We start from the raw sequence: 535,883 nt of genomic DNA on the forward strand, positions 1-535,883 counted from the left end.
TGCCTCTAAGGAGCTTTTTGTGGGATGTGAGTTCTGAACATGGATATTGCCTCTCACATTCTTTCCAGAGAAGTGCATGACTACTTGTGCCTCAAAAGCTTACTAGAAGGCCCCTAAATCTTCTAAAAGCTTCATCAAATTAGATTGGTATTTGGACTGCAGAATGTTGCCACATGGAATATCAGTCTAAACTTCCTGTGGTGGTCAGGTAATTTTAATTACTAATGCAAATTTTGTTATGCATTTGATATTCAAGAGCTTTGCTGTTCTGTGTTCCCATTTGGCATTTGAGATCTCTGAACTCCTGTACACAGGGAAACAAAGGTCTTAGATGGGCTGATCGTGTGGCTGTAAGAACTCCATGAGCCATGCTTACACAGAGGTACATACGCAGGAGTGTACTTGTGGGGGAGGGGGAGAAGCACAACCTGTGCTGTATTGGGAAACTGTAGCTCTTAGACTGATGGCACCACATGGCTTGTGAGTCTGTGGCAACAGTACAAGAAGCCTGTCATTGACCAGCAGCCTGATCCTTGGTGGGGCGGTGTCTTCCATTGGGAGGACAGGTAGTATCCGCTTCTGGTAGAGGCTCACTAAGATTCTTATGTGAGGACCTCTGAGCCCTGCTGCCTTGAGGGAGGAATGAAGAAAGTGGCAACTTTCTCCAGAATGCCAGACTTAGAACAAATTACAGGGGGATGACTGAGCTGAAACTTTTTAAAGCAGTGCTCATCAACTGAATCATAAAAGATTCTAGAGCTCCAATGAAAAAAAGGCTTACAGAGAGGTTCTGTAGGTAGTCTCTCAGCTTCCATTCAAATAGCTGAGTTGTGCATTCACACCTGCCATGATATAGACCCCTAAACTACATGTGAAAGATGCTTGTATACTTAAACCGATCCTTGCTGCAAGCTAAATGCAGGCCTTGTATAGATAACTAATGAATTTCAGACCACTTGACAGTATATTAAAGGCTATCCACAAATTAGTTCTAAAGAGTATTACCCTGCATTTTCACAGGCTGATTAAATATGGATCTTAAACTGTTTTGAAGAGCTCTAACCTTATGTATGGGTAAAGATGGACCAACATGTATTTTATACAGTCTGACCAATCTTTATCTTCTACATGGATACTATATATAGTTCAATTTTTACCACATCTATGTTATGATTACAGTTGGTATATTGCAGATGTTTTTTATCTTAGTTTAGAGTGTGGAGAAAAGACGGTTACTCACCTTTGTAACTGTTGTTCTTCGAGATGTGTTGCTCATATTCATTCCAGTTAGGTGTGTGCGCTGCGCGTGCACGTTCGTCGGAAAACTTTTTACCCTAGCAACTCCAGTGGGCCAGCAGGTCGCCCCCTAGAGTGGCGCCGCCATGGCGCTCGATATATACCCCTGCCGGCCCACCCGCTCCTCAGTTCCTTCTTGCCGGCTACTCTGACAGTGGGGAAGGAGGGCGGGTGTGGAATGGATATGAGCAACACATCTCGAAGAACAACAGTTACAAAGGTGAGTAACCGTCGTTTCTTCTTCGAGTGATTGCTCATATCCATTCCAGTTAGGTGAATCCCAAGCCTTACGTAGGCGGTGGGGTCGGAGTGAGAGGTCGCGGCATGGAGCACTGCAGAGCCGAAGGCCGCGTCCTCTCTGGACTGCTGGACCAGGGCGTAATGGGAAGTGAAGGTGTGGACGGAGGACCAGGTCGCCGCCCTACAGATCTCCTGGATGGGCACACAGGCGAGGAAAGCCATCGATGATGCTTGTGCCCTGGTGGAGTGCGCAGTCACATGGCCCGTAGGGGTGTAAGCCAAGTCATAACAGGTCCTGATACAGGATATTACCCACGAGGATATCCTCTGTGAGGAAATGGGAAGCCCCTTGACTCGGTCCGCTATTGCCACGAAGAGCTGGGGGGATTTACGGAACGGTTTGGTCCTTTCCACATAAAACGCGAGTGCCCGACGGACATCAAGCGAGTGGAGCTGTTGCTCCCTGCGGGACGAATGGGGCTTTGGGAAAAAGACGGGGAGGAAGATCTCCTGGTTGATGTGAAAGGCTGAGACCACCTTGGGGAGAAAGGCAGGGTGCGGTCTCAGCTGCACTTTGTCTTTATGGAAGACCGTATACGGGGGATCTACCGTGAGGGCCCGGAGCTCTGACACCCGTCTGGCTGAGGTGATGGCCACCAGGAAAGCAATCTTCCAGGAGAGAGAGAGCAGGGAGCAAGTCGCTAACGGCTCAAATGGAGGGCCCATGAGCCGAGTCAGAACCAGGTTAAGATCCCAGGTAAGGGCAGGGGGTGGAACCTGGGGGTAGAGGCATTCCAGTCCCTTCAGGAATCTAGTCACCATAGGGTGAGAGAAAACCAAACGGCTATCTCCTCCCGGATGAAAGGTGGAGATAGCCGCCAGGTGAACCCGAAGGGATGATATCGCCAGGCCCTGCTGCTTTAGGGACCAGATGTAATCCAGAATATTGGCGATAGAAATCTCCATAGGGAGGAAACCCCTTTCCGTGCACCAACAGGAGAAACGCTTCCACTTGGCCGAGTACGTCGCCCTAGTGGAGGGTTTCCTGCTGCCCAGGAGTACTTGACATACCGGGGTAGTGCATCGTAGTTCCGACCTGGTCAGCCACGCAGGAGCCACGCCGTGAGTGCAGAGACTGGAGGTCCGGGTGATGGAGCCTGCCGTGGTCCGGGGTGATCAGGTCCAGGTGAAGGGGCAGGGGGACTGGGTCGACTAGAGACAGATCCAGCAACATCGGATACCAATGTTGCCTGGGCCACGCTGGAGCTATCAATCAAGCGTGCCCTGTCCCTGCGCACCTTCAGAAGGACCTTGTGGACCAGCGGGATCGGAGGGAACGCATAGAGCAGGTGAGTCGTCCACGGGATAAGGAAGGCATCCGCTACCGACCCTGGCTCCCGGCCTTGAAAGGAGCAGAATGTCTGGTATTTCCTGTTCCCTCTGGACGCGAAGAGGTCCATCTGGGGACAACCCCACCTCTGGAAGAGTGAGAGGGCGACGTCCAGGTGAAGGGAACATTCGTGCGAAAGGAAGGATCTACTCAGACGGTCTGCCAGCATGTTCCGTACTCCGGGGAGAAAGGAAGCCATGAGGTGAATGGAGCGGGCTATACAAAAGTCCCAGAGCTGCATAGCCTCCTGACATAGGGGAGAGGATCTCGTGCCACCCTGCTTGTTGATATAGTACATGGTCGTCGTGTTGTCGGTGAATACCGAGACACAGCAACCTTGAAGCTGATGGGAGAACGCTTGACAAGCAAGACGGACTGCTCTCAACTCCCGTATGTTGATATGGAGGGCCACTTCCTGAGGGGACCATTGGCCCTGCGTCCTCAGGGTTCCGAGGTGGGCCCCCCCAGCCCAGGTCCAAGTCATCCGTTGTTAGGGATACCGAAGGTTGGGGCGGATGAAACGGGAGCCCCGCACACACTACGGACTGGTCTAGCCGCCACCTGAGGGAATCCAACACCTCCTGGGGGACGGTGATAACCGCGTCCAGCAGATGTCTGGCCGGACGGTACTGCGTAATGAGCCAAGACTGGAGAGGCCTCATGCGAAGCCGCGCATAACCCGTCACAAATGTGCAGGCCACCATGTGGCCTAAGAGGGTTAGGCATGTCCTTATAGAGGTCAAGGGGGCCGCCTGTAGGCGCCGAATGATGGCCGACAGCGACTGGAACCTGGGCAGCGGCAGAAGGGCCCTGGCCAAGGTGGAGTCCAGAATGGCCCCGATGAACTCTATCCTCTGCGTGGGGAGCAGAGTGGACTTATCCGCGCTGATGATGAGGCCCAAGGTTCGGAAGAGCCCACTGATCCTGTGGACGTGGTTGCGGACCTGCAACTCTGATGCCCCTTGAATCAGCCAGTTGTAAAGGTAGGGGAATACGTGAATGCAACTGCGCCGGAGATGTGCGACGACGACTGCCATGCACTTTGTGAATAGCCTCGGGGCCGTGGAGAGGCCAAACGGGAGGACCGCAAATTGATAATGATGGCGGTCGACCACGAACCGAAGGAAGCGTCTGTGTCGCGGAAAAATGGCTATGTGAAAATAAGCGTCCTGCATGTCGAGGGCGGCGTACCAGTCTCCAGGATCCAGAGATGGGATAATGGTCCCCAGGGATACCATGCAGAATTTCAACTTCACCATATGCTTGTTGAGTTCTCGCAGGTCGAGGATAGGTCTGAGGCCTCCCTTGGCCTTGGGGATCAGAAAGTATCGAGAATAAAACCCCTTGCCCTTCTCGTTCTCTGGAACCGCCTCTATGGCTCCTTTGCTGAGGAGCGACCGCACCTCCTGAAGGAGGAATTGCTCGTGAGAGGGGTCCCTGAAGAGGGATGAGGGTGGGGGGCGGGAGATAAACTGCAGACGGTATCCCGTTTGCACAGTGCGCAAGACCCAACGGTCGGAAGTTATTTGGGTCCACGCCAGGAGGAACAATGAAAGATGGTTGGAAAACGGGGGGGAAGGATCCGTGGGGGAAACTGGTACAGCGTCCTCGGGCGCACCTTCAAAACGAAGGTTTGGGGCCAGGTGGGGCTTTGGAGGAGCCCTGGTTCTGCCCCCCCGGTTGCCCGACTGTCTGCGCCTGCCATTCCTGCCACAGCGCCTATTGAAGTCCTGCCGCTGGCGGTATTGGGGATACGGCTGGCGCTGCTGTTGTTGTTGCGGCCAGAAGGGTCTGTGCTGTGTCCCGGGCGTGTGCATCCCTACGGAGCGCATGATGACCCGATTGTCCTTTAGGCTTTTCAGGCCCTGACCTTCGAATGGGAGGTCCTGGATGGTGTATTGGAGCTCCGGCGGAAGGCCAGAAACCTGAAGCCAGGAGATGCGGCGCATTGTAACCCCTGAAGCCAGAGTTCTAGCGGCCGAGTCTGCTGCATCCAAGGATGCCTGCAGTGAAGTTCTTGCGACCTTCTTGCCTTCATCAAAAATTGCCGCGAATTCTTGACGCACATCCTGAGGCAACAACTCCTTAAACTTATCTGCTGCCACCCAGGAGTTATAGGCGTAGCGGCTAAGGAGGGCCTGCTGGTTGGAGACCCTCAGTTGGAGGGCGCCCGCTGAATAGACCTTCCGGCCTAGCAGGTCCATACGCCTCGCCTCCTTGGACTTGGGTGCTGGAGCCTGTTGCCCGTGATGCTCCCTCTTGTTTACCGACTGCACGACGAGGGAGCACGGTGTCGGGTGCACATGGAGGTACTCATAACCTCTGGAGGGTGCCATGTATTTGCGCTCCACCCCGAGTGCAGCAGGAGGGATGGAGGCCGGTGACTGCCAGATGGTATTCGCATTGGCCTGAATAGTCCTGATAAAAGGAAGGGCAACTCTGGTGGGAGCATCTGCTGAGAGAATGCTCACCACAGGATCTTCAATTTCGGAGACCTCCTCAGCCTGCAAGTTTAAGTTCTGTGCTACATGCCTGAGGAGGTCCTGGTGCGCCCTGAGGTCGAGTGGGGGAGGGCTGAACGATGATGTGCCCGCCACTGCCTCGTTGGGGGAGGGCTGAACGATGATGAGACCCCCGGTAGGACAGTGTCCACGGGAGGCTCCATCTGAACCAGCGCCTCTGACTCCGGAGGGAGCTCAGGGTCCTGCTGGTTGGACCGGTCTTCCCCCGCCGGAGAGGGGGGAGGGCGAGATAGCGAAGCCTCTAGCACCCTGCGCTCAGACATCACAGGCTGAGGTGGAATTTGTTGAGGGCCCTGGGCTTGATGGTATGCCCAGGGTGTCCAGAAACCCCACTGCTGCGGTCCCTGATCCTGCGGAGGAGGGTCCTGAAAGAGGGCCGCGGGTCTGTCTGCGTCTAGCGCGTACATGTCTGTCTGCGACGAGACAGACGGCTGCCTGGAAGGCCATGGAGAGGCCGAACGCAGCTGGTAGGGCTCCCTCGGTCTCGACGCCGAGGATCTTCTCGGTGCCGGGGACCGGTAGCGGGAATCATACCGGTGCCGGGATCGGGACCGGGACCTGCCTCCGACGCGGTGCCAAGAGGTCGACCGGGACCTGCCTCCGACACGGTGCCGGGAGGTCGACCGGGGTGCTGATCGCCGACGGGAACGGCTCCTAGAGTCTCGGTGCCGGTAGCGGCGACTCGATCCAGACCGGTACCGGGAGTAGCAGGACTGTCTGGAGGATGACCGGCGCCGCGAGTGCGACCGGTACCGCCGAGGGGAGCGGTGCCGGGACTGCGAGCGGTGCCTGGAGCGAGAACGTCCACGGTGTCAGGCCCTCAAAGGCGATCGGTGCCGGCTGGGTGAGTCCGGAGACGGAACTCGCATCGTCGCCGGCTTGCCTCTGGATACAACCGGTACCGGGAGTTGAGGCTGGATAGGCTCCGTAAGAGCAATTAGGTCCCGTGCCGAAGCGAAAGTCTCTGGCGTCGAAGGGACCAATAGCTCAACCCCAGATCTTACAGGGGAGCTAGGAGGGACCGGACTCGACGGACCTCCAGGGCCCGGAGTTGACGGAATCCCTGCTGGTGGTGCCGCGGCCGAGGTAGCCGCCGGGCGCTCCGCTCGAGCCTGCACGGATGGAGTCGCAGGCTTTGAGGGTCTTGTCTCAGGTCCTGGTGCCGGGGAAGGTTGGTGCCGGGGCGTCTTTCCGGTGCCGGGGCGGTCCGGTGCCGGCGCAGAGGCGGTGCTCTGTGTTGAGGTCACAGGATTAAGTGCCGCTTCCATTAGGAGAGTCCTTAACCTCTGGTCCCTCTCCTTTTTTGTCCTAGGCTTAAAAGCCTTGCAAATGCGGCACTTGTCCGAAATGTGCGATTCCCCCAGGCACTTTAGGCAGGCGTCATGGGGATCGCTGGTCGGCATTGGCTTTTTACAAGCCGAGCATTGCTTGAACCCCGGCGAACCAGGCATGGGCCCGGTGCCGGGAAGGGCTACAGCCCAAACCTGCTAATAAGACTATGCAACTATATTAGAATCAACAATAACTAACTACACTTTTACAACTATTTACAACTAACTACCTATGAGAACAGTAAAACGAAGGAGAGCTAGGGATGTGGAGGACAGCTATGCCGCGCTCCACGGTTCCAACGACCGACACGGCAGTAAGAAGGAACTGAGGAGCGGGTGGGCCGGCAGGGGTATATATCGAGCGCCATGACGGCGCCACTCTGGGGGGCGACCTGCTGGCCCACTGGAGTTGCTAGGGTAAAAAGTTTTCCGACGAACGTGCATGCACGGTGCGCACACCTAACTGGAATAGATATGAGCAATCACTCGAAGAAGAACAAGTGTCTACCCTAAAAACCACCCTGCTAACCACTACTATTTGTTTTTAGCAGTCTCAGCAGGAAAGCCGAATCTCACTGAACATGCAGACAGTATTTATGACCCCTCATCACTGGTCATCCTACAAGACAGGCCTGAGGCATAGTGGGGGCAATGCAGGGAAGCTTGTTCTCTTTCTGCCAACCAAGGTCAAATACAAATAAAACACACACAACTTTTTCTAAAGTGGGTTGTAGTTTTGAAATCTGTCCAAAGGAAATAGCCCGTAAACCTAGATTATTGAAATAGGTTTGGAGCCTTGGAACGAACCGCGTACACAAGACAGGAGTAAGGAACTGGTTGCATGGGTTGATTTAAGTCATTTTTACAAAGGTCATTTGTGTGTTTAAGAAAGCATGCCTGAAGAGGGCAAATATTAAGAATAATTATTTAGGGTAGTGCTAGAGGCAGTGAAATGGAAAATAATTTAAACTGTGAGGAAAAGCTTCCACCCTGAAATATATATAGTCTCATGCAGTTGCTGAAGTAAATCAAAGGGTGGGGGAAGTTAAGCCTTCTGACACTATTATAGATACGAAATGCAGGAGAGATGGAAGGAGATTGGGTTACTTCCCTGCCCTGATTGATACAGCTGGGCTTGCAGGTGTCTAATGACCCTGAAAGTGAGAACCATAAATCTTTTTTTACTCACTGTTATCTATGTTTCATGCACTTCTACTAACATTTACAACAAAAATAATCATCAGGAAAAAGCTGAGATGTTTAATGCCAGCACTATTGGCCTCCTGAGCCCATTCCTATTCTACAGGGCGGGATAGGGGCTCTGAATTTTTTCTGTTTAACATGAGGCTAGGATTTGGTAAAGCTAGACGCTGATCTATGCTATGAAGCATTTTAAGCTTAAATAATGTTTACCACACACTTTGTGGGGGTTTCAGACATTATGCCCCAGCTTTGGACTTGGGCAGGTTGAAGGACTGGACCATGAGGTCCAGATTTCAACAGTGTTCACTGTCTCCAGTATCAGCTTACTACCAGTTGTAGAAATAAATCCCAGTGAGATAGAGCATAGAAAGTCTTTTTCCACCTCTAATTTGTCTGAGATGAAATCTAGAGAGCAAAGTTAACTGTGTCCAAAAAGTTTTTACAGAAGAATTGAAAACATCAAGGAATTTAGGAAAAAAATTGATGTATCCCTGACTAAAGAACAGGGCTTATGCTGCTATGGAGTTACTCTATAGCTGTAGTGGGAGGCACTAGCCTCGTGCTAGTTTAGTGTAGGCTTTGGGCTACTGAATCAGTTGTAAAATAATTAATTGTTGGTGTTTCCAAACAAAGCTCCAGTGTGGTGCATACAGCCTAATCGTCACTGTTTTATAGTTACACTGCCATTGATTATAATGCCAAGGAAGAAAAACAAGCAAAAGCATTTTTATTCCCAGCAAATTTCAGCATAGCAGAATAGTCATCCTCCAGCACATCAAAGTAACTTAGTTTTCCTTAAGCACAAGAGTTTACTAAAAGAAACTAAACCTTCATTCTCTCGCTTCCATTCTGAACTTGAACAGAAAAATGAAATGATTTTACATTGTAGCCACTCATTAAATTTTAAGTATTCTTCCCCCTCTTCCACTATGAAAATCCATACTAGCAACATACATGCTCTAGCAGACGAGTGAGTCTTTGGAGGATTTTAAGTAAGGTGTAACTTTCATGAACTTAAGACACAAAGGTTTTAAGTGATGATATTCAGTAGAACACTTGCTGTAGATTTTGTGTTTCACTTGCCCCACTTCTCATGTCCACCTTGAAAAAATACAGTTTAAGAGCGAGCAGTAAAGTTCAGGCTTGGTTTAAAGTAGTTTATTTCAATTGTAATAAAACACAGGTTATATACTAGGATAGTAGATTTGAAAAGAAGTTTAAACAAACATCTCTGTGGCTCTGGGTGGAGGCGCAACAAAATACCTTTCTCTCACTCTTCCTGCTAAGAGGCACATCCCAGACATCTACATTTGTGCAGTAGCAGACAGTTTTACTAGTGCTGAGCAAAGGGGTTCATGAAGCCCTTCTCCTTCTCTAGATTACTCCAAAAAAATCTACCCCATACCATATGGCGGGGAAGGCAAAAAGAGGTAGCCCTGTTTAATTAAATTTGTTCATTCTCTGGCTCCTGATCATTCTGTTTAGCAGCTGGGTTTGAGAAAGAAAAATCACTCAAAGGAAGAATAAAAACCCCTCATTGTAGAAAAACTTCAACTGTTGGTATTTACGTTATAAACCCACATTCCAGCACACTGCATGCTAGAGCCAGTTAGAAAAACAGGTTCTGTTCAGTTCATTGTCAACACTGAATAAAAGAGAAAGTCAGTTGTTTGACCCTGCAAAATGAAAGTTGATGAGCATTATCTACTCCCACAAACTTCAGCTGTGTGTGGTTGAGTTATTTTGGCAGGTATCCAAGGCTGAACCTGCAAGTGACCATTCACAATAGGAACAAAGCAGCTGCAGGAAGCCGGCACAGGCCTCACTGAAGATGGTGCAGTCTCTGAAGATGAGACAGTATGATGAGTGCTACTTACGCTGTACCAACACTACTTCAGTTTAGTTATTGTGATGCTATGCATTTCTCCAACTACCCTTTCATGAAAAGGCCTGACCCCTGCAGCAATAGCATAGGCATGTATAAAATAAGACAGTATCTGCTGTAGCTTATTGCTAAAAAAGGAAAATAAATTACTTGGCCACAGGTGCAGGAGAACAGGACTGAAGGCAGAGTACTGTATGTTGGATGGGATCAGGTTTGATCACAACTACTGGTACAACCTATATTAGCTCCAATTCCCTTACACTGCTAGATCCAGTTGACATGTTGTAGGCTTGTACTATAGTAAATTAGAGATGTTTAAACAGGGAATTCCAGATTATAATTAGCCTATATGTACCTTAGATTAGTTTGCACGCAATTTCTTTCTGCTTAGCTTTTCACCAACACTCTCTAGAAGTGGAAGCCCTAGTTTTCTCTTGATTATTGATTGGTCACACGTATTTTCACCATCAGACTTTTCTAACATGGGTTGTTGCAGAGTAGTGGTGACTGGGCTTTCTAGGACTCCGGGATACTTTGAAGGGTCACCACTCATGAGTAAGGAAGAGTCAGATGTCAGCCACATTGCAGAGGCAAGTACTCCAGAGGCTCTGGACAGTTCACATGGCCTGGCAAGTCTTATTGGAACATCACTTTTCTCTTTAGTGATAACTTCCATCTGTATTTTAAGGTCATTTTCTGGCTGCATATAGACATCACAGATTTCTGTTATTGGGGAGACACAATTTGAAAACATATGTAGGGACTCTCTGTTTTCAGAAGAGTAAATGTCTTCCACCATCTCTGGTAAATTGTGCCCCAAAGGTGTAATTCTGTTATAGTTTAGATCATTAAGACAATTCAAACTACAATCTGAGTGGGTTGATGCATCTTCTGAATCACCATCATATGGATCTAAAAACTAAAACAAATACATCACTATATTATCCATTGCACCTTTCTCGACATTTCTCTTGAAAAAATGTTTGTTAACCATCCAGTTTCTCCTACAACCATTCATTGCTGCAATACTAAGAGATCACACTAGAAAAACATAAGTAACAGCATCATTTAGAATCAACACATCCACCCACTCTACAACTTGAACAATGGTTTATTTTTAAGGAAATTTAAACAAGGCTGCTACATAAGGAAATGGCAGAAGTGTGTAAACCTACCTGAAGTAGTGTGTCCCTTGCTTTCTTGAAGACTCCTTTAGTATGTGTGCTAGTCAGGCCCTGTTTAAGGAAGTATTCCCATCAGACATATGTATTCACAAATGATTTCATACATGGTTGTCATAAGTTCTTTCTGGATGTTTTTAATGTAGAGAGCAGAGATGTCCAATGCTAGTTAGAACAAAAAGAACATCTCTTGGAATTCAGTTTAAGGGCTCTAAGAATTTCTGCAAGAGTCTAGTCTAACACAAAAGAAAGTGAAGTACCATTTAAAAAAAAAATCAAGCCACTTTAACTGTGGGTGTTTGTACTGTATTTTTTACTTGTACAGAATAGAATTGTGGAGAAAGGCAAGTTTCAGGGCTATAAAATACATAGGAGACGCTAGAAACTATACATTCTCTTTCCTTTTATCTCCCTTGTGAGCTGCTCCATAACATTAAATACTGCTGCCACCTATAAGTTGATATTTTTATTGAAGCCAGATCAGTTAAATCAAGTCCTATCAATCATTTCAGTGATAAGCGAGTTGCATCTCTATCTCCTGTGTGCATAATATGAACTTGTGCAGACCCAAGCAAACAATTAGGTATGTTCCCGAAGAGAGTCTTTGTTAAACTGATTTTTCTCCAGTGGTGTTTATAGTGTTCAGTCATTTTTAAAACTAATACTGTCAGCAAGAACTGTATTTCACAGATAAGCCCATACACCCTTCGACAATTTTTAGTCTCTCCTTGGTCTAATTCTGTCAGCCACTACTGCAGACTAGACTTCACTGAGGAGCTGTCACTATTATTCTTCTTTCTCAGCAGCTCAAACAGACAAGCCTTTGTCTGCAAAGCATTAGCATCTGTTCATCTCTGTGAAAGAAACCCACCACAGAAAGTCGTAAGAACAGGAATACTGGGTTAGACCAAAGGTCCATCTAGCCCAGTATCCTGTCTTCCAACAGTGGCCAATGCCAGGTGCCCCAGAGGGAATGAACAGAACAGGTAATCATCAAGTGATCAATCCCCTGCCACCCATTCCCAGCTCTGGCAAACAGGCTAGGGACACCAGCCATTCTCATCCTGGCTAACAGCCATTGACGGACCTATCCTCCATGAATGTATCTTGTTCTTCTTTGAACCCTGTTATAGTCTTGGCCTTCACAACCACCTCTGGCAAGGAGTTCCACACGTTGACTGTGTATTGTGTGAAAAGTACTCTTTTGTTTGTTTTAAATTTGCTGCCTATTAATTTCATTTGGTGAAGCCTAGTTCTTGTGTTATAAGGAGTAAATAATACTTGCTTATTTACTTTCTCCACACCAGTCATGATTTTATAGACCTCTATCATATCCCCCTTTAGTTGTCTCTTTTCCAAGATGGAAAAATCCCAGTCTTCTTAATCTCTCCTCATATCGCAGCCATTCCATACCTCAGTTATTTTTGTTGCCCTTTTCTGAACTTTTTCCAAGTCCAATATATCCTCTTTGAGATGGGACAACCACATCTGCACACAGTAATCAAGATGTAGGTGTACCATGAATTTATATAGAGGCAATATGATATTTTCTGTCTTATTATCTTTCTCTTTCTCAATGATTCCCAACATCATGTTTGCTTTTTTGACTGCCACGGCACATTGAGTGGATGTTTTCAAAGAAATCTCTTCTAAAGTCCCATCTGTTTAGGCCTGGAGAGGAGTTCAGACCTTTCAGAACCTATTCTGAAAAATTTTACCTCAAAATTCCTATCAAAGTCTGTTTGTGACTTTTAGCTGATTTTCACATCAACAATTCTTGTTTTGATTTGGGTACTCGGAGGAGTTACTGAAAAAAGGTGGGGAAACAGAGGAATATCAAAGAGGAAATGCACTTTCTGCTCTAATGAAGGAGTGCAAATCCTTTTAAGTAGGCAACGATGTCTACCTCAGACACTGCATCATCATCCATGGCCCAAATTGTGGCCTTCCCTGGTTCTCAACAGAAGCAGTTACAGATGACTGCGTAGAAGAGGGGCTTTTCTCTCTTGAGAGCAGAAGATACAAGTCATCGGCCTCTGGTTAGATTCTTGGTATAACTCATTTCTGCCTCCTCCCAGCAACACTCCACAGAGCATGGGGAAGGGGTGACAAACTGCAGCAAGACACCTACTCCATCTCCAGACAACAGAGGGGGCAATATTTACCTGGTGGATCTTTACAGTTAGATTCTGGAGTTTTATACCCACAGATAAATATTCACACCATCACAACATAGGATTTACTGTTTTCTTTATCTTGTACCCATCAGGGTCAAGGTCAGCTCTAGGTATTTTTCTGCCCCAAACAAAAAAAAATTTGGCTGCCCCCAGCTCTGGGGTTCCCCCCTCCCCCCACCAGTGCCCACCTCCACCCCCTGCTGCCCCAGCCCTGGGCTCTCTCTTCTCCCCGTCCCGCACCTCCTGCTACCCCAGCCCTAGGCTCCTCCCTGCCAGTGTGACCTCCTTTTTCACCACAGCAATCCCTGTTTACACCTGCAGTGGGGAGCAAACCGATTCTCCTATTTTTATTTCACTTTAGTATAAATCTCACCCCCCCCTCCATCCCTCGCAACCCCCTCTTTAGTGCTCCAATTGCACATGGAAGGTATAGGGACTAACCCTCAAACCTTGTACCCAGAAAGCAAAGAGGGTTCAGGCAGAGGAGTGGGTGTGGGGTGCTTGGGGGCTCTACACTGGCAGGGAAGCAGGGTGTGATGTATTAGCGGAGAAGGGGGGTATCAGGAGGGTTGCGGGAAAAGAGGTGCAGGGGAAGGGGGAGGTGTGGGAGGAGAGGGTACAAGGGGAAAGATGTGGGTGAAGGGAAGAGGTCCAAGTGGAGGGGCTGTGAGCGGGATGGGGGGTGCAAGGGCTGAGAGGGGCAGGCGCTGACAGCTGCTTCCCCAGCCCCGTGCCGGCAGAGCTGAAGACAGATACTGACCCCCAGGCGCCCGAGCCGTGAGGGTCCCCTGGCGGGGCGGTATCCGCTGTCACGCTCGGAGCTGGGCTCTGCCTCTCCCCGCCCAGGGCAGGCAGCGCGGTGCACGGCGGGCTGGGTCCGGGGGCAGGAGGGGGCGGCGGCAGCTCGGGCTGCCCAGCCACTCGCCCTGTCAGCGCGCGAACCGGGATCCGCGCCCCCTGCCCAGCCCGGCGGTGCCCTGCACAGGGCGGGGAAACGCAGCGCCGCCCTGGGGAGACTCAGAGCAGAGCAGCAGCAGGACCCCTCCCCCTCCCTGCACCCCGGGCCCCACTTCCCTCCCTCCCCGGCTCCTCACACACAGGCTGGACCGCAGTTCAGGCTGCCCTGCCGCTGGAGAGCCAGAGCATCATCCCCCGGAGCTGAGCCCCTCTCGCCGCCGCAGCCCTGGCTCAGCTCCGGGGGATGAGGTTTGGCTCTCCAGCGGCAGGGCCGCCTGAACTGCGGTCCAGCCTGTGCAACTCGGGCTGCCATGGGCGCCATCTAGTGCCTGAAGCCAGAACTGCAGTGTCAGTTCCAGCTCAGCCTGAAAGCCTCAGCTGACAGGAAACATCTTGGTTCAGGGCCGGCTCCCCGGTTGCTTTTTTTTTTTTTTGGGAGGGGGGGGCTTGGGGTGCAAAAAAAGGGGAGGGGGCCGGAGTGCTGCCCTAGGCACATTCTTGGAGCGCTGGTGCCTAGAGCCGGCCCTGATCAGGGTAATAGGTGGAAACGTTCTTTGCAGAATGACAGAAATTTGGAGCAACTGTTGCCAGCAAGTGGGAAAGTCAAATCCACTCTCTACTGCACTCCACTGATGACATGAACATGTATTGGAAGCACATCCTGCAGATAATTCTTGCATTAGTTCTACAACATGCTGGAGCCCAGCTGCACAAGAGTTGAGCTATTAAGGGAAAAAACAGCCATCTCGTCAGAGACAACCCAGTTCAGCTGTAAGTAACTTTTACCAGAGAAACTCTAGTACTACATTCAGCTCCCCAAACATTCATTATTGTCAATACCCCACCCCACTCCCCAGTTCAGCCATTTCAGGGGGAAAACAAAAAAAAACCCCACCAAAACAACAAGAAGAGGATGCTCTGAAAGGAAGACAATAGTGGCTGTGAGGAAAGCATTCTCTCCCCTCTAGAGTCTGCAGGAGGGTGGGCAAGGAAGGAGCACAGTCAACATGCTGTGAGAGAGTCCCCTTGTTTCATACAGTCAGAGAGGAGAACCCCAGCCCCCAGGGAATCAAGCAGCAAAAGAAATTACCTCATTATTGGATTCAGATTCTGACTCCGTACTGGACTCCACTGTGCATTTTCGCTGTAGAGAAAGGGGAGGGAGAACCACCAGATGTTTGTAAATATAAAACAGCACAAGGTTTATTTTGAAGTCGATATAAAACAGGACACATTTTCAAATATGCTTAGGAAGTTTGCTGATGCTGTATTTTTCTAAACTTCCATTACACAAAGGTAACTTATCTGAAAAAACTCAAATTTTCAGAAAATAATTCCGTGCTGACCTAAGAAGTTTCAGGCCATGGGGATTTTTTTTTTAAGTCATAGCAGAAAGAGTGGTTCAGAACTTACAACAGAAACAGCACTTTCAGCTTTGTTATCTTGATTTTTCTTTGGCCATTATTTTAAATTGCATCCAAGTTATAAAATAGGAGTTAGTGTTTATGGCAGTGTAACCACAGATAAATAGCTAAACTACAGCTATAACACCCACAGCTTTTCCAGAGGATACTATGTGTCTTCTGTATTTACTCAAGACTACAAAATTTAAAAAAAAAAGGTGGTGGGGGGGGGAATCCATGGTGCAGGTGGTGACACAGGCTTTAAAGCAGTTTTCTCCCATGATCATTTCTTTGCAGGTGAATCAGTTTGTGTCAATTTACCAACACAGACAATTAGCCACATATGCTCATTAGGCAGCATTTTCCAACTCAGTTATTTAGTCTGAAATCTTAAGCTAGAGAATCATACATGTATAGGAAAAACCAATAACTTAAAGAGAAATTTTACCATGTATTTGTGTGCTAGTCTCTCTACATAGTCTGAACTTTTATCAGAATCCATCAGATCACAGGAATCTACCACAAAGGAGGGAAAGACGAGCTGTGTTAGAAAAGCATTTCTAAGAGATGATACCCAGACATGGCAACTCCCCTAATACTAGAAACACATCTATCCACCACGTTAACAATTGCATTTTAAGTTAAATATTTAATAAAGTTCAGCTTCTACAGCTTAAAATCAGTGAGCATCCACAAAGCTCATACCCTCATCTCTTACCAAAAGGATGGCTCAAGGAAAAAATTTAGGACATTCAACATTTAATCATCCTGTTATGAAAAAGAAAAGACACAGACTGTCATTTTGTGCACAACATGGTTTTAAGCATTGTACATCACTGGAAAGTGGAGAAAAACTTGCATTTACACAGGAAGCCAGGTAAGACAGAAGGCATTTCACTTCCCCAAGTGAACTCTTCAGTCAGGCTCAAGTAAAGCTGTGTTTAGAATTAGCTGTAACTCATTTTTTCAGCCCACTCTAGCTTGTGAATGTGAGGTGGTATTGCACTTTTGTAGGACATTTCTAGCACACTGGCAGGAAATGCAATCAAATCATTTTTATATAAAATTGCAATAAACTGATTAATATTTACTAGTACCATTGCCCTCTCTAGTAGGCAAAATAAACTGCTTGACTGTGTATCCTGTTAACAGCAATACAGACTTGCCTTTGGGGAAAAGGGGGTGTTAGTGGGGATAGAAGCAGAACAGTGCAGCTTCCCTATCACTATAACTCCATTTTCCACCCTAACCCCATCCATACCTGCTCTGGGTTGTCCACCCCAGCACTTCTTCCTTCTCCTTTGCCTTTTCTCTGCTGAAGCCATTCTGCTCCTAGCAGCCTCAGCCTGCTCCGGTTTTATAGGCATGACTTCTCCACCCCCTTCTGCCCTGCCCTGCCCCTCCCCTCTGCTTCATCTACTTTTCCCAACCACCCTTACATTCCATAAACAAATTTTCATCAGAATTATTCAGGAAACAAGCAGTAATTTGATCATGAAAGAGAAAGCCAAAAACTGTACCTCAACCTAAATTGCTTTTAAGATAGAGTAAGCTGAAGCAATGAAAAGGGGAAAAAATGAAGTCTTTGTAATGAGACCACAAAGTGAGCATGTCACTGGTAAAGGCTTGAGACCCTGCTTTTGAAAATGGCAGCTGAAGACAGAAAATCCCTGTCATACACAGATGAAGTACACAGAAAATAAAAGGCACTGCAGTTTCATATTTACATGCATCACATTTCTTCCCTGTATGTTTTTAATATAAGCTCAATTTTACAGCAAATCTGCACAGATAAAAAGTTTGGTTTGGGCACGTTATGCTTTCTAAGCACTTTTATTAAGACCTTGAAATCTATCACAGCTGGTTGCCTAAGTACTGCACACCTTTCTCATTAGTGTTAGGAAAATAGATTGTTTTTCTTGCCACTGTTTTCTACAACATTTGCATGACCTATATTTTGCAAAAAGTTCAGCAAAAGAGACCTGTGTACCCCTGTGGAACCTCACTGCAGGATCAGGGCACAAGTGTCTTCAAATGTATTTGAGATTCTTGTTCATTCTCACTAGATAGGAAACTTGCCTTGGAGTAGTTTCTTCACTTTGTGACTTACTCTGGATGGGATCCACAAGGGGACTTAGTCATTGCAATCCTGAACATCATGGCACCCAACTTTCAGGTGTCTAGAAAATCACAGGAAAAACACTGTGATCCACAAAACCAAGTTAAGCACGTTAGCTCCCTACACAATTAATGGGGAGAGACAGGCACCCTAGGAAAGCAAACCACAAAAGCCAGCAAGCTTGTTGGGGAGCAACCTAAACCAACCAATGGGAAATGCCAACAGAATGGGTTTCCTCACCTCTCTATCAGAGAGGGCAGCATAAGTCCAGGCTTTAGGGAGGCACCTAGCTCTGCTAGCCATCCACAAATAGGCACCTGCTGCCTGGAGCCATTGTGGGTAAGTAATGAAGAGTGGCAGAGCAGGGGGACTGGGCACAGGAATTCCCACTGCCCAGGTGGGTGCCCAAACCATTGGGATACTGATTCCTTCCTGCTCCTTGGCCCAATGACTGTCTAAGCATTTATTGACAGAGGATTCAACAGGAGAGGCTGAGGGAGCCCCACACATGCCTATCCCATAGCTTGGTGCTTAAAGCCCTCTCCTGTGAGGTGAAAGCCCTTTATTCAACTCCTTTCTACCCATCTGGCAGAGAGGGGGAAATTGAACCTGAGTCTCCCATATCCCAGCTGAGGGCTGTAACCACTGGGCTTCACATTATAAAGTGAAGGGTAGCACCTCCACCTCTGGATTTTGAATGGGCTCTGAGCACACCTATCAGATCAGGCTCCACACATGAATGCCCATCTTCCACAGGCACCAATTTTCCAATGTGCCAGGGGGTGCTTGACCTCTGACTCTACCCCAGACCCTGATCCCATCCCTTCCCCCAAGGCCCCACTCCCACCCTACCTCATCATGTCCCCACATGCCTCTTCTGGCCATGCCTTTTCCCACCCCATTCCTCCCGAAAAGGGCTGTGCCCTCACTCCTCCCCCACCCCCAGTTCCTCCTGTATGCCTAGAAACAGCTGATCGTGGTGAGTGGGAGGCACTGGGAAGGAGGAGGAGGAGGTGCTGATCAGCTGAGCCTGCCAGTAGGCAGGAGATACTGCGGGGAGGGGGAATCTGATGGGGGGGGGCTGGTGGGTGCTCAGCACCCTTTTTTTCCTATGGATTCTCCAGCCCCAGGGCAGCCATGGAGTTGGCACCTAAGCCACCTTCCCCTGGTTCATGGCTCACTTGGGGGCTTAGGTGGGAGACAGGCATCCAGTCATCTAGCAGGAGGCAGCAGTGCACATGCCCAGAGGCAGAAACACAGGTATCTGGGGAACTTTTACTCTGGAACATTTAGGCACCTGCAGGGTTGGGCAGGAGTTCTGTAGATCACAGTGAACCCCAGATGGGACAGGGGTGCTTCAGTACTTTCCTGGATCCCACCCTCTGTACACATCAGCTGACTCTGCTTTTGAAAATGGCTGCTGCTGAATTTAAAGGGGAATCTCACAGAAAAACCTGTCACACAGCTATGTACACCATGCCACTTTTCTAATTCCTTGTACTCCTTTCTTCTTTTCTTCCTTCTATCCAGCTCCCCTTCCTCCTTCCAATTCCCTTTTCCAATTGACCTCTAGCTACTTTCCTCTCTTCTCACTGCCTCTATCTCTCTTCTTCCCCCTGTACCTTTCTTTTCTGTCTCCATTTTCCCTTTCCCCTTCTCCAGTAGTTAGGGATTGGATTGATAGTTCTTTTGCACGTCTAGATTCTCTGACTACTTTCATATGCGCATAGAGATCAGTGGGATGGGAGAAGCAATAAGGATGGAACAGCTAGAGAGCAGCCTTCACAGGACTTATATACCCAAATTTGGCTCATGGCTGGGATATGGGAGCTAAAGCCTGCCATGGTAAATGCTTTGCCCTACAGCTGATTTCAGTAAGTCTGTAATTACAACTATTCTTTCAGTCATGCAGCTCTGTGTGAAACTGTTTATCTGAATCTTACAAGATCTGTCTACAGTAGGTGAAAACAGTTCTCAGCAACTGGTCCATGTGAACTGGTATTTATAAAAGTCCTAATTGCAAATGTAGAGGGGTCAAAACTGAAATAAAAAAGTGGGATTGAGTCATGGCCGAAGCAGTGCAGAACAGGATTTTGTTTTGCCTACTAAGCAGAAAGAAGGGCTAGCAGCAAGGATATACAAGCTGCACCAAAAATTATGGCAGTAATAAGATTGAAACAATCACTTACTGTCACTCTTGGTGGTTCCTTATCTTCCTTGGGAAGGACTGTCCTCTCCATGCAGAGCTCTGTCAACCATGATTGGCCCTGAACTCCTTTGGGTCTGGTATTCTCTGCCTTTCCAACAACTTACCCAGTATAGTCCCCCAGTCATATTGAACAAACCAGTCACCTCCCCACATTTCCCAGAGTGGTCTGACAGATGGGAGCTGCAAGGAACAGCTCTCCCAGTGGTCCAGTTTGGAACTACACCTTCCATTGCACCTTTCTGTTTGAACACCACACATATGGATCATTTCACTCTGCTTAAACAATCACCACAACTGGAAATATGGCACAGCTGTGCCTCAGCTATAGCGTATCCCTTGGTTTGATGGAACATTATCTGGCACATTAAACATACAGGCTATTTGTGTTGAGTTAGTCTGCCTACTGTGAAAGGCAAGCAGTGGGGAAGGCACTGTATGTAGCTGTAGGAAACTTTATCTGTGCTGTTGCACCAAGTTGGAGCTCTAGAACTGGCTGGAGGGCAGAGTTAAAGCCTTGAGAGGTAGGAGTTAGCGGAGTTGCAGCTGAGACTGACTCTAGACTGTATGTTCTTCAGGAAGGACCATGTCTCCCTCCATGTCTATTCAGCACCAAGGCAATGGGACCCCAGTTCTGACTGAAGCCTTTCAGAGTGGATTTGAAGGGCAACTTGTAATGTCACACTGTGCTTACTTAAGACCTTGGTTTGTTATTATTGCCTTGTTTGTTTCGCTGAGCCAATTAAAGTCATTTAGTTTTACTGAAGGAGCATGTTTAGGCTTAATTAGTACCTGGAGACATAACAGTGAACAAGGCTTCCAACTCACTATCTGTTTGGGAGACAGGGGCTTAAAGACAGCTTGTTTCCACTCCCCCCCTCACCCCCCCCCAAAAGGCAGCATTCTTAAGGTGCAGCATGATGTTAAAACTTTAGTACTCCTTACACAGCTCATCAACCATTGGTGGGGGGTAACCAGGTTTGGGGGTCTATGGCAGGCCAAGAAGAAGTGGTCAAGGAAGGATTTGCCTAGCTGGAGAGTATTCAAAGAGCTGGGAGATGTACTTTACTGTAAAGAAAACAGAACATGTTCTTGTCTCTGAGTTAGGCCTAAGCATTACTAGACTTTCTTTAGCCACAATCCCCCGGATAAAATCCAAACTACTGCAATGACACCAGTAGCAACTTCTAAAGCTCCTTTCTCCCTTTCCTCTCAGACAAGGTCATTTACCCTGGGTATGCTGGAAAATTAACTTTTCACAGCTGCTACCCTGCACTGACCATGTGCAGCTGTGGTCCTTCTTCTAAGAAGGTTAACTGTTTTACCATCAACCTACAGACAGCATGTGTGTATGCTCCATCATGGGGTCTCTCACAGATGGACTGGAGCTAAAAGAGACTTGTCTACTGGTTCACACAGCAGGACTGACACTGGCTTGCTCCTCTCAGTTCCCCTGGTGAAGTGCTGAATACCATTATTTCTTGTGCTGATCAGGTATTAGGAATCTGTGACAGAGCAGGGAGCGGGGTGGATTTGACCTGGGAATGTTGCAGGGAGGTTACATTGGGGATGAGAAGAAATTTACCTGAGCTAGAAGGGGGTTGGGAGAATTGACATCTTCTGCCTGGGAGACTGAACAAAGGGAGGAGGAGCCGACGGGAGGGGGAAGAGAGCTACTGGAGGAATTTTTAGTTTTAGTTTGGGCTGGGTGGTGCAATGCAGGGAACCCCAAACTGAAGTCTAAGCTCTCTGAACCCCCAGAAGGACTTGATTGAGGGGTCCTGGTTGTGCCTACAAGCTATGCTGTAGACTGCGTTCCTATTGTCCAATAAACCTTCCGTCTTACTGGCTGTTTGAGAGTCACTGTGAATCCCAGAAAGAGGGGTGCAGGGCCCTGACTCCCTGACACTCTGTGATAGAATCTTTATACAACTGCCTTTCATCAGCATGGCACTTCTTAAAAAAACGTAAAATGGGTCTGTACAGCAGTAAAAGTACAGTAAGTGCACAATGAGGCACAATAAGACAAAGTAATGCATCACAATTATCTGAATTGATTGGAAACAGATGTAACATACACAAGCCCAGACCAGCTCAAGCATGGAAGAGTCAGAGAGGTTAGTAATTGGGACCTGGCCACCAAACTGTGTGTCATACAAAGGCCTAATATGAACAAAGCTGACTATTAAAATATAAACTCTGACACAACTGCAGCTACCTTTCCAGGTGCCATTGGGTGACCTCTGGCACATCACTGCTCTGTGCTGGTAAATCAGCTTCTGCAGAAAGTACACTAGTGGAATTGCCTGTGGCAGTAGTATACAAACTACAAGCATAATTGCTTTGAAGAGGAAGTTTTAGATAACTGACATTTCTTTAAAAGTTACTTGGTTAAAAGTCCAATAAATACAACTGATGAACTCAGTTGAACTTCTCCACTGTGGAAGCTTTATACCCAACATAAAGTCTCATAGCAAAAATTAATATAATTTGTGTCAATTGTTGGGCTGAGGCTGTTTTGGTGACCTACTAGAGAAATACTGCATTTAAAATCTGGATGGCTTTGCTCCTGCTGTCCGTGACACATAATAAATGTCTTACCAAGTGTCAAGATTCAAGCTGAATGGGAAAGGTGCAAGTTGCGCCAGTCCCCTCATTACAAGAAGCTGTACATTAGACTGTGTACAATGTTACTGTAGCTATATAAACAAATAGGAATTTTGGCAACCCCTTGGGGCATTCGAATAAAGAGGTCTTTTGCTAGACATGCACTCAAATACAGTGGTGGTGTGTGGAAGCTAGAAGCTGTAACAGCCAAAGACCAAAGGACTCCCTACTCATATTGTGTAATGGAAATGTCTCCATCTACATCCATGGTGTAGGAAGTTCTTCAGAATATGCAACTTCCTACTAAATCAGCCCAGATTGTGAACAAAGAGATACAGTGAATAAGGGACCATGATAGAGTTTGCAGTTGTTATAGTTAGGAGTAATATGCTTTCTTATTGACTTATTGCTAAATGTATGAAGAAAATATGTCTCCTGTAAGGGAGGTAGTGTGGCCTTGTGAATAGCATGCTGGACAGGGGTTTAGGAGACCTGGTTCCACCTCAGCCACTAGCTGACGCTGGGCACATTACTGCTCTGTGCCTCAGTTTCTCCATCTTTAAAATGGGGGTGGTGATACTTCTTTTGTAAAGCACTACCAGATTGACTGATGGAAAGCTCTATATAAGAGCTAGGCATCATTATAGTGGCTAATATGGCAGCTGATTATTCAAAAAACAACCCAAGATTAGGCCTAAAATGATAAATTCACGTTGTAAACCCCCCACCCCACAACTAGGCATGACCAAGAGCCAGATTTATAAAGGTATTTAGATTTAGGGACCTCAATATCTTAAAATCTGGCCCTAAGTGATTTGGAGAGCCTTTTCTTTGCCACTGTAAAAGAAAACTCACTCAGCTCTCTTCTGTATTCTATGGACATGGAAGAAGTAGAGTCTTTTGTGGTAGAAATCAGTTCAAAAAGGTCTAGGTTGCCCATGCCCCAAATCCTCCCTATATTATAGGAAAAGTGGAGAAAATGGAAATGAGTATGAGCCAGCGGATAGGACATTAGACTAGGATTAGGAAACCCAGGTTCTATTGTTAGATCTTCCATTGGCCTGTTGTGTGACCACAGACAAGTCACTTTATATATCTCTATGCCTCATTTCCCCACCTGTAAATTGTAGATAATGATATTACCTTTCTTTGCAAAGTAACTTGACCTAGATAGATTAAAAGTGCTTGCAAGAGCTAATTACTAGTAATTGCACAGTGAAGGTGGAATTTACTCAATTTTTACAGCAAAAATAAAAGTAAACATCTCATAACAAAATGGCTATTTGGTATTTCCAATACTGCATGCAAATTTGATTGGATTTTATATGTAAAAATATATTCAAAATACATCTGGTACTGCATCAAGGCAGATCAATGATACCTTAGCATTCTATTACACATTAGTCACATATACTATGCAATAATCAGTTTATCCCTGTAAAATAAGATTACATCAGGGCAATTTGTTTCTTTGTGCTTTATTTCATCTGAGCTATTTTAAAAGTTATCCATAGTTGAAGCTGTGAAAAATCATTCATGCTCAGAGTGAAGTGGCCACAGATGATAGTCTCAGGACTCTATTATCTGAATGACGGGTCACTGTAAAATGAAGTATGATATGATGCCTACTTTTCATTATGCATTTAACAGTTACACTGCTAAACTACAGTTTAACTACAAAACGCAGCATCACTTATGCAGAATTTTGCTGCTAACATTTCTACTTAGTTATGGTGCCATGTTTGCTGTTTCCTGGAAACTGTTCAATCAGATGCCAGGACTCCAGCAATATGCTGATACCCATTGGCACTTTAAGGGGAATGCTACAACCTGGCATGAGTTCCTGAGTCACAAATGCAGATGGTGGGTGTTTTGTGGGAAATGAACCTGGGAAGAGAGAGCATTCTATCACCTGAGAAATGAATCAGTGACCCAATAAACAAGCTGACTAGGAAAGTAAGCTTCATTTATAAAGACAGTTTAAAATATTGCTATTATATTTTCAAAAATGCCCCCTGGAGAATATTTGAGAGATTTTTGTCTGACTTTAAATGGGGGTTATTCACCAGTAACTGGAGCTCTTCAAGATGGACTCTGCATACTCACACTCATGGGATACACTGGTGGGGCAGCTCTGCAAGCAGTGCCCATTGTAGCACTCTTGTGCTCACTCCAGCCCCTCCCCTTACTGTTCCTAAACATTTTGAAGATGAGGCTATAAAAGAGATTTTAGTACTCCAGCCACCCAAGTTCCTTCCTCTGTCTTATCAGGTCCAAGATTGTAATTAGGACTCCATCTCAAAGAACTCTGGTTACAGGTGAGCAACCTTAATTTCTTCTTTGAGTGGCCTCTGCACATTTAGAGTCATGGGTTACTTTGATAAGTAGTACTGTCATCTGAGGAAGGTGGGACCTGGAGTGCTAATTAAACAGTGACTGCACTACCACTCTTTAAAATCCAGCTGAGGTGCTAGGTCTAGTACATAATGTTTTGTGAACATATGAATAGAGCTCCATGTTGCAGCTCTGCAATTTCTACAGTTTCTGCAATTTCCAGAAATATGCCTAAGGCATGCCAAGGAGGCTGCATTTACACTGTTGGAAAGGTATTTCAAGTTAGACACATTAGATGTCTTCAAGTCACCAGGGCCTGATGAAATACATTCTAGAATATTCCAGGAGCTGACTGAGGAGATACCTGAGCCATTAGCAATTATAAAAGTAATGGAAGATGGAAGAAATTCCAGAGGACTACAGAAAGGCAAATATAGTGCCAATCTATAAAAAGGGTAATAAGGACAACCTGGGGAATTACAGACCAGTCAGTTTAACTTCAGTAGCCAGAAAGATAATGGAGCAAATGATGAAGCAATCAATTTGCAGACACCTAGAAGATAATAAGGTGATAAGTAAGAGTCAGCATGGATTTTTCAAAAATAAATCGTGTCAAACCAACCGAATAGCTTTCTTAGACAGGGTAACATGCCTTGCGGATGAGGAGAAGGGGTAGATGTGGTAAGCCTTAATAAAGTTAAGATATTTGATACTGTCTCACATGACCTTCTCATAAACAAACTAGGGAAATATAGCCTAGATGGAACTACTATACGTTGGGTGCCTCACTGGTTGGAGAACCATTCCCAGAGAGTAGTTATCAGTGGTTCACAGTCAAGCTGAAAGGGCATATCAAGTCGAGTCCCACTGGGATCAGTTCTGGGTCCAGTTCTGTTCAATACCTTCATCAGTGATTTAGATAATGGCATAGAGAGTACACTTACAAAGTTTGCGGATGATACCAAGCTGGGAGGGGTTGTAAGTGCTTTGGAGGTTAGGATTAAAATTCAAAATGATCTGGACAAACTGGAAAAATGGTCTGAAGTAAATAGGATGAAATTCAGTAAGGACAAATGCAAAGTACCCACTTAGGAAGGAACAATCAGTTGCACACATACAAAATGGGAAATGACTGCATAGGAAGGAGTATGGCAGAAAGGAATCTAGGATTCATAGTAGATCACAAGCTAAATATGAGTCAACAGTGTAGCACTGTTGCAAAAAAAGCAAACATCATTCTGGGATGTATTAACAAGAGTGTTGTAAGCAAGATAGGAAAAGTACTTCTTCCGCTCTACTCAGTGCTGATTAGGCCTCAACTGGAGTATTGTGTCCAGTTCTGGGCATCACATTTCAAGAAAAATGTGGACAAACTGGAGAAAATCTGAAGAAGAGCAACAAAAATGATTAAACATGACCTATGAGGAAAGATTGAAAGAACTGAGTTTGTTTAGTCTGGAGATGAGAAGAATGAGAGGGAACATAACAGTTTTCAAAGTACATAAACGGTGGTTACAAAGAGGAGGGAGAAAAAGTGTTCCCCTTAATCTCTGAGGATAGGACAAGAAGCAATGGGTTTAAATTGCAGTAAGGGGCAGTTTAGGTTGGATATTTGGAAAAAATTCCTAACTGTCAGGGTAGCACGAAAATAAATAGTCTAGGGAGGTTGTGGAATCTTCATCATGGGAGATTTTTAAGAACAGGTTAGACAAACACCTGCCAGGGATGGTCTAGATCAGCATTTCTCAAACTAGGGTCCACGGACCCCCGAGGGTCCATGAGGTACTCCAGGGGTCTGCGGGCACTGCTGATCAACTCTTCCCCCTTCCTTAACTCCTCCGTGGCATGCAGGAGGTGCGGGGAGGAGCGGGGATGGAGCGTGCTTGGAGAGGGGGCAGAATCATGTCTGGGGCCAACAGCCCTGCTGATCAACTCCTCGCCCCTCCTTCCCAGTGCCTCCTGTATGCCACAGAACAGCTGTTCTCCAGTGTGCAGGAGGCACTGGGAGAGAGGGGGAAGAGTGGGGACAGGCGCACTTGGGGGGAGGGAGTGAAAAGAGGGGGGAAAAAGGAGGGGTAGGAGTGGAGTGGGAATGGAAAGAGGTGGGGCAGGTGTGGGGCCTTGGGGGAAGGGGTGGAGTGGGGGCAGGGCCTGCAGCTGAGCACGGTGCTTGGGGTTCCACAAAATTATTTAAATCAAAATGGGGGTCCTCGGGTTGCTAAAGTTTGAGAACCGCTGGTCTAGATAATACTTAGTCCTGCCATGAGTGCAGGGGACTGGACTAGTTGATTTCTCAAGATCCCTTCCAGTCCCACAATTCTATGATTCTATTCAGCATTGTGCCTTGTTGTGAATAGATCTGTTTTGAGATAACCCCAGAAAGCAAACATCTTATCTACCATTCATGCAGTTCTCTTCTATCCCTGCTCTGTTGATCTGCTAGATTGTTGTCTGCCCACCAGATGGTGGGCTATGGAATAAATGTGATGGATGCACCAGTCCTACAGTGCCACAGCTTCTTTCCACCACAGAGTGAAATGAGCTTCTCCTAGCTTGTTCACATAGACCAGCGGTCCCCAACATGGTATCCCGGCATCTAAATTCAGTGGCATTTCGGAGGCGACGCCTCTCGATGACACCACTTGCCGCTGACAAGCGACATCATCAAGAGGAATCGCCACCGAAATGCTGCTGAAATTCGGCGGATGCTCGACCGCCGCCACGGTCCTTCATCTGGCACCCGCCAGACGAAAAGTTTGGGGACCGCTGACATAGACTGTTGAGGCTCTGGTGTTTGTAACTACTTCAGGGGTTCTCAAACTTCAGTGCACTGTGACCCCCTTATGACAACAAAGTTACTACATGACCCTAGAGTAAGGGGTGGATCCCAAGCCCCACCACCCTGGGTGGAGGGTGACAGGGTCAGAGCCTGACCCCTGCCACCTGGGTGGGTGGAGGGGGGCCCAAACCCCACCATCCCTGGTGGTGGGAACGGGGGCTGGAGCCAGAGCCCTGCCGCCCTGTGCTGGAGTGGAGCTCGGGCTTCAGCCCCAGGTCCCAGCAAGCCGCAACCCACTTTGGGGTCCTGACTCAAAGTTTGAGAACTGCTGAACTACTTGTACTACCCTGTCTTGGAAGTGAGGAAGGAAAGACTTGAGAGCACAAGGAAAAGACGGTTACTCACCTTTGTAACTGTTGTTCTTCGAGATATGTTGCTCATATCCATTCCAATTAGGTGTGCGCACGCTGCATGCACACTCGTCGGAAGATTTTTACCCTAGCAACACTCGGTGTGACGGCTGGGCGCCCCCTGGAGTGGCGCCACTATGGTGCTGGATATATACCCCTGCGGACCCAACGACCCCTCAGTTCCTTCTTGCCGGCTACTCCGACAGAGGGGAAGGAGGGCAGGTTTGGAATGGATATGAGCAACACATCTCGAAGAACAACATTTACAAAGTTGAGTAACCGTCTTTTCTTCTTTGAGTGCTTGCTCATATCGATTCCAATTAGGTGATGCCCAAGCCTTACCTAGGTGGTGGGATCGGAGCGAGATGTTGCAGAATGCAAAACTGCTGAGCCAAATGCTGCATCATCTCTGGATTGTTGAACCAATGCGTAATGTGCGGCAAAGGTGTGAATCAATGACCAGGTAGCTGCCCGACATATTTCCTGGATGGGGATGTGGGCCAGGAAGGCAGCAGATGAAGCTTGCGCCCGAGTAGAGTGGGCGGTGAGGTGGCTAGCCGGAACGTGAGCCAATTCATAGCATGTGCGAATGCAGGATGTTACCCAAGATGAAATCCGTTGGGAAGAGACTGGTAAGCCTTTCATCCGGTCCACGACAGCTACAAAGAGCTGAGGTGACCTTCGGAAGGGTTTGGTTCTCTCGATATAAAAGGCTAGAGCCCTGCGGATGTCCAGGGTGTGTAGCTGTTGTTCCCGACGCAATGAGTGTGGCTTCGGGAAGAAGACTGGGAGGAAGATGTCTTGGTTGACATGAAAGACAGACACCACCTTAGGGAGGAAAGAGGGGTGCGGTCACAACTGTACCTTGTCCTTATGGAATACAGTGTACGGGGGGTCCGCTGTCAAAGCCCGAAGCTCAGATACCCGTCTTGCTGAAGTAATAGCGACGAGGAAGGCTGTCTTCCAGGAAAGGTACAGCAGCGAGCAGGTAGCCAGTGGTTCGAAAGGAGCACCCATAAGCTTGGCTAGCACCAGGTTTAGATCCCAGGTAGGAGTCGGGCGTCTAACTTAAGGATACAAACGTTCCAGTCCTTTGAGGAACCTTGAGACTATAGGGTGAGAGAAGATTGATCGGTCATTTTCCTCCGGATGGAAGGCGGAAATGGCTGCCAGATGCACCTTTATGGAAGAGACCGCTAGGCCCTGCTCTTTTAGGGACCAGAGGTAGTCCAGGACAGTGGGAACCAATACCTGCCTGGGGACTAAGTTACGCTGAGCGCACCAACAGGAGAAACGCTTCCACTTGGCGAGATAGGTCATCCTAGTGGAAGGCTTCCTACTGCTCAAGAGCACCTATTGGACTGAGGCAGAGCAACGCAATTCAGACTGGCTCAACCACGCAGCAACCAAGCTGTGAGATGAAGGGACTGCAGGTCCGGATGGTGAAGCCTTCCGAAGTCCTGTGTTATGAGGTCCGGGCAGACTGGCAGGGAAATTGACTCTGCCACTGAGAGGTTGAACAGCATGGTGTACCAGTGTTGCCATGGCCACGCTGGAGCAATCAGGATCAGGTGGGCTCTGTCCCTGTGGAGCTTGAGTAGGACTCTGTGGACGAGTGGAAACGGTGGAAGGCATAAAGTAGATTCCTCTTCCATAGGATCAGGAATGCGTCTGAGAGGGAGCCCGGGATGTGTCCCTGGAAGGAGCAGAACACCTGGCATTTCCTGTTCTCTCGGGAGGCAAATAGGTCTATGTGGAGAAACCCCCACTACTGGAAAACAGAATGGATGACGTCTGGGTGAATCGACCACTCGTGAGACAAGAAGGATCTGCTGAGGTGATCTGCCAGGGTGTTCTGGACTCCTGGGAGGAAAAGACGCTACCAATTCGATGGAGTGGGCTATGCAAAAGTTCCAAAGGTGGATGGCTTCTTTGCAAAGGAGGGAGGAGCGTGCTCCGCCCTGCTTGTTTATGTAAAACATGGCTGTTGTGTTGTCTGTGAACACTGATACACAACGGCCTTGGAGATGGTCTCGAAACACCTGGCATACTAGGCGAACTGCTCTCAGATCCCGCACATTGATGTGTAAAGCCAGTTCTTGAGGTGACCAGAGGCTTTGAGTGCGGAGTCCCCCGAGGTGTGCACCCCAACCCAGAGATGACGTGTCCGTGATTAGGGCCATCGAGGGTTGTGGTGAGTGGAATGGCATCCCTGCACAGACTAGAGTGGGGTCTAGCCACCAGGTTAGGGAGCTCAGAACCTTCCTGGGGATAGTGAGCACTGAGTCCAGGCTGTCTCTGCGTGGTTGGTACATTGAAGCAAGCCACGTTTGGAAGGGACGAAGACGTAGCCTCACGTACTTGGTCACGAAGGTGCAGGAGGCCATGTGACCTACTAGGCTGAGGCAGGTGTGCACCGACGTTGTTGGGAAGGTTTGAAGACTTTGGATTATTGAAGCCATTGCTTGAAAACGCGACTGCGGGAGGCAGGCTCTGGCCAGACTGGAGTCCAGAACCACTCCAATGAAGTCTATTCTCTGCGAGGGCATGAGGGTAGACTTTTCCGCATTGATCATGAGACCTAGGCTCCTGAAGGGGTCTCTGACAATGTGCAGGTGCTGTAATACTTGCCATTGGGAAGTCCCTCGAATGAGCCAATCGTCGAGATACGGGTAGACGTGCACTCGACGATGGCGGATGGTGGCGGTGACTACAGCCATGCACTTTGTGAAGACACTTGGAGCTGTAGAAAGGCCAAACGGAAGTACAGTAAACTGGAAGTGTTGGTGGTTGACCACAAAACGGAGGTACAGTCTGTGTGGTGGGTAAATTGCGATGTGGAAATACGCGTCCTTCATATCGAGGGCGGCATACCAGTCTCCCGGATCCAGGGATGGGATTATGGTCCCCAGGGATACCATGCGGAACTTCAGTTTTATCATGAATTTCTCGCAGGTTTAGGATCGGTTGTAGACCTCCCTTTGCCTTGGGGATTAAGAAGTAGTGGGAATAAAACCCGTTGCCTCTCATGTCCTTTGGCACCTCCTCCATAGCTCCTATGGCTAGGAGCGACTGGACCACTTGTAGGAGGAATTGCTCGTGAGAGGGGCCCCTGAAGAGGAACGGGTAGGTAGGTAGGGAGGTAAGGCGGGGTTGAGGCAAACTGGAGGTGGTATCCCTCTTTCACCGTGCGCAGGACCCAGAGATCTGAAGTTAGCTGGGACCAGACAGGGAAGAATCAGGAGAGGCGGTTGAAAAAGGGAGGAGAAGAATCCGGTGGGGTAACTGGTGGGCCGAACTTGGGAGTCCCATCAAAAGTTCTGCTTAGGCCCTGCTCATGGTTTAGGGGGCGCCTGATTTTGAGCTCCTTGAGGGCCAGACTGTCTCCGACGATTCCCCCTGCCACGCCTTCAATGTCCTGACGTGGCCTAGTCTGGGCGTAAGAACGGTGTAGCTGGGGCCTGAAGGTCCTGCATTGGGTGACTGGCGTGTGCATACCCAGTGAGCGCATTATAACGTGATTGTTCTTCAGGCTTTGCAACCTGGGGTCAGTCTTGTCTGAGAAAAGGCCCTGGCCTTCAAAGGGTAAATCCTGAATAGTTTGTTGCAATCCAGGGGGAAGGCCGGATACCTGGAGCCAGGAGATATGCCTCATCGTCACTCCTGACACCAGAGTTCTGGCTGCAGAGTCCGCTGCATCCAGAGAGGCCTGGAGAGAGGTTCTTGCTACCTTTTTACCTTCCTCAAGTAGGGCCGTGAATTCTTGACGGTACTCCTGAGGAAAAAGCTCCATAAACTTGCCCAGGGACACCCAAGTGTTAAAGTTATACCTACTTAGGAGGGCTTGTTGGTTCGCCACCCTAAGCTGGAGGCCCCAGCCGAGAATATTTTGCGGCCTAGGAGGTCCATACGCCTACCCTCCTTTGACTTAGGAGCCCGGACTGCCTGGCCATGACTCTCCCGGTCGTTCACCGATTGGACAACTAGAGAGCAAGGAGGTGGGTGAGTGTAGAGATATTTGTACCCCTTTGAGGGGACCATATATTTCCTTTCTACTCCCCCAGCTGTAGGTGGAATTGAAGCTGGGGATTGCCAAATGGTATCCACATTAGCTTGTATAGTGCGGATGAACGGAAGAGCGACTCTAGTAGGTGCATCAGCCAATAGGATGTCCACGACCGGGTCCTGTATTTCAGGGACCTCCTCCACCTGTAAGTTCATATTCTGAGCCACTCGGCGCAAAAGGTCCTGATGGGGCCGGAGGTCAATTGGTGGAGGGCCTGAGGAGCATGTCCCTGCCACCGCCTCATCAGGCGAGGAGGAGAGGCCCGGGACCAGGGGCTCCTGCACTTGATGGGCGTCATCTGCATCTGGTGGAACCTTGGCGACTGCAGATGGTATTGGCGCCTCGTCCATGCCTGTGGGTGGGGGGCGGCTTACTGTCGCCTCTGGTGCCCGGTGTTCTGATGAGGCCAACCGTTGAGCCACTGATGGTGCACCTTGGCTTTGGTGGTATGCCCACGGTGTCCAGAAAGACCAGTAATGAGGCCCTTGTTCGTGGCTCTGTCTCTCTGAGAATATATGGCTGGGGACGTCAGAATTACGCTCCTGATGATAGATGCGCTACCAGCCTGTGATGACACCGATGTGTGTCTGGAAGGCCACGGCGGTGCCGATAGGCCCTGAGAGGGTGCCACTGATCTCGACACTCGGGCACGGGGCGGTACCGGGGAGCAGTACCGGGAGCTATAACGGTACCGCGAGCGAGACTGGGACTTTCTACCGTATCAGTGCCGGGAGGTCGACCGAGATCTCGAGTCCCTTCGTCTGGAGCGACTGCGGGATACACGGTGCCAAGATTGGTACCGTGAGCCAGATCGGTACCAGGAGTATCTGTCCGGTGAACGAGATGTCGACCGGTGCCACGAGTGCGACCGGTGCCGCGATGGAGAGCGGTGCCAGGACTGCGAGTGGTGCCGAGAGCGGGAACGGCGCGATCGAGAGCATCTGCGAGACCTGGATCTTGAACGATGTCTCTCTGGTGGACCAACAGAAGGAGGCCTTACCATGGCCGACTTGCCAATGGATTGTATGACTCGCACCGGTGGTGCCGGGGGTTGGGGCCGTGTTGACTCCATCATTGCGATGAGCTCCCTTGCCGTAGAGAAGCCCTCCCGCGTAGAAGGGAGGGCAAGCTCTACCACAGCATGAGCTGGGGAGGTGTCGGGAACTGAACTCAATGGCCTTTGTGGGACCAGAATCGACGGTGCTGAGGTTGGCAGAGCCGCAATCTGTGGAGTTGCAGTCGACGGTGCCGCGGCAGATGACGGTGTCGGACGAGCCGTCTTGGAAGAGCGCTCCTTCCATGCAGCTGAAGTTGAGGCACTATGTTGCTTCCCAGGTCTCGGGGACAGGGAGCGGTGCTGTGCAGATGTCGGTGCTGGTAAGGGTCGGTGCCGGGACTCTTTCTCGGTACCGGAGTGGTCTCCTTACTGAAGCAGTCTGTTGGGCGCTCGGCGCCGACGCTGCAGGACTAAGTTCTGACTCCATGAGGAGCTGCTTCAGTCGAAAGTCCCGCTCCTTCTTCGTCCTTGGTTTAAAGGACTTGCAAATGCGGCACTTATCAGCAAGGTGGGATTCCCCTAGGCACTTGAGGCAGGAGTTGTGGGGATCCCCTACTGGCATCAGCTTTTGGTACGCCGAGCACGGTTTGAATCCCGGTGCCTTGGGCATGGGCCCACACCGGGGTGGAGGAAAGGGGCTAATCCCCAATCCCCCCTGTGAACTATATACACTAACTATAAAGATAAGGACTAACTATAACTATAAGAACTCAAACTATAGACACAGTAACAGTAAAGAACTACGAGTAGCTAGGGATGTGGAGATCAGCAAAGCCACGCTCCACAGTTCCAACGACCATCACGGGCAGTAAGAAGGAACTGAGGGGCTGTTGGGTCGGCAGGGGTATATATCCAGCGCCATAGTGGCACCACTCCAGGGGGCATCCAGCCGACCCACCGAGTGTTGCTAAGGTAAAAATCTTCCGACGAGCGTGCACGCGGCGCGCGCACACCTAATTGGAATTGATATGAGCAAGCACTCGAAGAAGAATTGCCCTAAATTCTACTATGTTGATATGAAACTTCTTCTCCAATGGGTTCCCCTGACTGTGAATTGTTAGGTTGCTGAAGTGGGCTCCCCATCCCAAGTTGGAAGCAGTGGAGGTGAAAGTTGCTCATGGAGCTGGGGGATTGAATGCTACCCCTTTCTGGATGTTGTGGTGCTGTCTACCACGAGAGGGATAGAAGCTCTTCTCTTGGGCAAGTCAATTTCAATAATATGCTGTCCAAACTTGTCAGATAATATTTTGCTATCCAGTGCTGCAGAGCTCTCATCAGAGTTGAGCATAGTGGGTTACATATGTAGCTGAGGCCATGAGGCCCATCAGTCTGAGAAGAATATTCCTGTCTGGTAGGCGTTCTCTTGAGGTATGAGTGTTTCTGACTGAAGGAAGGCTCTTGCTTGAGTCCAGTACTGCCACAATGGAGGAGATTCTTTGTGTAGGGAGTAAGTGTGAATTTTTTTCCTGATGTATTTATTCTGAGTCCCAGTTTCTCAAAATGGAAGCATTTGTGAGGCATATCTTTGGACAAACTTTCTTGTGGTGGTGATGATCATAGAATCATAGAACTGGAAAGGACATGAAGAGGTCATCTAGTCCAGTCCCCTGCACTCAAGGCAGGACTAAGCATTATCTAGACCATCCCTGACAGGTGTTTGTCCAACCTGCTCTTAAAAAACCCCAATGATACTTTTATGAGCCAATTGTCTAAATAAAGTTAGATGTGTACACCCCATCATCTTAGATGTGCTGCCATCACAGGTAAGAACTCTGTAAACAGGTATGGTGTAGTAGAAAAGCCAAAGGGATAGTGAGGTGGAAATATGCATCCCACAAATCAAGAGCCCAGAAATGAGCTTGGGTGGATAGGGAGGGAATTATGGATGCTAGGATCAATGTGCAGAATTTGAACTTTCTGATGAAAGAGTTGAGCTTTCTCAAGTCTAAGATGGGTCAGAGACTTCCATCGGTCTTCAGAATCAGAACATATCTGGCAGAGATTCCCTTTCCCCTGAATTCCTTCCTCTTCGGTGCCTTCTTCCAAGTGTGGGCAAACCTCTGTTCTTAGTAGGCTCCCTTGAGAGGAGTACCTGGATAGAGAGGAAAGAGGAGGGTTGTGGAGAGGGACTGTGTCAAATTGCATGTAATATCCCTTTTGTGCTATGTCTAGGATCCACTTGTCTGTGGTTATAGAACTTCAGTTGTATGAGAGAGGAAGCTGATCCCCAAATATGGGACAGGGGCAGAGTAAACGGATTGATTGGTTTGCAGCTGTGGAATATCATCTCCAGCCTGCAGTCTAAGTACGCAAAACACAAAGATGTGGTTTGCCTGTCCTTTGAGTAGGGCTTGAAGCTTTTTTGCCTCTGCAGGAGATTGTTGGTGCTCATGTTGATGTCTCTGCATGAAACACAAAGATGAGGGTGAGGAAGGGTATTACGGCTTCTCATAACTAAAGACAGGTGCTCCAAATCTTCCCTCTGAGGGTTCATAAACTCGTAGTGATCTAATGTTGATCTAGTGTCCTTCACCTTCTCTAGGACTGTATCCATCCTTGCACTAAACAAGCTATCATCGTTGAATGGAAGATCTTTCACACATGTCCTAGTTTCAGTCAGAAGACTAGAGAATCTAAGTCATACATGTCATGTCAGTGTGATGGCTTGAAGCTACTGGTCTTGTTGCTGCATCTGATTAATCAAATGAGGTTTTCAGTTCATGCGTAACTACTAGATGTTCTAGTTCTAAGGCTTTAGCCAATTTTCTTTGATCTTCAGGTAGGTCCTTAGCAAATAAGGCCATTTTCTCCCACAAATGGTACAGATACCTGGACATTATGGCCTGGTAATTAGACAATCAACTGCCTAATGGTGCTGAGGCAAAAACCTTCCTAACCAGACTATGCAACTTTTTGTTCTTTGTGTCATATGGGGTAGAATGCACTTGCTTTCCTGTTGTCCTCTGAACTGCTGCAGCAATCACTAGTGAGTTGTGAGCCAGGTGTGTAGGGGGAGGAAAAGAAAATCCCTCATATAGTAACTGATAGGGCTTGTCAGCCTTCTTTGTCATGGCTGATTAGAGACAGGGTAGGTCCAAACAGATTTGGCTGGTTTTAACAGCACTTCTAACACTGAGAGTATGATCTGGCTGTTAGAAGGTGACCCCAATATATGGAACATTGGATGAGAGGTCTCTTCTAGTGAGATGGATGGCATCTTTAAAGCTGAAGCCATTCTGACAACCAGTTCATGAAACTGAGCAACAGATGCAAAACCTGCAGACATAGCTACACAGTTACAATGATATCTATCCCCCACAATAAAACCTTTCAAGTTCCCTGGGTGCTACACATGCCTATCATAACATGTAGTATACCTCATCCAGTGCACTAAATCCCCAGCAGCAACTAAGTGGGTGAAAAAGACGGTTACTCACCTTTGTAACTGTTGTTCTTCGAGATGTGTTGCTCACATCCATTCCAGTTAGGTGTGCGCGCCGCGCGTGCACGTTCGTCGGAAACTTTTTACCCTAGCAACTCCAGTGGGCCGGCAGGTCGCCCCCTGGAGTGGCGCCGCCATGGCGCTCGATATATACCCTTGCCGGCCCACCCGCTCCTCAGTTCCTTCTTGCCGGCTACTCCGACAGTGGGGAAGGAGGGCGGGTGTGGAATGGATGTGAGCAACACATCTCGAAGAACAACAGTTACAAAGGTGAGTAACCGTCTTTTCTTCTTCGAGTGATTGCTCACATCCATTCCAGTAAGGTGAATCCCAAGCCATACCTAGGCGGTGGGGTCGGAGTGAGAAGTCGCGGCATGGAGCGCTGCAGATCCGAAGGCCGCGTCCTCTCTTGACTGCTGGACCAGGGCGTAGTGGGAAGCAAAGGTGTGGACCGATGACCAGGTCGCTGCCCGACAGATTTCCTGGATGGGCACCCGGGCGAGGAAAGCCAGCGACGACGCCTGCGCCCTGGTAGAATGCGCAGTCACACGGCCCATAGGAACGTGGGCCAGCTCATAGCAGGTCCTGATACAGGACGTTACCCATGAGGATAACCTCTGTGAGGAGATGGGAAGCCCCTTCATGCGGTCCGCTACTGCCACGAAAAGCTGGGGGGATTTGCGGAACGGTTTGGTCCTCTCCACATAGAACGCGAGAGCCCTACGGACATCAAGTGAGTGGAGCTGTTGCTCCCTGCCTGAAGAGTGAGGTTTCGGGAAAAAAACCGGGAGGAATATCTCTTGGTTAATGTGGAAGGCTGAGACCACCTTGGGGAGAAAGGCAGGGTGTGGCCTCAGCTGCACCTTATCTTTATGGAAGACTGTATACGGGGGGTCTACCACGAGAGCCCGGAGTTCCGACACCCGTCTAGCTGAGGTGATAGCTACTAGAAAGGCAGTCTTCCAAGAGAGATAGAGTAGGGAGCAAGTAGCTAATGGCTCAAAGGGGGGCCCCATGAGCCGAGACAACACCAGGTTAAGATCCCAGGTTGGAGCAGGGAGTCGGACGTTAGGGTACAAACGTTCCAGCCCCTTCAGGAATCTAGTCACCGTCGGGTGAGAAAAAACGGAGCGGCCATCCCCACCCGGGTGAAAGGTGGAGATAGCTGCCAGGTGGACCCACAAAGACGATATCGCCAGGCCCTGTTGTTTGAGGGACCAAATATAGTCTAAAATATTGGCCACCGAAACTTCCATAGGGCGGAGACCTTTCTCCATGCACCAACAGGAGAAACGCTTCCACTTGGCCGAGTATGTCGCTCTAGTGGAAGGCTTCCTGCTGCCCAAGAGTACCTCCCGTACCGGGGTGGAGCAGTGCAGTTCAGAACTGGTCAGCCACGCAGGAACCACGCTGCTAGGTGCAGCGACTGCAGGTCCGGGTGACAGAGAGTCCCGTGTTCCTGGGTGATCAGGTCCGGGTGAAGGGGCAGGGGAACTGGGTCGGCTATGGCCAGGTCCAGCAACATGGGGTACCAATGTTGCCTGGGCCACGCCGGGGCTACCACGATCACTCGAGCCCTGTCCCTGCGCACCTTCAGAAGGACCCTGTGGACCAGTGGGAACGGGGGAAACGCGTAGTACAAGTGGGTTGTCCACGGGATAAGGAAGGCATCCGCTATAGACCCGGGCTCCCTGCCCTGAAAGGAGCAGAACGCCTGGCATTTCCTGTTCCCCCCGGACGCGAAGAGGTCCACACGGGGATAACCCCACCTCTGGAAGATTGAGAGGGCAACGTCCGGGCGAAGGGACCACTCGTGTGAGAGGAAGGATCTGCTCAGGCGGTCCGCCAGTGTGTTCCGTACTCCGGGGAGGAAGGAAGCCGTGAGGTGAATGGAGTGGGCTACACAAAAGTCCCAGAGTCGCATCGCCTCGTGACATAGGGGAGAGGATCTGGTGCCGCCCTGCTTGTTGATACAGTACATGGTCGTCGTGTTGTTGGTAAACACCGTGACACAACGACCCCGAAGCTGGTGACAGAACGTTTGACAAGCAAGGCGGACCGCTCTCAACTCCCGCATGTTGATGTGTAGCTTCACCTCCTGCGGGGACCACAGGCCCTGTGTTCTCAGGGATCCCAGGTGGGCCCCCCAGCCGAGATCTGAGGCATCCGTCGTTAGGGACACCGAAAGCTGGGGTGGGTGGAAAGGGAGCCCCGCACACACTACGGACTGGTCTAGCCACCAGCCGAGAGAATCTAACACCCCCTGGGGGATTGTGATCAGCATGTCTAGTGGTTGCCTTGCCGGCCGGTAATGTGCGATGAGCCACAACTGGAGGGGCCTCATGCGGAGCCGACAACGCCTGGAACCTCGGAAACGGCAGAAGAGCCCTGGCCACGGTGGAGTCCAGGACGGCCCCGATGAACTCCACCCTCTGCGTGGGGAGCAGGGTGGACTTGTCTATGTTGATCATGAGGCCCAAGGTAGCAAACAGGCCGGTGATCCTGCGGACGTGGCTGCAAACCTGTAGTTCCGACGTGCCCCGAATTAACCAATCGTCTAGGTAAGGGAACACGTGGATACGACTGCGCCGAAGATGTGCCACAACGACGGCCATGCATTTTGTGAATACCCTCGGGGCCGTAGAAAGGCCAAATGGGAGGACTGCAAATTGGTAGTGAAGGCGGCCCACCACGAATCGAAGGAAACGTCTGTGGTGTGGCCAAATGGCAATGTGAAAATAAGCGTCCTGCATGTCGAGGGCGGCGTACCAGTCTCCCGGATCCAGGGATGGGATAATGGTCCCCAGGGATACCATGCGGAACTTCAACTTCACTAGGTATTTGTTGAGCTCTCGCAGGTCGAGGATAGGCCTGAGGCCTCCCTTGGCCTTGGGGATCAGAAAGTAGCGGGAATAAAACCCCTTGCCTTTCTCGTTTTCCGGAACCGCCTCTATAGCTCCTTTGTTGAGGAGCGTCTGTACCTCCTGCCGAAGGAATTGCTCGTGAGAGGGGTCCCTGAAGAGGGACGAGGAAGGGGGGCGGGAAGGAGGAAATGATATAAACTGCAGGCGGTATCCCGTCTGCACCATGCGTAAGACCCAGCAGTCCGATGTTATTTGAGTCCACGCCGGGAGGAAAAAACGAAAGGCGGTTGGAAAACGGGGGGGAAGGATCCGTGGGGAAAACTGTTACTGCGCCCTCGGGCGCACCTTCAAAACGAAGGCTTGGGCCCAGGCGAGGGCTTAGAGGAGCTTTGATTCTGCCCCCCCTGGTTCCCCGAATGTCTACGCCTTCCATTCCTGCCACGGCGCCTATTGAGGTCCTGCCGTTGGCGGAACTGGGGGTATGGCCTGCGCTGCTGTTGCTGCTGTGGCCGGAAGGGTCTGCGCTGCGTTCCCGGCGTGTGCATCCCGAGGGAGCGCATAATGACCCGATTGTCTTTGAGACTTTTGAGTCTGGGGTCTGTCTTTTCTGAAAACAGGCCCTGGCCTTCCAACGGGAGGTCTTGGATGGTGTACTGGAGCTCCGGTGGAAGGCCAGAGACCTGAAGCCAGGAGATACGGCGCATCGTTACCCCCGAGGCGAGGGTGCGGGCAGCCGAGTCTGCAGCGTCCAAAGAAGCCTGCAACGAGGTTCGTGCAACCTTCTTGCCCTCGTCCAGAATGGCCGCAAATTCTTGGCGGGCCTCCTGTGGCAGCAGCTCTTTGAATTTGTCCGCTGCCACCCACGAGTTAAAAGCATATCTGCTGAGCAGGGCTTGCTGATTTGAAACCCTGAGCTGAAGGGCCCCAGCCGAATAGACCTTGCGGCCGAGGAGGTCCATACGCCTGGCCTCCTTGGATTTGGGGGCTGGAGCTTCCTGTCCGTGGCGCTCCCTCTCGTTCACCGACTGCACCACCAGGGAACACGGTGTCGGGTGGACGTGGAGGTACTCGTAGCCCTTGGAGGGGGCCATGTACTTCCTCTCGATGCCCCTCGCCGTAGGGGGGATGGAGGCCGGTGACTGCCAGATTGTATTGGCGTTGGCCTGGATCGTCCTAATGAAGGGTAGGGCGACCCTGGTGGGAGCATCAGATGAGAGGATGGTGACGATGGGGTCCTCGATCTCAGAGACCTCCTCGGCTTGCAAGCTCAGATTCTGTGCTACTCGCCTAAGGAGGTCTTGGTGCGCCCTGAGATCCAGCAGAGGAGGGCTACTGGAGGAAGTGCCAGCCACCGCTTCGTCGGGGGAGGAGGATGAGGAGACCCCTGGCAAGAAAGTGTCCAGTGGGGGGTCCCCCTCAGCCCTCGCCTCTGTCTCAGGAGCAAGACCAGGGTCTTGCTGCTTCGATCCTTCCTCTCCATCAGGGGAGGGAGGGGGGCGAGACAATTAAGCTTCTGGCACCCTGTGCTCCGCCGTTGCAGGCCTAGCAGGAAGCTGTTGGGGGCCCTGGGCTTGATGGTATGCCCAGGGTGTCCAAAACCCCCACTGCTGCGGACCCTGGTCCTGTTGCGGAGGATCCTGAAACAATGCCGCCTGCCTGTCGGTGCCCAGCGCATACACGCTGTCCGCTTGCGACGACACCGACGGCTGCCTAGAAGGCCATGGCGGGGCCGACCGCGGCTGATAAGGGTCCGCGCGGCTCGGCACCGAAGATCTTCTCGGTGCCGGGGATCGGTACCGGGAGTCATAGCGGCGCCGGGATCGGGACCGGGTTCTGTCTCGGTGCCGGGATCTGGATCGGTACCGGCCGCTGCTTCGGTGCCGGGATCGGGACCGGGACCTGCCACCGACGTGGTGCCGGGAGGTCGACCGGGACCGGGACCTGCCACCAGCTCGGTGCCGGGAAGTCGACCGGCGCAGTGAGTGACGGCGAGACTGGCTCCTAGATTCACGGTGCCGGTATCGACGGCTGGAGTCAGACCGCGACCGTCTGGAGGTCGATCGGTGCCGCGAGTGCGACCGGTACCACCGAGGGGAGCGGTGCCGGGACTGCGAGCGGCGGCGGGATCTCGAGCGACCGTGGCGTCGGGACCTCGATCGCTAGCGCGAGTCCCGCGACGGTGCCGTCATCATTGGCTTGCCCCTAGATGCTGCCCGCACCGGAGGGACCGGGGGTGGCGGCTGAGTAGACTCAGTCAGGGCGATAAGGTCCCGTGCCGAGGCGAAGGTCTCCGGAGTGGATGGGACCAATAGCTCAACCCCAGATCTTAAGGGGGAGCTTGGCGGTACCGGACTCGACGGACCCACCGGGCCCGGAGTCGACGGTGCCGGTAGCGCCGCAGCCGATGTCGATGCCGGGCGCTCCACTCGTGTCTGCCTGGCTGGAGTAGCAGACGTAGACGGTCTCGCTTCTGCACCCGGTGCCGGGGAAGGTCGGTGCCGGGGAGTCTTTCCGGTGCCGGTGCGATCCGGTGCCGGCGTCGAGATCACGGCCTGTGAAGCTGCTGGGTCAAGTGCCGCCTCCATTAGGAGAGTCCTGAGTCTCTGGTCTCTCTCCTTCTTTGTCCTTGGCTTAAAAGCCTTGCAAATGCGGCACTTGTCCGACCTGTGCGATTCCCCCAGGCACTTCAGACACACGTCGTGGGGGTCGCTGGTCGGCATAGGCTCTTTACAGGCCGCACACTGCTTAAAGCCCGGCGAACCAGGCATGAGCCCGGTGCTGGGTGCCGGGAAGGGCTACAGCCCAGACCGGCGAACAACTATATACAATACTATTTACACTACAACTAATTAACTAACTATACTTAACGACCTAACTAACAACTGTAATAATAACGGTAGTTAACAAGGAGAGCTAGGGACGTGGAGGACAGCTATGCCGCGCTCCACAGTTCCAACGACCGACACGGCGGTAAGAAGGAACTGAGGAGCGGGTGGGCCGGCAAGGGTATATATTGAGCGCCATGGCGGTGCCACTCCAGGGGGCGACCTGCCGGCCCACTGGAGTTGCTAGGGTAAAAAGTTTCCGACGAACGTGCACGCACGGCGCGCACACCTAACTGGAATGGATGTGAGCAATCACTCGAAGAAGAACTAGACAATCACTACGCTCTCGAACTCACACAGGAAAATAAGACAAGACAAAAACATCCTATCACCTACGGATGATATCTGACCTATCAGTCCCCATCCTCAAAGGAAACCTTCACAACACTTTCAAAAGATGAGCTTGGGAGCTTAAATTCATAATTTTGCTACACACTAAAAATCATGGTCTTAATAAAGATACTGGATTTATGGCTTATTACAGCAATCTGTAACCTACTAACCCCTCTTTGATCTTATGACTACAGGACTGTTAATGGGCAACTTCATCTTGAATAATCCTTTAAAAAAGCAGTTCTCAACCTTTTTCTTTCTGAGGCCCCCCACAACATGCTATAAAAATTCCACAGCCCACCACTACAACTGTTTTTCTGCATATAAAAGTTAGGGCCAGCGTTAGGGGGTAGCAAGCAGGACAGTTGTCTGGGGCCCCACTCCACAGGGGCCTCGGTGGGGCTTGGAGGCTCAGGCTTCCGCCTCATGCAGTGGGGCTTTGGCTTTCTGCCCTGGGCTCCAGTGAGTCTAATGCTGGCCCTGCTCGGCAGACCCCCTGAAACCTGCTCACAGACCCCTCCCTCGCAAGGGGGCCCAGACCTCTGGTTGAGAACTACTGCCTTAGAATATGTGCTAACCACTTATGCTAAACTATATGTTTGATCTCTTAGTTAGTTGTGACACGCTCAATATCTTTCCCAGACCTGAAGAAGAGCTCTGTGTAGCTTGAAAGCTTGTCTCTCTCACCAATAGAAGTTGGTCCAATAAAAGATATTACCTCACCCACCTTGTGTCTCTAATATTCTGTATAAGGTTCCCTATTGAAGTATCTACTGGAATAAGGGCACGGTCTATGTTTATATGAACTGTGGGGAGCATCTGTGTAGCCCAGGCACTCTCTCTTTTCAGGTGAGGGGAACTGAGGAAGTAAATTAACTTGTCTTTCACAATCCAGCTCAATGTCAAATTGTAGTTCTGACCTCAGAACCAAGGCAGTAAATAAAAGGGAAATCAGTGATTTTGCAGCCTTAAAACTGAAAAGGGGGAGACAGACCTCCCTGGTGAGCCTATAGTGTTCTAGGGGCAGGGAGCCAAACATCTACAGATATCTGAATCTGCTCCATGATCTTTTGTCTTTTCCCATCAGGGAAGTGGGAGTAGGAAGTGGACCTGTGGCTTTTCTTTTATTCCCCTTATCACCCCACCAAGAGGACTCAGGAATCTTCATAACCTTCAGATCAGATTTGAATTGTTGATCCAAGTGATGTACTTGGACAGCTGTCATTATGGTAGGCAGTGCCAGCATCGGAGTCAGAAACAACTCCCCAGTCTTGTTATATTAGGGGTAAGACCTTTCTTTAGGTATTTGCCCTCTTCTGTTGCCTTAACCCTTGGCCTAGGTTCTGAGGGTGTTTTCGGAACTGACCCTGAGGGATCCAAGGGGGACCCAGAGTTGTGCTTGACTCTGCTAGAACTAATTATATCTTGCACCAAACTCTTCACTGGAACCAGAGATGTTGGATCCAAGAGATGCCCCCATCAGGATTGGTTCTGGTAACCGAAGCAGACATCCGTGGGGTTCTGCTGTATCTAGAATTAGAATCCAAATGGCTTAGGATCTTTCAATATCAAAGGTTTTGCTTTCTATTCTAGGAGAGGGGCAGGGTACCTTTATTGGGATCTTAGGCTCTTTATCCCCTGAGGGGATAGGGGCCAACGCAGACCACTTGGGACTCATGGAACAAGTGGTTATCGAACCAGAAGGTTAAGCCACTGGTGCTTCTTGCAGTCATGTGGCTTGAAGCCAGCTCTGAGGCTCCTTGTGAGCTCTTGGACTGAAAGTGCTGCAGATCATGCACCAGGAAGGAGAGTGTCCTTCATTGATGCAAACCAAACATCTTGTATGGGCATCCAAAGTGGAAATACAGCAGGACAAGAGGCACACCCTCTTAACCCTTGGCCACTTCCTCTTTGGATCTGCCACAGGATCTTTAAACTCACCCAGAGGAGTGGGAACTAATAAAAATAAATAAAAGAAATTCTTTCATAAAGAAAATATACAAGCTAAAGTTTCAAACTTTATTCCTATCTATGAAATCTAACTAAGGCACTGGGTCTTTGAAGAGATTGGATCTGGGTTGGATCAGCCTGGTCTATTTGGAAGGATCTAAGGTGGCCAGCGCACCACATCCCCTTTTACAACCTTGCCTTCAGAATGTTAAGAAACAGTGAGGGGAGGTACAGAAGGGGGTGAGAGAGTGCCACAGTGGGCACTGCTTTGAAACATTCCATCGCTGGAGCTGCACAGCTAATGCATCCAATGACTGGGAATGTGCAGAGGCCACCCAAAGAAAAATGTTAATTTCTATCTTGTTTTCTATACACAGGAATGGGCCAAAAAGAAAACAATGAGAGTATTTCCCAGATCCAGCTGAGCTGTGCTCCCAGTCTCTCAGAAAAATCTCTACAGGATTTGGGTGACTTTCCAGTGGCTCCCACCCCCAACCCTGAAAATCAACATCTCTTTGAAAGCCTGAGAAATGAGAGAGGGAGCACCTGGCCTCTCAGACACTGGAACAGGTCCTGTCCCTCTTGCAGCCATCTGATGTTAAGAGGGTCCTAGTTTTGTGGTGGGGGTGGTGTGACTGTGTGTACAGATTCAACCTAGTACTGCAATCCATAAATTGAGTAGAACCTCGTCTTACCCACAAGGGTTTCAAGGCCCTAACCAAAAGCCTTAATACTACTACCCAAGTACAAATGCCCCACAGGTTAACACGACATCTAGAATAAGTTGTTTAGAAGTATCTTTTTGCATTACTGATAGTATATATTTAATAGTGGGAACATTTTGGCAAGTCCAGATCATAATTAGCCTATTCATACCTCAGTTCAGGTCAACATGCAGTTTTTCTCTTAATTTTTCCCCAACAAACTCTAGAATTGGAAACATTTGTTTGCTCTTGAGTATTGGTTGCTCACACATGGTAACGTCACCCTCACACTCTGTTAGCATGGATTTTTGCAGAGCAGCTGTGACTGGGCTTTCTAGGAATCCCCTGGATTTTGAAGGCTCAATATCCATAAGTAAGGAATGATCAGGTGTCAGCCACATTGCATCAGCAATTACTTCAGAGTTCCTAGGTAGTTCAAATGACATTACGAGTCTTGTTGGAAAATCCATCTTCTCTTTACTGATTGTATCCCCTGGCGTTTTAAAATCGATTACTGTTTCCATAGAAACATCATCATGGGTTTCTGTTGCTGGAGAGACCCAGTTTGAAGATGTATGGAGGAACTCTTGGTCTTCCGAAGGGAAGATGTCTTCCAAAGCTACCACCTCTGGTATTTTATGTGTCAGCCAGCAGTTAACTCTTCTACAATTTATGTTGTTAATGAATTTCAAACTACAATCTGGCTGAGTTGACATGTCTTCTGAATAACCACGATAAGGATCTAAAAACTATAACAAAATATCTCTAAATAAACGAGACAAATACTGTATTATCACTTCCACTGCAAATATGAAGAACTGATAAGCTCTTTCGTAAATAAACATCAGTTATTTCAGTCAGTACTGGAACAATAGCTAGTGTTACAATATTAATGCAGGCTTCCCCTAAAATCTCTGCTGTTTGCCATCATTATCAGCAGAAGCAGACCCAAGGATAAAGTAAGGTATTTTGTCAAAGATGATTATATGCCCAGTGACATTTTGGTGTGAAAGAACTGTCATCATAGTGGTTTCAGTACCACAAATGCTGGACTTCTGATCACATGATTTTAACTATAACTCGCAATTACTTGACAGTGAGCAAGTCTGTGAACAGTCCTCTACAACCCTCTACAGAAAATAGCAGTGAAGAACAGATAGTTAAAATACTTGGAAAGAAAATCTTTTCCTGTAACAGAGGAAGGGTTTCTTTTGTTTTTTGTTTGAAACAGCTGTTACACAACATATTTAGAATATGTTCCTAATATGGAAAAGTAACTTGGTGAGCAACTTGAAATCTGTTTAAGGCTTTTTATAAATGACAAGTAAAAAGGGCGGGCTGAGAGAAATCATGTCATGAAATATATATGTACACTTGCTCTTTTATACTCTAAAGTGCTTAAAAATGGCTAGCCCTCTGAATATCTTGCCAGCCAGAACAACAGCTAGTTTTGGAAGAAAATCTTGTGCAAGGAATGACTAGTACTGTTCAGAGAAGGGCTACTGCAAAAAATTCTCATCTCCCTCCAATCCACCCACACCCATCTCTCTCATTCCCATCACCAAAACAATAAAGCACAATTGGGGCACCTTATGACGAAATAGTGTGCTTCTCTGTCTCATCTTCATGCCACCGTTGGTGCTAAGGACACTGAATGCTTCTTTGATGCAGTTATGTCTGTTCCACATTTGATCAGCCATGGTTCAGAGTGGAGGATTTTTCACTAGGATTTGTTTATACATAATTTAAAAAATGTAAATATTTTTAAAATATATATAAACCTCAAGGCCGTTTTATAATCTATAATAATATATCATAAGTTCAACAAACAGCCAGCAGCCTCTCCTTGCATGAGAGTTGTGTTTGGTTTGGCTGCCACCAAACTAACTTAGCATTGTCTCTCCCAAACTATCCATGCCACAATAATGAGAAAGGTCATTGAGAGAATGCAACACACACTGACATTCACTATCAACATATAACACACACAAGAGTGTTGGAGACAATAGACTCCTGCCATATGGTAAAAGTATCACCTTTTGTAACCCTGAACCACATCACATTACAGGGGCCAAGATATAAAAGATCGGTTTCTCATTAGTACCCCTGTATATCACAACTTTATCGTATGGGTTGAGAAGGGGGATATATGACTCTTCTAGATAAAAGTTCAAACAATTGTGTTTTTTTTTTAAACATCAGACTGTTTAAACAAGGCTGCTAAATAATCAAATAGCAGAAGTGTACAAACCTATTTGAAGTTTCATGTCACTTGGTTTCTCTACAAGTCCTTCAGTATTAGGCCAACCCTGGTTTAAGAAAGTATTTCCATCAGAAATATGCACAAGAACATTTGTAATTATGTATTTGCCACAAGATCTCAGTAAACATTTATATGTGGTGATCAAAGACCTCCAAATGCAATTAGAAGCCAATATAAAGGAACATGTCTCAATTTAGTTTAAGTGCGCTGAAAAGCTCTGTGAGAGTCTTGCCAAACAAAAAAGCAACAGTCATGTTTTACTTTTATGCAGTATTGATATTGTACCCATCACCATGATATCTGAATGCTTATTGTACTGAACATTCTTTAACAATTCTTGTATCTTTCCCTGACCAGATTTTTGGGTGTCGTGCATAAAGAAAGGTTTCAGTAGCATCTCACATCCACTTAGGCGATAACACCTAGCTACAAAATACACAAAGTGACAAAAGGAAGCTAATTTCTAGCTTTTCTTCTTATCTCTGTGGTAAACAGCTCAGGTATAAGAATAAATATTGCTGTCAGTTTTAAGAGTAAGACTTTACTTGAGCCAATCATTTATACCTACTCTTCCAAATGCTAGCAATCAATTGAATGTTGAAAAGCTGTTTACAGCTATCTTTAATTCCAGTATGCATTTTAGTAATGACCTGGCCAGCCCTGATAGTAAATGTATATAAAATATTTTCCAAAAGAAAATCTCTGTCTATAAGCAGTGCAACAGGTCACCAGTGCTTTTTATAGTTTTCTAGGTCCATTATACATGTTAATGCTATAAATATCACTCTCTCTTAGTTACTTTAGAGAACATGATATATATGTAGGCATTTTTATGGTCCGCATTACATAGCTGTGTATTTCCCAAAATAACATATAGAAGAAAAAGACAGTTACTCACCTTTGTAACTGTTGTTCTTCAAGATGCATTGCTCATATCCATTCCAATTAGGTGTGCACGCGCTGCGTGTGCGCTCGTCGGAAGATTTTTACCCTAGCAACACTCGGTGGGATGGCTGGGCGCCCCCTGGCATGGCGCCGCTATAGTGTCGGATATATACCCCTGCCGACCCAACTGCCCTTCAGTTCCTTCTTGCCGGCTACTCCGACAGTGGGGAAGGAGGGCGGGTTTGGAATGGATATGAGCAACACATCTCGAAGAACAACAGTTGCAAAGGTGAGTAACTGTCTTTTCTTCTTCGAGTGCTTGCTTATATCGATTCCAATTAGGTGATTCCCAAGCAGTGGGGTCGGAGTGAGACGTTGCAGAATGCAAAACTGCTGAGCCAAAGGCTGCGTCATCTCTGGATTGCTGAACCAATGCGTAATGTGAGGCAAAGGTGTGAATCAATGACCAGGTAGCAGCGCAACATATTTCCTGGATGGGGACATGGGCCAGGAAAGCGGCAGATGAGGCTTGTGCCGGAGTAGAATGGGCGGTGAGATGGCTAGCCGGAATGTGAGCCAATTCATAGCATGTTCAGATACAGGATGTCAGCCAAGATGAAATTCGTTGGGAAGAGACTGGCATGCCTTTCATCCGGTCTGCCACCGCTACAAGGAGCTGAGGCAAACGTCGGAAGGGTTTGGTTCTCTCAATATAAAAGGCGAGAGCCCTGCGGATATCCAGGGTATGTAGTTGTTGTTCCTGACGCGATGAGTGCGGCTTCGGGAAAAAGATGTCTTGATTGACATGGAAAGCAGACACCACCTTAGGGAGGAAAGAGGGGTGCAGTCGCACTGTACCTTGTCCTTGTGGAATACCGTATACGGGGGATCTGCTGTCAAAGCCCGAAACTCCGATACTCGTCTTGCCGAGGTGATAGTGACGAGAAAGGCTGTCTTCCAGGGGAGGTACAGAAGCGAGCAGGTGGCCAGAGGCTCAAAAGGGGCACCCATAAGCTTGGCTAGCACCAGGTTTAGATCCCAGGTAGGGGTCGGGTGTCTGACTTGAGGGTACAACCGTTCCAATCCCTTAAGGAACCTGGAAACTATGGGGTGAGAGAAGATTGAACGGCCACTTTCCCCCAGGTGGAAGGCGGAAATAGCTGCCAGATGCACCTTTATAGAAGAGACCGCCAGGCCCTGCTCTTTCAGGGACCATAGATAATCCAGGACAGTAGGGACAGATACCTGTCCAGGGATTAAGTTACTCTGAGCGCACCAGTAGGAGAAACGCTTCCACTTGGTGAGATATGTCATCCTAGTGGAAGGCTTCCTACTGTCCAAGAGCACGTGTTGTACCAAGGCAGAGCAACGCAACTCAGACTGGCTAAACCACACAGCAGCCATGCCGTGAGATGAAGGGACTGCAGGTCCAGATGGTGAAGCCTGCCGAAGTCCTGTGTAATGAGGTCCGGCCAGAGTGGCAGGGGGATTGGGTTGGCCACTGAAAGGTCGAACAACAGGGTGTACCAATACTCCCTCAGCCACGTTGGTGCAATGAGGATCAGGTGGGCTCTGTCCCTGCAGAGCTTGAGTAGGACTCTGTGGTCGAGCAGAAACGGTGGGAAGGTATATAGTAGGTGCCTCTTCCACGGGATCAGGAATGCCTCTGAGAGGGAACCAGGGGAGCGTCCTTGGAAGGAGCAGAACACCTGGCATTTCCTGTTCTCTTGAGAGGCAAAGAGGTCTATGTGGGGAAAGCCCCACCTCCGGAAAACAGAATGGATAACATCCGGGCGAATCAACCACTCGTGAGACAGGAAGGACCTGCTAAGGTGATCTGCCAGAATGTTCTGGACTCTTGGGAGAAAAGACGCTACCAAATAGATAGAGTGGGCTATGCAAAAGTCTCAGAGGCAGATGGCTTCTTGACAAAGGAGGGAGGAGCATGCTCCGCCCTGCTTGTTTATGTAAAACATGGCTGTTGTGTTGTCCGTGAACACTGATACACATCAGTCTTGTAGATGGTGCCGAAACACCTGGCATGCTAGATGGACTGCTCTGAGCTCCCTCACATTGATGTGCAAGGCCAGCTCTTGGGGCAACCAGAGGCCTTGAGTGTTAAGGCTCCCGAAGTGGGCACCCCAACCCAGAGATGACGCATCTGTGGCTAGGGCCACTGAGGGTTGAGGTGGGTGGAATGGCATCCCTGCGAAGACCAGAGAGGGGTCTAACCACCAAGTGAGGGAGTCGAGAACCTTCCTGGGGATAGTGAGCACCAAATCCAGACTGTCTCTGTGTGGATGGTATATTGTAGCAAGCCAGGTTTGGAAGGGACGAAGACGTAGCCTCACGTACTTGGTCACGAAGGTGCAGGAGGCCATGTGACCTACTAGGCTGAGGCAGGTGCTCACCGACGTTGTCGAAAAGGATTGAAGGCTTCAAATTATTGAAGCCATTGTTTGAAAACGTGACTGAGGGAGGCAGGCTCTGGCCAGATTGGAGTCCAGAACCGCACCGATGAAGTCTATTCTCCGCGTGGGTGTCAGAATAAACTTTTCTGTGTTGATCATGAGGCCTAGGCTCCCAAAGACGTCTCTAACGATACACAGGTGCTGCGATACTTGTGACTGGGAAGTCCCTCAAATGAGCCAATCGTTGAGATACGGGTAGACGTGCATTCGACGATGCTGGAGGGAGGTGGCTACTACAGCCATGCATTTGGTGAAGATCCTTGGAGGTGTAAAAAGGCCAAAGGGAAGTACAGTGAACTGAAAGTGTTGGTGGTTGACCACAAAACGGAGGTACCGTCTGTGTGGTGAATAAATGGCGATGTGGAAATACGCGTCCTTCATATCGAGGGCGGCATACCAGTCTCCTGGATCCAGGGATGGGATGATGGTCCCCAGGGATACCATGTGGAACTTCAGCTTTATCAAGAATTTGTTGAGTTCTCGCAAGTCTAGGATCGGTCGTAGACCTCCCTTTGCCTTGGGGATTAAGTAGTAGCAGGAATAGAACCCCTTGCCCCTCATGTCTTTTGGCTCCTCCTCTATGGCTCCCAGTTTTAGGAGCGCCTGGACCTCTTGTAAGAGGAATTGCTCATGAGAGGGGACGCTGAAGAGGGACGGGTAGGGAGGGTGGGGTGAGGGTTTGAAACAAACTGGAGGTGGTATCCTGCTTCCAGCGTGCGGAGGACGCAAAGATATGAGGTTAGCTGGGACCAGGCAGGGAGGAAAAGGAAGAGGTGGTTGAAAAAGGAGGGAGAAGGATCCGGTAGGGTAACTGGTGGGCCGTCCTCGGGTGTCCCATCAAAAGTTTTGCTTGGGCCCCATTGGTGATTTAGGAGGCACTTGACTTTGGGTTCCTTGAGGGCAAGACTGCCTCTGCCGATTCCCCCTGCCACGCCTTCTGGTAGTGTCCTGACGCGGCCTAGATTGGTTGTAAGGGCAGTGTGGCTGGGGCCGGAAGAACCTTCACTGGCTCACTGGCATGTGCATACCCAGCAAGCGCATTATGACACGATTGTCCTTCAGACTTTGCAACCTGGGGGCGGTTTTGTCTGAGAAAAGGCCCTGGCCCTCAAAGGGTAAATCCTGAATGGTCTGCTGCAATTCAGAGGGAAGGCCTGAAGCCTGGAGCCAGGAGATACGCCTCATCGTCACTCCGGATGCCAGAGTTCTGGCAGCCGAGTCTGCTGCATCCAGAGAGGCCTGGAGGGAGGTTCTTGCTACCTTTTTACCCTCTTCAAGTAGGGCCATAAACTCTGGACGGGACTCCTGGGGAAGCAGCTCCGTAAACTTCCCCACGGACACCCACATATTAAAGTTATACCGACTTAGGAGGGCTTGTTGGTTTGCCACCCTAAGTTGGAGGCCCCCAAAGAAGTATATTTTGCGCCCTAGAAGGTCCAAGCGTCTAGTCTTCTTCGCCTTAGGAGCTGATGCTTGCTGGCCATGACGCTCCCATTCGTTCACCGATTGGACAACCAGAGAGCAGGGAGGTGGGTGAGTGTAGAGGTATTCGTACCCCTTTGAGGGGACCATATATTTCCTCTCTACTCCCCTAGCTGTAGGTGGAATTGAAGCTGGGGACTGCCAAATGGTGTCCGCATTAGCTTGTATAGTGCGGATGAACGGGAGAGCCACTCTAGTAGGTGCATCAGCCGATAAGATATCCACGACCGGGTCCTCTATTTCAGTGACCTCCTCCATCTGCAAGTTCATATTCTGAGCCACTCGTCTCAAGAGGTCTTGATGGGCCCTGAGATCGATTGGTGGAGGGCCTGAGGAGGATGTTCCTGCTACCGCCTCATCAGGTGAAGAGGAGGAGGAGAAGGAGAGGCCCAGAACCTGAGGTGGATCGTGTACTTGAGGGGCGTCATCTGCATCAGGCGGAACCTCGGTGACTGCAGATGGAATTGGAGCCTCGTCCGTGCCCGTAGGGGGAGGGTGGCTCACTGTTGCCTCTGGTACCCGGTGTTCTGATGGGGCCGACCGTTAAGCCACCGATGGGGCACCTTGGGCCTGGTGGTATGCCCATGGTGTCCAGAAGGTCCAGTGATGAGGCCCTTGTTCGTGGCTTTGTCTCTCCAAATATTGTCTGGGGACGTCAGAGTCACGCTCCTGATGGTAGGATGCACTACCAGCCTGAGACGATACCAATGTGTGTCTCGAAGGCCCCGGTGGTGCCAAGAGATCCTGGGAGGGCACCACTGTTCTTGACGCTCGATCCCGGGGTGGTACCGGGAGCGAGACCAGGACCTTCTACCATACCAGTGCCGGGAGGTCGATTGGGATCTCGAGTCCCTTCGTCTGGAGTGACTGCGGGATACACGGTACCGAGATCGGTGCCGAGAGCCGGATTGGTACCAGGAGTATCTGTCCGGTGAACGAGATGTTGAACGTCGCCGCGAGTGTGACTGGTACCGCGATGGAGAGTGGTGCCGGGACTGCGAGCGGTGCCGGGAGCAGGAACGACGTGATTGAGGGCATCTGCGAGACCGGGATCTGGAATGACGTCTCTCTAGTGGACTGACAGAAGGAGGCCTTACCAGGGCCGGCTTGCCGATGGATTGAACAACCCGCACTGGTGGTTGAGGATGTATTGGCTCCATCATAGTAATGAGCTCCCTTGCCGTAAGAAGATCTCCGGCGTAGAAGGGAGAGCAAGCTCAACCACAGCAGGAGCCGAGGAGCTGTCTCGCACTGGACTCAATGGCCCTTGTGGGACCGGAATCGACGGTGCCGCGCTAGGTGGAGCTGCAATCTGCGGTGCCGGCGTCGACGGTGCCGCAGCGGATGACGGTGCCCAATGAACCGTTTTAGACGAGTGCTCCTTCTGCAAGGCTGCAGTCGGAGCACTATGTCGTTTCCCAGTCGGGGAAAGGGAGCGGTGCCGAGGAGTCGGTGCCGATAGAGGTCGGTGCCGGGACTCCTTCTCGGTACTGGAGTGATCCAGTGCCAAAGGGGTGCTCCTTACCAAGGCAGTCTGTTGGGCGCTCGGTACCGGTGTCATAGGACTAAGCGCCGACTCCATGAGGATCTGCTTCAATCGCAAGTCCTGCTCCTTCTTTGTTCTTGGTTTACATGACTTGCAAATGCGGCACTTGTCAGGAAGGTGGGATTCCCCTAGGCACTTGAGGCAGGAGTCGTGGGGATCCCCTACTGGCATCGGCTTCTGGCACGCCAAGCACCGTTTGAATCCCAGTGCCTTGGGCATGTGCCCGCACCGGGGCAGAGGAAAGGGACTAATCCCCAATCCCCCCTTAACCTATATACATTAACTATGAATAGAAGTACTAACACTAACTATAACTACAAGAACTCGAACTATAAACACAGTAAAGAGCAAAGAAAAGATGGTTACTCACCTTTGTAATTGTTGTTCTTTGAGATGTGTTGCTCATATCCATTCCAGTTAGATGTCTGCGCCGTGCGTGCACGCTCGTCGGAAGATTTTTACCCTAGCAACTCCATTGGGTCGGCAGGTCGCCCCCTGGAGTGGTGCCGCTATGGCGCTGGATATATACCCCTGCCAACCCGCCCGCTCCTCAGCTCCTTCTTGCCTGCTACTCCGACAGTGGGGAAGGAGGGTGGGTGTGGAATGGATATGAGCAACACATCTCGAAGAACAACAGTTACAAAGGTGAGTAACCGTCTTTTCTTCTTCGAGTGATTGCTCAAATCCATTCCAGTTAGGTGATTCCCAAGCCTTACCTAGGTGGTGGGGTCGGAGTGAGATGTCGCAGAGTGCAATACGGCGGAGCCGAAGGCTGCGTCATCTCTAGACTGCTGAACCAGGGCATAGTGGGAAGCAAAGGTGTGGACCGAGGACCAGGTCGCTGCAAGACAGATTTCATGAATGGGCACGTGAGTGAGGAAAGCAGCCGATGAGGCCTGAGCCCTGGTGGAGGGCGCAATCACGTGGCCCGACGGAATGTGAGCCAAGTCATAACAGGGGCGGATGCACAACGTTACCCAGGAGGAAATCCGCTGTGAGGAGACAGGAAGCCCCTTGATACGCTCAGCCACCGTGACAAAGAGTTGGGGGGATCTGCGGAATGGCTTAGTTCGCTCTATATAAAAAGCGAGCGCTCTACGAACGTCTAGGGAGTGAAGCTGCTGCTCCCTGCGAGACGAATGCGGTTTTGGGAAGAAGACAGGGAGGAAGATCTCCTGGTTAATATGGAAGGCTGATACCACTTTGGGGAGGAAGGCCGGATGCGGTCGCAACTGCATCTTGTCCCTGTGGAACACCGTATACGAGGGATCCACTGTGAGGGCCCGAAATTCCGAGACCCATCTCGCGGATGTGATGGCCACCAGGAAAGCAGTTTTCCAGAAGAGGTAGAGAAGGGAGCAAGTTGCTAATGGTTCGAAAGGAGGGGACATGAGCCTGGCAAGAACCAGGTTAAGGTCCCATGTTGGGGCAAGGCAGCGTACTTGAGGGTAGAGGCGCTCTAGGCCCTTAAGGAACCTAGACACTATCGGTTGAGAAAACACCGAGCGACCATCCTCTCCTGGGTGGAATGTAGAGATGGCTGCCAAATGGACCCTACGAGATGATACCGCCAAGCCCTGTTGTTTGAGGGACCAGAGGTAATCCAAGATGTTTGATATGGAGACCTCGGTGGGAAGGAAGTTCCGCTCCACGCACCAGCACGCAAAACGCTTCCTCTTGGCCAAATATGTAGCTCTAGTGGAAGGCTTCCTGCTACCCAGGAGTGCCTGCTGCACTGGGGTGCAGCAACGCAGCTCAGACTGAGTCAGCCACGCAGGAGCCATGACGTGAGGTGGAGCGACTGAAGATCCGGGTGACGGAGCTTGCCATGGTCCTGGGTGATCAGGTCCAGGTGAAGAGGCAGGGGAACAGAGTCGGCTATGGATAGGTCTAGCAACATGGTGTACCAGTGCTGTCGAGGCCATGCTGGAGCTTTCATGATCAAGCGGGCTTTGTTCCTGCGTGCTTTCAGTAGGACCTCATGGACGAGTGGAAACGGTGGAAAGGCGTAAAGCAGGTACGTCGTCCATGGCACAAGGAAGGCATCCGCCACTGAACCCGGTGAGAGGCCTTGAAAGGAGCAGAACGTCTGGCATTTCCTGTTCCCGCGGGATGCAAAGAGGTCCATCCGGGGAAACCCCCACTTCCAGAAGAGCAAAAGAGCAACGTCCAGGCGAAGGGACCATTCGTGGGAAAGGAAGGATCTGCTGAGGTGATCTGCCAGCGTGTGCCAAACTCCTGGGAGAAAGGACGCGATGAGGTGAATAGAATGGGCTATGCAGAAGTCCCACAGTCGTAAGGTTTCTTGACACAGGGGTGAAGATCTCATGCCACCCTGTTTATATAGTGCATGGCTGTTGTGTTGTCGGTGAAAACTGACACACAACGGCCCTGCAAGTGTTGCCGGAACATCTGACAAGCGAGGCGGATCGCTCTCAGCTCCCGGACGTTGATGTGGAGGTCCAGCTCGTGAGATGACCAATGGCCTTGGGTGCGTAGGTGCCCAAGGTGAGCCCCCCAGCCGAGGGATGATGCATCCATTGTCAGGGACGCCAAGGTTTGGGGCAGGTGGAACGGGAGCCCCGCACACACCATGGAGGGATCCAGCCACCACTGGAAGGAGTCTAGCATGGTCGAGGGAATGGTGATGACCATGTCCATGGGATCCCTGGCTGGACGGTATTGCAAGTTGAGCCAGGATTAGAGGGACCGTAGGCACAGTCTTGCGTAGTTTGTTACGAACATGCAGGCCGCCATGTGGCCCAAGAGAGCGAGGCAGGTGCGTGCCGAAGTTAGCGGCGCTGCTTGCAGCCTCCGGATGATGGCTGTGAGAGCCTGGAACCGTGGCAGTGGTAGGCAGGCTTTGGCAAGAGTCAAGTCCAAGGTGGCACCAATAAACTCTATCCTCTGAGCGGGGATTAGAGTCGCTTTTTCCACATTGATCATTAGACCTAGATGTAGGAAAAGGTTCTTGACAATGCGGACGTGACTGAGGACTCACGTCTCGGAGGTCCCACAGATAAGCCAGTCGTCTAAATACGGAAAGATGTGTATCCGACTGCGGCGAAGGTGGGCGGTGACTACAGCCATACATTTGGTGAATACCCTCGGGGCTATAGAGAGGCCGAACGGGAGGACCATGAACTGGAAATGCTGCCGGTTGACCACGAACCGGAGGAACCTCCTGTGAGGTGGGAAGATGGTTATGTGGAAGTAGGCATCTTGCATGTCCAGGGCGGCATACCAGTCTCCAGGATCCAGGGATGGGATAATGGTCCCCAGGGATACCATACGGAACTTCAACTTTACTATGTATCTGTTGAGTTCCCGCAGATCGAGGATTGGTCTGAGACCTCCCTTCACGTTGGGGATCAGGAAGTAAAGGGGAATAAAACCCCTTGCCCCGCTCGTGCTCCGGTACCTCCTCTATGGCTCCTTTGGCGAGGAGCGTTTGCACCTTCTGTAGGAGGAGTTGCTCGTGAGAGAGGTCCCTGAAGAGGGACGAGGATGGAAGGGAGGATTTGAAATAAATTGTAGGTGGTATCCAAGTTTCAACGTGCATGGGACCCAATGATCTGAAGTTAGCTGGGACCACGCAGGGAGGAAAGAGGAAAGCCGGTTGGAAAAGGGCGGGGACGGATCCTTTAAAGAAACTGGTACAACGCCCTCGGGCGCACCTTCAAAAGGAAGGTTTTGGCCCAGAGGAAGGCTTGGAGGAGCTTTGGGTCTGGCCCCCTTTGTTGCCTGATTGTCTCCGGCGGCCGTTTCTGCCTCGACGTCTGGCGAAGTCTTGTCTCTGCCAGGTTGAGGGTAAGGGCGGTGCTGTTGGGTCGGAAGGGCCTGCGCTGAGTTAAAGGTATGTGCATCCCTAACAAGCGCATAATGACCCTGTTGTCTTTTAGGCTCTGCAGCTTAGGGTCAGTTTTGTCTGAAAACAGCCCTTGACCCTCGAATGGAAGGTCCTGAATAGTGTGCTGGAGCTCCGGGGGGAGACCAGAGACTTGCAGCCACAAGATATGGCGCATAGTCACGCCAGAGGCCGGAGTCCTGGCAGCTGAGTCCGCGGCATCCAGGGAAGCTTGGAGGGAGGTCCTCGTGACCTTTTTCCCCTCGTCGAGGATCACCGAGAACTCCTGCCATGCATCCTGCGGAAGCAGCTCCTTAAATTTGTCCGCGGCCGCCCAGGTGTTGTAGCTATAGCGGCTAAGGAGGGCTTGCTGGTTGGACACATGGAGCTGGAGGGCTCCCGCAGAGTAAACTTTTCGCCCTAGCAAGTCCATGCGCCTCGCGTCCTTCGATTTAGGGGCTGGGGCCTGCTGGCCATGGCGTTCCCTCTCGTTGACCGACTGGACGATGAGGGAGCAAGGAGGAGGATGTACATATAGATATTCATAGCCCTTTGAGGGCACCATGTACTTGCGCTCTACTCCTTGCGCAGCAGGCGGAACAGAGGCCAGAGACTGCCAGATTGTAGTGGCATTGGCCTGTATGGTCTTAATAAATGGGAGGGCCACTCTAGTGGGGGCATTGGATGACAATATGTCCACCACTGGGTCTTGGACCTCTGGGACCTCCTTGGCTTGCAAGTTCATGTTCTGTGCAACCCGCCTGAGGAGGTCCTGGTGGGCCCTGAGGTCAATTGGAGGAGGGCTGGCCGATGAGGTTCCAGCTACAGCCTCATCAGGGAGGATGAGGAGGAGAGCCCTGGAACGAGCGGGTCTGATGAGGGCTCCGCCTGAAGGATCATGTCCGCCTCCCTGGGGAGCTCGGAGCCCTGAGGCTGAGTTGATCCTTCCTCTATAGGAGGAGGGGGAGGACGGGTAATCGTGGCCTCCGGTGCCCTGTGTTCCGAGGTCGTCGAGCGCGGTGGACCTGGCAGAGGGCCTTGGGCCTGATGGTATGCCCAGGGCGTCCAGAATCCCCACTGCTGCGGACCGTGATCTTGAGTCTGGGGCTCACTGAACAAGGCAGCAGGCATGTCGGTGTCCGGGGTGTATGCACTGTCTGCCTGAGATGACACAGACAGTTGTTGGGATGGCCATGGAGGAGCCGAGAGAGGCTGGTATGAGTCCCTCACTCCCGTCGTTGGAGACCTCCTCGGTGCCAGGGATCGGTACCGGGAATCGTATCGGCGCCGAGACCGGGACCTGCAACCAGCGTGGTGCCAGGAGGTCGACCTGGATCTCGAGCATCCGCGGCGGGACTGGCTGCGAGAGTCTCGGTGCCAGGAGCGGTGCCTAGAGCCGGAGCAGTATCGAGAGTACCGACCGGGACGAGAGGTGGATCTGTGCCATGGGTACAACCGGTGCCGCCTGGGTGAGTGGTGCCGGGACTGCGAGCGGCGTCGAGATCAGGACCGACCATGAGACCTTGAGCGGTGCCGGGACCTGGATCGAGACCGGTGCCAGCTTGTCGACTCCAGCGAAGGAGGCCTCATAGCGGCAGGCTTGCCTCTAGAATGCAGAACCCGCACCCGCGGTGCCGGGGGTTGAGGCAGGGCAGACTCAGTCATCGCAATAAGGTCCCTGGCCGAGAAGAATGTCTCCGGCGTGGAGGGGACCGTCAGCTTGACCACGGGTCTCACCGAGGAGCTCTCCTGGACCGGACTCGATGGCCCTCTCAGGACCGGAGTTGACGGTACCACAGTCGTCGGTGCCACGGTAGAGGTAGGTGCTGGGCGATCTGGACGAGTCTGCACCGAAGGTGTGGAGGAAGTCGAAGGCCTTCGGTCAGGTCCCTGTGCCGGAGAAGGCCGGTGCTGAGATGTCTTGGCGGAGCCGGCACGGTCCGGTGCCGGAGGAGCGCTGTCAGTGCTCGGTGCCAAGGACGGAGGGTTAAGAGCTGCCTCCATAAGGAGAGTCTTTAATCGAAAGTCTCTCTCCTTTATAGTCCACGGCTTAAAGGCCTTGCAAATGCAGCACTTGTTGGAGATGTGTGATTCCCCGAGGCACTTTAGGCAAGAGTCGTGGGGATCGCTTGTGGGCATCGGCTTTTTACACGCCGAGCACGGTTTAAACCCTGGTGAACCGGGCATGGGCCCGGGCACCAGGTGCGGGGAAGGGCTAGAGCCCAAACCCCGCTAAACTATGTACAACAACTACTAACAACTATAAACTATAAAACTAATTATACTATGGACTAAGTCAACTATATACAACAAGAGATCAAATGAACGAAGAGAAGCTAGGGAAGCGGAGGACAGCTAAGCCGCGCTCCACTGTTTCAACGACTGACACTGAATGCACACTTAACTGGAATGGCTATGAGCAATCACTCGAAGAAGAACTACGAGTAGCTAGGGATGTGGAGATCAGCAAAGCCGCGCTCCACAGTTCCAACGACCGTCACGGGCGGTAAGAAGGAACTGAAGGGCCGTTGGGTCGGCAGGGGTATATGTCCGGCGCTATAGCGGCGCCATTCCAGGGAGCGACCCAGCCAACCCACCGAGTGTTGCTAGGGTAAAAATCTTCCGATGAGCGTGCACCCGGTGCGTGCACACCTAATTGGAATCGATATGAGCAAGCACTCGAAGAAGAATCTCAGTTACTAGGAAAAGCTCGGTAATGGTAATGGAGGATTTGATTATTAGGAACATAAATAGTTGGGTTTGTGATGACTGGGAGAACTGCATTGTAAATTGCCTGCCAAGTGCAGAGACTGCAGATCTCCTAAGATATCCACAGACATATATGCAGGGGAAGACCGGTGGTCATGGTACATATTGGTACCAGTGACATATGAAAAGGTAGGAGAGAGATCTTGGAGGCCAAACTTAGGCCGTTAGGTAAAAGATTAAAGTCCAGGAGCTCCATAGTAGCATTTTCCAAAATGTTTCCAGTTCCATGCGGAGGACCAGGAAGACAGGCAGAACTGCAGAGTCTCAACGTGTGGACAAGATGATGATGTACAGAGCAGGAACTGAGGAACCTTTTGGGAAAGGAGGAGATTATACAGGAAGGATGGGCTGCACCTAAACCAAAACAGAACTAAACTGCTGGCATGTAACATTAAAAAGGTTGTAGAGGATTTTTTAAACTATGACCTGGGGGAAAGCCAACAGGTATGGAAGAGCACATGGTTCAGGCAGAGCCATCCCTTAGAGATTAATTTATTAAAAGGGAAACTCTATATCCTAGAAAAGACGGTAGGAAAGAAGTTGGTAAAATACAAGTAGGAGCTAGCAAGGAACAGTCAAATATAAGAGTCCCATTTAAATATAACACATGAAGACAAACAACTGAATAGTGACAAAATGTACAAATGCTTGTATACAAATGCTAGAAGTCCGAATACTAACATGGGTGAATTAGAATGCTTAGCATTAAAAGAGACAATTGGTATAATAGGCATCATGGAAACTTAGTGGAATGAGGATAGCTAATGGCATGCGATAATACCAGGGTACAAAATATGTAGAAATTACACAGTTGGTTGCACTGGTTGGGGAGTGGTACTATATGTGAAAGGAAGCACAGCATCAAATAAAATAAAAATTTTAAATGAATCAAACTGTACCACAGAATTTCTCTGAGTAGAAATTTCATGTTTGAACAATAAAAGTCTAGCGGCAGGAATTACTACTGACCACCTGACAATGATGGTGAAATGCTCATGGAGATTAGAGAGGGTACAAAGGCAGAAAATGCAATAATAATGGGGAATTTGAACTATCCTCATACTGACTGGATATATGTCACCTAAGAAAGGAATGCAGAGATAAAATTTCTAGACACATTAAATGACTGCTTCTTGGAGCAGCTTGTCCTGGAACCCACAAGGGGAGAGGCAATTCTTGATTCTTCTTCGAGTGACTGCTCACATCCATTCCAGTTAGGTGTGCGCGCTGTGCGTGCACGTTCGTCGGAAACTTTTTACCCTAGCAACTCCAGTGGGCCGGCAGGTCGCCCCCTGGAGTGGCGCTGCCATGGCGCTCGATATATACCCTTGCCGGCCCACCCGCTCCTCAGTTCCTTCTTACCGCCGTGTCGGTCGTTGGAACTGTGGAGCGCGGCATAGCTGTCCTCCACGTCCCTAGCTCTCCTTGTTAACTATCGTTAGTGTTACAGTTGTTAGTTAGATCGTTAAGTGTAGTTAGTTAAGTAATTAGGTGTAAATAGTATTGTAGATAGTTGTTCGCCGGGGGCTGTAGCCCTTCCCGGCACCCGGCACCGGGCTCATGCCTGGTTCGCCGGGCTTTAAGCAGTGTGCGGCCTGTAAGAAGCCTATGCCTACCAGCGACCCCCACGACGCGTGCCTGAAGTGCCTGGGGGAATCGCACAGATCGGACAAGTGCCGCATCTGCAAGGCTTTTAAGCCCAGGACAAAAAAGGAGAGAGACCAAAGACTCAGGACTCTCCTCATGGAGGCGGCACTTGACCCGGCGGCTTCGCAGGCCGGATCTCGGCGCCGGCACCGGATCGCACCGGCACCGGGAAGACTCCCCGGCACCGACCTTCTCCGGCACCGGGTGCAGAGCCGAGAACGTCAGCGTCTGCTACTCCAGCCAGGCAGACCCGATTGGAGCGCCCGGCATCGACATCGGCCACGGCGCCACCGGCACCGTCGACTCCGGGCCCGGTGGGCCCGTCGAGTCCGGTGCCGCCCAAGCTCCCCCATAAGATCTGGGGTTGAGCTATTGGTCCCATCCACGCCGGAGACCTTCGCCTCGGCACGGGACCTTATCGCCCTAACGGAGTCTATTCAGCTGCCACCCCCGGTACCTCCGGTGCGGGTCGCATCTAGAGGCAAGCCCATGATGTCGGCACCGTCTCGGGACTCGCGCTCGCGATCCAGGTCCCGACGCCACGGTCGATCAAGATCCCACTGCCGCTCGCAGTCCCAGCACCGCTCCCCTCGGCGGTACCGGTCGCACTCGCGGCACCGATCGACCTCCAGATGGTCGCGGTCTGACTCCAGCCGCCGATACTGGCACCGTGACTCCAGGAGCCAGTCCCGCCGTCACTTGCTGCTCCGGTTGACCTCCCGGCACCGAGCCGGTGGCAGGTCCCGGTCCCGGTCGACCTCCCGGCACCGCGTTGGTGGCAGGTCCCGGTCCCGATCCCGGCACTGAAGCAGCGGCCGGTACCGGTCCAGATCCCGGCACCGAGACAGAACCCGGTCCCGATCCCGGCACCGCTATGACTCCCGGTACCGATCCACGGCACAGAGAAGATCTTCGGTGCCGACCCGCGCAGACCCTTACCAGCCGGGGTCGGCCCCGCCATGGCCTTCTAGGCAGCCGTCGGTGTCTTCACAGACAGCATGTATGCGCTGGGCACCGACAGGCAGGCGGCACTATTCCAAGACCCTCTGCAACAGGACCAAGGTCCGCAGCAGTGGGGGTTTTGGACACCCTGGGCATACCATCAAGCCCAGGAACCACAACAGCTTCCTGCTAGGCCTGTGACGGCGGAGCACAGGGTGCCGGAAGCTTCGTTGTCTCGCCCTCCTCCCTCCCCGGATGGAGAGGAAGGATCTAAGCAGCAAGACTCCGCTCTGGCTCCTGAGACAGAGGCGAGGGCCGAGGGAGACCCCCCTTTGGACACTTTCTTGCCGGGGGTCTCCTCATCCTCCTCCCCTGATGAAGCGGTGGCTGGCACCTCCTCCAGTAGCCCTCCCCCGCTGGATCTCAGGGCGCACCAAGACCTCCTTAGGCGAGTAGCTCAGAATCTGAGCCTACAAGCCGAGGAGGTCTCTGAGATCGAGGACCCGATTGTCACCATCCTCTCGTCTGATGCTCCCACCAGGGTCGCCCTACCCTTCATTAGGACGATCCAGGCCAACGCCAATACAATCTGGCAGTCACCGGCCTCCATCCCCCCTACGGCGAGGGGCGTCGAGAGGAAGTACATGGCCCCCTCCAAAGGCTACGAGTACCTCCACGTCCACCCGACACCGTGTTCCCTGGTGGTGCAGTCGGTGAACGACAGGGAGCGTCATGGGCAGGAAGCTCCAGCCCCCAAATCCAGGGAGGCCAGACGTATGGACCTCCTTGGACGCAAAGTCTACTCGGCTGGGGCCCTGCAGCTCAGGGTTTCGAACCAACAAGCCCTGCTCAGCAGATACGCGTTTAACTCGTGGGTGGCAGCGGACAAATTCAAAGAGCTGCTGCCACAAGACGCCCGCCAAGAATTTGCGGCCATTCTGGACGAGGGCAAGAAGGTTGCACGAACCTCGTTGCAAGCTTCTTTAGACCTCGGGGGTAACGATGCGCCGTATCTCCTGGCTGCAGGTCTCTGGCCTTCCACCGGAGCTCCAACATACCATCCAGGACCTCCCGTTCGAAGGCCAGGGCCTGTTTTCGGAAAAGACAGACCCCAGACTTAAGAGTCTCAAAGACAATCAGGTCATTATGCGCTCCCTCGGGATGCACACGCCGGGAACGCAGCGCAGACCCTTCCGGCCACAGCAGCAGCAGCAGCGCAGGCCATACCCCCAGTTCCGCCAACGGCAGGACCTCAATAGGCGCCGTGGCAGGAATGGAAGGCGTAGGCATTCGGGGAACCAAGGGGGGGCAGAATCAAAGCTCCTCTAAGCCCCTGCCTGGACCCAAGCCTTAGTTTTGAAGGTGCGCCCGAGGGCGCAGTAACAGTTTCCCCCACGGATCCTTCCCCCCCGTTTTCCAATCGCCTTTCGTTTTTCCTTCCGGCGTGGACCCGAATTACTTCGGACCGCTGGGTCTTGCGTACGGTGCAGACAGGATACCGCCTGCAGTTTATATCGTTTCCTCCTTCCCGCCCCCCTTCCTCGTCCCTCTTCAGGGACCCCTCTCACGAGCAATTCCTTCGACAGGAGGTACGGACGCTTCTCAACAAAGGAGCTATAGAGGCGGTTCCGGAAAACGAGAAAGGCAAGGGGTTTTATTCCCGCTACTTTCTGATCCCCAAGGCCAAGGGAGGCCTCAGGCCTATCCTCGACCTGCGAGAGCTCAACAAATACCTGGTGAAGTTGAAGTTCCGCATGGTATCCCTGGGGACCATTATCCCATCCCTGGATCCGGGAGACTGGTACGCCGCCCTCGACATGCAGGACGATTATTTTCACATCGCCATTTGGCCACACCACAGACGTTTCCTTCGATTCGTGGTGGGCCCCCTTCACTACCAATTTGCAGTCCTCCCATTTGGCCTTTCTACGGCCCCGAGGGTATTTACAAAATGCATGGCAGTCGTTGTGGCACATCTTCGGCGCAGTCGTATCCACGTGTTCCCTTACCTAGACGATTGGTTAATTAGGGGCACATCGGAACTACAGGTTTGCAGCCACGTCTGCGTGATCACCGGCCTGTTTGCTACCTTGGGCCTCATGATCAACATGGACAAGTCCACCCTGATCCCCACGCAGAGGGTGGAGTTCATCGGGGCCGTCCTGGACTCCACCGTGGCCAGGGCTCTTCTGCCGTTACCGAGGTTCCAGACATTGTCGGCGATCGTTCAGCGATTGCGGGCAGCCCCCTTGACATCAGTATGGACATGTCTAACCCTGTTAGGCCACATGGCAGCATGCACATTTGTGACCGGTTACGCTCGGCTCCGCATGAGGCCCCTCCAGTTGTGGCTCATCGAACATTACCGGCCGGCAAGGCAGCCGCTAGACATGCTGATCACAATCCCCCAGGGGGTGTTAGATTCTCTCGGCTGGTGGCTAGACCAGTCCGTAGTGTGTGCGGGGCTCCCTTTCCACCCACCTCAGCCCTCAGTGTCCCTGACAACGGATGCCTCAGATCTCGGCTGGGGGGCCCACCTGGGAACCCTGAGAACACAGGGCCTGTGGTCCCCGCAGGAGGTGAAGCTGCACATCAACATACGGGAGTTGAGAGCGGTCCGCCTTGCTTGTCAAACGTTCTGTCACCAGCTTCAAGGTCGTTGTGTCGCGGTGTTTACCGACAACACGACGACCATGTACTATATCAACAAGCAGGGCGGCACCAGATCCTCTGCCCTATGTCACGAGGCGATGCGACTCTGGGACTTTTTTGTAGCCCACTCCATTCACCTCACGGCTTCCTTCCTCCCCGGAGTACGGAACACGCTGGCGGATCGCCTGAGCAGATCCTTCCTATCACACGAATGGTCCCTTCGCCCGGACGTCGCCCTCTCAGTCTTCCAGAGGTGGGGTTATCTCCGTGTGGACCTCTTCGCGTCCGGGAGGAACAAGAAGTGCCAGGCGTTCTGCTCCTTTCAGGGCAGGGAGCCCGGGTCTATAGCGGATGCCTTCCTTATTCCGTGGACGACCCACTTGTACTACGCGTTTCCCCCGTTCCCACTGGTCCACAGGGTCCTTCTGAAGGTGCGCAGGGACAGGGCTCGCGTGATCATGGTAGCACCGGCGTGGCCCAGGCAACATTGGTACCCCATGCTGCTGGACCTGGCCATAGCCGACCCAGTTCCCCTGCCCCTTCACCCGGACCTGATTACCCAGGAACACGGGACTCTCTGTCACCTGAACCTGCAGTCGCTGCACCTAGCGGCTTGGTTCCTGCGTGGCTGACCAGTTCTGAACTGCGCTGCTCCACCCCGGTACGGGAGGTTCTTTTGGGCAGCAGGAAGCCTTCCACTAGAGCGACATACTCGGCCAAGTGGAAGCGTTTCTCCTGTTGGTGCGTGGAGAAAGGTCTCCGCCCTATGGAAGTTTCGGTGGCCAATATCTTAGACTATGTTTGGTCTCTCAAACAACAGGGTCTGGCGATATCGTCGTTACGGGTCCACCTGGCAGCTATCTCCACCTTTCACCCCGGTGGGGATGGCCGCTCTGTTTTTTCTCACCCGACGGTGTCTAGATTCCTGAAGGGGCTGGAACGTTTATACCCTAACGTCCGACTCCCTGCTCCAACCTGGGATCTTAACCTAGTGTTGTCTCGGCTCATGGGGCCCCCCTTTGAGCCATTAGCTACTTGCTCCCTACTCTATCTCTCTTGGAAGACTGCCTTTCTAGTAGCTATCACCTCAGCTAGGCGGGTGTCGGAACTCCGGGCTCTTGTGGTAGACCCCCAGTATACAGACTTCCACAAAGATAAGGTGCAGCTGAGGCCACACCCTGCCTTTCTCCCCAAGGTAGTCTCGACCTTTCACATCAACCAAGAGATATTCCTCCCGGTTTTTTTCCCCGAAACCTCACTCTTCAGGCAGGGAGCAGCAGCTCCACTCGCTTGATGTCCGTAGGGCTCTCGCGTTCTATGTGGAGAGGACCAAACCGTTCCGCAAATCCCCCCAGCTTTTCGTGGCAGTAGCGGACCGCGTGAAGGGGCTTCCTATCTCCTCCCAGAGGTTATCCTCATGGGTAACGTCCTGTATCAGGACCTGCTATGACTTGGCCCACGTCCCTACGGGCCGTGTGACTGCGCATTCTACCAGGGCGCAGGCGTCGTCGCTGGCTTTCCTCGCCCGTGTGCCCATCCAGGAAATCTGTCGGGCAGCGACCTGGTCATCGGTCCACACCTTTGCTTCCCACTACGTCCTGGTCCAGCAGTCAAGAGAGGACGCGGCCTTCGGATCTGCAGTGCTCCATGCCGCGACTTCTCACTCCGACCCCACCGCCTAGGTATGGCTTGGGATTCACCTAACTGGAATGGATGTGAGCAATCACTCGAAGAAGAAAAGACGGTTACTCACCTTTGTAACTGTTGTTCTTCGAGATGTGTTGCTCACATCCATTCCACACCCGCCCTCCTTCCCCACTGTCGGAGTAGCCGGCAAGAAGGAACTGAGGAGCGGGTGGGCCGGCAAGGGTATATATCGAGCGCCATGGCGGCGCCACTCCAGGGGGCGACCTGCCGGCCCACTGGAGTTGCTAGGGTAAAAAGTTTCCGACAAACGTGCACGCGCGGCGCACACACCTAACTGGAAATGGATGTGAGCAACACATCTCGAAGAACAACAGTTACAAAGGTGAGTAACCGTCTTTTTAGTCCTAAGTGGAATGCAGGCTCTGATCCAAGAGAGGAATATAAGTGAACTGCTTAATAATAGCAACCATAATGTAATTAAATTTAACATCCTTGTAGGGGGAAAATGATGAAGAAACCTACCACCAGGCCTGGATTTAGGGGCAGGTGACCCAGGTGACTGCCTGGGGCGCCAGGCTTCATGGGGGCCAGGCTTGCAGCTGTACAGATCCTAGTGTCCAAATGTATTGTCTTATATAACAGGATTAAATCATGCATGCAAATCATGCATCAATATTGTGAAATGGGCTACAAATGCAATAAGAAATAAGGTACTCAAAAATTTAGCAAATAAAAGAGGGGAGGGTGGAAGACGCTCCTCATCTGGGGTTCCATTTGATTTACAGCTGGCCCTGCCTACCATAGGAACATTTTGAAAAGAGGAACTACACAAAAATTAAATGGAACAGTCACGAAGATGAAATGCCTGAAAACTGCCTAAAAACTATTTAAAAACATCATATCAGAGGCCCAAACTAAATGTATACTCCAAAAAAATGCAGGAGAACCAAAAAAAATGCTTTTACTCTAAAGAGAGTAAATGGGGCAGTCAGAAGCAAGAAGGCATCTTTTAAAAATGGGAAGTCAAATGCTAGTGAGAAAAATAGAAGCATAAACTCTGGCAAGTCAACTGCAAATGTATAATAAGGCAGGCCACGAAAACATTTGGAGAGCAATGAATCAGGGACACAAAAACAAATAGCAACATTTTTTAAAAGCACATCAGAAGCAGAAAGCGGGTCAAACAGTCAGTGAGGCCACTGAATGATGCAGGTGCTAAAGGAGCCCTCAAAGATTACAAGTCCGTCGTGAAAGACACCAATGAATTCTTTGAATTGGTCTTCATTGCAAAGGATATGGGGGAGATCCCTACACGTGAGCCATTCATTTTAGGTGACAGATCTGAAGAACGGTCCCAGATTGAGGTGTCAGTAGAGGTGGTTTAGGAACAAATTGATAACTTAAACATTAATAAATCACCAGGACAAGATGGTATTCACTCAAGAGTTCCGAAGGAACTCAGATAGGAACTACTAACTATGGTATATAACCTATTGCTTAAATCAGCCTCTGTACCCAATGATTAGAGAGTAGCTAATGTAATACTGATTTTTTTTAAATGGCTACTGAGGTGCTCCTGGCAATTAATCCAGGTCACTAAACCTAATTTCAGTACCAGGCAAACTGCTTGAAACTATAGTAAAGAACAGACTTATCAGACACCTAGATGAACACGATACGTTGGGAAAGAGTCAACACGACTTTTGTAAAGGGAAATCATGCCTCAGCAATCTATTAGAATTCTTTGAGGGTGTCAACAAACATAGATAAAAGTGATCCAGCCAATATAGAGTACTTGGACTTTCAGAAAGCCTTTGACAAGATCCCCAACCAAAAGCTCTTAAGCAAACTAAGCAGCCCTGGGATAAGAGTAAAGATCCTCTTATGTATCACTGACTGATTAAAAGATAGGAAACAAAGGGTAGGAATAAATGGTCAGCTTTAACAATGGAAAGAGGTAAACTGTGGGGTCCTCCCAAGGATCTGTAATGGGACCTGTGCTGTTCAACATATTCATAAATGATCTGGAAAAAGGGGTGAACAGTGAGGCTGTAAAATTGGCAGATGATATAAAATTACTCAAGATAAAAGTCCAAAGCTGACTGTGAAGAGTTACAAAAGGATGTCACAAAACTGGGTGGCTGAGCAACAAAATTGCAGATCAGATTCAATTTAGATAAATGCAAAATAATGCACATGGGAAAACATAATCCCAACTATACATACAAAACAATGGGATCTAAATGAGCTGTTACCACTAAAGAAAGAGACCTTGGAGTCATTGTGGATAGTTCTCTTAAAATACCCACTCAATATGCAGCAGCAGTCAAAAAAGCTAACAGTATATTAGGAACCATTAGACAAAGGATCCATAATAAGATGGAAAATATCATAATGCCACTATCTAAATCCATAGTATGCCCATACCTTGAATACTGTGTGCAGTTCTGGTTACCTCAAAAAAGATATTTTAGAACTGGAAAAGGTGCAGAGGAGGGCAACAAAAATTATTAGGGGTATGGAAGAGATTCCATATGAGGAGAGGTTAAAAAGACTGGGACTGTTTATATTAGAAAAGAAACAACTAAGGGGGACTATGATAGAGATCTATAAAATCATGAATGGTGTGGAGAAAGTGTTATTTACCCCTTTGTGTAACACAAGAAGTAGGGGTCATCCAATTAAATTAATAGACATCAGATTTAAAACAAACAGAAGGAAGTACTTCTTCACATAATGCAGAGTCAACCTGTAGAATTTGTTGCAAGGAGCTGCTGTGAAGGCCAAAATTCTAGTTGGGTTCAAAAAAGAATTAGGTAAATTCAGGGAGGGTAGGAATATCAATGGCTGCTAGTCAAGCTAGTTAGAGATGCAAAAGACGGTTACTCACCTTTGTAACTGTTGTTCTTCGAGATGTGTTGCTCATATCCATTCCAATTAGGTGTGTGCATGCGCCGCGTGCACGTTCATCGGAGACTTTTTACCCTAGCAACACTCGGTGGGCCAGCAGGTCGCCCCCTGGAGTGGCGCCGGTATGGCGCCTGATATATACCCCTGCTGGCCCGCCCGCTCCTCAGTTCCTTCTTGCCGGCTACTCCGACAGTGGGGAAGGAGGGCGGGTGTGGAATGGATATGAGCAACACATCTCGAAGAACAACAGTTACAAAGGTGAGTAACCGTCTTTTCTTCTTCGAGTGCTTGCTCATATCCATTCCAATTAGGTGATTCCCAAGCCTTACCTAGGCAGTGGGGTCGGAGTGAGACGTTGAGGACTGTAAAACTGCTGCGCCGAAAGCGGCATCGTCTCTAGCTTGCTGGACCAGTGCATAGTGTAATGCGAAGGTGTGCACAGAAGACCAGGTGGCTGCACGGCAGATTTCCTGTATGGGGACATGAGCCAAAAACGCGGCCGACGAAGCCTGAGCCCTGGTAGAATGGGCAGTAAGGGCCCCCGTTGGCACGCAGGCCAAGTCGTAACATGTCTTGATGCAGGACGTGACCCAGGATGCGATACGCTGGGAGGAGATTGCCATGCCTCTCATGCGTTCCGCTACTGCCACAAACAATTGTGGTGAGCGTTGGAAGGGTTTAGTTCTCTCAATATAGAACGCGAGAGCCCTTCGGACATCCAAGGAATGGAGCTGTTGCTCTCTTTGGGATGAATGCGGCTTTGGGTAAAAGACTGGCAGGAAGACGTCTTGGTTAATATGGAAGGCGGAGACGACCTTAGGGAGGAACGCCGGGTGCGGTCGCAGCTGTACCTTGTCCTTATGGAACACTGTATACGGAGGGTCCACGGTTAGAGCCCGAAGCTTCGAGACTCGCCGAGCCGACGTGATAGCGACTAGGAAGGCCACTTTCCAGGACAGGTACAGCAGCGAGCATGTGGCTAAGGGTTCGAAGGGAGGCACCATGAGCCTAGTCAAGACAAGGTTCAGGTCCCAAGTAGGGGTAGGCCGTTTGACCTGAGGGTATAGCCGCTCCAGGCCCTTGATGAATCTTGACACCATAGGGTGGGAAAACATGGACTTGCCAGCCTCGCCTGGATGGAAGGTGGATTTAGCCGCGAGATGGACGCGCAGAGAGGAGATCGCCAAGCCCTGTTGCTTGAGAGACCACACGTAGTCCAAAATGGTGGGGACTAGCACGGAGAGTGGGTCATGGCCGTGCTGGTTGCACCAGCAGCAGAAGCGTTTCCATTTCGCTAGGTAGGTTGAACGCATGGAAGGCTTCCTGCTCCCCAACAACACTTGTTGTACTGCATCAGAACAGCACAACTCGGACTGGCTTAACCAGCCAGGAGCCATGCAGACAGATGGAGGGACTGTAGATCTGGATGGCTCATCCTGCCGAAGTCCTGTGTGATCAGATCTGGCCAAAGAGGTAGGGCAATTGGACTCGCCAGGGACAGATCGAGCAGCATGGTGTACCAAGGCTGCCGTGGCCAAGCCGGAGCGATCAGGATGAGGCAGGCCTTGTCTCTCCGGACCTTGATCAGGACTCGGTGGACGAGAGGGAAGGGTGGAAAGGAGTAGCAAAGACGTCCCGTCCACGGAATGAGGAACGCGTCCGACAGGGAGCCCGGGGAGCGACCCTGTAGAGAGCAAAACACCTGGCATTTCCTGTTCGATCTGGAGGCTAACAGATCTATCTGGGGAAACCCCCACCTCCGGAAAACGACATAGAGGACGTCCGGATGGACGGATCATTAGTGGGACAGAAAGGATCTGCTCAGGTGATCCGCAAGGGTGTTCCGCACTCCCGGGAGAAAGGAGGCCACTAGATGAATAGAGTGGGCTATGCAAAAGTCCCACAGACGTATTGCTTCCTGACACAGCGGGGAGGACCGGGTCCCACTCTGCTTGTTGATGTAATACATGGCCGTTGTGTTGTCCATGAATATCGCAACACAACGGCCATGCAAATGGCGTTGGAATGTCTGGCATGCTAGGCGAACTGCCTGCAGCTCCCGCACATTGATGTGAAGAGTCAACTCTCTCTGTGACCATAGACCCTGTGTACGCAGGGTCCCCAGGTGTGCACCCCAGCCCAGCGATGACGCGTCCGTCGTCAAGGACACTGAGGGCTGAGGGGTGTGAAATGGCAGGCCCACACACACTTGGGAGGGCGTTGTCCACCAGCCTAGGGAACCAAGAACATTCGGTGGAATCGTTACGATTGTGTCTATGGCGTCCCTGCCCGGCCGATAGACCGACGCGAGCCAGGGCTGCAGCGGGCGCATGCGGAATCTTGCATGCTTGGTGACGAAGGTGCATGCAGCCATGTGTCCCAGAATAGCGAGGCACGTTCGAGCAGACGTGGTGGGGAAGACCTGTAGGCTTGTGACCATGGACACTATGGCTTGGAATCGGTGCCGGGGGAGGCTGGCCGTCACAAGGTTGGAGTCCAGCACTGCCCCGATGAACTCTATGCTCTGCGTAGGCACCAGAGTGGATTTGTCCGGGTTGATGGTCAAGCCTAGACTCGCAAACAGCTCCGTGATGATGGTGATGTGCCCGGTCACCTGCGCCTCCGACGTGCCTCGAATGAGCCAGTCGTCGAGGTAAAGGAAGACATGGATACGACAACAGCGCAGGGCAGTGGGGACGACCGCCATACACTTGGTGAACACCCGGGGGGCTGAGGAGAGCCCAAAGGGGAGGACCGTGAACTGGTAGTGGTCCTGATTTACCACAAAGCGAAGATACCGCCTGTGCGGGGGAAAGATCGCAATGTGGAAGTATGCGTCCTTCATGTAGAAAGCGGCGTACCAATCTCCGGGATCCAGGGAGGGAATGATGGTTCCTAAGCTTACCATGCAGAACTTGAACTTTTTGATGAATTTGTTCAGGCCTCGCAGGTCCAGGATGGATCGAAGGCCCCCTTTTGACTTGGGGATTAAGAAGTACTGGGAATAAAACCCCTTGCGCCTTAGCTCCCTTGGCACCTCCACTATAGCTCCAATAAGCAGGAGCTTGCGAACCTCCTGGACGATAAGTTGCTTGTGAGAGGGGTCTCTGAAGAGGGATGAGGAGGGAGGATGGGAGGGGGGTGGAGAAATAATCTGAAGATGGTAACCAAACTGCACTGTGCGCAGGACCCAACGATCCGAGGTTAGCTGAGACCATGACGGCAGGAAGGGGCGGAGGCGGTTGAGGAAATGAAGTGGATCCAGGGAAGGGATTGGTAAGCTGCTCTTGGGCGCACCTTCAAAAGTTCGCCTTGGGTCCCTGCGGTGGCTTGTCGGACCCGGAAGTGTTACCCCTTTGAGGACCTGGCTGATGTCTACGGTTCGGCCGGCCTCGCCTCCAGTTGAAATCTTGTCTGGGGCAAGGCGGGGGGTAAGTGCACTGATGGTAGGGGCGGAATGGTCTTCTCTGAGTCTGGGGCGTGTGCATTCCCAGTGAGCGCATGATGACCCGGTTATCCTTCAGGCTCTGTAGCCTGGGATCTGTCTTCTCAGAGAAAAGGCCCTGCCCATCAAATGGCAGGTCCTGAATCGTGTACTGTAGCTCCGGCGGTAGTCCGGAAGACTGCAGCCACGATATACGGCGCATGGCTACGCCCGATGCCAGTGTTCTTGCTGCCGAATCTGCGGCATCTAAGGACACTTGTAGGGAGGTCCTGGCGACCCTCCTGCCCTCTTCCAGAAGAGATGAAAATTCCCGGCGTGAGTCCTGGGGAAGGAGCTCCGTAAATTTGCCAACAGCCTCCCAGGTGTTGTGGCTGTAACGGCTCAGGAGGGCTTGCTGGTTCGCCACACGGAGATGAAGGCCTCCCGCGGAATAAACCTTGCGGCCCAGCAAGTCCATGCGCCTGGCTTCCCTGGATTTTGGCGCAGGAGCTTGTTGGCCGTGGCGTTCCCACTCATTGACTGACTGTACCACCAAGGAGCAGGGTGTACATAGAGGTACTCATACCCCTTGGATGGTACCATATATTTCCTTTCCACTCCGCGGGCAGTGGGTGGAATGGAGGCCGGAGACTGCCAGATGGTGTCCGCCTTCGCCTGGATCGACTTGATGAAGGGGAGGGCTACCCTGGTCGGTGCCTCCACAGAGAGGATGCTTACCACTGGGTCCTCCACTTCCGGGACTTCCTCGACAGGAAGGTTTATGTTCTGGGCAACTTGCCTCAGAAGGTCCTGGTGTGCCCGGAGATCAGTCGGCGGGGGCCCTGATGAAAATGTGCCTGCTACCACCTCATCTGGGGACGAGGAAAAAGACACTCCAGGGAGGAGTGGTTCCTGAACGGAAGCCTCGTCCAGAGGGACCTCCACTTCCCGAGCATCCTGCTGCGCCAGGGGATCCATAGGGTCTTCCTCCATACCTGAGGGGGGAGGCCGGCTGACCGTGGCCTCTGGTGCACGATGCTCCGATTGGCCGGAGCAAGCGGGGCCCGAAGGTTTGCCCTGGGCTTGGTGGTATGCCCAGGGCGTCCAAAAGGACCGTTGTGGTGGTCCCTGGTCCGGGCGGGCCTGCACATCCGAACCCCTGTAAGAGGCGCTGTCCATCCGGGAAGAAGCGGACGAGTGCCTTGAAGGCCATGGAGGAGCTGTCGATGACTGCGTCAGGCCTCTGTGCACCCCAACGTCGCTGCGCGGTGCCGGTGAGCGGTATCGGGAGTCATGGTGGTACCTCGATCTGGACCGGGACCTGCTACCAGCTCGGTGCCGGGAGGTCGAGAATAGCGAGGCACTGTGCCGGGATCGGCTGCAGTAGGAACGTCGGTGCCACGATCTAAACCGGTGCCGAGAGTAGTACGACGGCGACCGGGATCTTGAACGATGCCACGAGTACGACTGGTGCCGCAGGTAGCGGTCTCGGGACTGCGAGCGGCGTCTGGATCTCGAGTGGCGATGCTGAGAGCGGTCCCTTGATCTGGAACGGGACCGATGCCCAGTAGTGCCAGGCGAATGCGGCCGCACCATGGCGGGCTTGCCCATCGATTGGAGAACCCGCACCGGTGGTGCCGGGGGTTGGGGCAGCTCGGGCTCTGTCATGGCGATGAGGTCGCGTGCAACAGAGAAGGTCTCCGGCGTGGAGGGCGCGACGAGCTCAACCGCTGTTCTCACTGGGGAGCTGAGATGCACCCGACTCAACAGTCCCTGAGGAGCCGGAGTCAACGGTGCGACGACGCTCGGTGCTGCGGCGGATGACGGTGCCAGGCGGTCAGGTTTGGAGGCACGCTCTGACTGCGGTGCAGTTGTAGGCACCGCAGGAGCCCTGTGCTTCTTGCTCCTCGGGGAGAGGGAGTGGTGCCAGCTAGGGTGCCGGGTCGGTGCCGAGCGGGAAGTTGAAGCCTTTGCCGGCGCCGGGCGGTCCAGAGCGGAGGCGACACTTGGCCCCGGTGCCGGAGTCGGTGCCGACGGTGGGGGAGTCAGCGCTGCCTCCATCAGGATCTGCTTCAGGCGACTGTCCCGCTCCTTCTTCGTTCGGGGCTTGAACGCTTTGCAGATCCGGCACTTGTCCACAAGGTGGGATTCGCCTAGGCACCTCAGGCAGGAGTCGTGCGGATCTCCTGTGGGCATCGGCCGATGACAAGCCGCACAAGGCTTAAAGCCGGGTGAACTGGGCATAGGCCCCGGCACGGCAGGGAGGAAAAGGGGCGAACCCCCGATCCTCTGTATAACTATTTACAACTACACTTAACTAACTTTATAGCTACAACTATTACTATAATAACAGAACTATATACACTATACTGTAGAAGAGTGAAACGCTAGGGAGGCGGAGAACTGCTAGCCGCGCTCCACAGTTCCAACGATCGACATGGGCGGTAAGAAGGAACTGAGGAGCGGGCGGGGCAGCAGGGGTATATATCAGGCGCCATACTGGCGCCACTCCAGGGGGCGACCTGCTGGCCCACCGAGTGTTGCTAGGGTAAAAAGTCTCCGACGAACGTGCACGCAGCGCATGCACACACCTAATTGGAATGGATATGAGCAAGCACTCGAAGAAGAACTTCATGTTTCAGGTGTCCCTAAACCTCCAACTGCCAGAAGTTGGGATTGGGTGCTGGGATGGGTCACTCGAATTTTCCCTGTTCTATTCATTCCCTCTGAAGCATCTGGTACTGGCCACTGTCAGAGACAGGCTATTGGGCTAGACGGATCATTGTTATGACCCAGTGTGGCCTTTCTTATGTATCTGGGAAGAACTTAAGAAGGGAAAGTGAAGTTCAAGAAATTAGTTTGGAATCTAATTCTGAAAGTGGTGCTCTGTGGTAATTCTTATCTCTTGCAGGAGTAAATTCCATAGTCTAGGTTCAGCTCCTGTGAAGGTTTTAATCTGAACTCATGGGCCACCACCTTCTGCTCAACATTTTAACTATTCCAATGGAACATAGCTGGTTTCTTCCCCTCTTTTTATGCTTCACATCTGAATCAACTTTCATGGAGGTGAAAACTTAAGTCATCAGTCCACCAGTAAAGAAAACTAGAAATAGATGTCTTCAACATTTTCCAATTCACTGTGTGTTTTAAATCTCAACACAGTAGAGGATAAATTTTAGGAGTATTTTTCTCTAGAGCAAGAGAGAGAGTCAATAATTTAAAAAGATTTTACCATGCATTTATGTATTAGTCTTGCTACAAAGTCTGGATTTTTAGTGGACTCCATTAGATCACAAGAGTATAATACACAGGAGGGGGGAAAAGGAGATTTGTTAAAGAAACTGTCCTAACAAATTAAATATCCAAACACTGTAATTCCTTTAATGTCAACCTAACATGTTCATCTTCCACTTACTTTAAGCCTTTTATTAATGAAGTATTTAAAAAAGACGGTTACTCACCTTTGTAACTGTTGTTCTTCGAGATGTGTTGCTCATATCCATTCCAATAAGGTGTGCGCGCGCCGCGTGCACGTTTGTCGGAAGATTTTTACCTTAGCAACACTTGGTGGGTCGGCTGGGTCACCCCCTGGAGTGGCGCCGTTATGGCGCTGGATATATACCCCTGGCGACCCAACGGCCCTTCAGTTCCTTCTTACTGACTACTCCGACAGAGGGGAAGGAGGGCGGGTTTGGAATGGATATGAGCAACACATCGAAGAACACTTACAAAGGTGAGTAACCATCTTTTCTTCTTCGAGTGCTTGCTGATATCGATTCCAGTTAGGTGATGCCCAAGCCTTACCTACGCGGTGAGGTCGGAGTGAGATGTTGCAGAATGCAAAACTGCTGAGCCAAATACTGCATCATCTCTGGACTGTTGAACCAATGCGTAATGTGAGGCAAAGGTGTGAATCAATGACCAGGTAGCTGCCCGACATATTTCCTGGATGGGGACATGGTCCAGGAAGGCGGCAGATGAAGCTTGCGCCAGAGTAGAATAGGCGGTGAGGTGGCCAGCTGGAATGTGAGCCAATTCATAGCATGTGCGGATGCAGGATGTTACCCAAGATGAAATTCGTTGGGAAGAGAGCGGTAGACCTTTCATCCGGTCTGCGACAGCTACAAAGAGCTGAGGTGACCTTCGGAAGGGTTTGGTTCTCTTGATATAAAAGGCGAGAGCCCTGCGGACGTCCAGGGTGTGTAGCTGTTGTTCCCGACGCAATGAGTGTGGCTTCGGGAAGAAGACTGGGAGGAAGATATCTTGATTGACATGAAAGGCGGACACCACCGTAGGGAGGAAAGAGGGGTGTGGTCGCAGCTGTACCTTGTCCTTATGGAATACCGTATACGGGGGGGTCCGCTGTCAAAGCCCGCAGCTCAGATACCCGTCTCGCCAAAGTAATAGCGACGAGGAAGGCTGTCTTCCAGGAAAGGTACAGCAGCAAGCAGGTGGCCAGTGGCTCGAAAGGAGCACCCATAAGCTTGGCTAGCACCAGGTTTAGATCCCAGGTAGGGGTCGGATGTCTGACTTGAGGGTACAAACGCTCCAGTCCCTTGAGGAACCTTGAAACTATAGGGTGAGAGAAAATTGATTGGTCATTTTCCCCTGGGTGGAAGGCGGAAATGGCTGCCAGAGGCACTTTTATGGAAGAGACCGCTAGGCCCTGCTCTTTTAGGGACCAGAGGTAGTCCAGGACCCAGGACCGGCGCTAGGAGTTTGAGCGCCCTAGGCGGACAGCAATTTTGCCGCCCCGCGCGCTGGTCCCGCGGCTCCAGTGGGGCTGCCGCAGTGGTGCCTGCGGAGGGTCTGGTGCTCCGCGGCTCCAGTGGAGCTGCCGCAGTCATGCCTGCAGGAGGTCCACCGGAGCCCTGCGAGGAGCCAACTGTCTGCAGGCACCACTGCGGCAGCTCCACCGGAGCCGCGGACCAGCAGACCCTCCGCAGGCACCGCTGCAGCAGGTCAACTGGAGCCGCTTACCGCCCTCTCTGGCAAGATGCCGCCCACCAATTATTCTGGCAGTTGCCTAGGCTGCCTAAATGGTAACATTGGCCCTGCCAGGACCGTAGGAATGGACACCTGTCTGGGGACTAAGTTACGCTGAGCACACCAGCAGGAGAAACACTTCCACTTGGTGAGGTATGTCATTCCTAGTGGAAGGCTTCCTACTGCCCAAGAACACCTGTTGGACCGAGGCAGAGCAACGCAACTCAGACTGGCTCAACCACGCAGCAACCATGCTGTGAAATGAAGGGACTGCAGGTCCGGATGGTGAAGCCTGCTGAAGTCCTGTGTAATGAGGTCCGGCCAGAGTGGCAGGGGGATTGGGTCTGCCACTGAGAGGTTGAACAACATGGTGTACCAGTGCTGCCTCGACCACGCTGGAGCAATCAGGATCAGGTGGGCGCTGTCCCTGCGGAGCTTGAGTAGGACTCTGTGGTCGAGCGGAAACAGTGGGAAGGCGTAAAGTAGGTGCCTCTTCCACGGGATCAGGAATGCCTCTGAGAGGAAGCCCGGGGAGCGTCCTTGGAAGGAGCAGAACACCTGGCATTTCCTGTTCTCTTGGGAGGCAAAGAGGTCTATGTGGGGAAACCCCCACTTCTGGAAAACAGAATGGATGACGTCCGGACGAATCGACCACTCATGAGACAGGAAGGATCTGCTAAGGTGATCTGCCAGAGTGTTCTGGACTCCTGGGAGAAAAGACGCTACCAATTCAATAGAGTGGGCTATGCAAAAGTTCCAGAGGTGGACGGCTTCTTGACAAAGAAGGGAGGAGCTCCGCCCTGCTTGTTTATGTAAAACATGGCCGTTGTGTTGTCCATGAATACTGACACACAACGGCCTTGGAGATGGTCTCGAAACACCTGGCATGCCAGACGGACTGCTCTCAGCTCCCGCACATTGATGTGTAAGGCCAGTTCTTGGGGCGACCAGAGGCTTTGAGTGCAAAGGCCCCTGAGGTGGGCACCCCAACCCAGAGATGATGCGTCCATGGTCAGGGCCATCAAGGGTTGTGGTGGGTGGAATGGCATCCCTGTACAGACGAGAGTGGGGTCTAGCCACCAGGTTAGGGAGCCCAGAACCTTCCTGGGGATAGTGAGCATCGAGTCCAGGCTTTGTCTGCGTGGTCGGTATATTGAAGCAAGTCAGGTTTGGAAGGGATGGAGGCGTAACCTGGCGTACTTGGTCACGAAGGTGCAGGAGGCCATGTGACCTACTAGGCTGAGGCAGGTGCACACAGACGTTGTCGGGAAGGTTTGAAGACTTCGGATTATTGAAGCCATTGCTTGAAAATGCGACTGCGGGAGGCAGGCTCTGGCCAAATTGGAGTCCAGAACCGCTCCGATGAAGTCTATTCTCTGCGTGGGTGTCAGAATAAACTTTTCTGTGTTGATCATGAGGCCTAGGCTCCCGAAGAGGTCTGTGACGATGCGCAGGTGCTGGGATACTTGCAACTGGGAAGTCCCTCGAAAGAGCCAATCGTTGAGATACGGGTAGACGTGTACCCGACGATGCCGGAGGGAGGCAGTGACTACAGCCATGCATTTTGTGAAGACACGCAGAGCTGTAGAAAGGCCAAACGGAAGTACAGTGAACTGAAAATGTTGATGGTTGACCAAAAAATGGAGTTACCATCTGTGTGGTGGATAGATTGCGATGTGGAAATATGCGTCCTTCATATCGAGGGCAGCATACCAGTCTACCGGATCCAGGGACAGGATAATGGTCCCCAGGGATACCATGCAGAACTTCAGTTTTGTCATGAATTTGTTGAGTTCTCGCAGGTCAAGGATCGGTCGTAGACCTCCCTTTGCCTTGGGGATTAAGAAGAAGCAGGAATAGAACCCCTTGCCTCTCATGTTCTCTGGCACCTCCTCTATGGCTCCCAGTTTTAAGAGCACCTGGACCTCTTGTAAGAGGAATTGCTCGTGAGAGGGGTCCCTGAAGAGGGATGGGTAGGGAGGGTGGGAAGGCGGGGTTGAAGCAAACTGGAGGTGGTATCTCCCTTCCACTGTGTGCAGGACCCAACCATCTGAAGTCAGCTGGGACCAGGCAGGGAGGAATTAGGAGAGGTGGTTGAAAAAGGGAGGAGAAGGATCCGGTAGGGTAACTGGTGGACCATCCTCGGGCGTCCCATCAAAAGTTCTGCTTGGGCCCCGCTGGTGGTTTAGTAGGCACCTGATTTTGAGCTTCTTGAGGGCCAGTTTGCCTCTGGTGATTCCCCCTGCCATGCCTTCTGGTAACGTCCTGACGCAGCCTAGGCTGGGCATAAAGACGGTGTGGCTGGGGCTGGAAGGTCCTGCGTTGGGTCACTGGCATATGCATACCCAGCGAGCGCATTATAATGCAATTGTCCTTCAGACTTTACAACCTGGGGATCAGTCTTGTCTGAGAAAAGGCCCTGGCCTTTGAAGGGTAAATCCTGAGTGGTTTGTTGCAATTCAGGGGGAAGGCCTGATATCTGGAGCCAGGAGATACACCTCATCGTCACTCCTGATGCCAGAGTTCTGGCTGCAGAGTCCATTGCATGCAGAGAGGCCTGGAGGGAGGTTCTTGCTACCTTTTTACTCTCCTCAAGTAGGGCTGTGAATTCTTAACGGGCCTCCTGGGGAAGAAGCTCCACAAACTTTGCCAAGGACACCCAAGTGTTAAAGTTATACCTACTTAGGAGGGCTTGTTGGTTTGCCACCCTAAGTTGGAGGCCCCCGGCCGAGTATATTTTGTGGCCTAGGAGGTCCATACGCCTAGCCTCCTTTGACTTAGGAGCCGGGGCTTGCTGGCCGTGACACTCCCTTTCGTTCACTGACTGGACAACTAGAGAGCAAGGAGGTGGGTGAGTGTAGAGATATTCATACCCCTTTGAGGGGACCATAGATTTCCTCTCTACTCCCCTTGCTGTAGGTGGAATTGAAGCTCGGGATTGCCAAATGGTATCCGCATTAGCCTGTATGGTGCGGATGAACGGAAGAGCAACTCTAGTAGGTGCATCAGCCGATAGGATGTCCACGACCGGGTCCTCTATTTCAGGGACCTCATCCACCTGCAAGTTCATATTCTGAGCCACTGCCTCAAAATGTCTTGATGGACCCTGAGATCAACTGGTGGAGGGCCTGAGGAGGATGTCCCCACCACCGCCTCATCAGGCAAGGAGGAGGAGGAGGAGAGGCCCAGGACCAAATGGTCCTGTGGTGGCTCCTGTACTTGAGGGGCGTCATCTGCATCAGATGGAACCTCGGTGACTGCAGATGGTATTGGAGCCTCATCCGTGCCCGTAGTGGGGGGGCAGCTTTTTGTCGCCTCTGGTACCCGGTGTTCTGTCGGGGCCGACCATTGAGCCACTGACAGTGCACCTTGGGCTTGGTGGTATGTTCGCGATGTCCAGAAGGACCAGTGATGAGGCCGTTGCTCGTGGCTCTGTCTCTCTGGGAATACGTGGCTGAGGATGTCAGAGTCACGCTCCTGATGGTAGGATGCGCTACCAGCCTGCGATGAGACGGATGTGTGTCTCAAAGGCCACGGCGGTGCCGATAGACCCTGGGAAGGCGCCACTGTTCTCGATGCTCAAGCCGGGGCGGTACTGGGGAGCAGTACTGGGAGCTATAATGGTACCGCGAGCGAGACCAGGACCTTCTACTGTACCAGTGCCGGGAGATCGACTGAGATCTCGAGTCCCTTCCTCTGGAGCGACTGCAGGATACACGGTGCCGAGATCAGTGCCGTGAGTCGGATCGGTACCAGGAGTATACGTCTGGCGAACAAGATGTCGAACAGTGCCGCGAGTGTGACCGGTACTGTGATGGAGAGTGGTGCTGGGACAGCGAGTGGCGCCGGGAGCGGGAACGGCACGATTGAGAGCATCTGCGAGACCATGATCTTGAACGACATCTCTCTGGTGGACCAACGGAAGGTGGCCTTACCAGGGCCGGCTTGCCGATGGATTGTATGACCTGCACCGGCGGTGCCGGGGGTTGAAGCCATGTTGACTCCGTCATTGTGATGAGCTCCCTTGCTGTGGAGAAGGTCTCTGGCGTAGAAGGGAGGGCAAGCTCAACCACAGCATGAGCCGAGGAGCTGTCAGGCACCAGACTCAACGTCCCTTGTGGGACCGGAATCGACAGTGCCGCACTTGGCTGAGCTGCAATCTGCGGAGCCACAGTCGACGATGCCGTGGCAGATGACGGTGCCAGATGAACCGTCTTGGAGGAGTGCTCCTTCCATGGAGCTGAAGTTGGAGCACTATCTTGCTTCCCGGGTCTCAGGCACAGGGAGCGGTGCTAAGCAGATGTCGATGCCGGTAAGGGTCGGTGCCGAGACTCCTTCTCGGTGCCGGAGTGGTCTGGGGCCGGAGGGGCACTCCTTACAGAAGCAGTCTGTTGGGCGCTTGGTACCGACGCTGCAAGACTAAGTGCCGACTCCATGAGGAGCTGTTTCAATCAAAAGTCCCACTCCTTCTTCGTCCTTGGTTTAAATGACTTGCAAATGCGGCACTTATCAGCAAGGTGGGATTCCTCTAGGCACTTGAGGCAGGAGTCATGGGGATCCCCTATTGGCATCGGCTTCTGGCACACCGAGCACGGTTTGAATCCCGGTGCCTTGGGCATGGGCCCACACCGGGGTGGAGGAAAGGGGCTAATCCCCAATCCCCCCTGTGAACTATATACACTAACTAACTAATACTAACTATAACTACAAGAACTCGAACTATACACACAGTAAACAGCAAAGAACTACAAGTAGCTAGGGATGTGGAGATCAGCAAAGCCGCGCTCCACTGTTCCAACGACCGTCACGGGCAGTAAGAAGGAACTGAGGGGCTGTTGGGTCGGCAGGGGTATATATCCAGCGCCATAGTGGCACCACTCCAGGGGGCATCCAGCCGACCCACCGAGTGTTGCTAAGGTAAAAATCTTTCAACGAATGTGCACGCGGCGCGCGCGCACCTAATTGGAATCGATATGAGCAAGCACTCGAAGAAGACTTGATTTCCACAGCTAAAAAGCAGAGAACATCCTCAAATCTCACACACTTTTATTCTCCAGAAATGAGATGATACTATCACCTCCCTCTCCTTTAACCTGTGCCACTTCTCTCTTCCTGAGCCTAAAACACCCCATGCAACTGATGCCCGGGAGAGCTCACTACATCCCCAGAGGTGGGGCTGTTACATCCCAATTGCAGACACTGCATTCCAGCACCATCCATAGCTGCCCGCCCCAAACCTGTGGTACCAGTGCCGTTATCACCCTGTCCCACCCGATCCCTGAAATTTGTATCCTATCTCCAATGGCCTCCTGCTTTATTGGTACAGTTTCTCTACCTGCCAGCCTGCTCCACTCCATGGTTCCTTCTCTCTCCCCCAGCCCCTTCCCCTCACCCCTCTTCTCTCGTTTCAGAAGACAATTAGCAAAACAAGCATAATGTTTGACAAGAGATATGTCATGACAATTCACAGATGCTCTGAGTCTCTTGTTCTGTTGGCATTTTATCTGGCTTCTTTAGCTTACTGTTTTTTATAAGTTAAAACATAGCTTCAGCTTCTATGTTATACTAAGCCTTGTGAATATCTTCATCCAATTTTAGTAAATGACCACTTCAGCCAATGAGAGACTTTGGAGAAATTATCTAAGAAACTATCTGAAACAAATCAAGCATTCGAATACCTTTGTTTTAAACATTTGATTATCACCAAGAAGGAAATGTTTGCATGCATAATCCTACCTTTCAATCATTATTTCCATCCTAGTTTCCAAAACTGCTAATTAATGCATATTCACACAGGATCTTTTTGCTGTATAAACTATCTTCTTAGTCATCAAAAGCCAAAGTCATCTGTTTTGATGTCAGATTTATTACTGTGGCAACAGAATGTGATGTTACAGATGATGCTGTGACATCACTTTGTACAAATAGGATATCTTGAGTATGAAGGGAAGAAGGGTTTTGATATATTGAACTACAAAAAACTTTATGCAGTATCAGTGATCTAATTAAACCTATGTACAGAATATTCAAAGATTAAAATTCTATGTTTAATTGTTAGGCAAAAATTAGTGAGTTTAAGTCTCTTGAATTAATATAACTGTTCATACAGACTTCAGACAGAAAAAAATAAATTATAAAGATATTTTATCACCACTATTAATGTCTTAGAGAATGTTTTATTGTTATGTTGTGACATTTCTCATCCTCAAGAAACCCATTTCTACCTTCCTTACCTCAGTGGTGTAATTTTTACTTGTTTTCTTAAATTATTAAAATTGTCAACTTTTTTTTGTTTGTAGTCCTTCAAAGCATTTTAGGATTGAAATGAGCTTGGATGCTGTGAGTAATGCTGTGGTAAAAGAAATGTGAAGGGCAAATACACTATAGGGATTGAAAAGACGGTTACTCACCTTTGTAACTGTTGTTCTTCGAGATGTGTTGCTCATATCCATTCCAGGTAGGTGTACGCGCCGCGCGTGCACGTCTGCCGGAAACTTTTTACCCTAGCAACTCCAGTGGGCCGGCAGGTCGCCCCCTAGAGTGGCGCCACTATGGCACTAGATATATACCCCTGCCGGCCCGCCCGCTCCTCAGTTCCTTCTTGCTGGCTACTCCGACAGTGGGGAAGGAGGGCGGGTGTGGAATGGATATGAGCAACACATCTCGAAGAACAACAGTTACAAAGGTGAGTAACCGTCTTTTCTTCTTCGAGTGATTGCTCATATCCATTCCAGGTAGGTGATTCCCAAGCCTTACCTAGGCGGTGGGGTCGGAGTGAGAAGTCGCGGCCTGGAGCACTGCCGAACCAAAGGCTGCATCATCTCTGGACTGCTGGACCAGGGCGTAATGGGAAGCGAAAGTATGGACCGATGACCAGGTCGCCGCCCGACAGATCTCTTGGATCGGGACGCGGGCGAGGAAAGCCAGCAATGACGCCTGTGCTCTGGTGGAGTGAGCAGTCACACGGCCCGTCGGAACTTGGGCCAGGTCGTAGCAGGTCCTGATGCAGGAGGTAACCCATGAAGATAACCTTTGGGAGGAAATCGGCAGCCCCTAGACCCGGTCCGCTACTGCCACAAATAACTGGGGGGACTTGCGGAAGGGTTTGGTCCTGTCCACATAAAATGCTAGTGCTCGACGGACATCTAGCGAGTGAAGCTGTTGCTCCCTACGTGACGAATGGGGCTTGGGAAAGAAGACTGGGAGGAAAATCTCTTGGTTCACTGAAAGCTGAGACCACCTTGGGAAGAAAGGCAGGGTGAGGTCTCAGCTGTACCTTGTCTTCGTGGAAGACGGTATACGGTGGGTCCACCGTGAGGGCCCTCAGCTCTGACACTCGTCTAGCTGAGGTAATGGCCACAAGGAAGGCGGTCTTCCACGAGAGGTAGAGCAGGGAGCAAGTAGCTAATGGCTCGAATGGAGGGGCCATGAGCCGAGCCAGGACCAGATTGAGGTCCCATGAAGGGGCCGGAGGGCGAATTTGCGGATAGAGCCGCTCCAGCCCCTTCAGGAATCTCGCCACCATCGGGTGAGAGAAGACCGAACAGCCGTCCACTCCGGGATGAAACGCAGAGATGGCGGCTAGGTGTACTCGGAGGGACGACAGTGCCAGACCCTGGGTCTTAAGGGACCAGAGGTAGTCTAAGAGAGTGGTGACAGGAGTCTCCGTAGGACGAAGAGCTTTCTCTGAACACCAGCAGAAGAAACGCTTCCACTTAGCTGCGTAAGTTGCTCTGGTGGAAGGCTTCCTGCTGCCCATGAGAACCTCGCGAACCGGGGTGGAACATCGCAACTCAGAGTCTGTCAACCACGCAGGAGCCATGCCGTCAGGTGAAGAGACGGAAGGTCTGGGTGACAGAGCCTGCCGTGGTCCTGAGTGATCAGGTCCCGATGAAGGGGCAGGGTAACTGGGTTGGCTACAGAGAGGTCCAGCAACATGGGATACCAGTGCTGTCTGGCCCATGCTGGAGCTATGAGGATCACCCGGGCTCTGTCTCTGCGCACCTTGATGAGAACTCTGTGAATCAGCGGGATGGGCGGGAAAGCATAACACAGGTGGGCTGTCCATGGGATCAGAAATGCATCCGCTAGAGACCCTGGCTCCCGACCCTGGAAGGAGCAGAATGTTCGACACTTCCTGTTCACCCTGGACGCGAAGAGGTCCACCCGGGGACGACCCCACCTCTGGAAGAGTGAGAAGGCGAAGTCCGGACTGAGGGACCACTCGTGTGAACGGAAGGATCTGCTCAGCCGATCCGCCAGGGTGTTCCGCACTCCCGGGAGATAGGAGGCGGAAAGGTGAATCGAATGGGCTATGCAAAACTCCCAGAGACGTATTGCCTCGAGACAGAGTGGAAAGGACCTGGTGCCGCCCTGCTTGTTGATGTAAAACATGGTCGTTGTGTTGTCGGTGAAGACCGCGACACAACGACCTTGAAGGAGATGGACAAACGCTTGACAAGCAAGGCGGACCACCCTCAACTCCCGTACGTTGATATGGAGGTTGATCTCTTGTGGTGTCCACAAGCCCTGGGTTCTCTGGGTGCAGCAGTGAGCCCCCCATCCCAGATCGGAGGCGTCCGTGGTCAGGGATGCCGAAGGCTGGGGCGGATGGAACGGAAGCCCCGCACAGACTACCGATTGGTCCAGCCACCATCGAAGAGAGTCCAGCACACTCTGAGGGACGGTGACGACAGTGTCCAACGACTGTCTGGCCGGCCGATACTGCGCAATGAGCCATGATTGGAGAGGTCTCATGCGGAGTCGAGCATATGCTGTTACAAACGTGCAGGCTGCCATGTGGCCTAGGAGGGCCAGGCACGTTCGTAGAGAAGTCATCGGGGCCGCTCGCAAACGTAGAATGATGTCCGACAAGGACTGGAACCTGGGCAAGGGTAACAAGGCCCTGGCCAGGGTAGAATCTAGAACGGCCCCGATAAACTCTATCCGCTGCGTGGGAAGTAGAGTAGACTTGTCCACATTGATTACGAGGCCCAGGGTCGCAAAGAGGGTGCAGATCCTGTTGAAATGGTCGCGGACCTGTAGCTCCGACGTGCCTCGGATCAGCCAGTCGTCCAAGTAGGGGAAGACGTGGATGCGGCAACGTCGAAGATCTGCGACAACGACTGCCATGCATTTTGTAAAAACTCTTGGGGCCGTAGAGAGGCCAAACGGAAGGACCGCAAATTGGTAATGGCGGCGGTCGGCCACGAAGCGGAGGAAACGCCTGTGTTGGGGGGCAATCGAGATATGAAAGTAGGTGTCCTGCATATCGAGGGCGGCGTACCAGTCTCCGGGATCCAGGGAAGGGATGATGGTTCCAAGGGATACCACGCGGAACTTCAACTTCACGATATACTTGTTGAGTTCCCGCAGGTCGAGAATGGGCCTGAGGCCGCCCTTGGATTTGGGGATTAGAAAGTAACGGGAATAAAACCCCTTGCCCTTCTCGTTGTCCGGAACCGCCTCTATGGCTCCCTTGGCAAGGAGCGCGTGCACCTCCTGACGGAGGAATTGCTCGTGAGAGGGGTCCCTGAAGAGGGACGGGGAAGGTGGGTGGGAGGGTGGGGGCGAAGAAAACTGCAGGCGATAACCGGCCTGCACCATACGCAAGACCCAACGGTCCAACGTTATTTGGGTCCACGCCGGGAGGAAAAAGGAAAGGCGGTTGGAAAACTGCAGGGAAGGATCCGGAGGTGAAACTGGTACTGCGCCCCCGGGCGCACCTTCAAAATGAAGGCTTAGGTCCTGGAGGGGCCTTGGTGGAGCCTTGGTTCTGCCCCGTTTGCCCACCAGACTGCCTGCAGCGGTTGTTCCTGGCTCGGCGCCTCAAAAGGTCCTGCCACGGGCGGAATTGAGAGTATGGCCGCCGCTGCTGCTGCTGGTTTTGTTGCCTGAACAGCCTACGTTGTGTCGCTGGGGTATGCATGCCCAGCGACCTTATGATGACCCTGTTGTCTTTTAGATCCTTCAATGTAGGGTCTGTTTTATCTGAAAACAGGCCCTGGCCTTCGAAGGGGAGGTCCTGGATTGTGTGCTGGAGCTCCGGCAGAAGGCCAGAGACCTGCAGCCAAGAAATCCAGCGCATCATAAGCCCCGAAGCTAGGGTCCGAGCGGCCGAGTCAGCAGCATCAAGGGAGGCCTGTAGTGACGTTCTTGCTACTTTCTTGCCCTCGTCCAGGATGGTGGAAAATTCCTGGCGTGCATCCTGGGGCAAGAGCTCCACAAACTTCCCCGCTGCTACCCAGGAATTGAAGGAGTAGCAGCTGAGGAGGGCCTGTTGGTTTGAGACCCGGAGCTGCAGCGCCCCCGCCGAATAGACCTTGCGGCCCAGGAGGTCCATCCGCCTCGCCTCCTTCGACTTGGGCGCTGGGGCCTCTTGCCCGTGGCGCTCCCTATCGTTCACTGACTGGACCACCAACGAACAGGGGGTCGGGTGAACATATAAGTATTCATAGCCCTTTGAGGGGGCGATGTACTTTCGCTCCACCCCTCTAGCCGTCGGAGGGATGGAGGCAGGTGACTGCCAGATGTTAGTGGCATTAGTCTGGATCGTTTTTATGAAGGGCAGGGCCACCCTGGTGGGAGCATCGGATGAAAGGATGCTCACCACTGGGTCCTCCACTTCCGACACCTCCTCCGCCTGCAAGTTCAGGTTCTGTGCCACTCGGCAGAGGAGGTCCTGGTGCGCCCTCAAATCCAGTGGCGGGGGCTGGAGGACGAGGTGCCCGCCACTGCCTCATCCGGAGATGAGGACGAGGAGACCCCCGGCAACAAGGTGTCCACGGGGGGTTCCGTGAGGGGCTGCACCTCCGTTTCCGGAGGGAGCTCTGGGTCCCGGTGAGTACCGTCCGTCTCCGGGGAGTGAGGGGGTCTAGACGCCGTCGCTTCCAGTGGTCTGCGCTCCGCCATAGGGCGGGGGGTAATGTGTTGTGGACCCTGGGCCTGAGAGTATGCCCATGGGGTCCAAAACCCCCACTGTGGAGGCCCTCGTTCTTGTGGCGGAGGGTATTGGAACAGGGCCGCGTGCCTGTCCTGTGCCATGGCATAGACACTGTCAGTGTGGGAGGAAACCGACGGCTCCCTAGAAGGCCAGGGGGGCGCCGAGCTTGGTTGATATGCAACCCTATGCGCCGTGACTGACGCTCCCCTTGGTGCCGAGGCTCGGTGCCGCGACCCACATCGGTACCGGGATCGGGACCGGCGTGACGATCTGTGCCGAGATCCCGACCGGGAGTGATGACGGTGCCGGGAGCGGGACCGCGACCTTCTGTGAACGCGGTGCCGGGCCGGCAGCGGAGACCGGGACCTACCACCAGCGCGGTGCCGGGAGGTCGACCGGGTTTGGGACCTGCCACCGGTTCGGTGCCGGGAGGTCGACCGCGGGGCCGAACGCCGAGGCGAACGGCTCCTGGAGTCTCGGTGCCAGTGGTGAGATGAGCTCGACCGGGACCGTGCGGATGGTGATCGGTGCCGTGAGTACGACCGGTACCGTCTGGGCGACCGGTGCCGGGACTCCGAGCGGCGCCCCGAGGGTGAGCGTTCGCGCCTCCGGGGTGATCGGTGCCGGGACTCGGGAGACAGCGCTCGAAGCATCGGCTTACCCCTGGAAGTTATGCGTCCCAGGGGTGCCGGCTGAGGCTGAGATGGCTCCGTAAGTGCAATTAAGTCCCGAGCCGAGGCGAAAGCCTCCGGCGTCGATGGGACCCTTAGCTCGACCCTTGATCTCACGGGGGAGCTAGGTGGAGCGGGACTCGACGGACCTTCGGGGCCCGGAGACGACAGCAGTCCTGCAGGCGGTGCCGCGGCTAAGGTAGGTGCCGGGCGGTCCGCTCGGGCCTGCCTTGATGGTGTCGCAGACGCCGAGGGACGTAGATCTGCTCCCGGTGCCGGAGATGGTCGGTGCCGGGGAGTCTTGCTGGTGCCGGCGCGGTCCGGTGCCGTAGTAGAACTGGCTGACTGCGCCGCCGGTGCCGGAGACAGGGCCGCTTCCATGAGGAGAGCGCGAAGTCTTTGGTCTCTCTCCTTTTTAGTGCGAGGCTTAAAGGCCTTGCAAATGTGGCACTTGTCGCTAATGTGCGATTCCCCCAGGCACTTAAGGCATGCGTCGTGGGGATCGCTCGTAGGCATCGGCTTTTTACACGCCGAGCACTGCTTGAAACCCGGCGAACCAGGCACGGGCCCGGTGCCGGGTGCCGGGGAGGGCAACGGCCCACCCGCAGGCAACGTCCAATAACTATTTACAAGATTCTAACTAACTACTAGACTAAAGAACTATTTAAAACTCAACTAAGAACTATCTACAATCAAACGACGAAGACAAACAGGAGAGCTAGAGAGGTCAGCAAGCCGCACTCCACAGTTTCAGCAACCGACACGGCGGTAAGAAGGAACTGAGGAGCGGGCGGGCCGGCAGGGGTATATATCTAGTGCCATAGTGGCGCCACTCTAGGGGGCAACCTGCCGGCCCACTGGAGTTGCTAGGGTAAAAAGTTTCCGGCAGACGTGCACGCGTGGCACGTACACCTACCTGGAATGGATATGAGCAATCACTCGAAGAAGAAGTAGGTTCTATTAAATGTATTCTTTCCCCTTTTCCCCCTTTAACCATTTAACAGATGGTTTATGCTAAACCACCTGTTCCACCTTGCATTTTGCTGTGATCCTCTGAGTTCCTTTCTCAGACCTGAAGAAGAGCTCTGTGTGGCTCAAAAGCTTGTCTTTCTCTCAGCAACAAAAGTTAGTCCAATAACAGATATTACCTCATACACTTTGCCTCTCTAAAGAGTCTGGTGGCAGATGGTTGTAGAAATATTCAGAGCCCTTGGAGGGGACTTAATAGTGACTGTCTGCCTTCTTAGAGGTGGGTGCTTTGGAGGCAGGGGTTTGCCAAAGGTCCTTGGCTGGTTCCAACCAGCTTTCATTTACTAGCATTGCCATTTCACCAGTGACCTGTAAGTGCAGAATGTTGAGAAGTTGCAAGACTAGTCTTGCAGCACTTCAACCAGAATTTCCAGGGTGTTGACTATTCTCCTGAGAAGTTCAGTTGTCAGTCTGGGTTGGAAAGACAAGATCATTCTTAGGACAGGTTGGAGGTCTGCCAGTGGTGAGTTGGAGCCGGTTCGCAAGAACCAGTTAAATTTAGAAGCTGGTGTAGAAAAGACGGTTACTCACCTTTGTAACTGTTGTTCTTCGAGATGTGTTGCTCACATCCATTCCAGTAAGGTGTGCGCGCCGCGCGTGCACGTTCGTCGGAAACTTTTTACCCTAGCAACTCCAGTGGGCCGGCAGGTTGCCCCCTGGAGTGGCGCCACCATGGCGCTCGATATATACCCTTGCCGGCCCACCCGCTCCTCAGTTCCTTCTTGCCGGCTACTCCGACAGTGGGGAAGGAGGGTGGGTGTGGAATGGATGTGAGCAACACATCTCGAAGAACAACAGTTACAAAGGTGAGTAACCGTCTTTTCTTCTTCGAGTGATTGCTCCCATCCATTCCAGTTAGGTGAATCCCAAGCCATACCTAGGCGGTGGGGTCGGAGTGAGAAGTCGCAGCATGGAGCACTGCAGATCCGAAGGCCGCATCCTCTCTTGACTTCTGGACCAGGGCGTAGTGGGAAGCAAAGGTGTGGACCGATGACCAGGTCGCTGCCCGACAGATTTCCTGGATGGGCACACGGGCGAGGAAAGCCAGCGACGACGCCTGCGCCCTGGTAGAATGCGCAGTCACACGGCCCGTAGGAACATGGGCCAGCTCATAGCAGGTCCTGATACAGGACGTTACCCATGAGGATAACCTCTGCGAGGAGATAGGAAGCCCCTTCATGCGGTCCGCTACTGCCACGAAAAGTTGGGGGGATTTGCGGAACGGTTTGGTCCTCTCCACATAGAACGCGAGAGAACATCAAGCAAGTGGAGCTGTTGCTCCCTGCCTGAAGAGTGAGGTTTCGGGAAAAAAACCGGGAGGAATATCTCTTGGTTGATGTGGAAGGTCGAGACCACCTTGGGGAGAAAGGCAGGGTGTGGCCTCAGCTGCACCTTATCTTTGTGGAAGACTGTATACGGGGGGTCTACCACAAGAGCCCGGAGTTCCGACACCCGCCTAGCTGAGGTGATAGCTACTAGAAAGGCAGTCTTCCAAGAGAGATAGAGTAGGGAGCAAGTAGCTAACGGCTCAAAGGGGGGCCCCATGAGCCGAGACAACACCAGGTTAAGATCCCAGGTTGGAGCAGGGAGTCGGACGTTAGGGTATAAACGTTCCAGCCCCTTCAGGAATCTAGACACCGTCGGGTGAGAAAAAACGGAGCGGCCATCCCCACCGGGGTGAAAGGTGGAGATAGCTGCCAGGTGGACCCGCAACGACGATATCGCCAGACCCTGTTGTTTGAGGGACCAAACATAGTCTAAGATATTGGCCACCGAAACTTCCATAGGGCGGAGACCTTTCTCCACGCACCAACAGGAGAAACGCTTCCACTTGGCCGAGTATGTCGCTCTAGTGGAAGGTTTCCTGCTGCCCAAAAGAACCTCCCGTACCAGGGTGGAACAGCGCAGTTCAGAACCGGTCAGCCACGCAGGAACCACGCCGCTAGGTGCAGCGACTGCAGGTCCGGGTGACAGAGAGACCCGTGTTCCTGGGTGATCAGGTCCGGGTGAAGGGGCAGGGGAACTGGGTCGGCTATGGCCAGGTCCAGCAGCATGTGGTACCAATGTTGCCTGGGCCACGCCGGGGCTACCATGATCACGCGAGCCCTGTCCCTGCGCACCTTCAGAAGGACCCTGTGGACCAGTGGGAACGGGGGAAACGCGTAGTACAAGTGGGTCGTCCACGGAATAAGGAAGGCATCCGCTATAGACCCGGGCTCCCTGCCCTGAAAGGAGCAGAACGCCTGGCACTTCTTGTTCCCCCCGGACGCGAAGAGGTCCACACGGGGATAACCCCACCTCTGGAAGATTGAGAGGGCGACGTCCGGGCGAAGGGACCACTCGTGTGATAGGAAGGATCTGCTCAGGCGATCTGCCAGCGTGTTCCGTACTCCGGGGAGGAAGGAAGCCGTGAGGTGAATGGATTGGGCTACACAAAAGTCCCAGAGTCGCATCGCCTCGTGACATAGGGGAGAGGATCTGGTGCCGCCCTGCTTGTTGATATAGTACATGGTCGTCGTGTTGTCGGTAAACACCGCGACACAACGACCTTGAAGCTGGTGACAGAACGTTTGACAAGCAAGGCGGACCGCTCTCAACTCCCGCATGTTGATGTGCATCCTCACCTCCTGCGGGGACCACAGGCCCTGTGTTCTCAGGGTTCCCAGGTGGGCCCCCCAGCCGAGATCTGAGGCATCCATTGTTAGGGACACCGAGGGCTGAGGTGGGTGGAAAGGGAGCCCCGCACACACTACGGACTGGTCTAGCCACCAGCCGAGAGAATCTAACAGCCCCTGGGGGATTGTGATCAACATGTCTAGCGGTTGCCTTGCCGGCCGGTAATGTGCGATGAGCCACAACTGGAGGGGCCTCATGCGGAGCCGAGCGTAACAAATGTGCATGCTGCCATGTGGCCTAACAGGGTTAGACATGTCCGTACTGATGTCAAGGGGGCTTCCCGCAATCGCTGAACGATCGCCGACAATGCCTGGAACCTCGGTAACGGCAGAAGAGCCCTGGCCACGGTGGAGTCCAGGACGGCCCCGATGAACTCCACCCTCTGCGTGGGGAGCAGGGTGGACTTGTCTATGTTGATCATGAGGCCCAAGGTAGCAAACAGGCCGGTGATCACGCGGACGTGGCTGCAAACCTGTAGTTCCGACGTGCCCCGAATTAACCAATCGTCTAGGTAAGGGAACACGTGGATACGACTGCGCCGAAGATGTGCCACAACGACTGCCATGCATTTTGTAAATACCCTCGGGGCCGTAGAAAGGCCAAATGGGAGGACTGCAAATTGGTAGTGAAGGGGGCCCACCACGAATCGAAGGAAACGTCTGTGGTGTGGCCAAATGGCGATGTGAAAATAAGCGTCCTGCATGTCGAGGGCGGCGTACCAGTCTCCCGGATCCAGGGATGGGATAATGGTCCCCAGGGATACCATGCGGAACTTCAACTTCACTAGGTATTTGTTGAGCTCTCGCAGGTCGAGGATAGGCCTGAGGCCTCCCTTGGCCTTGGGGATCAGAAAGTAGCGGGAATAAAACCCCTTGCCTTTCTCGTTTTCCGGAACCGCCTCTATAGCTCCTTTGTTGAGGAGCGTCTGTACCTCCTGTCAAAGGAATTGCTCGTGAGAGGGGTCCCTGAAGAGGGACGAGGAAGGGGGGCGGGAAGGAGGAAACGATATAAACTGCAGGCGGTATCCCGTCTGCACCGTGCGCAAGACCCAGCGGTCCGATGTTATTTGGGTCCACGCCGGAAGGAAAAACGAAAGGCGGTTGGAAAACGGGGGGGAAGGATCCGTGGGGGAAACTGTTACTGCGCCCTCGGGCGCACCTTCAAAACGAAGGCTTGGGTCCAGGCGGGGGCTTAGAGGAGCTTTGATTCTGCCCCCTTGGTTCCCCGAATGCCTACGCCTTCCATTCCTGCCACGGCGCCTATTGAGGTCCTGCCGTTGGCGGAACTGGGGGTATGGCCTGCGCTGCTGCTGCTGCTGTGGCCGGAAGGGTCTGCGCTGCGTTCCCGGCGTGTGCATCCCTAGGGAGTGCATAATGACCCGATTGTCTTTGAGACTCTTAAGTCTGGGGTCTGTCTTTTCCGAAAACAGGCCCTGGCCTTCGAACGGGAGGTCCTGGATGGTATATTGGAGCTCCGGTGGAAGGCCAGAGACCTGCAGCCAGGAGATACGGCGCATCGTTACCCCCGAGGCGAGGGTGCGGGCAGCCGAGTCTGCAGCGTCTAAAGAAGCTTGCAACGAGGTTCGTGCAACCTTCTTGCCCTCGTCCAGAATGGCTGCAAATTCTTGGCGGGCCTCTTGTGGCAGCAGCTCTTTGAATTTGTCCGCTGCCACCCACGAGTTAAACGCGTATCTGCTGAGCAGGGCTTGTTGGTTTGAAACCCTGAGCTGAAGGGCCCCAGCTGAGTAGACCTTGCGTCCAAGGAGGTCCATACGTCTGGCCTCCTTGGATTTGGGGGCTGGAGCTTCCTGACCATGACGCTCCCTCTCGTTCACCGACTGCACCACCAGGGAACACGGTGTCGGGTGGACGTGGAGGTACTCGTAGCCCTTGGAGGGGGCCATGTACTTCCTCTCGACGCCCCTCGCCGTAGGGGGGATGGAGGCCGGTGACTGCCAGATTGTATTGGCGTTGGCCTGGATCGTCCTAATGAAGGGTAGGGCGACCCTGGTGGGAGCATCAGACGAGAGGATGGTGACGATAGGGTCCTCGATCTCAGAGACCTCCTCGGCTTGCAGGCTCAGATTCTGAGCTACTCGCCTAAGGAGGTCTTGGTGCGCCCTGAGATCCAGCGGGGGAGGGCTACTGGAGGAGGTGCCAGCCACCGCTTCATCAGGGGAGGAGGATGAGGAGACCCCCGGCAAGAAAGTGTCCAATGGGGGGTCTCCCTCAGCCCTCGCCTCTGTCTCAGGAGCCAGAGCAGAGTCTTGCTGCTTGGATCCTTCCTCTCCATCCGGGGAGGGAGGGGGGCGAGACAACGAAGCTTCCGGCACCCTGTGCTCCGCCGTCGCAGGCCTAGCAGGAAGCTGTTGGGGGCCCTGGGCTTGATGGTATGCCCAGGGGGTCCAAAACCCCCACTGCTGCGGACCTTGGTCCTGTTGCGGAGGGTCTTGAAATAATGCCGCCTGCCTGTCGGTGCCCAGCGCATACACGCTGTCTGTCTGTGAAGACACCGACGGCTGCCTAGAAGGCCATGGCGGGGCCGACCCCGGCTGGTAAGGGTCTGCACGGGTCGGCACCGAAGATCTTCTCGGTGCCGGGGATCGGTACCGGGAGTCATAGCGGTGCCGGGATCGGGACCGGGTTCTGTCTCGGTGCCGGGATCTGGAACGGTACCGGCCGCTGCTTCGGTGCCGGGATCGGGACCGGGACCTGCCACCGACGCGGTGCCGGGAGGTCGACCGGGACCGGGACCTGCCACCAGCTCGGTGCCGGGAGGTCGACCGGCGCGGTGAGTGACGGCGGGACTGGCTCCTGGAGTCACGGTGCCGGTATCGGCGGCTGGAGTCAGACCGCGACCGTCTGGAGGTCAATCGGTGCCGCGAGTGCGACCGGTACCGCTGAGGGGAGCGGTGCCGGGACTGCGAGCGGCGGTGGGATCTTGATCGACCGTGGCGTCGGGACCTGGATCGCGAGCGCGAGTCCCGAGACGGTGCCGACATCATGGGCTTGCCTCTAGATGCGACCCGCACCGGAGGTACCGGGGGTGGCAGCTGAGTAGACTCAGTTAGGGTGATAAGGTCCCGTGCCGAGGCGAAGGTCTCCGGCGTGGATGGGACCAATAGCTCAACCCCAGATCTTATGGGGGAGCTTGGCGGCACCGGAATCGACGGGCCCACCGGGCCCGGAGTCGACGGTGCCGGTGGCACCGCGGCCGATGTCGATGCCGGGCGCTCCAATCTGGTCTGCCTGGCTGGAGTAGCAGACGCTGACGGTCTCGCCTCTGCACCCGGTGCCGGAGAAGGTCAGTGCCGGGGAGTCTTCCCGGTGCCGGTGCGATCCGGTGCCGGCGCCGAGATCACGGCCTGTGAAGCTGCCGGGTCAAGTGCCGCCTCCATGAGGAGAGTCCTGAGTCTTTGGTCTCTCTCCTTCTTTGTCCTGGGCTTAAAAGCCTTGCAGATGCGGCACTTGTCCGACCTGTGCGATTCCCCCAGGCACTTCAGACATGCGTCGTGGGGGTCGCTGGTAGGCATAGGCTTCTTACAGGCCACACACTGCTTAAAGCCCGGCGAACCAGGCATGAGCCCGGTGCCGGGTGCCGGGAAGGGCTACAGCCCCCGGCGAACAACTATCTACAATACTATTTACACCTAATTACTTAACTAACTACACTTAACGATCTAACTAACAACTGTAACAATAACGATAGTTAACAAGGAGAGCTAGGGACGTGGAGGACAGCTATGCCGCGCTCCACAGTTCCAACGACCGACACGGCGGTAAGAAGGAACTGAGGAGCGGGTGGGCCGGCAAGGGTATATATCGAGCGCCATGGCGGCGCCACTCCAGGGGGCGACCTGCCGGCCCACTGGAGTTGCTAGGGTAAAAAGTTTCCGACGAACGTGCACGCACGGCGCGCACACCTAACTGGAATGGATGTGAGCAATCACTCGAAGAAGAACTGGTTATTAAAGGGGCTGGTGGGTGGGCAAACTCCAGTCTGCAGGCCACATCCGGCCCACAGGACCGTCCTGTCCCAGGCCCTTTAAATTGCCACCTGATCTCCACTGCTGGAGCTCTGGGGTAGGGCTCCGGGGCTCTAGGGGCTATTTAAAAAGTCCAAGGCTCCGGCTGTTTCTACTGCCCCGGCTCTTTAAATAGCCGCTGGAGCCCCGCCACCACTATTCCAGGGCTCCGGAGCCTATTTACAGGGCCAGGGCTGTAGAAGCATGGGAGCCCCGGGCCCTTTAAATAGCCCCTGGAACCCAGGAGTAGCAGGGGGCTCCAGGGGCTATTTAAAGGGCCCAGAGCTCCAGCTGTATCTGCTGCCCTAGTCCTTTAAATACCAGCAGGAGCCCCGCTGCTTCCTCAGGGTTCCCGCAGCTATTTAAAGAGCCGGGGTGGTAGAATCAGGAGAGCTGCAGGCCCTTTAAATATCCTCCAGAGCCCCAGGCTACTGCTGCTACCCCGGTGCGGAGGAGCACTTACCTTACAGCATGGGCTGGGGCTGGTTCTGACTCCCTCAGCCATGCCCCTTCTGCCAGAGGTCCTGCTCCTTCTGGCCACCAGAGATGGCCCCAGCATACTGGTAAGTCACTGGACTTACTTTCACCCCTAGTCTCAGGAGGGGGTGGTCAGGGGACAAGGAGCAAGGGGGGTGTTGATTGGCTGCAGGTTCTGAAGGTGGCAGGACATGGATGGGGGTTGGATGGGGAAGGACAGGCTGTTTTGGGAGGTACAGCCTTCCCTACCCAGCCTGATAGAATTTTGCAACCCTGATGTGCAGGGCCAGGTTTGAGAAGTGGGGGGCCTGATTCAAAGTTTTGATGGGGCCCCGGCAGGGATGACTTTAAAAACAATAATTAAAAAAAACAACACATGGGGCTTGTACTCACCTGGTGGCATTCTGAGTCTTCAGCGGCAGGTCCTTCACTCCCTCTGTGTCTTCGGCAGTACTGAAGGACCCGCTGCCTAAGTGCTGCCAGACCCAGAGCGAGTGAAGGACCTGCTGCCAAAGACTGGTAGAGAACCGGTTAAGATGTTTGGCAGCTCATCACTGAGGTCTGCCTCCTTCAAGTTTGCCTGCTCTCTCTCTGGACTGGACACATGAGATACCTGCTGGATGAGATAACCTTCCAGAGGTCTGTGCCTGAGGGAAAAAGTTACTAACCTTCCATTAAAAATGATTACTCACTGTTTGAGAGTGTTGTTCTTCAAGATGTGTTGCTCTATCTATTCCAGTTAGGGGTGTGTGGCTGTCAAACTTTTCCCTACCAGCTACCCATTGGGCCAGCTGTGGAGCCCTCTGGAGTGGTGCTGGTATGGTGCGTTATATATGACCCTGCCGGCCCAACCCCCTTTCAGTTCCTTCTGTCAGTGACAGTTGTTGGAACAGCGGTCTCTTGCTTGCAAGCATCCCACTAATCCCAAGCTCTTCTGTTACTCTAGTTCCCTTTGTTCATTAGTAGTTCAGTTTTTAGTTGCTAATTTAGTCCCACTACTTGGCAGGTTGGGGGGCTCCCCCTCCAATACACACCCTGGTGGGCCTCAGGGCATATAATCTCAGAGTTTCAAACCCTGTAGTTCTTGCACTAAGTCTATGTCCATGGGCAATGCCCATAACTCCTGCCTCTGGTGTCTGGGAGAAGTTCATCAATGGGACATGTAAATCTGCAAGGCTTTCACCAGCAGGACGGATAGAGGGTCTGCAGCCCTCCTACAGCTGCAAAGGCAGCTCTTACTATGGTCCTGAGCAGCTGCACACAGGCCAGTATGGAAGCTGGAGTTGGGCAGCTGCAGATCCTCCACCTGCCCTGGGGCCAGGGCCAGAGCAGCAGGGACACAAGCCGGAGGCTGCTATTTGATCCCTCCACCCCAAGGCAGTGGATGGGTCTGAGGTCCCTAGCCCTGCTATGGCTTCCAGCTTGGCCAGAGGATGGTGTACCAGGGGAAGAGGGGTAGTGCCACAGGGGACAAGGCTTCATACTCCCCCCTCCCCCCACCTTTTGGCAGAATCTATCACTTGTGAGTGAAGTTTCCGTTGGGGGGACTAGACCCCTACCCCTCTTCTTCTGGGGAAGGTATGCCCCCACTCATCGCTTTTAGCCTCCCCTCCACCTGCAGATGAGGGGTTGCTGGGCAGGGACTACAGCAGGTCTCCACCCTCACTGGAGCTTTGAGTCCCAAGCCCCTCTCCCATTCCACCCCCTTCCCTGTAGCCCCATCCCCCTTTTCCCTCCCTGACACCCTATCCCCTGCTTGCTCCTTTTGCCCCTCTCCCACCCCAGTGTGGCTCCAAGAACAGAAAAGCTCTGTGGCCCTGGGGCTGCAAAAGGGAGTGAGTTTCTCCAGCCCAGGGAGATTTTTCCAGGAGTCCCAAGTCTGCCACTGTCTTGTCTGCACCCCTGACTTAAGACTCTTCCAGTCTTTATTATGCACAATCCATGTGGTCACTCCTGCCCTGTACCCTCAGCACATGCTGCCCAAGGTAGGTGCAGAGTCTAGGGCTCACCCCAGCAGCCTGGACTGCCTGAATGGTTCTTACCATGGCCCAGTTCTGGCTTGGCTAGGACGACAGAGGGAAGGGGAGCAGCAGGTAGGGCTTCATGGTAAGCAGGGGGATAAGGCCCACCTACCTAGAAGAGGCAAGCACTACTGGCAAGGGCTGCACTGTGTGGTAGGGGAGCTGATAAACCACCATGGCTTCACAGGCCCAAGGTGGAGTGAAGTCATGACTCTTCCCTTGCGGCTTCTAGGCTGTGGAGAGTAAGACTAGAAAAAGAAAGGGGGGCTCTGGGTACCAACTACCTCAGCTGCAGAATTGAAGTTAAGACTTGAAGAGGTGAAGGTGGAAACAGACCATGCATAGGACACCTCTAAATCATGCAAAGATGAAGAAAATCATTCTAACAATGAACTTGAGTGCAGGCCCCCAGATAGACAGTAACAGATAGTAGAATAAACTGCTGGCTTTCAATTATGGTTGACTTGTCTCCAGCTGATCAGTTAGAATGATTGCCAGACTTGTTAGTGAAATAACTTCGCATTCCCTCACAAATAAGATTCATTCGTAACACTTTTATTCCTAGACAGCTCTAAGGTTGAACTGTACATGCAGAGTTGCATAAATCACAAGAGATTTACAGTGGATTCTATTCTATGGTAGAGTGCAATCCAAAAATCCCTTTTACAGTATAAAAAGACAAGTTTTAACATCAAGACTTTGAAACATAGGAGCATGGGGGTTAAAGCTTCCCCCCAAGTATTTCAGCTTGTCTAGATACCTAGTTACTAGGAACCGTACTGCCAGAAATGTTTAGTGAGTGAGGAGCTGTATAACAGATTACAACTTTTAAACATCCAGATAGCATAACATTACTTTTCCCATATTTCTGGCAATAAAGAATAAGCCGAAACCCCTGCCATCTGCAACCAGCTCTTATAGACAAAATAAGGACTCCCTTGCCTGTCTAGGGGTTACAGGGTTAATGCACCAAGAGAAAAAAAAAACCAAAGAAAAACCACATTCCCTTCATATCTCACATTAGCTAAAAAAAGTAACAAAAATAAGGTATAACATCTTTCAAAATAAATATAAAGAGGGAATGCAGATCATGTCAATTTTTTGGCAGGTATTATTCATAATATACAAAATATAACTTATTCAAATTAGCCAAGGAAACATCCACAAGTTTCTGTAAGCTAGCTGGCTATTTCAGTCCACTTCCTCCATACGTGAAGTGTCATCATCGCCTTCAAGTGGTGGCATCTCCTCAGCAACCGCTGGACTAGTTTCTTCTGTAACAGCATCATCTTCATCAATGCCTGTACAAAAAGGAGGTGTGTACAATTAAGATCTGGAAATATATTAATCTCTAATACTAGAATTCAGGAGAAAAACAATTTCTATGTCCTTTATATCATAGGCAGGAGTGATTACTCAACTGCACCCTCATTTATTAAGACAGGACGAAATGATCTGCAACCATTAAATTCCTCCCAAGGACAATACATATACACGAACTAGAATTATAAATTGAACAGTCTTACTTACCAAGACCAAGTTTGATCATTCTATAAATACGGTTAGCATGCGTCTGGGGATCCTCCAAACTGAAACCAGAGGACAGGAGCGCGGTTTCATACAATAAAATAACCAGATCCTTCACTGACTTGTCATTCTTGTCAGCCTCTGCTTTCTGCCTTAGTGTTTCAATGATGGAATGGTCAGGATTTATCTCAAGGTGTTTCTTTGCTGCCATGTAGCCCATTGTGGAGTTGTCTCTCAGTGCCTGTGCTTTCATTATCCTCTCCATATTTGCAGTCCAGCCGTATGTGCTTGTTACAATGCAGCATGGGGAAGTCACCAAACGGTTGGAGACCACAACCTGTTGAGTGGAAGCATTAATTGTTACCATAAAGTTGATTTCTATAGGGTTTAAGATACTACAGATATGCTTAACTGCAGTAATTGTTCTAGAGGACCTGCATAAACCAGGTGACAAAATACAGAAGAGCTATGATACAATCAACATCTGTATATCCACATTATAAAGTGGAATTTGAGAATACTTTGACTATTAAAGTCCAATGGACAGTCCAGTAACTGACTAATCTTGTTTTACTCTGATTGGGAGATGCTTTTGTTTCCACCACTTGACAGACTCAAACTGATTGTAAGACTAGATGTTCCAACCCTACTTCATTCCTCATTCTTCACCATGCTTTAAAAACACTCTTAACCCTGAGAAGTGAGAAAATGTTCCATATGAGACAGGAATTACAAACTAGCAATACTTGTGGTGCTAGAGCTCTTAAATGCTAGGAAGATGGCTGACTAATCATTAACAGCTAGACCATTGGTCCCAGTAACCCATAAGAGCTTACTAATCAGAAGAGTGATGCAACAGTGGGCTTAAGACTGCCTATGAACAGTGAGATGTTCATACCTTTTCCACTTTCTTTTCAAGTATGTCTTTCATGATTTTGCAGAGGTTTTCAAACTTTGCCTTCTTTTCCTCCTGTTTCTTTTTCTCCTCTTCATCTTCTGGAAGCTCCAAACCCTCCTTTGTTACAGAAACTAAGGTCTTGCCTTCAAATTCCTTTAACTGCTGCACGCAGTACTCATCAATAGGTTCAATCATGTAAATTACCTCCAGACCATGTTTGCGAAGGCGTTCCACAAAAGCAGAGTTTGCTACCTGATCTTTGGTTTCACCTGAAAGAATAATTCCATTTTTCAACTTAAGCCACAACTACTTGACTATAGCAGATGACTACAGAAACCATCCCTTTAGGTATCTGAGATTCTCATTTAAGTAAGCTTGAGTTGTCCCAGAAGAGCAACAGAGCAGCAAACAGCCAGGTTGTTCTGGACAGACTACTAGAAATGGAAGACTGGTTAAATGCTAACCTTGTTTTGGTGCTTGTTGAAAGGGACCTTGCAACTTCAGCCTAAGGTGTCCAGAGCAACTTGTGAAGTGCACTACTGAGCCACCCTGAGGCCAGCTGTCTGAAAGACTGCTTAGGAAAGTGGAGTCTCCCTTCCCATGTGTCAGAGATACAAGCCTGAAAGGACTCTGGCTTTCCTGTTTGTCCTCTGCAAAGAGGCTTGCACCTGGTCCCTCAACAGGTTCAGGCTTATCCTGGAACAGCACTGAACACAGTCATGAAATCCAGAATCTTGAAGCCATTTGCCTAAGGCCACTTGATTTTGATGCTAAGCCACATATGCCCTTTTAAATAAACTTCTTAATCTGGGTGTTTATCAGGATGAAGGATAAACTACTCCTGGGTCCCTTAATCATGAAGACCTAGCAATCCATGGCTGAAGGACAGCAGCTGCAGATTGGCAATACCTACTCCAGAGGAGATCACAGCTCAGGAATTTAGCATGTAGTACTTTTATCTCCAGTTTCTCAGACAGACACACTCAAACACTAAGTGAAGTACCTCAGGAATGGTAAGAAGCCAATTTAAGTGTGTTGAGTTTAAGTTTGAGACTAACAACAAAGAACTTCCACTTCAACACCTGAAATTGTCACTGTCGTCCCCTGCCCCCAAAAAGATAATCAAAAGATAATAGCCAAAAAATAGAGACTGCTTCTGTTATTTCAGAGGCTCCCTAGCAGATACATTCCTGACTGGAATGTTTGCAAGGTATAAACTGGGGTACAGGAACACCACTAGAAACCTTGTTTGTGCTCAGTGCTGCTTCTCTCAAAAAAACACAGCAACATGATTCCTTGACATGAGACTGGAAACAGAGACCCACAGAAGTCTCAACTCAGAACATGAAAAATACTGAAGCATAATGACAAGCATCTATGTTCTAAATGTTAAGATTCCATCAGATGCTCAGAAGAGAAATAGTCACCATGTAGCTTGCCTCCTCGTGTGTTTTCCAACATGCACAGACGATGTGTGGAGTTCACCTGCATATACCTACTAAGGGCTTAAATGCAATAACTTTACTTCAGACAGGGTATATCTGTCTAAATAAATTAGAGAGACTCACACTTATGAAATCCCATACATGTTTTTGTATTGCTGACTCACTTGTTCAATTAGACTAATACCAACAGTGGTATTGTGACACAGCATGTGGTATGAACTGTAAGCACTGCCAATCCACAGCAAGACTATTTAAAAGGACAGATAGGACAACAAAGTTGGAAACCATGTACTACCTATGCCACAGGTTCCGGAGCCTGCCTGAGAGTCATTAGATAGCAAGCAAATGTCTAGTACATTCAGGAGCTTTTAAAAGCCAAAGCTGAAAGTAGTTGCAGTTGACTTACCTGTAATGTAATATATATGTTTCTGGTTTTCCTTCATCCGAGTACAATAGTCTTTCAAAGAGACCATCTCATCACCAGATGCAGAAGTGTAGTACCTCAACAACTCTGAGAGTTTCTTTCGGTTTTGGGAATCCTCATGTATGCCAAGCTGGGGTGGGGGGGAGGAATATATATTAAAAAACCTCATCTTTTCAAACTACATGCTCATATAGTGCAAATGCCAATAATAAAAAGCTAATGTAAGCCATCTGATAAGAGGCCACTATGCCAAAAAACCCAAGTTCTTGCTAAAATACTAGAGGGTCACTGACCTTGATATTTTTAGAGAACTGCTCATAAAATTTCTTGTAGTTCTCCTTGTCTTCTGCTAATTCAGTGAAGAGTTCCAAGCATTTCTTGACCAAGTTCTTTCTTATCACTTTCAGAATCTTGCTCTGCTGCAGCATTTCACGGGAAATATTTAGAGGAAGATCTTCAGAGTCCACCACTCCCCGCATAAAGTCTGTAAGCAAGCGTGTGTGTTAAATCTTGACAATTAAGAGAAAGATCTTTACTATGAAATTAATAATCTTAATAAAATTAGATATGCTCCAAATACATAGTCTAGGGTTTGTTTTTTATAGAGTGCCTTTTCTCCAAAACCTTAAGACTCAGATAGATAATCACTCTTCATTGTTCGGTCTTACTCTTCCACATTCACATCTTAAAGAAAACGTCAATCCCATTTTGGTCACTATTTCTGGTCTCTATTTCTATTATAAAGCATTCTGTTCACCAATGTACATGACATGAGATCAGAGGAATGTTACTTCTCAAACAAGGGCCTACTTACTCAGATATTCAGGGATTAGCTCCTCACAATTATCCATGATGAAGACTCTGCGTACATACAATTTAATGTTATTTTTTTTCTTTCTGTTCTCAAACAGATCAAAGGGTGCACGTCTTGGGACAAACAGAAGAGCTCTGAATTCCAGCTGCCCTTCCACAGAAAAGTGCTGCAAGACAGACAGACAGACATGGTTTAAGAATCTTTAAAGTTAGCTTGATTTTTTTTACACTGTTTGGAAGACATTCATGGTCACTTCATTGAGCTGGGGCCATGATGTCCAAGAGACATTCCTGACATCTTCACTAATAAAATGTCATTGCTTTCTTAATCATGGTATATACCCCCCTAGTCTCCACCAGTATGCAGGTCTTAGTGGAAGGGATGATCTGCAAATACTGTAGAATTTGGGCTCTACAGGAGGTTCCCATTCTCTTTAGGTAGGGCCCCTGTGGTGCCCTAAGAACTTACCATCCATTATTTAATTTGTTTTGCATGTCCATCTTGATTGTCAAAGGCAATTCCTAACTGAGAGAAACTTTACCAATCAGCGCCTGAGATAAATACTGCTGCCTACATTATGTTTAATAACTTAACTTGGTTTTAACAAGGCCGATACTTTCTACTTTGTTTCAGATGTGCACAAATCAAGTGATATAAAACTTTGAATATCCTAAAGTTAGAAAATACTGTTACACCAAGTGCTACAGCAGTTTTATAGACATACTGCAGCTTTCATCACCCTCAGCCAAGCAGAAAGGTCTCTTCAAGTACCTAGGTGTCTTTTTATTAGAAAAAGGCACCTAGACAACACCCAAAGCACACAACTGAGGTAGGATCCACTGGGCCATTTCGATTTCAGAGACAAGTCCTACTTACTTTCACTGCTAAATGGTCTTCCCAATCATTGGTCAGGCTTTTGTAGAATTCTCCATATTCCTCATTTGTAATATCATCTGGATTCCGGGTCCAGATTGGCTTGGTTTTGTTGAGCTCTTCCTGGTCAATGTATTTCTCCTTGATCTTCTTTTTCTTCTTCTTGTCCCCTTCTTTCTTTTCTTCCTCCTCATCAGAGCCAACATCCTCAATCTCTGGTTTGTCTTCTGTCTTTTCTTCTTTTTCCTCTTTCTCTTCTTCCTTTTCCTCTGCCTCATCATCACTTACTTCCTTATCCCGTTCTTTCTCCACCTAAAGAGATTAGAAATTTAAGTGGAAGATGGACATCACAGCATGTTATACCTGAGTTAGAAGCCCTGATGATAATCTTTCCATGCATGCTCCGGTCCTCAACTGTTTTGGTCTTGACAGTCACAGCAATCTTGGCTTACGCCCCCCCATACACACAGCAACCACCAAGTTCTCCTGCCTTGCTCTTCCTAACCTCTAATTAGAAGATTTAGTGTAGAAATGCAATAAAAAGGGGGGATACAATTTTAACTACTGCACTTCTGTTACGTAGCACCCCCGTGTTTCTGATATATTCTCTTGTGCTTAAAGTAGTAGCACAGCACAATCCTGAACAGCTAGACATGGTGTGTGTGTGTGGGGGGGGGTTATTTAGTGAAAGCCTTGTTAAAAAGGCAGGAGGAAAAATATTTGAGTCATTTAAGACATTAAGGATGCTCTGTAAGGAGGGCTTCTGATTTTAGTTTCAACTGATGAAAAGCAACAACTCTGAACAATCTAGATTTCATTTCTTGTATCCAATAAAGATCAGAAAGGCATCAGAACTGGTTATTTGTCTCTAAGGGGCTGTCTACACAGAGCACTAATACAGACTATATAGTGTTCATTAGAAATGACACCTGTTGTGTTGCATGTTAATCATTCCACATAAACTCTGCTGGTGCACACGGAAGGTCTGAAATGGTACTATGTTAAAGTGCAGTAGGGAACATTAAAGAGGTTATTTTGTTACAGTATAGCCCAAGAGAAGGCCCTGAAAAAACCCTAGTCTTTTGACTCTATACAACTCAGAAATTGTTTTGGGATTTATTTTAGGAGCAAAGTTAAACCTCAAACAGAAACCTTCTGTATATGAAGGTAAGTTTACTAAAATCATTAGGTTTAACAGTACATCTTTAATGATATACCATGTTTTATCACTCAGTGCCCATCAGGTTTAAGTTATATCTTTTACTCAATTCTGACTCCATGTATGAAGAGAACCAGGTCTGACAGCACTGTTGATTGGCAGGAGTCCTCAACAGCAAGTGAGGAGAAAAAGATACTTATTCAGATTTAGACAAACGTTGTCTATACACACTACACATTAGTATATTAAAAAATTTTTAATCTGGTGGATCACTTTAGAATAAATTTTTGTACTGTTGAGATACTATGGCTAAACCTTCTATTGTACTACTAAACATTATAAAGTGGTCACTTAAGTGATTAAATTAAAATTAGTAAAATTTACTGTTAGCATTCCAACCTGAACACTTACAAAGAGTGTAATTGGATAACCAATGAACTGCGAGTGCTTCTTCACAATTTCCTTGATTCGTCTTTCCTCCAAGTACTCTGTCTGGTCTTCCTTAAGGTGCAGAATAACCTTTGTACCCCTGCCCAGAGGTTCCCCTAGAATAAAAAGATTTGAGAGTTTTATTGCAAGCACCAGTAAAAGTGTGTTTGGCAAAGGTTCTAGTTTAACTAGTCAGGTTTTTACATCTTGATCAAAAGATTCTAATTACACAACTTATGCTTAATTTATCCACATTAGTTATGTCCTCAATTTATTTGGGGACAGAAGTTTCCTGTAGACCCACATCTACATAGTAATTTTATACTTACTTCCTTGGGTCAGGTAGGTCACCTGCACTCATGCTTTTACAATAAATTTATTAGCCCTCTTTTAGACCACATGATCTTGAATTCAAGATATGCACCCTACCTACAATCCCTGCAGCATACAAACAGCTCCCTTTGTTGTTGAGCTATCCTCTGAAATAGAAGTGTTTAATCTGAACCACTACCTCACATTCTTGTTCTTTTTACAAGAGAAATGCAGGACCACTCCAAGCTACTACTGTAATTTGCTTACAACTGTTAATTTTGCATCAGAGATTAAGAAACGCTACTCCTGAGGAGCAGTTGTTTTAACTGCAGTTTAGTCTAACATGATACCATATGCTACCGCTGTTCCCTCTTCAAAACCCTTCCATAATACAGGGGAAGACACATGAATGAGGGGCTGCTTTAGAGCTACCTGTGCAACAGAATGTTAGCACTTACCATTATCAAGTCTTACAGTGAACGATCCTCCAGCAGAAGACTCCCAAGCATACTGCTCATCATCATTGTGCTTGGTGATCACCGTTACTTTCTCAGCAACCAAGTAGGCAGAGTAAAAGCCAACACCAAACTGACCAATCATAGAAATATCTGCACCTGCTTGCAATGCCTCCATGAAGGCTTTGGTGCCAGATTTGGCAATAGTACCCAGGTTGTTAACCAGATCAGCTTTGGTCATCCCTATGCCAGTATCCACAATGGTTAGGGTGCGATCATGCTTGTTGGGAAGAAGGTTAATTTTCAGATCTTTTCCAGAATCTAGTTTGCTTGGATCAGTCAAACTCTCATATCTGATTTTATCCAGAGCCTACAAAAAAAGAGGCAACTATCAGACCCCCTCAACACACTACTTGCATTTAGGTAGCAATGTCACTGGCTGCTAGTCACTAATTATTTCCATTACTTACATCTGATGAATTAGAAATCAGCTCTCTCAGGAAGATCTCCTTGTTGGAATAGAAAGTGTTGATGATTAGAGACATCAACTGAGCTATTTCAGCCTGGAAGGCAAAGGTCTCCACCTCCTCCTCCATTAGTTGGTCTTGAGTCTGCACAGCTTCTGGCATCTGTAGAAATAAGTGAAGTTGTACCTCTAAAAGACAGCTCTGTAGAATGGCTCTTAAAACAATTACATAGTATTCTTCACCTGTTTTACGTTCAACCACTAAGGCCTTGGCTACACTCACACTTTACAGCGCTGCAACTCGGGTGTGAAAAAACACCCCCCTGAGCGCTGCAAGATACACTGACGCTTTACAGCGCTGTAATCGGGGCAGCAGCGCTGGGAGTGCAGCTCCCAGTGCTGCACGCTACACCGGTAAGGGATGTGGTTTACATGCAGCGCTGGGACAGCTCTCTCCCAGCGCTGCCGCTCTGACTACACTCACACTTCAAAGCGCTGCCGGGGCAGCGCTTTGAAATTCCAAATGTAGCCATACCCTAAGACTTAACAAGTACCACCACTTTGGGATAAAAGAGTTGAGAGCATGGATACTGTATCAGAAAGAGAACCTCAGCTGGTATTCTCTTCCTGTTGGCAGTGAAGAGCACTCCAACTCCAATTCTTATACCCCTTATCTGGAAGGGCCTGGCAGTGATGGATGAGCACAACTCTCTGCTCCTCAGGAGGATAAAGGTTTAAGTACCTCAGCAGCAAATTGCCCATTCCTTAAAAGTGCATGATAGGCAGTCAGGCCAATATTGTGAAACCTTCAGGATTCTTCATCCTCAGAGTTGCAGGAGCCATTCAGAAAGGGAGAAAGTGTAACTGCATTGAATACTTGAATTGGCTTCTAGATGTTCTGCCTTGTTTGTCTAAAAAGATCTAGTTTTATGCAAGTCAAAATCTAAATGAGTTTCCAGATCATCTAAGGACTATCATTCCTACAATCAATGACTGAATATACAAAGTTAACATAACAATTAAGTTTAGCCTTATACAACATTTGGAACTAGAAAAAGACTTGCAAAACATACCTACACATATACCTTTCTAATGACAGTAAATTCAACTCACAATCTGAGTATTGTTTCCAGCAATCATCTAATTTTTTTTTTGCTGAGTGATTAGACACAAATTGGGAGCTCTCGCCTCAAGGCTGCAGAGCAGCATAGCTCATACAACCCAAAGGTGTATATGTGCAACTGCACTGACTGTTTAACAGACGTGGCATTCTGTGGCTCATACCCCTCATCCAAGCAATGGCACTATACATCAGTTCTAACGACAGATAAATTTGGTATAATCCATGTATTACTTGCTAGCTGCAGAAGAACAGGTTTCACCAGGCTGGGGAGCCCACTGTCACATCCCTGTTTCAACTGTGACAGTACCAGCTTAAACCAAGTCCACTAAAGCTCAGAGAGTGACCTCACTAGCCATGTGCTTCTCCAGAGCAGTAACGCTGTAAGATGCACCACAAATACCCACGGAGAACCGGGTCAAGTTCAGATTCCAACCTCCCCCGCGGTGGATACTTTGTACAGTTTAAAACAGGCAGAGCTGAAAAGCGCGGCGGTATCAGCGCCTCGCTCTCCCAAGAAGTGGGGGCACAGCGCCCCCTACAGGCTCCGGCCAGGAACAGATTCTAGAAACTGCCAGAGCCTTCCTCCCCCACAGCGGCCTCCCCACCCACTCGCCGCAAGAGCGAGTCCCTTGCGCCCTCCCCTCCGGGGCCGGTCCCCGCCTCTCCGCACAGCTAGACCCCCGCATCCGCACGAGCTACCCCGGCAGCCCCTTCTCCCCCGTGAGCCAGCCTAGTCCCTGAGCCTGTCCCGAGCCCGAACCCATCACCGCCCTCCCTGCCTTGCACAGCCAGGGCCGGTCTCCTCCCCGACCCCTCCATGTGTGAGGCTAAAGCCAGTCTCCTCGAGGAGCCGCGTCTCTCCGTTCCCATCAAGCCTGAACCCCCGCAGCAGCCGCCTGGGGTCACTTTCCGGAGCACCACACACCGCTCTGCGGGTGGCTGGTCGGCAGACGCTGCCTGACTTTCTTACACTGCCCTGCAACCGCGGCCTCGGTCCCCTCTGCGGCGAGCAGCGCTGCCCGTCTCCGCTCCGCGGAATGACCTCCGCCTCAGCCCAAGCCACCCCCGCGCCGCAGAAGGAGCCGCTGAGAGGTCCGTCCTCCGAGAAACCCTCCGGTCACTGCTGCCTCCGCGTCTCACCTTAGCGACGATAGCTGCAGCTGCTCCGCTCCGTTAACCTGGCTTCTCTCTCCGCACTAACAGCGCTGGTACTCGTCGCCTCCCGCCCGCTTTATATATGCCCGGCGCCGCCTCCTTCCAGAACCATCGGGAACCTTCACTGACAGCACGGGGGTGGCAACTCCCACTCTCATCACGGGGGGAGGAGCCGGGGGGAAGCCGATGGGGAACAAATGCGCATGCGCCAGGACGAAATTTCTTGGTTTGCGCACGCGTATCTCGTCTGTCAGCTAGCTGAGGAGACTGCGCATGCGCTTGGGAACGCGGTTCGCTCGCGCGCTCTCTTTGCAACAGTCACCTCTGAAGGGCTGGGAAATGCGCTTGCGCGAGATCAACTGTCATCGGTTGGCTTGGGAAAGGGGGGAGTGCGCAAATCGCAAGATGACTTCATTCATTGCAAACTCGAACTCCACCCCGAGCCCATCCCCTGCCTCCGAACTTCCTAGAAGGAGGCGGGATCCGTCAGACTCTCTCCCTCTGCCAAGTCCCGCCTCGCCTATCTCCCTCCCTCCCCCACCTCGATTCTCTCAGAAGGTCCTAGAAGCAGCCAGAAGCGAAAGACTTACCACCCCTCCCCCTCGCAACAGAACGTCCAAGAGATGGGGGGAGGGGAGGGAGCGTCGCCACCGTTCGCCCTTCCCCCCAGGGTCCCTGCGCGTTTCTTTGCACGGCCCTGCCCCCCCCTTGTCACACTCTGCGGGGCTATAGGGCTCAGCTCCTGATACCATGCTGCATGGCTCTGGGGCACCCCTCAGGCCACGTTTTATGCACGGGCTTGGGGTGCCACCCCCCCATGCCATGCTGCAGTGCACAGCCCTGGGGCACATCCTCCCCATTCCACATCAGTGCATTGGCCTGAGGCACCACCTGCATTTTATACTCACTGCATGCCCTTGGGGTGCCCCCCATGCTGTAGTGCACAGCCCTGCAGTGCCCCGTCCCTGGTCCACATTTTGTTGCATGGCCCTGGGCCACGCAAGCGTGTGCCTGGGGTGGCAAGCCGCAGGGGTTGCAAGGGCGGCAGTAAGGCAGCCTTCGGCAGCTTGCCTGTGGGAGGTCCGCTGGTCCCACGGATTCGGCGGCAATTTGGCGGCGGGTACACCAAAGCCACGGGACCGGCGGACCTCCCGCAGGCAAGCCGCCGAAGGCAGCCTGCCTGTTGTGCTTGGGGTGGCAAAAAAGTTAGAGACGCCCCTGGGCACGTCCAGGTCTTCTGCAGCGGGTCCCTCAGTGTCTCTTGGAGCGAGGACCCGCCACCAAATTGCCCCCAAGGAATGCAGCGGTGCAGTTGAGCTGCTGCCAAAGTGCCGCCAATCTCGGCTTTTTTTTTTCTTTGCCACTTGGGGCGCCAAAAAAGCCTGAGCAGCCCTGGGGCCACCCACCATGCAACGCTGCATTGTGCAGTCCTGTACATATTGTGCGTGGCCTCAGGGCACCCCCTCACAGGCCACACTGCACTGACAGCTGTGGGGCACTCTCCCCACCTAGGGTTGCCAATTTTGGTTGGATGTATTCCTGGAGGTTTTCTCACATTGCATCAGCCCGCTGCACAGAGGATTCAGGGGGCCTGGGGCAAAGTAGGGGAGCTGTGGCTCTTGTACTCACCTGGCGGCAGTCCGGGTCTTCAGCAGCATTTCGGCGGCGGGGGGCCCTTCAGTCGCTCCACGTCTTCGGCAGCACTGAAGGGCCCCTTCGCCAAAATGCTGGCTGAAGCCCTGGACTGCCACTGGGCCAGGGCTCACAGGACCCCTGTGGGGCCCAGGGAAAATTGCCCCACTTCCCCCCTCCGCCCCCAGGTGGTCCTGCATTACATAACCTTTAATTAAAGATGAAACTCCAGGGCAATCCCGGAAGGTTGGCAACCCTACCCCTATCCCCTCCCACATACCATGCTGCGCTGCACAGCCCTGGTGTGCTCTTCCCTCTGCATGCCACACTGGGCTGCACTGGTGCTTCTCTGCCTACCTGCTACTTCTCATGGCATAGGCACTGACTTTCCAGTGTGCCGGGGGGTGCTACACCCCTGGCTCTGCCCCCTCCACTCTACCCCTTCCCCCAAGTCCCCGCCCCATCCGTACCCCAAACATGCCATGTTGCTCCTTCCCCTCTCACCAGAGCCCTCCTACATGCTGTGAAACAGCTGATGGGCAGGAGGGAGGGGTAGGCATTGATCTATGGGGGCCCACCAGCTGGTGGGAAGTGCTGGGGGAGGGAAGAGGAGCTGATGGAGGGCTGCCGGTGGGTGCTCAGCACTCATCATATTTGCCTCTGGCACCTATGCCTCATGGAGATTTTGTGCAGCTCCTTCTAAAAGTGTTTCAGGACTTTCCAGCCATGCAGAGAGGACAGATCTTGCATTTTAAGTATAGGGTTGTGGATAGCATCAGTCCAGCACAGCAAATTTTGAGCCAAAACCAAAACAAACCAAAAGAAACTGAACAAAATAAAAAAAATTGAAATTTCCCACAAAACAAAATGCAAAAATAAATTCATTTTGGGTCAATCAGAATGTTCCACTTAGAACTGAAACATTTTGCTCTGATTTTGACCTTTAAAAAATGTTTTTAATATGAAAAACAATGATTTTCATGTGAACACATTCTAACCACTTAATTTTGGATTTCTTTCCAAAATGAAATTTCATTGAATGTGGACACCTTTTTCAGTATGTGTCACTTTAAAAAAAAACAGGATTTTTTAATAGAAAAAATATTTCAACACATTTGCAACCAGCTCTACTTACAGTCTAACGTTCTGATCTGCATACTTAGAACTGATTGCAGGGTCAGGGCCCATGGGTCTGATTTTTTGTATGCTCTCTTGACTTCAATGAGGATTGTGGGCTTTCAGCACCTTTCAGGATTGAGACCAAAGAAACAGAGAGACAATAGTACAGTATTTAGGGCCACAGAAGTTACAAATTCCACCTCCCTAGCTCATCTGCCCCACACTAGATATCCATTGCTGGGGTTTCTGTATCTAGCTCTACACTGGGCTCTGATCCTGCAAAGATTTATGTATACACTTAATTTTAAGCAAATTAGTAGTCCTATGGAGGTGGGTGCTTATGTCTTTGCAGGATCAGGGCCTTAGCTTGCCTTGTCTACACTGGTAGCCATATTATTTTGTTAGTCTTCTACTTTTAAAACCATATTATTTTCTAGGATTTCCTATTTTTTGGAAATCTTTAACTTGTGTTCAGTTTCTTTCAAAGATCAGAGTCAATAGCAATTTGCTGCTCTTTAATGGCTTTATTTATTTTTAACTTTCAAAATGGCAGTCAATATAAAATCCACTTGGGAGAAAGTGTTCACATACTAAACCTAAACTGGTCACTTCAGTCTCTCCCTCACTGCTTAAGACCTATCCACATGCCAGCCTGTGCAAGTGTAGAGCTAATATTTTCTTTATGAATCATCCATAGATGCTTTACTCTTTTTACTATGTGGCTGTAGTGACAACTATAGTTAAAGTTGCAGTAGTAGTAAATATGCTGTTAGTTGTTCATAATTTTGCAGCACTGAAGTGTCCTGGGCTTGGTTTGTTTCAGAAGCTGTTTTTTTTGTAGAGTGAGGAGATGGGAAGACATTTGAGCAAAAACGGTTCCAGTGTGTTTGAGAACAAAGACTGAAAATGTACTTTTCCCATAATCAAAATATTCGTGCAATTTTTAAATTTTTATTTTTTATCACTTTAGTACCAAACATGCATTAAGAAAACTGATATTATTACTTTGGACTTACTATCCTACCACTGGAGAAAAATTAAAATAAAAGGTCTAATGTCAGACTTGTAATTTATTTGGTGATTTTAATTGTTGAAAGGAGAAGTGCCAAAAAATCAAAATCCTAAACCTGAGCAACCTCAGCGTTTTACCTTGCTCTTATAATAGTCTAAACCCATAGACCTGAACAACCCCAGCTTTGTAAAAATTCAACTCTGATCCAAATGTTGTGGACCGCATGCTCTATGAAATGCCATGCTCTAGGTGTGCCTAAGCTTCTAACTGCCAGATGCTGGGACTGGACTACAGGGGATGGATCGTGTAATGATAACCCTGGTCTGTTCATTTCCTCTGAAGCATCTGACATTGGCCACTATCAGAAGACAGGATACTAAGCTAGATGAACCATTCGTCTGACTCAGCATGGACAGTCTTATGTTCTTGGCTCCTGCCCAAATTAGAAGCCACCACATAAAGACACCATATAGTATTAGGTCAAATGTGAATTGTATTTATGGTATAGATCAGGGGTGGGCAAACTTTTTGGCCTGAGGGCCACATCTGGGAATAGAAATTGTGTGGCAGGCTATGAATGCTCACAAAATTGGAGCTGGGATGCGGAAGGGGTTGAGGGCTCTGGTTGGGGGTGCAGGCTCTGGGGTGGGGCTGAGAATGAGGAGTTTGGGGTGTAGGAGGGTGCTCTGGGCTGGGATTGAGGGATTCAGAGGGTGGGAGGGGGATCATGGCTGGGGCAGGGGTGCGGGAAGGGGTGCAGGTTCCAGCTGGGGGTGTGGGCTCTGGGGTGGGGCTGGGGCTGAGAAGTTTGGGGTGCAGGAGGGTGCTCCATGTTGGGTTTGAGGGGTTTGGAGAGCAAGAGGGGGATCAGGGCTGGGGCAGGGAGTTGGGGCGTGGGGAGATGCTCAGGGGTGCAGGCTCCAAATGGCGCTTACCTCAAGCAGCTCCCAGAAGCAGTGGCATGTCCCTTCTCTGGCTCCTATGCTATGCATGCTAGAGTGCCAGAGCGGGGCCATACAGCTGCTTCCGAGAGCCACGTGGTGCGACCCCCAACTCTGCGACGCAGAGCGGGGCCATGTGGTGGGTTTCAGGAGTAGCGTGGTGCAGCCCTCGCCCTGGCTGGAGCATCAGAGCGGGGCTGAACTGCGTGGTGCACCCCCCAATTCAGCGCCCCAGCTGGAGTGCTGGAGCAGGGCAAGCCCCAGACCCTGCTCCCCAGCAGGAGCTTGCGGGCTGGTTTAAAATGGCTCCAGCCTGCGGGCCGTAGTTTGCCCATCCCTGGCATAGATCCTGATCCTGTAACTGAATCTGCTCAGGTGGAGCCTTATTTTTTTCATAGACCCATATTTGCCTGCTGTGTTCATATGCATTATGATACAGTCCTTAATTACATGATCACACACAATTTGGCTACAGGACTCCCTGCCTCAGTCACTGTATTAGGAGGATGGTAAGACAGAAGATTTCAGGAAGAGAAAGGTTGTTACCTTGTATTCAAGGCACTGGATTAAACCCAGAGAATGGGTTTCTATTCCTAGCTCTGCAACAGGATTCCTGTGTGTTGCTGAGCAAGATTTTCATAATACATAAACACAAGGAGGCTGTAATTCTATTCAGATTCTTCTACCATGGTCATCACAATGGTATCTGAGTGTTTCAGGGGTGAGGTAAGGAAGGGAAATAGAATTTCAGCACCTGAAACTGTCCACAAACATAGATCCCAGAGAGCTGACAAAATGAGGAAGAGTTGAAATGTGAAATTGGATTTATTTAAATATGCGCTGCTAAGGATATAAAGCAGTGGTGGGCAACCTGCGGCCCATCAGGGTAATCCACTGGCAGGCCACCAGACAATTTGTTTAAATTTGCATGGCTGTCTGCAGCTCACAGTGGCCCGCGGCGGTTTGCCATTCTCAGCCAATGGGAGCTGCGGGAAGCAGCAGCCAGCATGTCCCTGCGGCCCGCGCCATGGCCGGGAACAGCGAACCATGGCCACTGTTTTCTGTCATGGGTTCCCGGATACATGTATTCTTCCTCAGGAAATGTGCACAGTGCTAACCGTCGTCCTCCACCGCTTCTGCTGCAACTCTGCTCTCCTGCAGACGCCATACCACGGCAAGCATGGAGCCTGGTCAGTTCACCACTGCTGCTGTGAGCATTGTAAACACCTCAGGCATTATCCTGCAATATGTGCAGAACCTGCAAAAGCAGGCGAGGAGGCGACAACAGCGTGATCACGATAGTGATGAGGACATGGACACAGACTTCTCTCAAAGTATGGGCCCTGGCAATTTGGACATCATGGTGGTAATGGGGCAGGTTTCTGCTGTGGAACACCGATTCTGGGCCCAGGGAACAAGCACAGACTGGTGGGACCGCATAGTATTGTAGGTCTGGGATGATTCCCAATGGCTGCGAAACTTTTGCATGTGTAAAGGCACTTTCATGGAACTTTGTGATTTGCTTTCCCCTGCCCTGAAGCACAAGAATATCAAGATGAGAGCAGCCCTCACAGTTGAGAAGTGAGTGGCGATAGCCCTGTGGAAGCTTGCAACTCCAGACAGCTATCGGTCAGTCGGGAATCAATTTGGAATGGGTAAATCTACTGTGGGGGCTGCTGTGATCCAAGTAGCCAATGCAATCGCTGAGCTGCTGCTATCAAGGGTAGTGACTCTGGGAAATGTGCAGGTCATAGTGGATGGCTTTGCTGCAATGGGATTCCCTAACTGTGGTGGAGTGATAGACAGAACACATATCCCTATCTTGGGACTGGACCACCTTGGCAGCCAGTACGTAAACCACAAGGGGTACTTTTCAATGATGCTGCAAGCACTGGTGGATCACAAGGGATGTTTCACCAACATCAGTGTGGTATGGGCGGGAAAGGTGCATGATGCTCGCATCTTCAGGAACTCTGGTCTGTTTGAACAGCTGCAGGAAGGAGCTTACTTCCCAGACCAGAAAATTACCATTGGGGATGTTGAAATGCCTATAGTTATCCTTGGGGACCCAGCCTACTCCTTAATGCCATGGATCATGAAGCCATACACAGGCACCCTGGACGATAGTAAGGAGCAGTTCAACTATAGGCCGAGCAAATGCAGAATGGTGGTAGAATGTGCATTTGGACATTTAAAAGCTCACTGGCACAGTTTACTGACTAGGTTAGACCTCAGCTAAACTAATATTCCCATTGTTATTGCTGCTTGCTGTGTGCTCCACAATATCTGTGAGAGTAAGGGGGAAACGTTTATGGAGAGGTGGGAGGTTGAGGCAAATCACCTGGCAGCCGATTATGCACAGACAGACACTAGGGTGATTAGAAGAGCACAGCTGGGCGCCCTGCACATCAGGTGAAAGAGACATTAACCCTTAGCTTTCTGTTTATGACATGCCCCCCAAATTGCAGACAGTGGGGAAGCTCACTGGCGGCGATTTCCTCCTAGAACTTTAAAATAAACAGATTAATACAAAACATGCACCTTTTCATATACCACTAAGTATATAACTAACAGACTTCTACATTTTGAGAACACTTTTTAACTACTGGATTCTGGGAAACTCTCACGGGAGAGTGCATCAGCTACTTTGTTAGAAGCTCCTGAGATGTGCTGAATTTCAAAATCAAAATCTTGGAGAGCTAAACTCCAACGAAGAAGTTTCTTGTTGTTCCTCTTGGCAGTATGAAGCCACTTTAGTGCAGCACGGTCAGTTTGTAGCTGGAACCGCTGTCCCCAAACATATGGGCGTAGCTTTTCCAGGGCGTACACAATGGCATAGCATTCCTTTTCACTGACTGACCAGTGACTTTCCCTCTCAGACAGTTTCTTGCTGAGAAACACGACAGGATGGAAGTTGTGATCCGTTGCTTCCTGCATGAGAACTGCTCCTATACCACGCTCAGATGCATCCGTGGTTACTAGGAATGGCTTGTCAAAGTCCGGGGCCCTGAGCACAGGGTAAGACATGAGCGTCGCCTTAAGCTGGGTAAAGGCCTTTTGACACTCATCAGTCCAGTTAACTGCATTTGGCTGGGTCTTTTTGGTCAGGTCGGTCAGTGGGGCAGCGATTTGGCTGTAGTGTGGTACAAATCGCCTGTAGTACCCGGCCAAGCCTAAGAAGGATTGGACCTGTTTCTTTGACCTTGGGACAGGCCACTTTTGGATAGCATCCACCTTGGCCTGTAGGGGTTTATGGTTCCTTGACCCACCTGGTGCCCCAGGTAAGGCACTCTGTTTTGGCCTATTTGACACTTTTTGGCCTTAACAGTTAGTCCGGCCTGCCTGATGCGCTCAAAGACCTTTTGCAGGTGTAGTAGGTGTTCGGGCCAGGAGTCTGAAAAAATGGCCACATCATCGAGGTAGGCAACTGCATATTCTCCCAGTCCTGCTAATAGACCATCTACCAGCCTCTGGAAGGTGGCAGGTTCATTTCGAAGGCCGAAAGGAAGGACATTAATTTCATACACCCCCGCATGGGTGATGAATGCTGACCTCTCCTTGGCAGGTTCATCTAGCGGTACTATCTATTGTAGAGATGAACTGGGCACGTCCCAACTTCTCCAATAGCTCATCGGTGCATGGCATTGGATAGTTGTCCGGACGAGTTACCTCATTTAGCTTACGGTAGTCCACACAAAAGCGTATTTCCCCATCTGGTTTGGGTACCAGAACCACTGGAGATGCCCATGCACTGGTAGATGAGCGGATTATACCCATCTGTAGCATGTTCTGGATCTCCCGTTCTATAGCAGCTTGGGCATGAGGAGACACCCGGTAGGGTGGCGTTCTAATGGGGTGAGCATTACCTGTGTCAATGGAGTGGTATGCCCGTTCAGTCCGTCCTGGGGTGGCTGAGAACAATGGGGCGAAGCTAGTGCACAGCTCCTTGATTTGTCGCCGCTGCAGACGTTCCAGGGTGGTTGAGAGGTTCACCTCTTCCACCCCACCGTCTTTTTTCCCTTCATAGTAGACACCGTCAGGCCACTCAGCATCATCTCCCTGGACTGTAAACTGACAAACCTGTAAGTCTCTGGAATAGAAAGGCTTGAGAGAATTAACATGGTACACTCTGGGCTTTAGTGAGGAATTGGGAAACGCTATGAGGTAGTTCACAGTTCCCAGGCGCTCTTGGACCGTGAATGGCCCTTCCCATGATGCTTCCATCTTATGGGCCTGTTGCGCCTTCAAGACCATAACCTGGTCTCCTACCTTGAAGGAACGCTCTCTGGTATGTTTGTCATACCAGGCCTTTTGCTCTTCCTGAGCATCCTTTAGGTTTTCTTTAGCAAGGGCTAAAGAGTGTCGGAGGGTGCTTTGTAGGTTGCTTACAAAGTCCAGAAAATTAAAAGGTCTGTACACTAATGCGAGGAGCCTAGGTAACAAGATGGAGGAACTGGAGTTACTGGTGCAGGAAGTGAAACCGGATATTATAGGGATAACCGAAACCTGGTGGAATAGTACTCATGGCTGGAGCACGGGTATTGAAGGCTAAGTGCTGTTTAGAAAAGACAGGAAGAAAGGCAAAGGTGGTGGAGTAGCCTTGTACATCAATGATGAAATTAACTGTAGCGAAATAAGAAGCGATGGAATGGATAAGACAGAGTCTGTCTGGGCAAAAATCACACTGGGTAAAAAAGCAACTAGAGCTTCCCCTGAGATAGTGCTTGGGGTGTGCTACAGACCGCCGGGATCTGATTGGGATATGGATAGAGACCTCTTTAATGTCTTTAATGAAGTAAACACAAAGGGGAAATGTGTGATTATGGGGGACTTCAACTTCCCGGATATAGACTGGAGGACGAGTACTTGCAAGAATAATAGGGGTCAGATTTTTCTAGATGTGATAGCGGATGGATTTCTTCATCAAGTAGTTGAAGTACCTACGAGAGGGGATGCCATTTTAGATTTGGTGTTGGTGAGCAGTGAGGACCTCATAGAAGAAATGGTGGTAGGGGACAACCTTGGTTCGAGTGATCATGAGCTGATTCAGTTCAAACTAGATGGAAGGATAAACAAATGTAGATCTGGGATTAGGGTTTTTGACTTCTCAAGGGCTAATTTTAAAGAGTTAAGGAAATTAGTTAGGGAAGTGGATTGGACGGAGGAATTAGTGGATTTCAATGTGGAGGAGGCCTGGAATTACTTTAAGTCACAGCTGCGGAGACTGTCGGAAGCCTGCATCCCAAGAAAGGGGAAAAAAACCATGGGCAGGAGTTGTAGGCCAAACTGGATGAGCAAGCAACTCAGAGAGGGGATTAGACAAAAGCAATACGCTTACAGGGAGTGGAAGAAAGGCAGGATCAGTAAGAAAAGCTACCTTGCTGAGGTCAGAACATGTAGGGATAAAGTGAGGAAGGCTAAAAGCCGCATTGAACTGGACCTTGCAAAGGGAATCAAAACCAATAGTAAAAGGTTCTACAGCCACATAAATAAGAAGAAAACAAAGAAAGAAGAAGTGGGGCCGCTATACACTGAGGATGGAATGGAGGTTAAGGATAACCTAGGCATGGCCCAACATCTAAACAAGTACTTTGCCTCAGTTTTTAATAAGACTAGTGAGGAACCTTGCGATGATGGAGGGATGATAAACGGGAATGTGGATATGGAAGTGGATATTACCGCAACTGAGGTAGAGGCCATACTTGAACAGCTCGATGGGACAAAGTCGGAGGGCCCGGACAATCTCCATCCGAGGATATTAAAGGAACTGGCGCGTGAAATTGCGAGCCCGTTAGCGAGAATTTTTAAGCAATCGATAAACTCGGGGGTTGTGCCGTATGACTGGAGGATTGCTAATGTAGTTCCTATTTTTAAGAAAGGGAATAAAAGTGATCCGGGTAATTATAGGCCTGTTAGCTTGACATCTGTAGTATGTAAGGTCTTGGAAAAAATTTTAAGGGAGAAAGTAGTTAAGGACATAGAGGTCAATGGTAATTGGGACGAACTGCAACACGGATTTACTAAAGGTAGATCGTGTCAAACCAATCTGATCTCCTTTTTTGAGAAGGTGACGGATTACTTAGATAAAGGAAATGCGGTAGATATAATTTACCTAGATTTCAGTAAGGCGTTCGACACGGTTCCGCACGGGGAACTGTTAGTTAAATTGGAAAAGATGGGAATGAATATGAAAGTTGTAAGGTGGATAAGGAACTGTTTAAAGGGGAGACTCCAGAGGGTCGTATTGAAAGGTGAACTGTCAGGCTGGAAGGAGGTCACTAGTGGAGTCCCTCAAGGATCGGTTTTGGGACCGATCTTATTTAACCTTTTTATTACTGACCTTGGCACAAAGAGCGGGAATGTGCTAATAAAGTTTGCGGATGACACGAAGCTGGGGGGTATTGCTAACACGGAGAAGGACAGGGATACTATTCAGGAAGATCTGAATCACCTTGTAAACTGGAGTAATAGAAATAGGATGAAATACAATAGTGAAAAGTGCAAGGTCATGCATTTAGGAATTAATAATAAGAATTTTGGATATACATTGGGGGCGCATCAGTTGGAAGCGACAGAGGAGCAGAAGGACCTTGGGGTACTGGTTGATAGCAGGATGACTATGAGTCGCCAATGTGATACGGCTGTTAAAAAAGCAAATGCGATTTTGGGATGCATCAGGCGGGGTATTTCCTGCAAGGATAAGGAGGTGTTAGTACCGTTATATAAGGCGTTGGTGAGACCCCATCTGGAATACTGTGTGCAGTTCTGGTGTCCCATGTTCAAGAAGGATGAATTCAAACTGGAACAGGTTCAGAGACGGGCTACGAGGATGATCCGAGGAATGGAAAAACTGCCTTATGAAAGGAGACTCAAAGAGCTTGGCTTGTTTAGCCTGGCCAAAAGAAGGCTGCGGGGGGATATGCTTGCTATATATAAATATATCAGGGGGGTTAACGTTAGGGAGGGAGAGGAATTATTTAAGTTTAGTACTAATGTAGGTACGAGGACGAATGGGTATAAACTGGATATTAGGAAGTTTAGACTTGAAATTAGATGAAGGTTTCTAACCATTAGGGGAGTGAAGTTCTGGAACAGCCTTCCGAGGGAAGTAGTAGGGGCAAAAGACTTTCCTGGCTTTAAGACAAAGCTTGATAAGTATATGGAGGGGATGTTATGATAGGATCGTTAATTTGGGCATTTGATCTTGGATTACCACCAGATAGGTCTGCTCAATGGTCTGTGGGGAGATGTTGTATGGGATAGGAACTGAGTTACTGCAGAGAATTCCTTCTTGGGTGCTGGCTGGTGAGTCTTGCCCACATGCTCAGGGTTTAGCTGATCGCCATATTTGGGGTCGGGAAGGAATTTTCCTCCAGGGCGGATTGGCAGGAGCCCTGGAGGTTTTTCGCCTTCCCCTGCAGCGTGGGGCACGGGTCGCTTGCTGGTGGTTTCTCTGCAGCTTGAGGTCTTCAAACCAATTTTGAGGATTTCAATAACTCGGTCCTGGGATAGGGGTTGTTATAAAATTGGATGGGTGGGGTTCTGTGGCCTGCCTTGTGCAGGAGGTCAGACTAGATGATCATATTGGTCCCTTCTGACCTATGAGTCTATGAGTCTATGAGTTCCTGGACAAGGCGTAAACCCCTCCCATTGCTGCTTCACCAACTGTAATGGCCCCTTAACCTCGTGACCATACACAAGTTCAAACGGTGAAAACCCTAAACTGGGATGTGGTACAGCCCTGTAGGCAAACAGCAACTGCTGCAACACTAGGTCCCAATTATTGGAGTATTCGTTGACGAATTTACGTATCATGGCCCCCAAAGTTCCATTAAACCTTTCCACCAGGCCATTGGTTTGATGGTGGTATGGGGTGGCAACCAAGTGATTCACCCCATGAGTTTCCCACAGTTTTTGCATGGTCCCTGCCAGGAAATTAGATCCTGAATCAGTAAGGTTGTCGGAGGGCCAACCTACCATGGCAAAAATGTCTGTTAGGGCCAGGCACACAGTGTTAGCCCTGGTGTTGCCTAGAACTACTGCTTCCGGCCATCAGGTAGCAAAGTCCACGAAAGTCAGTACGTACTGCTTTCCTCTGAGGGTCTTTTTTGGGAAAGGACCCAGAATATCCACAGCTACTCGCTGAAATGAGACCTCAATTATGGGGAGTGGCTGGAGAGGGGCCTTGACCTGGTCTTGGGGTTTTCCCACTCTTTGGCATAACTCACAAGACTGGACATACTTGGCAACATCCTTGCCCATCCCCTCCCAGTGGAAGGACTTCCCCAACCGGTCCTTGGTTCTGTTCACCCCAGCATGGCCACTGGGATGATCATGGGCTAAGCTTAAGAGCTTCCCCCGGTACTTAGTTGGAACTACCAACTGTTTTTGCGGCTGCCATTCTTCCCGGTGTCCACCGGAAAGAATTTCCTTGTATAAAAGTCCTTGGTCTATAACAAACCGGGATCGATTAGAAGAGTTGAGAGGCGGTGGGGTGCTCCGTGCCGCCGCTCAGGCTTTCTGAAGGCTGTCATCTGCTTCCTGCTCAGTCTGGAACTGTTCCCTTGAGGCTGGGGTCACCAGTTCTTCCTCAGACTGTGGACTTGGGATTGGTCCCTCTGGAAGCGATGTAGGTGATGGGGTTGTTTCTGTTGCTGGTGAACCGCTCTCCGCTGGTGCACCTGAGGGTATTTCAGGCTCTGGCTGAGCCTTTTGGGTATGGCTGTCTGTTGCTTCTGCCAGTTCTGGCTCGCTGGCGCCCTCTGGCGTTGAGTTTGAAGATGTGGTTGCAATTGCTGGTGCTGGTTGCTGTTCCAGTTCCGGGCCTGGGACTGGAGGTGCTGTGGCTGTTTCAGTGGTTGGCATGGAATCGGGGTCCACTACCTCTGTCTGGGTCTCTGGTAACACAGACGGGGTGTCTGTGGACGGCTCAGGAACAGGAATGGGTCTGGAAGCTTGCCTGGTTTGGCTACATGTAACCATTCCCACTCTCTTGGCCCGCTTCACCTGGTTGGCCAAGTCTTCCCCCAGTAGCATGGGGATAGGATATTTGTCATACACTGCAAAAGTCCACATTCCTGACCAGCCTTTGTACTGGACAGGCAGTTCAGCTGTAGGCAAGTCTACAGCTTGTGACATGAAGGGGTAAATTGTCACTTGGGCCTTTGGGTTGATGAATTTGGGGTCTACGAAGGATTGGTGGATAGCTGACACTTGTGCCCCCATGCCTCTCCATGCAGTAACCTTCTTTCCGCCCACTCTCAAATTTTCCCTTCGCTCTAAGGGTATTTGAGAGGCATCTGGGCCTGGGGATCTTTTTGGGTGATGGTGGTGTAATGAACTGCACTCGGATGCCGTTCTTTGGACAGTTGGCCTTGATATGTCCCAGTTCATTACACTTAAAGCATCTTCCATCTGATGGCTCACTGGGTCGAGGTGAGTTACTGGAGACTGGTGAGGTGGAAGAATAGTGTGTCTGTGGCTTTACTTGGGTTGTAGGTGGGGTTTTTGGCTGCCCTCGGTGGTAGGGTTTATGGTCGGTGTGCCCTCTGGGGTATTCGTTCCCCTTGACAGTAGCTTTCTTGCTTTCTGCCACTTCCATCCATCTGGCTCCAATCTCCCCCGCCTCAGCGAGATTTTTGGGTTTTCCATCTTGTATGTAGCGTGTTATGTCCTCAGGAACACCATCCAAGAACTGCTCCATTTGTATGAGGAGGTGCAGTTCTTCCAAGGATTTAACATTGTGTCCTGATATCCAGGCCTCATAATTTTTCCCAACGTAGTAGGCGTGTTTGGGAAATGACACATCTGGTTTCCACTTTTGGGTTCTGAAACGCCGACGGGCATGATCCGGGGTTATCCCCATTCTGTATCTGGCCTTGGTTTGAAAAAGTTTATAGTCGTTCATGTTCTCCTTAGGCATTTCAGCTGCCACCTCTGCTAAAGGTCCACTGAGCTGTGGCCTCAATTCTACCATGTACTGGTCTTCAGAGATGCGGTACCCAAGACAGGCTCTTTCAAAATTTTCCAAGAAGGCCTCAGTGTCATCACCTGCCTTGTAGGTGGGAAATTTCCTGTGCTGTGGAACAAGTACTGGCGAAGGGTTGTTAGGATTGGCTGGGTGTTGTTGCTTAGCCTTTTCTAATTCCATGGCCTGTCGGTGGGCCTCCCTCTGTTTTTCCAACTCTCATTGGTGGGCTGCATTGTTGGCTTCTTCTTGTTTTTGTACCCTTTCCATCTCTTGTTTGTAAGTTGCCTCTTCTTCTTCTTGTTTCCTTCTGTGAGCCACCTCTTCTTCTTGTTGTTTCCTTCTGTGGGCCACCTCTTCTTCTTCTAGTTTCGTTTTGTGGGCTGCCTCTTTGGCTGCTTGTTCTCTTTTGTAGGCTGCCAGTTTGATGCTTTCTTCCTTTTCTTTCAGCTCCACCTCTTTTTGTCTTTTTTCCAGTTGTCACCTGTGTTCAGCTTCTTTGATTTGTTCTTCTGCCTCCTTTTTTTCCTTGGAAGTCATGGTTCCTGTTTTCTTGTGTCGGGGTGCCCTCCAGTGTTTATCTTCTGAACTGCAGGTTCTCTGTTGCCTCCTGGGGTCTGCCTAGCAACAGTGCCTTTTTCCCTTTCTTCCTCTAGCTAATCTTTTCAATGTAAAGTAAACCAGAAAAACCACTTTATTTGCATGTGTATAGTGCTGGTATTTGACTCCTAATGGGAGTGCTATTGTGTCACAAAAGACCCTTTTGTCACAGCTTAATGATTCCTTGCTTAATATGCAAGCCAGAAACTGCAAGAGAGAGCAGAGAAAAAAAAATTCTCTCTGGTTCCTTTTAAAATCAAACCCTCTCTGCTAAAAAGCCCCTAGCAGAGAAAAGAAAAATATAATATTCCTACTGGCTTCTGGATTCTATCTTTCCCACAAACGCTGCCACCATGTCATAACCTAGTCCCAGATTTGGACCTTAGCGTCCAAAATATGGGGGTTAGCATGAAAACCTCCAAGCTTAGTTACCAGCTTGGACCTGGTAAAGCTGCCACCACCCAAAAAATTAGAGTGTTTTGGGGCACTCTGGTCCCCCCAAAAACCTTCCCTGGGGACCCCAAGACCCAAATCCCTTGAGTCTCACAACAAAGGGAAATAAACCATTTCCCTTCGCCCCTTCCAGGTGTTTCCTCCCTGGGTTCCTGGAGAGATACACAGAAGCAAGCTCCGTGAATCTAAACAGAGGGATTCCACCCTCTCTATTTCCAGTCCTGGAAACAGAAGTACTTCCCTCTTCACCCAGAGGGTATGCAAAGTCAGGCTAGTATATCTAACACACACAGATTTCCCCCTGACTTCTTCCTCCCACCAATTCCCTGGTGAGCACAGACTCAATTCCCTGGAGTTCCCCACTAAAGAAAAACTCCAACAGGTCTTAAAGAGAAAGCTTTATGTAAAAAGAAAAAAAAATACATAAAAATGGTCTCTCTGTATTAAGGTGACAAATACAGGGTCAATTGCTTAAAAGAAATATGAATAAACAGCCTTATTCAAAAAGAATACAATTCAAAGCACTCTAGCAACTATACACAGGTAAATACAAAAAAAACCAAACCTATCTTTTTGTACTTACAACTGGGAAACAGGAGATTAGAAAGCAGGAAACAGAAATCCTCTCATAGCCGAGAGAGAGAGGCAGAAGACCAAGAACAAAGGACTCACACACAAACTTCCCTCCACCCAGATTTGAAAAAGTCTTGTTTCCTGATTGGTCCTCTGGTCTGGTGTTTCAGGTTACTTCTTTCCAGGTGAAAGAGACATTAACCCTTAGCTATCTGTTTATGACAGCCCAGCACTAGGACTGAATTGTAAGGAATGGGACAAGATGGAGCATTTTAGTAGTGTGTGTAAGAGCAGAAGAAGGTCTCAAAAAATTCAGTCAGATTTTTACAAGAAGGGGATGGCACATCAGACAGCTGTGATGACATCATGACTCTCTCCTTGAGTCTAGGAGCATATATAAGGTTCAGGCTGTAGTGACAGGAAAACAACAAGAGACAGTACCACCTCTGTGAATGCAAAGACAGTAATAAGGAAATTCTGTATGCAGTTTCAGCTGGATAGGGGAGGTTCCTGCATTGTGATTCCTCAGCATGAATTGGATTAGAGCATACCCATTACAAAGCAGCAGTCACACACTAATAATTTACAATGAGAGCCTAATTCCAGCCCCTAGGAAAGTGTGAGCTCATAGTAACTAACCTAAAAAATAATGGAGGGTACCAACTGAGGCAATACAGGCCCCCTCTCCTTGGGGGATACATTTAGTACAAGTCATGGATCAGATCATGGTGCAGCATCAGCATTGTATAGTTGAAGTGCAAGAAGCAAAATGAGGAGTCTCATGAACAATAGAGACAATTTTAAAAGTTGATTGGGATGTTTTCAAAGGCAATGGGTGCCTCTGATGAAAGCTGTGACTGGAAGTGGACCCTACAGTGGAACCTGTGTGCTTACAATGAAAGAAAATTCCAGTGGCACTATGTAATCCAGTATCCAAGGGAGCTTGAAAGTCTGTAGAGCAGGGGTAATGTAGCTAATGTAGCACTCATAGAGGCCAATGCAGTAAGAGAAAGTAGTGTGGCGATAGAGAAGCCATCAGGCAAGTTCCACAGCTACATAGAACCAACATCATTCAACAGGGCATTGAAAAGATGTCAGTATCCAATGCCCACGAGACAGGATGTGGAGCAGGAGTGGGCAGGTCCCTAACAGAAAGTATTTGACATGCTGAAACAAGTTATAAAGGATGTCCCTGTCCTGAGGTACTCCCAGCCAGGATAGCCACTAACATTCCAATGTGATGAACTGGAGAAATGATTGGGTATAGCTCTTTTGCAGGAACAGCTGGTCATTTATGCCAGCAGAGCCTTGTCAGGGACTGAGCAGGAGTACACCCAAACAGAAAAAGATCTTCCAGCTGTGGTATTTGGAGTAGAACGATTTCATCTGTACACCTGTGGCCATGCAGTAATACCTCAATCGGACCACAAACCCTTAGAGACAGTCATGGCAAAGCCCCTTCTTAGTGCTCCAAATGAAATGCAGCACATATTGATATGACTACCAGTCCTATCAACCTCTACCACTACCAACTAGAGATCAGATATTGTCCAGGATGACTTCTGGCATTAGCCTATATACCAAGCATCTGCGAGATGGGGGAAGGGAGATCACAACATTGAAGCTATTAACATGCTGCACTTCCAGTTTCAACAGCCAAACGGGTGGAAATTAGAGAGGCTGTGGAAAAGGACATTCTACTACAGGTGTCGAGAGAGAAATACTAGCAGGATGGCCAGAAGACAAAAGCCAAGTACCAAAAACATATTTTCAAATTAAAGATGAGTTGCACATGCAGAATGGAGCCATATTTCAAGGGCAGAGCAATGCTGTCCTGTCATAAACAGATAGCTAAGGGTTAATGTCTCTTTCACCTGAAGCACCTGACCAGAGGACCAATCAGAAAACCGGATTTTTTCAACTTTGGGTGGAGGGAATTTAGTGTCTGAGTCTTTGTTTTCTGGCTGCCTGCTTTCTCTGAGCTTTGGAGAAGTAGTTTCTACTTTCTAGTCTTCTGTTTCTAAGTGTAAGGACAAAGAGATCAGATAGTAAGTTATATGGTTTCTTTTCTTTGGTATTTGCATGAATATAAGTGCTGGAGTGCTTTGATTTGTATTCTTTTTGAATGAGGCTGTTTATTCAATATTCTTTTAAGCAATTGACCCTGTGTTGTATCATCTTAATACAGAGAGCTTATTTGTATGTATTTTTCTTTCTTTTATATAAAGCTTTCTTTTAAGACCGGTTGGAGTTTTTCTTTACTTCAGGGAAATTGAGTCTCTACTCACCAGGGAATTGGTGGGAGGAAGAAATCGGGGAGATCTGTGTGTTGAATTGCTAGCCTGATTTTGCATTCCCTCTGGGGGAATAGGAAAGTACTTTTGTTTCCAGGACTGGGAACAGAGAGGGGGGAAGGGAAAAAGGATTATTTCCCTTTGTTGTGAGACTCAAGGGATTTGGGTCTTGGGGTCCCCAGGGAAGGTTTTTCAGGGGGACCAGAGTGCCCCAAAACACTCTAATTTTTTGGGCGGTGGCAGCAGGTACCAGGTCCAAGCTGGTAACTAAGCTTGGAGGTTTTCATGCTAACCCCCATATTTTGGACGCTAAGGTCCAAATGTGGGACTAAGGTTATGATACCATTTTATTATATAAGGATGTCTCGCCAAAAAAAAAAAAAAAAGCAACCTCTTACCCGGGCATTAATAGCTTACATAGGCTCAAGAGTATGTTTAATGGCCAGAAGTGAATACACAACTCCATGCCTTGATTGAAGAGTGTGAACACCTGCCAGCAGAAAGACTTACCACATGAGCTACCCAATAGACCATGGGGAAAGGTGAGAGCAGGTTTATTTACCTTTAATGAAAAGCACTACTTGATTACAGGTTTCAGAGTAGCAGCCATGTTAGTCTGTGTCCGCAAAAAGAACAGGAGTACTTGGGCTTGAATAGAGACTGGGAATGGCTGAGTCATTACACAGATTGAATCTATTTCCCCACGTTAAGTATCCTCACACCTCTTGTCAACTGTCTGAAATGGGCCATCTTGATCATCATTACAAAAGATTTTTTCTCCTGCTGATAATTGCTCATCCTAATTAATTAGCCTCTTAGAGTTGATATGGCTACTTCCACCTTTTCATGTTCTGTATGCATATATATCTCCTTACTATATGTTCCATTCTGTGCATCTGAAGAAGTGAGCTGTAGTCCACAAAAGCTTATGCTCAAATAAATTTGTTAGTCTCTAAAGTGCCACAAGTACTCCTGGTTTTTTTTACTTGATGACAGTAGACTACTAATCAAATTTTGAATGACATGCCTGGTACAAAAAGTCAGTGGCTGGCAAATTGAAAGCCCATTTTGAGATATGGGATTTTGGATGTTGTATTAATTTACAATAGACCCTTACCTCGGAAAAATTCAAGGAACATGTATGCATCTAGAGCTTGATCACAACATCTCCTCCCCAGCCATGTCCACAGAGTACTGGTAAAGTGGAGTCAGCTTCGAAAATACCTAAAAGGCTGTTGCACAAGACTGTTTCTTGACATTCAGACCCCTCATTAACATTTCTGGCAAACAGGCATACCCCCTCAGAGGGTTGTCAGAAGAGTCCAGTACAGGCACTGATGGGATAAAGGACCAAAACCCTGCTACCGATGAAGGCGGACTTGTTGCAGTCTGGGAGATAGCAATACCTCCCAGAGGAAATGGCCAACCGTCAGAGAAAGCAGGCATTGGAATATGACAGGTCAGACAAGAACGTACCAGCCCTGGAAAAGGCACTCCTGTGAGGATCCAGCCATTAGAGAGATACCAGGAGTGAACAAATGAAGCTGTGAGAGGAGGAACAGCACCCAGGTCATACAAGGTGACTATGCAAAAGACCGGGACAAGTGAGCCACAGGAATAGGAGACTCAAGCCAGCAGACAAACACCCAGAGACCCTACAGAACTCATCAGGGAACAGAGAGACAGAACCCTCCACAGGCCAACCTTACAGGTAGGGAGGAGACTCCACAAAGAGATAATGTGCAAGACTTGGAGACAGGGACACAGATAGGGTATGTCTACACAGCAATTAAATAGCCACCACTGGCCCACGTGACGAAGTGGGGGGGTTTCTTGGTTTTTCCGTGTTTTCCAGGGGGTTGCATGCAGAGGGAGTGAAACTCAGTGTCCCCGGGTGTTACTGGTTTAATGAGGTGAAGGGAGAGGGAGTTTATTGTTACAGAGGACCGGAGAGGGAACTCGGGATCCTGGCCGGGGGCCTGGAGGATGGAGACCCCAGCGACTGGTGACCTGGTGACCCGGAAACCCAGCATAGGAGTCACAGCCAGTTGTGGCCAGTGGGAGGACAATGGGTTGCGAAGCGAGGACCCCGGTGACCTGACCAGCTGGTTCCAGCCAGAGGGGCCAGAGGAGGGCTGAGAAGAGAGGAGACCCAGGCCTGCCTGTTTACGACCCTGTTTACCTGGAGAGAAGACAATGCACGAAGGCGGGGCTGGGGATCGGAGGCCCAGCTGGGAAGCAGAGGGGCTCTGGGCTGGAGAGGGGGAGCAGGCAGAGCCCACCTGTCTGCAGGGAGTCTGGGATATGCTGGGCTGAAGGAGGCCAGGCCTGAGGCCCTGAGAGTTTCCTGTGCTGTGTTCAACTCTCAATAAACCCTCATGTTTTATGCTGGCTGAGAGTCGCTCTGGTCTAGAGAACAGGGTTGCATCAACCCCTTTGGGGGTGAGGATGCCTGGGGAGTCCAGAGCGCGTGGACTCCCTAGGGGGGCCCATGGCAGAGATGGACATGCTAAGGCTCAGAGAGGTGCGGCTCCAGGAGGTGGAGGGGTCTGACCCCTGGAGAGAGTGGACCCTCGAGAAGGGCTGTCGCACTGAAAGGGGCACCCCCCACAGACCGCACGGGGCCAAGAGTGGGTACAATCTGTGAGTCCGTGACAGCCCATATCAGCTAACTCAGGTTCATGGGGCTCGGGCTGCAGGGTTGTAAAATTGCTGTGTAGATATTTGGACTCAGGCTGGAGCTGGGGATCTGCGACCCTATCCCTTTGGGTTATAGAGCCTGAGCTCCAGCCTGAGAGTCTAGAAGGCAATTTTACAGCTCTGCAGCCTGAGCCAGAATCAGCTGACCTGGGCCAGCTGCAGCTGTGTTGTGGGTCTTTTATTCAAGTGTAGACGTATCCTACATAACCAGGTGTGCCCGTGGTAAAGGCAAGACTCCAACTCCATGTGCTAGAACCTCTGGCTGAAGGGACATGGAGTAGGGGTCTGGGCATCAATTTGTTTTTAATGTTTATGTTCAAGTGTTTGTAAAAATAGGGAATATGTATCATGATCAGTGAAATTAGAATCAGAGGCCCCATCTTCCCTGGTGGGATTCATTGAGAGGACACCAGTAACACTGAATGTGAGGTGTTGGGCTAAAAGCAACACAAGCCACTTGCAAAATAAAGCATAGTGGATTAAATTAATATGACGCAAGCTTTTTGTATCTGTCTTTTTCTCCCTCCCCTCTCCCCCATGACCAGACCATGAACTTTATTCTCTAGTTCCTTGCAACTTGTATAGGCATTTACACTGGTGTAAAGTGAATATAAAGTAATGCCATTCTGATCTGATAGTGTTTTATGCACTTTACGCAGGTGAAATGATTACATAACTTGCAAGAAACTGAAGAATTAGGCTCCAGGCAGTTCATATAATTAGCTATCACAAACCATAAACCCTATACCTGAGCATGCCACTAGATGGTAAATTCATTCTTCATATATGTGCCTTTAATGTGGAATTGGAAGACCTATTTTTAAATAGGAATGATGCATACACTAGTTTAGAGACAAATAAGAATGATCCTCCCTCTATTTACAAGTGCTTCTTTGCAGTATCTGGCTCTGCCTTTTGATTTATGGGCATTGTAAGAGAATTATTACCATACATTTCCTGTAATCTTTGTTCTCTGAAGTTAGATCTGCGCTCTTGGGTTTGTGTTTTTACTATGGAACCAGAATGCAACTCACACAGCTATAGGTTTGTATAGTAGCACATTCACTAATGGCAATAACCTGTTTCCATTAGTCCCTTTTCTTAAGCAAAATGACAGACAAACCAACGAACCAACCAATATAAATATATATCCTAACTCTTTGGAGAAGATGGGCAACATGTAAAACAAAAAGTTTCTCCCAAATATATACCTTTGGGTAATAATTTTTCTCTTCATAGGCACCAGTTGTAGTAGATCCACTCTGAGAAATAACAAACTCAGGAATGCTCCCCAAGAGAAGTATGTTTCAACTGAGGGAGAAGCTTGCAAGTGGAAATCTCAGATAATACATCAGAAAGAGCATTTGTGGTTAAATTGCTGAAATGAATATCAACATCTGTGGAGACTTCCACCTTCAAAATCTGTATAATTTCCAGGGAAGATTGTTTAAGAAAGTGAGCAAAAGTTACATTTTATGCCAAGACATAGTTGCCACATTTTTTAAATGGGCATGATAGCCTATCAAGGTATTTGCATACCTAATAGTGTGTACGTATGTTTTAGTGGAACATGTCAGGGCAGGGCAAAGATGGCTCTGATTCCCAAAGTTGAATCAGTGTCAGTAGTGGTTTATGATTCTGCTTCAACTGTCCAGTGAGGTGTTGATATGTTTTCCTCTGTCTCTAGATTTCTGTTTCAGACACAGGGCAGGGTTATCTGCAGTCCCTTTTCCTGAAGCTTGGGCAATTATACTTTGTCTACACTTGACCAGTCATGTTACTTGTCACTTGAAAGTTATTTTGGCAGCAGGGGTGGCTCTATGTTTTTTGCCGCCCCAAGCAGGGCAGTCAGGTGGCCTTTGGCAGCATCCCTGTGGGTGGTCCGCTGGGGCCACAGATTCAGTGGTGTTTCTGCGGGTGATCTGCCAATCCCGTGCCTTCGGCATATCTGCCGCCGAATTGCCGTCGAGGCCGCGAAACCGGCGGATGTCCCGCAGGCATGCCACTGAACGCTGCCTGACTGCCGCCCTTACGGCAACTGGCGCGCCGCCCTCTGTGGCATGCTGCCCCAGGCACGCGCTTTCTGCGCTGGTGCCTGGAGCCACCCCTGTTTGTCAGCTACCTCATTTTACCATATTTTGGTTGATAATAATTTACTGTTTGCATATAACAGAGTTAAGACATTTATGAAACTATGTCCATCGACTGAGTCTGTAATGCCTTGCTTACAACGTTTACTTGGAACAGGATTGTGGCATTCTATACCTCAAAGTAGCACCCTGGAACCTCCATATTCCCCTCTGTCAAAATTATGATGATATATTTCATACAAAACATGCCATGTAAGACTCCATATAAAAAATCATAATCAGCTGAAACCCATTGTTCTGTCAAAATATGTATATCATTAGTGTGTATAAAGTTATGAAATTTTGCTATATGTTTGTTACTGAAATAAGCTGTAAGTTTAAGAGTCATCTACTAGTTCTCCAGTGACAACAAAGGAGGTGATCCACCTCCAGGAGGGTGTTAAATGACCATTAATCAGCAGAGGAGTTGTAAACAAGGGATTTACAATTCTGTAAGAGGGCTGTGCAAGTATCACACAATGGGGGATTGCTCAACTCTGTGCCTCAGCAAAGCCCACCAGGACATTGTTTGCCTACTGTTTTCCAGGCACATGAACTGATGGTATACAATAGGAGACAGGGGAATCATGCTTTTGCCTTACTCTTCCCCCACCTATGCTGGAAGCAACAAGAATGCTGGGAAAACAAAGACTTGAACTGAGGACACTGGTCCCAGGGTTAAAGGGGAATCCTGTGTATTAAGAACTGTAAATTACCTGCAGCATCTAGTGGGGTGAGAAAAACTGCTTGATCCAAATACTGCCTAGTCTAATAAGATTCAGGATTTAGACTGCGTGCTTACTTTTTATGTTCTTTGGTAACTATCTCTGACCTTTTATGCCTACCACTTATAATAATTTAAAATCTATCTTTCTGTAGTTAATAAATCTGTTTTGTACTTTAGCTAAAATAGTGTGTTTTGATTGAAATGCTTGGGAAATCTCAGCTCAGTTTACAAAGGCTAGTGTGTGTCCTCTTCACATCAAGGGAAGAGCAGACTAGGTAATGAACTTACACTAGTCAGGTTTCTGACCAGGGCAAGACAATACTGTTCTGGAACGCAAAGCCTGGGGGCTTGGGAAACCTGCTAGTGCCTTTCTCTGTGTGATTCGTGAGTGGCTTAGGGAGCATTCATGCAATTTAGCAAGGTATGGGGTTCCATATGCTGTTGTGCTGAGCCAGAGGGGTTTGCTGCTTGTCACTAGCAAAGCATTGTGAAAGACAACCCAGGCTGGAGAGTTAAGGGGACACAGCGGTACACCAGTTCCAGGTTGTACTCAGGGGATCCTGTCATAAGTATATTGTGCCAAACCACAATTAAGTCAGTGATCTGATTTGTCAGGCTTTGCCCCTCAGCTTTCCGGCCTCAGCTTTACTCAACTGCGCCAGTTCCATCAGGGCGTCAAAAACCTCAGTCACTTAGTACCTCACTGGCCTTACACTGTCAATGCAACTCTCCCAGCAAGTGCCACTTAGCGGCTTCATGGTCAGATTTGTAACATTTATCCAAGAGGTTCTTCCACCTGATAGTTAATGCTGAAAACAAGACATATATCTTTTGCAGTACTCTGAAGAGAATGCCTGAATCTGAAGAAGATGACGTTGCATCTGACATAACCAGGTTGAGGGAATGGCAGCCACAAGGCATGAAGAAAGTTCTTGGATTCAGTCATGGGTGGCCGGTGACCTGGCCGTTGCAGGCGTCTAGCCCCCGGCCCCTACATCAAGACTAAATTATCCAGATTTATTTTGCTTTCCACTAGCATGCCTGGTAAGTGAGAGTGAAGGTTAATCCCTTACTCCTGCAAGAGTTCCCAAGCTCTGCAGGCAAGGATTCCTCTCCTGCTGAGCCAGAGCTCCTGAAATGCCTCAGGTACTGCTATTACATCCTTACCAGTTGTGATGAGTGATGTTTAACATCTATTTTGCAATCAGGTATGTCAAAGGATATTCTTAATCCATTATCAATATTTATGAGGCAAGGTGAGTGAGGTAATATATTTTATTGGACCAACTTCTGTTTATTAGAGACAAGTTTTCAAGCACCACAGAGCTCTTCTTATCCTGGGATCAATATGACTACAACACTGTAAACATTTATGTCAAAGTAATGCTGCTTTCCTACGTTGTAAAAATCAAGCCAAGCTTAAGACCTACAATTTTTACTTTGCAAGTAAAAGACAGGCCAGGCATATAAATTGTAACAGTGTCATCTTCGTTATGAAATTAAAGCAGTGATTCATTATGTGATATAGCACATGGACAGGCATATCTGACCTTCAGTTGCTGGTGGCAGATATCTTTTTAGATCTCTCTCCTTGAGTCAAGAATAGTCAGACACCCAAAGTACACAACTGAAGTAGGATCCATTGGTCTTTCAGCTATTTAGACTTTAGATGTGAGTCCTACTTACTTTCACTGCTAAGTGGTCTTCCCAGTCATTGGTCAGACTCTTGTAGAATTCTCCATATTCCTCATTGTCATCTGGGTTCCCAGTCCAGATTGACCAGGAAGAGGTCAATAAAACCAAGCTAATTTCTTTTTTGTTGTTGTCCCTGTCTCTCTTTTCCTCCTCTTCACCAGAGCCAATATCCTTAATCTCTGGTTTGTCTTCTATCTTCTCTTCCTTTTCCTCTGCCTCACACTTCCTTATCCTGTTCTTTCTCCACCTGTCAATGTTATTAGAAGTTTAAGTGGAAGATGGACATTAATCATAGCTTGGAATACGTGAGTCAAAGCCCCTGGTAATAAGTTTTAAGGGTATAGCAGTGTCCTCAACTGACAGTATGGGGCTTGGTTTTCAAAGTGATCTTGTATACCTTATATACTGCAGCAGACAAGTTCTCTCCCCTGACCCTTTCTAACTTAAACATTTAATGGGAAGATGTGATAAAAGAAGGGGGAAATTTATTTGAAGGTAGCACCCCAGTATTTAAGCATACTAGAATGAACTAAAGGTAGCAGGACAGTATGATTCTAAATAGCTAGATGTAGATTGCACTAAAGAGTCAAGTACCTTTGAGAGCCTTGAATATTTTGTCATTTGAAGACAGTTTACATAGTGCTCTATAAAGAGATTGAAGTTTATTGAAACCATTAGGTTTATGTCAAGTGAACAGTATCAGAGGGGTAGCCGTGTTAGTCTGGATCTGTAAAAGCAGCAAAGAATCCTGTGGCACCTTATAGACTAACAGATGTTTTGGAGCATGAGCTTTCGTGGGTGAATACCCACTTTGTCAGATGCATGTAGTGGAAATTTCCAGGGGCAGGTATATATATGCAGGCGAGCTAGAGATAATGAGATAGTTCAATCAGGGAGGATGAGGCCCTGTTCTAGCAGTTGAGGTGTGAAAACCAAGGGAGGAGAAACTGGTTTTGTAATTGGCAAGCCATTCACAGTCTTTGTTTAATCCTGAGCTGATGGTGTCAAATTTGCTCATGAACTGAAGCTCAGCAGTTTCTCTTTGAAGTCTGGTCCTGAAGTTTTTTTGCTGCAGGATGGCCACCTTAAGGTCTGCTATAGTGTGGCCAGGGAGGTTGAAGTGTTCTCCTACAGGTTTTTGTATATTGCCATTCCTAATATCTGATTTTTGTCCGTTTATCCTTTTCCGTAGCGACTGTCCAGTTTGGCTGACGTACATAGCAGAGGGGCATTGCTGGCATATAATGGCGTGTATATTACATTGATGAACGTGCAGGTGAATGAACTGGTGATGGTGTGGCTGAATTGGTTAGGTCCTGTGATGGTGTTGCTGGTGTAGATATGTGGGCAGAGTTGGCATCGAGGTTTGTTGCATGGATTGGTTCCTGAGCTAGAGTTCCTATGGTGCGGTGTGCAGTTACTGGTGAGAATATGTTTCTGGTTGGCAGGTTGCCTGTGGGCGAGGACTGGCCTGCCACCCAAGGCCTGTGAAAGTGTGGGATCATTGTCCAGGATGGGTTGTTGTCATAAACAGATAGCTAAGGGTTAACGTCTCTTTCACCTGGAAAGAAGTGATCTGAAACACCTGACCAGAGGACCAATCAGGAAACGGGACTTTTTCGGATCTGGGTGAAGAGGGAAGTGCTTGTGTTTCCAGGACTGGAAATAAAGAGGGTGGAATCCCTCTGTTTAGATTCACGGAGTTTACTTCTGTGTCTCTCTCCTGGAACACCTGGAGGGGGGAAGGGAAAAGGTTTATTTCCCTTTGTTGTGAGACTCAAGGGATTTGGGTCTTGGGGTCCCCAGGGAAGGTTTTGGGGGGACCAGAGTGCCCCAAAACACTCTAATTTTTTGGGTGGTGGCAGCTTTACCAGGTCCAAGCTGGTAATTAAGCTTGGAGGTTTTCATGCTAACCCCCATATATTGGACGCTAAGGTCAAAATCTGGGACTAGGTTATGATAGTTGTAGATCCCTGATAATGCGTTGGAGAGGTTTTAGCTGGGGACTGTATGTGATGGCCAGTGGAGTCCTGTTGGTTTCTTTCTTGGGTTTGTCTTGCAGTAGGATGCTTCTGGGTACACGTCTGGCTCTGTTGATCTGTTTCCTTATTTCCTCGTGCGAGTATTGTAGTTTTGAGAATGCTTGGTGGAGATTTTGTAGGTGTCAGTCTCTGTTTGAGGGGTTAGAGCAGATGCGGTTGTACCTCAGTGCTTGGCTGTAGACAATGGATTGTGTGATGTGCCCGGAATGGAAGCTGGAGGCATGAAGGTAGGCATAGCGGTTGGTAGGTTTTCGGTATAGGGTGGTGGTAATGTGACCATCACTTATTTGCACCATGGTGTCTAGGAAGTGGACCTCCCGTGTAGATTGGTCCAGGCTGAGGTTGATGGTGGGGTGGAAGCTGTTGAAATCGTGGTGGAATTTTTCCAGAGTCTCCTTCCCATCGGTCCAGATGAAGATGTCATCAATGTAGTGTAGGTAGAGAAGGGGCGTGAGTGGACGAGAGCTGAGGAAGCATTGTTCCAGGTCAACCATAAAAATATTGGCATATTGTGGGGCCATGCGGGTGCCCATAGCGGTGCCACTGATCTGGAGATATATATTGTCAAGTGAACAGTATCCCCTTAATGAGACTTATGCCACTCACTGCCAATCTTGTGTAGATTATAAATCATCATACATGAAATCACAGAATGGATTAGGAAAACCAAGGTCTGACAGCACTGTTGATTAGCATAGGAGTTCCCTCTAGCATGGCAAGGAGTTGAAGAGATGATTCTTAAGTAAGAATTTTAATGTATTTGAAGTACATAATTCAAGTCAGCCTTAATATATTAATTTAGTCTATGGTATTAGTAAATAGCATCTTTAGAATAGAATTTCTGTACTATGACTAAATTATCTATTGTACCACTAAATTATAATATACTGTCATTTTAAAATGATTTAAAAATTAGTCTAATTACTATTAACATTCCAGATGAACACTTACAAAGAGTGTAACTGGATAGCCAATGAACTGCGAGTGCTTCTTCACAATTTCCTTGATTCGTCTTTCCTCCAATCATTCTGTCTGGTCTTCCTTAAGATGAAAGATAACCTTTGTACCACGACTCAGAGGTTCCCCTAGAATTAAATTTGAGAGTTTTACTGTCAGCACCAGTTAGAGCTGATTTGGTAAGGCGCTAGTTTAAAAGTGTCAAGTTTTTACATCTTGATCAGAAATAAGATTATGCCAATTAATGTTTAAACATCTTCAAGTTACATTTTTAAGTGTATCCACATGAACTCTATGTCCCCAATTCATTTAGGAAAAATGTTTCCTATGTACCCATCTCTAAAAATATAGTACTTTTGTACTTATTTCCTTGTGTCAGGTGGGTTATCTCATTTAATCAAATGGCTGTAGTGAGAGGGTATATTTTGAAAATAATGGTTTAAGCCATCATTTAGATCACATGATCGCCAAAAGAAAATTAGGTCCCTACTGCACTCCCTAACTACAATCCCTGCAGCATATAAATTATTTAAACAAGGTGACATGTTTTTATCTTTTGTGAAATAACTTCATAGTAATGTACCTTCCAAGGACGAAGTATTTAGAGATGTTCAAGGAGGATATACATTTTTTTGTGGGGGTAGGGGCTGTTGAGGAGGGCAGGTAACAAGAAACTGAAGAAGCAAGAGTCTAGGCTAAGTAGTAGGAAAGTGTCCCAGGAGAGATTTCAAGTATTTGTGATACTAGGGAATAGCCCTTTCAAGAGGAAGCAGTGGACTTTGCTAAGGAAATTGTGCCCCAACCACATCCCAGTCTCCAAGCCAGGACATGCACCTCCCAGGTGTTTTCACTCTTAAAAGTCAGACAACAATAGACAAAGCAGAGAACACACCACCTCCTACTCCCCCACCCTGCTCAAACTAATTCAGTCACTTACCCTGTGATCAGCATAGCCACCTACCAAGCTAAACTAGCAATTCTGTTTAGTGGTAAAAGAGTAAGTGTCAACCCCATCACTCACCTTTCTGCAGGACAGTTATTTTCTCAACAACTCAGTCCAAACACAGCACTGCTCCTCAGTATCTTCTTTATATAGAGAGCAGGAGAAGGTGGGTGGGGACAATCAAACTTCTCTGGTCATGACCTGTGCCAGGCTTCCAGTCACAGGCAGCCATTCATAATGCACCAGTCTAATATATTGAAAGGATATATGATTAAGGCCTGGTCTACATTAGGAAATTAGGTTGGAATAACTATTTCACTCGGGTATGAAAAGTCCATACCCCTGGGCGACTCAGTTAAACTGACCTTATCCCTGGGGTAATCTACTGCCTCTCGGGAACATGGAGTACCTATGCCAATGGGAGAACCCTTCCCATTGGCATAGGTAGTGTCCTCACTGAAGCACTAGTGCAGTACAACTGCAGTGTTTTAAATGCAGACAAGCCCTGAGACTGACAGGAAAGGGTAACCTTACCAGTGCTGCTCAGAAAAATGCAACTATCCACTCCTCATCCAGCATTCCACTGCCTAGGACCTTGTGTAGTCTTTTACACTTGTACAATATGAGTGCAAAATGGATGTAAATTGGTACCAAATCAGAATGGTAATGGTTTTCACCTACTTTGAACTGGTGTAGATGACTATCTAAATTGCAAAGCAATGGAAAATCAGTCTCTATGGAGGGAATTCACAGTGCACTGTACCCCCTTTGCACCAGCTAGGCCTGTACGGACACAAAGGGAAAACTCATGATGCAAAAGGCTTTCTGTGGGAGTGCAGAGCCAGATATACTGACTCTGCCCCATTGCAGATGGTCCTCCCAACACAAGCAACGTTCTGGGATAGATGGGGGCAAATGGATGTCTGTTGGTAGTGGGAGGGGTAGTGTCTGGGGTGTATTGTGCTCCTGCAATAGCCCATTGGACATGGGGGTGTAAGTTAGGATAGCTTCAGGGCTGCCCTAGCTTGTGCCAGGGGCTACACTGTTCTCTGGCAGCCCATGAATAGGGAAGGCATAAACCACCAATGGTGGAAGGATCATCTAATAGTTAAGGTATTAGCTTGCAACTGTGGAGATCTGGGTTCAATATCCTCATCTGCCATGGGTTTCCTTTGTGATTATGGCAAGTTACTTATTCTCTCTGTGGATATTAGTACTCTACACTTTGCAAGATAAATACGGTACATTAGAGATTATGAGATATTCAACTTCTATGGTAATGGGAGGGCACTATAAATAGATAGAAAACACCTCCCTTCAGTATTTGCCCTGTTGCTATTGTGGGCACAGAGAAGAATCTAGGTTGCTGTCTCTTGTGTGCAACTGCTTCTTAAAAGTAAAGAGGCTGAACAAAATAATTCAATATGAAGCCTTCCTAGTTTGCAATGCAATAAAAATTCACTAGATGGAGGTAAAACAGTAAATAAAGAAATTCTGAGGTATAAAAATAATTCTACTGCACAAAAGCATAAGGCATCAGTTTCTTCACAATTTTAATGACGTATTTCTGTTTAAAAAAATCTTTTTCTGGTGAAACATTACAGCAAGTTCTTGTTTGGATAGATCTATATTAGTTAAATTCATAACTATACAGCAAAAGTTTTTTATTCTGTTCACCTGAGCCTGCTTAATTTCCCACAGATCCTCTGATGTTAATGTTCATATTTCTGTCTTCCCATGTGTGTCAGCAGCCATCTGAGCAATTCTTTAAACTATAGTAAGCCTCTTTAGTCTCGGTTGTTGTTTTTTTCATTTTTTTCTCCGTGAAACATTATATTTAAATAAAAACTGACAAAGTGAGAAGCATGCAAGTCTTTTCTTATCTCTAGTTATGATGCTGTTTTCTCTCTTGGAATTAAGATCTAATTGGCAGTTTTAAAAACTAGTTTATCTTTATATGGTTGTTCAAGTGTGTACGGTTTCCCGTCTTCATATAATACATAGGTAATCCTGTCTCTTCCTATTCTAACCTCTCTCTTTTCTGGTTTTAGTCCATAATATTGAACCTGCTTTGCAAAACACCTGCAGCTTCCAGACTCCTTTGCCCCAGTCACTTCCGCTTTCAGGATGACAGAGTGGCAAATATAGCATTGTGCTCCTCCATGAACTGGCTTCCCTGAAAGATCCCACTGGGGTTCACCACCCCAAAGAGTCAGCAGCCCTGCTGAGCCCTGCATTAGGGATTTATCCCTAAGAGCACCATGTGCTGGGACTCACAGCATGGAGCTCCATCTGTCCTCTGCACCAGTTGGTCTCTGCCCTACTCCATCCTGAGGAAATAAACCCTTCTGTCAAACTGAGGGGCCCCTTAAGCTGCAGAGAGAACTGCCCCAATCTGGAGCCTGGGGCCCAACATGAGGCTGGGGGTGGGGGAGGGCCAAGCAATTCATGGGTTGAACAATGAGGGGATAATACAGAGAGACTGGAATCTGAACACAGGGTGGGGATGGGGGCCTGGACACAAGAGGAGATCAGGACACACGGGACAGGTGAGATGGGGTTTAGGATGCAGTGGGAGACAAATGGGGTTGGAGGAGACTAGGACATGGGGAGGGAGCAGATACAGGGGCTAGGAAAACAGGAGGCAGGGAGCAGATCATGGGGGCAGATGGTGTGGGGGGAATAGGACATGGGTACAGATGAGGCAGGATGCTAGAGAAGGGGGCTGATGGCATGGGGTGACAGGAATATGGGAACACATAGGGTGGGGGGCAGAACATGGAGGGGCAGGACCCTGGGTGATGGGACAACTGGGAAAAGGGGGAGACCCCAGAGGCCAGATGAGTTGTAAGAAAAATGGGGAGGCAGGAGTCAGATGGTCTAAGACACACGAGGAAATTCAGAGGCAGGAAGATTAGAAGAGAGGGTTTATGACATGGGGAAAAATTGGGAGACTGGGGCAACTGCGGGGGGTAGGTCATGGAGACAGGAGAATTAGGACAGGGAGTGCTACTCACCTGGTCATAGCCCGCCCCAGGGGGCCCCTCATCTTCGGGTTTATCCAGGGAGAGGCCACCAGGCCTTGGGCTCTCTTCAGTGTTTTAATAGCATGAACTGCAAAGAGCCACAGAAGACACATTCTTCTTAGCATATGCACAACATTCCTTAGATGGCACGAGACCAGAATTTATCACCAAATTTGGTCTGCTGGGTTGGACAGCTATGCCCGGGCCGGGTAATGACAAGGAGACATTGAAGAGCCATTTGTGGCTTAAGAGCATCAGTCTGAGTATCACTGCCTTGGGGTCATACTTATTAACACTAACTACATTTTGCAACATCTTCACTAAGGGATATCACAATTGCTACCACTGGTGGAGCTGAAAAGGTGTTAGTAACAGTCAGGAATGTTTGAAATCTACTCTACATGTGGCACATGATTTGATTTTTAATGGATATAGCTATTTGTTTAAAATTGGGCTGTCAAGCGATTAAAAAATTAATCACAATTAATCGTACTGTTAATAATTGAATACTATTTATTTAAATATTTTTGGATATTTTCTACATTTTCAAATATATTGATTTCGATTACAACACAGAATACAAAGTGTACAGTGCTCACTTTATTTTTATTACAAATATTTGCACTGTAAAAAACAAAAGAAATGGTATTTTTCAATTCACCTAATACAGGGGTTCTCAAAATGGGGGTTGGAATCCCTCAGAGGGTCACAAGGTTATTACATGTGGGTCATGAGCTGTCAGCCTCAACCCCAAGCCCCACTTTGCATCCAGCATTTATAATGGTATTAAAATATATAAAAAAGTGTTTTTAATTTATAAGGAGGGTCACACTCAGAGGCTTGCTATGTTAAGGGGGTGACTAGTACAAAGGTTTGGGAACCACTGACCTAATACAAGTACTGTAGTACAATCTCTATATCATGAAAGTTGAACTTACAAAGGTAGAATTATGTACAAAAATACCCCTGCATTCAAAAATAAAACAATGTAAAATTTTAGAGCCGTCAAGTCCACTCAGTCCTATTTCATGTTGAGCCAATTGCTCACACAAACAAGTTTGTTTACATTTGCAGGAGATAATCCTGCCCACTTTTTGTTTACAATGTCACCGGAAAGTGAGAACAGGCATTTGCATGACACTATTGTAGTCAGCATCGCAAGATATTTACGTGTCAGATGTGCTAAAGATTCATATGTTCCTTCATGCTTCAACTACCATTCCAGGGGACATGCGTCCATGCTGATGACAGGTTCTGCTCAATAACAGTCCAAAGCAGTGTGGACCGACGCATGTTCATTTTCATTATCTGTGTCAAATGTCACCAGCATAAGGTTGATTTTCTTTTTTGGTGATTTGGGTTCTGCAGTTTCTGCATCAGAATGTTGCTCTTTTAAGACTTCTGAAAGTATGCTCCACACCTTGCCCCTCTCAGATTTTGGAAGGCACTTCAGATTTTTAAACCTTGACTCGAGTGCTGTAGCTATGTTTAGAAATCTCACATTGGTATCTTCTCTGCGTTTTGTCAAATCTGCAGTGAAAGTGTATGTGCTGGGTCAACAATATGTGCTGGGTCATCATTCGAGATTGCTATAACAAGAAACATATGGCAGAATGCAGGTAAAACAGAGCAGGGGACATACAATTTTCCCCCAAAGAGTTCAGTCACAAATTTAATTAACACATTTTTTAAACAAGCGTCATCAGCATGGAAGCATGTTCTCTGGAATGGTGGCCGAAGCATGAAGGGATATACGAATGTTTAGCATATCTGGCACACAGGGACAGCTCTATGTTTTTCACTGCCCCAAGCACGGCAGTTAGGCAGCCTTCAGTGGTGTTTCTGCGGGGGGTCCGCTGGTCATGCAAATGCCTATTCTCACTTTCTGGTGACATTGTAAATAATAAGACGGCAGCATTCTCTTCTGTAAATACAGGGCCAGCGCTTCCATTTAGATGACCTAGGCAGTCGTCTAGGGCGCTAGGATTTTGAGGGGTGGCATTTTGCCACCCTCGGCTGCAATTTGGTGGTGGGGGGTCCTTCCGTGCTCCGGGTCTTCGGCGGCAATTCTGCGGCAGGTCCTTCACTCTCTCCGGGACCCGCCACCAAAGTGCCCCGAAGACCGGGAGCTGCGGAAGGACCCTTGCCTAGGGCACCAAAAATCCTGGCGCCGCTCCTGTGCAAATATAAACAAACTTGTTTGTCTTAGGCCACGTCTACACTACAGCATAAAATCGAAATTATTAAAACCGGTTTTATAAAACTGGTTTTATAAAATCAATTTTATGCGCCCACACTAGGGCACATTAATTCGGTGGTGTGCGTCCATGGTCCTAGGCTACCATCGATTTCCGGAGCGGTGCACTCTGGGTAGCTCAGTAAAAGAATGAGACCAATAACTTCGATTTCCGTCCACACTAACCCTAAATCGATATAGTAATATCGATTTTAGGGTTACTCCTCTCGTTGGGGAGGAGTACAGAAATCGATTTTAAGAGCCCTTAAAATTGATTTAAAGTGCCTTGTAGTGTGGATGGGTACAGCGTTAAATCGATTTAACGCTGTTTAAATCGATTTAACGCTGTAGTGTGGACCAGGCCTCAGTGATTGGCTGAACAAGAAGTAGGACTGTGCGGATTTGTAGGCTCTGAAGTTTTACATTGTTTTGTTTTTGAGTATAGTTATGTCACACAAAAAATCTACCTTTCATGACAAAGAGATTGCACTACAGTACCTGCATGAGGTGAATTGAAAAATACTATTTCTTTTGTTTATAGTTTTTACAGTGCAAATATTTGTAATAAAAAATAATATACATTTTGATTTCAATTACAACACAGAATACAATGTATGTTAAAATGTAGAAAAACATCCAAAATATTTAATAAATTTCAAGTGGTATTCTATTGTTTAACAGTGTGATTAAAACTCGAATTAATCATGATTAATATTTTTAATTGCGATTAATTTTTTTGAGTTAATCGTGTGAGTTAACTGCGATTAATCGACAGCCCTATTTAAAATGCAATACAAATTAATTGTATGCAAAACTGTACATCAGCTGGTACTTAACTCAAATCACTGATAAACATTAGGAAGTGAATCATGGTAATTCTGTGATACCAACACTCAGCCCTAGAAAGATGGAGGCTTGGGAGAAGGAATATCACATGCTTGTGCAGAACAGCACTGTGACATACTAGTACACATCTACCTCGATATAATGCCGTCCTCGGGAGCCAAAATATCTTACAGTGTTATAGGTGAAACCACGTTATAGCGAATATTATTTGATCTGCTGGAACGTGCAGCCCTGTCCCTCTGGGGTGCTGCTTTACTGCCTTACATCCTAATTTGTGTTATATCGGGTGGCGTTATAACAGGGTAGAGGTGTACTAAGTGCATGCACAATTGGAGTGTTCCAACTAGACACTCTCTTCTGTGAGATGCTACTGGTTAACTACAGGGATAGTTTAAAGATCAGGAGTACTTGTGGCACCTTAGAGACTAACAAATTTATTTGAGCATAAGCTTTCGTGGGCTACAGCCCACTTCATCAGATGCATAGAATGGAACATATAAGAAGAGTATATATATATACATACAGAGAAGATGCCATACCAGCTCTAAGAGGCTGATTAATTAAGATGACCCATTAGCAGGAAAAAAACTTTTGTAGTGATAATCAAGATGGTCAATAACAGACAGTCGACAAGAAGTGTAAGGATAGTTATCATAAGGAAATAGATTCAAGTAGTGTAATGACTCAGCCATTCAGGAATAGTTTGGTCACTTCATGTTGGCTATACCAGAACAGAGGACCCAGCACCAACATTTTATGTAGAGAGTTGGGGAATCTGAGTCCAATTAAGATAATTTTGTAAAATGATTCCTAGAGAAACACTTCTCTTAAGATTTTTTTGTTTTGTTTGGCAGGTTTCAGTTGTAACTTACTTCTGTAACCTACCAATAAAAGTCAACTAAACAAATCTTTGAAAGTTTAAAAGAATAGTTTTCTTACCAAACAAATTGTGTGAAATGTTAGATTGCTTTCCCTATGTACCATATAAGAAGATGTTATATTAATCACTTATACCTTCACAAGTGTTATTTTTAAACCTACCCTCCAAGCAGAACTAACATGTAGGGGCAAGATCAGCACAATACTATGATCAAAAAAGGGTGATGAGATTTGTAATTCAGATGCTGTGATAGCACTGGGAGCACTAGTGCAGCAGAACTGTGAAAGAGGATGCTGCCTTAGCAATATATTATCAACCAATCCACTTTCCATTTTTAAGATTTGACAAAATTTTATAACCCATTGGGAATGTTTTCATAAAGATATCCTCTAATAATAAAAAAATAATCTCATTGTTTGTTATAAGTGTTGGAGTTTATCATGGAACTTAAATAATAATCCTATAACCTTCTACAGTGCCTTTCATTTGAGGATCTCAAAGCATTTGATGCATCAGTTTGGGTTCATTGTATATTTAAACTGGTGGTTTTTCTATTTGGAATTTTTGGCCTTGATTCTCAGTTCCTTTATTTGTTCACTTAGCATTCCTGCACCTTTGTGATCCCATGCTCTGAATCTGGGCTTTGCCAGCAGAGAGGAGCCATGAAGCTGGCAAAACCAGACACTTGAGGATTCCCTCAGCATAAGCGGGTTTACCCCAGTGGCATAGGGCCAGTGGAACAGCCCTACACTGCCCTTCTTTGCAGACCATGGCATAGGTGTGTATTCAGGATCAAGAGAGGGAGTGTCAGTGGTGGGAGGAGGCATGACTGGAGCATACTGTGGCCCAGCTATTTAGGGCTGTTGCAAAAGTGAATATTAAAACCATCTGGCAGTGCTCTAATTTATGCCAGGAACTAGACCCAGGTGGCTTCAGAATCCAGGATGTGCAGAGATGAACCAGGACTGGGAGAGAAGGTGGCACAGAACCACTCCATCCAGTCCTGTGCTGGCTGTGAACTTGACCCAAGGGCCACTCCTACCCAGTTTAAGGCACGTTTACATATGCTGCTGGAGTGGCAACAGAGGGCTGTAGGGCAAAGGAGAATCCCTTTGCTTGTTATTTGATTAGATGCCTATTGATAAAGTGTAAATTTATTTGATAAATAATTGTGCCTAACATCACCCCTCTGAGGTAGGTGAGAACCATTACAGTCAGCAGGTGAATTTAGGCTCAGAGAGATAAAGTAATTGTCCATGGTCAGAAACAAGGGTCCCAAGAGTCCTCCTGACTCTCACAGCTGACAATTTTCTGAGGTGTGAACAAAAACTGTGCATGGTGATAACAAGTTACCTGGGGGTATGACACTGGCAACTTAGTGCCGCAAGGATGCTGTTAAAAACCCTGCCCTGAACAATAAAATCGCCCTTCCCCTCACCCTTTAGAGTCCCAAACCCATGGCATTAAGCACTACCCACCCCTTTCCTGTGGGCTTTGAACCCCCTGTCCCCCGCAGCACCCCCACCCCTTGAGGCACTGTGCTGCTGGCCCTCCTCTCCAGAGGTCTGGCACCCGCCTGCTGCGCTGACCATCAGCCCTTGTAAAAGCACTGGGTGCGCGAGCCTCGCTCTACCCTCCAGGGCCGGCTCCAGGCACCAGCACGCCAAGCGCGTGCTTGGGGCGGCATGCAGCGCAGGGGGGCGCTCTCTGCCGGTTGCCGCCCCCCGCGGCGTGCCGCCTTGCTTGCGGCGACGAAATTGCTAGGGCCGGCGCTGCTACCCACTGAGCAGCACCACCCCTCCCCTGTCCCTGCCTCTTCCCCACTAGGGGCCGCCCAGATGTCAGGCAAGCTGGCACATGCGCAGAGGCGCGGTAAACAGGCGAGCTAGCTCCTCCCCCTTACGGCCTTTGCGTGCCGCTCTCGGGTAGAGAGAGCGAGCGGTAGCGGCTGCGCAGTGGGGGCACATCCGGGCATTGGGGCAGGATGAATGCTCCTTTCCAAGATGGCGGCGGAGGGAGGAGGGAAGGAGATGAACGAGATTAAGACCCAGTTCACCACCCGGGAGGGGCTGTACAAGCTGCTGAGCCACTCGGAGTACAGCCGGCCCAACCGGGTGCCCTTCAACTCGCAGGGCTCCAACCCAGTCCGTGTCTCCTTCGTCAACGTCAACGACCAGAGCGGCAACGGCGACCGGCTCTGCTTCAATGTGGGCCGGGAGCTCTACTTCTACATCTACAAGGGGGTCCGCAAGGTACCGGGGCAGCCGGGGGGCGGGAGAGGCCAAGGCTCCGATCTGCTCGGAGCACGAGGGGCGTGCCAGGGGCGAGCTGCTTGGCTTCAGTGTGGGCCGGGAGCCCTACCTGTGAAGGCCGGGAAGCCGGAGGAGTGGGCTTTGCCCCTCTAAGCTCACCACTCTTCAGGGGGGCGGCATCCCTCTAGGCGAAGGGTTGGGGTGGGGGCCCTCCTAGGTGGAGGCGCCCTATGGCCGGGAACTGTACCTGTTCACATAGCCACGGGGCTTGCGTGGTGTCGGGCCGTGTGGAGGAAGACTCCAAGCCTGAGGTAGAGGTGTGAGGGGGAGAGCCCTGAGAGGGAGGAGGACCAGTGTTGGGGGCTACCTAAAAGGCATAGGACTGGAAGTGACTTCTTGGGTTGTAGAGTCTAATCCCCTGCTGTAGTGGGCAACTCTGTCCTGTAATCCCATTCATACATTTATAAAGCTACATTTAAAAACTAGTTAAATTGAACAACCCAGAGAGTCATCACCAGCAGCTAAAGTGTGTTCTTATGCAGCCTTTTCTTTGGCTAGTTTGGGCAGGTTTGGTAATGGTATAAAGTAACTCTGGGCCTGTCTCACCTGCTGTTACAAGCTGAAGATAATGGGACTCCCTCTGAGGAGTGTTTGGTGTTAGCATAAGGCTGCCAAATCTCTGACAGGGTGGGGTTTTAACTTTATTTGGGTCATGAGAATTTTTCACACCTAGAGTGAAAAATTAGATGTCTAATGTTATAAAGTGTGAACTAACCCCAGGACTGTCTCCAGATGTGTCCAGTATAGAGAGCTGAATCCTCTAAAGACTGAGACTTTACATTTCTAATTATAACAGCAAAAGCTTTTATCATGGTAGAAGTACTGATGCAAAATAAGGCTCCCAACCTGTGAATATTTGGTGCAGGTCTAATAGCTTGTGCATTAAATGACTAGTATACTATATTAATGGGCAAATTGTACCTACATAAATATATGTAATTGCTGTTTTGACTTTTTGGTACTACTTGGTGCCTTACTTCCTGGTGTTTAGTGAGGCATTCTGATAATTTGCATCACCAAATGAACAGGTGTCACTTTTAATGTATGTAAACATAGGCATAACCAATCTCAAAGTTTTATTGAGATATTATCTGTTTATCTTGGGTACATATGAACCCCCCTCCCAATTACTACAGTATGTGAGCACCTTACAATAGTTACTGTATATGTTCTCTGACAACCTTGAGAGGTAGGGAAGAGTTGTTGTTCCCACTTTACAAACAGGATCTGAGGCACAGAGAAACTTACTGACCTGCCCAAGGTCACATGGGAAGTTTGTAGCATAGCAAGGAATTGGACCTGGGTTTATACAGTTCCAGATGAATGAATGTCCAAACCACTCTTTCTCTTGCTTGATAATTCATGTAAAATGTAAGCACTAGCTAACTGCTGAGGAGAGTTAAGCCTACGAAGGATCAGTTGGTAATGACTAGCAACTGAACAGACCCAACTTGTGTTGGCTAATTGTATACATTTGTTTCATACATGCATTTGAATTAATATTTACATACTTTAACTTAATCATGTGATGACTCTTGATAATTTGGGGATGTTTTAAGTAATTGTGAATTAAATTTAAATATTTGGTGTTTAAGGACTTGGAGTGATTGATGTGCTTGAACAGTTATCTGCCTACTCATGTTAAATAATATTTTTAATACTTCAATTTTATAATCCATAGTGGTCTTTTCTAGATAGGAGTCAGTGTGGATGATAATTCATATGGTTAAAATCTGTCCATCTTCCAACCCTTGTAACTGCTAGGAGTCTATCGTCTTTGACTTAGTTTTCAGTACTGAATAATTGCAAACTTCTGCAATTGTTTTATTTAGAGCAGCTCTTAATGCAGCCAGTTACAGGACATGTGACTCTTACCAATCTTTTTTAGTCATTTGTTATTACACTTAAAGTAAAGAAAAATCTGGAGGCTGAAAATATGCCATGAAAATAGGAAACTCAGGAATTTTTTAGCGGCAACTTACAACTTGTAAATCTTATTTGCATTCTTCTAATAGCTTTTTCCAATATCTTCGGTAAAACAGTATTTAACTTTGTCTTTGTGGGTGTAGCAGCAATTGAAAATTCTACCGTACCTACCTGCTGGATGTTTGTTTTGGGTTTTGAGACATATTATAAATGTTCTGAATATACTATTCTTACTTCAAATAATACAGTAAAATATACTAAAGTTTAGAATAGAATTTGTGTTGGTCAAAACAAAGCAATCCAATCTTATCATTGACCTTCAGAACAGATACTTTTAATACCATAATTACTAACTTCAGTTTAAAAAGCCTTAAAGTAACAGCTGAAACATATTAAACGTATCCAAATTAAAGAAAATATTATAGATGAGACTAGATAAGTTGATCTGCCATACATTTGGAATATTGTATTCATTATGAATGTATCTAAGAATATTGATGAGCTTGAAATCATTATAGTCTGATTCTGCAGATTGTGGCCTATGGCTTTGGCTCTCTTTGTGTAGAAAATTGGCGCTAGCATAGGGAAGATGGCAGCTGACAGTTACAGCTGTCAGAATGATTAACATAATTTTTATAAAGAAAAATGCTGTTTGTTATAAAACTTGCTACTGTTTCTTGCTATGGTGTATAAGATAGGTGAAAGGAGAGCTCAATGATAGATTAAACTAGAAGTGTATAACACTGTCTTAAAATGAATAAATATAAATTGTTGTAAACTTCACATACAGCATGCTTCTAAAGTTGTCTCTAGACTAGAGAACATTTAGCCAGTGCTAGCTAGGACTGATTAAACTTGGCTACTTAGCTTATGTCTGTGCCAGGAAAACACCTTTAACTCAGCTTTAGCAAGTTGAACTGTAGTCTAGCTTCTGCTAGTGAACAATGTTGCTCTGAATTTACACTTGGAAGCGAGGCTTGGTTTTGTTTGTGTGCGGTTTTGGCTTGTATTATGTAAGCCTGACTTAAACTTTTTCTCCTGATTAATTTAGCTAGATTAGACCAGTGATTATAGTTCAAGTACTTTAAATGTTAACTACAGCAAATGCAGGTTTGTATTTTAAAGCTGCAGTATAACTTAGCTTAAAAAGAAATTGTTAATTTTATTACCTCTTCCTGCCTGTTAAAGCAGTCTTTAAAAAGCCTTGTTACATTAGGTTCTGTTCCTGTTGAAGTTAGGGAAGGAATTGCCATTATCTTAAGAAAAAGCAGGGTCTTATTCCTCAGTTTTAGGTAACTACCTGCAGTAGGAACTTTTGCAGGTAAAGAACTTTTATTTGGTATGTACCATGCTTTATTTAACCATGAAAGAGCTAGCAAAGTAAACAGATATTGCAACGGCACACTATCTTTGGGGAAACATATCGTAATAAGTTCATATATTATTGTGGGCCAAGCATATGTGTGACTGTGCTCTACTCCATGGGAGATGGTTCTGCAACTCCTTCAGGAACGAAAACTGTGATTACAATATGAGTTATTCACCTTAAACACCTCCAAAGAGGCACCACTCCCTGCAAAGGTACATATATACTGGTTCAGTGTGTGTTTCCACGCACGAGGAAAACAAAATGTTTTTGGCTTTAAAAGGTTACATGTAAACTGACTCAAGGCTGCCTTTCTGAGCCAACAAATGGCTAGGACCTGCTGTGCTAGAGTCTTAACTTTTGCGGAAGAGTTGAAAAGATTTTGGCCTATCAGAGCCCCATAAGACTGATGGATGACTTCTGGTAAGCTTTTAGTGTGCATATAGGCACTCTTAGTGATTTTAATGTTTTCTCTGTAATGGTTTTGCCTTAAGAATAAAGATGCTTGCTTAGAAAGAGCTGTGTGATAACTTGTAACTGCTGGAAATACACTGTTTATAGCACTCAGAGGGAAAGGAAAGCAAAGCACAGGTGCTGGCATTAGGTGACTGTCTTGCTTGGGGATATCACAGTGTAAAGCATGGAGTCATGCAGCCTTAAAATTCTGGTCTTGAGGGAGAGATGCAGGTCTCCACCCAAGAGAAGTGATAGCTGGGAGCCGGAAACTTTAAATGCGTGCCCTTGAGCGACCAAGCAGGAGGAATACAGGTGCAATTACTGTGAAACTGTGACAACTGTCTACACTGGGAACTTCTGCAGGTTATGAACTTTTAGTATGTACTATACTTAATTCAGCCATGGAAGAACTTGGAAATAGTTAAAATGTTTTGAAATCCCAATCTGAATGACTCCAAATCACAACTCTAAAGGGTATTTATTCCTTTTCTTTGGCTGCTTCCACAGCCCAAATCAGCTTTGTCTGCCATTTCTGTTTTGTGAATTAATCTTTAGTTGTAAGTCTCTTTACCCAGGCCACTGAATTGTTTGTGTTGCTTTAGAGATGAATCTTACGTAAGGATTGGTATTCCTTGTGACACTGTGATGCTTTCTTAACCTAATTTCTTCAGGGTAGAATCAGGAGTTGGGTCCAGTGTCTAAGATGATGTAAAAGCTTGGAATGCTGAGATAGAGATTTTCAGTCTGGGGAAAAAAATCCTTCAAACTGCCTTGGAGGCTTTTCATAGCAAACAAGTAGGTTCTTACAAACTTTCTCTGTGAGAATATGTTTAGAAGTGAACTTGAGGAAGGTAGCAGGAAAGAATGAAATACTGGAAACTTGAGAAGAGCAGATAAGTTATATGCCAGCTATTTGACGTAATGAGGCTTTTATGCAGTATTTTCTGTCCCGTTACAACAATCCAAAGCTCAAAAAAAACTGTTAGTAGATTCTAACCTTGTCTTAAATTTAGATCCAATGGACAGTGGAGTGAAACTGTATTTTGGTAAGAAGTTAGGGTTGAGATGCAATGAGGTGTGGCCATTTTAATGAGATACTTGGCAAGTTAAGTATTCTTGGGAGTGCTGGTATGTTCCTGTGTCTTTTGTTTTCACCTTAGCTTCTGGACTCAGTGAGGCTAGTTATGTATAGCAATCTCCTGTTAAGGTGAAAGCTTTGCTGGAGGTGAAGTCCAGAGTTGTTTTGAGAGTGATCCCCTCTTTGGGTGAGGAGTGCTATCTGAGGCTCACTTGGGAGTGCTCTGGGTTGTATGTTTCCATCTTCAGAATAAATTTCTATCCGAAAGATGATGACCCTTCTCTTGGAGGTCCATACTTGTGAACTTAGCTGCTGCAGTAGTTAATGACCTTTCAGTGGTTGCTATGGTAGTGTGGCAAAGGGTTAAATAGTGGATGGGTTCTGATTGGATTGGCAAGTTCCTCTGTACCTTTATGGTGACCACGGGAAGACTAAGCAAGATATAATTTTTCAAGTATAGACCAGGTAACTGAGACTTGCCATCAGATACATCTTGTTTGTGGACCACAGGGCATTCTTTGATAAAGATGTTGTTCGATTCGTGTTTACAAGGTCAGAGGTGAATGAAATTAATGCCATATATGATCTAATTATAGAAGAACTCTCCTGGCTTTGTACATATTACCAAGTTATAACTGAATTTAGCTAGGCCTTAAAGGCTAGACTTAAGCATTACATCACCTAACCCTGCTGCTCAGTGGAATCCTCAGCCCTGAGTTAAGCTCCCTATACAATAATGCGGAGAATAAGATGCCTAAGAAAAAGATTCACAAAAGCCAGCAAGCTGAGTGGTCAGAAGCCTAAACTAGACAGTAGGAAATGTTGAAGAGTACTATGGCCTAAGCCCTACCATCCAAACATGTCACAGTTTCAGGGTAAATGCACCAGTTTTTCCTCTTCTGAGTGCTTGCTGTTGCCATGCATAAGGATTTCCAGCTCTCAGCCATCACCTCTCCTGGGTAGAGCTCTGCATCTCATTCCTTTCTGGTGCGAGTTTTTAAGGCTGTACGACTACCTGATTTACACTGTGATTCCCCGCAAGTTGGACTGCCTAAACAGTCTTTGCTTTGCTTTCTCTCTAAAGACTATGACCAATGTATTGCCCACAGTTACATGTTACCCCACAGCTTCTTCTAAGTTAGCACATTTATTCCTAAGGTAAATTAATTAGAGAAAACATGTGAAATCACTAAGAGAACCTACATGCATGTTAGAAAACTTGCTAGAGGTAACCCCCAAGTTTGACCTAGAGCTCTGGTAGGTTTTAGACTTCAGTCATTGAGTTTAAAGCCAGTAGGGACCATTAGATCATCTAGTCTGATTTCCTGTATATCACAAGACACCAGCACGATCTGGCACCTGCACACTAAACCCAACAACTGAAATGTATTACAGCCTACTGAAGACTAGGCTATTATGTACCACAAGAAGAGAAAAGGAGACTGAAGTGCACCTTCAGAACCCACAACTGGGTTTTCCCTGTGGTTACAAGTTTATCTGCCTTAAATTCAGAACCAAAACAAAGGCTGGGAAGATCACCCATTTCTTTATACAGCTCAGGCCTTTGATCTTGGCCTTCTGTAATGGGTAACCCTCTCTGTTGATTAGCTAATGAAATTAATAGGCAACAGGTTTAAAACAAACAAAAGGACTTAACACAATGCAGAGTCAATGTGTGGAACATATTGCCAGGAAATGTTGTGAAGGCCAACATTATAACTGGGTTCAAAAAAGAATTAGATAAGTTCATGGAGAAAGGTCCAACAATGGCTATTGGCCAAACATAGTCAGGGACACAACCCTATGCTTTAGATGTTCCTCAGCCTCTTGACTGCCAGATGCTGGGATTAGACAAAAGGGAATGGATCATTTGATAATTGCCCTGTTTTGTTCATTCCCTCTGAAGCAGTTGGCATTGGCCGCTGTTGGAAGACAAAGCCCGATGCCAAGTCTGTCCACATATCTATTCAAGTGACATCATCATAGGACCTAATCACATCAGCCATACCATCAGGGGCTCATTCACCTGCACATCTACCAATGTGATATATGCCAACATGCGCCAGCAGTGCCCCTGCCAGGTACGTTGACCAAACCAGACAGTCTCTACGCAAAAGAATTAATGGACACAAATCTGACATCAGGAATCATAACACTCAAAAACCAGTAGGAGAACACTTTAACCTGTCTGGTCATTCAATGACCTGCGGGTGGCAATTTTGCAACAGAAAAGCTTCAAAAACAGCCTCCAACGAGAAACTGCTGAGTTGGAATTGATATGCAAACTAGATACAATCAACTTAGGCTTGAATAGGGACTGAGAATGGCTGAGCCTTTACAAATATTGAATCTATCTCCCCTTGTAAGTATTCTCACACTTTTCATCAAACTGTCTGTACTGGGCTATCTTGATTGTCATGTCAAAAATTTTTTCCCTCTTACTTAATTGGCCTCTCAGAGTTGGTAAGACAACTCCCACCTTTTCATGCTCTCTGTATGTGTGTATATATATATATATATCTCCTCAATATATGTTCCATTCTGTGCTTCCAAAGAAGAGGGCTGTAGCCCACGAAAGCTTATGCTCAAATAAATTTATTAGTCTCTGAGATGCCACAAGTACTCCTGTTTTTTTTTGTTTGAAGATAGGATCCTGGTCTAGACGGACTATTGCTCTGCCCAGTTTGGCCATTCTTATGTCCTCTCCTTGGGGGAGTAACTTTAAAAGACTGGGGTTTTGTATAACTGAAGTTGGGTAATTTGCATTAATGTGTCTGTAGTGATTACCCAGAAAGTCCATACTTGTCTGGCACATTTTCTGTATAGTCTTTTGAAGTTCCAGGTCTCATCTCCCTTGAGAGGTAACATACAATCTTGGCCCACCATAACAGATTAACTTAATAAAGTAAGGCATTCCAAGGACGTTGCAGGAAATGGCCATATCTGTCACAACACACAAACCAATCACTCCAAAAATTCTGAAACTGGTGACCCCAACTATCTTTTGTATGGGTTAGGTGTGCTCAGACTTCTGAGCTGACTTTTGTCGTAGCATATTTACAGTACAATTTTTTTTAAATGATTGTACTTGTACTTAAGGAACAGTGGGTTCATTTTAAATGTTAAATGCTTAAATTAACAATTGGCAAGCTTCAGAACTGTTTCAAGGTTGGGAAGTGTATGTTGAAAATCTGTTTAAATGTTGCATAAGTATCTCAATTATTGTAGTTATACTGTTTGTTATGGTTTAGGATGATAGCCAACATAGTGAAAACAGATACTGACTTGAAACTCTTGTGCAGAAATGGTTTTAGAAGCAGACAGGTTAGGGATGTTACTGAGTTGTAAGGCAGGACAAAAGTTGTGGAAGAACAGAATTTATTATGCAGTTGAAATGTAATTGACATAGTGTGAGTTATCGGACAGAATGCTCTTTCATTGTGCAAGAAAGCAGTTCAAGAGGGAGTTAAATTACAAACCTAAAAGGTACAAGTTTCTAGACTTTCTGCAAATCTGTCTCGATTTTGACTGTCCAGGTCGAAATTAGACTGACATTTTTCAAATTGGACTTAACCCAATAAGACATTTTGTCTTGACCCGTGTGTCCTCTTGACAATGTAAATCCTAATATTCAAGGTTGTATGGTGTTGAAGAGTTCAGTAAGGGTCACAACACACAGTTCTTGGCTTACTGATGTCTAATTTTAAGTATTTGGGTTCACCTAGTGAATTAAAAGATACAATATAATGCCAAATGCTATTCTGAAAAAGAGTGTCAACTTCTTAAAATGTAGTGCAGTGTACAAATTGCATGGGATTTACTGTATGCGGCAGAATATAGACCTACGTTATTAAGCAAAAGGCGATGTCCCTGAAGATTCTCCAGACACAGAGCATAATTCTTACCCACTTCTATTAGGAGATCACTTTCATTAAGCTACCAAGTTATGAGTCTCTTGGGACATGTTTCACTTTGTAAAACTTTGAGAAGTTAGATGTCATTTTATATCAATGTTCTGTTATTACTGCTAGTTCTTCACTAGAAGATGCTAATAAGGGCTCCACATACTGAGTCATCTGTGGATTTTTTAAAATTCATGTAATAATACCTTAAGGACACTTTGGCCTGCAACAAACAATATAAAGAAATACTCTTACTCAATAAATTTGTTAACAGTTATTATCTTGTACTAGAAAACGTGGTGAGAGATAAAGTACAAGGAATTTTAAATGTGTCAAATTGTGTTGAAGGTCAAGTTTTTATTCTTCAGAAAATCAGTTTTGTTTTGTTTCTGCATTTCTGTGCAACGTTAGTGCAGACTGAAGTTTCCCAATAAATTCAAATGTTATTTTTTTAAAGATAGTTCTGTAAAGCGCTAGCTGAACATAAAAGCCACATAAACACTACTCTTAATCAGAAAGATTATATATATTCATACTACCATGAAATTAGTGTTTTTCTACTATAGAAGGGTACCAAACTAGTCCAGCGGGACAAGGGCCAAAGGCATGATGCATCAGAGGCTGGGAGAACTGCATGACTTCAGGTCTGCCCTGCCGCACAGCTCTAGGACCATAAATAGGGCCCTACCAAATTCACAGGCATGAAAAAGGCTTCACAGACCATAAAATCTGGTCTCTTCCCCCCGCCCCCAATGAAATCTAGTCTTTTGTGTGCTTTTATCGTATACTACACGGATTTCATGGGGGAGACCAGCATTTCTCAAATTTTGGGCCCTGACCCAAAAGGGAGTTGCAGGGGGGGATCTCAAGGTTATTTTAGTGGGGGTCACAGTATTGCCATCCTTACTTCTGTGCTGCCTTCAGAGCTGGGTGGCCAGAGAGTAGTGGCTGTTGGCAAGGCAGCCAGTTGTGAAGGCAGCGCCCTCCCCCACACCCCCGCAGTAGCGCAGAGGTAAGGGTGGCAATACCATACTGTGCTACCCTTATTTCTGTGCTGCAGCCGTCAGAGCTGGGGTACTGAAGAGTGGCAGCTGCTTACTGAGGGCCCAGCTCTGCAGGCAGCAGCGCATAAGTAAGGGTGGCAATACCATACCACTAGACCTCTGAATGGATACAAATTTATACGTGTGGTGCAGATATCTGCGAATATAAATCAGTATCTGTGGAACTACAGGGCTCTCCTGGGAACCACAGCGGCAAAAGGAGCAGAACGTTGGGCTGTTGCTCCCAGGAGCCAGCACCCTGCACTGGCAGCTCCGTTGGCATGGCTATACTGCCCCTGACCCTGTCCACTGGGTGGGCACTATGCTCATCGGCATCTGTCCCTGGTTGCTATAATGTGTGCAAGTGGCACACGTGCCCAGGCAGGAGCTGCAGACAGTTGCATGGCAGGGCTGGGGGTGGTACAGCCAGGCCGGAGGAGTTGCCAGTGCAGGGTGCTGGCTCCTGTGAGCAGTGATCCCATGTTTTGCTCCTTTTGCTGCTGCAGTTCCCAGGAGAAGTCTGATTCTAAATGTCCAGGTGCATGTACCTTCATCTGCGGGTATACATTTGTATCCACGCAGGGTTCTACATACCGCAACTTCTGCGCTGCTGTTGGCAGTGGTTCTGCCTTCAGAGTTGGACTCCTGGCCAGCAAATACTGTTCTACAGTTGCCCAAGTGCAGAAGTAAGGGTAGCAGTACTGCAACCCCCATTACAATAACTTTATGATCCCCACACAACTCCATTTTGGGTCAGGATTCCTGCAATTACAACACAGTGAAAATTTCAGATTTAAATAGCTGAAATCATGAAAATTACGATTTTTAAAATCCTGTGCCCGTGAAATTGACCAAAATGGACTGTGAATTTGTTAGGGCCCTAACCATAAACAACTGATAACTTTTCTAGTAACAACCTGCTTTCCCTGTCTGCTCCTGTGGAGGGCATTCAGCCACAGGTATAGCTCAAAAGTACAGCTCTATAACTTGTTATAATCAAGTTCATTAGAAACACCTGCTCACTCAGGGCTAGTAGCAATCTTTAGGGGCCTGAGTGGGACTGGGAACTGCTGTATTCTTTCCCAGAGAGGAGGTGAGAGCAGGGGAGCAAAACACCTGATGCAGCTACACTTTTCTGCAGGAGAGAGAAGCCAAATACAGGATAATTGGAGCTACTGTCATTTATCCTGGGGGCGGGGTGTAACTGTGATTGGGAGAGAGTAAGACTGAGAGCATAAAGTAAAAACACAGGTCTGAAAGCTTAAGAGAATGGGAGGAAGGAGGTAAAAATGTATTGAGGGGGAGTTAATGTTAAGGGCAGGGGGAGAGAAAGGAAAGAATATACATTAAAAACACAGTATTGATTAGCTAGGATAGAAAAAAGTGCAGTGAAGGCAGGAGTGGAAAGGTATCAAAAGCACAGGAGACATAGTAAAATACATTTAAAAATACTGAGATTGCCTATAGGGCAGTGTTCTTTCTAATTTTTCCCACACGTGTACAGAATGAATTTTATGTGCACCAGTATGGAGGTGATGTGTGACACACCTCCTCCATATTGATGCACGTAACAAAACTCATGATGGGGGTGGGGCCCAGGGGTTTGGAATGTGGGAGGGAGCTCAGGAATGGGGCAGAGGGTTGGTGTGCAGGGATGTGAGGGCTCCATCTGGAGGGGTGCGCCCTGGGGGGAGGAGGGGGGCTGGGGATGAGGGGCTTAGGACTGAGACAGAGGGTTGGGGTGTAGACTCTGGGGTGGGGACCAGGGTGATGACTCTGAATGGAAGTGCAGGCACTGGAATTACAGTGGGGAGAGAGGACTCCCCCAGCTCACTCTCCCTGCAGCAGTACCTGGGCTGGAGGGAAGAGGCGCTTCTCCCCACCGCGGCAGGTCCGGGGTTGGGGACGGGGAAGGGCCACCTGTCCCCTGGCTGCAGTAGGTCTGGGCCAGGATTCAGTTTGGGCTGGGGGAGGGATGCCCCTCCCATGGCCGTGGCAGGCCCAGGGCTGAGTTGGGGGGGGAAGGGTGTTGCCCCTCCCATGGCCATGGTAGGTCTGGGCTGGGGCTGGTTTGGAGCTAGGGGAGGGGTGCCTGTCCCCTGTCTGCAGCAGATTGGGGCAGGGGCAGGTTCCCTGGGCACCTGCACAGTGCTTAATAGGCGGCTGTGCAGCTTACAAGGAACTTAGCTAGAGGGTCATGGGATGTGTTTGGTTTAGTTCTAGGTGTAAGTGATTATTGGGTACACAGTACAAATGTTAAATAACTTAAGTCTTGATTAATAACTTTTTTTTAACCGAGGAGTTTGCAATATGTAACCTGTTATGGGTGTCTCAAGATCTAACTTGAAGAAACTGTATTAGGTGTCATGATTTAGGCTAAGATTTTGTCTCCGATATTTTTAATAAAAGTCATGGATGGGTCATGGCCAAAAAAGAAAAATTCATGGAAGCCATGACCAGTCTGTGACTTCTACTAAAAATATACAGGACAAAATGGGGATCTGCAGGTCCCCACACTGCCTGACTTGGGGCTGCTGCGCAGGGGCTAGGAGCCGCATGCAGCAGCTGGGAGCTGTGGGGTACCCCAGCTGCCTGCATCTCTGGGGGTCCAGTGGGGGCTGAGAGCTGTGGGGTGCCCCCACCTCCCCTGTCAGCTAGGAGCTACAGGGTACCCCTGCAGCTCCAGGGAACCAAAGTGACCGGGAGCTTGGGGGTTCCGCTGTGGCAGCTGGGAGCTATGGGGTACCCCTGTTGCCTGCAGCTTGGGGATTCCCCCATGGCGGCAGGTGCCTCCTGAGGCGGCAGGGGTACCCCTCAGCTCCTGACCACCACAGGCAGAAGTCAGAGGTCACTGGAAGTCATGGATTCTGTGACTTCCACGACCTCTGTGACTAAATCATAACTTTAACCATGAATACAACAAAAGCTCCATCTTTTTCACTTCCATGACAAATGTGGCTTAATTTTTCATAAATCATGGTCTTTGTAATCTACTGAGCAAGAGTCCTATGAATTATAAAAGTCTGATTCTAAATGTCCAGGTGCATGTAGGAGAGTTACCTTTAAGTTTTAAACTGTTAGTTTGAAACCATTTTTATAGTCTCTGTTTTGAAGTAAGTTATCTTGCTGAAAATGTGACCTTGTGACTGCATTTTTCTGTACATTTTTTCACTTTGCCAGTATTTTGCCTTAACTTTTGCATTATGGACACTAGTCCTCTAAAGATGTGTTAAATAACTTAAAAATTTCATTGCAACCTCATGCGTAAGTTTCAAGCAAGTGTTAAGTTACATAATGCAGTGATCTGAAAGCTTTCAGGGGTTCTTGAACTGGGGGTCATGACTTCTCGAGGTCATGAGGTTATTACGTGGGGAATCACGAGCTGTCAGCCTCCACCACAAAGCCTGCATCAGCTCCAGCATTTAGAATAGTGTTAAATATAAAAAATGTTTTTTAATTTAAAAGGAGGGATCGCACTCAGAGGCTTGCCGTGTGAAAGGGGTCACTAATATAGAAGTTTGAGAACCACTGTGTTTAACAGCTTGATTTACTAGGGTAATTATTAACTATAAAAATAAATTAAACAGCGTGTTACAGCTCTACATGTGTTGCTAGACTGCCTCTTTCAGATTAGGACAGAAGTTTATTAGAATGAACATGAATAGGTTTGTTATATTTTACTAACTGTTTCTAAGACTTCATTTTGCAGAACTAGAATTTTTTGAGTACATGGAGCCTTTTCTGATGAAGGGATGAGCTAAAGCACTGAAGTAAGAAGTTACTTACACCCTGACAAAACGAAAGGTGCATGCCAGGAAAGGTTATATTCAGGAATCAGGCCCTACTGGGATTCACAAAACCCCTGGTCAGCTACCCCTGAATTATGTAGATGCATAAACTTGCTCAGCACTTAATTTTTTTTTCCTGTAAAAGTTCCATAGCCACCTATGTTTCAGCCTCTAAGCGTGTGTGCTGCAGCCCCATGCCAGGCATTTGGATGGCTGAGCCCCAGAGTGATACACAGGGCATTCATTTCTTTGCCTGTGGAGTTCTAATCCTGTAAGTATACTCAGACTTTGCCTGCTGGATTGGGTCCCTATAGCAGGGCTTACACAAAATAGCCAGGGGAGGAAATCCTTCCTCATAACTTCTAGCCAAGTGCTTAGGATTCTCACTTGAATTGTGGGAGACCCCTGGTCCAACTCCCACTCTGCCTGAGGGGAAAGAAAGATTTGAACAGAGGTCTGCCATCTCTTCAGGGAGTGTCCAAAACACTGGGCTATACGCTATTCTGATATGGGGCTTTCTCAGTCTCTCCTGTTGAAACTGTTGCAGTGTAGATAATAGATAAATTATAAAATTCATTGGAACAGGGAACTGGATCCTGGGTCTCTTACCTTTTAGGTGAGTTCCCTAGCCTGAGCAAACTATGGTGTACACTTTTTCAAACCCTCTAGGGGAGAGGACAATGATGCTGAGCATAGGGGTGAGTGAAAGCCTTACAACCTCACATGTGCTAACGTACCATTCCCACTTATTGCTCTAGCATCAGCTGCATTGATGCATACAGATTTTAAAGTAATAAATACCCATTTGAAGTTAGATGGCAGTACTCTGTAGCAATGGAGTATTTGTCAGTCCTATTCCATGTATGCTGTGGCCTGGAACCTTATGATGTCATGTATCAAAATATTACTTTGTAGTCTTCATTACATCTACACAAACTTTTTAAAGGGTTTTAGTTTTTAGTATGGTACCAGTAAATACCGTATGGCTGTAGAATTCAACTGCTCACTCACCACTAAGTTTTAATGCAGTAGGACACTTCTAACTTAAGTTGTTCAGAGAGATATTTTTATATGAAGCTTATGAAAGGTGATATGGGTCAGACCAGTGGTTCTCAACCTATTTATCTTTGTGGGCTGCATATGCAGCTCTCTCTTATGTAGGCCACATCCACACACTCTATATACTTACCTGTACGTCTGCCCTCCCCCGCGAGAAAAAGTTTAGTATTTGTTATGTGACGACAATACAGTTCAGATCAATATAGCACCTTTCATTTCAACACTGGCAAATGTCTAAGAGCATTTTAAATTAGCCAAATAAGTCAAAACGTTACCTGTTAAAATTAATTTACTATAAGGGTGGCATGGGGTGGTGTACTGCCACCCTCCCTTCTGTGCTGCTATTGGCGGTGCGGCTGAGGTGAGCACCCAAAGAGCATGGCTGCAGAGCCCCAGGGATTGCTGCCCAGAACTCAACCCCCCCATCCAGGGACTGTACCCCAGTATCTACTCCCATCCAGGGACTGACACCAGTGTGTCCTCTGTGCGTCAGCTGTACCTCCTTGCTGTGCCCCAGCCCCCCTTGGCTGCATGTAGCTCAGCAGTGCAGCCTGCCTTGCCCACCTGCCGCTGTGGTCCTAGTGCCGAGGAGCCTGCTCCAGCCAGGGATCCTGGACTTGCGATCCTGTGGTGTTGGGAGGAGCTGAGCACCCTGGCCTCCTGCTGATGCTTCTGGGCCCGATCCTGTGCCACTCTATTTTCCACCCCCCCACCGGTTCTGTGCTGGGGCAGGGGCCCCCCTGCCCCGTCCTAGTTACAGCCCTGAGGATGTCACATGGGTCACAGCTGGGTGCTGGTTAGGCCACAAGTGTTCCATGGTCTGAGAACCACTGAGTCAGATGAATACTTAAGAAAAAAATTATAGAATGGTAATTTCTTATGTTCAGATGCAGAAACCATCTACTTCTATCCACATCAAATTAGCATATTACGCTGACCTGCCTTTCTTAACTTGATCAGCTGAATTTTGACTCTTGAACAAATTTGCATATACCTGGATGATGGAAAATGTATATGCTAAAAAGGCTGTTCATTTGAAATAGTGACTTGTGGGTGCAGGTGTTAAAATTTCACTTACCTGGTGCAAGTAGGAAGCTTTTCCAGGTGAGTTAGACAAGAGTTAAGTCTTTCACATCCATTTTCCTAACATGGATTGCAAAACTGGGGCCTCTTCCTAGTTTAAAAAAAAAAAAAAAAACATTAACAGGTTCATCTCCCAGTCCTGATGATGTATGCCAGAGGCTTCTAGACATATCTTCTAATTAACACACATCCGTCCACCCTTGTATCTGGTATTAGGTCAACCTTAGTTCTGGCTGGAGATCTTTGAACACTGCCTCCTTTATAATAGCTTCTTGCTGATCTTGAGTTAGAGGGTTTAGTACAAATCATCGTAAAGTGGAGTGAAGGAGGCTGCTAGTGAGATCTGTCAGTGCTCTGAGAAGCCTAGTCCCCTGCCATCATAAAGTGCTGGAAAAGGTGAGGCTACTTTAGTGTCTACTCATGTGCTGTCCCTTAGTCTTCCTTTGGAGCTCCATTTAAATGGTTGGTTGGTTTTTTTGCATTAGCCCACATTTAGTGTTTGACAGATTTTAAGCTCCATGACCTAATTGCTGGAAGGAGAAGGATCTTGGGCCTAAGTCTACACTTGAAACTTTTGCTGCCATAGTAATGTCGGTTATGAGTGTGATTCTTTTTGGCAATCTTTCTGTGCTGGCAAAAATCATAGTGCAAATGATTATACTGTTATAAAAGTGCTTTTGCTGGTGTAAAGGAAAGATGGTTTGGTGATTAGGGCACTAGCATTGGACTTGGGAGACCTGCATTCAATTCCCTTCTCTGCCACAGACTTCCTGTGTGACCATGGGCAAGTCACTTAGCTGCTCTGTTGTCCCATATGTAAAAAAAGAGATAATGTTCATTACCCCCTTTGTAAAGTGCATTGAGATTTACTGATAAATGTGATAAGAGCTGGATATTAATTTCACTCAGCTGCTGTTTGGCAAAGCTATGAGCAGCCGCAGAGGTACGGGAGCAGTTGACTTGCAGAATTGGGAAGACAACACTGCTTTGTGTACATACAGTTCTTATTTGGAAGACTTTACTGAAGGACTAAACTTCATTTTTAAAGCTTTAATTTTGCAGATGTTGGCTTAGCTTCTCCCCACATTTCCCAGGAAAACCTTTCAGCATATTAATGGTGAGTGGGCAAATGGATTTGTTAGGCACTAAGTACATAACCATTGTGAGAGGAGTAATTCCGGTGCAATCTTTTGTTATTTTGTAAACAGAAATATAAAATTATGCTTTCTGCTGCTCTTGTAAATTGCAAAGCAGCAGACAACTTATTTTATTTGAATGCAGTTCTGGCTTTGATTACAAGTAACAAACATGTTGGGTGAAAGTAAAGTAACAGTTCTGTATGTTGGGAGACCTGGATTGTGTTTGAGTGAGACTTTCTGCCTTCCATTTCTAGAACTTCTAAAATAAGGTTCTGGCTTCCAGTTAATGAAGTGTTTGGCCTGTCCCACATAGTAGCATAGCTCAAATATGGCTGGTCCCATCTACTCTACAGGATGAATATGTATTGTGGCCAGGTCCTCAGTACATGTTTTTGCAGGTAGTCTCTTTGTCTGCCTCAGGTTCCTGCTTGTAAAATGAGAGTATTTACTTGCCACACAGGGATGTTAAGAGAACCTTTGGGAGACATGGAAGGAAAATGGTAGAAATGTGAAGTAACATCAATACAGCAATTGGCAGTGTGCAGTGTTGCATCTTTTCTGACTATGACCAGATATGGCTTGGAGTAAAAGCATAAACCAGTTGGGCCTCATTTTTGGTATTGAAGTAGTGGCTCCTCCTTGGCAGATATTTTATTTATTCAAACTACTACTATCAGACTGTTTTAGACTTCTAGAATAACAAGGAATTAAAGTTTGTTTATAGACTATTAGTAATAATCTGATTTTTACACTTGTATTTTTTTTAACATGCCGCAATATGATGGAATTATTTGGGTTGGGTATGTGTAAGAGAACACCAAAACTCTCTGGTATTCCTGTGAGTCAGTAAGACCTAACCGTCCGAAAAGATCCATGTTTACGGTATAGTGATTGGTTCAAAATCAGAAATTGATTCATACCGAGTTTTGTAATGAAGAGAGTATAAAGTGATTATCAAGCACTGTTACAGTGGAATAAGTTCCTATAGCAACATCAGATGCAATACAGGGTGCAGTTATGCTGACTGCTTTGTAACAGAATTTCCCCTTCACAAATAACAAATGTACACTGTCAGATTAAAATGCTATATTTTATTATAGCAACAGATGATACTGAAATCTTGAGCTGGTTTTTCTGGTAAATTTCTGTTGCGTATTCCCTTTTTTTTTTTTTTTTTTTTTTTTTTTTTTTTTTTTTCAATCATACATCAAAGTTTTATACCTAATCTGTGAGCTCCTTGTGGTAAGGACTGTTTCCTGAATGTCTGTACAGTGCTTAGTACAATGGGGCCTTGATCTTCGATTGCTGTTAGGTATTTCTTCAGTACAAATACATAGTTCAGTTCCATCTGTGGGGAGTTAAAATTGGTCTGATTTGAAAAGGAATATGATCTTGCAGTCAGTTTGCGGATTCCCATTAGCATGAGGCTATTGGAATGTATTTTAGTGAACTGTATAGCTTTGTTTATGCTGACTGATATAATGAATTAATATGGCTTTAAAAATGTTAATTACACATAATGCTTAATTACTTTTTTCTGAAATGTCAGGATATCTGTAAAGAGGGAAATGTTCTTATTCATTAGGCTGCTCAGTTTCTTTACTTAACATTTGAAAAATTTCAGATGAACTCCAATTTTTTTGTCACAGATGTTTTAAAGAACTACAGACCAGTAGAGTATTTCTAATATCTGGATAGTTTTAAAATTAGAGCAAAAGTCATCTTCTAGCACCAAAATTGCATTCTAGCGTGCTTACATTGTTCCTTAACAAATTGTCTTAATTTTGTGTAAAATATAACTTAAAAAAAACTATATATTTTTTTGGGGTGGGGGGGAGAATCATGTGAATTTCTTATTATATACTTCTACCTTGATATAGCGCTGTCCTCAGGAGCCAAAAAATCTTACGACGTTATAGGTGAAACTGCGTTATATCGAACTTGCTTTGATCCGCTGGAGTACGCAGTCCTGCGCCCGCTCTCCCTGCCCCCCCCATCACTCCCGGAGCACTGCTCTACCATGTTATATCAGAATTCATGTTATATTGGGTCACGTTATATCGGGGTAGAGGTGTACTTAGCTGTTGGCTTCTGTTGTTTGTAGTCTCCAATATCTACCCAGTCTGTCTCTTAAGGATTGAAAACCTCCAACATCCTGATACTGCTAACCTCCCATGTAGCAGGTTTCATATGTTTCATAAAGCCTTCTTTTCCTGGTATCCCAAGAAAGAGAACAGCATATTCACTTCCCATCGAAATGTGACTTTTTAAAAAGTTTTAGAGAAGAAATAAACTGGCTTGTAACTAGCAATGGCTTAGTTTATCTACTAAACTTTGCACAGCACAGGAATGAAAATTTGCATGTATTCAGTTCAGCACAATTATGCTAAATATAATGCTGTTTGGTACTATATGACGAGCTTAACAAAAGACACAAGTTGTACAATACAAAATATGTAGTGGTGTATAATCTTCATAGAAGATAGCAGATGGTCTTCAGTCAGTGGAGTTGGTGTGCAGATGTAGCATGAACTTGATTTCAGAGGTGAGCAGAAGCCATTGAAAAGAGAACTGGAAAAATTTGAGAATGACAGGAGAAGATGAAAGAGAGAAATTGTATGAGAGTTTAGAATAGCTAAAGGGAGAACTATTGACTGTACAAAGATAATAGCAGTGTGGCTGAGAGGAGAGGACTAATCCAACAGGTCAAGTAACTTTTGTGTGGGAAGATCTTCATAGACTAGATGCCTTGTGAAATAGGCAGGTGGCGTTCAGTCTGTGGGATAGATGATTGTCATGCCGAAAGTAAATAAACACCATTTCCAAACTGCTTCATGTTTTTTGGTAATATAAAAGCAGTTCATCTGCCTTTGTCTAAATGAGAAGTGCAGCTTGTCAAAGGCAGCATTCATTGACAAATCTTAACAGTAGTTGTCCCACTAGTTTTACTTGTTACCAGTAAATCTCTCCTACTAATGTGAGGAGGATGATCCAATTTAAATGTTAGGAATTAAACTACTTATTTTCACCTGAAAATATTTTCATGTCACTTTTGTTGACCGAATGAACTAACTAGTCAAGAATATTTGCAGAACTACATCAGAATACTTGGTTTAGCTGGGATCTGTTTGGCATGTTTGCATTGACTTGTTTTCCATAAATCTAGTTCATCTTGTTTGTACAGTACCTTATTCACTGTTCCATAATACTTTGAGAGGGCTGGCACTTCTTCCCTGGGAAGAGAGGCTGGTATCAGTGTAGGGGGTTGCATGAAAGAAGGTCTGACTTCAGGAGTGGGAGGAGACTAAAGGGTCCATTGAAGGGTTGGGTGGAATGTAGGGAATAACAGTAGGGTGAGAATTAATACACTCTATTTCACAGAGGAGAAGCTGCAATACCCATGTTAAGTTTCTGGCTTTTGGGTAGCTGGGAACAGAATTAAGATGCAGTTCAAACTTTAAAATTACATTTAAGCTTATTGATCAAATTTCTGTGGAGTAGTCTAGAAAAAAATTTCTAAATCTGTCAGAATCCACTTTACTGGCTCACAGAAATGGTATACTTCCTTAATTGGAGATTGTAAAGGAACATACAGCAGTGCATTCCAAGGATTTAAATAATAGATGAATGATGCTCAAGTCTATTTAAATGGTACATGTGGTTAATTGTAAGTAGTATTAGTAAGCGTAGTTCATACTTCCAAACATCAGCTGACACCTGTAAATATCGCATTGTAGTGCCACCTTCTCATTTCAGGCTGACAAACTGTAGCCTTCTCTATGCAGCTCTGATTTGGATTGTTTCCTACTTCAGCTGTGTTTTTACATGGCTACAGCAAAAACTGGGGCTAGTTTATGCAAAAACAACAATAAAAACCCTTCTTCACTTCCTTTTAACTCAAAAGACTGCCGGCATTTTCTTCAGACTTCGCATCAAATCACTTATGCAGAGACTAAGGCTGTGTCTACACTACCGCAGGATTACGCACCTGCGATTGATGCCCTGGCGCTCAATTTAGCAGGTCTCGTGAAGACCTGCTAAATCTATGGCAGAGCACTCTCCGGTCGATTTGCTTTACTCCTCTCGTTCCCGGAGGAGTACTGGAGTCAATGGGAGAGCATTTCCTGTTGACCCAGTGCAGTGTAGGCACCACAGTAAGTCGACCTAAGCTACATCGACTCCAGCAATGTTTTTATAGCTGGAGTAGTGTAACTTAGGTTGACTTACTGTGGTAGTGTAGAGATAGCCTAAGCATGGAAAAATATCTGTCCAAAAGGCGAATGGTTTAGAATTCGGAGCATGTGAAAAAGGAGGCAGGGTGTAATAGAAACTTTCAGTCTTAGCTGTAGAAACTGCTATAGTTATGAGTAAGACAACTTTGCTACGATATGTAGTTTATTTAGTGTTTCAAGAGATAAAACTGAGGATATTGGATTTTTTTTGTATGAAGCAAAATTGAAACTCAATTCATCTCAACTTGTGTCCCTACGTTATCGTCTGATACAATTGCATGAACAACTAATGCTGTTATATAATCCAGTGCATTTGATGTTTAGGTGACACCAGACCTCGTTGGTCTCAAACTTTCACAACGAGGAGTGGGAACTGTAACTCTTTAAATTTAAAATTCTACTCCTCCTATGTTAAATCCCTGTCTACCCTACAATTTCAGGCTGAGTTTCTAACTAGGTAGTGGCTTTGTTGGCTCCAAAAATAACTTGTTTCAGGGCACACTGGCCTGGTCTATGCTGACAGTTCTTGGGAAATTTCTCACTAGTGTTAGGAACAATGGAAATATTAATGTGAATTGGCTGCTGACTAGAGCTGTGAGATTTTCTGGGAGAAAGCAAAATTATTTTAATTCTATTACTTTGAATATGTGGAATCCTGAAAAGATTGGTATGTGTCTGTCAACTAGTCTCCGCTGCCTTCATCTCTGAAACAAGTTCTTTGGTTATAATGCAGTTGGGGTTTTTTAAAAATTCCTTGGAAAACTTCCCAAGGCTAGACACAGCCTATTCTTTCTGCAAGGCCAACTGCAGTGAACCAGGGATCTTTGAAAATCTCCCAGAATCCATTGCTTACTGAGCTATGCCTGGAAATGTGGTATAGATGTCTGGAGAAGTTTGGACCTGATATGGTTAGTGGTGCTATAACAGTGTGGATTCACCTGAACAGTATGTGCTTTAACTGATTCTATAGAGGGTTCAATTGAAAGTGGATAAAATGTCTGTTGTAAACATGGCTTTGGATCTAGTTGAGACTGCCACTCTGCTATATTGCAACAGGTGCAGTTGGCATTGGCTCACAGTGCAAAAGGTGGTCTTTTTCTGTGAAGATCTTCAGAATTTCTCTCTCTTTCATCTCCGTTCCTGGTTTGAAGTAAGCCAAGTTTGTTAATCTTTGTTCTTCTGCAAAGCCCTTTCTCTTTTCCAGCTTTAAGGGGAGAAAAAGGGTAAGCCAAGGGTTTGTAGATATGTCATAAACTGAGTGTTTTTTTTCTCTTCCAGTTTATGCTGGGAGAGGTAGTTTTGATTTTGTACTCTTACTATTTGTCAAGGCTGATCAGAGCTTTGGATAAATTCATTCCAATTTTTATAGAAATTGAAACACATTTAGAATTGTTTAATGTTCGACATTTAAAAAATGAATCACAACTCTTAGCTTTAGGTGCCTAAAAAGAAGCACACAGTCTGAATTTTCTTCAGAAGTGTTGAATATCCATTGACTTCAGTGAAGGCTATGGATGCTTCATTCCTCCTGGAAAACTGAACCAGTCTTACTCCTATGCCTAACTATAGATTTGTGCCCCAGATTCTGGCCTTAAATAATAGATCCGTTATGAGTTCTGTCTTATTCATCTAGCAGACTATACACTGAAATACTTCTGAAAGTGACTCTTCACTTTCAAAGCACTTATGGTTTTTATTTCATTTTAGGTCCTGTATACGTAAAAATTGTTATGCAAGTTTTATTGAGAACTTGAACACAATTTTTTTCTAATCTTATTAGTTTTGTCAAAAATGAGCAAGCTAACCCTATGTAATGGCCTGAAACACTTAATTTTGAAATACTGGGATAGTCCCTGCTTTTATATGATTTTGCAGGAACTTTTCAGCTCACCTGAAATATCCTGATTCTGCATTTAATGAATTAAACATCTGGTTTTGATAATCACAAAACTGTTAGTATCTTGCAGGGTGGATTTGATTTAAATCAATTTGATTTAAATCACTAGTCAGGAAGACTTGATTTAATCATGGATTTGTAGGTAAAAGTGCGTTCTTGTTGGTTGTTATAACCTTAATACATATTCTTCACAACTCAAATGTAGGTTTCATTGTTAAAAGGTACACACTATACATTTTTAAAGTGATTTATTTTTGAAAATTTTTCAGATTAGTTTTACAGCTGTATCAGAAACTGAATGATTGTTTTGCTTATTTCACTTACCAAAGGTAATTGAAGCAGATATTTTTGAGGTCATTGGGAGGTGAACGGTCTCCAATTCAAGAGGTTAATCATTAATATTTGGAGGAATTTCTTGCCATGCTGTATTAGGAGGAGATCATCACCAGCCAGACATTTAAATTGTTTTATTAAACTAAAACAACATTATGTATTCCTGGATTTTTTTCTTCAACAGCATACATAATTTTTTAACAAAACAAGCAGATGAATTTTTTAATTCAGTTAAATATTCAAGTTTTTTAAAATAGCTTTGTTTTTGTTAAAATTGTTTTGAACTAAAATAGTTAAATTACATTAATTTATTAAAAAAAATTAAATATCATTTTCCTGTTTGTTCATAATCTGGAAAAGAAAAACAAGCTTTCCTGCTTTTTAGGTCCCAAACAATTTCTCAATTTGGAATGAATTAGTCCAAAGGAAGAAAATATTCTTTTTACACCAGCAGAAGAAGCTACTGCTGTTAAAAGTGAAGTTATCACGTCAACAGTCTCTGAATCCAAGTGCTTAAGTGACTTCCTCCAGTTCTCTGGTGTGACTTTCTTTAAAACATCATCAGCAAACATATATTTCTTGAATGATTCTTATTCCCAAACTGGGTTGTTTCTTGGCCTGCTGCCATTATAGGTTTTCCCTTCCAATGGGAGAATAGTATGGTAGATCTCAAATCAATGAAGGCTACACTCGAAAACATAGGCGCCAACTTCTCATGGTGCCAGTGGGTGCTCGAATCCCCCAGTCCTGCCCCGACTCCCCCTGTCTCGCCTCCATCCTAACCTCTTCCCCAGAGTCTCTGCCCCCTATTGGATCCCTCTCCAAATCCTCACCCCCTGCCCCGCCTCCTCCCCTGCACACACCACATTCCCCTTCTTCCCCGCTCCCTCCTAGCAATTGCTGCGTGAAACAGCTGTTTTGCGGTGGCAAGTGCTGGGAGCTAGGGGGGAAAAGCGGGCACACGGTGCACTCGGGAGGAGACAGAGGTGAGCTGGGGCAGGGGTGGGGCGGGCAGATTTTTCCCTGTGGGTGCTCCAGCCTCAAAGCACCCACGGAATTGGTGCCTATGCTCAGAAAGACCTCAAGACTTCTGGAATACGCTGCTCAAACAGTTTCACTTTTGTTTCTACTGCCTGACCCTCCCTTCTCACATTTATCTCGAGACTTCTCCTTGTCCAGATCTATTTTCTATTCATTGAACTTTTTGAAACTTTGCACTTTGAGAGAGGTAAGGGATTGACTGTGTACACAAATTTGCAGAGGGACAATAGTGTTGAGGTCAGTTATTTCTCACCTCTGTATATTTATTTATTTTAAAACATTTTTGCTGTTAACAAGCATGTTATTTCTGGAGACACAAATCCACAGTTTGAGAACTGTAAAACTAAGCATCTCTGATGGAATTTTCTAGACTGAGCACTGAGTCCCATTGGGTAGATTAACCTAAATAATCTACACAGAAGCCCTGGGAACCCCATAAGAGTGGATCCCTAATCCATGAACTATTGCAACTCATTTACAAAACTTTTCCTTAAACATTATATGAATATATTGTCTCATACTATAAAATTAGAATTTATAATCCCTATTATATGATGAGATATCTTTGAGCTATAATGTATCTTAATTAAAACAATCTTTAGATAGGTTTTTACTTCAAAAAGCATTTTATTAAAATCCAAATTTATTTTTTTTATCATTGATTTTTATCCACTCTGATATCTTGAACAAACCAGTACATTTTGCTCTGTTTGTGGGGAAAAGATAGTCCAGGGGAACAAGTGCTCAGTAGAATAAAGTTTTTTGAAGTGAAAAGAGAGATGAGATATATACATGCTACTGAAGTTGTTGTGTTTAGAGTGAATGTTAATGGCATTTGTTCAGTATTTTGTGATTAAACTTGTTCAAAATACGTCATTACTAGAAAAAAATCATCCCACACAACTGTTACTGAAGCAAAGCAACGTTATGCACATACAAGTATTTACAAGATCAGGGCCTTCATTCTTCTAGGTTTACAGCACAGGGCATCTGACACAAATTAAGAGCTGTAGGACACTTTCCAGGGAAGTGCAGTGTCATGAAATGGGTGGTGGGGATGGCTGTATTACAAACCTTAATATCTTATCATGTTTTTCTCCTTCTCGCCTACCGATTCAGTCTTATGTCTATTTTCCTGATTCTTTAGTTTTTTTTAAATAGTAGTGGGTTGTTTTTTTTTAAAGCAGGCCACCACAGTTTCTTTGCTGTCTCTCCCCCCTCAGTTCTCTTTCCTTGCTTTCCCCATGTAAATCTCCATTTGAAGGCAAACTTGTTTGTTTTTATTTCTGGTCTTAGTTGAAACTTGCAGATCTCCATTTATAAACTGGAAGCAGATGAGCCAGTTTTAATCATGCTGTCCTGAATACTGAACTACTGTGCACCACATCTGAGAAGTTGGGTATAAGTTTTACAAATGTAATTGCTATTAGTAGGGCTTCTCTTTTAAAAATAAAGCTAATAAACTTTAAAAAGTTTGCTTTCATGTTACATATGGTGACTATTAGCTTTTTTGTGATATCAGAATCCTAAATCAGATCTCATTGCAAATCTAGGAAACACTTCTTTTCTCAAAGTCATGGCACAACCAGCCTGTCATAACCTAGGTGAGACACAACAAAATTATCTGTATCTACACAAAATAGCATTAATATAGCCTTCAGGCTGAGGAAATTGAGTCACGTGTAGAGCAAAATTAAACTTGAAGCTCAATCTTAACTCTGCCCTGATGTATCTCAGTTTAAGATATGCACAGCTGAAAGAGGTTTAAAAAAGTTGTAACTCAATGTAAACGATTGAACTTGATCAACTATGCTTGTGTTTTCACTGCTCTATGATATAAAGGCTTTTTTTGCTTGTATTTACAGTATAAATATTGGGAATATCAATTGTTTTCCTTAATTTTGCTGTAGAACTTCTGGGAGGGGGAATATGTGTCAGGTATATATTAGATTACACCTTAATTGAAGGGGTGGGAATGTTGAATCTTTAACAATGTTATCACTCAAGTTAGATCTTTAGATAGGCCTTTATTCAGACTTTAATAATAAAAAAAAAAAAGTCTTCTCGTCTGTAAGATCAATAGAGCTGTTATCCAATGGGATGTCAGCCGACATGCATTATATAAATAGAACTAGAGCTGTAAGTTACAGAGGGAATGGTGTGATCAGATACAGTAACTCCTCACTTAAAGTTGTAGTTATGTTCGTGAAACAATGTTTAAATCTTATGGGACAATTGGATTTGTTTATGTAAACGCGGGGGTTAGGTTCCAAGGAAATTTTTTTGGGGCAGACAAAAGGCATTATACGGTATACTGTACAGTACAGTACTGTGGTTGGGAAGTGCCCCTGGCTTACCCCACACAGGCATAGCCCGCTGCAGACAAGAATGCTAGGAAGCACCTTTGCAGCACCAGCGGCAGCTTCCCTGGAGAACAGGCTTGGATTTTGCCGGGAATGCTCCAGGCCCGCCTCTTCCTACCCCTACTCCACTTCCTCTCCGGAGCTTGCCACAGTGCCCTAAGCTTAGGACTTTCTGGGAGGGAGGAAGAGGATCAGAAACACGGTGCTTCCCTGCTCCTCCCTCTCCCTCCCAGGAAGTCCTAAGTGCTGCCAAACAGCTGTTTAGCGGCATTTAGGATTTTCTGGGAGGGAGAGGAAGGAGTGGAGACGCGGGGCTTCCATGTTCCCTCCCAGAAAGTCCTAAGCGCTGGGAGGGAGGGGGAGGAGGCAGAGAAGCGGAACTTGTGCAATGCTTCCTTGTAAAGTCACTGCTCTTCCACAGAGTCTTACAAGCAGGCAGCCAAATGATCTTATAAGGGAACATTACACAACTTTAAATGAGCATGTTCCCTAATTGAGCAGGGACGTAACATTGAAACAACGTTAAGTGGGACAACGTTAAATGAGAGGTTACTGTACACTGAAGAGCCTGACAATTTTTTGTTCTGCCTCCATAACTCCAGGAAGGTTTACCTGGTCTGCTGCAGAGCAAAAACACTATTTAAAAAGAGTCTATAATTTTACTTTCTGTAGTTTGTGTCTCCACAGGGAAAGTATGCAGATCCATACGCCCCTGCTTGTAGATCCTTTAAGGTAGAAACCAGACCTTGTCAATCAGGGCATTGTCCTGGGAGTTGTCACAGCCCTGAAAATCCATCCAGCCAGTTTGAACTGCCTCCCGCAATGGTCTCTCAGATTCTTTGTGAGACAGCCCTGATGTAACTCAGCCGGGCTCACTATGAGATCCAGTGGGGCCAAAAGTGTGGCCATGTTAAGGCTTCCCTGGCTCTTTCGTCAAATGGGTCTGGAAACACCAGTAAAATTTAAGGAACCCAGTTAGGGACGTCTGAAAAATGTTCACTTCAAGTGTTACTGATTTCTATAGCACAGCAACAGATGCAGTGTTCCCTTTAGATCGCCTCTTCAGTGATATATTATTATATTAAGACACAGAAACCACTCTCTTCTGTACTAGAACTAAGGAGGGAATTGAGGGGGGGACCCTGTAAGGTTATGGTATACTTACTGGCTGGGCTGTGAGTGGCTAATTATGCTTGTTCTCCTTTTATAACCTGAGAAACTGGGAAGGAAAGGTAAGACATCAGGGAAAGACACTACAATTCTAACTATAATGTTGCTCCTTCACAGAGGAGACTTCTAAAGCTTAGTTTTTCCAGTAAAATCGGGAGTAAGGGGTTCAGGGACTCTTTTCCTCTAATTAAGTATTTATAAAAACCTTCAAAGGGAAAAAGCTCTAAAAAGAGTAGAGACTAGGGGAGCAAATCCTGGTAAGTCTTCAGATTTGTTAAGGGCTGTTATAAAGAGGACAGTGATCACCTGTTTTCCGCATCCACTGAAGATAGGGCAGGAAGTAATGATCTTAATTTGCAGCAAGAGAGATTTAGGGCCAGTCTTCACTGGCAGTGTTAAAGTGGTGTCGTGGCAGTGCTTTAATGTGGCTTGTGTAGTCTAAAAAAAGCACCTCCACAAGGGGCATAGCTGCCAGTGCTGTGCACTGCCTATACTGGCACATTACAGCACTGAAATTTGCAGCGCTCAGGCGTGTGTTTTTTCACACCCCCCAAGCGAGAAAGTTGCAGCACTGTAAAGTGCTAGTGTAGACAAGCCCTTAGGTAGATATTAGGAAAAAACTGTAAGGATAATTAAATTCTGGAATAGGCTTCTGAGGGAGATTGTGGAATCCATTTCCGTGAAGGCTTTTTAGAACAGTTTGAACAGACATCTCTCAGGGATGGGTCTAGGTTTTGTTCATTCTGCATTGTTGCAGGAGGTGGGTGACCTCTTAAGGTCAGCCCTATATTGCTATAATTTTATGAAAGGAACAAGAAAGGGCCCGAGAAGTGCAGAGAGGCTCCTCATGTTCATCTTCCAGGGAGCAGGGTCAGCTCTCTCTCAAGTAATTTGTTATGACTTATAGTTCCCAAATGTAAATCATTTCTAGTTAAGGAACTGACAAGTATTTATTTAAAATAATAATAAAAAGACATTTCTTTCATACACCTATTGCCTCTACAAGTTGTGCAAGAGCCATGAATGCCTGGTCACTCCATATTGCCCACTGTCCTTCAACATCAGAAGATCCTCTGGACTGGGATCCTTTTTTTGAGAGAGATTTCATTAGCTGTGGTAGGAGATTGTGTGCCCCCTGAACAGCCTGAGATTTACAGTAAGCGAAGAGCTTCGCCTGAGGCTGCGGAAAGCCAATCCCAGGCAAGACAGGTATTGGTAACCACTGAGTAACCTAGAGGTATGTGCATTGACTGTAAATGGAGCTGCCATGGAAACTGCTTAAATAAATTTAAAAAAAAATAAGAAGGCCTTGTAGCTCAAAAGGAAATATACACCCTACTGTCATCTTGGTACTCTTTTGATATAGCTATATCATTTTTCAGGCAAGTTTGACTACAGGCTGACTGATGTCGTTTCCCAAATAGAGAAGTTTTCAGTTCCCGCCAGTCTCAGTTGAGTGTGATAGTGAGTGTCAGATTCTGGGATTTATTTTCATGGACCCAGATCTTGCAGAGCAACTTTTCTCCCAGGGTGAGCCTCTCTTCGTAGGCTTGGTCAAAGCCTCCCTCTCTGGACATGCAGGCAAGGGATTCATTGCAGGACAAATGAAGTATCAAGTCCAGGGAATCTGAGTACTGCCCTTATTAAGGAATCCTCTGAGCTTTCCCAACAACAATTTTCTCTGTCAACCTCAGAATCTAATGGCAAACACTCATAGGGCAAAAGAGAGAGAAGGAAATGAGAAGTAACTACTGCGATCCATCGCTATGGTCACTATCGTCCCCCAACTCATCACAGGGAAAAAACAAAGCATTCCTAAAAAGATTCTACTACTCAGGAAAGCTAATCCAGGCAGAAGTGTCCTTCCTGTTTGTTTGTCTTCTGATGCTGATTCCTCTAAGGAGGGGCAGGTTTAAGAAGGAAGCACAAATCTGGATTTTGCAGGTACAAGAGTCCTTCAGTGTCCTGCAAGGGAGGGACAAGCTTCAGAATCAGAAGAGGAAACAAGAAGGGAAAAGAAGGGAGAACTCTTTCAGTTAAAATTTTTCAAATCTGTGCTTCAGGACAGCTTCCAGTTTAGGCCTACCTCCTGAGGAAACTTCTAAGACTAAGAGGAGGAGGTAGGTCAGAAAAATGACTACACCACTCGAAAGTGTTATCCCTCAGATCCAAAACAGCAATATATTGCCCACAATACGGTCTTGATAGATGTGATCAAGAAGGAATGGGAATCCCCAGATAAAAAAGAAAAGACCAAGCAAGGTTGTTATGCATTTCAAGTTCCTGAAAAATCCCAGACTCAAGAAGCAAATGTTTAATGTCCACGCTGGTGACAATCAACGAAGTAGACTTTCTGTCATTCTTCCCCATTTGTCAGTATTGCTTGTGGATGTGCTCTAGTTGGCCAGAGTGCACACTAGAAATCTCCAGTCATTTCTGCTGTCCCTGTATCATCACACTTTAGTTTAGGAGAGTCCAAATTCCTTAGAGCCTAATCATTTCTAAGATGGTACTCATGGTCAAGAATGGATTACCTAGAGCTAAAGTGGACAGAATAAGACTTGCATCCAGTGCCAAGTTCAAGAGATAAAGGGCCCACACAGATGAATTCAATACAGGGAACTTGGATGGAGCAGGAGGAGAAACAAGTATAAACAGGTTGGCGCTCAGGACAACTTGCTATGAATTCAGCGCTCTCTCCCCATAGACGAATGTGTCATATGGTAATGGTGAGCGACAACACTACTATGGTCGCCTACATCAATAAACAGCGTGGGACAATGTTGTCATCCCTGCCCAGTGAAGCCCATCTTTGACATTCTGGGTGGAGAAAGAACCTATAGTCCCTCAGAGCTCTAAATACTGGAGCAAAGAGGAAGATGGTTGCCAGCTGGCTAAGCAAAGAACAGCTACATCAAGCAGAGTGGAGTGTGAACCCAGAAGCTTCACTTTCTAGTGAGAAATTTCAGCGTCCTTTCAAACCTGTTTACATCTGTAAGATCCCCTCCTTTCCCTCCTGAAAGAGAGATCCAAAGATAGTAAGCATAGGTGCTCCTGGAGGTGGCCAGTAGCCCTCCTGTATGCCTTTACTTGTTCTCTTTCGCTGCCACCCGCCCTCCCCCCCACCCCCCGCTACTCAGAACTAACCAGAAGCCGAGGGAGAGTGCACTGGTAATAATGGCTCTGCATTGGTTGAGACAGCCCTGATTCTCCAGTCTTTCAACATGGCTGAGTCTGATCTCATTGTCCTCCCTTTTGAGGCAGGATTTGCTTTCTATGGGACTGATGTATCAGTCAGAGTACAGAAGACTGTGTGGCTTTTGAATGATCTTGCAGGAGACATGGGATATACAGAAGCTTGTAAGCTCCACTCTGCTGACACCTAGAAAAACTTCAACAAATTCTTTTTATTCTGTGAACCTGGTGGAAGTCCAAGGGGTGGTGCAAGAAACATTGCTTTTCTCTGAAGGGCTAAAAATTAATGAGAAAAACAAACTGATTTTATTAAACTGCATTTTTTAATTTAAATACGTTTTTCTTTTGGAAAATAAAATATTTAATGTTGAAACTTGTATCCAGTTTTAAGGCCTAAACTTACTATAATTTTATAATAATTTAAATTCAATAAAAATATTTAAGCAGTATATGCTTGATGCCAAAGTATTAGTCAGACCATTGAACTGGTAAAAGTTGCTAAGTATGCACCTGGAATCAGAGTTTACTGAAGTGCTAAACCAGCTTTGACAGCAGATGCCTCTTCTGCAGGTGCATAAAATACTTTCTTCGTTTACTGAATAATTATTTCCCAACTTTGAATGAACTGAGGTGGAAGATGAAAAAGCAGAAAATCTTGTTTTCCTCTTCCAATCTCTGAATAAAAATAAAGGTGTGAGAAGATGAGACCTAGTAGTAGGTCTAAAAACCCTGAAGGGACATGGTAACGATAAATAGTACAATTCACTAACTACAGATATTTTCTGTGTTTCACAAATCAGTTTTAAATACAAAACCTGTTTTTATAAACTTAGTTTTTTTCTGCTGTGTTCAGTACCTTTATTTAAATAATTGTTGAAAACTGTTTTGTGCATTTTGATTGAATTCCAACTTCCATCCAAATGCAACTTGACACAGATCATGAGTACAATAATCTAGTAAATCAAATGATCATTTTCCATTTTCTAAGAAAGTAAAACATTTTTCAGATTCTTAAATTATGTTAAGCTATATAATTGCATAAATATGAAAAGATAGTGTTATCCTGGTTAGTAAAAAGTTCCAAATTTAGTGTAAAGGCAAATCAACATGGCTTTTATGATTTACTAACTGGTGAGAATAAATTTTCTTTAGAAAAATAAATAAAAATGCAAAAGATTAAAATCATTTAAATTAAGATTTCCTGCTTCTTGATTTAAATTATGGTTAAAATTAGTGATTTAAATTACTTTGATTTTAATAAATTCACCCTGTTTTCTCCTCCGCCATCTGTTTGCAGATTTTAGAATTCTTACAGGAAGGTCTGATCAGGGATTTCAGTGTCAACATTTTAACACTGAAACAAATGGCTGCACTGTATAGCATACTTTCCTCCAAAGGCCAGAAGACTATCTCTTTACCTGAGCTCTTGAGAATTTCCTCAGCCTTACATCTTTACTTCATTCTCCTAAGATTCATCAAACAGCATCATGGGACCTCAGTTTGGTTGTTAATGCCCTGATTCTGCGTTTCTTTGAGCTGCTTGGGAAAGTATCCATGTATTTTGTCTTCAGATGGTTTTCTTGGTAGCAGTTACTTCTACCCTGGAGGTTATCGGAGGTAGGGGGCTTCCCTCGGAGGAACACTACTGCAAATTTCACAATGATGTGGTTCTCTGAACAGACATGGTCTTTATCCCGAAAATTAACTTTTTTTCTTCACAGTCCAAGAAATGGTGCTTCCCTCTTTGTCCAAAACATTGCATCCAGCAGAGATGCTCGGACATACATTGAATGTTTATACAGACCTCAGTATCTACATCAATCACACACAGGCTTTTCACAAGTCCAGTGCTCTAGATATTCTCTATCATCAGGATGTAAAGAAAAGCATTGAAACTTACTATTTCAGGTGGTTGAGATGATGCATCCATGAAACCTACAAATCAATCTGTCTCTCTTAACCAACAACATAACCCACTCTTGAAAATGGTGGTGGCCTCTGCAGGGTGGCCACCTGGTTGTCCGTTTATACTTTATCTATTTTACAACTGCGTGTTCAGGTATCACCTTCAGTAGGAGGGTGCCACAAGTTATGCTCTCCCAGTATAGGAGGAGGAATTTAAACATGACTATACTCATTTTTAACATCTCCCCTCCCCTCCCCCCCAAGGGCTGCTGCTATAAAAATGCAGTTGGTTAACAGATGCATGGACCTTGTAGATGAAAGAGGATAAGAATTTTATTCTGAGTTATAAGGCCTAGCGATCTGATGAAACTGTTCCCCCACCCTCAAAGTTTGGAGCTGGATTTTTCATGTAAAATAAACTGGAAAATTAAGGCCTCGTACGTCAAAAGGGCACAAGTCCTTTTGGGCAAGTCACATAAGTACAACATATACCTGTGCCAACTCAAATATGAATATTCCTATAGTTGTCATAAGTTCTGAACCTTCTAAATAGCTGTCTTTCCATAGTATGAAGGCAAGTAGAATGTCACTGAAACAAGTGTAAAGGCACAGCTCCTTTCCTGTCAACTTGAAGCCCCCAACTGCATCTAACTTTGAGGATGTGGTATGATTTCACATCTTAACTGAAGCATGGATGTGCTGAATCTCTAGCATGGACCTCCTTCCTAAATTGTTCTCCATGTCTACTGAAAGTAGGGCAAGAAGTAACAGTCTCCAGGGGAGATTGAGTTTAGATATTAGGAAAAACTTTATAAGGATAGTTAAGTTCTGGAATAGGGTTCCAAGGGAGGTTGTAGAATCCCCGTCATTAGAGGTGTTTAAGAACAGGTTGGACAAACAGCTGTCGGGGATGGTTTAGAGGTATATTGGAGCCTGCCTCATTAGAGGGGGCTTGACTAGATAAGCTCTTGAGGTCCCTTCCAGATTTACATTTTTCTTCTATGGTTACTTGACCAGTGTTAGGGTACGTCTAGTGTAGACGCAATAAAATTGATCCCTGATCACTCTACTGTCGACTCCAGAACTCCACCATGGCGAGAAGCGGAGTCGATGGGGGAGTGGCAGCAGTCGACTCACCGCCATCCTCATGGCCAGGTAGATCGACCTAAGATGCGCCAACTTCAGCTAAGCAAATAGCATATCTTAGGTCGACACTCCTTCTCTCCCGCCCCCCCCCCCCCAACCTAGCCTTAGTTCTTGACATGAAATGGGTGTAAAGAGCAGGGTTTTATAAACAATTTAAAATAGATTCTTTCAGCTGCTCATCTTTCACTGTTGAATCTTGTAATAGAGCCAGAGAACAATGAAATGACAATCAGTCTTCTAGGACAGAAAAGAGACTTTAGGGGAGACAAATGAAATAGTCTCGGTGTCTCCAGTCTGTTACATGGAAACTACTCCATGCCTTTAACTTTCTTTGCCAGTCTGAGCCCTTTTATTTACCAAGGGTTGTGGGGGATCCATTTCTTCCTCCAGAAAAAATGTTAAGATCCCAGTAATGCAGACAGCATGTATATAGACTGAGATTCTTATTGTACAGAACAATGATAGAGAATAGTCTCCTACAAATATCTTCATGGTATAGGTACCATAAAAAAACCCTGTGAATTACTGATATTGCCATAGTGCCTAGGAGCCCAAGTTGCAGACAAGGATTCTATTGTGCTAAGTGCTGTACAAACACAGAACAAAGACTGCTCCTGCTCTGAAGAGCGTACAGTCTTAAGTATAAGACAAGAGGCAACAGATGAATTCAGACATGACTGAGTACAGGTAAACAATGTGACAATATTTGTTAGCATGGTAGCTGTGGTCTCAGCACAGCAGTAACCAACTATTGTCAAGTTTTTTTGTAGGCAAAGGAAGGATTTGAAGGAGGGTAATGAGTTTACAGGGAACTGCTCACAAGCACGTGGGGTAGAATGTGAAAAAGCATGAAAGTGCTTGTTTGAAAATGTAACAATCTAGTTTCTATATGGTTCTGTAGGAGCAAATATTGAAGAGTGCAGATAAGGAGCTCAAAGTGGCTCCAGAGTTCACTAGTGTAGAAATGGCCTAAGAGACCTGGTGGCTAAAAATGTGTCCTGTGCTGTAATCTGTACCCCACACAACGCTGCCTAGCAACAAGTGCAGTAAGTCCTCGCTTGATGTAGTTATGTTCCTGAAAAATATGACTTTAAGCAAAACGATGTTAAGTGAATCCAATTTCCCCATAAGAATTAATGTAAATAAGTGGGGTTAGGTTCCAGGGAAACTTTTTTCACCAGACAGGACTGTGTGTGTGTGTGCAAGTTTTAAACAAACAATACTGTACACAAAAAAGATGATTGTGAAGCTTGGTTGAGGTGGTGAAGTCAAAGGATGGGATATTTCCCAGGGAATGCCTTAGTGCTAAATGATGAACTAGCGCCAGGCTGAGCACTCAAGGGTTAACACGTTGTTAATGTAGCCTCACACTCTACCAGACAGCACAAATCGAGGGAGGGGAGACAGCATGGCAGACAGAAACAGTGTATGTGTGAGAGAGATGTGCATTGCCCTTTAAGTATGCTGACCCCAGTAAGTACGTTGCCTTTTTAAGTAGATCAGCAATTTGAGACAGCAGCTACTGCTGCCGTCTCCCTCTGTCCTGAGCTTTGTCATGTCCCTCCCTGCTCTATAGAGATAGGGTAAGTGGGGGGCAGGGGGAGGACACCCTGACATTAGACCCTCTCCCACCCCTTTGGTGCACAGCAAGCAGGAGTAAGGTGACCAGATGTCCCAATTTTATAGGGACAGTCCTGATTTTTGGGTCTTTGTCTTATATAGGCTCCTATTACCTCCCACCTCCTCTCAATTTTTCACACTTGCTGTCTGGTCACCCTAAGCAGGAGGCTCTCGGGAACAGCTCCAAGGCAGAGGGTAGGAGCAGCAGTAGGGGGGAGGGACAACTGAACTGCCGCAATTGGTAGCCTGCTGGGCGGCTGCTGCACAGGGAACTTAGGGGAGCTGCCGGTTCACCCTGGTTCCAAGCCTCCACCAGCTAGCTTCAATGGGCTGCTCTTTCTGCAAGCAGTGGACAAAGTAGATGGCTGCCAACATTATAAGGGAGCATTGTGCAATGTTAAACGAGCATGTTCTCTAGTTGATCAGCAATGTAGCAATGAAACAGTTAACTAGGATGACTTTAAGTGAGGGGTTACTGAGTGTGGAAAAGTTGGTGGGGGGGCAGAAGGCCTTTTTTCACCCCATCCATCAGAGCATCCCTTCTCAAAAGAGCCCTGGTGGAAACATGGCTGTGTAGAGGCTGGAGCCTAGATATTATTCTTTGAGTGTCATTAATCTTCATGTGGGATGTAGTGTAACCACAGTGGGTGGACATGAGTCAGTATTTAGTAAAACTGAAAGACGTATGTAATAGATAAGCCTCTTGGTGTGTGTTAAATTGCTGAAAACATCTCACCTTTTGTTTACACAGCAATGGTAACTTAATGCCAAATTGATTAATATTTAAAGTTGCTTTATAACTTCACTACATTTGTTGATCATCTCGCTACATACAGCGAACTTGTTCACTAATAGAATTTAGTTTATCATAAAAAGTGTATACATAACAGACTATCTTAATTTTTGTTTTCATTGCTCTTTTTGCAGGCTGCTGACTTGAGTAAACCAATAGACAAAAGGATATACAAAGGAACGCAACCTACGTGTCATGACTTCAATCACTTAACAGCCACAGCAGAAAGTGTCTCTCTACTAGTGGGTTTCTCTGCAGGCCAGGTCCAACTTATAGACCCTATTAAAAAAGAAACTAGCAAATTATTTAATGAGGAAGTAAGTAGGAATCTTGATCTTTTTGCATGTGAACATGTCATATTTTAAAAAGTTATTATGTAAGTAAGCTCAAAGATTACCACTAAAAAATATGTGAACTCTTGCACAATAAGGTGTTTTTGCACCAAAAAATCATATAGGTTTTGTCTAGATTAGTTATGGTTGCATTGTAACTAGAGTTAGTTGATTGCCAGTTTACTTGAGTTAACTAGCATGAATATAAATGCTACTGTAGACACTCCACAAACATTTTGTTCAAGGGTGAACCACAGACAGAAACAAACACTTGCGCACAGTAACACATGGTCATTGAATGGCTGTACAACTAGCATAATTGCCAAATGACTTGAATTTAGAATTTGCAATTAAATCTAGCAATCAAAAGCCTTATTCTAGACAGTCTGAAAGAAGAGGTCTAGCCTGGCTCAACTTCCAAACCGAGCCTACTCATTTTTTGGTTGGTGGGAGCCCCCCATCCCCACTGACAGCTGTAGAGTAGGGTTTTGAAAACAGTCTCATTCCCAGTAGGGTGCTGCTTTAGACCTATCTGGTTTCTCTTCACACTTCTAGGAGCAGCTACAACTAGATCGGGAGAGGGAAATTCTCCTTACCCTTTCCTCTTCCACTTCCCTTGTCTCGCTGAGTGGGGAAAGTTTGCATTTTCTTGGAATGCAACACTTAAAGGTGCCTTTTGGTAGAAACCAATGTACAGCAGAGTGCAGCTTCACTATGATTTTGTCTATACTAGAAAAAATGGGATCTATAATTCCCCACTGGTACAGCTGCATTGGTGTGAGCTGTAGTTTAGAAAAGGCATGAGTGGCCTCTGAAATTTCATCACTTTCACATAAATTTGTTAGTTTGACATAATGGCAAACTTCTATGACCATGTGGGCACTTGAATTCCCATTGATAAGGCTACGATTTAATCACAAAGGTCACAGCAGTCATGGATTTCATGAGTTTACCAGACCTCTGTGACTTCTAGGGCTTCAGGAGGCGGAGGTGGAGCAGGACCGTGCACCCCTATCCTGCAACTAGGTCTGACTGGAACCAGTACCCTGCAGCCCAAGCCCCCCAGCTTCCACTGGGGGCTGCAGCTGGGGCCCAGCCCTGTGGTATCCCGGGTTTGGCAGGGACTGCAGCTGGAGCCACATGCCTAGCCCCGTGGCTGCTGGGGGCTGCAGCCGGGACCACGCACCGCAGCCCTGGGGTGTCCCGTGCTTGCAGGGCCAGCCTTAGGGAAAATGGCGAACTTGCATTTTGGTGCCCCAGCCCCTGAGGGCAAGCCCCCCTGCCCCCCCCGGCCCTCATGGGCTCCCCGGGCTCCTCACCCTCCCTTCCAACCTAACACCTGCACTGTGCCCCCTTTGCTGCTAATGCCTGCCCCCCCTCCTGCACCCCTAATCCCTACACCCCTTCACTCCTAATCTCTGCCCCCCTTCTGTGCCCTGAGCCCATAGCCTCTGTACTGTGCCCCCTTTGCCCCTAACCTTTGCATCCCCCCTCCTGCACCCACGTGGGGAAACTGACCTAGATGCAAAAAGTAGCTGTCATTGCTGCTTGCTCGCTCCTGCACTAGACTGTGCTCCTGCGCAGCCATAGGAGGCTGAGGGCGGGAGGGGAGAGGAGAGGAGAGGAGCAAGGAGTGATGTCAGGGCTTCCTGCATCCAGGTCACTTTCCTTGTGGGCTGCGTAAGGGGAGGGCAGGAGAGCAGCAACTCCTGATGCCTCAGCATAGCCCAGGTAGGGAAGTGACCTGGATGCAGGGAGCCTGGGTGTGTGTGTTCAGGGGAGAGTGTGTGTGTGCCTAAGTGAGTGCACTGTCTCTTTAAGAAAGCACTCAGGGTCAGGAGCCTGAACTAGGCTTATTCAGACACAAGCAGAGGCAGCAGCACACACACATTCCCTCTGCCCTGTCACCCCAGCTTAGTGAAAATCAGGTACATATGGGAAGGGAACACCCTGCCCTCTCCCCCTCCCCAGCAGAACAGACAGGAGGACACTCTCAGTCTGGGGCAACTCCAGGGACAAGTGGGCAGTGGAGGGGGACAGGAACAGCAGCAGCTGCACACATGGAGCAGAGCGGAGGAGTGCCATCCCTGCTCCAGAGGAGTCACCTGGATCTGATGACAGGTCATCAAACTGCCCCCTGCAGCTCAGGTCTCTTCCCTCCCCCCCCCCCCCCCCCCCCCCGCTTGCCTGCCTGCTGTGCTGCCTCCCAGCAGCGGGTCAGGTGGAAATCCAAACCCTATGCATGGCGTCCCCTTGGGCGGGCTAGTCGGGGCAGGTGCCCATACAGCCCACCCCAAAGGCCTGCCCTGCGTGCTTGGTGGGGGCTGCATGCCTCAACCCTGAGGCTTTCTCCAGGGGCTGCAGCTGGGGCCATGCACCCCTACCCAGTGGCTTCACTCAGGGACCATGTGCCCCCCCTTGCGGCTTCCCAGGGCCATGTTTTGTTTATTGCCTGTGACCTGTTGGTGACTTTTACTAAAAATAACTGTGATAAAATCTTAGCCTTACCCATTGATATAGAGGAAATGGCGATAACGTCAATGGAAACTTCTTCCTAAAAACCCCAACTGCAGACATAACCCATGTTGTCTAACCATGAGTAAGCGAACTCCATGACAAAGCCTGTGTTCTACTTCTATGACTTTCTAAAAGGTGAAGGTGCACTGGTGGTGGAGTCTAGTTTTTGCCAGTATATATGGTAAGCATAGAATAAAAGTTGATAAATGCATTCAGACAGCTTGGGACACTCTCCTTATTTCACAATAACTGGTTCCATTAAAGTGAAATGAATCTCCTCTCATACCACTGAGGCAATAAAGAAATGAGATGGTATTTGGAAACAAAACAAACTTATGGCAGAGGTCACTTAATACTAACAGTAGCAGAGATTGGAAATGCAGCTAATAGTGACAAGCTTGGTTGCCTGTGCTAACCTTAAATCTTAAAATTGCCACCATTAATTAACCACAGTTTTTTCAAGCTGAAGTGTGGTTGACTGCAACCAGCAGTGTATTGAAGTGTAGATTTTTATTTGTTCTCTAATCCTGGTAGTTTTAATTGTAATAGGTTTCTTAGTTATTGCTGCCAAATATGGGAGCCACCAAAGGGCAGACAAATTGACACCTTGACACATGCAAGAGTTAGGAAATGTTTGCATCCAGTTCAAGACTTGCCCAGGCTTGTATCTCTTGCAAAATACAGTTGTTGTCACCAGTGATTTGAAAGCACTTGGGTGAGCGGTCAAAATATTACTACCTCCTTTTTTTAAAAAAGAGGCAATCTCTTCTGCCCTAAAGCAATCAAGATGGCAGATCCCTTCTGACAAATACCTGATTAGCAAAGTACCCTGCTGATACCCCAGATCTTTACTCTTATAGTTGCCTAATGAAACAAATTCAGTAAGATAAAATCAGTCCTATTACTCTGTGATCAAAATATAAAATCATTGGAATATGCAAGACATAGGGACTTGAAAGGCTCAAGAGGCTATTACTTTTGGGGGAATTCTGTGCCAAAAAATTAACAATTCGGTGTGCAATATTTTAATATTCTGCATATTTTATTTGTCAAAATAACACAATATAAACATGCCAGTTTCAATTATTTTGGTAATTTATTTCAAAATAACTGTCAGCAAGTACATCTGTAACAAAACAGATGCACAAAGATTCAGGAAATGTTTTTTTGACAGATTCCTTTCTGGGCATATTAATGCAGAACTTTGACTGATTCATTTAAACTACAATACAGAAATGTATTTCCACACCCCTCAAAAGCAGTGCAAAGGCTTGGGGGAGTCACAGTGTAATGGAGGGTTAAGGAAGAGGGGAGGAGCTTTGGAGTGAACCTGGAGGGTTCTTAGGTGTGGGTGGGAGAAATATGGAACTGTCTTTTGCGGGGGCAGGAGTTTTTAAGGAGTTGGAGAACCTCCCCCCTGCCAGACCCTGGCTGACCCCAAGCCTCTCCCATTCAGTCAGGCACATCTGCCCTATCCCCATGTGGCCCAGAACCTCCCTTCTCATGCAGCCTCTGGTTCCATGCTGTCACCTCACTAGCTACCGAGCCCGCTCCCCAGTCTGTGACCCTGTAGCAGCACTGTGTGCACCATTCTGCCTCCTAACCTGGCTCCACTGGCAAGCTGTTGTAATGAATACAGTTGACTGCCAGCTGTTACTGTTGGTCAGCCAGCTGTTCTGGGGCCACAGCTGCTTCCAGTGGGCAAAAGGTGGAACTGCAGCACTTCTTGGGCAGAATGTACTTTCTACTGTGTGTGTGTGTGTGGGGGGGGAATTCTACACCAGACATTAATTCTGTGCATGGGCAGTGGTGCAAAATTCCCCTAGGAGTAGACTATGGAACCTCTTGCTTCTGGCTGGTTGTTCAAATGCAGTCCATTTTTGTAGTGATGGAAAATTTAGTCTTAATTGTATGTGAAATGAATTGGTGGTGGTCTTCTTTCTAGCGGACAAGTCTATAATCCAATTACAGCACCCTCTGGTTGGGCAACTGAACTATTAACTATCAAGCCTGTGGTCTATGCATTATTTTTGATTCTCCCCTCTCTTTTGACCCACACATTAAAGCCATGTCTGAAATCTTGCAGGTTCTCCTTGCACATCTCCAAGATCCAACTTCTCCCTTCTACCCACACCACCAAACTTCTGAGCAAATTATTTAATCTCCTTCTCCAGCTTCTCTGCCTGTAACTGGGTCCCCTTTCAAGTCTGTTTAATGTGGCTGTTAGGATTATCTTCTTATCTTACCTTCCCGCCTTTTACCGTCTTAAATCCCTCCACTGACTCCTTCATTTACTGTATCAAATGCAGACTTTTCCTTGCTTTCAAAGCCCTCCACAATTTAGCCTCACCCTACCTGTTCAACCTGTTATTTTATAGCACAGTCTCTCTGCCAGTGTTACCAGCCACAATTTTCTGTTTCTCCAACAAGTATTTTAGTGTTTTCTCCCATGCTGTACCTTTGAATTGGAAAAGCTTCCAGTCAAAAATCCATAAACCCATCATCTTATTCTCCAAGTCTCTCCTCAAAACTCTGCTTTTCCTAATGCATACAGAAAACTGCAACCTTGGTGGTTGAGCAGGTGGCAAGTTGTGATCGCTTACTAAGATTTGTGCACCTCCCATTTTTGTTATCTTTTGTCATCTGCATCTCCACCTCAATCTGCTTGTTTCTCATCCACTTATTGTGTCTTGTCATCTTAGAAGCTTTTGAGGGCAGGAGTTGTCATCTGTTTCTGTATAAAACCTACCATTAATGTGGTAGTGTAATATAAATGTTGAATAATATTCACCCCTGTAGATGGAGTCTCTTGCCCACTCTTGAGCCACATTAATAGAGCAGTCCAAGAGAGCTTCCATTGTGCCATCTCAGTACTTATTCCATGGCTAGAGGACAGACGTGGCCTGTGGCAGGCAGTATTGATCCAGTTTCCTAGCATCATACTTTAGTAAAGGTAATTCTCTTAACTAATATTTTGTTGAGGTCACAATAGAGGCATGATTGGCCAATAACAAAACAATTACCACAATTAAAATAATTAGCACACAAACCAACTCTTTAGTTCACCACAAAAAACGAGCAAAACTGTTATTTGAAGATGCTTGTTATTTCAGAAGAAATTTGCTAGATTAAGTTACTGTTCTGAATCTTCAAATACAAAATGATTTAAATCATCTTTTTGGTAGTCCATAATGATAAGTACTTGGCATACAGATTTTGGCTTTCATCCTCAGGTTGAAAGCAACAGAAATGCTTCAAAGCATAGCTTGAAATGTTCATTTAACTGCTGCTTTTCAGTGTGGTAGACAAATACACAGAATGAATATAATTGTCTGCTGTCTTATCCTTCAATTCATTTTCTTCTGACAAATAGCTAAGTACCCTCTGCGGCCAGTCAGTCCCTGTATGTTTCCCTGGGAACTCCTTTTTACTTATTGCAATCTTGACTTCTTCTTGTGTATCTCAACTGTTCTTTCAGCCTACAAACTGTGGCTCATAATACTTTCACTTATTTACTGCTGTTGGTTGTTTCTGCCATAGATCACATTGAAGGTGTGGGTGGTCAGGTGGGCAGCGTGATGGATCAGCTCAGAGTTAAATATCTATTGGGCACCATGGCTGGACTAGCAGGCTCAAGCAGCCAGGTGAAATTTGCTAAGCCGCTTTCAATTTTTTCAGCACTAACAAGACACTCAAAATATCGTACATATGCATATTTAATACCCATGGTCACTCATTGTCTCTCAATTTGTGGAAGTACTTAATACTTTAAATGAGACTGCTTGTTGTACATATGGTGATCTAATGGACTTTTATGTTTCTCTGATATGTGAAGGGTAACTTGAAAAAGGGATGCTCTAATTTAAATTCTCTGACCAGTACTTAACTACAAGCCATCAATGTTCCATCCACCTCTGGGAGTTTGGTTATTGTAAGTCAGAGGAAGTAATCACAGCGTATACCTATAGTGTATATCTTGGCACACATTCACTGCAGACTTTAGTAACTCTACAATTTTCCACTGGGCTCCTAAAGCTTTTTTTCCTTTTTCTTTGAGGGCAAGTCCCATGTGTGGTTTTTGGGATTTAATCTGAACTCTGGTCTTAACTTTGTTTTGATTTTAACTAAATATAAGCTTAATGTAGAATGTAGCTGAGTAACTTCTATTCACACAGATTGCATACTATGTTTGAGACCGTGTTCTTTGGCTCCTTAAGTAAGCCTCTTGTTTTTGCTGAGCTTGTAGAGGTAAATCTCAGAATGTTAAATTGTGATCTATAACAAATTGGCCTTGTTACTGAGGTAGTTTTATTATTGAATAAAAATTGGACCAGAAAGAATAAAAGCAACTTTTTCCCTAAACAATAATTCCTCCTCTTCCTAACTGCTTATCTTAAGGTGACTGGAGCTTCTTTTGCAAATAACACCATTTTATAACTGTCAGGAGTTTGACAGTACTCAAAATTCAGTAAAAAATGTATTTTAAATAGATGTAAACTGTAAAACTATCACTCTTCTGATGCATATCTTGTTCTTTGTTTTTCACAGAGACTAATAGACAAGTCCAGAGTAACCTGTGTAAAATGGGTACCAGGTTCGGAAAGCCTTTTCCTAGTAGCTCATTCCAGTGGAAATATGTACTTATATAATGTGGAGCACACTTGTGGTACCACAGCCCCACACTACCAGCTACTTAAGCAAGGAGAAGGTTTTGCAGTCCACACTTGCAAGAGTAAATCCACAAGAAATCCTCTACTTAAATGGACCGTAGGCGAGGGTGCCCTGAATGAATTTGCTTTTTCCCCTGATGGGAAATTTTTGGCATGTGTGAGCCAAGATGGCTTTCTTCGTGTGTTTAACTTTGATTCAGTGGAGTTACATGGTACAATGAAAAGCTACTTTGGGGGACTACTATGTGTGTGTTGGAGCCCAGATGGGAAATACATTGTAATAGGTGGAGAGGATGACTTGGTAACGGTTTGGTCTTTTGTGGACTGTCGAGTAATAGCTAGAGGCCACGGACATAAATCATGGGTTAGTGTTGTGGCATTTGACCCATATACCACTAGTGTAGAAGAGAGTGACCCAATGGAATTTAGTGGTAGTGATGAGGATTTCCAAGACCTTCTTCATTTTGGTAGAGATCGAGCAAATAGTACACAATCTAGGTTATCAAAAAGGAACTCTACAGACAGTCGTCCAGTAAGTGTTACGTATAGGTTTGGTTCTGTAGGCCAAGACACACAACTCTGTTTGTGGGACCTTACAGAAGATATTCTCTTCCCTCACCAACCTCTATCAAGAGCAAGGACACACACAAATGTTATGAATGCCACAAGTCCACCTGCAGGAAGTGGTGGAACTAATTCAGGAAGTAATGGGAACAGTATCACAACACCTGGAAACTCAGTACCTCCTCCCCTTCCACGGTCAAACAGCCTTCCACATTCTGCAGTCTCAAATGCCGGCAGTAAAAGCAGTGTCATGGATGGTGCCATTGCTGCTGGTGTTAGTAAGTTTGCAACCTTATCGCTACATGATCGGAAAGAAAGACACCATGAAAAAGATCACAAGAGAAATCATAGCATGGGACATATATCTAGCAAGAGCAGTGACAAACTGAACCTAGTTACTAAAACCAAAACGGACCCAGCTAAAACTTTGGGAACACCTCTCTGTCCCAGAATGGAAGATGTTCCCTTGTTAGAGCCTCTTATCTGTAAAAAGATAGCACATGAAAGACTGACTGTGTTAATTTTTCTTGAAGACTGTATAGTCACTGCTTGTCAGGAGGGATTTATTTGCACATGGGCAAGGCCTGGTAAAGTGGTAAGTTTTAATCCTTAATGCTGCATCAAAGAACTAGAACTTCGAATAGGTAGTTTTCTCAATATACCTGATTATTGGATATAAAATTTCTTTATGCTTAATGTAAAAAGGTTATTTCCTCAGAGCCATACTTTTGGATACTGCATGCCATATTTCTGAATGATTTGAAGTGTCTTGGGGTACATTTCTTAGTTGCCTTCCAAGCAGAGAAATACTGTATATCCAAAGTTTGTGTTCCTATATTTTCAAACTTTTTTAGTATAAACACAACATGGTGAAGACAAAGATTTAAAAGCTAGATTACAAGTGTTCAATCACTAAAGTAACAATATTAGTCATTCACACATTTTCCTGTGCTGCTGTTTTCTGTGTTTTGAAATACTGCTGCTTCGAGTCTACCATGAAGTGCTAGCTTTTTTTAGAATTTAGGTATCTGACAACGTAAGTGTTTAACACTACCTTTTTTATGGATTTCTGGAATATTAATAAATGTCAGTCAACTTGTGAGCAAACTTTTAAAAACGCTCTGCTGACCATATTGGGAATAATTTGCAGTATCTTGCCTGAAATTGTGAATCAGTCCTAAATGCATAATACAGTACTAATGAGGTTTTATGAACCTCTATAAAGATCTTGATTTTTATAGGGCTCATTATCATGAGAAGAATCCTGGGCACAATTTTTTAAAAAAAATTCTGCATAAACAGCTTCATGTTTGGTCCAGTAGTGTCATTTTTACTAGTCAAATATGCAGGCAAAAAAATTTTTTTAGTAGGTTTCTTTCAGACAATCACTTTTTTATCAATTTAAGGTAACACAATTCTAGGGTTTTTACCCTCCCTTGTAAAAGCCTCTTAATCTTGAATACAACATTTATTTTGTCCATTGCATGGCAAATTTGTTTTCTTGTGTTTTGAATGAGCCTAAAACAAATTGCCAATTTATAACCTCAAGCACCTATGCCAAGATAGCTCTGTTTAACATTCTCTGTTGAAATACAGTTCGGAGAAACAGTACCTAATCATAGAACCAGCAGGGGCTTGTGTAAAAATGCAGCACTCATTAGACTATTGCATTCCTGGAGTATTGGTCTTAAATTATTTGAATATTTTCCTAATTGGACAATATAGATGTATGTAGTTCCTTAATCCTAAACTACTTGATTCTCTAGAGTCATGTTTGTAGTTGGAGCAACCACTCTGTTCCAGAAAACTAAAATACAACACAACTAACTTCAGATTTCTGTTGCAAGGAAGTTTCAGAATGAATGATCAGATTTATTTATTTATTTTTTAAAGTGGTGATTCTAGCTGCTTTTAAACCCCAAGCACATATTGAAAAAGCTCCTCCAGTCTGGTTCTGAAATCTGTCCTATAATGTGCACACATTGAGAACCCCTTCCACTCAGCATCTGTGCACACTTAGTGACTAGGTCTACTAAGTCCAAACATAGTGTGTCTTTCTCTTAAAGGTGGGGGAAAGGGCATTACTTTACCTTTAAAGATATTTAGTACATGAGAATCATTAACTCAAAATAATGAAGCTACATTACACTGGAACTACTTTGACTTCTGTGAATCAGTGCAAGTCACAAACATTCTTATTAAAGTAACTTTAAACATGTGCATCAGTGTCTCAGCTTTCTACAGTAGAATATTGCCATTTTGCATAAATGTTAACCCAGATAGCGTGTGTATTACCAAACACTACCCTTTTACATTTTCTGTCTATTAACTTATAAATTAGGTTTCCTTTAACTGCTGAGCGTAACTTATTCCATTTTTGTGCATTGATGATTTAGACTACAACATCTCAAATATTTCAGATATAGAGTATGCAGTACCCAAAATCAGGATTTATGTATTTGGCTAATATGACAGACTTTAATTACAGGTAAGTCATTTTCATGCTGAAATTATCACGATCTTTCTAAATTAATATATTGCACACTGATGTAAATGCCATATTATTTAGGATGTATTTACTTCCCTAGAAAGATATTTTTCAAATGGACTTGTTTCTCTGATTTCTTCATTTGCATTACAGTGAGTTCACTCTGCTATTTAAACTAAGTTTTTAGTGGTATGTTTACAGGAGTTTGATGGGGAAGTATCTGTGCTAGAAAGATGAGCATCTTTTGGTTTATAGGATAGAGCACTTATAATAACTTTATGCATATTTAACGAGAATGGTCAAAGTATAAAAATACTGATGGTAACGTGTCACTTCTGGGTTATATACCACACATCTATATTGCCAGTAGTTTTATCCTTGGCTGAGTCTGTCACTTTGGAGTTTAAAGCTGCTATCTTCTGTCTTCCTCCAATTGTCTGAGTTCCTGACAGTCCTGGAAGACTGTCCTCTCTACCATTTTTCATGCTAAAAAAAATTATTCCACCATTGCCTCACAAACAGCCTCAGTTGAGTGCCAACCATAACCAACCCAAAGAAAGACTGAATAGAAAATTAAACTAACCTTGCAGTAGAAAGCATCAGTGCCAGTGAGTCATCTCTACCTTTCCCTCTCATTTGCTTCCTTTTTGGAAGAGCCATGAAAGCACCGACAAGGCGTAGGGTGGTCTTCCTCATTTTAGTCCTATTTAATCTCTTGTTTTTGTCTTTACTGGCCTTGGCTGAAAATCCAGTAATGGATCTTCAACCTTGATTCCATTAGGCCAGTATGATGCACTGCCATCCCAGCCCCATGCAGCCTACGCTGCAAGCTTTATGAATTATTATTTCAGTTTACTCCTCATACCTTGAGCTTTCTTATTGACTACATTATTCTTGTAAAGTATGTGATCCAAACACACTTTTAAAATTATCATACTAACTCTTGGACAAAAGCAAGTGCAAGGGATTTACAAAATCAGTAAAACAAGTTGGGCTGGGGTGACGGGGAAGCATGCTTTACCTGTCTGAAAAATGAATGAACAATTTTTCCTTTCAGTCTGATCCATTCATTTGCGAATTTCACTTTCTCTCATTTTAGAATCTACAATTTTAGTCCTCTCTTCTTGAGAGTTTGACTTTTGTGTTTTTCTCTCCTTAGTTGAGTAACTCTCATCAGATTGGCCATGGGGATTGCTCCTAGGCAAACCTAGCTGGGGTCATGGAATATTTCATCTTATCCCTTAACTTGTCTGAAAACAATTTAAATAGGAGAGAATTAGAAAAGTGAAATTGCATATGAATCACATTGCCAGTTACTTCGGGCCAAATTGCGTATATTACAGATGCAGTAAAAATGCTTGGTATTTACATGCAAAGGAATTTAATAATACTTTTACTTTATAAACTATTTTACTAGGCATGAATGTAGCTAATTACAATTACTAATTTTATTACTAAATTACAGTTACTAAAGTTATTTTGATACAAAATAAACTGTATCTAAGTGTTTGAATGATACTAAAATTTAACCTGGTTATCTTGTACAACCACTTTTTGTTTTAATATAAGGTAAACTTACCACTTATTTCTCTTTTGAGAGCTCAAGGTAAGATTGGACAAAACTACAAAGGAGAGTGATATGGCAGTATATATCTGGCAGACTAAATACGTTACCATTTTGTGAAACAATGCACATGAAATTTAGAATGTTTTTGATTCTTATTGTACATGAAAATCTTAAATTATAATATCCTTAAATCTTCCAACTAATTACAGTTGTAGTACGGTATCATGTTTTAGTATGACTAATGTTTTTGCTAAAAGTACTTAACAAACATTCATATATTATACTTTGGCGAGTGGGAAGACTGGCTACACATTAATTCTTCCTCAGTGGAAAAGAACATTTTTTTCAATACAACTGAAGTTCAATTGCTGGTATTTTGAAGTACTATCAAATTAGAACTATTTCAATGTGATAATGGTGTCTGCATAAATTCTACAGTAAAACTGAATCATAGTTATATGATTTCAGGTTACCAAGGTGCAATTTGAAGCTTCCTTTAATGTGCATATAGTAGCAAATGAAATTGCACATATAGTACACCTTCATTAGCAGAGTGAATTAAAACGAATACACTGGTTTGATAATGTATAGCAAGGTATGCACAATGGAGGTGTGGCAAAGTGACTTCAATGAAGCCAAGAGAGATCATAACCCTGTATAAAAGGTTTTATGGGTGAGGGTTTCTATTTCATGTTAGGAAATAACATGCCTTTTACTAAATATTTGCAGAAATCCCATGTTTTGAACTACACCTTTTTCAAACTTGGTTATGTACTTGAAAAGACTGTGTATACATCTGCCCCTTTAGCAGCTTAAATCAACTAAATTGATACTGAAAAAAATTGTTGGCCTGCTTATGTTACAATAATGAATTTCATGTCCGTTAATTTACTGTGGCACAACTTAGGTGTAAAATTAAACAAGATTTTTTTTTCCTGCATTTTTACCAATTCTGTATACTTGAGTTTGTTAAAGATTGATATGTTAGGTGATACTGTATGAAGTTGTATTGACTATATCTTTAGTGCAAATCAAAAGAAAATTCATATGTATTTCCTTTTTACACTTCCATCTAATTTCTTGACAACTTGAATAAATTTCATAGAGCCTTTCTAACATGAAATATTGTTAAATTAACTGTTGCAATAATTAAGCTTTAATAAGTATTGTTGGTATATTTATAATTTTAAAAATTCAAGTTTGTTTCATACTGCTTATTTTTTTAGCTATTCTGTTGTCACTGTTACAGCTGAAGAACCTTACTAAATACTTGACATTACAAAATTTGCTGGGGTTGTCCTCTGTATACTGACGTTAAATAAAATGTGTGACTGAACTGTAAATGTAGATAATTTTCAATAGTCCTTTTCACATCCAAGTTCTGAAAGCTGGATGTAACAAATTAAGGGTTTTTTCTATATGCTATACATACCTTGCTGAACAGATGGCTGCAGTGAAACTGCTAGCTTTTCAGCTGCCATTTTATAATTCAAGGGATTGACTAAATCATGCAATTTTTGAGTAAATCTTTCAGAAATTTGTTCTCAAGTTGATATTAAATCAAATGTGGGATTAGATCTGTCACTTCTAACTTTGAACTATGTTAAGTTCACGTTTTCTTTTAAAATCCTTAAATATGAGAATAATTAAATAAATTGTTTTAAACTTATATTTAGTAATTCAGACATTGATAAATTAGGCTGTCAATGTATATCCATCAAGCAGCAGTTGGAATGGAGAATTTTTGTCTTTGGACTCTACAGGAGCTCTTTCCCCTATGGATTCCAGTCCAGGCTGTGCTTCTCAGTCACCAACCTTAAGTAGACCTTGAGGCTTACTATACAAAACTGAGTTCACAGCCCTAACAATGTGGACTTTATTCAACAGAGAAGAGAATTCAGGTGCTTCCAACCCATAAATAATATCATAGGGCCAGAACAGACCAAGTTTGACATTGACTTTGATAGTCAAGTTAGGCAAATATTAAATGCTGCCCACTCACTTCCATCAGAGGTACATGGGGACAGCTCAGCAAGGTTCTCCATCCCTTAAAGCAGAGTTCCAGGTTTATTCACATAAGCAATCAACAAAGATGATATTCAGGAAGCAGTTTTCTCGGATTAGGCCTTTTCTAGCAGGACCTTTAAATTCTCCTTATTTCATCGACCTAAATTCTAGACTCATTGTGGACCCTGGCAAGCTGAGATCAGTTTTCCTGTTGGTGAGATTCCTCTGTAGCTTTCTGATGGGAAAAGCTGCTTTCCTTATTGGACTTAAACACTGGATGGTCTTCTGGCACTTCAAGAAATAGTGAAGTGAATGACCTTAATGTAGCTGGGCCTGGTAGCACTTTTGAAAGCATATGCTGAGAGGCCAGGTGAAATTCGTCCTGACAGCTTGCTGTGGGAACATCTGATTATCAAATGTCATGTAATTTGAGAATTGTTTGCTCAAAGAAGTTCCACAGGAATTAGTGGGAATATGAAAGCAATCTGGCTTCCCCCTGTTCTACAGTCAGAATGGATACTTTGTTAAAATATGTCTCCCAGCTGTAACCTGGCTTTTACTTTCCTTTTTAAATATCTCTTGCACAAAAGTCCTTAAGGAAATAGTGTGATCGTGCTCTAGTCTGACTTGAAAGTTCAGATTTACGTGGCACATCCGTCTTCACTATTTTCCATCTGTTCACTCTTATCAGATTGAGAGTGTGCATATTCTTGGCTGCTGTAGTTTCTATACAAAATTAAGTTTGCCTGGTTTCTTTCAAGTTGCTTTTTTTGACCTGACCCATAACCTAAATCTTGCCAAAAGTTCTAGTTTCAAAAGGCTAGAGGATGCTGCTCTCTGTACCTAAGTATATGAGTGAGTCCTTTCCTCCTAAACTAGGTCCCATGCCTAGGTGGGATTAGGATCCTGTCAGCAAAAGCATGTGTGTGCTTCAGCAGGCTTTAGAGAAGATAAACAAGGCAGTTACACATTTACATTGTACATAAACTCATGAGGTATAGTCTGCCTCTTGGACACAGGTGTGCTTAGCATATCTAAACCAAGTGTTAAGAGCCCTTATGGTATGGTATACTTTATCTAATCTCTGTGGATGTCTGAGGCAAAGAGGGTTTTTACATGGATTGTCTATAGATAGTGGAACTTTAGTAGTCTGCCTTTTTGTCACACAAGGATGGAAATACACTTCAGTAATGAAATATATCCTTATACACTAATATATATTGGAAGTAAAATTGCATCTAAATCACTTGTGTTGCTGCTGTACACATTTACAAGGTACTTCATCCTGCTAGTACACAAACTATACTCAGGCATGTGACATTACTACAGCAAAACAAGAAAAGGCAAGTAGATACTTCAGCACCAAACATAAAATTTCCATAAAGTGAATAAATATTAAAAAGAATCAAAACAGCATTTTAAATAGAAATGACTATAACATCAGCTTTCCCGGAACCCCTCTTTCTCCCAGACTCTCCCAGTTCTTTTCAAGAAGTCTTCCGCTATACGGTGGGTGTATGTTCATAAAGGATTTGTCCTTTTTAAAAAAAAAAAACATTAACACCAGTTCGCTAACTAATCTTATGACTCCATTAGGAATTCTTTTAGTATGATCTAGTAAAGAAATTCATGTAGCTCAATGCCTCATCTTTACACTTGAACACTTACCTGAGCAAGCTACTGTTTGAGATCTGATCTAAACAGTTTGTACCAGTTTAACTAAAACTGGTCTTAAAAATTTTAAATCAATGCAACTTTGTTTGTGGATACTCTTTTATATTGGTTTAATTTGCATCTTAAAACGTAGAGGCGCAAGACTAGCTAACAAGTTGAAAATTGGATAGTAGTGTCCAAGCAAGGCTTTATTCTGGTTTAGTTTTAATCATTTAAGACCTGATTTATACTGCTGCGGCTTGATGGTGATTGTATAAACAAGCCCTAATCAAGCATACCATATAGCACCTGGCTACCACCATATTCATTGGTTCACATTTTTCAGTTTCTCAATGAAAAACACCAACTTATCTATGGTTCCATCTTTGGCTCTAATCAATTTTATCTTCTTTCATATAAGAATATTTGTAACCCTATGGTGACTTTGATCAGCATTAATCTTATTCCTTATTTCATATTCACCAAGTATTAGTCTGAATTTCAAAATCTTTCAACAATCAGGCTCAGCTGCTATAATCTGGAAACTTTGCATTATAAATTTTTGTCTTCACACACTACTTCAGCCTCAAAAGGTATTTCAGAAGTTTTGCAAGTTCTTCATGAAGGTGAATTTAAAGAAAAACCAAAAACTCAAAATGCCATCAGTACTGAATTGTAGTACTCAATGTTTTTTAAAGGCAGTCTCTTCTGAAAAGAAAATGCAAATATGGCTGGTTAAGAACTTGATTAGAATATTCTTGCTGAGGTCTAATGCCTTTGCTAGATTTGCAGGATAGGGAATGAAAAGCTAAGTGATTTTAAAGTTTGAGCATGCTATGATAGTATGATTTCAGTCCTGCCCTCTCTATGAAATCACAGTATGTGTTCTGGCAGGCCTGACTATCATTTGGTAGGCCAAGGGACAGTTGCCGAAACAGCTTGCATTCGAGAGAGAACACTGCAAAATCCTCCACCAAAAAGACCCGTCTTAACAGTAGAAACAAGGAAAAATATACATGAACTCAGCATATCTTCCCACCCTGGGCTTTCTGCAATTTTTGATGCATTCTATGATCTGTAACTTAAGGAGGTTCAGACATCGTAACCTGAACAGAGACTTCCTCCAAAACAAAACAAAAAAAGCAGTGGCAAAACTATGAACTTCACACCTTACTCCATTCACTTTAGTAGGAAGAACTTCAAAGCTTGACAAGGGGTAACTTTTTTTCCTCTTGTAGTTTGTGGGTTTTTAATTGGAAATTCCTGATTTGAGTGTCTCATGTCCCATTAATGCTGTTCTAATTAAACATTTAATAAAGATAAATGCAAAAAATTAATGCAGTTATTTAAGATGTCAGCAGTCACTTTTAATTTGCCCTTGCTGCATGCACACTAAGTATATTCTGTTCCTTGTTGTTTGAATACATAGCTTAATATAACTTATTTTGGTGTGCAGTATGCATTGTGTGCACAACAGATCTGAAGTTGCTGTAAGAATCTGAATTTCTTTGCACTTTAAGAACATAAGAACGGCCATACTGGGTCAGACCAAGGATCCATCCAGCCCAGTATCCTGTCTACCGACAGTGACCAATGCCAGGTGCCCCTGACTTTGACGTGGGCAGCATTACTGTTGCATTAGCAGGATTTTTTGTATTTAAGAATTACTTAAGTTTCTGTAACTTGTGTTCTGTCCTACCTTCTCTGATCTATCCAAGAGTGGTTCAGTAAAGAGGCAAATGGCCTCCTGCAATTTTCATTTCTTTGCTTCTTTCCTTCTTGAACATAAATTTTCCTCACCAAATTTTTATGATCATCCTCAGACCAAAATTCACATCCATATTCATAGTTTAAAGCCAGAAGGGACCATTATGATTATATATAGGCTGATCACCAGTATAACACAGGGGAAAGAACCTCACCTAATAACTTCTGCATCAAACCCATAATTTGTTTGAGATAATACCTGTCACTTCAAAAGATATCTAGTCTTGATTTAAAGACTTCAAATTACAAATTTCAATTTTGTTAAATGTAATCTGTGCTACTCATTTTCATCCTTGATCTTAATGTGAATTATACTACTAAACTGGTACTCATCAGACTGTATTGGCTAATATTAGCTTTTCACATTCAAAGTGCTGTACAAACATCTAGTCTTCATAGACCACTCTGAAGTAGATAAGCAATTAACCTAACTGTATAGATGGCCACCTGAACCAGGCTGTACCTTGCCCCAAACTGCAGGAAGTATTTCAGAGCAGGAATTAAAATTCAGGAGTGCCTATTGTCCAGTCCTGTATTCAAACTATTCAACCTTTTTTTTTCCTGATAAGAAAAAGGTATTCATAGCCCAGGAGATAAGGATGAGAATCAACCCAGTCTGAGTCCTAACGACTTGAATGCTGAAGATCATAGGGTGTGGTACCACATTGAATGGTGGTAGTGCTTTCTAGAATAGCCCCTTTTTAAAGCACAACTGTATATAGCAAAACACAGAAGGTGATTGCATTTCAAATAAGGGTTCCCTTAACATTCACAAGGAATAGCGTTTTATTTCTTTAAAAGCAGCAAAGAGTCCTGCGGCACCTTATAGACTAACAGACGCATTGGAGCATGAGCTTTCGTGGGTGGGTATTCACCCAAGAAAGCTCATGCTCCAATACGTCGGTTAGGCCATGTCTACATCTAAAATTTTGCAGCGCTGGTTGTTACAGCTGTATTAGTACAGCTGTATAGGGCCAGCGCTGCAGAGTGGCCACACTTACAGCAACCAGCGCTGCAAGTGGTGTTAGATGTGGCCACACTGCAGCGCTGTTGGGCGGCTTCAAGCGGGGTTCGGGGAACGCGAGAGCAAACCGCGGGGAATCAGGTCTCCTTCCCCGGTTTGCTCCAGTGTTCCCCGAACCCCCGAACAAGCAGGTCTCCTTCCCTGCGGTTTGCTGGGTGGTTCGGGGAACGCGAGAGCAAACCCAGGAAAGGAGACCAGCTTCGCCGCGGTTTGCTCTCGCGTTCCCCGAACAAGCAGGTCTCCTTCCCTGCGGTTTGCAGGGTGGTTCCGGGAAACGCGAGAGCAAACCGCGGCGAAGCTGGTCTCCTTTCCCCGGTTTGCTCTCGCGTTCCCGGAACCACCCAGCAAACCTCAGGGAAGGAGACCTGCTTGCTCGGGGTTCGGGGAACGCGAGAGCAAACCGGGGCAGGAGACCAGCTTGATTACCAGAGGCTTCCTCAGGTATGCTGGGATACCTGCTTATTCCACGGAGGTCAAGAAAAGCGCTGGTAAGTGTCTACACTTGATTACCAGCGCTGGATCCTCTACACCCGAGACAAAACGGGAGTACGGCCAGCGCTGCAAACAGGGAGTTGCAGCGCTGGTGGTGCCCTGCAGATGTGTACACCTCCTAAGTTGCAGCGCTGTAACTCCCTCACCAGCGCTGCAACTTTCTGATGTAGACAAGCCCTTAGTCTAGAAGGTGCCGCAGGACTCTTTGCTGCTTTTACTGATCCAGACTAACACGGCTACCCCTCTGATACTTGTCTATTTCTTGTTTGTCATGGCACGTGGACACTGGTCATGACCCTATTAGAAATACTTTGTCCTTTACACCATCTTTATAGGATTTAATTTATGCTTCACAATCATGGGATTACTAGCATATGCACATTCAGACTCCTGATTAATTTTTCATTAACAAGATTAGGAATATTGGTACCTGATTGTTTTTAAATCTGAAGGCTGGTGTCCAAATGGATGTTTAACTACAGAATATCCTTTTCCACTGCATTTTAAAAGTTACTTAGTATGTGTAATCTTTCAAGAAAATGCAAAATTGTTTTGGTGTCATGGTTAGGATTCAGAGACTCCTGGAATGTGGTATGTGATAACACGGTAAACTCTGCCTGTGATTCAGCATTCTGGTGTATTCATCACACATTTTATTCACTTTTTTTTAAAAGTCTTTTGTAACTTTTTCAGAAGTGCCCAGTGACTTAGATGCTGATAAAAATTTTACTCTTTATGTACAGTTCCACTCCCTATGAAGCCGCCTCCTCCCAGAGAAGGAAGGCAAACCCTACCATTCCTCCTTCCATGTAATGCTGAACTCTGAAATGTGCAACTTTGTAAGGCCTGAATATCACATTTGTATATTTCATGACTGAGCCACAAATCTACTTCACTGCATAAATTATATGAAAATCAGTTATGGATTGCATAAACAGCAAAATAAAACAATTGCGGATGCTACTTAGAGGGCAGTCTAAGGCATAGTGTACCATACCACCTTCTGTGTACTTATTTTCCACCATGAACCCCACCAATCCATATGGATGCACCCCATATCTGAATTGGTGGATCAGAGATTTTAAAGAAGAGGATGAGTTTACCTGAAATTAATTTTTTTTTGTGACTCAGATCCACCAATCCAGAACCTCTTCCACTTCTGTTTGTGGTTTAAGAGAACAGGGATTTTTTTCTTTAGTAGGGGTTCCTGGATACTTGGATCCAAGCAAGAAAGAGCTCCTATAGACTCTGAAGATGTCACTAATTCTGCATTCCTATTGTTAGTTGCATCTGATCTTGTCTAGCTTGATGGATCTGAGTCACAGGAACACAATTTAGAGGTAAGAAACAATTACTAAAAGTGTGTGTGGGGGGGTTAGGTATATAGCAAGGGAAAATGAAGCCATTATGTTAATCAGGGTACTTCAGGCGTAGCGGGTATTTAGTTCTTCAGGCTGTTAGCACTCTTTTTAATAACTAAATGACAAGTGCAAGAAAACAAACCTGCCTTTTGGTGAAGATGTTTGTTTTTAAATCTGAAGGCTGGTGTCCAAATTGAAATTCAATCATGTCATTTCTTGCAATGAATGACATAGGGAAAAGCTTCTTGATCACCTGGCACCCAAGTACATAAGTCAAAAGCAGAAAATACCTCTTTATTATACTATCGAAACCAGTTATCAACAAGAACCATATGCAGCTAAGAACCCTGCATAATTCTTAAGCTGCAAATCTGAAATATAAGCAAGCCACTAGTGATTTGTAGTACATTTCAATAAGGTGGTAAACTTATGAAAAATTAATAGACTTACCTAAATCCAAACTTAAATGGTACTGCAAAACTTAATGTGAATTCTCTGAGTCTACCTGCCACACTCATTGTCTTTTCCAGGCATTCTCATTCCCAAGTAACATATAGGAATATTTCTTCAACTGTTTGCTATTTAGCATCAGCAGATGAGAACTTTGGATTCTCGCCAGTAGTGTTAACATTAATGGAGGTTAACTAGTTTTTTTTCTTGATGGCGGAGGAGACACACTGTCTGTGTAGTGCCCATTTGCTGTATATTTAACCATTAGTTCAAAGGAAACTTACTATTTGTGTAGTGTGGTATAAAAAGTGTCCAGAACTTGCCAGTGGCTTAAGAAAAATGCAAGGCAAACTAAGATCAAACATTTGCAACAAATTCAGTATCCTAAACACATTTATTAATCTGTCCCAATAACATTGTTTTGAACATTATTAAGCAGGACAAATAAAATGTTTCATATAGGAATCTGGCACATTATTTTTTGAGGAATAAAGGTAATATGTTAGTAGTGAGTGCCCGTAGATACAAACCTTTGTACTGACAAATGTATCTGCTGCAGATTAATTTTTTAAGTTAATGTCAGGCTCTCTTGCTGGATTAATGTAAACTGCTTTGTTTGCAGGGTTTATTGTCATCCCAAAACCAGGCCAATTCTCCAAGTGGAACTGTAGTATAGCCATCACACTACTGCTAGCGAATCTTTGAACACAGGACAAGAAGTAATGACAGTGGAACCAGGAGCTGTTCTTCATGCAGAGAGCATCAGAAATTATAAAATGGCAGAGTGTAAACTTGGAATTATGTGAATCACATAATACTTTGCAAAAGAATAATGTAATGAATTCTTAGTATGGCTAATACTTCTAGGCTGCTCACCCAAAGAAGAATTTTCCTTTTAAAAAAGAAATGCTACATTTGGTGTTGCAGTAAAAATTTTTTCTCAGTTTTTTCTTTATACTTTTCCAGTTTGGTGTAATTTAATCTATATATATATATATAGAGAGAGAGAGAGAGATGTGTAAAATAAAATGTTTCTTAAATCCAAGTAAGTTCAATGGTTATATAAATCACCATTGTTTGTTTTTGCACTGATTTTTTTTTTTAACCAGAGATGGTTAGAAGACAGCCTGGAATGCACTCATGGAAAACTAAAGTCATTACTTTCTGGCTTAAAAATGTAATTCAGGAAGATGGATGCTGCAATCACTTTTTTTTTTGTTTTTGTTTTTTTAAAATTGTTTGCACTTAAATAGTTTAATGCTAGTAGAGAATTACTTTAAAATAGGTATTCAGAAACCCAGAAAAGCTATGTTGTGGAGAAAAGATATCCTTTGTATCTATGAAACATTTATTTTAATATTGTTTTCAATTGCAATCAGCTCTGTATTATATGTATAAATGTAATTCAGTGATTGGGAGGAAAATGGATCAGTACACTAGTAATTTTAATCGTCTAAAAGATATTTCTAATTCTGAAAATACATATTAAACTCTTGAATATGCACTTTTGTTTACGTTGTTTTAAATTGGATCAATTTTTGAAGTAATCAATCTTTTGAATTAAATGTTGGGTACAGAAGTACACTCTAATCCTTGTAGAACACATTCCTTTTTATTAAAACCTTTTGCATCAGGAACACTTTCATATTTAATGTTGCTTAATTGGATTAGGGAAATGAAATTAGAAATTTTCTCCTGCACTTCTTCCTATTACAATTTACCTCTGAATACATTTTCCAGACATTAAAAACCCAATATTTACTAAAATAGGAGCCTCAGATTTTTGCAGTATAGTGATTTCTTCTGATGCCTTTTAATAGTTGCATTTTAGTGCAGTTTAATACTGCACTTGTCTAAAAATTAGATGTTTTAATCTTAATTGTTGAATTGCATTGACTTTCAAGCTAGTGCTTTTTATGTAGACAACTATGATAGTGTAGTAGGTGCATACACTTTGATTTTTACAATCTAAAATTAGGTACTAAAATAGTGGAGTAGATTGTATTTTGGAACAACTTGCTGTGCTAAAAAAATCAGATGTCCTTGCTATCAATTTAAAATTTGAGGTAAATATATCCAAGTATTTTCATAATCTAGTGCTACTTGATATTGGTTGATACTAAACTGGTTTTATTAGCAAAACAAAGGCCATTTCATCCCTTCCAGTATTTTCTGCAAGGGGATGAAAGGAATGAAGAATGCACTACTCTGGATCAAAATCCAGCACAAAGGGTGATTGAGATGATATGGTGACATCTTCTCACTTCCTCTGCCCTGCTTAAGCCCCTTCCAACTCTATTGTTGGGCTTCTTCTGAACTTTGCAGATGTGCAGGTAGGAGGTGATACAAGCAACAGCCTTCTTAGCTCTGCTCTGGGATTCATATCCTTCAAAATGGAAGAACTTTCCAAAAGTCAGTTTAATGCTGATACTGAAGGCATGATCTGGGCCTAAATTACCAACAAACTTTATCCCAGGTTCCAACAACAACTTTGTATAATACTTGTAGTTGAACAGAATTTTCTTTAATCACAAGATACTAATACTCTACTGTCATTTTAGAATAAACCACATAATTATACATAGAATTACAGAGTTAGAAAGGGACTATGAGGCTCATCTAGTCTAACTTGCCAAGAAAGCAGGTTTGTTGTGTCTAAACCATCCAAGACCAATTGCTATCCAGCCTCCTTTTGAAAGCCTCTATGAAGGAGCTTCCACAACCTCCCTAGGCAATCTGTTTCATTGTCCTATTGTTAGGAAGTTTTTCCTGAGATTTAGTCTAAATCTGTTTGCAACACTGGAGAAGCTCAAACTTTAGCAAGCCTCATGTGGTTCTACATATCAGTTTTATAAAAGTTAAAGCCTCACTCCTGCTCCCACTGAAGATAAATTTTGCTATTTACTTCAATGGAAGAATCATCAGACCTGTGATTTATGCAGTTCAGGTTTATTTAATCCTCGAATGTAAACAAACCAGATTGAAAATGTCAGTTTAACAATCATTAAAATTCTAATTTTACCTTCCTTATTTAAATGTCTCCAAATTTGATTTAGGTAAATATGGAAATAGTGACACTTGGTTGCAATATATTTTAAATTCTTAAACTGATTTTTAAACATACAGTGGAGACAGAGTATCCTATTACCAAATACTCTGAGCCAGTCACCTTCTGGGTTGTATTCAGATCACTAACCAAATTAGAAAAGACCAAGTTGTTACCGTCTGACAACCATTCACTGGTCTATGTAAAATGGGCTGGTCTGTGGATAGCTTTCTTTTATCATGACTAACATTGATTGATATAGAAACAAAGCACTGAATAGAAACCAATTTTCTGTCCATCTTCTGTAAACGTACTTTGTTTAGAAGAAACTCCTCTTTCCCCATGTTTAGAAACTTTCAAGGCTGCACCCAAGTCAAATTCTTTTGCTAAATAGACTTCATTTTTTGGTTTTGTTATTCCCGCACCCTTCACACACCTTGTAGGTAAGAAGTAGACTTGAAAATATCACCCTTTCCCTAAATTATATTTTTTATTCTGACCATGTTCTGTGAGCACAACAAGCACTTAAAATAAGGGTGTCAGTCTGTCCTGTTCTCAAGCTGTAAGACTCATACTTGAATGAAACTGATTATCATTTTGTCTCAAAACAAGCTTCAAGAAGCAAAGTAACTAGAACAAACAGTTTAAATACTATATTGTTGGGTCAAGTACTTGCAAAAATTGATGTCCAAAAGAACTATTTACATGTAATTTTAAAAAATCCTATGGGGAGTATGAAAATGAATTGGCTTTCCACCCAAACATTGCAGCATTGGACTACTTGCCTGAGAATTCGAAAGTGAAATTGACTAGAAATCATAGAAGTGAATAGACTAGGTAGTTTTAAACTGACATGCAAAAAAGTAAACAGCATAAATACAGTCACTTTAATTTGTCCTATTGCCCTATTCCAAGTGCTCTGGTATTCAGAATATTTTACATTTGCATGCAGAGACAAGTAGTCTTAAACCTGAAATATTGAATATAGTTTTAATGATGAAAGGAATTCTTCAGTGAAAGTGTGGTCACTTGAAAAGATCTACCTATTTAAGACTTATTCCGCAAAACACTGATGAGCATATTTAATTTGAAGAGACTGGAGCATGTGCTTAAAATTAAGCACATGGGTAATCAATCCCTGCTCAACAAAGCACTCATCACTCTCTTACCATGGAAGGAACCCAGTCCTGCATGCCTCATTCAGAATGATCCCAGGAAATACACCTTTTACAAATCTGCTGTTTAACAACAATTCTAAAGTCAGCTCATGTATCTTCTGGGTGTACATGTTCAACCTCTAGTGTTGATAATTGGTATACGATACAAAAAAACAAAGCAAGCCCTAACATTGCACAATAAAAACAGTGAATATCCTATTTGGATGATTTTGTATTTTGCATAAGTCATGTGATATGATTTAAAATATTTCAATGTTTATATAGTGTATTGATCAGAACAAGACATTCCTAAAATTTTAGGAAACAAAAAAATCCCCAAATTTTTAAACAGGAGGAGAAAATACATCATTGCATATTGAACACAAGTCATTTTTTTGCACTAAAGCAAACTGATTGCTGGATGAGAGGAAATTATAGTATGGCTTTGCTTGGCAAGCTTACTCTATAAAATGGCATTGTGGGGTTCCATGTTTCTTAGTTAATTCCCAATTTGCTTATTTTACAATTGAAGATTTTTCTAACTCCTAACCTAACAAGCTCAAGCTGGGTTTCCCTAAATGTTAGCACCCTTTGTAATGGTTCTGCAGGTCCAAGTATGCCCTAGTTATGCAATCCCCAGAGCTTTCAGGGTTCACAGTGACATAATGGACTCTAACTGGAATTTAGTAAATAGTTGTAGAAATAGAATCGAGCTCCCATTGTTGGCTATATTGGTTCTGGGGGTCTAAAAAGAGGTAAAAGCATATTGTAGTATATGACAATACACAAAATCAAAGGTGCATTTTTACATATGTTCAAATCTGAAGAGACTACACTTAAATTTTCATACTTGGAAATATGTCACTTCTGATAACTGGTATTCATGCTAAAGCTAGTGATTGCCACATTGACAGATTGGTGAAAAAGAGAATTTTGCATCTGAACAAAATGAACAAGGTTGGACTTTTATACAGATGAGTCCTTTTTTAAAAAGCTGCATATTAAATTGTCAGAAGTAAAACTAATGGCTTGCACAGCTCTCTGTATGTTAATACAAATTCCAGGTAGACAAATGAAGGCAACTGCCATGCATATGAAATTAAATAAAGCTGTTTAAAGATTAACTAACAAATCAATGTTGTATGAGTTTTATTAGTGCTGTAACTAATTTGTTACCTTCCTCAGTTGAAACTTCTGATGTTTGTAAAGCACTGTATCTATTTCATAACCGCCCTTTGGGATATGTGTTACTTAAGCAGCTATTTTTCAGCAGGCCCTGCCTATTTTTTCTGGTGGTTATAGTCAGGTAGGAGCTGTATATTTCACTTGCTCTATCTAGTAGAGTTAAGAATCACATTGGAATATCCTCTTCACTTAAATGCCCACTCAACACAGAAATAATGGTATCAAAGATGGTGATGTTTTCATTGTTTAACACTGTTAAACTAGTAAGCTCACAGCATAAGTTTGAAACACTTTCTAAAGTCTGATGTGATAAAATTAAGTTCTCAAGGTGATATACTGTAGAGAATGATTTTCTTAAGTTACTCTTCTTGGAAGCCTCTAGTTTGGCTTTTTCAAATAGTTTCCTTGAATAATGTTTAGGGCAGTGGTTTTTCATCCTGTGGTCTCTGTATTCCTGGGGGTCTGCAGACTAAGATTTCCAAAGGCGTCTGCACTTCCATTTGAAATTTTTTAGGCGTCCACAAATGAAAGAAGGTTGAAAACCACTGATGTAGGGTATCCTAACAAGTTAGTCTGTTTCAAAATGCACAACTTAAGTAACAAACCTACTATGAGATAGTCATGAAAGCAGTTTGGTTTCTGGCATACTTCTCATTTGTAATAATGCTTAGCTGTGACGCATAATAGTAAAACCTCATACAGATAATTTCCTGTAAAATTCCATGTTTTCTTTTGGAATGGGAGTGTTACATGAAAGTAAGTGGTTTACTTAAATTATTTAGAATCACCTTGAGAAAAAACAGCTCTTAGTTAATTTCATTTGATTGTTTCCTATCTCTTGACACTAGTAGATTGCTGCTGTGAACTCTGATCTACAGCATGAACTTGAAAGAGTAGGACAGATGTAAGACTTTTAGAACCTGGAGAGACTGTGCTGTTCATGTCAAATGGTGATCAACTTTATTTTTCAATTTGATCTTATAATGAGCAGCCTGTAGTGAAATTTTGCAGCAGATCAAATGTTCTGGGGACTTGTATCCATCACTCTACTGAACAAGACTGTCCAGTGTATTCATCAAACAAGATAAGCTCATCAACTTTTAAAATGTTAATGCTCCTACAGAGTTGGCCTGTTGCTACTCTAGTTTTTACAGAAGCTTCATTTCCTTGCTCTGAACATATACCTAAAGCCTTTTATCTTTAATGGAGAACACAAGTGCCTCTGACACTTCTGCATTCTTTCAATCTGACTTGAATGCTTGACAGGAAGGTCACCCAGCTACTATAGTATAGTACAGGGGTAGGCATCCTGCGGCACACGAGCTGATTTTCAGTGGCACTCACAGTGCCCAGGTCCTGGCCACCGGTCTGAGAGGCACTGCATTTTAATTTAATTTTAAATGAAGCTTCTTAAACATTTTTAAAACATACAACAATAGTTTAGTTATATATTATAGAAAGAGACCTTCTAAAAACGTTAATGTATTACCAGCACGCGAAACCTTAAATTAGAGTGACTAAATGAAGACTCGACACACCACTGCTGAAAGGCTGCTGACCCACTGCTGAAAGGCTGCTGGTGTAGTATCTTGCAGTACAAAAATCATTTTGTGGTTTTTTTTTTTTTTTTTTTTTGCTCCTGCTCCCTCACAACATTGAAGATTTGCCAGGAATCTTGTATTTCTCAGCTCCTTCTTTGGAAAACTAATGTAACAGCTTCCATCCCACAAAAGACATCTGATCCCAAACCTCTGTCCAAAATTTCTAAAGATAAGGAATAGTAGGGGCTACTGTTGTACCACAGATATGGATTTCTCTATCTTCCATTTCCTCAACACCAGTGTTGTACCCATGTAAACACACAGCACAGGTACTCATCCAGATACTGTTGAACTACTCTTCTTCAAACTAAATTATGGGTATTTTCCACTTGCACATCTCTATCATCCTAAATCACTTCAAACCCTTTCTTATTTTCCAGTTCATTAGGTTTTCATGTTTATGAAAGGTGACTGATACCCCAGGAACTGTAAGTCCACTATCCAAGCCAGTGGTATATGGTGGTTGGCAGCACTGCAAGCAACCCCACAGATTCCCACTATTGGGCCTTGCCCCTATCCTACATTCTATGGAAATGCTTCCAGGGTTGAGAAAGTATTTACCTGTTGAATAAGAACTGGAGTAAGAAACACATCTCACAGGCCAGCAAACAGCCATGAAATAATGATGTGGGTAGTGATCAGGTCAAATGTAAACTGGGGCCCAAACAGTGGGACTCCATGTTCCATGACCCGTACCCTTAGCCATACACCCTGCCATGCAATGAATTTGAGAGAACTTGCCTATGTCAGAACATATTACACTTTGAAAACTGGCTTTCCATGATATCTAGCTCTTACATAGCATGTTCACCAGTAGACCTCAGAGCTTTACAAAGGAAGTAAGTACCATATCCCCACTTTAGAGATCAGGAAACTGATGCACAAGAAGGTAAAGTGAGTTGTTCAAGATCACCTACTAGACCAGCAGGAGAGCTGAGAACAGAACCAAGCTCTGAATTGTAGTGCAGTGCTCTATGCACTAGGCCACATAATCTTAGAAGACTTAGTAGGTATTTATTTTTTTTAAATGTACACGTCTACCTCGACATAACGCTGTCCTTGGGAGCCAAAAAATCTTACCGTGTTATAGGTGAAACTGTGTTATACTGAACTTGCTTTGATCCATCGGAGTGCACAGCTCCCCCCTGCCACTGCCTTACCGCATTATATTCACATTTGTGTTATATTGGGTGGCATTATATCGAGGTAGCGGTGTATCACTGCCAAACTCTATTCTGACATCTCTGTGGTTAGTAGAGAGAATGAGACATGCTGAGATTTTAATGAAAAATAAAGTTAGTCACAACATCTTATTTTCAAAGTGAGATGTGTTGATTTTATAACAGCCTAACTTTCAAATACCAAACAACTTGTGAAAAAAATTCTGGAAGTTAGGGCAAACTACAGCACCATTTTAGCTGTATGTAGACCGATGTGCTTAGGTCAGGTCTACACTACAAACTTACATCAGTATAACTATGTTGTTCAGGAGTGTGAAAAATCCACACTCAAGTGACATAGTTATACTGAGCTACTGGCTGGCGTAGACAGTGCTATATTGATGGGAGAGCTTCTGTTGACATAGCTACCAACTCTTGCAGAGGCAGATTAACTACACTGATAGGAGAAGCTCTCCCGTCAGCGTAGTAGCATCTTCATTAAAGTGCTACAGTAACATAGCTGCACTGGTGCAGCAGCAGTGTTGTACGTGCAGACAAGCACTGAGTCTGACTGGATTTAATTTATCTTCACATTTAATGTCCTTTTATGAGAAAGTTGGGTGTAGTTTGGTTTGTTTTTTTCTAATAAAGTGACCAACCATCTAGCGCTAACAGTGCCATTCTACTTCCTATAAGCAATAAGGTAACAAAGATTTAGGGTGACCAGCACACTCCTTACCACCAAACAACAATTACCTAGGAATTAGTTACCCACACAGACAATTACATTCTAAAACAATGTATATATTAACAAATGAAGCCTGTAAGGTCCACGCATTTCCTGGGCATTAAAACTGCACCATCGCTGTGAGGCCTAAAGGCAACACGTTGATGAGAAGCCTACTGCCCCTGACACATGAGCTGTTGAGATTTCTACCAGGGTGCTGTTTCTGGATCTTGACTAATGGCTCCATTGTTTGTATTGAACTTTAGCTAGTTGATGTCTGATAAAACATGGTCTTCGCTACTCTACATCTCTACGAGAACTACTCTACATCACAAAGGTTATAGCGTATGGTGTAGCTATACTTGCAAAGCCCCGTACTGGAGATGTAGTGCCTACTCAGCAAAAGGAGTTCTTTTGGCAGTATAGTTAAACCGCCTGCCCTGAACATAAGCTATACTGGCAAAAGGACTCCTCTTGTCAGTATAAGATGTGTCTACAGGGGGAAAGGTAGGGGGGTGGTTTAACTATATTGATTCACTCACACTCAAACACTCATGCCCGTCACCCCAATCGGGGTATGGGCCGCCAACCACAGATCTCCAGAGTCCTCTATCCTGGGCCATTCGCTCTAGCTGGTTCCAGGTATAGCCCATTTTTTTGCTATCAGCCTGAAGGTCGCGTCGCCGGGTGTTTCTTGGACAGCCTCTTTTCCGCTTGCCTTGGGGGTTCCACCGCAGTGCAACAGCTCTCCTGTCAACAGTCGTCTCTGTCCCGCTTGCGTCCATCTTGTCTCGCTAATGCCTAATAGGGTCAGATTGTTGCTCCTCATCTCTGCTGCAACCTGCGCCGTCTTTCCTGACTCATACATGGTCCTCACGTTCCATGTGCCTATGGTAATCCTCCTGGTTGCAAGAAGGGTAATTGGCTTAGTGGCTTCCTCACGGCTTTTACCAGCCAGCGTCATGCAGCTTCGAGTTGAAGACGGTTCTTTTTCCAGGGTAAAAGTCTCTGTTGTCTCTATTGTTGGTGTTTCTGTAGCAGGCTGATTTTTTACGAGGTGGAGTTGCTAGCCCCACGCCCAACCCTCCTCCTTTATCCTGACTTGGGACAGGCAGATGGCCCCAAAGGACCTCTCTGGTGGAGTTATTAACTATATTGATTAGGAGGTGGGATTCTCCCCTCCGCCCCACTCTCCTACCTGACATAACTATGCTGGCAAAGCTTTCTAGTGTAGACTGGGTCTGGTGTGTTCTCCCATCAACTCCAATGAGTGCCTCAGCAGCACCAACATGAAGTGACTTAAGTTTAACTGCTGTCCACTACGTTCTGACTAGCATATGTAAAACTGACTGGGCTCTTAATGATTTCACTCTGCTGCAGCCTGGAAAAGCTCTGAAGAGCAGCAGAGGCACTAGAGCTGTTTTTCAAACAAGATGACATCCATTAATTTTCTAGATGTGAACAGCGTAACTTTTACAACCATAAAGGCTAGAATCTTTTTTAAGTGCACAGCTCATTATACAGAAATTATCTTAAGTACCTCCATATATGTCAGGAAAAGCTTCCCACATAGGAATATCCACAACTTGAAAAATCCAGTCTTAACATAGCTATAAGATATCTTCCATAGCTGAACTCCATTTGGTTCTGAAATTGTAAAGACACTTTGTAACAGACAACTTTCCTTCTTACTAGGATACAGAAGTTTTAAAAATCAAACACACTGAACTCTTAGTCACTACCTGAAATGGTATCCCTCTGCTACAATGACCAAAATGCTATTTCTGAATTTTGTTGGCTTCTACAGCACAAAAAGCTGAGAATCTTATTAAATGAGTGCCAATAATTTGTGAAATGTGAAAAAATGGTCTAAATCCATATGCTGTTTCTTTACCACTATTTCAACCAACTCACTGCAAAACCACCAGAGTCAGTAAAGCTTTTGATTAATATAAAAGCATGGTATAAGAAAGAAAAGGACACAAATGATAAAGATAGATTTGCTTATGAATCAGATATGTAACTGTACAGCTATCCTTTGCATATACAAGTAATTAAAACTATTTAATTTTACTGAAATCAGGTTTCTCAAATTATATCATAATCCATAAAATATTAACAAGACTTGAGCTTTGAAACTATCAACCTAATACAGGAGGTAATTATTTTCCAACATTGTCTACGCAACTAACATTTCCATCTGTTAAAAAGGTATAAAATGAACAGATCAAGTTTAACAAGTCTTAAATAACATCAAACTATTTTGTGTATAATATAAAACTTAATTACAAAATGTCATTCCTCCAACTAAAATCCTCAATTATCCATTTCTGTTTTTAAAAAATTAAAAAAAGTGAATTTGTTTAAAAAGGTTCAAGTATAAAGTGCATTTTGACCTGCCAAAATGGTACTTAGATAAATATTGATACCATTCAGAAATAAAGTACCAAAGTGCTAATATTCTTGTAGTGTTTTCCTGCATCATTTCAGGGAAACAAATTATAAGGCACTATTGCTTTTGGTGTACCTTTGACAATAATATAGAAAGCATGGTTGAATCTGTTTCACTGTATACTCATGCTTTTCCTTACATTCCAAATATTTGACAAGCTGGTCAATATCCTCCACCTCTTCTTTCTATAGCGGGTAAGTGGTATTGTTTCATAGAAGACTTAAGCTCCTTCTGTTTTTCAGACTGTTGAAAAAACGATACAAGTTTGAAATATGGTCAGTAATACATTTATATTTATTTGCTGTGTATAACTGAATAAGCAAGTTAAAGTTTACTACCTTGTGATTTGTCCCAATATATTTAATAGGTTGTAACACAGGGACTTCACCATTTGTTGCAGGTTCAGTAAAAACTGAATGAAATGAAGGACTAGGATAAGAAGTCAACTTGGTTACTCCAGAAACATTCAGTTTTGGCAATTCTATTCCACAGGAAGGTCCATGATGTCTTATTGGATTCTCCTGGGTTTTCCTAAGAGAGTGCTTTTAAAATAAAGATAAGTTTCAATCTGCTGACAGTGACATTTTTCTTAAACAGGATACAATAAAAAACAGAACTTTCATCCCCCAGAAAACCAACCCACCAAAGCTCCATTTCAGCTGAATTCTTAAGCACACCCCCCTTAATGATGATTATTTATAACTACCTGCACGTTTTCTTTTTGTGGTTTTCCCTAAGCATCTGTGTACAAATCCCATTTCAACCAACTCCCAACAGTTGAATTAGTGGAACAAATGGCTGCTAATGGGAAAAGGACTCGTACTTTAAAGGTGACCTATAGAAGAAAATTGGGCTTGTGACTTTTTTTGTTGCTAATTTACGATGTATGTTTAACCAAAAAGCTGAGTGTATATCAACTACAGAGACTTGAAGAAGAGCTCTGAGAAGCTTGAAAGCTTCTCTGTTCCACCAACAGAAGTTGGTCTAATAAAAGTATTAACTCACCTATCTTGTCTCTGTCAACAACAACAAAATCTATCTTAAATTAGGAAGGTCAAGTCCTGTTTTGCTGCAGGTCTCAGTTGGAGGACCCAGAGATGTGGATTAGGAACTTGGCATTTGGATGAAGGGATGGAGAAGTGGAATCATTTTGGAGTTAGTTTAGATAAGTATGAACAAAAAGAAGTTTAACAGTCTACATATAAATCTTTTCTCGCAGTGACGCTTCATATCTTTGGGTTCTAATGTTACCTTAGTTCTCCAGTTATCTATAGTCTTCCAGGAAAAACAAGGTAGACAAGACCAAAATTTCCAATGTACATTAATAGAAGTTTAAAAAATTATTGGTCCTTTATAATGCATACAGAAGGCAAAAAGGCACGAAGCTATCACCAAGACTTACTACCACTATCTATTTAAGGGACTATGGCAAACCTTTAGGCCCTGCCTTTCAATAGAATTTTGCACAGGTGCTGAAGTCTGTGCCAGCAGATTCCTATACAGGACTGGAACCTTAGTGTACCTCAGGAATAAAACCATGCCGTGACCAAGTGACTTTGTTTATGTATCTAAACTTGACCTATCTGATTATATGTATCTAATGTACATTTGTTTATGTATCTAACCTAGAGATTACAAATTACTTTATTTAAATACGCTGCATGTTCTCCAGTTTGATTTAAATATTACCTGCCTATTACCATCCTTTGAAATACACCACAAGTTGATAGATTCTTGTCCCACTATGTTTTCTGCTAATCTCATTTTTCTGTGCATGGTTACAGCTTGCTTCTCTGCTGTTCTGAAAAGAGTGACCAAAAAGTCAAATAATACCCCTTCAGATGAAATCTGGAGTCCAGTAGGATAGTAAAGAAAGTGCCATATGTATTTTACTTCTCAGTTGTTTTAATGCAGTAAATAAAGAAAACTGCAGGTATGGTTATTTGCAACGCAATTGTAACCTAATAAATTCAGGGTTTACTTTAGACCAAGTTCCTTTCTCCACAGTCCACTGTGCAATTCGGGATCTAACTTTAAAATCCTGTATTGAAAGTGTAAACTTACCTCAGCTCTTGGAAATAAGGATGCTGTAGTGCTTGGTGGGCACCAATTCTCTGATCAGGATCGTATTCTATCATCGCATACATAAGGGAGAGGCTCTTGGGGGAGATATTAGGCACATGTGGAGATAGTCCTGTCCCTTTTTTAAAGGGGAAATCAAAACTCATAGCTCTTGACCTGTGTTAAACCCAGTAATAGAGCAAACACTTATCATTCATGTAAACTGCCTCCAAATATTAAACTTACTGAAAATACCTAAAGGTCAATCTAATCTGACTAGGGACAGTAATTAATCACTATGTTTTTTAAAAGGGAAGTAATTAAGAAGCACTGAAATGACAGAATTTCCTTCCTTATAAAATTATCACTGACATGCTAGGTGGTGCAGAGGTAAACAGCCAGGTGAGACCTAGAATACAGTTTTGATTTTCTCTCATCTGCCTGGGAGCATCACAGAGGAACTGCCTCTGGGCAGTGAGAGAACCCCTATCTGGCAACTGGCATGAAGCAGCATTACATTTGTAGAGGAGGAAAGTCCCCTTGACCACAAAGTTTGTGCAGCAATGGTTCAGCTGGTATAGGCTGCAGGACACAAATCCCTGATGTGGGTAAGAAAAAACTGCTCAAGTTTCCTTCTCCCTCAACTTGAAATCTTGTGAGATCAGAAAATTGCATTTAGGAATTACACTTAAGACAGACTTAAGTATTTACATATTAATCAATATTAAGGTATTTGACAATGACTATATTTAGATTTAAGTGTTCACAATAAAAGAGCTGATTGTGAAAATTGCTAGATTATATAGCAGATTTCACTCATTTAGATTAATAAATATTGGACTGTACTACATACTTACTGTTTGAATTTATTAAGAGTTTTCTTAGCAGGGGTGCCTAGAATATCATGGATTTTTGATATTTGGTCCAATTCATTAGATCCAGGAAAGAGAGGGTGGAAACTGAAAGATAAGACATAAAATTGGCAATACTAAAAGTGATTTAAACTAGTTCTAATGGAATGACTGCCACTATGTGGTGCTCTGAAAACTGACATTGTTTTCAGACTGCATTCCATACTGGTCAGCAACAGGAGAGCAATATGTTAGATTATGGCCCACGCTTCTGGTGGGAATGGGCATATCAGTTCAGGCAAAAGAACAGTCTCTAACCTGATCTGCCTCCACTCCCACAATCTGTTTACAACAGACTTTAGACATTCTTTGGCATTCACCTGGAGTATACCTACTTGCAGAGCTTTAAAGCTCAGCTGGTTTTTATGGGGATAAAAGAGTGACATTTGATAAGAGAGTACTGTAGAGTTAGATCATTGGGGGGTCAGTTTTATTTTGTGGAAGACAGGACACATTTGGGTTTTGTGTATGTCAACTGGCCTCTGCCCAACATAAAATTAGTTATTTCTATTAGTGAGCAAGTGGCCAAAGCGGAAGGGCTGCCAGTTCATGTGGCAGTTGTGGCAGGAGCAATAGCAGCTGTATGTCCTCGGTGAAGGAGGAGAGAGAATCAAAAATGCTGCCACTGCTCATTGCATACCAAACAAGGAGGTGGCAGTATGGGAGGACAGAGCAGAATTGTTGCCATTGCTACGGGACACAGGCCACATGGAGGAGAAGGAAGAGAAGGAGAGCCTCACAGATCAGCTGCCTCTTCCACAGCACAAGGATGTTCAGGAAATATTCACTGGCTTTTTAAACTATTTTCATGAATTATAATAATAATGGAAATTACAGAGACTCTCCAGTTCTATTATTTCTTGCGCACTTCACAGATCTCAATCGGCTGAACAAATTTTATTATAGCTTTCCCCAAACTCACTTTTGCATAGAGTCAAACTGTAAGGTCTGTTTTTTTCACAAAACAGCCTGTAGAAAATGGGGTTTAACAAACTTTTACAAATTCAATTGCAGAGTCGACTCTCATGTGACTGATTTCCTCTGCTGTTGCAAAAGAGTAAATCAGCAGAGGAGGCAAAAATGTTAACATCTCAAATGTACTATCAAAACTGAGGACTGCTATGCTCATGACAACAATGGTATGTTTACACTGCCATTGAAAGTGTGACTGTAGAACAGGAAGGCATCCTCTGCTAGCATTAATTTATCTAGCACTGGTAATAATAGTAGTGAAGACATGGCAGCATAGGCTAGCAGCCAGAGTACAAGCTGCCTGGAGACCCTGGTATGTACCTGGGTTGCTACCCCATGCTGCCATGTCTACTCTACTATTGTTACACCACATGTACTAGATAGATTAAGAATAGCATTGGTAGGATACAATCATCTCACTTGCTGTGTCAGTACAGAATCATAGAAATGTAGGGCTGGAAGGGACCTTGAAAGGTCATCAACTCCATCCCCCTGTGCTGAGACAGGATGAAGTAAACCTAGACTATCCCTGACTGGTGTTTGTTTAACCTGCTCTTGTAAACCTCCAGTGATGGGGATTTCACAACCTCCATTGGAAGTCTATTCCAGACTTTAATTACCCTAATAGTTAGAAAGTTATTCCTAATATCTAACCTTAATCTCTTCTGCAGCAAATTAAACTGGTTACTTCTTGTCCTACCCTCGTGGACACCAAAAACAATGGATCCCCATCCTTTTTATAACAGCTCTTAATGTAGTTGAAGACTGGTATCAAATGTTTCTCCCCCACCCCGTCTTGTTTCTCAAGACTAAACATGCACAGTTTTTTTAACCTTTCCTCATAAGTCAGGTTTTCTAAACCTTTTATCATTTTTGTTGGTCGTCTCTGGACTCTCTCCAATTTGTCCACATCTCTCCTAAGGGGTGGCACACAGAACTGGACACAGAACTGAGCTGAGGCCTCACTACTGCTGAGTAGAGAGAGCACTCCCATGTCTTACGTATGACACTCCCCTTAATACACAGCAGAATGATAATAGCTTTTTTCACAATTGCATCACATTGTTAATACACTATACTCCACAGATCCTTTTCAGCAGTACTACCATCTAACCAATTATTCCCCATTCTGTATTTGTGCATTTGATTCTTCCTTCCTAAGTGTAGTACTTTGCAATTACATTGAATTTTATCTTGTTGATTTCAGACCAGTTCTCCATTTTGTCAAGGTAATTTTGAATTCTAATCCTATACTCCAAAGGGCTTGCAACCCCTCCCAGCTTAGTGTCATATGCAGATTTTATAAGCATACTCTCCACTCCATTATCCAAGTCATTAATGAAAATACTGAATAGTACCAGACTCAGGACTGACCATTGTGGGCTACTCTTGGGAATATACCCCCAGTGAGCCATGCAGGACTCAGTGAGGAAAGGAAGAGAAAAAAAATTACTATTTCCCAAACTTAGAAATATTCAATCATGAAGTTATTCAATCATGAAAAATATTACAAACAATAAAATATTTAGGGGGAATTAATTACATAAAGCCATGCGACAATCTTACTTTCTGTTACGCATCCAGCTACTTTATTGTTAATCTGCTATTACATGTGTTTGGTGCCAGACAAGACAGGATCTGTGCCTAATGTAACTTCCAAACTAAAGGCATGAAAAAGAGTTCTAGAAAATCATGGAAAACAACATTTATGCCCTTAACATAATATTACTCATGCCATGTGCTGATTACATAATGAGTTGATCCTCAACTTGGAGTTTCTTTGACACTGAATAAATCAGACTCAATTTCTTTCTACTTAGCACTGTACCTTGTGATTTCATAGAAAACGCAGCCAGAGCTCCACATGTCCATTTTGTAGCTATAGTAGCCATCTGTGAGCAAACACTCAGGTGCTCGGTACCAGCGTGTAGAGATATATTCTGTATATGGCTGCTTGGAATATACACTCCTACAAGATCCAAAGTCTCCTAACTTCAGGGTATCCTGCTGCAAAGACACCCCAGACAAACAAGCAAACTTATGTTGTCCAATAAATTAGAAAACAGTCAAATATTGAAGCAAAGGCAGGAAGCCTTCTGTTATACCTGAACCAGCCATTATAATTCTAATTGTAGTTTGCTTTCAGTACTAACTTTTAGGGTTTTTTTGTTTTTAAGAAAAAAAGAGGTGATTTCGAATGTCAAATTGCATGTCCATGTTTAAATTTTATTAAAACCTATTCTCCAGCGACACTGAATGGGCCTATCAGTGAACCATATCTCAGCTATGGTAAATGTTTCATTATAGTAACAAATTGTAAAACTGCCCTTTAAGTTGTAAGTGCCTCTGAGATTTAAGGCCATTTACGTCCCATAATACAGACAAGTATCTTTCTGTACGTTTTCACAAAAAATGTTAGAGATACCCATTAACAGTAAAATGTATTAGCTAGTCTTGAAGGTTGCTAAAAGTGACATTTACACATGAGGTTATTTTTTTGGTGTTCTCATTTTTAGTAGTCACATGATAGATATTTTCCTGGCTTTTCTTTGTATTAGTTCCTCTTCCTCCTTCTGGTTTCACTATGGGACACACTAAGGACTTTGAAACAGTAAAATCTAGCCCATAAAAATAAATGAGCTGAATTCTGGCAACAAAACTACTAAAAAAACAACTCTGGGAAATAGGCCTTCTGCCAGCATTTGATAGTTTTTAATACAGGAATCTTTCAAAAACAAAATCAACTTAAGGTCTCCTTGTGCAGTCGTGTGAACAACTTCTGCGGACCGTAGGAGTTAAGCATGGAGAGAGAGGGCTGAAGGGCTGAGTCTCAACACTTGTTTCAAAAACAGCACAGAAAGGAAAAAGGTATTAATACATGAAAAAGTGAATTTGTTTGTTTTCAGACTTAGCTGCAAATCTTACGTCTGAGCTACAGAACAAGAGAATCCATTTACGCTTTTATCCAATAGCAACAGAAAACATTTGTTCATTCACCATTCGAGGATTGGAGGGCACAAGACTAAAGTTATATACCAAAGAGTCAACCCTCTAACTATGAAAAGTATACCTCACACTTACAAAGATATACATTTCTTTGTTTATTCTGAGAAACTAGTGTATATACTTACACTTTCAGATTAGTGATATCATCTCACAAGACTACTTACCTTTATTAATATATTTTCTGGTTTCACATCTCTATGAAATATTCCATTTCTGCATCAATATAAAAATACCAAAAAGAACAACTCAATGAAAGTATGAGCATATTCACTATGTTTCTAATTATTTGTAGGCAATATTTCATTATAAGCATATGGCATACTTCTTGCAAGGTTACTACTGAATTTAATGTCTTACCTGTGCATGTGATCGAGGGACTTGCATAACTGGTACATGTAGTTCATTATTTTTTTTTCAGATAATGGCTTTCTCCTCCCTAGAACATGGAACAGTCAAATGAAATTTCAAGTTGTACAAATGCTTTATATCAGTGAGTAAGTATACAATAGAAGTAACATCTACTTTTCAGCTTCTGATAATGAATCCATATTCCCTTCTTCATGAAGAAGAAGAATTTGATTAACATTTTTACCCTTGTCATACAAAAAAAACACCATTGCAATCAGCATTTCATTTGTACTGGGACATAAGGTGACAAATTTCAGAATACACCGGAATAGTCTGACAAGTGAATTTGACTGCCTATAAATTGGCAGCTTTGGTATTGCATGATTTTTCATAGTGTAGGGAGGGACTCTGCTCCAGAGAACTTGTCAGTATTATGAATGGTAACATAGTATATCTATTTTTCCCCAATTGTATTATAGCAGAAATATTCAATTCCAAACATATTGGTAGGCCTCATTTCCTATGTAAGCACTAAAGTAATGATGCATAAGATTCAAGGTTTAGAAGGGATATAATCCTCTACAAGTGCTCTGTCCAAAGTGTCTTATTCCTGTTTTGGTATGCAAATTACAGAACAACCTGTTCACTTCAGTGGGTGTTACTGACAGAGGTAAGATTGCTGACAAGCAAGACTACTCCATTTTTGTTTAGAGTCCTGAAGACATCTGATAATCACTTAGACTGTTTCCTTCTACAGGCCCTGTTGAGGCTTTGAGCTTTGCTGTAGTGCTTCTAAATAATGCTGTATTATTTATAATATAATTAGTAAGAAGAGAAAATTAGCAAATTCCTTGGAAAACTTAGTGACTCTGTTTAAACAAGTTTTAAATTACTTCAAAGTTAAATATAGTCTAACAATTCATTAACTAAAACTAACTTTAGGTTATAATGCTAGTTAATTATATAGCCAAATATGTTATTGCAACCTTTGGATTTTCTACCTGTACTCATTCTTTGCCAAGTAGAACTGTTTGTCATGCAAAAATAAACGTTATACCTAAAGAGTAAGACAATAAGAATTCTTTTCTTTAATGGCATTTGTATGGTCCCGTGACGGGGCAGAGTGGCCCCGCACTGGTACCGCAGGGGTTAACCCTTTTCCTTCCTAGCAGAGGAAGCCATGCCCCGGAAGCTCTGCTGGGCATGCTCCAACTGGAGAACAGGTATAAAAGCCTGCAGAGCTGCTCCGTCTGGGCTGACTGCCGGAGGGGAAGGCGGCACACCGCCAGCACCCGAGAAGGGACAGCCTACGCACCAGGATCCGGAGGCCAGCCAAACCAGAATGCACCCTGATGCCCAGACGGAGTACATCACAGGAGGGGAACAGACCAGATGACTCCCCCCGAAGTGGAGAACCTGGCATTTATGGTAGGAAGTGACCCATGGGAACTTTAGAGGCAAACGGCGTTAGAGCCGCACAGATGCTCGGCATGTTGCGGGCGGACCCCGCCAAGCTGGTGGCAAGGGGAACTTGCCACTACCAGGGCCCTGGGTCGGGACCCAATGGAGAGGGCGGGCCCAGGTTGCACTACCACCATGGGAATCCTATGGACTCTGGGCACTAGGCCCACTACCCCGACCAAGGGGTGATTGTGGGGAAGGATGCCATTAGGCCACAACCGTCCTCCCAAAGAGAGACGGGCGCGTGAACTTGGGAGTGGCAAGATTCCGAGACCCCATCCCACCCCTGCCACAGAGGGGCGGGGCATTGCCAGGCCTGCAACTGGTCCCCATTACTACAGTATCTGAGCATTTTCTCCCATTTGACAGATGATAAAACTGAAGCTTAGAGGTGAAATGGCTTTCCCAAGGTCACAAAAGAAGTCTACAGCTGAGCCAGCTACAGAACCAAGATTTCTAGATTCTTGGTCCAGTGCCTGAACCACAAGATGATTCATCCCCTTGTTGGTGTAAGAGTCTGCTGTAACACAGTTTTGTTTTAAGACTAACCAGCAATACTTTTTTTCAGAATTCTGCAGAGGATTTTAAAAAAATAATCAGATCTGGTCCTATTTTGCTTCTTTGATGTGTATAAAGGCTTGAAAACTTTGCCTTATTTCTTTTCTGATTTTCTATTTTTTTTTTTATTTTTTACCATTAGGAATCAGCAATGTCAAATCTGGTCTTCCTTGATTTTGCTAGAGGACCTGTTGTAACTCTGACCATGTATATTGTGAGCACTCTCACCTTATTTGAAAGGGATGGGGTGTCAAATCTTTGACATGTTTAAAATTCCAAAATGTTAATTACTGAAGGTAATATATATTAATAAAAACAATTTTAAACAGTATGGCTGACTGAAGATTCATTCCCCAATAAACTGCTTGCTTTCATTCTCTTGACCCTTGATGTTTCTAGTCTGATAATTCTACCCTTAGTCAACTATTTATAAGTGCCTAAGTCACTTAGGAATACAAATCACACAAAGTGACAGGCATTTCTCAAAATTCCACATTAGTTTCCCAGTCACTATAATCCATGTAGAATAGACAACAATGCTTGAAACAGTGGTGCATTTACATTAGGGCTCTTAACAGTGCTGTCATCAGTGGAACTTAAATTAGTGCTAGCAACAACGGGATTTTTTGAAAAACTTTCTTAGTGTAGACAAGGTTACAGAGTCTTCCACAACAGACAAACTCTGAATCACTAATGTTAAAAACAGAATTTTTAAAAAATGTAGGCATCTTCATAACAAGGCACAAGCTCAATTGTTTTTCCCTTTGCAAGTCACCTTTCAAGACTGAATCTTTCAGGACTGAACCAATGCTCTTCAGCTTTCAGAATTACAACATTATAAAAGCTTAACTCAATAAATAATTATGAACAGAATCACAACAGGAAGATGTTACCTTGTATGTGGCTGCAATGCACTTGTATCCAGGGAATCTTCTCCAAATCTTAAGAGCCCTAACCTGCTTCCACTAAAGTCACTGGCAAAATTCCCATTGACTTAATTGGAATAAAGCTGGGTGTCTAGTTTGTAGATAGTGAATGAAGGCGCTCTATGGCACTAAATGTTCTATTCAGAACATAACTTTGTTAAGAAATTATGTCAATTCTTTCCCCACTTGAGTAGTTTTAAAGACAATTTCAAAATAGTCCTAATCTATACAACCAATGTTAATATTTCTGTTAACCAGAAAATTGTCAGAAAAAAAAAAAAAAGGATTAATTTCCAAGACCAGTGCCATTAAGGAACTGAATAAATGCTGTTTTCCTAAACATTGCTGTTCCCACACACCTGTTCCAATTAGAAATCTATTCTTAGCAAACCCATGCTGGAAAATTGTCTTCATTCCAAAACTTTGTACAGACCAGCTGGTTCTAGACATTTGCTTCCCCTCTTTCATTGTCTCCACTGATTTTAAAAAAGCCTTTTTGTAGTAGTTTTATGCCTTTCTCCAAATTTTATTTTGCAGGGTTCATAATTTTATTCAGAAAATTAAAGCATAATTAACACTAAAGAGATATTGTTTACCAGTAGTAATCCATATCTCTTCTGCACACTGAAACAGTCTGAAATGTTCACTAGTTTGTGTGGGTGCACAGCTGCGGAGGTCTGCTCTCTGAGAAAGCATCAATAAAATAATATGTACAGCAGAGTGATATACAGATGAGTCATATGTTCCTTCTGCTTCAAAACAGTACAGTTACAAAAGGAGATCTTTTTATATAGTTGCAACTAACATTCTCAAAGTTGTTGAATACTATACTTTTCAAAATTAAGAAGGATTAATTTATTTTCCTGTCCAACTGTGTGTTGGGAACTTAACAGTTAACATTTTCTAGGTTTTAAAATGGCACGTCTCAAGTGTTGCTGGGTTTTGAAGGTGCCCTTTCTTTTTGGTGGCTCTGTTTGTGGCTATTGCTAGTTCAAAATCAGAACGTCCATCCATAGAAAATGTTGATATTTTGGCACACATGTTTAATTGAGACGAAGTTGAAATATTTTTTCCACAGAACAGAAAGTTCCAAAATAATTCAATTTGAAAATGTAATGATGTTATCTTGCTGCCTCATGTGAAGCTGTAGATCAGGTGCCTCATAACCCATTCTCCTCTATGACCCAGGCTCCCCATGGTACCTTTCCCATGATGCATTGCAGAAGTTAAACAAGAGATGAGACAGTGGTGAATCATGGGAAATGCAGTCCAGCCAGGGAGCCTGGCCCATAAAGAAGAATGTGGGCATGAGATATCATAGCAGCTAAGATGGACGCAGTTCAATATCAAACTGAACTAAACTGTAATGTTTCAATTTGAGTTGACCCAACCTGAAATGAAATATTTTGGTTTTCCTAACAGAAAATCAAAAATGTCAGCAAACTTGGAATCTTCCTGTGGAAAACTTTGATTTGGTAGAAACTGTTATCCATCGAATTACCAGTTTATATCCTGGTCCTATATTCAGAAAATCCATCTCCCCTTCAAGGCATTCAAAGATAACTCCAGATGGCTACTAAAAAAATTAGAGAGCACACTTTTAAAAGGTGAGTTGCAAATGGACTTAGAACTCTTTTTAGCCATGCTGATTTTTCCCCATTATCTAGACTACAGCATTCAACTTTCACCTCCCTAACCAGACTAAAGGTTTGTCTAAATTTACACCACTGCAGCTGCAATGCTGTAAAATGTAGTGAAGACTCTACCTAAGCCAATGAGAGGGCTTCTCCCATCGACATGGCGCTGTCTACACTGGGGCAGGTTAGGGTGGTATAACTATGTCACTCAGGGGTGTGGATTTTCCACATCCTTGAGTGATGTAGTGATATTGACATAAGTTGGTGGTGCAGACCAAGCCTAAGTCAGGTATTCAAATCCATCCCCATCCACACACCAGGCAAAGGAAGGAAGTTCAGAATACTAATCTTTCTATTACTTCCATTCTAGGTCTCCCAACATACATCCAACTGCAGCTAACAGCTACCTTCTACCATAACTACTTATATGCTGCAGTTGTAGAAAGGCCACCTTTTCCTTCTGAACTCAAAGCAGAGTTGGTCTATAGCAGGGATCGGCAACCTTTGGCACACGGCCCATCAGGGAAAGGTTTGTTTGCCTGCAGCATCCACAGGTTTGGCGAATTGTGGCTCCCACTGGCCGCGGTTCGCCGTCCCAGGGCAATGGGGGCTATGGGAAGGAGCGCGGGCCGAGGGATGTGCTGACCACTGCTTCTTGCAGCCCCCATTGGCCTGGGATGGCGAACCACAGCCAGTAGGAGCTGCGATCGGCCGAACCTGTGGACGCTGCAGGTAAACAAACCAGCCCGGCCTGCCAGCAGCTTTCCCTGATGGGCTGCGTGCCAAAGGTTGCCGATCCCTGGTCTACAGGCTTTCAGATATCTATTCTATTTGACACACTCTTTCTTGTATAGCTTCCTAGAGCCATAAGCGTTTTCCCTCCCTCAAAACTATATCAAACAGCTCTTCTAGCTCCCAACAAGCTGGCTCCATTCTTAAACAGGGTTCCAAGGACGCTGTGATTTGCATCATTTTGGTGACCAATGGGGCTGTATATAAAGTGGGAGTCTGCAAGCCCTGTCGGGATGAATGTTGCTGAAACCTGAGTGCCTGTGATGGAAGACCATTATTTTTATTTTAGTAACACCTACAAGCCCTAGCCACTGTATTATGCTCTGTACAAACACAGTGAGAAGTGGTCCCTATTCACAAAGCTTACAATCTAAATAGAATAGACAAGATAGAGGTTGGGAAAGGAAACAAGCATGGAATTAACATGACACGCCAAAAGCCAAGCAGCAGATCAGTGTCCGCTGAGAGCAGAATACTGGACTACAGTGCCCTATTAACAGGATGTAATGGCTTTTAAAGATTTTGTAGCTAAGGAGTTCTATGTCTTGTTCTCCTATGTAAGGAAAACAGACTCATTGCTGAAAGTACTGGAATTTTGTTAATTCCAATTGCAAGAAATATTTAATATGGTGGTTTTGTTTATTAAATTACAGATGTGAGCTTCACAGTTAAGCTGAACAATAAGTGACACAGCAAATGCTTCCGTCAGTTCTGAAGTACAAACCTAAACATTTTAATGTTTCAGAACTGAAGTAAATATCGCTCAAATCTGTTTTCTGGAAGCAGAAAGTTTTGCTTATAATCCATCTGATTAATCAATTGTAAATGACAGCTCCTTACATTACTGACTCAGACTTACTAATGATACCACAAGTTTGAAGACTAGACTTATAATAAGGCTACTATTTATATTTTAATAACAAAGACATGAGCTACTGCATGAATCAACTTTTACAATGACAAGCATAGTTAAACTATTTTTCGGCTTTCTAATTTCAGCTTTTGATCTATGTATAGATAAGAAACAGGGTTATTCACCATTGTTAGAGGTCTGGAAGCACGGTCTCCTCGAAGCTAATAGGAACTTTTCTCTAGATTGTACCTCAGCATGCGATACTCTTATTTGCTTACTTGGGTTTTATAGCACCACATATTATACCCTGGGCACTTTGGCTTTTCTACTGACTATTTTAAATTTTGAAATCACCCTGCACATTAAACTTCAATAACAACCTCCCTAGCCCCAGCAAGCAACCAGTATCCAGCTCTCAAAGTGTCTATGCAGCCTAGTCTACATAGTTATCCCAGTACAAAAAATGTCGGTTAGGGATGTGATTTTTCTTTAAACTGATATAGTTATACTAGTAAAACCCCTTGTGTGGATGCACTTACACAAGTATAAAGGTGCCATGGACCAGTATAGCTTATTCCCTTTCTCTTACATGAATAAACTACACTGATACAAGTGGGGAGGGCTAGCTCAGTGGTTTGCGCATTGGCCTGCTAAACCCAGGGTTGCAAACTCAGTCCTTGAGAGGGCCACTTAGGGATCTGGGGCAAAATCAGTACTTGGTCCTGCTAGTGAAGGCAGGGGGTTGGACTCAATGACCTTTTGAGGTACCTTCCAGCTCTATGAGATAGGTATAGCTCCATATATATACACCACTATAACCGTGTCCACAGCATGCAGTACAACTTTTGTGATTAGACAGTTCTAAAAATACCTGACCAACACACTCAAGCCTTTCTCCACTTCAATTTACTGTCTTCAGTTACTGACAAATCATCCTACTGTCTTTTCCTGGAAACTCCTCCCATGGTCCTGATTCTTACACTGAAAAACAGCTGCTCTAGCATCTGAAGCTAGGAACTAATGTTTACAGAACATGAAGGAAGTTCCAGGTAGTAATGTGGAAGACTTCCTATATGGGGATAAGTTTAGCAGAAACTGTAGAGGCTTCATGAGCCCTTTTTGAATAGACTAACCTTGGTTCTCAAACTTTATTATGTTTCAACTAAAAGATTTGCTGCTTTCAAACAAAATGAGCACACTTTTCTTACCGTTAAACTGGTAATTTTTATAATGAAAATGCATAATGTAATAAAATACAAACTTTCCATGCTTTACAATCAGGGTGGTTTCCCTGTTTTCCTTTCAGGTTTGATCATGTATATTAATAGTGCTCTATAGAGTCACTACTCTGACTCATTTAAAAATAGATGTGTGCACAAGTTTCTAAATTAAAAATATCTATATAGTATAGAAAACAACTATAAAATAGTAGAAATTTCCCTAAAAATTGTACAATATACTCTTAAATGTCTTATTATATAACCATTACATGAACAGCCAAGTGAAAAGTAAGATTAATGCCACTTTATGGTCTGTGAAAGAGAAGATTTTGAATGACTCAAACATGCTCTACATACCTCTTATTAGCTCATAAATATTCATGTCCATAAGTTCACATATTAGTGCAAGACAGCCAGATTTTCTGTCACTGAAGAAACAAACAGGTTTTTTTTCTGAGCAAGAAATAAAATTATATTTGCATGTGTACACAAAGTAGACAAAGAGTACTCCACTCAGCAAGAGAGTCAGTTTAATCATCAATAAGGCAATTTGTAGTTTTCAGTTTCAACAAACCTTTACCTAGAGAAGCCTATTCAAATTGATTTATAATTTTAATTAACAATGGCATTTTTCCAAACTGTTTGCATCCGGCTCTCCAGGCAGGAAGCCTCTTTAGCCTTCCAAGTACTGTATGGATATTACTTTAAGTATGGCACAATGATGCAGTCTGGAAGCTCCCAATAAAATAGCACTAGCAAGACATAATATAGCCATAAAGTATATGCTAAAAATTGATAAGAGATACAAAAGCATTGTGCCATATCTGAAAATATTTAATAGCTGAGCTGGGCCCAATATTATTCAGTCTGGCCAAAATAAATCACATTTTTAATTGAGTATGTCACTTTCTAAATTCTACATTTTGACAGTCGCAGTTTTCTATGATAATGGATTCCCTGTAACTTGAAAAGTCTTTAAACCACGATTTGAGGACTTCAGTAACTCAGCCAGAGGTTAAGAGTCTATTACAGGAGTGGGTGAGTGAGGTTCTGTGACCTGCAATGTGCAAGAGATCAGACTAGATCAGTGGTCCCCCAACTTTTTACCTCAAGCCACCTTTTATCCCTGTCTGCACCCCCCATCCACCCCGGGGCCGGGAGTGGTGCCAGGGCTCCAGGAGCGGGGGACGTGGCTGGGGTAAGAGGGCTGAGGCTGTGGCCATAGCTGGGGTGGGGGGTTTGGGGGAGAGAGACCAGGAGCAGAGCCCTGAGTGCAGGGCCAGTGGCCAGGGCTCCGGGGCCGGATATCGTTCCTCACCTGGAGGCTGGCCCGGGCCCTAGCCGCACCTCCACCACGTTCCTCCATGCCTCCTTGCACCCCACAATTTGGGGACCTCTGGACTAGACGATCATGATGCCCTGGTCCCTTCTGACCTTAAAGTCTATGAGTCTACATTGGGAATGACCTTCAGAACAGTAATTGTTGTCCATCTGTGCTTCTTCATTTTGCCTGGTACTATGTATATAATAGGAGCTGTGAAATGATTAAAAGAAGGACCCAGCCTATTCCACAATTGTGACATTTAAACATTTTACTCCAGAATCTGAGATTTTTTTTTTAATATTTAACCCTTGTGGTTGCAGAAAAACTTGTGAATATGAACAGAGAGTAAACCGATGCAGTGTTTCCTGTTTGACTCTGCAGGGAGCTGAAACATCTCCCCGAGAAGTGTGACCCACCTCATTAATCTCAAAAACAGGGCCCCTGTGGACTTCACAATTCTGCTGATGAATAACTTGATTTTTTCCAAAATGCCATGGAATTCATCAAGTTCCCGCTGGCAACCGACATTTTGTTTTATGTCTCCTTGCCCTGGTGGGACCTGTGTACGGATGCCTCTTCCTTTCCTAATAACAAGGTGTTAATTTGATTACAGTGCATGCTCCATGCACTGTTAAGTTGAGCCAGGCAAAAAGGAATCGGGGAACCAGAAACAGAGTCCACCTTGCAGCAAGAGAGTGGCTGACAATCTGGGCTGCGGCTAGATCTAGGGAACTTGGGAGGTGGGTTACTAAAGATGACTATTAGCTTCCCTCTTCTGGCACTTGCGGTGGGAAGTAGGTTCTAAGCTGGGTTGTTTGGATAACACTGCAAGAGCTGAGGCCAAGGGAATAGAAAAAGTCAGCCTGAAGAGCAAAGCGAAAAAAAATCCTTGAAAATAATAATTAACAAATGTTATGCCTGTTTATTTTCAGCAATGAACCATAGTTCTGTGCAGTTGCATAGGGGAGAGGAGGATGAAGGTAATTATATGGCAATAGAATATGTCATATTTGCTACAGAATTTGGTCTATCTGTGCAACAGAGTACATGGAGCCTTGGAGGGTAGTAGGCATGAAGTCTCCTCCCCGTAAAACCAGAATATAAATTTGTTTATTAATTGTTTAAAATATCTCTTGTCCCAGGTCATCAGTTTTCCCATATTTTTAGTATGGATGTTGTAGTTCTGATGTTTTTGCAGCAATACACTCTAAAGAAACTGAAAAGTGCAATTTAGAACTGTATCATATCTTTGCCTAACAAGAGGCATGAGGGCTTCGGAGAATCAGACAGATCTTCCAAAGATTTCCTTTTTGGTGGAATAAATAATTGATTAAGTGCCTCCAAACTATCTTTTATCTTCAAAAGCTACTGAAAAATTTTCAAATAGAGGGTATAGGAAGTAGGGGAAATAAAAACACTGTACTTACAAAACCACCTCGTGTAACATAAGGATATTAGGATGTGGATTCAGTCGCCTCAGTGCTTGTATTTCTCGCAGACTATTCACTTGCTCGATACTAATGTGTTATTTAAAAAAGAAGTGAGAGTGGAAAACTAGTTTACAAGTTAGGAATTAGATTGTGACTAAGTCCCCACACAAGGGAGCAAGAACCTCCCCTCCTCTTATGTCCCTCTGCAAGTTACCCAAATCTGGGGTCCAGGAATGCAGAAGTAATTGGGGAATTAATTGCCTGGGGCCAGGGATGGGGTGGGAAATGGGTAATATCCTGGCTCCACTTCCTCTTCTTGCTGCCCAGATTGGCTGACTCAGGAGAGGTGTGTAGTAATTTACTGTTGGTGTAGACCAGAAGTAAATTACTACTCCGCAGCAGCAAGAAAGAAATCAGAGAGGAATTGTGACTCAGAAGTGCGTCCAAGTCACAATAACTCCCATGGCTACTCCTGGGTTGGTGCAGCTTACAGCTAAAGACTCTGCCTAAAATCACAATCTGGCCCTGTGTAATCATTAGCGTTAAAACTCAATTTAAAATTAATAACCACTAGTGTGAAGAACTGAAACACAGTATTTTACTAGCTAGTTAAAACATAGTATTTAATCATGTCACTCATGCCTGGTACTCAATTAACCATTAGAAGTCCAAGCTACAGAAAGGTTGGGGGGAAAATTCATTTTATGGGGCTTCAGTGACCTTGCATGGACACTAGATATAGCAAATCACTACAGGATAAGCTTTTCCTTTCACAAGCTGATCAAGAGTTAGCCAAATGCCAAAATCCTTATGTTTCAACATGAAAATAAGAAAATTATCCTGTACTAGCAAGATCAATTTATATCACTATTACCTATAGCTATAAGTGAGCATTCCAGTAAAAGTGTAACCTCTAGCCATTCGTAACTATCAGAGGGTCCAAGATCTAAGGGACACTTTAATGCATCATAGGGAAGATGTTCTCACAATCCCTCATAAATATGGGAATGCTGGCCATCTAAGTGCAATGAGTTGAACACACTCAAAATTTCTTAATCTTATAACTAGTATTTATTTTTGTTAATTTGGTCTCAACTCTAGGGAGTCTGTTTTCTTTTTTTAATAAGAAAAGAGAAAAAACTAGAACAGATCTCTGAAAACTAACATGATTGACTGGATATGTTTTTGGTCTCAATGCTTAATGTTAGCTTTTGTGAATGGTCCCAAATAAAATGTGAAATTAAATGTTCCTACTTATAATGCAAAACATGACCATAGTAAATTGATTTATACAATGAGAATTATTTTCAGAACCAAAGTAGTATAAATTTCATGTTTGTTTTTAATCAATTTCAATATACATTAAAAAAGGAAAATATATACTCAAAAGATGCTACTTCTGATCCTTTTTATATAAGTAAACATGAAATGTTCTATATTTTAAGATAAATCAGCAGAATTTGTCAAAAGAGTGTAACTAGATCTGAACTGCACATATGAATTTCTCTGATAAAAATCTATTGCTGCAATCTGTTTCACAAAATACACTGCCAGTTTCAACTATCTGTAAATAATAGTAATTTTACTTGGAGTACACTGTGCAAAACTTACTGACTCATCAATACCTTACCATCTAATAAGATTTAATCTTGATAAACAAAAATAAACTGACATAACTTCAGTGAGACATAATGGAAGCCTGGTTTGTGTTAACAAAAACAAAAAAAACCCAAAACTCAGCACCAGCAAATTGCCATCTTTCCCAAATAAACTTCAGATACAGAGCTAATTAAACACATTCTCAGTTTTTAATGTTTCTGAAACTGATTAGCCAAGAAATTTGAGTGAGTATTCTAAACATTCTGGAGTTATAACCAAGCTTCACTCAGTGTAACTAAGGACAGAACCACTTTTACATACACCTTGTTCCTCCAGCTGGCCAGATCCACTGAGTTTACAACTCCATTGTATCAATGGACCAGCACAAAGTGGGTATAGTAGAAAGTTTATATTCAGTGGCCTTGGCAGATTAATTTTTTTTCCATTTAAAGGAAAAGGATGGATTTGTGTTGGTAAACTCACTCTTCCTTAATCTCAGCAGATCTGATTTATTTCATAATCTGTGTAGCAACAGAGCACTGAATCAAACCTGAAATTTTTCAAAGCAATAGACGCAATGTCAATTGTTATAAAGTAACTCCCACTGAAATCAATAGGAAATGAATGTGTCTAACTGACAGCTGAAGTTGGCTCCTTGCTAAAGTAGGGGTTGTGCACCTTGATTTGGATGAAAATGCTGTGTGTGGGTGTGCAGTGAATCCCATTTTGCCATTTTCCTAATAAGAAAGAGCTCCCACTGGGACTTGTGTTGCCCACTACTAGAGGACACAATCAAATGTGAATAAAAGCAAATACAAAATATAAAGAGGAACAAAATCTGTATAGGGAGAGAAAATAACTACTGTTACACGATCCACAACAAAATACATTTTAAAATAAACCTGACAATGGGTAACGAGGGTGTTCTTTACACCATCTTCTTCTAGTAATTCATTTATGGCAGAAAGAAAAATGACACAAGCATGTTCAGACATATTCTACATTTCCTTTCTGGTAGGAATTCATTTACAAATGTAAAACCAAGACCAGAGTGGTGACAGGAACAAATAGTAGACAGGAATGAACAAAGACCCCCATCCTCCTCCCTCTCTAATCCTGGTCTCAATCCAGTTGACAAGCAGGTACAGAATTTGCTACAATGAGTAACATCAGTGGGTCTACTTAGTAGAAAGCACAATGCCAAATAATAATTTGCTATATGATCAGGCCCTCAGTTCGCCCTTTCTAATGTATGCCACATATTTTTCAATACACATGAACAAGTATTCAGAATCCTCTATTCAGTCTTAAATTTATATTTATTTACCCAATAAATGTAAACAAAATTTTCAGATTTGGGGCAATAATATGATCAACTATACCTACCTTTCAAAATGCTGTTTCATTTGTTTGCATGCATAGTAATTTCCATCCCTAAGACTCTGTGTCTTCAGAACATCAGAAAATGTTCCCTCACCTATTTTACCAATCGGTTTATATTCTAAAAACAAAAATATTTAAATTTTAAAATTTAAAAGTAAATTTTGTTGTAAACAGTAAATATTTTTATATTTATCCTTAGTTGATTTTCATTAAATTCTGTCTTTGCTGGGTGATTTTCCATATTACACTTTTGGTTGTGGTTCACATGTCAATCATTTAGGAAAAAAATTAAACTGAATTAGAGCAAATTGGGTTTTACTGCCCCATCCTACTGATAGTCATATTATTGATTGTACAACACAATCCCAGAGCACAAACTATGACCTCCCTGCTCTGTGACACAATACCTCTGCACATACAAGAGGCCTTTTTTCTGTCATAGCTAGGGCCCTACCGATTTCACAGCTGTGAAGAATGTGTCAAGGACTGTGAAATCAGCCCTCCTCCATGAAATCTGATCTCCCCTGCTGCTGGGAGCCCGAGGTTCCTAGCAGCTAGTCTGGCCACGCTGGGGAGGGAGAGGACGGCACTGCACAGCCGCCCATAGTGAGGAGATCAGATCCACCTCCAGAGACAGTGCAGAAATGAGGGTGGTACCATTATTCTGTCTCTGACCCAAACTATATTTCTCTTTCCTTAACTTACTCTACATGTACTTGATTGGTCCTGCTCCAGTAATACTGACTGTTCCATCAGCCAGTCTTCTTCATCCCCTCAAGTCCCCTCATTGCTTAGTGTCCCTCCAGATTCTGTCCTTGGTAATCTCATCTGCACCTATAGGTTCAATAACCATCTCCATCAGTGAGCTGAAGGTAAACCAATTCATATCAGTTTCATGCTACTGTTACTGCTGGGGAAAGCTTATGAACAACAAAGGAAGCAGGCAGTGGAGTTAGAGAAGAATCCAAAAAGTAGAGACCAAGGGAGAGGTAAAGTAACAAAGACCTCTCTCCTCCCTCACACCCTCATACCCGACAGTAATCAAGGAGGCTATAGGAGACTTAGGGTACTGCGGCATTGCAGCTATGCTGCAGCAACATTAAAGTATAGACACATGCGCAGCTACAGCAACAGGGATTTTTCCATCACGAGAGTGAATCCACCCTCTTGAGAGGCAGTAGCTAGGTCAACAGAAGAATTCTTCTGTCTACCTAGTGGTGTCTATATGGCAGAGGTTCTTAAACTGGAGGTCGTGACTGCCTGAGGGGTCACAAGGTTATTATGGGGGAGTCACAAGCTATCGCCCTTCACCCCCAAACTCCACTTTGCCTCCAGCATTCATAATAATGTTAAATATTTTTAAAGTGTTTTTAATATATAAGGGGGGGGGGTCACACTCCTAGGCTTGCTGTGTGAAAGGGGTCACCAATACAAAAGTTTGAGAACCACTGCTTATTGGGACTTAGGTCAGCTTAACTACAGACAGGACTACACTTAAAATGCTGCAGTGATATGGCTGCAGCAGCGCATCTGCACCACGATAGTGCTTCAGTGAAGATGCTACTATGCTGAAGAAAGAGCTTCTCCTGTCAGCATAGTTAATCCATCTCTGTGAGAGGTGGTAGCAGAAGCCCTCCTATCAACATAGTGCTGTCTACACTGGGAGTTAGGTTGATATAATTGTGTTGCTCGGGGTGTGGAGTTTTCATACCCCTGAGTGATACAGTTAGGTCGACTTAAGTTTAGGTCTGGACCAGGCCATAGAGTAGTGGAGACATACCCTTCTCCTTAAAGCATTCAGGAATCTTTGCTGGGGCAGAAGTGACTGCAAGCTCTTTCTACTGTCCAGAAGCTGGATGGTGGATCTTCACATTTCAGATACGTATCAGCAACCCAGGTGTCATCTTCAGTTCTTTTCTACTAGCCAACCTTCATATCCACTCTTGCAATGAATGCTTCTTCTCTTATTAATATCATTTAAAATCTGCCCTTTCCTCATTACCAAGGTTCTCTTTCACTTCTCATCTTTATTACTGTGACCTTCCCCTCTACAACCTTTCCTATTTTCCAGTCTAACAGTGGCACTTCGGATAAAATCATCTCTCTGTCCTATCACTCTTATCATTTGCTCTTTAAGTTCCTTCTAAGACTCTCCTTTCTCTTCCCTCATGCTGCTCTTATGTTTGAAACACTACTTCTGTACACTAGACCCTCTTTAAAGCTCAATTCTTCCAGAAATCTATTCTTCCTGTTCATCACCACCATATTCTGCTCCCTCTCTCTCTCTCCTGTACTGCTGTCTTTTACTATTTTCTTGTTGGATTTAGATGGTAAGATCTTCAGTGCAAGGCACAGACCTGTTTATAAAATGTCAAGTACACTTTCTAATGCTATGTATTAATATAAACAGTCCTTGCTCATGAAGTACTTTACAAGTCAGGAACAGAATCTCAAAAATCAGTATAGGAGAGCACCAAAACCCATCACAAAGACACCAAATCAGGAATAATATGCTGAGGTGGCAGAATCCTGTTCAGAAGCCTGATTGCTAATATTTTATAACCCTTAAGAACCATTGATTTATTCATTGGAGCAAGAGAAGTGAAACCTGAGTCTCCCACATCCCAGATGTGTACCCTAACCCTGGGCTACATAGTCATTCTCTCTCTTAGGCCCAGTGAATATTTAAGTAATTACACAGTGGAACAGTTTCAACAAAAAGAGAGAGAGCTCCAGCCCTGATTTAGACACCTAAATCCCTTTTAGGGACAGAGCTTATTCCAGACCCCTCTCCTCAGCATTTCCTACTGGCTAGTTTAGGTGTCTCTCTGCTCAGCGTGTTGGCTTTTGTGGATTCCATTCTTAGGCACTTAACTCTCCCCATGCATTGTACAGAGAGTCTAGAAACCTAAATCAGGGCTGTGGATTGCACAAAATGGCAAGGTACCAAGAAAGTTAGGCACTGAGCATTGAAGCACCTAAGTCCCTTTTACTCTAGTCCTAAGCAATTTAAGAGCACAAATCCCATTGACTTCAAACTGAAAGCCTTGATTGAGGAGAATATCCTGGTCAAAGCATTTTTTTACTTGTGGAAGTTCATAATGTTGGAAGGTGGTGTTGGTTGCCAATAGTAGGGCTATTTGGTTATCTGAGTTTACAGTGGTGTCAAAAGAACGATGTTAGGGGACGTAAACCTGACTTTTCGGTACAGATTAGCATTTTAAATGTGAAACTTTCAGTAGGAAAAAATCTCTATAAAGCCTCAAATTCTACTAATAATTAGGAAACAAGTATAAAACTTGGGGTATGGAATGGTTTCCATAGAAGGAAAGATTAATAAGACTAGGACTTTTCAGCTTGGAAAAGAAACGGCTAAGGGGAGATATGATTGAGGTCTACAAAATCATGACTGGTGTAGAGGAAGTAGATAAGGAAGTGTTGTTTCTTACTTCTCATAAACACAAGAACTAAGGGTCACCAAATGAAATCAATAGGCATCAGGTTTAAAACAAATAAAAGAAAGTATTCTTCACACACCGCACAGTCAACCTGTGGAACTCCTTGCCAGAGAATGTTGTGAAGGCCAAGACTATAACAGGGTTAAAAAGAGAACTAGATAAATTCATGGAGGATAGATCCATCAATGGCTATTAGCAAGGATGGGCAGGAATGGTGTCCCTAGCCTCTCTTTGCCAGAAGCTGGGAATGAGCGAGAGGGGATGGATCACTTTGATGATTACCTGTTCTGTTCATTCTCTCTAGGGCATCTGGCCACTGTTGTAAGACAGGATACTGGGCTAGATGTACCTTTGGTCTGACCGAGTAGGGCTATTCTTATGTTCTTAAAACATCCACATTAACAACTTAAGACTTTAAAATGGAAAAAAAGTAAAGAACTAGAAGTGTTTTTTTAAAAAATGATTTTTTACTTCAATCATTTTTAAAAAAATGTAAATCAAATTTTTATTTAAACATCATTTTTATCCACACTGATGTATACAATATTTAGAACAGAAAGGGCCTAATCCCCAATTAGGAATTGATTTCAGTAGCATCCATAACAAACAAGACACTTTTTAGACATACAAGAAAGGATGTTCCTGTTTCAAGAAGTTCGCAGTTTCAGGATAGACCAAAAGGCAGACAGAAGTCAAGGAAGGAAAACAAAATGATTTTCTATACAAATTAACAAAATATGCTATCAGTAGCATGGAAGAAGTGGATTTCTAAGAGTGAGAAAGTAGAAGTCTTGCAGAGATTCAGGGAGGTCTAACAATGCAGAGGTGACCATATGAAAGACACAGAGATGATCGTTCAACATTGACAAATCTGCAGTTGAGGGTGAGAATACTGGAGGGGTAGAGATGCCATAAAGTTCAACAAGCAAGGATAAGTAGGGAGGAGCAGATTTAAATAGAGCCTTGAAGGGAGTGATCAACAGTTTAAACATAACTGTGGATGGAGAGCAAGTGTAGGAATTCAGAGAGGGTAGTAATGTGTTCAAATTAACAGCAAGGAAGATTATTTTAGTAGCTGCAGTTTGAATTGGGAGACGATATAGGAGGATACTGCAGTAGTCAAGGTGGGATACAGTGAAGAACTAAACCAGAAATTTGGGTGTGGAGATGGAAAGAAAAGGATGGAGCATGGAGATGTTAAGAAGGAAGACGCTGTAGGCCAAGAGAAAGGTATAAATTAAAAATTCATCCCATGTTCAGTGTAAGTAATAAAGAGAATGGTGGTGGTGCCAACAGTGATAAAAAAGGGGGAAGAAGAGGTTTTGTGAGGAAAGTTTAAGAGATTGTTTGGGGCCATGTTCAGTTTAAATGGATAAGATAACATATCTCTCTGACATTTCCTCTGGGATATTAGATGGGATTGTTTAGAAAGAGACAGATTAATGGTAGAGAGAAAGTTATGAAAGTCATCAGCATGGAGTTGATATTTGAAACCATGTAAGGAGAAGATATTGTCCAGGGACAGCCTGTAAAGTGAGACGATCAAAGGGCCAAGGGCAGAACCTGATGAAGCAATGACTGGACAGGTAGAAGGAAAACCAGAAGAGGACAGTATCTCAAAAGCCAATGAGGGCAAAAAGCCAAGGAAAAGATGATCAACAGCATCAGAACCAACCAAGAGGTTGAGGTGGGTCTTCTGGTGTTCCTTTATTAATATTAGTAATCAGAGGGCAGGTCCTTCCCCCAGCTACTTATCTCCCTCATATATCTTTGCATAGTAGGATCTGGTCCCCCTTCCACCAACCCATCTCAATAGCAGCGCCATTTCTGTTCCAAATGGATTTGACACTGGAGCCTAGTCCTCCACATAGGGTGCTCCACTCACACATAAAAGAAGTGGGGCACAAGCCCCTCATGCATCCCCCCACAGCAAGACTTAGACACCCCCTCACCTTCGTCCTCACACAGTATCTCCATTCTCCCTGCCCTAGGAGGGTCTGCTTCCTGCCACAGGACCCACTGCCGACCTCCGGCGATCCCGCTCCCACTTACAATCCTGCCTGCTGCACCCCGGAAGCGTCTTCTCTCCACAGAGAAACTGTCCCTCCCCACAGAAGCACCTGCCCTGCCGGGACCCTCCCCACAGCGGGAGGCCCGCTCCCGCAGCCCACGGGGAGGCTCCCGCCCCTCACACCGCCCCCAGGCCCAGTAACTCTCCGCCCTTACTGTTCATCCTGCGGCTTCTCAGCGGTGTGGGGACGGAGAGGGAAAGGCTGAGGCCTTCTCTGCAGCGCCCACCCCGCCCAGCAGAGCTGTCAGCGCGCCATGTTGTATTTCCGTCACCCTGGCAACCGCGCAGGCTCAAATTCCAGCCCAGAAACACGGCCTAGTCAGCCCCATCCGCCCACAAAGCCGCGCAAGCGCAATGCAGCTGCCTCTCCTGGCACGCAAGCGCAATGCAGTCTCCTTCTTCTCCCGTGGCGGGAGATTACGGTCTGTACCCTCACAATCGCGCAGCTACTTAGGACCCCGTTTGCGCAGGCGTAGCAACCTTCTCGCTTTCTCTGTTCTCCCTACCCGTCCTTGGCAGATGATGCACAGTGGCAAACCAGAATCTTGTACCCTCACGCTCCGCTTGCGCATGTGCAGTAGAGACTTCTTTTGCTCCTCAGTCTGTGACTGTTGGGAAAACGCAATAGGGATTTGTGTTCCCAGGTTTCCAAGCTCTGAGGGCCGGGCAGGTGCCCTGCCCCTGAGGAGGCTCCCTATGGGTGGGCCGGGCCCGGGAGCAGGATTAGGTTAGGCTGGCTCTACCTGGGCAGCCCCGCAGGACTGGGGGGGGGGGGGTCTTCTCAGGGTGCCCCAAGCCTGGGAGGGGAGGAGAATTAGAGCGGGGGCGGTGTGCTCAGGGAGGACGCGGAGCAGAGGTGAACTGGGGTGGGGAGCCCTGTGGCAGCTTGCCCCGCCCCCCCCCGAGGCAACCCTGCAGCAGTTCCCCACCCCCCGGCCCAGGGAGCCGTGTGGCATCTCCCCACCGCAGCTCACCTCTGCTCCACATCCTCCCCAAGCACACTGCCCTTGCTCTAATTCTCCTCCCAGGGCTTGTGGTGCCAAACAGCTAATTGGCGCTGCAAGCCTGGGAGGCAGGAGAAGTGGAGCAGCAGCCATGTGCTTGGGGAGGAACCACTGTAAAAAAAAAATTGGGGACACCGCTTTTTGGCACCCTCAAATCTTGGCGCCCTAGGCAACTGCCTAGTTTGCATTAATGGTAGCAGCAGACCTGGGTCTTCGCAAGGCAGGGAAAGGTCACACTGCTCAGCGATGTCTTAACACAGGGGTAGTCAATTATTTTTTGTCAAGGTCTAGACTTCAGAGGAACATTTTTTTCACACCACAATAATAATAATGATGATAATCAGTAAATAAAAAGATTTCACAGTCATTTCAAAAGTGTCTGGTGTTCCATATTTGGCCCATGGTTCACCTATTGACTACTCCTGGTCAAGTCCTTTGCTGAGGCAGATACGGTCTAGATGACTGTGCAGTAATACAGCCCAGGCCCTCGCCACAGTCTGGCTTGCTGTACTCTTACACAGTGAAAACTCTCGAGTCACTTTTGTGGTGAATTGTATTTCTCCGTGCCCGCATTGTCTGTAGGTTGCTTTGTCTACAATAGGCTGTGATCCTGCACTGTTCACCTAGGCCCCTACATCCTCACAAATTCCTATGTCATCTTTGGAGTGACTGCTGCAAGAGCGCTTGTCTCTCTTCCCACCAGAAGGTGGTCAAATAAAAGATATTACCTCACTCACCTTGTCTCTATAACACTTAACATTTGTAATTGCCTGAGTAGTCCCTTTACAGGAGCAGGATTGTAAATGCATCTTGTTATGCATTTCTGTAAAGCCCCATGCTTGCCTATGATAGTACAAATAAACATTTTTTTATTTTAAATAATCAAAGCTATAGGAACAAAGTATTATAAAACACACACACACCTCAGTGTAACTGTAAAACAGTTTGTGAAAAATGGGGCTTACTGGGAGAATTCCACAGAAATTACATATATTCAAACCTGCAGAATTATTTGGCCTTTTCACACATGTTCTTGTAGAAACTAGTGACTTAGGCTTGTATTTTTTTAACAGTACTAGTGTATCAGTATTGTGTTTTCAATTAAAAATGTAAAAGTCTAATACAAATTTGAAATATGAAGTTTTAATAGTAAGTTTTAAAAGTTTTAAGGTAACAAGTCTTGTGGATGTGGGGGAGAGTGGTAGATGTGGTATATCATGACTTTAGTTAGGTTTTGATACTGTCTCGCATGACCTTCTCATAAACAAACTAGGGAAATACAACCTAGGTGGAGTTAATATAAGGTGAGTGCATAATTAGTTGGAAAACTGTTCCCAGAGAAAAGAACAGGAGTACTTGTGACACCTTAGAGACTAACAAATTTATTTGAGCATAAGCTTTTGTGGGCTATAGCCCACTTCATCGGATGCATGTTCCCAGAGAGTAGTTATCAGTCAAGCTGGAAGGCATATCAAGTCTTGCATATCAAGTCTTGCAGGGTCCTGCAGGGATCAGTTCTGAGTCCAGTTCTGTCCAGTATCTTCATCAGTGATTTAGATAATGGCATAGAGTACACTTACAATTTTTAACGAGAAGTCCTTGTGGCACCTTAGAGAGTAAGATTTATTTGGGCATAAGCTCTCATGGGCTATAACCCACTTCATCAAATGCATGGAGTGAAAAATATAGTAAGAAGATATAAATATACAGCACATGAAAAGGTGGGAGTTGCCCTACCAAGTGGGGGGTAGGTGCTAAGGAGGCCAATTCAGTCAGGGCAGATGTGTCCCATTCCCAACAGTTAACAAGAAGGTGTGAGTATCTGTGAGCCACATCCACCATGACTGAATTGGCCTCATTAACACTACAAAAAGTCATTTTCCCTCTGTTGATATTCCCAAATAAATCTGTTAGTCTCTAAGGTGCCACAAGGACTCCTCATTGTTCTTGCTGATACAGACTAACATGACTATCCCTCTGAAACCTGTCACTTATAATTTTTGCAGAGAAAACCGAGCAAAGAGCGGTTGCAAATATCTTGAAGGATAGGATTAAGATTTGGAATGAGCTGGACAAACCGGAGAAATGGTTTGAAGTTAATTAGGATGAAATTCAATAAGGACAAATGCAAAGTACTCCATTTAGGAAGGAACAATCAGTTGCACACATACAAAATGGGAAATGACTATGTAAGAAGGAGTACTGCGTAAAGGGATCTGGCATCATAGTGGATCACAAGCTCAATATGAGTCAACAGCATGGGCGCCAACTTTCTCTGGCGCTGATGGGTGCCCGAGCCTCCCCTACCCCTTTCCCCACCCATGGCCCTGCTCTGACTCCACCCCATCCTGGCCCCGCCCCCATTCCAACCCTATACCCAATGTCCCCGCCCTAACGCTGTCCCCTCCCTGCCCCTATTGGATCTCTTCCCCAGATCCCCTCCACGGCCCCGCCTCTTCCTCCAGCACACCACATCCCCCCTCCTCCTCCCTCCCTCCCTGCCCGGCAAATCAGCTGTTTCACAGTGCAAGTGCTGGAAGGGAGGGGGGAGAAGCAGGATGCAGCGGCACGCTTGCTGAGGAGGCGGAGGCAGAGCTGAGTTGGAGCAGGGGGGCGGGGCAGGGCCACAGGGAGCTGCTGGTGGGTGCTGAGCACCCACAAATTTTTTCCCGTGGGTGCTGCCCAGTCAACAGTGTAACACTGTTGCAAAAAAGCAAACATATTCTGGCATGTATTAGCAAGAGTGTTGTAAGCAAGACATGAGAAATAATTCTTCCCCTCTACTCCATAATGATACAGCCTCAACTGGAGTATTGTGTCCAGATCTGGGCACCACGTTTCAGGAAAGATGTGGATAAATTGGAGAAAGTCCAGAGAAGAGCAACAAAAACTATTAAAGGTCTAGAAAACATGACTTATGAGCAGGGCCGCCCGGGGGGGGGGCAAGTGGGGCAATTTGCCCCAGGCCTTGGGCCCTGCAGGGGCCCCCACAAGAATGTCGGAGGCTCCCTCCTGCCTCCGCCTTCGCCTTCCCCCATCCTCCGGTGCCTCAGTGCGCCGCGTCCAGGAGTGGCTCTGGACAGCGCTGCAGTGGCCTCGCTTGGGCGGGGCCTGAGGTTCTCCCGCTTGGAGTCACGTGGTAAGGGGACAGGGTTGCGAGCTCCGGTGGGCTGAGCGGCAGGAGCTCCTGCATGTGGCTCGCTGAGGCTCTGGGAGTGGGGGAGGTGGGGGTAAGCGGCAAGGTAAGCCCCTCTGAGCCTGGCACCCTGACCCCATCCCCCCACAGTCCTGACCCCCAGCTCGGACCCCAGACCCTCTGAGCCAGGCACCCCCTGAGGCCAGCCCCCCACAGCCCTGACCCCCAGCTCTGAGCCCAGCCCCTCTGAGCCGAGCACGCCCCGACCCAGAGCCCAACTCCCCACCCAGCCCTGGGTAACAGTAGCACCACCCCCAGGCAGCGACAGTCCATTTGCACCAACCATCACCAAATCCCAGCGACAGCCCATTATGTAATTGCAAATTTATACATACCATTAAAGCATTTAATGTTTTTAAATCATGTATTTTGTGTATTTTCAAATTATTAAAAAATAATTTTTGAATGTATTTCACTGGTTATTTTTTACATTTCCAAATACATGTTACTATAGTATTGCAACTTTTTTTATGGAAGAGGCCCCCAAAATTGATTTGCCCCAGGCCCCCTGAATCCTCTCGGCGGCCCTGCTTATGAGGGAAGATCAAAAAAATTGGGTTTGTTTAGTCTGGAAAAGAGAAGACAAAGGGGTCATAATAGTTTTCAAGTATATAAAAGGTTGTTACAAGGGAGGGAGAAAAACTGTTGTTCTTAACTTCTGTGGATAGGACAAGAATCAATGGGCTTAAATTGCAGCAAGGGAGGTTTAGGTTATACATTAGGAAAAACTTCCTAACTGTCAAGGCAGTTAAGTACTGGAATAAATTGCCTAAGGAGGTTGTGGAATATCTGTCATTGGGGGTCTCTAAGAGCAGGTTAAACAAACACCTGTCAGAAATGGTCAAATACTTCATTCTGCCTTGAGCACAGAGGACTGTACTAGAAGACCTCTCCGGGTCCCTTCCAGTCCTATGAATCGTTGCTACAGTCACATAACATTTCTGGTTAATGAACAATTTTAGAAGTATATTAAGTATATAGTACTGTATAGATAGGTTCATATTTATTCAATAAATTAAATATAGCAACAATGATTAGATGTAAAGTGAGTACTACCTCCTCTTTTCAGAGTCATATTTAGGTAGGTATGTTAAGCCTACAGTTGATCCTTACCACCTGTCATTCACTGTGAACCTACTAGGGGTAAAAGTGGTATGGCTGCAATCCAGTTAGAAGTTCATCAGCTTTGCCAGAGAACCTACAGCATTAGACAGAAAAATAGTGGATTTGATGCATGTACAGTAAACAGAATTACTGGTTTACTAACTTGCACTCCCCCTGTTGATGGTTCTTTTTCTTGTTTGATGGCCTAGGGAGCAATCTCACCTGAAAACTGCAAGATTTGCTGCAGGACTGACGTCTATAAATAATACAAGTTTATTTTAATGTAAAATAAATATATAATTTAAATAAACCCAAATGTTATAGAAAGAAAATAATACACGTGACATATTTTACCAATGCAATATTTGTTTAAGAAGCAGTATGTAAAATAAGTGGGAATTAAAAATAAATAATAAATGGCAAAAGAAATATTTCGATTTAATGAAATAAAACTGGAGTCACTGTTAAAAAGCTATTTGAGGGGTATAACTTACTAGTTATGAATCTAGCCTGAATGAATGCGACCTCTGTCTGTTCGTACCTTAGGATTGTTGCTCCCGCGTACTTATGGTCCCCAGTCTGAACCCTTTGGGCGGTTTTATGCAATAGCTGGCTCGAATATGCTTATTGAACCTAGAAGGTCTGGAGTCTGGACCCCGGGAACTCTCTGTCGGGGTGGGAACTGAATACGCAGTCTTGGGAAGGGGCGATATTTAGACTCTACAGCAGGGATCGGCAACCTTTCAGAAGTTTTGTGCCGCGTTTTCATTTATTCACTCTAATTTAAGGTTCCGCATGCCAGTCATACATTTTAACGTTTTTAGGTCTCTTTCTATAAGTCTATAATATAGAACTAAACTATTGTTGTATGTAAAGTAAATAAGGATTTAAAAATGTTTAAGAAGCTTTATTTAAAACGCAGAGCCCCCTGGACTTGTGGTCAGGACCCAGGGAGTGTGAGTGCCACTGAAAATCAGCTCCTGTGCCTACTGCTGGTCTACAGCAAACTAGAGAGGAAGAAATGGCAACCATAGTATCTGTGTTATTCTTATAGTGATCAGTGCAAGCCCATAAACACAAAGTGGCCGGTTAGCTCAGTTGGTTAGAGCGTGGTGCTAATAACGCCAAGGTCGCGGGTTCGATCCCCGTACGGGCCACAAAGCAGTGTTTTTTTTAATTTTTTTTTTATTTTATTGACTTTCCATTAATGTTTTGATGGATAAAAACGCAAATTAACATGCGCATATTAAAATTAAAACGTTATAAAATAACGACTGAGATTATTTTACTTTCAATCAGCTACCAGAAGGGTGAGGTTTAAACTGCCTCTCCATCAAGCTTTTTAAGAGAGCTACAACCTTACAATGCAGCACTATAGTTTTTAGGGGGAACCTTTGCCTGAGAATTTTATGCACCCACAGTTACATTATCTGCAGTCACAAACACAAGTGTATCCATTATGCCTGCATCTATCTGCACACTCATATTTGACTTTTCATATTTTTTTATAGCACATTACTTGATGCAATACAAAATAATATTCAGTAAAAGGGTAACAACACAGCACATTTAGGTAAGCTGAGAAATAAATTGTAGATGTAAAATAGTCCCTCCCCAAATTTCAAATAGTCTCTTTATTTTCGCTTTCGAACGTTTAAAAGTAGAAAACTGGTGTCTCTTGATTCTCTTGAATAATTTAACGTTACTCTGAAAACTGGTTATAAAAATATTGTCATGCAGAGAATACTCCCTACTTCAGATTAAAAATTTGAAGAAAACATTTCTAATCAAATGATTAAAAGTCAGGGTAGACTCAGAGTGCTACTCAGTGAAAAAAATATGCATGTACTTTTATGCTTACCCATAGATCTGAGGGGTAAGCACGTGCACATATAGTCGCAGGATCAGAGCCAAAATGTTAAGACAATGAGGTAATACCTTTGTGGGTAAAATTGACCTGACATTTCCATTAAAACCTCTTAATCGGGGGATTATATCTTGTGTGTTTCAGAAAACAGGCTGACATTTGGTTTGGATACCATTTACTTTACAAAAAAAAAGGCTTGAGATCTTCCCCCACCCCTTATTTTTACTTTTAAAAGCACTATAATCAGTTTCAAATGCTTTTTGTCTATCCCATCGTGTATCAAATCTGTCTATACAGACGTACTGACGCCCTATGAATTGCACTGTATTGAATTCTACTTGCGGGGTGTTGCACTGAATTGAATTAAACTCTGTTGTGTTGAATTGCACTGGACTATGCTGTTGAATGAGTGTATACCGAATTCAACTGTGTATTACACTAGGACTCTGAGCACCATCACACAGGAAAACGCTTTCAAAAGTGTCTTGTCCCTGCTGGGTCCCAGTCGTCCATATGACCACGCCCCTTCTCGATGACGTGTCCAGACCGCAGCGGTGGCCCCCATTGGCTCCCGTATTGCCGGTTCCTCTAGGTTCGCTCCGCACCTTTAAGACCTGGGGGGTCGAATGCGTCTCCCGCCCCCCTACAGCTGCCAAGATGGCGGCTCCCGAGAATGGGGGCGGAGAGAGCGCGGCGGTGGCATCGCCGCCGCCTCCTGCTGAGGAAGAGCCACCCGGACCGGCCGCCGCCCGCGGGGCTCGCCACAGCGCGGCGGCCGGGGAGAGGGTTGGCCTGCTGGGACCTGGGTATCCACCCGGGCCGGTCGCGGCCAGGGGTGACTTGCTGGGTCCGCTGGAGCCTGAGGAGGGCGGGGGCCTGCTGCCCCCTCTGGAGGCTGGATCCCCCACCGAGGAGGGATCGGAGGTGCTGGCGGTGACCGAGGAGTTGGCCCAGAGCCTGGCTGCCAGCTCCTCCGCCGTCGGCACCACCCTGTACCTGGAGCCGCGTGGGAGCCTGGAGCAGGGGGCTGAGCTGAGCGCGGAGGAGCAGCTGGTGGTGGCGACTGAGAACCAGGCAGTTGGGCTGACGGGGAATTTGCCCGCGGAGAGGAGCCAGGCCGAGCCACTGGCTCAGCCTCCTGGCCAGCAGGCCACAGCGACGCCCCTGGCCCCCGAGGAGCTGCAGAGGGTCATCGAACAAGTGAGCAAGGCCCAGAAGCAGCCTCCACCGCCTTTTCTTCCCTCCTCTGGAGCTGGCATTGGGTCCTTACTGTTGTCTCCTCCCCGAGCTGGGGGGTACTCGCTACCCCAGGAGATTAGCGTCGTGCCCTCAGCATCAGGGTTCAGCAGATCCCCACAGGGTTGTAGTCTGACTGCTGCCTCCGGATCCCAGCCAGTGACCAGTATCATGCACAATGCAGCACAGCAGTTGCAGAATGTGGCCCAGCAGGTCGCCCTTCAGCAGGGCAAAGCTATCGGTACCACCAGGTGCCTTGTACACAAGGTAAACGAAGGGGAAGAGGGGATATCTTTGGAAAGCCAAGGGCCAAGTGAATGGGAAAGTGGTCTCCAATATAGAATTGGGCCTGGGTACTAGAATGTGCTGAACACTGAATAGTCATGGCCTGTTCTCAGTGATGAAACTGTGCTGAGTGCTATTGCACTAGTTCCACTGCTGACCCTAATTTCCTGTTCAGTTTAACCTGCCTTGGCATTAGATTTCTCCAGGCTCATAGCTGGAATACTGGTGTTGGGAGCAGCTCAATTTCTAACAAGGTAGAGCGTATACTATTGAATGGAGATGACAGGCGCTGGCCAGAATAACCTATGTTCTAGTCTGGCAGAATAAGCACAGTTGTCCAACTTGATTTGTAAGAACTGCTTTACAGTGACTAGGCCAGTGTAACCTGTCAGTCTAGCGTATCTAGCAACTGAGTGTTTGGGGTACTTAGTTTGTGCTAACCCATTGATCTATGGGGATTTTTTTTATTACAGTGGCTGCTTGCTACACTTGAGATTTTAAAGCTGTTTCTATTATAACTTTTGTTTTCATGCACTTTTTAACTTTCCCAAATATTTTCCTTTTGGGCTAAGATGTTCCATGTTTGGTTCTTGCCCAACAGTAACTTTTATTTTTTTTTTTAAAGTGAGTAACATCCATTCAGCTGTGTTTGTATTATGGAAGACTATTTTTAAAAACAGAAAAATCTCTGTGCACACTCTTGAACAGGTGGTGTTATAATAGAAACGTTTGACGTTTGAAATTAGAAGTCTGGACTGAATTTAGACTTCAGATCTTTGGGGCAGGGGCTACATTTTTTTTTGTTCTGTCCTTTCATACAGTGCTTAGCACAGTGGGATCCTGGTCCATGATCAGAGTTTCTGGGCATCACTGTAATACAAATAATAACAATGAGCCATTTCTTTGGGGATAGTATTTGGTTAATTGTGGAAAATTATTTTCCAAACTAGAAGCAATTGACTTGTAGACTCTCCTTTAAGTGGAGAGCTGTGCATTTAGGCCTTGATCTAGCAGAGCTCTTAAGCATGTGTTTGCATAGCATCAGAGGGATTATTTGTGTGCTTGTAGTTTGGCATGTGCTTAAGTGCTTTGATGAGTGGTTTGCAGCTAGAGAAATGGACACTTTTCAAGTCAGAGGCAATAGACAGGCTTTGACTCTGCTCAGGCCCTTGCTAACCCTGTGATGTGATTTTTAAAAAACAAAACAACAATAAATAAATAGGGTGGGGAGAAGAGGACAGACAGGAGGTGATAGGCCAGAGGCCTGAGTTGCTTATATCAGCTTAAGGATTTTTCAACTGTGCATTTATTAGGGTATAACTGTGGCCTAATATTTGGCCTGCAAAATTAATAGACAGTAGTTGTCCTGTGGGTGAGATGTGCTTGTTCAGTTGACAGATTTCACAGCATAGGTCTAGAGCAGGCCTGCACAACTCGTAAAGCAGTGAGGGCCATATTACTCCAAAGAAAACAGCTGAGGGTCCAACCCCCCCAGCCCTGCCGGAACTCTCCCCCCTGTCCCCCCAAGTATAAAGCCTCGCCGCCACTGCCTGCCCACTCGGCTAATCATCCCCATAAAATAAGGGGAGGGGAAACGGGGGCAGCGTGTAGGGATTGGATGTGACTGTCTAACACACAAACACAGGGAGCACGGGAGGCTGGGGAGGGGGAAGGTCCCTGGACCAGGGAAGAGGGCAGCAGTTGGGGCAGGTCAGGTGCAACACACACGCACGCATGCGTACGTGTCTCCTCTGGGGATATCCTGGCTGCCCACAGACAGTTCAACCCTCCCACCCCCAATCACTACGGAGGTTGCCTTGGGACCAACCAGCGCAGTAGCCGCCCTGCCCCCAACTGAAGGGGGGGATTTGAAGGGGGTTTCAGCCCAGTCCCCCCGCCCCCTCCGAGCTGCAGCTTGAGCCCAGGACGGGTGCCCCTCCCCTCACTCTGCTTACGAGCTCTGCCTCATACCCAGCGCTTCCCACCTCAGCAGGCCCTGGAAGTGATGCACTCGCTGTAGGCCGGGCGGGGAGAGTGGGAGATGGAGACACATGCTGTTCTGGCCGTTAGGGCAGTTGGAGTGCGGCACGTGTGCGCAGGGCTGTGAGGCAGGGTGTCGTTCTCCCCCCGCCCCCCGGCAGCGGGCAAACCCAGCAGCCCCACCCTGTCACTTGCCCATGGGCCACACAGTGAGCCCACGCAGGCCGCATGTTGTGCAGGCCTGGCTAGAGCTTGCAGCTGAATCTGCACAGGTGTACCCCATTGACTTCAACAGGGCTCTGCCCAACAGATCCATTTTCAGTTATTATTCCTTAGTTTTTGGCAACTAAATTCATGGTTGATGGAAATTTAAAAATAAAATAATATGATATACAAAGTAAACTGAAATTCCTTATCTAAGCAACAAATGCAACTATATGATAATTTAGTAGCTGGAAGGAAGGAAATATGTTCCTTGAGGGTTGTAAGAAAACTGGATGAAATATCACTTTAAGGTCTTATACACAAAGATGTAAAATCTTGATAAATAATATTGTACTTTTACATTTTCAACTTTTTTCCCTCTAAAGCAATTAGAAGCCATTTGTGTTCAAGTGCAGCCGGGGCAGATGAAGGAAAATGAAAAGCCAGTGCCACCTCTTGCAGAAGTCCAGTCCAAAGCGATAACACCGAGTCAGCCAGTTGGTAGGAATTCTGGTCTGTCTAGACTTAATATTATTAATCCCCAGATTATTAGGATACAGCCTGTAACAGGAACTGAGCAGCAACAGTTTTTCTTGCATAGTTCTTCTGAGCCTCCAGTTCAGCTACTTGTGCAGAGACCTTTAGCCCCTGATGGACCAGTGTCAGTGAATAAGATTCCCACACTCCAGACGCTGAATGGACAAAAAACTACATGTGCCACAGTGTCTGCTACAGAGTCTCGAAATGTTACTTTGGTGGCAGCCAGTTCAGCAAATACTCTTATATCGAGCCTTGAGAAAAAGCAAAAAGAAGAACTAAAGCTAAAAAAATCTTTGAAAGTGAAGACTCGTTGTGGACGGATTTCACGCCCTCCAAAATATAAAGCGAAAGATTATAAATTCATTAAAACAGAGGATTTGGCCGATGGTCATCAGTCTGATTCTGATGACTATTCCGAACTAAGCATAGAAGATGACGATGAGGGGAAAGCAAAGGGAATGGATACATTATTCAGTCCTTTGAATTATAACCTGAAGCCCAAAATGTTTAAATGTCAGACTTGTGAAAAATCCTACATAGGAAAAGGAGGATTAGCACGACATTATAAACTTAATCCAGGTCATGGACAACTGGAGTCTTCACAGCAAAAAGTCTGTATGAATAAAACTAATAGAAGTGTGTTTCTGGATATTTCTGGAGGAGCAGATGCTGAAACTGTGAGTCTGACACTCTCGCAACCAATTGCTGTCACTTTAAATAATGAAAATTCACTAGCTATTGGTTTGGAAGAATCTGCTTCTTCACAGACTGAGCAACAGGTAAAGTAGTAGTTTGCTTTTTGCATAATGCACAGTTTTATAAACAATATACAGGCAATTTCACTCCAACATTATTGCAATTTTAGAACCTTATTCTACACTAATTCGTATACTGAATTCCTATTGCTGGCAATGGAAATTATTTTCATAGATTAAAGGTAGTGGCCTATGTGCATGGCCAAAAGAGTATAGGAATGAATTAGGAAAAGTTGCAATCTGCTTGTCTGAAACTGCAATAAATATGCATGACCATTAGTTAAATTTTAAAATAAATAACTAACGAACACAAAATTTAGTGACCTCCAGGGGGAGAATAAGACTTAGACTTAATAACTAACCTCACTTATTTCTCAGCATTCACATAAAGAAAAAACACTCTGCAGTTCATGTATATTTCATTTTAAAAGGCTTTAAAAAGAAGATTCTATATTCAGGAGTCAGTTTGACCTGTCACTGAAATACAGCCTCTGCTAGGGTGAAATTCAGTTGTCAGTGGACAGCTATGCTACATAGTGTACTGTTGGAAGTGAAGCATAACTTCTGCAGTTGAAACTATCAACAGAAATCTAGGGTAGGTAGAATACAGTTCCCTGAGTTAGAAAAATGTAAGTAATTTCAGTTGGAAAGGTTCCAAGAAACTGGTTTTAAACTGTCCATTTCATAGTAAAGTGCATTTGTCAATAGAAATGAAAGGTATTTGTAGCCGCCTTGCTGCAAAAGAAAGTCTCCACTGTAAAAAGTGGAGATATAATTGTATCACAACTGCCTTTTTAGGAAGACTGTTCTTTTGGATGGAGCAATATTATATTTGTTGCGTTTTTGTGAATGTGATGTTGCTTCCAGAAGTGTGAATGTGGGTAGCCTGAGACATAACAAGCTTAGTAGATAATTATAAACAAAAAGCAGAGTTTTCTACAACTTTTGAAGGAAAAATAACAGAAAGCTCCATGAAGTCAACTGACTCATTATGCAGATCTAATTTGCCTGTGCAGTATTTGTATATTGTGGTGATGGGGACTTAAGAAAAACCTAAATGTGGTCTTCTGAATTTATTTTGCCATAAAATCTTTAGGACTGTTGATTGGCTGAATATAGTGCTACAGAAAATCTGAAATTTCTAGCTGACAAATATGAGCCACACAAAATTTCCCCTTGGTAACTGAATGACTTACTAGTTTATAAATGGTCTTAATTATTGTGGCAGCTTGAGTCACCAGGCTAGATACTTGTCTGACTGTCTTGCCAAATAACTATATGTTTGGCCATAAGCCATTGTCAGTTATCTTTATTGAGAAACATTAAAAGGATTATCAATGCAGGTAGATTATGGAGGAAGAGCAGTACCTGTGACCCACACTTCAAATTAAAAACTTCAGTCGCAGTTGAATGAATTTGGTAATTTGCTTCTAGTCAATAGGTAAAACTGCACTAAATTTGGGAAGTCTGTGCAAAGAGGGGGGCTATTGTTGGAGCATAGAAGTATTGAAGGTTAGGACTAAGATACGTTCATAGAACTGAGAGGATACTTGAATTATTGTAACATTAATGTGATCAGGCAGTTTATAAATATCTTCAAATGGTAATTAATCTTTAGGACCTTCATTTTAATAATCTAGCTAGCTAGGGGAACAAAGTAGCTTTCAGTGAGAGATTCTTGGACTCTGTTTTGCCAACTTTTTTCTATGATAGCTTTGAGAGTATTTTTGAAAATTTATATTTTTGTAACTTCTTTTGGTGTAGTGAATATTATATTCCTGCCTATCCATTGTTTACTGTTGCTTAAATAGCTTAACTTTGTTTGTATTGAGACCACAACAACAGTTTTTTAAAAAATGATCTGGAAAAAAGGGCAAACAGTGAAGTTGCAAAATTTGCAGATGATACATAACTACTGAAGATAGTTAAGTCCAAAGCAGACTGCAAAGAGTTACAAAGGAATCTCACAAAACTGAGTGACTGAATTTCATCTGCTGTTTTGTTGCCCAGTGTTGATAAATGCAAAGTAATGCACATTGGAAAACATAATTCCAACTATACATATAAAATGATGGGGTCTAAATTAGCTGTTACCACTAATCTTGGAATCATTGTGGGTAGTTCTCTGAAAACATCCACTCAGTGTGCAGCGGCAGTCAAACAGAATGTTGGGAATCATTAAGAGAAGGATAAAATATTAAGACAGAAAATATCATATTGCCTCTGTATAAATCCGTGGTATGCCCACATCTTGAATACTGCATGCAGATATGGTCATCCCGTCTCAAAAAAGATACATTGCAATTTGAAAAGGCTCAGAAAAAGGCAACAAAAATGATTAGGGTATGGAACAGCTTCGTATGAGGAGAGATTAAAAAGACTGGGACTTCTCAGCTTGGAAAAGAGACAGGTAAGGGGAGATATGATAGAGGTCTATAAAATCATGACTGGTGTGGAGAAAGTAAATAAGGAAGTGTTATTTACCCTTCCCATAACACAAGAACTAGGGGTCACCAAATGAAATTAATAGGCAGCAGGTTTAAAACAAAAGGAAGTATTTCTTCACACAACGCACAGTCAACCTGTGGAGCTCTTTGCCAGAGGATGTCGCAAAGGCCAAGACTATAACAGGGTTCAAAAATGAACGTGATAAATTCATGGAGGATAGGTCCATAAGTGGCTATTAACCAGGATGGGCAGGGATGGTGTCCCTAGCTTCTGTTTGCCAGAAGCTGGGAAAGGGCAACGAGATGATCACCTGGCGATTATCTGTTCTGTTCATTCCTTCTGGGGCACCTGAGATTGGCCGCTGTCAGAAGACAGGATACTGGGCTAGATGGACCTTTGGTCTGACCCAGTATGGCTGTTCTTACGTTCTTAAAAATAGGGAAACACAAAATTCAGGATAGCCTGAATTTGATGACTTCCTGGGCTCACTGCAGAAACTGTTCATTTGACAGGATTTTTGGGGAAAGCTGAAGGTATGGTTCTGGAATAGTGGATAGTTTCTTTGGTATTCTGTCTGGCTGAGTTAATTTCTTTCCTTCTATTTGATTGCTTAATGCTGCTGCTGCATTGAGTCTGTTATTCATATATGAACTTAATACTGCTAAGCATAGGCTCTGACTCCATGGGTGCTCTGGGGCTGGAGCACCCATGGGGAAAAATTAGCTGGTGCTCTGCACCCTCCAGCAGCCAAGCTCCCCCCTCGTCGTCTTCTTCCCACCCCCAAAGTGCATTCCATCCCTGCTCCTCCCCCTCCCTCCCAGTGCTTCCTGCCCCCCACCCTGTCCCTGCGGCCTGACAGCAGTTTGGTGTCGCTTAGGACTTTCCGAGAGAGAGAGAGGGGGAGGAGCGGGGATGCGATGCGCTCAGGGGAGGAAGCGGAGAAGAGGTAGGGCAGAGGCGGGGACTTGGGGGAAGGGGGTGGGGCAAGGGTCATGCATGGGTGGGGTCGGAGTAGGCGGCGGTCCAGCACCCACTGAGCAGAGGGGAAGTCTGCGCCTATGCTGCTGAGTGATCATGATGATATTGTAAAGCTAACCATCAAGGCAACTAGAGCTTTTTGTTTAGATCTATTATGCTATTTTTAAATCTAAATGAATAATATAAACCCTTTTATTTTCTCTTTTAAAGTAAGATACCCTCTTTGAATCAAGCAGCTCTTTGACAAGACCATAACTACTCTTGTTTATGCTCAAATTTCCTTTGTTCTGTGTATTAATGGATCAGCAGGAGAACTAACGTTACAAATAGTGACAACAAATTACAGAAACAGCTGTGTCCGTAGCCTCTTCCTGATTTAATCCTCCAAATATTAATGCAGCTTTACTTATATCTAACAATACTGAAATTGCATAGTAAATGAAACTCATTTGAAGTTAAGAACATAATGGCCATACTGGTTCAGACCAATGGTCCATCTAGCCCAGTATCCTGTTTTCCAGCAGTGGCCAATGCCAAATGCCTCAGAGGGAATGAACAGAACTGGCAATCAAGTGATTGCCCTGTTGTCCATTCCCAGCTTCTGGCAAAAAGTGACTAGGGATACTCAGAGCATTTAATTGAATAATTTCACTAAATATTTTAAACAGATTTTCTCAGCAGCATATTGAGGGAGGGAGAGTGTTTTAATGATTATTGTATTATTATTTTTTTAATATAAAGACTGGTAAATCTGCAGCAGACAGACCTTTGTTGGTGGCACAACAAAATGAGACTGGTTTAGTACATCGGGGACCTGGAATGCCAAATGGACCTGGAAGACGCAGACGATCTAAAAGACGCGGCCGTCCGAGGATGACTGGAAGATCAATTTGTTCCGGAAGACTTAATCGATCTGGTCAGTCCCCTTCTAAGTCGCTTAGTAACGTGTCAACAGAACACATCATATTTAGAAGAAAAGCTGGACTGAAAGAGGTACGGTTCCTTTCTGCAACTATTTCATATGTACCTTTTTTTCCCTGCCTGCCCCCAAATCTGATAAATTTAATCAAAATGTAGTGAAGATGTGCTTTCCAAGGAGCTGCTGTATGTCTGACATATAGCTAGACATGTATGTGCATAAATGAAGAGGCCTGGGGGTTATTTAAATACCGAAGTGAAATTTTAAATAAGTTCTTAAGCAAAACATCTAAATCAAGTTATTGGTAAAAGATATAGATTTTTTTTTTTTTAGAAACTGGCCCTGTGGATAATAGTTATTGGCCTTTTAGTAATTTGATGCACTCTTGGCTCTGTTTTGGGGGAAAATAATTAGTACTGCTACTGTGTGTTTCTATTAATATATAAAAATATGTATAATAAAAAGGAGTCCATCTTTTTCTAAAAATATTTTTCTTTACAATCTAAGTAATTGTCATGTTTTTCTGAGCTTCCTGCACATTACTGTGGTTTGAGCTTATGGTTGTGCTTATTTGCTAATTCATTAAGCTCTACTTTTCTTTTCATATGAGTGCACAATTGTTACTGAGGCTGATCATTAACTGCTTGTGTCGAAAGACTGGACCATACTCTTAACTTTTCTGGTCAAATCTTTCAATTCAGATTTATTCTTAAAGCCACTTAATTTTATTGATCCTGTAAAGGAAAGTGAATTGGTCCTTACCACATGCCATTTCTTTGATAGTGACTATTGTGTCCTATAGTGGAGAACTGAGATTTTTACATTATGAATTAAGGGATGATTAGCATATATTGGCTTCCCTCCCTAAAGAAACTATTTTGATCTTTACCAGCTAATCCAACAATGTGACAATGAAGACTTAATGGAGCTGGCTCTTCCCCGCCTGACAAAGCTTGTTACAGTGTATGAATTTCTACTGATGAAGGTGAGCTTTTCTCATCATGTACATACACTAAATTATTGGAGATTTTATCTTTCAGGTACACCATGAAAACTTCTCTGGGAATTAATCTGAGTTTGATGTTAGACATATGAAGGCTGAAGACATTTTAGAGTTCACCCTTGAGTCTCATGTAGTCAAAGGTTGATAGTTTGCCAGATTATACTTTTAATTTTTGATGCCTGCTTCATCAGTGCTATTTCTGAAGATTCCACAGTCCTTTCTTTTCTGGACTGATTGGTAAGGTTAATAAAATGAGGACTGAAAAAAGTGCTAGGCAAAACAAATCTATATGTTGCTGATTTAATTAATTAGATTTCATATTTAATATTCTTGTTTATTTCTATTTAGGTTGAAAAAGGCTACCCAGCAAAAGCCTTTTTTCCAGATGTTTATAGAGAATTTGAAGAGTTACATAATATGGTAAAGAAAATGTCTCAAGACCATTTCAGTAATTCTAATTTTCTGAGTTATCAGCAGCCTGTGGAAATAAAAGATCCCAAGGTAAGAGGAAACATTTTGGAGGGTTTTTTTTAGGGAATGTTCAGCAATGTTTTTCTCTCTTGCTAAGCATTATATAGCATAAGTGAACAGAAAAACAACTTCCTGGTAAGAGAAAATGGAGATAAAGTATAAACTGAAGAACACATACCAAAAGATTAAAAAATATTTCTCTTTTGGAATTTTATTAGTAATAGAAAATATTTGATTAAACCACAGCCGTAGTTGATAGCTGACCACAAACTTCAAAATGCAAATCAAAACCCCAGGTGCTTAGAGTAGTGTGAAGCTATGCTTTGCTGCCCAGGGGTACTTCGGTGACTCAACATAATCTCGGATGGACAGGAGCGTTAACAGAATTCCATCCCATGTTTTACTAGAAAGGAAGTGGCCATGACATGAGGCCCTTGGGGATGAGCTAAAGTAAGTAGTATTTGAGGATCTGACAGAGATGCAAAGAGCCCCCTGCAGACAAATCCATTATATTTGCCAAAGTTTATTTTCCAGTAAACATTACAGTTTAAAGAGACCCTATAATTGAACCATTTGAAAATTTATTTATTTTTAATTTTTCAATGAAAGTATAAATTCAGCAAGCTCATTAACAGAACATAATCAAACTGAGGCATGTAACACAAGAAAGGTTAGTTCTTTAATAGCATTTCAGTTTTTAATGCTTGTTTGTGGAGAACATAATAAAGATTTGTGCTGGTGCAAAGAGTTCAATTTTTCCAGACACTACTCCACTTCTTAGCATTGGGTGAGAGAGACAGTTATATTGGAATCTCTCACATCTTACAGTTTCTGATGCTTGGGATGAACGTGACTCTCTATAAGTAATTGTGTATCACCGTTGAATTTTCAGTAGTGAATAACACAATATTTTGTACATGTTACTGCTAGCAAAAGTTTTAAAGTGCAAACAACATGATCAGTATTTTACAAGGCACAAAAGACAGTCTCTGCTCCAAAGATCTTAATTTGAGTGAGATGGAGAGAAGACAGGACAAACTGGAAAATCCAGGGGAGGAAGGGAAGAGGGGAAATTGTATTTCACAGATAGAGTAATCCTAGGTAAAAATGAAATACAATATGTCGAATATTTGTTTTTCAGAATAAATCATGGCAGAATCCTAATATATACCAAAAGTTTGCTTTGTATTACTATTACATGTGTTCATCTGACTTTATCTTGTGTAACTGCTCAATCATGATGTTTCCTCTATGGAGAAATGAAATTGCACCAGTTTAAAGTGACACTGTCAAGGTTGGTAGGCTCAAAATTTGACCTACCTTTTTTGCTTCTCTTTGCAAAGTCCATGTATAATTCTTTGATTTTTTTTTTAAACACATGCTGTAATGTGCTTATTTAAAAAAAAAAAAAAAGTCCAGCATTCATGAGAAACCCTATACTGAGAAATCAATGCATGCACAAAATAGAGCAAAAATTGGTAAGAGAATGTGTATTGAGTCTGAAGATACAAAGGGATTTAGGGGGAAAAAAAAAGAGAGAGACTGGGAGAACTTCTTATTTAAGTCCTGAACAACCTTTATAGTGTCCTTTGTTAAACTCTGCTGTTCGGTAACTTACTCTGGGCCTATGAGCCATATCCCCTACATTCCTAGTTCTTGCTCTAAGCTTGATATTTTTTTCTTAATTTTTACTTTTAGCTGTTATATAGGAGATGCTTAATTTGAATGGAGGCTAATTGTAGAAAGTATTGTAGTCTAATAGCATGAGAAGCTGTATACATGTTTTGACTGATAAAGTGTACCCCAGTGTTGAATGGCTTTCTAGATCAGTTTTAGAAACATATTTGACTATGAAAGTATTGAAAATTTGGTGTTGGGGAAACCACACTTATATTCTGTTATCCCTAATTATTTTAAAGGTTGCTGAATCACTAGGAATTACAGAGAAGTTTCTTGGGAAACAAAAGATACAAGCTATAGACTCTTCCACACAATGTGTAATTAAAACAGTTGGTGAGCAGATGTTTACAGAGATACCAGGGAAAAAACGAGTAAATGAGGTACAGAATAAGTGTGAATTTAACATATAAACAAGTTAAAGCTGCTTAAAATATGGTAATATAATTTTATTTCTTGAATATTCACAGCTGTTACCTGACTTCTATTAGCAGTGTTTCCAGATGTAACAGAGTTTTCTGAGTCAGTAACACTGAAATATCTTATTGGAGGGTATTTCTTTAAGAAAAAGATATCAAAATTAGCTAGGTAAAGAGCTTTGCTTTTCCCTGTGTGTTTGCCCTCACTCCCTCATTAAGGATGTGCTACTCCGGGGGACTGGGTTCAGCTGCCCCCCTCCCCCACCTTCCTGCCCAGCTTAATCCTTGGGACTCTGGGGGTGGGCTTCGGCCCCCTCCCTGCTCTGGTGTTGGGCTCTGGACTTCAGCCCCCTCCTCCGCTGTACCCATGGGGCTCTGGCTCTGGGTTTCAGCCCAGGGCAGTGGTACTGCAGCAGGGCAGGCCTTGCTGGGAGTCGTGGTGAAGAGGAGTGGAATGAACCTGGGGTGTGAGGCTGTGGAAGGGAGCTTGGGTCAGTGAGGGGGAGGGAGGAAGCAGCAAGGTCTGGGGGCAGTGGGGGGAGGCAGCAACCCCCCCACATAAATAAATTGCAATAAATTGCAATGATTTGCACGTGTGTGTGTGTGTGTATGTATATATGTGTGTGTGTATGTATATATGTGTGTGTGTATGTATATAATTTGTTTGTGTTTTCCTAAAGATTAAGTATTTTAGGAAAATTTTTCAGAGCGACCACCAGCAAGAGTTCATGGGCGGCTTTCTGAGGCCACCAAACATTTTGTTGGGAACCCCTGGTCTAAAGTGGGATCTGGCAGGCTGACATGAAGTATCATGCTATTGGAAGAGAACAGTAGCTTGAGTTGGAAAAGGTGGAGTGGTCAGCACGCAAATTTAAGTAGTGGGGGAGAAGTGAGTGCTGCAGTTAATTAGATGGCTAACAGTGGTGAGTGAAACCAGCCCATTTGTTTCTGAGAGGATCAGATTAGCATATTTAATCTGTTGCCTTTGGCTATAGCAGTGAGTAGATAGTTTCCCCTCCTCTGATGCAGCCTCAGTTCAGGCTTGGTCTACTCTATACTACAGAGTTAGATTGATGTAAGGCAGCTTATGTTGACATAATTATGTCAGTGTCTATACTAAAATGCTGCTTCCACCCAAATAAGTGGCCGGCTGCACCAACATAACAGCTCCACCTCCATGACAGGCGTAGCACTTCTGTTGGTGTAGTTAGGGTGACACCATGTTCATGCAGCTGCTGTTACTTACATCACCTCTTGGCTGTCATTTGATCAGCAGCAGCTGCTTATAACTTGGAGCTGTGAAATTGACAACAATGTCAATTTCGCTTCTGGTAGTCTTGGTTCTGTGAAATTGAGCCTGGCCAATTTCTTGTCTCCAACTGTGAGCCTTGCCCAGTGCTGAGCCTGGGGGCGGTTCTCAGAGCACCACAGATCTGAGTCAGAGAGGATAACAGCCATGAAATAGACAAGAATGTCAATTTCACTGCTGGTAGGCTCCATGCTGTGAAATTGAACCAGTTGGACTCACAGCTGGGGCTGCTACCCTGAGGCCAGGGATCCAGCTGTGAGCCCCAGTGGCTGTCAGTGCCCCGCAATGCCCCACTTTAGTTAGTGCAAACGCTACTGGTGAGGATGTGCTCCACTGGCAGAAGGAGGGCAATGTGGACACCAACAGCTGACTGAGTTACTGTGGTGGTTGTAGGTCGACCTAAATTAAATCGACCTAATTTTGTAGTGTAGACGAACCCTCAGAGCTGCCTTTAGAGAGGAATGATGGCAACATCTTCCCTTTTTTCTGCCTGTGCTTAAACTTGTGACCACCTCAGCCCTCCCACCCCCCCCCACCCCCCCCTTCACTTCTCAGGGCAGGGAGTTCACTGCCCTTTACTGAAGCTGGAGAGGGGAAGGAGGAGAGATTTTCTTCTATAGTAGGTACTCCTTGTGGGAGCTGTCCCAGATCTTATTAGTGAGACTTCTCTCAGGCCCATCCCTCAAATTGTGAAGCAAGGCCAGGTTTATTAAAACAGACATCAAAACTAAGACAAGAAAACATCTTTAAAAAGTTCTAGATTGTGTTTAGAATTTTTTAGGGGCCTCCTAGCTTTGAAAAACTGTTGTAGGTGGGAGTAATGTTACACTTAGTACTGGAAAAGATCACAAATTGTCTGTTTCTGCAAGTGATCTCAAACCTGCTAGTTTTTGTATTGACAGAGTTCATATGAAGAACTGTTGCCATCAGCTAAAAGGACCAGAGTAGAAGGCATATTGGAGAATGTGAAAGATGTTTATGCTAGCCAAAATGGAGAAGAGGAAAAGAGCTGGAACTTGTCTCCACTGACTACAAAAGATGGTAACATTTAACTTCTAATTTACCAACTCTGTTCTGTTTTGGTGCAGTTCAGTTAATTTCATTATCCTGTGTTGTCTCTAAAGATGTCATGACCATGCCTTCAACTTAGTCTTGCACTTGTTTCTGTAGGTCCTTAAATGATTGTTTAGCTGAGAAGTCTGAGTTCAGAATATTATTTACTTGTATTATCATAGTGTCTAAGAGCCCCTATTATGGACCAGGACCCTGTTGTACTAGGGACTGTACAAACACAGAAAAAACAGAACGTGGGGCTGGTCAGAGTGTAGATAAAATCAGTGTAAGAACTACACCTTTTAATCCTTTCTCTTTATATAGCTGTTCTTTTGCCACTAGTACAAGCTTCTGTGCTTTTGCTCATTTTTGCCCCTTCCCTTTCACTTTTTTAGATATTCCATGTTCCTCCTTTAAAGTATCCCTTACAAGACCACATTCCTCTTATTTCATTTACAAGAGGATTTTCTTCTGTACTTCCATTTATTTAAGAAGTCAATAAAGTTAAACAGTATCTGATTCATTAGCATCTCCACTCAGGTTTGTGCTAGTTTAAGGTGCAGCTCCACTTTAAAACCTGACTATATAAAAATGGCACTTTCTTACTTGACAGGTCTCCTGTGTAGTCAATATCTTAATGACAAAAACAAGTTTTGACTCTTGTTAACCATGAGGAGGAAACAGCTAAAATTGAATGACTTGGCATATCAGTGTTTGTTACTGAGTTTGATTTTTTTTTTTACTAAGGTCCAATCGACAATACATCTGAATACCTACTAAAGGTAACAAAGTTTCACAGGTGCCAGAACGGGCATAATTTGGCCTGCTGTTGCATCTCTTATTACTAGTGACATGCATGATGGAAAGAACTCAGCATATCTTTGATCCTGTTTTCAGGATTGTGACACAAAAACCCATCACCATCCTTTCTTATAAACTAAGGTCACTTGATATGGAGCCATTGAGAGAATAAATATGGAACCTACCAGAAGTACTTCTAGAGCCTGAGTAGAAGTATACTTCTGACTCTTTAGAAAAGTGTAATTTTTGTAGCATTATTCACATGGGCAATAGCATAATTCTGTTCTAAGAATCCAATGCTACTTAATGGAGGGAAAACTAGATAAAATCTTAGAAAGATGCTTGTAGAAAATTACTTTTGATAGTCCAAAATCATATTGTTGCACAACATGCTGTAACATTTTTTTTTTCCCAACTGTTAAGGTTTTAATCCACTAAATGGGGTGATTGTGCTCTCCGAAGACAGAGGTATTACTCCTTGCATAATTGGAAGTGCAAAGCATACTGGGGAGCAACACAAATCACTTGATTTAGAAGCTGGAACTAACTCTGCAAATTCAGATATCTTTCAGTCCATGAGAATGGAATGCTCTCAACTCGTAAGTATACAGGGACCAGATAGTACAAGTAACACATCTCCACCATGTACTGAAGCATTGTTGCATGCTGAGGCAGATAGCTCACCAGAAGAATTTGTTCAAGCACACTTTGTAAATGAGAACACAGCAGGTAGACTGACAAGTTCTGAATTTTGTAACTGCATGGTATCAGATGATGTGATTGATAATCAGAGTACCAACTTGTCAATGAATGAAGAAACTGATCATAATGGAAAATATCAGAAACTTGAGCAAGATGAAGAAAACCAGAGTTACACTATTACCAGTGAACAGTCTGAACAACTTAATGATGCTGATATTGCTGATCAGATGCAGCAGCTTGAAAAGGTCTTTTCAACAAGCATTGTGCCAGTAAATCATTCATGCAAGACTCAAACTGACCCATATCAGAATCCTGTACAGGAAACCTCCATATGCACTCAGGAGAATCTTGAAAGTCCAATTAAAAACTTGAATGAATTCTCTTGTGGGCTAGAGGAACATGCTGGACAACATGAGCTAGAGAATGCAGTTACTGTAGGTGAAACTGTAGCCTTTGAGATTGCTGATGAGAGCCATGAATTCATGTCTCAGGGACACGAACAGATCTTTATTCAGACTGCAGATGGGCTTATTCTATCTCATCCAGGTACTGCTGTTCTGTCTCAAGCAGAAGGCATTGTGATTGTAACTAATGCTGATGGTACTACAATGCACATTCGCACCCCTGAGGGGGTTCCTTTGGAAACTGTGGAAGCACTACTGGCAATGGAAACAGATGGCCAAAGTGAAGATATTTTGCTCTCACAAAGTGAAGTGGAGCCATAAATATAAAAACTTGTTTTATTTATACATGCTTTCTTCTGGAAAAGACTGATCATATCAAATGTATATTTTTCTAATGTGAATATTGAAATTAACTTATTTGTGAACATTTCTATGACCTGTACTTTTTTATAACTTATGTTTATATTAGCAGTATTGCAACCAAAAATTCTAAGGAATGACTTTTGATTCAACTTGTGCGCCTCATTGAGTGTATGTGAGGGGATGTGTGGATACCTGTCAACCCCAGTTTTGATGCACTATTACCTTCTTTGTTTTATGTTAGTTTTACTCTTTGGCCAACAGAAATGCAATATAACGTGTTGCACTGCCTGTTGTCAGTGATATGCTGTATACTGGCAACCTGTTTATAGGCAAAATAAAAACATTAAAAGGAGCTGTATTTTCTATATATATTAGGTTTTATCTTACCTGTATTAGAGCGTTTTATCTTAATTGCAGCTAGTTGAATATTCAAGTTATTTTATTAGTGCCCTTGACTTGTCACACATGTGTAACTGGAAAAATAAGTTATTAGCACTTCAGTATTCCAAGTAAACTTTCATTTTTCAAAAATGATACTGTGAAAAGTGACAGTATAAACTCCCAGATCACAACACAGATCAGCATGGGCTACTATCCACTGTTGACTTCTGCAAGATAGCATGCAAAGATACCAGTCCTATAGAACCCCAAAGCATTATCTAATTCCTACTACCATTCTGAAGAGTATCTGACCAGGTTTGTTTAAGATGCAAGGTAAAGTCAAACAGTGCTGAAGCTGTATGACAACCAATTGTGAGATGCTTATCTGAACATTAATCTGCATTTTTTTCTCAATTTCTTCCTCTGACAGGTTCCTCTCTGTCTCTGATAGAGCCTTGTCTTAAGGCCCCATTTTTTTGGCCAAGCAGAAGCACCATCTTTCAGAGCCTGTCACTATTAAATAAGCTTTGCTCTTGCTAATAACAAAGCAGACCTCTACCCTTAGATCATCCCAGTCTTCATCATATTTTAAAAAGTTTTTCTCATAGACAGACATAGCACTGAGTTTTAACCACTTATCTAAGCAAGGTAAGGGAGAAGCTAGCAACAAAAGTTTCTGCTGCCCATTAGCTGCTAGTATCTTTGATCTCACTGGCAGGCTTCAGAACATAACATCGTAGTGACTTACCATTAAATTTAGTGCTCTAGTGGATGACCACCACCTGTCTGTATAATAGAAGTACATTCATACTCATCCTGATTAGTATCGTTGATACTGTTGATCGCCCAAATAAGCCTGTCTGCTCTAAAAAGCTGCATAGGTGACCACAACCATCCTTAAATGGCTCATAACCTTCCTCTTTTTTCTGACCTCAGAAGGTCACAATGGGTAATTGTTCCTCTACCTCTAAAGCCTGCAAGACTCTGTCCTCCTAAGTTTCTCAACACCTGTATGAGGTTGGGTGAGAGTTACTGAGAACAGGGAAATACCTGCAATACGCAGATGACCTCTCCTTTAGTCCAGTCTAAGCATCACTGTATTGAGAAAGCTGAGACACAGAAGCAGCAAAATCACCTGAATGAAGAGCATCAGGCTAAAGCTGTATCCCATCTTATTGTGATCTCTATCTTGATTGAAGTGTTCTGAAGAACTTGCCTCTTGTTTAACATCATTCAGATTGTTGGATTAGCCTGCAGTTTTGGGCAAACCATGGCAAACAATGGCTACTTCATGGCCAGAAAATTAGACTGGCCATAGCCTATGAGATGTAAGCTGGACACTAATTATGTATTTATGACTTCATTTGATTCTTGCAAGTTGTTAAGACTGAAACATACCTCAAAGAAGCCCCAGTTACTACAGAATACAGTATTCTATTAACCTGAGTCATCATGAAAACTTTTCCCCATGCTGTGCTCTGCACTGACTTCCCCCCTGAAAAGTATCTAGTTTGAGGATTTTGAGTGTCAAGACTTCATATGGTTAGGACTGCTACCTGAGAGAGCACCCTTCCCACTGCAATGGTGACCTTGCATGATGGCTGCATTCCATCAGAACAAACTCTTAACCAACAGGCAGTCTCGGGAACGTAGATGACAATTTTCACAGGCGCTGGACCTAAATTCTGGAATTTTCTGCTGCAAGAAATAAGAGTGATCTACAGATCTTACCATGTACAGAACTAAATGCAAAACTCATTTCTTCAGTTGCAGACCTAAAAAGTCGCAGTTCTCCAACAAAAAAACTTCAGAAACAGACTCCAGCAAGAAACTGCAGAACTGGAATTAACTTGCAAATTGGACACCATTAATTTAGGCTTGAATAAAGACTGGGAGTGGATGGGTCACTACACAAAGTAAAAACTATTTCTCCATGCTATTTTTCCCCCTACTGTTAGTCACACATTAGACTCATAGGTCAGAAGGGACCAATATGATCATCTAGTCCGACCTCCTGCACAAGGCAGGCCACAGAACCCTACCCATCCACTTTTATAACAACCCCTAACCCAGGACTGAGTTATTGAAATCCTCAAAATTGGTTTGAAGACCTCAAGCTGCAGAGAATCCACCAGCAAGCGACCCATGCCCCACGCTCTAGGGGAAGGCGAAAAACCTCCAGGGCCCCTGCCAATCCGCCCTGGAGGAAAATTCCTTCCCGATCCCAAATATGGCGATCAGCTAAACCCTGAGCATGTGGGCAAGACTCACCAGCCAGCACCCAACCTTCTTGCCAACTGTTTGAAATGGGCCATCCTGATTATCACTACAAAAGTTTTTTTTCCTCCTGTTGATAATAGCCCATCTTAATTGATTAGTCTTGTTAGAATTGGTATGGCAACACCCATTTTTTCATGTTCTCTGTGTGTATATGTGTTCCTACTGTATTTTCCACTGCATGCAGCCGATGAAGTGGGTTTTAGCCCACGAAAGCTTATGCCCAAATAAATGTTAGTCTCTAAGGTGCCACACAAGTACTCCTCGTTCTTTTTGCTGATACAGACTAACACAGCTACCACTCTGAAACCTGTTTCCATGAATACAGTACATCCACTCTCATAATTTTAGTAAGTTGTATCTAGAATCATAGGACTGGAAAGGACCTTGAGAGGTCATCTAGTCCAGTCCCCTGCACTCATGGCAGGACTAAGTATTATCTAGACCATCCCTGACAGGTGTTTGTCTAACCTACTCTTAAAAATCTCTAATGACAGAGATTCCACAACCTCCCTAGGCAATTTATTCCAGTGCTTAACCATCCTGACAGGAAGTTTTTCCTAATGTCCAACCTAAACCACCCTTGCTACAATTAAGCCCATTGCTTCTTGTCCTATCCTCAGAAGGGCAACAATTTTTCTCCCTCCTCCTTGTAACAGCCTTTTATATACTTGAAAACTGTTATGACCCCTCTGTCTTCTCTTTTCAAGACTAAACAAACCTCATAGCTTTATTTTTTTGATCCTCCCTCATAAGTCATGTTTTCGAGACCTTTAATCATTTTTATTGCTCTTCTCTAGACTTTCTCCAATTTGTCCACATTGTTCCTGAAATGTGGTGCCCAGAACTGGACACAGTACTCCAGTTGAGGCCTAATCAGTGCGGTGTAGAGCGGAAGACTTACTTTTCATGTTTTGCTTACGACACTCCTGCTAATATATCCCAGAATGTTTTGTTTGGTTTTTTTTTTTTTGCAACAGTGTTACTCTATTGACTCATATTTAACTGGTATCTAAGCTGTATTCATTACTTATTGCTGATTTTCTTAATCTGCTGCTCTAGAATTTCTTTTAATGATTAGAACTTCAGTGAGAGTATAGTAGCTTACAAGCCTGTCAGGTGCAATCCTTTCCTCTGTTCAAAGGAGACAGTCTGCCCAAATAGTACGAGGAGAAAATTTAACACATTTTTTTCTGCAAGTACATTGTAAACATCCATGAGAACTTGAAATGTCCCATAACACTTCACTGCATTTATTGCTAGGTAGTAGTGATACTATGAACTCTGTAGTTACAGTTTGAAGCAGCTTTAAGTGAGAAAAGTATACACAGTTTCTAATATAGCAATATCTGTTAACGCAAAGGGTTTTCTGATTACTTATTTAATGAGGTTAATCAAAATTCTGGTGTAAAGTTTAGTCATGTATAATCGCAAAAGTTTTAAAATGTTTAGTGCTTTCAAAAGGGGCTGGTTTGACAGCTGGAGAGCACAATGGCTACCACAGCAGGCTCGTCCATGTCCTCGAGGGACCACTTAGAGTGAAGCTATGAATATTTCCATGATCATTCAATTTTTGGCATGTCAGAGAAGACAGGCTCCTCTTTCAACTGTTTGTTTTGGGCTAACAGTCATCTTATTGCAGCTGGCAGAAGCAGATCTAAGGGTGCTTATAAATAGCTCTACAATTTTTGTAATAGTTTCGTTAACTTGTAGTTTTTCAACATAGGAAAGTCATATCGTAGGAACAGAGGGGGCATTTTATTGTTTGGGGGAAGCGAGAATAAGCTGGATATAGTGATACTTCTAGATTTGCATATATTCACTATAACAAAAGCTACTTCATTAAGAGACTGACTCTGCAGCTATTTATATCAATGGCAGAACTCTCATGCCACAGTGGTACAGTTTTAGATCTTAGTAATTGCCTATGCCACCCTGAAACTTTGGAAAATCTATGTGGTATGTACACAAGGAAAAAAACAGAACATGTTTTGTCTTTGATTTGGTGTAGTGTGACAGTTCAAAACAGAAGTAGCAAGACATTCAGTGGGTGTCAAGTTTGGTGTCAGGAATGATGGTCCAGGGGTGAGGGCTCTAACCTAGGACTCCATGAGCCAGGTTCAGTTCCCTGTTCCACTAGAGTCTTCTGTGTGACCTTAGACCCAGATCCTCAAAGGTATTTAGGCACGTAATGCCCATTGATTTCAACTGAATTCAAATAAATACCTTTGAGGATTTGGCCCTTAGCCTCTCTCTACTTTGGTTCCCCATGTGCAATTTGAGGATAATAGCACATCTAAAATTGTGAGGTGTTCAGATACTACAGCGAAGGAGGTAATATAGGTATCTTAGATAATTGCTTTATATCAACCAAGAGAAGTGACAAATGAAACAAATACAAACAGAGGAAAAACACATTTTAATAATCTTATAAAAATACAACATATAATTAACCTTGCAGTTTTTGCTGCTTCAGTGTCACATGAGTATCTTTAGAAGTAGTCTTAAATGCTACACTTGTCTATGTCCTGTTTCCAGCAACATGCTTTCTAGCAGTAGTTTGCTGCTGTTCTCAATATAGGGCTGGTACAACCAAGACGATAAATAAACCATCATAAGATCTTGGTCAGCCGTATGAGCAATCTCTTGCACAATCGTTTGTTTAAGTCGTATTTCCTTCTTGTACATTTCAGTGAGCTTGAAAGAAACCTCATCTGAAAAGGATTGAACAATTACGTGCACCATTTCTAATCGTATATAAGCAGCTCTGAAAAAGTAATAAATCAGTACTTGTGCTATACTAATCATTTTTTTAAAAATAGCTATTACAGTATATAAGCTTTTATAACTACCCCCTCTTCTTTAGGTAAGACAGCCATCCTGATCTTTACAATAGTTAACACCACTCCTCTTCATTGCAATATGAAATGCCAAATTTATTGCTCATGTATTGGATATATTTCTACCACACAGATGCTTTTTCAGTATAAAATCCCCTTTTATTTCTACATCAACAGTAGTATCTTAGAACCAGCTATAAAAATGGTACTATTTTAAGCCATTTCTTTAAAGGGACATGTTGGTTTAAAAATGTAAAGGTTTTATAATACTTTGAATAAAAACTCTGCATAAATTTTCTGGATACCTTGATATTTTTGGGCAACTAAACCACAATCTGCATACTATATTAACCCAAACAGTGCAAGTGCCTGAGCACCAGGAAGTAATGCTGATCTGTTTAACTAACTACACTATTTGTGAGTGAAGAATAAATGGTGAAAATAATTTGAAACTGAAATGTTTGTCTAATGTGCGGGAGTTACTAGTAACGCTGGTAAGGATATTTTTTTAAAATGTATCTGGCTATTGTCACTTGAATTGCTGGAGCCAGAAAGTGAACAAAATATTTGACAATAAGGGCTCAAGCCTGCAATTCCCATGGAATTCAGCCAGAATTGTAGGTAAAATTATTACAACCACATTTCTTTGGACTTTTTCAATAACAGAGGGTCCAGCAAATCCCCTTTCTCCTGCCAGTCTTCTGGTCAGCAGAAACCAAGACACGAGAATCCCACTATTCTAGGGCAGTGAATTGAGGAGCATGAGACACACTGCACAAAAGAACTACTTCCAATTAATCAGAGAAACAAATCTGTTGCCATCAAGTTCCTGAGTTCCAAGAGTTGTAAAACTGCAGTAATGGTGCTTGTCAGACAGACGCACTTGAAGCCTGCTAGGCTTTTTTAGATTGTTAAATAACTGGAAGGGCAGAGAAGGCCTCACCTACACTCTGTTACGAAGTGAATGCTGGAAGGATCTGCATTCCCTATTTTTGGTGGTAGAGAGTGATGAGCCTTCTCCTTCCTCAGTCTGGTCATCCTCTGGATCAGAGCCCTTTTAAAACTCTTCTGTGTCTTACAATTAACTAAGGTCGAACTCCCATCTCCCACCTAAGAATAAACCCAACTCTACAAATTGGACTGTAGAATAGGACTCAATGCTTCCAGACCACAGATATTTTTGCTCTTTGTAGGGAGTAGCTATTGCAGCTTTGACACTTCTAGCAGCAGCAGATGCTTGTTTTAACTGGATCTGTCTGTATGTCTTAACACTGTAATTATAATGTGTGAGTTGCTTTGCAATTTACATGAGCTGTCAGTGGCAATAACCTGTCAGTGGTTCACAAACTTATTTGGCAGACTTTATGCCCCATTGCCACCCTTACTTTTGCCTCCCTTACCAAGGGACTGACAGCTGGAGCGGCTGCCATCTCCAGGTGAGGGATTTTTGGGGTGGGGTGGGGGAGAGTAAGAGCCAGAGCCTGAGCTGCCTCCCAGTGAGGACTGGGACGGGGGAAGAGGAGGGAAGGAGGAGAGCCCTGGCGGTGGGGCTCCATCTAGCCCCTTTATCCCCTCCTCCCAGGTGTGCACAGCCCTGCTGCAGGAGCCCCAGCTGCCTAGGGCTAACAGCCAAGGCTCTTAAAAAAAAATCTCACAGCTCGCATCTCCCTTGACACATTCCCACACACCCTACGGAGGTGCACTCCATAGTTTGAGAACCACTGCTTTAAGTTAATTACTGCAGTAATTCAGGGGTTCTCAGACTGGGGGTGGGACCCCTCTGGGAGTCACGAGGTTATTACATGGGGGGTCACGAGCATCAGCCTCCACCCCAAACCCCACTTTGCCTCCAGCATTTATAACGGTGTTAAATATATAAAAATATGGTTTTAGTTTATAAGGGAGGAGGGGGTCGCACTCAAAGGCTTGCTATGTGAAAGGGGTCATCAGTACAAAAGTTTGAGAACCAGTGCAGTAACTTCTCTATTGCTTACTCTGTTAGGAAGACGGACTCTCTCATTACATAAGGCAAAGTTACAATCTTATCTAGATAAAAGTTAACGGCATATTTTTTAGTTCTTCTAAATTACTATATCAATTTCAGATGACATCCAATGTCCTTTAAAATGCTCCTCATTGGGAAATACTAATGGATAACTACAAGTAAACAATATTCTACTTACAGAAGTACGTAGTGGGCCATGTGTGAAAGAGTGGTGTCCTGCAATCTCCATTTTCATAATGATATGTTTCTAAGTCACAAATTCCTTTAGTAGTTGAACACAGTTTTTCCATTTTCTGTTGTATTTTTTCCTGAGAATGATTAGAGTTTCAAGTTAATAAATATTTGGGGCATTTTATGCTACTAAGATCTTACAAATATTAACTATTAATGAAGTTCAAAAATACTTTATGTGACTACCTCAGCCAGATTCATGAAATTTCTAATTCACTTTTATGACTGCAAAAAACAGCTATTAGTGGGACTAATAAAGAGATTTCATGTGAGAAACACTTGGTGTTTCAAACATTGCATGTACAGTTTATTTACTTCTACTTTAATCATTTCCCTAGCTTCAGTCCTTTTTTTTAATCCCAAATCCAAGTTTACCACCCAGAAAGTTAGTAAAGCTCTCTCTCAATATTCTTGTTTTTCTTCCTTTATAACAATTTGGTACTGGTGAAAGCAGCTGGACTGACGGTGAAAGTTGCTCTTTCCTACAGAACAGGTACCGCACAGGCACTGAAAGTGCAAACTTCCCTACCAACGTCCCTCAGCCTTAACCTGGTTGAATCACCTCTAGGTATGGAAAAATAGTTCAGTCTCTATGCAATTTCAATCTTTTACTCCCTCCGAAGACGGCCAGTAATTAGGATAGTAAGTACTAACTGCAGTGTGGGCACTCTTCCATAATAGTAATCTTGAAGGATTAGAAAGGTAGAAGGGAATTAACTATTGTGCATTATCTAAGGTAACACTCGATAGATCTAACCGATAGGTCTCAAAATGTAACCGTAAATAGAGAATCATCATTCAGTAGGTCTGTTTCTAGTGGGGTCCTGCAGGGATAGGTACTTAACCCTATGCTAGTTAACATTTTTATCAATGATCTGGAAGAAAACATAAAATCATCACTGATAAAGTTTGCAGATGATACAAAAATTGGAGATGGGGTACATAATGAAGAGGACAGGTTACTGATTCAGAGCAATCTGGATTGGTTGGTAAACTGCGCATAAGCACACTATGCCTTTTAATATGGCTAAATGTATATACATCTAGGAACAAAGAATGTAGGCCATACTTATAGGATGGGGGAAGAGTGACTGAAAAATATTTGGGGGTTGTAGAGGATAATCAGCTGAACGTGAGCTCCCAGTGTGACACTGTGGCCAAAAGAGCTAATGTGATCCTGGGATGCATAAACGGGGGAATCTCAAATAGGAGTAGAGAGGTTATTTTATCTCTGTATTTAGCACTGCTGTGACTGCTGCTGGAATACCGTGTCCTGTTCGGATGAACATAATTCAAGAAGGATGTTGATAAATTGGAGAGGGTTCAGAGAAGAGCTACAAGAATGATTAGAGGATTAGAAAACATGCCTTATAGTGACTGAACTCCTTGAGTTGATCTGTTTATCTTAAAGGAATGGTTAAAGGGTGACTTGATTATAGTCTATAAGTATCTACACAGGGAATAAATATTTAACAAGGGCTCTTCAATCTAACAGAGAAAGGTATAACATGATCCAATGGCTGGAAGCTGAAGCTAGACAACTTCACAGTGGAAATAAGGTGTAAAATTGTAATGGTGAGAGTAAATAACTACTGGAAGAATTTACCAAGGGTCTGGTGGATTTTCCATCACTGACAATTTTTAAATCAAGATTGTATGTCTTGCTAAAAGATATGCTCTAGGAATTATTTTGGGGATGTTTTATGGCCAGTGTTATACAGGAGGTAGATGATCACAATGGTTCCAACTGGCTTTGAAATCCATGAAACCATTAATAAAATAATTGAGGCTGGTAGCAGCATTTTACAGTAAAGAATTTAGGAGCATCATGGTCATGCTGTAAACTCCTGAATATATGGTACATATGATTACAAACAGTGGAAAATAACATATGTATATATGCATTGTCTAATCCAACACAAAGATGCTTGGACTTTAACTGCTCAACAGGAATGACAACTTATATCAGTGCATTTAATGGGCTAAGTCATGACAGTAACTCAGGCCTTGGCTACACTGGCGCTTTACAGCGCTGCAACATTCTCGCTCAGGGGTGTGAAAAAACACCCCCTTGAGCGCTGCAAGATACAGCGCTGTAAAGCACCAGTGTAAACAGTGCCGCAGCGCTGGGAGCGTGGCTCCCAGCGCTGCAAGCTAATCCCCATGAGGAGGTGAAGTACGTGCAGCGCTGGGAGAGCTCTCTCCCAGCGCTGGCACTGCGACTACACTCACACTTCAAAGCGCTCCCGCGGCAGCGCTTTGAAGTTTTGTGTGTAGCCAAGCCCTCAAACGAAGAAACAGAAGCATTACTCTTACTTTCTCCAGAGAACCAAACTTGATGAGGAATCTGGAATATTTTCCTGCTTATACCAATCATTGGAATTTTTTCCAGTTTGCACAGAACTGCTCAATTTAACATAAAACCAATATCATTTTAATACACATTTTTCTTTATAGCTAAGGGATATCAGAGTTATTATAATAAAGAAATAAAATTCAGGGTAAGTTAACAATGAGGTGCATGAAATTATTTCTGCAAAGTGAATAGGTTGTACACTTTTGATTTGTATTACTTTTTCTCTATTTTTAATTTAGGTTACTATACCATTCTGAAGGTATGAACTACTCTGACAGTAGGAACGTCACTTATCTTCACTTGTATTGGCTATTTCCAAAATTATTGGGGTGACAATTCTTAATAGTGCGTCCACTCATTAAGTAGGTTAGATAACAAATGTCCACTCTGTTCCCTAAAGAGATGGGAGCTGTAACACAGAACTGCATTTAGGAAAACCGGAAACTGAATTATGTCCAATCAAACAAAATATAGTTCTTAGGTTGTGTTTACACTGCTATTGGAGGTGTGACTACCACATGTGGACATACGCTAGGTACCTCAAGTTAGCATGGGTGAGTAATGAAGTGAAGCTGCAGCTGCATGGGATCGCTGGTCATGTATGTACACAGGGTCCTAGGTGGGCTTGTACAGCCTGTGCAGCTGTGCTTAACTGCTACTGTTACTCGAACTAGATTAAAGTTAGCTTGGGTACGCCTATACGTGCTGCAATCACACCTCTAATTGCTGCATAGACATATGCTTATTGATACCACATCATATTAGGTCTGAACTGTTCTATCCTCTTTCTAACTTGATGCTTGTTTTGTTTTTAACACGTTTAGGATGAGAAAGAATAGACAATAGGTACAATATTGGCATTGTATTATTTTGCAGATTTTTTTTTTTAAATCATACTATGAAAAGGGGAATAGAGGGGTAGCCAGGAGAGGATGTAAAATCAACTTTTAAATTTTCAAGTCAATCTAATAAACACAGTACACAGTACTGTAATCATGCATATCCAAAGTTAGAGTCATTCTCTGAATGAAAGCCTTATGAAAGTTTATTTTCAGTAAAAGTTTAAAATGGTTTAGTTAGTGGACAAACGCACTTGCCAACAATGGCTTCATCAGGTTAGGGAGTATACAGTTTGAAAGATAAACAAATGAACATTACCATGTTTTCCAAGGTCTCAAGCAATTTTGCACAGAACATCTCAAGTTCTTCATTATAGTTTGGAGACAGCTTTCCACAGTCAGATGCAATGTTGTCACATTCTATCTCCAGCCTGTTATCTTTAAATCTAAACAAAAGCATATATTAGTGTAAATACTTGTGCACACCTTTACTCACAGACTGTAGGAATTTAAAGTCTATGCTATCCTCTACACAACATAACAAAAGGCTTGAGCCTACAAGCCCTTTCTCATATGAACAGTACAAAGGAATTGCTGTACAGGATTAGATGAATGGTTTAGCTAGTTCAGTGTTCAGCTGTGGCTAGTACCAAATGGTTCAGAGGAAAGTACAAGAACCCTACATTAGGCAATGAAGGAATAGCCTGTCCACTAGGAAAAGGAAAGTTTCTCTTTAATTCCCATTAGTTACAGGTTGTCTTATGTCCTGAAGCAGGAATTATGTCCCTTCCAAAGTTATTGGCTTTTTAAAATCTTTACTATTGTAACTCAGGATGTTTTTGTTATTCATGTAAATAGCCAATCCCTTTTTTAATTCTGCAAAGCTCTGAGTTGTGTGTCAGAGAAAACTCACCAAGAAAGGGTTTGTAGGATCAAACCTTAATTTTGTAATTTAGCATTTTAAATATTGAATATTTATTATTTGTATGTATAAAAACATTTTGCTGCAAATACAGCCCTTATGAGGTTATCCAATTTTTACCATAAACAGCCTTACCTAAATTTCAATCTTTTGATTTTATACAATCACAAAATGCTACTGGTATAGAATACCAAACCTGTCCACTCTGTTGTTTTTTTGTAAAGCTGCCCAGTCAGGAAAACAAACTAGTTTCACGGTAAAAGTGACCTCTACAGTATCATTATCTGTAAGACCTGTTAACATACTCACTGTGTGCCAATTTTCAAGTTTACAATTTTGTTTGCAGTAGTAAATCCATTATTATTTAGCGTCTCCCATTTCATCATTAAATTATGCCAGTCTGCTGCGTTATCTTTAATTTTTCTTGCACTGACAGATAAGACAGGTCTTTTTGGAGGAACAGCAGCAGGACTCTTTGCTGCTTAAAAAAAAAGAGAGAAAATGCAAACCCTTACACATCTACAATAGCAAATCAATGCACTGTTTTATGTTGTCATTATAGTTGTATGTGGCTGCATGCAGTATATTCCTCAATGTTCTGTTCCTGAATGTTGACTCAGTAAAATGTAGTTTACGTGCATCCTACTAACTCTAATCATAAATCAAGTTTCTAGCCTGTCAGCCTTTCACCATCAGTGTAAAATAATCACATTCTTAGGGTACTGAAAAAAATAAACTGCATATTGACGTATTCCATTAGAGCACCTAACTAATGCTGTAAAACCACTAATAAGCAATCCTATAATATTTTGCCAATACAAGTAATGGCTGTATTTTCTGAAGTCAAATTTTACTGTAGCACTTCTTGGCTAGTCACTAACTCTGTCAGGACCCAGTATTTTTCACCTTGTGGTCTCTATCATTAGTATTTCAGTAGGTTTGTCCAGGGGCAGGAAGTGTGAAATCCTGGCACTACTGCAGGCAATAGGAGTTTTGCTATTGACTTCAATAGGGCCAAAATGTCACCTTATATTTTTAAAGGATTTTAATGACAATGCAAGGCTTTAATCTTGCAAAAATGTATGTACATGATTAATTTTACACAGGTGAGCCTCAATGGAACATTGATTCAATGGGACTACTCCTCTATGTAGTCACTCATATCTGCAATCATTGCAGATTCAAATGACAACCTAATTTCTGTCCTCAACTTTACTGTTCATCACATAAACAGTTTCTGGATAATACAAAGCAAGCTAAGATTTCAGAGGAAGTGCCGCTAGGAATAATACTGTTATTTATAAACATACACTGAGTGTGACTGTACATACAATTGATGCTAATTCTCGACACAGCTAAATTACTTTTCATCTGAGGATCTCGAAGTGCTTCACGAACATTAAACTAACGACTTGGCACTGCTAATTTGTTGAAATACAACATTAACAGGCAGGGAAGTGAAGGGCGGTAAGAAACATTTGTGAAGACTCTGGGGTTTCCGTGTGCTTAGACAGCTGGCCACCCGCTGACCGTTACGCACGGGAGGGGTCCCGTCCCGTCCCCCTGGCTTCACGGTCCCGCGGGATCGAGGCCCTACAGCCCCAGCCCGCGTTGGTCGAGTCCCTTGGCATTTGGAAATGTAACGATAATAACGGACTATAACTGACGAAATGCGCGCGGAGCTCGGCTCACGTGCCCTCGGAGGGAAAACGGGAGGGGCAGGACTGGGTCTACCATGAAGGCAGCGCCCCTGTGCGACCAGGACAACCCCCCTCTGCGGCACCCGACCCCGGCGGGAGACAAACATCCCTCTCCCGCCATGCGCCCCTGGGGCCGCGGGCCTCACTCACCCGCCATACCCCGAGCCGCGCCGTGATAGGTCCCACGGCCGGGCCGCGCCCCGCCTTCCCTCGGAAGTGCGCTCACGTCCGGTCCCCCCACCCGGGCCCAGCAGCCGTCGCTCAGCCGCGCCCGGCCCAGCGGCTTGGTCTTCCCTCGCCCGGGGCCTCGGAGAGGCAGCGCGCGCCCTCCCGCGAGACATGAGGGACCCGGCCCCTCGCTGAGGTGAGTCAAGCAGCCGCGGCTCTGGGCTGCTCCTCACGCCTCCGCCCTCTTTCTCCATCAGCCCTTCCCCCACCCGCCCCTTTTCCTCTCCCCTTGCTGCTCTGCGGCTCGGGCTCCAGGAGAGGCTGAAATAGGGAACTGGCCCCCCAGGTCCCCCCTCTGCTGTTGGAAAAGGTGGGGATCGTCCGCGCCTCGGCGAGGCAGTGGGTACTTGCACCCGCTTTAAACTCCGCTTCTCTCGGTGAGCAAAGGGGCTGGAGGTGCTTGGTAGCCCCGCTTCATTTCATCCTTCGGCAGCCCCGTGAAGCAGCTGCTGCTGCTCTGCTGTTTGCTGCCTGTTGAATTCTCCCCATGGGGAATCTGTTGCGCATGACCAGTACCGGTGTTGTGTTCTTGATTCGGTTAATCTGGTCAACTAGTGTGTAAACGTTGTAAAACCTGGGGTGGCGTTAGAAGGATGTATGCATCCTAGTTGTAACTGTGTGTGTCCCAGGATATTAGAGAGACAAGCTGGGGAAGGTAATGCCAACAGAAGTTGGTCCAGTAAAGAGATTACCCTGTCTACCTGGCTCTCTAATTACAGTGATGTGCAGCTTCACTCTCCTCATCCCAGTTTTTATTTCTTCGGAGGGTGGAGTGGGAAACTTTTTTTTTTTAAACTTGAGAATTAAATACAAAGAAAATGAAACAAACTTTCTAACCAAATTTCTCTGTGGTGTCTCTTTAAAACAGTTTGCAGGGTGTGGGGATGGAGGCAGGACAGAGAATGTCAGACTATTTAATAATAGTTTAAAATGTGCTGACTTGTGCTTATTTTTATGAATAAGAAATTTAGTTAGTTAATAAAGTCTCGTAACGTGGTTGCGACATCAGCACAATAAGGTTAATGCTGTTGTAGTTGAAGTCACAAATTTGGAAGTTATTTTAAGCTAAACTGCAAATAAACTTTGTGTGCCCACTTTCATAAGTGTAGTTCCCAGTTCTTAGGTCACATGAATGCTTTTAAGTAACATTTGTTACTTTCCTTAGTGTCCCTGCAAAAAGATTTTGTAGGGGAAAACTATTGCAATTTGACATGGGCTAGAGGATTAGAGTGGTCGATATGAGCTATAGGTAATTTAATATTTTAACTATGGAAGCTTAGTTTTTGTTCTGCTGCTGTCATATATGCAATACAATAACACTGAAATGTTTTTAAAGTTGCTAGTTTTTTGGTAAACACCTTAGAAATGAATAATTATGAAAAATAGTGATAGTGCAAACTAATGCCATGATTGTGCAACCTCTTATACATATGCTTACCTTTAAGCTCATGAGTAATTCCACTGAGTTCAGTAAGACTACAGGCCTGTCTCATCTTACGCTGGGGTTACGTTCCGCAGTCAGCGTGTAAAGTGAAAACTGCGTGTAGTCAAAATTACATTGAGTGTAATGGCGGGCGGAATCGCCCGCACTACAGAAATAGTATTTAAATTGTTATTTTTCTCTCTTTTTTTGTTTTGTTCTTGCCGATCGCATAAAGCAGAAATTGTGCATGTCAAATGCGCCCATTGTGCTAGGTGCTGTGCATATACATAATAAGAGATGATTCCTGTCTTAAAGAACTTAAATCTAAATAGACAAAACAAAGGGTGAGAAAGGGGAAATATTATTGTAAAGACAGGGAACTGAGGCACAGAGCGATGCAATAATTTCCTTGAGGTCACACAAGTCTGTGGCAGAGCATGGAATTGAATCCTCATCTCCTGATTCCCAGTCTTGTCCCTTAATTACAGGACTATCTTCCTTTTTGCTGTTTCACAGCTGGTGAGCCATAGTCCCCATTATTGAGACTAGAGAAGTAGTAGTAGAGAAGTAACAGCCACAGAGGCTGGCTGTGGTGTTTGTGGATTGAAGAAGGAGTGCCTTTTCTTCAAGGAGGTGTGGAATGCATCATAAGTAAGGCTAAGGTTTAGTCATGGTATTTTTAGTAAAAGTCATGGACAGGTCATGGGCAGTACAGAAAAATTCACGGGCCGTGTCCTGTCCATGACTTGTACTATATACTCCAACTAAATCTTGGGTGCTCTGGAGTGGGCGCTCTGATGGGCAGAGGTATGTGGTGGCCTGAGACTGCCCCAGCAGCGGCCAGTGCGTCTGGCCCTGTGGTCAGTGGCACCAGTGGCTGTAGAAGTCACTGAAGTCTTGAAAAGTCAAAGAATCTGTGACCTCTGTGATAGACTTGGAGCCTAAATTGTAAGGCACTTCATGCTGCTTATATTTCCATTGCAAAAAGTCTGTTACCCTGCCCTGATTTGTCGCACATAGCAATATGTTCTTGAAAATAACAATTGCTGATTCCACTGAATATGCAGAACCATTCCTAAAACTGGTCTGGGAAAACAGGTTATGCCAGCCATTTGTTTTCAGTTTCCCTGATATGAGTAATGAAGGGGGAAAAGTAGATACAAATGCTGTCCTCGAATAATCAATAAGGAAAAGAAAGCATGTGTGGCCCAAAGATCACTGTCCAGTAGTTTAAACTCAAGATGTATGTTTGAAACCTGATTCTCCTCTGTCTTGAGCTTTTATGTTTGTGCAAAGAGGATATAAAATGTAGCCATTTTGATTGTGGACTGTTTTATACTTTTGCATTCATTTTTCACAGAGGTAAGTGACTGTGCAGGGTACAGTGATGATTAGGCTCATTGTGTTTAATAACCTACAAGACAAATTTTTTCATTGTTTAAAACAAAAAAAAGAGGACTCTTCTTAGTTTTGGAGTACCTCAAAGTCTGGTAGTACCTCAAACTGAAGCTGAACTGTGTAACTACTAGAAAATGAAACTGCCTAAACTGTTTTTAATTGTGCAAGCCAAATGTAGCACAAAGAGTCAAACATAGATTTGTTTGTCTGATAACTATATTAGTTTTAACCATCTTGGGTTGAGGTAGGAATTCATGTAAAGGACTAAGGATGAGACTTCTAATCTGATATCGTCCTCTGTAAATTAAGCCACCACTATCCTCCAGCTCAAAAACAAATTAACATACACCATTAAAACACACAAAACCCATTCCTGGTAGTCATGTATCCCAAAATTCTTCTAGTCCTGGCTTTGCCATTTATGTGTTGTATGGTCCAGAACAATTAATTTAGGCACTGCTAATGCTAACTGTTCCAAGCAGGTGTACCCTTGTATGTATGCAGATGGTCCAAGGGTCTTCCCAGGTGGGACAGCTTGCAGGATCAAGGCCACTTTCAGATTCTCCATCTATAAAGGGAGGGGGAGGAATAATATTCAAATTCCCTCACAAGGGTATTGTAAGATGATAAACTAAACCTCACAAGCACAAACACTGCTGCTGTACTTTTTATAAACACTTCTTAAATTTATAAAATGAACTATGACTTATGTTGGAGAAAGCCAAAATGAATTCTCAGAAGTTCTGTCGTAAGACATAGTGTCTGATCCAATCCTCGCTTTCAAGAATAGTTTCACTGGAGTCAGTGGGAGAACTCATATGAGCAGTTTGTCACAAAGACCCAATAATCTCTGATAAAGTGTTTAATATTTGAATGTATTAGAGAGTCTCTGGAGACTTTTATAGTGTTTTAAAGTAAGATAATTTTTTTTCATATGGCATCCCTGGGTGCGTATGGCCCTATTCAAACTATAACAACGTAGAAGGTGAAATCCTGACTCCATTGACGTCAGTGGTAAAATGCCATTATCTTAAGTGGGGCCTGGGTTTCACTCTCAGTTCTTATCTCAAGGAGACTTTGATTTAGGTAGATGGGTAAACTAGTAAAAATCCCATGGTAGGATGAGAATACAGCAGTTGGAGGGGGAGGAGATGTTGCTTTATAGGTTGTGTGCAGGTTTGATCACAGAGACCTCCTTGGGACTGTTACCTGATGTGCTGAAACTATCTCTGAGCCCGTTTTCCCTGTCAGCTTGAGACTCCAGAACCTTGCCTTGTTGAGCCAGACATGCTAGTCTGCTGCAACACAGACCCAGGTCTGAACCATGCCCCCAAAGCTACAGGCTTTAACTGAAAACCACTCAGTAGGTCACCTATCTCCAGCACCCAGACACCCAGCTCCCAATGGGATCCAAGCCCCAAATAAATGTGTTTTACTCTGTATAAAGCTTTTACAGGGTAAACTCCTAAATTGTCCACTGTCTATAATACTGATAGAGAGAGATGCACAGTTGTTTGCTCCCCAAGTATTAATCACTTACTCTGGGTTTAATAAGAATTTAAGTGGTTTCAAGAAATAACAGATAGAACAAAGTGAGTTACCAAGCAGAATAAAACAAAACATTCAAGTCTAAGCCTAATATGTTAAGAAACTGAATACAGGTAAATCTCACCCTCAGAGATGTTCCAGTAAGTTTCTTTCACAGATTAGACTCCTTCTTAGTCTGGGACTAATCCTTTCCCCTGATACAGTTCTTGTTAGTTCCAGCCCAGGTGATAACTAGGAGATTCTCATGACTGCAGCCCCCTTTATTCTATTCCACCCCCTTTTTATAGCTTTGGCACAAGGTGGGAATCCTTTGTCTTTCTCTGGGTTCCCACCCTTCCTTCTAAATGGAAAGGCACCAGGTTTAAGATGGATTCCAGTATCATGTGACATGTTCACATAGTCTCCATGTCCACAAGAAGGCTTGCAAATAAATAAACCATCTACAACCAATTATCATAGTAAATGGGAGCCATCAGGATTCTAAGCCACCATTAATGGCCCCAACTTTACATAATTACAATAGGACCTCAGAGTAATACTTCATATTTCTAGTTTCAGATACAAGAATGATACATACATACATATAGGACGAACACACTCCGTAGATTATAAGGTTTGTAATGATACCTTACAAAAGATCTTTTGCATGAAGCATAATCCAGTTACATTATATTCACACTCATTAGCATATTTCTATAAAACATATGGAGTGCAACGTCACAGGTTGCATAAACTGTTTTCTCGCATCTTGTTTCTTTTAATAGATTTTTGTTTTTAATAATAGTTGGCCTTGAGCTATAAGAGTGAAATGGAGAATTAGTGGTGGAAATCAAGCCAAAAAAGTGAATTTTGTAAGAGTAAGTGTTTCAGGGTCCAAAGATAGCACACTGAATTCTGTTGGGAAAATAACAATGAAATAAATTGAGACACCGAACTGATTCGTAGTAATGGAGATGTTAAAATGGTGATGGGTATTTTTAAAAAAAATCAGTTTATATAGCACTGTAATGTGCATAGTGCTTCCCAACAGTGTGCCAAACAAATAACATTCCCTTTCCTCAGAAAACATACAGTCCAGGCACAATTGGATACAAACTGTACGTGTGTATGGTCACTATAGCGGAATGCTTCACACAATAGTTGAGGTTTTAGACATTTTTAGAATTAAAAAAAAAAATTCTTTAACCTTCAGGGTTGTTTTTGGAATCATATAGCAGCCTTTCTTCTCCCCAGAAATAAAGAATTCCTTGTCTAAAAAACTGCAGATATTTTTGGCTGGATCAAAACTATCTTATTAATCAAAATACCCTCTGGTATAATGAAGTTTGAAACCAGAAGACTTCTGTTCTTTCCTGTCTTTCAAAGTCATCCATGAGGAGACTAGCTGCTGCAAATAATAATAAAAAAAGACTTATATCAAGGCTGTGATCCTGTAAGCAGACAGGCTTCAGTTTTTAATTGCATTATTTAATATCTTGGCATACCACATGAATGGGGAGAAGGTTTCAGAAAGCAACTGAGACAGTTAGTACAGTAAGATCTTCATACACTTAAACTCCAAGGGAAGCAAACTATAGCTTTTCTTTCCTTTACTCCTGAGAGGATACCACATTCTCTCCTAAACATTCTATAAACTTCTTGTTTAACCATAACAGGAAAGTCTTGTGTACACTATTTTTTTTAAACTGCTTTCCCTGTCATTTAAATGAAATAACTAAACAAATCTCTGCACGTGTCTGTCAAATTGGGAGTCTCCTCACTTTTTCAATTGCCCCTATTGTTCCCACAAATTATCTTGCTAATATTTGTTCTTATATTTACTTGCTAAATATGAAGGCAATTTAAATATATACCTAATATAATTGTAGTCCTGTGGTGGGATTAAGGAATTGGACATAGACACCATTTAGTATAAAAGTCAAAGGACACAAGCTTGCAGTGTCCTATGCTCTTCTTATAATTCAGGGAAACTGAGAACTCTGTGATTTTAGGATTGAGCCCAGTGTTTATAGGGGTCTTTCTCCTGCATGTACTTGCATATTTTGTTTTGTGCCATGCAGTGAGCACTCAGTTCTTTTATTTTTATGCTAATCTGATTTTACTCTTTCAGTAACCAAATAGGAATGAATTGTACCATAGTCAGTTGATGCTTTTCCCATTCTTTTGAGAGTGGAATGCTGCATTTGGGCTCAGTCTAGGCCGATCTGTTCTGGTCAAGATTGGAGAGAAAATTGCTTATCAACTGTTGGGTAATTACAATGTACACCATTTGGTGCTGGTGGTAATATTGGCTCAATTTGAGCGGAAATGTTCAGTTTCTTGTTGTAGAATGATTTGTTCTACTAAGTGAGACTTTTTTTTTTTTTTTAAGTTGGTTGCTGTTTGTACCAAACTACAGCTATTCTGTTAGCTCATTTGGAAAGAATACATTTTAACTAAAGGTGTTTTGTTGTTTTTCAGGTTTCCTTAGTGTGAAGTAAATGTGTTTATGCCAGCCTGTAAACTACTGAAACTAACCTTTACCATGGCATCTGCAGCTCTGCCAGTTATATTTAAGGAGTTTTGCCCCCTGTACTATCTCCTGAATGCCATTCCTACCAAGGTCCAAAAGGGATTTCGCTCCATTGTGGTGTACCTCACAGCACTTGATACCAATGAGGACTACATTGCTGTGGGCAGTAGCATTGGAATGCTCTATCTGTACTGCAGACATTTAAACCATATGAAAAAATACAATTTTGAGGTAAAAATTAACTCTTTGTGCCTGGCTTTATCATCAGAAGTTTTTCAATACTTCTTTAGCTGTTGGTGGCAAATTTGCACTTACAGGTCTTTCCTTCAGGAAACTTCTTTAATTTTGCAATTTTGTTTTTCTTGTTTCAACAGGGGAAGACTGAATCTATTACTGCTGTAAAGTTGTTGAACTGCTTTGATGATCTTGTTGCTGTTGGTACAGTTTCAGGCCGGGTTGCAATTTTTCAACTTGTCTCTTTGTTACCTGGAAGAAACAAACAGGTAAATGTTAAATTTGGTTACAACTTCTTTGATGTTAAGTATGATCTTCTTTGACTATCAGTGTGGGTCTCATGGCAGATACGTAAGCTTAGACTCATTTGTCTAACAGTGTCCATCAGGCCTGCTCATGCCATCTGTGTTGCCTCATGCTACCATATGAGGAAGTAAAGGGTGGGATGGTGGAAGCTCTTCCTCAGTTCCATCTTATTACTGGTGGCAGTGAGATGTAATCTGGTCTGTGTCCAATGTCACTTGCTTTTGATTTTCAGAATTCTTCTCTGGTGAAGAAATGTCATGTTTGTTTCGACTTTTCATTAATTTCTTCACTTGATTTGTCTGTTTGTCTGTCCCTCACCCCCAAAAGGGAAAAGAAGCAGTTAGGACAGATTAGGGGAGCAGTGTGAGGTGCTTCAGACTAACTGCTCGTTGTGGTGGATTCAAAACCCACTGGGTTCAAACCATTTCTTGCAATGGGCTAATACCCATCACAGATGAACGTAACAGATGCCTGTTCTGTTTTGGGTAAGCAGATATCCCCAAGAAATATATTGTCTACCACTTCTTATCCCACTCCAGAAATCCCAAGATGTAAGACTCAAACTACCCCCATTCGAGAAACCTATGAGGATAGCTTCCGATCCAGGAATAGACATTATCTTCAAGCATTTTGGCTCTTCAGTATTCTATTAACAAGGCCAAATCTTTCAGACTGTCCCCAAGTCTATTTTTGGCTATAGCTAGCCAGCACGAATGTCAGGCTATTTTATCCCAAAGACTTAAACTGTGTTACCCATTTTGAATCTTGCTGTGTGATCAGCTGACTGATGTGCCCTTCACTCCAGGAGAGCCCAAGCAGAATCCTCAGCATGCTTTTGCAACATACCAATATCCAGAAACTGCTATGTGGCGCAACCTGTTCAGGTCTGTATCAAGCATTGTGCACAGGATTTGGCTGCCAGATCAGACCCAAAGTTTAGAGGGGGCTGTACTTTACTCTCTGTTTGACTAATGCAGCTGATAGTCCTCATGCCTGCCATCCTGAAGAAGATACTGCTTGCCGGATCCACACTGATACACAAACCAAGAAATATGATTACTTACCCTACAGTAAGGTGTGGTTCTTCATGCTGATGTTAATGTAGATTCCACAACTCACCCTCCATCCCTGTTTTTGGAGTAATCCGTTAACAAAGTCTTCATTTTGCAAGGGAACTGAAAGAGAGTTGTGGCCGCTTCACTCTTCATGCCTGTGTGCATTTGTGATCCCACTAGACATTATTAGAAAAAAGGTTTTGAGCTTTTGTGTGCACATCTACACTGGGATCTTTAGTTACATCATCATCTTGAAGAAACTCAGTTACTGTACGGCAAATAACTGTTCTTTCCTAATAAATTGTTATATAATGATTTTGCACATCTAAAACAGTGAGGATCAGGAAATCTGTGTATAATGAAATATCTTGTGAGTATATGTTAATCATGTATTAATCTTATGAAAATTTTTTTTTCAGTAGTACTCTTAAACAATGTGCTTGGTCAAAAACTCTTCCATGCAATGCTTGATGTATGATGATATTAAATAAAATTGCTGATTAGGAATGAAGATAGCTCTGAATTGACAAAATTAAGGTTAATACTTAAAGCTGAGTCACTGAATATGCCCAGGGTCTGTTTTTCTCCCTCCTCATTACTCTTTCTTTGTATTCCTTTGGTGTCAATTTGCAGCTTCGGAGATTTGATGTGGCTGGTATCCACAAAAGCAGCATCACAGCCTTAGCTTGGAGTCCCAATGGAATGAAATTATTTTCTGGTGATGACAAAGGGAAAATTGTCTATTCTGCTCTGGATTTAGACCAGGTAGATATTTCTTTTGGAGGTTAGAATTCTGGTTTTAAGATTTTTTGAAAGAATATTAATTAAATGTTTAGCAGATGGGTAGATCTTCAATTCTTCGTCGTCAAGTTGTTTATATGTAAGGCAAGGAGAGCACTGTGGTTTCTTCATTACAACTAATGTAGACAGTGGTCATCTCCTCCCATTTTTACCTACTTTTGCGTCTACTCTCCCTCTCACCCAGTCATGCCCACCAACTATCTGTTTGAAGTATACTGGATGCGGCTTCCTTTAGAGTCCAACCAGTGCCCCTTTTTAATTCTCTGGTAAAGTTCCCATTCAGCAAGGCAAGGCACTTCCTTACCACAGTGATCCAGTGCTTCTCCAGAAGCACTTCATATCTCAGTAGCCCAGAGTGTACGATGAAAATGAAGCTGGGGTCCACTGGGTGGCTTTACAGAATACTACCACTGAATTTAATCTTCCTGAGGGACTGTATAAGTAAAGTGTTACATAAGGTTTAGTTTGACCAGTTACACTGAGGATAAAGGTATTAAGTTGCATCTACTTGAGGGAAAAATGCTCTCCCAATCTAACCTCATTTCTTTCTAGTCTGGACAGACACTAAGGCCTGGTCTACGCTACAGGGTTAGGTCAAATTTAGCCGTGTTAAGCCAATTTTAAAAATGAATGTGTCCACACAACCAACCCTGTTCTGTTGACCTAAAGGGCTCTTAAAATTGACTTTTGTACTCCTCCCCGGCGAGGGGAGTAGTGCTAAAATCGACTTTGCTGGGTCAAATTTGGGGTAGTGTGGATGCAAATCGATGATATTGTCCTCTGGGAGCTATCTCAGAGTGCTCCATTGTGTCCGGTCTGATCAGCACTTTGAACTTCGATGCACTAGCCAGACAAGAAAAACCCCGGGAACTTTTGAATTTCATTTTCTGTTTGGTCAGTGTGGCGAATTCAGCAGCACAGGTGACCATGCAGTCCCCCCAGAATTGTAGAGCGTAGAATGTTCCCCCCCCACCCCATCATCTCCATCCCTGAGGTTATCACAGATTAGAAGGCGAAAAAAATGCACTCATGCTGACATGATTTCCGAGCTCATGCAGTCCTCTCACAATGATAGGGCGCAGCTTAATGCATGGAGGCATTTAGTGGCAGAAGCCAGGAAAGAATTAAACAAGCACGAAGAGCGGAGGCAGGATGCAATGCTGAGGCTAATGGGGGAGCAAACAGACATGATCAAGCATCTGTTGGAGCTGCAGGAAAGCCAAGAGCACAGACCCCCCACTGCGTCCACTGTATAATCGCCTACCCTCCTCCCCATGTTCCATAGCCTCCTCACCCAGATGCCCAAGAACGTGGGGGAGGGAGGCTCCAGGCACCCAGCCACACCACTGCAAAGGATGGCCCAAGCAAAAGAAGGCTGTCATTCAAACAGTTTTATTTTTAGTGTGGCTGCAATAAGCAATGTGGCCTTGTCCTTCCCTCTTCCCCCACCCCGGGCTACCTTGACTGTCATCTAAATTTTTTTTTTTAATTAATAAAGAAAGAATGCATGGTTTCAAAACAATAGTTACTTTATTTTGAAGGGGAGAGGATGGTTGGCTTACAGGGAATTAAAACCAGCAAAGGGGGTGAGTTTGCGTCAAGGGGAAACACACAACTCACACCAAAGCCTGGCCAGTCATGAAACTGGTTTTCAAAGCCTCTATGATGTACAGCGCACCTTGCTGTCCTCTTCTAATCACCCTGGTGTCTGACGTGAAACTATTGTCTGCCGTTGCTTTCACGGAGCTTGGGTAACTGACGACGTGTACCCAAAACCACCTGTGACAATGTTTTTGCTCCATCAGGCATTGGGAGCTTAACTCAGAATTCCAATGGGCGGCGGAGACTGCGGGAACTGTGGGATAGCTACCCACAGTGCACCGCTCCGTAAGTCGATGCTAGCCACAGTAGCAGTCTGCCAACTTAATGCGCTTAGTGTGGACATACGCAATTGACTTCTATAAAATCGACCTAATTTCATAGTGTAGATATACCCTCCAGGATTTAATACCACTAATTAGATCAGCATCTCATTCTCTTGTGAACTCCGTCAGTTGGATGGGGGAATGTGGATGGGGGAGGAATGTGTAGTGGAGTTCCCATTGAACTCAGACAAATGTGATAGCTAGTATGGCCGTAGAAACTGAACTTTACATATAATTCTATACATTATCTATACGTATAATTCACACAGACCAGTGGGATGTCAGAGTTTGAAATTCATTTGAATGAATTTCAAGGGACAGTTTTTGAAAGTGTTGAGTATTATTTAATCTGTTAGTACTAGGACTGTCAAGCAGTTAAAAATTAATCGCAATTAGTCATGGCACTATTGTAGCCGGCATCGCAAGATACTTGCATGCCAGATATACTAATGATTCATAGGTCTCCATCTTCAAACACCATTCTGGAGGACATGCGTCCATGCTGATGATGAGTTTTGCTTGATAACAGTCCAAAGCAGTGCGGACTGACTCACATTCATTTTCATCATCTGAGTCGAATGCCACCAGCAGAAGGTTGATGTTCTCTTTTGGTGGTTCGGGTTCTGTAGTTTCTGCATTGGAATGTCGCTCTTTTAAGATTTTTAAAAGCATGCTCCACACTTCATCCCTCTCAGATTTTGGAAGGCACTTCGGATTCTTAAACCTTGGGTCGAATGCTGTAGCTATGTTTAAACTCTCACATTGGTACCTTCTTTGTGTTTTGTCAGATCTGCAGTGAAAGTGTTCTTAAAATGAACAACATGTGTTGGATCATCATCCAAGACTGCTATAACATAAAATATATGGCAGAATGCAGGTAAAACAGAGCAGGGGACATACAATTCTCCCCCAAGGAGTTCAGTCCCAAATTTAATTAATGCATTGTTTTTTTTAATGAGTGCCATCCACATGGAAGCATGTCCTCTGGAATAGTGACCAAAGCATAAAGAGGGCACATGAATGTTTAGCATAGCTGGCATTGCAAGGTACTTACATGCCAGCTACAAAAATGCCATGCAAATACCTGTTCTCAGTTTCTAGTGACGTTGTAAATAAGAAGAGGGCAGCATTACCACCTGTAAATGTAAACAAACTTGTTTGTCTTTGGCTGAACAGGAAGTAGGACTGAGTGGACTTGTAGGCTCTGAAGTTTTACATTGTGGGTTTTTTGTGTGCAGTTATGTAACAAAAAACCCCCACATTTGTAAGTTGCACTTTCATGACAATGACTGCACTATAATACTTGTATGAGGTGAATTGGAAAATTCTATTTCTTTATCATTTTTACAGTGCAAATATTTGTAATAAATAATATACACTTCGATTTCAGTTACAACATAGAATACAATTTAAATGAAAATGTAGAAAAACATCCAAAATATTTAATAAGTTTCAATGGGTGTTCTGTTGTTTAACTATGCAATTAAAACTCCGATTAATCGCTATTAATTTTTTTGAGTTAATCATGTGAGTTAACTGCAATTAATCGACAGCCCTAGTTAGTACTTAAAGCAATCGGTATGCTTTCTGATTAAAAAAAAAAAACTACCAGATATTTTAATTTGCAAAGGGCTTGACTTTTAATTTCATGTGTCTTTAAAGGGTATCTGCAACTCCAGTCTGGTATTGGAAGAACCATCTTCAGTTGTTCAATTGGATTATAGCCAGAAAGTGCTGCTGGTCTCTACTTTACAGAGAACACTACTTTTTTACACAGAAGAAAAATCTGTCAAGCAAGTTGGAACACAGCCCAGAAAAAAGTAACTCTCAAATCTTAATGCAGGCACATCTGTTAATTCTAGCTTTTCAGAATAGACTGTAGAGACCCGGTGATCTGAGCAGTGAAATTAATACAGAATCATTTTCTGCTCAAACTTATTAGCCACAGCAGCCACTTATATTAATACCCATCCTAAAGAGTTTTAACTATGTTTATTCCTTCAATTATTATTTTTCAATGAAATTACTGTGCCTTGTTGAAAAATAAGACTGTGCCTGTGTAACTCTCTGGCAACCCTACTGTGCATAGATGTTTTTTTTCCATTTAAGCTATAAAGTGTAACTTTTTTCCCACCAACTTGGGAGCTGCTGTGGCTTGATACAAACATAGCGGTCACCAAAGAGGGTTTCATTTTGTGGGTGAGCTTTTAGAATTCCTATGTAACATGAAAGTGATAGAACAGCCTCAGTTAGACCTTTCTGCTATGATTGACTCTTTAATAGTGAAAGGATACAGCAAATATTTAAAAAGGTGACTTAAGTTGAAAGTACTTTCTTTGTTTTTATAATATTAAAAAAAAATCTCGTAACATGGTTTTCTGGCATGTCCTGTTGCTTAATCTTTACTGGATATGGAAGGAAAAAACACACTCTGGGAACTGAAAGATGTTGTGAGTAACTGTATATGTTTACACAGCCTGAGGATATTTGAGTGTTGAAGGAATATTTATAACAGACGTGTTAGGAATATGCCCTTGTGTGTATCCTGTGACTAATTCAGTTGTAGAGGCATCATTTTCATGACATTTTAATGTTCAGTTTTTTCCTGGTAGTGTCCATCTCCTTTCAGGGACCCTAATTTTACAGATGGGTGAATTGAGGCATAGAGTGGGTAAGTGACATGGCCACAGTCACATAGGAAGTCCGTGGGAGAGCAGGGAATTGAACCTGGGTCTCCCACATCCTGTGCATCCACTGGGCTATAGTAACTCTAATACAGCTATTGTGACTGGATTAGTTCTGTAAGTGAGGGGACTCTTCCAGAGGTTGCAATGCCATTGTCTTGTGGGGGATCAGAATACAAGACTTGAGTTCTGCCCACTGTTTGCAGAGGCTGGAAGTTACCCATCATTCCCTAGTGATTCTACAGTCAACTGATGATTCAGCATATCCTGGAGCAGTGTGCAGACTTTCCCTCTGGAGGAAGGATCACTGCAGTAAGGGGTCTCTTTTTTGGGAAGAGTTGAGGAAGGAGGGCATCATCATAATTGTGAGATGTTGAGAGAACACTCTTCTTTCTGTCTTCTCCAACCCATGCTTTCCCTAGAGTTGAGAGAACAGTTCAGTGTTTTGAGGCTATATCCTTGATTAACACATTTTAACTCAAACTTATGTGTTGCAGACTATGGGATTGCCATAATACCTTGTTGATGGAAGCAAAGGAAAACCCTGTTTTGTTCAACTTGTGATTGTAAACTCAGTGACTAAATACCTTTTAGTTTCTTTTTTCAGTTTTTTTTTAATTGATTACAAGTTTCTTACAGATCTTTGTTTACATCTTAGCACTGGCAAATTTGGAGCATGTTTTATACCTGGACTGTGTAAGCAAAGTGACCTGACACTATTTGCCTCAAGACCTGGGCTCCGCCTCTGGAAGTCTGACGTCCATGGAACTGTGCAGGCCACCTTTATTCTAAAAGATGTATTTGCTGGAGGAATAAAGCCCTTTGAACTGTATCCTCGGCTGGAGTCATCTAACAAAGGAAATTACAGCTTCCCAGAGAAACACCTTGGGCTCATTTCTTGCCTTTCCCAGGAAGGATGGGTGCTGAGCTGGAGTGAATATAGTATCTATTTATTTGACACAATGAACCAGGTAGGTGTATCTAGTGGATGAATATTTCGTTCCGTAACTGTTTGGCATCATATCAGTATTAACTCCTGTCTGTATCTGCATATTTGTCTGTATTTGTTGTGTTGTGGTGAACCTAAGAAAAGGTGTTAAACTTTTTTTAATAAAAGGTTTTAGAATTGGTTACGTTAACTTTGTCATAAAGATAAGATATCTAATATCTCCAATGATTTATACTATCTAAGGTTTACAGTCTAAAGCATGGAAATTAATTGCCTAAAGTGAATTCCACATACCTAGGAAAATGTACATATGTCCAAAATTCTAGTTGTTCATGCTGTATATTTAAAGAAAAAAAGCTTAAGGGAGTTGTCAGTGTATAATAATGTGTATAATAATGTATTATCAAACTGTTTGTCCTCTCTCTTCCACTACCCTCATCACCCCTTTGCAAACTTAACCCCCCCCCCCCACAAGTATTGCACTTCTGTTCTTTTTTCTTTATAGAATATGAGTACTTGTGGCACCTTAGAGGCTAACAAATTTATTTCGGCATAAGCTTTTGTGGGCTAAAAGCCACTCATCAGATGCATGCAGTGGAAAATACAGTAGGAAGATGATATATACATACACAGAGAACATGAAAAAGTGAGGGTTGCCATACCAGCTCTAATGAGAGTAGTCAATTAAGGTGGGCTATTATCAGCGGGAGAAAAAGAACTTTTGCAGTGATCATCACCAACTTTTGTAATAATGATCACTACAAAAGTGTTTTTTCTCCTGCTGATAATAGCCCATGTTAATTGATTATTCTCATTAGAGTTTGTACGGCAACCCCCGTTTTTTCATGGGGTGTGTGTGTGTGTCTCTCTCTCTCTCTCTCTCTCTCTTCCTATTCAGGGTCGGCTTTAGGAAGTGCGGGGCCTGATTCAAATATCCGGCGGCAGTCCAGGTCTTAGGCTGCAGGTCCTTCACTCGCTCCGGGTCTTCCGTGGCATTGAAAGACATACTGCCAAAGACCCAGGGTGAGTGAAGGACCCACCGCCAAAGCCCCGGACCGCTGCCGAGTGAGTCAAAATTAAAAAGGTGCCTAAGTTAGGCTCTCTTCTTTAAGGCGCTGGGCCCTCTTAGGCACGGGGCCGGAATCGGCCTAAAGCTGGCCAAGTTCCTACTGTATTTTCCACTGCATGCATCTGATGAAGTGGGTTTTAGCCCACAAAAGCTTATGCCCAAATAAATTTTAGTCTCTAAGGTGTCACAAATACTCCTCGTTCTTGTTGCTGATACAGACTAAAACGGCTACCACTCTGAATTCTATAAAGAGAAAGCTGTAAGCAGTTTCTCCAATTTAAAAGGTGTATGTGAGAGAGAAGACACACCTTTAGTAGTATCATTATTGGGCTATTCCTCTATTTTTGGTACAAATTATATTGGTGATTTGTGGTCAGGAGAGCTCTTCTCCCTCCCCAAACCACTCTCATTGAAGTTCAGTGATTTGACTGAAACCTCTTGGACAGGAAATAATGAATGAGTGGGTGATTAGAGACTCAAAATCCTCAGTAACGTAAAATTATGATAATGTCTGGTAGTTGTACGCATCATTTGCATTTTTTTAAATATTCCTTGTGTTTGGGGTCTCTGTATGAATTCTTCTTTGCTGGTGCTCAGCACTATTGAAAATCAAGCCACTTATTTAGGTGCTTAAATATGGACATAAGCCTGTCTTTAATCACCTATTTTTGAAAATATTGGACTCTGTATCTTAATTCCACTTTACATGCTACTCATTCACTGAGCATCATATGGAAACCATCTGTTCTTCTCTTCTGTTTCTTTTTTCCATGATCTGTTTTTTCCTTCTTTGTGGAGTGCTTTCTCCTCTTTTTCTGATTGTATAACCATAGACTTACCTAATATCCAATAAACCTGTAATAAGAAAAAACCATGCTAAAGCCTGTCTGATTCTCCCAGCATATCAATAGTATAAGTAGGGCCTTACCAATTTCACGGCTATGAAAAACACATCACAGACCATGAAATAAGCCCTTCCCCATGAAATCCAATATCCCCTTGTTCCTAGGCGTGCCCCAGCAAAGGTGGCTCCTAGCTCCGATTGGGCTGGGGAGGGACAGGACAGCCGCTCTGGGGGATGGGGATAGGAGGGAACCAGACCCACCTCTGGGTGGCTCCCCCCGCTGCAGGATGCTCTGGAACTGGGCAACAGCCCCAGAGGTTCCTACAGCTGGAGGAGGCATGTGGAGTTGGATCTGATCTTCTCTATGCTGCAGGGAGCACCCCAGCAGCGGGCTCCCAGCTGCTGGGCAGGGCTGGGGAAGGACAGGACTTGCTCTTACCAAGAGCAGCCCTGCAGAGAATCTCTCCAGGCTGCAGATAGCTGTGCACCTCCTCTTTCCCACTTGCTTCCTGTCCCTCTCCCTTTGCAGCTGCCTGAGGAGGAGACATTTGTACAGGAAGCTGTCCCCGCTCCTCTCCAGGTGCAATTATTGGCTTATTTCAATAAAAATAAAAAGAAAGGTGCACTTGTCAATCAAAAAATTCAGTCACTTTACAACAGCAAATCACACTCAGAGCTCAACTCACTGATTGATAGATATGGACATTGGGGAGGTTTTGTAGTGTATTGCTCTCAATTTACTGCCTACCAGAAGATGTGCAGTTACTATAAAATGAGTGTCCAAAGTAAATCATGACGAATTTTACATGCCGATGGTGATAAACTATTTTGTGCAAGCCGCAATGTTTCATTGGATAACACACGGCAATGGTTCAGTGCCTCTTAAACTCAGAAACCTATCAAAGCAGAAAGAGGGCTGCAGACAGTGCATTTCTGGTAAATGAAAAGTTTAAAATAACAAAATACAAATTCTTTTTTTAAGAAGGCAACAGAGAGCTCTGAGATTGGAGGAAAAACTTGACCACTCAAAGCTGCATGTAAGTTCATTCAATGGAATTTGCAAAATGCCGGTTGCTTACTAAGTGTAAATAAGCTACAACAGAACTACCTTCCAAAGGATTTTGCTACACATTTTGAGGACAGGAAGTCTCAAATTAATTAATTTGAGTCTTTTGCAATTATTTCAGACGAGTCCACAGATGAGTAAGACAACATTGTTCTGTTTGATTTTATTTCTGACAAGGCTGAAGATGTACAGACAAGAAAGCTAACAGTGCTCACTGACTGCATTATTTGGATGCTGTTAACTACACTACAGTTTCTCAAGCAATAATTAAAACAGTTTCAAAAAACACTGTGAACTTTAACAAAGTATCTGTTTTCATAAGTGTCAATACAACTTGTATGACACAATCTTTCAAATCAGTTCTCCAAGATCTAATGCCATCCATATTACATGTAATGCACTTATAAATTGTCTTGTCAGTGAGCTGTGGAGATGTGAATTTGGTAAACTTGATAAACTGGTCAGCTACATTAAAAAGATCTTTAAACACTGCCCTAGTTGCAAACTTCGATACAGGCAGTACATTGCAAACGTAACTGAACTTGGGGAACAAAAACCTGCAGTTCTCCCAGAGCCAGTAGTTACTTGTTGGAATTCCTGGTTTTGGGCTGTACAGTTCCATGCAGCTCACCTGAAGTACTACTCCGTTCAGAGTAGTACAGAGTTCATCTCTGAAGAACTGACAATGAAAACGCAGGTTTTAACAGAACTGTCAACCCTTCTAATGATGCTCAGCTGAATGAGGAAGTTCAGTTTGTTGCCAAAAATGCCACAGGACTCATGGACTTAACAACTTGGTTTGAATCTTGACATGGCACAAACCACTAAGTGTACAACAAAGTAATGGATATACTCTTCTGGGCTGAAGCACAGTCAAATGAAAATCACTCTGACAATGCTGACTTAAATGCCAATACTCAGCAGGTGTTTTCTTGCATGGCAAAGAAGCTCAGACAATACTACTGCTATGGGAAAGAGTCAAGCGATTGTAGCAAAAACAGCTCACAAGTTTTGGTAACTTGCAGCAGGGTTCCTAAAAGCAGTGCATATCTTTGACCCTGCACAAATGCATCTGTTGATGATGGATTTAAGCTCGCTTAATGCGATTCCTGGCTTTGATAAGACTTGTGTACTGGAGATGTCTGCTTACAAAAATATTAAGAAAAAAGCAGACTGTAGTTTGCCTGTGCTACAATTTTGGAACTCAGTTGGAGGCAGAATCCCCCATCTTGCAAGACTAGCTCGGTGCTGTCTGACAATTCCAACTAACTCCGTGGATGCAGAGAGAGCCGTGTCTAAACACAGGAGGTGTGTTCAGCACAGAGACAGGGTATGAAGAAAGACAGTTGCTGGATGCTCCATGCTCACATTCAATTAATGATATTTGAAACCAGAACTCCTTTTTTTTTTTCACTTGTTTTTGTTAAACTTGAGAGCCACAGCCTTAAGTTGAGGCTACTCAATTGAGATCACTACCCTACAAAACTGTTTCAGATGTGCGTATCTACCAATCAGAGAGTTGAGCTCTGAGTGTTGTTCGCTGCTGTAAAGTGTCAATCAATAAATCCTGTCAAGGTGACGTGGTTTTTTTTTCCCTTTATTTTATTGAAATAAGCTAATAATTGCATCTGGAAGAGGAGGGTGCACCCTCTACAGTGCCTCCTCCCCCTGCGGCTGCAGAGCAACGGAGGCAAGAAGTGAGGGGGGATGGTGTGGAGCTCTGTGCAGATGGAAGAGGTACCTAAGAGCATCCATGCAGAGGAAGAGCAAGTCTTGTCCCTCCCAAGCTGGCCAGGACTAGCAGCTAGGAGCACCATAACTGGGGCGCTCCCAGCAGCATGGGAGAAATCAGACCCACCTCCATCTCTGGGAACCACCTGGGGCTGCAGGAAGCTCTGCAGTTGCTGCCTTCAGAGTCCAGAGTCTGAAGGCAGCACAGAAATGAGGGTGGCAATACCATGACCCCCCCACAACAGGTTTGTGACCTCCCATCCCCTTTTGGGTCAGAACCCCTACAGTTACAACACTGAAATTTCAGATTTAAACATCTGAAAATGTGAAAATTACCAATTTTCAAGTCCTGTGGCTGTGAAATTAACCATAATGGACCGTGAATTTGGTGGTTAATCATTTTTTTAATTAATGCTCTTTACATGTGTGTGGTTTGGTTTTGTTTTGTTTTTTTTAACAGGCTATGATAGGTGGCTTGGAAGGATCTGGTGATATTGTGTCTGTGTCGTGTACCAACAATGAGATTTTTCTCTTAAAGGGAGATAGAGACATAATAAGAATTTCAAGTAGACCTGAAGGACTTTTATCAATAGGTTTGTATAGATTTGTCAACTTTAATTTTTACCTTTTTAAAGAAAGTGGTGCATGGAAAGTGTTCTTGTACTATTCCTTTAAAGAAACTTCCTCTAGTAACTTCTGTAGAATTGTCTCCCTGTTTCTTAAGATTACAAAAGGCCTAGATTCTCAACTGAGCCAAATGTCTGCTTTTTCTACCTTAAAAAGGTAACCATTAGGGAAAAGGTTGTAGCTCTCTGCTTATGAAGGTGGTTGTGCATTGGCCATGACTTGGGAACTGCTCTAACCTACTCCACCTGGTAACAGTCTCCAAGAAACTACATATGAGGTTGTGGTTGCTGGAGTGGATCACACTCTTAATGTGCATTATCTCTTCCCTTGGTAATGTTTCATTGACAGTCTTTTCTAATTTCTACTTGTAGGTGTGTTGGATAATGAGTTATACTCTTTGTGCTCATAAAAGTGGCCATAAGTATGGGAAGGGATCATAAGCACTGGATGAAATTGTGTAAAACAAAGGTCTTACAGAGTTAAAATGAACTTGTTCATCTTACTGGTGCTCTTTCTGTAGTGGAAAAAGGCAGTATGAAAAATCATGGAAAAAATAAAACAGAAGGAAATATGCACTTGAACAATTTTAAAATATCAAATGCATCCACAGATGGAAACAGATTCAGATATCTGCACTGCATGAGAGCATATCACTTTAGTATGAGAATAGACATCTCTCAGGCATTACTTGCAGTTATATCATTTGGGCTGCTTAATGCCATTTGTGTGTTTGGTTTTTAATCCTTGCTCCAGTACTAACAAAATACTACTAAATAAGATATACAACAGTCTCTACAAAATCTAGAGACTTACTCTCTCATTTATCTTAATGTATAGATGTGCAAGCATAGCTTTGTTATGTAAGCGGCGCTTCATCCACAGGCCTCTTGTGTTTGTTTTTGTACATTACTATTGTATCCAGAACATTTAAAAAAAAATCATGACAATTACGTTCCTAAAATGCTCTTGAATGCAAGACTAGAGATCCAGACAAATATGCAACCTCTAATTCTGTGTGCTATTGGAAAGAAGTCCTCTTGGAACGTGTTTTCTTTGATTTTGGCCACAATGGTTTGACTGGGGGATTAAATTTAGGGGCATGAGCTTGCAAGATGCTAAACGCCTCAGTGGAGACAATGGGAGTTGAAGGTGTAATTGTCTCTCAGCACTGCACACAGTCGGGCCCTGAAACCTAAAGGACTATGTCTCTTTTAATATACAGACATAACTGCGGCTAACATTAATGGAAGCTTTGTCCAGACATTGGAGCATGAATTGAGCTATTGCTAAAATAACGTCATTTCAATATAGATCAGTTACATAAGATTACTGCACAGTATTGATGTGAAATATTCTTGGTTTAGACAGATACCTTCTGGGAATTTAAAACCTTACTTTTCTTAGGATGCTATCCAAGAGCTATACTTCTAATTACTTAATAACTTAGTGTTGTTTTTTTTTTGTTTTGTCAGTTTCAGATGCAGATTCAAAATTGCTGAGTCCGTTACCAGATTTGAGTCCCAAATTGCAGAGCCCACTATCTGTGGTTGTATCTGTATTGCCTGGCCCTTCAGTGGAAATACATCAAAAAATAAAAATGGTTCCTTCTCCCAAAATTATTGGTGATAAAAATGACTCTTATTCTGTAGTGAAAGATGATCTGGAAACAACACTGGTATTGGAGAAAAGTCTCGATAGAGTGGAGGACTTAAGCAGTGAAACAAGAAAAAGAGGCTGTTCGGTAGTAAGTGAATCAAGAAGCAGGAGCAGTTCAGTCAATTCTGTGGACAGTGGCTCTAGTCTCCTGACAAGTGGAGACCAGCCATTGTCTGAAGTGCCTAGAGAAAGTCAACCTTCTTCACAACGGTTCAGCGTAATCAGCTGTGAAGACTTTGACCAGGAACTTATTGTAAAACCCATCAAAGTGAAAAAGAGGAAAAAGAAGAGACAAGGTAAAAAAAAACAACCCCCCCCCCCACCATTCTCGAACTCTGCCACTTCTTAGAATAATTGTCACCTTTGGTATCTTTTTCACTAAAAACATAAGTTTTTGTTTGGTTTTAAAGACAAGCCTTATGTTTATGGTTACATGTCTTTCAGTAATCATTACTTGTCACCTAACAGTAATTAGTCTGTAGTCTTGCCCTTTCACTTGAGGATGAAAGCCCATTAAGAAAGTAATAAACTTGTATCTTTACAAGAGGGTGTCATTTTTCTCTCTGCAGACCTACTTGCTCTTTATTATTTCTATTCTAATTTTAAATTTGTTTTTACATTTATTTGTAACATTATGCAAAGCAGAAAAAATGAGTATAAAAAAGGGTTAATGCTAATAACCTCACTTCTGTTTTATTGTTTAATCTCGTCTTTGTTACACTTGAAATATTTTACTGTTTTTATAGTCTTGCTTATGAGTGCTAATAGTAACACTTCTTTGCCAGTTAAAAAGCATTTCTTTATATACCATGGATTAGATTATATTGTCAATTTTTATTCCTTGTAATAATCTGGTATTGTAATTTTGAATTCTTGCCTATTAAGATTACATTGACTATTCTAATTAAACCTTAATCAAGTTGTTTATATGTGAGTACAATACTCCTGCATTCTCACTGTGTCAGTTTGTGCCACCCAACGGAGAAGTGATATAATTCTTAGTATGTCAAAATTTGGACTAACTCCATCTTCTAAAATACAAGTTTCCTGTTTGCTCATTAACAGTAGAAATATTTGCGTTCTTTTATTTTCATTGAACTTGGATTAGTTTTATTAATAAGAATATTTCTTTTTTTTTTCTCTGAGATCAGAAAATGTGACCAGGAAAAACCACAGCTCTCAGGAAGGTACACCAAATTATGAGCGTCAGTTTTCTGGTGATAGTGTACATTCTCTAAATGCAGATTCATTGTCCATGACTTCTAGCCTAATGAGCTATAGTATAGATCACTTGAGCACAGGTTCTCCTGATCAGGAAAGTGAGTTCAGTGTGGAGTCACATGCTGTCTTGCAGGAGGATAATGACTCGGAATCATTCAGTGTGCTTCAGTCTCCATGCATTAGTACAGCAACAGATTCAGAAGAAAATGGAGGTACAATTGAATTACTAAAACTTCCTAACAGGGACAGTGGAATGAATACACCAGCTGTTACAGCTACTCAGACATCCAACCCTCTCTTAAGCCTCACTGAAGACGTATGGGGTAGCGAAGATACAGAATGTAATCCAAGCCTGCTTTCTGAAAATACTGAATGCCATTATAAATTATTACCCCAAAAGGAACAGAATTTTCCTGTGCTATGTAAAGTAGATGAAACTTTGGCTAGAATAAATCTGAAGGATACTGAAAATGCTTTTGAAAAAACTAAGATCACAGACGAAGTGTCTTTAGGTTTTAATACCACATGTGGTGCTGAAAAATCACTGACACAGGAGGGAAGTGATGAAGTTCACAGGGGAGAGCAGCAGCCACATTGTTTAATAAATACTGCCTCAGAAAACCCTACAGATCCCCAGCCTGACATCTCTAGGGAAGATGTGTGTTCACAAGAGACAGTTTCTGGATGGGACTTGGAGGATGCAATCAAAGCTAAGTGTAGTGCTGCTGCTGCTGAATTGGTAACCAACACCCATGATACCAGGACTGAGAGATCTGCATCCAGTGATGAAGAGGATATTTATGGTCATGGACTACCATATTCATCTTCAGAGACTAGTGTGACAGAAATTGGGGGAAGTTTTACTTCCCAGGATATGACCAGAACAAGCCTAGATGAAATAATGCTCTTAAAATCAGATCAGGTATGTGTTCTATTTACAGTTAAAATAGTTAAGATGCCAGTATTCTAGAAGAAGCAATCTCAAACGTTTTTCTTCAGTTCTTTATAGAAGTGTTTTCTTCTCATTGATCCAGCAAGTATAATTCAAATGGGGGAAACTAAGAGTATCCAATACACAGTGCAAATTATTATTGCAGACTTCAAAACAATATACAGAGGGCTGTGTTTTCAGTGTGCTGAGGGACAAATGCCTGTTAACACCTGTTCAAAAGGAGTTGTTTTTCCTATGTGAAAATGCTGTTGTGAACCCACCAGAAAGCAGTACAATACCAAAAAGTACTCTAAGGTAGAACAATCATTTGAGTTTCTCAGAACCCAATTCTGCAAGATGTTGGATACTTTAATCTCGCATTGATTTCAGTGGGAATGGAAGATGCTGAGCATCTCACAGGTTTGGGGTCTTAGTGCATTTCTATTTAATCTTTGCCTATTTAAATCGTAAGCTCCAAGGGCAGGGACTAGTGTGTCTTTTTTTTCATGTTTTGTATAGTGTGAGCACGTTGATGCTGAAAGAGACATTGTCAGTTACAACTTATGACTAGGTTTTCGTATTATTTAAAATGTTGAGTTTTTTCCTTCCTCTGTTTTTTCTCTCTCCTTCACTGCTGCTGTGTGGAAGAAAACCACAGAAATAGCAAATTTTAACTAATGGACTGTACAATGGAAAGAGTGAAATTTACTACAAAGGTCTTGATCCTGAACTGCTGATGATGGGAGTTTTAACTCTGACTTTATATGTAGCAGGGTCAGGCTCAAAATGCTATTAAATACACAATGTAAGCAAACTGAAAAAAAATTATAAGTCTTGTCTCCTTTAGCTGCAGTAAAGTTTTGGTGTAACTTGTATCAACAATAGATAAAATACTTTCAGATGAAGGATAATTTTTGACTTGATGTCCCAAATAACACACTGCAAACTAAATAAAAATGTAGCTGTGTTCATTTCCCTTAAGTGATATACTCTGTAAATAGTGAAAGAAGGCTGTGAATTTGAGAATCTGGAGGGGAAAACCTCAATATTTTAGTTAATGTACAGGCTATGGAGCTAGTTATACAGGACTCAAGCTTGGTAATATAGGCTGTAAAATCCATAATATTCCATGAAAAGCCTTGATTTTGTTTTTGTTTTATTTATTTATATAGCAGAAGGACCCCAGGGGGTCATAGGAGGCAATTTATCCTCTCTCCTCACTCACAAGCTTGTATTCCAAAAGGGCCCATTTTTCCTGTGTTAAATGATCATTAAAACATTAGTGATGATTGGAAAGCTTTTGCATATTCCATTTTACTGTTGCTGTTTACGTAAGTAATTTATTTGCGTCTGTCAATTAACAGGGTAATACTGATGGATTTTGGACTGCCCTCTGGAGGAGGATGATAATGTGGGGTTTTGTTTTATTTATTTTTTGGTGGGACTTGCAATCCCAGCTGTCAGAGTTACTCCTAAATACAGGTAGTAACATGTAGCACTATGTACTTGATCAGCTGGCTAGTGATAGGATTGTTTTATCAAAGGCATTTATTCTTTAGATGTAATTTAATGTTTACATTCTGATTCTTAAAAAATACTACTTCTGCTGTTTTATGTATGTATGCTGTATGTATGACTGTTTTCTTGTATAGTTGAAGATACCTGACATTGTTCTGACTCTCCAGTTTTTAGTTTGCAGAAAGCTGGATGGGATATTCTGGCCCTGGCTATGGGATACTCAGCCTGGTTGTCTCAGAAAAGTATATTTGGTGTCTGGACTACAAAGGTGGTCTCTACTGTAGTGCTTTACCTAGTGCAGGTCTGCGGTGGCAAAAGTTTGAAGACGCTGTCCAGCAGGTGGCAGTCTCGCCTTCAGGTTGGTTAAACTGCATTTTACTTTTTGTTAACCTTTAAAATTAATCTATAAATTTGTGCAAATTAAGCTCTTTTTCATATACCTGTATAACTACATGTGGCGTGTATTCCCTCTCATCCCAGTACTTTGTGTATCAATGTTTATAGTAGTCATTGAGGATTGCTCTGCTGTCTGTAATCTGACTTGTTTTACAAAACACACCAGGACCAAGTTCCGTAATTCACATGCACAAACTGTCTCTTTTAAAAGTTGTTAAAAGGCTATCTTGGCTCATGTGACTGCATTCATGGAATATTGAAATACTGTTTTCTAGCATAAATGGTTGTTCTCAAAATAGCAGAATATGAATTTGTTTGTTGAACAGTTTTAAATGTATTGCTGATGCATTATTGAATCTTTTTTTATTTGAGATTCTCATTTTATAGTTAAATTGTGAAATAATAGAGGTTATTTTCTGAACAAAACATCACGTTTTATTAGAAAAATACCTACTCCTAAATAAGACTTTCTAATTAATATGTAGATTAAATATAAAAATGAACTTACCACCCCTCTTCTCTCTCCACCCTGCCACCCCTCTCGCAGCACACACATTGTTACATTGTGACTGACTTTTTTAAAATTTATTTTTTGTGGCCTGGGAATGAAAGTTGGGGTGGTGGGAGGGAACAGGTTTTGGATGTGAACTTGTACCCTGTTCACCTTTCCAGATTGCTCCAGTGCTGGTATGATTGTAAGCAGGTTTCTCAACCATTTTCTCATTCTAGTCTCCCATAGCATGATCTCTCTTCTGTCTCTTGCCCCTTGAAGCAGCTGATAACCTTACTGCCCTGTCTAAAGGATAGGAAGAAGTTCTTCTTCAGTTTTTCTTTAAATTGTCACATTTGGTCAGTGACTGAACCCTGATGGAGATATAATAGCATTTATAAGAGTATGTAAACAGACCAAAGACGAGAAAATGCAACTCTGGGTATTGTACTTTCCTGTTCTGTGTAAAGGCTATTGATGTATCAGGATGCTGCTCTGATTGCGATTTAAACTCATGAGCATGCCATATTTAGATTTTGAATTCCATTACGCTGCTCTGTTACCTTTTTATGATAGGACTGTTTACAAAGCAAAATTTGGGCCAGATTTTGAAAACTAGCCCCTGAAATTGCATCTGTAAATTCTGTCTACTTGTACCACTGACCTCTGCTCTGTGGAATGTCACACCTGTTCAAGTATTTGACTGTCACTCACCAGTGGCTGACCTACAGAGATTATAAACTTTAACCTTACTACTACTAATGAGCTAATAGAGGATATACATGTTACAGAAACTTGCCTTGTTCTGCATATATGAAATTATTTTTTAACCTGACAACTGTGATTAGCCATGGGATTAGTAATTGTATGACTGTGTGTGTGTATGCGCACATTGGGGCCATCTGTAAATTTGGCCTTTTAATATTTGTTTCATTTGGCACTGGATGCTGTGTGTTTTGATATTTTGAAAATAACCATGGCTAGAGAGTGAATGAGTTGAAAACATTTTTCAGTAACATCTAGTCTGTGGCAATATATATGGTTCAGCAACTCTGTAAAGCTGGTAACTGTTGTCTCCCTTTAAAACATTTTTAAAAGGTAATGTTATGTAAGATTAATAAAAATTTGCTAAATTTCGCATTTTTCTGTTAACTTGGCTGGCATTAATCTTTTCTGTTAATCATTTTGTTGTGTGTACAGTAGACCAGCTGTCTCTAAAGTTATAATCAATATTTGGTATCACCCACCATTCATTTTTATACAGGGGCTCTTCTCTGGAAGATTGAACAGAAAACTAACAAAGCATTTGCCTGTGGAAAAGTAACCATAAAAGGAAAGCGCCACTGGTATGAGGCTTTACCTCAGACAGTATTTGTAGCTTTAAGTGATGACACTGCCTGGATTATCAGAACTAATGGAGATCTGTATCTGCAAACAGGTATTTAAACTGTTGCCTTACAGTTTTTGTAAATGAGAATCAGAAGTGCGTAAATCTGTCAAATCATCATGATTTGGTTTAAGCCATGTTCCGAATCCAGAATAAAACTGTGTTACTTATTCATGGCAGAGTAATCCTTTATCTTGGGAATTAGTTATGAGATGTTATAATACAAACCAGGGAAAGGTTGTTTGCATTACCATAGCAACTAGCCCAAATCGTGGGCCAGCACCCCATTGTGCTAGATGCTGTACAAATACAGAACAAAAAACCTAATCCCTGCCCCTCAGTATTATATTATCTGAGTGTAAAATGAGACAATAGATGGATACAGACAGGAGCACAAAGCAACAATGCGACACCATGTTGGTCAGCATGATAGGCTGGGGTCTAGCACTCTGTAACGATTGCCAGGCTTTTTGTAGGCATCAAAGTAAAGGAGGGTTTTAAGCACGGTTGTGAATGTAAGTCGCGAGGTGGTTTTGCAGATGTTTTGCGAGGAGCTTCTCCCAAGCATGAGAGAGAACAAGGAAGAAAGTATGCAGATGTTTGAAAATTTATTGACTGGGTAATTGGAGGTGAGAGATGACCTCTCAGTAGTAAATGAGAGATAATAGGTGGGATGGGGATAGGCTGTCCGGGTCTTTGAAATTAAAGACGAGTTTGTTTGATTTGATAGAGAAAGGGAAACCGGAAGAGGGATGCAAAGAGAAGGGTGAAATGGTCAAAGTGATGGCCTAGGAAAACGATTTTTGCAGTAGCATTCTGAATGGATATGAGTGGGGCAAGACTGCATTGTCAAGCCCGGAGATAAGGATATTGCAGTAATCAAGATGTGATGATAAGACCCTGGACAAGAGTTTTAGCTGTGTGGATGGAAAGGAAGGGCCCTATAGAGAAAGAATAGCAAGATTTAGACACAGCCTGAATTTGAGAACTGGGAGGGAGGTTCAAGATGAAGGTGACATGCAGGTTATGGGCTTGAGTGACTGGAAGGATAGTGGAGTTGTCCACAGAGATTGCAGGGGGGTACAATAGGGAAGCGACTAAGAGCTCTATTTTAGCCATGTTGAGCTTGGGTTAATGGCTAGAAATCTAGAGGTCAGAAAGAGGCCTGTATTTTCATTTGTACATAAGGAGACAGGCTTGGAATAGAGAGGTGGTGGCTGAATTTGTATTTACGCGTGAGATTACAAACCATCTCTGCATGGACGAGGGAGAAGAGGGAGAGCAAGGACAGTCCTGTGGCACAACCACAGAAAGTTGGAGAGGGGATGAGGAGGGCCCTTGAAAGGACACTCTGAAGAAGTTGTTATTTGAGAGTTAGAAGGGGAACCAGAAGAGGGCAGCATCATGGAAGCCTGGGTGGGGGTGGAACGACAAGGCAGAATTGTGATAGCCTTTTGGAAATCTTGTCTTGCACTTAAAATTGGTCATATTCTTTGTTCAGTTTTCTCATGTATTTCTAATATGTATATGTAATAAAAAAAACACATATATACATTCTTTGTCATTGCTCTACTTGAGGAAACTTAAATATCCAGCATATTTTCAAGGATAGCCTCCTTTTAAATGATTTTGCTAATTAGTCAACCCCATTAGCAATTTAAAGCAACTTGCCCAGGACCATGCACTACTATTCAGCAGCGATTGTGATGGTAGCGAATGAGTTTGGTTCCACACGTGGAGAGCTATGTGGAGTTTTTAATCGGTATTTTCCTCTCCTGCTGGGCAATGGTTTAACAGCTTGTGTTCTACCATTTGTGGATTTCATAGATAGACTTAGATGCCCAAGTAAATCCTCCAGTGTGTGTCTCTTTTAACACAAGGCAACCAGGAAGAAAGACAATAACGGTGAGGTGAGAACAATCCCGTCAGTACCTCCAGCATCCCATCTAACAGTTGCACCAGGAACTTGTGTCCCAAAGTTAGAAGTTAACTACTATAACTTCCTTTTTGGTATCCCCTAGGGTATGTCCACACTACCTGCTGGATCGGTGGGTAGCGATCGATCTATCGGGATTCGATTTTATCGCATCTAGACAAGACGCGATAAATCGATTTCCCCGAATGCGCTCCCCGTCGACTCCAGAACTCCACCAGGGCAAGAGGCAAAAGCGAAGTCGACAGGGGAACTGTGGCTGTCGATCCTGCGCCATGAGGGTGGGAGGTAAGTCGATCTAAGATATGTCAAATTCAGCTACGCTATTGTAGCTGAAGTTGCGTATCTTAGATCGATTAACCCCCCCCCCCCCCGTGTAGACCAGGCCCTAGACTGATAATCGTCAGCTGCCTCTTGCTTCATTAGCATGAGAACTTGAGAAAAAGCTAATTCTCTCTTGAGCTTTTCTTTCACAGACATGAAAATCCAATTTGTATATAGTTCTGGACAGGATGATGTGCAATTTGGAAGAATGGATATGTCTAAATGTGTACAATAATTGTCTAACATCTTTTGATATTACAAGAGTTTTCACCTGTTGAATCATTCCATTTCACTTCTAGTCTGTTTATTGATGAACATCTTTTAAATGGAGATTCCTGATACTGCCACTCGGAGGAGGGAAGAAGTGGAAATTGCAGAATGAGAATGGTGGGCTCTCCACGAAGTTACTAAACTGAAAATGTTTGAGTGAAATATTCTAGCTTGATGTACAATGTTTAGTTTGTTAAAGTATAAACTGAACATTCCTACACTAAATGTTAAGTCTATGGAGACTACAGTAAAGTGAATATATAAGAAAATGTTAACATGCTCATTGAATTTTTCCCTTTGTGCTCTAACTTACCAGATTAATTACAGCAGCCATGCCTTCTCTTCTTTGTTTTGTTTCCAGGCCTGAGTGTGGATCGTCCATGTGCCAGAGCAGTGAAGATTGATTGTATGTATCCACTATCTCAGGTTACATCCAGAAACAATGTAGTGTGGGCACTGACTGAGCAGCGGGCACTTCTCTATCGAGAGGGAGTGAGCAGCTTCTGTCCTGAAGGAGAACAATGGAAGTGTGATCTTGTCAGGTAATTGGGCAGTGTTTAATCAGAATGACAGAAAAGTTTGCTTTCATTCATGGGTATTTCATTTTACAGTAATTGAACCACCTACCTCTTGCTTATAAAGCTTTTTGTATCCAAACTGTAATCCTCATGTTACCTTATCCCTTATCAGTGCATCTTGTTACATCACACTTTTAATCAGTGAGTGAGCAAAAAAGGACACTATTTGGAAGACATTTATTGGTCGTGAATGGGGAATGTTTAACAGAATTGTATATGGGAAGGAAAACAGTGGAAGAATCCTTGAAATGTGAATTAATGAAATAGGCCTTTTTTATACTAAATACTGTTTAGTTCTTTCATCTGTGCTATAATGGTGCTCCCATTATTTAAATTGGATCTCCAAATATTAAATATTTGATTTTTCAAGAATACATGTATATATTTACAGTTGACTTTGTCAGTCAGTCACTTATGAGATTAGAAGTTGCACTGGATATCTCACCCCCAAATTCACCTCGGATACACTGGGAAGTATATTTTACTTCTGTAGCCAGTTGCACCAGAATTCCTGCTTTTTAGCTTTATCAGCAACAGACCAGTTTGTTCTGCCTTCCTGATCCAGAGAGTAGTTACATCCTATATTATCTTGTAAAATGTAGGGAAATGTGTTCATTCTTGCATAAATCAATGCCATTTCTTTCCCAATAGGTAATTACTTTAACATTAGCCTTAACCTGTTCAATTTTATTTATTTATTTATTTATTTTTGGAAGATTTGAGGGAAGGAGGACTAATGTTCAAATCTGCAACTTGCATCTAATTATTACATCAAAGAAAGTTGAATCTCTTCTATGTAAATACACAAGACTGACTTATAAACCAGGTATCCTGCATGTTCTCAGACTTGACTGAGACTGTTTAGGACTGTTCAAATCAATGCAAATTGAGATTTCTGAGCTATTCTGGAAGGCATGTTGGAAGTGACTATCAGAATAGGATTGTCAACTTAACTTTTTTTTATTTTAAAAATACTATTTATAGTGATAAATTTTCTCTGAGTTTAGATGTGATTGTTTCATACAGGAAGCTTTTGTAATCAAGGTCAGCTTCTGTCCTTATTGTATAGTCACAACCAGTTCAAGATTATGCTGTCTGTGCTCTTAATGTTCTAGTCACAATGGTGAGAAACAAAATCAAAATAAAACAAAAAAAGCTTATGACATTACATTTTAAGGTTTCTGCAGAAAATCAATAGCTACTATTTTTATCATTTTTATACTATGTGCTGAAGAATTCAACACTGGTCCATTATGATATTTTTAGTCTTGATATTCACATAGAACAAGTCCCGGAGGCTTATCTTGCTTTCTGAATTATACTCGGAGGAAGATATCTAATAAATTTTAAGTTACTGGATAAATATGGAGATGTGTCTAAAGACGTGTTTTATTTTACACGTTGGTAGTACCATATGAAGAACTTCTTTTCCACTCTAGTTTCTTATTCATTTTGAAGGTTTTAAGGAAGATTTTAATGTGTTAGGTATTTTAAAACATGTTTTGCATTTGCAGTGAAATGCAAGCTTTGGAACCAGTGTGCATAACTCTTGGAGACCAACAGACGTTATGGGCTTTGGATGTACATGGGAATCTATGGTTCAGAACTGGTGTAGTTTCAAAGAAACCGCAAGGAGATGATGACCATTGGTGGCAAGTATGTACTCCTTATTCAGCTTTCAGTAAAGTCCACCATCCCATCATTGTGATATTTTCTTGTAGGGATCCCAACCTAAAAATACCAAGAAATAATTGTGTGGAGGCTTATAAGCATTATTAATACACCTGTACTGGAACCACGAGACTGTGGGTGCTGAGGCCCCTTTTAAATCTGTTCCCCGAAAGACGTTGTTAAAATTCCAGTATCAACCAGAGGAAAAAATAAAACCAGTGACAGGACAGTTTCCTTTAGCCAAAATAAAAATAAAAATAATTAAAAAAAAAAATAATGCAGGGAGGCTGCTTTTCACCTAATCCAACTATTTCCAAACCACACAGAGCTGCTTCCTTCAGCCACAGCTCCTGTGAGAGAAAATGATAACAAAAACAATTCTTACTGGGCTTATTCTCAGGAATCCGTATGGAATCCCTGATCATGTTGTTCACATCCTTACTTATGCTCTTGGGTCTTTGTTCCCCATTTCATCTCTGGAGGAGGCGGATTGTCCACTCCTCCGCCTGTCCTTCCCGAGTGGTTTAGTCAAAAATATCTTTCTCTGTGTGTATATGGAATCTGTTATTGGAGCAACATGGACAACATGGTTTTGAGATGACATCTCATTTCATCAGTAAGTTGTCTTACCTTGATACACATTCCCATAAAAGCAGGAATTACCTCCTTTTTTTGAATGCTCTAAAGCATGGTTATACTTAGTTGCTTATAATAGAGCTTGAGCAATTAACCATATAGTGTCTCATCTTCTTGAGTCAGGGCCACTGAGGAAGCTAAATGAAGCTATATGAAGATCCATCTCTTTGTTGTCAGGCTCAGGGCCGACTTTAGGAAGTTCAGGGCCCAATTGGAACATTTTTGGCAGGGACCCGGCAGGGATGACTTAAAAAAAAAAGGGGGGGGTGCAGGGCTGGCTGGAGGCAGGATCTGGCTGTGGGCAGCGGATGCGGATATGGGGGTACAGCCCACTCCGTACAGGAAGTGCCCCTTCCTCCTCCCTCCCCCACCAGGGTAGTAGTAGCAGCAGCAGCAGCCTAGGGCTCGGGGGCTATTTAAAGAGCCCAGGGCTCCCCTGCTTCTACCGTCCTGGCCCTTTAAATAGCCGCAGGAACCCTGGGGAAGCGGTGGGGCTCCGTTGGCTATTTAAAGGACCGGGGTGGCAGAGGCAGCTGGAGCCCTGGCCCTTTAAATAGCCCCCAGAGGCCCCCGCTATCCCAGGGCTCTAGGGGCTATTTAAAGGGCTTGGGGCTCCCCTGCTTCTACCGCCCTGGCCCTTTAAATAGCCGCAGGAGCCCTGGGGAAGCGGTGGGGCTCCCACAGCTATTTAAAGGGCTGGGGCGGTAGAAGCAACGGGAGCCCCGGACTTTTTAAATAATCCACAGAGCCCTGCAACCCTACCCCAGGGCTCCAGCAGTGGGGCTCTGGTGGCAATTTAAAGGGCCTGGGGCTCCAGCCCCTACCTGGAGCCCCAGGCCCTTTAAATTGCCCCCTGGGAAGCCAGGCCACCGTGGTGCAGCACACCGGCTCTTACCAGTATGCCGCACCGGGACTTGGGCACGGCGCCCAATTCAGGGGAATCGAGTAAATTGGCCTAAAGCTGGCCATGGTCAGACAATTTCAGGAAAGAGGAGAGATTCTTTTTTCCCCTCTTACCATTCCCCATATGAAGGGACTTCAGGTGCAGCAGAGTTCTGTAGTACTTGAAATAGATAAAAATATTAAGAAATTTTGGGCAGGTGTTCGTTTTTGGTTAGTTGGGCTTTTGTTTTATTTATATAGGAAGCTGTTATCTGTTATGTGATTCTGGTTTATAATCAAGGCTCCTAAAACTTACATACATAAAAACTCAAGAGGACTCAAACTTGTTTCTTCCTCCACTCACTCAGTAGAGAGATTCCTGAGGTTCACTCAGGAACATTGTTCCTGAGACTCCTGAACCCTATTCAGAAGGCAGAGGAGGCATCTTTTTATCATAAGTGTAGTTTGACTTCTGTATTTGGGATGGCAAGGTGTGGGGGGTCGAGGTGTGTGGGGAGGAGGGCCTCAATGGGGTATCCAGGTGTGGTGGGTGAGGCTAAACGGGGAAGTGATTCAGGTGTGTGGGAGCGGCTTGACAGGGGAGTCTAGGCATGAGGGGCTCAGTGGAGGAAGTTCTCTGTGTGTGGGGAGAGGTCTGAATGCAAAGGGATTGGGCAGGTTGTGGGGGAGGGGACAGCTCCCTATACAGTGCCTCCCCCTCCATGGCTGAGGAGTGATTAGGGACAAGAACTGGGGGAGGGGTGCAGAGCTTCCTGCAGCCAGGGAGGTTTCTGGGGATGAATCTGACTTGGCCTCAGCTGCTCCAGGGGAAGAGGAAGTCCTGTTTCTCTTCTCCCTCATGCCCACCCCCATCAGCTAAGCCAAATGCAAAATTCCAATTCCTCCAGGAGTAATTCACTCTGTCACTCAACTGGGCTGTACACTGCACAGATGGTTAGGAAGCAGTTCAGCTGCCTGGCTCTCTTGGGTCACTGCTTTCTTGTCCTCCCCTTACATTGATCATGAGGGGGAAACTGACCTGCTAGCAGAGAACACCTGGCTTCCCCCAAACATTCCTCCTTGGCCCCCTAGGGTGCTGAGGTGGAAGGAGGTGAGCACTAACACCAGGCGCTCTGTGCCTGCTGGTCAGTTTCTCTACATGGACTATGTGGTGAGTTGAGGAGCTGCTCCCTGCTCTCCCTTTACACAGCCTATGTGGCCAAACTCATCGACCAGCACAGAATGCCTTAAGTCACTGCTCTCCCCCCAGCGCGTTTCTCTGTGGGGGATGAAGCAGGGCTAAGGGGAAAATATGGGCGCTCCCACCATGCCTCACCTCTGCAATGTATCTAGTTTGCTGTGCTTTTTATGGAAGATCCTTTAACTCACCCCTAGTTTAACTGATTACCCAGAACATTTTTTTTTTCCAGGTAAGCATTACCGATTATGTCGTGTTTGACCAATGCAGCCTTTTCCAGACAATAATCCATGCAACACATACAGTGGCAACAGCAGCCCAGGCTCCAGTAGAGAAAGTGGCGGAGAAACTTCGAATGGCATTTTGGTCACAGCAGCTTCTATGTCAGCCAAGCCTTCTTGGAGTCAACAGTAGCGGGGTCTGGATCTCTTCAGGCAAAAACGAGTTCCATGTAGCAAAGGGAAGTCTAATAGGTTGGTGCATTTTTACACCTGTTGGGTTTTTTAAAAATCAAATAAACTAACTAGTGCATCCACTCTGCACCCCCTACGATTCCCCTAGCCTACCCATGGTAACATTCAGCCGCAGCAAATTGAAGAGCAAACTGCAAAAGTTTTTGTTTGTTAAACTAGAGTGGGAATGCAGACAGTATTGCAGGATGCTGTCTTAACATTTGGTTTGAGTAATTGTCCTTTTAAAAGTAGTACTGTGAAGAAGGTAAGTTTGGGAGCCTGTTGCTCAGAGCTTGTTATGCTTTCCAAAAAGTAGGTCATATTGCTTCTTTCACTGCATGCGTCCATACCTTGAATTAAAGAGCATTACATATTGATATCACGCAACCATGCACTATAGCACTAGCACAATGGAGTCTCGTTCCATAACTAGGGCTACTAGGTGCTACAGTACCTATGTATGGTGCTGTAGACACAATAATAATAATAATAATAATAATAATTAGTATAGTGATCACTTTAGGAAAATGAGCCATGTATGACTACTTATGATCTGATGAGAGAACATGCTGAACATTAAACAAGACACTTAATGACTTTAGCCTGGCTGATGAATGTTGTAGCTCATGACTGATTTGGTCCACTGCCAGAAGCCTCTAACCTTTGTGCTCTCATCTCACACAATCTTGGCTTCATCTGCAGGCCTAGGTGCCTTTTCAGCTGTGTCTTCAAGCGATTCTGATTTGTTCTGTCAATGTAAGTAGACTTTCTCTCTTGGAGTAACCAGGTGAAGAATCCTGCTCAAACTATATTTTTCAAGAGGATTTCCATAGATTTGTTGGAGGATGCTCAGAGTTATATTCTTTATCTCAGTCCTTTTGTGAGAGATGTTCCTAAAGCTATATGTCTAAACTTGAATATAGAAATTATTCTCTTATTCTACCAAAAAAGTTTATTGTTGGCCTCTTGATAGCAGCAAAGTAGCCAAAAAATGCCAGATTAGACGCTCCTTTAGGATTCTCTCTCGTTAGATGACGTGAACGATTATGTAGTACTGTACCCAGTATTTACACAGGGATTCTGTCAAAAAATACTCCTGTTCCTTCTCTCTGAGTGTGTGATTAAGATTTAAGAGTAGATTTCATGATTACTCAAACATTAAACTAGATAAAAGTGCTTGACATGTATTTAAACAAGCCTAAGAAAAGATTTGCAGAAAACTGATGCTGGAGAGCTTGTTGATTGACATCTAAGCCATTAGAAGAGATCTCTGCAGGTTGCGCAGATGTTTTTCTTTTAGATTTGTTTGACTTGTGGAGTTACTAGTATTTTATACCAATGACTTGAAAGAGAAAACATCTGCATGGAATTGTATTTGTCTAATAAAAAAAAAATAGTGTCTTCCCAACGAAGTCTGACTTTATTTGCTCTGCAGATCTTTCAGTTTGTGAATGGTACCCAGTCAGTCCAGTTTAGGTGAGATTTGGCCATAAGTGCAAGAAGTTAACATTGTTTTTGCCATTTAAATGGGAATGGGCAACATACTGGATTTTGTATTTCAGAAGACTAATACATGACTGACATTGCTGATCACTAAGGCTCTGATTCTGGCGCAGAGGTTGTGGAAGTCACACATTCCGTGACTTTCTGTGATCTTTGTGACTTCTGCAGCAACTAATGCAGCTGGTCCTAGGACCAGCCACGTCAGGGGGGTTTTGTAGCAGCCCCAGGGCAAGCAGCACTGTCTACTGCTCGGACAGCCTTGGATGCCTAGCCCCGGAGAGCACCTGAGCAGTGAGCCGCCAGGGGCAGTCAGCCCATGCCACTGGAGCAAGGGCCCTCCAGAGCAGCAGTGCCCCAGGGCTCTCCTGAGCAATGGTTCCCAGGAGCAGAGATTTAGTTGTCGGTGTTTATAGTAAAAGTCATGGACAGGTCACGGGCCGTGGATTTTTGTTTTTTGCCTATGATTTGTCCATGAGTTTTACTAAAAATACCTATGACTAAATCTTAGCCTTACACAACTATAATTAATTTTGCATGATAAGTATCCCTAGAAGGGCAGAAGGTTGCAAGTAACAGACTTGGCATTTGATGGGAAAGAACATCCTTCTTATTTTTGTCTGTTTAGATTTACAAAGGTCACAGAGCTTTTTGCTGAAGAGTCAACACAATCTTCAGCTGTAAGTATTGGGTCAAAACTGCTGCTAATGCTTAGCACAAAAGGTGACCTAATGGATCATTTCATATAAGCTTGCAACAAAAAGAGGAACCTCCAGACAGGGCTGAGAAGCAGCAGATACAATCTTTGCACTAGATTTTAGTTCTGTTTTGGGCTTTAGATTTCATTACTACTTGGTGTAATTCACAAATGTGAACAGTTGCCAAATGTTTCAGCATTGAACCTGAAAGAATCCCAGTTGCGATGACTTCTTCATTTATGTGCTGATTTGGTGTTCATCCATGATGATGTAACAAACTATCTAGTGACATAAATGCACTAAAATAATGAAAAATGATGTGTTTTTGTTTTTTTAACAAGAAGACAGTCTTTCAAACTTATGAGCATAAACTGGTGGGAAACATGGGGATTCTTCAATCTTAATAAATAGTCATTTGGCTTTATAATGTTTTTTGGCCACAGCAATATTGGATATTGATTAAAACAAATAAATGTAATAGTTGATATAACAGAAATCCTCAGATCTTTTAAAAAAAATTTCCAACAAAAGAATTTGTCATAACATTTAAGTTGCAAAGTGTGTGACTCATGGTGATCATTGTTTTGCTTTCTTTTTCAGGAACATATTGGAATAATATTGTGCCTCGAGGTACTGTTTCTGCCACAAAATGGGCTTTTGTGTTAGCTTCCACAGCTCCAACTAAAGAAGGTTTGTGAATTTTCAATATAAGCTTATACCATAATTTAACTGACTTCAAGCATTAGAGCTGATAGCTGAAATGATGCTAACAGGTTCCATAATGCTGAACTAGTCCAGAGTTTGTCTATTAAGTGTGCAGAAATCCCATATTTTTTTGAACAAGTTAGAATTTCCTGCTGTTTTAGTTATTGGAGGTAAAACCATGGTGAGGCTGCAGTGGAATGGCCTTCAGTAAGATGTGTTGCTTTTTTGAGCATCCTTACTGGCTCATGCAAGGAATAACGTGTTTAGTGTCTTTTTGTAGTTACATCGCCTTCATTTGGAGGGGTGCTGAGCCAGTAAATGTGGAGGGAAAAACAAATATAGCTTTAATGGATATGGTGTGCATAGATGCTAAGGAGTTGGTGGGATCAGTAGGTCTGCCACCAAAGATCGGGGGTGGGGTGGGGGGAGAAAGAGGGGAGAAAGGGGGAGTGGAGTCTTTGTAATCCACATTTTCTCATCAACCATTTGCATTTTACCGTACTTGTTCTTATGCTAATTCGGGCCCACAATACCATATTCTGTATTGGGTTTCTAATATGTACACTTGCTGCTAATGGTGACTGGTGCTAGGGAAGTCTATTAATTTAAAGCAGCACTACCCAGTTAGAGGGAGAGAGGCTAGGCAGCCTAGCCTGTTAGATTACTGGAGTCAATAAAGCTCTCCAGTGGGTGAACTGACACTCCCTTCAGTTTTTGCCATCATCATCGGAAGGCTGCAGCACAACACTAAAGAAACCACTCTATTTTATTTTTTAAGTATTTTTATATACTTTTCACCACGGCATCACAGATATAAACTAAGCCTCATCATGTGCCTGTGAGAAATATTATCCCTATTTTACAGAAGGAGAAACTGAGAGAGAGAATAACTTGCCCAAAATCAATCAAGATCACGTATTTAGAACTGGGAATGGAACTCAGATTTCCTGATTCTAGGTCCAGTGCCTTAACCACATCCATCCTTCTTTGTCTCTGGGACTGAAAAAAATTATTATTCTATTTATTTTCTTTTAAAAACATAATGTAACTTCTCTAAAAATATATAAACCTTCCCTTAGTTGCATACGTTTTGAGAGTAATCTGTCCAGTATGTTGTTAGGCAGGTGGGTGGATTCATGTTAAGGAAACACTTCAGAAATATTTAAGGTGCTTCAGGCCTTGTCTGTAGTTGCCCCAGTTTCTGCCGTTCATGACCAGCCACCAGTAGACAAAGTAAGCTGTAATTTGCAGTTTACTGTGTTTCAAGCAGAAAACTGCCATGGTGCAAATTTGTAGGTCTTTTTCAAGTGATGCCCCAGAAGTATCATAAACAGATAGTTAAGGGGTAGTGTCTCTTTTACCTGTAAAGGGTTAACAAACAGGGAACCAAACACCCAACCAGGGGACCAATCAGGAGACAAGATACTTTCAAATCTCGGTGGAGGGAAGCCTTTGTTTGTGTTTTTTGGGTTTTGCTTTGTTCTCTCTGGGTCCTGGAAGGGACTAGACGGGCAACCAGTTTTCTTGCCAATCTCCCTGCTACAGTCTTTTATAGTGAGTAATTTAGGAAGAAAGGCGGGTATAGTCTTTTGATTGTTTCTGTATTTGCAAATATGTAGTTTGCTGGAAGTATTTTAAATTGTATTTTGCTGGGGGGGGAGGCTTCTTTCTAGTTTCTATAAGCTGACAGACCCTGTAACTTTTTACCATCTAAATTGCAGAGAGAAACTTTTACCTTTTTTCTTTCTTTTTATTAAAAGCTTTGCTTTAAGACCTGTCTGATTTTTTTCTCCTAGTTAAGGCTCAAAGGAACTGAGTCTGTGTACACCAGGGAATTGGTGGGGAGAAGGGAAAGAGAGCAGGGGGGAGAAGGGAAAAGTGAATTTCCTCTTTGTTTTAGATTCACGGAGTTTGAATCTGGATTGCCTCTGGGTGAAGGGAAAAGAGGAGGGGGGAAGGTATCATTCCTCTCTGTGTGGTGATTCAACGAGTCTGAATCATGGTGATCTCCTAGTGTACCCAGGGCGGAAAGGAGCTGGGAGGAAGAAAGGAGGGGGAAGGGAAATGGTTTATTCCCCTTTGTTGTGAGACTCAAGGAATTTGGGTCTTGGGGTCCCCAGGGAAGGTTTTGGGGGAAACCAGAGTTTATCAGGCACTCTACTCTAAGTCCTAATTGGTGGCAGCACTACAGGATCTAAGCTGGTAATTAAGCTTAGGGGAATTCATGCTAGTACCCATATTTCGGATGCTAAGGTTCAGAATTGGGAATTATATTATGACAAGAGGTACTCCACTTCAAACGTTGGTGCATCTCTGTGCCTTTGATTGGAGAATTTCAGCATGCACGATCCCCGTCTTATGGCGCCATTGGCACCTCATCTAGCGTGCACACCACTTGACCCCCCCTCAGTTCCTTTTCAACCATCTTGAGATGGTGTTCCCAGCAGTGACACAAAGTTAGCTCATTTAGCGTTAAAATAGTTTACTAGCATAGTTTTAGCTTAGCAGTTTGGTTACTTAACCTTATACTCTTAGCAAGAAATGTAAGGGTTTGGTCAAGGATCTGAATGAACTTCCCCACTCTACAGTGCTGATGACACTATCCATCTTCCATTTCAGGGACTGTCTTACTCCCTTTTACTCGACGTGGTCTTCCATCACCACCACCAAGTGAGCCCTAGAAATCATACACATAGGCTACTTGATTCCCTTTACTTCCCTTCCTCCATGTCCCTCTTCAGGGATCCTTCTCACGCGCACCTTCTATGACAAGAAGTAAGCTGTCTTCTACACTTATGTGCTGTGGAACAAGTTCCTCCTCAACGCAGGGAAGGGATTTTACTCCCATTACTACTTCACCCAAAAGAAAAATAGGTTCCAGGATGGGCCTCCATCTGCAATACCACAGCTTTCCACTGGCTTCCACCAGGCTTGGTTAACAACTGGCATAGTGACTTCCCAGCCCCAACTTTTCCCAGAAACATATGTTCTGAAATGTCCAGCCCTGTCCTGGAACAATCAGAGGGATATTAAGGTCCATTGTCCCATTAAGGAGTCAATATTCAAGAGTTTTCTGCTTTAACTGGAGTTACCGAATGGTTCAGTTTAAATACAGCACTGGATTGGTTTAGAGTTAAAATAACACAAGTTTATTAATGAAAGCAGGTAGGATTTTAAGTGTATTCACGTATATGAGATTGTTAGAAATAGTTACCAGCAAATAAAAGTGAAAACCTGCATCTAAAAGTCTAAAACTTAATCTAGCATGTTTTGGTTCAAGGCTTTGTTTAAGATGGCCTCCTTCACCCAGAGTCTTCCAGCAAGATAGTGACTGACCTACTCCTTGGTCAGGATCGCTCCCAGAGGCCCAAAGGTGTTCCTCTGTTGTCTTGGATGAAAGAGAGAACTTGGTTTTCTGCCACTTTCTTTTATAGTCCAATGAATGTTTGAAGTGGATTATTCTAAAGGTTACCCCTCAAAGTAAAGTTTATCCAAACAGTGAGGAAGGTAACATGCAGTCTGGTGGTGAAGAAGGCTCTGTGCTCTTTGGTCTCCCACTTGTTTGCTAAAATGCAAATTATTCTGTTTCCTACCATCTCCTCCTCCTGCTTTTCTTGAGGACCTGTTTACTACTTGTATGTAAATTGAGGTGTTAGGCTAGACCTGTTTAGCACCTTTTGCTTAGGCAAGACTCGGGTTTTGAACAAGTGCTAATGTCGTACAGGGGAAAAACGAAAACAGCAATGGAATTTGGGAGAAGAGATTGCAAGCAAGTAGAAGGATGACAGAAAGAAGTGGTTGCAGGTGTGTGTGTGTATGTAAATACACTAATTTTTACTCGCAAATAAGTGTTAAATACTCAGCACTTGGAAAATCAGGCCACTTATTTAGATGCCTAAATCTAGGAATTTGTTAGAAAATCTTGACCCAAGAATACATTTCAGAAGACTGATAGTTTTGTTTTTAAATGCACTCAGCACTTAATGGTAGAGTGAAGCAACTATGTAAGTTTTCGAGAGTGGATTAGGAGTGATTTTAACAGTAACACACATGTTCTCTCCATAGGAAGCTTTCTGTGGCTATGCCAAAACAACAAGGATCTGTTTTGTGTCAGTGATCAGAATCCCCAGTTCCATCCTTCTTCAGTTCAGCTACCGCCTGATGCTGAAATGGTGTGTTATTCAGCCTGCCAGGATGCCATATGGGGGTTGGATAAACAAGGACGGGTCTTTATCAGAACACTGTCACCAAGTTGCCCAGCTGGGATGCACTGGACAAAACTGGACCTTTCTCAGCTAGGTATGGCTTTTTGTGGTAAGCGAAAAGACTCAACTTATTTTTAAACAGATTTTTTAAAAAAAATTCTCCTGCATTTTTCATTGGCTTTGCAAATACCAATTTAAATTTAAAGATTTATTGGATTTAATAACACCTGAAAATAACTGCTGTATTAGTAAAGATGTATAATTTTCCAACTTCATAAAATGTCAGAAAAAATCCCAGAGTTTTCCAACAGCAGGCATGCTTTTAGATAGCCTTTTGCTATAAAGGTAGAATTTAAGTGTTCGTTGTTCACTTGCTGTTATTTTACAAAGGGTGTTTTTTGTTTTGTTTTGTTTTCATGTCTGTCTGATCTTATCAGGCAAAGCAGTCAGTACTTGGGTGGGAGCCCTTCAAGGAAAACTGTTTCAGAAAGCAGCGCTAGTGATTCAGTTGGTGATGCTCTTCTGTTCAGGTTGATACTGAACTTATGCCTCAGCATGACACTGGGGACTATGGTGCTGCTGAAATTGCTGTCTTTGGTTGGATGAGACATAAAACCGTAGTCCTTGATTGCTTGTGGTCATTAAAACATTCTCCCAATATGATTCTCTTCATAAGCAATGGGGTGTCCTGGTTACCTAGCAGTTTAGCCAATTTTATTCTACATGTGTATTTCTTTTATAGTGTCTCTCAGTTGGCTATGTCTCTACTTCCTGTCCTAAAGTCTTTAATGTTGTGCACTGTTCATTAGCTGCCACAGTATATTGTATGCAAGTCTCCTGGAGACAAGTGAATTGATTCATGCGAAGGTGACATAATTAAGAATGAAGTCCATTCTAACATCACTTCCAAATTGGCTCTTAACTTCACATTTTCTTTGGGATGAAATTTTCTGCATTTGGCATAAGATCAAAGGTGATTTTTTTTTAAAGTTGGATGAAAATCAGTTCAGCAAGTTTTAAGCTAGGCAAGCATAAGCAACAGACTTCATTTTATGTAACAATTACATAAACAGTTAACATTTTTAATCTTTGTTTTTTAAAAAAGAAAATCATAAGTTATGCACAGAAAAAACATTGTCCATGTTTAAAGCGTCAAGTTTTCAGCGTGGAATATGACCTATTTTTTTTTAATTGGACTGACTCCCAGCTGCCAAGATGTCTTAAATTTGAATGCCTCTCAAGCTGTTTCACATTCACTGGTTTGTGAGTGAGGCCACCAACAGGCTCCCTCACTTGCCTAGCAGGGCTTTGAACCTCTTCTATAATCATTGTTATTATTTTCTAGCAGTTTAGGTGGTGATATTTCAATTTCATGGTTAATACCTAGCTGTTATAGCTTTTCCATTGGTAGATGTCGAGCACTTTACAAAGGAGGTGTAAGTATCACTAGCCTCCTTCTACAGAAAGGGAAATTGAGGCACAGCAGTGAAGTAACTTGTCCGAGATCACCCAGCAGAGCTTGGAATAGACCTTAGGTCTCCCCGCTCTGTTACATAAAGTACCCACACAGCACTTGATCCGTTCAGGTACATTTCTCACTTCTGAGATATCCAGGACTTAATAACACATTAGATGTAAATCATGTGGTGGTGTGATGGATCAGGGAGGTTTGTAGTAGAAGACTCCAGACTGTACTAAGCAAATAATTCTGTAGCATGAGTAACCTTTCTTTGGGAGCCAGTGAGCAGAGAGAGGGCTGGAGGATGGACACTAAAATGTAAATTGGTTTATCAGCTGGGAGTCATTTCAGTCATTGCTATAATATGTGAACTCTTGAAAAGACTACAGGAACTGTCATGATGGGTCAGGAGTATTTAAACTGGTATTTTTCTTTCTTGGCATACATTGGTGGCTTCACAGAAAGTTTAATTAGTCATATCTTTACAGTGAATTATAGATGTTATTGTAGTGTATCTTACAATAATTGTAATGCACTATCTGTGGGTTAACTGACTCAAATCACTTTAAATACCTTCTAGTATTAATTTATATAAACAAAATTCTCAATTAGTTGATACATTATTTAAGAATTAAGACAGTGGTCTCCAACCTTTTATATGCCCAAGATCACTTTTTGAATTTAAAGGCATGTCAGGATCTACCCCACCCCTTCCCCAAAGCCCCGCCCTGCTCACTCCACTTTCACCAGGCTTAGGTAGGGGGGCGAGGTTTGGGCGGGAGTGTGGGCTCTGGCCTGCGGCCGAGAGGCTCACAGTGTGGGAGGGGGCTCTGGGCGAGCCAGGAGCAGGGGTTTGAGGTGCAGAAGGGAGTGTGGGGTGAAAGCTCTGGAAGGGTGTTTGGGTGCAGGAGGGGGCTCCGGGTGGGGGCAGAGTGCTGGGATATGGAGGTCGGTACATGGCTGGAGCAGGGAGTTGGGATGCAGGAGGGGGAACAGGGTGGTGGCTCAGGGCTGGAGCAGGTTTTGGGGTGCAGGAGGGGGTGTGGGGTGCTGGGTCCGGGAGGGAGCTGGGGTGTGGCCGCCTCCTCTCAGGCAGCATTTACCTCTGGCAACTCCTAGTTGGCAATTCAGTATGACTCTGCTAAGGCAGGCTCCCTGCCTACCTTGGCCCCACGCCGCTCCTGAAAGGGGCTAGTGCGCCCCTGCAGCCCTTGGGGGAGAGGGATGGAGGGCATGTGGCTCCGTGCATTGCCCCTCTCTGCGAGCACCGCCACCACAGCTACCAAAGGGAGCTGCGAGTGTGGTGCTTGCAGAGAAGTGCAGTGTGTGGAGGGAGACCCTTGTCCCCCTGCCTGTGGGGCCACACTGGCCGCTTCCGGCAGTGATGTGGGGCCAGGCCAGCAAGCGGGGAGCCTGCCTTAGCGATAGCCCCGCTACAGCACCACAAATCATGATCGACTGGGAGATCCTCTAGGATGGACCAGTTGATCGTGACCAGCCGGTTGGTGACCACTGAATTAAGAAATGATTCTGCTATAGATCAGTTATCCATTGGGAGGGGGAAAAGGCCAAGAAATCATTGACAGTAGCTGATTGGTGCAATAAAATATCTTACATCATCTTACCACCATTTTGGGACATAGTCCTTCAAGTTAATGCATTCGGGTCCACCTTTGCAATCAGTGGGGCTTTGTGCAGGCACAGCAATGAATCCACGTGCAGTGAATTATTGAATCAGGTCTTTAGCTTGTTACGTTGTGGCCCAAGAAATATAATAACTATAAAATAATTGTCAAATCTAGATGCAAAATTTTATTCATGGAAAAGTTTTAAACGTAGTTAACTGTCTAAAAACATTAATATAACTGTTGTAAAAAGAGATGCAGACTTTGAAATTGGATGAGCATGTTCCCAGAATAAATGCTGAAATATTTTGTATTATGTCAGTTGTAACTTTCTCCAATCCTTACACTATGTACTATAGAATAGTATCTGGTAAACTGTTTTGATTAAGGTTTACACTATCATTTTCAAGGTTTCTAAACACAGTAAGAATGACCTTTACAATTCAACAATAAACAATGTATCTGAATCAGTGTAGAGATACCTCTGTCCTTTTTTTGTGGATGAATGGTGGTTAGCATGACCTTTCCCTAAGGTAAAAGCAATGAGGGGAGGGGGAGCTGAAAATGTCTGCATAGTGATTGTATTTTGGTATGTCATATTTTACTTTAGAGGTTAGTAATACCTGCAGTGCCATGTAAGTGACATATGACTCCATGTTCGAGTGAGCTGATGCTTATTTGGATCAAAACATTTAAACAGCTGAGATATATGATTTGACAAAACTATTGCTGTTTGTAGTTGTAGCCATATTGGTCCCAGAATGAGAGAGACAAGGTGGGTGAGGTAATATCCTTTTATTTATTCTTCAGCTCTCTAGAACTTAAGTGTCTATTTCACCACCAGAAGCTGATCCAATAAAATATATTACCTTACCCACCTTCTCTCTCATAAAACTATATACTATATAGATATACTTCATGCTTGCAAGGAGTAATGAGGTTTTATTTTAATAGTGACTTTATAGCTGTATGTCAGACCTCTAACTGCTGTAGAAATTTGTGCTCCTTGCAACAGAATTTTGAACTCTGATTAATTTTAGTATAATAGTAATAGTGTTAAAATAAAGGAATTTAGAAATAAGTCATAAAATCTTTCCTTTGAGCCCGTAAGCAGAAACAATCAAATACCAAATAGTCTTGATATAGGAATGAATCCATTCACCATTCTAACAAACTAAAAGTTAAAGCTGTATAATGTTTGTGTCTTTTTACTACAAACTTTTAGCAATACATTGTAGAATCTGTACTTGGATAAGTGCTATAAGCATACAGTTTAAGGGATAAAGTTGCATCTTCTAATCAAAGTGAAAAGTATTATGTGATGTACTTTATGAAGAGTTGGTTGCCAGATTTCACTTCCCCAAGGTGAACATTATGTTGATTAACAGGTATCTCGAACAGCGAACATTTAGTAAACCAGTGAGATTTATTCTCAGATTCTTTAATTTGGCATCTGACCAAAGCATTCAGTATGTAGCCTAGCAGCATTGTTAGTTCATGTCTTCCGCTACTTAACATTGTGCATGCCTTCCTAACACTAGAAAAAAATCCAAATGTTAACTGTAATGGATGTTTTTAAAAGTAAATGAATATGAAAGAGTAAGAATTACCAAGATCACAGCATTTCAGTCTACAGTATCCTATAGGCTTTCTTTCCCATCCTTGTAAAATCATAGACATTTCACAGCTTAATTTGATGGGTATTTGTAGTCCGGTTGTGAAAGAGAGAATAAAATTAAGAACTCTGGAATACACTTGTTTCAGAGCTATATGTCTTCATGTTGCTTGTTTTTGTAGGATTAAAGCATTGATAGTTTTGTTGTGACCACTATAAAATAAGAGTTGTGTGACACAAATAGGGAGACACTTTTCAAATAGGTTTTATACTCAACACAAGTAATGAAGACTTGTTAACCTTGAAATATTAACCCACCCTTAGCATTTGCTGCTAACATTTGGAATGTTCATTGCTGACATGTATTTATAGACCTAGACCATTAAGATTCTATAAGCATGACTAACTACAGAAGATAGTTCACTTTAGGTCACATGAAAGTTTGTCTCTCTAAGCATAGAAGAAATGTATATTTCATATGGTTTCTGCCTCTTACTCCCTGATGATAATCGTTTGAATTGCATTGTTCTTTAGCAGCAGTGATAGAACATGATGCATTGTCAAAATGTTGTTGAACAATGGCAGGATACTGCATGAAATAGGCCGTTTTAGACAGATGAGAAAAAAACACTAGAATAAACGCATGAAATGTAAATGAGATCTTCATTTTTTTCCCCCTTTTGCTTTATAGTTAGACTGTACACAAATGTTCTCCCTTGTACAAAAATGCATAGATTATGTTGATAACTTTTTTGAATGTTAGTTTTTTAGAGATTTCTGTAAAATCAAATGTCAAATTCTACAGTGGAGATTAGCTGAATTAAAAAAAATCATGCCAAATTATTAACAGTCTCTTCATCATTAGGAGCTATAAAATTGACCAGTTTGGCATGTGGAAATCAGCACATCTGGGCGTGTGATACTAGTGGCGGCGTTTACTTCCGTGTAGGAACTCAGCCTCTAAACCCAAGTTTGATGCTTCCTGCGTGGATAATGATTGAGCCACCTGTACAGGTAAAACAGTGAATCATAACTTTTTAAATGTGGTAATTTAGCTATCAGCCTTGAAAATCAAGGAATTTCATCTATCATCTTTTCAGAAGGAAAAGCGTTGGAGAACCCCCAAAAGTCTGAAATTAAGAACATAAAAATTACCATATTGGGTCAGACTAATGATCCATCTAGCCCAGCATCCTGTCTCTGACAGTGGCCAGTACTAGAGCTTCAGGGGAAGTGTACAGAACAGGGCAGTTGGGATGATCCAACCCTGTCTTCCCCTCCCAGCTTCTGGCAGTCAGAGGTTGCATCCCTGGCCATCTTGGATAATATCCATCAATGGACCTATCCTCCATGAACTTAGCTAGTTTTTTGTTTGTTTTTTTTTAAACCCAGTTATACTTTTGGCCATCACACATCCCATGGCAGTGAGTTCCAAAAGTTAATTGTGCGTTGTGTGAAAAAGTACTTCCTCTTGTTTGTGTTAAACCTGCTGCCTGTTAATGTCATCAGATGACGCCTGTTTTTTGTATTGTGGGAAAGGGAAAATACTTGTTTTTTTCCCACACTGTTCATAATTTTATAGATCACTATCCTATCCCCTTTTAGTAGTCTTTTTTTTTTTTTCCCTCTAAACTGAACATCCTTAATCTTTTTAGTCTCTCCTCCTATTGAAACCGTTCCATACCCCTGATTATCTTAGTTGTCCTTCTCTGAACTTTTTCCAGCTCCACTGTATCTGAGATGGGGAGACTGGAACTGGACAAAATCTTCAAAGTGTGACTATAGACCATGGATTTATATAGTGGCATTATGATATTTTTGGTCTTACTTTTCTATCCCTTTCCTATTAGTTCTTAACAGTCTGTTACCCTTTTTGTCTACTGCTATGCATTGAGCTGAAGTTTTGAGAGAACTATCCATGATGCCAAGATCTCTTAATTGTGTGGTAACAGCTAATTTAGACTCCAACTATATATCTAAAGTGATGGGATTATTTTTTCCAATGTCCATTACTTTGAATTTCTCAACACTGAATTGGGGATGGGGGGATGATAACTCAGTGGTTTGAGCATTGGCCTGCTAAACCCAGGGTTGTGAGTTCAATCCCTGAGGAGGCCACTTAGGGATCTGGGGCAAAAATCAGTACTTGGTCCTGCTAGTGAAGGCAGGGGGCTGGACTCGATGACCTTTCGAGGTCGCTTCCAGTTCTAGGAGATTGGTATATCTCCAATTATTAAATTTCATCTTCCATTTTGTTGCCTAGTCACCCAATTTTGTGAGATTCCCCTGTAACTCTGCACAGTCAGCTTTGGAATTATCTTGAATAACTTTGTATCATCTGCAAACTTTGACACTTAATGATCGGGCAAAGGGAGTGAACAGTTAATGACTGTGTTGAGCTGCACAGGTCGCAGTAGAGATCCTTGGGTGACCCTACTGTTCACCTCTCGCCATTGTGAAAACTGATCATTTATCCCTACCCTTTGTTTCCTATCTTTTAACCAATTATTAGCCCATGAAAGGACTTTCCCTCTTATCCCATGATTACTTAGTTTCCTTAAGCCTTTTGGTGACAAACCGTGTCGAGTCTTTCTGAAAATCCAAGTACACTGTATTAACTGGGTCACCTTTATCCGTGCACTTGTTGATTCTGTCAAAGAATTCTGTTAGGTTAGTTACAAAAGCTACACTGACTCTTCCACCAACAAATAGTGTTCATCAGTGTGTCTGATAATTCTGGTCTTTACTATAGTTTCTATCAGTTTGCCCAGCACTGAAGTTAGGCTTGCTGGGCTGCAATTGCCAGGTTTAAACTTTATAAGTCCTAGATCTCAGAATGCTATAGGTAACATATCCTGAAAATGGTACTCTTCCTGCCCAGTACCCGCCCCCACACACACACAGTTTGTGTAACTCCATTTTAAAGAATTTTTCTTAACTTCTGCAAAGCTCATAAAGTGTCTTGTTTCCCATCATTACTAAAAATGACAGATTTTATTAACAAAGCTGCTTTATAGGCATGTAATAGAACCAAGGTTTGAATACTTACCAGATACCAATGCTTACCAGATATAGGTAAGTACAGTGCTGCTGTATAATTATTTGTTTTAAAAGCACTTGCTTGGGCAAAGAGGACAAAAAGGAAGCCTGAACTATAAAATTTGGGGAGGTGGTGTCTGGAGTTTTCTTTTTAATTTGCTAGTAGAGCAAAAAGTGGCTGATGCGACGCTCTTGCTGTGAGAAAACCACAATCTTCCAGTCACATTAACAACATTACAGACTTTTTCTTGAATATTTTTAAATGCAGTGTTCTAAAAAATTCATAATATGGAATGAAGTTAAATCCCAGCATTTATAATTGCAATAGTTTGTGTTTTACATCGTTCCCTTTTAGCTTTGCTTATCTCATGATAGCCAGCTGCCAGTTCCACCTCCCTCAGGGGATTAGCAGAAAAGGGGAGGAGGCAACAGAGAAATGAGGCTCTCAGTTGCACCTCGTCATTTAACACAGCAGTGCTCAGACTCCTTGACTGCTTGGGATTAATGGACATGAGCCAGACAGGTGGCCAATTCTGATGCGAAGGAGAGGGGCAGACCAATAAGTTACCACCAACTGTCCTTTGAACAGTGACTTTAGCAATAGGAGGTAGATTACATCACTCACCCTTCTAGGGCTGCTGCATATGGTTCATTCTGACCTAATCAGTGAAAGGCATAGTTTCTGCCTATGGACTATGTCGAAAAAGGGGGGAGGGAGGGAAAACCCAAACCCAATTTCCCATAGGTAAAATTACTTAACAATAAAAACAAAAATTGAAAAGCAACACCAACCTGTTTTCTACTTTGCGCTTTCCAACAGCAAAAATATCAAATTAAAGTAACCTCTGACAATGTTAGCTTTTACCAACTGGATAAGGCTGAACAACAAGTTATTTGCTACAGTTCCCAAAGCATCTGGGTGACAGCGTCTTCCCATAAGATGTGGTGTTTCCAGTTGATAACTCTTATACCCAGAGCAATGTAGTTCTTTCATGTCCTCTTGCCAAATTTCAGCATTGCAGATTTAATAATATGAAATAGGCAAAACATTCAAACTCTTTCTTGCAGGGAAAATGAAAACTCATTGTTTACATAACAGTCCTGAGGCAATTCCAGGGTATTAGATCAAGTCATTACAAGAGTATTAAAAGAGCAATTATTCATGCACATGTGAAGACTGAATGCAAAATAAGAAAATATATAAACTTTCAAATGTTAACGTAGCATTTGACCAGCAAATGTAACAAATCAATGACTGATTAATAGGGAATAATACCTAGTTTTATTATTAGCTGCTCCTTAGTTGATATTTGTCCCTTAATTGACTTGACACAGAGTTTATACTGCATCACTATATATTCATAGCAGCAAGAGTATTGTGAGAAATATTTACGAATAGTTCAATCATATTTTCTGTTTAAAGACAAAAATCAAAGGGCAAAACTGCATTTCAGTTGCTTGAGGTACAGAAGCTCTCTCAAAATATATAATGTATTTAATTAGTTTTAAAATTCAGTCTCTCATGAATGTAAAAAATATGATCTTCTGTATCCCAGAGCTTAGGATTCATGAAGTACCCATAAACTACTGCTCTGCTTTAATAATGTCAGTATTCAGAAGCTGTACTATCATAGCTTTCCTTGTATATCAGTATTCAAGCAGTTTCATGGGCTGTATTCAGAAACAATGCAGTTTTGATAAGACTTTAATCAAAATAAAATCAGCTAACAATTAAACCGCACCTCTGTTTTTAAGAAAGGTGAATCTGATTAGCTAATCTAAAGTGGATATGTAGGCATTCCTGTTTTCTTCTTCTCTCCATCCTCTTCCCCACAGTCTGTACAATGATTGCTGTACCACTTCATGTAAAAGAAGGTATGCTATATCATCTTGTTTCATGCTTTCCTGTCTTATCCAACACCTTAGAATTGTGGTCAGCAAGAAGACTAGATTAAGTGCTGTAAAATCTTGACCAGTGGTTTTCTAGACTTCTGCCTGTTCCATTTTGTAGTTTCTACACTTCTAAAAGTTACAAAACATGTTAAAGCTGTCAATGATGCCTTTATCCTAAGGGAGCTGCTATATAAGGCCGTTGACTAGACTGGTCAAAAATCTCTCTTTGTGGTATGATTTGACTATAGCATATACAGAAGGCCTTTGATTTTATTGCTTATATGCAATACAAAGATAATGCTACACTATATCATGTGTCCAGATATACAGTGTTATAGAATGTTTATGAAATATAAATATAAATGTAGTACTTCCAAGACACCCAGTGTAAAGAAATAATAAAGTAGATACAGAATTACAAAAGAGAAAAGCAATTCACCTATTAATCTCTACTCTGCTTTATAACAAAGACATTGTGGAGAGAAGAAGGTGGTATGAAGTTACCATTTTTAAACTAAGATTTTCATTTACTCTCTGGCTATCACTGAAGGGAAAGGATTTACCTAATTAGATGGCCACTATTTGACCATTTTGTGTAACTGCTATCCGCTTTCTTTAATTAGCAGATGAGTACTGCTGAAGTTCATGTAATTGGCTGTAGATGCTCTCTTGTAGTCTGAGTTGGTGAATCCTGAAGACTTTTTTCTACATTTCCTCTAACCAGTCTACTTCTGACAATCATAAGCTCCTCAGGGAAGGGACATGCTCTTTGTTCTGTTTGTATATTATACCTATCACAATGGGGTCCTGGTCCATGATTAGGGCTCCTAAGCACACAGGAGAACAAACAATAAATCTACATACTTTTGTCTGGTCTTTCAACTTGACTTTATCACCAGCAGAAAACTTACCCATTTTAGCACAGTTAGAATGCTAAGATAATTTTCTGGCACAAATGTTAAAAATCTGTGACCCATTCACATTTCATTGTGTATCGTAACCAATCCTTAAAACTGCCTTTGAAGAAACATGACTGTAAACAGTGAGAGGTAAACAGTTAAGTGGCAAAGTTTGCAGACGATACAAAATTGCTCAAGATAGGTGAGCCCAAAGCTGACTGCAGAGCTACGAGGGGTCTCACAAAACTTTGTGATTTGGCAAGAAAATGGCAGATTAAATTCTGTGGTGATCAATATACAGTAATGCACATGGGAAAACATCCCAACTATGCATACAAAATGATTGGGTCTAAATTAGCTGTTATCATTCATGAAAGGGCTCTTGGAGTTATAGCGGATAGGGCAGATGTTTTGAGAGAACTATGTGCAGCAGCAGTCAAAAAAGCTAATAATTTTAGGAACCATGAGGAAATAGATAATAAAACAGAACATATAACGTCACTATATAAATCCATGGTATGCCCCCATCTTGAATACTGTGTGAAATGTTGCTCACCCCATCTCAAAAAAAGACTTGGACAAAAGTACAGAGAAGGGCAACAAAAATGATTGGGACATGGAACAGCTTCCATATGAGGAGAGGTTAGAAAGATTGAGGGTATGTCTACACTATGAAATTAGGTCGAATTTATAGAAGTCAGTTTTTTAGAAATCGATTTTATACAGTCGATTGTGTGTGTCCCCACTTAAGACCATTAAGGCCATTAACTCGGCGGAGCGCGTCCACAGTACTGAGGCTAGCATCGACTTCCAAAGCGTTGCACTGTGGGTAGCTATCCCACAGTTCCCACAGTCTCCGCTGCCCATTGGAATTCTGGGTTGACATCCCAATGCCTGATGGGTCAAAAACGTTGTTGCGGATGGTTCTGGGTACATGTTGTCAAGGCCCCCCTTCTTCCCTCCCTCTGTGAAAGCAACGGCAGACAATAGTTTGGAGCCTTTTTTCCTGGGTTACCCGTGCAGATGCCATACCACGGCAAGCATGGAACCCGCTTAGCTCACCATCACCGTATGTCTCCTGGGTGCTGGCAGACGTGGTACTTCATTGCTACACAGCAGCAGCTCATTGCCTTTTGGCAGCAGACGGTGCATTACAACTGGTAGTCGTCGTCGTCTCCTGGGTCCTCTTTTAGCTGACTTCGGTGAGGTCGGTCAGGGGCACCTGGATGTAAATGGGAGTGACTCCAGATCATTCTCTTTTTAAGTTTCGTCTTATGGAGATTCAGTCCTGCTTGCAGTCATACTGCACCATCTTCTGACAAGCAGCCAGGAGATGAAGATGGCTAGCAGTCATACTGCACCATCTGCTACCAGCCTAAGATGTAAAAGAGAGATGGAGTGGATCAAAACAATAAAGAGACCAGATTTGTTTTGTATTCATTTGCTCCCCTGTTCCTCCCTCTGTGAATAGTAGGGGGAGGGTTAGCTCAGTGGTTTGAGCATTGGCCAGCTAAACCCAGGGTTTTGAGCTCAATCCTTGAGGGAGCCATTCTGTGTGACAGTTGTGTGTTTCTCCTTGATGCAAACCCACCCCTTTATTGATTTTTAATTCCCTGTAAGCGAACCCTGTAAGCCATGTCATCAGTCGCCCCTCCATCTGTCAGAGCAAGGGCAGACAATCGTTTCGCGCCTCTTTTCAGTGCAGACGCGATAGCACGGCAAGCATGGAGCCTGCTCAGATCACTGCGGCAATTATGAGCACTGTAAACACCACACACATTATCCTGCAGTATATGCAGAACCAGAACCTGCAAAAGCAAGGGGGCGACAGCAGCGCGGTGATGAGGACATGGACACAGACTGCTCTCAAAGTACGGTCCCCGGCACTTTGGAGATCATGGTGTTAATGGGGCAGGTTCATGCCATGGAACGCCAATTCTGGGCCCGGGAAACAAGCACAGATTGGTGAGACCGCATAATGTTGCATGTCTGGGACGATTCCCAGTGGCATGTGAAACTTTCGCATGCGTAAGGGCACTTTCATGGAACTTTGACTTGCTTTCCCCTGCCCTGAAGCGCAAGAATACCAAGATGAGAGCAGCCCTCACAGTTGAGAAGCGAGTGGCGATAGCCCTGTGGAAGCTTGCAACGCCAGACAGCTACCGGTCAGTCGGGCATCACTTTGAAGTGGGCAAATCTACTGTGGGGGCTGCTGTGATCCAAGTAGCCAACGCAGTCAAAGAGCTGCTGCCATCAAGGGTAGTGACTCTGGGAAATGTGCAGATCATAGTGAATGGCTTTGCTGCAATGGGATTCCCTAACTGGAGTGGGATGATAGACAGAACCCATATCGCTATCTTGACACCAGAATACCAAGGCAGCAAGTTCATAAACTGCAAGGGGTACTTTTTCAATAGTGCTGCAAACACTGGTGGATCACAAGGGACATTTCACCAACATCAACATGGGATGGCCGGGAAAGGTATATGACACTTGCATCTTCAGGAACTCTGCTCTGTTTCAAAAGCTGCAGCAAGGGACTTTCTTCCCAGGCCAGAAAATAACCGTTAAGCATTTCAACATCCCCATAGTTATCCTTGGGGACCCAGCCTACCCCTTAATGCCATGGCTCATGAAGCCATACACAGGCAGCCTGGACAGTAGTCAGGAGCTGTTCAACTATAGACTGAGCAAGTGCAGAATGGTGGTAGAATGTGCATTCGGACGTTTAAAAGCCCCCGGTGCAGTTTACTGACTCGGATAGACCTCAGCGAAACCATTATTCCCATTGTTATTACCGCTTGCTGTGCGCTTCACAATATCTCTGAGAGTAAAGGGGAGACATTTATGGCAGGATGGGAGGTTGAGGCAAATTGCCTGGCCGCTGATTATGCGCAGCCAGACACGAGGGTGCTTAGCAGAGTACAGGAGGGTGTGGTGTGTATCAGAGAAACTTTGAAAACCAGTTTCATGACTGGCCACACTATGGTGCGAAAGTACTGTTTGTTTCTCCTTGATGACCCTACCCCCATCCCTTCTTGGTTCACTCTACTTCCCTGTAAGCTAACCACCCTCACCTCCCCCCTTCAGTCACTGCTTGCAGAGGCAATAGTCATTGTTGCTTCACATTGATGCATTCTTTATTAATTCATCACACAAATAGAGGGATAACTGCCAAGGTAGCCTGGGAGGGGTGGGTGAGGAAGGAAGCACCAGGTGGGGTGGGGGAGAGGGAAGGACAAGGCCACACTGCACTTTAAAACTTATTGAATGCCAGCTTTCTGTTGCTTGGACAGTCCTCTGGGGTGAAATGGTTGGGTGTCTGGAGGCTCCCTCACCGCATTCTTGGGAGGAGGGCAGTTGGTTACACAGGGGCTGTAGCGGCAGTCTGTGCTCATGCTGCCTTTCCTGAACCTCAGCCATACGCCAGAGCATATCAATTTGTTCCTCCAGTAGCCTCACCATTGCCTCTTGCCTTCTGTCTGCAAGCTGATACCACCTATCATCTTCAGCCCACCACTTATCTTCAGCCTGCCACCTGTCCTCATGTTCATATTGTGCTTTCCTGGACTCTGACATTGTCTGCCTCCATGTATTCTGCTGTGCTCTTTCAGTGTGGGAGGACTGCATGAGCTCAGAGAACATTTCATCGTGAGTGCATTTTTTTTTTTGCCTTCTAATCTTCACTAGCCTCTAGGAAGGAGAAGATAGTGTGAGCGTTGAAACATTTGCAGCTGGTGGAGTTTAAAAAAAAAAAAAAAGAGAGTGGTAGTTAAAAAGACATTTTAGAGAACAATGGGTAGACTTTTTCATGGTAAACCTTGCTGTTAACATTACATAGCACATGTGCTTTCAGTACAAGGTCACATTTTGCCTCTTATTGAGGGTATGCCGGTTTGGTGTGAGAGATCACACATGCAGGGCTGGGTAACAGAATTTGACTTGCAGGCAGCCATGGTAAGACACAGTCTTTTGGTTTCTTTAACCTTCATAACATGTGGGAATGGTTTCAAACAGCAGTGCCCTCGTTTCCCATACCAAGCAACCTTTGGGTTGGCCATTTAAAATGGATTGGCCATTTAAAAGGAGGGGCTGCAGTTTTTGGGTTAACGTGCAGCGCGCACACACACACATCACACTCTCTCTCTGGGATGATCTCATCACCTCTGCCCCCCACTGCCTGGCTAACAGTGGGGAACATTTTCTGTTCAGCCACAGGCAAACAGCCCAGCAGGAACGGGCACCTCTGAATGTCCCCTTAATAAAATCACCCTATTTCATCCAGGTGCCCATGAATGATATCACTCTCCTGAGGATAACACAGAGAGATAAAGAACGGATGTTGTTTGAATGCCAGCAAACACCAGGCCCATATGCTGTGTTATGCAATGACTCCAGACTATGTGCTACTGGCCTGGCATGGCAAAGTGTCCTACCATGGAGAACGGAATAAGGTTGCCCTCCCCAGAAACCTTTTACAAAGGCTTTGGGAGTACATCAAGGAGAGCTTTATGGATATGTCCCTGGAGGATTTCTGCTCCATCCCCAGACACGTTAACAGACTTTTCCAGTAGCTGTACTGGCCGCGAATGCCAGGGCAAATTAATCATTAAACACGCTTGCTTTTAAACCGTGTATAATATTTACAAAGGTACACTTACTAGAGCTCCCTTTTTCCACCTGGTGGGTCCAGGAGGCAGCCTTGGATGGGTTTGGGGAGGGAGGGGGACTGGCTCCAGTTCCTGGCTGTCGGGGAAAACGGTTTCTCTGCTTGCTTGCTGTGAGCTATCTTCAACCACCTCCTCGTCCCCAAAACCCGCATCCCTGTTGCATGCTACTCCATTGATGAAGTCAAAGCACAAGGTTGGGGTAGTGGTGGCTGCACCTCCTAGAATGGTGTGCAGCTCATCATAGAAGCGGCATGTCTGGGGCTCTGACCCGGAGTGGCTGTTTGCCTCTCTATTTTTTTGTTAGGCTTCCCTCAGTTTCTTAAGTTTCATGCAGCACTGCTGCGGGTCTCTGTTATAGTCTCTGTCCTTTATGCCCTTGAAGATTTTTTCAAATGTTTGGGCATTTTTTCTTTTGGAATGGAGTTCTGATAGCACAAATTCATCTCCCCATACAGCAATCAGATCCCGTACCTCCTGTTTGGTCCATGCTGGAGCTCTTTTGCAATTCTGGGACTCCATCATGGTCACCTCTGCTGATGAGATCTGCACTCACATGCAGGTCACCTTGCTGGCCAAACAGGAAATGAGATTCAAAAGTTCGTGGGCTTTTTCCTGTCTACCTGGCCAGTGCATCGGACTTGAGAGCACTGTCCAGAGCAGTCACAATGGAGCACTCTGGATAGCCCCTGGAGGCCAATATCATCGAATTGCAACCACACTACCCCAAATTTGACCCAGCAAGGTCGATTTCAGCGCTAATCCCCTTGTCGGGGGAGGAGTACAGAAATCGATGTTAAGAGCCCTTTAAGTTGGAAAAAAAGGCTTTGTGTGGGCAGGTGCAGGGTTAAATAGATGTAACGCTGCTAAATTCAACCTAAACTCATAGTGTAGACCAGGGCTGAGACTGCTCATCTTAGAAAAGAGACGACTAAAGTAGAATGTGATAGAGGTCTCTAAAATCATAAATGGTGTGGAGAAAGTGACTGTTTACTCCTTCATGTAACCCAAGATCTAGAGGTTACCCAATGAAATTAATAGGCAGTGGGCTTACAATAAATATAAGGATGTGCTTCTTCATACAACACACAGTCAACCGGTGGAACTCATTGCTAGGGGATGCTGTGAAGGCCAAAAGTATAACAGAGTTCAAAAAAGAATTAGATAAGTTAAAGAAGGATAGGTCCATCAATGGCAATTACCAAGATGGGACAAAACTCCATGCTCTGGGTGTCCCTAAGCATCTGACTGCCAGAAACGTGAACTGGACAAGAGGGGATGGATCACTCAATAGTTGCTCAGGTCTGTTCATTCCCTCTGAAGTATCTGTCACTGGCCACTGTTGGAAGACAGGATACTGGGCTTGATGAACCATTGGTGTGACCTGGTAAGGCTGTTCAGTTTTTGTAAAGTTTTTGCAGAACAAAATAACATTGTCTGATTCCATTTCTTTTATGTACCTTCCTGGTTCTTTAGTATTGGTTCTTGCTTAGTCTCTTCACAGATGAAATAGAGACATGATTGACTCACTGGTACTAATCCTCAGGTATTTTGACCTTTTTTTTATGTAAGAGGACAAAAAGAAACAAAACCATACTCTGACTAAGGTTAAACATATAGCATGTAAATATGTTGGTCTGTGCCCAATTATCCCTTCTTCTCTCATGCAGGCCCCCATCCCATGAAACAGAGTGACCTCTGACCTCTGAGTGACCTCATGCCATTAATTTCAGTGGTCTTGAGAATGCTCAGCACATAGCAGGAAGTGCTGAGAACTCCACAATATCAGACTCTAACCTTGGGTCATGCCTTTACTGGGTACGATGAACTTTAATTGGAATTTTGGAAAGAGCTCTTCTGAAGTGAACCTTACAGTATTGTCATTTTGAACAATTTCTGTGTTGGAGGTGATCTTTAATTTTGAATTACGTTTGTTTAGAATCTATCTTAGTCTTCAAGGTATTTACCGTGGAGCACAGAAGCGTTCATCTCAAGTCTAACATTTGTTTTCATTTGCAATATGAATAGATTTTGCCTGACTATCCCAGAAATGTTTTCCGGTGCTGCTGTGAATACTGCCAGGGAGGTAGTACACTCTTGTAACTCGTGTCTGACTAACATACAGACTAGTCCAGATAGCCTCTGGAGGAATCGGTGCCAGCCCTCTTTAGCCACGCGGGTTCTATTCAAGGCAGTGATGGAGGAGAGGATTTTCCTAGAGGACTGTCTTTTTCAATCGGGAGGGAGGGAGGGAGGGAGGGAAAAGGCAAACAATGACTTGGCAATGCTCCACATGAATGTTTTTTAGTCAGCGCATGTTATAGATAAATGAAACTGGATAAATACAGCATATCAGGGCTCCCACTAAAGTGGCTTATTCAGCTGATGTAGAATTCCATAGTGTCTCGTTTCAAGTATTTGCTTTTCCTTAACATCAGCATTTTATTCTGTTAGAAACCATCTTTGTAGTTGAAGTATTTTAATTAGCAGGCAATCATTCATATACACTTGCACACACATACACAGTCACACTCTTACAACACTTTAAATAAATCTGTTTAAAGTCTTTGTTTCAAACTGAGTCCATTGTCCAGTGAGACGCAGTATTTTCCTCCTTCTGCCGGTCAAGAAAGCCAATATTAACAAATTCTAAGCTGCTTTTGCTAGGAATTCTAGCCTTCCAGTATTTTTTGTTTAAGATATTGCTGCAGTCATGGTGCAGGAAGTATACGTGCAGCCTGTTATGTGTTTGATAGCTACTCTTATCGGTACCAAAAATGTTTTGACCACACCCTAGAGACTCTGGGACTAGATTACTGCAGTACATGGTGATGTTTTTCTTTGTTACTTTTAAAAACATTCCTCTTAAACTGGTATTTTCACTTTCTTCTCTTTAGGCTATTTGCCCAAAAAGCAAGTGTTTACCTTGAAATTAACAGGCTTAAAGTTAGGTGTGTGATGGAATACTTGCTGAGTAGAGACTTTTCATGTGAGATTTAGAGATAAAATGATTAATCGTGGCATTAATTAAATTTTTTTGTGAATTAATTTAAGCACCAGTTTCTGGATGCTTGAGAGAGTCAGTGCTGCTCTTTTCAGAGTAGGCTTAAGCTTATCTGGTTTTAAAGGCCAAGAAGGACTGGATCTAGTCAGTACTGAAGTGAGAGACCTTCAAAGGGACAAAGTCTGTAGAACAAGAGTATCTATTGAGCAACATTTGCTTGTAGTTTTCAGATTGGACTAGTAATAACAGACACAGATTCTTGTCTTTGGGTGCAGATGTTCCTGGTTCATTGTTTTTGTTAGGAAAGATTAATCAAGATCTATTTTTTACTCACCAACTTCCTGTATTCTGCAATGGCCAGATCTGGCATTATGACTGTTTTAGGTGGAACACATTGTTAATATTTACTATAGCTGTTCAGCTATCTTTATATGCATTTAACTGTGATTGAGAGAGAGAGAGCAGGTTCTCTATAAAGTCCTGTTTTCAAAGTTGTATAACTTTTTAGTTCAAAGGGTAATTTCAAAAATTTTACTGTTCGCTTAAGGGGAAATGTATTGGCTGGTGGGTGGTTTTGGGGGGGAAAGTTTGAAGAAAACCTGTCCAGCAGTACTTGATTGAGTGGTGAACCTTTAAAGAAACACATGGTACATTTTTTTTTTTTAAACACTGGAATTTTTTCCCCAATGTTAATCTTTAAAATCTCAGCCTTTAGTCATATTAACACAGTTTGTTTTTTTTCTTGTTGAACCAAAGTCAGGAAGTTCAGCGCACAAATCTTATACCTGCCCTGCTGTGCCTGTGCATTACAGTAGAGTTTCTTGTCTGTGGTGGTGGTGTAGCTGTGTTGATCTCAATTGACAGGCTCAGAGCCTTGCTTCCATGAGGTTTTTTGCAGTGTAGACGTACCCTATGTCACTAATACTATAAACACACTTATAACTGTCACTTTAAGCTTGTGACCCGTACTGCTGAAACCAGTGGGGCGATTCATGTTCTTAAAGTTAAACAAGAGTGTGCATCTGAGGGGTGCCTCAGCTTCTCCACTTGGACTTGTGCTCAAACATGTGAGCTGTTTTTCAAGCAGCTGAGATTAAAAAAATAATTAATGTCCCCTCCCCCAAACCAAACAAACAAACAAACAAACACCCCTCTCCAAGACTTCTCCTGGTTGTTCTCTCAAATATGAATCAAGTTAAAGCAAGTATAGAAATTATGCTGGTCTTGTATTCAGAGCTATATTCAGTCCTGGATCAGTGGCTGTTTAAAGAAGACCCTAACCCTAATCTTTGATTTTAATGGAATACACCTCTACCCTGATATAACGCTGTCCTTGGGAGCCAAAAAATCTTACCGTGTTATAGGTGAAACTGCCTTATATCTAATTTGCTTTGATCCGCCGGAGGACACAGCCCTGCCCTCCCGGAGCGCTGCTTTATCGTGTTGTATCCAAATCCATATTATATCGGGTTGCGTTATATTGGGGAAGAGGTGTATCTAGTTTTTGCTCCATCTGTATAAATGGCTTCTCAAGGTCACTTGTATTTACTTTGAGTTTGGAGAGTGAGAAACTACTGTGTTGGCTTGTAAAATTAGCAGGGTTCTGTTTACCATCTCCATTGTGGCATTTGCAGCACAAACCTCTTAAGAATGTTTAAATAACATGGATTAACACTTTTTAAAAACTGCTTTGATAATGACCATTATCACATACAGCATAGAACAGAGCTGAAACTAGAATCTAGAGTGCTTGCTTCTCTGAGAAATCCCTTCCTTCCTTCAATGAGGCATCCTATACCTTCCAAAACTATGGAGGTGATCTTTTTGAGGTTCAGAAGTTTAAATGCTGAGGACTGAGGTCCTCATATGAACTAGTTTGTATTGCAATTCCTTTATTTTCAAGTCCAATTACTGTAATTGTAGGCGCAAATCTGGTATTTTGCATGCAAAAATATGCATGTGGGTTTGCATGCCAAAGTACTCTCTATCTTTTGGAAAATTGGTCCTTGATAGTCAAGTACTAATACTAAATAAAACAACTTCATATCCAAATAGTATTTCTATTGCAACCATATACCTGTGTTTAGCACTTCTATTTCGCTCAAGCATTAGGGTGACCTGGAAGTGAAAGGATTCAAATAGATTCAAATAGAATACCAGCAAAATATTTTAAAACTCTCTAAAATATTCATAGTGGCTTTTCTGTAAAACATTAACATACACGATGAGATGTGGTGGGATAAAGACTCTATTAGCAATCCTTTAGGATGACTTGTATAACTCTCACCTTTGCGAGTAAAGAAGCTGTGCCCATAAAAGCATTATACTACTCCACGCTGTGTTCTGTTTGGTTTGTTTATTGAGAAGTATATTGTACTGAATATTCTTTAGAGAGAACTTTTAGATTAGTTGAGCACAGGTTTGTTTGTTTTTTTTTAGGGGTCAACTTCACAGCAGAAATGCAGGAGGAAAAATGAAAAGGCACAAGGGTGGGTGGGCAGGGATTGGAGAGCAAGCACTAGCCTTCCTGGCAGGAGTCATGTAGCTTTGCTCTTTTTGTAGATTAGCCATGTACTTCTTCAGGGATTTCCTCAAGGAAAATACATTTCTCAGTGGTGTGGTTTTCAATGGCCCAAATAAAGCCTGTGAAATCTTGGAAATGGCTGGAGTGGAGGTGGGTGTTGGAGAGCCCATCCCGCATTCACCCTACACTGGCCGCTCCTGTGTGGGTGCCACTCAGATTTGGCCAGTTTGCCCTTCTGTCTCACTCTACAGAGGGGCAGATGTGGAAAGCTGGGATCAGCCTCTCAGGATGGGAGCTGCGGCTGCAGCATGAGTATGGAATGGGTTTGCTCTCCAAGTCTCCCCCACCTCCACAAATTCACAATTTGTAATGTCCATGCCAAAATTGTAGACTTAGGCATGACCAGCTTGAGTACAATTAATTGGGTTCGGGCTGACTACATGCTATTTTTTTTTTTTTTTTGGTCTTGTATGTTGTACCTTAAAATATTTGTGAGAGAAATATATTTTTGAGCTTAAAGTTTGAAATGGGTATAGGAGAGGTCAAGAGGATTGGCCCATCCTCCTTTCAAGATGTTTAACGTAATATGGAGTTCTTAAAGCTTAGGTGCCAAAAAACTCTAGAAATCTGGTACATTTATGAGTTAGGAGCAGAAGATGGAAGGAAGATTCATACTGTTGTCAGATTAGCTACACGTATTGCTACACTTGTGGTTCATTTTGAAAAATGTTTGACCAAATAACCAAAGGAGATATACATACTGTTCTTCCAGGAAGCAATTCTTGTCTTTCAGCACGTGCACCTTACTCACAAGGTGTACTTCAAAAATATGCCCCCAAAGCCACTTGTTTCTATAGGATCATCGTTTACACGTTAGAAAGCACTACTGAGCTAGTGAAAAACATTTCTGTTGTATCTATTTTATGTCTTGTCATTTCTTGATGTTGTTTCACAACTGATGTTTGGAAGTTGACGTATTTCCTTTTTCATTTATTTGTATTTATAAGCTGCTTAATCAGCTCTGATTTTTCCCAAGCACTTAGTTTCTGTTCTGCTAGCATCTTACTTTCAAAAAATGATTTTGTAGGCAGAGACAGAAAACCAAATATTCATTGTTTATAGGAACATTGGATTAAATGTTGAAAACCACATGTCTGTTTTAGTCTCCATATCTGAAATGAGTGTGAGGATCTCTGTCCCAATAGGTGAAGACACAGCAATGGTGTGATTAAGGCACAAGATTTGGGAGCTGGGAGAATCTGGGTTTTGACCCTGGTTCAGACAGACTTCCTTTGCAATCTTGGGAAATAGATTAATTTCTCTTTGATTCAGTTGCCCCTAGCTGTAAAATGACAATACTCCCCTACCTGACAGGAGTGATAAGGCTAAATTAGTGTTTGTGAGGGACTTGGAGACTATAGTCATGAGCACCACAGAAAAGCCTATAAATACGTTTTTGGCATGTCAGCTGTTGATCAGGAAGGTTGGGAGGCTTGTATGCTACTTTTTAAAATACCAAACCATTGTACAAGTTACAAATATGGCATCTTCTACAATCGGTAAGTGTGTATAAATCCCAATAACGCAAGTAGAAGTTAAGTAAACATTAGGGAGAATTGTCTCTGATAGTTTCAGTGTAAAATTGCAAGGTTTTTGCTCTTTGAAACATAAGCCAATTTATATACCTCCACTGATACTTTTCTTAGTAGTAATGGGAAAAGAACACCATCTAATCTTGTACCACTATCTAGTTACCTTTATCAGGGGTCCGCAAAATTTATCTGCCATGGAAAAATGCAAATTCACATTTTTAAAGAGAATCTTTTAGTTTTTATATTTTGTGGAAAAAATAAAAACCATATACAGCAGAACCCTGATTACCTGATCTAATTGGGACCAGAGCCGGATCGGATAATCAAAAATTTGGGTAATCAGGAGAAATGGGCCGGGCTCGGGCCGTCAGCCCCAGACGGCAGGCCTCGGGCTGTTGGCTAAAAAAATTTGTAAATATATCAGTAAAATATTGGAAAGGAATGGAGGCAGAAAAATGATACTAGCCATGGGAAGAGGAAGACAATATTGGAAAAGAAGAACAGATGAAAGAAAAAGAAAAGATGGATGAGGAGGGGAGAGAAAGAAATGGGGAAAGGTGTGTTCCCCCCCCCCCATCCCCATGGAGGGTTGACTAGTCTCATAGTTAGGAAACTAATTTCTCTCCCATGTTCACAAAGTATGAGACACAGATTGTGGGATATTTATTTGTATTACAATACTGCCTAGAGTTTGCCACAGAGATCAGGGTCCCATTTTGCAGTACACTACACAAACGTAATGGTGTGTCAAAGAGCTTACCGCCTAAATAGATAGAATGGGCAAAAGGATGCAACACAAACTCAGTGATGGTTGGCAAATGCCATGTTAGTGCCATGGTTTTTATAATGTTTTTATCTGTAATTTTTTTTTCTGTTGCACTTAAGCACAATGGAAAGTTTTTAACAAGATGTGCTAGAAAGTTTACATCTCCATTACGACTCTCTAAATTGTTCTCTTAAAGTCCATGATAAGGAGTTACTTGGGAGTTCAGTTGTGTAATTAACTTTGTGGAAAACCCAGTTGCGTAGCATGTGTTTCAGGTCTGTAATAGGAGGTATGAAAGATAAGTTCTTATGAGGGCAGATACTCATCACTCCAAGTGCATACCTAAGCACTCAGATTTCCACCAGGAATGAAATTGGTAAAATTAACTGTTAAGGTTTGATTTAGATTATTGATGAGATGTCAAATAATCCAGGCTCATTCAGCTTTATCAGTCAAACCTAGAACAGCACAACTTGAAAAGAAGCCATACTTTACCCTCTTTTCAAAAGTCTGAGTTCAAGCCTGTTTATATTTATACAGGAATTGTTTATGATTGATGAAACATTAGCCAAGACTTATGCACCAGTTCTTACCAGTTTATCTTGTTTTGAACATAGTTTACCCAAAAGTCAGCAAAATTGGAGATATTCTGCACTGCCATAGGTTGGTACAGAGGCATGTTGGTCAAGTGTCAACAAAATCATCCATCTTCTTCCTTAGTACACTCTGCGAGCTATACGTATTACACTTATCATATCTGACAAGCTTCAACACAACGTACATCTTCTCTGACAGATTCTGCAGATACACAGACCAGAGATTGAGTTCACCTATTAGCATATTGGCGTTACAGCAAGGTACCCTGGAAGCGTGGCTCACAGTTTAGCATAAGTATAAAGTATACAAAATGTTCTAGAAATATATATTAAAAATACCAGGTGACTGGATAAGAGGGTGTGTTTACTGTTCTTCTCTGCATAGATTAAAGGGCATTTAAGAGCATATAGCATGTAGGTGTGAAAAATGTCATGGTAAAGTTGATGATATGTCCACGCTGATGAGTCACTTACAGTGAAAAAAGCTTGATTTAAGTTCTTGAAATGCCATAGACTTTCTTTGGTAGATGAAATGTTGCATGAGATCTGCCTTCCGCCTCTCCTGGTATATCTCCTAGGAGATAAAGATTGCAAAGGCCAAGTTCCCAGCTAGTAGAGAAGGAATATGCTTTTGTGTAGGCCTGATCTTCCGTGGCCATTTAGCCTACATGAAAAGCATGTCACAAAAAGCAGATACTATAGTAGGCATCTTGAGATGGTCTTTATAGGGATAAAAAACAGAGCTGGTTTAGAGAATGCTATGAAGGCAGCCTGAAAAGGAAAGAAGTGCGGGGGGGAGTGTCAGAAAGAGGGCCAGACAGACATTGGGCCAGAATTTTAAAGTTAAATGCAAAGCTGGCAAGTCCGCATGTGCACGAGCTCAGTTTGGCACAGGGTTATGTATGGATTTGTGCATGTATGTGTGTGCTCCTAAATTAAGTACCTGCAGAGATGATTGCAACTGTGTATCTCACATTGACAATGCAATCCAGCATATATGTGACAACACAGAATCACTGGGCTGGACCCTTGGAAGGTCATTGTAATCCAGCTCCCTGTGTTGAGGCAGGGCCAAGAATGCTTGCACCTGTCAGGGATGGACTTAGTTTAACCTGTTCTTAAAAATCTCCAGTGATGGGGACTCTACAACCTCCTGTGGAAGCCTATTGCAGAGCTTAACTCCTTTTATAGTTCTTTTTTTTCCCTCTAATATCTTACCTTTCTAAATCACCCTTGCTTCGGATAAAGCCCAATACTACTTGTACAACCTTCAGTAGACATTGAGAACAATTGATCTTTATAACAATCATCTTCAAATACATTAAGGGCTATCAGGTGTTCTCCCTCCCCTTGTCATATTTTCTCAAAACTAAACATGCCCAGTTTTTTGAAATCTTTACTTTTAGGTCAAGTTTTCTGAACCTTTTATCATTTTTGTTGCTCTCCTCTGGACTCTCTCCTATTTGGCAACATCTTTCTTAAACTGTGGTGCTTAGAACTGGACACAGTATCCTAGTTGAGGCCTCGCCAGTGCTGAGTAGAGTGGGATAATTGTCTCCTGTGTCTTACATATTATACTCCTGTTAATATACTCCAGAATATTAGCCTTTTTTACAACTACATCATGTTTACTCATATTCAATTTATGACCCACTACAACCTCCAGATTATTTTCAGTAGTACTGCTGCCTAGCCAGTTATTCCCCACTTGGTGGTTGTGCATTTGGTTTGGTTTTTTTCCCTTCCTACATGTAGTACTTTATGCTTGTCCTTACTGAATTTCATCATGTTGATTTCAGACCAATTGTTCTACTTGTTAAGGTTATTTTGAATTCTAATCCTGTCCTCCAAAGTGCTTACAACTCCTCCTAGCTTCGTATCATTTACAAATTTTATAAGCACACTCTCCATTCCTTTATCCAAGTAATTAATAAAAATATTGACTAGTATTGGATCCAGGACAGACTCCTGCAGAATCCCAAGTGATACATCCTCCTAGTTTGACAACAAACCATTAATTGATAGCTATACGCTGTTATGATGGTCTTTCAACTAGTTGTGCACCCACTTCATAGTAATATAACGTAGACCTCATATGCCTCATTTTCTGATGAGACTGTCACACGAGACTGGGTCAAAAGGCTTACTAAAATCAAGTTATATCACATCTACATCTTTTTTCCCCCATCCGCTAGGCCAGTAAACCTATCAAAGAAGGAAATAAGATTGATGTCGCATTATTTGTTCTTGACAAATCCTTATTGACTATTACTTATTACCCTGTTAGACTCTAGGTGCTTACAAATGATTATAAATACATGATTGTAAATACCTCATTTCCTTGTAAGATGTTGACCTTTTTAAAGCTGTATCTGCCTGTCGTTCAATGGAGCCCTTCTAAAGTTCATTTAGAGGGAAGCATTGTTTTTGCTCTGATATGCAGTTTTTTCAGATTATATTTGCATTTGTTAAGCTTCCTGACTCTTACCTTGCTACAAAATAACTCCTTATATGATACACAAACATTCTGGTCAGACACATTTGGTTTTGAAGGGCAGATAAGTTCCCCCCCGCCCCCTGCTCATTCAAAGCTCCCCAGAGTTCAGTGGGAGTCTTCACTGAATAAAGACTGACGCCTGGGAAGAGTGAGATAAATGTTGCACTTGGGCTCCCAGGAAACTAGGATTTCAGAAATTCTAGTGAAAATGTGGGTGATCCAGACCTAAGAAGATGTATCTGCAACTGTGTCTAGACTACAAGCTAGGAGTGTGATTCTTCTGCTTGTGTATGCATGCTTGTGCTATCTCAAGTATAAATAGCCATGTAGCTGCGGTAGCAGGGTAGCCAAGTACATACCTGCCTGAAGCTGGTGAGTCTGTACTTGGCATGGCTCATCCTGCACCTCTTCTGCTATTTAGCTAGCATGAGTATGTGTCAAATCACACCCCTCGTTCGCCACGTAGACATAACCTGCAGAGCCAGACCCCCTCACTAATAGTGAGGGTGGGAACAGTGGAGGCAAGTCACCAAATGGTCCCAAATCTGAGACAGTTGGACTCTTTAAAAATGTCCAGGTCAAGATGTAAATATGCTAGGAGAATTTGAGAAGGCAGTAAGAAAATAATGAATTAGTGCATCTGTTGCTCTGCATAGGAAGGTTTCTACTGAATTTACAGATAATTCTTGCCCTATCCCAATTGCAACGCTGACTGATTTGCTTATATGAACATTGGAACAATAAAATTTAGGTTTGCAGTTACTGAGCTTGGATGTTGCAAATTAAAATATAACAATTAGATTTTGAAAACAAAGTAGCATCAATTTATGCCGGCCCAGATTATTTCCTTTTTTGCAACCTTAACATGTTAACTTTGAGGAAACATTACATTTTACATGGTAACTATGCAATGTGGTCTGTATTTGCAAAACTGTCAGGGTTTGGGGTTGTTTTGTTTTGTTTTTGTCTGTAGTCTGACATTTTATTACTTCCATAGCAGATATCTGTAAGAGAGTGAATTGATCTGTTTTAAATGTTGTACTGGCTGAGACTTTAAGTACTGTTTTTGTTTCTAGCCAGTGGGAATAAACTTGGTCAGTGTTCATTCAAGTCCAAATGATCAGATCCTATGGGCAATTGATAGCAAATGGAATGTCCATGTACGAATAGGAATTACAGAAGAAATGCCAGTAGGAACTGACTGGGAACATGTACCAGGTAAAAATAATGATGATATTCCTATGTGCTTCCTCTCACACATTCAATCCCTGAAACACTTTAATTCTGTTTTTGTTAGTGAGCTGTTCCAATGCCAAGCGTGCTAGATTGTTGTAATTAACGAGACTTATTTGGTTACCAGATAATCCTTATCTTGACTATGTCTCTCTTAAATATGGTCTCACTTTCACTAAACGTTGTAAGTGTCCCTTGATGAGAAATTTCAGATTCTGGAAGTGTTTCCATTGTAGAACAGGCTGCACCGCACCATTTCCAAGTTGTCGCAATCAGTGGTGCTGGTGGTGCACTCTTCCCTCTGAGTTGGTACTAAAGCAGTGCTCAGCAAGGTATCTGGGCCTGCTATGCGCCTGGAAGTTCTGTCTTTGAATGTGATAAAAACCAGGGTCCTGCCTCCATGTGATTATTAAAAACTTAATCTCATTTTTCAAATCTGCATGTATTAATCCCCTTGTCCTGGACAAATTCCATCTGCCTGCCAAAAAGTTTGGTTGAAGTTGGATACAGTAGTCTTCTTGACCCCGTGTTCTAAATGGCTGAGTAGTGTTGCTGTGTGCTTTTAAAAAGTTCCCACATTCCACGCCAGAAATGACTGCTGAGCACAAGTTAGTCTGCACAATCCATTTGAGCTCAGTTTGGCTAAAAGGTGTTAAATAAATGTAAGATTATTCCCACTTTCATAATATTGAGGAAGTTATCCTGTCCATCTTAACTCTTAAGTCCAAATTCTGCCCTCATGCCTGAACCAACCGTCTTAAAGTCAAAGGGACAGTCAAGAAAGAAATGTGGAAAACTTGACAGGCTTGGTACCTTTATATGAAACTGTTACATACAGTTTAATAAGAAAGCATTTTGTTATTTTCTTCATGTGTTTCCATTTAGGGTTGCAGGCATGTCAGCTGGCTATAAGTACAAGAACTGTTTGGGCATGCTGTCCGAATGGAGATGTAGCACGTCGGTATGGCATTACTGACAAAAACCCAGCAGGAGACTACTGGAAGAAGATTCCAGGGAGCGTGTCTTGTTTAACAGGCAAGTCAGTTTTGCATGATGAGCTGAAACCTTCACTGACTGATCTTATGATAGCTAGCGTGTGTTCTCAAATTGATTATTAGTAAAGAGAAATACTATTGTTAAATGCTGCTCTTCTGTTATTTGACCATGACTCTTTCATTAATTTAGCTTTTATAATCTCTTCTCCCCCCCCCCCCCAAATTTTTTTTCTTGGGTCTAGTTAGAAAAATTTAGTGAAATATTAGCTACTTTTTGAGTGTTTGCAACTGGAACATACTGCTTTGATTAAAATCTGGATAACTTTTGCTTGGCAGTGACACCTCTAGATGAACTGTGGGCAATTGGTTCTTCAGGATACCTTCTTCAACGTCTGACGAAAACATTCAGCCACTCTCATAGCTTGCAAAAAAGTAGTGACACTTCTGTTTTGCTTCATCCCGATGATTTTGAAGATGAATGGGAAGTGATATGAAGGCACTCAAGCATGTGAGGCACTGGAATAACGAGAGAGCAATGCCTGTATTTCCAGTAACATGCATAGAAAATGTTGGGGTTTAAAGCCACTTGTATTTAAAATGCAATATTAGCACTTTTTTAACTAAACAACTGATCTGTCAAATAACCCCCAAACTGTGCATTCGTATGGTTTTTTCCAGTATTTCTTGGGAGACAGTAAGTGTGGCATACTGAAATTGTTCAATTGTATTACCCTAGCAGCTCATTTGGAAATATAACTCTGTTAACCTTATTAGCAATGAAAGTGAATATTTTACAACAGCATGCACACTAATATATATGTACTTCTTCTTTTGAGAAGGCTTTCTGTTGCATTAAATATTTCTCAATAGCAGAAACATTAAATATTTCTCAATTTCTTCCTGTACTTGAAACTCTAGTTAGAGAAATGCCATCTGTCTGTCGTGTCTACCAATTTAAGATGATCCCAATAGGGACTAAAAACATTCTACAGCACAAGTGTCAAAATGAATATTGTTTGGACCATTTTCATTTCAAAATCTCCAATGCTTCACTGACCTCCCATCTCTGGACATTTGGGTTCGATAACTGGTTTCATTCACAGATGAGAAGTTTGAAATTACCGTAATCTCAGGTGGATATTTGTCCACCCCACATACCATCAAGAAGCTGACTGACTGCTCCATGAGGCCCCGGGCTGGAATAGCAGCAAAGTTTCTGGTATATTGGCAGGGGATTGTGTGAGGCAGCTTTCTTGGTACCTGATGCACTGTATTTGTCCCTGTAGCCAGTGCTTTGTGGACTAGACTTGTTTTTTTAAAGTACTAAATTCAGGCAGTTTAAAAAATATGGCAATTGATAGAATTAATTATTTTTATATATAAAAATAATATGGCAATTGATAGAATTAATTATTTTTATATATAAAAATAATTCTATCACCCATAAAAAGTTTGTGATATTGTGGGTAGGTGCTTAACAATATTGTGATTTTTAGCTACATTAGCTAAAGTTTGAAGTGTCTTAACAAATGTTGCAGCAGAGGTGTTTAATGAACTGGGCAACATGCTGAATAAATTAATCAGTGCTGTTTATTTTTCTTTATGTTCTAAATGTTCTCTAAAGGATACCTCATTTTTAAAGACTAGAATTGTAGATGAAAAGAACTTGAGTTCACTGATGTAAGCGGAAGAATATTTTTTGTGTTCATTCTATACTCATACATCATCAGAATGTTTAAACAGCTGCTAACCAATGCTGTAAATGAGCCAGCTTGAGGAGGAGATGAGGAAAAAGTGGAGAGAGAATTCAGTATGGAGAACCGAGGAGTCAATGCATAGAAAGACGTTTCCTTTTAACCTCTGCTCTTTCAAAATAGCTCTTGAACGTTCTGTGCTTGGTTTGGAAGAGACACAGTGAAAGGTTTAAATGTAAATCTGACTGTAGAGAGAGAACTAACTTGGATCACTCTTTATTTTTTAAAAAATATAGCATGTGTATTATTGACTTGTTTCTGTCTGATTTTTAAATCTGTGGTGACTGGGGAGAGGTCAGGTTTGTTTCCTTTTGACAGCTGATCTGTTTTGATTTCTTTCTCATCTGTATATAGAGACTGCCACAGAGTTTCTTTTTTTAGTCTTCCTGGCACCGCACTCTAATGGATTCAGCTTCTGAAGTTACCCAGTTTGTTTTATACAAGCATGGCAGGGTTTTTTTGAGAACCCCTTGGCAAGTGGAAATGCAGTTTAAAAGTATCTTGTGGCAGCTCCCAAGTCAGCCAGTTCAGAGGAGGGACAAGACATCTTCCCCACTCCCTGTCAAGGACCAGATGCTCAGATACAACGGTGTTATTTAATACTGACGCTTTTTTATCACACTTTTAAAAAGTCATCTTGGTAATGGCGCGAGCTTGCTAGCTGTTTGTACGCTGCATAATACTGTACTTTGCTTTGTTCATTAATATTAGTTGGTGTTGAAAGCCCTTCTAAATTGTTGGGACTTTGTTTAATTTGATTAAACCTAAACCCAGGTAATAATTTGAAACCCTTTTAACCTCCTTACTTTCCTTTATTTCAATACTTTTGATTTTCTTTTATTTTTGTTGTGCTTTGAGAGAGAATGCAATAAACTAGACTTTTTTTTCAAACTACTGTGTTCAGAGCCTCAATTATTATGATTGACAAATAGAAGAGGGAGTCTGTTCATCCTGGGAGCTCCTCTTGATGCTGGAGAAACATACATATGAAATACCACCCACCAATGGCCAGAAGCACCAGACACTATGATGGGGACTGGGTACATTAAAGAACACAATTTCGATTTTCAAAGCATCATACGCATACATCAAAGTGCTTTGAGTACTGTACAACATAAGCCATCCCCAGTGTAAGAAACATTATTACCTTTATTGCAAACAGGTCACCCCCAACTTCAACATAGGGCTCTGTAGGTTTTAGTCCTGAGTCAGAGTCCTGGAGTTTAAGGCTAGAAGGGACCACTAAATCATCTAGTCTGACCTCCTGTATATCACAGGACATCACCCAGCGCCCGCACACTAAATCCAAAAGCCAAAATGTGGCCAAAGTATTACAGCCTACAGGAGACTAGACTATTATGTGCTACAGGGAGAGAATAGGAGGGACTGAAGTGCACCTTCAAAACCAACAACTGCGTTTTTCCTGTGGTTACAAGTTTATCTGCCTTAAATTCAGAATCAAAACAAAGGCTGGGCTGATCACCCATTTCTGTATACAGTTCAGGCCTTTGATCTTGGCCTTCTGTAACAGGTAATTGACAGACAGGGTGACCCAATGAAATTAATAGGCAACAGGTTTAAAATAAACATAAAGAAGTACTTCACACAATGCAGAGTCAACCTGTGGAACTTCTTGTGACGATCATAAGTGTAACTGCGTTCAAAAAAGAATGAGAAGTTCATGGAGGATAGGTCCATCAATTGCTAATCAAGATAGTCAGGGAGGCAATCCCATGCTCTGGGTGTCCCTAAGCCTCTGACTGCTAGATGCTGGGACTAAACGACGGGATCTCTCAATTGTCCTCTCCTGTTCGTTCCCTCTGAAGCATCTGGCACTGGTCACTGGTGGAAGACAGGATACTGGGCTAGATGGACCATTGGTCTGACCCATATGGCCATTCCTATGTTTTTATCACTTGCTACTGTGATATCATGATACTACTCTATTTGCTAATGTACAGAAGTTTTATTTGCACATTAAATGAAGGTCTTGCATAGGAAATACATGAAGAGGATTCAAACAATATCTGTGCCCTCAATATTATACTTAGCATTTATAAATATCCCAGTATCTCAAAGCACTTGTATATTGAGTCCACCTCCTCACCTACCTCCCAGGGATATTAGACATTATAGTCCTCATTATGGCACAGAGAGGTTGATTCACACAGGAAGGCACAGCAAGGATTAATAAATTAGCATCAGAGCCAGGGCTTCTGACTCCCAGGTTCTAACCACAAGACCATACTGGCTCTCCTGCTGAGATTCAGATGTTAGTGTTTTCAGTGAGGATCAGTATAGCTTTTGTCCTGAAAACCCAGCTTCTGCTGAATCTTGCAGTGAAATTATATCTTTTGCTTCTAACCTCAGTCTATTTCTATGACACATGAGTAATTGTCAAGTCACAGTTTACAGGTCAGGTGCCCCGGGATGGGTGCAGTATAGATTACTGCGCTTGGCAGACAAAAATAGTTTCGTTTTCATATTGATTTCACTGCAGGACTGAACAGAAGAAAATAAGTTGTTTGTTGGAAATATTTGAACTGTCAAAAGCATTGAGGAGAATTGTATAATAGATGAATTATGTACGTATGTATGTTGTTTTCTAAAAGTTCTCCTGATGCTAAGGAAATAAACTTTTAATTGCAGTTTTTCAGTTTCTAAAAAATATTTATACAAATATAAAAAGCAGCACCTCCCTATGCCCCTTTGGACCTTTGACACAAATTGCAAGAACAATAAAACTCCCACAATTGCCAACAAACCTCAACAGCTACGGAATTCCCCACCCTCACACATGCCCAACCCCATCATGCTCCTCCCTCTGCATCAGGCCCAACAAGTAGAAGAACCCTGAAGATTGTCCTGAAGGCTAGTAGACTGGCTATTTCAGACCAGAGGGGAGTTCTGTCCCCTCACTTTTCAATCTAGGGGGATTCCACTCAGTGCCTCTCCTGATCACAGCCATGACCACTAAACATTTTTAAACATGACTTGCTCCTGTCTATTCTAGATGCCGAGTCAGGTTTCATATTTGTGCTAACATTTTCTAACCAATACATTTTCCCAGTGTAGATGTTGCCAAATAGGAAGGTGGCAGGCTCTTGAGACTGAAACCAGCCCCTTAAATCATCCCGAAACCAATAGGCAGCCCATGCAGATCCTGAAGCTCAAAGAGTCTTTTTCTTGAGTGTGAAGCACTGCTTAACAATCCACTACAGACTGCACCTCTTTGAGTTCTGGATTGATTTAGGGAGCACCCCATAAAAAAAATGCTTTGTAGCAAATCCAGTTCTGAGTTAAAGGCCATCAATTTTGTAACAAACCTCTGCTCTATTCTCTTTTCTCCAGTCTTCTGGAATTTCCTTAATGTTGTGCCAATATTTAAAAAGGGTAAATGGGATAATTCAGGTAATTGTAAGCCTGTTAGTCTGACATAGATGCCAGGTAAGACAATGGAGCTGCTGAGATGGGACTTGATTAATCAAGAGTTAAAGGAGGGTAATGTAACTAATGCTGATCAACATGGGTTTATGGCAAATGTCAAACTAATTTGATATCCTGCTTTGAGATGACAAGTTTGGTTAATAAATAGTGTTGATGTAATAGAGTTCTATAAGATTTTTGATATGGTACTGCATGATGTTTTGATTAAAAACTAAAAAGATATTAAATGGATTGAAAGCTGGCTACTCAATTGGTTTCAAAAGGTAACTGTAAATGTGGAGTAGTCATCAAACAGGTGTGTTTCTAGTGGGGTCCTGTTGAGATCAGTTCTTGGCACTATGGTATTTAATGCTTGTATTAATGACGGGGGGGAAGAAAACAAAAAATCATTACTGATCAAGTTTGCAAGTGACAAATTGGCGGTGTGGCATAATGAAGATAACAGATCTCTGAAACAGAGCGATCTGGATTGCTTGGTAAGCTGGGCACAAGCAAACAATATGCATTTTAATGTGGCTAAATGTGAGTGTGTACCTCCAGGAACAAAGATCGTAGACTATACTTACCAGAAGGGGGTACTCTATCCTGGGAAACAGAGACTCTAAAAAAGATGTGGATGGTGATGTGGATGCTCAAGTGCAAATGAGCACACTGTGATACTGAGCAAAGGTCCTGACATTTTCTTAGGAGTAGAGGGGCTATATTACCTCTGTTATAAACAGATAGCTAAGGGTTAATGTGTTTTTACCTGAAACACCTGACCAGAGGACCAATCAGGAAACAAGACTTTTTTAAATCTGGGTGGAGGGAAGTTTGTGTGTGAGTTCTTTGTTCTTTGTCTTGGGTCTGACCCTCTCGGCTATGAGAGTAATCTTTTTGTCTCCTGGCTTTTTAATCTTTTGTTTTCAAGTTGTAAGTACAAAAATAGTTAGACAATATGTTTATATTGGGTTTTTTTTTTGTATTTACATGTGTGTAGTTGCTGAAATGTTTTAAATTGTATTCTTTTTAAATAAGGCTGTTTATTTTTTTTTAAGCAATTGACCCTGTATTTGTTACCTTAATACAGAGAGACCGTTTTTATGTCCTTTTCTTTCTTTTTTATATAAAGCCTTCTTCTTAAGACTTGTTGGAGTTTTTTTTTCTGGGGGTCCCCCAGGGAAGGTTTTGGGGAGACCACAGTGTGCCAGGCACTGTATAGATTCCTGGCTGGTGGCAGCTTTACCAGGTCCAAGCTGGTAACTAAGCTTGGAGGTTTTCATGCTAACACCCATATTTTGGACGCTAAGGTCCAGATCTGGAAAAAATGTTATGACATGAGTGGCAGCGTTGTGGGATAGATAGAAGCCAGTAGGAATATTATATTTTTCTTTTCTCTGCTAGCGGCTTTTAAGCAGAGAGGGTTTGGTTTTAAAAGGAACCAGAGAGAATTTTTTTTTTCTGTTCTCTCCTGGCAGTAGCTTGCATATTAAGCAAGGAACCATTAAGCTGTGACAAACGGGTCTTTTGTCAGACAATAGCACTCCAATGTTATGACAACCTCTGTCTTTGGCACTGTGTGACCACTGCTGGAATACTGCGTCCGGGTCTGGTATACACAGTTCAAGAAGGAATGTTGAGAAATTGGAGGAGGGTTCAAAGAGTAATAATGATTAAAGGATTTGAAAATGTGCCATATAGCCAGCCTGCAGAGTGGTGATACTCTCAGGCTTACCATTGGAACAGTTTACCAAGGGCTGTAATGGATTCCCCATCCCTTAAATCTTTAAATCAAGATTGGATGTCTGTCTAAAAGAGATGATCTAGTTCATTTGCAAGTCACTGGTCTCAATGCAGGAATTGCGGCATGAAATTCTATGGCCTGTGTTACGTAGGCGGTCAGATCATAATGGCTTTAAGGGCTATTAATAGATCTGCCACAAACCTTATATAAGCCATAAAATTATATTTATACTAGTGAACAAGTGGGGCCTGCAGGAGAAATAAAGATTTTTTTTCCCAGACACTCTCAATTCTACCTTCTTGTAATATATGAGGACTTTTTCTTTAAATGTTACATATGGCCTTCTAACACCATTCTCTGTTCTTAGTCTGTCTCCTCATGACAAGCTAGCGATTGTTGTAGTGTAGTTTTCTCAGTAGATACAGTGAAATTATATTTAAGAAACCGTATGCGGGATTTCCATGTTGCAGATACAGAGAAAGGAAAGCTGCTTCTCAGTGAAATATGTGATGGTGTTTTGTGGATTTCTAAATTGCCACTGTCTACTTCTGCATCTCTTTTGAATAAAAAAGAGATTGCAGCTTGTGTGTTGGAATATCCCCTTCAGAGAAAATAGCCCTAAGGTTGTATATCAACTGTGTGTCAATTTCACACCCACATTTGTATAATAGTTTGAACTTTGTAAGAGCAACTGCTGTGTGACTTATACATAGAAATAAGCCAGCAAAGACCTGTCATCAATATTGCACTTATAGTTTGCCTGTGGTGAAAGTCTAATTCTCTTGAGTTTGTGGAGAGCATGATAAATTGTCAGGGTAACACTTTAACATAACAGGTTAATCTCTGTTAATTCATTTTGTAATTGTAGTACTAAAATGCTTACCTCATCAGGTATTAATAGGGATGCCATAAGTACTGGTGTAGGAGATCTATTGCACTTCCACACAGATTAGCTGGATGATTGTTTCAAATGTTATCAGCATGCAGTAGGTATCTAAAAAATTGGTAAAGCCTTGTATTTGGCTGACCTAACTGTTGCCCAGCGAAATCAGAGAGCCAAATCCCATCGCCTTCGAGAGAGCTCACTGTCTTTTCATGCTAGTCTTTGTTTAGTTGAAAGAGCCCCATGCATCCGCCCCACCCACAAAATGGCTTGATTACATGGCACCGATGTAAAGCACTCTCTGGAGGAGGGTGAATGCTCTGAATGTAACTACTCCATTTGACTGACACCCAACCAAATGATCATCTGAGAAAAGCTGCTGCCTGTGTTGTTGTGCGCCAGCCTCCTTCCTTTCATGATTTCCCCTCTCTCTCCTCCCACCCACCTTACTGCTCATAACTGCCCTACAGCAAGAGATACCAAAAGGCAATTGAGCTGTTTCCTTCCACTAAAGTGCTGTCAGATTGTTCACCCTTTATTAAAGCCAGGTTGGAACTGGTGTGTTAGCTCTGACACTATGGCTCTTGCTCTGCTATTTCATGCTTTATGGCACTTTTGAGCAACCCACATGCTGCCAGCAAGGAGACTCATTGGTACCTGTTTTAATTAAAACCTTGTATTTAACTGGAACTGTGGCAGACAGTTTGTGCATGGGCAAGACAGGCTTCTTGCCATGTGAACTGAGAGGGTTGCATTGAGCAATGGGCTCAGCTTTCATTTAAAAGGCCATGCTTCATTCAATCCCTGAGTTTTGCAATCACGGATTTCTCAAAGCCAGTTTTAGGTCTAGGCAGGGCTTTAGACCAGAGCAGGGCTCAGAAATCTGAAGAGGAACATTATCTAAAGAGCATCCTTAGGAGTCATGCCATGGAGTTCAACATCTCCCATAAGGAAGTTCATTTTGGGTGAAATTCATCCTAGTGCAGAAGGCCTCCTGGTCTGCATGTTGTGTACCTTGTCTGCTTCGTCTGATCTACAAAGGAAGTGAGTCTACTACAACTCTCAGTTCTAGAGCCCGGCTCTTTAACTCAAGCTGTACAGGCCCATGCTTTTAGTGCTAGACAGCCCTCGTTCAATCCCTGGTGTCAGCTGCCAGCTCTGAACAATTTAAATCCCACTTAATCTTTCAGAATAGCACTGTAGTGGTGCATAGGCCCAGGGCTGGCCCTCTGCATACTGGTGAATTTCACCCATAATATGCAATTGCTCAGTTAAAAGGTCAATGTGCTGGGGAGCAGTGCAAGTCCTCTTCTGTCTAGGCAGCAAGGCAGGGATTTGCAAAGGATCTTAAACGAGTGAAGCTCCCAAATCCCATTGACTTTCAGTGAAAATTGAGCGAGGACCCTAGCCTTATAGTGTTTTCATCCCTGGAGTATCTGAGTGTCTTTACCATGATATCTGAGCCTGCACCCAGACTCTTCTGCTCATTGTGACTCTTGCTTCCTACTGCCTCAAAGGGCTCTTTTCTCTCTTGGTTTCCATTTAAGGCACCTACTCATCAGAATAAATAATTCTAAAGAACACCACTACGTAGCAGTACATACATATATATATGTTGTGTTCCTGGCCTTTAAAGGAGAGACCCACCTGGCACCTTCTATGAACATAAGCTTAGTTTTATCTATTAGCATTGGTATAACTGTTCAGATACTATTCTTTTTCAAGTAATGGATTCTCTAGGCAAAGCCTCTTTTTGGTCTTGGATTACATCTTAATGTTACTGATCACTGACATTTCCTTAGGTTATATTCTTAGCATAGCGATTGCAACAAACAAATGGAAATCGTGGGATTATCGCACCTTTAAGGGTCAAATCCTGCTCTCATGTTCTTCTGTGGTAAAACTCAGATTCCTGTAGGTCCTGGGGTTGTCTTTAAGTGCATTTGTAAGTCTAAGACTTTGTCTCATGCCGTCTGGGCTGTGAGATGCGATGTTGTCCGTGTCCAGTTTGTACTCCAATGTCTCTCTCATGGTCCACGTAAGCAAGGGATGTGCTCTGTGATCCATTTTAGAGGCAGCTTGATCGGTGGTTGGTGGCAGGATGATTGTACCTGGCATTACTCAATAAGTGATGATCAAGAGCTACTTATGGGGGCTGACATGTTCAGTTTCCTTAGCTGGAAGGATGGAGGTAGCAAAGCAGGGCCTCAGGTGTGGGGCTGGTAAAGCAGCAAGGCCTTATTTGAACTAGTAAAGTGACCCAGTGCTGAGAGTGGTTTAGCAGTGGGTGCCCCATGGCCCTTTCTCAAGTGATGTTGAAAACTGTTGTGCTGCTAGTGCAGGTGGGGGAAAAAAAAAAACCATTTCAGCTGTGACGACGCAGTTCTGGCAGGACCCAACTGAGAGTGCCAACTCAGGACCAATTGCTTAAACAGGGTAGTCACAGCCCCAGGCTGGGGTTTTTCCACCTCTAAGGCAAACCAAACTAGCCAGACAAAAATGACTTTGGTTTCACCCCACTGGCTAACCACAAGTCACACAAGCAATTCCCTTAGACACTCCAGTTTCCCAGTATCACCACCAGTGCCACCCGTCCTGGGGATGAATGGTTATGAAAACCAACACCCCAGTAAAAGAAAACGGTTTTCTCGATCCCAAAGGACCAAGCCCCAGACCCAGGTCAATATACACATCAGATCTTACCCACAAATCACGCTGTTGCCAATCCTTTAGAATCTAAAATCTAAAGGTTTATTCATAAAAGGAAAAAGATAGAGATGAGAGCTAAAACTGGTTAAATGGAATCAATTACATACAGTAATGGCAAAGTTCTTAGTTCAGGCTTGTAGCAGTGATGGAGTAAACTGCAGGTTCAAATCAAGTCTCTGGAGTACATCCCCGCTGGGATGGGTCATCAGTCCTTTGTGTAGAGCCTCAGTTTGTAGCAAAGTCCCTCCAGAGGTAGGAAGCAGGATTGGAGACAAGATGGAGATGAGGCATCAGCCTTATATAGGCACTTCCAGGTATAAGAACACTTCTTTATTCTTACTGTGGAAAATTACAGCAAAATGGAGTTTGGAGTCACATGGGCAAGTCCCTGCATACTTTGCTGAGTCACAAGGCGTATGTGCCTCCTCTCAATGGGTCAATTGTGTAGCTGATGGTCCTTAATGGGCCATCAAGCAGGCTAAACAGAGCTAACACCAACTTGTCTGGGATCTTTCCCAGTAACACAGCACAAGTTTGAAATATAGACAGTATAGAGCCGCTACTTATAACTTCAACTACAAAAGGATACAGACACACAGACAGCATAATCATAACCAGTAACCCATAACCTGCTCTTAGACACCTTATATGACCCCCTTTACATAGGATTTGGTGCCACTACAGGACCTTGGTTGCAAACCATGTTCTATATGGTCCCAGTTTATATCAATAGCGTCACATCAGCACCTTACAGAAAGCATGAGGGGGATACCATGTTCCTCCAGGTCTCAGCCACACTTCCTATAACCACGCTGGAAATGGATTCCTGGCCATTCTGGCAGCAAAACTATTGTTATCACCCCTTCGGGGAGCAGCACTGAGCCCTGATGGACCAAGGTTTCTACAAAGCTCCTGGAAGGGTGCAGAGAGCTGTCCTGTCCTGTCCACAGCAACAGCTAGCCTAAGTTCAACACCACTTTTAAGTGACATCTTGCGATTTGTTGATGACAAACATTGACAGCAACTGGTAATTCCCTTGGTGTCTGTGAGGCCTTCTCTGAGTATTTACATGTGCAAGGGGTAGTGAGGACTCAACACAATAGGATATAGAAGCCAGCAAGCAGCTATAAAGATAACTTCTGTTTGGAAAGATAAGGGTTTAGTGTGGGCTTCTAAAAAATGTCTAATGTTGACTTAACTAGAGTCCCATGGAAGTCAATGGGAGATTTACCATTCAGTAAAACTTCTGTTGGAGCAAAATAAATGATCCAATTCTTAAAGTTCCTATATCATCTTGTCTTATGGCCTTTTAGCTCCTCTTTCTGTGTGACATGGTGGAGACTGCACCTAAGCCACTCAGTATAGCATGGGGTACCTCAGTCCCTAAAAGAAATTTGAGCAGACTGTCCTAAATGATTAAGTGGCTGCAGAGAATGACTCATGAGTACATGTTTAAAGAACCTAATATGTATTGCTTGAGTAAAGCATAGCTGATGGGATGAGTGTAGGGGAATACATTTGTCTGTACATCCTTAAAGGGGATTAACTAGGAGAAATGGGATGAAATGGAGTAAAGAAAAGGCCAAGCTCACTAACAGGAAATATTTCCTCACAATAAGGTTTATTAGACTCTGCAATTGTCTTTCCCGGGGAATAGTGGAAGTTCCATTGCTTGAGGCATTTATGACTTCACAGAGCACTGGAAAATATACAGCAAGGAGCAATCCTGCACTGACACGAAGGGACAAGATGATCTAAAAGGGCCTTTTAATTTATCCTTTAAATGATTTGCCACTTTAATTAGACAAGTTGATTCCTTTCCCCATCCAAATTGTCTTGTTGCTTCTAAAATTAAAACAGAATCATAGAAATGTGGGGCTGGAAAGGAGCTGAAGTGTCATCTAGTCCCTCTTCCAGTGCTGAGGCAGGACCAAGTATCCCTAGTCCATCTCTGACAGGTGTTTGGCTAATTTGTTCTAAAAACCTTAAAGGATGGTCCAAAACTTCCCTTGGCAGCCTATTCTAGCGCTTAACTATCCTTAGAGTTAGAAAGCTTTTCGTAATATAATGCCAACATCTCTGGAACCTCTTGATCTTAATGCATGAGTCTCTACTGTCTGAGACAAAAGAGATACTCCTCTAGCTGGCATAGCCACTACTAGAGGGGGACAGAGTGCCACACTGAGCAGGCATAGCTTACATACTGCCCTGGGAGGGGAAGTGTGTCCTGAACTTCAGAGACCTTCCAGTTGAATTCCTCATATGGACCACCACTTGTAACACTCATGCCCCTAACATTCCCTCTGTTAGTCAGCATGGATAGAGGACAGGTCCTAGAGTTGTGTGAAGGGGATAAAGTTTAGATTCACAATAGGCTGCGGTGTGGGAAGCTTTAGCAAGAGTATCTCCAGAGCGCAGATTGTACAGGTCTTGGGAAAGGTCACCTTCCTTGGCAAAACCTATTGAGAAGAAGAACAGAGATGGGATGCCTTCTGTTCTGGGTCCATGAGGTTTGATGTGCAGATGGCACCCAGAGAAATAATTGGGGATGAAGTGGGCTCTACAAACTGTAGGCACTAGGCCTATTATGCCTCCTATACCATCAGATGAGACCTGATTTTCAAAGAGAAATTCAACATTTGCTCCTGAGAATGGGAAAGAAGGAAAACAATTTGACAGCAGTGTATAGTCCTCCTGCCCTATCTTCTCACCCTCTTACAGAAGATTCATTCCTGAAGGCCTTTACCCAGGCCATGGGACAAGTGGCAGGCCTGGAAACTGGAACAAGCAGCCATCAGAGACTAAGAACCTTTTCAGGGCTAAAACCTACCCCCTGTGCAGAAGGAAGAATTTGAAGCCTGGTTGTTCAGATGGAACAGGAATGGACCTGCTCCAAAAGGGAAAAACAAAACAGCCTGGTGGAAAGTCCACAAGGACCTGCTGCTGAATATATCTGGTCACTCTGGGTCAGTAACCCAGAGGCAACTATGGCTGAATACCTCTCAGCTTTGAAGGGCATGGTTAGAAGCACTGAAAGTGGAGAGGATGGTATATTAAAATTGTTTCTGTCCTGGCTTCTGATGGGTGGGCAGCAATCTCAGTACCTGGCATGGATGGAATGACTCCAGCAGAGAGCCCACTATGAGAAGAGAGTTGCAGGGAGAGATCTGGATCACCTCAGACTGGATCAAGTGTTAAAGGGTGTTAGACATGCTGGATTCATGTTGCTCCATTTACATAGAGAGGACAGAGAGGGGAATTCCCTGTCTTTCACTACACTGATGAGAGAGATCAGGGAGAGGAAAACTCAGGACCTAGGAGATAAGCTTTTCGGAGGGACTGAAACTAATGTGTACTGTGGAAGCCCTCAGTGTAACACCTCTCCTGAAAGTAACCATATGATGAAACTGATCACTGAGTTGCAAGAGAAAGTAGCCGTACTGGCAGTGAAACAGCACTCAGGAGTGTCTCTCCCAACGATGACAAGAGGTGGAGTATCTCAACTTCCAGACAAATGTGAGATGGACAGCTATACCAGAGAGGAAGGGGTCAAGAAAATGATAGGGTCTGGCGGAGCCCCTGCCTCTTGGAGCCCATGTTTCTGTTATCAGTGTGGAGAAGATAGGCACTGCCTATGAGAATGTTCCAATCCTGTAAACTCGGGGAAAGCTGCGGAACAATATATGGCCCCTATGTCAATAAGATAGTGGGAAACGTTGGTGGGACCAGGTAAGGGAGCATCCTTGGTCCCATAACCACCTTTGCTCCCCTCCACTCAACGATGTGAAGGCTGAGTCTTTGCCTCCAACTGTGTCTGGCTTGCCTGTAGAAGTGGCTGGACCGAAGTCTCAGGTTGGAGTGGCTATTGAGAGAAAAGAGTGTACAGTGGTCCCACATAGTGGCACTCAGGTCACTATAATCTTTTAACCCTTTTCATGGCAACATCTACCCCATCTGCCCCTGTAACCTCTACCTGGATTGGCTGTGTGGGAGTTAGGAGATGGGCAGTACCCATAACTGGGATATGTGCTAGTGAAATTAAAACCCCAAGGGATGTGGTTGAAATTGAGAAAGAGAGAGACACTTGCTTTGGTCCATCCACTGGGTATCCAAACCAGGTGCCTTGAATTGTAGGAACAAATGCAGCCGTGTTTAGAGCTTTGGATCAGCTGTGAAAAATCTTTGCTGGACCTAAATGCGCACACAGCCTGAAGATCCATGCACTATGTCCAGAAGCATATCAAGCTAAAGGAGAGCGAGACCAGTGTGGACTTGAGGATTGGTGGGAATGGTCAAACTAAGATATGGGTCTCCAGTTACTATTCCTGCTGGGACAACCCAGGAAGTGGATGAAATTGCTCAGTGGATCAGAAGGCCAATCAGTTAATCCTGGTTGAAGCCCCAGATACAGATGCACTGCTGGGTGGATTGATGGTGAATAAGGTATAGCCAAAACCTCATCCCGTACAAAAGTGTCAATAAAGCTGCTGGTGGCTAATGAAACTGAGCAGCCAATCACAATCCCTCAGGCAACTGTTAGTACAGGTATACTTGGCTGCAACTGTGGCCCTTACTGCCCCCAGCAGGAAGATTACACCCAGACACATTGAACTTTAGGAACTCCCCAATTTCTTCCAGTGCGGAAAGAGAGAGAGAAATGAAAACTAGTGCAATGAGCCCAAGTGTTCTCCTTGCGAGTGGGATGTAGGTTGTGGCAAGGGATTTGACCACATTTGGCTGAATGATAGGCCTTTCCATGAAAGATTGAGGAGGCTAGCAGATGTCGAAGATGTTTGGAAACGTATCCAGGAGTTGAAGACCACAGGAATTGAGCTCTGGAAGTTCTTATGCCTCCCCAATTGTTGTGGACAGAAAAAAGAATGGAGATGTATGCAAGTGCATATATTATCATACTTTGAAGAGGTGTACAATCCCTGACCCTGACCAATACCACCCAAAAGTGAATGAAGCCTTAGATTGCCTAGCAGGAAGCTGTGGGTTTCTATTTTGGATCTGAGAAGCAGATACCCATGGGACCAGTTGATATGATGAAGGCAGCCTTCATCTGTCTGCTCGGATTCTACAAATTTCTGAGACTGCTTCAGGGAATATCTGGGGCCCCGGCCACATTCCAGAGATTAATGGAGAAGGCCACTGCATGAATCTTCTGGCCGTTCTGGTGTATCCAGATGACTTGATAGTGTTTGGTCGCACTTTGGAAGAGCATGAAGAACACTTGTTGAAAGAGTTGGCTAGCCCACACTCCTCTCAGGCAGAACTGTCCTCTTCTCATCCTGCCCCTTTGACTGGCTTAGTCAGCCTTCCATCCTGCCAGGGTTTGCCCATTCTCAAGGCTCAACAGCTTTGGCAAGGTAAACACTGCCGTCTTCCCTATCTCTCCTCTACCCAGCAGCAAGCTTGGTTCTCTTTCATCAGACCCATTAACCTGGGTTACATTAATATCTAACATCAATCTCCTTTACTGCAGATTAAGCTCATTACTACTTGTCTAACTTTCAGTAAACATGGAGAACAATTGATCACCAGCCTCCTTATATCAGCCCTTAACAGATTTGAAGACTGTTATCAGGTCCCCCCTCTATCTTCTTATCTCAAGGCTAAACATGCCCAGTTTTTTTAACCTTTCGTTATAGGCCAGGTTTGCTAAAATTTTTATCATTTTTGTTGCTCTCCTCTAAGAAAGTTGTGGACAAATTGGAAAGATTCCAAAGTGTGGCCCCCAAAAATGAACGCAGTATTCCAGCTGAGGCCTAACCACTGCTGAACAGAGTGGGACAATTACCTCCTGTATCTGACATACAACACTGCTATTAATATACCCCAGAATGATATTAGTAATTTTTTGTAACCTTAAAACATTGTTCACTCATATTTAATTTGTGATCTCCTATAACCCCAGATCCTTTTGAACAGTACTTCCACCTAGCCAGTTATTACCCAAAATGTAGTTGTGCATTTGATTTTTCCTTTCTGAGTGTAGTACTTTGCACTTGTCTTTATTGAATTTCATCATCTTGATTTCAGACCAATTCTCTAACGTGGCAAGGTCATTTTGAATTCTAATCCTGTCCTCCAAAGTGTGTGCAACCCCTCCCAGCTTGGTGTCAGCTGCAAATTTTATAGGCAGACTCTCCTCTCCATTAGCCAAGTCATTAACAAAAATACTGACTAATACCAAACTCAGGACTGACTCCTGCAGGACTCCACTAGATTTGTTCTTCCAGTCATAAGCACCAACTTCTAATGGCACCAGTGGGTTCTCAACCCCCCTCTGCTGCCGGCAATGCCACCATTCCAACCCCTTCCCCAAAGTCCTTGCTCCAACTCTGCCCCCGCCCTGCCGCTATTTGACTCTTTCCCCAAATCCCCACCCCAGCCCCACCTCCCCTCGAGTAAGCCACATTCCCGCTCCTTCCCCTCCCTCCTGGAGCTTGCTACGGCTGTTTGGTGGTGGAGGAGGTGAGGTGGGATGGGGCAGAGAGCTTGGCTGCTGGTGGGTGCAGAGCACCCACTAATTTTTCCCTGTGGGTGCTCCAGTCCCGGAGCATCCATGGAGTTGGCGCTTATGCTCCCAGTTTAACACCAAGCCATTTGACTATGGTTTTTCAGTGAGTTAAAATTATAGTTATTTATAGTAATTTAATCTACACCCCACATCACAGTCTCAAAAGAAAATCACATAAATATGATGTGTCAAAAGCCTTACTAAGATCCAGATATATCATGTCTACTGCTTCTTCCCTATCCAGTAGGCCAGTTGCCCGGCCAAAGAAGGAAATTAGAGTGGTTTGATATTATTTGTTTTTGACATCCATGTTGGCTTATCACTTATCACTCTGTCATTCTCTAGGGGTGCTTACCAATTGATTGTTTAACAGTTTGTTCCAGTAACTTTCCATATATTGGAGTTAGGCTGACTGGTCTATAATTCCCCAAGTGTTCTTTGATTCCCTTTTTAAAGATAGGTACTAGCATGGACCTTCCCCGTCTCTCTCCCCCCAGGTAAGGTCTAAATGATAATAACTAATGGCCTGGGTTTTTGCGGAGTTCAGCACATGCAGCTCCCACCTGGAGTTGTGAGTGCTCAGCACTTCTGATCATCCCCCAGACTCCTGATGGAGACTTCAGGTAAAGTTTAAATGTAGGAGTGACAGTGATTAATTCATGGTTTTCAGCTGCACAATGAAAGTTGTGGCCCTCTAGCAGAGGAGACATGAAAGCAGCAGGAAAGTTATACACTAAAAAAGGCTAACACACAAATTTAATTAAAAAAAATCAAGCTGTGTTAATAGGTTTTAAGAGTCTAAAAGGAGGGAGGATTAATTTAGGTCTCTGCTAATTCTAGAGTATGACAATGTGGCAGAATTATAATCAGAAAATGCTCAGGTTTACATCCTGCAGCAATTTTGGTCAACATCTAGGCACTTGTCTAGTGCATGCTTCCCTGCAACTAAAAGGCCACACACACCTGAAAGGCCACACTTTACCCAATTGAAACAACAGGCAGTGAAGTAAGTACAATGCTATTACACATATTGGAATGTGACTTCCAGACTTGAAATAATGTAACGATACCAGCACATGGGACTTGAAGTCAGAACTTTTGGCCTCCCAGCATAGACTTCTGCCAGCTGAGCTGAAAACCATTAGGGGTTAGTGGGCTGTTATTCCCGACAGACTGTCTAGCAGAGAGGGGTGTGGCTGGCACATGCTTTGCTAATGCGTTACGTAAGTGCCCATGTTCTGTGCTGTCTTTCATGATCATGAGTGGTCAGGGATCCTCAAGGCCAACGTCTCATTACACAAATGGCACCTTCAGCAGCATGCTGCCCCATCAGAAAGGCTGCCTGCCACTGGGTCATCAGTACTGGTATCTGGGATGTTCCTCGGAAGTCTGGCATCCAAATGTCAACTCAGCCCTAGCCTGCTTAGCTAACGGCCACAGCAATTGGAATGAAGTATTGTTGCAGGCATGGAAGTGACACAATATTTTGTTGGTATCTGGGAAACTGCTTCTAAAGCATTAAACCCAAAGTGGAAGGCAGGCAAGGGTTCTTTTACTCCCAAAACAAAGGACTTCTGAGTACACTCGCAGCTCAGAATTCAAGATTTCTTATGACTTCTGTGCTGATCCTATCCTTCACGCACACTGCAAATGTTGAAAAGATGAGTGAATGCAGGATCCAGAGTAACAGCCAGGACACGTGGTATCACAAAGCCAACACACAGTTCCACTCGGCAACCTCCACTGAAGAAAGCTGCGGCACTTGAATAACTGGAGTGTTGCTGCTCAGGGTTTAAGATAGCATGACAGCTTGTGCAGCCTCTTCCCTGCTTGGTGCCAGCTAGCAGTGTTAGGGCAGGTCCAGACTAGAGCTTTAAATCGATTTTAAGAGCTCTAAATCGATTTAAAGCTGTAACCGTCCACACTACAGAGTGCATAAAATCGATTTTAAGGGTCCCTAAAATCGATTTTGGAACTCCATCAAAACGAGAGGAGTAACCCCAAAATCGATTTTTTAAAATCGATTTTATGATAGTGTGGACGGCCATCGAAGTTAATGGCCTCCGGGACGTATCCCACAGTGCTCTAGTGGCCGCTCTACACAGGTAAAGGTACTCTTCTGCTGGCCAGGTAAACAGGAAAAGCCCCGGGAAGTTTGAAATTCCATTTCCTGCTTGCACAGCGTGGAGCTCTCAGCAGCAGAGAGAAGAATGCAGTCTCCTGAAAATAGGAAAAGAGCTCCAGCATGGAGCACACAGGAGTTACTCGATCTGATAGCTGTATGGGGAGAAGAGTCAGTGCTTTCAGAACTGCGCTCGAGCAGACGAAATGAGAAAACCTTTGAAAAAATTTCTAATGCCATGCGGGAGAGGGGACATACCAGGGACTCGTTACAGTGCCGAGTGAAAGTGAAAGAGCTCAGACAGGCGTATCAGAAGACCAAAGCAGCAAAGGGCAGGTCAGGCTCTGCCCCCAAAACATGCCGGTTCTACGACGAGCTTAACGCAATATTGGGGAACAGCGCAACGACGAACCCCCCCTTGTCTGTTGATTCAGAGGTGGGTGTTGTGATTCCTGCAACTACGGAAGATTTATTTGATGGCAATGATCAGTATGATGAGGACCAAGAGGAGGAGGCTCCAGCAGAGAGCACAGAGCATTTTATCCCCCCAAACAGCCAGGATCTTTTCCTCACCCTTACTGAGGTTCCCTGCCAGCCATCTCAAGGCAGTACTCCAGAAAATGAAGCTGAGGGACCGTCCTCTGGTGAGTGTAATTTTTTTTACTAAAAGCTTCGGTTTACTGTAAGCCTTTTTTAATGGGTGCTTCAAATCACTACCTGTACTTAGAGTCACTGACCAAGTAGATTAAAAACCTTTCCTAAAACAGTGACCCATGAGGTGGTTTTTAGAAAAGTCTCCATTGTAACAGGGCGGATTCATCCTGCTTGTTCGGGGAACGCGAGAGCAAAGCAGGGAAGGAGAGTAGCTTTGCCGCGGTTTGCTCTCGCCTTCCCCTAACCACCCAGCAAACCGCAGGCAAGGAGACCTGCTTGTTCGGGGAACGCGAGAGCAAAGCAGGGAAGGAGAGTAGCTTTGCCGCGGTTTGCTCTCGCCTTCCCCTAACCACCCAGCAAACCGCAGGCAAGGAGACCTGCTTGTTCGGGGAACGCGAGAGCAAAGCAGGGAAGGAGAGTAGCTTTGCCGCGGTTTGCTCTCGCCTTCCCCTAACCACCCAGCAAACCGCAGGCAAGGAGACCTGCTTGTTCGGGGAACGCGAGAGCAAAGCAGGGAAGGAGAGTAGCTTTGCCGCGGTTTGCTCTCGCCTTCCCCTAACCACCCAGCAAACCGCAGGCAAGGAGACCTGCTTGTTCGGGGAACGCGAGAGCAAAGCAGGGAAGGAGAGTAGCTTTGCCGCGGTTTGCTCTCGCCTTCCCCTAACCACCCAGCAAACCGCAGGCAAGGAGACCTGCTTGTTCGGGGACCGCGAGAGCAAAGCAGGGAAGGAGAGTAGCTTTGCCGCGGTTTGCTCTCGCCTTCCCCTAACCACCCAGCAAACCGCAGGCAAGGAGACCTGCTTGTTCGGGGAACGCGAGAGCAAAGCAGGGAAGGAGAGTAGCTTTGCCGCGGTTTGCTCTCGCCTTCCCCTAACCACCCAGCAAACCGCAGGCAAGGAGACCTGCTTGTTCGGGGACCGCGAGAGCAAAGCAGGGAAGGAGAGTAGCTTTGCCGCGGTTTGCTCTCGCGTTCCCCTAACCACCCAGCAAACCGCAGGCAAGGAGACCTGCTTGATTACCAGGACAATCTACTACAGGGATTACTAGCCATTATTAACTTAACATTTTCTCCGGACACGGTCTGTGTGCTCCCCTGACCTGCGTCTGAGCAGAACTCTCTGTCCTCAGCCACAAGCAATAAGTATTAAAGGAATCCTAAGGTGACCTTGTGGTAAAGTAAAATGTTCAAGGTTCGGTAACAGGCACAGGTCAGTGAGGAGAAAGACTGTATGCATGGTTGTGTGAAATGTGTCTCTTATGATTCTTTTATCACTCTTTCCAAACCCCACCCCCCCACACACAGCTGCACATTTCTCCAGCCTCCCTCTCGCTTCTCATCTACGTGGGGGGGGTATCATAAGAAGACTGAGGAAAAGGAGGACGCGTGAGGACATGTTCAGCGAAATTATGGCAGTAACCCGTACAGATAGAGCTCTGCAGGGAGACTGGAAGCAACTGGTCGCAAAGTACAGGGAGGCTGCCAGTCAACGCGAAGACAGGAGGGACGCCAAAAATGATGTCAGGTGGCAGGAAGATCAGCGCTGGCGAGCAGCAACTCTGGATCTTCTTCGTGATCAGACTGACATCCTCCGCGATATGCTGCAAGAGCTCCGTGGTTTCAGAATGCCCCTACAGCCCGTGTATAACCTCCCTCAGTACTCACCCTGTCCCACACCTTCCAGAACCAGGCGTGTAAGAACGCGTGGGGGAAGGCTCTCTGCACCAGCCCCCTCCACTGCTGCGGACACTCCAACCAGAAGGCTTTCATTAGATTGAAAAGCCCTTTGTGTCCTGTTTTTTCCCTCCTCTAATGATCCAAACTTCTCCCACGGCACCTTTGCCTATTCTTACTCTCAGGTCATGCTATTAAGGCAGTGTGACTGTAGTTTGGTAATGAACTAAAGCAAGCAGCTTTGGAAAGCTGCACGGAAGCTAGTTATCAGCATCAGGATTTGACAATTGGGGATATGGGTAATAAAGGGAAAACAAAGAAAGCAGCCATACCGTAACCTGGTCCATGAGAATTCTTTTTCTGTCTTCTCTGATGCACTTTCTTCTTTCAAACCTCCCTCCCCCTTCCTCCAAACCTCCCTCGCTCCGTCCCCCATAGAACGCTGAGTTATGAAATTTCATGCACAGTATTGTAACAACAAGCATGATGCTTGATTGATGAAAGGGTCTGATTTTAAATAAAGAACACAATTCTTGTAACAAATAGTAGTAACTTTATTTTCAATAAAAAAGCAGTTAAGGAAGGTTGCAGGTACTGTGCCTAGCAGCAGACGGAAGCAGCTAATGGTGGAGGTAGGTAATAATTGGGAAATACAGAATTATATGTTTTCCAATGGACAGCTCTCGCAAGTAACCTAAGCAAGCAATTGAGGAATGCTGCAGGCAAAGTATCTTGCAGCAGCAACACTGCATAGACGGGGAGGGCAGCAATCAATTGAAAGGAAAATCAGCATTCAAACTGTACCCTGGCCCATGAGGAAGCTACTTTTCAGTGCTTCTCTGATGCGCACAGCATCCTGGTGAGATCTTCTAATTGCCCTGGTGTCCGGCTGCGCATAATCAGCGGCCAGGTGGTTTACCTCAGTCTCCCACCCCGCTATAAAGGCCTCCCCCTTGCTCTCACAGAGATTGTGGAGCACACAGCAAGCAGCAATGACAAAGGGGATATTGGTTTGGCTAAGATCTGAGCGAGTAAGAAGCGTTCGCCATCTCGCCTTAAGCCTGCCAAATGCACATTCTACCACCATTCTGCACTTGCTCAGCCTGTAATTAAACAACTCCTGAGCACTGTCAAGGCTGCCTGTGTATGGCTTCATTAGCCAGGGCATCAAGGGGTAGGCTGGGTCCCCAAGGATAACTATAGGCATTTGGACATCTCCAACTGTTATTCTCTGATCAGGGAAGTAGGTCCCTTGCTGCAGCCGTTTAAACAGTGTAGTGCTCCTGAAGACACGTGCGTCGTGAACCCTTCCTGGCCATCCCACGTGGATGTTGGTGAAACGTCCCTTGTGATCCACCAGGGCTTGCAGAACCATCGAAAAGTACCCCTTGCGGTTAATGTACTGGGCACCCTGGTGTTCCGGTGCCAAAATAGGTATGTGGGTTCCATCTATGGCCCCCCCACAGTTAGGGAATCCCATTGCAGCAAAGCCATCCACAATGGCCTGCACGTTTCCCAGAGTCACAACCTTTCGAAGCAGCAGCTTAATGATTGCTTTGGATACTTCCAGCACAGCAGCCCCCACAGTAGATTTGCCCACTCCAAATTGATTCCCGACTGACCGGTAGCTGTCTGGCGTTGCAAGCTTCCATATGGCTATTGCCACTCGCTTTTCCACTGTGAGGGCTGGTCTCATCCTGGTATTATGCCGCTTCAGGACAGGAGAAAGCGAGTCACAAAGTTCAAAGAAAGTGCTCTTACGCATGCGAAAGTTCCGCAGCCACTGCGAATCGTCCCACACCTGCAGGACTATGCGGTCCCACCAGTCAGTGCTTGTTTCCCGTGCCCAAAAGCGGCGCGGAACGGGTAGAACCTCACCCATAACCGTCAGGAGCTCCAACGTGCAGGGGCCCGGGGAGTCAGAAAACTCGTTCTCCAGTTCGTCATCGCTGTCGTCCCCGCATTCAAGCATTCTCTCTTGCATTTCTGCATCATGGGTCAGCAGTGATAGAACGAGAATGCGTGAATTATTTACAGCATTCGCGATCAAGGACAAGAGCAGACCTGGATCCATGCTTGCTGCAAAATGGCGTTTCCCTCACTGCAGCCAGTAAAAACAGCGCGAACTGACTGTGTGCCGTTTACAGGAAGGGGGGGGGGTTTACCCAGAACCACCCAGGACGGGGACTTTGATCCCATCATGCACTGGGCTAGTAACCCATAATTCCAAAGGGCAGGGACCCGTGCAGGAACTGTGGGATAGGTACCCAGAGTGCAACGCTCAGGGAAAAGATGGACGCCAGGGAACATGGACGCTCAACATCGATGTAAGTAGCCCTAGTGTGGACGCGCAAAATCGATTTTATAAAGCCTGCTTTATAAAATCGATTTTAATAAAATCGATTTTACCCTGTAGTGTGGACGTGGGCATACTCTCTCATTTTCGAGAGCAATAAATCAATTCATGCTCCCACTTTAATCAGGACAATTAAAAAAAGCTTTCCTCTAATTCCTTATGTTGTTTTTCACCAGGGCAAGTGCAAAGATAATGGGAGCTAGGCACAGTCATGATGTCTGAGCACAGGATTAGATAAATACCCTTTTAATGCAGAAGTGTAACTCTGACTTTGTTTTCATGCTGTGTGACTGCAGGACCATGTTTTTAAAAGCAGTGCAGTTGGTGAACTGTGCAAAATATACCTACTAGGCACCACATATGTATTAGCAAACAAGTTGTTTGCACACAGAGTGGACGGGGTGTTGCAAGACCACATGACTGTATGCTCAGCCAACTGGCCTGTACGCTCAGCCAGCTGGCCTGCACATGCAAATCAGGTGATTGCCTGCGCAATTGTGACAGCTGTCCTCTTGGCCGAGCGCAGTGGGACGTTGAGCCAGGGACCTTAAGAGCTAAATGCATGAACTGTTACAGCTTCAGCTAGAGAGCCAAACTCTGTAGCTGAGAGCGGTAACAACTCCTATCCTCTGTGGATTGAGCACAGAGATGGGGACACACTACCGGTTTCATACATTCAGTTGCAGGGTTTTGTGGAGGCAACAACACCTGCACTTGGCCTAACTCACCTGTGCACAGAGCGCTCACAATGTGGCCAAGGTATTCAAAGAGCATTTTACCTAACATGTACAGGAAGGGGGTGGAAATATGTTATGCTGTTAATTATAGTTTTTAAAAATCTGTTTTCAATGTTAAAATGATTGAACCAATGAATGAATAAGCCAATGAATCACCCCCACCAGCTCTCTCAAACCCTGTAATGACATCAGGCTTGGTCTCAGAAAATGATTTTCTGCCAGATAATTCTGACTCTAAATAAAGTCCTAGAGCTGCCTGGCTGTGATCTTTAGTCACAGAGAGGATGAGGGGTTCTCAAAGCTGAGCTGGAACGTTGGAATCTGATGGGGGAGATAATCATGAAGCCATCTGATCCTTCTATGTCCCGAGAACACAAAGAGTACCTTTGATACCAGTATAAACCCTCCTAACTTTACCCAGTATAGTATTTTTGGTGGTTCTTTATTTGATTACTCCATTTACAGAATGGCCTAGACCATGTGAAAACTGGTCAACGTTCTGCAGAACAGAAACCATTTAGAACCATTGTACTGGGTAGTAGTGGATTTCACAGACCATTGATGGTAAAGTGCCTATTCATTCCTCTGGGTGTTTTCACAAGAGTGAGCAACGCAAACCATCTGAATTAATCCAGCATGACTCTGTGATGAGTTCTCCCTAGTGCTTCACATATTATTACAAGGAAGTAATCATCCTAACGTGAAATCCACCACATCATATCCCTTGGCCAGCTCCCTCCTGAAACACCTAAGAAAAAGAATGGGATTTGTGGTCTGTGCTGAACACTAATGAATCCAGGTTCTGGCAGACCAGGAGGAAGCTTGGTCCGGAGCTGAGAAGAATGCCCTTTTGAGCCCCCCCGCAGCTTAACCTCGGTGAGGGGTGGAGGTTCAGCTCACATGCCTCCACTAATGGCAGCTGCAGTGGGTATTGCACAGGGAAAGAGGCAACTGGATGCCAGACTATTTATGCAAAAAGAACAGGAGCACTTGTGGCACCTTAGAAACTAACAAATTTATTTGACCATAAGCTTTCGTGGGCTACAGCCCACTTCATCGGGTGCATGCAGTGGAAAATACATTGCATGCATCCGATGAAGTGGGCTGTAGCCCACGAAAGCTTATGGTCAAATTAAATTTGTTAGTCTCTAAGGTGCCACAAGTGCTCCTGTTCTTTTTGCGGATACAGACTAACAGGGCTGCTACTCTAAAACCAGACTATTTATGGTTTTCTAGGTTACAAACAGCTCCTTAAACTCCAGGCAGAAGTGAACAGGCAGTCAGGGCAGATTGTGCAAAAAAAAAAAGTAACACTCAAACTTCTTCAAGCAGCAACCATGTGACATTATAGAGTTAAGCCACTGGTGAAACACCGTGCATGGCAAGAAGGGATTGCTTGATGAATTCTAAGAAAGGAATAGGTAGTGTTTCTGTGGCTGGGGTTACTTAAATGCTGTGGAAGGAGGAGAGGCAGGTTCAGTATATGTGACACGTGTGAAAGAGCTGCTGGATAAAACTCCAGTACCAAGAAAGGAGAGTGCTCCCTAGTTGTGCTGCACATTAGGGCTATTCCTTTTGACTCCAGCAGGGTTATGAGTAACAACAATTTTAGACAGGAAGTTGAGTGATGCAAAACAAATTTCATAGGGCTGTTTGTGCCTCAGTTTCTCAGCATATTCAATGGAGATGATAATACTGAGATGCTGTGATAATCAGCGTGTACAGCCCTTTCGAAATCTAAAGCATTGTTTAAATGCTAAGTGCATGGCATGTGTGCCACCTTTGTTAAAATTACTGGTTGGAGGCACTGGCTACACCTGGAATGCTGGGTATGTGTGCTATCCTTGATACTTTTGAAAGCATTTCACAAAGCTGCAGTAACTCACCCTTTTGCTGTTCCTCTCTGAAAGGAGTTGCTTAGATATGTACCCAGGCTATTCCTGCTCAATCCCCTGTTGCGTAAGACCCTGGTTTTGTGATTGACTAGGTCCATCTGCTTTCCCTGACCTCTGCAACAGACTTGCAAAATTTCACATTGCTTCTCTGGTCCTGTGGAGACTTGATACAAGTGTCGTCATTTGCTTTATCCAACTGGCACTAATTGACATTTTTGTTGGCAGTCTCTGCAGAAAGGCCAAGGACTGAATAGGCCATGGAGACTGAACACCTATTCATTCTGATCGCTGCAAAAGGCTTCTCCAATATGGGTCTGAGGCAAGTCATTGGGAGGAAAACTCGTGCTGCTGTTGTCTGCAATGTAACTATTCTGTAAATAAACAGAGGACGACTTTCCCAGGGCTGGCAATCCAGCATCTTTTACAAGCACTAGATTCAGTTAAAAGAACAAAATCCAACCCTATTAGAGTATGTTATCAGACTATATAACAACAGTACAGTTTGCCCAAAGTCTCCATTTATCAGATTAAGTATCAGACACATCAACAGGCTGCAACAACCTCCCAGTGACCTTAGAGTAAAAAAAGCAGGTCCACAGGAACAGGCCTGACTTCAGTCTCATAATACATTTATTGAAGCCTTTGTTTACTCAAATTAATCACCTAACAGCCAAGGCCATACACAAGGACTGAGGCAACTTTGACCTTTAACCTTTTGCAGGTTTATTACAACATGCTATATAGGACCTCTCACACATTAGGAACTTTCTAGTACAGTGCTTCTCAAGCTATCTGATGTGGGGAACTGACAGGGACCCGTGCCATATTATTGTCCTATTCGACGCTCTTATGAGGAAACTTGCCGGTCCGCGGACCACCACTTTGAGAAGCACTGTTCTAGTAGACTGTGGTGGTGTAGATTTCTAATGCATGTGGTAGAATTAAATTTATTTTGGAAGCAAGTCAAACTAAAGTTGTGACTGATACAACTGTAGTTGTAATTGTAATGCCCAGAGTGTGCTAGATGCTCTACACAAATACTGGAAGACACAGTCCCTGCCTCTAAGTACTTACAGTCTAATAAATCCTAAATATTTTCCTTTTTCTGGCCTATATGTGGTAGTATCTCATGCACTTGTATTTGGCCCAGCCGAGGACCCAATTCAATTCCCATTGAAATCAGTGGTAGTCTATTGATGATAATGGGAGCTGAATCAGGACTGAAGCTATCCATGTTTCTCACACACCCTGCTAGAGCACACTGGTTTATTCTGATAGGATTTGGAAGAGTCTCACAAGCAGGGATTCCTTTGCCATTTATATTCAGGAGCCAGATCTGACCCCCAGTAAAGTCACCAGAAGAACTCCAATTGACTTCTGTGGGAATTGGGCCTGTCCTTAGACTCTCTTTGAACAGCATCTAAGTGAACAGGTAAACTTTTTAATCTAGCTTAATTTGACCCTTTTGGGATTGTTATGGAAGCTGTGAATGTTCTGATCACTAGTCTGTCTTTATGACAATGAATGTTCAGCCTCATGGGATGCATGCCCTAGTTAATGATGGTGGATTACTGAGTCCATTCTGTCACTGAGAGGCTTTTTAATTTCCCTTTTTTTAATCTTCTTATAGTGTGTCCCATTGTTTACGCTTTATTATTGCCATTTTTCATGTAACATTGGATCGTAATTTCCTCCCAGCTGTTTACATTCTAAAAACATAATCACAGAGCAAAGGGCTGATTTTTGACAGATCTTAGTCATTGGATACACTGGAATATGGACATGACCCATATGGGTATTTGGTTGAGCAATAAGGAGTTGTGACAGTATCTAATTAAAATATGACCATGCAAATCATTGTTGCTATCACTGTTACATAATTGCAACAAATCTTGTACAAAGTACGTCAAGTAAGGTGTCTATGGAAAGGTTGTGATTTGCTGAATATAATTATGCTGTTTGTATGCATGTATCATTGTTGTATTTGAAGTTATAAGAATTGGCTCTATACCTGTATTTCAGATATGTTTGCTCCTGGGGTAACATCCACAAGGTATTTGGCCTGCACATCTTGAAGGGACTATTCAAGTTAAGTGGCCCATCAAGGAACACTTAACTCACAATGGACCATGAAAGATGCCCATCCACACCAGATGGACTTTCATATGAACAACTAGAGTGTGAGTAATGGCTTCTGCTATGACTAAACAAAATCATGCATGGGCATGTGACTTGCCCATGTGACTCCAAACATCATCTTGTCACCTGTAATTTTCCACAGTGAGAACAATTGGTTTCTCTTCACCTGAGAGAAGCTATAAAAGGCCCTAGAAACATCTCAGTTTTGCCTCTTTCCTGCCCAAACCTCTGGACTATGAACTCATACTGATGGGAGCATTCTAACCAAGGGACTGAGGATCTTCCAATGATTTGGAAGCAACCAGAGACTGAAGAAGCCAGCAGTTTATTCCATCACTGCTACAAGCCTGATCCAAGAACTGTGCATTTATTGTATATATTTGATTCTTTTAACCAATTTTAACTCTCATCTTTCTTTCTTTTTATAAATAAACCTTTAGATTTTAGATACTAAAGGATTGGCAACAGTGTGATTATTGGGTAAGATTGGAGTTATATATTGACCTGGGTGTGTGGCTGGTCCTTTGGGATCAGAAAAATCTCTTATTGGATGAAACTGGTTTTAAAGAACCACTCATCTTTAAGTCTGGTGTTTTTGGTGGTGATACAAGGACTGGAATACCTAAGGAAACTGCTTTTCTGACTTCGTTAGCTAGTGTGGTGAAACAGAAGTTTACTTTTGTTGCTGGTTTATCGTATGGGAGAATAACCACCAGTTTTGAGGTGTATCTGCCCTATTTCTCAGCAGTTTGTCCTGACTTTGGTATTCTCAGTTGTGAGCCACAGAGGCATGGTTACAGTAGCGTAGTTGGCAGGATCCACAGAACGAAGTCAGTTAAGCTTTGGATCAGAACCCCACACCTATTAAAAATTTGAATGTTGATATTAAGAGTTTTAAATGTTAAAGATCAATGAGCATTAGCCAGAAGGCATCAGCAGAAGCCATCAAACTACAAGCCCTGAGAGAGAGCCTGTGTCTTGAACATGAACAAAGACTGGTAGAACTTTGACTGCAAGAGAAGCAAGCCTTGGCCCAGCTGGAAAAAGAAGCTGAAAAGAGAACCAAACAAGCTGAAGAGAGAGCCAAAGCAGCTTAGAGGAGGCAAATAGAAGTTCTGCAAGCTAAGACAGAAGTGGACAAACTGAAGCTCCAAATCAAAAAAGCAATGGAAGAACAGCAGAAACGGTATCGTCTTGGAAGTCCAGTTTATAACATGTTGGTATGTTGTATGACTCTACAAAGTCTGTGTTTTAACCAATTGCTATGGCGAGGGAAAGGGTGTCTTTAACCTGGGGAAGGATGAAAATAGCTGTTTGTGCAAAAAAAGCTGTTTGTGAATGAAGTTTCTGAATATCTATCTAATATCTCAGAAGTTAATCTGGAATTAGATAAAGCATAGAGAGCACTCATTGATCAGGACAATGTTTCTCTAGAGCAGATTAAAGTTGAATTAAAGTCATGTTAAAGTCATAATTGAGGATGAAAAGGGTAGATTTTTTGTGGGTGATGGATTGTTGGCAAGTGAAGCTTGTGAAAGTAAGCCTGAACACGGTAGAAGTGATTTGCTTAAAGTAGCTCAGTATAATGTGGAGATTAGCAGTTTATCTGTTGGGAGTGGCAACCTGCCTGGTAAGGAAACTGTCCCACTTTCCAAGTATATGTCTGAAATCAGCCATAGGTGCTGGGACAGAGGAAAGGATAACTCCAGTTTTTGTCTGTTAAGAATAGCAGTATCTGCTGCAAAAGGGCGTGTCTCTACTTTTTTGTCTGTGGAGCAGATGGAAAGTGCTTCTCAGCTTATGCTACTTGAGAATTTGTCAGTTGCCCAAGGTGGTTCTGGATTTAACTAAAACCCAGGAAAGAAATGTTCCTAAGGCCTTGGCTACACTTGAGAGTTACAGTGCTGTTAGTGGCTTTATAGCGCTGTAACTTACTCCCCGTCCACACTGGCAAGGCACATACATCGCTGTATCTCCATGGCTACAGCACTGCTTGTACTCCACCTCCACGAGAGGAATAAAGAGTATAGCACTGCTGCTGCAGCGCTGGGGTGCCAGTGTAAATAGGGAATAATCTTAGTACGCTGTTACTGACCTCTGGAAGCTTCCCATAATGCTTTTAAGTGAAGATTACTCTCTTTGTTTTGTTGTGATGCCTCTCTTTATTTTGTTGTGAACTCCGGGCTCCCAAGGCTGCTTATCAAAAAAACAAACACAGCTACTGTTTGCTGTGAATGAGCAGAGGCAGGGAGCTCCCTTTGGAACGCCCACAGCTAGTGTTTGCTTGAGGAGAGAAGCAGCGCGGCGGGCGAGAGTGGGGGGGTCTCTTTCGGAGCAGCTGCTTATCTGGTCTGTGAGGAAAAAAACAAACAGTTGCTGGTTGCTTTCAGTGAGTGAGAGAAAGGGGTGAGGAAGGGGTCAGAACTTGCAAGGCAGCTGCTGACACAGTGTCAGCTCCAAAAATCCACTCTCTCTCTCTCTCCCCCACGCTCCCTGTCACACTCCATGCCCAGGGCCGTCCTTAGGCATAGGCAGAATAGGCAGCCGCGTAGGGCCTCACTCTGCCTGGGGGCACCACGCTGCAGGCAGCCCAGACAGTGTAGAAGCAGGGCTGCTGGGTCCTAGAGAGAGCCGAATGCAGCACAGTCTGAGGAATGGGATTGGCTGCTGGGGTCTCTGGGAAGGGGAGGGGGTGGGGCTGGGAAAGGAGCTCACCTGTGAGTGTGACTCTTTCCCCCCCGGCTGAGGTCAGGTGAGGCTGTGGCTCTGGAACCAGTATCCTTTGTTGTCTCCCATAACATCCATTCTTCTCCCCCCTGCCCCACGGAGCACCCCCTCCTTTCTCCCTCCTCCTCAGGAGCACCCCTCTCTCTCTCGTCCCTCCCCTCCGTCAGGGCTAGGTTGGGTGAAGTGCTGGGAGGGAGGGGAGGCTGGCTGGCTGCCTGCTGAGGAATGAAAGTGAAAGTAACTCACTTCCTGGGCAGGCAGCCAGAATTGGAATGTCACACAGGGTTTGGCTGGGCTTAGCCAGATGTGTGAAAAATCAGGATAGGGGATTGGGGTAGGGTGAGCAGATATCCCTATTTTATAGGGACAGTCCCAATGTTGGGGTCTTTTTCTTATATAGGCTCCTTTTACCCCCCCACCCCCACCCATCCCTGTCCTGATTTTACACACTTTCTGTCTGGTCACTCTAGGTGGGGGTAATTGGTGCCATAAGACAAAGCCCCAAATATCGGGACTGGCCCTATAAAATCAGGACATCTGGATCTGGCCACCCTAGCTGGGGAGCGCCTCTCCCCCAGGCTGGCAGCTGCCAGCAATCCATCTCATCCGGGGAGAGCTGCACAGGGCAGGATGAGCTGCTGTGGCTCCATGGGTGCCCTGTCCCTGAGATCAGATGCTGTGCTAACTTCACCATGGTCCATAAGGCTGGTGGTGGTGCCCATTGGCGTGTGATTGCACCTGAGGGTTTGCTGCTGCTGTTGCCACTCTGCACCCCAAAAGGTGGATTTTGGGGTCCTGCAGTTTTCCACCTATCTCCTCCTCTACTGCAGCTGTTGGACCAGCGGGCTGGGGGGTGAGCCAAGCATGAAAGCAGTACTGTGTTGCCATTTAGATTGTCATTTAACAACTTGTTTGCCAAAAATTCTTGCTAACAATCCTGAATCCAATTTCAATATTTTTTTTTAAAAAAATCAATATCTTAGCCAAAAACAGAAAATTAAATTGTTGACAATTATTAGTGACAGGTTTGGTTTGAGGCAGGGAGTGGGCCAGTTTTCATCAGAGAAACAAAAAATGTTGACTGACTTTCCTGTAGCCTGTTACTCCTGATAAGAGCCCTCCAACAACTGTAATATGCTCATCTCCTTACTAGTGTATAAAGCAGGGGTTGGCAACCTACGGCACACGTGTCAAAGGTGGCAGGTGAGCTGATTTTTGATGGTATGCAGCAGCGGGCTGAGCCGCTCAGCCCATCACTGCTCTGGGATTCCGGCTGCTGCCCTATTGCCAGCTGGGATACCAGCCATCGGCCCCACTCAGCACCTGCTGCTGGTCTGGGGACCCCCAAGGAACCCCAGGCTGGCAGTGGGCTGAGCAGGCCAGCTGAACCACTCAACCTGCTGTCAGCCTGGGGTTCCATTCACTCAGCTGGTGGCGGGCTGAGTGGGCTGGTGGCGGGCTGATCAGGGCCAGTGGGGGATTGAGTGGCTCAGTCTGCTGCCAGTCTGGGGTGCCAGCAGCACTCAGCCTACTGCTACTCCGGGGTTCCGGCTGCCGGCCCCTTGCCAGTCAGGAGCTCAGCCGCCAGCCCCACTCTGCCTCCTGCCAGCCTGAGTGAGCAGAATCCCAGGCTGGTAGCAGGCTGAGGGGGGGTTGGGGGCCGGGATCCTGGCTGGCAGGAGTTGGTGGTCAGAACCCCAGACCAGCAGCGGGCTGAGCAGGGCCTAGGATCCTTGTCTAGGGTTCCAGCCACCAGCCCGCTGCCGGTTTGGGGTTTCATTTACTCAGCTGGCAATGGCCTGAGCAGGACCGGTGGTCAAGACTTCATATAATAACAGTAGTTTATTTATATAATATAGACATAGAGAGAAACCTTCTACAAACATTAAAATGTATTACTGGCACGAGAAACCTTAAATTACAGTGAACTTGGCACACCACTTCTGAAAGGTTGCCGACCCCTGGTATAGAGTGACCATATGTTGTACTAAGATTCTCCTGCTTTTTTTTTTCCCTTGTGAGTCAGTATAACTTTTGCCAGCCCAGAAGTTGGGCAGCCAATGTTTTACGTTTTCACAATGTTTTCTCCAACTTGCATAAAGTAAATACATAGTTAATATGAGTTTAAAAGGCCAGGGACACTTCTTTGTGAAGAATCTGTACAGCAGATCATGCCCATAGACGATCCAGAAAAGAAATTTGAGGTTGAATTTTTTAATGTTGTGATGGATAAAGCAGTATCTGCTGTTGATGAAAGGTTTAATACCTTGCAAGTACACCATGAACAGTTTGGATTTTTGTATGACATAACTAAATTCAAAGAAATAGGAAAACAAGAGCAACTAATGACAAAGTGCAAGAATCTAGAGAGCCTCCTGAAGCACGGTGATAGTTTTGATTTAAATGGACTTGAACTGTACGAAGAATTGAGTACACTGTCATCAATGTTGCCACATGCAAAATCGGTGATGGACATTGTACAGTTTATTCATACCCGCAAACCTGTTGACATATATCCTAATGTGTACATTGCCACTCGTATTCTACTGACAATTCCTGTAACAGTAGCATCAGGAGAACGGAGTTTCTCAAAACTAAAGCTCATTAAAAACTATCTCTGCTCTACAATGAGTCAGGAACATTTGACTTGTCTTGCTGTTCTTGCGATCGAACAAGACACGACTTTGTCTTTGTCATACGATGACATTATTACTGATTTTTCAGCCAAAAAAGCCAGAAAGATTGCTTTTAATTAAAAACAAATGTTTGTTTCAATACCTCTTCATATAAATTTCCAATAAAATTTTGATAAGTTAAAAAAAATATATTATTTGCATCATTCTGTCATATCAGAATTTTTTCTATAGTGCTGCTTCTTTAGTGCTAGTCCATCAGCATTACAGTGTGCTTAATTAAGTTAAACTGGTTTTAATAATGTGAATGTGGCAAGTTTTCCAATACTATAAGCTTATGTTTGTGTTGCTAAGAGCAGATCAGGCACAGGGGCACCAGTTTAATAATCTCGGCTAGGGCACCATAAATCCTAAGGCCGGCCCTGTCCATGCCCCCCTTTTTGAAAAGCACATTGCAGCCACTTGAATGCTGGGATAGCTGCCCATAATGCGCCGCTCCTAATGCCGCTGCAAATGCTGCCGGTGTGGCCACAACAGTGCGCTGTCAGCTGTCAGTGAGGACAGACTGCAGCGCTTTCCCTACTCAGCTGTACGAAGACAGGTTTAACTCCCAGCGCTGTACAGCTGCAACTGTAGCCATACCCTAAGTTTGTGTCTGCTAGGGAGAATTCTCATGATAGTTTCTGCAAGCAGTTTGCTGTAACTGAAGGGTGTGGAAATGATTTGATTTAAGGTAGTTTCAGTTCCTAGCTGCCCGAGTCTTTCTGATGTGTATGGATCCACTGATCCAGCTTTGAGGTTTCATATGGAATGAAAATTGTCAGGGAATTTGAACAGTCCTATGATGCCCAAGTGGCTGTGCTTGACCAGTGTTTTGGGGAGGCAATGTTGTTGGGACATGAATGTCTTCATGTTAACTCTTTAAGGAAACAGTTTGTGTCTCAGGTTCAGAGGGAAGACTGTGTAACTCAATCTACAGAGCAGGACAGTTGTGCAGTTGATCTTTCGAGAATATAGGGGATGGCAAGCAAACTCTCATCTCTAGACACTTTGGATAGGTCTTGTAGTCTCTTAGTGGACGTGACATCTGATTGCCTGTGGAAGCAGAGGGTGGTAATGGAAGGACAAAAAAACTTTGTCTAACGTGCTAGTGAAAATGGGTGGTATCTCTTTGAGACAGAATCCAGCCTTGGAATTGGTAATGGTTAAGAATCTGAAAACTAGTAAACAAGTGAGTGTCTCTGTGTTGATGCAAATTACCTAACTGGGGGAGGGGGCGGGGGAGAGAAAGAGACTTACCCATAGCTCTTAGCTGAAAGGACACACCTAACCAGCCAGTGGATTCTGTTAAGCAAGAGAGCTCAGGATTTGACCCTACAGGACAGGAAGGAAAAACTTAACCTGTGGCTTCCATTTGCAGGATTAACCCTAAAGTGCCAAAACTCCAAAGGTATTGAGCAAAAAGGGGGAAGGATAGCTCAGTGGTTTGAATATTGGCCTGCTAAACCCAGGGTTGTGAGTTCAGCCACTTAGGGATCTGGGGCAAAATCAGTACTTGGTCCTGTTAGTGAAGGCAGGGGGCTGGACACAATGACCTTTCAAGGTTCTAGGAGACAGGATATTGATATTAATTTAATTTAAAGGCATGGCATAACAAAAATGCTTGTAAATGTACACTTGTAATAGATTTGATGTTAATATTAATGCTAATGTTAACTTTTGTGTCTAATGTGTTGCTGATACCAACAACTGTAAGAATGTACAATGTGCATGATCTTTTGGAAAAACTCTTGAACATGTTGGGAGTGATACATAAGAACTCGCTATGTGCTAGAAGCCTTTATGTTAAAAGGCCTTGGAATACGGATGTTTCACAGTTAGAGCCTGTAACCAGCCTTGAAACTGTACACAGGGAAAAAGACATTACACACCTAATATGCTGTATGAGAAGGGAAACTGAGGCACACCACCATACTGCTTTCATGGCTAAATGCCAAGGTACCTATAGTATGGAGAATATTAATATCTACATTGACTTGATGTTAACTGGGTTCCAAACATTTGCCAGAGCTTCATGGCAAGATCACACAAGACATGCAGGAATTATGCTGCAAGAACAGATCCAATCCACTATTCGTCTGACTTCATGTTAGCCAGTGTGGTGAAACAGAAGTTTACTTTTGTTGCTGGTTTGGGATATCTTATGGGAGAATAACCACCAGTTTTGTGGTGTGTCTGCACTATTTTCCAGTAGTTTGTCCTGAATTTGGTATTCTCAAATCAAGCAGGCATGGTTACAGGAATCTGGGACAGGGCTGGCTCTAGACACCAGCAAACCAATCACGTGCTTGGGGTGGCACATTTTCAAGGGCAGCATTCTGGCCATTTTTTTTTTTTTTTTTTTTTTTTTGCTTCCGACAGCAAAAGCCTAGAGCTGGCCCTGGCAGCAGCAGCGCGTCACGTGCAGGGGGCGCCCTCAGGCCACTGTGGTTTGTGCCATAGGGGAGCAGCGCTGCACCTTGTAGCTGGGCCTGGCAGGCTGAGTGGGGGACACTTGGCCTGGGGGGCCACCCCACAGGGCACATGGAACCGCCTGCAGGTGCCGCTGGGCGGCCGCCCCCCCCCCCACAGTGCCACAGCCGGGGCTGGGTGAAGCTGCCCAAGTCGCCCAGAGATTGCGGCAGGGTAGCCAGAAGCAGCAGCAGCAGTGGGGCAATAGAGGGTGGGGCGCTGCCATGCGGGGTCCATGTCCCATTCTCCGGGGCTCCACTCCCTCTGGTGCTACCCTGCTCTGGCTCCTCAGCCCCCTGCCGGGGAGATCCCCCAGCTCTGCCCTCCCGGGTCCTGGCTGGTCCTGGAGACAGGAGCCCTAGCTGGAGGGACTCTGGGCTGAGGCGCAGCCTGGGAGCCCCACTGCTTACCCCGACCCTGCCAGCGCCGGACTGGCTGGAGGCGAGGGGGGAGCGGGCGGAGTCAGCACTGGTGTGGGGGAGCCCAGAGCTGGGGCAGCGGGGGGGGGTGGGGGGGTGGGGGTAAGAGCCCAGGACTGGGGTGAGGGGCAGCCAAAAATTTTTTTGCTTGGGGCGGCAAAAACCCGAGAGACAGTCCTTGTCTGGGAAATGATCATGATACAAAATATTCATGTTAATCTTTCCTTTTGTTTTCACTAGGGAAGGAGCAATCGGGGTGTGTACTTTTCTGCATAATACACCCTCTCTTCTTGCTGAGGGAGGTGAGTAAAAGTTTCATACTAGCATTGCAGTGAGCAATTGCTGTGGAAAGTGGCAACTACACCTTGAGAGGGCTGGGGGAGCAGCAAAAGCAGGTGTGAGAGGAAAGAGAATAAGTTTTTTATTAAGCCTAGTTTTTAAATATATTAATACAATGACCCTGGAGAATGAAGCTGTTGCTTGCATGTACAAGCTCTGCTGACAGCACAAACCACTCAAATTCTGCTGTGTCTCATCAGTAAACACCTTTGGGTGGAATAGAAAACATGCTAAAAAAATCAATTCTTTACTTCCGAGCATCCTTTCAAAACCCTATATTTCCCTAGCCCACAGTGTTATGAAGGCTAGTTTTTTGTGTCTATGGAGTGGAGAGCAAAACTGATTGCTTTATCTTCTAGTTTATTTATGCAATAAATACAGCAGTATTATTCCAGGAGCACTTATGCAGCAGTACTCCTGGAATAATGGGAAAGATATAGTCATATGAAGAATCCAGCAATATAGGTATTTATGCTGCTGTGAGAAGCATTCTTGGCTTTGAGCAGTTCAGTGAATTCTGCTACTGGGGCTGCATTGTTATCCCTCAGGTAATGGGGGTGGCGGGAGGGAGGATCAAAGACTGCTTATTTTGGTTATTTCAAGCCAGCCCTTCCAGCAAGGGATCTGCATTTCCTGTGTTAATTAGCTTGAGCAATCACCTTGTTTTTTTTTCTACTTCAGCATAAAATAAACTTTTCTGCTGTTGCATCTCTAAATTTCTGAAGCACACCAACCCTCTAGTATTTCCTACATTATTCATATATCCAATAGGACTGTATGTTTTTAAAAGAGGGGAGTTCCATACTGGAGAAACTCTCTATAATCTATTCAGCTGAACTGTGAGCAATTTACAGTTTCTTGCTCTGTGTTTTTCATAGTTTTTTCTCACCAAACTTGTTAATGATCAAAGGGATTTATGTTTCAAACAAGGGCTTCTCACTTCTGCTCTGTGCTCACCCTGTAGGGAGCTAGGAGGCTGAAATCTCTAACATAATAACTGACTCCATGGCAAGAGTCTTGGGTGTCAAGAAAACCGTACAACTCAGCTAATGCCCTCCTACTGTAGAGCCAAAGGTAGGTGGAAAACTCTTTGGAAGCCATGAAGATTACAATGACTGGTGGGGGAAGGCAAGGTTTGGTCCTTGCAGAGCACACAAGGGCATAGCTCTCCCAGTGCAGAGATGTCTGGAAAATCTCTGGGAATATTCCGTGTATCTTTGGTCACTCACTGAGGGTCAAGATATTCAAGTGGATGTCCGGTGCATCCATGCTGCTCCCTAAATACCCACAGAGACTAAGGATGCCATAGGCTTTTCAACAACTTATGCCAACATATGTTTGGGGTGGCGATGGAGAATGACGACAAAGAAGAATCCATATGACAGAATGCAGACATCAGTTTGCACAAAAAAGTCCCTGTGGGTTTGCAGGAGGATAATAACAAGGAGAATGGCTCTGTCCAGCTCTGCTCCTCCTTTTCCCAGCCACTCCCCTAAGGATAGCGCCTCAAACATAACAGTGTTCACGTGGAGGTGCTTCTGCAGGATTGAGGGAGAATGAAACCATGATGTATTACCCCTTCCTCCCTCTAACCGAATCTTGGCCATTCCCTCCACAGCAAAAAGAGAGATGACAACTAGGCCCCTCTGATTTCACTGAAGGGCAAAGGGAACACAGAACATTATGGGAAAACAATCTGGTTTTCATACACATGGCCATTTTTGCCATCCTTATTTAGATTCTTTTAAAAATACCTTTGTTTTTGTACAAGATCAAGAATTTTTCACCTGTACCTTAGTGTGCGAGGGAGTGTGTGTATGTATATAATGTTTCCCTCACAACTCCTACCAGGATACTTGTAAAAATAAATTGTTTTGTTCCAGAATTGTGCCATGCTTAAACAAAAGGTAGGACAGAACCAAAGGGCCTGTCTCTACCACTCTCACATGGATATGTCACATCAGAACTTTAAATTACTAGATTCCCATTTTCAGCCATATCTGCCACTGGTTTATTTACACCTGTTTACAAATATATACACCCATGTATCTTAAGTTACACATACCATATAATACTTTTATAAAAAGTGGTGTGAAAATTACTCACTACTATGATCTTTAAATAAAAAGATATGTAAAGTGCCAGATACAATCCTTTTAAAAACATGTTCTAATTAAAACAAGAGCATTGCCCCACAGCTGCCAAAACCACACAAGCTGAGGCTCTTGAGTACATCCCCTAGTTCTTCAATTTCAAGCCTAAAGGCTTCAGAAACTGTGGCAAAGGCAGATTTTCCAGTGCCTCTGGGAATTGTTCAGGTGAAATGCTCCTGATTAAGACACGCATAGCCGTGATGAACAGAGATGTAGGAGTTAAACCCGCCAGCCACTGGAATCTGTTCTCTCCCAAAAGGTCCTGCCAGGGCTGGTGATTTTCCAGCAGTTGCTGTTTCATTGAAAATTGGAGTTCTTGAGGCATGAAGAGGAAAAGGGAGTCTAGCAAGAGGAGTTTGGTGCACATGTTAACTGCTGGGGTCTGAGAAATCTGCTGGAGCAATATGTCCAAAGGGGTATTCCCAGTGCAGTCATGTAAGCAAGGGGATGCCCCATGACTCAGCAATAGAAGCAAACATTCAGGTCTCAATAGTTCACAGGCCACATGCAAGACAGTTTTGCTGCCTTCCACGCGACTGCATCCCCTGCGGTCCAAGTAGTTGGCTCGCTCTCTCTCTGGAAAGCCTCTGATGGCTTTCAGTATTCTGAAGAGGATGTGGGTGCGGTTGTAGCGAACTGCCATGGCCAGGTGAGGAGCTGATGACTGGCAGCAGCTGAAGTTTTGGCTGGGTATGGCCAGGGCGCTCTCAGAAAACTTATTCAGTAGGTACTGAGCATAAGGTTGGTGGTTGTGCACCAGGGCATAGAGAAGAGCCTCAGAGGGAGAATAGGTGCTCACCTTTCCGCCTTCCTCCCAGTGAAAGGCCTCCATTGTTCTTATGTCCTCCAGAAGCCACACAGGCAGCAGGTCCCTCACTGCCTGGTAAAAGGCAAAGGAGGATTTCCTACATTGCTTTTGGGACTGGGAATTGTGGCTGCTGTAGCTATTCAGCCATTTGACCTTCCAAGGCATCGCTGAGCTTGGGTTTCAGGAGGGGCTTGTCCCCACTTCGTTGTCAAAATACTTCATTAGGTCCAAGACCTATGGAAACACTTCCCAAAAAAAAACAAACCAAAAATGCAATTTAATGATTGGTAGTGAGTCAGTCATTCCCCACCCCCAGTGAACCTGACCGCAGTACAGTAACACACACCTCTCCCCAGCAAAGCCCTGTTCTTTTTTTTCCCTTTTCCAATTCCGGTTGTGCTTTTAATCAAAGTTCATTTCTAACTTTTATGTAGAGGGCAGGGCTGATTCAGATTTATCAGTTCAGCAAACTGAACTACCAGTCTGGTCCAAACTGAAATGTTCTTTCCCAAGGCCACAGAGGTCTCCTCACAGTCGCTGTCCTGTTTAAACTGCCTTGAGGCAATCTTCAAGCTGGTAGGGTCTGTGTCTAATGATTCACTTTGGCATCCAAGAGGCTAAGACAGTGCCTTTGCTTGTAAGCAAGGCTTATGTTTTGACACCCTGAGAAAGATACTAAGTGGAAAGAACTGTGCTGGGGTTGCTCTAGCTTTATACATTTTTGATGCAGGAGGGGACATATTTTCAATAATATACAAAATGCTAGAGATGCACTAACCCCCTTGCCTTTGTCTGAATTATGGCAATCAAAGCAAGGGCAAGATAGGAAGTCTAGAGTTGGAATCACAAGCAAACAAATCCACTTTAACAAGAAATGCAATATGCTGATAAATCTGACTGAGACATTTCAGCCCTCACAGGCTAATCTAAATTAAAATTTTATAAAGTCTCCATCTCCCTAACTCACTGTTCGTAACCCAGCTCCCTAGGCCCTCCCTCCAACACACCCCCATAACCCGGCTCCCTGTTCCCCATCTCCAAATCACCCCCTGTAACCCAGCTCCCTGTTCCCAAATCTCCCCCCTCACTCCCATAACCCAGCTCCCTGTTCCCCATCCCCCACTCCTCTCCCGTAACTCAGCTCCCTGTGCCCCATCCCTAAATCTCCCCCAACTCACCCCCCTCCCTGTGCCCCATCTCCAAATCTCCCCCCCTCACCTCTGGCCACTCACCCCCGTAACCTGGCTCCCTATTTCCCCATCTCCAAATCTCCCTCATTCACCCCCTATAACCAAGTTCCCTGTCCCCAAATCTCCTCCCACTCACCCAGCTCCCTGTGCCCCATCCCCAGATCTCCCCCCCACTCACCCCTGTAACCTGGCTCTCTATTCCCCATCCCCAGATCTCCCCCCCACTCACCCCTGTAACCCAGCTCCCTGTACCCCATCCCCAAATCTCACCCCACTCACCCCTGTAACCTGGCTCTCTATTCCCCATCCCCAGATCTCCCCCCCACTCACCCCTGTAACCCGGCTCTCTATTCCCCATCCCCAGATCTCCCCCCCACTCACCCCTGTAACCTGGCTCTCTATTCCCCATCCCCAGATCTCCCCCCCACTCACCCCTGTAACCCGGCTCTCTATTCCCCATCCTCAAATCTCACCCAGCTCCCTGTGCCTCGTCCCCAAATCTCCCCCGACTCACCCAGCTCCGATACCCTCCCCTCCCCAAGGTGCCTCTCTCTGTCCCCCCGTCTCCTCTCTCCGCTCCTGTCCCTCCCCCGGCCTCCCTCCCAGCCGAGCCCCTTCTCCTGCCCCGCCCCTCCAGCTCCCTCCCGAGTCTCCCATCTCCCTGCAGCCTCCCCGGACTCTCGCTCTCCGCAGGGGACCGCTGGCGGGGCATGGCGCGCAGGGGGCGGCGCAGCGAGCCCAGGCAGCCGCGGGCGGGGGGAGCCGTGGCTCGGCGCTCACCTCTGGCTGCGCGCAGGGCAGCGGCGCCCTCCCGGGGGCGGCGGGGCTTCTCTCGGCACCCGCTCTGCCGCTGCCGAGCCCCGGCTTCCAGGCGCTGCTGGGGCTTCAATGAATGAGCAGGGGCGGCGCTTCGCGGGAGCCCCCTGAACGGCGGCGGCTCCCGGGGCCAGCTCCCCCTGGGACTCGCGCTCCCCCCCCCCCTTGGCTCTGGCCGCGCCGGGTCCCCGCCGCTTCTGCCTGGCTCTAAGGCGGGAGGGACAGCGAGCAGCAGCTGCAGCAGCCAAACCTCCGCTCCCGCCTCAGGGCTCTTTTATCCCCCCCACGCCAGCCGGCTGAAGGTCAGTCAGGACCGGGGAACTGTCCAGCTGCCTCTGATTGGTGGCAACCGGCTCCCCCAGCTGCCTATTGGCTGCCCCGGGAGGATGGGGCCCTGCACCATTGTTTGCGTCAGGGCAGGCAAAGTTCCAAGAAACTTGTCGGGCGGCTTTTCGTCCGGCGAGGGGTGGGGACGCGGGAGGGCTCGTGCCAGGGCCGGGCCGGGTGTCTGTCTAGTCCAGAGAGAGCGCAGCTGAGCTGGGCCAGCAAAATCCCTCCCCCGCCCTCTCCCCTCCGTAACGCTTTCTTGCGAGGTTTGGGACTGGCGAGCGCAAGGGGGCAGGGCAGGGCTGGGTCTCTTTGCAGGGGTGTCTGCCCCCCCGCCCTCTTCTCGCCCTGACAAAGTCGGGTTTGCTCTTTAAAGCACTCACGTGGCGAGTTAGGGGGAGGAAACTGCCTATTAATCCATCCCCCTGCAGGGGCTCGAGAGGGCCCCCACAAGGGAACGGAGGAAATAGCTGAATCTGCCCTCCCTCCCCGCTGCAGCCTCCCAAGGCCATGATCCTGTGAGGCAGGCAGTGCACCAAGGGGCAGGACCACTGGTTAGAAAGAAAATAGCATGGAGCCCAGAGTTGCTGCAGGCAGGAAGTTGGGCAGATGGCCTAGAGAGGAGGCAAGCCAGCAGCATAAGGATGTCAGGAGTACAGAGAGGGGAAGGATCAGCCATGGGAGGAGGCAGGGAGATCTGCTCACTGGGGAGAGAGAGGAAACCCTTACTTGGTTTCCATCAAGAGCATTGTCCTGAAGCTTGGAAACTCCCTTGCTGCTTCTTTCTTTCCCCATCAGAAGTCAAAAGGCTCTGTTTGACAGCTAGTTGCTGGGGCAATGTTATAAACAAAGGCTGAGGCTGAGCACTTTTGGTGGGGACCCAGCAGCAGCAACAGAGGAACTCAAACAAAGAGAAATATTTCTAAAGAAAATGTTTATCTGTGCCTTCCAGGAGAGGTCAGCAGCAGCTATTGCTCACAGCAGCCAGACAGCACAGCCTAGGATTGGCACTATACTATTCATGTGATATAATTCACTCCCAGCTTCTAGACACAGTTTAACCCGGGGTCTCAAACTCAAATGACCATGAGGCCCACGTGAGGACTAGTACATTGGCCGGAGGGCCACATTACTGACACCTCCTGCCCCCACTGCCCTTGGCCCTGCCCCCACTCCACGCCTGCTATGAGGCCCTGGCTCTTCCCACCCCTTCCCTGCTCCCATTCCAACTCCTTCCCCGAAATCTCCACCCCCTCCCTGCCCCCAGGCGAGGCAGGAGGGGCGTGGGGTGTGGCAGGGGCTCAGGGCAGGGAGTTGGGGTGTGGGGTGCAGGAGGAATGAGCAGGGCCACGGGGGGGGGCAAGTGGGGCAATTTGCCCCAGGCCTCGCAGGGGCCCCCACAAGAGTTTTTTGGGGCCCATGGAGCGGGGTCCTTCACAAGCTCTGGGGGCCCCGGAAAACTCTCACGGAGCCCGGGACCCTGGAGCTTCTTCTGCTCCAGTCTTCGGCGGCGGGAGGTCCTTCTGCTTCGGGACCCACCGCCGAAGTGCCGGGTCTTCAGCGGCAATTTGGTGGCGGGGGCCCCAGGCCCCCTGAATTCTCTGGGCGGCCCTGGAGATGAGGGGTGTGGCAGGGGATCGGGGTGCAGAAGGGGTGCAGCAGGGGGCTCAGGTCAGTGGGTTGGGGTGTGGGGTGCAGGATGGGTGAGGGGTGCGGCAGGGGTCAGGGCAGGGGATCAGGGTGCGGCATGGGGCCCAGGGCAGGGACTTGGGGTGTGGGGTGCAGGAGGGGTGAAGGGTGTGGCAGGGGGTTCAGGGCAAGGGGTTGGGTGCAGGCTGCATGAGGCAGCTCAGAGAAGGGGGTTTGGGTGCAGCAGGATGTTCAGGGCAGTGGGTTGGGTGCAGGGTGCAGCAGGTGGCTCAGGGAAGGGGGTTGGGGTGCAGCAGGGGATTCAGGGCAGGGAGTTGGGTGCAGGGTGTGGCAGGTGGCTCAGGGAAGGGGGTAGGAGTGCGGGATGCAGCAGGGGGCTCAGTGCAGGGTATGGCAGGGGGTTGGGGTGTGGCAGGGGGCTCAGGGCAATGGGTTGGGGTGCAGGAGGGGTGTGGCAGGGGGTCAGGGTGCGGCAAGTGGCTCAGGGCAGGAGGGGTTCAGGGGGCGGGAGGGGTTCAGGGGGCGGGCTGTGGCCTGGAGCACAATGGGGGCAGGGCTCCCTGCCTGCCCTGCCCCCACGCCGCTCCGCTTCCGGAAGCAGCTGGAATGTGGGGGAGCAAGGGCGCAGGGGTGTGTGTTGCTGTTGCTTCAGGCACCACCCCCAGCAGCTCCCATTGGCTGGGAATGGGCAACTGTGGCCAATGGGAGCTGCTGGGGGCGGTGCCTGAAGCAACATCAACACACACCCTTGCACCTCTCTTCCCCCACATTCTTTCCACTTCTTGGAGCGGCGCAGGGGCAGAGCAGGTAGCCTGCCCAGCCCCCAGTTCACGCCGGGCCAGAGCCGCTCTAGGTAAACGCTGAAGGAGGGCGCGGCGACCGTAGAAAATAACCTCGCGGGCCACATGCGGCCCGCGGGCCCTGTGTTTGAGACCCCTGGTTTAACCAAAGGAACAGGAAATCTCAAAGCCCCACCCAGTGACAGCACACTGCCAAATAACAGCTACCATTATTATTTGTACTAGTAGCACCTAGAGACCCAGCCAAGATCAGGGCTCATTGTGCTAGGCGCTGCACCTATATATAGCAAGAGACCATCCCTGCCCTGAAGAGCTTACAATCTACATAGGCAAGACAGCCAGGGGAAGTATCATTATACAGATGGGAAATTGGCAGCCAGAGAGATTAGTGACTTGTCCCAGAGCCAGGAACTCTCTCTAAACCACTGAACTTAAAACTCCTGTGTCCCAGTCCAGTGCTTTAACCACAGAAGCCTCTCTGCAAGCTATTTCCCTCACCAAAAATTTTAATTTTGGTTACACTGGGTATTTTTATACTACCTTTGCAGCTCCAGTTTGACTAATGTATAAGATTCCAGCAGGTATAGGCTTAAACAAAAATCCCACATCTAGACATCCTGGAGCTGTAAGGGCTTTTGGGTAAGGATCCAAGCTTTGCTGGGACTTGGGCCCAGGTCTGGTCTCCATTATGAAGTTTGCTAAATGCTCAGTGGCCAATGTCCTATCCACTTGAATGCAAGGACTATTATAAAGCATATACTGTCAGGCAATTTTCAAAACTGAAGTATGCAAAGGGTTTATTTTCCCCTAGAAACCAATGTTAAACTTTAACAATGTTCATCATGGTAATTTATAATGGTCAATTTCATGGTGTTGTTTTTAGTTATATAGAATGCTATCTCGTTAATTCAATCACTGGTTAATTTGATCCCCCATTCAGTTGGATCATAACCTCAGGAACAGACTCATTTATATTAAAAGAATAACACATCTCTCCAACCTTTATTTGGATCAATTTCAATCACTTTAGGCAGGTTTTATTAAATCAATGGCTACAGAAAATTGCCATTTAACAACGAGCCAAAATTCTGAATGAGACTGAAGGAAAAAAGTATCCCAAGGAAGGCACATGGTAATAAAAGGTTACCATAACTAAGGTCAGGTCTACTCTATAAATTGACATAGGTATAACTAAATCACTCCAGGGTGTGAAAAATCCACATCCCTGAGTGACACAGTTATACCAGCCTAACTGAGCATAGGCAGCACTTTGTCAATGGGAGAGCTTTTCTCATTGACCAAGCTATCGTCTCTCATAGAGGCGGATTAACTGCACTGACAGACGAAGCTCTCCCATTGGCACAATAGTGTCTTCACTGAAGTGCTACAGCTCTGCTCTGGTGCAGCTGCACAGCGTTTTAAAGGTAGACTTTCCCTAAGAGTTGTAAAAAGCGATAAAGAGTCCCATGGTACCTTATAGATTAAAAGACGTATTGGAGCATAAGCTTTTGTGGGTGAATACCCACTTCGCCAGACGCATGTCTTCATCACACATAAGAGTTGTGTTATTCCAATTTAGTTACACTGATGCTTTAAGCACTGTCATGTGCTATGGAACCTGAGATAAGTACCAAATGATCATATATGTAACAAGATCAGTTACTTAATTCAAAGGGATAAAAACAGGCTAGACTGAAATAATAAGGCAGTGTATGTGTGTGTAAAATATATATTTAACAAATTAATGATATCATGGATATCATGGTTTGTCACTACAGCTGGGCAAACTATTTGCAATAAACAAATTTGTTTGGCAAACTTAGCTTTCTTTCCTGTCTGAGCATGATCAACCAACACAGTGCAATTTATAATAATATGTTTATTATTCAAAGTAATTGGACAAATACTTTATGCAAACAGATAGCCTATGGATTGCTTACAAACTGTTCTCGCTGAGACTTCGGGTATTCAACAGTCTCAATTCAATATTTCAGCTGTGTGACTGGACACCGAAGTCACATGGTATTGTTTCTTTTCCCCACCTGAGTGGATGGCTTGACCTTTATAAAGCATCCCAGATTCTGCTCAAAATATATTTGTTTCTATTACAAAGCAAATTTTGTTCAGTCACAAAACATCTCTCTTGCCCATGGGCTCAAATTTGCTTTCCACAAACAAAACTTTTGTGAAAAAATGAGTAACATGGGATGGGAACATGGTACCCCTTGTTCATGGGAGCCAGAAGGACTGCAAAAGTGGGGGAGAGGAGGAAGCAACCAAAAGGGGCCAAACCTGAGTGGCATTATGATCCCATGTGTCAGATTGCAACACCACTCACTCAAATTTGGCCCAGCCCCCCTTCAATCATGACAGAGGGTCGACTGGGCCAAATTTCAGTGAGTTGCATTATGTCCTGGTACATGGAGTAGCAACACCACTCACTCACATTCACTCAAATTTGACCTAGTCACCCCTGCGTCATGCCAGCAGGGATGGGGCTACATTGTTATGCCACCCAGCTCCAATCAGGGGCCAGAGGAAGGGCTAGACCCCCTGTTGCACACCTTCCAAGTTCAAGTTCTCAAAAGTGAGGGGGCATGGATCCCTTTGTTTAAAAAAATGGGGAAATGGCCCTTTGCCCCCTCCCCTCCAGTACTCATGCCCTAGTTGTCAGTATGTTGTACACCCAAGCCACTTACAACATTGTGGCAACAACAGGGATAGAACTCAGATCGTCCTGCTTCAAGAGCAGAGGCAGTTTGCCTGATTGCAATATAGGACCTATGACACACAGTTGATCAGTTCTGATTCCATCTAGCAGAGGGAAGTGATACACATTTACATTAGGCAGCTCATAATATATATACTTTCAAAATTGCTCAAAATAAAGGATGTAGGTTTAGCTATTTTAAAATAGTTATCATTTTGATCCTGAGCTTTTGTTCAAATTAACCAGTGACTGAATAATAGGATTGAATTGAAATGTAAGTGCAATGTAATTAGCAGGAAGTGTATATATACGAAATTGAATACAAGTTATGAAAGATACTGTGTGCCTCCTGAGATACCAGGAAATGCAATAGATCCAATATGATCCCAAGACTATGAATAAGCTTAGCAGAATTCAATTTTGTTATCATTTTGGCAGATAATATCATTTATTTTTAAACATTTTAAAATTTTCATCTATTTAAATTTCCATAGTTGTATCAGATTATGAGTCTTAAGCATTTTTTCAATGTTTATCTATTTCAATTTTCAGTTAAGAGAAATTGTCTGTAGTGAGTGCTAGACAATAAATGTTTAATCACAGCAGATGTTGAGATTCAAAAAGTTTTATAATGATTAAAACGCAAATTGTTAACATCACGTGTCAAAATATATAAAATAAATAGCCTTAAATCAAATTCTAATAAGTTCTCGAGCAGCAGTTTTCTTACTTTGCCAATCTGTACATTTTGACTATCATTAATGGAAATGTTTTCATTGATTTGTGTGTGTACAGTTAAACTGATATTTACCAGCGTTTACTGATAAAAATCTAATCCTTTCAAGTCTAACTATGAACCATATTATGTAACTGCTGAATATATGCTTCCAGTACAAGGCATCTCACTTCTGTATATCTCCCTCCCTTTGAATAGCTGTACTTTTGTTCATTTTCTCTCAGATATATTAGCTTGCATTTTTACTTTGGAAATCTTAGGAAATATCTCCTACCCAACATTTCTAACCTCTCTAGCTCCCATTTTATTATATATATATGTTACAGTGTTGTTAGCATACTGTGCACCTCACATACATCTTGGAATTGACATACTATGGGCAGAGATGCCCCAGCAAAATCAAGTGAGTTATGATTTCAGTGTTGCTCTCCTAACTGCACAGTAGTTCAGAAAATGGACAATAAAAGGAGCAGTTGTTTTTGGAAAGCTTATGTTGCTCATATGGTTTAGGGGGAGGGCATACAGAATGTAATTATCTGTTTCTGCCTGCATTTCAGTCTGGTTTAATAAACTGAAAGCCATGAAGAAATGGGATGTTACATCACAAACTTGGTAATACTTCCTCAAGTGTACAATACATCTATTTAATGTGGGGAAAGAGCTGGAAACACCTACAATTTATATAGTAACAAATAGAACCAGTGCTTCCCAGGCTATGACCTCTCTGGCAGCCTGAGAAGGACAAAGAAATCCCATCTGCCATCAGCAACTGCACTAGCCAAATAAGGAATGGCATTAACAGGCTCCAAGAGGACAGGGGAACCTTATCAAATTCTCCTGGACTGCAACACAGAGAAACTTGAGGTCAAACGAGCAGAGCAAAAGCAGGAAGCACCCCATAATCCTTCTTCGAGGGTAAGGAGGGAAAATAATTCCACAAGAGCAACAGTAATGCTGGTAACCAAATATGAAGCCCAAGTCCCAGTCCTGCCGCCCAACTAAAGGATGTAACTTAGCTTGGAGCGGCCCCCTGTGGCATGGGATCCTGGGCGATTGCCCTGCTTGCCACCCCCTAATGCCAGCCCTGCACTTGCAACCCCCTAAACCCATCCTGTGACCCCCAGGGGTTGTGACCCCCAGGCTGAGAAACACTAATCTAAAGAAACAAGAAATGGGAGAGGCCAAATTTTAATAATCATCTCACTTAATGCCAGTTTAGGGATGTGACTAGGGTTGCCAGGTGTCTGGTTTTTGACTGAAAAATCCAGTTTTAAGGAGATCTGTAGTCTCAGGTCAGAAATATTGACTGAACACCAAAAAGCTGGTTACTGCAATTTTCCAGGGTTATAACTTGGGCAGGGCAAGAGAGGCAGTTGCCCCAGGTGCAGAGCTGGCAAGGGAGCACAAAAATGGGTGGCACAGGATTGGGCCCAGTGGCCTCAGCCAGAGCCCAGGGCAGGAGTGGGGAGCATGGGAAGGGGGTGCTTTTGGTTCTGCTTTTCCCCGGTCCCCAAAGCGGGGCTGACTTGGCTGCTGCTGTGGGCCTGGAGGAGCCACCACTGGGGTAAGAGAGCGGGGCCTGGCCCCTTGCTTTCCACTGGTCAGGGGAGGATCCCTGGGTGGAGCTGAGTGGCCCAAGCAATTTTGACCATAGCTGTAGTGCAGGGGTGCCAGAACAGGGTGGGCCAGGGAGCCTTGGCCCCATCACTTTTTACCTGCCTTAAGGGCGGGGGGTGGGAGGCACTGGGTCATCAACCCTCGCCAGCACCTGCTCAGCTGGGGCCACCTACCTGCATCTCATAGGCAGGCAGGCTCTGCATCAGGCTGCAGCTCCCAGCCCTGGCTCTGTGGGCAGCAGGTGAATAGTCCACAACCTCCCTAGCAGCAGACAGAAGGTGCCTTTCAGCCTGTGATGGTTGAGGATAATTCAGTTGTCTCAGAGTTGGTTGTAAATACAGCTAAAGCCCAGGAAGGGAATGGTCCTAAGTTTGTGTCTGCTGGGGAGAATGGCACTGTAACTAGGTTGCATCCAGTTAGTGTCGTAGCAAAAACCTCCCTAGACTATTTATTCCAGTGCTTAACCACCCTGACAGTTAGGAAGTTTTTCCTAATGTCCAATCTAAACCGCCCTTGCTGCAATTTAAGCCCATTGCTTTTTGTCCTATCCTCAGAGGTTAAAAAAAACAATTGTTCTCCCTCCTCCTTGTAACAGCCTTTTATGTACTTGAAAACTGTTATCATGTCCCCTCTCAGTCGTCTCTTCTCCAGACTAAACAACTGTAATATTTTCTAGCTTCCCTTATAGGTCATGTTTTCTAGACCATTAATCATTTTTGCCACACTTCTCTGGACTCTCTCCAATTTGTTCACATCCTTCCTAAAATGTGGTGCCCAGAACTAGATACAATACTCCAGTTGAGGCCTAATCAGCACAGAGTAGAGGGGAAGAATTACTTCTCAGGTCTTGCTTACAACACTCCTGCTTATGCATCCCAGAATGATGTTTGCTTTTTTTGCAACAGTGTTACACTGTTCATTCATATTTAGCTTGTGATCCACTATGAATCCCAGATCCCTTTAACGCAGTACTCCTTCCTATGCAGTCATTTCCCATTTTGTACGTGTGCAACTGATTGTTCCTTCCTAAGTGAAGTACTTTGCATTTATCCTTATTGAATTTCATCCTATTTGCTTCAGACCATTTCTCCAGTTTGTCCAGATCATTTTGAATTTTAATCTTATCCTCCAAACCACTTGCAACCCCTTCCAGCTTGGTATCATCCACAAACTTTATTAGTGTACTCTGTATGCCATTATCTAAATAATTGATGAAGATATTGAACAGAACTGGACCCAGATCTGATCCCTCTGGGTCCCAACTCATTACGTCCTTCCAGCTTGACTGTGAACCACAGATAACTAATCTCTGGGAGCAGTCTTCCTACCAGTTTTGTACCCACCTTATAGTAGTTCCATCTAGGTTGCATTTCCCTAGTTTGTTTATGAGAAGGTCATGCGAGACAGTATCAAAAGCTTTATTAAAGTCAAGTTATACCATCTATCACTTCCCCCCATCCACAAGGCTTGTTACTCTGTCAAAGAAAGCTGTCAGGTTGGTTTTACATGATTTCTTCTTGACTTAATCTGTGCTAACTGTTACTTATCACCTTATTATCTTCTAAATGTATGTAAATTGATAGCTTAATTATTTGCTCCATTATCTTTCTGGGTACAGAAGTTAAGATGACTGGTCTATAATTCCCCGGTTTGTCCTTATTTCACTTTTTATAGATTGGCACTATATTTGCCCTTTTCCAGTCTTCTGGAATCTTTCCCGTCTTCCATGACTTTTGAAAGATAATCGCTAATAGCTCAGATATCTCCTCAGTCAGCTCCTTGAATATTGTAGGATGCATTCCGTCAGGCCCTGGTGACTTGAAGACATCTAACTGGTCTAAGTAGTTTTTAACTTGTTCCTTCCTTATTTTAGCCTCTTCTGATCCTACCTCATTTTCACTGACATTCAATATGTTATTCATCCAGTCATCACCAACCTTGGTGAAAACCAAAACAAAGAAGTCATCAATCACCTCTGCCATTTCCATGTTCTCTGTTATTATTTCCCCCGCTCATTGAGTAATGGGCCTACCCTATCCTTGGTCTTCCTCTTGCTTTTAATGTATTAGTAGAATGTATTCTTGTTACCCTTTATATCTCTAGCTAGTTTGACCTCATTTTGTGCCTTGGCCTTTCTAATTTTGTCCCTACATACTTGTGTTATTTGTTTATATTGATCCTTTGTAATTTGACCTAGTTTCCACTTTTTGTAGAACTCTTTTTTATTTTTAGATCATTGAAGATCTCCTGGTTAAGCCAGGGTGGTCTCTTGCAATACTTCTTGTTAGGATTTTCAGGCCTGTCTGCAAAGACCTATACTTTAAGAATGTAGGTGTATTCTTATCACTTAGCTAGTTATAGAGGTATAAAAGAAAGAAAGAGAATCAAAATCACTGTCTGTGTAATGGCCTTCTCTTACTGTGACAGACTAAGACCTTCAGCTAAGATGTAGTTAGGCAGCCATAAGCTGGGAAGTGTATGGTCACATCCTCACATTCCAAACTAGTCATATTAAAATAAGGCAATCTGGGACTGTTAGGAAGGTGATTTGATCTATCACCTCCAGAGAAAGGAAAGAGCCTAGAAATTTAGTTTGATAGTTTTCTGTCTGGTAAGAACTCACTTAACAATAGACACAGCTGGAGAACCCTTATGTTTGTATAGATGTAGTTGTGAAATCCTTACTTCTGTATTGTTTTGTATGTTTATATGCATGGTCTCTGTCTGGTTCTGTGATTGTTTCGGTCTGCTGTATAATTAATTTTGCTAGGTGTAAACTAATTAAGGTGGTGGGATATAACTGGTTAGCTAATCATGTTACAATATGTTAGGATTGGTTAGGTAAATTTTAGTAGAATGATTGGTTAAGGGATAGCTGAAAATATTACTATATAAATTAGGGGCAAACAGGAAGTAAGTTGGAATTAGAAAAATAAGGAAAAAAAACTTAAATTTAAGCTTGCTGGAAGTTCACCCCAATAAACATCGAATTATTTGCACCTTCAGACTTCTGGTATTGTTGTTCTGTTCATGCGAGAAGGACCAGGGAAGGATGAGCGTGAAGGAATAAGCTCTCTAACACTTCCTATCTTTCCTATGAAGTGGGATAATTTGCTCTTGTGCCCTTAATAATGTCTCTTTGAAAAACTGCCAACTGTCTTCAATTGTTTTTCCCCTTAGACTTGCTTCCCATGAGATCTTACCTGCCAACTCCCTGAGTTTTCTAGTCTGCCTTCTTGAAATCCATTGTCTTTATTGTGCTGTTCTCCTTCCTACCATTCCTTAGAATCATGATCTCTACCATTTCATGATCACTTTCACCCAAGCTGCCTTCCACTTTCAGATTCTCAACCAGTTCCTCCCTATTTGTCACAATCAAATCTAGAACAGCCTCTCCCCTAGTAGCTTTCTCCACCTTCTGAAATAAAAAAATTGTCTCCAATACATTCCAAGAACTTATGGGATAATGTGTGCCCTGCTGTGTTATTTTCCCAACAGATGTCTGAGTAATTGAAATCCCCCATCACCGCCAAGTCCTGTGCTTTGGATGATTTTGTTAGTTGTTTAAAAAAAGCCTCATCCATCTCTTCTTCCTGGTTAGGTGGTCTGTAATAGATCCTACTATGACATCACCCTTGTTTTTTTACCCCTTTTGTCTTTACCCAGAGACTGTCAACATGTCTGCTTCCCACTTGTATCTCGATCTCAATGCAAGCATATACATCTTTGCTATGCAAGGCAATAACTCCTCCTTTTTTCTCCTGCCTGTACTTCCTGAGCAAGCTGTACCTTTTTATACCAATATTCCAGTCATGCGTATTATCCCACCAGATTTCTGTGATGCCAACTATGTCATTGTTGTGTTTATTTACTAGTATTTCATCAGTTTAATCTGCAGCAAGGGAGAGTTAGGTTAGATATTAGGGAAAACTTTCTAACTATAAGGAGAGTTAAGCACTGGAATAGGTAACCATAGGAGGTTGTGGAATCCCCTTCTGTGAAGGTTTTTAAGAACAGGTTAGATAAACACCTGTCAAGGGTGGTTTAGGTTTACTTGGTCCCAGAGATGACATGTGGTGGGGGCATGCAGGGTCACATGCTCCTCAGATTTGCTAGTTGGCTTGTACTGAACATGCTCACATGGACTAAGCATGTGCAGTAACGGGTGCTGGAACCATTTTTATGGTGGAGGTGCTGAGAGCCATTGAACCAAACTAAACCCTGTATATAACGGAAACCACCCCAAGCACCCCTAGTTCCAGCACTTATGTGCAGTAACATCTGCTGAAGCCATTGCTCTCACTCTGCCCTCTCCCCTACTACCAGCAGTTATGGGTTGTCTCTGCTTGGTCCTGCGGGGAGGCTGAACTAGATGACCTTTTGTGGTGCCTTCCAGCCCGACACTATGCTTCTATTTTAGTAACATGGTCTTCTTTTCCATGCCTTAGGAGATACCATGATTAAAAACAAGCAAAATAATCACAGTTAACTATGACAGTTTTAATGTTAAACAAACAAAAATAAAAGCAAAACAAACGCAAATAAATAATGTCACCTCAGTTACAATCTCTTTTCTATGTCTGTATATGGAGAGCTTTTAACAGAGATGAACCCCTTGAGAGAGAGTGTATCTCTGGGGGGTGCTCTTCTCTAGATAAGTCAAGACCAAAGTATATTATTTTCAAAATCAGTAGTGAGTCCTGTCGCAGTGTATCATAGATAACTAAAACAGTCTGTAGATGGGCAGAGGCATCTTGTTTAAGGGTAGGTGTGTCCTATTTGGTTTATTATGGATAACCTAACCATTTATAAATGGGAAAAGGTGAGCAACCTTAACAAAGTCTTATGAAACCAAAGAGAAAGTATTAAAATTACATTACTTAAAACAAGCTATTCAAGGAGCTGTCTTGAAACGGGCAAATTAATGAATATTAATATTCAAATTAAATCTGCTATTTCTCTGTTTTTCAAGGTCAGTGTATGTCTTCTCTCCAGGAATATGTAGTCTGAACTATTGTGATGTTGCGGAGAAGCGGTTATTGTCTTAAATTACAATAGCACTTCAAGATCCCATTACATTTTTGACAAGAAAAATTGAAATTAGACTGTGCTTTGGCCAACTTCCTCTCACCAGAATGGTGACATCTTGGTGATAGCAGTATGTGGCAGAAGCAGTGCTGTACTGGAAGGTTGCTGCTTCTTGATGGTGTAGGGTGGCTCCTCTGTTTTCTTTATGCAGTTTGCTTGCTTGAAAGAGATGAGATGTACAGGCCCAGGCAAGATCAGACTGTTGAGACAGGGCTGCCTTTGAAGTTGGGAAATAGGAGCAAAGTGTGCTGCTTGCTTAATTTGGAGATATTTATACTCTTCTTTCTTGGTTTCACTGGTGATGCAAGACACGCCTCTGTTAGGCCTTGTCTAGGTTTAACTATTAACTGCTTACCCTTTCAGGGTATGCCTACCCAGTCGGTGGGATTGAGCCTCCTAGCCAGAGGTGACAGAGTTGGGCTAGTGGGGATCACGCTAGTGCTCTAGAAATAGCTCTACAGACAGCACTTTGAAGCCCAACCCCCTCCCTAGCCTTCAGCGCCCAAGCTCCAGTCCGAGCCACAACTTTAAAGCACTGTCCACACAGCTACTTTTAGAATGCTTGCCCTGCTAGCCTGAGTCTATTGACCTGGGCTGTGTAGATATACTCCCCTTGGCTTAAGACCTTCATGGGATGGTGGCACTTTCAGCTCAGGAATGAGCAATCTATTTCCATATTCCGCAGGGCGGTGACTGTCTTTATTCTTGTGGAGGAAACTAACTCTCAGAACATCTTTAAAGTTTAGTGTTTTAACTCTTTCTTGTATTTAGTCCATTTTCCGAGAAATTCCTTTAGTTTTATTAGCATTTAATAGGAGTTGAAATTTGGTTTCAGGTAAGACCAGTCCAAACAGCCTTATTTTTTATATGAAACCCTTTTAAGTTTAAAATAGTTTTTTTTTAAAGAAATGTACATGATTCTTAAAGAAGGTCTTTAGCTTAAATAGTCCTCAAAGAAGGCATTGATTTTTTTTTACAGTTCTTGCAGAGGTGGCTCTTTTTAGCCAGAAAGTTGCTCAAGCATTGCCAGATAACTAATGAATGCCCATAAACATTCTATTCTTAAAGGCTTCTTATGTAAGTAACCAGGATATTAAATGACATTACTATATTTGTGCACAAAACATCTTACTATTTATATAGCAGTGGTATCAGGCAGTTATCAGGAGGCTTGCATATAAATACAAAAACATTTGCAAATAAACGCTTCCTAAGTACATGCTTTTTGCTTAAAGTTACACATTGACCTCAGAGGGCTTGTACAAGGAATCAAGTTTCTAATAAGCATAGCCTAGAATTCTTTGTGTGTGTTTGAAACAGACTTCTTCTTTATGAAGAGAGAAAGGGGTGGGAAGGGAGAGCAAGGAGACTTTTCTTTCTGCTTTTTGTGGCCCTAACAAATCACAAGTTTATATACCACATCTCTTCAAGATGGGAGAAGAATATCTTCACAGTCCATAACAAGGGGCAAGCGTCTGGCTCTTTGAGAAGCCGCTCCTGTTGGGTGTCTGCCTTTTAACCAAACAATACTCAAGATTACAATCTACAGTAGCCTCTCCCACAATTCATAATTAAAAACACCCACTAAACACTCTGTACAAAACCCAAATCACAATAACTAATGTTCAAAACTCTCTAACATTACAAAAAGTAAATAATGTAAATTAATATAACAAAAAAGTTATGAAACTGCATTCCAGACTCTGCAATTGGACCTGGAGGTGAGAGAGACAGATTTATGGGCAAGGACGAGGTATTCTCCTTGAAGCTTCTTGTGCCTGTCCCTTATTAGGAAAAAGCAGACATTTCCTGTTCTGTAACTACACTGAATACTTCATTTAATAAAACAAGCAACTAAAATCAAATATATAAACTCTCATTTTCCATGCACAATATTTATACAAGTATTCAAATTTAATAACAATGCAGGCAAGTTTAGAACAACTTAACACTGCAGAATAAATTAAAATAATTTTATTAACCATTGTTGCATCACTATTGAGGATTATCATCAACATGCTATATATTTTTATTCTAGGTGGCTTACTGGTAATAATTATTTAATATTACAACTCTATATCACCTTCCATTCAAGGATCTCATGTCACTTTATAAAAAACTAAAAAAAATATTCCTGAGAGGTGAGGACCTATTATTCCCAAAGCAGTGAGGTTGCTGAACCACTCCTTTAACAAAGAACAGGATTGCCACATCTAAAAGCCTGAGAGAAACCTAAATAAGCCCATAAGATGTAGCTCCTCTCGGAAGAGCTTCCAAGCCCCATTTTTGGTGCACGTACCCAGGACTGGCTTTAGGGCAGACGACCCAGGTGCTGGGCTTGGGGAGGCACTATGCTGAGGGTGCTGTTTTTGTTGTTAGTGACAAAAAGGAAATTGAAATGTTTGAAGTAAAATGTTTCAGGTATTCTGTATGTGGATTCATTTTTCACTTATCTCCTAGAATGTTCTGGATCTTTGTAGAATCTCGTGGAACCTTCCAGACCTTCTGAGAACTACATTTTCCTCAAACCTCTTAGAATGTTGTTATCCATGCCCTCGCAAGTATATAAGGGGCAGGGCGTCTTCAGTCAGGCAGTGAGATATAAGAAAGAAGTGAGAGCCCAGCTGCAATATTGTGAACCTTTTCTCATTGGGTAATTGTGAAAGTGTACTTGTGTTTTAAGACTTTAAGAGTGTAAGTAGTGACTAACAAAGGACATATTTAATGAGACACCAGAGATATCTGTCAAACCCCTATCTACTCAACAGTATAAAATAAATACTTTTACTTCCTTTGCCATGCTTAACACGTAATGGGTGAGGACAGTTTAATTTCTTGATGTTAGTACATTTCAGTTACTCTTAACATTAAAAAGTTTCTATAAGCTTAGAGGAAACAAATTTTTGTGCTTATATGTGGCATGAATAAATAGAGATTTACAGAGCCTAGTGTGCTAATTTATTGTCTTATATGACAGGGATAAATCATGCATGCAAATCATGCATCAAAGTTGTGAAATGGGCAACAAATGCAATAAAAAAATAAGATATTAAAAAGTTTAACAAATGGGGGTGGGCACTGAAGACACTCCTCACCTGGGGCACCATTTGGTCTAGGGCCAGTCCTGCATGTACCCATCAGAAAAAGCTACAGGCAAACATCACATGCGGTGCAGATTGTCAATACTGTGCTTCCTGCTTGCCAGCTTCGGAGGAGAGGGGGGCAATTTTTCAGATTTAGCCATAACACTGCCTCTCAGCAGTGGTCTCAAGCCCACCTCATAGCCTCTTCTTTATTTTGGCCAGGTCTGCAGTCCAGTCCATGTTAAGTCCTGAGTTCTGCTACTTGTAATGAATGAGCCATATTCATCCTTTGGGAAATACCATTGAATTCCTTGAAGTTACACTGGGGATTAATTGGGGCCAGTATGTCAAAAGGGATGCAAGAGTGTATTTATCTCTTTAAAGCAGAGAAGGGTGTGTGTGTTGTTTTCCCTTTGAGTCTGTCTAGAAGTCAGCAGACAGGAGAGGGAGGGACTGGGCTGCTCCAGGGTTCTGTGTGCAAAGGTAGCCCTGAGTTTAAATACTTTCATTATAAATATTATACTGGACATATTAGGGAGACCAGAGAGGATTGCATCTGGTTTGAACACTAAGCCTAAGGCTTGGCATAAAGATAGAAGAGAAATGGTCTGATGTAAGAATTATCTGTAGTCTCTAACTCAAGAAGTGAAGGAGGAAGTGAGCTTACTTCACTGCAATTTGCCACACACTACTATGTGTTAGCTTTAAACCAGACAAAAACCATGCTTGGCCCTGCTGTGCAAAAGACCTCAATAAACCCCTCATTGTGCCTATAGAATTCCCTATTGCAGTATTGCACATTCAGCAGCTTTTTAATCTACAATTAAGTTTGCCCAGATGTGGTCTGCAACCATGCGTACTTGTTTGCTTCATCTATTTGCTTAACGGGGTTAAACAAGTATTAAAGTTTATCACAATGGTACAGCAACCTAGCCTTGGTGTAGGTAAAACATGGGACAGAGGGGTCAAATTCTACCTCTCCCATCCCTAAACACATTTCCGAACTACTTTGATTAGCTGACATTCAACGCTTCCTTTTGGGAAAGAGAAATTGTCCCTTGTAACAAAGGATCCACTGATAACACTGTTGGTGTCTTTTTCATCCTCCCCCACATGTGGTTAATAAATACTAGCAATATGAAAAGGTTAGAAAATGATGCAATGCTTTATAGTTTGGGACGAGGATGGTTCCCTAGTTGAAAATTGGTTTGAACATAGATCTAAGGAAGTTCAATGAGGACTCTTTGGTCCCTCAAGAATACAAGTATTGTTAATAAATGACTATGAATTAATGAATAAGGACAAACCAGGGAATTACAGACCAGTCAGCTTAAATTCAGTACCCGGAAATATAATGACACAAATAATCAAACAGTCAATTTGTAAGTACAGAGAATAGTGGTGGGCAACCTGCGGGCCACACGTGGCCTGTCAGGGTAATCTGCTGGCAGGCCACAGGGATGTGCTGGCTGTCGCTTCCCGCAGCTCCCATTGGCCACGAACGGTGAACCGCGGCCATTGGAAGCTGCAGGTAGCCATGCCAATGTAAACAAACTGGCAGCCTGCCAGTGGATTGCCCTTACGGGCCACAGGTTGCCCATCACTGACCTGGAAGATAGCAAGGTGATAAATAAGTCATCATGGATTTGTCAAGAACAAATCATATCAAAGCAACCTAATATCCTTCTTTGACAGGTTAACAAGCCTTGTGGTTATAGGGAAAAGCAGTAGATGTGATATCTCAACTGCAGTAAGGCTTTTGATAACATCTTGCATGATCTTCTCATAGCAAACTAGGGAAATATAGATGAAACTACTATAAGGTGGGTGCCCAATTAGTTGGAAAAGCATCAGAGAGTAGTTATCAATGGTTCACAATCAAGATGGAAGGGTGGGGCCCTGCAGGGATTTCTCTGTGGATGATTCCAAGCTGGGAAGGATTGCAAGGATTTGATAGCTGCTTTCAACTACCTGAAAGGGGATTCCAAAGAGGATGGATCTAGACTGTTCTGAGTGGTACCTGATGACAGAACAAGGAGTAATGGTCTCAAGTTGCAGTGGAGGAGGTTTAGGTTGGATATTAGGAAAAACTTTTTCACTAGGAGGGTGGTAAAGCACTGGAATGGGTTACCTAGGGAGGTGGTGGAATCTCCTTCCTTAGAGGTTTTTAAGGTCAGGCTTGACAAAGCCCTGGCTGGGATGATTAAGTTGAGGACTGGTCCTGCTTTGAGCAGGGTGTGGGACTAGATGAGCTCCTGAGGTCCCTTCCAACCGTGATATTCTATGACTTTGAATGACAGGATTAGAATTCAAAATGATCTTGATAAACTGGAGAAAGGGTCAGAAATAAATAGGATTAATTCAGTAAGGACAAATGTGAAGTCCTACATTTAGGAAGATATCAATTGTACAAATAGAAAATGGGAAATGACTGCCAAGGAAGGTGGAGTGAAGAAAAGGATTAAACTAAATATGAGTCAGCAATGGAATACTGTTGCAAAAAAATTGCAAACCTCATTCTGGGATGTCTTAGCAGGCATGTTGTAAGCAAGATACAGGGAGTAACTCTTCCACTCTATTCAGCAGTGGTAAGGCCTCAAAGAGTATTGTGTCCAGTTCAGGGACCCACACTTTGGGAAAGATGGGGACAAACTGATGAAAGTCTAGAGAAGAGCAACAAAAAAGATTAACGGTCTAGAAAACATGACCTATGAGGACAGATTGAAAAAACTGGGTTTGTTTAGTCTGAAGAGGAGAAGATTTGGGGGAGGGGCAATGATGACAGTCTTCAAGTATGTAAAAGGTTGCTATAAAGAGGAGGAGGATAATTTTTTCTCCATATCCACTAAAGAGACAGGACAAGATGTAATTATGGGACTTAGGTCTTGAACCCAGGGCTGGGGGTCCCTGACAGCTACTGGATCCTGACCTCCATAAAAAGGCCTTTGAAACTTGGTGGGCTGAGAAGCTAGTAGGACTATAGCTTCAGTCAAGGCACCACTCGCAGGAACCCTGACTGGAGGATTACCTGGCTCCACGGACTGGTCCAACCTGCTATTTAAGGCAGAAAGAGGTACAAAAAGTTTGTCTGAGCAACAAAGTGATTCCCTGTTGTGCCTGCTTTCTGCACCTACCCCTGTTCCCGATTCCTGCTCCTGCCTGCCTTCGCTCCTGTTCCCACTGTGCTCCTGCTCTGTGTTTGATCCTTGCATCTCTGCTGGTTCCTGCCCTTTCACCTTGCCTCCAATTATCAGTTATCAGACCTGGCTCTGGCCTCCAACTTCTGACCCTGACTCTGGCTTGACCCTTGGTTCTCATATTTGGTATCTGACCTTCAGCTTTGATTTCTGGTTCTGGTAATTGATAGTTGACTCTGGTGCTGACTCTTGGCTTCATTCCCCAACCTGGATGCCTGCTTCACCCACTGGACATGACATCTGCTCTGACTGCTAAGGCAGATTGCCTACATCCCAGTCCATAACAGTAATGGGCCTAAATTGCAGCAGGGGAGATTTAGGTTAGATGTTAGGAAATATCATCTTAAGTGCCAGGGTAGTTAAGCACTGGAACAAGTTACCTAGGGAGGCTTGGAATCTCTGTCATTGGAGGTTTTTAAGAGCATGTTAGACAAACACATTTCAGGGATGGATTAGCTCCAGATAATACTTAAACCAGCCTCAATGCAGGGGCCTGAACTTGATGACAAACTGTAGTCCCTTCCAGTTCTGCATTTCTATGATTCTGTGTTTTACTAGATTATATTTTTATCCATTCACAGTGAGTACTCCTAAGCAGTCATTAAACCAGCACCCAGACCTGACAGTGGAAAGACTCCCATTGACTTGGGTGGGCGTTGGATCAGGTTCCTGATGAAAAAGGATCTCATGTTCAGTATCCAGCAGTACATTCAAATGTAGTCAAATAGTCTTTTAACTCTTTGCTTTCTGTCCTATCTTGTGAGAAAAGCAAGGTCTGGCGTTGTTTTATGTGATCAGTGCAGCTGAACTGTCTCCCATGCTATTTACTGCTGGGGGCTGACCTCTTCCCTTGCATAAGACCCATCTTAGCACAAGCTGCTGACACTGTAAGTAATGTGAGACTGACCTCACTAGTCATCCAGATCCACACCCTATTCAGGGAAATAGCAGCGAGTACTTGATGTCTGCGAATTCCAAAACAAGCAGGATCCTTATATCCCTATTTATAATGTGCTATAATTGTCTTGAATGAGAGCTGTGATTATCAGTAAGGGCGATACCATCATATTAGTCTTACCCAACACTGCTTATGCAGCATCACTCTAATGTAGAGACATAGTTGGGTGCGTACATTACTGTATGAAACAAATGGGCACATAAGCGAATCATATGAACTATATGAGAGTACAGAGGTTTCCTATTTCCTAAGCAGTTTGTATTTGGCAAGGGTGTATATACACTGATCAACTAGAATAGGAATGAGCAAGTCGAGCCGGTTTAGGCAAAAGCAAGAGGAAATGTTCTTTCAGCAGCAAGATTACTATAGCGTTGCTAGTCAAGTTGCTATAGTGTAGAGCAGGGGTAGTCATTATTTTTTGTCAAGGTCCAAATTTCTTAGTCAAGGTATAGTCAAGGTCCAGACTCCAGAGAAAATAATAATAAAGATTTCAGGGTCTGTTCAAAAGGTCCAGACTCCAGAGAAAATAATAATAAAGATTTCAGGGTCTATTCAAAAGAGTCTGGTGGTCCAGATTTGGCCTGTGGTCTGCCTATTGACTACTCCTTGTGTGGGGTCTGTGAGCATTTCCCTTAGAATCCCGTCTTTCCAAAGGCATGTATAACCAGGATATAAGTAGGGCTATAGTAGGTAAAGATGATGGCCTATTTGATCATTGAGTCCAAAAGGTCAGTTAATCAAAGTTTTCTTTTAATTACCTTATACTTTTTATTGGTGAGGAGGGGAAGGCATGGTATGAAATCTGAAAAAGGTTTCACTTTTCAAACTGAATTTTTAGGCAATTTTTTTTTACATAGGACATGATCATTTTACATACACCTTTTTGAAAAGAAAAGCAATGTGATCAAGCAACTTTAATTTTAAAATGGTTATGTACATCATACTGCTTCTCAGAGAGTGCATTCTGCATATGATTCGATCTGTCTGGCAGGATAATCTCCCTTCCTAACATAGCTGTAAAACAGATATGTCAGGAAACAGAAAGTTTACAAAATGACTTAAGTGCTCTACGTACATTTGAAGATGTTCCCTATTTTTGTTCCTCTTACTTCATTTTTTCTGATGCTGGCTGCCAGTGGGTCTGTTGAATAACAAACAGGAGTGGGAAAAAGAGGGCTACTCTAGCATGAACCTCTGCTTTAATGTAAAGGGGTTGAGTAACAGCCATTGAACTTCACTTGAGCTTCAAGATTTCAATCCATGATATATATTCCACTGAGAAACCCCCTTTTTCCTAAAACTGCAAATAAGAGATCTATTTACCCCATCAGAAACTTTTCATCGTCAAGTGATGATGAAATATTTGTTCCTTTTCGTGTAATACTATTAATAAGTTTTCCAATACTGAACCTATTCTATTTACAATGAAACCCATCAACCCATAACATTTCAAATCAAGCTGTAATAAAGGGGGATCAGACTGTGGAAGGCTCAGTTTGTTTTGGCTTTACCTTCTCTGGGGATTACTGAATTGATAGCTATCCTGTCTGTCTAGGGTAGCATATTTTCCATAATATTTGTAACTGCTTGTGGCAGGGCAGGGGTAAAACCCCTTTAAAGCCAAGCCAAAATGCTGGCTACAGCCTGCTCTCTGGCCGGTAGGCCAGGGGTAGAGATACAGGTACTCAGCAGGGAGCCCAGCTGCAAGCCCTAACTAGGGCTGGCTCAGAGTATGTCTACACTATGGGATTATTCCGATTTTACATAAACCGGTTTTGTAAAACAGATTGTATAAAGTCGAGTGCACGCGGCACATTAAGCACATTAATTCGGCAGTGTGTGTCCATGGTCCGAGGCTAGCATCGATTTCCGGAGCATTGCACTGTGGGTAGCTATTCTGTAGCTATCCCATAGTTCCCACAGTCTCCCCCGCCCCTTGGAATTCTGGGTTGAGATCCCAGTGCCTGATGGGGCAAAAATCATTGTCGCGGGTGGTTCTGAGTAAATGTCGTCACTCATTCCTTCCTCCGGCAAAGCAATGGCAGACAATCATTTTGCGCCCTTTTTCCCTGGATTGCCCTGGCAGACGCCATAGCACGGCAACCATGGAGCCCGTTCAGCTCTTTTTTTACTGTCACCGTATGTGTACTGGATGCCGCTAACAGAGGCGTTACTGCAGCACTACACAGCAGCATTCGTTTGCTTTTGCATGATAGCAGAGACGGTTATCAGTCGTTCTGTACCGTCTGCTGCCATTGTAAATTGGCAGTAAGATGACAGTTATCTATTGTTCTGTACTGTCTGCTGCTATCATGGGTGCCCCTGGCTGAGGTCGGCCACGGGCACAAAGGCAAAACAGGGAATGACTCTTCGAGTCAATCCTTCCTTTATAGTTTCTAAAAATAGAGTCAGTCCTGCCTAGAATATGGGGCAAGTGTACCAGAGAACCAGTGTATCAGAGAGCACAGCTGCTCCGTGTCAGATCCCGCAGAAATGATGAGCTACATGCCATTCACGGGAGGTGCCCCTGCAACAACCCCACCCGTTGCATCCCTCCTCCCCCAACCTTCCTGGGCTACCGTGGCAGTGTCCCCCCCATTTGTGTAATGAAGTTATAAAGAATGCAGGAATAAGAAACAGTGACTTGTTAGTGAGATAAAATGAGGGGGAGGCAGCCTCCCGGTGCTATGACAGTCCAGGCAGGACATTAAGTGGTGCGGAGGAGAGGAGCCCAGCATCCCGCTGCTATGACAGTCCAGAATCTTTTCTTTACACAGGAAAGGGAGGGGGCTGATGGAGCTCAGCTCCCAGTTGCTATGATGAGGATGGTTACCAGCCGTTCTGTACCATCTACTGGGAATGACCAGGAATCATTCCTATTTTTACCCAGGCGCCCCCGGCCGACCTCACCTGAGGCAAGCCAGGAGCACTCATGGGCTGATGCTGACGACGGATATCAGTCATATTGTACTGTCTGCCACCAGGGAGGGGAGAGAAGTGGATACTGCTCTTCACTGCTGCAGCATCGCGTCTACCACCAGCATTCAGTAGACATAGGGTGACTGAAAAAAGTCGATAAACGATTTCTTTCCCTTTTCTTTCACGTGGGGGGGAGGGAGTAAATTGACAAGCTATACCCTGAACCACGCTGGACAATGTGTTTGAACCTACAGGCACTGGGAGCTCAGCCAAGAATGCAAATAGTTTTCGGAGACTGCTGTGGACTGTGGGATAGCTGGAGTCCTCAGTACCCCTTCCTTCCCTCCATGAGTGTCCATTTGATTCTTTGGCTTTCCGTTATGCTTGTCACGCAGCACTGTGTAGCCTGGAGATTATTTTCAAACACTTTGGCATTTTGTCTTCTGTAACGGAGCTCTGATAGAACAGATTTGTCTGCCCATACAGCGATCAGATCCAGTATCTCCTGTACGGTCCATGCTGGAGCTCTTTTTGGATTTGGGACTGCATCGCCACCTGTGCTGATCAGAGCTCCACGCTGGGCAAACAGGAAATGTAATTCAAAAGTTCGCGGGGCTTTTCCTGTTTACCTGGCCACTGCATCCGAGTTCAGATTGCTGTCCAGAGCGGTCACAGTGGTGCACTGTGGGATACCGCCCGGAGGCCAATACCGTCGATTTGCGGCCACACTAACCCTGATCCGATATGGTAATACCGATTTTAGCGCTACTCCTCTCGTTGGGGAGGAGTACAGAAACTGATTTAAAGAGCCCTTTACATCGATATAAAGGGCCTCGTAGTGTGGACGGGTGCGCAGTTAAATAGGTTTAACGCTGCTAAAATCGGTTTAAACACGTAGTGTAGACCAGTCCTTAGATGAATTCAGGTGAACGTGCTGGGCTAAGTAGTGACAGCTGGGCTGGGGCAGGAGAAGACTGTAAAAACCCTGGGCAAACCTCAGTGGGGAGACTAACCTGGAAGGAGACAGGAGAGCAGTATCTCTGTCTCCTTGCCAATAAGGAAGCCTCAAGGGCTAGGACACCCTGGGGAGGGTTTGTGGGGTGCTAACTGTTGGGGGATCTGAGCACTCCACAAGCACTGTAAATAAAGACACGAGAGTGATTCAACAATAGAGAGAGTGAACACTCTTTATTAAACCAGCCTAAACACAGGGTGCAGGCACAAAAGTGGGAGAGCCTGTGCTCACCCTGTGACACTGCTTCTAAAATCAGGATGGCTAAATCTCTTAAGTTTTATATGTAGAATTCTCCATTAAAATGGTTTTATAGACTACTATACTTTAGCATAGTGCTTTGCCAGTTAACTGATTGTAGAGTGGAGTTCCTGGGATTTCTATGGGAGGTACAGTCTTTTCTATCTGAGAATCATTTTGCTTTGAATTGATTATCAGGTTCTTAAGCGTAATAACATTTAAACATTTCTCATCTGGATCTTCTTGTGTTGCCTCGTGGAAGTGTTGATAAAGCACGGAAAGGCGTCCACTGTTTTATTGAATGTTTTCCTGTGTTTAAAATGTTTTGGGGCATTTTCAATTTGTCTGCCACACCAGACAGAAAAAATGAAGGACATGGAAACAAAAAGACCTTGGAAAAAAGTAGAGAACTGAATTAGACACATAGCACAAATGACAAGACTAGGCCAATTGAAAAACATACAGTCTCGTTGTTCACCAAACTGGCCAATAAAAGTGAGCAACAACTCAGACATGATATTTTAATGTGACAACAGATCAGCAGACTCCTGGCCTACCAGTGAAGGGCCTGATGTGAAGCTTATCAATCAGTGGAAAGGCTTTGGATCAGGACACCAAGGCCTCCATCCCCTATGGAGGGGACCCCTGTGGCTTGAGGAGCTCTGCTGAGTTCCACAGGAATCTATATCGATGTAAAAGTCTGTCCGGGCAGAGCCGGCTCTAGCCATTTCACCGCCCCAAGCACGGTGGCACGCCGTGGGGGGCGCTCTGCCGCTCGCTGGTCCATTGGCTCCGGTGGATCTCCTGCAGACGTGACTGCGGAAGGTCTCCTGGTCCCGCGGCTCCGGTGGACCTCCCGCGGGCGTGCCTGCGGCTGCTCCACTGAAGCCGCGGGACCAGCGGACCCTCCGCAGGCATGCCTGCGGGAGGTCCAACGGAGCCACCTGCTGCCCTCCCAGCAAGCGGCAGAGCGCCCCCAGTGGCATGCCGCCCCAAGTGCGCGCTTGGCGTGCTGGGGCCTGGAACCGACCCTGTGTCCGGGTACATTAGATGGCAGGATCCTGGCCTAAGAAAGCAACAGACATCCAATTAGTTGAAAGTGTCATGAGTTTTAGTATGTAGATTTACCAAACATATGCAGTGCCCATTGGTGGCAACTTGACATACTGCAACAGAACTTTAATTAAGGAGTCATGAACTAAAACTTGCCGGACACAGTCCTGGCTGAGTTCTCATAGTGGATGGTCACCAGACTGTGTTAATTGGACCAAACTTTTGGATGCCATGCACATCCAAGCCAGCTGGGTTTGAGCAGAGTCCAGTCAGTGCTTCCAGTTGTGAGGCTCGAAAGAGGCTCTCGCAAGGTCAGATCTCTTGTCTGTCATCCATCCTGGCACAAGGGACTCCGCAGACTAAATGCCATAGGCCATGAAGCTACTGTTGAGCTCTTCAAAGCCTCTCCAGCCACTCCACATCTTCTCCTTGAGTCTCACATTGCTGTGGTTTATGATTTGATCCCTTGGGGAGCTATGTGGCAGTTAAAGCAAAGAATACAGGTGTTGCAAAGGAACTTCTTAAACATAGTTTTTACTCTTTGACAAGCACAGATCCATGCAAAACAAAACCCTGAATGCAATTCCCCCATCAGAGTCCTCACCACTCCCAAGAGTCCTCGGTTTTGGTCAGTGGCATTAGGAGAAGGCAAAGTCACTCTTGCCCCCACTCCTCTAGCTGTATCTTCTGGTCATGGAATCGCTCCTCTTGCTCAGGGAGCATGTCACTTTTAATAGCAGCCTCTGGCACCTTTTCTACTTTTTCCGCTGGTGATTTTCCACTCTCCAACCCCCTGCCCCTCTGGCCCCCCACCTCTTCTCCCCCACTGTTATTATTAAAAGTCAGTGGGTCTGCTGGTAGAAACTCCCATTATTCTACCAGGGTAGAACTATTTGCATGTTGATGGGCCTCTTGTTGCAGCTTTCTAGATGTAGCCTGCCCTTTGAGTGTCAAATTCCTGCTACCAAATGGAGGTTCTAATACACAGTGGAGGTTACAATAATAAATGCTATTCATAAAAACAAAAAATTCACATGCTGACACAATATATTCCCCAAAATGTCACATTTTCTACTCAAGTCTTGCCATAAGAGAGCTGTAAGTTTGACAGTTGGAGAGATTTCTCAGAGACTTTGTTTTCAGGAAGCTTAAACCAATTTGAAATATTTAATAGAAATCAAATAAAGGCCTGGCTGGGCTAAACTAAACCTACATTGTAGCGGACTCTCCCTTAGCCTTCTGCTAACCCAGGGGGTAGGCAACCTATGGCACCTGTGCCAAAGGCAGCAAGCAAACTGATTTTCAGTGGCATTCACACTGCCCGGGTCCTGGCCACTGGTCTGGGGGGCTCTGCATTTTAATTTAATTTCAAATGAAGCTTCGTAAACATTTTAAAAACCTTATTTACTTTACATACAACAATAATTTAATTATATATTATAGACTTACAGAAAGAGACCTTCTAAAAACGTTAAAATGTATGACTGGCACGCGAAACCTTAAATTAGAGTGAATAAATGAAGACTCAGCACACCACTTCTGAAAGGTTGCCAACCCCTGTGCTAACCTCTCGTTTACCAGAGAGCTTCCTGGTTGACCTGTAGGTCACTTGCTTTTGAATGAGCAAAAGGGGTCTTGAGTATATGAATACATATCCTACAATGTCAATGGCTGTGTTCTTTAGCTGATTAAATTATGGTATGTGCACATAATACGCATGGATTGATAAGAAAGATCTACCAGCACTTTGACAAGACTGCTGGTAATCTCTGATTAGCTGGTCCTAAATTCTGCTGCAAGTGCCCTGGGTTACACAGCGCTCCGGTGAAGCAGGTTGCAAATTCTCTAGCAGCTTGATATAAAATTTTTAAAAATGGGGATTGTACTGAATGTAATATGAAGGTGAATGATGCAATCAGTGCAGGAGCCCCAGATATAATTCCATGTATTTTATATTGTCCTACAGCAAGATTCAGAGAGGGATTGGACATTTATATGAATAATAAGGATATCCAAAGTTTTATAGTTAATCCTAACAAATCTTCTTGGAAGGGTGATAAAAACCTCATGGTTCAAGGTTTAAGCCAATCTCTAACTATTACAGATTTGGATGAAAAATTAATGTGGGGCAGATAATCCCACATCTGCCTATTGTGGGGTTTCTGCACTGCCCGCTGAAGCATTTGCTGCTGGACACAGTTGGAAACAAGATGCTGAACTGAATGGACTGTGGGTCTGAGCCAATTTGGCAATTCTGGTGTTCTCATGTTTTCAGTTTGCAGCATGCCACAGATTTGTGAGTGGACAATGCATAGCAGTATCATAGAAAGTGTCAGGGTATGAGCTGGCATGTAGAGACAGGTGGGGTATATTGGGATCTGTGGAGGCAAAGGAGGGAGTGAGGGATTGTGGAAGAAGCACATTAGCTGGTATTTCTGCTAAAATGGTTATCAGAGATACAATTAACAATGTCAGTTAAATGACTATTTTCGGATTTCAGTGTTAACACCCCGATGAATGAGTAGTTCATACCTCTCTGAGCTATTGTTTCAGGCTATCAGGAACATAACCCTGAATTTGTTGATATTTGGTTCCTGTTTTCAAAGTTAATGTCTGAGGGCTGGAGACTTTTTAATACAAGAAAGCATAGGTTCCGCAGAACAATTCCATGGAAAGATAGGATCAAGGGATGAATTTCATAGCCATGGAATACATAGTACTTTGGCCTTAACTCTGGATTATCTGAATTTTATGGGTGTGAATCAGATTCCAAAGGCTAAATTTTTCTCTTAATTATGCCCAGACAACTCCACTGAAGGCAATGGGGCTGCATTTAATGTGATCTTACAGCCCATTCAGGCTGCGTTTGTGGCTAGTTTTCTTGTCATCTAACATTGCAAGGGACATCCCATGTTTGAGTCCTAAACTTACCTCTGCCTCAGAAAGACCTGTTAGTCAATACTTTTAATAATAAACATTGTGTAGAGATCAGAAAAACTGAGTCATGATCCTGATCAAAAGCTTTACTTAGGTTGAATAAAGGAACCTCTACCACAAGTGAACTCCTTACATTAAGAATGTTTTGTTTTATCTCCCTTTAACGCCCATGGGAGATCCTTTGTAGGCTTTGTTCTGAAGCTGTTTTTCCTGATCTGTTGCTCTTGGTTATTCTTTTAATTTGTTTTGCCAGCATGACTGGTGAATCATAGAGGCTTGTTTATTTGTTGTACTTTTTTTGGCCAGCCTATTTGTTCTCGTGGAGTGTCTCTTTGCTCATCCCTCTAATGCACTTAGAGGTGCCCTTCCCAGTTTTCTCTGGGCTTATCTAGATTAGAGAAATTTGTACTGGTGTCAGGAGTGCAACCCCCTAGTGTAAACTAAACTATACTAGTAAGCTCACTATAGTCGTGTAAGACAAGGCTTGTAAAACAGGGGTAAGTTGAACTGATGTAAGTCTCATCTTCGAATGGTGCAGTGCATCTACACTGAGGGTTTGTGTCAACGTAGCTGAAGGGATACAAAAAAACCCAGCAGCAGCAAAAATCAGCCCAGTATAGACAGGGCCGATATCTTGGTTCCAGAGGCGGCTCCAGGCCCCAGCATGCCAAGCGCGTGCTTGGGGCTGCAAGCTGCCGGGGGAGCTCTGCCAGCGCCGCAAGGGCGACAGGCAGGCTGCCTCCGGCAGTTTGCCTGCAGAGGGTCCGCTGGGCCTGCAGCTTTGGCGGACCTCCCGCAGGTGTGCAGGAGGTCCGCCAAATCCGCAGGACCAGCGGACCCTCCGGCAGTTTGGGAGGTCCGCTGAAGCTGCGGGACCAGCAGACCGTTCACATGCAAACTGCCAGAGGCAGCCTGCCTGCCGTGCTTGGGGCGGCAAAATCCCTAGAGCCGCCCCTCCTTGGTTCTTCTGGTATATTTTCACCACTGTTTCACTGTGATGATGGAACTTACTCACTTAGACTGGGCGGCGGGGGTGGATTTGCCATTTCAGAGCAAAGACCATCAATGATAGAGGCAGAAAGCTCAGAAGAGAGAAAGTCTCCTCCCATAGTGTATTTTTCTGTCTTCACATTCATTTTATGCATGGTCTCAAAGCCTTCACTTGCCAGCTTGGGTAATGAATCTACATGGGATTTTATTTCTAATTACACTCCATATATATGATGTTAGATACTTTTCTTGTGTCTACTCCCCCTCTAACCAGGGAATGATTATTATTGATTGAAGGAGTGCCCAGAGGGCCCAGCTAATGATCAAAGCCCCACTGTGCTAGCACTTTACAAATGGAGAACAAAGACAGTCCTTGCCCCAGAGAGCTCATGTTTTATGACTATAAAAATGAACAACAGGTGGATAAACAGACAAATTGGGGATGAGATAACAGTAAAGAAAAGGGTATTTGCATAAGTACGCAGTCTGAGGGATCAGAGGAGTAGATTGAAATGAGCCTTGTTGTATTGGTTTCTTCTCCTTCATGGCATATCCATTTTGGATTCACGGTCAAGGTGGATAATGTTATATTGTCACAGGGTGTTCTACTTCTCTCCGGAGTGCCTCCTTCTGGCAGTATCTGGAAAATAGCTCTGACAGTCAGACGTCGCTGCAGTGGTTGCTCACACCGTCATTCCCCTGCCTTGCTTGCTTGGGATTTGACTGTTCCTACTTTGGGGTTTGGCCTTCCAGCCAGGTCACTGTAGTCTTCCCCTTCCGGGGTATCAAAGTCTCTCAGGACCCACGTCCCAGGCTGTCTTTCCTCTCACTGGCCTTAAAGGCACCACTGCCCAGAGGCTGGAAGGGAACCCAGGCCCACCCTCTATGCTGGCTTCCAGCCCAGGGACCCTACAACAAGCGGTCAATGTCTGTACCTTCCTAACCCTTACTGTTGTATCCCTGGGCTACTTCCTATCTTACCTTCTCTCACCTTGAAGCTATGTCTACACTACAGGATAATTTCGAATTAACATAAACCGGTTTTATAAAACAGATATTATAAAGTCAATCGCACATAGCCACACTAAGCACATTAATTCGGCGGTGTGCGTCATGGTCCGAGGCTAGCATCGATTTCAGGAGCGTTGCACTGTGGGTAGCTATCCTGTAGCTATCCCATAGTTCCCGCAGTCTCCCCTGCCCCTTGGAATTCTGGGTTGAGATCCCAGTGCCTGATGGGGCAAAAATCATTGTCGCGGGTGTTTCTGGGTACAGCCTCACCCCTCCCTTCGTGAAAGCAGCAAACAACCATTTCGCGCCTTTTTTCCTGGGTGAACTGAGCAAACGCCATAGCACAGCAAGCACGGACCCTGCTCAGCTCAGTAGTGCAATCGTGGACGTTGTAAACACCTCACGCATTCTCGTGCTGTCTATGGTGAACCATGAACTGCAAAGGCAGGTGAGGAGGAGGCAGCTACGGCAGCGCGGCGACGAGAGTGATGAGGACTTGGAGACTGATTTCTCCGTAACCGCGGGCCCCTGCGCTTTGGAGCTCCTGCTGGTAATGGGGGAGGTTCTAGCCATTGAATGCCGATTTTGGGCCCGGGAAACAAGCACAGACTGTTGGGACCGCATAGTTTTGCAAGTGTGGGACGATTCGCAGTGGCTGCAAAACTTTCGCATGCGTAAGAGCACTTTCTTTGAACTTTGTGACTTGCTTTCCCCTGCCCTGAAACGCCATAATACCAAGATGAGAGCAGCCCTCACAGTGGAGAAGTGAGTGGCAATAGCCCTCTGGAAGCTTGCAATGCCAGACAGCTACCAGTCAAGTCGGGAATCAATTTGGAGTGCGAAAATCTACTGTAGGGGCTGCTGTGATGCAAGTAGCCAAAGCAATCATTAAGCTGCTGCTATGAAAGGTTGTGACTCTGGGAAACGTGCAGGTCATAGTGGATGGCTTTGCTGCAATGGGATTCCCTAACTTTGGGGGGGTGATAGATGGAACCCATATCCCTATCTTGGCACCGGAGCACCAGGGCACCCAGTACATAAACCGCAAGGGGTACTTTTCAATAGTGCTGCAAGCACTGGTGAATCACAAGGGACGTTTCACCAACATCCATGTGGGATGGCCAGGAAGGGTTCATGACGCTCGTGTCTTCAGAAGCACTACTCTGTTTAAACGACTGCAGCAAGGGACTTACTTCCCAGACCAGAAAATAAGAGTTGGGGATGTTGAAATGCCTGTAGTTATCCTGGGTGACCCAGCCTACCCCTTGATGCCATGGCTCATGAAGCCCGACACAGGCAGCCTGGACAGTGGTCAGGAGCTGTTCAACTACAGGCTGAGCAAGTGCAGGATGGTGGTAGAATGTGCATTTGGCCATTTAAAGGCGCGCTGGCGCACATTACTGACTCGCTCAGACCTCAGCCAAACCAATGTCCCCTTTGTTATTGCTGCTTGCTGTGTGCTCCACAATCTCTGTGAGAGTAAGGGGGAGACCTTTATGGTGGGGTGGGAGACTGAGGCAAATCACTTGGCCGCTGATTACGCACAGCCAGACACCAGGACGATTAGAAGAGCTCACCAGGAAGCGGGGCACATCAGAGAAGCCTTGAAAACGAGTTTCATCACGGGCCAGGGTACGGTGTGACTGCTGTGTTTGTTTCCCCTTCATTAACTCCTCCCCCTTTATTGACTCCTTCCCTGTAAACAACCCACCCTCCCCCTTTGATTACAGCTTGCTTAAGGAAATAAAGTCACTATCATTTAAAAATCATGTATTCTTTATTAAAAGTCATTCCCTGTAAGCAACCCACCCTCCCCATTCGATTACAGCTTGCTTAAAGAAATAAAGTCACTATCGTTTAAAAAGCATGTATTCTTTATTAAAAAGTAATTATAAAAAGAGGCAGAGAATTAACAAGGTATCCCAAGTGTGGTTTGGGAGGAGGATAGGAGTGAAGGAAAAGGCCATTAAGCACATTTCAATGTAATAACAGCCTTTTGGTTGGACTGTCCATGGGGGTGGAGTGGGCAGGTGCACAAAGCCTTCCCCCATGCGTTCTTACACGTCTGGGTGAGGAAGATATGGAACATGGTGAGTACTGAGGGTGGTTAAACATGGGCTGCAGCGGCACTCTGTGACCCCATCGCTCTTCCTGAAGATCCATCAGACATCAGAGGATATCAGTTTGATCACGCAGCAGCTCCAGCGTTGCATCCCGCCACCGCTGATCTTCCTGCCTACACCTCTCATCTCGAGCGTCTCTCCTATCCTCACGTTCACTGGCATCTTTCCTGTACTTTGCTACCACGTCCTTCCACTCCTTCAGAGGAGCTCTTTCATTGCGGGTTACTTCCATGATTTCAGAGAACATTTCATCTCGCGTCCTCTTCTTCCTCCGCCTTATCTGAGCTAGCCTTCAGGATGGAATAGGGAGGCTTGAAAAATGTGCAGCTGCATGAGGGAGGGAAAAAAGGGGGAGAAGTATTTAAAAAGATACATTTTACAGAACAATGGTTAAACTCTTTCACAGTGAACAACACTATTCACCTTACATAGCACATGTGATTTCACTACAAGGTCGCATTTTGCATCTTTTAATATTGTGTGCTTGTGGCTCTGGTGTTAGAGATCTCACAGATGCAGGTCCGGGCATCACAATTCAGCTTGCATGCGTCCATGGTAAGTCACTGTCTTTCAGCTTCTCCAGCCTTCATATACACAGTGCCCTCCGATGCTTCTTTCCTGTTAACAAGCAGCAGCAGACACCAACCCCTCCCCTCCCCAATCCAATTCTCTAGGATTGCTTTACCCCTCCCCCCATCACATGGCTGGTATCATGGAAGATCACTGCTAATCACCCCCCTTTCCCCACCCCCCCACCGCGTGTCTACTAGCTGGGAAGATTCCTGCTGGCCAAACGTTAAAAAGCTTAGCGCTATCCTTCCTCCCCTCCCCCCGCTTTGCTACGTGCAAGGAAGGATTTCTTTTAAGCAAGAGCCCCGTAGGAAAATGGCCATCTCTCTCCCCTTAATTAAATTCCTTAATTTCAACCAGGTCACCATGAAAGATATCACTCTGCTGAGGATAACAGAGCGAGATAAAGAACGGATGTTTCTTGAATGCCAGCAATCACCAGGACCATACGCAGCTATGCTTTGTCATGCAATGATTCCCAATTACTTGCTACATGCATGGCATGGTAAAGTGTCCTACCATAGTGGACGGAACAAGGCTGCCTTGCCTAGAAACCTTCTGCAAAGGCTTTTGGAGTACTTCCAGGAGCGCTTCATGGAGATGTCTCACAATTTGACAGTTTCAACTATCATGAGAGGCTTTTTAATCAATCAATAGGTCAGATCAGTTATTCCCCAGCTTCTGCAGCTCCTACTATCATTAGATGGGTCTTTTCTTGCAAGCATTAAATATGTTAATTACTGGGAGCAAAACACATTGCCTTAGAATTTATTTGGCTTGTGGATAATGTATGACCTCAAATGTTTGTGCAGAGCAGAGACTAAGATCTAATTTCTTAGGCCCCGATTAAGGAATGAACTTAAGCATGAATTTAAGACCCATTGACTTCACTGAGAGTTAAGCATGTGCTAAAGTGCTATCCTGAATGGGAATGCTTACTTGAGTAGGTTCTTGAAGGGCACTGTCTGCTATGTTCTTTTACTATTTTTAAAAACACTCCACTTGTTTCTAATCCTGTGTTAGAAGCTTGTCAATGATATGTAGGAAAGATAGGAAGTATGGCAAGAGACCATCATGGCTTAACCAGGAAATCTTCAATGAGCTGAAACTTAAAAAGAGGAAACTAGGTGAAATGACAAAAGATGAATATAAACAAACAGCACAAGTATGTAGGGAGAAAATTAGAAAGGCCAAGGCAATCAATGAGATTAAACTAGCTAGAGACATAAATGGTAACAAGAAAACATTCTACGAATATATTAGAAGCAAGAGGAAGACCAAGAACAAGGTAGGCCAATTACTCAGTGAGGGTGTGTGTGTGTGTGTGGGACAATAACAGAAAATGTAGAAATGGCAGAAGTGCTAAATGACTTCTTTGTTTCAGTTTTCACCAAAAAGTTTAGTAGCAATTGGACATCTAATTTAATGAATGCCAGTGAAAATGAGATAGGATTAGAGGCTAAAATAGGGAAAGAACGAGTTAAAAATTACTTGGATCACTTAGATACCTTCAAGTCACGAGGGCCTGATGAAATACATGCTAGAATACTCAAGGAGCTGACCGAAGAGATATCTGAGTCACTAGCGATTAGCTACGAAAATTTATGGAAGATGGGAGAGATTCCAGAAGACTGGAAAAGGGCAACTATAGTGCCAATCTATGAAAAGGGAAATAAGGAAAACCCGGGGAACTATAGACCAGTCATCTTAACTTCAGTACCTGGAAAGATAATGGAACAAATAATTAAACAATCAATTTGAAAATACCTAGTAGATAATAAGGGGATAACTAACAGTCAGCATGAATTTGTCAAGAATAAATACCAAACCAACCTAATAGCTTTCTTTAACAGGGTAACAAGCCTTGTGGATGGGGGGAAGCAATAGATTGGTATATCTTAACTTTAGTAAGGCTTTTGATACTGTCTTGCAGGACCTTCTCAAAAACAAATTAGGGAAATACAACCTAGATGGAAATTCTATAAAGTGGGTGCGTAACCGGTTGGAAAACCGTTCCCAGAAAGTAAGTTATCAGTGGTTCACAGTCAAGCTGGAAAGGCATATCAAGTGGAGTCCCATATGGATCAGTTCTGTGTCTGGTTCTGTTCAAAATCTTCATCAGTGATTTAGATAATGACATAGAGAGTACACACATAAAATTTGCAGATGATACCAAACTGAGAGGGGTTTCAAACTGATCTGCACAAAGTGGAGAAATGGTCTGAAATAAATAAGATGAAATTCAATAAGGACAAATGCAAAAAACTCCACTTAGGAAGGAACAATCAGTTGCACATATACAAAATGGAAAATGACTGCCTAGGAAGGAGTACTGCGGCAAGGGATTTGGAGGTCATAGTGGATCAGAAGCTAAATATGAGTCAACAGTGTAACACTGTTACAAAAAAAGCAAACATCATTCTGGTATGTATTAGCAGGCGTGTTGTAAGACAGGTGTGAGAAGTAATTCTTCTGCTCTATTCCTTGCTAATTAGCCCTCACCTGGAGTATTGTGTCCAGTTCTGGGCACCACATTTCAGGAAAGATGTGGACAAATTGGAGGAAGTCCAGAGGAGAGCAACAAAAATGATTAAGGTGTAGAAAACATGACCTATGAAGGAAGAGTAACAAAATTATGTGTGTTTAATCTTGAGAAGAGAAGATTGAGGGGGGACAGGATAAGAGTTTTCAAATACATAAAAGGTTGTTATAAGAAGGAGTGAGAAAAATTGTTCTCTTTAATCTCTGAGGGTAAGACAAGAAGCAATGGGCTTAAATTGCATCAAGGATGGTTTAGGATGGACATTAGGAAAAACCTTCTAACTATCAGGTTAGTTAATCACTGAAATAAATTGCCTAGGGAGGTTGTAGAATCCATCTTTGGAGATTTTAAAGAGCAGGTTAGGCAATCAGCTGTCAGGGATGGGCAAACTTTTTGGCCTGAGGGGCACATCTGGGTGTGGAAATTGGGTTAGGGCAGGGGGTTGGGGAATAGGAGGGGTGCAGGCTCTTACCTCAAGCAGATCCCGGAAGCAGTGGCATTTCCCCCCTCTGGCTCCTATGAGGAGGCCCAGCCAGGTGGCTCTTCGTACTGCCCCATCCATAGGCGCTGCCCCTGCAAAGTGCCCATTGGCCATGGTTCCTGGCCAATGGGAGCTGTGGGGGCAGCACTTCAGGTGGGGGCAGCATGCGGAATCTCCTGGCTGCCCCTACATGTAGGAGCCAAAAGGAGGACATGCTGCTGCTTCCAGGAGCCACGCAGTGCCATGGCACATGTGGAGCGGGGCAAGCCCTGGACCCCGCTCCCTGGCAAGAGCTCAGGGGCCCAATTAAAGCATCTGAAGGACTGGATGTGGGCCCCAGGCTATAGTTTGCCCATCCGTGTCTAGATAATACATAGTCCTGCCATGGGTGTAGGGAACCGGACTAGAAAACCTTTCGAGGTCTCTTCCAGGTCTTCACTTATATGATTCTGTGTTCTTTCTCCACTAGCCTTGCCATTTTCTGCTAGGCAGACTTTCATGTTCTTAATGTTTCCAAGGAAGATGAAACTAATGTGACTCATTTTATTTATTCTTTGTGTGTCACCAGCTCTGGAAACACATGTATTTCTCAAACAACTGGAATTCTTTTAAGCTGGGGTTTGGTATTGACAAATCCAAGCATTCAAAAATCATGAGTCAGGTGCCAAGATTGGCTTAAAAATAACTTTTAAAATACATTTTGGGTTCTTTTTATTTGTCTGTGTTTTGGAGTTTTAGGGTTCACATTTTCAAGCTTTTCTCTGCAGACAGAAGGGTGGGAAACTTACTCTATTTTATTAAATAAAAGCTGATAGTCTCACATAATCACAACTTCATGAGGTGAGGGGAAGGATAGTGCAGTGGCTAGGGTACTACCATAGGATTTAGGAGAGCTGTGTTCAATTTCCTGCTTCGCCACAGGCTTACTGTGTGACCACAGGCATGTCATTTAGCCTCGCCGTGCCTCAGTTTTCCCATCTGTAAAAAGGAGATGATGCTACTTCCATACCTCAGTGGGGTGTGTGAGGATAAATACATTTAAAGTGTGCACTGTGTTCAGATGCTACAGTGATTGTGGCCATATAAGTACTTTCGATAGAAGGAAAACAAAAAAATGTTGTGAAACTTGCAATAAAACTGCAAGTGTTGGTAACATTGCTGGATGCAACAGATGGTTGAAATAGATGCAGGTTGGAAGTTTGCAAGAGTAAAATGAGCATGTGTTAGTAATTTTTAAGAGGTTTCTATTTGTGAGGCTTTTAATTCTTTTAACTAATAGTCATTGTCAAGTAGAGTGTGCTGTATTTCTGTGGCATTGTGGACATGTGAGTTTAAAACAGGCCCAACACAAGCAATTTAAATGAGTGTTTCCCTGTCTTACATTGTTTGGCACAGCTGCCATTAGGCACTTGCCAGAGGGGAGGTGGGAATTAAATTATATTTACAACTGATATTTGTTTCTAGTTAAAAATCTAAAGAGTGTGTTGTTACAGGGTTTTCTCCAGTAACTTTTGCAAAAGACATGGCGTTACTGATCAGCTAACAGTTGAGGAGTTCTGGGCTGTACACTCCCATTGTGTTGAGCTGAATCTATTTCTATTGCATTAATTTAAGAATTGGTGTTTGGAAGTTTTGTGAACAATAGTTTGCCAATAAATCTAGTTTTTTAACCTGAAATTTCAGTTACTTTACATATTATTTATGGCATGCAAAGCATTGACCTGGTCCAGGAAATCTTACTCCGTGGAACTATTCATGCGAGTAAGGGTTTGCAGGAGCCTATGCAGTATTTGCAACAGAGCTCTAAATCTTTACCTAACCAAATCTTAATGTTGCATGCTGCAGCAGGTGTGTATGAATACGTATATTCCTCACCCTGAATGTACATGATAGAAAAACAACTTAAGGTATAAAGCATATTACAATTGTGTCTAATTCCAGTGTTTCATTTTTAGATCCTGACAGAAATGTTTCGTAGAAGCTGGATTTGCTGTATAACCAGTTAAACTGAACAGTTTCTCTTGATATATGAACAAGTACAAATCAGCAGCAAAAGGTTACCCCCTGCAGTTAATTTAAAGTAACTGCAGGTACAAGGAGAACTAGATTGCTTTTCACTTATGATAACAAAATTTCTACATGTACAAAAGAAAGTTGTCATGTTAAAATCCAGGCCAAATTGCATTGTCTACAGTGAGAGCAATACTGGGCCCTTAATGTCATAAAAAAACATTCCTTGGTTATTGGCACTTTTATTCTTCCCTAGTACCACATTGAGAATTGCTCAGAGAGATTTGCAAGGCTGAGGATCATGTTATAATGCCTAAAAATATGTACAAATGGGTGCCCATCCCAACCACAGGTTCACTCCCTACCTATGACCGTCTACAAATCCTCCTCCTTCTCCGTCACTGTTAGGCTTGTTCAAACAAGAAGTCAGGCCACCATGGTGCCAACTATCTCCATTGTTGTGACACTGCAGTGTTACCACTCTCTTACCATGTGACCGTCTGACCCTGAGCGATGAAAGCTAAAAAAGTCTTTTCCATCAGTTATCTCCTGGCTAGTTACCCCAGTGATCGGTGCATTAGAAATACCCTATGTTAGATCTGAATATCCATCCATCTAACAAGTGTTGGCCCAAAGGTATAGCTCTTCCACTCCTTTCACTCATCCATTGGGAATTCCAGACTGGAAGTTATGACCTGAAATCAGGGCTGACCACCTTATGATCAGCATACCAACGTGTGTCCCTGCTTATCTTCATCTTTAATTAAGGTGACCATACATCCTGTTTTGGCTGGAATAGTCTCTTTTTTAAGCCCTGTCCCAGCCGTCCCAACTTTTTTGGCCAAAGTGGGCATTTGTCCCATTTTTCTCTTGCCAACTTGATTAGTTGGCAAGAGGAACAGGCTAAATGCCCATTTTTGTCAAAAAAGTGGGGGGTCGGAAGTGGCAAAACCAGCCCCGCGCCTGGTGGGAGGCAGGGCTTGAATGAGCAGCACCACCAGCATCAGCCTCGTGCCGGGGCAGGCAGAGCAAGCAGAGATGCCAACCCTGTGTGGGGAGGGGGGGCTTGGGCTAGCAGCTTGGGCCAACCTGGAGAAGAGGTGAGCTTGGGCCAGCCCCACACAGTGTCCTGTTTTCCCTTTGGGAAATATGGTCACCTTATCATTAATATGGAGTTATGCTCCAGCATTTGCCAAACTTTTAAAAGTCGAGGGCCTCCACCTGCTTTTGGTAAAATAAAATGAATTGTACTCCCCCTTTTTGACTCTGCCATGTGTTGTTAAAGGCCTACCCAAGATGAGTTATTGGGGTAGTTCACATTTCCAGTTGTCTGAAAATTCAGGCACGTGTTGCATTGGTTACATTAATGTCACATTTTCAAGGATTTCAGTTTTCAACTGTTAACATCTAGGGACTTCTTTTTTTTAAATGAAAGGTGAGACTCTGGAAAACAATTGAAATGCCCGTCTGTGCCCTTGAGATAGTCCTTCATGCCTCCTCCTCTGCAGGACATGCCATGCACTTTGGAAAACACTGCTATATTCCATCTTGAGCTGAAGGGGTCAGACTTTGAGTCGCTATGAGTCACACCTGCAAGTTGAGATTGGCTGCAGTCTTCTTCTATAGGTGCAGCCCCTGAGCTCTTGGATAGCTGCCAGTGCAGCTCTTGGTAGGGACAAAGCTTGGGTTTCCTTGTTTGAAATCTGGTCAATTAAAAGTTTTCAGACCCTTCATTATCATGGTTTTCAGTTTCCTCTCTAGTTGTCTTCTCTCGCCCTCCCAGGAATTAATTCTGTGTTTTGGGATGATGCCAAACCAGAGGTAAAGGCTTCCTTTCATTTCCCCATAATCTCCCTTTTTCATTTTGTTACATATCCCCATATAGTCTAAACATTTTTTGTTGAAGTAGCTTACGGTTCGTGTCAAGTGTTGAAATTTCTATAAATATTCTCTCAGTTGTTAGTGTATATTTGGCTCACTCAGATTGGCTAATAGCTGACAAAATGAGCCATAAAAATCAGCTGCTTCTGCTGTCTTTCATGCAAGAAGTATTTCTCCTATAAAGATGGAAATGAACATCAGAGGAAAAAACTTTTTGCTATAATTCTACTAAGAAAATTCATGAAACACAGTCTTTCTTTGACTATATGTTAGAATGATCAGAACTTCTAAGACTGCCCTCTTTTATACACCTCTAGCCCGATATAACGCGACCCGATATAACACGAATTCGGATGTAACATGGTAAAGCAGCGCTTTGGTAAGTGGGGCTGTGTGCTCCGGCGGATCAAAGCATCAGCATGTCTGGCTCTGACATGCTGCTCTGAGCGGCATGTTAAGGGTGCTGCGCCAGGGCTGAGGGCTTGGATTAGGGGCAGAGGGTCTTGGGGGGTGGACAGGGAGCGGGGGGATTGGATGGTTCGGAGGTTCTGGGAGCAGGGCAGGCAGGGGACGGGGAATGGGGGTGTTGGATAGGGCGTGGGAGTCCTGGGGGTGATTAGGGTTGGGGGGGGTCTCTGGAGGGGGTGGTCAGGGTCAAGGAGCAGGAGGGCTTAGATAGAGGACAGGGTCTTGGGAGGGGAGATTAGGGGCGGGGGGGTCTCTGGAGGAAGTAGTTGGAGGACAAGAAGCGGGGAGGTTTGGGGGTTCTGAGGGGTCAGCCAGGGGGCAGGAAGTATGTGGGTGTCAGATAGGGGGCAGGGCCAGGCATGTTTGCTGACTATTAATAACGGAAATGCTCAAAGCCAAAGCAAGTTCAATATAACATGGTTTCACCTATAACGAGGTAAGATTTTTTTGGCTCCCGAGGACCACTTTATATCGGGGTAGAGGTGTATATAAAAAGATGCAAGAGAAATATTTACTAGTTAATATTTCCATGGCAAACACTGAAGAACTGGAAGAAATGTAGCAGGGTGTCATGCCCTAATAGATATGTGAGTTACAGGACAGGATCCTTCCATCAATTTGAAATGAGTCACAAGTGACATAATTTAAATTGTCACTATGGTTCAGTCCCCGGTGAGGCGTAGTCCATGATACAAAACAACCACAACAGTCATCATGGCTGGCAGTCGTGTCTCAAGAACATCTTGTTCTTATTCAGAATACTTAACTGTGAAATATTCTCCAACACCATGGCAGGAGAGAGCAGGACTGAAACACAATGCAAATAGATATGAGCCTGCTAAGGGTATGTCTACATTGCAGTAAGATGTGTGATTGCACCATGTATAGCTAGATTAAAGTTAGCTTGGGCACCAAGAGTAGCTGAGCTGTGGCAGCACGGGCTTCAGCATGGGCTAGCCACCTGAGTACAAGCCCATTAGGGAGCCTGGATATATACTTGAGCAATTAGCCTGTGTGATAATCCGTGTTGCCGTGGCTTCACTGCTATTGATACACGAGCTAGCTAAATTAAAGCTTACTCAGGTCTGTCTACACATGCCACAATCAAACCTCCAAATGCAGTGTAGACATACCCTATATTGCAAGTAAGTTAGTCACAGACTTCTGAACTTGATCTGAGGGTCAAATGCTTCAAAATATGGGTTGTTTGTCCATCAGGGATTTTGATTCAACCCATTATAGAAACAGAGGTTATCTGTGTGATTTGGATCTGGATTTACATTTAGATTCAAGCCCCGCTCCCCCAGCAAAGATGAGGGCGGCATTCATATCAGCGATTTTGTCTGTGATTGCAAGATCTCAAGCGCAATACGTCACTGTTACTGGACGATAAAGCAACGATTACAGTGAAACAGAGAGTGCAACACTTGCAAATCTTATAAAGCGCCATCTTGTTACAAGAAAGCACAGCCAAAAGGCAATGGAGCTAATATCTTTAAAGTTAACCAGCGGCCAAGGCTATGTAAGATTCGTATCTACTGCCATGTTAACACAGGTAGCAGGCAAATGCTCTAGGACAGAGTCTTGCTCAATTCCCAGCAGGAAGGAGTGCTTTAGGAGGGAAGCCTGCACAGGAGCCTGGATCCTGGGGCATGCTCAGCAGTAATGCTATTGTATGCTGCAGGATTCTGGAATGCCGTTAGTATCTGTGATCGTGTGATTTGTATTACTGTAGGAGAAAGTAGCATTTTTTAATCAGAGGAGGAATGTTCACCATAAGTAGCGTGTTCAGAGTAGAGCTGATGGCACGGCTGGTGCAACCATTTAGGCGACCTAGGCGGTCACCTAGGGTGCTGGCATTTGGGGGGTGCCATTTTCTTCGCCAGCGACCGGGGTGGCCGGATCTTCTTCAATCTTCTTAGGCACCGCAAGCCTGGGAGGTGGGAGAAGTGAAGCAGCGACGGCGTGCTTGGGGTGCTCGTGCTTTTGCGCAGAGCAGGAGTGAGCTGGGATGAGGGTGGGGGTGCCTCAGGGCGGAGGGTGGGGAGCTGCCACAAGGGGGGTGAACTGCCATGGCGGGGTGTCATAACATTTTTTCCCAGATCTGGACCTTAGCGTCCAAAATATGGGTGTTAGCATGAAAACCTCCAAGCTTAGTTACCAGCTTGGACCTGATAACGCTGCCACCAGCCAGGGATTTATACAGTGCCTAGCTTACTGTGGTCTCCCCAAAACCTTCCCTGGGGGACCCCAAGACTCAGATTCCTTGAGTCTCACAACAAAGGGGAATAAACCATTTCCCTTCCCCCTCCTCCCCTCCAGGTGTTCCCTCCCTGGGTTCCTGGAGAGATATACAGAAGCAAGCTCCGTGAATCTAAACAGAGGGACTCCACCCTCCCTGTTTCCAGTCCTGGAAACACAAGTACCGAGAGAGCTAATCTCTCTTCCCCCTTACCCAGAGGGTATGCAAAGTCAGGCTTAGTAAATCTAACACAAAGAGATTTTCCCCCTGACTTCTTCCTCCCACCAATTCCCTGGTGAGCTGCAGACTCAATTCCCTGGAGTCCCCACTAAAGAAAAACTCCAACAGGTCTTAAAAAGAAAGCTTTATAAAAAGAAGGAAAAATACATTAAAAATAGTCTTTGTATAAGGTGAAAATATACAGGGTCAACTGCTTAAGAAAAAAAAGTGAATAAACAGCCTTATCCAAAAAGAATACAATTCAAAACACTCCAGCAACTACACACATGTAAATACAAAAAAACAATATAAACCTATTGTCTTACTATCTTTGTACTTACAACTTGGAAACAGAAGATTAGAAAGGCAGGAGATAGAAAAATCACTCTCAGAGCCAAGAGGGCACAGACACAAGACAAAGAACAAAGAACTCACACCCAAAACTTCCCTCCACCCAGATTTGAAAAAGTCTTGTTTCCTGATTGGTCCTCTGGTCAGGTGTTTCAGGTTACACCTTTCCAGGTGAAAGAGACATTAACCCTTAGCTATCTGTTTATGATGGGGGGCCTCAGGGCTGGGGGGAGGGCGCAAGGTGGAAGTTTCGCCTAGGGTGCTAAACATCCTTGCACCGGCCCTGGCTAATGGTGAAGGGAATAGGGTAGAGGAAGTGGAATTGTTGGGGTTGGAGGACTCCCAAGTGCCTCTCCTTCACTGCATCTGCTGGTAAAATCACAGCTCATTGTAAGGAAGCCAAATCCCACAGAAAAAGCTGGGTCTCTTCGTGAGTCATCCCTCTGTGCATCCATCTCAGCAACGCTGAATGTGCTACGGATTTGAGGGGAGGGAAACAGCTGTTACCCTCTGAAGCTGCTTGCATCAGCCAATCTAGAGACTGTCATTAGTACTGCCCTTACAGCAGAAGTCACTTTCTTGATCCCAGCTATGTCCCGACCTAGACAATTCCCAGGTGCCTGTTCTAACCAGTTGATTTAGTGCCTCCATAAATTGTCATTGGTTTTCTTGTGGAATGGAGAGTGTTCTAGTGGTTAGCGTGGGGTATCCTTCTCAGGACTCCTGAATTCTAGCCTCTGGTCTGCTGGTGCCTTGTTCTGTGACCTTGTGCAAGTCAATTAACAATTTTCTCATCTGTGAAATTAACATAATAAAATATAGTTACCCCATTGGAGTGTTGTGAGGTTTAATTAGTTAATGTTTTAAAATCACCACGAGGTTTTTATTTTGTTTTGTTTTTTTTTAATGTGATGTGCAAAGTATTATCATTAAGAGAGCTGGGTTTCTGAGTAACCCTGTAGGCTATGCAGTGCCTGTGATCAGTCACTCTGTTTCTCTTTGCTGTGTATTCTGGCCATTCCTCTGGAGTTTACTGGCTCCAAGAAAGGACGTGCTGACTTTATCCATTCAACGGCTACTTAAACCAAAGCAGAGAGATGATTACAAGCATCTGTCTTGGTTACTTGTTTACAGATGATACCTGGTGCTGACAAGATGGAAATGTGAATCCTTGAGTGCTCACCTCTCTAGAGGCATCAGTTAGGGCACAGTTCTGGCCTTCCTTGCAGGTACACAGAGGGGGTGGGAAAATAGCCTCTTCTGTCCATCGTGTGCACCTCTGCAAGAGCAGGCTGGATATGTACCCAGGCAAAGGGGTGCCTCAGAGCTCCAAGTGGGTGTGTAAGTCCTTCCCTAGAGCTGGGTGGACACCACAAAACCGTATTTACAAGCACATGCACTCAGATTCCCAACAGCTGCTTAATTGGATCGCTGCATCAGGCTGGCAGAGTTTGCCTGAAAATCACACCTGTTAGCAGGTGGTGAGCCTGCTGGGCTTTGCTGACTCGCTGGTACAGCTGGCTTTTTTCCACACACTGGTATAAAGCAAAGGGGAGCAGCCCTCAGGCAAAGCAAGAGTTAGAGTGGTTGGGGGATAGACTGCTCCTGAAAGAAGAAACTGTCAGTGTAACCAGTCAGGAGGGGCAGCTAAGTCTGGGGATAAGGATGAGGCTTAGGCTGGGGTTTTGTGGGATTCTGGAAGTACCTCTGAGTGACTAACTCAGACCTCAGCAGGGGTGACTTCATTTTGCCTCTCAGTATGTGCAGTGGTGTTTGGAGGGGGGCAGGGGCACCTCCTGCTTACTGTGCCCTGTCCAGTTGCTCTTGGTAAACATTCACACAAGCGAGTCTTTGTCTGCAGCAGTGTTAGGGGAATGGCTGTTCTTGGTACAGAGATCCATGTTGGCAGGCGAGCAAAGATGCTTGAGCATGGACAGGCATCATCACAATGTATCATTCATTGGGTGGTCTGTTTAAACAAATTCAGTTATAAAACCAAGGAGCCCAAACAACACCGTGTGACGGAGGTGATCAGTCACACACGAGTAGTGGAAGAGAGCGGTTCGCAAACACCTAACTGGACGCTAAGGCAATCTGAGCTACAGAAACTAGCATAGCAAGACTGTTGCAATCAGATCAGGACTAAGTTGTATTGCCAGCACAGTTCAGTCTGATAGAGTTCATATTTACCACACAGGCCTGTCAAACAGGACAAAATCGCCATCCTAGGGAGAAAAAAAGACATAAGCAACAGAGGGAACATGAAATCCCAGTGATTTCATTTCTGTAGTAAAGATTTCCACAATCTGGAATGTCCTGATTCTGTATTTCTGATGGCACTGAATGAGGCAGAGGGCGATGGGCATAGGGCTAGTAATCAGAAGATCTTGGATCCTGCTGGAGTTTCACCTTTCAATCCCTCTGATCTCAGATCTAATGATTTCGTTGTCAGTTCTGCACAGTAGGTTTGAGATTCAGGCCGTTAATATTGGGAGTTATGTAGAGGAAGCACCATATATGCAAGGTAAAGCCAAGTCTAAAATCTGGCCCTAATCCAACGATAAGATCCAGAAGGCTGGACTTCTGCATCCAGGCAGGAAGCCTTATTAATTTTACTGGGAATCTGTACTGGTGCACAGATCTGCTCATGGAGATCTCATTGCGGGACCATGGCCTCTGACAATAAAATGTGTGTGTGTGTGTTATCAATGGTTCACAATTGAGCAGGAAGGGCATAGTGAGTGGGGTCCTGCAAGACTCTGTCCTAGGTCTAGTCTATTCAATATCATCTTAAAAGATTTGGATAATACAGTAGAACCTCAGAGTTACGAACACCTCGGGAATGCAGGTTGTTTGTAACTCTGAAATGTTTGTAACACTGAACAAAACATTATGGTTGTTTTTTCAAAAGTTTACAACTGAACATTGGCTTAATACAGCTTTGAAACTTTACCATGCAGAAGAAAAATGCTGCTTTCCCTTTACTTTTTAGTAGTTTACACTTAACACAGTACTGTATTGCATATGCCTTTTTAAAAAAAATCATCTCTGCTGCTATCTGATTGAGTACTTCTGGTTCCAAATGAGGTGTGTGGTTGACTGGTCAGTTCGTAACTCTGGTGTTCATAACTCTGAGGTTCAACTGTAGCATAGAGAGTATACTTATAAAGTTTTCAGACAATACCAAGCTAGGAGGGGTTGCAAGCACTTTAGAGGACAGGATTAAAATTCAAAATGAATTTGTCAAACTGGAGAAATGGCCTGAAATGAATAAGATGGAATTTAATAAGGACAAATACAAAGTATACTTAGGAAAGAATAATCAATTGCACAAATACAAAATGGGATATGACTGCCTAGGAAAGAGTACTGAAGAAAAGGATCTGGGGGTTATAGTGGATCTCAAAGTAAATATGAGTCAACAATATAATACGGTTGCAAAAAAAGCAAGACTCATTCTGGGATGTAGTAGCAGGACTGTTGTAAGCAAGACACATTGGCCTGCTAAACCCAGTGTTGTGAGTTAAATCCTTGAGGGGGCCATTTAAGGAACTGGGGGAAAAAAAAACCTGTCTGGGAATTTGTCCTGCTTTGAGCAGGGGGTTGGACTAGATGATCTCCTGAGGTCACTTCTCACCCTGATATTATTCTATGATTCTTTTGGTCTACTCAGCACTGATAAGGCCTTGCTGTAATACTCTGTTCAGTTCTGGGTACCAAACTTCAGGGAAGATGTGGACACATTGGAGAAAGTCCAGAGGAGAACAACAAAAATGATAAAGGTCTAGAAAACATGACCTATGAGGAAAGATTGAAAAAATTGGGTTTGTTTAGTCTGGAGTAGAGAAGACTGAGGGGATGTGATAATAGTCTTTAAGTACGGAAGACGTTGTTATAAAGAGGAGGGTGACAAATTGTTCTCCTTAACTGCTGGAGGACAGGACAGAACCTGTCATGAGCATGGACGTATTATCTTCTGGGATGGTAGTTGAAGCATGAAGGGACATATGAATCTATAGTGCATCTGGCACATAAATATCTTGTGATGTCGGCTACAACAGTGCCATGTGAATGCCTGTTCTCACTTTCAGGTGACATTGTTAACAAGACATGGGCAGTATTATCTCCTGCAAATTGTAACCAAACTTGTTTGTCTGAACAATTGGCTGAATTAGGACTGAGTGGACTTATACGTTTTACATGGTTTTATTTTTGAATGCAGTTATTTTTTGTACATAATTCTACATTTGTAAGTTTGACTTTAATTATAAAGAGATTGCACTACAGTATTTGTATTAGGTGAATTGAAATATACCGTACTATTTCTTTTGTTTTTTACAGTGCAAATATTTGTAATAAATATAAAGTGAGCACTGTACGCTTTGTATTCTGTGTTGTAATTGAAATCAATATATTTGAAAATGTAGAAGACATCCAAAAATATTTAAATAAATGGTATTCTATTATTGTTTAAAGGAACGATTAATCGCAATTAATTTTTTTAATCGCTTGACAGCCCAAATAATACTACATTAGTAGTAGTAGACGTCATAGTCCATCTTACCAAGTATTTCATCCAAACAGGAGCTCAGATACCATGATGAGGTTTGTGATACAAAAAATGATTTTGGGATCTCAGAAGTATAGTTCAGACCAGTGTGACCTCTCTCTCTCTCTCTCTCTGTTTAAACTCGAATTCTCCAATTTGTTGCAAAAATAACTGTCAAACGTGTCAATAGAGACCTATTTTTCATCTTCTTCATGCTTCAGCTAAGCTATAAATTTTCATCAGCCTATCATTTTTATAAAATCTAATAAACTCTTGTTTTTAGCCTTCTCTCCCCAGAGCAATGTCAAACAAGTGGGTAGATACATCAGAAGCAAGAACTAAAAGAACAAAACCCTGAACAGCCGTCAATGTATATTCTGAGAGCTTTGTTAAAAATGTATAAAAAGTACCATATGTAAGTATGTGGATACAAACAGAACTATAATTTTAAGCCACTGAAAACAGTCTTGTAATGGGAAGTGTCCAGCAACCTTAAATTATAAGCAGGTTGTCACGGAGTCCCCAGGCGATGCTCTGGAACTGCTCCCCACAAAGCCAGTCAGGACTTCGGGGAGCCTCCTCTCCCTCGGAGCAGACTGTCTTCAGGGCAAGAAGCTCACACAGCTTCACCTCCTGAGTCTCTCCTAGGAGCATTCAGCATATGCCCCTCAGTGTGCTTCCCACAGCGAGTCCGCCCAGGCGGGGTCCTGGGAAAGCCACCGGATCCTGCACCCCCACTTGGCAGTCAGACGTGACTCCTAGCCAGCCAGTAAAACAGAGGTTTATTTAGATGACAGGAACACAGTCCAAAACAAGTCTTGCTGATACAGACAACAGGACCCCTTTTAGTTAGGTCCATCTGTGGCCCCATGGAGGCCACAGCCCCGTTGGGAGGTCCAAGCCTCGTTGGGGCTCCCATCCATTTTCCAGCCAGTTTCCAAAACTGCCAGAAAAAGCCCTTCAGCCCCTCCTCTCTCTCGGCTTTGTCTCTTTTCCGGGACAGGAGGTCACCTGATCTCTTTGTTCTCCCACACAATTAGCATCCTCTTGCATAGGGAAAGGGCCCAGGCCATTAGTTGCCAGGCGACAGAGGGTTGGCCATAACTGAGGCCCCCACACAGTATTCAGAGGAAACATTAAAAACAGTCCCACTTCATCACACAGTACTGCTAGGCTTGTCCATGATATAGGTCATGTGGGGTTGGTATACTGCCACTGAATCTATTCTGCAAAATGCCTAGGAAACACATAGATTTTTAGAAATAATTCTAGGTCAAATTGTTGTTTTTTTTATTTTATTTCTATTTATTTAGATATGAATAATAAAAAGATGCCTATAAAGTGCTTTAAGTGCGTCCACATATAACTAAGCAAATAATCATTTTAAATAGAGACTCAACCAGCCACTTACAAAAAGTTTCATCAGTGTTTTGGGAAGCATACTCTCCCCACAAACCCTGGCAAACTAGTGTCTCTAGAAAGCAACATAACAAATAGAACCCAAGAAATTGTTTTGCAAAAGTCAGCATTATGGGCTGGTTCTCCTCTGCTGCATTGGCTTTATTCCTAATTTACACCAGTGAAAGATGAGAATCAGGCCCCAATTATATGGCTTCGTTTGGCATCTTTTTTGTCTGTGTGTGTGCAGAATTATATTAATATTCTCCTGGTGCTGTCTGTCCCTTGGCTGTGGGTAAATGAACACGGGCAGTGTGGCTCTATGCTTTCAATCTGGAATTTTCAGACAGGTTAGCTTCCATTTATCCACCTAAATAAGAACCCACATTGGGTTCTGAACCTCCTTTAGAAAATCTGGCTACAATGGAAGTACAATAAAACCTCAGAGATACGAACACTCGGGAATGGAGGCTGCTCATAACTCTGAAATATTCAGCACTCTGAACAAAATGTTATGGTTCTCTCAAAAGTTTACAGCTGAACATTGACTTAATACCTGTTTGAAACTTTACTGTGCAGAAGAAAAATGCTGCTTTCTCTTTATTTTGTTAGTAGTTTACATTTAACATAGTACTGCACTGTATTTGCTTTTTTTAAATTGTTTTGGTCTCTGCTGCTGCTGGATTGTGTACTTGCAGTTCCAAATGAGGTGTGTGGTTGACTGATCAGTTCATAACTCTGCTGTTCGTAACTCTGAGGTTCTACTGAACTGAACGGCTTTGAAAATCTGGTCCCCCTTGTGGGCACTGAGCACTTGAAAGTCTGCCCCCTAGAGTGTTAAGGTTCAGGGGCCCCTTTAGATCAAACTGGATGTGTGCATTTGCTAGCATACACAGGAAGTTTTCACACACCCTCCTGTGCCAGCTTTGCCCCTGTCACTGCTCTCTCCGTAGAAGACAAACAGAAGAGAGAAGGGTAGCAATCCTCTAATGTGCCAGCCAGCATGACTGTACGTTGACATACCTCTTGTTCCTGGGGTAGTGTAGGAAGCACCCCATTGATCAATTTGGGTGATCATGACAGCCCAGGCTTCTTGCAAAGCTGGTCTTAAGCAATCATTGTATAAGTAGGGGCATTGCCAGCAGATTGAGGGACGTGATCATTCCCCTCTATTCGGCATTGGTGAGGCCTTGTCTGGAGCAGTATGTCCAGTTTTGGGCCCCATGCTACAAGACGGATGTGGAAAAATTGAAAAGAGTCCAGCAGAGGGCAACAAAAATGATTAGGGGGCTGGAACACATGACTTATGAGGAGAGGCTGAGAGAACTGGGATTGTTTAGTCTGCAGAAGAGAAGAATGAGGGGGGATTTGATAGCTGCTTTCAACTAACTGAAAGGGGGTTCTAAAGAGGATAGATCTAGACTGTTCTCAGTGGTACCAGATGACCGAACAAGGAGTAATGGTCTCAAGTTGCAGTGAGGGAGGTTTAGGTTGGATATTAGGAAAAACTTTTTCACTAGGAGGGTGGTGAAGCACTGGAATGTGTTACCTAGGGAGGTGATGGAACCTCTTTCTTTAGAGGTTTTTAAGGTCAGGCTTGACAAAGCCCTGGCTGGGATGATATAGTTGGGGATTAGGTCCTGCTTTGAGCAGGGGGTTGGACTAGATGATCTCCTGAGGCCCCTTCCTACCTGATATTCTATGATTCTATGAATCAGTAACTCCTGTCTGTGTTGCCCAGTGCCAGGTAGAAAGTAGGGTGACCATACATACTGTTTTCGCCGGGACAGTCCCTTCTTTAAGCCCTGTCCTGGCGGTCCCAACTTTTTTGGCAAAACTGGGCATTTGTCCCATTTGCTCTGATAATCAGTGGCAAGAGTAAATGGGACAAATGCACAGTTTTGCCAAAAAAGTGGGGTACGACCCCTAGCGGGGCACAGAGGAACAGTAAGGGGGCAAGCGGCAATGCCAGCCCTACAGGATTGGGCCCATAGTCAGCTCCCCTGACAGGATTGGGCCAAGCAACAGGAGGAGACCAGGGTGCTCAGCGCCCCCACAACCCACAGGATTGAAGGTCCAGCAACTCCAGCTGGAGCAGGTGGGCAGCGCAGGCTGCACAGCTGGTAGGAAACCAACAGGTATGTGGAGGTGTGTGCAGGGGGCTGGGGCCATGGGGAGTGGGGTGCAACCGGTGCATGGGGGACACAGACTAGGTGCGGGGCTGGTCATTGGGGGAACTCCCTGGATGGGGGCTAGATACTGGGACACACTCCCTGGATGGGGGGTTTACTGCTGGATGCAGTCCTTGGGGGGCTGGTGGCAGTTGCTGGGGAGTACTTGGGGGGAAGTCCCTAGGTGGGGGACTGGATGCTGGAGGGGGCAATCCCAGGGGGGAGGGGGCTGTTCTGCCCTGGTCAGGGCACCCTGTCTCTGCAGCGCAGGCACGTGTTCCAGCCCAGTGTCTGGATGCTGGGGAAGAGTCGGGGATGGGGGGCGGGGTTGGTAATGGGGGGTAGTCCCTGGATAGGGGGTGCCCTGCACCAGGCAGGGCCCTCCATCTTTGCAGACAGGCTCCTTAGCCTTGCTGTCAGCCCAGCCGTGCTGCCAGATGTACAGGTAGCACATATATTGTGTGGATGCAGCCCATACAGCACACAGAGAGCTGCATATGCGGCCCATAATGGCAGATAGGTTGAGAATCACGGCTCCAGAGACTCAATCACACAGTTAACACTATCATGCTTGATTTCTCCAGGACTGCACTTGCCCTCAGTGGACAGATTGGGCCATTCGGGGTGACGTGACCCAGTTTGTTACAGATGTGACACTGCATCTCCATACTCTCCCTTTGAGGGGGTCTCCCTCCCAGTGGAGTAGGTTCTTTCTGCAGGATGGGTGTCTCTGTTTAGGCCAAGTCCCCAGCCTCTAGTCCCTCTCCATCCTCATTATTGTTACATTTCTTATTGAACCCAGACTGGTTCTCTAGGCATTCTTCTGACCATTGGCCAGCTGTGTGTACACATCTGTAGGATTTCTGTCCATCAACCAAGATTTTAGGTCAAGAAGGCAGAGTTTATAACATAGCTCCAAGCTCCTCAGGTCGTAAGATTCATCAGCCATCGTACCTGCCCTTCCATTCCCCCATATAATGTTGTACCAATTATATTAGACCAGTAAAAACCAGCAGGATCTTATTAAAGGGGACAAGGCAAAGATGCCACATTTATTATGATAACAATTTATGACTAATAACTAATATCTTAATTCTTATACACACACATACATTATACTTAATACCTATATATATACACACACACACACACATTCACATTATACCTAATACCTATACACACACACATACACACATTCACACACACACACCTACATTCATCAGGTGTTCTGCAGCTGCTGCATAGTTACCAGTCCTGAAGATAGCTTAAGTTCATGGCTTGATTTTGTAGCTTGGGTTCGTAGCTTGTGGCAGCTAACTGGCCAGGAAAGCTGGGCACAAGGCTGAGCTGGATCTCTGTTGGGCAGGCACTGAAGTTCTTCCATGTTGGCAGCAGAATGTTACCCAGAGTCTCTCATCTCACCCTTCTTTTTTATAGGCTTTTAGTTTGGATTCAAAGTCTATAGGTCTTGCTGTGTCACGCTGCCTCTGGGTTTAGATTGATCACCCATCAATTGCAGGCGTGACTTTCAGCCTTGAACCTGGCTTTGATCTTCCTTCTGTTGTTCTGTTGTCCTTTTCTTTTTAGGGTGGATGCTTCTTACTTTGTTTAGGGCTGTTGTCTAGGTCTTCAGCCGTTGGTATTTGAACTTTATCTCATCAGGACAGGCTGGGGTTGGAGGTTGATTCCATCATTCATACATACCTCATTCACACATCTAAACTAAACTAATAAGATTACAGCAGGGTTTGCAAAAATGAAGATTGGAGGAAGCTTTTACAAAATGGAGTGAGTGTTTTAAAATGGGGTTTGAATTACAATATGGAACAGAAGTTACAGTATAGGCAAGTGTAGTGAATGGTGAACAGAAGTTACATTAATAAAGTGAACAATTGAAAACAATTTCATTTATCAGTCCTACAGTAATCCCTAAATTGGGTTGCAATTTCAGCATAATCCATATCCTCTTTTTTTCTGAAGCTCCTGAAATTTCCTCCTATCTACTTCTGGTGTTAATTTAAATTTCTCCAGAAAAACTTGCTTACAATGCTTATAATTTCCATGGTCCTCTCTCACTATATGACTGAAGGCATCCAGGGTCTTTTCTATCAGAAAGAAGACAGATCCCAAAGCCATATTCTCGGTCACCTGGTTCAATTCACAACTCACTCAAAAGCATTTAAAATACATGTGTGCCATCCCCATCCTGTAGCAGGATAACAACTTAAAATCTGGTCTGCCCAAGGAGCCAGTTAATACAGTATCTGCCTCCCATTTACTGAATTGGTGTGCTACTGGCACATTCTCTCCAATTCCAGTTCATACTGTCATTGCATTTTCTGGACTGCTCTCTTCTGTTTCTGCTCAGCAAGCTGTTTAGCTTCCACGTGCAGCTTTTCTCTCTCCCCAGTTGCTACTCCAGTAGCTGCATATAATCCTGTTGTACTCTTTCCCACTGCCCTCTGGGAAGTCATCCCCAAACTGTCCCTGTCCTGGTCATCTATTCTTCCCCCAGTTCCCTGGGTCACCTCCTTGCCCTGCTACTACTGATTTGGGTCAGTTTCATGCAGCAAAGTCACTAGCGCTGGCTTGTTAAGCTCCTTAGAGTCTAGCTTTCTTTTTTTCATAGAATCGTAGACCTGGTAGGAACCTTGAGAGTCTCCTGCACTCATGGCAGGATTAAGTATTATCTAGACCATTCCTGACAGGTGTTTGTCTAACCTGCTCTTAAAAATATTCAATGATGGACATTCCACAACCTTCCTGGGCAAGTTATTCCAGTGTTTAACTCCCTGACAGTTAGGAATTTTTTCCTAATGTCCAACCTAAACCTCCCTTGCTGCAGTTTAAGCCCATTGCTTCTTGTCCTATCCTCAGAGGTTAAGGAGAACAATTTTCCTCCCTCCTCCTCGTAACAACCTTTTATGTACTTGAAAACTGTTATCATGTCCCCCCTCAGTCTTCTCTTCTCCAGACTAAAGAAACCCATTTTTCCCCATCTTCTCTCATATGTTATGTTTTCTAGACTTTTAATCATTTTTGTTGCTCTTCTCTGGACTTTCTCCATTTTGTCCACATCTTTTATGAAATGTGGTGCCGAGAACTGGACACAGTACTCCAGTTGAGGCCTAATCAGTACAGAATAGAGCAGAAGAATTACTACTTGTCTTTACACATCTCTGTTAACTGTCTTTCTTAAAGTGTAAAAGCAGCAAAGAATCCTGTGGCACCTTATAGACTAACAGACATTTTGGAGCATGAGCTTTCGTGGGTGAATACCCAACTGCTTATCATTTATTTTGTGTGTGTCTTTTCCTATTCTTTTCCAACAAAGCATACCAGACACTTTTTTCTCTTGCTTTCACCTTCTCTGACATGTTTTTACTGCAATGGTCTCTCAATGGAACTTCACCACTGTCACACCATCCCACTACACTACAGCCAATATATTATAGTTCACAGCTACCTTGCGTCTCTGACCCCTTCCTTGGCCTCTGAATGCACTTCCTACAGGTCTTACTCCTCACACCTTTACCTCCTGAGGATGGAATCCTGCATTTCTCCCACTCTTAGACCAGATGTTAGGCTACACAGATGTTAGGTGCACCAAATGGACTTCCCAAGCTTGTCCTACTGGACTCAGCACCTGCAGTTCTTCCTTCCAGGAGCTTGTCACCAGTGGTGAATACACAGTGATTCAAAGCAGTCTTTTTAAAACAAAATATTGTTTAATCTTAACAGTAGGAACAAGACAGCACATAAAAGAAAAGATTTTTTTAAAAAAACTTATATGCATAGCTATCTTACCTATAGTCCTAGGTAGGCCTGTCTTATCCTAGACACCCCAACCTTTGGAGTCTGGTGTCCCCTTAGGTCAAAACCATGTCTCCCTACTTCAGGGAGAGTGTCTCTTTTTAAAAAGCGACAATGTTCTTTGTTCTCTCCTGTGCTTCTTAAGCCTGGTTTAAACTGATTTGGGCAGGTCACTAGGGTGTCCAGAGGGCTCTTCAAAGCAGATGTCTTTGCATTGTCTTTTCTCCATTGAAGTGTTTTCCAGGAGATGTGAATATCAGGAATCACCCCCTCTTCCGTGGTGCATTTCCTAACAAACCCGTCAGTGAATTAACACAATATATGCATATAATAAACACCACAATGACCTGGCCAAGAGAGTATTCACAAATTATTTTACATGTAGCTCCAATCCAATTCCTTTTGGAGTCCTCCAAATGGGAGTCTTTTCATTGACTTTAATGGGAGTTGGATCTGAGTCTTTAGGCCTCAGTTCAGCAAAAATGTTTAAATATATGCATAATCCCATTGACTTGAATGGCATTTAAGCACATGGGATCATCCACGTATTTCAGGTTAAATGGGGGTTCTGCAAACTTTGCTGGGCCTAAGAAACAAGTGTCAAAATGTTGTGGTCTTTACTAAGGCCTTAATCCTGTGAGGAGCTGAGTGTATTCAACAGGAGTGGAAACTGCTCAGCACCTTATGCCTGGGCCCTTACTAACATCAGCCAACTGAGGAAGGCGGAGAAGAATCTTTACCCTCTTATTAATGATAGACATCACCGCTGTTTGTCAGGAGGGGGGCCATCTTTTTATGACATTGCAGAAAGTCAGCAATGTGAGAGGAGGAATTCTAGAAATGCTATTACTCCCTTCCCCCCCCATCCCTCCCCCCAAAAAAGGACTTCACCAGCCATCAGGCAGGACATGGATTTAAATAATATGGCAACTTTTTAATAATCAGTTAGTGCTTCTTGATTAATAGGAACCATAAGAGTCTGTGTAGACTCCTTGTGACACATAGAGCAGGGACTCAGGAGACCAGGGTTCTATTCTTGGCTCTGCCGTTGACATGCTACATGGTGGTGGACGGTCAGTTAACCTGCCAGGTTATGTCTTCATTGCAGAGTTGACTCAGGTGATCAGCACCCTGGTCTGAGCATCTCAGTTAGTCTAACTTAGGTGTGAACAACCCCACTGCAAAGCCACCTGCATGTGTCCACGTGGCTGCACTCAACCATGTGTGTCACTAGGACGTCTGGGGGCATATCCCACAGTTCTTTGGGCTGCAGTGAGCTAAGCTGCTCTGATTGTTTTCTAGTGAATTTCGTCTGTCCTTCTGGGCACACAGGCGCCACTGTGGGAAGGCTCCGGAGGACTATCAGCACTTATGTGGTTTAGCCTGTGTCCTCACTGCAAAGTAGGTGCAATAGCACTCGAGTGTTCACCTATACCCCAAAATGGGACAGCTCGCCTGAATTTAAAGCACTACTCAACTCAGATGAGACAGGAATTAGTTTAGGGGCAACACCCAAGTAAAAGCGCAAGTTGGCTTGTCTTCACTGCAGAGTTCTCAGTGCCTCTGTTTTCGCAGATGGAAAATGGGATGATACTTACTCCACTTGGCAAAGCAACTTCAGATCCTCAGCTCAAAGGTGCTGTACAAGCAAATAATTTGCTAGTTGCAAATTGAATTCACTTGACAGTGATATAAACGTATAAGCTTTTAGCTCTGGGTACAGCAAATTGTTGTTATAGATATGAGACCCCATTCAGCTGTTACATTTATCTAGCAATAATTTCTGTCACATTTGCATTTCCAGGAATGTAAATATATACCTGAAAATATGACTGTTTGTCACAGTGCTCACCATGTAGGGATTTAGTGAATGTGTCTGATTTTGATCCTACTCAACTTTGGGTTTTATGAATTAAAGATGACAGGCAGCTCATTCATCTTTCCTCCTGTATCTAAAATGCTAAGTGGAAGTGCTTGTTCAAGTGACAGACTAAATACGAAGCTCAGAACTAGATCTACAGTACCAAAGTCAGCCCTGGAATAAGTAGGCAAAGTCCCAATTTATTTCAATATGAATTACTCCATTTTACTGAATTTTGCGCACAGTGTGAGCAGGTTCTGTACCGTTTTGCTAAAGTATCTCAGTCATGACCAAAACCAGACACGCTCTAGTGTGGGAACCGAGCAAAGAGAGATCACTTTGTCAATTTATGTGATAATTTCTAGGGCTGTCAAGCAATTAAAAAAATTAATTAATTAGACCTATTTAATCTTTGAATCCCTCTTCTACACTGGCAGGATATAGGCCTCCTCGGTGACAGAGAACATACCCAACAACAAGCTGATTGCACACTTGGCCTTAGAGAAGTATTTTTCATTTCTGTTTGCTCTCCTTCCATTTTTATAAGTCCTAAACAATTAAAAATAATAGAGACAGGACAAGAAATTCTGTGTCTTCACCTGAGTCAAAACTGGGGTGAAAGTAACTTAAAGGACTTACCGGTACACCGGAGTCCTGAGCAGGGTTGTGGCGTCAAATGGAAGAGGTGTGGCCTCAACCGGAAGAGGCGGGGCCTTTCAAGATTTAAACGCCCTGGGGCTCTGGCTGGGGCTGGGAGCTCCAGGGCCTTTAAATCACCCCGGAGCTACAAGCTGCAGAGGCGGCTGGGAGCCCTGGGGCTCAGGGGCAAATTAAAGGGCCCAGGGCTCCAGCCACTGCAGAGCTCCAGGCTCTTTAAATCCCTGCCCGAGTCCAGCTGCCGGAGCTCTGGTGGTGATTTAAAGGTCCCGGGGCTTCCCGCAGCGGCAGAAGCACTGGGCCCTTTAAATCTCCACCTGGGCCCAAGGCTCCCCACAGCAGCCTCTCAGCATTTAACCATGTTATCCAGACCTGTTCTGAGCGGGGCTAGACAACAATGGTTAAAATACCAGTTACTTCCCCACGCTGGCCCTGAGATAGTAAATTAGGCCAGGCAGGCCTAATTAATCAGCAAGTTTGGGAGAGATGTGGGCTTCTTGTAGCCTACTAATTAGAAGCAGGCTCAGCTGGGCAGGAACAGAAGGGGACTGTAAAAAGCCCAGGAGCTGCAGCCTGCAAGTAGGAAGGAGGGCAGCTGGGATGGGCTGTACTGTACTGTACTATACTATACTGTAGTCTAGTCCTGTCCTGTCCTGTTAGGATGACCAGACAGCAAGTGTGAAAAATTGAGACGGGATTGGGGGTAATAGGAGCCTATATAAAAACAAGACCCCAAAATCGGGACTGTCCCTATAAAATGGCAAAAGCAGCAAAGAGTCTTGTGGCACCTTATAGACTAACAGACGTATTGGAGCATGAGCTTTCGTGGGCGAATACCCACTTCGTTGGATACAAGCTCATGCTCCAATACATCTATTAGTCTATAAGGTGCCACAGGACCTTTTGCTGCTTTTACAGATCCAGACTAACATGGCTATCCCTCTGATACCCTATAAAATTGGGACATCTGATCACTCTATGTCCTGTCCTGTCCTGTGAGGAGGGTGTGTGGGCTGGAAAACCCAAAGAGGGAAAGGAGATAGTTATTGAGGAAGAAGCCCAACAGCAAGGGCTAAGATAGCACAGGCTGCATGTTATAGGGTCCCTGAGCTGAAGCCCAGTGTAGAGGGTGGGGCTGGGATCCCCTAGCAGCCAGTGGGTAGTGGCACAGGGTGTTGGAGATGTCACCCAGACAACTGGTCTGGAAGGACTGTGATTTCCTCAGAAGGAGAGGAACTGAGTGACCTGGCTGGCGAGCCAAACCATGAACCAGAAGCTGCCGCTCCAAGAGTGAGAGAGGCTGCAGACAGAGAAGAAGGTGGGTAGAGAGACTGGTGAGGGGGGGTCTAGCACCAGGCAGAGCTAATCCCCAGGATGGCCAGGAGGAGGTGCCATGAGTGGTGAGGGACCGTGTCACACTTGTCTACAGTGGTACTTCCAGGGGCAGCGAGTTATATAGGCCCATGGTGCCCATGCTCCAGCAATATTCAGGGCCTGGGGGCCTGGCTCCACCAATGTTCAGGACTGGCCCTCTTCGCCAGCCCCACCTGCTGCCCCCATGTGCCTCCCCCAAGCGGCCCTGCCTGTGCCCTGGGCAGCAGGTGGCTGCCCCCTGCAGCTCTGCCCTGTGCTCTGCTCTGCCAGCTCCCAGCATCAACTGCTGCCGCAGGGTCCTGGCACCCCCCATCACTAGTTCCAGGGCAGGCTGCCTATGCCCTTCCGCCTGGGATGGAGGGACCCTTCCCTTTTCCGTCGGGACTCTCCACCAGCACAAGCCCCTCCCCTGCAGTTACCACTCCTGCCCCACGCTGGGCAAGAGGCAGTCCCATCCCCCACCCCCAGTGAGGCTACAGTGAGCGGCAGTAGCAGGGGAGGAGGCACACATGTGATGGCAGCCCTCCTCCCCCACCACAGGGAGGTGAGGGGGGCTTCCTGGACCAGAGAGGGCCTTAAGAGCACGTGAAGTTACAGTGGTGCAGGGTGAGTGTGCTGCCTGTGGGGAGAGGGCTGGGGGGAGTCCTCGCTGGCCCCAGCTGGGGGCAATGTGCCTGCAGCCCAAACTCCTCATCCCTGGCCCCGCCCCACCCCAGAGCTTGCACCCCCAACCAGAGCCCCCGCACCTCAACCCTCTGCCCCAGTCCTGAGCCCCCTTCTGCACTGTGAACCACTCATCCCCTGCCCCACCCTGCAGCCTGCACTCCAACCCTCTACCTGAGCCCCTCCCACTCCCCAAACCCCTCATTCCCAGCCCCACTCCAGAGCCCTCACATTTTTACATTATTTTAAAAATATATCAGCTTACAAGGCAGGTGTGTGTGGAGTGGGACTTGGACCTGTTCTGGGCACCACCAAAAATTATACAAACCTGCCACCCCTGGGTACTTCTGCCGCAAAGCTGCACTTATGATGGTGTGGTGGCCACCACCTTGGCCAACACCAAGGGGTTAAACCAGGGACCTTTACTGCTTGAGCTAAAGAGGCAGGCTCTGTAACTGTGGGCTGTAACAGACTCACAACCTCTGTGGGTTAAACGGAGAGGGAAATGTAACACAAAGACCACAGGGTTACAGTAGCAACGTGGGCCAAATTCATCCTGGGGGTAATTCAACTTAAGCTGGTAGAGTTGCATCTGGGATTAATTCACCCCCAAACATTCAAAATTAGTAGGGTTAGATTATGATCTTATTTCCATTGAAGTAGATCAGGAGTAACCACGCTGAGTTCTGTGGAGTTAGTTACCCCAGATTTACGCCAGGGTAACTAAGAACAAGATTTCCCCTAATGATCCAGTCATCAGAAGTTAGTTTCTGTTAAGCTCATAAAACCAGCTGCCTGATTTGCTAACAATGTGCCTGTGTATTGTAATTGGGTGGTCTTTAAAGTGCAACATTAGCAATAAAACAGAAGTGCTTCTTCATTATTCACTTTAATTCAACTTTTTCTGAATGGATGTGGAATGAATTCCTGTTCTGTTCTATTTAGGTTCTTAAACCACACTCATCACTGTAGTATTTGAGTGCCTTCCAGTAGGTCATTTGCACCCTCCAAAGACTGGTTGACACTACTAATTTTACAATCTGCAGATGTGTTTAGGTGACAATTTTAAAATGGAAAGAATATCTGTACAAACCACATTCTGAGTGGCTGTGCTATGCACAGAGGTCTCTTGTTCCAGGAAAGGCTTCCCCCATCAAGCCTGATGTTATGTGGGAAATGCTCTTAGTGAGATGAAATCTGATTATGTAGCTAGTGTCTCCTTTTTGTGACCCTGAAAATTCCATTAGTGAATTGCTATGTAAACTTCAGGGTTAAGTGTGACTTGTTTACATTAAGCCCCATTTAATATTGGTTTGGAAGCTATTAGTACACCAGGGGCCTATGTTAGATGGAACTTTGCTAATGTTATTTAGATCCCATGTGCAAAGAGAGATCTGGTGATGTATGGCTCAAACCCAGTGCTCTCCAGCACTTTATTTTTATCTTAATTTTGAACTAGAATGACTAATCATCAGAGGCTTCGTTTGTGGGAGTAGGAAGCAAGGAGTTGGGAAGCCAAAGGCCTACCCACTCCTAGTTATCCCATTGGCGTTGGCTGCCAGAGAGCAGGAAGGGGGGAGAAGGGGAAGTGGTCTCTCCCACTCATTTCCTATCCTGCCCAAAGAGAGCAGAGCATGATGCACCCTCTCCAAGGGCTGTGCAGCAGACACACTGCATTGCTGGCTGCCTGATCCAGAATTCCTCCTGGAGATTCTAGCCCCTTCCAGTCTGCATGAGGCACCCAGGGTACATTCAGCCCTAAGCAGGACAGCATTGAGTACAATTCCCTTGCCCAGCTGCACAACAGATATTTCAGAGTCAGAAAGCTGTTTAGTGTCTACAATTTGACAGGGGGAGGCAATGGAAAAAAAAATCCATGTATAAATCCAAAGCATGTTTCTTCTATCATATAAGGATGCATAGTGCACTGCATTTCCCTTCATAATCTGTTCGTTCACAAAATAATGCAATCCCAGTCTGAGTCAATAAAACTGAAAGATGGAACATTTCACGGGGGCAGAACTGTATCATGAAAATTGCACAGTGAGAAAAGTGTATTTAAAAACCTGAGGGCTCAACTGATATTGTAAAGGCACTGGCCTGTATTGGGACTTAAGAGTGGTGCAATGTTGAAACACCCTGGTGGGGTGGAGGTCTGGGAGTCAGGGGAACTCCAGGAGACAGAATCCCTTCTGGAGTTACCCAAAGCACAGGAGGGAGTGGTCACCTTGCACTGTCCCTTAGGAGCAGACAGTATGCTGTCTCCCACACAGCCACTGAGCACTGCTGACTGTCTGGAGGGATGAAGAGCCATGGCCCAAAAGATGCCAGTTCTCATTGCTGAGGATTCCTTACTGTGATGTATTGAGTACTGTGTTGGAATTGCAAGCTGTCCCATTAGGACAGAGGTGTACAAAATGTGCGGTGTGCATGCCCTCCCAAGGGGGATGTAGAGGAACATCCAGGGGGCAGGGCAAGGCCCACACCAGTCCCCATGACAATGAGGAGGGAGCGCCATCCAGCCCCTCCCCATCCCCAGCCGCATCCCTTGCTCCCGGCCCCGGCCCTTTCCCCAGCCTCGGTGCAGCTCTGCTTCTGGCCCTGTTCCAGCCCCAAGCCTTGGCCGCTAGCCATGGCTCCGTTCCCAGCCTGGGGCAAGGCCAGGAGTGGAGCTGCACTAGCTACGGGCCCGACTGCCAGCCCCCAATGCAGCCCCACTGCAGCTCCAACCCCAGTCTCAGCCTCTGGCCGTGGCCCCATTTTTGGCCTCAGACCCACCCCCAGCTGCAGTCCCAGCCTCTGCCCCCTTACCCTTGTCTGCGTCCTACCCCCTATCTGGAGTCATGGCCCCGCTCCCAGCCCTAGCTCCTGGGGGGTGCAGATGGGTAAGGCGGGGTGTGTGACCCTCAAAAGTATGGGGACTGCTGCTTTAGGAGTAAAGTTTCCTGGTCCTGCTTGCAGGCAATGGGACTCTGAAGGGAAGTGTGATATCTGTCCTTAGATGTAGGCAGTTTAGATTCTTCAGTCAGCCAGCCTAGACTAAGGTGGGTTGAGTTGTGTCTCACTGTTTCAGGGAGCAGCCTGGTTTCTCCCTCTCTGTTTTGAGGTTCTTGTGTAGTTTTGTTCTGAATTTCAACAAACAAAGACGTGTTATATTGCAGCTTTCCAGCAAGAGTATTTGTTTTTCTCTTAACTTATGTGTGTGTGTGCTGTGAACATAACAGTGCCGCAGAGTCAGTTGAGACTAGGTGCAAGGGCTAGTGCATGGTCCACCTTCGCATGCAGGTGTGTGAGGGTGTAGCCCATGCCTCAGAGTGTTGCGATCTGAAGACAGGACAGACCTGTTAAAAGATTGGCATAGATGAAAAATGTGACCAGGTGCACACATGTTATATTGTATTATGTGGTATGCATCATGACATGCATGAGAAGTGTAATATAATGTCACACAGAGATGTGTGTATGCGTTTGATCTAAAGAAGCTCATGCATTACACAGGTCTGTGTAGATGCCAACTGTGAGAGACGTGCAACACCTGCTCCCAGGGGTTTGTTTGGAGTGGTGAGCCTTACTCAGGCTCAGCTGAAGGTGGAGGGAATGCTGCTCCTGGATGCACTGTACAGCTTTAATCTCCCTGGGCTGGTTAGCACAGATATGCTGAATGTTTCAGGATCAAACAGTACAATAAACACGCAGATTGGAATTGAAATGGTTCAGTCCTCTATTACAGGTGGCTCGCGACGGCAAAGGCAGAGGAGATCCTGTAGAGAAATCGTGTGGTGCAAGGTCTTAGGGAGAGTGGTGCAGCATGAGAATTCGGTAATGCTCCATGGCTGATTTGCAGAGCAGCAGCAGTGGTGGCTTTCTGGGACTGCTGTACAGAGGCTGTGAGGGTTAGAGAGTGGCTCGGGGCTGAACTGAATTGTAGTTGGCTTTTGGCTACTGGGGGAGGAAGTGTCAGCCTCAGAATGCTTGGCCATGGGTCCTTTGCAGGGTGGAAGTAACAGCAGGCAAATCTCTGTCTGCAATGTATGGAAGGCAGACAGACTTCGGGGGAACATTCTGGGAGGAATGTGGGGTCTGCATGAAATGGGAAACAAAAGACTTAAGGTCTCTGACTTAGTGGCCCTAAGAAAGAGCCATGTCATGCTAGGGAGAGAAGAGCGCATCCCTGTCTCCTGCAGGATACTAATAATTCCCACTGATTGCTGTGGTGCCCTGAGTGGGGAGTATGTGGACCCCTTAACCCACATGGAATTAATTACAGCATCCAGGCTGCCCATCCAGACCGGTTTAAACTGGCTTGACAGCCAGATGCCATGGAAACCCTTCATTCCTGCCAGGCTGGCAACTGGAGCTAAACCCCACATGGTCCTCTTAGCAAGCTGAGGGTTAAAACCTTCCCTAAGACAGCAAGAGACCCCATAGCTTCCGTTGACTTGGCTTGTTAGCCGGCCCTTCAGGAAATTTATGTGGGCTACCACAGCTGAGGGTATTGTCAAACTCAGAAGGCTGGATATACAAACCCATCAGGGAAATGTCTGGGAGTCATCATACAGGAAGCTGTGGGTGTTTTGCTTTAATACCATGCCCAGAGCTGACTCTGAGCTATAAAAACTTTTTATTTAGCTTGACAAAACCCTTGTGAAGCAGTGCAGTGCTGGTATCCCCACTCCTTCACCCAACGCACAGTCTACCTGTGGAGCTCGTTGCCACGGGATGTTGTGAAGGCCAAAAGTATAACTGTGTTAAAAAAAAATTAGATAATTTATGGAGGATAGGTCCATCAATGGCTATTAGCCACGGTGGTCAGGGATACAACCCTGCTCTGAGTGTCCCTAAACCTCTGACTGCAAGAAGCTGAGACTGGATGACGGGGTGGGTCACTTGATAATTTCCCTGTTCTGTTCATTCCCCCTGAAGCATCTGGCCCCACCCACTGTTGGAAGACAGGATACTGGTCTAGATAGCCATTGGTCGGACCCAGTATGGTCATGCTAATATACTTAATGAACTGAGAATGGAAGCACAGAGTGACTTGCCCAAGGTCATACAGGAAGTCTGTGGCAGAGCAGGGGCTTGAACCCAAGTCTTACGCTAGTACCCTAACCACTGGACCATTTTTCCTAATGTAATTATACTGGCTGTTCCCACACACACACTGAAGTGTTGGGTTTTGATGTGAACATTTCCTGTACACACACACTGAAAATGATGACCACTCCCACAGACTTCCTTCCTGCTCTACAAGTTCCCCCCTTGAAAGATGGGATTGACATGGCTGGGGAAGTGCTGGTGCTTCCGTGTGCAACAGCACACTCCTGGAAAAGGAGATACTGTACTCTATAGAACACTGCGTTCCAGTACAGCAAACTGTCACTCTGAATTATTTCATGAAGGAAGCTGCCATGTCTATGAGTCTCTTGAAAGGAAAGCTTGCTGTGTGAGGACTGAGGTAAGCATGTTTTCATGCAACTGCTCACAAAAGGCCAGAACGGGTGCGGTTGTTACATTAATTAATCAGCGTTTCTGACTGTGTCAAAGAAAATCAAGTTCACGATAGCTGATGCATAAGAAAGACCTCGGGAACATTGATGACCATGCAGTTTTTTACAGATAAAACACATTTAAACCAAAAAGTCTTTCAAAATAGCTTCTTTTCTCAATTTATGAGGCTAGTAAATATCTTGATGATGATTATTACTATTAAGGTTTTGGAAGGGACTACACTACACTTTGATAATGCCTTTCATTTAATATCCAGGTGTTTCATGGACATACTAATAAAAGCTGTCATAACTGTTTTTTGAGGTAGGCTTTACAGTGGACTTTTCACTCCTCTCTGAAGTGCAGATAACTACCTCTTGGGTGGAGCATTGTTTCCTGTTAGCCATTTACCTTCTGCTTTCTTCCAAACTTAGGGCTTGTCTACATCACAAAGTTGCAGCGCTGGTGAGGGGGTTACAGCGCTGCAACTTAGGAGGTGTACACATCTGCAGGGCATCACCAGCACTGCAACTCCCTGTTTGCAGCGCTGGCCGTACTCCCGTTTTGTCTCGGGTGTAGAGGATCCAGCGCTGGTAATCCAGCGCTGGTAATCAAGTGTAGACACTTACCAGCGCTTTTCTTGACCTCCGTGGAATAAGCAGGTATCCCAGCATACCTGAGGAAGCCTCTGGTAATCAAGCTGGTCTCCTTCCCTGGTTTGCTCTCGCGTTCCCCGAACCCCGAGCAAGCAGGTCTCCTTCCCTGCGGTTTGCAGGGTGGTTCGGGGAACGCGAGAGCAAACCGTGGCGAAGCTGGTCTCCTTCCCCGGTTTGCTCTTGCGTTCCCCGAACCCCCCTTGAAGCCGCCCAACAGCGCTGCAGTGTGGCCACATCTAACACCACTTGCAGCGCTGGTTGCTGTAAGTGTGGCCACTCTGCAGCGCTGGCCCTATACAGCTGTACTAATACAGCTGTAACAACCAGCGCTGCAAAATTGTAGGTGTAGACATTATCATAACCTTAGTCCCACATTTGGACCTTAGCGTCCAAAATATGGGGGTTAGCATGAAAACCTCCAAGCTTAGTTACCAGCTTGGACCTGGTACTTGCTGCCACCACCCAAAAAATTAGAGTGTTTTGGGGCACTCTGGTCCCTCTGAAAAAACCTTCCCTGGGGACCCCAAGGCCCAAATCCCTTGAGTCTCACAACAAAGGGAAATAATCCTTTTTCCCTTCCCCCCTCCAGGTGCTCCTGGAGAGATACACAGACACAAGCTCTGTGAATCCAAACAGAGTGATTCCCCCTCTCTGTTTCCAATCCTGGAAACAAAAAGTACTTTCCTATTCCCCCAGAGGGAATGCAAAATCAGGCTAGCAAATCCAACACACAGATCTCCCCGATTTCTTCCTCCCACCAATTCCCTGGTGAGTACAGACTCAATTTCCCTGAAGTAAAGAAAAACTCCAACCGGTCTTAAAAGAAAGCTTTATATAAAAAGAAAGAAAAATACATACAAATGGGCTCTCTGTATTAAGATGATACAATACAGGGTCGATTGCTTAAAAGAATATTGAATAAACAGCCTTATTCAAAAAGAATACAAATTAAAGCACTCCAGCACTTATATTCATGCAAATACCAAAGAAAAGAAACCATATAACTTACTATCTGATCTCTTTGTCCTTACACTTAGAAACAGAAGATTAGAAAACAGAACTACTTCTCCAAAGCTCAGAGAAAGCAGGCAGACAGAAAACAAAGACTTAGACACAACCTCCCTCCACCCAGAGTTGAAAAAATCCGGTTTCCTGATTGGTCCTCTGGTCAGGTGCTTCAGGTGAAAGAGACATTAACCCTTAGCTATCTGTTTATGACAGACATACCCTTAGATTTTCCCATATGGCAACACACATACTGTTGCTGGACTCCTAGCCTTTCTACACAGACTCTTATTTTAATGAGCCATCTTTGCACCTATGACCTTTCATCTCAAGGTCTCAAAGCACTTAAAGGTGAATATTATATCCCTACCTTATAGTCAGCAAAACTTTGGCACAGATCAACGAAGTAAGTTATTTATTATTTGTATTATGGTAGTACCTAGTACCACTGTGCTTGATACTGCACAAACACAGAACAACTCCAGCCTCTGTGCCAAAGAGTTGACAATCTGAGTAATCTGCACAGTTAACTCTTGCCATTTTTTTTATAGCAAATCTCACAATATATACTTGGTGTTTTACTTCAAGCCTCAGCTCCTGGATTCATGTGAATATGTGAGAATCTGAGCTTTCATTTTTAAAACAAGTGTGTTTCTATCCTTCTGTCTGCGGAGAAAAGTTTGAAAATATGACCTGACTGCACTCTAAAGTTTAAAAAAAACCCCCAAAGGTACATAAAAGTAACCCAAAATGTATTTTCAAGACAGTCTCATGATTTTTGAACATTTGAGATTGACAATATTATTAAATGTATGCTGCCATTTTTAGCTAAAATCGTGACTTTCATCTGAGATCACAGCTTTGTTCTTGATGCATCAATAAGCAATAATAGATATGTGGAAGACTGAGATCATATTTCTAGGACTAGTGTTCCTGGATGTGCAGTTGTGGTAACTATAGTAGTACCCTACACTGAATTCTAAAGAACATTCTGTTTTGGGAAGGGGGGGGTCAAAGTAACTCTGTAGGCATAACACAAAATGTGACCAATTCATTGTCATCTAGCAGGACTGCAGCTCCATTTTTTCCTATGGGGAGAAGGGAAAGAGACCAGGTGACAGATGTGTCCGTATCAGCAGAGATGCTGGAGAGAAGTAGAGATGGATCCTGAGTTCTAAAGCTCAGGGGGTTTGGCTCCAGGGGCTTGGTTCAAGTCCCATTTATAAAAAGGAAACAGACTAGCAACATGGGATCAGGTCCCAGGTGACCAGGCTTTTTACAATAACTTACCCTCCTCTAGGTGATATAGCCAGAGGTACCAGTACTGAAGAGATCAAGGTGAACTGGGGACAGAACAATACCCAAATCAGCCAATCATTCTCTGGAAAGGCAAGGCAAGTGTGAAGTTAGTTCGTTAGTTTAGTTAGTTGGTACCCATTACACCTCTCTGGATTTAGGGCAGTGATAAAGTTCCTCTACTCCTGTCTGTTTCTGGCAAATCTTTCAATGGTTCCTCAGCTGTGCCCCAGGTTTTTCAGCTCAGCTTTCACAGCTCTTTGCCATGTTGTTTTTGGGTGGCCTTGTTTTTTTTTCTTGCCTTCAGGTGTCCATCTTATTGCTATTCTGGTGATGGAATCAGTTTCCATCCGAAGCACAAGACCGATCCATCTCCAACACCTCCTGGCAATGATAGTGTTCATATCTTCTTGGCAAGAGTGAAGCTGATCAGTAAAGAGAAATGGCTGCAAGGTCTGTAATAAAACCCTGTTAGTTCTTGGAGGGTGTTTCTGTGCCTACATGTTCCTTGCAAGCCTCTCTCTCTTCTGAGTGCTACATACTATCTATTGATCCAGTTATTGCAAATTTTACTCTAGACGGAGCCTCAGTTTCCTAGAGATTTAATTCTCTTCAAATTCTTTTCTGTTCTGGATAGGTTCTTGTATCACGTTCATTGCCATAGTATCTGACCATCTTCCAACAGTGCATTGAGCAATCTGACTAGCGTCCATCAAGTGGTGTTTGTTCTCTCATCCTCTCTGCAAGGAGAGAACTGTATGGAATGGAGTATCTTGTTTTGGTAGGGTGGATTGTTCATCTTTTTAAAATATTCATGTTGCTATGTTTGTTAGAGAAGGCAAGGTAAAAGAAATGTGCCTTTGTAATAACCTTAGTCCCAGATTTGGACCTTAGCGTCCAAAATATGGGAGTTAGCATGAAAACCTCCAAGCTTAGTTACCAGCTTGGACCTGGTACCTGCTGCCACCACCCAAAAAATTAGAGTGTTTTGGGGCACTCTGGTCCCTCTGAAAAACCTTCCCTGGGGACCCCAAGACCCAAATCCCTTGAGTCTCACAACAAAGGGAAATAATCCTTTTTCCCTTCCCCCCTCCAGGTGCTCCTGGAGAGATACACAGACACAAGCTCTGTGAATCCAAACAGAGTGAATCTCCCTCTCTGTTCCCAATCCTGGAAACAAAAAGTACTTTCCTCTTCACCCAGAGGGAATGCAAAATCAGGCTAGCCACTTCAACACACACAGATCTCCCCTGATTTCTTCCTCCCACCAATTCCCTGGTGAGTACAGACTCAATTTCCCTGCAGTAAAGAAAAACTCCAACAGGTCTTAAAAGAAAGCTTTATATAAAAAAGAAAGAAAAAATACAAATAGTCTCTCTGTATTAAGATGACACAATACAGGGCAATTTCTTAAAAGAATATTGAATAAACAGCCTTATTCCAAAAGAATACAAATCAAAGCACTCCAGCACTTATATTCATGCAAATACCAAAGAAAAGAAACCATATAACTTACTAGCTGATCTCTTTGTCCTTACACTTAGAAACAGAAGACTAGAAAGTAGAACTACTTCTCCAAAGCTCAGAGAAAGCAGGCAGCCAGAAAACAAAGACTTCAGACACACAATTCCCTCCACCCAAAGTTGAAAAAAATCCGGTTTCCTGATTGGTCCTCTGGTCAGGTGCTTCAGGTGAAAGAGACATTAACCCTTAGCTATCTGTTTATGACAGCCTTGCACTTGGAGTGGAAGGTGGCAAGGTTTGTGATGATCCTCAGTTCCTGGGAGAAGTCATTCCACAGTCCCAGACCCTCCCCGGGGAAAGTTCTGTCTCCTGCACAGAGGAGCTTTATCCTTGTTTGCAGAGAATTCCATTGTGCTAGAGGAGTGAAGTTGTCAACCACAGTCTTCATCCCAAAGCTTTAGATAGTCTCTTAGATATCCTGGGTCCAGGGCACCTTGAAGATAAGGACTGAGATATTGACATTGATTTGACATTCTATGGGAAGCCAGTGCAGAGTGGAGGATATGTATAATGTGCTTCCAGTAGCTTGTGTTGTTGAGGAGATGAGCTGCAGTGTTCTTTGCTGTAGCATCCCCTGCCTGGGTCATGCTAATTTCTGAAATCTTGCGGCGTGAGGGTTGTTCCTGCTATCTAGTCACTTCATTTATGTATTTTATTTACTCTTATGCCTCTTATTCCTTTACTTTTGTCCATAACTTTTAGCTTCCTGCTTGTGTAAATCTGACCTTGTGGCCTGTGTTAGAGATTTGAACAGCTGAAGCAAGCATGCAGAGTCTTGTACCCTGCATGCTGTTTCCTGGATAGGGAGACAGTGAGCTCACACTATTGGAGCTTACTGTCCCCTACTACATCTGTGCCTAGTGACACATGCAAGTAACATAGAGAATGTGATGCCGTTGTAAGTTTCTCCACAGCAGAGATGAGTGCTGGCAGCAATCTGTTTACAGTATGAACGTGCCAGCTGAGTATTTCAGTTTTGCATCAAAATTCTCTTGCTGACTCCAAATGAAATCTGCCTGTCTGTCAAACTGCATGTGCTCGGCAAATTTTCAGTGTCCTCGCACAGCAAGGGTGAGGGGGAGTTTTCTGCAGCTGCATAGTGTACTACTGTTTCCACAAAGAAGCTAGTGACCTCCTATAGGTGCAGATCAGGAGCAACTCGAATTAAGTCACTGGAATTACACCCCAGTGTGAGGCTTCATCTGCATTTCATCTTGGAGGTGTGATTCCCAGCTCACATAGATGTACCCACACTAGCTCAGCTCGAGCTAGCACCTGAACATAAGAACGGCCATGCTGCGTCAGGCGAATGGTCCATCTAGCCCTGTATCCTGTCTTCTTACAGTGGCCAGTGCTAGATGCTTCAAAGGGAGTGAACAGAACAGGGCAATTTATGGAGTGATCCACCCCCTGTTGTACAGTCCCAGCTTCTGGCAGTCAGAGATATAGGGACACCCAGAGCATGGGATTGCATCCCTGACCATTGATGGACCTATCCTCCATGAACTTTTCTAGTGCTTTTTGAACTGAATAATACTTTTGGTCTTCACAACATCCCCTGGCGATGAGTTGTGTGAAGTACTTCCTAAGGTGTGTTTTAAATGTGTTGCCTATTTATTTCATTGAGTGGTTTCTGGCTCGTGTGTTATAAGGAGGAGTAAATAATGCTTCCTTATTCACATTCTCCACACCCTTCAGGATTTTATAGACCTCTGTCATATCTCCTCTCAGTCACCTCTTTGCTAAGATTAACAGCCCCAGTCTTTTTATACTCTCCTCATATAGAAGCTGTTCAATATCTCTAGTCATTTTTGTTGCCTTTTTCTGTACTTTTTCCAATTTTAATATATCTTTTTTTGAGATGGGGTGACCAGAACAGCATGCAATATTGAAAGTGTGGGGATACCCTGGATTGAATTTATGGGTGTACTTACGGTCTTATGTTCTTAGAGCTAGGGAATCACACTTCTCTGCTCAAAAGTAGATGTTGCTCCCTTCTGCAGACAGTATCAGCTGTGTGCATAGAATTAGAGGCTGGCTGAGAACGTGGCCTGGCCTATCATAGCTGCCGAGATTTGTTCTCCATGTGACATCTCATGCAAATTCTTCAATGAATGACTTTGCATCATTAACAATATTTGCATATAATCACAAATGTAAGCTTATCATCAACACACACTTCCCTGAGCAGTGTTGAAGGAGCTGCACAAAACTTGGCAACGCTGGCTGGGTGGGTAGATGGATAAGTATTTGAGGGAGTCTGAGTGGGTAGCTACTGGGGCTGAGGGTGTTGCTGGAGAGTAGGTGGGGGCTGGTGCTGCTGTGGATTAATGGGCTGCTGTGGGGGTGGGTGGGTACTGGGTTGCTGCAGAGCAGGGTACTCTTATGGAGGCATGAAATGTTGGGGCTGCTACTGGTGGGTAGATGGGTGGAGGTACAGTTGGACTCCTGAAGTCCAGGGGGCTGGGGGAAGCCTGGTGCAGCTGGCTGCGGGGGATGGGAACCAGGGCAGGTGTATTGGGCCCCTCCTCTTTGGCTGTGCCCCAGCCACCTTCTCCATCTGCCGCCGCTGCCTCCTCCTCCCAGTCGCTCATTCCTGGCCCTGGGTCAGTACCTTGCTTGCTCAGCAGGTGCCAAAGCAGTCTCTAGCCACCAAAAGCTAGAAGTGCAGGCGATGCCTGCAACTGTCCCTCAGCCCAGTCGGGCACGTGAGAATCCAGTTGGCTGTGGGAATGTGTGACAGGGCTGCCAAATGTGTGAGATATTCCAGGGCTGGCACATGTGTAAAACTGACATGTGACTATGACAGGGAGACTTAGGAGAGGAGAATAAAGCAGGCAAGGAAATGTGTATGTAAGCAGGAAAGAAGTTAAAACATCCAGCGTCAGAGTCTGATGGGAATGTTTGCCTGATCAACTGCAATACTTGACCCTATGAGCGTGAGAAAACCATGAGGGCCAGCCCTGGACATTATAATTAGGGAAATTTGAGGAGAATCCCCTTCCCACCCCTTCGCTCCACTTGACATTTGAGATGAGCTGGAGCTGTGTAGTTCATCTCTAGAACAGGGGCTGGTGGCAGGACAGAGGGAAATTGGAGGTGGTTTTCCTTTGATCCACCTCTCCAATCAAAACCCCAATTGCGGGGAAGGCTTTTGGCAGAGACTGAATGGGGACTGAATTCACTAAATCAGAAGGCAGAGTTTTCATGCCCCACTGGGACAGCCAAAAAGCCATAGCTGCAGACAAGAGGGGGAAAGAAGGGAAGCACTGAGCAAAGCCTGCTGCAGCCTGGTGGCTGGTTTCTGGTACATTGCGTGAGGGAAGAAGTGCTAGAGGGGTTAGAGTAAGTATCAGCAAGGAGTGGGAAGGCCCAGACTCTGCTTGACAGGCCCACTCCAGAGGGGTGCGTGGATGCTTGTAGTATTTTGAAGTATTAAGACACAAATAGATCATATTTCAGAGATAAGAGACTGTTCTTCTGCTCCATAACATGGTACAATGTGAAGTATAAACTGCAGTCCACAATGACCCATTGGAATAAAAATATTCCAGTATCGATTGCTCATCTGGACACCACTTATTGCAAATGGCTTATATATAACATACTCATATAGGTGGGGGGAGGATAGCTCAGTAGTTTGAGCATTGGCCTGCTAAACCCAGGGTTGTGAGCTCAGTCCTTGAGGGGGCTGTTTTGGGATCTGGAGCAAAATCAATACTTGGTTGTGCTAGTGAAGGCAGGGGGCTGGACTCAATGACCCCTTGGGTTCTGAGAGATAGATATATCTCCATATAAGAGTTAAGTGTTGCTTGAGCAAAGCATGCTTAACCCCACAAGTCCAGGCAAACACTCTCTGGCTGCAGAATGCTTTAGGAGTTATAGTTACAGAGTTTTGAGAGGAAAGATTAGGACAAATGTACAAAACACAGACTGCAGAACAAGCAAGTTGCTCATGGGGAGAGGTTGATTACTTCTCTTCTCTACAACTCTCATTGCCACAGGGAGAGCACAGGCCTTTTATCTACTGGGCCTGTCCCAAGGCCTACAAAAGAAAGTGCAATCACACCCAAGGGCAGTGACTTCCTTTTCTCCTCCCCTCTCTCCACCCTGCTCCAGTTCAGAAATATTAATACCCCAGCTGCTTTTGTTGCTGCTGCCTAGAACTATCTCTGTTTTCTTCAACAGCAAGGGAACTGGAGAACTTTTTTAAGGCAGTGCTTTGAGCCAGGCTTACTACAGTGACTGGCTCTACATCCCACTTAGTACTGGCAACAGTACAGCACCTCCAGAGCTGGAGGAAGGATAGCCCAGTGGTTTGAGCATTAGCCTGCTTAAACTCAGGGTTGTGAGTTCAATCCTTAAGAGGGCCACTTAGGGATCTGGGGCAAAAATCAGTCGTTGATCCTGCTAGTAAAGGCAGGGGGCTGGACTGGACTCAATAACCTTTCAGGGTCCCTTCCAGCTCTATGAGATACAGGCATATTATCTCTAGGCTGCAGTGAGGGGAAACTGAGGCAAAGGGAGGTCCTACACTAGGAGCCCTTCACCAGTATAGAAACTATACCAGCAAAGCACTCCTAGCTGTATTGTCAAAACAGTGCAGGAAAATCATCCCCATGAGTGAAATAAACTGTACAGGTACAAGTGCAGTTTTGCCAGTATAATAGTGTCTGTACCAGGGGCTCCTGCTGGCACAACAGTGTCCATCAGGGATTGCACCTCTTCACACCCTTGAAAAACAGAGCCATGTTGGCAGAAGTCTGTGGGGTAATCTGCAGGCTTGGATTTTCAAAGATGCCCCAGGGAATTAGATGCTCAACTCCCATTGAATTTCATTGGGATTTGGGCACCTACTTCAATTAAGCTGCTTTGTGTAATTTGCTAAACATTTCATTGTTAGAACAGGCCCTTTTCTAACCACTAGGCCGCAATCCTGCTCTGCCACACTTGTATTGCTTTGGCCTCTAACAGGTCTGACTCATATCAGCTGGCACCCGAGAGAGCAGTGTTTCATTAAAGTTGCTGCAATAGCAGCTGCATGGTGGAAACTAAGATTCTGTATGCATTAGAAAGGCTTTGGCAGTATAGCTGTAAATGCAAAGCTTCCTAGCAGAGATGCAACTTATATTGGCAAAGTGTTTTTGCCAGTACTGCTGATAGAGCAGTTCCCTGAGCAAAATTAAGCTGTACCAGTAAATGCACTTTTAATCTTATCAGAGACATAGTTGTCTTGGCATAAATGTTGCCCACACACACACACACACACACACACACACACACACACACACACACACTCTGCAGCCCCTCGATATTACTATACTGGCAAAAGGTTCTAGCATAATCCTGGCCTAAAAGAGGTGGGTGAGCATTTAGATCACTCTCCTTCCCTGCTAGTGAAGGAATGGGGTGTGTATCTCTGCTGCCTGCAGCATGACAAGCCTGGGGCCTTGCAGTGATGGGATCCAGGCGGATCTTATGATACTAATATATGTCAGTGGCTCTCAGGCTGTAGTGACCTGTAAGACACATCCTTGTCTCTCTAGACCTTTACTAGTCATCATTCATTTCAGGGCCTGATTCTCCTCTCACTTACACCAGTTTTTCACAAGTGTCTATTACAGGGAGTTCTGTGTAAACGCAAGGAGAGTCAGGCTCTTGTGTGTGCTGTTAGCCTGACTCTGGTGTGCTGAAGTGTCCAGATTTTTTTATTTTCGGTCTTTGTCACAATGAACCACATCTCATACTGAAACTTACTGACGAGACTCATGGGTGTCCGGTTCTTATTTCCACTGAGGCTGCTTTCCACCACTCTGGCAAGGCAAAGGGTCTTTTGAGTAGCCCCTCTAAATTCCCCTCCGTCCCTCACTGAAATGCAGTGGTTCAGAGCTGCTTTCCCAGAGATTTGCAATGGCTTCCATTTTTGTGATATTCCAGGAGACCCCTTTCAAGTCCTTTACCAAGCTACTTAACAAATGACATTGAAAATAAGCAAGATTCATTTTGTGAAGTTTCTGCTACAAAGATGAGCCAATCATCACATCTGTTGCACAATTCCTGGGGAGAAAAGAAATAATATTTAAAGTTTCACGTTTGTTTGGGCCATGGTTCTCCTGACGATCGGGTCTGATTCTCTTTGAAAAGAGGCTCTGAGCCTGATCCTCCTGCTCTTTGATACCCAGGCAAATGTCATGAACCTTGTACAAGTGCCCACAGTATTTTGTACATACACACTTGCATTGCATTTATCTTTACAAGGTACACAATGCTCCGTATCTGAGAGCAAGTGGAGCAGGCTCAGTGCCAGGACCCTGTGCTTGAATATCTTAGAATAATAGAAATGTAGGGACCCCTGGGATGAGGCAGGTAAAACTAAATCATCTCTGACAGGCATTTGTCTAACCAGTTCTTTAAAACCTGCAATGCTGTGGATTGTAGAACTTACTTTGGAAGCCTATTCCAGTGCTTAACTACCCTTATAGTTAGAAAACTTCTCCTAATCTCTAATCTAATCTGTTTTGCTGCGAATTAAGCTCATTGCTATTTGTCCTACTTTCAATGGACATGGAGGTTAATTGATCACCACCCTCTTCATAACACCCCTTAACATATTTGAAGATAGTTATCAGCTCTTCCCCCCTAGCCTCAGTCTTCTTTTCTCAAGATTAACGTGCCCTTTTTTTTTTTTAACCTTTCCTCACAGATCAGGTCTTCTAAATCTTATCTTTTTTTGTTGCTGTCCTCTGCATTCTCCAATCTGTCCACATCTTTCCTAAAGCGTGGTGCCCAAAACTGAACCCAGTAGTCCAGCTGAGGCCTCACCGGTGCCAAGTAGAGTGAGACAATTACCTCCCATGTCTTACATATGGCACTCTTGTTAATACACCCCAGAATGATATTAAACTTTTTTGGTAACTGCACCACATTGTTGGTTCATACTCAATTTATGATCCACAGAGCCTTTATAGCAGCATTACTGCCTAGACGGTTATTCCCCGTTTCATAGTTCTGAATTCGATTTTTTTTTTTTCCTTCTTGAGAGTTTAAGCCCAGGTCTACACTACGAGGTTAGGTCAAATTTAGCAGCATTAGGTTGATTTTATAAGCAATGCATCTACACAACCAACACTGTTCCATCAACCTAAAGGGCTCTTAAAATCAACTGCTGTACTCCTCCCTGGCGAGGGGAGTAGTGCTAAAACTGACCTTGCTGGGTTGAATTTGGGGTAGTGCATACACAATTTGACAGAATTGGCCTCCGGGAGCTATCCCAGAGTGCTCCAATGTGACTGCTTTGGACAGCACGTTCAACTCCGATGTCCTAGCCAGGTACACAGGAAAAGCCCCAGGAAATTTTGAATTTCATTTCCTGTTTGGTCAATGTGGTGAGCTCAGCAGCACAGATGACCATGCAGTGCCTCCCAGAATTGCAAACGAGCTCCAGCATGGACTGAACAGGAGACAGTGGGTCTGATTGCTGTATGGGGAGAAGAATCTGTGCAGGCCAAACTCCGATCAAAAAGAAGAAATGCTAATATATATGCCAAAATCGCACAGGGCATGGTGGAGAAAGGCTACAACAGGGACACACAGCAGTGCCACGTGAAAGTTAAGGAGCTCAGGCAAGCCTACCAAAAGACAAAGGAGGCCAACAGTCACTCTGGATCAGAGCCCCATACATGCTGCTTCTATGATCAGCTGCATGGTATTCTGTTGTGGGGGGGGGGACCCTACCACTGTCCGTGGACATCTGCAAGGGGAGAGTCTCATTCAACAGGGAGGAGGATTTTGTGGATGAGAAAGAGGAGGAGAATGCACAGCAGGCAAACGGAGAATCTGTTCTTCCTGGCAGCCAGGACCTTTTTATCACTTTAGAGCCAGAACCCTCCCAAGGCGGGTTCCCGGACCTGAAGCCGGAAAAGGCACCTCTGGTGAGTGCACATTTGTAACTAACTACACTACAGGGTTTAAAAGCAATTGTATTTAATGTTTGATTTGCCCTGAAGAATTGGGATTCATTCCCAGCCAGTACAGCTACTGGAAAAGTCTGTTAATGTGTCTGGAGATGGAGCGGGAATCCTCCAGGGATATCTCCATGAAACTTTCCTGGAGGTACTCTGAAAGCCTTTGCAGAAGGTTTCTGGGGAGGGCTGCCTTATTTTGTCCTCCATGGTGGACACTTTATCACACCAAGCCAGTATCAAGTATGCTGGAATCACTGCAGCACAGAGCATGGCAGCGAATGGTCCTGGGTTTTGGTCGCATTCAAGCAACATTTGGTCTTTATCTTTCTGTGTTAGTCTCAGGAGAGTGATATCATTCATAGTCACCTGGTTGAAATAGGGGAATTTTTGTAAAGGAACAGTGAAAGGACCCTGTTCATGCTGGGCTGTTTGCGCTTGGCTAAAAGGGATCAACCCTGAGAATAGCCATGCGGTGGGAGGAGGGGTGAAGGGATCATCCCAGAGACAAGGGATTTCAGACCAGTTCTCTAATTTGGCAAGCTTATTGTGAATTCTAATCCTGTTCTCCAAAGTGTTTGCAACCCCTCCCAGCTTGCTGTCATCTGAAAAATTTTTAAGCAGATTCTCCTCTCTATTAGCCAAGTCATTAGTGAAAATATTGAATAGTACCAAACCCAGGATTGACCCTGCTGGACCCCACTAGACATACCCTCCCATTGCTAACTACTCTTTGAGTACGGTCTTTCACCTAGTTGTGGTCCCACCTTATAATAACTTCATCTAGACCTCATTTCCCTAGTTTGCTTATGAGAAGGTCATGTGGGACTGTGCCAAGAGCCTTTTAAAATCAAGATGTACCACATCTACAGCTCCACCCCCCACCCTCTGAGGTATTTCAGTTAGTATCAGATTTCACACATTCCACTGGCCCAAGCTCCCTAAGATGCTTTGTCTTCTTTCAGGTGAGGCATGCTGACAACTTCTGGTCAGAAAAGATTTCTTGGCTTTTTTCATAAGTGGAGACATTAATCCTGCTCTCTCAGTCAAATTCCAGCATAGGAGGAATGTAATTAGCCAACTAAAACCCTCTGATACCAGCTGATATAACTGCTTCTTGTCCTCTCCTGTTATGTGTTTTTGCACAGTTGCTGTATTCACCCCAGAAGCAGCTGCACTTCACAGGTGGATGAGTATGCCAATCCGTACCCATGAAATCAGTTTCCTACCCAAGGGAAGAAGCACCTCTTAGGAGCAGAGGCTGTAGAAGTGGAAGGGACCTCCTGGATCATCAGCTCCAGTCCCCTGCTGTCAGAGGCAACTCCATCACCTCTTAAATACATCTCTTTTGCTGTTGTTTATTCAGAGTGTCTCAGTCTGTGAACAAAGCAGAGTTTAGCCCTAAAGACAAAGGGGAACCAGCACTGTAGATTAATTGTGTTCACCAGATATCGAAAGGCTACTTTGCTTATTATGGAATAAGCAGCATTATCGAGTAAGCTGTTATCTATCTCCTGTGACCAGGGCTGGCCTTAGGATTTATGGTGCCCTAGGCGAGATTATTAAACTGGTGCCCCTGTGCCTGATCTGCTCTTAGCAACACAAACATAAGCTTACAGTATTGGAAAACTTGCCACATTCACATTATTAAAACCAGTTTAACTTAATGAAGCACACTGTAATGCTGATGGACTAGCACTAAAGAAGCAGCACTATAGAAAAAATTCTGATATGACAGAATGATGCAAATATTTTTTTTAATTTATCAAAATTTTATTGGAAATTTATATGAAAAGGTATTGAAACAAAGATTTGTTTTTAATTAAAAGCAATCTTTCTGGCTTTTTTGGCTGCAAAATCAGTAATAATGTCATCGTATGACAAAGACAAAGTCGTGTCTTGTTCGATTGGAAGAATAGCAAGACCAGTTAAGCGTTCCTGACTCATGGTAGAGCGGAGATAGTTTTTAATGAGCTTTAGTTTTGAGAAACTCCGTTCTCCTGATGCTACTGTTACAGGAATTGTCAGTAGAATACGAGTGGCAATATACACATTAGGATATATGTCAACAAGTTTGCGGGTATGAATAAACTGTACAATGTCCATCACCGATTTTGCATGTGGCAACACTGATGACAGTGTACTCAATTCTTCGTACAGTTCAAGTCCATTTAAATCAAAACTATCACCGCGCTTCAGGAGGCTCTCTAGGTTCTTGCACTTTGTCATTAGTTGCTCTTGTTTTCCTATTTCGTTGAATTTAGTTATGTCATACAAAAATCCAAACTGTTCATGGTGTACTTGCAAGGTATTAAACCTTTCATCAACAGCAGATACTGCTTTATCCATCACAACATTAAAAAATTCAACCTCAAATTTCTTTTCTGGATCGTCTATGGGAATGATCAGCTGTACAGATTCTTCACAAAGAAGTGTCCCTGGCCTTTTAAACTCATATTAACTATGTATTTACTTTATGAAAGTTGGAGAAAACATTGTGAAAACGTAAAACATTGGCTGCCCAACTTCTGGGCTGGCAAAAGTTATACTGACTCACAGGGAAAAAAAAAAGCAGGAGAATCTTAGTACAACATATGGTCACTTTATACCAGGGGTCGGCAACCTTTCAGAAGTGGTGTGCCAAGTTCACTGTAATTTAAGGTTTCTCGTGCCAGTAATACATTTTAATGTTTGTAGAAGTGTCACGGAGTCACCGGGCGATGCTCTGGAACTGCTCCCCACAAAGCCAGTCAGGACTTTGGGGAGCCTCCTGTCCCTTGGAGCAGACTTGTTCAGGCAAGAAGCTCAAACGTCTTCACCTCCTGGGTCTCTCCTTGGAGCATTCAGCATCCTCTGCCCCTCCGTGCGCTTCCCACAGTGAGCCCGCCTCAGTGGGGTCCTGGGGAAGCCACCGGGTCCTGCACCCCACTTTGCAGTCAGATGTGACTCTTAGCCAGTCAGTAAAACAGAGGTTTATTCGAGGACAGGAACAGGTCTAAAAGAGAGCTTGTAGTTACAGCGAACCAGACCCCTCGGCCGGGTCCATTCTGGGGGGCAGTGAACCAGACTCCCCACGTTTGCACTTCACTCCTCGACCCCAGCCAGCTCCAGACTAACAACCCCTCCCAGCCCCTCCTCTCTCCTCAGCCCCTTTCCCGGGCCAGGAGGTCACCTGATCCCTTTGTCTCCAACACCTTCAGCTGGCACCTTTGCAGAGAAGGGGCTCAGGCCATCAGTTGCTAGGAGACAGAGTGCCAGGCATTTAGGTGCACTGTCCCTTTGCTCTTCAGCAATCACATGCCCTTATCCCACCACCTAGATACTTAAGAACTGCATAGAGGACACTGAGGCACCAACACAGTATTCAGAGGAAACATCAAGAACATTCCCAGTTCGTCACAAGAAGGTTTCTCTCTATGTCTATATTATATAAATAAACTATTGTTATTATCTGAGGTCTTGGCCACCGGTCCTGCTCAGGCCACTGCCAGCTGAGTAAATGAAACCCCAAACTGGCAGCGGTCTGGTGGCTGGAACCCTAGACAAGGATCCCAGGCCCTGCTCAGCCTGCTGTTGGTCTGGGGTTCTGACCACCAACTCCTGCCAGCCAGGATCCCGGCCGCCAACCCCCCCTCAGCCCGCTACCAGCCTGGGATTCTGCTCACCCAGGCTGGCAGGAGGCAGAGTGAGGCTGGCGGCTGAACTCCTGACTGGCAAGGGGCCGGCAGCCAGAACCCCGGAGTAGCAGTAGGTTGAGTGCTGCTGGCACCCCAGACTGGCAGCAGACTGAGCCACTCAACCCTCCACCGGCCCTGCTCAGCCCGCCACCAGCCCACTCAGCCTGCTGCCGGCTGAGTGAATGGAACCCCAGGCTGACAGCAGGTTGAGTGGTTCAGCTGGCCTGCTCAGTCCACTGCCAGCCTGGGGTTCCTTGAGGGTCCCCAGGCCAGCAGCAGGTGCTGAATGGGGCCGATGGCTGGTATCCCAGCTGGCAATAGGGCAGCAGCCGGAACCCCAGAGCAGAGATGGGCTGAGCTGCTCTGCCTGCTGCTGCATACCATCAAAAATCAGCTCACCTGCCTCCTTTGACACGTGTGCCGTAGGCTGCCGACCCCTGCTTTATACACTAGTAAGAAGATGAGCATATTACAGTTGTTGGAGGGTTCTTATCAGGAGTAACAGGCTATATGAAAGTCAGTCAACATTTTTTGTTTCTCTGATGAAAACTGGCCCACTCCCTGCCTTTAACCAAACCTGTCACTAATAATTGTCAACAACTTAATTTTCTGTTTTTGGCTAAGATATTGATTTAAAAAAATATTGAAATTGGATTCAGGATTGTTAGCAAGAATTTTTGGCAAACAAAGTTGTTAAATGACAATCTAAATGGCAACACAGTACTGCTTTCATGCTTGGCTCACCCCCCAGCCTGCTGGTCCAACAGCTGCATTAGACCCCAAAATCCACCTCTTGGGGTGCAGAGTGGCAACAGAAGCAGCAAACCCTCAGGTGCAATCACACGCCAATGGGCACCACCACCAGCCTTACGGACCATGGTGAAGTTAGCACAGCATCTGATCTCAAACAGGTCACCCATGGAGCCACAGCAGCTCATCTTGCCCTGTGCAGCTCCCCCCGGATGAGGTGGATTGCTGGCAGCTGCCAGCCCGGGGAGAGGCGCTTCCCAGCTAGGGTGGCCAGATCCAGATGTCCTGACTTTATAGGGAGAGTCCTGATATTTGGGGCTTTGTCTTATATAGGCACCAATTACCCCCACCTAGAGTGACCAGACAGCAAGTGTGAAAAATCAGGACAGGCAGTGGGGGCGGGCGGGAGAGGGGGTAAAAGGAGCCTATATAAGAAAAAGACCCCAAAATTGGGACTGTCCCTATAAAATAGGGATATCTGCTCACCCCACCCCAAGTCCTGATTTTTCACACATCTGGCTAACCCCAGCCAAGCCCTGTGTGACATTCCAATCTTGGCTCGCTGCCCAGGAAGTGAGTTACTTTCACTTTCATTCCTCAGCAGGCAGCCAGCCTCCCCTCCCCCGCAGCACCTCACCCAACCCAGCCCTGACAGAGGGGAGGGAGGAGAGAAAGAGGGGTGCTCCTGGGGAGGAGGGAAAAAGGAGGGGGTGCTCCAAGGGGTGTGGGGGAGAAGAATGGATGTTATGGGGGACAACAAAGGATACTGGTTCCAGAGCCACAGAGCCTGCCTCACCTGACCTCAGCCGGGGGGGAAAGAGTCACACTCACAGGTGAGCTCCTTCCCCAACCCCCACCCCCTCCCCTTCCCAGAGATCCCAGCAGACCCCAGAGACCTCAGACTGTGCTGCATTCAGCTCTCTCTAGGACCCAGCAGCCCTGCTTCTACACTGTCTGGGCTGCCTGCAGCGTGGTGCCCCCAGGCAGAGTGAGGCCCTACGCGGCTGCCTATTCTGCCTATGCCTAAGGACGGCCCTGCCTGTGACAGACTCAGACCAGTGGGGTACACGAGTCTGGTAGAGGGCAAATATACTGGTCCTACTGGCATCCAGCGGGGGTGGGCGGGCGAAGCCCGCCCACTTCTAAAGGGCCTCCCCCCCAGCCTAAGGGGAGGACCCACAGGTCTGGGACACCAAATAATTACGGGGGACAACTAATGAAAAAAAAACAGGATTGGGAGTGAGGTCATAGGGCTAAACGAAGGGAACCCAATGGGGACACCGAGCAGAGAACCCCGGACAACGCCCACTGCTCCTCGAAGGCGTCAAGGGAGCCAGTGGACGCTGCCCAGAGGAACTCTGCCCGGATGCGTGAGCAGACGGAGGAACGGAAATAGGCTCTACAGTCGCAGGAAATCCCGTCGGCCAACCTCCTCTCCCTGGTGTTGTAGATGGCCAGTTTGGCCAGGGCCAAGAGGAGGTTGAGAAGGAGATCCCGCGACTTCGTGGGGCCACGGATGGGGAGCGTGTAGATAAAAAGGTGAGGGGAAAAGTGCAACCAAAAACGCAGGAAAATATTCAGGAGGAGCCGGAACAGGGGCTGCAACCTGGCGCACTCCAAATAAACGTGCGCCAAGGTCTCCTTCTCACCACAGAAAGGGCAGGTGCTAGGGACAGATGTGAACCGCGCCAAGTACACGCCCGTGCTCATGGCCCCGTGAAGGAGCCGCCAACTGATATCCCCGGCGGGCCTCGGGACCAGGGCAGAGTACAAGCTGGCCCACCGGGGCTCCTCACCCTTGAGAGGCGGCAGGAGGTCCCGCCATTTGGTATCGGGGCGGGACGCAAGGGTGAGGTAGTGAAGGGTATGGAGCACGAGCGAGTACAGATGTTTCCGTGGCGCGGTCTGGAACAAAACTGGCTGCAGATCATGCAGCCGGCTGGCAGTGAAAGGGTGAGGGGGCCGATTGGGTCCATGGGGCAGGGGCCCGATAAAAATGTCCATGGGGCCTGGGGTGGAGGGTGGGCGGGGCGTGCCCTCTCGCAGGACCCGGTCGAGGTAAGCCTGAGCAGCGGGCAGTAAAGCGGCCTTCACCTCCTGAAGTACGCCCTGGGGAGTACGAGGTCTGGAGAGCCCCATGCGCTGAGCGAGCGTCAGGGGATCCAGCCAGTCTCCCCGGTCGTAGTCCAGGAGGTCTCCGACCCTGGTGATTCCTGCCGAGACCAACCTCTGGCACACCGTGGGGGACTCCGCCACCTGCACACGAAGCTGGGGATTGTGTAGCAGGGGCTCCGCGAGGAGGTCAACCCCCACGGTGGCCGCCACGGATCTGGTCATTGAAAAGAGCTTCCAGGTCCGGAGGAGGTCTTGGTAGAAGACCGGCAGCCTGGAGAGGTCTTGCGGAAGACCTCTCGGACAAATATACTGGTCACTGGATGAGTAGTTTTCTGTTCCCTGAGTGACCAGAGCAGGGGCTGCACTAGAGTAATCAGGAACCTGCTAGAACCAATTCAGGCAGACAAGTTGATTAGATCACCTGCAGCCAATCAAGACAGGCTAATCAGGGTGCCTGGGTTTAAAAAGGAGCTCACTTCAGTCAGGGAGTGGGGAGCCAGAAGAGAGGAAGTGTGTGAGTGTGAGTGTGAGTGTGAGTGTGAGTGTGAGTGTGAGTGTGAGTGTGAGTGTGAGTGTGAGTGTGAGTGTGAGTGTGAGTGTGAGTGTGAGTGTGAGTGTGAGTGTGGAGCTGAGAGTGAGAGGCTGTGCTGCTGGAGGACTAAGGAGTACAAGCGCTATCAGACACCAGGAGGAAGGTCCTGTGGTGAGGATAAAGAAGGTGTTTGGAGGAGGCCATGGGCAAGTAGCCCGGAGAGTTGTAGCTGTCATGCAGCTGTTACAAGAGGCACTATAGACAGCTGCAGTCCACAGGGCCCTGGGCTAGAACCTGGAGTAAAGGGTGGGCCTGGGTTCCCCCCAAACCTCCCAACTCCTGATCAGACACAGGAGGAGTTGATCCAGACTGTGGGGAAGATCACTGAGGTGAGCAAATCTGCCAATAAGCGCAGGACCCACCAAGGTAGAGGAGGAACTTTGTCACACTCCTTTCCTATTATAAATAGCCAGCCCACCACATTACACTCACATGGAGCCTCTATTTTACTTGTTAGCAGGCTGCATGTCATATCACCACCTGAGCAGCTTAAGGGATGAAATGCCAATAATTTATGGAGGTAGTGTTTTCTTGCCTTTCCTCCCCAGGAGTGGGGCTAGTAAATGGACTCTAGTTACATCCAAACTAATTCCTGCTTCTCTTGGGGGTTATACTCCCCTCTGTGGCTGGCATTTGGCTTTCCTTTGCTAAGAAACTATCGAGCCGATGAAAGGATTTTTTTGTGTAGCTCTGCCATGATTCACTTCAGCTCACTTGTCTTAATGCTATCAATGGATGCATGCTTGGGTTGTTCTCTGTCAGATCTTATTGGCCTCAGAGTGAAACTCCTCATGTGTGTGAGGTTTTATTTTCAACATTGCAGTGTTGTGGCCTACTTTGACATGCTTGTGTTTAGCACAGCAGTTCTAGTTGTCTTCCAAGCAATGCTGATGAGAGACTGCACATTTCAGGGGGTCAGTTTTGCCATTGTTACACAGAGCGATGGCATTCCTGGATTTCTTTCAGCCACTGTAATGTCAGGCTGTCATATTTGTCAGATCCACTAGAGGGCAATATGATCTGCCCTGGGAGTGAGAGTTAAATGCTAGCTCTTCTGGAGCATGTGGGAAACTGATTACAACTAGAGAGAGACAAGGTGGGTGAGATAATATCTTTTATTGGACCAACTTCGGTTAGTGGAAGAGACAAGCTTTCAAACTTCAGAGAGCCCTTCTAGAGTCAAAGTTATTGAACTGGGGCCTTCCTTTTTCATGGAGCGAAGTTGCTTCAGTGCATTTGCAGAATGAATAGGGAACGACAACAGAGTTTTGCACAAACTACAGTGTTGGGGGTGGGTGGGTGGGAGTAGGGAGTGGGAACTGTGTCAGTCAGCCCTAGGTTGTCCCAGTGTGTCCAGGACCTGCGCCATTGTTTTTGGCACCCTAGGCACAGGGCCATTTTGCCGCCCCACACGCTGGTCCCGTGGCTCCGGTGGAGCTGCCGCAGGCATTCCTGCAGACGGTCCGCTGGTCCTGCGGCTCCAGTGGAGCTGCCGCAGGCGTTCCTGCGGCAGGTCAACCAGAGCTGCCTGCCGCCCCCCCGGCAAAATGTCGCCCCCCAATAATCCTGGCGCCCTAAGCGATTGCCTAGGTCACCTAAATGGAAGCGCCGGCCCTGAGTGTGTCAAATAACTTGCTTGATGAGAATTGCTGGTATAAGCAGGGATGTGAGCTAATTACTGACAGTAAAATGACACAAGAAATCTACTCTCAGTGACTACAGCTCACTTCACTGCAATGGCAAGGAAATGCAGGCGCAACAACTGTTTGTCCTTGCTCTGACTAAAAGCGCCTGCAGGGGAATAGATCAATACATCCAAGGTGGTACAGAGGTGGGGGCTCTTTCTAAAGGTTAAAAGTGCAGTCTAGTTTCACAATAAAATTGACAAGTGTGACTATAAACAGAGGTTACAGAAATCCCTGATTTCTCCCCCATTGTAGCCATGCAAGCTACTGGCTGTCCTGTAAGGGAGGGGCTGCACAGCAATGGGAGTGCCTGGAGTAGTTCTACCTAGGTGAGTTGGGGGATGGAAACATCTGCAATCACTAAATATGTTTAGTCACCAAGCTGTGTCACCTGCATTTCTCCTAGCTACAACCAGCCTTCTGTTGTGTCCACACGCCAGTTCCTCTATGTCCTCTGAGTGTGTGCACCCACACCCATCACACTGCCTAGCTGTGCTTGTATCAGTGCCTTCTGAGACAAACTGCACAACCCCAACCAGCTGGTGTGTCAGCAGGGGCCAGTGTCCCAAGGATGCGCATGTAGAGCGGCACCAGCAACATGCAGGACTGCCTTTATTACCTGGATTACGGCAGCCCCTAAAGGCCCAGGTCAGGACTGGGGACCACTTGTTCAAACATGCTGTAAGCTTTTTACGGCAGGGATCATCTGTCACTATTCACAAGCTGCAACAAGTAGATGGACCAGGCAGGCAGAAGGAATGGGGATGGAGGGGATAGAAATGGTAATAAGAGTTTTACAAATGGAGAAGTCCTAACACCCAGAGATCTGAGAGGCAGGGAGACTGAGTATCCTGGTTAGGGGTTGTATCAGCACAGAGCAGTGACAATCGCAGTGACTTCGCTACAGGAACATGTTGTGCTAGGGCTCCAGCAAGACCATGCTCTGCCTGCTTCCATGGTTACTTACCAAGTAACCTTCCTGCATGGTCATCAGCCACCTGAGAACCAGCAAGGCCATTAATGGGTTACAAATTGGATCAGCCAGCCACCTCTGTGCCCGGAGGGAGTGCGCCTTGGAGTGGGGATGCCTCAACCCTGTGCTCTTTTTGCATCAGCTCATTCCCACTGCTTGGAGTGAGAGAGGGGCCATGGCTCCACCCATGAGGCGCGTGCTGCTGATGAGTTGTGATCCCCGGTCCTAGCTGACTAAGAATTGGTTGACTAAGGACTGGTCTAGTTATTACTTAGTCCTGCCTGGAGTGAAGAGGATTGGACTAGATGACCTAATGAGGTCCCTTCCAGTCCTACACGTCTATGATTCATTTCCTATTATTTTTTTGTTACTCTGTCAGGTCCATCCCCCACCCTGAGCTGTTTGTTTGTCTCCTCCACCTGTTACGTGTCACTTCTTAGACTGTTAGCCATTTGGGGCCAGGCCTGTCATTTATTAGATGTCTGTACAGTGTCCAGTCCAACTGTGCCCTCTAGACTGGTGTCTCTAGGCCAAAGGTTCTCACAACAAAATATTTGGTGGCCTCAGAGTGCAGCCACCAACTCTCGCTGATGGCCACTCTGACCATTTTCCCCAAAATAGTTAACTTTAGGAAAAACAAATATGCACATATACATGTCCAAATCATTGTAATTTATTTAGGTAGGATTTTTTGTGTGTGCAGATTTAATAATAAAAGTAACATACAGTTGTCTCTATTCTTTACTGAACCTAAGCAGAATAGAAACACAAATAAGGTGCTTTGCATATTCTTGTCTTTTTTCTTCCTGTTTCTTTTGCTTTTTTGTTGTTTTTTTTTAAGACTCGCTAGCTACTAAGTTTGCCGTGAAAAGGGATATTAACAAACATACAAATATCACTTTTCACAGCAGATTTACTCAGCCCTGGGGACAAATTAAGTCCTGAATGGGGGAGGTGGGTTTGAAGGCAGTGGGGGCCAGGGACAATGGGCCACTGGGGGAGTCGGTGGAGGCCAGGATGATGGGAGGGATGGTGAGCTTGGGGCCAGAGCCTACCACCGCACAGCTTGGGAAAGGAGCTCAAAGCCCTGTGGCTGGAGCCTGCCACCAGCTATCCCAGAGCTGAAGCCCACCCCCAGGAAGGTGGGGAACTCACTGACTGCCTGCTTCTCCAGCTTCCGCGTCTCCAGAGGGAAGCAGGGCCCAACTACTGCTGGCAGCCATGGGGGAAGGGGCTGCTTCACCTCCCCTCTTCATCACCACCTAGGAGGGTGAAGTAACAAGAAAAGCCCCTGGTGGCCGCATTTAAGAAATGCTGCTCTAGGCACCACTGCTAACTCCTCATGCTTGCTTCCCTTCCTGTCACAACCTAGCCCATAAGAACTACTGGTGCTAGGCAGGCTGAGTCTGGTGACCCATTGTGGGATTGGAATGTTGTTGGTTTAAGAGGAAAGTTTTGTGTCAGTGTCAACCTGAGACTCTACACAGAGAAACGTGTTCACATGTGCTTTTCTACAGCACTGAGGGGAGCTAATTTGTTCAGTACTGCCTTTTTTCTCATGCTGAACCATTCCTGAAATGTGCTGCTTCTTCAACAGATTGAATAGCCAAAATGTTCCAGAATGTTTTGTTGCTGTTGTTTGAATAGCTCCTCCCTCTCTGTCTGTCCGTGCAAGGAAGTCTGGAAGAACGCATCTGAGTGAGCATATCTACATCTGTCTCTTGTTCATTGTCTCAAATGCGGAAGGCAGTAGGTTTTGGAAGTGATCCCAGAGTTTGTGTTCATCCACATGTCAGAGTTTCTGTAAGACTTGCTGCTGCGTTTCACTCATTGTTTCTGGAGCCTACTCTGGTACTGACTTGCCATTCCGCTCCTCCGCCCCGACTCATCCGAAGAAGTGAGCTGTAGCCCACGAAAGCTTATGCTGAAATACATTTGTTAGTCTCTAAGGTGCCACAAGTACTCCTTTTTGCAGATACAGACTAACACGGTGGCTACTCTGAAACCTTATGATATTGTCCTTGCTCATTGTGATGCTGTGTTAAACATCGTGGTGATTTAAAAACTAGCTGGAAGACATAGGGGCCCAATCCTGATCTGCCAAAGCCAGTGGCAAAACTCACTGACTTCAATGGGATAATGACTAGGCCCATAAATTCCATGATGAGGCCTGCGACCAAGACATGACTCTTGTATGTTGCAGACATGCCTCGCCTAACTGCTCCTGGAGGTGATGTGCCATGCCATGATGACTAGTGCCCTGCCTGAAAATTACACCTGTTAAATTTCACGTGGACCCTGCTGTTAAATGGCACATAAATAAAAGATGTGAATTGCTGACTTTGACATTCTCTCCAGCAAAAACTCTGACCTTGGGAAAACAACAAAGAGAAGCTGTTCTGAGAAGTTTTCTAGTGAAGGTTGACTTCATTTGTTCCATTTTTTTAATTTTTAACTTTTTGGGTGATCATCTTAATTTTATTAGAACAATGTGCCTGAAGTCCTTCCCTCCTGCCCCCCCCCCTCCCGTGGGTATAAGTATGTATGAGATTCAGTTAACACTTCCTGGATGTTAGCAAGAGGGCAAAATTTAATTGCAGATCAACATTTTACAATATCTTATTTTTTTCCTGTGTTTTCTCTAACTGAGTTCCACCTGCCTAGAATTTTTCTGTATCCAAAATTCCAGCTAGAATTAATCTCTATATAATCTGTGTATATTTTAATGGGCATATGAATGCCAGCTATGCAACTAAAAGGAGGACATTTTTCTGAACCCACAATTGCTTACTCAAACGTTACCAATTTTCACCCGAATCCAATTTTATTATCCCCAGTTTGGCCTAGCAAATAGCAGTGCATTGACCTGACTGTTAGTGATTGAAATAAAGCAACAGAACAAGTACTTCTCATTGGCTAGAAGTATGCAAAAGGGAAAAAGTAAAATAAAAAGCCAGATCTCTGTCCCTTCACAACTCAACAGCTCAGGTTTTTAGGAGTATGTATTACAATAGCACATAGAAGCATCAGCTGAGACTGGGGCCCCATTGTGCTAGGTGCTGTATTAATGCATAGTCAGAAACAATCCTTGCCCCAAAATGCTGACAGTTGAAACAGGCTGGGGGCAAGGGGCAGGGGAACAAAGGTACAGAGAGATGAAGTGACTTGCCCAAGGTCAAATAGCAGGTCATACTGTAGAGATATGTTTGATATGATATGAGATATTTAGAGATGCTCTCTCATAAGGGATGGTATTATGAATATAGGAATTTAGAGATGTGCCCTAGAAGCTTGTGTTGAGAACACAATGTAGCTGTCTACAGCAGTTCACCACAGAAGCTCTCTAGTTTGTTTTATTAAAAGTTTTATTCCTTTCTCATCCACTGGTTTGTTGCTTAATAAACCCCAAGATCATTACAATGCAATCTTTGGGGTTTTCCTTGAAGCCCCAGTTGGCAACACTGGTTAGGGATTTCACAAGGGCCTGTGTAAGCCAGATTGGGGTCAGCTCATAGGGGCGATACAAACTGAAACTGACACTGCTGGTTATGAACCTGACCCATAAGGTGTCTATCCTAAATCCCCAAGAAAAATCCCATCTCCTCTCTCTTTCCCCATGTCCTTTCACTCCAGGCCTTGACACTCCTTTTCTGTTTTGGGGTGGTCCATGCTCCTGTCCCCCAGGGCTTCTAGGGTCAGATGACCTCCTCTACATCAGTGGCTCTCAGTCTTTCCAGACTACTGTGCCCCTTTCACGAGTCTGATTTATCTTGTTTGGCCTCACTTTAAAACTACTTGCTTACAAAATCAGACAAAAATACAAAAGTGTCACAGCACGCTATTACTGAAAAAAATGCTGTGTGTCTAATTTTTACCATATAATTATACAATAAATCAACTGGGGGTATAAATTTTAAACTTACATTTCAGTGCGTAGTACATAGAGCAATGTAAACAAGTCATTGGATGAAATTTTAGTTTGTACTGACTCCGTTAGTGCTTTTTATGTAGCCTGTTTTAAAATGTCAGATATTTAGATGAGTTGCTGTACCCCCTGGAAGACCTCCGCGAGCCCCCCGGAGGATACATACCCCCTCGCTGAGAACCACAGGTCTAGATCTTCAGGAAGTGCCAGGCAACTCTTTCTCCAGCAGTCCTCTGGTGTGGAACTTGCTAAGGGCGGCTGCTTTTCCCAGTTAATACCAGAACACACAAGCAGGTCTAAGTCCATCCAGCAGAGGGAGCAATATATGCTAGTCACTACAATAGAATGTTGCCTCACAACAAAAAAGCCAGCCAGCACAGTGGTTGGGTGCAGTTATATATGTAACTAACTCAGCCGCAAAGGATCATACAGTTCAGAACTCACCACTCAGCCCCTTGGCTTTATTTAAACTAGCCGCCCACAGTTACCCTCTCGTACTGACTCATTGAGAACGCACCCACTTCCTCTAGATCTGCCTTTATAACCTGGGCTGCAATTTGCTGGTTAAAAATCATACTTCACCACTTTTAGCAATAGTATTTCAATATCAACCTGTCTTTTTCATTAGTTAACTGTGATAAAGGGGTGATTGCATGCCCCAGGTTCCCGGATGAGCCTCTGTCTCTGCATTTCAGAAGCACAGACAGTATCTTGAAAAGCAAAACAAAGGGAGCGCTCCTCTCATCTGAAATGTCAGTGTTTTACATTCTTTTCTGTGTTGCAGCAAAATAAATAAATCTGTTTGTCTACAATAAGTTCACATCCATCTACAGTACTTTTATTGTAAGACTGTGTATTATATGTAAGCACCTGAGCATTAATGAATGAGCTGTCTGTTGTCTACTGGGTCGTCTTAGGTACAGTTTATAGTGTCTTTATCTATATATTCTGTCCCACTACTTTGTTGCTTTCTGATTCCAGCCAACCTCTTCCCCTTCCCTGCTTCCCACTGCCCCTGGTAGCTGAGAGAGCAAACTGCTCCTTGTACTGCCTCATTATGGCATATTGTTAATAGTGATCAAAGAGGTGCAGCTTGCACAGCTCCTGGAGACAGAGCAGTCCACAAAATGCCTTTTCTTTGTCCACCTGCCTGATCTATAGGAGTTGGACCTATCTATTCAGGTTCTTATACTGCACTCATCTCTGCGGTACCTCAGTGATCACTTTGTACTTTGCGTTGTTCATCCTGATGGGGATCTGTAAATGCCCACGCCTCCCCTATTTTCATTATTTTATTCTCTTATGTTCAAGCCCCTGTCAGGACCGTAATTCACAGCAGCCAAAAAGTTTAAAATGTTCCTTCATTTGCTATAGACGTGAGGTGGCTATTCAGTGGTATGAAGCTCTCTCGCCATTCCCTAGTGCAACACCTCCACAGCAATCTCAGTACCTACCAGCCTTCTGAGTAAGACCCCACGAGCAATCCAGCAGCACTGCCACTCAGCTACTGGTCTTTGAGTCTTATTTCCCTTTAGTATAGGTATTAATTACAGTTAGCAGGAAAGGTGAGGTTCACTCAGTCCTATGCTGAGCACACCTGAGAAGTGATTTCAAGTGCAAGCTGCAGGTTGAAGGCTCCATGTAGGGACAGAGCCTGTGAAAATAATAACCACACTGAGCACTTACATAGCAGATCTCAAAGTGCTTTACAAATGAGATCAGTATCCCCATTTTACAGCCAGGGAAGCTGAGGCTCAAGACGGGGAAGTGATTTGCCCAAGGTCACCCAGCTGGCACTGTTTCTCATTCCAGTGCACTAGTCACTAGGCACCACTGCCTAGTGCAGTTGATTGGAAATTTTGTGTCAAAACCCAAATGTCTGTCAAAAAGTTTTTTTGATGCAACAAATTTTCACAGTGTGTGTCAGCTTTCTTCAAACTGTCTGATTTTTCATCAGCAAACTGAATGTTGATCTAAAAAAATCAGCATTAGAGATTTACGTCTTTCAACAGAAAGTCAAAATTTTCCACTGAAAATTTTGTGAAAAAAGAATTTTGTTTCCAACAAAATGTTCTGTGGGAACAACTGCCCATTTTCCAGCAAGCTCTGCCTGAGAGCAATGATTGCAAAAGGGTCTGTAAGGAGTTGGTGCAGCTGGCCTTCTCCCCCAGCCTCAGATGGTCCCAGCATTTCCATAACACATTGTATTGACTCCGTTCCTGGCATCCAGATCCCTTTCCAGAACTCTGCCTTCTTGGTTGGCAACACCCACGGCTGCAGTTATCTACCTGCTCAGTTAGCATGGGCTGTTTTTCTTTAGAATTGCTTCATGCTGGAACACTGTGTATTTTAATTGTCAATAATCAGGCAGGCTCTGGGATGATGGTTCCCTCTCTCTCTTTAGAGCTCCTTAGCTCTAACTTTGGAGCGTGCAGTGGAATGGCTTCCTGGGCCTACCCCTGGTGAAATTTGACCACATTTTTGTTTGCTTGGAGTTTTTTTTGACCATGGTAAAACTGAGTCTGAACCTGCAAAGGGCTGCAATGGTGCTTTCATCTCCTCCTGAAGCCAATGACAATGCTCAGCACAAGATTGGGCCCTCCTGTATTCCTGCCACACAGAGACTCAGCTGAAGCAAAGATTTTGTGTATTTCATCACTGCACCCAAGAGAAAGTGCCTCCTTGAGGGAGCAGAGGGAAAAGCAAAGAGCAATTTAAAGGAGCCTCATGGTATTTCTTCCCCTACACCTGCTGTTAGATTAATGACTAGGCTGATTCTTCTATTGGGAATCTTGCAGCAACATTGCTGCATTGTGGTATTTACATGATGTAACCTTTTAAATCAGTGCTGAAGAAACAAAGAAGGGTCCAAGAAATAACATGCTGAATCCCAGGGAGAGAATCAATATTAGCGATATGCTGATAAAGTTGTTTCCAGTAACACGAGGTAGGGGTGGGAACCGAAACGAAATCAAACAGCTGAACTCACTGTTGGCTCAGATTCCAGTCAGCTGGTGACAGGTGTGGTGTTGGGGAAGAAGTGGGTTGGAAACCTAATAGCAGTCAGATAACTTGTGTGGTGTAACTTGTTAAAGGACAACTGCTGTGAGTAGCTCTAATTTCACTTTTTTTAAGTACACCTATGAGCATATTAAAAACTCTTGAGTCTGATCTGGCAAATTCTCCTTCATGTGGGTTGTTCTATTGGGCAAGATTCTCAGGATCAGCTGAGCTGCACTACGAGCAGTGCCAGCGTGGCAATGATCATTCAAAGCTACTTTAGTGGGCCCTGGATCCATTGGCTAGTGCAGCCCAGTCCCATCCCCAACATGAGTTAATGCATGTAGAAGGATGTTCTTACATACACCCAACTGTGCACAGCCCCAAGCATCTGTTCCTCCTGCCAGAGACAGAGAGAGCTGGAGCATATTGTTGTATTAATTTTGGAGGAAGGGTCCCTCTTATTGTCCAACATTAAACAGGGTTAAACAAAGTTTGGTATACAGAGACACCATTAAAAATCTTTTAAATCTTTTCTTAAAGAGACAGAGGAAAAAAGGGAAAACAGTTAAAGCATTTGAAAGGTAAAATATTAAGTAGGATTTTATTTCTTGTTTTCTTTCCCTCTAGCTGAGGAGAGCTTTAAAAGGAACCTCATCTCCCATTTGACAGTTTTTTAGCTGGAATTAACTATAGTAATAATTGTCCTTTTTAGGGAAAAGAGAAGCCAGTTGAGATGGGTTGGAGCTGTTACTGCTGCAATCTGATTCCTTTCCCTACAAGACAAAACAAACACACACATGAGGGGAGAGAAAAGAACAGCAAAGATAGAAACTGCAGCTTCTGTTTCCGGTTGTATTCACTGCCTCACAGCCAGGCTCAGGCCTGGCACATAGTATTATTACTTCTCTGACACCTGGAAACTTGTACGAACACCGGGCTGTTTAGGGCATTGCTGCTAGCTGCCTTTTTCTGGTTTCACTCTTAAAGCAGTTTTGCAAAATACATTCTTGGCCAGCTAAAAGGAGAGAGGTAGGACAAAAAAGAAATAAGTGAGAAGGGGAGAAATGAAAAGGACACAAAAGAGAGGGTAACACAGTCTCCCATCCTAGGTTGGGATTTATCTGGAGCTGGTTGAGCCGGCAATGTTGAGTTCCTTTTTTTGGCCTAGTCTGGTCAGGACTCATTTTAGGATTAGGACAATGCAGGCCCAAAGGTGTCATGGTAGATTTTGGGGTGCCAGGAGACAGTGGGGGTGGCAGCGAGGATGGTAAAGCTTGCTGCAGCAGTTGTTGGCAGACAGTGCTGCTTCTGCTAATTTTTCTCTGGAAGTCTTAAAAAAAAAAAAACCCAACAGGGAGTGATGGGTGGAATAACTCATCCCTAGTTATTTTGTTTAGCAATAAGACCTAATATCCAACACACCAATTTTGGTTTATTAATTTTTAGTCCCATACTCTTCTTGTTTACCAGGCATAATTTTAACAAAGTCTTTGAATTAGATTCTTAGGCCTTTTTGTTTGTATTAATTCAGGTTTTTTGTTTTCCTTTTGCACCTTTTCCCATTAACATTTATTGTTTTTATAGAGTGGATGCTTATTTCATAGAATATCAGGGTTGGAAGGGACCTCAGAAGATCAATCTAATCCAGCCCACTGCTTAAAGGGGGACCAATCCCCAATTAAATCATCCAACCAATTTTTGCCCCTTATCCCTAAATGGCCCCATAAGGGTTGAACTTACAACGCTGGGTTTAGCAGGCCAATGCTCAAACCACTGAGCTATAGGTTATTGTGAGACTTTATGAACTTCTGCTCACTTGAGTTTTACAATTAGGGTACATTTGTAACCCCAATTATTACAACATGATCCCTTTCTTTCACAAACCAATTCACCATAGGACACTGGTCCATAAAATTACAGTTTCTAAAATAAAAACTGTATTTTAATTTAAGCACATAGAACCAAAGAAAAAGAAAATGGCATTTGGTTATATTTTAAGGTTTGCAAAATTTTTATTCTTAAATTGAGATTTACAAATTTTGTGTGATTAGATGTTACAAAAATTGCAGTTAAACCTTCTAGATGTTAACAAGCGAAGGACTTACAACTGACTCTATTTGCTGCTAAAACAAACCCTGAGCTGCTGCTGTTACAAGTTTGTAAGATATTTAAAAACAAACCAGCTTTTATTACTTCTTTGGCTGTATGCCCAGAATGGGTAAAACTGGAAAAAAACCTTTACCCTTCTTTTTGCCATTCATACATCTAACGCAGTACCTTTGCACAAACTGGGACAATTTTACACACTAGTGGTTAAACTTGCTTACGTGGAGAATATTTTAGCCCACATGGCATTTTTACCTCAGCATATTGCCCCCCTTTTTTTCTGAAACAAAGAAGCAATAAGATGATGTTCCTTTGGAAGCACTTTTGCATTGATGAGCCATTTTCAATCCCCCAAACTCAGTAAAAATTTGCAGGTATTTTTAGTCTCTGACAGACCCTGCCCAACTGTTTCACCACTGACATTTGTGTGGACAACGTGGCCGTTGTGGCAACTTAGCCCACCATGGGGATTTAACCTGCAACACTAGCATCAGGCAGTTTTATGTGCACAAGGACAATGATAACAAAAATTGCTGACATCAAAAACAAAACAGGAAAAAAAATTTTAAAAGAACAACATAATTGCAAAAACAAGAAGGAAAGAAAACATTGCAGAAACAAAACAGTCACCAAAAGTACAAAAAAGTTTGCAACAGCTTTTGGTTCAGGTGGTTTGAAACTTAATTTACACTTAATGCAGGAGCAGCCCTGAATGAAGCTGGCATGTTGTTAACAAGGTTGGGAAGAAGGGTTATTTTAGTAAATGTCTGCTTTAGAAAACAACTTAACCTTTAGCAACTTAAGTCTGCTTTAGCCACAATTTAAAACATTTTATTTTTACCACTTTTGTTTTTTCTTAAAAATACTTTTTTCTTAAACCTCTCAAAATTATTACCAGTGACAGAAATGACAAACCTTAAAACAAAACAAAAGGAAGTTGTTACAAAAATAATAACTTTAAAACAATTGTTCGTGCTTATTTTTAAAGCAAAAAACAGTTTGCTTTGCATGCTTGTACCAAACAAGCTTAACACATTTCAGGATTTTAAAAACAAATGTTTGTTTTAAACCAACTTTGAAAACAATTGATTGTTTGCTAAGATACCAACTCCTGCATATGTATTAACCCTTTAGACCCAGCCTGGGATGTCAGAAATGTTGATGAGCTATATGGGCCTAAACAGCCAAAGATGTTAACATGATCCTCTGACTGTCCAATATTAAACAGCGTTAAACAAGATTCAGGGTTAGGCATACAGAGATCTCAGCCTGCTTAGTACCATGGCAAATACACCATTAAAAATCTTTAAAACCTTTTTTTAAAGATACAGGAAAAAAGAAAACAGATAAAGCATTTGAAGTGTAAAGTATTAAGTCAGGCTTCTGTTTTAACAACATTCCTTGTTTACTTTCCCCCATCTGGAGAGCTATCAAAAGGAAACCCTGTTATTTGACAGTCTTTTAGATGATATTAAGGATAATGTCCTTTTTGGGGCTGTGACAGAGTGCTAACTGTAGCACCCTAGTCGCTTAGGTAATTGCATAACAGAGAAGATTACAGATTTAACTGGTGGCAATTAACCAGTTCTGGAGGAGATTATTGATGATTGGGCTAATGAGCTTAATAAGGGAAGATATAGAATTGGTAGGAACAGGTGGTGAGAGGGGCTTCAGAGAGTGAGCTGGGTGTGGTAGAACAGGTTGGGTAGAAGATGTCCCCTGACACATATCTATTTTATGTTCTGCTATGCTGGGAATGTTAAGATTAAAGATAGACATGAGGAAAATAAATGGATTTGTGTAGACTGTGAGTAAGAGACCACTGAAATGGGCTATGCAGTGTGGTACAGTGTGTAGCTGAGGGAACATTTTGGGATAGGAGAAAAATGAAGTTAGCTGAAAGGGGCTGAAGCTGCTGTTCTTGTAATCTATGTGTGTTTCTTAAAAGATAAAGCAAGGCAAATATGCACAAGAGGGGAAAGAGAGACTTTAAAAATGCAGGTTCTGCATGTAACCTCGGTGTGGGAGAACCATGGGTATGGCACACAGTCTTGTTAGCCATCCTGAGATCTAGCAACTTGTACCATTACTGACCTGGATGGGGCATTGTTGAGAACTGCCTTTTTCTGTTTGTGCATTTTGCAGAGCTATATTCTTGGCCAGCTGAGCCAATCTTATAAAACAGAAGGCAAAAGGACAGAGAGGTAGGAAGGAATGAAATAAAGGGATAGAGACATACAAAGAGGTAAATGACACAGGCTCACAGGTAGTGGTTGCCATTAAGCTGGTGGAGGTGGTGGTGTTATTGGGGTTCCTTTTTTTGGCTTGGCCTGGTAAGGACGTCTCTCAGAACTAGCACAATGAAGGCCCAGTGGTGTTGTAGTTTCTGGGGTTGCAGGAGATAGGGGTGTGGCAGCCATAAGGGTAAAGCTTGTTGCAGTGGTTGTTGGCAGAAAGCTGCTTCTGTTGCTAATTTTCCTCCAAAAGTCTCTGTTTCTTATGAACTCCAAAAGCGAGTGGAATAGCCCATCGCCTCATTATTTTGTTTACCAGTAAGACCTAATATCTGACACCATTTTTGCTGTATTGATTTTTCTGTCCCATACATTTCTTGTCTATTCAGCATGCTTTTAACACAGTCCTTGAATTATAGTAGTAGGCCTTTTTGTTAGTTCAGTTTTTGTCCCTCTTTTGCACCTTTTCCTGTGAACATTTATTGTTGTAAGTCAGGGATTGGCAACCTTTGGCACGTGGGTCACCAGGGTAAGCACCCTGGTGGGCTGGCTTGTTTACCTGCCACGTCTGCAGGTTTGGCCAATCGTGGCTTCCACTGGCTGCGGCCCACTGCTCCAGGCTAATGGGGGCAACGGGAAGCAGTGCTGGCTGAGGGATGTGCTGGCCACTGCTTCTCGCTGCCCCCATTGGCCTGGGACTGCAAACTGCGGCCAGTGGGAGCTGCAATCGGCCAAACCTGTGATGCAGCAGGTAAACAAGCCAGCCCACCAGGGTGTTTACCCTGGGAAGCCGCGTGCCAAAGGTTGCTGACACCTGTTGTAGGTTATTGTGAGATTTTATGAACTTTTACTCACTTTTCACAGATGAGCTTACAATTAGGGTAAACTTATAGACCCAGTTACTATAATATGTACCAGCCAAATATCATTTCACCCAGAAATATCTTCTTTGTCAGGTTTTGTGAATGAGGGGGTGGAGTGAGCCTCTATACCAGCTTCAACCTCCCACAGGGTTTATATTGCAGACTTGCATTAACTGATATAGCAGCTTATGGTTAATACTCACCACTGGCAAGTGGGCACCCCAGTGCAAAGGGGCCTTGTCCCTTCAGCATCTCAAAAATAGTCTCCCTGTGGCTAGACTGCCAGGGAGCTTCTGCGTGCTGTGTTCCATTTCTGCATGCCCAGCTAGTTCTGGGTGAGAAAATAGACATGCAACTGTCTTGCATAGGCAAAAGCTGCCAGGTCAGCTCAGGTGGGGTGTGTGTGAGGGAGGGCAAGAGTATGTGATTTATGCTCACAAGTGGCTGTGCACAAAATGGCTGTGTTCCTATTTTGGGGAGCAAAAATGGTTACACCTACAAAACTAGAGGGCAGGTCTGAAAACTTGGCCCTTCTCTCCCCTTCATTTCTCACCTCTTCTGAGGGGCTTTCTTTTATAGAAAAATCCTATAGAATTTAATAGATAATGATACATTTTTCTACAGACATTCTGGAACATCCTTTGGCTTGAAATAGAAAATTATATCCCTATTATGGAATTCTAGGGTAGTTCAAAAAACCTAAAGGAAGGTTAAGCATTTTTTTTTTCCCCTTGGCTTCCATGGGCATTTAGTTTCATGTTGATGGCACCCCTGTTGGTTTTACTCCCTATTAAATTCATTCAGCTGCTGCTTTGTACCCATTCCTTTCCCAGAACAGAGGTAAGTGTGTGTGTGTGTCCCATTGGTAAAATCATCCCTAAATCAGACTAGAAGCTCCTCTAATCCTTCAGACATACAAATATCTGTCTCATCTTTTCCCTGCAGAGGAAAGCCCCAGTCATTAGCAAATGAGCTCTTGAGTCTTCCCAGGTATCTTAGAGAAAAATCACAAAAGAGGGGACAACCCACCTTTTCATTCTAGTTCCCCCCCCACTAAGCCTCAGCCTCCTCACTGCGTATCTGTTGCTAAAATCCACTGCTACAGTACAGATGTATTGTGTGGTGCTGCCTGCCTTTTCCTTGGAGACTTGAGATTGCTGTGGCATAGGTAGCTACAACATTTCAGATGCCTTCATTTACTATTGCTGTGTGTAAGAACTCTGCTGGTGTATGGATGGGGCAGCCATTTTGTTCTCAGAGTCACTGCTTGTAGTGGAGGAAAGGAGCAGCCTGCCTGCTCTAGGAAGGAGACTTTACCTTTGTTTGTTCTTGACTTTCCTTATGCTAAAATAAGCCATTTTAGATTGAATGTATAAGATTGCTCCTTATTTGGGGGGGGAAACTCTAACCAATGGCTATCTCTGCACTCTCCTATCACCCAATGAGTGAGAGAGTGAGCATGCCTGGGGTGAGGTGGGATGGCTCAGAGTGGGGAGGAATTACATATTTACTTGCTCTGTAACATTCTGTATCTCAACTGACAGCACTAAATGGCTGTCTCAAGACTGCCCCTGTGAGAAGCATGGAGAGGAGCTGGATGGGAATTTTTCCAAGTCAACATTGTTTGTGTCAAAAGATGCTGATTTGTAGAAACTGTTCCCAGGAAAGATCAGTTTTGATGAATATTTCAACTGGATTTTCATTTTTTTGAGAAAAGAATGGTTTTGAAATTCTCAATGTCTTGCTTTGACATTTTTGAAATGGAAAAATCAGTTTTTCCCATTCAAAATAACCTTTGTTTCAAAATTTAAGCTAAATGTTGAACAAGTTTTTTTTTTTATTTAAAAGCCATTCACATTTAAACAAAACATCCCTAAACTATCAAAATGTTTTTGTTTGACTCAAACAATTTTTTTTGGATTTTCAGTTCACAAACACTTCTTCTCCTGATTCACCATGGGGAAATTTTTTTGATCTCAATTATTCATGAGACAGGGAAACTCACTTCCTCCCCAGTTCTAGTGGAGCCTCTTCTACATGGAAAAACAGCACAGAGAACAGAATAACATCTGTTATACAACTCCAGATACCAAAAATCTCTTTCTCCCCCGCCCCAATAAGAGTCACTAAATTCCCAAGGGTTATATATCCTCTTCCTTCTCCAGTTTTAACTAGAACTAATGAAAACCATATTTATATTATTGACATAAATAAAGCTGTTAGTGCTTTAATTAATACTGAGTCTTAGTAAATTCATTCCAGGATGTATAAATACAACTCTGCTCCTAGGTCATGCTATCTCTGGGCCTGAAGCTGGATGCCAGCCATAACACCGACAGGAGGGTGAGCTGAGAAGAGAGCAGCAGCCTTAACTCTGGAAATTCTTGCTATTGTTTCTTTCCCCTTCCTGAGACTTCAGTAATATTGGCTAGTGTGTTAAGACTGGGGTGTCTTCAGACTCTCCCCCTTTGTGAATACTGAGCATGGCTGGTCCTTCCTGGGCATATGGAGAGTGGTCGACTTGGGATCAGGAGCGGCGCCAGGGTTTTTGGCGCCCTAGGTGGGGGTCCTTCCGCACCCCCAGTCGTTGGCAGCAATTCTGCGGCGGAGGGGTGTCATGGTATAATTCCCCACTCTGAACCTTAGCATCCAAAAAATGGGGTACCAGCATGAATTCGTCTAAGCTCAGTTACTGGCTTAGTACTTGTAGCACTGCCACCAACCAGGAATTCCAGTGCCTGGTACACTCTGGTCCCACAAAACCTTGCCCAGGGACCCCCAAGACCCAGTCCCTCTGGATTTTAACACAAGGAAAGTAAACCCTTTCCCTCACTGTTGTCTCTCCCAGGTTTCCCCTCCCTGGGTTACCCTGGAAGATCACTGTGATTCAAACTCCTTGAATCTTAAAACAGAGAGGAAAATTCACCTTCCCCCCTCCTTCTCTCTCCCCCTCCCAGACTCTCCCTGAGAGAGAAAGTAATCCTAACACAGAGAGAAAATTAACCTTTCTCTCCCCCTTCCCTCCTTTCTCTCCACCAATTCTCTGGTGAATTCAGACCTTGTCCCCTGGGATCTCACACCAGAATAAAAAAAACCAATCAGGTTCTTAAACAAGAAAAGCTTTTAATTAAAGGAAGAAAAAACAGTAAAAATTATCTTTGTAAATTTAAAATGGAATAGGTACAGGGTCTTTTAGCTATAGACACTGGGAATACCCTCCCAGCCTAAGTATACAAGTACAAATTAAAATCCTTTCAGCAAAATACAAATTTGAACTCCTTCCAGCCAAATACACATTTGCAAATAAAGAAAACAAACATAAGCCAAACTCGCCTTATCACCTAGTACTTACTATTTTGAATCTATAAGAACCTGTATCAGGGAGATTGGAGAGAAACCTGGTTGCACGTCTGGTCACTCTCAGAACCCAGAGAGAACAACAACCAAACTCTTAACAGCACACACAAAAACTTCCCTCCCTCAAGATTTGAAAGTATCCTGTCCCCTGATTGGTCCTCTGGTCAGGTGACAGCCAGGCTCACTGATCTTGTTAACCCTTTACAGGCAAAAGAGATATGAAGTACTTCTGTTCTATTAACTCTTACTTATCTGTCTATGACAGGGGGTCCTTCTGTGCTCCCAGTCTTTGGGGCACTTCAGCGGCAGGTCCCAGAGCGAGTGAAGGACCCACTGCAGAATTGCCGCCGAAGACCCGGAGTGCGGAAGGATCCCCCGCAGCCGAATTGCTGAGGATGGCAAAAAGCCGCCCCTGCAAATCCTGGTGTAGGCGGTCGCCTAAATGGAAGCGCTGGCCTTGCTTGGGATTGAAGGGGTCTTGGGAGTCCAGCCCTAGGAGGCCTCCACAGTTGGCAGGTGAAAAAAGGCCTGTGCTCTGAGCAGGGAGGAGGAGAATATCATGGGGAGAGATCTGTCCTGCTGTTAATTACCTGACCTCTTTCTCTTAATTGCGGGGGAGCCCCACGCTGGGGATTCTCTTCATTGTTATCACTGCACTCTGTCTGCATGTATGCTCTGTGGAGTGACACACATGTACAGAGGGGTTAGCTTCTTGAGCTGAGAGGGGTTCAGTTCTACTGACTAGTGCATTTAGCAGAATGCTCTGAACACTTCCCAGCCCCCTTAGATATAGCGAGAGGGGACAGGAGGGGAAAATGCCAGGGGAAAAGAATGGGGGGGTGGCAGAGAGAGGAAAAATGCTTTGGACTGAGGAAGAGAGCAAAAATGATGGCAGAGCAAATAGATAAAAGAACTAGGGGGCATGGAAGGAGGGGGAGAGAGAGGAGTGTGTGTATGAAGAGCCAAGGAGAATGGTTTCTTTACGTTCACCTAGTCTTTCCCCACTTCCATTTCCACCCAGCCCCCACCTACCTCTGGGGGAATACTTGGAAGGTCAAAGATGGGCAAAATGGGGATGAGAGGGAGAGAGAAAGTGGAAGTGAGAGAGAATGAATTGATTGTGAGACAGGGAGAAATTTTTAAAGAAGAAATTAAGGAGGAAATGAGTGGTCAAAACAGAAATATGTGAAAAGTTTGGGTGTTAGGGGGAGGAGAGAATAATTGGGGAAAAAGGCTGAATGTGAGAACACAGGTAGGGAGAAAAGAGCAAATCTCTTGAAAGAGGAGAGCGTGTTTTTAAGGAAGATAAAACTGCCAACTCATGAACATGGAAAACATCTGTAAGATGGTTCTGAGGGTGAAACATGGCCAGTGAAAAGCAGGAAAAGCAGATTCAAGGTCCTATGAAGGAGGAAGAGAAGAGCAAAGAGACAGAACCCAAATACACAGACACTTAAGATATGTCTACAGCACTGGATAGGCAGGCAGCGATAAATCGACCCCTGAGCACTCTCCTGTTGACTCCTGTACTCCAGTGCCGTGAGAGGCACAGGCGGAGCCAATGGGGGAGCAGCAGCAGTTGACTAACTGCGGTGAAGACACCATGGTAAGTCAATCTAATACTTTATTCATGTAGCTGAAGTCGACGTACTTAGATCGATTTCCACCACCACCACTCCCAGTGTAGACCAGGGCTATGTGAAAGAGCTTGTAGCTGGATTTTCTTTAATAAGCATGGACTCAGTGAACCAAATCCTGATCTCACGCTAGAGCAAACCCAGGGCAATGCCATTGATGTTACTCTGCAGTTACACCTATGTATAGTGTCAGTGGGACCAGGGCTTAGCGCCAGACAGAACCACATTTCTCATTGAATGCTGGTGCTTTGTATCAATAATGAGCATTGGCTGACTGAGGCCTGCTCCTGAAATCCTTATGTAGGTGATCTTTCTAGTGGAGGGACACTAACACGGCATGTACTCTTATGTCCAACATCAAAAAGCAAAAGCTCTGCATTTATACCTGCTGTGAAAACCTTTGTTCCCTAACCCACCTCAGGTGTACAGGGTATAAAAATACCCTCCCTGCCTGCTATATCTGCCTTTGCCCAGGGCCCCACATAACCTAGTGGTGATCCTGCTATTTTAACTTGGCTTTGCATAGTAATATTCTAACTAGCCATTGACAGAACAAATCCACTGGCATATGTCACTGATGTGTACTAGCATTTGTGCTGACTGCAGAACAGAAGGGCTTTGCATAATATTCTTACGACACATCAAGTATTATACCATATGACAGCCCCTCTGGAGCCAAGCCCCTGCCTGCAGTTGAAAGGCTGCATACAAGTTTATCTACTGAGTTGTAAATCTCTCAAAATATGGGTTTCTGTAAAGAAGCAGGTTGCACACTTTTAGCAGTTGTTGTGCTACCAGTTCTTCTGTAGGGACAAAACTGCAGTTCCATTGATAAAAGAACCGAATTCTTCTAGCCCTCAACTATCTTCTGTTTTATCTCTAGCTTTTGGCTGCTGTCTTCCAGCATCATTCCCCAGCTGACAGAGGTGGGTGCATGAGTGAACATCCTTGAGGTAACTGTGCCAGCCTTCCGTAATCACAGTTACACAAGTATCATGTATAAAGAGATGAAGGACTTGGTCTGCTGGGTAACTACTGAGGCTATTGACATTACATGTCCTGACTGGCTGTAAATGGAACTAACTCAGATGTGATTTAAGGAAAGTACAGTAGTATCTCACAGTTATGAACAACCTTGGGAAGGAGGTTGTTCATGACTCTGAAATGTTCGTATGTCTGAACAAAACATTATGGTTCTTTCAAAAGTTTACAGCTGAACATTGACTTAATACACTTAATTGAAACTTTACTATGCAGAACAAAAATGTTGCTTTTAACCATCTTAATTTAAATGAAACAAGCACAGAAACCAGGGATGGCTCCAAGCACCAGCACAGCAAGCGTGTGCCTGGGGTGGCATGACAGTCGTCGTGAGGGCAGCAGTCAGGGAGCCTTTGGTGGCATTTCTGTGGGAGGTCCGCCGGTCCCGCTGTTTCGGCGGTAATTCGGCGGTGAGTACGCTGAATCCGTGTGACCAGTGGACCTCCTGCAGAAATGCCACCGAATCTGTGTGACTGGCGGACCTCCCGCAGAAATGCCGCTGAAGGCTCCATGACTGCCATGCTTGGGGCGGCAAAAAACATAGAGCTGCCCCTGACAGAAACAGTTTCCTTACCTTGTCAAATCAATTTTTAAACGTTCCCTTTATTTTTTTAGTAGTTTACGTCTAACACAGTACTGTACTGTATTTGCTCCTCTTCCTGCCCTCTCCGCCCCCCCCCCCGTCCCTGCTGTTGTCTGATTGCATACTTCTGGTTCTGAATGAGGTGTGTGTTTGACTGGTCAGTTTGTAACTCTGGTGCTCATAACTCTGAGATTCTACTGTAAGTGTATGAGGTATTGCCTTCATCAATATGCATAGGCATAGACAACTGGGGTTTTTGGGGGGTGGAGGCTTGAAGACAACGGAAATACTGAAGTTGGAACAGAAGTTATCTCACTTTATTAGAAGTGGACAAATGTAATCATGGTGCAAAACTACTCATTAAAGCCTTTCTTTTTTTAAACACAGCAAAACAATGCCTTGCATATCTAAAAAAGTTTCAAACAAATATCTTCATCCTGAATTACTTTAAATGGCTGCTTCTGCAATATCTGTAAGTTATCTGTTTTATCCTTGTGTATATGTAAAAATCATATAGTGGTAGATCTGTGATTGTTCCATTATGGATTAAAACCATATTTTAATGAGACATACAGCACTGAAACTGTGCTCACTTTACAGCGTTAGGTGCTAGTACCACCAAAATTATTTTTATCAACTTCATTACTTTGGAAAAGTTTGGCTTGACTGAGCAAACAGATATTTCAACAATTTTTCTCTAAGCTGACAGTTGTTGATCTCAGATTTCAATGCAATAATGTTTTTAATTACTGATACAGTTGCCTCCACTGATGTAATGATTGTATTTACATGATCTCTTCATGAACATTCATGTTATAGTCCACGTGAAGTGGTATAAGGTTTCATCTCCCTTCTTTGTATATCACACTCCAGAAATGTTCTCAGAAATATCCCTCATGATATTAAGTGATATTAAGCCATGATTTCAGTCATCTCACCTTGAATAATTGGACTTGTCTTCTTGTCTCAGAACTTATAATTTCTCTCTTGATCAGTCCACAGGCTAGGTGGCTGGATTCTGATTTTCATGTTGCTTGTTGTTGGCTAGAGGTGTTGGACTGAGTCATATGGGTTAGAGAGGAGGAGAGGGAAGAGGTGTTGCTTTATACATGTGTTCTGAGGTCCAGAAGGAGAGGAGAGGCAGACCAGCTGAAAGTCTCTGGGTGAAGATAAAAGGGCGGGGGGGGAGAGAAACGGGGGTGATGTGGAGAAGGAGGTGAAGGAGACATTTCTATATCAAATAACAAAAATATCCTAAACATGGGAACTGATAGTAATGGGGGACTTTACTTTTACAGCAGATATCCGGGTAGTTAATATGGCAAAACACAAAATGTTCAATAAGTTCTTGTAATGTACTGGAGACAACTTTTTATTTCAGAAAGCAGAGAAAGTAACCAGGGGGACAGTCATTTTAAGACTTAATTCTGACCAACAAAGAGGATATAGTTGCAAATCTGAAGGTTGAAAGCAATTTGGGTGAAAATGTTCATGAATTGATAGATTTCCTCCTTTTCCTTTGAATCATGAAGAGTAGTGTAATAAGGATAATCATAGAAATGGAAGGGATTGCGAGAGGTCATCTAGTCTAGTCCCCTTCACTCAAGGCAGTACTAAGTATTATGGACTTTTTAAAAAGCAGACTTTAACAAAGTCATAACTTGTAGGCAAGGCCCCATGGGAAGACAATCTAAGGGCAAAAGGAGTTCAGGAGAGCTGGTAGTTTATCAAAGAGACAATATTAATGGAGCAACAGCAAACTGTATGAAGGAAAGATAGGAGGAACAGTAAGAGGCCAACATGGCTCCATCAGGTCATTTAATGTCCTGAAAATGAAAAAGGAATCTACAAAAAGTGGAAACATGGACAGATTGCTAAGGATGAGTACAAAAGAACAGGACAAGCATGTGGGGATAAAATCAGAGAGGCTAAGGCACATAATGAGTTACAGCTAGTAAGGGACATGAGCATAGGCAGCATGTGAGTCTTTCCTTCGGGAAGATTGCAGAGCACTGGAAGCTCCCTAGAAGGCTCCCATGAGGCCTCTTCTCCTGAGGCCCCACCCCCACTCCACCTCTTCCTCACCCTTGCACTGCTGTCCAGCCCCAGCCTTATGCTCTGCTGTGGGGCTCCTCACTGCCTCCCACTTCCTCGGCTCCTCACTGCTCCCTGGGAACCTTACTGTCCCCTCTTAACCCCCATGGGCTCCTCGCTGCACCCATCCTCAGGTTCCTTACTGTCCCCTTCCAACCTCCCTGGCTCATTACTGCCCCCTCCTGGGGGCTTGTTGCCCTCATCATGTCCCCCAGGACACAGTCCCATCCTTTCCCCTTTGAGGCCCTAGGGAAGGGGAGAGGCCCGGGCTGCTGCCAGGGGAGGCAGAGCAGCTTGGTGTGCAGCTGCCCGGGGAGCTTGTTTTATGCTGGTGTCAACCTCGGGAGGCAGGAGCTCCACAGTCACTGCTGCTTCCCGTTGCAGCTTGGAGGGCAGCGCAGCTCATTCACTTCCCATTGCGAAGGGGTGCCAGGCTCCAACCAAGCCAGGGAAGCACCACCTCCCTGGGTCAGCACCAAGGGGATCTGGGCATGGGTGTCCTGGTGTCCTGCCCTGGGCTTTCTGCCTGGTTGAGCACAGTGTTGCAGACAGCCTGGAGATGTGCCTGCTGGCGAGCAGAGCTGGAGCCCCACGCTGGGGGCAGGCAGGTGGGAGGAGATGGAGTGGGGGCTGGAACTCAGGGGAAGTGGCTGAGCAGGAGCAGTTGGAGCAGAGCGTGGGCAGGGTCCCAGTCTGGGTGCCAGTGGCTCCTGCACTTCTAGGGAGCTTCTGGCACTCCTGGCTGGTGCAAAGGGGGTGGGCCTCCAAAGGGTGGTGACCTGTGCCACATCTGGCATTTGCTCCCTGTGTAGCCAGGCTGTTTTATTGTAGGGAGGCTTAGCCTCCCCAAGCCTCTTATACGCGCCACCCATGGATGCACAAGGCAATAAGAAGAGGTTCTTTAAATACGTTAGAAGCAAGAAAAAGATGAAGGAAAATGAAGGTCCCCTACTTCGTATGGAAGGAGAGCTAATAGTGGATGACATAAAGAAGGCTGAGGTGTTTAAATGCCTATTTTGCTTCAGTCTTCACTAAAAAGGTAAACTAGAAAGACCAGATACTTATTATAGTATTATCAACAAAGGGGAAGGAATGTGAGCCAAATTAGAGAAAAAATAGGTAAAAGAATATTTAGATAAGTTAGATGTATTCAGGTTGGCAGGGCCTGATGAAATGCACCCTAGGGCTATGTCTATCCAGCAATAAAAACCTGAGGCACTGAGTTTCAGAACCTGGGTCAGCTGACTTGGGCTCAGGCTGCGGGCCTATAAAATTGCAGTCTAGGCATTTGGGGTCTCAGAGCATGGGTTCCAGCCCTGAACCCAAACATCTACACGGCAATTTTATAGTCCTGCAGCCCAAGCCCTGTGAGCCTGAGGCAGCTGGCCCAGGCCAGCTATGGCTGTGCTGCCAGTCTTTTACTGCAGTAGATGTACCCTGTTTTACTACAGGAACTAGCTGAAACAATCCCAGAACTGTGAGTGGTTATCTTTGAGGACTCATGGAGGATGGGTGAGGTCCCAGAGGGCCGAAGAAAGCCAAACATGATACTGATCTTTAGAAAGAGGTCCTGGGGAATTCTAGACCAGTCACTTCCATACTTGGAAGGATACTGGAACAAATTATTGAACAATCAATTTGTAAGCACCTAGAGGATAATAGGGTGATAAGTAATAGCCAATATGGATTTTTCAAGAACAAATCATGCCAAACCAACCTTATTTCCTCCTTTGATAGGTTTACTGGCCTAGTGTTTAGGGGGGAAGCAGTAGACATGATATATCTTGATATTTTGTAAGCCTATTGACACAGTCTCACATGACATTCTCAGAAGCCAGGGGTTCTCACACTGGGAGTTGGGACCCCTCGGGGTCATGAAGCCATTACATGGGGGAGTCACAAGCTGTCAGCCTCTACTGCAAACCCCACTTTGCCTCCAACATTTATAATGCTGTTAAATATATAAAAAACATGGTTTTAATTTATAACGGGGCGTACACTCACAAGCTTGCTATGTGAAAGGGGCCACCAGTAAAAAAGTTTGAGAACCATTGTCCTAAGCAAACTAGGAAAACATGGTCTCTAGATGAAATTACTATAAAGTGGGAACACTACTGATTGAAAGACTGTACTCAGAAAGTAGTTATCAATGGTTTGCTGTCAAGCAGGAACGGCATATCTAGGGGGCCCAGCAAGGGTCAGTCCTGGGCTTGTACTAGTAAATATTTTCATTGACTTGGAAATGGAGTGGAGAGTCTGCTTATAAAATTCTAGAGTGATTCTGAGATGGGAGGCACTCAAAATTATCTTGACAAATTAGAGAATTGGTCTGAAAACAGTAAGAAGAAATTAAATAAAGACAAGTGCAAAGTAAGTCACTTAGGAAGGAAAAATCAAATGCAGAACTACAAAGTAGGGAATAACTTGCCAGGTAGTAATGCTGCAGAAAATGATGTGGGGTTATAGAGGATCACAAACTGAATAAGTCTACAATGTGATGCAGCTGCAAAAAAGTCTCATTCTAGGGTATATTAACTGGAGTGTCATGTAAGAGATGGGATGTAATTGTCCCATTTGGCTTGGTATCGCTGCAGCTGAAGAGCTGTGTCCAGTTCTAGATACCACTCTTTAAGAAAGATGTGGACAAATTGTAGAAAGTCCAGAGCAGAGCAACAAAAATGATAACAGGTTTTTGAAAACCTAACCTATGAGGAACAGTTATAAAAATTTGCCATTTTCAATCTTGAAAAAAGAATTCTGAGGGGGAGCCTGATAATAGTCTGCAAATATTTTAAGGACTGTTATAAAGAAGATGACTCGGTTATTCTCCATGTCTGCCAAAGGTAGGACAAGAAGCAATGGGCTTAATCTGCAGCAAGGGAGATTTAGGTTAGATATTAGGAAAATCTTTCTAACTAGAATGGTAGTTGAGCTCATGGGTGGCAGGTGAAGCTTCCCCTTGGGGAGGCTAGCCCCCTCCCCTGCCTCTTCCATCTGAGGCCCCACCCCCACTCGCTGCTCTCAGTCCCACCCCGCCATGGCCCTACCCACAGTGTTAGGAGGGGCCTGAGAGCTCAGCCCCTCCCCACCACGACCCTGGGCAAGGCTTGGGGGCTGAAAGCTCGGTCCAGGCCATGAACGGAGCTGAGAGCTTGGCCCTAGCTGGGACCATGGAGGATGAGTGGAGCTGTCTCAGCCCTGGCTGGAGCTCTGAGCCTGGAGCTCCTCTCCTGTTTGGCCCCTTCTGCCTGTGGCCCCACCCCTTCCCCAATACCCCATCCCCATTTTGCCTCTTCCCCCATCCCCATTCTGTCCCAATTCCACCTCTTTTCCCTCAGAGGCATGAGGTTTAGGGAGGCTAAGCCTCCATTATGCACTGCCCCGATGGAGCTCTGGAATAGGCTTCCAAGGGAGGTTGTGGAATTCCCATCACGGGAGGTTTATAAGAACAGGTTAGACAAACATATGTCAAGGATGGTTTAGATTTACTTGGTCCTGCCTCAGTGCAGGAGGCTTAACTAGATGAGTTCTTGAGGTCCCTCACATCCCTACATTTCTGAGACTCTATAATTTTATGTTCAACTTTAAAGTTGACATGGTTTTCAGTTTTGGATAATTTCTTCTTGCCAACTATTTCTGTTCTAAATCAAATGTGAATGACTGCTTTGCACAGCACAAAGAATTGTAGACATCTCTTTTGGAAACATTTGCAGCCAAAAGAACAGCATAGCCACACTCTGGATGAACAGGCTCTGTCTCCAATTTCAGAAAAAAGGTCTAGTTTAAATTTCCAGGATTGCCAAACCCCAAATGTTCAGAAATGATGAATCAGCCCCTCCTCCCATGAAATCGAGAGTTTTTTTAAAATCTCATGATTTTAAAGCCAAATTCAGGTGGGGTTCTTTTTCATTGCCTTTGGGGTTCTGGGCTTGTGCATTAAACTCAAGGAGCATTTTCAAGCTTTTTTTCCCTGCACCATGAGGACTAGAAACTTATATATATTTTTTTAAATGCAAGCTGAAATTCTCATCCAATCAAACCCCCAAATGTTGCCAGGCTCATGATTAAAATCAAAGAAGTTGGCAACACTGAATCTCCTGACCTTATGGCATCATATCAGTGCTAGAATTCAGTCTTGAGCATTTGGACAAAATATTCTGCACCACCCTGCTTTACAATCTTGTCAGATTAGGAAATAGATTTCTTATCTATTTTAAGAGACAAAGTGAGTGAGGTAATATCTTTGACTTTTAACCAGGGCTGACGAGAAGGGGGGGAAGCCGGTACAAATTACCGGGGCCTGGCGATCCAGAAGGGGGCCTGGGGCCTGGATTCCCCTGCCCGGTCCGCCCTTGCTGGGGGGGCCTGAAAATTTTGTTTCACCAGGACTTGAACCCACTCTCGGTGGCCCTGCTTTTAACTTCTGTTAGTGAGAAAGACAAGTTAATATCACTAATATCTCTCTAATACCCTGGAACCAACATGGCTACAACTACACTGCATACAGCAATGGACACTATTTTACAGTTAGATATCAAAAGGATACATTTGCCTATTCAGTTTCCTCTTTCTACTCTTCCACCCCTGTGCCTTTAATGTTGATCCAGGCTGTGACATTCCCCTGGCATGTTATCTGGACTGGTGATCTGCTAGGTCACTCCAATCCTTGACTCTGGGAGCCAGCCTTACTGTGCTCTACTGTAAGAACCCCCACTCCTAGGCTGTTCATGCAAAGCTTCTGGCATGTAGTGCTCCTTGGATTGTGCAACCAAATGACACTAGCCAATATCTCCTGTCCTAGGAACCTCTGTCTTTCAGTGTCCAGTTATGCCCATTGGACGCCGCAAGCTTATATGAGTTTGTCTATTTAACAAAGAAATTGATATGTACCAGGCTTGTTATCTCAAGAGGAGTCTCTGACATGCTTCAAACCAAACACACTGCTTCAGGTAGAATAAACAAACAGATTTATTAACTACAAAGATAGATTTTAAGTGATTATAAGTCCAAGCACAACAAGTTGGATTTGGTCAAATGAAATAAAAGCAAAACACATTCTAAGGTGATCTTAACACTTTCAATGCCCTCACAAACTTAGATGCTTTTCACCACAGGCTGGCTGGTTACCCTTCAGCCAGGCTCTCCCCTTTGATCAGCACTTCAGTTGCTGGGTGATGATGTCTATAGATGGAGGTGGAAGCGAGAAGAGAAGCATGGCAAATGTCTCTCCCTTTTATCATGTCCTTTCTTCCCTCTTGGCTTTGCCCCCACCTCTTCAGAGTTAGGTGAATATTACCTCATCGCAGTCCTAAACTGACCAAAGGAAGGCTGGTGACTCACTTGAGAGTCCAACAGATCCTTTGTTGTTGTCTAGGCCAGTATCCTTTGTTCCTGTGAGGCTAGGCTGGGTTTGTCCCATACATGCCCTGATGAGGTGTGAACTGCCCCTCTGCTTCTGGAGAGTTTTTGCCTGGGCTTGATTTAAGTCATGAGGACACATTTTCAGCCTCATAACCATATACATGAAATTACAACCTATAATATTACAATAACAATGATTACCATAACAACAGTTGCCAGTACATCATGAGCCTTCTGAAGACACCCGACATGACAAACTTTGCATTAGATACCACACAATCATATTATAAGGATGAACATGGGGGTGCTGGGTGTTCCCTCAAGGTACAGAAGTCACATAGGCTAAAGATATTTATCGGGGCTCATCTTTGCATATATCCCACTCTATACCTAAACTGCTATAGTATCTTATTGATACAGTCACTCCTGATTCTTTACTACTACTTCTGAGTTTGGTGTGCAATGAACTGTTCCCCTGAAGTTCTGTTTATTTTATGCAAGTTAAAATCCCACTGAAGTACCAGACCTGGTAGACTAGGCAGCAATGAAAATGTGTGTTGCCCATCAGGCCTGTCCACACAAACCTGCTGTACATTGATTATTATACAATGGTGAGTGTGTGTGTGGGGGGCATTACAGTGTATACTTGACCTGCAGTGTCTCTTGGTTTAAGGAATAGCTGCTGAAGTTGGCAGGCCTCTAAGTTTTCCTTTATTTTCCTTTAAATGGGCCCTAGCCTGTTCTAAAACAGTCAGATGGAATCTTTTACCCTTTTGATCTAAACTATTTCTATAGAAGAAAAATTGACATCAAATATTGATTTATTTTATACTGATTCAGCGTCAAACATTCTTTTGTCATTGCAATGGTGATTTCCTCTTAAATGGCAATATATAAAGATTTTAAGAGGATTTACTGATATATGTGTGTGCCTTTAAGAAGCTACTCTGGGTCTTTTAAGCAGTATGATGTCCATGTGATGATGCAGGATTTCTTAACTGACACATAAAATACTGTCTTCTAGTCACTCACACATATGCTTGTGCTGCGGTTCAGTGGTATAAATTAAATTCACTGCTGCTCATGGCTTCAGTATCCCACTAGTATGGCTTCTGGAAGAGAATTTTAATGGTGCCTTGTTGTAGTGCAGAAAACATTGTGGCATTCTGGATTTATCTCTGCTGGATGCAGCAAGCTTCTTAGTTAGGAAACTAACACCTTTCATGATGCTGAAAATAAATGAATGAGTGAACTGTGGAAAATGATGGGTGCAGGGATAGACCTACCCAGGGCTTGGCTACACTTGCAAGTTAGAGCACATTAAATCAGCCGCGAGCATCTTAACTCCTGAGGTGTCCACATTGGCAAGGCACGTAGAGCACTTGGACTCTGCAGCTGGAGTGCTTCTGGGTAATCCACCTCCACAAGAAGCATAAAGCTTGCTGCGCCACAGCTGAAATGCCTGGGTCTCAGTGTGGACGACATGTTGCATAACTGCACTTTGATTGGCCTCTGGAAATGTCCCATAATCCCCTGAAGTCAAGTGGCCACTCTTGTCATTGTTTTGAACTTGGCTGAAGGCCAACCCATCTAACATCCCATCACAGATCGCTGGGCATACTTACCTGCTGATAATCAAAGATCAATTGCCAAATTAATTGCCAAAATTAGGCTATCCCATCATACCATTCCCTCCATAAACTTATCAAGCTTAGTCTTGAAGCCAGATATGTCTTTTGCCCCCACTACTCCCTTTGGAAGGCTGTTCCAGAACTTCACTCCTCTAATGGTTAGAAACCTTCGTCTAATTTCAAGTCTAAGCTTCCTAGTGTCCAGTTTAAATCCATTTGTTCTTGTGTCCACATTGGTACTAAGCTTAAATAATTCCTCTCCCTCCCTAATATTAATCCCTCTGATATATTTATAAAGAGCAATCATATCCCCCCTCAACCTTCTTTGGTTAGGCTAAACAAGCCAAACTCATTGAGTCTCCTTTCATAAGACAGGTTTTCCATTCCTCGGATCATCCTAGTAGCCCGTCTCTGAACCTGTTCCAGTTTGAATTCATCCTTCTTAAACATGGGAGTCCAGAACTTCACACAGTATTCCAGATGAGGTCTCACCAGTGCCTTATGTAACGGTACTAACACTTCCTTATCTTTGCTGGAAATACCTTGCCTGATGCATCCTAAAACCGCATTAGCTTTTTTAACGGTCATATCACATTGGCGGCTTATAGTCATCCTGTGAACAACCAATGCTCCGAGGTCCTTCTCCTCCTCCGTTACTTCCAACTGATGCGTCCACAGTTTATAACTAAAATTCTTGTTATTAATCCCTAAATGCATGACCATGCACTTTTCACTATTAAATTTCATCCTATTACTATTACTCCAGTTTACAAGGTCATCCAGATCTTCCTGTATGATATCCCGTTCCTTCTCTGTGTTAGCAATACCTCCCAGCTTTGTGTCATCTGCAAACTTTATTAGCACATTCCCGCTTTTTGTGCCAAGGTCAGTAATAAAAAGGTTAAATAAGATTGGTCCCAAAACTGATCCCTGAGGAACTCCACTAGTAACCTCCTTCCAGCCTGGCAGTTCACCTTTCAGTATGACCCATTGTAGTCTCCCTTTTAACCAGTTCCTTATCCACCTTTCAATTTTCATATTGATCCCCATCTTTTCCAATTTAACTAACAATTCCCCAGGTGGAACCATGTCAAATGCCTTACTGAAATCGAGGTAAATTAGATCCACTGCATTTCCTTCATCTAAAAAATCTGTTACCTTCTCAAAGAAGGAGATCAGGTTAGTTTGGCACGGTCTACCTTTTTTGAAACCATGTTGTATTTTGTCCCAATTACCATTGACCTCAATGTCCTTAAATACTTTCTCCTTCAAAAATTTTTCCAAGACCTTACATACTACAGATGTCAAACTAACAGGCCTATAGTTACTCAGATCACCTTTCTCCCCCTTTCTTAAAAATAGGAACTATGTTTGCAATTCTCCAGTCATACGGTACAACCCCTGAGTTTACCGATTCATTAAAAATTCTTGCTAATGGGCTTGCAATTTCATGTGCCAGTTCCTTTAATATTCTTGGATGAAGATTATCTGGGCCCTCCAATTTTGTCCCGTTAAGCTGTTCGAGTTTGGCATCTATCTCGGATGTGGTAATATCTACTTTCATATCCAAATTCCCATTTGTCATCCTTCCATTATCCCTAAGCTCCTCATTAGCCTTATTAAAGATCGAGGCAAAGTATTTATTTAGATATTGGGCCATGCCTAGATTTTCTTTAACCTCCATTCCATCCTCAGTGTTTAGCGGTCCCACTTCTTCTTTCTTTGTTTTCTTCTTATTTATATGGCTATAGAACCTTTTACTATTGGTTTTAATTCCCATTGCAAGGTCCAACTCTACATGGCTTTTAGCCTTTCTCACTTCATCTCTACATGTTCTGACCTCGCTAAGATAGCTTTCCTTGCTAATCCCGTCCATCTTCCACTCCTTGTAGGCTTTCTGCTTTTTCTTAATCACCTCTCTGAGATGCTTGCTCATTCATCTTGGTCTACAATTCCTGCCTATGATTTTTTTCCCCCTTTCTTGGGATCCAGGCTTTTGATAGTTTCTGCATCTGCGACTTGAAGTAATTCCAGGCCTCCTCTGCCTTTAGATCCACAAGTTCTTCAGTCCAATCTACTTCCCTAACTAATTTCCTTAATTCTTTAAAGTTAGCCCTTTTGAAATCAAAAACCTAGTCTCAGATCTATTTTTGCTTATCCTTCCATCTAGTTTGAACTGAATTAGCTCATGATCACTTGAACCAAGGTTGTCCCCTACAACCATTTCTTCTATGAGGCCCTCACTACTCACCAAAACCAAATCTAAAATGGTGAAGAAATCCATTGGCTATCACATCCAGAAAAATCTGAGCCCTATAATTATTACTAGCACTTTTCCTCCAGTCTATATCTGGGAAGTTAAAGTCTCCCGTGATCATACAATTCCCATTAGTGTTTACTTCATTAAAAACATTAAAGAGGTCTCTATCTATATCCAAATCAGATCCCGGCGGTCTGTAGCACACCCCAAGCACTATGTCAGGGGAGGCTCTAGTAGCTTTCTTTCCCAATGTTATTTTTGCCCAGACAGACTCTGTCTTATCCATTCCATCACTTCTTATTTCTTTACAGTTAACCTCATCATTGATATACAATGCTACTCCACCACCCTTGCCTTTATTTCTGTCATGCCTAAACAGCACATACCCTTCAATACCTGTACTCCAGTCATGACTACTATTCCACCATGTTTCTGTTATCCCTATAATATCTGGTTTCACTTCCTGCACCAGTAGCTCTAGTTCCTCCATTTTGTTACCTAGGCTCCTCGCATTAGTGTACAGACATCTTAATTTTTGCCGTTTGGCTTCACTGACATTCTTTATCCAGTTAGGCACAGACATTCTACCACCAGTATCACCTATTAGACTGGTTACTACACTACCCTTCCTCCTTACATCCATTCTTCTGCCCATGACTGTATCCTCTCTTATTTTGTTTTCTTCCCTCTCAATGTTAAATTCCGGTGTGGAGATTACCTGGACATCTCCCAACCATCTCCCCCAAATTCCTAGTTTAAAGCTCTCTTAATCAGTTGGGCGAGCCTCCATCCTAGAAGTCTATTTCCCTCCTTACTCAGGTGAAGTCCATCCTGAGATAACGGTCCTCTGTCCATGAATGCTTCCCAGTGGCCATACATCCCAAAGCCCTCCTTATAGCACCACTGCCTGAGCCATCTGCTGATCGCCATAATCTTGTCACACGTTTGTTGCCCTTCTCTAGGAACAGGCAGAATCCCACTGAAGATCACCTGAGCCTCGATTTCCTTAAGCGTCTTCCCCAGCCTGGCATAGTCTCCCTTGATACGTTCCAGCGAGAATCTAGCTGTATCATTCGTTCCCACATGAAGGACAATCAACGGATTCTTTCCCGCTCCCGTTGGGATCCTTTTCAGCCTCAGGTCCACATCCCGTATCTTAGCACCTGGCAGACAGCACACCCTTCTGTTCTCTGGATTAGCTCTAGTTACAGGCCTGTCTATTCTTCTCAATAAGGAGTCCCCAATCACCTAGACCTGCCTTTTCCTGGTGACAGTGTGATTCTCCGGTCTACCCCCTGCTCCCACTGGCTGCAAGTTGTCTTGATTCCTATTCACCCTTGCAATCCTTCACAACCCATCCCGTATCCTCCTGGGGCTCATATTTGATGTTGTCTCCATTGACTCTTCCCCTCTTCCTGTAGGGCTAGCTGCTCTTCTCTTTTTCCTTGCCCTCTCACCTTCAGCGACCACCTGCTGTGCCTCTTCTTCATTTTCCAACTCTGCAAACCTGTTCTTGAGCTCTATTTCTCCTTCACTGGCCTGTCTTTTCCTCTGCCTGGTTCTCTTAGTCACATGCTTCCACCATCCACTTTCCTCACCCAGCAGTCTCCCCTCAGAATTCTTTGGTCCTGCTTCCATCTGCAAGTCTGAGATTATCCCTTCAGCCTCCTCATATCTTTGCTCCATCACCTGCTCGAACCCCCTTCTAAACTCGACCAGAGTTTCCACCTGCATCTCCAGTCCTTGGATCTTTTCTTCCATCAGCTCTATCAGGCGGCACTTCATGCAGACGAAACTCTTTTCAGGTACCGGCTCCAGGATCCTGTACATGCCGCAGCTTCCACATCCTGGCATCCTCATTGTGTCTTTCACTGCTGTCTCTGTATTGGTCATAGCCTTCCCACCTAAAACCTGTTAGTCAAAGAAACACAACCCAAAACAAACCCCCAACAGGCACCAGAACACTGGCAGCCCACCACCTGCTCCCTTCACTAGCCTGTCAGTTCCTCTGCCTAGGTCTCTAAGTCTCCCCCCCAAACTCCCCCTGTAAACTCCCAGTGAAACTCTCCTGTTTACAGCTCTCTTTGCTGGCTGCTGTGCCGCTGTGGCTGTCTATGCCGCTGCCTGACTGGCTGGCTACCTTTTTAGGACCACTTGCTGAAGGATCCTCTGCAGTTTGAGTTCTTCAAACCGCAATTTGGGGACTTCAATAACTCAGACATAGGTTAGGGGTTTGTTATAGAAACAAACACCTTCTTTATCCTCACCACAGGACCTTCCTCTTGGTGTCTGATAGCACTTGTACTCCTTAGTCCTCCAGCAGCACACCCTCTCACTCTCAGCTCCTTGTGCCTCTTGCTCCCAGCTCCTCACAGGCCCACCACAAACTGAAGTGAGCTCCTTTATAAACCCAGGTGCCCTGATTAGCCTGCCTTGATTGGCTGCAGGTGTTCTAATCAGCCTGTCTGCCTTAATTGGTTCTAGCAGGTTCTTGATTACTTTAGTGCAGTCCTGCTCTGGTCACTCAGGACACAGAAAACTACTCATCCAGTAGTGCATCCGATGAAGTGGGTATTCACCCATGAAAGCTCATGCTCCAAAACGTCTGTTAGTCTATAAGGTGCCACAGGACTCTTTGCTGCTTTTACAGATCCAGACTAACATGGCTACCCCTCTGATACTACTCATCCAGTGACCAGTATATTTGCCCTCTACCAGACTCCTGTACCCATGCCTGACTGGCTGGCTACCTTTATAGGACCACTTGCTGGAGGATTCTCTGCAGCTTGACTAAGGCCTGGTCTACACTGGAGGGGGAGGGGGAATTGATCTAAGATACTCAACTTCAGCTATGAGAATAGTGTAGCTGAAGTCGACGTATCTTAGATCGACTTACCTCCCGTCCTCACAAAGCGGGATTGATGGCCGTGGCTCCCCCCTCGACTCCGCTTCCATCTCTTGCCCTGGTGGAGTTCCAGAGCCGACGGGAGTGTGTTCGGGGATTGATTTATCGCGTCTAGACGAGACGCAACAAATCGATCCCCGATGGATCGATTGCTACCCGCCGATCTGGCAGCTAGTGTGGACATACCCTAAGATATGGAGGTAGGCAGTGCCATTGGGATAATAGATTTGAGCTGGAATAGACAATACTAATGCATATTGATTTTGAGAAACCTTCACTGGTGATAATGCTACTTTACTGGTCAGTCTATACCCCAATCTGAGTTCTAGTAGAGCATTAAGATCTGTAGCTGTTTGATTGTTGTCCCTAAAATACACTGGCAATCCTTCTAGGAGGCAAACAAAAGTTGTAGAAAACATCCCTTGTTCCCCTGTGTTCTTGGAAAGCCATCAAACTATTCAACATGTGGGGCTGAGAAATTTCATTTCAGATCGTGGCCAAATTTGGATGCCAAGTATCATCTTGGCAAAGACAGTTCTTTCATCCTGTGATTAGACTGAACCCAAACCCGATCTTTTTGTCTGCATCATTTCTGGAGCCATGCATCATTCAAGATACAGCTCTGATGTGGTGTGATGCACCATTAGAGATAGGCACTACAGTCATAGCCTCATCCAAAGGGTGGGGCTTCAGGGTAAGAGTGACTTCCTGGGCACATTATGATTCATAGATTTTTAAGGCCAGCAAGGATCATCCTCCTGCATAACAAAGGCCACAAAAGGCTGAAATCAGCTAACACATACTGGTTTCTGGAAGCAGCTTTGTTGGCATAAGGTATGAATACTAGACTGGTACTAAATAGCTTTTCTTGGCAGTGTTTTAGAAAGATTCTCACTGGGGGCACAATCCTGCCAGGCACTAAGTACTAAGTACTCCCAACTCATGAGATGCTCTCTTTGGGGGAGAATAGGAGGGCTAGGCAGCGAAGGCCGCCTGACTGCCATGCTTGGGGCAGTAAAAAACATAGCGCTGCCACTCCCCCCAGATTTTCTGCTTGGCTTGTAAGAGCATGCTCACATGGACTGAGCATGCTCAGTAACACTGCTGAAGTCGACTGCCCTCACTCCGCCCTCCCCCCACCCCTATCTGCAGGCACTGGTCCCTAGGCACTGTGTCACGAGCATGAGCTTCAGCTAGAACAAAGGCGTTATCTTGAGTACCTGCTGAAAATAAAGTTCTACACAAGGCTGAAAGCCAGGAGCCTTTCCTTAGAAAACGGGCACAGTCAACAAGGGTGCTTAAGCTCTAGCCCACAGGCAGTTTTTGTAGAGGCATAGCTATTTAGGTTAGTGGTGGGATTTTTCACCAAAATAATTATACTGGTACAACCCCTAGTGTGAGCACAGTTGTACTGGTATAAGGGTGCCTTATACACTTTAGCTGATTCCCCTTTCCATATGGGAACAAGCTCGACCAGCATAATCATATTTACACTGGTGGAACTGCAGCCACACGGCGGGTTTTGTAGCCCTTTAAAGATCTACTGTTTTAACTATATCAGTATAATTAATGTGTAGAGTAGCCCCAAGGCCCTGGTGATTCTATGAGGTGGTTTATAGTCTTCTTTGTCTAGCATGGGTTAAAAAATTAAAATCAAATAAAAAGGGGGAAAGAAGCAAACCTTGTCCATACGCTTGTTCTAGCGACATATAATGGGGCCTTATCCTACCAAGGCTGGCTACTGAGTGTGACTCTGATTACACAATGTTGCCAGCTCTTGCAATTTTATTGCAGGTGGTGTGATAGTTGGTATTTTTTCTTAAAGCCCCAGCTCCTGGAATCATGGAATTGTGTGAGAATCTCAGCTTTCATTTGAAAAAATTAAACAAGTATAGTATAAAGTGCTGGCTCATCACTAGCCCATAAAGTACCCACTGCCACACCCAGAGTCTCTTTCCAGGCCCAGTTATTTCTCAAACATAGGCAAAGCAAAAAATAGTTCCTCAGCCCACTCCGGGCTACAGCTTCAGTGGACTTTCCCCTTTGCCTTCTTGCAGGATTCGGTCTTGCTTTTTCACTGAGGTGGCCACTCACATGTTCCCAGAATATCAGACATTCTGGTACTTCTGGGCACACCCCTGCCAGGGTTACCTGCCCCGACCAGCGTGATGCTGTGTGCGAGGTCAGGCTGCAAGAGAGGGCACCATCTTTAAAACTGCAAACCAAAAACTTTAAACTTTAAACTTTAAAACTGCCCAACCCTCACTGGCATGACTTCCTACACAGCATGGGGGTGCCATTTTTAAGAGTTGGAGGAGGCAGAGCACATGTTCCCTGTCCAATACCAGACAAACCAGGTCCAGTACTGGAGTGGGGACAACCATCTCAAAAGAGGATCGTCAGTTGGACAGGTCAGTGGCCTCCCTGTTGAGCACCACCTTCCAGGGATTTCTCTCTAGAGACTCTCTTCCACCAACAGTTTCCTACTGCCTCTCCTCCCAGGGGACTCTGGCAGCCTCTCCCAGGGAACTTCCTGCTGCTCCTGCACCCCTTCCTTACTGGCAGCCTTGCTCTTTATAACCCCAGATGATGACCCGCCCCATTCATTGGCCAATCTGGGATCACCTGTTCTAGCACAGTGAAGCTGGACCTGCTTCATTTTGCCAGCCACTCTTTGACAGCAAGTTTCTAGTGCTCCTGGTTATGGAGAAAAGATGGACTATATGGCTCTAAAAAGGCAAATACTCAACCCCCAAAACTATTTATCTCCTATTTGCTAAGCCAGTCTCATGGTTTTGCGAGGCCTGACACATGATTTTTGAATTCTTGTGATTGGCAATACTGCTAATATGAGTAATTTCCATAAAGTCAATGTAATAAGCCTGTGCTGATTTCCCGATCCAGGGCTGGTCAGTGCCGGCCCTGGCCTAGTGCAGGGAAATCATCCTAGGTGCTATTCTAACCTATGCCAGGAGGTACCCAAAAAGTCCACTCACCAACATGAAGGCTAGATAGAATGTAGCACTTCCATTATTGCCTACCCCAAGTATTCAAAAATCTGAGTCAGCCCCCACAACCCCAAATCATGATATTGGCTTAGCAATCATGAGAGTTTTTTTTTTTAAAGCACAATACATTTTGGGTTCTTTTTAATTTCTTTCTGTTTTGTTTTTGTTTTGTTTTGTTTTGTTTTTAAACCTACAGAGTGCATTCGGGTCCTGTTTTCAAGCTTTTCTCCATAACCATGAGGGCTTTTGACAAATGAAAGCTGCAATACTTTCCTATGCACATGACTCCATGAGCTGGTGCTTTAAGAAAAACATCCAATATCATGAGACTTGCAGTAAAACAGCAAGCTTTGGCAACAGTGCGGTGGTTTTCTAGACCCACCCCTCCCTGTCTAATGGGCTTTCCCCTAGGGCTGGGGGGTGAGGCACTCTGGCTCTGGGCCAGCTGAGATTTCTCTAGCACTGCAGGAATTCTCAGTCATCCAGATCTAGCTGCTTCCTGGCCACTTTGTGCTACCAAAAAGATACAAAGGGGCTGCCACACACCAGATAATCTATTCCCTTTTTCTAACGTTCTTACTGCACCCAGGGAGAAATGATTTAAATGTTTTGTTCATAATTTTTTTCATAATCTGATCTGAAGAAAAGCTTTTGCTTTTGTTGGTCATGAGGGTGGCGCAGCACAAAGAGATTAAAAAGAGAGGATGTTTATTCAGCAAGCAGTAACATGCAGGTTAAAAAGTTGAGCGGAGGAGCTCTCTCCTGTAGCTTTCATTTTAATTTTTGTTTGTAAATGATTGATCTTAGCTTTTCTGAAGGTACTTGGAGGCAAGCCATGCTGCATGTGTGTCTTGTTAATGTGGTGCTATGGTTCGTTATCCACATCCAAATCCCTCCTCTAAACTCTCCTTTGCTGTGATGCCTACAAAAAACTTAACAACCACTGGTGTGCAGAGACCACCATGCTGACCAATTTCTCCTTGTACTCCCTGTCTATCTGGCTAGTCATCTGTTGTCTTTTGGTACGCTCTTAGGGACCATCTTTTTATTGTTTCTTTGTACTGGGCCTAGCACAATGCGGTCTTAGACCATGGCTGAGGCTCCTAGGCACTACAGGAATACCCCTATGTCAATAACATAAATAAGTAAATACATAATTTTAATAATAAAATGACACATTCAGTGCTATTCTAATTTGAAGGTGCCAGGGCTTGAAATTCCTAATATGCTCCTGGATAGGTCATTCTTGAGCAGGGCACTGGTCTTCGAAAAGCACCTGGCCACTGGTGTGGCTAATGTCATTTAACAGCATGTGGCACTTTCCACCCATAGTTCTTGCACCTGTCCCCAAAAGTGGATAGTATCTTTGTGTTCTATGTACAGGTAGGAAAAAAGGCACAGAGACTCCAAGTGTTTTGCCTTAGGTCACTCAGGGAATCAGTGGAAGAGCCTGGGATAAACTTGTGTGCCATTATGGGCATTGTTTTTTTTTTTGGTCTGCAAACACAAGGCCAAATTCTATCAGGCACTGCACATATTCATCCACCAATAAATTCATGCCTGAGGGCAGGACCATGGGGATGAAGGGGCCTCTACTTTAGCTTCACCACTTCCGCCTCCCCAAAGCTGCAGGGAGGTTATTCTATGGGCCTTCTGCAGCAGGCATTGTAGAGGGGGCCGGGGTTCTTTGAATAAACCCCTAATCAGTGCTTCCTGCCTTGGTTGGGAGGGGAGGGAGGTTGTATGTAGGACTGTGCACTGGAAGAGTCGTCCTCCTGATGTTTGATGTACTGGAATGGGGTTGGGAATACTCATAAGCATTTCAAGGGTTGTTTGTTTTCAGCTAGGATTATCAGCTGGTATTATGAAGAGGTTTGCAATTGGATGTTTGACACAATGGCCTGAATTCAGAGCTGATCTGCTCTCCGTGCAATCCCAGAGACTTCCATAGGATTGCAGTGGGTGTGAATCAGCACTGAATTTGGTTCAATACACGGTCTCCAGTGGTTACACTGTACTATATGGTGTGTGGAGCTTGCTATGTTAGTATGAAAGTGATCAGAAATGCATATAAAAGTCACTGTATGCAAACAAGTGTCAGTTTCCCATTGTTCATTACTCGCTTGTTCTAATGTTCCTTTCAAGAAACATCAACAGGAGCCTGTTTGGAGTGTCTGATAGCTAGAGGGGATCCTGCATTTGGCTCTGCTTGTTTGTTTTCAGCTGTCTTTACTCATATTGTAGTCTTGTCTTGCTGTGATATGCAAAACTCAATAAAAACAAACAGCATGCAAAGAGCAAAGGCCTGCCCCTGCTGCCCTTCCTCACCTGAGTAGTCCCATGGATCCTACATGGGAAAGGGCTGTGAGTTCAGACTCAAAATAAGGCCCCTGGGCCAAATCTTGCGGAAGATAGGTATGATTTGAGGCAAGCTGAGCACTCTAGAAAATGTGCACCGAAATCACAAAGCTGAAGGACTAAGTCCTGCAGTCCCTGGTGTACAGCCAGGTCAAAGCCCACCATCACTGCAGAATAGGGAGAGAAGATGCTTGGACAAAGCCTGCTGCTTTCCCCAAAGAGTTTTGTCTTTGTACATCTGTGCTGCATGCACCCCTCTGACCATGCCCCAATATACCCATATCTCCCTCCTTCTGCAGTGGTGCATGAGCATGCAGACTGCCCATAGGTGGCAGGTGAAGCTTCTCCTAGGCAAGTCTAGCTCCCTGTCCCCCCTCTTCCACCTGTGACTCTACCCACACTCCACCCCTGCTCCACTCCAGGCCCTGCCCCTGGCCCTCCGCCTCCTCGCTGCTGCTCACTGCATCCCTCCTCTCCTCCCCACCCCAAAGGCCGCCACATCCCTCCTCTCCTCCACCCCCTCCCCCATGAGGCCCTCACCACTCGCACGCTCCATGTTCCTCCCCTGCAAGGCCCCCACTGCTCACTCTCTCTGCATCTCTCCTCTCCTCCACCCTCCTCCCCCGTGGGAGTGGGGGAAGGTAAGGAGGGATGCAGTGAACAGCAGGCAGGAGGGTTTCAAGGGGGAGAGCTTGGAGGACAGGAGGGAGGCTGCAGATGGAGGGATCTCACGGGGTGATGAAGGGGGCGGTCGCCAAAGACACTTCTTGCCTCGGGAGCCATTTGGTCTAGGGCCGAATTTGCCAGTGCACTATGTGGCTTTGTTGTCTTCGTACTGCATTTTTCAAATGTTTAAGCACACTATTGCTATACAGACACAGCAGCCATTTTGTTCTCAGAGTTGCAGCAGACTGTATGGAGGAAGCGCACACACTATACTTCTCTCTCTCATGAAAACTTTGCTTTTGTTCTCTTCTGTTTTCCTTAATTTGAAACAAAACTCATTTTAGACTTATATGATTTCACCTATGCATTTAGGGAACCCCACAAAAAACAAAACAACAACAACAAATAAGCCTAAGAGCTTGACCCCTTCTAAAAAGAAAGGCAGTTGCATGAATGTTCATTACAATTTACAGAATACATGTGTCCAAATTTAGGTTACAGCATACATTTAAAAGTAATTTATAGACTCCTATAAAGGGGTTTATAAGAAAAATGCCAGTATTATTTAATTATGCAGCACAAATTATGCCATTATAGTAATTTTCTGTGTTTTATATGGAAAAATCATTGCCAAGGATTCCTGGATATAAGAATCAGTACTAATGTAGGCAATATATGTACAGTGCATTTGGGCTGGTACCTTTAGGTTATTCATTCTTTCCATGTCTCTGTGGTGCTCACATAGTTTAGTGCAAATTTTAATTTATTAAGAGATTACCTGACTGCAGTTTGTTTTATTATACCGCAGATGATGATTGAACTCTAAATGAGCTGTAAGACCTCTGTTAGAAATGGCTGAATAGGCCTTCTTCATAGGAAGCCAAATACTAAACAATGGCTTTTAGTCAATCAAGAGTGAAATTCACTCATGTATGGGGTGTGTATAAGATCCTCCAACAATGTTAGCCATCTGTGTGTGGATGGTGACGTGGTTTGGGATTATTAGGATGTATACCAGTACTGGAGAATGTAAAAAGCAGGTCTTTATGCCAATCTTAAATAGGCCAGCTCATTGGGCCTTGGCTAGAAAATGGGCAGATGCTGCTGAATCTACACTTCTGTAGACACAGTGACCCAAAAACCAGGCAGAAGAACAATGTCCACTGTACCAGCCCAGATGCTGGACTGGTGGCTGCAAAGGAGCTGTGACGGAGTGTGCCTATGTGTCAGGCGTAAATTAGAACTGATCAGAAAATAGATTATTTGTTGTGGTGAATTCTGACTTTTTGGCAAAATATTGAAAACCAGTGCTTATTTTGAACTGAAATATGTTTGCTTTTGAGTGTTTGGTTTTTCAACTATGTATTAATATTTTCCAGGGAACACAGACACTTTCTGTGAAAATGTTAGTTTAATCAAAGCCCAGACTTTCCATGAAAACAGTTTTGATGGAAAATATTTGAACAGCCCTAGCTCAAATCCATTGTGCTCTGTCTCTGCCATAGAGTTCCCCCTCACCAATGTTGTGTAGTTGGGCTTTGTGGGAGGTATGTGGGGGGCGGGGGTGTGTGTGTGTGCAGTGCAGGGGGGATTACAGCCCAAATCAATATGAAGATTGAAGAAGACAAAGCAATTGTGGAAAAAATATTTCATCAAAGCTCTGAAGATGTCACTCTGTTGTAAATTCATAGTATGTCTATTGCAATTATTTCATCACTATCAATGGAGAAGTATATTATAAATATACTAAATATATACTAAAAATAGATGAAAAATCAGAACCTTATTGTTTTGATCCCACTTTCATATTTAAAGGAAGTAATCATTGGCAAAATTCTCTTCCCAACAGCACTGTGATGTTAACTTTGGTTAACACAAACATTTTTTGTGTATCAAATACATGAAGACGAAATGTATCAATTAACATCCCAAGCTGAGCAAATAATTCAGAGTGAACAATTTACTTGACAAAAATCCTGACTTGTTCTATCACAAATTGTCTGCAAGCAAATTCTAATAATCTTGAATGTATTTATTCATAACTATTCCCTAAATTTCTGCAATTAATACTTGGCAATTTGTGTGTTATCAAGCAGTTAGCTATATTTAACATTTGAGCTGTTTTGATTGGTCATACAAATCACATGGTATGAGTTGGTCCCCTGATGGGATAAAGTTAGCTGCTAAAATCAGGACTCTGGTGTTGTGATTGATTGTACCTATTAATTCAAAAATTGCTTTCTGGAAATAGTGTACAGCATTCATTTTAAAATTCTGTGTTTCTGAAAACATTCCTGCCAGTAAGCTTATTAGCTGGAACTTTCACACAATGCAAGTACACCTCTACTTTGATATAACGCTGTCCTTGGGGGCCAAAAAATCTTACTGCATTATAGGTGAAACTGTGTTATATTGAACTTGCTTTGATCCACCAGAGTGCACACCCCCGCCCCCCCAGAGCGCTTCTTTATCGCGTTATATCCAAATTTGTGTTATATCGGGTGGCGTTATATCGAGGTGGTGGTGTACAATGAAGCTCGAACACAGTCACAAGAATTCATTTTAAAATTCAAACAAGTACTTGTGGACAACATGTTGCAGCATTTCTCCAGCTTTACTAACATCAAGAGCCATGTGACCAGAGCTGGCTGGAAAAATTCAGATGAAAAGTTTTTTCATTTTTTCAAAAGTTTTTTGCCCATTTATTTAAATAAAAATGTTTAATAGAAATGGTTCAATTTCAACTAATTTCTAATGGAAGCTGGCAGGGTTTTGAAACCTGCTTGGTTTCCTTCCAGCTCACTTGCTGGCTCCTCTGTAGCATGGGCTTCCAGGGTCCATGTCATCCCTGCAATGCAAACTTCCCTGGAGCTTGGGATCCCTGACCTTCCAGGGTCTGTGGCTCTGGGGCAGCCTGCCATGCTGACTGCCTTGGAGCCAGAACCCCAGAGTTTCTTAACTCCTAGGCCAGCTGGGTTGCCTGACTCCTGGCCAAGGGGCTGAAGGAGAACCAGGAGCCTTGATGTCCCAGCTGAGTTGGAAGCCTCAGAACTTGGGAAACAGCACTTTGGGGTGCTTTTTTTGGAATGCCACTGTACCTGGAACATTGCTACTCTTTGTCTACACTACACAGTGAATATGAAGCAAATTTTAATCTCATCCCTACTCTATATTTTTTCCAAGGGAAAAACAAGCATATCCTTTCTGTGAACTCAAATTCAGTTTGGCCCCATTCCTGTGATCAGCTCTTCATAAACTTACTCTCCCTTCCACACTTGAGAGAAATGATGGTGCTGTATTTCACTGCAAACACTGACACAACATTTAAATCTGCACAGAACATAGGCTTAGGAAGGATTTCTTTGCTGGTTAACTTTTGAAAGCTCCCATAGGTGAGATTTACCATAAGAAAGAATTGTGAGTTAGTTTGAGAATAAAACAAGATTGAAGCTAGTCCTTTGAATGTATTAACTATTTTAGGATTTAAATACATTTGCTTCTGGTTTTGGAGCCTCTAAGGGAACCCCTCCCCCAGTGCATTGTTGGAGGAAGTGTGGTTTAGTTGTCAGATAGGGCCTCAGGAGTCAGTTCTGTTCTTAAGTATCAGAGGGGTAGCTGTGTTAGTCTGGATCTGTAAAAGCAGCGAAGAGTCCTGTGGCACCTTATAGACTAACAGATGTATTGGAGCATAAGCTTTCGTGGGCGAATACCCACTTCATTGTTCTGTTCTTGACTCTGTCACTCACTTGTGGTGTAGCTGAGTGAGTCACATACCTCTGTACGTGTTTTACAGATAATTGGTATGTGAAGCAGAAACATGTACCTATTTCATATAGTATCAGCTTTTTTTATTGCTTGTAAAACATGTTGAGATCTCTGGATGACAGGTTTTCTACAAGGGTCTGTCTATATTACACACTTATCAAGTTCAACAAAATTGTGACGCATGGAGTTAGCTGACACAATGCTGACTGACTGGTCAGTGTGGATGCTGATCACAATTTGGCCTGCCTACACCGGTGATGGTGTCCACTAACTTCACTTTTCACAACCATATTTGACCAAGCTCACATTTTATAATGCAGCAAAGCCATAAGTGCAATGTATTGTTATAATCAGTAAAAATGTTTAACTCCTGAAAAGAGGGCTTTACAATGGGAATGCCTGACACAATTTTGTGCAAAGTGGTGCTATAATATATACTTTTGTGGCATAAGTTTAAGTAAATTCAAAGTACTGTAAGTGGCACCTGAACTAACTATAACCATTTTACATGTATTCACATCATTTTCACTCTGGTGAAAGTCTTGAAAAGAACGTGAAGGAGAGACACTGGGCAGAGTAAATGTTATTAGCAGAGTAAATGTGGCAGAATAATAACACTTTCTGAGAGAGTATAGAGGACAATGTAAACACAATGGAGAGGAAACAGCATCTTAAAGCTTTTAATTGTGTGTTTGGGCAATAGTAAAGTCAAGGGTGCCATTTCCAGTATAAAATCCCTGTATCCAGTGCTAAATAGCATTAGAGTCTAAATAAGGATTTGAACACGAATGCCTTCAGCTCCAGCAAGATACAGAGACTAAAGGATCTGTTCCATGAAACACAATATCTGCAGCCAATGTGAAGGGGAATCCCAGATCTTCTCCTTTTTAAGCTTAAATCTTGATTCAGGATGCAAAAATTGCACAAGTCCCTACAGAACTCTAATTCTGGGCCTTGGCAAAAGATTCACTGCTCATCCCCACTTGACTATGACTGAGCTGGAGGTCTCACCATTTGCCACACCTATATATGGAAAGCTGCCCACAGTGATGTCAATGATGCAAGAGTGATTCAGCTGAGAATGCTGAGGGAAAACACTGAAATGAGGACATGAGGGAGGGCTCAGAAGCTAGCAGTCACAAGGTGTTCTTAAAGGAAAATGCACAGAGTTTGGGCTTATGTCTGCCCACACTCTGCTAAAAGGCACTGAATGTTGTGGATTATGTGGGTTTTATCCAATAGAGAAACTCTTTCTCTGCATAGCACATGACAGCCCAAGAGACAATGACCTATCTTACATGTATTTTTTCTAGTGGTCTGTGCTTCATTCAATCAAAACTGCTTCTTTAGCAGAACAAACACACACAGGGCTACCACTTTTATGAATCTAGAAAACCATATCGTTTTGTCTGACCACTTTTACACATGTATTTGAATTCATTTGCTTTGCATGCACAAATGTGCACCATTTGTAGCTTAAATCAGTCAGGAGGAGGCCTTGCTCACTCATTTGGGAGATGTCTAGACTAACGGTGTTTTTAAAAAGATGGTAGCTAGCCTATTTTAACAAATGTACTTTAAACGCCTAGTGTAGGCAGGACAAGCTGTATTTTGACCTGTGTCAGCTGATTGAGATAAAACCTAGGCCTTCAGCTGGCTAATACACATGAAAATCCATGTTCTGCCTATGCTAGGCATTTAAAATGTGTTGGTTAAATGTGGGCTGTCATGGTTCCAGGGCTCCCTAAGACCCAGAGGACTCAGGGACACCAACTCCCCAGCGAGATGGTGACCAGTTCTCCATCTGGCTGGCTACTGGGGGAGTCAGATGGTGGTTCCCCACCTGTCTGGCTTGTTGGGCTGCCCTCCTGGAGCAGAGGTGGGTAACTCAGCTTCTTGGCTGCTGGCCAGGAAGCCAAGCACCTGTTCTGTGAAAAATCTGAGATTATTGTTTTTCATTCCACTACAGAACTAATTGTTCCCCCAAAATCTTGGAAATTTTTGCAGAATGAAAAATCTCATTCCAGCTCAGCCCTATGTGTAAATCTGTTATAGCGCCAGCAAGCTAAGCTGAGTTGTCTCTTTATCTCAAACTGTAACAGCTCCTGCTTTTAGCTGTGGACTTCCCCAGTTTAATCCCCAGTGTGTCAGCCAAGATGGCAGCTCTTACACTGTCATTCACAAGATAGGTGCAATGTCAGTCTTGTGTAATCCATCTGGAGTAGGTAAATGTTCTTTGGCCACAATTCCTCTTCATTCTTCAGCTTGTTGTGTAACTGGTGGTTTGTGTCTAGGAGATAAGATAGTATATATGGTGTCCTGCTGGGAGGTATATCACGTTGCAGGGCATCATGGCTAAAAACAGGATTGCCCTAGCCATTGTGCAGGTTATAACTCTAAGTCTGTCTGTAAGAACGCACGACTTGTTTTTGGGCAAGAGGGATTCAACTCCTGGTTTTTCAGTTATATTGATTTTTTGGGGGAATAGGGAAAACCAGCAATGTCAATTTTGGATATCTCTGTTGGGGGCTGTCAGGACAAAGCACCGTCTCCCATAAAGCCGCAGGAAAGCTGCACAGAACTTAATAATGACCACTGGTACAACTGTACCTCGATATAACACTGTCCTTGGGAGCCAAAAAATCTTACTGTGTTATAGGTGAAACCGCGTTATATCGAACTTGCTTGGATCCAACAGAATGCGCAGCCCTGCCTCCCTGGAGCACTGCTTTACCGCGTTATATTCAAATTCACATTATATCGGGTCTTGTTATATCGAGGTAGAGGTTTATTAGCTTTGCGTGCAGCCCCTTCCAACTGATGAACCTCAGAGAGGGATGGAGGCCCAGGGGCTGCCACAGACAAGGTGAGGGGCTGGCAGTGGCTCCAGTGGCTGCCTTAACAGCCATACATTTTGCAGGATGATCCTCCTATAAACTTTTTACTCAGAGCAAACAATCTCAGTGGGAATTCTGTCAGGGGAATCTCTATCTAGTTATTTCTATGGCCACCATTGCCATACTAGCTAACACCTCCAAAACATTAATGCATATAGCTTCATGACACCCCTGAGGACTGGGGAAGTAGTTCCCGCATTTCACAGATGGGGAATTGAGCACAGAAAGATTAAATGACCTGACCAAGGCCACACAGGAAGTCTGTGGTACAGCTGAAAGTTGACCTTGGATCTGCTGAGTGCCATTCTAGTGCCTTAATACCAGATCGTCCTCCCTCTCCTCACTGGGTTTGCAGACTCCTATATGGGAGGGGATGCTATGGGCTTTAATCAAATCTGTTCTGGGATCCTGTATGCTACTGCTGCCTGCTTCCTATTTATTTGCACATGCTTTGACCCTCAATAAATCTAAAGTTGCTCTCAGACACCAGTGTCATGCTCCAGGATTTTGATTACCCCATCTATCAGTGTGGTTTGTCACACTAAAAGGAACAGGAGGTAGACAGACAGCTGTTGTATCAGGGCTGCAGAGCTGAGACCCTGAGTTTGTCATTAGAGGCAACAAGGCTCGAGGGGGATGAGAAGTTGGCTGGATACAGATTCTTGTAGTAAAATTTTCAAAAGCACCTAAATGACTTAGGCCTTATCTACACAGGAAAGTTTTACCAGGTACATTGTTTGCACCAAGCATTAACTGCCCTCTGCACACCCTGCCTGAAGAAGGTGTCCTGTTGAGGTAGAAGAGTGAGTTTAGACTTCCAAGAACTGCCTAGAGAGCCCACCCAGGATCAGCTGCTGGCAGACCCAACAAGATTTGCTCCTCCAGTGGCTAGAAGGGCTGGGAGCAGAGAAGATAAAAAGGACTGTCTGCTTCTTCTAGGGACAGTTCTAGGTGAAGCTAATATTGGGGAGGAAGGATCTCTCCTGCTGGAACCCAAGAGATTCAGGCAAGCCAGACATCTTTGACTGAGTCAGCAGAAGACTGGTTTTGGTTTATTTTTTAGAATTTAAAGTCCAGTTGGCCATTCTGAGTTGGTCATCAATTGACTTGAAGGGAGCTCACCTCATGAAATGGTCCATTGGTTCAGGTGAACCTGTGATATGCTGATATAGATGTACTGGTATAACCCCTGTGTGGGCACTCTTATTCTGGTACGAAAGTATTGGTGGCAGGGGTGCCATTTAGGGAGGGCAGGGGGAGTTTCGTACCAGAGGTCTGCTTGTGGCACATGCCCCAACCATCTTGGGCCAATAAGGAGCAACAGAGCCTTTAACTCATAGGAGGAGGGGGCTGGCTCCTCCAATGAGGAGCTGAGAAGGCATGTCCTAGCCGCGATCCCTCCAACTGGGCACTAGGGGCATGGGGGAGCTCTTCCAGTGAGAAGCGAGGGTGGTGATTCAAACTGAGTCTGGCAGCTCTGAAGAAGGGGGCTCGCACAGCCTAGCCTGCTGGGGTCTAACAGCAGCATGGCCAATGCTGGCCTAGGACAAAGAGGAGGGGCAGTGTGAAGGGCCTCTGAGGGTGGGGCAGGCAAGGAAGGGGTCAGTCAGGATGGGAGCAGAGAGCATAGGGTCCCCGATGGTGGTGGTGGGGAGCACAGGGTATCCTGTGCTGGGGGTGGGAGGGAGAAGCAGAAGGTCCCCATTGGTGGTGGTGGGAAGCAGAGGGGGAGCACAGGGCCCCCATTAGTAGTGGGGGAAGTAGTGGAGTGGGAAAGGGGAGTCAGTCTCCAGGGGTGAGTCCTGAGGGAGTGGGCAGTGAGTGTGGGAAGATCAGCTGAGGGGAAACAGTCCCTGGGGCACTGATCCTGAGGGAATGGGAACTGAAGAACAGTGGGGGGCTAAGAGCAGCTAAGTGGGTCTTGGGGTCTGTTTGCCCTCAGAGAAGCAGGAAGCACCCTCATGTCTCTCTGGGAAGAGAATGGGGACAGACCTTCTCATCCAGAGCCATCATGTCCACTAGCAGTTGCACCTTCAAGGGAAGGTGTATGTCCATGCTGTGCTGCAAATTCTGCCAGCAGGTGCTGAGCTCTTGAGGGGTGAAGGCTGTGCTGCTGGCCAACACAGAGATCAACCTGTATGCCACCAACACCCCAACCGCCTGGTAAGTCCCGTTCAGCTACCACCAGCCAGCATCTCAACAGCTGGCTAATGTTACAGCAGCGCCTAAAGACCTTAATCAGTAGGAATCCCTCATTGTGCGTAGCAGAATACAAACCAGTAAGAAGGCCCAGTTCCTGCCCCACAGATCTCAATATCATCCTTATAATTCCATATGGCAGGTAGGCAAGTAGCATTATTCCCAGTTTACAGCAACAGGAACTGAGGCAGGTCATCCAAACACAGAATGGTACTTTAAAAATACATATATACAAATGCTAAATAATAAACAAGACTCAATTTTTTTCTCAACATTAAAATGTGGAATTTTCTTGGGGTTTGGTTTTAAATATTTTCCTGTGAGAACTGTAATTCAATCACTGCCGTGTTGTGTTTATGAGCCTTCTGGAAAGTAACTGGCCTTTAAACAGAAGTGAAAGTGACTTGAAAGTGTCAGTTTGACTCCTGTTTAAAGTCAGTTTCTAGTCTATTATTATTTGTAGTAGGTAACACCCTTAAACAGTTGAGTGGGTTTTTTCCTTTTCCTTCCTTTTTTTTTAATTTACATATCCAATTGCAGATGACCAGAACTCCATGATGCTGAGAGATCAGTCCTGTCCTTTCCTTGGTGCAATTACATGACCACTTTAAGCTCTCAGGCGTGTGAGGAGGGAGAAGAAAAACAAGATGTGCAAGGATGTAAGTGAGGCTATAACTATGAACACCTAGTCAATGCCATCAAACAGCTGTCAGAGGAGATGCTACCATCTTCCTTGTTGTTGAAAGGCAACCCAAGAGCCCCTGAAGACACAATGTCTGTGACATGTAGGTGAGAATTCTTCAATCTCTTCCTCAAATCTCAGTCATCTAGATGTTTGCCTACAGAGAACACAACAGCAATAAATTGTATTAAATATAAATGAATACAGTAGAAATTCTTCCATGGGTATTCTAGATACATCACTGTTATTGCCCATCTCAGAAGGCTCATTGGGTGATGACTTGCCATCTTCTCTTTTATTGTCCAGTTCATGAGTTAATCCTTCTGGCTGCTGTATGAAGCTGTGGGCAATTAATAATAATTCATCACTGTTTGCTGAAAGCATATTGTGTTGTGTGAAAGAGATGTAATCTCAAAATATATGAGGTGAAGCAAGGAGTGGAATTTGAGTGTTATTGCACTAGGGTTTTATTAATAGGTTAGTGACTGTAGAAATAACAACAACAAAATCTATGTGTATAATTTGAAGGCAAACTTTCCCCTCTACTAATCCAGCCTTTCAGACCTGCTGTAAACAATTGCATTTCAAGGGAAAGTTGCTGAGAAAAACAAAGTCCATTTTTAAAAAATAAACATGATAGAAATGTCTGTCTAAAAACTCTAAGCCCTGAGTTGTTAGGGGAAGATAATTTTATTAATTAGATGATCAATTATTACAATATTAGGATACCATTTCTTGGGCTGGTCTAGTGCAGCTTATGTTTGTTTGGGATACTTTTATTATCCAGTTTGGCCATCAATAATGAAATTGTTCCAGTGAGTTATTTAATGTAATTGCTATAATTCTCTAATCTGAATATTTACATCAACATTGTAGGCTAATCACAGATACATTCACCGTATTTTATCTACGTTGATTTTCAATATCTATACCGATTGTGTTCAGAAATAAACTGCCATGCTTGAGCTGTGAGGGTTTGCTTGTATTTCAAACTTTGTTTCCAATGGTTCCCTTAAAGAGACTGAACTGAGTAAAATAGATTGGCATACCTCAGCTAGTTCTCAGTGAACGCAATGCCCAGCACAGAGGCAGAATGGAAAGGGGAAGCAATGAATAAAGCAATTATAGGAGCTGATAGGGAGATCCTGGGCCTGATCCAGCTCCCACTAACACTGAGGCCCAGATTGGTAGGTACCTAATGACTGGAGCATCTAGGCCAGTGGTTCTCAACCAATTTACCATTGTGGGCTGCATCCAGTACTACCTGTGTGACCCTGAGGATGTCACATGGGCTGCAGTTGTGTGCTGATTGGGCTGCAGGTTGAGAACCACTGAATGGCCTAAAAGTATTGCAAAGGGGTGGAATATCAAATGCACCTTTCCTTTTATTGCTATAAATCAGACACTTAATTCTACAGTGTAAACTGTCTCTAAGTTTCCTGTGTAATACCACCACTTTCACATACATCTTCCAACCATGTAATAAACATGTTTATCCAAGTATGGAATATGCACCAATTGCTGTCACTCATTAATGAGTGCATAGCTGACTTGCACAACCTTGAACCACACTGTGTGCGTGAAGTATGAATGAGAAGTAAACAAGTCTGTTTCTGTCTTTGTTCTTTTGTACAGAGCAACCTGTTAATATGTGTTATAAATAAAATGTTCCTGTGATAATGACTTTAAAGAGCCATTTTAGGGTGCATGCCACCTCTTTGCTTACGTGACATATAGGACTCCAGACTGTCTAGTGCCTCAACTGGAATCTGCTGTTTCCACCAGCCTCCTTGCCCCAGCCCACCTTTGCTCTCTGAATTAGACAGCTGAATGTGAAACAGATTTACTTAAAAATACATACAAAAGGGCAGGGGGCGTATTAAACTTGAGAGGGATGACAGTGCCAGTCTGACTCATGGTTTGCCAGTCATAAAATAGTGTCACTGCACTGGTAACTCATGTAGCTACTTGTTTGCTCAGCCACAAACCAACGTGTTATGTGCATTGCACTCAAACAGCTAGAAAGCCTAATTAGCATAAAATTGTGTGTGTTCTTACATATAACATCGCATTGGTATTCTTGCTGTTGAGCTCATATTTGCTTGCTGTAAGGAGCCATCTAGTGAGGGTTTACTGTACATAAAAGTGAAGAAACTTCTTTTAGCATTTAATTCTAGGCATGGAACTTCCTAGGTAAAAGTGACCAAACATTTTATTTTTATGTGCTAATTCTGTAGTCCTAACTATGGCAAACACTAACATTGCTATGTAGGAGTGGTGTGTTGTACTTAGTGATCATGTGGTGACCTTTCCTCTTTTTAAGAAATACCAGATCATAAACTATATATTGGTCTGATTCAGACTTGGC

General features: G+C 44.6%; 7 protein-coding genes and 1 non-coding gene across 31 annotated transcripts; 4 read left to right on the forward strand and 4 right to left on the reverse strand.

Moving 5' to 3' along the window:
- Positions 1 to 101,186: 101,186 nt before the first annotated feature.
- Positions 101,187 to 111,833, reverse strand: HSP90AA1 (heat shock protein 90 alpha family class A member 1). The gene is made up of 11 exons (XM_050954136.1): positions 111,718 to 111,833; positions 109,459 to 109,617; positions 108,992 to 109,358; positions 108,204 to 108,337; positions 106,637 to 106,945; positions 105,761 to 105,926; positions 105,240 to 105,430; positions 104,929 to 105,076; positions 103,078 to 103,346; positions 102,183 to 102,516; positions 101,187 to 101,953 (listed from the first exon to the last, which is right to left on the reverse strand). The coding sequence occupies exons 2-11, from the start codon at positions 109,615 to 109,617 to the stop codon at positions 101,844 to 101,846; spliced, it is 2,187 nt and encodes a 728-aa protein (XP_050810093.1). The 5' UTR covers positions 111,718 to 111,833; the 3' UTR covers positions 101,187 to 101,843.
- Positions 111,834 to 150,455: 38,622 nt separating this feature from the next.
- WDR20 (WD repeat domain 20) lies at positions 150,456 to 228,049 on the forward strand. 4 transcript variants are annotated; one of them, XM_050954163.1, is made up of 4 exons: positions 150,456 to 150,756; positions 187,486 to 187,668; positions 194,749 to 196,029; positions 226,940 to 228,049. In XM_050954163.1, exons 1-4 carry the CDS (start codon positions 150,493 to 150,495, stop codon positions 226,979 to 226,981), a joined length of 1,770 nt encoding a protein of 589 aa, XP_050810120.1. In that variant the 5' UTR covers positions 150,456 to 150,492; the 3' UTR covers positions 226,982 to 228,049. The 4 variants fall into 4 exon arrangements, with proteins under 4 accessions (XP_050810120.1, XP_050810119.1, XP_050810121.1 ...); XM_050954162.1 differs by lacking the exon at positions 226,940 to 228,049 and adding an exon at positions 208,866 to 211,651; XM_050954164.1 differs by lacking the exons at positions 194,749 to 196,029; positions 226,940 to 228,049 and adding an exon at positions 208,866 to 211,651.
- MOK (MOK protein kinase) lies at positions 219,165 to 245,843 on the reverse strand. Of its 7 annotated transcripts, XM_050954210.1 has the most exons (13): positions 245,737 to 245,843; positions 240,758 to 240,886; positions 240,056 to 240,170; positions 237,068 to 237,157; positions 234,674 to 234,744; positions 226,879 to 226,957; positions 226,686 to 226,734; positions 225,344 to 225,522; positions 222,490 to 222,591; positions 221,636 to 221,809; positions 221,261 to 221,372; positions 219,910 to 220,113; positions 219,165 to 219,814 (listed from the first exon to the last, which is right to left on the reverse strand). In XM_050954210.1, the coding sequence occupies exons 3-13, from the start codon at positions 240,073 to 240,075 to the stop codon at positions 219,734 to 219,736; spliced, it is 1,161 nt and encodes a 386-aa protein (XP_050810167.1). In that variant the 5' UTR covers positions 240,076 to 240,170; positions 240,758 to 240,886; positions 245,737 to 245,843; the 3' UTR covers positions 219,165 to 219,733. The 7 variants fall into 7 exon arrangements, with proteins under 7 accessions (XP_050810167.1, XP_050810165.1, XP_050810168.1 ...); XM_050954208.1 differs by lacking the exon at positions 240,758 to 240,886; XM_050954211.1 differs by lacking the exons at positions 240,758 to 240,886; positions 245,737 to 245,843 and adding an exon at positions 241,833 to 242,432.
- Positions 245,844 to 251,968: 6,125 nt separating this feature from the next.
- Positions 251,969 to 252,042, forward strand: TRNAI-AAU (transfer RNA isoleucine (anticodon AAU)). The gene has a single exon. It is a non-coding gene; the product is annotated as a tRNA-Ile (tRNA).
- A 1,282-nt stretch (positions 252,043 to 253,324) lies between these two features.
- On the forward strand, positions 253,325 to 270,651 carry ZNF839 (zinc finger protein 839). 2 transcript variants are annotated; one of them, XM_050954117.1, is made up of 8 exons: positions 253,325 to 254,255; positions 256,844 to 257,776; positions 261,920 to 262,171; positions 262,990 to 263,082; positions 263,449 to 263,601; positions 265,491 to 265,631; positions 267,879 to 268,017; positions 269,254 to 270,651. In XM_050954117.1, exons 1-8 carry the CDS (start codon positions 253,410 to 253,412, stop codon positions 270,255 to 270,257), a joined length of 3,561 nt encoding a protein of 1,186 aa, XP_050810074.1. In that variant the 5' UTR covers positions 253,325 to 253,409; the 3' UTR covers positions 270,258 to 270,651. The 2 variants fall into 2 exon arrangements, with proteins under 2 accessions (XP_050810074.1, XP_050810075.1); XM_050954118.1 differs by having other exon boundaries at positions 256,844 to 257,674.
- Positions 270,652 to 275,357: 4,706 nt separating this feature from the next.
- On the reverse strand, positions 275,358 to 284,287 carry CINP (cyclin dependent kinase 2 interacting protein). Of its 5 annotated transcripts, none has more exons than XM_050954238.1 (5): positions 284,077 to 284,287; positions 282,460 to 282,628; positions 281,548 to 281,674; positions 277,981 to 278,110; positions 275,358 to 275,671 (listed from the first exon to the last, which is right to left on the reverse strand). In XM_050954238.1, the coding sequence occupies exons 1-5, from the start codon at positions 284,270 to 284,272 to the stop codon at positions 275,469 to 275,471; spliced, it is 825 nt and encodes a 274-aa protein (XP_050810195.1). In that variant the 5' UTR covers positions 284,273 to 284,287; the 3' UTR covers positions 275,358 to 275,468. The 5 variants fall into 5 exon arrangements, with proteins under 5 accessions (XP_050810195.1, XP_050810198.1, XP_050810197.1 ...); XM_050954241.1 differs by lacking the exon at positions 284,077 to 284,287 and adding an exon at positions 284,001 to 284,075; XM_050954240.1 differs by lacking the exon at positions 284,077 to 284,287 and adding an exon at positions 284,001 to 284,061 and having other exon boundaries at positions 282,460 to 282,631.
- Positions 284,068 to 413,294, forward strand: TECPR2 (tectonin beta-propeller repeat containing 2). Of its 9 annotated transcripts, none has more exons than XM_050954082.1 (20): positions 284,072 to 284,214; positions 290,908 to 291,190; positions 291,334 to 291,462; positions 293,188 to 293,319; positions 296,943 to 297,100; positions 298,623 to 298,935; positions 304,084 to 304,216; positions 305,723 to 306,202; positions 307,058 to 308,049; positions 309,751 to 309,934; positions 311,727 to 311,900; positions 314,738 to 314,918; positions 316,469 to 316,610; positions 319,574 to 319,814; positions 322,592 to 322,681; positions 326,762 to 327,010; positions 332,466 to 332,614; positions 354,154 to 354,295; positions 355,196 to 355,345; positions 355,642 to 356,188. In XM_050954082.1, exons 2-20 carry the CDS (start codon positions 290,936 to 290,938, stop codon positions 355,797 to 355,799), a joined length of 4,452 nt encoding a protein of 1,483 aa, XP_050810039.1. In that variant the 5' UTR covers positions 284,072 to 284,214; positions 290,908 to 290,935; the 3' UTR covers positions 355,800 to 356,188. The 9 variants fall into 9 exon arrangements, 8 of the variants coding, with proteins under 8 accessions (XP_050810043.1, XP_050810044.1, XP_050810047.1 ...); XM_050954083.1 differs by having other exon boundaries at positions 326,762 to 326,995; positions 332,451 to 332,614; XM_050954085.1 differs by having other exon boundaries at positions 326,762 to 326,995.
- ANKRD9 (ankyrin repeat domain 9) lies at positions 394,539 to 397,553 on the reverse strand. 2 transcript variants are annotated; one of them, XM_050954234.1, is made up of 2 exons: positions 397,483 to 397,553; positions 394,539 to 395,757 (listed from the first exon to the last, which is right to left on the reverse strand). In XM_050954234.1, the coding sequence occupies exon 2, from the start codon at positions 395,675 to 395,677 to the stop codon at positions 394,790 to 394,792; it is 888 nt and encodes a 295-aa protein (XP_050810191.1). In that variant the 5' UTR covers positions 395,678 to 395,757; positions 397,483 to 397,553; the 3' UTR covers positions 394,539 to 394,789. The 2 variants fall into 2 exon arrangements, with proteins under 2 accessions (XP_050810191.1, XP_050810193.1); XM_050954236.1 differs by lacking the exon at positions 397,483 to 397,553 and adding an exon at positions 397,217 to 397,297.
- Positions 413,295 to 535,883: the final 122,589 nt, after the last annotated feature.

This window comes from Gopherus flavomarginatus, chromosome 5 (assembly GCF_025201925.1).
Source record: "Gopherus flavomarginatus isolate rGopFla2 chromosome 5, rGopFla2.mat.asm, whole genome shotgun sequence".
Classification (NCBI taxonomy): domain Eukaryota; kingdom Metazoa; phylum Chordata; order Testudines; family Testudinidae; genus Gopherus; species Gopherus flavomarginatus.

Bases quoted from the DNA above. Each gene is read 5' to 3' on its own strand.
- ZNF839 (XM_050954117.1), top strand. From the start codon at position 253,410: ATGGCGGCTCCCGAGAATGGGGGCGGAGAGAGCGCGGCGGTGGCATCG. The intron at 262,172-262,989 runs GTACGGTTCCTT...GATCTTTACCAG, and splicing joins GAAAAGCTGGACTGAAAGAG to CTAATCCAACAATGTGACAA. The intron at 263,602-265,490 runs GTAAGAGGAAAC...ATTATTTTAAAG, and splicing joins TGGAAATAAAAGATCCCAAG to GTTGCTGAATCACTAGGAAT.
- TECPR2 (XM_050954082.1), top strand. From the start codon at position 290,936: ATGCCAGCCTGTAAACTACTGAAACTAACCTTTACCATGGCATCTGCA. The intron at 293,320-296,942 runs GTAGATATTTCT...GTGTCTTTAAAG, and splicing joins CTGCTCTGGATTTAGACCAG to GGTATCTGCAACTCCAGTCT. The intron at 304,217-305,722 runs GTTTGTATAGAT...TTGTTTTGTCAG, and splicing joins TGAAGGACTTTTATCAATAG to TTTCAGATGCAGATTCAAAA.
- ANKRD9 (XM_050954234.1), bottom strand. From the start codon at position 395,677: ATGCCTTGGAAGGTCAAATGGCTGAATAGCTACAGCAGCCACAATTCC.
- CINP (XM_050954238.1), bottom strand. From the start codon at position 284,272: ATGGAGAAAGAGGGCGGAGGCGTGAGGAGCAGCCCAGAGCCGCGGCTG. The intron at 282,629-284,076 runs GTGAGCGCACTT...TTTTTTAAGCAG, and splicing joins CCCGGGTGGGGGGACCGGAC to CAAAGAGTCCTGCTGCTGTT. The intron at 278,111-281,547 runs GTAATGTTCATT...AATCATTCTCAG, and splicing joins TTGAGACCTTGGAAAACATG to GAAAAAATACAACAGAAAAT.
- WDR20 (XM_050954162.1), top strand. From the start codon at position 150,493: ATGCTCCTTTCCAAGATGGCGGCGGAGGGAGGAGGGAAGGAGATGAAC. The intron at 150,757-187,485 runs GTACCGGGGCAG...CTCTTTTTGCAG, and splicing joins TCTACAAGGGGGTCCGCAAG to GCTGCTGACTTGAGTAAACC. The intron at 196,030-208,865 runs GTAAGTTTTAAT...CTTTGTTTGCAG, and splicing joins GGGCAAGGCCTGGTAAAGTG to GGTTTATTGTCATCCCAAAA.
- HSP90AA1 (XM_050954136.1), bottom strand. From the start codon at position 109,617: ATGCCAGAAGCTGTGCAGACTCAAGACCAACTAATGGAGGAGGAGGTG. The intron at 106,946-108,203 runs GTAAGTGTTCAG...TAATCTCTTTAG, and splicing joins GTTATCCAATTACACTCTTT to GTGGAGAAAGAACGGGATAA. The intron at 101,954-102,182 runs GTAAGTAAGACT...CTTTTTGTACAG, and splicing joins AATGATCAAACTTGGTCTTG to GCATTGATGAAGATGATGCT.
- MOK (XM_050954208.1), bottom strand. The intron at 226,958-234,673 runs GTATGTAGAGCA...TCCATGTTCTAG, and splicing joins TATTTATGAGCTAATAAGAG to GGAGGAGAAAGCCATTATCT. The intron at 220,114-221,260 runs GTAATATTTAAA...TTATTTTAAAAG, and splicing joins CAAAGGATGGTAATAGGCAG to CACTCTCTTAGGAAAACCCA.